This window comes from Leucopleurus acutus, assembly GCF_964270905.1.
Source record: "Leucopleurus acutus genome assembly, chromosome: 3".
Taxonomy (NCBI): Eukaryota; Metazoa; Chordata; class Mammalia; order Artiodactyla; family Delphinidae; genus Leucopleurus; species Leucopleurus acutus.
This window is the reverse complement of record NC_139145.1, coordinates 92,717,943-93,294,658: the sequence shown is the minus strand read 5'-3', so window position 1 is coordinate 93,294,658 and position 576,716 is coordinate 92,717,943. Positions and strand designations below refer to the sequence as shown.

The following is a 576,716-nucleotide window of genomic DNA, read 5'->3' as shown; positions in this document are numbered from 1 at the left end:
CTATGTCATTAGCTATTACTCTAACATAGGTATGGCTCATATGTTTCATGTTTCCTTTTATTTCTGGTCCTGATTATGGCTGCTTAGAGTTTGATACTGAGTTCTAAGTGAGAAAGAAGGCTTTGATCCATTTAGCAATGTCCCCACAAGTCCAGGTTAGGGGATCTGTGCTACAAACACCGTATATTTGCTGGTTCATTTCTTTCTCTCTTTTAATACCACATATTATTCTATCATATAATTGCATATATATTTAAACCAATCCCATGTATTTGGACATTTAGGTTATCTTTGATTTTTCCCTGTTACACATAACACCATGATGCACATCCTTATGCATATATAGTTGCCCATTTGTATAATTATATTCTTAACAAAACTTTCTAGAATTGTTATTGCTGAATCAAAATATATGCAAAATTCCACGGCTCCTAAAAAGCATTGCCAAATTACAGTGCAGAGAGTTTATACCAATTTAAACACCTAGAAACTGTGTATGAATGTACTAAGTTTCTGGTTCCATTCCCTATGCTAGATGTTATGTTTTCTTTTTTAATGTTTTCTCACCAGTTTGAGCTGGTACATGATCAGTTTTATAAATGTTTTAAGCAGCTCATAACTCTAGGGAGTGGAGGGATGTTCCAGGTGCTCCAGGGCCACTCAACAATCACAAGGTGAGAAGGACAATATATTAGCATACTGGTAACTCATGGGGCACACAAAAGTTCTGCTATACACCATTATTAATTTTTTTCTGTGACATCATAAGTTACCCACTTCTAACAGAATATCTTTAAAATCTCATTATGATTGAGGACCTATCCAGTTGTCTTTCTAATTCTGTCAGTTTGGGTTTTATATATCTTTTTTTTTTTTTTTTTTTTTTTTTTGCGGTACGCAGGCCTCTCACTGTTGTGGCCTCTCCCGTTGCGGAGCACAGGCTCCGGACACGCAGGCTCAGCAGCCATGTCTCATGGGCCTAGCCACTCCGCGGCATGTGGGATCTTCCTGGACCGGGGCACGAACCCCCGTCCCCTCGCATCGGCAGGTGGACTCTCAACCACTGTGCCACCAGGGAACCCCGGGTTTTATATATCTTGAGGCTTTGATGTGAATGAAAAAGAGTTATGATTATTATGTCTTCGTGATTGACTGTTCATTGTATTACTATATAGAGCTACTATGTCTATTCACCCTTTCTGCCTTAAATTATATTTTTTGCTACACAGCTTTTGATTTGTAAGCAGCATACAGTTAGATTTTTAAAAATCTAATCTGACCATCTTTCTTTCATAAATGAGTTTAATCTAATTTTACTATTGTGATTTCAGATATATTTGGACTTATTTCTGACATCTTTATTTTTTCTGTTAACTTCCTGTATCTTTTCTTTTTAATTCTTTATCTTTGGTTGATTTGATAAAGTATTCTATATTTTCTGCACAAAACTCTGCTGGTTTTTAATCTTAGATCTTAATCTTAAATTTTAACATATGTAATTAACCATAAATTGTTCTCACAAAGCCTACAGTTATTCCACATTTTGATTCTCCCGACAATGACAAGAACCTTGGCAGTCTTTTACAACACCACCCCCATCTTATTATTTTGTTTAAAATTTTAATATCAACAATTTTCAAAACACAAGAGTACAATTATTTGTTTTAACTGTATATAATTAAATTTACCAACATATATTATCAATTTCTGTGATTTCTATTATTTCTTGTATCCTTTGCTTTCAGTTCATTTTTTGTCTTGCAAAGTTAACTGGAGTCTGGATCATAAATTCTTTAAGGCTAACGATGACTGAAAATGTCTTATATTTGCCAGCATTCTTGATTTATAGTTAATTAGATATAAATTCTAGACTGAAGATTATTCTCTCTCAGTACATTGAATACATTCCATTGCATTCTGGAATGTTAACAGTCTAGGTTTCATTTTTCATTCCATTGTAGAGTAACTCTCCAAGAGCTTTAAATCATTTTTTTTCTCAGACATTTTGCAGTTTGATTATAGTATATCTAGGTATAGATTTATCACCATTTATTTTGCTTGTTATCCAGTTACTTTGACCTTAGGTCTCATTACTTCTTCAGTTTTGGAAAATTTTTAGCAGGTATCTCAACAAATATTGCTTCTTTGTCATTCATTCAACACTATTCTAACCATCAATCTATTCTCTTAACTGCCCTTTCATTTTGTTTATGTCTATTTTTCATGCTGTTTTCTGGGTTAATTCTTCAATACCATCTTCCAATTCACTAATTTTTTTCTCTATGAAGTTTATCCCATCTACTGCTGTGGTTGATTGTGTTTCCAAAGATGATCACACACTACCTCCCATCCCACATTCTTTTTTTTTTTTTAAATAGATCTTTATTGGAGTATAATTGCTTCACAATACTGTGTTAGTTTCTGTTGCACAACAAAGTGAATCAGCCATATGCATGCATATATTCCCTCCCTCTTGAGCCTCCCTCCCACCCTCCCTATCCTACCCCTCTAGGTGGTCACAAAGCATGGAGCTGATCTCTGCGTTATGCTGCTGCTTCCCACTAGCGAACTATTTTACATTTGGTAGTATATATGTATACATGCTTTTTGCTGTGAGACTTTGCTATTCCTGTCGGGAAGAGATTGAGTCTATGTCCCTTCCACACGAATCTGTGTCAGCCCTATGACTTGTTTGACCAGTAGACTGTAGCACAAAAGGCATGTACCAGTTCCAGCCCTTTAAGAGGTCTGGCGCTTCTGCTTTCATACTCTCTCAAGGAAACCAGCCGCCATGCTTTAAAGAAGCATGGACTACACTAATGAATGAAAGGACACAAGGTGGAGAGAAAAAGCCGCATGGTAAAACCCTGAGGCTTGTAAATGAAGGCTCCTGGAACCCTATAGCCCAGCTGACTGCAGCCAACTAAGTCACCCCTGCAAATGCTACTAATTGAGCACTGCCTAAGGTCCAGACCCAAAATGATGGGAAGACTGCTGCTACATTTGGGGATAGTTTTTTACACTATAACAGATAACTGAAGTAATTACTTTTTTATTTCAATGACTGTATTTTTCATTTCTAAGATTTATAATCAATTCTATTTCATATTTACCTATTTTATTTAATTTTTGTCTGGTGTTGATGAATAATCTGTTGTCTTTTAAAAATGGAAACTATGCCTCATTCATCTCTTTGAACATTCTAAGCATGCTTATTTAAAATTTTTATTTTTAATCCGGAGTAAATTTCTGCTTTGACCATTGATTTTGTCATCTATCTGTCCTGGCATTAGATTTCTTCTAGACTACTTGGTGGTGGGGGCGGGGAGTAGGTAAGAGTTGGAGACAAATTACAAATACATTGTGAATAGAGGCTTTTTCTCTTTTCATTTTTCACCCCACCTGCAATATCCCTGGCAGTCTACTGACTTTGCAGTTGCCTCTTGCAGCCCTCCAGAACCACAACCAGGACCTCATCACAGTGATTTGGGGTCCTGTTTATGGAAATATTGTAGATTTTGCCAGTTTGGTCACAGAACAAGGGATAACTTGCCTCATTTATTGGTCCCATGTCTTATGTCTATTTCGTTCTGCCTCCCTAAGCCCACAACTTTCTCAAAGCCTAAAGCAGAGATCAGGTATAGTGTGTTATTTTTAAGGTTCCTTTCATAAGGGAGACAGTCTAACCCCAACATCTGACTTCTGACTTACCTTCCTCCACCCTTTACCCTACAAGATTCCACATCTCAGGCACAAATGACTCAAGAGACCAATAAGCTGGAGATTTAGCCCTGTTCACTGTATTGTGCTTTATTACTTTCTCAGTTCATAGCGATGATTATTTTGTTTTTGAAACTGGATCTTTCTCTTCTTTCTTTTTACGTTCCATTGCTGCTATACATTTGGACCACGGGGAGTGAGTGAACAAATCATGCATTTACTATGCAACCTAGCCTAGAAGTCCCGTATATCATTGATTGAAATGTCTTCATCACACATAAAGATCTTTCATGTTCTTGAGTCTTTGGCAGGCCTTACTGGTCTGTTGACCCCTGCTTTTCAGAGCTCATGTGATTAGATTGGACCCACATGGATAATCCAATATTATCTCCCTATTTTAAGGTCCATAATCTTAATTACATCTGCAAAGTTCCTTCACAGCAGTACCTACATAAGTGTTTGATTGAATAACCAGAGGATGGGAATCTTGAGGGGACATTTTAGGATTCTGCCTACCATAGTAATGGATCACTAAAGCCATGTGCTGCCGGATTAAAAAAAAAAAAAGTTTAAAACCAGAAGTGAATGTAGGAACTTCTGTCTTCTAAGGAAGGTAGGGGTAAGGAAAGAGGCATGAGGAGATGTTATTTATATCAGAGTAAAAGTTAATCTACATACTACCCCATTCCACTTTAAAACAGTAGTAAGAGAAGACTCCTGCTAAGAGGTACCAAAAGGAATGGAAATCTAAATTACTAATTAAATTACTTATCCTCATACTATTATGAGGATAATTAAAGTGTGAGAAGGATTTTGCAGGCAAGGGAAAACTCAGGTATATGGCTGGAGATTGGAGTCTACATAGAAATTGCCCTTGTCTATTTGCTTTAATGTAAAACTGTTACATTGACCCCAAACCCTGATACTGACAAACCTGCAGTAAAGTCTGCCACCATAAAACTGTCTTCAATATATGGTTCATGGAGATGGCAAAGAAAGGAGGCTGAGTTCTACATCATGACTTGTGTAGAGCCAAAGGCAAGAGGACCAGTTGATTTAGAAGGTGAGATGCAAATGATACCAAACGTTCAGGAGGTTAGGAACTTGGAACCAGAAGGGCATGAGAATGTCAGCCCTCAGGATTTACAGTTATCTTAAAGAGGTCCTGAGCCTTCCCATGGGATGAGAGCTTGAGCCAATTTTGTTTGAGCCTCCAAGATAGTTAAGAGGCTCCCCTGAAATCTGAGTTACAGTTTAAAACAGTTCTCAATCCTGGCAGAGTGTTAGAAATGCCTGGGGAACTGTTAATAACAGCCAGTACTTAGGCTATGCCCCAGAACAACTGAATCAGAAACTCTGGGAGGGGGATGCAGGCGTCATTAATGCTTAAAATGTGCAGCCAAGGCTGAGAACCACTGGTTTAAGCTGTGGAAGAATGTTGAAGGATGGGCACTAGAAGAGAAATGAGTAAATCAGATGTTCTAAGAGATGGGAGAAAAACCACTAAATTGAAGCTATGAGAAGATGATTCAATTCTGCAGTAAAATTGAATGAATGAGAACAGAGAGGAGGCTTTCAATTTAACTAACAGGAGGATACTTTTTGCTCTGAGAAGTGCATTAGTAAAATGGTGGGGACAAAATTTGGATTACAAAGATTTGAAAAACAAATGAGGGAGAGGAAGTAGAAGTAAATGTAGGCTAATTTTTCAAGATATTAAAAGGGATGTTAAGGCAAAAGATGAAACCATGACAGGGAAAGAGCATGGAAATAACTTGGAAGTGCAAATGCCAGTAGGGCACCTTCATAAATGAAAATTAAATTTGAAGTGAGAACATTCTGACTATTCCTGACTCCACACATACTTCTTTATAGTCATAAGTGAAAGGACTGAGAACCATGTTTATATGAAAATGAAAAATACTCCTTCACTTTTCTCCATAGGAGAAGGAGGGACAGAGAACAAAAACTAATTACAGCACAAAGTATATTTAGCTGTAACTTAATCAGTTTAACCATTATTTATAGGTGTCAATGGTTCACTCTTCTATTCAAACTATCACACATCTGTGATAGGTTTCATAATGTAGACAACCAGACAGTAGTAACTTAATTGAATTCAAGTAAGTAATTCATGTCAGTGTGTGAATGACTTGAGTTTCTAGACCCCTTTTAAAATATAGAAAGTTTACTAATAAAAATGAAGCTCTATTTGGCAATATGAAGAAGAAATGTGAAGAAGGCCTGCAGCAAAGTCTGCCCTCTGTCTGGACATGAGTCCTTCTTTGAAGTCAACTTCTATAAACCAGCCCTAGCTCTTCTCTGCCTACACTTCTGAACCCCAAGTTATTTAAGAATTCCGTTTCCCTCTTGGTGGGTCCTTGCAGGAGATGATGGAGGAGGGAAGAAATGAGGATAGCTATTCTTATCTATCAGTTAGTGGTACTTACAATTGGATTCAGAATTTTAATCAGGAATTTTATTCCAGGTACGTTGCAGGAAAAAAATATAGATAGAGATCCTTAGAAACCATGTGACATGTTTGTATTTCACTATATTTTTATCTCCAAACAGCCCTTCAGAACTCTCTCAGTCACCCAGGACCACTGGACCTTGCTTGCCTAGAATAGCTTTTCTGTTTTTCTTTTGAATACATACGTGCTTCTAGAGAAGAAAAAAAATATGTCATTGGATTTCCAGTTTCTCACTGTCTCCACTAGAGTCTTATGAAAAGATTGGAAGAGCCCTTGGGGAGAAAAACTATTCCTAACAGACCCTAAAGGAAGGACACTGAAGGTTTCCCAGGGGAGGAAACAGACTTAGTTAGTGAATAAGCAGTTAACTGTAGCCAGCCTTTGCCTAAGGTGAGCAGTGAACAGTTTTCAGGGTAAAGTATGGTAGGTTCCCTTCACACTTAGGGAGAGAGACCCTTCAGTTACATAATTAGTTAGAAAACTTTATTTGAGGATCAATTGTCAAAGGCAAAGTGATTTGAGATTTGATGGGGCGATGCTTGATTAAATAGAATTTCAGAATTGAACTAATGTCCACAATATCAGGGATCATATTTTATAGATAATGACAATGTATAGACTCTAAAGTAGACTCTGTTTCTGAAGTTTACAGTATTTTGCTCTTTTCCTTTGCTTTGTAATAATATTCACCACTAATTAAATACCTTCCATATGCTGAGTACAATATATAATTTACCTTATTTAATCTCCTCACATAACACTATAAGGTAAATATTTACATCCCTGCTTATAGACCAGTAAATTGACCCAGACATGTTGAGTAGTTTACTCAAGGCCATATGGCAAATTAGTAACAGAGCTAACATTTTGATCTCAGATTTATTTGCCTCCAAAGTGTGCCTTCTTTCATTATATACATTATACTAATTTTCTATATGTTTAAAGGAGCTTCATAACTATATAAGAAGGGACATTTTCAATCCTCCATGCCAGCAGAATTTCAACTCAGGGCTACACAAAGCAGTGAGCTTATCAGAATGGATAAAGAAGTTGTGGCACATATATACAATGGAATATTACTCAGCCATAAAAAGGAACGAAACTGAGTTATTCAAAGTGAGGTGGATGGACCTAGAGTCTGTCAAACAGAGTGAAGTAAGTCACAAAGATAAAAACAAATACCGTACGCTAACACATATATATGGAGTCTAAAAAATAAAAATGGTTCTGACAAACCTAGGGGAAGGACAGGAATAAAGACGCAGACGTAGAGAATGGACTTGAGGACACGGGGTGGGGGAAGGGTAAGCTGGGACGAAGTGAGAGAGTAGCACTGACATATATACACTACCAAATGTAAAACAGATAGCTAGTGGGAAGCAGCTGCATAGCACAGGGAGATCAGCTTGGTGCTTTGTGACCACCTAGAGGGGTGGGATAGGGAGGGTGGGAGGGAGACGCAAGAGGGAGGGGATATGGGGATGTATGTATACGTATAGCTGATGCACTTTGTTATACAGCAGAAACTAACACAACATTGTAAAGCAATTATACTCCAATAAAGATGTTTAAAAAAAAAAAGGTTAAAGGAAAGCTGACGGAAGCTGCTGGTAAAAATAAGGCTATATAAAAGGTAAGTAACAGCATATCTTAGTCTTAAAGGTGTATTGAGTCTTAAAGGTGTATCTTAGTCTTAAAGGTGTATTGAGAGAGAGAGAGAGATATGACATTGACATGGAGACTCAAAATAATGAGTCATCTTACTGGATGACAACAGAAATAGGAAAAGAATCCCTGTCTTTTCATCTTGTGATTCTTGGGAGAAAGTGACAGTAGAGATTTAAGATCTTGAAATTGTAATGGAGGGGCTGGGGGATAGGAAATTACAAAAAACTTAGTAAATGGATTTGAGACCAAAATAAATTCAGTTCTTTATTTTTCACAGAGTATTACTGAATTTCATTTATGTTGTCAACACTGTGCCAGGTGCTGTGTAGGTGGACAAGGTAAGTAAGGCATAATACTTCCCCTCCAAGAGCTTATAATCAGGAAGCAAGGCATAAATACAACAATGTATAATTTAGTGCAAAAACAAGAGTACTGATAATAAAAACTATAAAACTCAGAGAAGAAATAAGGAAATGAGGACTAGACTGTGCATTCACTCAACTAATAATTTGTTGAATACCTCCCATGGGTCAAGTAAGATAATTAATGCTATGGCTAACCAGTAGAAAGAAGCTTTCAACAGGTGAGAGCTTTGAGGTGAACATGTAAAGACAGAAAATATTTAGTTAAGTAGATAAAAGGGCAGTGACTTTCTCAAGAAGTAAAGATTTTAAAAGCACTAAATTTATTATAGATTTAAACACTTTATGTATATTAACTCATTTAATTATAAGAACTCAATGAGGTAGGTATCATTAGTGTTCCCATTTTACAGATGAGGAACATAGGCTCAGAAAGGTTAAGCAACTGACTCCCTAAGGTACACAAGAAGAAAGTAGTATAGCCAGATTCAGATGCAGTAAGTAAGATATTTAATTGCTTTGCTATACAGCCTCTCAGGCCACCATGTTAGAGAAGACCTGCTCATGCAAAGAACACAGGATTACCATGCCTTAGCAAGCACATCATCAGAAGTTTGGGTAAAATCTTGTCTTAGATCTTCGTGGTTGTGATTAATCTCTAAGGCAATAGTTCTCAAATTTTATGGTGCATCAGAGCACCTGGAAGGCTTATTAAAACACAGATAGTTGAACCCCATCCACAGTTTTCAATTCAGTGGGTCTGTTGTGGCACCCCAAAATTTGCATTTCCAAACAAGTCCCAAGGTGATGCTGCTGCTGCTGGTCTGAAGACCACACTTTGAGAACCAATGATTAAGAAAACAAGTTCCCTGTCTCCCCCACAAAACTTATATCTGGGGTCTTCCATCAGTGAGCACTGAATCGAACATCTCTATTTCCACATCACAGGAATCGCAAAGTCGACATCTCTAGAGTTGAAATCATCATCTTTTCACTGAATATCTGCTCTTGTGTTTTTGCCATGTTAAGTGATGGCGCAAGTTAACACTTAGTACTTTGGAAGCATCTCTGACTCCCTGACTCTTTCCCCACCTGCCCCCATCCAGTCAAAGCACCATGTTATATTGATTTTCGCTGTTCAATACTTCTTTCAACAGGTATTTATTAAGCACTACTATATGCTAGTCTAGGCTGGATAAGACTAAAGGTGCTGAATACCCCAAAATATCACCACCAGACAATGTGCTTTTCTATAGTAAGAGAGAATATCTCTTTGATAGTCTTAGCAGGGTCACAGAAGAGAAGATATTGATAAGGGGTCAGGGGTCTAGGTTCAGGTGGTTGAAAAATGGTCTTTCAAAGCAGAAAAAAAAAAAGCAGATTGGGATTGATCAGTGGTCATGACATAATAGTTTACAATTGGTCATCATAAACTGCTGTTTGATAAGTGAGCTATTTGTCTAGATGAGCAGACTGTTGTCTCAGATAAATTGATTTGCAGGAATTACCTGACGCAAATAGTGAGACTATTTATTGGTTTACAGTCTTATCTTTTTTGGGCAAATGTTTCCTGGTGCAAAACACTAACTCATATTGACAAAGGTGGTCTCTGTTCTCAGTCCTAATAACTATGTCACGCTGTATAGGTGATCACAGTTCTCAAAGACATTCTGCCCTAGCTTTAAGAAACTTAAATTCTGGTGAGCAGGCAAACAGGGTTTCAACAAAATACCTCCTTGTTAAAATTAAGTTATTTATAGGGTAGAAAGTATACAGAGAAGAAATATCTGAGTATTCTTATGGAAATCTTCACAGTGGAGGTAGCACTGAGTTTGAATGGATGAGGGAGTGAGGGCAATCTACTCCAGGTGAAGTAAAAGGAACATGCAAAGCCCCAGAGATATGAGATATCATGAAGCCATCTCCTTTCTATTCATATACCTAAGGTTAATTCAGGCCCTCCTCTTTCTTTAAACTATTTCAAAAATCTTCTAATTGATAGCCTCTAAACCGCTGTCTCCAATCTTGTACATGCACATACCAAATCACTCAGTACTCTTCAGCCAGCGATTTATCTTATCTGTAACCCAGGCACTTTATCTTCAGCCCACAGCTGGAGAGGTGTGTATTGCTCCTCTGGGGAATGAAGAAGATGGTCAGGGAAGCACTCTGCCTCCTTCTCTGGTTGTGTGAAGTCCACAAGGGGCTCCTCTTGCTGCCCAATCTGTAATAGGAAAGATGATGATGCCTGTCATTCTGGGCTGGAGGGAGAGTATTTTCTCGTCTTTCTGACCAGTTAATCTAAAGAAGATCCAAAGAGCTATTTACCTGAGGTTTCAGAGGATAAAATACAAATTGTACAGCATGGTAGGGTGGGGTCAGGATGGACTTTGGATAGCTTTGCATCCTTATTTTATCTAATCCCCATTCTTGAAGGTCCCTTCCTAGACCTTCAGCATGTGTCCACATGGATGTTCCCTTCAATCGCAGAGTGTCTCCCCACAGACCACTTCCTCTCTCTTCCTCATGTTACCCTCTTCTTGACTCCCCTGTGCCTGGAGTTTTTAACTTCTTCTTCCTCCTCCCTTCATGGATAGTGAACCTTCCCCCAGCAATTATTAGGTTTCTGGCATCTTCTTGGATTTTGGAAATCTTTATGGTCTCCAAGTTGTATGCTGAGGGTTGCTGGTTTTGAGTTGTGAGTCAGCCATAACCATTCATTCTCTATCTACTTCTACTGCTGACTAAGGGGAAGAAGGGGAACTTCCAGTTCTTACAAGAGGTGAGAAAGGACATTAGGAGTGATCACCATTTTGTATTGCAGCTTAATTTTTATTTTTGTTTTTCTTAAGAGGTATCTTCAAAAAAAACAAAAAACAAAAAAAAACAGAGATCTTATCCTGCAAGGATTATTCTCCAGCCAGTAACAGTCAAGGGGGTTTATGTATGACATTCATATCCCCTCTCCTAGAGTAATTTTAACCTTACTTTGTTTTGTTTTGTTTTGTTTTTTTAAAAAGTATGTCTCTCCTTACCAACCTGAATAACATTACAAATCCCTCTTCCATTAACCTGGCCTTGGAAGGTGTTATGTCCAATCACCTCTTCTCGATTCCTGGCCTCCTCTCCCTCAACTGTGGTAGGAAGAGACAAAGACAGCCCTATGACATATCCTGCCATATAACCAACCTACTTAAAACCTCCAAGTTTCCTCATTGCCCATCAATAGCAAGAAAGCACATGCCCCCCTGTGGGGGCAGCCTCTATTTCACCCAGTTGTTGCCATGAGCAAATGCAGATCCGATGTGGCAAATTTCTAAGAGAAGTCAGAAAAAACTTGGGATTTTAAATGAAATATCCCTATTTTTAAACCTTGGGTGATATAAACAAAACTCAAGCAAAACCAAAACAGAAAACTCTTTACAAAAAAACACAGTTTCCATCTCTGATCTAAAGGATCAAGTCCAAACTTATCAGAGCACAGGCTGGGATGAGGAACTAGCCCCTGCCTCCTCTCAAGCCCCATCTCAAATTACTATCCACAAATAAGCAACAGCAATATTAAACTGTTATTATTTTTCAGTTTCCACTTCCTATGCTTTTGAAAGTGTAATTTCCTCTACCTGGAGTCCTTTCACAAATATTGTCTACCTGGAAATTTCCTATTCATGTGTCAAAACACTTTGGAGGTACAACCTCCTCTTTGAAGTCTTCCCTGATCAGTTCACCAAAATCATTTTCTCTACTGTATTACCTTTGTACCTTATACATAGTTTTTATTATTATTATTATTAGCTTCCATTTGTTCCAGAGATGATAAAACAAATAACAAAGGTTACTTTAGAAGAGTAAAGTAGCTTATTCAAAGCCACAAAATTAAAGCAAGACCCAGAATTGTACTCCAGACCTGTCTATCTCCAAAGTCTATACATTGCCCACTACCACATTCTACCTCCTATTTCTGCCTGTATTATTTGTTTATATCAGTTCCCCCTACCCCTTATCTGGGATTAACTGAAAACAGGAACAGTACTTTATTCATCTCTGTCACCAGTACCTGGAATATAATATACACTCAATAAATGTTTGTTGAACTGAGGTGAACTGCGTTTTATATGCAAACCATATCACTTTTATTCAATATTGCTCTATCTTCTTTTCATGATTAATTCTTGGTATTTATCTAAATTTATCTTCATTTTAGAGTGTTAAAAAGAAGTTCAGGGACTTCCCTGGTGATGCAGTGGTTAAGAATCTGCCTGCCAATGCAGGGGACATGGGTTTGAGCCCTGGTCCGGGAAGATCCCACATGCCATGGAGCAACTAAGCCTGTGGGCCACAACTACTGAGCCTGCGCTTGCTCTAGAGCCGCGAGCCACAACTACTGAAGCCTGTGTGCCTAGAGCCTGTGCTCCACGACTAGAGAAGCCACTGCAATGAGAAGCCCACGCACCACAACAAAGAGTAGCCCCCGCTCTCCACAACTAGAGAAAGCCCATGGGCAGCAGTGAAGACCCAACGCAGCCATACATACATACATACATACACACATACATACATACATACATACATAAATTTATTTTTTTAAAAAAAGAAGTTCAATGGGATGTTTTTCAAATTCATTACCTTCCTAAAAGGTAATGAACCAAAAGGCAGGATTGTCATAACTTTAATAGTGATGTACTTGATTCAAGCAATCATTACTTGGGCATGTTTGAGAAGCAGAATATTAGCTCTCCAGTTCCCAAATCCCAAATCTTGACTTAGTAGGAATCAGCCCAAATTTGGGAAAGAATTTTAATCACTGGCTTCAAGCAAACATACATAAGCTGCAATTGTCCTGTCCCCCCTGTATCCTGAAGGATTTTTACAGATGGGGGTCAAATTGTAATTGTGTCTTTCTCTATAAGGTATTGATGAGGATATGTGCATCCTTTGTATACGAGAAGTTAGCCCAACTTACCCACAGTTGATAGGCATATTTCCACTTTGAGTTATTTAGAGCAAGGAGGAATATTTTCTGCTCAACCATTTAGCTATCTCCTCAAGTTTCCCACAAGAGGAAAATACATGGCTTAAAGGAAAGTCAGAGTCTGACTTGATGAAAACTCTCAGTGGATGGAATCTATGAACATAATCTTAATGCACCAGGCTCAAATACAGTATTTAATTACTTTTTCTCTACCTCAACATCCCTAAGGATTCTCACATATTCCTCATCCATAAAGCTGGCTAGAATTCTCAGTGTGGGAGAGAAGAGAGTTGGGGAGGGAGTCTCTCACCTAAGAAGCAACATCAGAACATCAGGAGGATGTGTGGCATTTTCCTACCATGTTATTCTGATCAAGCATCCCCATGATAGGCTGATTCCCAGCCTTCTGTTGAGAATACCCCTGTCACAGAAAGAGGTTTTATTCCAATGGAGCACTGGATATAGGGTTCCCTTAGAGACACTGATTTCTGAGATTGAACAGAAATGCATATGAATAGATTACTATTAAGAGAGTTATTGATACTTTGAAGTATTCTGAGAGAGACTCTCCTGATATGATGAAAACACTTTACCCTTGACACTATGGTGTAAAGAGGTAAGTATTCCACTTCAAAAATAAAGAAAATGGGGTTCTTTGGGGGTGTTTTAAGCATAACTACTCTCATTAAAGTATCACAGCCAAAGCCTTCCTTCTTTTATTTTACTCACATGGCCTAAGTAAGGTAAGTTTGTCCCCCATCCCATCCATTTAGTCACTCATACTGGCAAAGCAAGTGTTTCACTTAGCCTTCTTTCTTCTTATACCTTTTTACGAATCCCCCAAAGGGAGACTATCTTAAGTATAATTAGAGTCATGCCTGGAACACTGCACTTTCTTTGTTCTAAATTTTACGAACCAAGTGTTAGGTGAAGTTATCTTGAGTAAAAAATTAATAAACAGAAACCTCATTTAAACAGAGTTGGGAGACCAGAAGGGGGAGCTCTCACGCTTTGTGAAGATAACAGCCCAACAGGAAGAAGAAAGATTCCTCTTTTCTGACAACAAATCAGCCAATGAAAAGTGGACTCTGTGTTTACTATAGCCCTCTCAACTTCCTTTTTCCTCTCTGTAAAAGAGTTCTTCTCTTACTGTACAGGGGGATTTCTTGTGGCTTACCAATTTGGCAGACACCAAATTGCAATTCTCTGCTAATCCTAAAAAAAAACAACACATTTTTTGACTAGAGAAATAACTGGCAGTCTATTTGTTTTAGGTCAATACTTGTTCTTTGAGATTCAAATAAAATTTGGTTTGAACAAAATGCAACATGTCTCCAAAATGTCTCCAATAATCCTGTGGACTGCTAGAACCTTAATGTCACAGCTGTCACTTAGAGCACCTCAATCTGTCTCCAGATTGGCTCTGTCCCAAAGCTGCTACTAAGACTCCTCAGAACCCCCACACAGTGCTAGTGACTCTTTATTTACCTCCATTCTTTAGAGCAGTGGTTCTCACAGTGTGGTCCCGGGACCAGTGGCATCAACATTACCTGGGAATTTGTTAGAAATGCAAATTCTTGGGCCCTCATTGAGACTTATGAGTCAGAATCCTTGGGGGCAGAGCCCAGCAATCTGTGTTTTAACGAACCTTAATTGATTGTGATGCTCACTAAAATCTGACAGGCTGTGCTTTACAGCAGAACTGCTCAAAATGTGGTCCATATATCTGCAGTATCAGATGAACTGGGGGCTTGTTAAATTTCAAAATCTCTGGCCACACTCTAAATTTACCAAATCAGAATCTCAGAATTCTGGTTTACAAGCTTTCCAGATGATGTTCATGCTTGCTAAAGTTTGAGAAGCACAAATTTAAAGCACTCGTGGGACTCCTCATCTAGTCTCTTTTTAGCACAAGAACAGAGGGGCTGGAGACCTAGTAATACAGTTCTTTTACACTTATCCCCTTTTCTCTCCTTCCAAATGCATACAGGTGCTGCTAAAATTCTTGATGTGATGGTTCAAACACTACTAGGACTTGCTGCTAGCCTAGCCTATCCTGACAGATCATTTCTTCACACAAAGGAATATTTCTCTCAAGAGGCCCATCACATCCCCAAGGATTCTATGGCGGCAAAGGAGGCTTTGCCTGCACAGAGCACAAAGAAAGAGAAAAAAAAAAAAAATAGGCACTAGAGAGACTGAGTTTGTCAAACTGCACACAGTTGCACTGATTAAGTCTCAGCACTGACAACCAGAAATGCCTTGTTACAAATTGAAGGATAGATGAAATATTCAGAAAGGAATTACCATATGTGAATATGCTGGGTTTGGTTTGACTTTGTAAATTGTATTGTATTTTATTTGATAGGATGGCAAATTTTCAACAGAAAGAGAAAATATACAAATGATAAGATGCAAAAAAAGAATACACTTTGTCTCCAATTTTTCTCTCCATAAAGGCACAAAGTGGAAGCAGTGGATTCAAAGTTAACACAGGAGGCCTTGCACACAATGGCAGTACAGAATATTGATTTGCAATGCTGGGAGGGCTGCTGCTAGAGAAGGCATCAGATAACCAATGGAAAAGATGAAGCAAGAAGACAAACCACTCATTAAATAAAAGGCCATTCAAAGATTGGGATTGGGTCAGCATGGAGAATTTCAGTTCTCACACTCAGTTTAATGATAAGGTTATTGCAAGTCATTTCCTAGTACTTAATTTCTGTCACAATAACCTCATAGTCAGCTTCATAGATAGCTAATAGAAATATCCCATCATTTAGCTATTATAAAGGTTCTAAGAGAACTTGGAGAAAATCTGCCAAATCAAACAATATTTTGTATAGCCAATCACCTGGAGAACATGTACATTTGGGCACCGGTTTGACTATTACACTGTAGGTCTTAGTTTTAACTGTTTCTGAGTTCCTCCAGCAGAATTCTGTGCACACATTAGGCGTATAATAAATAACCAAAAAGTAAGCTAGTATTATCTGATGTTTATTCAAGTGTTTAAATATATATATCTATATATTCAATGAAAAGAAGTAGAAGTTTTCTAAATTTACTCCTGTCAGTACTTTATCAAGCTATTTCCTTGATTCCTTGCCCCATTCTTTTCCACATTGCATAATGTTTCTCTAACATTGTTCAGGACCTATTTCTTTATGCATGAAAGAAATTCTTTATTACATTTAATGTGATTTAGGAAAGCAACAGTGTTTCTTGCAGCACATGATAGTAGAGTCTGTGGCCTAAGTATATGCAATCTGTTTTTATTAGCACAGTAATTTGATTATTTGGGGTATAGGAATGACTAAAATTTTCATAATTCAAAGAAATAAGGCAAAGATGGCCAATTAGGATACACAAATTATTTTTCTAGAACTCAAAAGAGACAGGAATTATTAAAAGCAACCATAACAGCGAAATCAACTGCTAATGACCAGATGATGGAATGACAGACCATAAATACGTGCTAGGCATACTACAGCCTACAAAATATGTGCGCTCTCTCTTTTTCTTTCTTTTTGATAGTTTGTACAGGAAGACCTTTACAAACCTTTCTGTTAAAATATACATCATTAATTCAGTTTCCCCTGAACCCCAGATTCAGCTCGTGAGAGCAGCAACTTCTTATGCCATTGACAGAGAACTGAAAAGGAGAACACAGAAAAAGGGGAAAAGTCACAGAAATATCTTACAATTTGTCAAAAAATGATGATGGGTATCCACTTTTTAATCCATCTCCCCTAAAAAATATTGCTTAAGGGCCTAGGATTAACATTCATTATTATACACTGGGCTTTATAACGTAACACTTAGAAAGCTCTTACTTAGAGATAGTGGGACATTTATTGTGACTTGTCAAAGCTCAGAACTCTTCAGGAAATGATTTCCACTTACAGATACATTTCATGTTGAAGAAAAACATCCTCCAAAGAAAGTTTAAAAGAGAACCCAGATGAATATTTTTTTTAGATGGGGCACAAATAAGTTCTGATTTCAACATGTTCCACATCTCCCCAGAGCTAAAAAGCTAAAGACAGTTCTACAATATCATATTTCAAAAACAGTACAGAGCTTAGCTGCTAAAGCAATAAAGCGGTTTTTGTCTCAGAAGCATACAGCATCATGAATAACATTGTCATCCAGAAACAATGACTGGTAGGCACCATTCTGTGTTGTATCTAAGCAGGCCGGCTTGATAGTGAGTTGCGAATGCCATCCTGCCCATTCCACTGAAGCTGATGTTTTGTACAGACTAGTAGAAATGTGCGATATGAGATCAATAAAGAAGTAATTAAAAGTAAAAGACTCTTAACGATTGTAAATGAAGCTGAGAACACAAACTCGGATCTCAGTAACCTGTAGTTATGACTCTAGGGCTGTGGTCTGTTAACATCTGCTTCTTGGGTAGGAATGTTTTTCTTTCAAAATAGCAGTGCTACATGAATCAACAGCTTCTAAAGGAACTATTTCATGCTATACAACCATAGGTCTCAGACTTGAAAAATCTCATTGATCTTTGGTGAAATCTCAGTTATATAAGTAGGAAGTTATTTTTAAAGTCATAGCAGATGCACAGTTCCTCCTCATTGCTCCCACATGGATGTGCACTGTTTATTCAAAATTGAGCCAAAAGCCCTGAAATAATAAAGTTAAGTAAGACTCCCTGAAAAACCTAGACAACAAATCTGTATGCAATGGATCTGTAAATATTCCTTTTAGTTTTATTATTTGGCTGCTGGCTTTTGAGCTGCCCACACTGACACACTCGCGTGCACACACACACACACCCTTCGGAGATTTGCATCAGGAGGAACATGGTTTTCATTCTGAAATTGATGGCAAGATTTTTCTTAATTTACATCATTTTTTTTACAGTCTCCTTGGTCAACCTAAAACATTAACAGATAAACTACAACCTTAACTCATCATTTTTCCATAAGAAATGTGAAGTAGGGCTTCCCTGGTGGTGCAGTGGTTGAGAGTCTGCCTGTCGATGCAGGGGACACGGGTTTGTGCCCCAGTCCAGGAAGATCCCACATGCCGCAGAGCAGCTGGTCCCGTGAGCCATGGCCTCTGAGCCTGCACGTCCGGAGCCTGTGCTCCGCAACGGGAGAGGCCACAACAGTGAGAGGCCCACGTACCACAAAAAAAAAAAAAAAAAAAAAAGTGAAGTAGTCCATGCTGTTAGAAATAATCTTTTGTCCCAAAAAATGGTAATTAATTTAGTCAAATCAGAACTCAAATTAAAAGGAATTTTTATTGCCATACTGTAGCCATGGCCTGAAGCGTTCTTTCCACTATATATATTTTTCTGTAATTTAGGGCTAAAATTTAATCACTAGTGAAAGAAGCTAAAGAAAATTTCAATTATCAGGTCTCATTGAGAAACCAAGTCTCTGACTTTATTTGGGGTATGTCAGAGATGAAACGTCAAAACCACATAGACTTATGTTTCTCCAAAGAATGTATTTATTCACTGTTGTGTCCCTAGTACCTAGAATAGTACCTAGGAAGTGTGAATAAATGAATGAATGAGGTAGTGTATCTCAGTATCAAAAGAATCTCAGTTTTTAAAGCCATAACCATCCCTCTTTTATTTCCTAGGTCAACTAGTGAGCATCCTTGCTTGGTAAGTAAAGTCATCATTATTATTCCCCACTATTAAGTTTTACATTATGTCAACTATTACTGACCTAGACATATATTTTATGATTAATAAACCCTATCCAATATTATTATTTACACCTGTTTCCATGTAGAATTACCAATACTATTATTTACCATATTTTCATGTAGAACTACCACTGTATCTTTAAGTAAGATTGAATAACTCCTTAAAATTCTCTAACACCTATATAATGCTTAGAATAAACTTCAGTCTCCTTGCCAAGGCCTACAAAGCCCTATATGATTAAGTATTTCTTTATATTTCCAACCTTATCTCCTATCGTTCCTCCTTGGCCTCTATACTGCAAATGGCAGTATAAAGGCCAAGTAGCTTGTATCAGACAAGCCAAGTAGCTTGTATCAGACTAGCCCTCCTGCTTGTAACAACTAAAAACCTTGGGGAAAAGAACTACTCTTTGAAGGCATAGAGAAGTGACAAAATCAGCATAAACTAAAGGAGATCCAATCTTTGAAAGAAGGAAACCACATTAGTGGAGACCCACATTTATATGTTTTTCCACTAATGGCACTTCCCAATCTACAACCCAGGGTGAATAGAACTCAAGTAAAACATTATTAGCTTGAGGAGTCAAAGGAGAAAATTGGAGGCGACCTAGAAACTGAGAAGGGGTAATTCTGGGAAGGAAAGAGAAGAGAAAACCCTCAAATCCACAGATAACCCCCACTCAAATCCGTAACTGACTCCTAAACTGCAGATGTGCAGGGTATTGGGGGAAAGCAACAGTTAGGAGAGAATTCAGGGAATGAACACTACAGGGCAGTCATATTTTGGAATTAGAGTTCTGCTGAGTTAGAGTGGCTTAATGAATACATCAAGATTTCCATTAAAGCTCCAGAAGGACCCCGTTTTAGGATTAAAAACTACAAACCAGGACTAAGTGGTCTACCAATAATTTAACTGCCTGATAGAAAAAAAATTACACCCTTCAGAGGAAGATAATTGAATCTAGAATCTCTATAGTGTATCAATACAATATCCAGTATGCAATCAATATGAACAGACATATGAAAATACTTAAAATTATGATCATAGTCAAGAGGAAAAAGAAAATAGTTGCTAGACAAGACAAACCAGATGTTAGAATTGATACACTTAAACTTCAGAATAATAATAATAAATATATTAGAGAATCTATAATGAAAATTGGATACAATGGGTAAAGAGGGAATTTCAGAACAGATGTGGAAACTAAAAAAATAATAAAATTTTGAAATGGGAAAAAACAACAGTGGATGAAATTCATAGTAGATTGGATATAACTGAAGAGAGGATTAGTTAACTTGAAGACAGTCAAAATAAATCATCCAAACTGAAGCATGGAGGGAAGCGTGATTGAAAAAATAATGAACAAAACCTCTGTGAACTTGGGACACATCGTGACTGGAGTCCTACAGAGAGAAATGTGAGGGAAAACAGAGCAACCAAATAGAAAGATAGACAGGTTTCAATCCAGTTTTAAACTCAGTTCAATCTGAAAATCTGGTTTCTATAGGTAGCAGTTCTCAATCTTTCCTGGAAAAAATGCTCCTTTCCACAAACATTCTCCCTTTTCCCAAGGTGATGACTAGTTGTATGCTGGAAGCAATTGGCTGACCTTGTGCAGAGAGGGATCAGGGTCCTTGAGCACACGGTCCTCTGATCTCTGGGATGATGTCCCTGTCCACCTGAATGCAGCTGCCCCTTCTGACACTCACAACTAAAGCTTGTGTTTAGTGGAATTAAGGCCTGCTGTGAGCAGGACAGAGGCTGACTGAGCCTCCCCTAAGCTCCCATTCCTACTATCTCTCAAGTATCTGCCACATTCTTCTTCCAGCCTTTTGGTCCATTGGTTCAACTCTGGCTTCTACTGCTATGATAGACTTGCCGACTCAATTCTGCTTTAATGCCACATTGGAATCCTGAGCTTCACAGCCTCCTTCCTGACCACTGAACAGTCTCACTGATATAGCCTAGCCTCCAAGATGGTACAAGTACAGCCAGAGAGGTGACCACTTTTCAAAGTCCCAAATGGGAAGCAAGATGACACTTTCTCCCTGTCCCCCAACCCTCCCTATCCTCTCCACTCCCAAATCTACTGATACTCTCTGACTTACCTTACACCCTCTGGACTTGGAGAGAGGAAATCCTTCTTGCTTTCTTGGCAACCTCTAACAAAATTCCCAGGCCAGGAAAAGGTATTATTTCTTCCTGTGGTTTATATCCTTCTCTCTGTGTAAGCACCATCTCTATCTTACAGAAGAATGCTATAAGCAGAGTCCTACAACCTTAATACCTGAGCTATTAAGAGCAGGAGGGGATAAAGAAAATTGGGAAATACTGTCTTAAGACAATTGCCTGACTATTGTTGTTTTATAACCTTATCTGTCAAAGCAGAAGGTATTTATTCTCTGTCTTTGCATTCCTTTTCCAGCAAACTCTGATCTTCTCCCTAGACATCTGGACTGCTGAAGCTGAATAGGACAAAGAGAAAGAGAGAGACAGAGACAGAGAGAAACAGAGAGAAGTACAGTGACACTTTTCAAAATATTACTATTACTCCATAACGTATTTTATTTATGACTATGCTATATGGACAGAGCTTTAAGGTAGAAATACATTTCAGGATAAATTTACTAGTCATATGAGTCTTGAGGCCCCTTGCATTTCAGATAGAATTCCTTAGCATGAGATTCTCAGATTAGTGAAGGGTGTAGCTCTGGTCACAAGCCTCACGATAATGCTTTATGGAAGTCAAACTCCTATTTTTCCCAACTCTCTGAGCCTGAGTCACCATATCGAATTTAAGCTTCTCAGGATGAAAGTAAGAATAATTTGGAGAAAATACTATCTAAGCCCAGAAATTTCCTGGTAGATTCTTTTCTCTGTCATTAACTATTGCCTCTTCTGGATCATTATAAACTGCATCAGATTCCATTCATATCAAGCTTTCAATTATGGGTCAAATTATTATGATTGTTTTTAATCCCCAAGTAGGTGCTTATTATTTAAGGAATTCTCACTCTTTTTTTTAATTAATTAATTTTATTTTTGGCTGCATTGGGTCTTCGTTGCTGTGTGCGGGCTCTTCTCTGGTTGCAGCGAGCAGGGGCTACTCTTCGTTGCAGAGCGCGGGCTTCTCATTGCAGTGGCTTCTCTTGTTGCGGAGCACAGGCTCTAGGCGTGAGGGCTTCAATAGTTGTGGCGCATGGGCTAAGCAGTTGTGGTGCACTGGCTTAGTTGCTCCAAGGCATGTGGGATCCTCCCGGACCATGGCTCGAACCCGTGTCCCCTGCATTGGCAGGTGGATTCTTAACCACTGTGCCACCAGGGAAGCCCTCACTCTTCTTTTAAAAACGTGTTCTCAATTGAATCTAGTGATAAATTTCCAAGTTTGTGGTAATTGGCAAAAAAGGTTTAGCATAATGATTGATGGCATACTCATCTAGAGACAGGTGTTCATGGGATTTAATTCAAACAGGAAAGTTTTTAGACTTCCACATTTTGATTATCTCTTTCTCTCACACACACACACACACAAACACACACACACACACACACACAGAGTAAATCCCCTCAGGAGCAGTGAATTTCAGATGTGTTGTCTGCTGGTATATTAATGACACTGGTGGGCATCAATGAGTCACATAAGGGCTGCAACAGATTCCTGTCTTTCCTTAAATGTCTTATTCTAATTTACATCAATATAGCAAGCTAGAAAACAACTCATGCGTATAGACCTTAGTCTGATGTAGCAGCTGAGTTTTATGTATCTAACTAAAGTCCTAAATATTTAATATACAGGGTTCTTTCAAATTTCAGAAGAAATATGAAGGCAGTGCTCCTGAAATTCCACAAGCTAGTCTTTCATTTTAAATCCAAACGTGAAGGGTTATGGTTCAAATGACTTCAAGTTAGCATTAGATGGTTCAGAAGAAATGAAACCATTCCAAAGAAAATCACACTTTTTTCTGGAAAGAGGAGATTTTTAAATGTGTATTTTATTTTCTACACAGTAGCCATAATATTTCCTGTGATCAGAAAAGCATGATATAAAGCTAAATAGCACCATGAAAAACAGTCTTTCCTGAGGTGTAATGTCTTTTACTGGACAAATTAGAAAATATCAGAAATCTTTTTCTATAATAAAAATATGAATACTATATTATTGTGAAAAAACAGCACAGCTAGGGCTTCCCTGGTGGCACAGTGGTTGAGAGTCCGCCTGCCGATGCAGGGGACGCGGGTTCTTGCCCCAGTCCGGGAAGATCCCACATGCCGCGGAGCGGCTGGGCCCGTGAGCCATGGCCGCTGAGCCTGCACGTCCGGAGCCTGCGCTCTGCAACAGGAGAGGCCACAACAGTGAGAGGCCCACGTACTGCAAAAAAAAAAACAAAACAAAACAGCACAGCTTCTCTCTTCCTTAAGCTTTCACATCTATCACAATGTGTAGTCTACCTCCATATGCTTGCTTTTATAATAACAGAGTATAAAAAAATATTCACTGAACAAGTGCAGTAGGTTTAGCTGTAAAAATTGCCTAGGTCAAAAAAAAAAAGAAAGCAGGACAAGTTGCAACCTCACCAAAATACCTATATATATATTACTTCTTTGGTCTCTTAACTCTGTCTACCTAGAAAACCAAATGTCCCAAAGTTTACATGAGAAAAGTATTTTGAAACTGTTTAGAATTATTTAATGAAAAGATTCATGTCTCAAGGTAGCAGGGACTGATTAGGCATAAAAAGTGGCAGAAGATAGCCAGCTTCCTTCTTCTCAGAAGATTATCAGAGTACAGTGCCTGAGGGATCCACTAAAGCATGCAAAAATGAGATTTAGGTAACATCAAGCCTATCTATTCAGCTAATATCAGCGTATTCAGGCAGGAGAAGCAGTAACATTCTACTGTTTAAAAAAAGGAAACACTCTTTACATTATTAGAAGCTCACATCTTACAAACAATACAGGAACTAGTTTTCCAACATTTTTCTTAAATCACACTTAAGGCACTGAATCCTACAAATAAGTCTAATTAGCATAAAAGGAACATATTTTAATGACATTTTTAATATAAAACAGCACTGAAATCTGAGGCCTAGCCAGACATGGACTTAAAATTGACTAAACTGTTTCAAATGCTATGTCTTTAAATTAATTTATGTTGAACACAGTGGGTACCAGAGTCAATTCTGGTTGCTATGGCAACAGACACTGAAAATTTAAAGATGTAGCAGCAGGCCCAATTCCCTGCAAAGAGGGCTATTTTACATTAAAATTACATACCACCACAACAGTTTGGATGAAACATGTTAAACAGATACACATGCAAGCCATCTTTTTTTAAGACAATTTAATTAGTGTATGTGAGATACCATGTTTATCATTTTCACTTATTTCCTCCTAGCTAGATTTAAAGGGTGAATTAGAATCTAAATTTTAGAAAGCAAGCAACTAATTATCAAAATGCCTCACTAGGGAAAGGAAAGATATCTAAACTAACCATGTAATAAAAACACCATAGAGTATCAATCTATAATATTTGCTTTGCAAATGGATATTTGGCTGGTGGGCCATTCTCATACAGTAGAAACTTAAAAAAACAACAAAAGAGGGACATGCATTCACACGAATCACTGAATTTTTTAGCTTGATAAAATGCATTATGTTTTTTCTAAAGAGTCTTTTAATTGGCTGTAAGATTGCTGGATTTGAAAACAATTGTTTTGTGTCATTCCAATACAGTTTTTATGAGGTCAAGGCTCATCAATTGTACCAAACAAACATAATCATGTAGCCCTCAAAACAGTCACCTTGTGTATATAAATCAAATGGAGGGAAACGAGATGTTGAGGGGCCACCAATCAAGGCGTGCCGAAGAGGAGAGAAATGTGGAGGTCTTGGGAAGTGGCAATCCTCCCTGTGTCTCCTTCCATTGGAGCACGAAGGGCAAGGGAAATGATTGCTGCATTATGGTTAAATGCACATCATGATAGCCCAGTTTCCCAATCTGCCTTTAAAAACATTCACATAGACATACTTTTTTTGGATTAGCCGTTTTCTTATTGCTTAGTCTACTAAAGTGTAATTACTAAAGTGTAATACTACTCTTGAGACACTGGTTAAAATTAGTTCCCTTTGGGGTGTCCCTGATGCCAAGAATTAATTTCATTTGAAATACAAAGACTTCCTTTTTGTGTGTTCATTTTATAATTTTAAAATTAGATTATTTAATCAAGTTTCATGTTTTCAAATCTTGTTTGAAGAAGGAAAAGGAGATGAGGAAGATTATAGAAAGGAAAGTATTACTTCTCTCTCCTCAAATAGGTCCCCTATACTAAATATTTTCCTAACTACAAGAAATCTAAGTCTATGAAAGATCTTAAGAGTCTAAGGAATATTTATTCAATTTGTTGGCCCTACTTTTTACAGTTTAGAGGAATGCCTAATAATTTCATTTTATTGGCCATCCAAACTTTCCTCTTGCACAAAGACAAGAATTGAAAAGAAAGAAAACATTATTTGTATCCAAAGTATGCAGTGTCCTTGGAATGTAGACTGTGGAAACAAAAATCAATGAGAATGTCTGCATTTCAAATAAATTTCAAAGAGATGGAAAATCAAACTATTTTAATATGTGAAATCCAATCTTGTTTCACCTGTCAGAAATTATAGGTTATTATGTTTAATACATGTTCATCATCAGAATAAATATTACCTATGATGATTCAAAGGAAGAAATCTTTTCCATTAAAAAAATACATCAGGTTAAAAATATTAACTCATGCATGTTATATAAGTTTTCATTTGTTTCTTTTCAAGTGGTTTGAAAATACAGAATCTGCTAAGATCCAGTGGGTACAGAACTACAAACAAGACTCTAATTATGTATTTAAAACCATGTGTTTATATAATCTACATGGAACAATGTGTGCCATTAAAAGCATCCTTCAGTCTTCAAGAGTTCTCTTTAGGTATTTATAGGCCTTGGCATCCACTCCAACTGTTAGATCCTGCAATGACTTTTCACACATCCCTGTTTAACTTATCGGCAACAACATTTACAGATGTGCTACATGGCATAAGAAATTATTTGTATTTAATTTGTGTTTCTTAAAAATCATTCAGTGTCCAGACTTCCCTGGTGGCGCAGTGGTTAAGAATCTGCCTGCCAATGCAGGGGACACAGGTTCAAGCCCCGGTCCAGGAAGATTCCACATGCCGCGGAGCAACTAAGCCCGTGTGCCACAACTACTGAACCTGTGGTCTAGAGCCCACGAGCCACCACTACTGAGCCCACGTGCCTAGAGCCCGTGCTCTGCAACAAGAGGAGCCACCAGAATACGAAGCCCGCGCACTGCAACAAAGAGTAGCCCCACTCACAGCAACTAGAGAAAGCCCATGCACAACAATGAAGACCCAATGCAGCCAAAAATTAAAAAAAAAAAATCATTCAGTGTCCATGTATAGTAAATAACACAAAGATGTTTAACATTACTAATTAGGTGTTATAGTTGAACAGATATATTGCCTCCCTTTAATCATTCAAAAAAATCAACATATTTTGAACATCTGTCATGAGCAAGTCATTGTAAAAGATACAGTCTAATGGGGGAATAAGACAGATACACTGATATTGACCATGCAAACAATGCTGAGACTAGGTAGTAAAAATAATTTTTGCCTGAACATATCAGGAAAGGCTTTCTGGAAGAGGTGGCATTTGTTCTAAAGATTGAATTTGCAGAGTATAGGGGCCTATACAGATGAAAAGGAAGGACCTTCCAGGAAGTAGAGCCAATACAAAGATGCAATAGGGGGACATATACACTGTTCCAAAGATCCTGGAGGGATCTACTGGTGGACTGAGGCCCTGTCAAAAAAATTTCAAATCCCATTTTGATGTACACAGAATTTGTTCTTTAGGCAAAAAGATTTTGGAGCAGGAAATGGCAAGATATGAGGTGTTCTCAGTAAAATTCACATGGCAGCAAGTCTGTAGATGGACTGGAATGGGAAGACATTAATTGAATATACAAATTAGAAGATTTAGTCCATGTGAGGTTAAAAAAAAAAAGGATCTGGACTATGGTGATAGCAAGGGAGATAGGACAAAAGGCATTTAGAAATATTACAGAGGTAGAATGAAGAGGATTTGGTAAAGGCCAATTTGATGTCCCCATTTGTAAGGGTTAAAAAAGTTGATATTTTAAAGAACATGAATATATACGAGTTGAAAATGTTAAATCACAGTGCATTTTGGAAGTGAAGAGCAAATAATAATGTTTTCATTTTATCTTTAGATGATGTGGTCTTCCTTTTGATTCCCCATCCCCACTCCTCTGCTAAGTAGGAAAAGGGTAAACTATATAGTCAACTGTTTAAAGCTTAAAAAAAACTGATAATTTAATAGTCCCTTTATGTGGTACATAGTCTCCATGGGATTAAAAGAAAATTCTTTCTCTTAGATAATCTCACTTACCCTCTTCTTTCATCCATAAGTGGTGAATGGATATATGAGTGGACAGCATACTTAACCTCTCTGTGCTTCCATTTCCTCTTCTGTAAAATAAAAATAGTAGTACTTGGCCTGATATCACAAGATGGTTGTAAGAATCAAAACTAAAATCAGGTATTGCTTCTAAAAATCTTTTGTAAATGTAAAGTGCTAAAGATGTTGTTGAGCATTATTATTTTTCCCTTCATAGGTATGTAGCTCCATATATTAGCATTCACTTCTGCACACCCAAAGCTGATCACTAAAAACAGCTGTGTCTTTCTGATCATAAGAGAAGCTTGGCCCACTCCAGACAAGCAGGAAGTACCAATTACTTATCTCAGAAGTAGCCATCAATCAACGGTGAAAGAGAGATTGGTGGACAGTACACCTCAGCTTCCTTGCCCCTCGGATGGAATAACTTGAAGTGCACCTTCAACAGGCCTTCCTGTAATTCCTCAGAGGGAACAAGGGCCCGTTTAACCACAGAAGTAACTTGCTTGATACTAAACTGTTGGTTTCCTATCCTTCCCTGTCTAACTTGTCCACTCCCAATGCTGTTTCCTGGAGTGCCTTTGAATAAACCACATGCACACAAATCCTTGTCTCACAGTACGGTTCAGGGCCAGGGGGTGGGGGGAACCAAGCAAAGGCAGTGACTCTTGACCAAGCCTTGCCATCCTTGTGTGCCTGGGAGAAATCTCTGAAGCCTGGAACCCTAAATCACACAGGAATTAAAATATGAAGTATTCTTGTTTCTCCCTTCTAATCCTTCAATTAAAAGCAGAATGACAAATTTCCCATTAATAAAATACAGTGGGTGATTTTTCCCCTTGGATGACTCATCCTGCGGTCTAGCTGGCAGAAAGTGTTCCCAGACCATTTTGAAAAGGTTAGCGAGTTCTGACTCAGCCCATTCTCCTAGGCTCATACTTGGAATCAGCAGGTTCTTCTGCCTAAATCTGTTTTTTTTTAATCATTTTTTAATTGAAGTACAGTTAATTTACAATGTTGTGTTAGTTTCAGGTATGCAGCAAAGTGATTCAGTTATATATACATATATATACTGTTTCAGATTCTTTTCCATTATAGGTTACTACAAGATATTGAATATAGTTCCCTGTGTTACAGAGTAGGTCCTTGTTATCTCCAAACCTGTTTTATATAAAACAACAACTAAGTAACTAAAGATTTTCACTGTATAAGGGCCATAGCATTTTAAAAGTATCAAGTTCCCAAGAGCCATTATATATATAATGTTACCATCGAATTTGCACAAAAAGTAGTATTACCACGTCTTTCTCTCTTGATTAATAAAACACAAACACTTTCTCAAAATATGTTTATTTTAAGTGGAAATCTTACTCTAACTATGAAGTTAAAAGACCTGGGTTCAAATCCTGGTGCAACTCTTACTAGCTATGCCACTAGGCACATTAATTAACCTGCTAGGCCTCTTCTTCTTCCTTCCCTAAATTAGAAAAAATAAAAGTACCCAGATTTTACAGTGGCAATTAGAAACGAGTGAAATGAGAAACTTAGAAAAGAGAACTTAAAAATGAGTGAAATAAGGTTTCCACAGCCTAACACGTAGTATTTTTGTTAGTTTATTTTAAAGGGATCTGGTAATACTTCATTCGCTTATTCAATTAACATTTTTTAGCATGTGTTTATTGCTAGACCCTGTCATGAATAAGGGTTTATTGCTAGACCCTTTCTCCTACCCTCCAGGAGCTTATGGTCTACTGTGGAGACGGATATACTTCTTAAAATGAAAAAATAATAAAACATGTACAATATATTATATTGTATTCAATATACTATTGCATATTAGTATTAAATTGGATGATTATAATGGAAACTATTTTTTTCTTAAATAAAATAACAGTAAAATACTATCCATAATTTCTATGCTTTATAGACCTTAGTAGTATTCAGATACTTGTATCTACTTATCCTGTATTCAGCAGATGAAATTTCTTAACTTTGTAATTCTTAAGAACCATTCTCTTTCCATTACCTGAATGTTAACGTTTGGATGGTTGATACTGAACAAAATGAGAATGACAGTGCTGCAACCCTGGGTCATGGTAAATGTGAAGAGAAAATTATAACCATGTAGGGCTTTGCAGTGGTCCAAGAGAAATGAATTGCTGGTCTGCCTAACTTATCATGCCACTCCACTAAAATTACCATCAGTGTCATAAACTGATATCAATTGGCTAAGTGCACAGGGGTCTGGGAAGCTTAATATTCTCCTGCCAAAAATATCCAGTAATATGTTTTGTTGATCACTGTAGCAGAAGCTCACCCTGCTTCCTGTTCTACATATTCCTAGCATGTTTTGTTCTTGTCTAAGAGAGCATTTGAGTATATATTGCCTGCTCTTGACCCAGCTTACCCCAAAGCTGCTAATTTCCATAGCTGATCCTCACATGCCATTCCTCAAATAGGGAGCACACAGCACACACGCCCTCACAGACATGTCTCACACTTCTTGAGGGTAAGCAGAATTGCCCATTTGCTGGGATTACTCATGAGAGGAAGAGTCTGTTGATGAAGTGGCTCAGATCTGCCAGCAGGTTTAGTGAGGTATTTAATTAAGACAAGAAGAGATGTAGCTGACACTCATAATTCAAACATAATGCATTCATCTTCTAACACCTGGCTCTCAGATCTAATTTTTAAACTGTTTGTGCATAGTGCCCTGTTAGAATATCACCAACTTTCTTAAAAGAATGATAAAGGGATGTCTTTTAGTACTCGGAAGGTCAATAAAACCTTCCTCTTAACCTTGTCTTCTCATCTTTGCAAAAGTGAACATTTTTTAAGAACCATTTGCCTATAAGACATGCATTTTAAATAACTATTTATTTCTACTTTGAGAATAATTGTAGTCTCCTTAATCTTAGTTCTTCAAATCTCAGAGATATCTGTTATAATGACAAACACAACTTTGCCTCTGCTTTTGAATAAGTATTACACTTTCTTTTTATGAAGAAGAAAGGGATCAATTCTCAATTAAACATCAAGCTGACCATCTTATTTTAACTGTAGAAGAAGCTTTTCCTGCATGATTTTAGAATAAAATCCTTATGTTTGCAGAAATCTTAGGAATTAACTTTTCTAGCATAACTGAGCCTTTCACATTATAAATTCAACCAATTAGTTATTGGGGTTGAGGAATACCAAAAGAACAAGGAAGAGGTGATGAGAAGCCAAGGAACCAACACCACTGTTTAAAAAAAAAAACACAAGAAAGTCAAGAAAACAAACAGAACCCTGAGCAACTAAGGGCCAGGAGTTGCCAGTCTGTTGGCATGGTCCTCCAAGTTGTTATCATCTTGGTCTGACATCCCAGGTTGCCCTCCATGGAGTCATCCATGTGGCCTCTTTCAAAGAGTGGTGGAGGAGGTTCAGATACACACTAGCTCACTAGTACAAATGAAGAACATCTAAAAAGTTTAGGCAAGTACAGGAGAGAAACATGATTAACTGAAACAATTCAAGGTTATGACTAGCAACTCAATTAAGACAGATAACCTGTGAGAGGAAGAACTGGAAAGAGATGGCAGATCACACAGACTGAGGAACAGTGACTGTTTACCAATTTCTTTGAAAAGTACGGTTCTTACCTAGGCAACTACTGTGACTTACTTACCTGCACTGCTTACAGTTGAGACCCATATAAGCCATACAAACCCTTCATTTGACAAATTAGAAAACTGAAGCTCAACTTTCCCAAGATAAATCACCATCTAGTTACAGAGCTGGACTAGAATCCAAATTTTCTGCCTCCTCTCTCAGTTCCCTTTTCTCTCCACTTTGGCTTAAGTACATCTAGGGTCTGAATAGTTTATCATAATTAAAAATAACTACCTTTTATTTACTGAGTGCATGCTATGTTTCAGGCATTAAAATAAGAACTTTATCTAGAAGTTCCCACTTAATTTCACAATGACTTAAATAAGATGGACACTTTTTTATATATATTGCATGAATAAAGCAATGTTTAGTGATACTGAACTATGTAGAGCATAAAATTTAAAAACTAGAAACTGAGCAGCTTCCAGGTGTCAGCTCCTCTAGTGAGATGGGGCCAGGAGATGCTCTCCTCAGCTCCTTGCCTGGGTTGGCAAGTCAGGATCTAGGGCTGGCAGAAATCCTTGTTTGAGGGTCCCACCAAGTTCCCCAGTCAGAGTGCTACAGCTGAGTGGAGTGGCTGCTTGGGACTACTGCTCAGGCGCTGCAGAAAGCCTTCTTGGAATCTGACATGTTATCACTTTGGGACCATTGCCTTGGTCACATGAAGGTCAGACTGTCCCAGTCTCTGAACTGAAGAGAACCAACACTATTAGCACATCATGAATGCAAGGTATTTCAATGAAGAGTATCAGGACATCTACAAATCCCAGACTGGCATGTGCAAGTTCTAAGGTATGGTGGAACAACCCAATGTATCTGGGTGACCTTTGGAGACAGATGAGACAGAGCTACAACAGGGCAGTGGTTGACACCCAACTCATAGCCCATCTTCTCCAGCCATGTGGCTGACAGGGTCTTGGTGCTCTGGCCGGGTGTCAGGCCTGAGCCTCTGAGGTGGGAGAGACGAGTTCAGGAATTGGTCCACCAGAGACCTCCCGGCCACATGTAATAAAAATCGGCAAGAGCTCTCCCAGAGATCTCCGTCTCAACGCTAACACCCAGCTCCACTCAATGACCAGCAAGTTCCACTGTGGGACACCAAATGACAAATAACTAGAAGACAAGGATACAACCCCACCCATTAGCAGAGAGGCTGCCTAAAACCATATGAAGTTCACAGACACGCCAAAACATACCATCGGACATAGTCCTGCCCACCAGAAAGACAAGATCCAGCCTCATCCACCAGAACACAGGCACCAGTCCCATCCACCAGGAAGCCTACACAACCCACTGAACCAACATTAGCCACTGGGAGCAGACACCAAAAACAATGGGAACTACAAACCTGCAGCCTGCAAAAATGAGACCCCAAACACAGTAAGTTAAGCAAAATGAGAAGACAGAGAAATACGCAGCAGATGAAGAAACAAGGTAAAAACCCACCAGACAGAACAAATGAAGAGGAAATAGGTAGTCTACCTGAAAAAGAATTCCGAGAAAGGATAGTAAACATGACCCAAAATCTTGGAAATAGAATAGAGAAAATATAAGAAACGTTTAACAAGGACCTAGAACAACTAAAGAGCAAACAAACAATGATGAACAACACAATAAATGAAGTTAAAAATTCTCTAGAAGGGATCAATAGCAGAATAATTGAGGCAGAAGAACAGATAAGTGACCTGGAAGATAAAATAGTGGAGATGACTACTGCAGAGCAGAATAAAGAAAAAAGAATGAAAAGATTGCGGACAGTATCAGAGACCTCTGGGACAATATTAAACACACCAACATTCAAATTATAGGGGTCCCAGAAAAAGAAAAGGACTGAGAAAATATTTGAAGAGATTATAGTTGAAAACTTCTCTAATATGGAAAAGGAAATAGTCAATGAAGTCCAGGAAGCATAGAGCGTCCCACACAGGATAAATCCAAGGAGAAACATGCCAAGACACATATTAATCAAACTATCAAAAGAAAAAATATTGAAAACAGCAAGGGAAAAGCAACAAATAACATACAAGGGACTCCCCATAAGGTTAACAGCTGATCTTTCAGCAGAAACTCTGCAAGCCATAAGGGAGTGGCAAGACATATTTAAAGTGATGAAATGGAAAAACCTACAACCAAGATTACTCTACAAGGGCTTCCCTGGTGGCGCAGTGGTTGAGAGTCCACCTGCCGATGCAGGGGACACGGGTTCATGCCCCAGTCCAGGAGGATCCCACATGCCGTGGAGCAGCTAGACCCATAAGCCATGGCTGCTGAGCCTGCGTGTCCGGAGCCTGTGCTCTGCAGCGGGAGAGGCCACAACAATGACAGGCCCGTGTATCGCAAAAAAAAAAAAAAAAAAAGATTACTCTACACAGCAAGGATCTTATTCAGATTTGACGGAGACATTAAAAGCTTTACAGACAAGCAAAAGCTAAGAGAATTCAGCACCACCAAATCAGCTTTACAACAAATGCTAAAGGAAATTCTGCAGGCAGGAAACACAAGAGAAGGAAAACACCTACAATAACAAAGACAAAACAATTGAGAAAATGGTAGTAGGAACATACATATCGATAATTACCTTAAATGTAAATGGATTAAATGCTCCAGCCAAAAGACATGGACTGGCTGAATGGATACAAAAACAAGACCCGTATATATGCTGTCTACAAGAAACCCACTTCAGACCTAGGGACACATACAGACTGAAAGTGAGGGGATGGAAAAAGATATTCCATGCAAATGGAAATCAAAAGAAAGCTGGAGTCGCAATTCTCATATCAGACAAAATAAACTTTAAAATAAACACTATTACAGGAGACAAAGAAGGACACTAATTACATAATGATCAAGGGATCAATCCAAGAAGAAGATGTATTAGATACCTCAATACATAAGGCAAATGCTAACAGCCAAAAAGGGGAAATCGACAGTAACACAATCATAGTAGGGGACTTTAACTCCCCATTTTCACCAAGGGACAGATCATCCAAAATGAAAATAAATAAGGAAACACAAGTTTTAAACGATACATTAAACAAGATGGACTTAATTGATATTTATAGGACATTCCATCCAAAAACAACAGAAGACACTTTCTTCTCAAGTGCTCAAGGAACATTCTCCAGGAGATATCATATCTTGGTCACAAATCTAGCCTTGGCAAATTTAAGAAAACTGAAATCATATCAAGTACCTTTTCTGACAACAACGCTATAAGACTAGATACCAATTACAGGAAAAAAAAAACTGTAAAAAATACAAATACATGGAGGCTGAACAATACACTCCTAATAACCAAGAGATCACTGAAGAACCCAAAAAGGAAATCAAAAAATACCTAGAAACAAATGATAATGAAAACATGACGGCCCAAAACCTATGGAGTACAGCAAAAGCAGTTCTAAGAGGGAAGTTTATATTAATATTATCCTACCTCAAGAAACAAGAAACATCTCAAATAAACAGCCAAACGTTACACCTAAAGCAAATAGAGAAGAAAGGACAAAAATCCCCAAAGTTAGCAGAAGGAAGAAAAAATAAAGATCAGATCAGAAATAAATGAAAAAAGAAATAAAGGAAACGATAGTAAAGATCATTAAAACTAAAAGCTGGTTCTTTTCTTTTTTTTTTTTTTTTTTTTTTTTTTACAGTATGCGGGCCTCTCACTGTTGTGGCCTCTCCCGTTGCGGAGCACAGGCTCCGGACGCACAGACTCAGCAGCCATGGCTCACAGTCCCAGCCGCTCCGCGGCATGTGGATCTTCCCGGACCGGGGCACAAACCCATGTCCCCCGTATTGGCAGGCGGACTCTCAACTACTGCGCCACCAGGGAAGTCCAAAGCTGGTTCTTTGAGAAGATAAATCTGATAAACCATTAGCCAGACTCATCAAGAAAAAAGGGAGAAGACTAAAATCAACAGAATTAGAAATGAAAATGGAGAAGTAAAAACTGACACTGCAGAAATACAAAGGATCAGGAGAGATTACTACAGCAACTATATGCCAATAAAATGAACAACCTGGAAGAAATGGAAAAATTCTTAGAAAAGCACAAACTTCCGAGGTTGAATCAGGAAGAAATCAAACATATAAACAGACCAATCACAAGCACTGAAACTGAAACTGTGATTAAAAATCTTCCAACAGGGCTTCCCTGGTGGCGCAGTGGTTGTCAGTCCGCCTGCCGATGCAGGGTACACGGGTTCGTACCCCAGTGAGGGAAGATCCCACATGCTGCGGAGTGACTGGGCCCATAAGCCATGACCGCTGAGCCTGCGCATCTGGAGCCTGTGCTCCGCAACGGGAGAGGCCACAACAGCGACAGGCCCGTGTACCGCAAACAAAAAAAATCTTCAAACAAACAAAAGCCCAGGACCAGATGGCTTCACAGGTGAATTTCATCAAACATTTAGAGAAGAGCTAATGCCTATCTTTCTCAAACTCTCCCAAAATAGAGCAGAGGGAGGAACACTCCCAAACTCATTCTAAGAGGACACCATCACTCTGATACCAAAACCAGACAAAGATGTCACAAAAAAAGAAAACTACAGGCCAATATCACTGATGAACATAGATGCAAAAATCCTCAACAGAATACTAGCAAACAGAACCAACAGCACATTAAAAGGATCATACACCATGATCAAGCGGGGTTTATCCCAGGAATGCAAGGATTCTTCAATATATGCAAATCAGTCAATATGATAAACCATATTAACAAACTAAAGGAGAAAAAACATATGATCATCTCAATAGATGCAGAAAAAGCTTTCAATAAAATTCAACACCCATTTATGATATAATCCCTCCAGAGAGTAGGCATAGAGGGAACTTACCTCAACATAATGAAGGTCATATATGACAAACCCACAGCCAATATCGTTCTCAATGGTGAAAAACTGAAACCATTTACACTAAGATCAGGAATAAGACAAGGTTGCCCACTCTCACCACTGTTATTCAACATAGTTTTGGAAATTTTAGCCACAGCAAACAGAGAAGGAAAAGAAATAAAAGGAATACAAATCAGAAAAGAAGAAGTAAAGCTGCCACTGTTTGCAGATGACATGATACTACACATAGAGAATCCTAAAGATGCTACCAGAAAACTACTAGAGCTAATCAATGAATATGGTAAAGTAGCAGGATACAAAATTAATGCACAGAAATCTCTTGCATTCTTATACACTAATGATGAAAAATAAGAAAGAGAAATTATGGAAACACTCCCATTTAACATTGCAACAATAACAAAAAATACCTAAGAATAAACCTTCCGAAGGAGACAAAAGACCTGCATGCAGAAAACTATCAGACACTGATGAAAGAAATTAAAGATGATACAAATAGATGGAGAGATATACCATGCTATTGGGTTGGAAGAATTCACATTGTGAAAATGACTATACTACCAAAGCAATCTACAGATTCAATGCAATCCTTAACAAATTACCAATGGCATTTTTCACAGAACTAGAACAAAAAATTTCACAATTTGTATGGAAACACAGAAGACCCTGAATAGCTAAAGCAATCTTGAGAAAGAAAAACAGAGCTGGAGGAATCAAGCTTCAGACTACACTACAAAACTACAGTAATCAAGACAGTATGGTACTGGCACAAACAGAAAAATAGGTCAATGGAACAGGATAGAAAGCCCAGAGATAAACTCATGCACATATGATCACCTTATCTTTGATAAGGGAGGCAAGAATATACAATGGAGAAAAGACAACCTCTTCAATAAGTGGTGCTGGGAAAACTGGACAGCTACATGTAAAAGTATGAAATTAGAACACTCCCTAACACCATACACAAAAATAAACTCAAAATGGATTAAAGACCTAAATGTAAGGCTAGACACTATAAAACTCTTAGAGGAAAACATAGGCAGAACACTCTATGACATAAATCACAGCAAGATCCTTTTGACCCACCTCCTAGAGAAATGGAAATAAAAACAAAAATAAACAAATGGGACCGAATGAAACTTCAAAGCTTTTGCACAGCAAAGGAAGTCATAAACAAGACGAAAAGACAACCCTCAGAATGGGAGACAATATTTGCAAATGAGGCAACTGACAAACAAGCTCCAAAATTTACAAGCAGCTCATGCAACTCAATATCAAAAAAACAAACAACCCAATCCAAAAATTGGCAGAAGACCTAAATAGACATTCTCCAAAGAAGATATAGAGATCGCCAACAAACACATGAAAGGATGCTCAACATCAGTAATCATTAGAGAAATGCAACTCAAAACTACAATGAGGTATCACCACACACCGGTCAGAATGGCCATCATCAAAAAATCTACAAACAATAAATGCTGGAGAGGGTGTGGAGAAAAGGGAACCCTCTTGCACTGTTGGTGGGAATGTAAATTGATACAGCCACTATGGAGAACATTATGGAGGTCCCTTAATAAACTAAAAATAGAACTACCATACGATCCAGCAATCTCACTACTTGGCATATACCCTGAGAATACCATAATTCAAAAAGAGTCATGTACCACAACATTCATTGCAGCACTATTTACAATAGCCAGGACGTGGAAGCAACCTAAGTGTCCATCAACAGATGAATGGATAAAGAAGATGTGGCACATATATACAATGGAATATTACTCAGCCATAAGAAGAAACGAAACTGAGTTATTTGTAGTGAGGTGGATGGACCTAGGGTCTGTCATACAGAGTGAAGTAAGTCAGAAAAAGAAAAACAAATACCATGTGCTAACACATATATATGGAATCTAAAAAGAAAAAAAAAGTTCTGAAGAACCTAGGGGCAGGACAGGAATAAAGACGCAGATGTGGAGAGTGGACTTGAGGACACGGGGAGGGGGAGGGGTCGGCTGGGACAAGGTGAGAGAGTGGCATGGATATATATACACTACCTAATGTAGACCGGGTGGCTTTTGTGAAGCAGCCACATAGCACAAGGAGATCAGCTCTGTGCTTTGTGACCACCTAGACGGGTGGGATAGGGAGGGTGGGAGGGAGATACAAGAGGAAGAGATATGGGGATATGTGTATACATATGGTTGATTCACTTTGTTATACAGCAGAAGCTAACACACCATTGCAGAGCAATTATACTCCAGTAAAGATGTTGGGGGGAAAAAAAAACTAGTAACTGACAAAACCACCCCTTGGATCTATGTCTAAATTTCAGTAGAAGTAAGGGGAAGATTATGAAGATTCGCTGTGGCCAAAAGATCTACATCTGCACCCTCTCTTCATCTCCATAACTATGGTCTTAGTTTTGAGTCTTATTGCTGCTAAGCCTATTGCAACAGCCTCCTAACCAATCTGTTTTCATCTCTTCCTTGTCAGTCCATCTTTTACACTTAACAACAAAATCAATTTTTAAAATGCGTAACTCAACATAAAATTCTCCTGTTACATTCAAGACCACACAGTTAATAAATGTGTCAGAGTGAGAACCAGAGACCCTGGGTTTTTAAATTTTTAGTTCTTTTAGATTTGGGGGCTCTTTTTATTCTTCCTTTTTTTTTTTTTTTTGCGGTACGTGGGCCTCTCACTGTTGTGGCCTCTCCCGTTGCGGAGCACAGGCTCCGGACGTGCAGGCTCAGCGGCCATGGCTCACGGGCCCAGCCGCTCCATGGCATGTGGGATCTTCCCGGACCGGGGCACGAACCTGTGTCCCCTGCATCGGCAGGCGGACTCTCAACCACTGAGCCACCAGGGAAGCCCTTCCTTATTAATTAATAGCAATATAATCACGAATTGCAATCACCCCTTATAACACTTGGAATTCTAAGTCTATGGACAGTTTCTGAAATGTTATATAGTTAGAAGATAAAGTTGTAGTCCTAGTCTGGCTTTTATGACATTAAGCCATTTCAAATGCCTAGAGAAGAATGAGTGATTAATTTTTTTAAAAACATAAGGACAGGGCTTCCCTGGTGGCGCAGTGGTTGAGAATCTGCCTGCCAATGCAGGGGACATGGGTTCGAGCCCTGGTCCAGGAAGATCCCACATACCGCGGAGCAACTAGGCCCGTGAGCCACAACTACTGAGCTTGCGCATCTGGAGCCCTGTGCTCCGCAACAAGAGAGGCCGTAATAGTGAGAGGCCCGTGCACCGCGATGAAGAGTGGCCCCCACTTGCCACAACTAGAGAAAGCCCTTGCACAGAAACGAAGACCCAACACAGCAAAAATAAATAAATTCATTAATAAACTCCTACCCCCAACATTTAAAAAAACAAAACAAAACAAAACATAAGGACAGTACAAGGAAAAAAAATTATGGGATAATCTCATTTATAAACCTGGATATAGGAATATTAGCAAACTGACTTCAAAAAAATACTTGTGACTAAATTATGTTTCTTTCATGAATGCAAGGTTCGTTGGAATTAGAAAACCTAGTATTGTAACTGAACACATTAACAGATTAAAGAAGAAAAACTACATGGTCATCTCAATAGACAGAGAAAAAATGTTTTCTAGAATTCATTACCTTCTCATCAATCACGTTTTGAGCAAACTTGAAATGGAACAGTTAATGACAGGAGTTTAATCCTAGAAACCTGACTAGGTTAACTAAATCATTTAGTAGAGGTCTGGAAGAAATTATACAGAGTATTTTGGTAATACTGTAAGTTGTCTGTAAAAAGCACTTTTAACTAGGGGTTTTCAGCTTATCCTAGTAACTAGAGATTAAGAAGAAGGTAAAACTTTTTCATATTTTAAAATCATTCTCCACATTAAGCAAATTGTTAAATACTATCATATACTGTATTTTCATCACTGTGTGAGGCTGCAACGTCAGAGAGCTCTACTGCCCATTGTAAGTCAGTTTTTAGTTTGATATGAATAGATGTGAGGCCGAAAAGAAGAGGTTAAGGGGTGAGGACAGCCCTGGCCACACGTATGTATATAAGATCACACTGAATACTCTTAATGGGGAAGAGTCACAAAAACTACTTTTTATCCCTGCCTACTCTTATTTCAATAGCAACAATGAATCATGTAGTTTAATGTTCATTTTTGCCTCCCAAGTAATAAATTCCTACATAAAGACCACATCAAAAATGTCAGAAATGTAATCTTCTATAAGGAGGAAGGAGAAAAAAACCTACCTCTTTACATTTATAGGATCATAAACCTAATTTCTAAGAAAGCTTAGGAAATTATATAATAGAATTGATTTAATATGGGAGATGAAACACTCATTCTAATTTGGTCATTTGAGGGAGTCTTTATGTTGCCATGTTATATGATTATGATGACAAGTAGTAGCAATGTATTATTTCTATAATTGTTATATATATATATATATGTAAGTTTATGATAATACCTTCTCATATGGGAGAGACCAGATGTATACAAGATTAGAGATAGAAATGGCAAGCAATATGTTTGCATAACAATAAATAAAACATTTGACTGGAACAAGGTATTTCTGCACAAAATAATTAAGAAGTGAATAAGGTCAGTGTATAGGCTGAGTGTTTGTGTACCCCCCAAATTTGGTTGAAATTCTAATTTCCAGTGTGATGGAATTAGGAAGATGTGGGTCTTTGGGAGGAGATTAGGTCATGAGGATGGAGCCCTCATGAATGGAATTGGTGCCTTTATTAAAAAGATACACAAGAAATTTTTCTCTCTCTCTTTTCTTCACTGCCATGTAAGAATACAATGAGAACAAGAAGATGGCCATTTGCAAACCAGGAAGACAATCCTCACCAGACCTGGAATTTACCTTGGTCTTGGACTTCCCAGACTCCAGAATTGTAAGAAATAATGCTTATTGTTTAAACCACCCAGTCTGTGGTACTTGTTATAGCAGCTCAAACTGAAGGACAAGTTCAAGAGGACCTCACATATGTGGAGCTAAAACAAAAGACATTGAAAAGCTTACAAAGCAAATTAAAATATTACAATATGTGGATTTTTAGCCAATTTGTTATGCCCCTTTCCAGGAAGGACATTCCCTGTGGTACAGTATTAGGAAGTTCAGCTTCTTCCTCTTCCCACATGGTCCCCTGTTCTGAGGCTCCCTAAACCTAGGCAAAATGAATCTGTCATTCAAACACTGGAAGCTAATGAAAAGGTCTGTAATGGTATGGGTGGGCAGAGCTTGGGGAAATTCCCTGGAACAACTCTACCTGAACAGAGGGAGTCATTTAGGGACCACACAACCAGGTTCATTCCTATTGTCTTAGTTTTTTTATTATTAGCACTTCCTTTCTCTATCAGAAATCTCCCAGTTTGGACAATAAGTTCTAGGGTTGTCCTATTTATTGGCTGCCCACAGAGCACCTATGGCTAAGCCCTTGGGCAAGGAGACAATACTAAAGTCAGCTCAGGCTGAATTGTCTTAAGTAGAATGACATCCAGAGTACCCTCTAAACTGTTTTGTAGATATCTTATAAAAGAACAAATAGATTATATGAAGGCAGGGCAGGAGCAATAGTCTATAAAAGTATTAATTGAGCTTAATGCAGAAATGCAAGAAGAGAGCACTCCAATAAAATATCCTTGGCATGATTTTTAATTTTTTAATTTGTGGCCTCCAAAAATACTATATGGAAAATCTGGGGAGAATGAATTAAATAGAATAATAGCTCACATTACCAGGCATTTTTCATGTGACAGGCACCATGCTAAGCATAACAGCCTTCTATGTAGACCCACTACTTATAGAGGATCAAGCATTCTTCTAAGGAATTTATATGCACCACTTCATTAAATCCTTGTGAAAATCCTGTGAAGTGGTACTATTATTCTGCTCAATTTGCATGTGAGGAAATAGGGGCACAAAGAGGTTGGTTCACCCACGGACTCATACCTGGGAAGTAATAGAGTAAAAACCCAGGCAATTTAAACTCTTAGTCTACTTTTTTAACTACTGTGCTATAATTACTCATAATATGAAACAAAAGCCAAAAATTCTTCCATTTCATGTTCATTAGATGGATAATTTTGTTAGAAACAGTCATTGTTGGTGCCAGATCCAACCTAGTACTTTTTTTTTTTTTTTTTTTTTTTTTTTTTTTGCGGTACGCGGGCCTCTCACTGTTGTGGCCTCTCCCGTTGCGGAGCACAGGCTCCGGACGCGCAGCCTCAGCAGCCATGGCTCACGTGCATAGCCGCTCCGCGGCATGTGGGATCTTCCGGGACCAGGGCTCGAACCCGTGTCCCCTGCATTGGCAGGCAGATTCTTAACCACTGTGCCACAAGGGAAGCCCCAACCTAGTACTTTTTGACTTCAGGGCTGGTGCTATTCTGGTTCCCAATGAAAACACTAGCCCATGCATCTCTGATATGTATTCTTTACATAGCCCTAAAACAATCTGTCTCTGATATGTGCTCCTGAGATAGCAGGATATCCAAGAAAAGAACTGTCTTCACTGCCTAACAGGTCTCTAATCTGGAACTATCGATTTTTTTTGATATGTCTCCTTGGACTACATGAAACTTGATATCAATTCCTAAAGATATTGACATTAGGATTCTATCCACCAGTATTGTCCAGGCAGATAATAGAAATGGTTTTGACATTATATCAGTTAGGGATGCTTTCAGCTACAAGTAACAAATGTCACTACTGACAATGGCTTAGACAAACTGGGGTTATTTCTCCACAAAAAAATCTAGAGTTATGTGGTTGCAGCATTGTTACTGCTGCTCAAAAATGCTGTCAGGGGTTAACTCCCAGAGGAGCTTCAAGATGGTGGAAGAGTAAGATACAGAGATCACCTTTCTCCCCACAAATACATCAGAAATACATCTACATGTGGAACAACTCCTACAGAACACCTACTGAATGCAGGCAGAAGACATCAGACCTCCCAAAAGGCAAGAAACTCCCCACGCACCTGGGTAGGGCAAAAGAAAAAAGAAAAAACAGAGACAAAAGAATAGGGATGGGACCCCCACCAGTGGGAGGAAGCCGTGAAGGAGGAAAGGTTTCCACACACTAGCAAGCCCCTTCGCGGGCGGAGACTGCGGGTGGCGGAAGGGGGAAGCTTCGGATTAACAGAGGAGAGCGCAACAACAGGGGTGCGGAGGGCAAAGTGGAGAGATTCCCGCACAAAGGATCGGTGCCGACCAGCACTCACCAGCCCGAGAGGACTGTCTGCTCACCTGCCGGGACAAGCGGGGCCTGGGAGCTGAGGATCGGGCTTCAGAGGTCAGATCCCAGGGAGAGGACTGGGGTTGGCGGCGTGAACACAGCCTGAAGGGGCTAGTGCTCCACAGCTAGCCGGGAGGGAGTCCGGAAAAAGGTCTGGAGCTGCCGAAGAGACAAGAGACTTTTACTTGCCTCTTTGTTTCCTGGTGCGCATGGAGAGGGGATTAAGAGCGCCACTCAAAGGAGCTCCAGAGACAGGCGCGAGCCACGGGTATCAGCACGGACACCAGAGATGGGCATGGGACGCTAAGGGTGCTGCTGCCACCACCAAGAAGCCTGTGTGTGAGCACAGGTCACTGTCCATGCCTCCCCTCCTGGGAGCCTGTGCAGCCCGCCACTGCCAGGGTCCCGTGATCCAGGGACAACTTCCCCGGGAGAACCCACAGCACGCCTCACGCTGGTGCAATGTAACGCTGGCCTCTGCTGCCGAAGTCTCACCCTGCATCCATACCCCTCCCTTCCCCAGGCCTGAGTGAGCCAGAGCCCCAGAATCAGCTGCCCCTTTAACCCAATCCTGTCTGGGCGGGAACAGACACCCTCAGGCGACCTACACACAGAAGCGGGTCCAAATCCAAAGCTGAAACCCAGGAACTGTGCAAACAAAGAAGAGAAAGGGAAATCTCTCCCAGCAGCCTCAGGAGCGGCGGATTAAATCTCCACAATCAACTTGATGTACCGTGCATCGGTGGAATACCTGAATAGACAACGAATCATCCCAAATTGAGGAGGTGAACTTTGGGAGCAACGATATATATATTTTTTCTCCTTTTTCTCTTTATGTGAGTGTGTATGCGTATGCTTCTGTGTGTGATTTTGTCTGTATAGCTTTGCTTTTACCATTTGTCCTAGAGTTCTGTCTGTCTATTTTTTGGGTTTTTTAAATTACTTTAAAAAATTTGTTAATAAATAATTATTTTTTATTTTAATAACATTATTTTATTTTACTTTATTTTATTTTATTTTATCTTCTTCTTTCTTTCTTTTCTCCCTTTTATTCTGAGCCATGTGGAGGACACACTCTTGGTGCCCCAGCCAGGTGTCAGGGCTGTGCAACAAAAGTGGGAGAGCCAAGTTCAAGACACTGGTCCACAAGAGACCTCCCAGCTCCACGTAATATCAAATGGTAAAAATCTCCCAGAGATCTCCATCTCAATGCCTAGACCCAGCTCCATTCAATGACAAGCAAACTACATTGCTGGACACCCTATGCCAAACACCTAGCAAGAAAGGAAGACAACTCCATCCATTAGCAGACAGGCTGCCTAAAATAATAATAAGGTCACAGACACACCAAAACACACCACCAGACGTGAACCTGCCCACCAAAAAGACAAGATCCAGCCTCATCCACCAGAACACAGGCACTACTCCCCTCCACCAGGAAGTCTGCACAACCCACTGAACCAACCTCAGCCACTGGAGACAGACACCAAAATCAATGGGAACTACGAACCTGCAGCCTGCAAAAATGAGACCCCAAACACAGTAAGTTAAGCAAAATGAGAAGACAGAGAAATACACAGCAGATGAAGGAGCAAGGCAAAAACCCACGAGACCTAACAAATGAAGAAGAAATAGGCAGTCTACCTGAAAAAGAATTCAGAATAATGATAGTAAAGATGATCCAAAATCTTGGAAACAGAATGGAGAAAATACAAGAAACGTTTTACAAGGACCTAGAAGAACTAAAGGGCAAATGAACAATGATGAACGACACAATAAATGAAATTTAAAATTCTCTAGAAGGGATCAAGAGGAGAATAACTGAGGCAGAAGAACGGATAAGTGACCTGGAAGATAAAATAGTGGAAATAACTACTTCAGAGAAGAATAAAGAAAAAAGAATGAAAAGAATTGAGGACAGTCTCAGAGACCTCTGGGACAACATAAAATGTACCAACATTCTAATTATAGGGGTCCCAGAAGAAGAAGAGAAAAAGAAAGGGGATGAGAAAATATTTGAAGAGATTATAGTTGAAAACTTCTCTAATATGGGAAAGGAAATAGTTAATCAAGTCCAGGAAACACAGAGAGTCCCATACAGGATAAATCCAAGGAGAAACATGCCAAGACACAAATTAATCAAACTATCAAAATTAAATACAAAGAACAAATATTAAAGCAGCAAGGGAAAAACAACAAATAACACATAAGAGAATCCCCATAAGGTTAACAGCTGATCTTTCAGCAGAAACTCTGCAAGCCAGAAGGGAGTGGCAGGACATATTTAAAGTGATGGAGGAGAAAAACCTACAACCAAGATTACTCTACTCAGCAAGATTCTCATTCAGATTTAACGGAGAAATTGAAACCTTTACAGACAAGCAAAAGCTAAGAGAATTCAGCACCACCAAATCAACTTTACAATAAATGCTAAAAGAACTTCTCTAGGCAGGAAACACAACAGAAGGAAAAGACCTACAATAATAAACCCAAAACAATTAAGAAAATGGTAATAGGAACATACATATTGATAATTACCTTAAATGTAAATGGATTAAATGCTCGAACCAAAAGACATAAACTGGCTGAATAGATACAAAAACAAGACCCGTGTATATGCTGTCTACAAGAGACCCACTTGAGACCTAGGGACATGTACACCCTGGAAGTGAGGGGATGGAAAAAGATATTCCATGCAAATGGAAATTTAAAAAAAGCTGGAGTAGCAATTCTCATATCAGATAAAATAGGCTTTAAAACAAAGACTATTACAAGAGACAAAGAAGGACACTACATAATGATCAAGGGATCAATCCAAGAAGAAGATATAACAATTGTAAATATTTATGCACCCAACACAGGAGCACCTCAATACATAAGGCAAATACTAACAGCCATAAAAGGGGAGATTGACAGTAACACAATCATAGAAGGGGACTTTAACACCCCACTTTCACTAATGAACAGATCATCCAAAATGAAAATAAATAAGGAAACACAAGCTTTAAATGATACATTAAACAAGATGGACTTAATTGATATTTATAGGACATTTCACTCAAAAACAACACAATACACATTCTTCTCAAGTGCTCATGGAACATTCTCCAGAATAGATCATATCTTGGGTCACAAATGAAGCCTTGGTAAATTTAAGAAAATTGAAATCGTATCAAGTATCTTTTCTGACCACAACACTTTGAGACTAGATATAAATTGCAGGAAAAAATCTAAGAAATACAAACACATGGAGGCTAAACAATACACTACTTATTAGCCAAGAGATCACTGAAGAAATCAAAGAGGAAATCAAAAAATACCTAGACACAAATGACAATGAAAACACGATGACCCTAAACCTATGGGATGCAGCAAAAGCAGTTCTAAGAGGGAAGTTTATAGCAATACAATCCTACCTCAAGAAACAAGAAACATCTCAAATAAACAACCTAACCTTACAACAAAAGCAATTAGAGAAAGAAGAACAAAAAAGCTCCGAAGTTATCAGAAGGAAAGAAATCATAAAGATCAGATCAGAAATAAATGAAAAAGAAATGAAGGAAACGATAGCAAAGATCAACAAAACTAAAAGCTGGTTCTTTGAGAAGATAAACAAAATTGATAAACCATTAACCAGACTTATCAAGAAAAAAAGGGAGAAGACTCAAATCAATAGAATTAAAAACGAAAAAGGAGAGGTAGCAACTGACACTGCAGAAAGACAAAGGATCATGAGAGATTAGTACAAGCAACTATATGCCAATAAAATGGAAGAAACCTGGAAGAAATGGACAAATTCTTAGAAATGCACAAACTTCTGAGACTGAACCAGGAAGAAATAGAAAATATGAACAGACAAATCACAAGCACTGAAATTGAAACAGTGATTAAAATTCTTCCAACAAACAAAAGCCCAGGACCAGATGGCATCACAGGTCAATTTCATTAAACATTTAAAGAAGAGCTAACACCTATCATTCTCTAACTCTTCCAAAATACAGCAGAGGGAGGAACACTGCCAAACTCATTCTAAGAGGACACCATCACTCTGATACCAAAACCAGACAAAGATGTCACAAAGAAAGAAAACTATAGGCCAATATCACTGATGAACATAGATGCAAAAATCCTCAACAAAATACTAGCAAACAGAATCCAACAGCACATTAAAAGGATCATAAACTATGATCAAGCGGGGTTTATCCCAGGAATGCAAGGATTCTTCAGTATATGCAAATGAATCAATGTGATACACCGTATTAACAAATTGAAGGATGAAAACCACATGATCATCTCAATAGATGGAGAGACAGCTTTTGACAAAATTAAACACCCATTTATGATAAAAATAACCTCCAGAAAGTAGGCATAGAGGGAACTTTCCTCAACATAATGAAGGCTATATGTGACAAACCCACAGCCTGCATCATCCTCAATGGTGAAAAACTGAATCCATTTCAACGAAGATCAGGAACAAGACAAGATTGCCCACTCTCGCCACTATTATTCAACATACTTTTGGAAGTTTTAGCCATAGCAATAGAGAAGAAAAAGAAATAAAAGGAATCCAAATCAGAAAAGAAGTAAAGCTGTCGCTGTTTGCAGATGACATGACTATACATAGAGAATCCTAAAGATGCTACCAGAAAACTAAAAGAGCTAATCAATGAATTTGGTAAAATAGCAGGATACAACATTAATGCACATAAATCTCTTGCATTCCTATACACTAATGATAAAAAATCCGAAAGTGAAATTAAGAAAACACTCCCATTTACTATTGAAACTAAAAGAATAAAATATTTAGGAATAAACCTACCTAAGGAGACAAAAGACCTGTATGCAGAAAATTATAAGACACTGATGAAAGAAATTAAATATGATACAAAGAGATGGAGAGATATACTATGATTTTGGATTGGAAGAATCCACATTGTGAAAATGGCTCTACTACCGAAAGCAATCTACAGATTCAATGCAATCCCTATCAAACTACCAATGGCATTTTTCACAGAACTAGAACAAAAATTTCACAATTTGTATGGAAACACAAAAGACCCCAAATAGACAAAGCAATCTTGAGAAAGAAAAACGGAGCTGGCTCCTTGACTTCAGACTATACTACAAACCTACAGTAATCAAGACAGTATGGTACTGGCACAGAAACAGAAATATAGATCAATGGAACAGGACAGAAAGCCCAGAGATAAACCCACGCACATATGGTCACCTTATCTTTGATAAAGGAGGCAACAATATACAGTGGAGAAAAGACAGCCTCTTCAATAAGTGGTGCTGGGAAAACTGGACAGCTACACGTAAAAGAATGTAATTAGAACACTCCCTAACACCATACACAAAAATAAACTCAAAATGGATTAAAGACCTAAATATAAGGCCAGACACCATCAATCTCTTAGAGGGAAACATAGGCAGGACACTCTATGACATAAATCACAGCAAGATCCTTTTTGACCCACCTCCTAGAGAAATGGAAATAAAAACAAAAATAAACAAATGGGACCGAATGAAACTTCAAAGCTTTTGCACAGCAAAGGAAACCATAAACCATAAGACCAAAAGACAACCCTCAGAATGGGAGAAAATATTTGCAAATGAAGCAACTCACAAAGGATTAATCTCCAAAATTTACAAGCAGCTCATGCAGCTCAATATCAAAAAAACTAACAACCCAATCCAAAAATGGGCAGACCTAAATAGACATTTCTCCAAAGAAGACATACAGATTGCCAACAAACACATGAAAGAATGCTCAACATCATTAATCATTAGAGAAATGCAAATCAAAACTACAATGCGATATCGTCTCACACCGGTCAGAATGGCCATCATCAAAAAATCTACAAACAATAAATGCTGGAGAGGGTGTGGAGAAAAGGGAACCCTCTTGCACGGTTGGTGGGAATGTTAATTGATACAGCCACTATGGAGAACAGTATGGAGTTTCCTTAAAAATCTAAAAAGAGAATTACCATATGACCCAGTAATCCCACTACTGGGCATATACCCTGAGAAAACCATAATTCAAAGAGTCATATACCACAATGTTCATTGCAGTTCTATTTACAATAGCCAGGAGATGGAAACAACCTAAGTGTCCATCATCAGATGAATGGATAAAGAAGATGTGGCACATATATACAATGGAATATTAGTCATAAAAAGAAACGAAATTGAGCTATTTGTAATGAGGTGGATAGACGTAGAGTCTGTCATACAGAGTGAAGTAAGTCAGAAAGAGAAAGACAAATACCATATGCTAACACATATATATGGAATTTAAGGGAAAAAATGTCATGAAGAATCTAGGGGTAAGACAGGAATAAAGACACAGACCTACTAGAGAATGGACTTGAGGATATGGGGAGCAAGAAGGGTAAGTTGTGACAAAGCGAGAGAGAGGCATGGACCTATGTATACTACCAAACGTAAGGTAGATAGCTAGTGGGAAGCAGCCACATAGCACAGGGAGATCAGCTCAGTGCTTTGTGACCGCCTGGAGGGGTGGGATAGGGAGGGTGGGAGGGAGGGAGACGCAAGAGGGAAGAGATATGGGAACATAAGTATATGTATAACTGATTCACTTTGTTATGAAGCAGAAACTAACACACCATTGTAAAGCAATTATACTCCAATAAAGATGTAAAAAAAAAGTATTGCTATATTAATAATATATTATTTAAAAAAAGAAAGACACATACACCCCAATGTTCATTGCAGCACTATTTACAATAGCCAGGTCATGGAAGCAACCTAAGTGTCCATCAACAGATGAATGGATAAAGAAGACGTGGTAATATATACAATGGAATATTACTCAGCCACAAAAAGGAACGAAACTGGGTTATTTTTAGTGAGGTGAATGGACCTAGAGACTGTCTTACAGAGTAAGTCAGAAAGAGGAAAACAAATACCGTATGCTAACACATATATATGGAATCTAAAAAAAAAAAAAAAAAAAAGGTCATGAAGAACCTAGGGGCAAGATGGGAATAAAGATGCAGACCTACTAGAGAATGGACTTGAGGATATGGGGAGGGGGAAGGGTAAGCTGGGACAAAGTGAGAGAGTGGCATGGACATATATACACTACCAAATGTAAAATAGATAGCTAGTGGCAAGCAGCCGCATAGCACAGGGAGATCAGCTCGGTGCTTTGTGACCCCCTAAAGGGGTGGGATAGGGAGGGTGGGAGGGAGGGAGACGCAAGAGGGAAGAGATATGGGGACATATGTATATGTATAACTGACTCAATTTGTTATAAAGCAGAAACTAACACACCACTGTAAAGCAATTATACTCCAATAAAGACGTTAAAAAAAAAAAATGCTGTCAGGGTTCCAGGCTCTTCCCATCGTTCGGCCCTCTATCTAGAATGTGTTGGTCTCCATCAAGCTTGTTATCTCATGATATCAAGACGGCTACTGCAGTTTCATCGCATGCTGTGTTCAAGGTACGAAGAAGATGAAAAGTGGTTTGTACAAACAGCATTTAATCTTTCCACCATCTGACTTTAAAAAAATATCTTTTTGGCCACCTCAGCCAAAAGGAGTATGTGTGGGTTTCTGGCCTCTGGGAGGTGACAATAGAGATGGATTCAGGAATGTGTGTGGGTTAGCCAACTATAGGAACCAACATTTAACTTGGGATCTACCCATTGGTGTGAACTCTACCCTTTCTCTCTGCAGTGAAATATGGTAATGCAGAGAATAGAGATGGAATCTGTATTCTCCATATTCTTAAAGACACAACTTTTCTTCCTCACTGAAATCTGGTATGTCTTTGGTCATAGAGAGAAATATTCATCAAATCTTTTAGTTGTCTCCAGCTCAGGAGTGATTGTAACACCTTTATTTTCTCCCTTCTCTTCCTCTCCCACCAATCTGAGAAGCTTTGGACTTGAATATTATTATTAATTAACAGCATTATTAATACATTGATATGAGCATGGGGGAAAGTATGGAAGAATATATATATATATACACACTATTGGTGGTTTTTGCTGGGGGATGACAGGGATCCTTCCCTCTGTGCATATACATTCCTTCATCTCTTGAGTTTTTTAACATAAGCATATATCATTCTTTTAACCTGTAACAGCAACGAAGACAGAAGTAGACAGCTATTAAATTTCTCACTAGCCTTTCATGTTTCCAGCAGAATAACCCTAGTTCAATTAATCTTCCTGAAGCTCTTATTTTCTAACCAACTTTTTGGTTTATCCCTGAATCTTCAACAATTTCTTAAGATATTCTTTAGTTTGAGCAAGATTGTATGACTTAATCCATTCAAGTCAGATTACTAAGGTGCTAAAACATTCATAAGCCTTCCTCCCTCTTGCAAATGAGATTGAATGGCTTGCCCTCTGAGGATGTGCCCAGGTATCCCTAGAACATTCTGACCTTGCATAAATACTGCCTGCCTTCAAACTGCCAGGGTACCGCAGCGGCTGTTTTACGAAAAGTGACTTTATCAGGCTTTAGTACAAAGCTGGTATCTTATAGAGAAACATCCTAAACTCTGTGCATCAAGTTGGATATATTTCTTTTGATTGATAAGCCTAGTAATTTGTCTTGGAGCTTTTCTTTTCAGTGAATTACATAATAGTATGTCCACTAGCCTTTATCTTAATATGACAGAAGAAACTGCAAATTTTGCCTAATATTCTCTTCCTAGAGACACAGTGTGACAGGCTCACAACGTTGCAGACTGCCTAAATGGTGAGGGTAGGGAAGGAAAATGCTGTCAACCACAAAATTGAGTTGTGGCTTATGTGCTCAGCTGTAAATTCACAAGGTCTACTAAGGTCATGACCAAGAACAATGACATGGTTTTGTTCAGAAAGCTGTTCTCAAATTCTTCAGAAGCTTCCTTCTCTTTACTACCCATACCAGGATGACTCTAAGGTTTCTTGCTTGTATGCCTAGGAGAATGATGGATCAATGTTTATTCATTGATATGGTAAATATAGGAGTAAAGAAATATTGGTGGTGAAGGGGGAGCATCTCCCACACTTGCCAAGAAAAAGAAGTTAATTTTCATCTTGTACTTTCTTTTTTATTCTATACAGATATAAGCCTTTCCTGTCTTTGATAGAGAAATTTGTCCTATGACAATCTGTAGTAATTTTTTGTCTTTTTTGCCTAATATTTGATGCTCTATTTTTATGACACCTATTTGAACAATATAGATGAAAGTGTTATAATAATATATTTCCAATAATTTTAGCTATCCTAAAGTAGTTGGAAAATAGTAATTAGCAAAAAAAGTTTTCTGAGTGTCCAAAATGGACACTCCAATGTTGAAACACCAAAACCTATGAGTTTCTTCTGGTCAGCATCTTTATCTTCACTCAGAGGCTATTTGTCTTGTCACCTAGTTCTAACAAATTTGATTAGTAGTGACTATAGTGATGAAGAAGATGCTGATGGTAGCTACATATCCTAGCACTGGCCTAGGAGCATTACATTATTTCTAATTATCCTGATAACCATCTTAACTATCCTAAGGGTAGACACTATTTACCCTCATTTTATAGACGAGAAACCAAAGCTGAGAGGTTAAGTAACTCACCCAAGCTAGTAGGGGGAAAGCTAGGCTCCAACAGAGCTATCTTTACTATCCTACATGGCCTTCCTGAACAGGATTATTGTTTATGTTTCTCTGTGTTGCATGCATTCTTGGCCTTCTGCTTTTCTCATGCAACATTTACTCATAAGTGATCTCATCCAAATTTATGGCTGCAACCAGCACCTAGAAGCTAATGACTACTAGAATTACCTTCCAGTTCAGCTTTTTTTCCTGAGTTCTAGATCTGTGCATCCTACTGCCCCTAGGACATCCTTAATTCAATGTCCAACAGTTACCTCCAGCTCAACATATCCCCAATTAAACTTCATCTTCTGTATCCCCTCCCCATATCTGTTCTTCCTTTTCAAGTCCTTAACTTCCTAATGAGTAATATTATATACCTAGCTGCCCAAGCCAGGAGGTATTCTTTTATTTTAATATTTATTTATTTATTCTCTTTATTTTTTTGGCTGCATCAAGTCTTAGTTGCGGCACGTGGGATCATCCTTGAGGCATGCGGGACCTTTCGTTGCAGTGCGTGGTCTCTTCATTGCAGAGCTCGGGCGTCTCTCTAGTTGTTGCGTGTGGGTTTTCTCTCTCTAGTTGTGGTCCGTGGGCTCCAGGGTGTGTGGGCTCTGTTGCTTGCCGCTCACAGACTCTCTCGTTGAGGTGCGCAAGCTCAATAGTTGTGGCGCGTGGGCTTAGTTGCCCTGTGGCATGTGGGATCTTAGTTCTCTGACCAGGGATCAAACCCGCATCCCCTGCATTGAAAGGCAGATTATTTACTACTGGACCACCAGGGAAGTCCCCAGGAGGTATTCTTGACAGTTCTTTCTCCTTCAATTCTCACATCCAATTGAAAACTGAATCCAATGGATTCTACCTCTTTTATGGTTCTTGAACCCCCAAATCTATTTTCTTCTCTCCACCTTCTCTGCCAGTGCTTTAGTCACCTCTTTATAATATTTTGCCTAGTTTACTGCAACCAAGTCCAAGATTCTAATGCCACTCCAAACCCATCTTGTGCTTTATTTAAAAATTGTTTAACTTTTCATGTAGATGCCTCTATCTCTTAATACTTGAAAGAAGACTGTGACAAGTAAATTAAATTTTCTAACTTGATTTCTTAAGTTGAATATAGTGAACGTAACTGTATTATGCTAAATGGTTTCAGGTTTTTGTAAGTGGAATTTTTCAATTATTTTCTTTTACCTGTTATTCTTGGACCACACACATTGTATACATGTATACATTCTATACTTTGGTCAAACTATCATAATGTTTTATTTTACAATACCTTGTCTCTTATCTCAACCCCTAAAATCTCAAACTCCAAATAAATGGCTGCTATAATGACCTTTTCTAAGATGTAAATCTGATACTCTCATGGTCCTGCTTAAAATCTTCCAATGGCTTTTTACTGCTTCCAAGACAAAAATCCAAAATCATTAGCTGACATAAAAGCAGCAGTCTGAGGCCACTTTCTGGAAAGAAAACTGACAACCAGCCCTACATACCAGCGCCTTAGGACATAACTAGAGTTTGTTCAAAATGGTGACCTAAAATCATAGTAAAGGTACAGTTTTATCTACCATATTAAACTTAAGGAGTTAAGAAGATTCTATCAGAAGAGATTTCCTGGAGAAACTGTTTACATGTGAGTGGCTAAATAAATGCCAATAAGTCAGAAAATTATATCACTGTACTTTTCAGATTTTATAAGATGGGAAAACTTACATGAGAAGTTAAATGAATTATTAAAAAATACAAGATTAGTCTGGAATGGCATAGGATACAGGTCATAAGTGAAATTAAACATTAAGTGACTTAGACCAGGCTCACACAGTGCAGGAAAAACTGACAAACTTGTGGGATATAAGAAATTAAAAATTCCCTAGTCAGTGCCTAAACTAGAGGTCACAACTGAAGGCTGCAGGTCAGATTTTGTCTAAGGGTAGATTTTATCTGGTTTGTACATATGTTTTAAATTTCTGAATTTTAATATCTTTAGCCTGCTCTAAGTTTCATCCACAAACTGGTGTCAGTCCATGAACTGTTAATGGTCTGCAACAAGTTAACTACAGAAACTGAGCCTCAGCTTTAGAAACTTTTATAGCAATTTAGCAAACTGATCATATGTCTGTTGAATCCAAACAGATAATTTGAAATGTACTGCTCTGGTTTACCACAATCTCCACCATCTCCTATTCTTATTTTAGGCCAGTTTCATGCAAATGCCAGACCCCTGACGGCATTTTAGTTTAGGCTTTCTCTTTCATTCAATGAAATTCATTCACACACGAGTCTGGAGACCTACAGCAGTTTGGTAAGTGTCTTGCCAAAATCTCAAAGACCTGCATCTCCACACATTGGATAAACTCAGTAGCATTTGCATGGTGACTTAAAATTTCTAAGTCCCTCAAAAGACCTATAGCAAAGCAAACCTCTAATTGAAAGTTGTTATTAGTTCATCATGCTACAGTTAAATATACATCATGTGCTACCCTATTTCAGGCAGACAGTGAGACCAGATTTCATGAAGAAGCAAGGGGATGTGGAGGGGGTTAGAAGAAAGCTCAAATAGTTGGGGAATGTTTCAGACAGCAAGTATAAGTCCAAAACCATTTTAATTATTCTTTTCTTGATTTATCCATTCTTCAAACCAATGCAATCACCTGACTCCAGTTGCCGAGAGTTTGGTTCCCTATAACAATTTTCTTTACAATTTCAGCTTATTGAAGCATATCATATCTCTAAATGCTTACAGCACACGGAGCAATGCCCTGATCTTCTAGAGCAATTACCTTACCAAGGCACATTCTGTGCTTACCTAGAAATCTGAGGACAGAAACCTTCCCTAATGATTCCCAAGTCTTTTCAACTGTGTTAAATACAAACTTAATCATTTGACTTTTCTCCCTTACCTGCCAACCTCATAATTTTTAAAGACCTCTCCACACACACACTGATTTAAGTATGAGAATGCGGACTTGAGATTCACAACCAACCATATTAGTTGGAAGAAGAAAATCAAGACTAAGAGAGAATGGAAGCATAGCTGGAAGGCTAATTCTTCAAACTTAATTCCAGATTTAAATCAGTAAGTGTTTTGGAGAGGGGTTATAAATTTTAATCTTGGACACAGTTATAGGAAATTTGGGTTCTCAATTCAGAATGAAGCCACAAAAGGGTGAGTGTTCATACATAATACTTGGCAATATGCTAACACATAGGAGACACGTGAGAAATATTCATTTAGTGAATAAATGGATGAATGAGTTAATTAATCAATGAACTTGCTACAAAATTCACTTGAAAGATTCCCCATGAGGTGGCTATTTTCCCAAATCACCCTTCCTCCCTTAAGCCCTGATTCTTATAAGTGCCTATCTCACTTCTCCCATGCCAGACATTTGCTGTCAGTTTTCCATTGGTTACTAAAGTGCCCACAGTGGGGTACCATAGACCTGCTGCATTGAGGGTAAATGGAGCTCTGTTGTGCTTGGCAGGGAGCCCTGCCTGGGAGCTGACAAAGACATGGAATTGATTGACAAGCTTCTGTAAATATAGAGCTAATGAACCAATATCTCCCAACCTTGCCAAGGCAATGAAAAGAAGGGATACAGTCAATTAGAAAACAACAAAAAATAAAGAAATTTTCCATATCTGGGTTCATGTTCTTTATGTTCTTCTCCACACAAAGGTCTGCCTCTAAAAAGCCATTATGTAGGAAAAACTAATTTCATCTTCATGATCAGTGAAACCCATACCTGGAAGTAATTCTAAACTGGGTAAATTTAGGAAGAGTTACCCAAACTAAATTGGTTGAATCAATCCTGGCCATTAAAGGAGTAACAGATGTTATAGCCAGGTTGCCCTCACATTTTGCCAGAAAATCAAGTTATGGATTTAGACAGATTGCAACATGTTATGCAATATTCCAAATGGAGTCATTCTTATCTTAACAACTAATACTGCATAGTTGCTGGGGGGTGGGGGTAGAAAAGAAAAGATTGCTTTAGAGAGAGCAAAAAGTTCCAATACAGGCAAGGTATCCTGAAAGACCAGGAATTTTCTGGTGAACCCAAAGAACAGGACCACAGTATATTCACAGCTACAAGTGATTTCCACGATATGAATACGCCTCTGCAGATTGGTACAAAATAACCATGGGGGGTGGGGGGGGTGGAGTACAGTATTTGTTTCCAGCTTGCTACAAGGTGTTTTTATTACAAGGTCATTGGTAAGTGGTGAGATTTTTACTCAGTAAAATTGTTTACAGCCAGCATGGAATGCCTGATGAAGGTAGGAGTTAGATTCCCCATCATCTTCACACTTCATGCAGCATTTATGAAATTTTCACCTTTATGGATGCTGCCTTGGGCACTGAACAACGAAGTGATTCACATACTCTGGGGCAGCACCAGCCAAGTGCTTCACCCTTCAGCCTTACCCATAATTGAGGAGGCTTCTATAAAGTAAGATGAGGCTTCCAAAGCTCTTCCTACACCATAGTGGCAGATCACAGCCATGATCTATTGCAAAGACCTCTGAACAGAAAATAGATAGTCTTATCAGTTATAACTCATGAGTTTCTAAGTTACCAGATTCTTATCTAAAAGTTGGTCTTTCATGACCTAAGAAGAAGAGACTCTGAGAATATTGGTCACCAACATGGACATCAGCCACAAAAAGAGGAGAAGGGGGAGGCTGGGATGCTAAAGCTAACACAATGTGCCTGCCTTGAATTAGCAGTGTCTCTAATGAAGAGAGACATGTAGCCAGAATCCCCTCTCCCCAAATCCTGCCGTAATGGGTGCCCAAGAAGTCTGTGCACAAAAGATACTTGAGGCAAATGAATTCTTAGTTACCAGCTAAGACTACATCCCCAAACCTCTGAGTTATTTATATCTCCATGAGCCCAGGTGAACTCTGAGACCTCTTTTTGGCCCTCCAGGTACACAGTGCGCTCCAAGTCACCTTTACCCTGGTTCTACCAAGTCTCCCAGTGGGTGATCTCCCAGTGCTGGGGGAAGGAAGATCCCAAGTCAGAGCAGCCCTGCACTATCTGACTGTACCCCATGGGACGAAGAGAGAGAAAAGATCCAAGAGAGATCATTCTAAAGAGATCATTCAAGAGACCTGGATGAAAGGGGAACCTGCAGAAGAGAGAATGGTTAACTTCTTTCCTACTTCTTCTCAGTAAAGAAATGTGCTTGACTCACATCAGAATTCAAACTTTTGGGGGTTGGTGGAGAAAGTGGAGTGGAGGGATTTTGATGGGAGGTAATGAAAGAGGAAAGAATGGTGGCAGGAGCCTAGATTTCCCTCTAAAGATTAGTGTGTATCAAAACACTTTGAATTTTAACTTGTTTATAGACAGATAAGCACATAGGAAACAAGAGACAGAGCACCAGTTTACTCTTCTCTCTGCTTTTCCACTTATACAGACTTGAGAGCAAACATCCAAAACTTGGCTTTGCCACTGAACAGTACTAGTGTATTTTCCTCAGTAATTACAGTGGAGAGAGCAGAACTGGTTTAAAATGGGCTGACCTTAAATTTTGCTGAATTAATCCATTAGGTAATTAATGAAGCAGTGCCCAAATAATTCTTAAGCATGGTTTCTTGATCTGTAAAAACGGGATGAAGTAAGTAAGTTTCTAAAAGCACTTTTTCTTAATTCACAAATCCATAATTTATTTTAATAATTTTAAATTTATATAAATAATTATTTTATATAAAATAATTTTAATAATTTAATTTCATAATTCTTAAATATACAATCATGGAATATCATGCAACTAAACTTCAGTTTTCTATTACTTAATCTGTACATAACTCCTAACAGGTAGTCCTGCTTTACCTACCTCTCAATCATAATTTGATTAATGTCTTTTCTGTGATTGGATGTTATGAGAAAAACACCCTCAATAAGTGCAAGGCTTTTTTTAATTCATGATATATTTACAAAGTTTCCTATGAGTATTTGGATTGTTATATTATGGTTTGAAGTATCAGAGATAGGCACAAGGTCTAAAGAGAAAGACACGGTTTTCCCTTGTCACCTTGCTGATCTCTGAACAGTTGTATGTAAACATATGTAAAGTCTTTCTAAATCTGCCCTTGCTATGTGATACTACTACATAGACAGCTCTTCTGGTAACAGGAAGAACAAGAAATTTTAATTGAATTGTTTCACCACTGTTCTCTGGAAGGCTATTTGAAAGAACTGTAAAGAAAAAGGACCTAGAATTACTACTGTCACATTTTAGGTTTGCTTTCCACAGGAATCGTTAGGCTATAAAGTAAGTAATATGTGGATAGGGATGGAGATGGTAGGGCAAGCAGTAGCTGTGTATGTACTGTGGCATTAGCTGTCACAGGAACACTATAATCATAGAGCAAAGTTACAGATTAACTGTGTAAAAACTCCCAAAGCGTGAGCTTAGCTCAAATACTGTCAATACCAAACACTCTGCAGATTCTAGTGGCATGGTTCCAACCACCTAGATATACTAATAATCTTACTGTGACAAGATCCCATTTGATAGATAGATAGATAACCTCTTTAAAATTGCACCTCAACGTAGTACATGTTCCATGTATTAAAAGAACACTGAGAACGTTTTCTATGTTGTAGAATTTTTTGTTAAATATGGATGATATTAGAGGAGAGGGGCTTTCTCATATATTTTTTGCTCTGCTTCTATATCATCTATAAAATGCTATCAGTTTGGTCAATTATCCTTTTATTTTAAGTTACTTTTCTCTTCTCCAGTCTTTGCTTGAATGCAGTATCTGAGTTGAGAAGCTAAAGACCTCAGAGTACTGCTTCCTACCCACGGGGACCAGTGAGTGTTAAAAGGGAGCCAGGTACAATAATGCAACTGAATGCTATATCCATTTTTGATTCAAACTTGAAACCCAAAGCAGCAAGATTATTTCAATCTTGTCCACAGCTGCAGCAGCATAATTTCATATGAGCACACTCATTCTATCACCACTGACAGCCTCTGATAACAAGGAACAGCTCTACAAATTGTGTAAGATTTGGGCGATAAAATATTATTATTGAGCATAACACAAGCTTTTATCATTATGAACCACAATCATGCTTTAAGGAGTACCTTCATCAAAAGTTGAAAAACGAAGTCACAACATTGGCTGGTAGAAAAAATCCAAAAATGTGGTAATGTGAGCAGGCCTTTGTCCTGGACTCTCTCCTTCTGCTTATATTTCATTAGCACTTATTGAAGGCATAACACCTGCCAAAGACAATGCTAAACACTTAACATGCACTCACAACAACCCTATGAGGTCAGTAGTGTTATCTTACTTTGCAAATGAGGAAACTGAGGCCCAAGGCTATACAACAGTAAAGTAGCGGTGCAGTATTCTACCTCTACCCCCATTCTCTTAATGTCATAATATGCTTCCTAGTATCCCCTATTGTTTCCCAAAGGAGAGCTTTGAGTAGTGTCTGGCAATGAGCTTTGGCTGGGCCCTTTTAACTTGCTTCAGCTCTGAATAGCTGTAGAAGTATTTATTCAACTCTAACTCCACATTTCTCATGACAGGAGAAAACTGGGATGTTCAGATACAAACTGCAAACTTGGACTTCAGACTCCAGCAAAGGCTTATCAGTCTAAGTGAAAGATAGCAGTGAAAGACAAAGATTTTTGTGAAGCTAATGAAGTTTAACCTTCAGAGCCCTTCACTTTTGTGGGCACTTTCCTGGCCCTGAGAGGTTTTAGTGAGGCATTCATATGACTCTTTGCTTTTGAAAATTTGTAAAATAAGTTATTTTAACGGCAACCAATTACCACCGTTGTCCCTTTCCTGTCCAACCTCCTCTCCATAACACTGTCCTATGTGTCTGGTGGCACTGAAGTAGCCAAGAGCTTTTTGAGATTCAGCTAAAGGAAATTTGAGGTGCAAATTCATTTAATACGGGTTTAGTATGGCTCACAGTGACTTCTATATATACATAGCTTTGGGCATTGCATCAGGATATATAGACATCCTGATGCAGGAATGACTCCAAGAATGGCTAAATGATGATTTATCTGCAGGAAGGTACAGGGCCAAAGGTTTTATTGTGATTTAAGTATGTGAGCAGTGGAGAAGTGAGGTTTGAAAATCCAGAGATAGAAGCAGAAAATTCTTCTAATCATCAGACATACAGAATTATAATAATAGGAACCAATTCTCATCAATGACTGATCAAAACTGGTTTTCTCCTGTCAGAACTATAAACAATAATACAGCATATGCAATTAAAAATGCACATTTTTTATGGAATGGTCCAAAAAAGAATTTATCAGAATGTCTGAGTTTGTAGGGCGCAAACCTGAAGTAGTACTACAAAAAAACAAATATAGCATGTAAAGTCACATGTTTTATTAATTTCATTAGATCACATCATAGTATATGAAATACACTGTCCTGTTGAAGACCAGAGGTTCCAGATGAAATGACATACAAAAACGCTACCGGGGCAAGAAAATGTCCTGAGGAAATAAGTATTTCTATGACCAAACACCTTCGTGTAATTATTCAATGTGTATTACATAAGAGTAATTTGATTACACAATTATGTAGCCCATTAAACATAGCAGCAATTCTAGAGTACACTTAACTTGCTCTTGTGTATTCCTTAATTTCAGATTACCTTTACTCTTTTTTCAGAATTCCTGAGCATTCCAAAATTCAGATGTATCAAGAAGAAAGTATCCAAGTAGAAACCAAAATCATAAACCAAAAGGAAATACCTGTGATATTCATTAGCTGTTTTTTACTGTAATTTGTTGTGATTTATCATTCTAAATAAATGTTCATTTTCACACCTAGTTTTCTATTTGTAATTTTATACTCTTTTTCTGGTATGGGGTCCAATCAAATTAAGTTTCAGACTGCACAAAACCTGAATCTGCCACTGAAATGAAACCAACCCCAAAGGCCATGGTTTACCTGGCCTGCTGGGTGGAACATGGCTGACTTTTGGGAAGGCAGGCTCAGGCCATGCTTATTTCAGGGTATAGTTCCACAAGTCCTTATCCCAATGATACAATTCTAAAAGTTCTGAAAACCTAAAGATATGTTTATTATTTGGCATCAAAACTCATTTGTCAACAAAACCTAGCTGGAACTGACATGAGGCTATTTATAATCTTGACTGATCTCACTTACTATGAATATTCATATATTTTGTTGTTGGGAACATTAAAAATTGAATTTCATATGATGCACAATTCCCACTGAGGGTTTTACAGAATTTATTTTAAAACTAAAAAAATTTTTTTTAAATTCTGAAACACATCTGGTCTCAGGGAGTATAATGAGGAATTTGGCATCTGTGCTTACTTTCCACAGTTGCCTCCCATGGGCAGGACCCATGGAGTTAAGCAACCTATGAGGATTATGATAAGTTTTTCAGAATATTTGATAATATCTGACTAGTGTGATCATGGATATACAATCCCTGCCCTGGGTTCCTAAAGATGCTGTTCCCAAAAGAAAACTGATATAATGGGAGACAAAATTTTATCTTATTATTAGGGGTTGCTGAACAACACTAATGCATACCTGGATATAGAGCATGTGACTTGGGCTTGAAGTCTACATTAGATCTACAGCATCTCTAAGCCCAATGTAATGGTTAGCACACTCAAGCACATATTAGCATGTGACCTTGGGTGAAACCCTCCCTGTGAAAAAATAAGATTATCTTATACTACCTACTAGATATGTAACATATATAAATATAAATATATTACCTGCTTTATGGATTTGTTTTGAGCTTTAAATGGCGTAATACAGGTAACATACTTAAAACAGTGTCTTAAACACTTAAAACATATAGTAACCACCTAGTAAAGGTAGCAATTATTGTTTTATTATTGGTGTGGAGAGAAAGGGATGACAAGGTCCCCAGAAGGGCCCACATCCACTTACAAAGGCCACTGCCTCAGAGCTATATTAGTTAAGTTATAAAAATGTAGCCCTGACTCAAACAGGTACTTGTAGATCAATGTTCATAGCAGCATTATTCACAATAGCCAAAAGGTGGAAACAACCCAGGTGTCCATCAATGAATGGATGGATAAACAAAATGTGGTATATACATACAACGAAATTTTATCCAGCCTAAAAAAGGAATGAAATTCTGACACATGCTACAACATGAACAAAACTTGAAGACATACAAAAAGGCAAATATTGCATGATTCCACTTTTATGACGTACCTAGAGTAGTCAAATTCATGGAAATAGAAAGTAGAATGGTGAAGGGCTAAAGGGAAGGGGGGAAAAGGAGTTGTTCTTTAACAGGCACAGAGTTTCAACTTGGGAAAAGAAAAATTTCTTGAGATGGATTGTGGTGATGGCTGCACAACAATGTGAATGTATCTAATGTCACTAAACTGGACACTTAAAAATGATTAAAATGGTAAGTTTTATATTATTTTTTATCACAATTTTTAAAATAAATGTAGCCCTAGCTCCTTCCTTGACCTGCTTGTGAAAGTCATTACTTGTGAAGTTCATTACTCCAAGCTAGTGTTCATTCTGATTGGCCAGTGCTGTGTCTTACTGGCTCTTAAATACTCTGAACTTACCCCTGAATGAGACAGTCCCTTAGGTGGCACCTTGGTCTCTTAGAGATGGCCCTATTAATTCATCAGACATGCTCTACTTCATTAGCCATCAGGGACAAGCAAATCCACAATGAAATACCACTACACATTCTACAGAATGGCTAAAATTAAAAAGACAGAAAGTACCAAGAGTTAACAAGAATATAGAACAACTGTAATCTCATACACAGCTGGGTAATATTTACTAAAGCTGAACATATACACACAGGCTTAGCCCAGGGCCCAGCTATTCTATAGTAAATCTATCTTTCCCCACACTTCTCATCTTTGAACAAAGGGACATTTACTCAGGGTCACTGTCTACCTACAAGGAGACCACAAATACTGATTGCATTCCCTTCTCAGATTTACAGTAGGAGAAGCATTTTGACATGTATACCTTTAGCTCAATACTAGGGCCTCACAGGCATTTCTATAATGCAGCTTTCCTATAACAAAGTGAAATTTTCTACCCCTCCCCTGCCTGGTTTTCTGATTTAATAAAGTTTATAAAACTACCAGCATCCAGCATGGACTGCTGCCAAAGCTGTTCCTTTCTATGCTCCACCTTTTTTTTTTTTTTTAATCAACCAGGTTCCAATGTACACTCTTAGTCCCTTTCTCTATTTCTGAATGAAAAGATGGAAGCAGGGACAAGCATTCAAACCACCTTAAAAAGCAGAATTCACACATTAGAGGAGTACCTGAACAATTTTCTGGTGGGTAGAGGCCAGGATAAGTGTGTAACCTAGCTATTTTTTCTCAATACAGCTCTATCTTCTTCCTATTTGGTAAGAACATGTCTCAAACTTGACATTAAGTTTTCTGATAACCTTAGCTTTCAGCACAAAGTTACAGCTTCTTCTAGTCTCTAATAACATGTAGTGGAAATATGAGGGAAGCTGCATCAAGTACTCCAAGCCAGACACCATTTGAAACCAAACACTTTCCCTTTTTAGATTATCCTGCAAACGATCACAAATTCCTGTCTTGTACATTTATACATTCCCTCTACCCACAACCCTAAACCTTTCTGGTAATGTTTGATACAGATATTTGCTTTATGAAATTTTGTATTTGATGAAAATTCTTATGGACTCTTAGCCTTTTTTAGAATATGACTCATTATATTTCTTCTAGGATAAAACTTGAACTTACTCTATCTGCCTACTTGACAAACATGCATGTATTGTCCTTGTCTTTGCCCTTCACACATTCGTAATAAAGCACTTTCCCATTTGAGACCTAGAGTCCTTCCCTTTCCAACTATCCTGACACATTTGCCAGTTGGCAATCCACCACGATTTAAGCTTCCATTTGCACAGTGTTAGATTATTGCTGGGCAATATTTCCCATTCCTTGATGAGGCTGTGTGGCTACTTCTTGCAAATGGTATATGAACAAAAGTGGTGAGTATGACTTTGGGGCCAAGGAACATAAGAAGTAGGTGCATCTTCTCCATAATCCTTTTTTAAAATCTGCTTTCACTAGCTGAATCAGAAAGCTCTGAGGTCCTTACTGTTGTAGAGATGAGATGGAAAGAGCCTGACTCTCGGAATCATTATGTTGAGGAAAGAATCTTGCCTACTTGAAACATCTGCAGTGGACCATTATGAGAAGGAGAAATAGATTTCCATTGTTAAACACAATTTAGAAATTTATTTGTTATAGCTACTAACTTAAATCTAACTAAATTAGGTACTGAGGCTCATTCTACTCTTCACCTTTTGTTCTAGCCGATATCTAGCATGGTTTCATTAGGGTCCCTGGGTCAAAGATGCCAAACACATCACCTCAACAGACATACATACAGCCCTGGAAATTTTCTATCACTTCTTCCTTTGAAGCTTGTACTGTATTTGACCTTACTTCAAGTTCTATTTCCAATGTGAGATTATGTCAATAGAAAGAACTGGCAATCCAAAGACTACTGGCTGACCAAGTCCTTTCTGTCTTACATTTTCTATCTCACCACTCCTCACTCATTCCTCAGGGGATACCTCCCACCAACCTCCCCATGCCAGGGGGACGATCTTTTACAATATTAAACTACCTTCAAACTGCAGTAGCAACAACAGACTCAATTTCCACTAAGTGTCAAAAACAGTGTCCTCCTTGCCTTTAGTAATCTGAGTATCTGCCAGTAACCCAGCTGTTTAGATATTCAGGACAGCCCTTTTGTCTTCTGATGGTTACAAGAAGCTATAATTAATGCCCCAAAGGTACAAATACCACACACAACCCTTTACACAAACTAGTCAAATCCAGATATATCAGGCAGAAGAAAACTGCCTGGACATGTTAGTCATCACAAAAACTACTTTCACATACATAAGTTAGAGAGCAAGTTGTAATATTGGCTTCAACTTTAAGGCATGGCCATGTTCCAATACCTTACTTTTAGAAATCTGGTCTCACCATTTGAAATCAAAGTTGGTATGCAGGTGGTGCCAATGGAATTTTCCCACCACCCAACTGTGCCTGTAAGGGACATAGGATTCAAATGAAATCTTACAAGCTTTGGTTATCAACCAGGGCTTGTGCCACATAGCTGTCCTTTCCTATTGTTAGCCCTCCAAGAGACACAAAGACTTTCACTAGGCAAAAATAATACCACAACAGTTATTACAGGAAGGAAGAGTCATTCATCATTGGAATATTTTAGCAAATGTATCACAACAGACTGATGGCACAACTCACGTTCTAAGGCCAAGAACAAGAATTACATGTTTATTTTAAGACAGCAGAAGAGATAAAAACAGATTGAAAAACATATGATATCCCCTCCAGCTCAAAGCTCTACAAACAGCTATGGCATTTGCAAAGTTCTGCATGTCTTCTCAAATGTGGTTTCACTTTTAATGTGTGCTGACATCTTTCTCTGTGTGCAGAAATAAACGGAAGAACAACAGTTTGTGCCTTTAATTTTTCTTTTGCTACTGGATGAGAAGAATAGGGAAAGAACCCAGCAATCTTTATTTACACTGAGCTGCCATATATTGTGAATGGACACTAAGATATAGTTTTCCTTCAGTGATTCCAAATTAGTATAATGAAAACATTCATATCCCTTGAGTCACTAAATCAGTATAAAGCAGAAGAGACAAAGTAACCATGGTGACTCCTTATATTCTCCTCTGGAGCAGACATGAATGAAATAAACAAGTGAGACAACTGGGGAGAAATATTCTTTTCCAAAACAAATCAGTGGTAAAGAAACTACTTGAAGGCCAGACTTCACAGAACTACACAGAGAACTGGAGCTTCAAACTGTAATTTTAAAATTAGTGGAAAGGAGAGACCTTCAAGATGGTGGAGGACTAAGACGTGGAGATCACCTTGCTCCCCACAAATGCATCGGAAATACATTTACACGTGGAACAACTACTACAAAACACCTACTGATTGCTGGCAGAAGACCTCAGACTTCCCAAAAGGCAAGAAACTCACCATGAACCTGGCCGCCGAGTGGCTGACAGGGTCTTAGTGCTTGGCCAGGTGTCAGGCCTGAGTCTCTGAGGTGGTAGAGCTGAATTCAGGACATTGGCCCACCAGAGACCTCCCAGCTCCACATAGTATCAAATGGCGAAAGTTCTCCCAGAGATCTCCATCTCAATGCTAAGACCCAGGTCCACTAAACGACCAGCAAGCTACAGTGCTGGACACCCGACGCCAAATACCTAGCAAGAAAGGAACACAACTCCATCCATTAGCAGAGAGGCTGCCTAAAATCATAATAAGGTCACAGACACACCAAAACAAACCACCGGACGTGGTCCTGCCCACCAGAAAGACAAGATCCAGCCTCATCCACCAGAACACAAGCACCAGTAACCTCCACCAGGAAGCCTACACAACCCACTGAACCAAACTTGGCCACTAGGGGCAGACACCAAAAACAATGGGAACTACAAACCGGGAGCCTGTGAAAAGGAGACCCCAAAAACAGTAAGTTAAGCAAAGTGGAAAGAGAGAAATACGCAGCAGATGAAGGAGCAAGGTAAAAACCCATGAGACCAAAAAAATGAAGAAGAAATAGGCAGTCTACCTGTAAAAGAATTCAGAGTAATGGTAGTAAAGATGATGCAAAATCTTGGAAATAGAACGGAGGAAATACAAGAAACGTTTAACAAGGACCTAGAAAAACTAAAAAGCAAACAAACAGTGATGAACGACACAATAAATGAAATTAAAAATTCTCTAGAAGGAATCAATAGCAGAATAACTGGGCAGAAGAACGGATAAGTGACCTGGAAGATAAAATAGTGGAAAAAACTACCATAGAGCAGAATAAAGAAAAAAGAATGAAGAGAATTGAGGCCAGTCTCAGAGACCTCTGAGACAACATTAAACACACCAACATTTGAATTACAGGGGTCCCAGAAGAAGGAGAGAAAAAGAAAGGGACTGTGAAAATATTTGAAGAGATTATAGTTGAAAACTTCCATAATACGAAAAAGGAAACAGTCAATCAACTCCAGAAAGCACAGAGAGTCTCATACAGGAAAAATCCAAGGAGAAACATGCCAAGACACATATTAACCAAACTATCAAAAATTAAATACAAAGAAAAAATATTAAAAACAGCAAGAGAAAAACAACAAATAACATACAAGGGAATCCCCATAAGGTTAGGAGCTAATATATCAGCAGAAACTCTGCAAGCCAGAAGGGAGTGGCAGGACATATTTAAAGGGCTGAAAGGGAAAAAACCTACAACCAAGATGACTATACCCAGCAAGGATCTCATTCAGATTCGACAGAGAAATTAAAACCTTTACAGACAAGCAAAGGAAATTCATCACCACAAAACCAGCTTTACAACAAATGCTAAAGAAAATTCTCTAGGCAGGAAACACAAGAGAAGGAAAAGACCTACAACAACAAACACAAAACAATTAAGAAAATGGTAATAGGAACATACATATCGATACTTACCTTAAATGTAAATGGATTAAATACTCCAACCAAAAGACATAGACTGGCTGAATGGATACAAAAACAGACCTGTATATATGCTGTCTACAAGAGACCCACTTCAAATCTAGGGACACATACAGACTGAAAGTGAGGGGATAGAAAAAGATATTCCATGCAAATGGAAATCAAAAGAAAGATGGAGTAGCAATTCTTATATCAGACCAACTAGACATTAAAATAAAGATATTACAAGAGAAAAAGAAGGGCACTACATAAGGATCAAGGGATCAATCCAAGAAAAAGAAATAACAATTGTAAATATTTATGCACCCAAAACAGGAGCACCTTAATACATAAGACAAACGCTAACAGCCATAAAAGGGGAAATAGTAACACAATCATAATAGGGGATTTTAACACCCCACTTTCACCAATGGACAGATCATCCAAAATGAAAATAAATATGGAAACACAAGCTTTAAATGATACATTAAACAAGATGGCCTTAATTGATATTTATAGGGAATTCCATCCAAAAAACTCAGTATAGACTTTCTTCTCAAGTGCTCATGGAACATTCTCCAGGAGGGATCATATTTTGGGTCACAGATCAAGCCTTGGTAAATTTAATAAAATTGAAATCGTAACAAGTATCTTTCCCGACCACAATGCTATGAGACTAGATATCAATTACAGGTAAAAATCTGTAAAAAATACAAACACATGGAAGCTAAACAATATACTACTTAATAACCAAGAGATCACCGAAGAAATCAAAGAGGAAATCAAAAAATACCTTGAAACAAATGACAATGAAAACACAATAACCCAAAACCTATGGGATGCAGCAAAAGCAGTTTTAAGAGGGAAGTTTATAGCAATACAATCCTACCTCAAGAAACAAGAAACATCTCAAATAAACAACCTAAACTTACACCTAAAGCAATTAGAGAAAGAAGAACAAAAAAACCCCAAAGTTAGCAAAAGGAAAGAAATCATAAAGATCAGACCAGAAATAAATGAAAAAGAAATGAAGGAAACAATAGCAAAGATCAATAAAACTAAAAGCTGCTTCTTTGAGAAGGTAAACAAAATTGATAAACCATTAGCCAGACTCATGAAGAAAAAAAGGGAGAACACTCAAATCAATAGAATTAGAAATGAAACAGGAGAAGTAACAACTGACACTGCAGAAATACAGAGGATCATGAGAGATTACTACAAGCAACTGTATGCCAATAAAATGGAAAACCTGGAAGAAATGGATGAATTCCTAGAAAAGACAACGTTCTGAGACTGAACCAAGAAGAAATAGAAAATATAAACAGACCAATCACAAGCACTGAAATTCAAACTGTGATTAAAAATCTTCCAACAAACAAAAGCCCAGCACCAGATGGCTTCACAGGCAAATTCTAGCAAACATTTAGAGAAGAGCTAACACCTATCCTTCTCAAACTCTTCCAAAACATAGCAGAGGGAGGAACACTCCCAAACTCATTCTACGAGGCCACCATCAGCCTGATACCAAAACCAGACAAAGATGTCACAAAAAAAGAAAACTATAGGCCAATATCACTGATGAACATAGATGCAAAAATCCTCAACAAAACTAATGGCAAACAGAATCCAACAGCACATTCAAAGGATCATACACCACGATCAAGTGGGGTTTATCCCAGGAACGCAAGGATTCTTTAATATATGCAAATCAATCAATGTGATACACCATATTAACAAACTGAAGGATAAAAACCATAAGATCATCTCAATAGATGCAGAAAATGGGTTTGACAAAATTCAACACCGATTTATGATAAAAACCCTCCAGAAAGTAGTCACAAAGGGAACTTACCTCACCATAATAAAGGTCATATATAACAAACCCACAGCCAACATCGTTCTCAGTGGTGAAAAACTGAAACCATTTCCACTAAGATCAGGAACAAGACAAGGTTGCCCACTCTCACCACTATTATTCAACATAGTTTTGGAAGTTTTAGCCACAGCAATCAGAGAAGAAAAAGAAATAAAAGAAATCCAAATCAGAAAAGAAGAAGTAAAACTGCCACTGTTTGCAGATGACATGATATTATGCATAGAGCATCCTAAAGATGCTACCAGAAAACTACTAGAGCTAAACAATGAATATGGTAAAGTAGCAGGATACAAAATTAATGCACAGAAATCTCTTGCATTCTTATACACTAATGATGAAAAATCTGAAAGAGAAATTAAGAAAACACTACCATTTACCACTGCAACAAAAAGAATAAAATACCTAGGAATAAACCTACCTAAGGAGACAAAAGACCTGCATGCAGAAAACTATAAGACAATGATGAAAGAAATTAAAGATGATACAAACAGATGGAGAGATATACCATGTTCTTGGATTAGAAGAATCTACATTGTGAAAATGACTACACTACCCAAAGCAATCTACAGATTCAATGCAATCCCTATCAAACTACCAATGGCATTTTTCACAGAACTAGAACTAAAAATTCACAATTTGTATGGAAACACAAAAGATCCCGAATAGCCAAAGCAATCTTGAGAAAGAAAAACAGAGCTGGAGGCATCAGGCTCGCTGACTTCAGAGTATACTACAAAGCTACAGTAATCAAGACAGTATGGTACTGGCACAAAAAGAGAAATATAGATCAATGGAACAGGATAAGAAGCCCAGAGATAAACCCACGAACATATGGTCACCTTATTTTTGATAAAGGAGGCAAGGATATACCATGGAGAAAAGACAGCCTCTTCAATAAATGGTGCTGGGAAAACTGGACAGCTATATGTAAAAGAATGAAATTAGAACACTCCCTAAACCACACACAAAAATAAACTCAAAATGGATTAAAGACCTAAGTGCAAGGCCAGAAACTATAAAACTCTTAGAGGAAAACATAGGCAGAACACTCTATGACATAAATCACAGCAAGATCCTTTTTAACCCACCTCCTAGAGAAATGGAAATAAAAACAAAAATAAACAAATGGGACCTAATTAAATTTAAAAGCTTTTGCACAGCAAAGGAAACCACGAACAAGACGAAAAGACAACCTCAGAATGGGAGAAAATATTTGCAAACGAAGCAACTGACAAAGGATTAATCTCCAAAATTCACAAGCAGCTCATGCAGCTCAATATCAAAAAACAAACAACCCAATCCAAAAAATGGGCAGACCTAAATAGACATTTCTCCAAAGAAGATACAGATTGCCAACAAACACATGAAAGGATGCTCAACATCACTAATCATTAGAGAAATGCAAATCAAAAGTACAATGAGGTATCACCTCACACCAGTCAGAATGGCCATCATCAAAAAAATCTACAAACAATAAATGCTGGAGAGGGTGTGGAAAAAAGGGAACCCTCTTGCACTATTGGTGGGAAATAAATTGATACAGCCACTATGGAGAACAATATGGAGGTTCCTTAAAAAATGAAAAATAGAACTACCATATGACCCAGCAATCCCACTACTGGGCATATACCCTGAGAAAACCATAATTCAAAAAGAGTCATGTACCACAACGTTCATTGCAGCTCTATTTATAATAGCCAGGACATGGAAGGAACCTAAGTGTCCATCGACAGATGAATGGATAAAGAAGATGTGGAACATATATGCAATGGAATATTACTCGGCCATAAAAAGAAATGAAACTGAGTTATTTGTAGTGAGGTAGATGGACCTAGAGTCTGTCACACAGAGTGAAGTAAGTCAGAAAGAGAAAAACAAATACTTTATGTTTACACATATATATGGAATCTAAAAAAAAAATGGTGCTTAAGAACTTGGGGCAGGACAGGAATAAAGATGCAGTCGTAGAGAATGGACTTGAGGACACGGGAATGGGGAAGGGTAAGCTGGGACGGAGTGAGAGAGTGGCATGGACATATATACACTACCAAATGTAAAATACATAGCTAGTGGGAAGCAGCCACATAGCACAGGGAGATCAGCTCGGTGCTTTGTGACCACCTAGAGGGGTGGGATAGGGAGGGTGGGAGGGAGACGGAAGAGGGAGGAGATATGGGGATATACGTATATGTATAGCTGATTCACTTTGTTAAAAAGCAGAAACTAACACATCATTTTAAAGCAATTATACTCCAATAAAGATGTTAAGAATAAAAGTAAAATGAAAGCCCATAAAAAAAATTTCCATGTATCCATTTAATCACATATCTCCTAGCTCCCAAAAAATAAATAAAGTAAAATATAAATAGTGGAAAGAAATATTAAGGAGCTCTAATGTGAAACAAATATAGGAAGAAAGAGAAAGAAACGGCATGCCAAGAACTGTACTGATTAGGAAGTGGGCAATTTAATTTCTTCTGGAGAGTAAATCTCCAGCATGAATTAATTTGCTTCATGCTGAGTCCTGCTGGTTTTTCTTCTTTCCTCAATCACTGTTTATTTCACAAAATCAGCACTCACCTATCTTCTATGATTATTTCATTTCAGGAGGATTTTCTGACAAAGCAGTTAGCACAGCTAAACTCAGCTCTGCATGTAATGTGTAAACACATTGTAATGGCCTGCCTAGGTGTGGGGATTACTTATTTCATCCTGGAGTCAACACTGTTTTGATGCTCTACTTCCCCTCAAGTGACATCTCTCAGAGATATTCCTGAATCTACTTCCCACAGTGTGCATCTTTCATTGACATTTACCCAATGCATACGTTCTGATACAAAATCAGGAAAGACCTATGTATTCTTCTTTCTAAAGGAGAAGTGGGTCATGGAACATAGGTGATGAAACTAGTAAATAATACACAAAATGTCGTTTAAAGATGAAAACTGGCATTGATTTCTTTGTTACTAACCTCTGTGTGGATGTCTAAACTCTTCTGAGTTCTCATTTTATGCACATGAGTCAGTATAATAGCAAGGTTTATTAGGATTCAATGCTGTGACATTAAAAAAAACAAGGCTGGTATCTCAATGGATTTCTTTTGGCAGAATATTTAAATAAAGATTATTTGAAATATGGTACATTTAGAAATAAACAGCTAAAGATCCTCTTAGTGTCACATAGTTTGTTTTTCACTTTGCCTCAAAGACAAGCATGACGCATAGAGCCTTTTCCTTTTATCTTTATTTCAGCTTCTTTACTGCTTCTGATTAGTGACCTCAATTGAGACTCATTGCTCATTGCAAAGGCTGCTAATGGACTGTTTGAGCCTGAATTTGTCAGGATGGAATATTCCTTCTTCCCAGACTGAAGGCCAGGGTTTTTCCATCCCCAGTCCCTTCTTCCCCAGTCCAGGGTTTTTCCATCCCCAGTCCCTTCCAACCCCAGTCCCAGAGTTCTAGATAATGATTGTCAGGTTATTCAAACTGATAATTGTGTTTTTCCACCTTTTAAAATAAACTTCCCCTTTACCACGTTCTTTGTAATGATATCTGTAGTCTTTATATTCAATAGGAAGCTGTTGGGCTGCCTCAGTTTGAGCCAAGGCATTTTCTTATAGAAACCCATCACCGGAGAGAGGATCATGAAACCACAGATTCATATAGATCTTCACAGTGAACCCTGACCATAAGATAACCTCTCAGATTATTATCCTATTGTGATTACATCTATATTTTTCACTTGCATGCTTTGTCACTTTAGAGACATGAAAATGCTGTTCATTGTTGCTAGGAGATAGGTGACTATGGCAACAGTGTGGGACAGAGCCAGATGGAGTGCCTAATGCATAGTCGTCGGGTTATGCTCTTTTTTGATCTCTAAATGACTCCATGGCAGTCCTGAGCAACAAAGCCCCAAATCACTGCCTCTTCAGCTTGTTTCAAAAGATATGCCACATGGTTTCTCCTCACAGGTTGGCTCTCCCCATTTAACAAGTATCTTTTTTGTGGTTAACTATACACCACAAGGTGGTCTGAAAAAGGAAAAAAGCTGGATAACAAGGGGGATTATCACTACTTAACTGTGTTTTCATACTGTTACTAATTTAGTTCAGATCTAGGGCCATATGCTTCCCCTCATCATTCCACTGAACTCCTAGCGACTTTCGTAGAAGTTCCATGCAAAGAGTGAGGGCAACATATGGCTCTAATAGTGGTTTGTTCATTCCTCAAAGATTTATGGGTGTTTTCAAGTCATTAATCATTATCGTTAAGACACCCTTCAATGTCTTCAGAGAGGAGTACTTTCACTGATCTGAAGGAGACTCACCACACAGCCATATCAAGTATGAAAAATAATGTTTCTTTTTCCTTTAAAAACTTGGAAAGAAGAGAACAATATTGACTTGTTTCTCTTACAATCGAGTGAGAAGGCAACAAATTATAGTTATAAATGGTCATAGTGATATAGCTTTTAGTCTAAAAATAATTTGCTTATTGAACCAGGGAAGTCTTAATCTATTTACTCAACATTTTTCATCATGTCACTCCTCCTCAAAAAACTATGATTCCCTATTACCCACTACATCAAACCCAAATCCTGGTCCTCCTCCATCTGTGCCCCACGAATTCATCTAGCGTAATTTATTCTCCAATATAAATCTTTCCTCTCATCAGATCAGAGGAATTATTTCATTATCTCTCCCCTCCCACTTCCACACTCACTGCTTTTCACACAGATTATCTCTATTTCTATTTCTGTATCTTTGCTGTTGCCACTTCCTAAAATGCCTCCTCCATCTTGAATGCTCATTTTGGTTCAAATATTTATCAGGTACCTACTTTGTGCCTGGCCCCAGGCTAGACGCAAAATGAGAGTTCCACATTAACCAGTGAGGGCAACAGATCCATAAAATTAACAACGGACATCATTTCTGAAGTGTTCACTACACACAGGACTCATTGAGACACTATTCCTTATTTAATGCTCAGAATAATAATGTTGTTATTATCATTTCTAGCTTACAGATGAAAGATTTACTCAACTGGTGAAGGGTAAATGATTTGCCCTAAGTCAGAGAGTCAGTTAGCAGTAAAACTGGGTGTAGATCCCAGGCCTGTCTCATTTTTAAAATGGTATTTATATTACTGTTTTGACACACTGAGATACTTTCAATAATGTAAATGTGTATCTTTTGAGGACAGGAACCACTAGAGGAGAGAATGACCAGCTCCATTTGGGAGGGTCAGAAAAGAATTCCTAGGGTTTAGAAAGGGGTTAATTTGTAAATAAGGAGTTTGACAGTGAACATAGTAGGGAAAGGACATTTTTGGAAAAGGCTGAACTTCGAATTTTAAGTCCTTTTCAGCTTCTTTTAATTTCAGTCCTCTCAGTTCACCCGTTTCCCTGTTCTAAAGTGCAACTCAATGCCTACCTCTTCCATAATGTTGTCTATCTGCACATTAACCCTTGCTCATCTCATTCTTCTCTAAACTCTGATGGCACTTCTTTTCCATCAGTCCTTTTAGGTCTTGATTTAGGTACTGCCTTGTGCTGCTCCTCAGTTAGCTGGACCATATAGATGTTGAGGGCAGGAGCCACACCTTTCATCTATTCAGTATCTTCCAAAAACCTAGAGCTGTGTCAGGAACATCATAGGTGATCTGCACATACCCCTTATTGGCAGTAAGTCTTCACATCTGTATCATGTTTATACTTTGTAAATTCTTTCATTTATGCAGTCTTTTTAGATCCTTATAATACCCAGTGAAGTATGCTGGCTTGCTGCTTACAATCCCCATTTTGCAGAGTAAAGGAAACTACAATTCGGAGTAGTTCATTGCAAAACCCAGAATTACGCTGGTGATAAATAAATGATACATCCAGGAAAAGAATCTAAGTGCTTTCTCCACTATCCAATTTTTAATTCAGAGAATTATTGATAGATGGATCAAGTTCCATGTTTTAGCAGATGTACCGAGTCTCATGTCCACGCTGTCACTACTAAACCTGTCATATAATTTTCTGTCTTCACATAAGTATCCAACCAATCTCAGAGAGACCTGCAAAATATTTCACTTCAACCATTCAACCATTTGAGAGTTGAACCAAGGGCAAAAAAGGGATTTTGAAAATGTGCATAAAGTAGCATGGTGTCTACTCTTGTCCACATCAGATTCCTGAAAGAACGAGCTTAACAAGCCTCAGACTGACTGTAAACAGCTGGTGGATATTTCCCAGCCATCTGCTGACTTCCTTCTCCAGTTGAGAACCATTGAGAAAGTCACTAACATGGTTGTGACTGGGATGAATTGTCCTGCTCATTAATCAAAGACTGCGGAAAAATAACCAAATTTGACTCTCCCTGCTGAAGGCTGAACACATTGTCAACACCCAGAGGCAGGGTACAACATAGGATAAAATGTCTTCCCGGGTTTCCCTGGTGGCGCAGTGGTTGAGAGTCCGCCTGCCAATGCAGGGGACACAGGTTCGTGCCCCGGTCCGGGAAGATCTCACATGCTGCAGAGCGGCTGGGCCCGTGAGCCATGGCCACTTAGCCTGCGCGTCCGGAGCCTGTGCTCCGCAACGGGAGAGGCCACAACAGTGAGAGGCCCACGTACCACCAAAAAAAAAAATGTCTTCTCTACATTTTGCTTTCCCTAAAATGGAAAGACCTTCAGCCAGTGGCCCCAGGAATATACACTTTGAGCACATATCCCAAATGAAGGTAGGAGCCCAAAGTAAGCCCTTTATAGGACCTCTTTGGCAGAACACTGTTTTATCTCACTGGAAGTCAAACCTGACATTTTCTTGCCATTTTCAACTCATGAGCCAGCAAGTAAACATGTCATAAAGCATTCACTGAGTCTCAGAGGGCTTCTTGGATTGTCCCTCTGTCCTGCTCTTCTGCCTCCAGAACCAAAGATATTTCTCCAACATTGACCACTGGAACAGAACTCAAAGGAGGTGTGTGAGTTCCACTCACCAGTGGTTCTGTTTAGAACCTTGAAGCTAGCTGCTCCGAAGTGTGTCTGCATTTAACACTACCCCTCCTTTCCTCATCTCTTTCTCTTTATTAAAATTTTTATTGGAGTATAGTTGATTTACAATGCAATGTTGTGTTAGTTTCTGCTCTACAGCAAGTGAACCAGTTATACATATACATATATCCACTCTTTTTTAGATTCTTTTCCCATATAGGTTGTTACAAAGTATTGAGTAGAGTTCCCTGTGCTGTATGGTAGGTCCTTATTAGTTATCTATTTTATGTATAGTAGTGTGTGTAAGTTCATCCCAAGCTCCTGATTTATCCCTCCCTCCTCCCACCTCCCCGGTAACCATAAATTTGTTTTCTACATCTGTGACTCTATTTCTGTTTTGTAAATAAGTTCATTTGTACTTTTTTTTTAGATTCCACATATAAGTGATAACATACGATATTTGTCTTTGTCTGACTTACTTCACTTAGTATGATAATCTCTAAGTCTATCTGTGTGGCTGCAAATGGCATTATTTCATTCTTTTTTATGGCTGAGTAGTATTCCATTGTATATATGTACCACATCTTCTTTATCCATTCAGCTGTCAATGGACATTTAGGTTGCTTCCATGTCTTGGCTATTGTAAATAGTGTTGCAATGAACACTGGGGCGCAAGTATCCTTTTGCATTACGGTTTTCTCTGGACATATGCCCAGGAAGGGGACTGCTGGGTCATATGGTAGTTCTATTTTTAGTTTTTTAAGGAACCTCTATACTGTTCTCCATAGTAGTTGTACCAATTTACATTCCCACCAACAGTGTAGGAGGATTCCCTTTTCTCCACATCCTCTCTCTATAGCATTTATTGTTTGTAGACTTTTTGATGATGGCCATTCTGACCAGTGTGAGGTGAAACCTCATTGTAGTTTTGATTTGCATTTCTCTGATAATTAGTGATGTTGAGCATCTTTTCATGTGCTTTTTGGCCATCTGTATACCTTCTTTGGAGAAATGTCTATTTAGGTCTTCTGCCCATTTTTTGATTGGATTGTTTGTTTTTTTGACATAGAGTTGCATGAGCTGTTTGTATATTTTGAAGATTAATCCCTTGTTGGTTTCTTTGTTTGCAAATATTTTCTCCAATTCTGTGGGTTGTCTTTTTGTTTTGTTTATGGTTTCCTTTGCTGTGCAGAAGCTTTTGAGTTTAATTAGGTCCCATTTGTTTATTTTTGTTTTTATTTTCATTACTCTAGGAGGTGGATCAAAAGAGATATTGCTACGATTAATGTCAAAGAGTATTCTGCCTATGCTTTCCTCTAAGAGTTTTACAGTATCTGGCCTTACATTAGATCTCTGATCCATTTTGAGTTTATTTTTGTGTATGGTGTTAGTGTTCTAATTTCATTTTTTTACATGTAGCTGTCCTGTTTTCCCAATCCACATTCCTTTCCTTACTTCTGTCACATTATTCTGCACAAGCTGTTCTCCCCAACCCAGTATATGGCTTTAAGAGAAGGGATTTGTCATTTCTTTTATTTCTCCACAGCCCCCTCTCCAAAACATTGGCACCCTGCTTTACATGTAATATATGATCAGTAAATAGGAGGTAAATTATATTTACTAAACTAAGGCACCAAATTCAGTTGACAGGGAAAAAAATAGTAAAAATTTTAAAAGTATGGAAAATAATTCAATTTTACTAGTAAGCCAACAAAAAAGGTATATATTATTTTCACCTATATACTTGGCAAAGATCATTTTAATTTTTTCTTCTTTTTAAAAAAATTTATTTTATATTTTGTAATGATACTTTTCAGTGGTTCATGCAAGAGTACCATGCTCCAGGGCTGCAAGAGTACCATGATCCAGGGCTGCAAGAGTCATTTTGTAAGTAAATCGCCAGAAGTTATTCAATCCTGATCAAATTCTTAATGACATGCTGTTCTCTGCTTCATGATCAGATACCCACCCCAGGGATCTGGCTTCTTATCACTGACTTTGTCACAACAGCTTTCCAAGTTTCCCCTGTTCCTATCTCTGTTGATCCTGGTGATGATTTCTTTCTCTCTCTCTGTTGGATCTCTCAGCCATCCAGTCCACAAAAACTGCACCACAGCAAAAGAGGGTTTAGAGCCGACTTTGTACACAGCCTGCTCCCTCCCCATTTTGACTTATTACCTTCTACTGGCCATTGAGGCCATCGAAGTGCCCTCCACATTTTTAAGGTGACTATATACTGATGAATTAATCTTGATTTTCTTCTACTGTGCTAAGTAAAAAATAACTCACATAAAATATTTTTAATGTTTTTAAAATGCCAGATCCTTGTTTTCTCAGTAAATGTATCCCAGTTCGGGTGTGGAAGGGGCAGATTCAGAGAGGGCTTCAAAATCCTTTTAACCTATCTGTACACACAAGTTATTGGCAAAAAAGCATTAACTTGCCTCATGAGCACGTCAATTAGTTCTCAAGTATGCCTTTCTTATACTGCCTTCTTTACACATTTTTTCCATGAATAATATATTTTCTTCCTTGAAAGGATGTGGCAGTAAGAAATGAGATGAAAGGAGCATACACAGTATGCATCCATGTTACCTTGGAAATTATTGAACATGCTTCTCCCCGAGTTCCCTTTCCTTTGAGTTTCAAGCTGTTATAAACATTACTTTCTATAGGCTAATAAAGATTCTCTTTAAAGTGACCTGGGCACTTCCAAATCAGTCAAAGTCTATTTTTTAAAGATAGCCAGAATGTTTTGTCATTACGTTTTAAAATACATTTTTATGAAACCATCTTTTATAGTACCATGTATCAATTTTATAAATTACATCGTCAGAGCCTCAATTTTTTTATGCCAAATTGGGAATATAAATAGTATATAAATGAGCCCTTAGAAAACCCAAGTACCACATTATGTACCTTTTTCAACTTATTTCCCCACCACCATCATATGCAAGGACAGATTAAGCCCCGAGTAATTCCTATAGTCTTTTATTTTCCTATCCAATCTCTGGTCATGATAATTACAAGCAGAAAGGATTACTCAAGGACAGGTAACCAGAGGGGATCTTTTCTCTTGTCTGCCATCCTATGTGCAGTTGAATTTCCTCCTCACCATGTCTTCTCACAACACTTTCAGGATCAAGTGATTCCTGGCCAAGAAACAAAAGCAAAATCGTCCCATTCCCCCATGGATTCAAATGAAAACTGGTAATACAATCAGGTACAACTCCAAGAGAAGACACTGGAGAAGAACTAAGCTGGGTCTATAAGGAGCCTCACATATGAAGTGGCACACACTTATGCTATTAAGGTCAATTGTGTCTTACCATATCAGAACATCACTACTGTCTGGAACAGCTGCCTGTTTGATGGGAGAAATAGAATGGCTCTCTTCTCTTTTCTTGATCTTTCCTCACCATTGCTCACTGTGTAGCTCAGTAATGAATATGTGAAACCTAAAAAAAAAAAAAAAAAAAAAAAAGTACAGGTAACCAGAGGGAAAATAGTAAAAGCAAAGAGCCTATATTATCTTCATATTAGATAGAATAAGAGTTAAAATAAACTTTTTATTGCTTTTGTAGATTAATATTTCCAATTCAAAAGTTAATTAATAATTCAATCTAAAGCATACACCTAAAAAACCCACATTTTTAAGTTAGCAAGCTTTATTGTTATTATTTACATTGATTTAATGTAACCTTAAAAAGTTTGGAAAAATAATCACACTTAATATTTTAAATTTTTTGGAAAGCAATAAACAAAATGGGCTTCCTTGCACAAAAATGCAGCTTCAAATTGGCCTTGGATCATATACATGACTTTAGTAATAGATTCTGTTTACCACCTAATTTTTTTCTTTATTTCTCAAAAAAATGTAAAAGTGGGTAGATTCATTCAGTAAAGCATTAAAACACATTCTCAAGTGAATCTACAGTTAAATTTAATTGAGAAAAAATACAAAATTAGCCCCCTAACCCGTAATAAGCTAACCATATATTCTAGATATAATGTAATAGTCATAATTTCAAATATTCAGTCTGTTGATGTGTCCCAATTTTTGGTTCAACTTATATGATTATTCCACCCATATGATTGTGTAGGTTGACTTTGGCTAGCTTACTTTCAATTAGTACAGAAATATTCATATCCATAGGTTAGTTGGAGAGCAACATATGCCAACAACATATGAGGCAGGTCTTGGATAACCTTGTAATTTCTGCATTACAGCCGAACCATCCTCTATCATTGACAGTTTCTGATAGAAGAAATAAATTGAAAATTTTTTTGAAGGCAATTCATCTTGGCTCTGCATACTAAAAGCCAGCAAAGTGGTATGGTACAAAGTACATGTTATCATGTGATTAAAGGAGTTTAATTCAAAATGTTCAAAGCAAATTTTTAATAGAGCAAAATAAATCACGTGTTTAAGTGTCACGTATTTTGACAACTTTTCTCTTTCCTATACCAAGATAATGGACTTTGAAGCCAGGGAGACATGGTTCCATTATTTGCTAGCTGCAGGATATCTGTGAAACTTAACCTCCAGAACTTTGTTTCCTTGATGGTAAGATGGGGTGAAGAATTTACAGAAGTGCTTTAAATGAGCTAAAGAAATGTGAGGATGCCTGGCACATTTCCTGGCATATGATACCCAATAAATGCTAGTTTCACTTTCTCATCTCCAAAATACTTAAGTAATATGTCCCTTCATTGTAATTCTGACCTTGCATTTTACATAAATCCCTAACTTTGAGATAATTTTACAATTTAGATACCAATCTTCTCAATAAAGTTGACTGCTAGCTCTTTGTGTGATTTCAACAGTAACAGAAAGTCCCCAACTCCAAAAACACCTCTCTTTACTATGGTCATACATAAAGCTTCTTTTGCAGAAGTCAAAGGCATTTATTCCAGAATTATAGATAAATCCAAAATTATAAATCCCCTGAAGAGAGATAACACCATGACTTAAATTCATACCAGGTTTTACATGACTGTTAGCAGATACTTTGCTTTGATAAATGGAGGAGAGCAGAAGTGAGAGCACAAGGGAAATGCAGTAACCTGGGCTGGGGATAGGCTTCACAGAAGAAGGAAAATGATTTTGAAATTAGAGATAAATTCAGGGACAAATTTCAAACACACGATTCTTCCTTCATACCAGATCCTGCAAAATGAGATGTGATTTACAGCACAACTTTTTTTTTAAACAACCTTTTGCCTGATAGTGGTAGAAAATCCAGCTTATAGATTTATTTTGATCATGGCGATATTTTCTGCTTTTCTGATCAACCCAGGACGTTTACTTGATAAGAAATGGTATAATTAGAAATATGTCACTGTCCACGGTATGACAGGCTCTGCCCATAGGTGTTGCTGGTAGGTGGAGCTGTGCGTGTCTTTAACATTCATAATTTAGTGTTATGAACTGGTGTTTTCAGGCTTGTTTTCCCTATGGTTGGAGGAATAAATAAATGAACTATTGAGTTGAACTTACAGAGAAGCCACAGAAAAAATTAGATATCAAGGTTTTCAAACCAATCAGTGTGTCCAATCTCTTGCCCTCTGGAATGGTTAGGGGCTCCACTGGATGCTCTGAAATTGTTCTGGACTCAACAGGCAGTCAAACAAATAAAGAAACAAAAGAAGGAAGAGTTTTGGGTTTTTTAGCCCAACATCAATGATTCTGTGGCATGTTTCATTCAGCCCAAGACACATAACCCACTGTTTCAGTTAGCAGCAGTAGCCTGGTAAAAATATATCAGGTGATTTAAGAAAATTCTGAAAGCACTAAGCTGTCAGACTTCTCTGGTTATTCCAGACCACAAATACAACTTCTTTTGTAATTAAAGACAGTATGATGATTTAGTACTTTGCACTTTTATCATTTTTCCTTGTTTTAGTCTGATTTTAATTCATTTTCTTAACTGTGTTATCAGTTCACCATGGTGAGGGTAATGCCTTATTATTCTAATACAAATCCCATTCTCATTTACTCTTAGACCATGGTATGTGATTTTAAAAATAATAATAATAATTTGATTGATTAAAAAATAAGTTGGATTATTAAAATTCACATAACAACATTTTGCTGTTTGCGTCCCCCACCTCCAAATTCATATGTTGAAGACCTAACTCCCTATGTAACTGCATTTGGATAAGGGGCCTGTGAGGTGATAGAGGTTAAATGAGGTCGTAGGATGGAGTCCTAACCCAATAGGGCTGGTGACCTTATCAGAAGAGGAAAGTCACTAGCGCTCTCTCCCTCTACCATTTTAAGGATATCAAGCTGGGAAGAGAGTTCGCACCAGAAGCTGACCCTGCCAGACTTTGACCTGGGACTTCCAGCCTCAAGAACTATGAGAATAAATTTCTGTGTTTAAGCCACCGAGTCCATGGCATATTTTGGTGGCAGCCCAAATAGGCTAATACAACATTAAAACAAAACAAAACAAAAAAGAAACCCATTTTGAGGAAGCAATATGCAAATCCAATATGTATGTTTTCAATTTAAAGAACTACATTCAAAACCATAAGAAATCAATTCCTTCGTTTAAATGTACAAAGAAAGAAAATCTTTGTGCAATGATGATAGAAAACTTTGCCTTGCACTTTCAGTTCTGCAGTGCCAATTTTAGAAAAAGATCATGACATGAACTGAAGAAATTCCTTATAAATTTATGAAGAAAACTAAGTCAAAATAAACATTTAAAAAATAGAGCCATTAATTATAAATAAAATCATCACATAATATTTATATAATTTTTTAAAAACTTTATAAAAAGCTTCCATAGGAAGTACCTCTCAAATATAGGCATTAATTTAAAAAATCTAAGATTGTCTTTGCTCACCAATAGGGGGCAGCAAGGCATATGAGATCCCTCACTGTTTGAAACTCAAGGGATGCTTGCCAGGTTAGCTAGGAAGTGCCGAGGGGAGCAAGGTGAGACATAACAGCATGAGATATGCAAAAAAAAAGAAACCGTTATAAGTCAGGGCCAGGCACTAGACGGAGGAGATGGTAGGAACACACAAGTCAAAATTTTATGCACACCAATGGAAAGCTTTGGGTTGGAAATGAGAATGCTTATCCTTCTAGAAATCAGTATATACCAGCAATTCCTTAATTCTTCCACCAAATTCACTAAAATAGTACAGAATGTTGGGATAATCTTGCACTTACTTCTCACAGTTAAATCTGAGTGCTTTATCTTTCTTTCTATTCATTGTCTTTAAACCTTCATGGAAAGTAGTTCCACAACATCTTGAATAGTTTGGTGGTCTACGATGACTGTTGACTATTTTTCTCCCAGGAAAAGAGAAGAGGGACTTTCAGTTGTACATAACTACAGAAAAAAATAGTTTGGTCCAAGAATAGACTAGGTTTTGTGTGTCATAATATGCCCAGAGAGCTAGGCCCTAAAAGAAATTAAGCTAGGTCTAAAAGATATTAGGGCACAGGGCAGACAGCAGAAGCAAGAAGAGCTACAATCCTGCAGCCTGTGGAACAAAAACCACAATTACAGAAAGATAGACAAGATGAGGAGGCAGAGGGCTATGTACCAGATGAAAGAACAAAACAAAACCTCAGAAAAACTAAATGAAGTGGAGATAGGCAACCTTCAAGAAAAAGAATTCAGAATAATGATAGTGAAGATGATCTAAGACCTCGGAAAAAGAATGGAGGCAAAGATTGAGAAGATGCAAGAAATGTTTAACAAAGACCTAGAAGAAGTAAAGAACAAACAAACAGAGATGAACAATACAATAACTGAAATGAAAAATACACTAGAAGGAATCGACAGCAAAATAACTGAGGTAAAAAAAACGGATAAGTGACCTGGAAGACAGAATGGTGGAATTCACTGCTGGGGAACAGAATAAAGAAAAAAGAATGAAAAGAAATGAAGACAGCCTAAGACACTTCTGGGAAAATATTAAATGCAACAACATTCGCATTATAGGAGTCCCAGAAGGAGAAGAGAGAGAGAAAGGACCAGAGAAAATATTTGAAGAGATTATAGTCGAAAACTCCCCTAACATGGGGAAGGAAATAGCCACCCAAGTCCAGGAAGTGCAGCAACTCCCATACAGGATAAACCCAAGGAGAAACACACTGAGACACACAGTAACCAAATTGGCAAAAATTAAAGACAAAGGAAACTTTTTGAAAACAGAAAGGGAAAAACGACAAATAACATACAAGGGAACTCCCGTAAGGTTAACAGCTGATTTCTCAGCAGAAACTCTACAAACCAGAGGGAGTGGCATGATATACTTAAAGCGATGAAAGGGAAGAACCTACAACCAAGATTACTCTACCCGGCAAGGATCTCATTCAGATACGACAGAGAAATCAAAAGCTTTACAGACAAGCAAAAGCTAAGAGTATTCAGCACCACCAAACCAGCTCTACAACAAATGGTAAAGAAACTTCTCTAAGTGGGAAACACAAGAGAAGAAAAGGACCTACAAAAACAAACCCCCAAAAATTAAGAAAATGGTCATAGGAAATACATATAGATAATTACCTTAAATGTGAATGGATTAAATGCTCCAACCAAAAGACACAGGCTTGCTGAATGGATACAAAAACAAGACCCATATATATGCTGTCCACAAGAGACCCACTTCAGACCTAGGGACACATACAGACTGAAAGTGAGGGGATGGAAAAAGATATTCCATGCAAATGGAAATCAAAAGAAAGCTGGAGTAGCAATACCCATATCAAATAAAATACACTTTAAAGTAAAGATTGGGGCTTCCCTGGTGGTGCAGTGGTTGAGAGTCCGCCTGCCGATGCAGGGGACACCGGTTTGTGCCCCGGTCCGGGAAGATCCCACATGCCGCAGAGTGGCTGGGCCCGTGAGCCATGGCCGCTGAGCCTGCGTGTCCGGAGCCTGTGCTCTGCAACAGGAGAGGCCACAACAGTGAGAGGCCCGCATACCACAAAAATAAATAAATAAATAAAATAAAGAATGTTACAAGCACAAGGAATGACACTACATAATGATAAGGGATCAATCCAAGAAGATGATATAACAATTATAAATACATATGCACCCAAAACAGGAGCACCTCAATACATAAGGCAACTGCTAACAGCTATAAAAGAGGAAATAGCCAGTAACACAATAATAGTGGGGGACTTTAACACCTCACTTACACCAATGGACAGATCATCCAAAGTGAAAGTAAATAAGGAAACAGATGACACAATAGACCAGATAGATTTAATTGATATTTAGAGGACATTCCATCCAAAAGCAGCAAATTACACTTTCTTCTCAAGCACACACGGAACATTCTCCAGGATAAATCACATCTTGGGTCACAAATCAAGCCTCAGTAAATTTAAGAAAATTGAAATCATATCAAGCATCTTTTCAGACCACAACGGTATGAGATTAGAAATCAATTACAAGGAAAAAAACATAAAAAAACAAACAAATGGAGGCTAAACACTAGGTTACTAAATAACCAGGAGATCACGGAAGAAATCAAAGAGGAAATCAAAAAATACCTAGACACAAATGACAATGAAAACACGATGATCCAACATCTATGGGATGCAGCAAAAGCAGTTCTAAGAGGGAAGTTTATAGCTATACAAGCCTGCCTCAAGAAACAAGAAAAATCTCAAATAAACAATCTAAACTTACACCTGAAAGAACTGGATAGAGAAGAACAAACAAAACCCAAAGTTAGCAGAAGGAAAGAAATCATAAAGATGAGAGCAGAAATAAATGAAATAGAAACAAAGAAAACAATAGCCAAGATCAATAAACCTAAAAGCTGGTTCTTTGAGAAGATACACAAAACTGATAAACCCTTAGCCAGACTCATCAAGAAAAAGAGGGAGAGGACTCAAATCAATACAATTAGAAATTAAAAGGGAGAAGTTACAACAGACACCGCAGAAATACAAAGCATCCTAAGAGACTACTACAGGCAACTCTATGCCAATAAAATGGACAATCTGGAAGAAATGGACAAATTCTTAGAAAGGTATAACCTTCCAAGACTGAACCAGGAAGAAATTGAAAATGTGAACAGACCCATCACAAGTAATGAAATTGAAACTGTGATTAAAAATCTTCCAACAAACAAAAGTCCAGGACCAGATGGCTTCACAGGTGAATTCTATCAAACATTTAGAGAAGAGCTAACACCTATCCTTCCCAAACTCTTCCAAAAAATTGCAGAGGAAGGAACACTCCCAAGCTCATTCTATGAGGCCACCATCACCCTAATACCAAAACCAGACAAAGATACTACGAAAAAAGAAAATTACAGCCCAATATCACTGATGCATATAGATGCAAAAATCCTCAACAAAATACTAGCAAACAGAATCCAACAACACATTAAAAGGATCATACACTATGATCAAGTGGGATTTATCCGAGGGATGCAAGGATTCTTTAATATACGCAAATCAATGTGATACACCATATTAAAATATTGAAGAATAAAAACCATATGATCATCTCAATAGATGCAGAAAAAGCTTTCAACAAATTCAACACCCATTTATGACAAAAACTCCCCGGAAAGTGGGCATAGAGGGAACCTACCTCAACATAATAAAGGCCATATACGACAAACCCACGGCAAACATCGTTTTCAATGGTGAAAAACTGAAAGCATTTCCTGTAAGATCAGGAACAAGACAAGGATGTCCACTCTCACCACTATTATTAAACATAGTTTTGGAAGTCCTAGCCACAGCAATCAGAGAAGAAAAAGAAATAAAAGGAATATAAATTGGAAAAGAAGAAGTAAAACTGTCACTGTTTGCAGATGACATGATACTATACATAGAGAATCCTAAAGATGCCACCAGAAAACTACTCGAGCTAATCAATGAATTTGTTAATGCACAGAAATCTCTTGCATTCCTATACACTAATGATGAAATATCTGAAAGAGAAATTAAGGAAACACTCCCATTTACCATTGCAACAAAAAGAATAAAACACCTAGGAATAAACCTACCTAAGGAGACAAAAGACCTGTACACAGAAAATTATAAGACACTGATGAAAGAAATTAAAGATGATACCAACAGATGGAGAGATATACCATGTTCTTGGACTGGAAGAATCAATATCGTGAAAATGACTATACTACCCAAAGCAATCTACAGATTCAATGCAATCCCTATCAAAGTGCCAATGGCGCTTTTTACGGAACTAGAACAAAAAATCTTAAAATTTGTATGGAGACACAAAAGACCCCGAATAGCCAAAGCAGTCTTGAGGGAAAAAAACAGAGCTGGAGGAATCAGACTTCCTGACTTCAGACTATACTACAAAGCTACAGTAATGAAGACAATATGGTACTGGCACAAAAACAGAAACACCGATCAATGGAAGAAGATAGAAAGCCCAGAGATAAACCCACATACCTATGGTCAACTAATCTATGACAAGGGAGGCAAGGATATACAATGGAGAAAAGACAGTCTCTTCAATAAGTGGTGCTGGGAAAACTTGACAGCTACATGTAAAAGAATGAAATTGGAACACTCCCTAACACCATACACAAAAATAAACTCAAAATTAATTAGACACCTAAATGTAAGACTGGACACTATAAAACTCTTAGAGGAAAACATAGGAAGAACACTCTTTGACATAAATCACAGCAAGGTATTTTTTGATCCACCTCCTAGAGAAATGGAAATAAAAACAAAAATAAACAAATGGGACCTACTGAAACTTCAAAGTTTTTGCACAGCAAAGGAAACCATAAACAAGACGAAAAGACAACCCTCAGAATGGGAGAAAATATTTGCAAACAAATCAACTGACAAAGGATTAATCTCCAAAATATATAAACAGCTCATGCAGCTCACTATTAAAAAAACAAGCAATGCAATCCAAAAATGGGCAGAAGACCTAAATAGACATTTCTCCAAAGAAGACATACAGATGGCCAAGCAGCACAAGAAAAGCTGCTCAACATCACTAATTATTAGGGAAACGCAAATCAAAACTAACATGAGGTACTACCTCACACTAGTTAGAACGGGCATCAGCAGAAAATCTACAAAGAACAAATGCTGGAGAGGTTGTGGAGAAAAGGGAACCCTCTTGCACTGTCGGTGGGACTGTAAATCGATACAGCCACTATGGAGAACAGTATGGAGGTTCCTTAAAAAACTGAAAATAGAAGTACCATATGAGCCAGCAATCCTACTACTGGGCATCTACCCTGAGAAAACCATAATTCAGAAAGACACATGCACCCCAATGTTCACTGCAGCACTACTGACAATAGCCAGGACATGGAAGCAACCTAAATGCCCATCGACAGATGAATGGATAAAGAAGATGTGGTACATATATACAATGGAATATTACTCAGTCATAAAAAGGAACAAAATTGGGTCATTTGTAGAGACCTGGATGGATCTAGAGACTGTCATACAGAGTGAAGTAAGTCAGAAAGAGAAAAACAAATATCGTATATTAACGCATATATGTGGAACCTAGAAAAATGGTACAGATGAACCAGTTTGCAGCGCAGAAATTGAGACACAGATGTAGAGAACAAATGTATGGACACCAAGTGGGGAAAGCGGCAGGGGGGTGGGGGTGGGGGTGTGATGAATTGGGAAATTGGGATTGATATGTATACACTGATGTGTATAAAACTGTTGAGTAATAAGAACCTGCTGTATTAAAAAATAAAGAAAATAAAATTTTAAACAAATTTTAAATTTAAAAATTAAAAAATAAATTTAAAAAAATATATTAGGCAATGAGAAAATTTTGAATTGTTTAATTCCTTACTAGTTTCACCATATTAATATGGTACCCCTTCATAGTTATTATGCATTTGGTAAATGCAGAGAAAGTGGATAAATATTTTGCTGGATAGTCAAAAAGGTTGTAAGATGGTAGATCAATTTTCTCGCCTAGCCACAAAGTAACAGTTTATAGCTTTCCCTACTTACTGAAGTAACTTTATAATGTTTCCATGCAGAGCATTTCAGTGCTGAAAAGATTATAGGGAACCAGAAGGAAAAGAAGCTCAGAGCTTATTTTCTGATGAATCTATATAAACTCTGACTTTCTTACTCTTTCTCCACTGAGTAAAATGCATATGTTGAACATTTTAGAAGGACCAAACTTCCACTTAGGACCAAGATACAAAAAAGAAAGGGGAGTAGGTTGGGGGGGGGATGGGGAGAGGAGAAGAAGAAAAAGCAAGCCAACAAACAAACAAAATACCAGCACGTATCACCACGTCTGACAGCACCAGGATTGATGCTAAATTTTCAGAAATGAAAGTTTATACATACTCTACCTTTTCTGGTCTCTGACTATCTTAGCATCAGAAACATGAGCAAACTCTTCTGCTGGGATTAAGGAAAGAGATTTTCCTTCAAGACTTGATTTCAGCCTGCAGTAAATTTTTATGACCAAGTTATTAACTCCTGAAAAATGGGATTTATAATGGAAATACTGATAGATTCCTAATGGTAGCTGTGCTGGCAGGCACCTATATATTAGCCTTAATAATGTCAAATTGTGAAACTAAAGTGATTGAAAACCTACTAACTTACACTTAAGGAATCTCTGCTTCAGTAGTTTTTGATATCTCCCTCATTTGAATGATTTTTCAGGCTGTTCTAAAGACTAGTGCCTTGTATTTGTCAGAATGAGAGTTACAATACCGTGGGGTTTTGTGCGCATCATAAACTTAAAACAGCATATTTACTTCTGAATAGTTCAAGACTCTGTGGTCCTTTTCTATTTAGGAAATTTACCTGCATAAAAATCTTGAGTTCTCCAGCTATAAATTCTATAGCCTGAGGCCTTTCTCCTTTTCCTCCCATTTTTTATACATTTTATTCTTCTTTCTAGTGGCTCACTGAACAGCTGAAGGGGATAACAATGTAATTTCATGAACAGTGATCAAAAAGAAAACGAAATATATCCTTGACTTGGGTGGATAAGCAGACTCCCCACACTGTTAGTAGAATTACAGCTGGATGCCAGACTTTGATTGGCTTGATCTCATTACATAACCTATTCCCTGCAACTGTCTTCTGTTATGGCCTGTTTTATGTGACCTGACAGCCCGTATATAGATGTAGCAGTAAATACATGCTGCCACTGCTTAAACAAAAATTTTCCTATCATCACATTTATCAGGATAAATGTATTGCCAGATATATTCTTCTTCCTGAGTTGATATGAGCAGAGCTCGGCAAATGTCATCTCTCCTTCCTCAAGGGGCTCTTCTGAAGCTCTCATTTGGCATTTAAAAACATTGAACATGGTTGAATGGATCCAGATGCATTCTCTAACAGAAGTTATGGAAACATGGACAACAGCTTCATCCTATAAAGTATTATATTATTTCAGGGCTATTCTGACATGGAGTGGGAAATTCAAAATACTTTTGCCCTGAATCAACTGTAGCACACAGAATAAGAAGAAAAATCAAATCAGTCATTAGAGAAAATTCTGAAAACCCATGCTTAAAAGCTTTGGGGATGTGGGAAGCCATTTCTCACAGATTGTGTGTTTTTAAGAATGATTTGAACAAAATCATGTAAACATCATAGATTGAGAAATATAATGCTGGTTCTGATTTCAGAGGTATGTGTTTAAAAATCTAACACAGCACATATAGAAAATAGCAATAATACCCAGGACGCAAGCAGTACATTTACACAGCTCCATTACAAATACTAAACAGATTTCCCTTAGCCTTTACAAGCCACTAGGAACAATGCAAGAATTTCAGGTAACCACCCAACTTTCTATTTCCATCGCTGACATGCTTACCCTTTGCGTGCAGACCTCTAGGTGTGGCTGACAGCTGTAAGCCTGTTATATTTCAGCTGCCATCTGGCAGTAGAGATTCAATCCATTGCTTCAATCACAGTGGCCTGTTTTCTCTAGCTCTGGGAATTGCACTAAAGTGCATGATTTAAATGTCTTCACTGTCAAATTATTGTTGTTTAGTTCATCAAGATAAATTTTAAAAAACCATGGCTGGGAAGTATATGCCCTAAAGAGTATTATTTGTTGCAGGGAAGAAAAGTATTGAAAATCAACAGTTGCTGAGAGGCCTCAAATTAGTTTTATTCATAATGCTAGGTTTTCTAAGTGTCAGGTAACAGAACAATAATTACCAAATAAGCCAAATACTTAACATATAAAAGCCCCAATTCAAACATTTGGGTAGGAAAATGCAGTGTTTTGAAGAATTAGAAGTCTATAAAATCTTTGCCTTTTAGCTCACTACTCTCTCAAGATAATTTTTCATTCATTTTGCAGTTCATTTGTTGGGCGATTGTTCTCTATCAGGCACTGTGCAAGGCAGTGGGAATAGAAAGATAAATAAGACATAGTCCTTGCCTTCTGAATGCTGATAAGAGAACAGCCTTAGATTTATGACCCACTGTAAGTCACTACTTCTTTGTCACAAAAGAAAACACAGCTGACAGTGGGGAACTGGGAAAAACATGGCTGCCAGCTTTGCATAATCATGCCTGGTTTTTGGTAGGTTTCCCTGCACACCACAGCATACACCACCAGAGGATGTCTACAGTTGTTCTCAACTTTTTATTTACCCAGATGCACTTAAGGGATGTGACACATCCATATCAGCAGTTGTATCTCACTTTGTTGGTAACTTTCAATGTGGGGAGTGGGAGTGTGGGAGATGTGGGCAGTGGGAGAGTTTTCACAAAATTCTCTGTTTGAAAAAGACCCAGAGCTGGTTTTGATTGTACCCTTGAAGCATTCGCCTTAAGAATCACTGCTCCACCATGCAGAACTGAATTGTGCAAGGGGGATGAGTTTCCATGTGTGCCCTTGTGTGATTAAGGAAGACAACTGAGAAGACAACTGTGAGCTTTACTAACTATGAGCTTTATGTATAAATTGCCCCACTTCACCTTCTCCACTCTAGGGAACATAGGCTTTCTATTTATGAAGAGCAGATTCTCTCTCTTATCTCCTCACATTACTCTCCTAAGTTCTTTGGCTTCGATATTTTTCTAGGCTTTCCTGCAAACAATACAGACAATTTTCAGATTTGGGATTTGGGGGATTCTTATTCTACTTCTGGGAAAATTCTATCAGAATATCAGGTAAAGCCCAGGACCCTAAGTTTACATAAGCCAGGTCTCCAGGGATAGTCAGAGAATGAGACTCACTCAGACATAACTACCAAATGGAAGTTTGAATAAATCAGATTAAACATACAGAAGGATTGAGAAAAGAATGGAAGAGGCAGAAGCTATCATAAGTTACTGCATTTAGTTGTTAAATTCTGATCTCCCCACTGGATTGTAGAAACAAAAGCCAGGGAGAGAAAAGAAAGGAAAAATATAATAAGAAAATGAAAAGTTTCCACAAGGGATACTGGTTGATAAAAGGGTATCCAAGAAATAAACCCTGTCCCCATCACCTCTCCATTCTCCACAGTGGAGACAGAGGGAGATCTGACCATTTCATTCCTTCTTAATTCTTCTTTAGTTCCCATCTCTACAGAATGACAGCCAACCAACCAGACTATTCAGTGAGGGGGGTATGTGAGTCCATGCCCTGTGTCACACCTTCTTGCTGTGTCCCATGTCCATCCATGTCTGGCAAAGCCCAGTTGCTTGCAGTTCTGCCCTCCACTTCTCTCACCTCCCATGTCCCATGCTGTTTTCTGCCTCCATGATTTTGCCCTTGCTATTCCTTCTGCTAAGTACCGTACCCCCTCTCCACTTTCCCTAGTCTGGCTGGTTCTCACCTACTCATCAACACTTACTATGATCATCTCCTCTAGGAAGCACCCGTTTCCCCAGGTTGGTCAAAGGTCCCCTTCCTTATATTCCCATAGCAACCAAGATACATTTATGTTTTTCCCCTACTAAATGTATATTTAAATGATCTGTTTCTGCATGTGTTTCTTCATCTAGACTGTGAGTTCTATGAGGCAAATGAGCTAAGTACAATGCCTGGACATAACAGACTTCAAATAAGTTGGGTTTTTTGGTTTTTTGTTCACTAAACTGAAAAGCAAGTATTAAGGGGAAAATCCTGTTTTAATATCAGGACAAAACTTATGGGTAAGATAATGTTGAGCATATTAATGGATTTACATTGCTAGCCACCACAAAAATACAAAATCAAATGTCATCAAAGCTAAAAATTCTCAAATGTATACACCTCACACCCATGTCTGTCATCATAATGAGGGTAGATAGTCTGGGCTGGAAGTTAAAGGGTGGGCTCTGGAGACTGCTCACTGATTTCACCTGCTCCACCAACTGTCAGCTGAATAGCTTTTAGCCAGTTGCTGAGCCACTTCTGCCTCAGTTTTTCTTCTGTGAAATGGAAGCAATAATTGTGTTGTTGTGAGACTTAAACAAAACAATATATGTAAAACATTATTAAAGCTTATTACTTTCACTGTTGTAGCCGTTTTTCTTCCTTACCATATTGCTTTCCCAATGCATTTCCATCTGTCGTAGCAACCATCTATTGAGTGGTAAAGCGAACTACATAAATTACTACTAATCCTCACAACCCTGTAATGGAAGTATTGTTAGCTTCCATTTTATAGATGATGACAGTGAAACTCAGATTAAATATATTACCCACAGTCTCACTACTAGTAATTGGTGGATCCAGGAAATAAAGCCAAAATTAGCCAGCTCCAAGCCCAGCACTTTTTCACAAAACCAAGATGCTTTCTCAACATCTTGAAAAATAAAATTGTGTGGGTTTTATAATTCTATAGTCTCCTAGAATGTGGTTGTATGATTTCAACCAATCTAGAAAATTTTCCCACCCAAAGTACCACCTCTCTCACATCCTAAAGCTTGGTAGTCCTTAAAAAGGCAATGACATTTTTAGCTCCACAATCAGAAATGAAACAAAAAAGAGCAACTGTTCCTGAGAGGTAACACTAATAAAGTGTTAATGACAAATATGAAGGCATTTCCTGAAAGCAATCTTAGTAGAAAGTATCAAAAGAAAAAGGGAAGTGTAAAAAGTCACTTAACTGCTGAAGGCAGAAAAAAATGAAAGTCAATTTTTTAGTAGTTATTTTTTTAAGCTCCTTTTTAAAATTATCTCTGATGATTTGCTTAAAGCTATGAAAATCTTTTCATGAATATGCTCAACATTTATTCGAACTTTTGAATGTCTTGTCAAGGGATTCACAACCCATAAAGCCCAAACCTAGATTTTAGCTCAAGGCTCCCTAGCTGGGGGCCAATGAGGCCAACACAAAGACTTTGCATCACAGACCAATATGAGAAAACGAAGGATTAAAAAATCTTAAGGAGGCAAATTCAAGCTGTTTCCATAGCTCACAGACTTACCACCAATGTTATAGACTCTTCTCCACTAACTTTGAAATGCCCCAGACTTTTCCATGTTATCATCAGGTTAAGAACTAATGACCTGAAACATTAAATAGTATGCACCTCCCACAACTCTTAACACTTATTTTATAATGCTCCAAAATGTGGGAAAATTTTTGTTCTAAACGAGGCTTTCTTGACCATATGTAACACATTCTGATGAAGCTAAGAGAATGGAGTATAGCATTGGACTTTGTGGATTATATGAATATGAATTGTCTCAGAAATATGAGAGAAGCAAAATGGTCTCCTCTGTTAGGTGGAGCCCATTTCCTCTCCCCAGTGAGCCCCTTTTCCCTTTTTCTCCCACTCCAGTCTCCCACTCAGCTGGCACCTGCTACAGTACTGTCATCCATGAGGGCCCAATGACTCCTCATTTGCACTTGTCTGTGCACTATAAATTCTGAGAAACATCTCCATCTGTCCATTCATTCCACTGGCCAAACTGAGATCACATGCCATTACAGTTGCTGCTAACTTCTTCCCATATTGTATTGGTCAGAGATGTCAAAACTGAATAGATTGAGAGAGAAGCTATTCAGCCTTTGAAGGTCAGGTCATGGTGCTTGTCTAGGGAGCACCATTGAGAGTTATGGTGAAGCCACTGATTCAAATATAACATATTACTTTTCATATGGCTTTCACACATATCCTTAACCTAGCCACCAAGAACTGTGTCAAATGCTGTCACAACCATGGTAACCAGAGGCCAAGCTGCAGGAAAAAGAATACTCTGGTTGCAGCACAATTTTTGCAATCTTGAAATTATAATAAATAGGGTTGTTCCATTTTTATTAAACATTCATGACTTTGCTCTGAACCAAAAGAGAGCTGCATAGGAATGTAAGAAACAATGTAGCCATTTACTAAGTGAAATGGTATCAAAACATGGGCTAGAATTTTGCTTGTGAAGAACATTTAGATGAAGCACTTACAATGTCACAAAAGTAATCCCCCCAATTAAAAAAAAATCAGTTCAAAAAGCTATAGCAGTCTGTCAATGAAAGAAATATCAAGCAGATGTTTCCCTTATTTCCAAATATATTTAGAATTCTGAGGGAAAACCTCAATGGATGTTTTTATTATGCATCTGTTGTGGTCAACATCCGGCACCAGCTCTCACCAATTCATCATTCCCAACAAACTGTGTCTCCTTTCAGCTTACAGAGAGACTGTAAACAACCCACAGGGTAGAGCATAGATTTTATTTTTTTTCTTCTTTCTCTCTTTCTTTGCTTTCTTCTTGGTTTTCTTTTTTGTCTGTTTTGTTTTTTATAGCAAGATGAAAGCAGCACAGAAAACAGAAAAAGTCTATTTGTACCATTTATAAACTATATGGTAAATGTGCCTCCTAAAGAAGGAATTGCAAATGCAGTTGGAGTAGGATGAGAGAATTTAAATTCTTTTTAAAGAAAATGAGTTGTCTTGCAACTGCCAATCTTCCATTCATTCATTCATTTAACAGGTATTTTTTACTAACTACTAGTACATAGTACATAGAACATAGTACATAGTACAATGCGTTAGGACCTATGGATAGCTACACAAATTAAAAATAGAAAATCCTTGCTCTTTTGCAAGACAGGGCATGTACTAAAAGAGCTATTATAAAAATCTGAAAGTCAGGGGTCAAGACCTGCTGCTGATCTTATTTATGAGACTTTCATTTATATAAACTGAGAGGAACATTTTAAGGCCCCAGCACAGGAAATAAGGGAAAACTTTCTACCAGTTATTCCAACGAAAGAGAGATAGATTAAATTCCATTACAAAGAACATAGTTATCATCCAAATTATTTTGTTTTTTAGACTTTGTATAAGTGGGTCATTGACTAAAGATCAGGATTTTGTTTTTGTAAGAGAAAAAAACACTTTGTTATCACACTTGTTATACTGTATTTCTTTGCACAACAAATTTTTAAAGCCACTTTTTCTCAATTGCCTAAAATCTTACTGAAAATTTTAATAAGTGAACAGACTTGACTTGCATTAATGAATTATACTCCTATTTGTGGGAACTTACTTGTACACACATGTTCATACAATTTCTAGACAGAAGTTCAGGATGTATATTATGGCTCTTGATTTCAAGTGAAGAAACTCGACTTGAACTAACTTGGGCAGAAATAGAGAAATCATTAACTCATGACAAAGGAAACAGCAAGAGCTGCTGGAACAAGGGACTCACACACATCTTCAGGACTCCTTTGCTCTCTGCTTCTTTCTATGTTAGGAACTGCTAATTGCTCCAAAGCAGGCAGGTCTTTCCATGGCTGCAGGAGACTTGAATAGTGGCAGCAAGCTCTGGGTTCAGATCATCCCAGATTCACCATCAAAAAGAATAAATTCTTTTCTACCATTCTTGATTCTCACCCTAACCTTAGTCTGAAACTTCTCCAAAACATACAATTGAAGTATTCACCTCCAACTCATTACTAAAGCCTTTGAGATAGTGTCTGGAAGAAAGGTAGCTCCAATTCAAACCATGTGGCGAGTTGGGATGGGGGATGGGGGGTGGGGTTGGGGGGAAGAAAGAAAGAAATTCTACAAAGGTAGGAAGAACTGGTCCTCCAAAGAGAAGGATGCTAGACAGACAAGTGATTATAATGACCCCAAGTGTGGCTTAGATATCTTAAAACATTTTATGCTATTGTGATTGTTTTTCTCAGAGCTTCATAGTTTCTGTGATGTTCATTTGTTATTGATATACGACTTCTCCTAATTTTCTTTTGTTTTTCTGTTCTAGCACAAAGTACATTACTTGTGACTGGAAATAATGGAATTCTACCCAGGGTTATCATGTGATTCTTTGTATATTATAACATTTTATTTATCATTATTTAACATCAATAACAGTATTAAAATATCTGCTTATAAATGTCAGTAATTAAAAGAAACATATTAGAGATTTGGGCCATTTCTCGTACCGTCTATTTCTTTAAACATTTACACTGAACTTAGATTTTTTTTTAAAAGTGCTACTAATAAGTTCAGACAGACCTATTCTTATAATGCAATTTCTTTCTATATCGTTGCAATCAAAATGTCTTGCTCAAACTGCACTTACTACTATGACTTAAGGGGGAAAATCATAGATAATTTTAGCTTTCTAAATGGCAATTCCTTTTCAAGTTCAAATTGGAATTGATTCAAATGAGTGAAGATTAGTTCCATTATTTTCCCTTTCTACAATGCCCGTCTCCCATTTGTTTAATGCCATGAGCTATTCATTCTCTATTTTCTTCACTTTCATTCCACGTATATTCATATCTATAGCTTCTTATTTCCCAGGTATGCTATTTTTAATTTCATAAAGTCTAGATGAGATTCTTAAATTTGAACCTTGTAGCATAAAAAGGGGTCAGACAGCTGAATGTAATTAAGATTGATTGCCGATTCAACAATAAAAACAAGAAGCCAGATAAGGGGTTTAGTGTCTGTGCCAAGCAAGTAAGAAAGAATCAAATTACCTAGTAGCTGGAATGAAACCCTTGAATTTTGGAAGACTGAAGACTGGTGATATAATAAACTCATAAGTGGGTGTCAACATCTATTAAGATGTACTATATTGTGCTCTCTTTGGGCCCAGTAAGATATAATATACTTGCTGGGAAGATCCAGGGAAATGTGTTCAACTACAAATAATAAACTTATTCCATATTGAGTGGGGACCATAGGACATTTCAGCATAGCCACAGAGCCCCTGGGTCTCAGAATTCCGTGTTGTAGAGTTTTCAGGAAACCTACATGTATTGTTCCATAAAATCCAGTACGCACACTGCTAGTGGTGTGATAATTTTAGGTAGTACCTACCTTTACTCAGCTTTTAATATATTTACTCTAAAATAAACATTAGAATTGTATATTAGAAAAAATATAACATTCACCACACCAATATAATTTGTTAAGACTAAGAGTGAAGAAGATATTTAAGGTAAAAAAGGGATAAATTTAGAGAAAAATATTCAGTATTCAGTTGTTCATTCTACAAGCATTAAGCAGGTGGTCAGAGCTGATCTCCTTGGGAAGGTGAGATTTGAGGAGACTTGGAGAAGCCGAGGGAGTGAGCCGAGTACATATCTGGGAAAGAGTGTTCCATGTAGAGGGAAGAGTTAAAACAGAAGCCCTAAAGTAGGAGTGCCCGGTGTGTGCAAGGAACAATAGGGAGGCCAGTGTGGCTGGAGCAGAGAGAGTAGGCCAAAGAGATTACATGGAGCCAGATCAGGTAGGGCCTTCTAAGTGGTGACCATAATTTAACATACAGTCTGGGACACATTAGAATAAAAGAGGACACATTTATTTAATAATTACACCAAACTGCAAATCAAAACTACAGTGAGGTACCACCTCACACCAGTAAGAATGGCCATCATTAAAAAGTCCACAAGTAACAAATGCTGGAGAGGGTGTGGAGAAAAGGGAACCCTCTTGCACCACTGGTGGGAATGTAAATTGATACAGCCACTATGGAGAACAGTATGGAGGTTCCTTAAAAACTGAAAATAGAGCTACCATATGACCCAGCAATCCCACTCCTGAGCATATACCCAAACAAAACTATAGTTTGAAAAGATACATCCACCCCTATGTTCACAGCAGCACTATTTACAATAGCCAAGACATGGAAGTAACCTAAATGCCATGGAACATTATATATATATGTATGTATGTATATGTATATACATACATATATATATATATATATATAATGGCATATTACTCAGCCATAAAAAAGAATGATATAATGCCATTTGTAGCAACATGGATGGACCTAGAGATTATCATACTAAGTGAAGTAAGTCAGAAAGAGAAATACCATATGATATCACTTAAATATGGAATCTAAAATATGACACAAATGAACTTATCTATAAAACAGAAACTCATAGACATAGAGAACAGATTTGTGGTTGTGGGGCAGGGGGAGGTGGGGGAGGGATGTACTGGGAGTTTGGGATTAGCAAATGCTAATATATATATATTATATATAGAAAGGATAAACAACAGGGTTCTACTGTATAGCACAGGGAAATATATTCAATATCCTGTAATAAACCATAATGGAAAGGAACATGAAAAAGTATATATATTATATATATATATATGAATCACTTTGCTGTACAGAAATTAACACAACATTGTAAATCAACTATACTTCAATTAAGTAAATTAAAAAATAATAATAATTACACCAAACTAACATGCATAAATGGGGTTTATCCCAGTCGACCTAGAACATAGGTTCACTCTACTTATAGGACAATGTAAGGACTTTGGCATTTACTCTGAGTAAAATGGAGAGCCACTGAAGATGTTTTTAAAGGATTATCCTTGCTGCTATGTTGAGAATAAACTCCAGTGGAGCAGGAGTAAAAACAGGCAGTGGGTGATAAGCAAATGACCAAATCTGGGACCACTGTTTCAGCACATGTGGTAATGTTAATTCTCTTGATCCAGGATAATTCTGTTGGGTCTCTAGAATAGGTCATATCAGGATAAGACATCATCCTGAGTTTATTCTACATCCAAGATATCACCACTTACCTTCCATACCACTGGGCTAGGTACTAGAATTATAAAAATTAAAACCATACACCTAAACTCAAGAAATCTGATTGATGAGATAGAACATATATTTAAGTAACACATAATAAACCCTCAAAAAATATGATTTGGGAATACTCACAGCCTGATAGTTATTCTCCTCCTGAAGTTAGAGGAGGAAGGAGAAAAGACATTCTGGGCAGACATTAGCAGGTGAACTGTTTCAAACAACTCATATCTCATTTCCCTTTTGAAGCTTCTGATAAACCCCCAAAACTAGCTTTCTAGTTTTAAAGCTTAAAAAATCTTCCTGGGTGATTCTAATATTAGCCCTTAGTTTGAGAACCACTCACCATACTGATAACATACTGAATTATAGGATATTCTTTGGGGACCTGTGCTCCTTATTTCAGAATTAAAAATCAGTGTATAGTTACACCCCATTGTGAGATGTTAAATATAGAAAAACTGGAAAGAGAAGAAACAAATAAAGTGGGTTGAATAAAGTTCTCAATTGTATAAGAAACTGTAACTAGATAGATAGATAGATTATGGATGGGTAGATAGATGGATAATAGATGATAGATGGATATAGAGAAAGATAGATAGATAGATATAGATGATACAGGTATATAGACAGATAGACAAATAAGCAGATAATTTATATGTATTAGTCAGCTTGGGCTGCTATAACAAGATGCCACAGATTGAGTGGCTTAAACATTTATTTTCTCACAATTCTGGAGGCCAGAAGTCCAAGATCAAGGTGCCTTCAGGGCTGATTTCTGGTGAGAGCTCTCTTCCTTGGCTTGTATACAGCTGCCTTCTCACTGTGTCCTCACATGGCATCTTCTCTGTATGTGTAAGGAGAGAGATATCTCTGGTGTCTCTTCCTTTTCTTTTAAGGACACCAGTCTCTCAGATCAGAGCCCCACCCTATGATCTCACTTAATTTTAATTACCCCACTAAAGTCCCTATCTCCAAACACTGTCACATTGGGGGTTAAAGGTTCAACATATGAACTTTGAGGGGACACAACACAGTCAATAATAATACACATCTCTGAATGTCTATATACCTATCTATATCTATACATCTAAATCTACCTATCTACCTATTGAACTGCTAAATACAGTAATCCAGTAGGGAATAAGTGCTTTGAATTGCTAGGTCCAAGCTAATTGTTGTAGCTCTTCTGATAGGCAGCAAGCCAGTCACTTTGAGAGGGAACTGATTTCACTTTGACTACATTTAATTAACGCAAACCCAAAAGAAATAAACCTTTTGTGTGTGTTTTTCAAGAGCTAATTTTGGGAGAAGAGCTCTGACTCAGAATGTCTGCCAAGTTATATAGCCTGGGTGCACCTTAGGAGGGAGATTCAGGCAAAAATCCTCCTCTGTCTCAGAGCCCTTTCAGTTCTAGACAAGTGTGCTATGCCTAACAAATGCACCAGTAGTATTACTAGGTAAATGTGATAGTAATACTTGGTAAATGTGCCTCTCCTTACCTTCCTGCAGCATAAGATGATAATTTCAGTGACCTCTGTCCTATTCACCAAACCCTTTTCCCAACTGCCATGTAGTGTGATTGTACAGTTCATCGCCTTTTTCCCAATTTGGGTCTTAGCCCTCACTTTAATTAGCTTTTGTTTTACTAGAATGAACTGAACTTGCCACCTTTAAGCTCTCACCTTAAATTGATCTAAACCTTTTGCATTATACATGCTATTCCTCTTTATTTCTTCAAATGAATCTTAGAAACTAAATATTATTTGCATACTTGAAGGAAGAATTTCAGTGCCCCTCTCTGCAGCTCTTCTCTCTTGTGGATAACAGTGATTCTAAATTGTGTTCATGATAAATCTTTCTTTGAAAGGAATTTAGAGAATATTCAAGTTGGAATGCAAATTAAATGTAAAGTATAAACTCTTCATTTTACAGTGGAGGAAACTGTGGTCAATAGAGATTATATGGTCTGCTCAGAATTAGTTAATGTCAGAGCAAAAATTAGAACTCTGGGAACTTAATTCCAAATCAAAACAACATTATACTAAGAAGAGGATCATACTAAAATATTTTAATTTCATGTTTTAAGAGATAATTACTCATTTCCTAGATTAGAAATCTAGAGACCAATGTTCCATAGTCTCCATTAATAGATAAACATTAAGAAGTATGTTTTTTTGTTATCTTTTATCTGCAAAATGAAATAAACAGTCTTTTCAACCACCTTAAAGGGATATAGAAATTTACAGTATAAGTATTATGAACCAATGGCAGCTACAAATAGTATTCTGTGATGTTCTTCGGTATGCATCTCCCAAGCGCAGAGTTGACAGACACAATCTTTACATTGCACTTTTTTAAATGGAATGCACTGCCAAACACATAGAAAGTCATTCATGGAAACAGCGATGTATAACATGCCGAGGGGTGATAACCTGGCCAAATAAAAGTCAATTCACAAATAAATGTTTCTAGAAATTGAAGTTTCAGTGGATTTAAGTCTCCGATTGTATGATCTGATCATTGTAATAAGTAACATGAAAATGATGATGATGGGGCTTCCCTGGTGGCGCAGTGGTTGAGGGTCCGCCTGCCGATTCAGGGGATGCGGGTTCGTGCCCCGGTACGGGAGGGTCCCACGTGCCGTGTAGCGGCTGGGCCCATGAGCCATGGCCGCTGAGCCTGCGCATCCGGAGCCTGTGCTCCGCAACGGGAGAGACCACAGCGGCAAGAGACCCGCGTACAAAAAAAAAAAAAAAAAAAAATGATGATGATGATGATGATGGTGGTGATGACAAAAGTTAACATTAACATGGTACAATATGCCAGGCACCTTTTCAAGCATTTTACATTTATTTGACCCTCAGAAAAGCCAAATAATACAGGTATCATTATTATTCTTTTTTAAAAACTTCTTTCATAAAGGGCTTGTGTGTTGTTGTGTGTGTGAGTGGGGGAGGGGGGATTTTCTAAGATCAATGAAAAAGAGAAAGGCTAAAAGGAGTAGCTTTAGTGAGGAAGCCTATCTCTGGTATGAGGAATAGGGACTCTTGGCTACATGCGAAGAAACTTCAGCTCAAGTTGGCTTAGTTAAAATCGTGTCCTCAGCATTTGGTCTCTATTTTTTGGGTCTGCTTTCCTTTGTGGTGGTTTCATTCAGGTCAGCTCTTGCTGGAGGGCTAGAGAGATTCAGCCACAGCTCCTGGCTTGGATCTTATCACTTTAGCAATCACACCACAAAGAGAATTTTTCATTCCACTCATCAAAGTCATAGTACTATGTTGGAGTTTCATTGAACACATGCCCATCAAATTGGGTGCCTGCCAATCTCTGTGGCATGATTCACCAGACCTATGTTATTCCTAGTGCCAATCACCCTCCAAAGAAAAATCAGTTTATGTCACTAGATGAAAGAAGAATAATACCAGGAAAGCAAATGTCAAAGCTGTCCACCACAGCATAGAAATAGGGGTATAAATAAGCAAAGTGAGATAGAAATCATAAAATACTGGTAAGGGAGCTCAGGTAAGAAAGTCATTTTATGGTGGTGCAGAAAGCATACAGGAGAGAAAAGGAAAAATTAGAGTAGAGGGCTTCCCTGGCGGCGCGGTGGTTGCGAGTCCACCCGACAGTGCAGGACACATGGGTTCGAGCCCTGGTCAGGGAGGATCCCACGTGGTGCGGAGCAGCTAGGCCCGTGCACCACAGCTGCTGAGCCTGCACTCTAGAGCCCATGAGCCACAACGACTGAGGCCTGTGTGCCTGGAGCCCGTGCTCTGCAACAGGAGAGGCCACTTCAGTGAGAAGGCCGCGCACCATGACGAAGAGTAGCCCCCGCTCACCACAAGTAGAGACAGCCAGCGCACAGCGGCAGGGACCCAACGCAACCAAAAAATAAACAAATAAATTAATTAATTAACAACAACAGCTGTCACTTGAAAACCTTCAAAAAAATTAGAGTAGAATATAAAGGATGTTCTTACCATAATGCATATAAAAATCAGTGGGGTTTAAGAGAAATAAACCCTGCGTTGGGGTTTGCCCTCATTCCTGGACTCTAAAGTAAAAGAAAATACTCAATTGGGTTCTGCATTAAATAAGCTAATAGAATGTACCATCAGCTCCCAGATTCAACCCAATGCAACAACCAAACTATTTGTGAAGCACTCTGTTAGACATTAACTGATTGATTAAAAAGACAGACACATAACCAACTATAACTCAGAATAGACAACGATAAGTACTATAACAGAAATGCTGATAAAGTTCCTTAATAGGGGGATGTGGAACCTGAAGAGGTTATTAAAGAGGGAGAGAAAGTCACAAGGGAAGGCATCATGGAAAAAGGCCTTGAAAGATGGAGGCATCCTGACATGAGAGATCATGGGGACAGTGTTAATGGTAAGAGAACAAAGGCAAAGAGGGTAAAAGTAGTGTCTAGTGGCTTGAGAGTAGAACAGTTGAAAGAATTATAAAAGGAGATGAGTTTATAAATGTAGTTGTGAATAGAGTATGGATGTTACACTGGGTGGGGGGGCTAAAATTCTTCAGGCAAAGAGGGCCAATCGCAGAAGATCTTCAAGTATCTGCAGAGTGCCATGAGTTGTGCAGAGTAGCTAGAGCTGTCGTATAGAAAGAATGTTCTGGTAGTAGTGGTGTAAAAGATAGATTGGAGGAAACAAGCCAGAGGCAAGGAATCCCACTGAGAGGTCATGGCCAAATTCTGAGTGCAATCATAGTGGAAAGGAAGGAAGTAATACAGGAAAGAAATTGAAGTAAGAAGTATTGGGAAGTAGAATCAATAGGACTTGTCAATAATTGGTTGTGAGAATTGAAAGAGGAAGAAATAAAAAACATTTTCAAGACTTTAATTTAGGAAAATGGTGACACCATTACCAAAGCTAGATATCACAGAAGGGAAGGAGGTTTGTATATGTGTACCTGTTTTGTGTACGTTAGTGGAGTGGGGTGGGGGCATGGGCAAAGGGTGAAGAATGACCTCATAGCAGAGAGGAAATAAATGATGATGGGAAGTTTAGTGATGCAGTTTAAAAAGACAACCTTCTACAATGTGTGAATGTTAAGATACAATTTATAGTATATTTAGAGTTTTAAAATCTTATTTATGTTTTTCTTGTCACTAACTCTGAATCAGACCTATGTAAAATGAAAGTTTTAAAAATATCAATTAAATTGGCCTTTATTTCCCTGACCATACCTTTTTAATAATCCTGAACCCTTGCCATCTAGACTTGCTGCTTTTTGGCATTAAATAAGTGTAAGCTTTTAAGAACCAATTCTATAACCTGCAGAAAGTTTAGTTCATTTTCTTTCATTTCCAGAAAACAGATTCTTGACTTGTACAGTCTCTACTTTCTTTTCTCTGAAGACACTGGAGAAGTAAATATTTAGAGAATATGCCCTTATCCTCTGACACAGGCTCTCTAATCTGCTTTTAAAACACCATGCAATTTCTTTCATCTTAAAACTAGCCAGGGGGTAGAGGAAGAAGTTGGATGTGATTGCTTGAAATCAAACATTTTTAGAAAAATATTAAGCACTTGTTTTTGAGTGAGATTCTAGCTGGTCAAGGAAGAGAAGCAAACGGCCTGACAACAGCATTCTTAAAGGATGGTTTCAGTGATTACAGTGCCCTAGCAAATCTTTTTCCTCTGGCCTCTATGTTCCCAAATCAGGAATATTCCCTGACAGGTTCATCCCAGATTTAACATGATAAACAGCATGCACCAAGATAAGAAGGCATCAGGGAGCCTGAAATGACTCTAGGCTAACTATCAAAAAAAGAAATGCTCATTAAAGCTGTAACTTCCTTCCCCTAATTCAAGATGTTGGGGTATTAACTGAAGACTCTCAGTGATTGGGAGTAGAGCAGCAAAGACAAATCAACCAAAAAAGGAACAAAGAGAGCTGCGACTAAGGAAGAATATGGGATGAAGGGTCAAATAAAGATGAATGTTGCCCTTAAAGATATTCACACTTAAAAAAAGAAGAAATCATTATTCCACATGCTGCAGATCTTGCCTTCCCAACCACCTCTTCCTTATTCATTATTGTTCATGAAGCTCTAATTTTTTTCCCCACTCCTCAGATGACTTAGTGTTAAGTCCTAATAAAGTTTACCAATATTCAAAAAAATTCAATTTTATTTCCCAATGATTGGCTTCAAAATGAATATGCTATATTATTCTGTCCCATCAGATGAGGGGATATCTACTGAGTGGCTTCTGAGAAGCCACTGAGAAGAGGCTGCTGAGAAGAGGAGCACACAAAGGGATGTCCGTTACCCCTGTCCCCTCTTTCTTTGAGATGGTATCAAGTCTGCATTTGATGACACCTAGAACTCGAGCAGCCATCACCTCACTACCGTTAAGGGTGCTAGTCAAGGACAGAGTCAGACAGCAGGGCGGAAACAAGGGCAGCTTGGATTCTTGAGGATTTCATTTAATTGCTGAATTAACCAATCTGGATGACACTGTTAAAATTACTATACTTTTAAATACTTCAGCATAAACATTGTGATATTATGTGAGTGTAACCCCGGTTGAGCTCTAAGCATTCTAATCAAAGATTCCCTGTCTAGGAGTGGTCAATGAACATGGCAATCAAGAACACAGGAGTGGTTACTGGAACTCTGATCAGGAAGTCTAAACTCCAGAAGGGCTATTATAAGAACTTCTGTTAACTGTACCTTCCTCAGTAACCTACATTTTGCTAATTAACATACTAAATGTCAGAAAAGGGCTTTTAGTGATAAAAATAGCAGCCTGTTGACTAGCATGATGAATGTTAAAATTAAGCTCTCACTGGTGAAATTAAAGGTATTCAAGTTATGTGGATTAGCTAAAATTATTTTATAGATACTTCCTATTCTTTCATGAATAGAGAATAAGAATCTAGTAAGATTAGAAGCTTGTACTCCTTGGGATTTTGCCTCAGGCTAAATTCCTAAACAAGATAGTCTCCAGCCGTGCAATCTAAAATTCAGACTGTATGCAACCAGCTGTAAGGACTGTATGTAGAACCTTATCTCAGGAATCTTAGAGATTGTCTTCCGTGATTCTCTTACACAAGATGGTGTGCTGAGGTGTTAAAGGGTTAGAGAGTTGGGACTTGTTCAAGCCTGGACAATAGATTATGTGAACACCTTTCATTCATTTGCTCACTAATAAATGTTTAGTACTGTACATATCTGTAAGAGTGTCAGTGTACTTAAATTATTTTTCAACACTATCCAACCTTCGGGCTTCTTGTTTTGAGAGGAATACTTTTTATTTATTGTATAAGTCAGCTGATTTATGATTTCCTATTATTTGCTGTTGACAGCATCCTAACTTATGTATTAATTCCATACCAGCACCACCAGTTCTCCAGTTATCTCTGAGATTTAGGTCATAATTTGAAGGGCATGTATTACAGAAAAGGTTTTTTTACTCAAAAAAAATGTGTTGCAGGAGAAAAAGCAATAGGATGAAAATCATGAGATAAAGTTTGAGACCCCATCACATGACAGCCTTGGATATGTCATCCAACCTCTTGGAGGTTGAGCAACAGCCGAAGTAGAAAATGAGAAAGAATGAGTCAGACAGCCTGGGTTTAATCCTGGCTTCATCACTTACTGGCTGTGTGAGCCTTCTATGCCTCAATTTCCTTTTCTATACAATGGGCTAGCACTATTTCTAGAGTTGTTATGAGACTTAAATAAGACATACTCAACGCTTAGCACAATGCCTGGCATGGTAAACACTAAATATCATCATTATAATCTCTAACATAATAGAATCAGTCTGAATGGTCACCTTATTCCTCTTCTTTCTAAAATTTTGCAATTTTACTTTCATTGTTGTATGCTTCAAAGAAAACATTAGTGAAGAAAGATAAAATTCATCTATTCTAAATTCAGTATCAATTGCTTGTGTTAGGCAATGCCATTCACTCCTTTATTTATACAAACATTTATTGAGTGCCTACTGTAAAAAAGGCACTGTGCTAAACACAGCGGATATCTCTGAGTTCTCAGTCCTACAGAAAAACCAGGAATATCTATTTTTTCCCAAAACTGAAATTTCTGCTACCCAGGTATCCTCAACTTTCACAATAGTTCTATCTCAAAACAGGTCTTTAATACAAATTTGTGTTCCAACTTTGGATCCCTCATTCAGCATGGACATTAACATTCAACTCTTTGCCGGTGGTGAAGGAATGATAGCTGTGACTAATGAAAAGCCTGCAGAGAGTTAAGGAACAGGGAACCACTGCAATCACATTTTGGTGCCATTGTCCACAATCACAGTTAACTTGTAATCTGACAAATCCACACTAGTGAGACCTCCTATATTAACAAAGTAAAGTGACAAAAGAGCATCTAGGACAAGCTACTTCTTTAAAACTAGTAACTCTTGCTTCCTCTCTTCTCCATAGGGCTCAGTTTAAATTTGCTCCTTAGCCAAGAAAGGCAATATTTTTCTCTCTAATCATGAAACACTGCTTATAGATTGATCCCCTTTAATCAGATGCATCTACTACGTGTGAGAGCACAGTGAGTTTTGGCAACCTGAATAAAGCCCCCATGTGTTTGGAACCCACTATATTGTACACACTTGAAACACCATCTGTAGGCAGCCTCTTCCTCTCCAACTTGTCAGGATGAGCGGCAGGAGAGATTCATGAACTGAGATGCTTCATTAACTGGCGGTCACACTGCCAGTACAAGTGGAACATCTGTATCAGCCAAACCTGGTGAAAATTCAACAGTTAACTGAGTCTAGACACATACGCAAGTGAGAATCCCAATGTCCTTAAAACAAAACCTGTGCCTCTAAAACCCCTAATTGATGTCTCTATATCTTAGCATTCACTGAAAGCACTGGGGTCACTTGAGTGTGAATCTCAAATCTGTGACTGCATCTTGGAAATGATCCTTAGATCTTTATATTGTTGGTGTCTTAAGGGGAGTGTGGGAGGAAGCTGAGAATCAGTGAGCCTTATTCCAGTCCTGATCTTTCTTCACCCTTCTCCATGGTGAGAAAACAATGAATTATCTCAGCATGGACAGTAGTTAGAAATCTTCCCCTGAAATAATCTCTAAAGAAAAAGAGTTTATGATAGGAGGCTTTGTGACCAAACATTTAAAAATTTTAAACTCAAAACCCTCTACTTCTGCACAAATTGAAACAGGTTGATCTTTTCAGTGTGATTCCTGAGTTTAGGTTTGTTAAGAAAGCTGGCTGAAGACTTCCCAAAAAATGTGTGTGTGTACCTAGGACAAATTGTACAGGTAGAATGGTAGCCAGCCAATGAATCTATGTGGACTTAACCATGAGGCATATTGAGAATTCAGTTAATGATGGTTGATTGGGAAAGGGAGTCACAACGGGCCAGAGTCCATGGCTCAAAGTGTAACCAGTGCTCTAAACCATGGCTGCCAAAGTATCAGAGTGAACTCTGGCTCCAACCAGACCAGAGCTAACACCTAACAGGCTAGTGATATAAGAGACAGAAGTTTCCCAGCTGTGAGTGGCAATTCTGGTTGAGAAAAAGATCTGAACTTGTTACCATAGGCACAGGAAGCAAGGAGCATTAAGAGATAACCAAGACACCCAGTCTCCAAATAAGTGAGCTGGTGTTAGAGCTCTCTTCCAGGTAGGTATTTGTAATGCAGACAGAGCACCTGAGGAGATGAGTGTACCACAGTGCAGATTGAGAAGAAAGCCACAATATGGTGATCAGGTGATTAGGGGCTCATTTCAGGGACCCCCAGCTTATAGATGCAAGATAAATTCCAAACCCCTACTTGTAGGAAGCAAAAGCATCCTATTATATGTATTGGCAGACTTGGCCAGTATTGGCCCAGGGACTAGGTGGTTCGAACCTGCCTACAACCGTCAATGAATGCTGCTGAGCAAGATCTGAAAAGGGAAGGACTGGCATCTGTCAGGACTTTGGTCCTGGACCTGTCCACACCCACAAGCATATTGCCCTTGGCCTAAGTCTTTCTTTATCTCCTCATTCTTGGTACTTGGCCACCACCCTACAAGTTGAAATGCATTACATTTTTCACTGAGAGTCTTGACTGTCTCTATACACACACCTGAGAAGACTGTCCTTAAAAATTTGTCCATCATCCCAATCCCAGCTCTCAGCCTGTAATTAGATTGACTCCACTCTCAGCATGAATATAATTATCCAGTGTAATCAGTGAACTCACATAATTATCAGTAAATAGGAATAGTTAGGGTAGGGCCTTGCTTTAAGATGTCACAAATAACATTTTCTTCTCAAGTAATTAGAGAATAGAAAAATCTGGAGATAAAACAGTGGAATAATATTTCCATGAGTCATTGGCATACGTTTAAAATAACTTGTAATAAGTTTTGAGCTCTATAAATGTTTATCTATTTAGCAAATGCTGGAAAAGACATCAGAAACTTCGAGGATGAGGTCAACTCTCTGTAAGTGTGCCATTTTTGTTCCACGTGTTCTGTTGATGAATCAACATGTTTAACAGGGTGAGTTAGTAAAAAAAATATTGGTTTTAGCTTGTAGTTCATTCACACCCACTCCTAAAAAGGAGAACATGGTGTTGCTAAAAGGAAGAATCTCTCAACATGAGAGATTATATTGATTAACTCATGAGGAAAGGGGGTCAAGAGGAAGCTACAAAGAGAAATGTATGGGAAGGTTTTGGTGGGTTTAGGGGAGTAGCAGACATTGCACTCGGGGTATCTGGCAGGGCCCTGAAGAATTATTTGGTACCCCCCCTTAACCCCCAGAAAAGCTGCAAACCAGACTGAAACTGACAACCTCATCACTGATCACATACGCAAGCAGGGCAGATGAAGAGTCAATGAAGGCTTAGATAGTGGCAGTATACCCAATGTCCAGAAGGGAGCAAAGTTGAGAATACCCTCTCTCCTCTCCTGGACTGCTTCAAACCCTCTCACTTTAGCATAGTCCTGAAGGAAAGGGAGTCACATTAGTGACTGAGACTGAATTTCTGGCCATCCCTGAAGAATCTCGCTTTAAAGACAAATGTAATTTGTTTTAGAAAAATGAAGGATTGTAAAAATTTTTTCATCCAAGTTTAGAGGATGGTAAGATTTATACCCACTGCCCATGTTATAGACTAAAAATATCTTCAAACTTTGTGTTTGTATAAGGACACAAATAAACCATTCTAAAAGGTAGTGGGAAAAGGTTTGGAGAAAAAGAATTAAGAAATGTAGGGGACCTCCCCTCCCAGGAGCCTGTGCAGGCCGCCACTGCCAGGGTCCCATGATCCAGGGATAACTTCCCCGGGAGAACGCACAGCGCGCCTCAGGCTGGTGCAACGTCATGCCGGCCTCTGCTGCCAAAGGCTCACCCCGCATCCATACCCCCCCCCCCCGCCTGAGTGAGCCAGAGCCTCCGAATCAGCTGCTACTATGACCCCGTCCTATCTAAGCAAAGAAAAGATGCCCTCAGGTGACCTACATGCAGAGGCGGGTCCAAATCCAAAGCTGAACCTCAGGAGCAGTGCGAACAAAGAAGAGAAAGGGAAATCTCTCCCAGCAGCCTCAGGAGCAGCGGATTAAATCTTCACAGTCAACTGGATGTACCCTGCATCTGTGGAATATGTGAATAGACAACGAATGATCCCAAATTGAGGAGGTGGACTTTGGGAGCAACGATATATATATTTTTTCCCTTTTTCTCTTTTTGTGAGTGTGTATGTATATGCTTCTGTGTGTGATTTTGTCTCTATAGCTTGGCTTTTACCATTTGTCCTAGAGTACTGTCTCTCCATTTGTTTGTTTGGTATTTTTTTTTTTTTTTTAGTATATTTTGTAGCATTTGTTATCATTGGTGGAATTGTTTAGCAGTTTGGTAGCTCAATTCTTTCTTTCTCTTTTTTTTCCTTTAATTACTTCTTTAAAATTTTTTTTATAATTATTTGTTATTTTTAATAACTTTTATTTTACTTTATTTTATTTTACTTTATTTTATCTTCTTCTTTCTTTTTTTTCTCCCTTTTATACTGAGCCGTGTGGATGACAGGTTCTTGGTGCTCCAGCCAGGTGTCAGGGCTGTGCCACGGAGGTGGGAGAGCCAAGTTCAGGACACTGGTCCACAAGAGACCTCCCAGCTCCACATAATATCAAACAGCAAAAATCTCCCAGAGAGCTCCATCTCAACGCCAAGACCCAGCTCCACTCAATGACCAGCAAGCTACAGTGCTAGACACCCTATGCCAAACAACTAGCAAGACAGGAACACAACCGCATCTATTAGTAGAGAGGCTGCCTAAAATCATAATAAGGCCACAGACACCCCAAAAAACACCACCAGACGTGGACCTGCCCACCAGAAAGACAAGATCCAGCCTCATCCACCAGAATACAGGCACTAGACCCCTCCACCAGGAAGCCTACACAACCCACTGAACCAACCTTAGCCACTGGGGACAGACACCAAAAACAATGGGAACTACAAAACTGCAGAATGAGACCCCAAACACAGTAAGTTAAACAAAACGAGAAGACAGAGAAACACACAGCAGATGAAGGAACAAGGCAAAAACCCACGAGACCTAACAAATGAAGAGGAAATAGGCAGTCTACCTGAAAAAGAATTCTGAATAATGATAGTAAAGATGATCCAAAATCTTGGAAATAGAATGGAGAAAATAGAAGAAACGTTTATCAAGGAACTGGAAGAACTAAAGAGCAAACAAACAGTGATGAACAACACAATAAATGAAATTAAAAATTCTGTAGAAGGAATCAATAGCAGAATAATTGAGGCAGAAGAACAGATAAGTGACCTGGAAGATAAAACAGTGGAAATAACTACTTCAGAGCAGAATAAAGAAAAAAGAATGAAAAGAATTGAGGACAGTCTCAGAGACCTCTGGGACAACATTAAATGCACCAACATTCGAATTATAGGGGTCCCAGAAGAAGAGGAGAAAAAGAAAGGAACTGAAAAAATATTTGAAGAGATTATAGTTGAAAACTTCCCTAATATGGAAAAGGAAATAGTTAATCAAGTCCAGGAAGCACAGAAAGTCCCATACAGGATAAATCCAAGGTGAAACAGGCCAAGACACATATTAATCAAACTACCAAAATTAAATACAAAGAAAAAATATTAAAAGCAGCAAGGGAAAAACAACAAATAACACACAAGGGAATCCCCATAAGTTTAACAGCTGATCTTTCAGCAGAAACTCTGAATGCCAGAAGGGAGTGGCAGGACATATTTAAACAGATGAAGGAGAAAAACCTACAACCAAGGTTACTCTACACAGCAAGGATCTCATTCAGATTTGATGGAGAAATTAAAATCTTTACAGACAAGCAAAAGCTAAGAGAATTCAGCACCACCAAACCAGCTTTAGAACAAGTGCCAAAGGAACTTCTCTAGGCAGGAAACACAAGAGAAGGAAAAGACCTACAATAACAAACCCAAAACAATTAAGAAAAGGGTAATAGGAACATATATATCGATCATTACCTTAAAAGTAAATGGATTAAATGTTCCAACCAAAAGACATAGACTGGCTGAATGGATATAAAAACAAGACCTGTATATATGCTGTCTACAAGAGACTGACCTCAGACCTAGGGACACATACAGACTGAAAGTGAGGGGATGGAAAAAGATATTCCACGCAAATGGAAATCTAAAGAAAGCTGGAGTAGCAATTCTCATATCAGACAAAATAGACTTTAAAACAAAGACTATTACAAGAGACAGAGAAGGACACTACATAATGATCAAGGGATCAATCCTAGAAGAAGATATAACAATTGTATTTATGCACCCAACATAGGAGCACTTCAATACATAAGGCAAATACTAACAGCCATAAAACGGGAAATTGGAGAGGAACCTAGATTGTGAAGTATAAGAATTTGCTCTCACTCCCTCTTGCAAGAACACCGGAATCACGACTAGCTACTGGACAGTCATTGACAGGAGGACACTGGAACTCACCAAAAGGGATACCCCACATCCAAAGACAAAGGAGAAGCCACAATGAGATGGTAGGAGGGGCGCAATCACAGTAAAATCAAATCCCATAACTGGTGGGGGGGTGACTCACAGACTGCAGAACACCTATACCACAGAAGTCCACCCACTGCAGTGAAGGTTCTGAGCCCCACGTCAGGCATCCCAACCTGGGGGTCTGGCAACAGGAGGAGCAATTCCTAGAGAATCAGATTTTGAAGCCTAGTGGAAATTGATTGCAGGACTTCGACAAGACCGGGGGAAACAGAGACTCTACTCTTGGAGGGCACACACAAAGTAATGTGCGCATCGGGACCCAGGGGAAGGAGCAGTGACCCCAGGGGAGACTGAACCAGACCTACCAGCTAGTGTTGGAGGGTCTCCTGCAGAGGCGGGGAATGGCTCTGTTTCACAGTGGGGATAAGGACACTGGCAGCAGAATTTCTGGGAAGTACTCCTTGGCGAGAGTCCTCCCAGAGTCTGTCATTAGCCCCACCAAAGAGCCCCGGTAGGCTCCAGTGTTGGGTTGCCTCAGGCCAAACAACCAACAGGGAGGGAACCCAGCCCCACCCATCAACAGTCAAGTGGATTAGAGTTTTACTGAGCTCTGCCCACCACAGCAACAGTCAGCTCTACCCACCACCAGACCCTCCAATCAAGCCTCTTAGATAGCCTCATCCACCAGAGAGCAGACAGCAGAAGCAAGAACTACAATCCTGCGGCCTGTGGAAAACCTACATTCACAGAAAGAAATATAAAATGAAAAGGCAGAGGGCTATATACCAGATGAAGGAACAAGATAAAACCCCAGAAAAACAACTAAATGAAGTGGAGATAGGCAACTTTCCAGAAAAAGAATTCAGAATAATGATAGTGAAGACGATCCAGGACCTCGGAAAAAGAATGGAGGCAAAGATCGAGAAGATGCAAGAAATGTTTAACAAAGACCTAGAAGAAGTAAAGAACAAACAAACAGAGATGAACAATACAATAACTGAAACGAAAACTACACTATAAGGGCTTCCCTGGTGGCACAGTGGTTGAGAGTCCGCCTGCCGATGCAAGTGACACGGGTTCGGGCCCCGGTCTGGGAAGATCCCACACGCCGCGAAGTGGCTGGGCCCGTGAGCCATGGCCGCTGAGCCTGCGCGTCTGGAGCCTGTGCTCCGCAACGGGAGAGGCCACAACGATGAGAGGCCCGCGTACCGCAAAAAAAAAAAAAGTCGATTCTTTTTCTTTTCTTGTTCCTATATTCCAATTGACATAATGAAGGTTGGGATAATGACAGGAAAAGGCTTTAAGCCAGGGGAGAGTACAAATTTCTAAAACTATGTTTTCTCCTTGCCCATATAAACAGAGTCAAACCTCAAGAAAATGCCTTGGATTTGCTTTTAATATTCTCTCTGCAGAAAACTCTCAACCACGGAGGAGGCATAATCACAGTGAAAGGGCAGCACTGTAATTGACATACTATTAATATTTACTAAACTCATATTATGTGACAGACTTTGTGTTATGTGCTTTACTAAAAAACAAAAGCAATAACAACAACAAAAACACAAGCAAAAATCTTATTTCTTATGATAACTTTTGTGGGATAGTTGTTCGTAGACCCTCTTACCACATTCTTTCACACCTATTTAGTTTGGCTGGTGACAGAGACAAAGAAGAAAACCAGAAATTTAGACAGAGAGAGAAATACCTTAGAATACACACACACACATACACACATACACACTCATATACACAAACATACATAAATTTTGGCATCTGACTTATCTCAAGGGATACGATATAAGTGAGAATGTTCATGTTTTTAAGATAACATCTAGAATAATATTTCAATTAAAGAACACCTTAGGTTGCTTCCATGAAACATGCTTTCCTAAAGGAAACGTAAATGTATTCTTTTCCATATGAGACAGTATTCTTTCTTCTGAAGTATAGTTCCCATATGCTTTTACATATTGACTAAGAGTGAACTTCATTTACACTTTCATTATTCCTTTAGAAAGATTAAGTTGTTGCCACCACTCAGTAAAGGTTTGTAGCAAATCTGCTTTCACCTATACTGAGAAACAAACTAACAATAACTCTTAATCCAGAAGTTACTGTTGCTTCTGTATGTACCACCCCATTCCCCAGCCCACCAGCAACAGTGACTTATGTTATTATGAAGTAAATGAAAGCAAAAAGGAAATGAAGCCAAACCAAGTCCGTGAACATGAATTTTCTCACCCTGCCTTTGGCATCCTAGCCTCAATTAAATGCTCTGACTTGAACTGAATTGAATGATGAAATATTACATGTGCCATTAAGTTGTTACAAAATGTCTTTGGTTTTAAATCAAATGTCTCAGACAGAAAAGCACAGAATATTCAATCATTCATTCACTCACCAGCAAATATTTCTTGAGCCCTTACTATATGCCAGGCTCAGCCAATTAAAAAACAAACAAAAACTAGGAACTGCTGCTGAGTTTGGATTATTGACAACAGCTCTAAGGCCTTCTTAAGTAGCCTAAAGGAAATGTAAATGTATTTCCTAAAGGAAATGAGAAAATATCTCCAGAAAGCTGAACTCTCTACTCTTAACTCCAGTGAATTTATAGAAAAACTACTGTGGCTCTAGAAGAAAAACTCCATGTACTATGTTCTTAGTGGAAATTCCTCCATTTTCTATTTGTCACTAGGTAAAGGAAAGGCAACATAACTTCATTAGTGAGTCAGCTGGTTATAGCACTTAAATATTCTTACGTAGGCCAAAAGACACAGGACAAAGAGCTCACTGCTGTTCCAAATACTTGCCAAGTAGGGTGCTATTCCAGATTTCAGGAGTGAAGAGAATGTACAGTTCTACAATGTATTAATAATAACAGTGCAAAAACAAAAGTAGCTGTTGATTTATTAGTCATTTTTTTAATGTGCAAGTCATTGTGCAGAGAGCTCTGCTTATAATCCTGACTCTTGTGTAAATAAGGAAAGGTATCTTCTGACTCTACACAATAAAGGCACAACACATTTTTCACTAGGAAACTCTATTTCTTTATCTATATCTTTACTGGGATGCTTGGGCAGCCCTGTGAAGATATGTAAGACCAGAACTACCTTACACATATGACTCAAGAAACACAGGCCCATGAAGAGGTCACTTACATATTTGGCAACAGAGACATTCAAAATACAAATTATCATCAAACCAACCAATTAGAGCAATAGTTGTCAACTGAGGGTGATTTGGCTTTCAGGGGACATTTGGCAATATCCGGAGGCATTTCTGCTTATTACAACTGGTATAGTGTTGCTCATCTAGTGGTAAAGGCCAGGGATACTGCTGAACATATTACAAGGCACAGGATATCCCCCATGGCAAAGAATTACATGGCTCCAGATTTCAATAGCTCCAGGATTGAGAAACCCTGAGTTAGACGAATGGCACCATGGGTGTGGTGAACACTGACTCTTCACTGATTGTCAGTCAGGCTGCTATGAGTATAACGAGCATAAGGAAAGTTACACTAAGAACAACTGTTTAATGTTTCTGCTACTGAACATGTAAGGATAGCTTTACTGATTACAAATAGAAAATTTGCAAAAATTCCTGAGATAATGAGCAGGAAAAAAAGGGGGGGAGGTTATAAGGATATCCAATAGTCTCCCATCTTTAGAGTAATAATTGATTGTAGGAAACAGATGCTAGAACTTTTATCTTCTGTGCTCATATCAGCTACATCCAAATTATTTATTGAATGTCCATGATGTACAGAGTCCTAGAGAAATTTAAAAGTATGAAACTTTTTAACTTTCAGAAGAAATGGAAGACATGTTCCAGCCATCAAGGTCATTGACCTCACCTGTGCTATATCACCTTCCCTCCTTTGGTGTACTATTGTGAGAAAAAAGCTAAAATTCTGCCAAATAACTTTCACTTAAACATAGTGCCTAGGCTATCAGTTAATAAGATAATAATTGTTATAACCTTCAAAGCAACATGACTATATTACAAACTTTGAAATTACTAAAGATTTGATTCAAGATTTAACATCTAAATACATCATTTTCTTTGTTTAAAATCTAGGTCCATTTTTTCCCCTTGGGAATATTGAAGAGGGGTGACACATTTTGCATTGGACCTGATGGATTTGAAACCACACACACATTCGTGCACACACACATGAGCCTAGAATTATTGCCATTTTTCAGAATATTGCTTACACCACAAATTACTACTCTCTACTCTGATACCCAATTTTTTAAGTTACATATATTTCTGCTGCCTAACTTCAGCACGTTAGAACTGAGAAGTAATAGGGAGATTTGGTTTCTTTCTCTTTTTTCTTATTTAGAAGTAGAGGAAAAAACATAATTCCATTTTTAATCTTGAATATTCTTTAACAATATTAAAATAATTTGTTAAAGCTGTCTGAAAAACAAATAAGGAGAGCTCTACTTTCCTTGGAATATCAGTGTCCTCGGCTTGGACAGATTATATGATTATATGATTCTTCATGTTAAGCCTCAGAAAGGGATCTACCATTTGAACTTCAAAACAATGGTCTAATTTGTTTCTGAACTGCAGTCCAGCACTAAATATGACACAGTGCCAGGCATCATATTTGATTTTAGTCTGGGTCAATTATTTAATGGAATTTTAGAGATTAAGGAAGATAGGAATCGCTTCATGTATACAGGAAACTAGAGATGTAGTAACTTGTTACAGAAACGTGATTGCTTTAATCTTTCTTTCAAATGCTACTGTACACAAATTGCATACACATTTAACAAATATTTAAACATTTAGCCAACATTAACAAATATTTGCTAAAAGTATTATTATTTCTGCTAAATCTGTTAAACCATCCAGCTAAATGAGTAATTTTTCAGAATATTTATACGTCAACCCTAGTATATAACACCTACAGTACAGTACATTAATTCTCTAAAGTGTCTTCATAGGTCAATGGAATAATAAACCCTAGTCTTTCATTATAAAGATAGAATGCTGATGCAATTTTCTTGTGACTCTAAACCATATGACTTCTACGCTGAAAATATCAAACAATTTATACTTCAAAGATAAATTATCAACACATAGATTATGCTTCCCAGTGTTGGGAAATGTAAAATAACAATGAGGCAGTGGTCAGAAAGCTACATTTCTCTGTTTATATTATGTTTCAGACATGAAAATAAACCTTGGGACTTAAAGAAAAATTCAGATGGTTTCAGAGCATTTATATCTATGCCTCTTTCTTTTGTTCCAGTTTATTTGGTTTTCATAAGATCCTGTTTATGAGAGCCTTTTCTGTAGAGTGCCTTTAGTTTTCTTGATCTATTGACATGAAAACTAGATGAATATAAAGGATATGGTGAGGGGGAGAAGAAATACCATTCATTTGAGACAATGTAAAATTTCTTCCTCTACCAAATTATAGAATTAATGATTTTTGACAATAATTCCAGGACCAAAGAAATTCTTTAAGGGCTAATAGAAAAATATATCTGGTTGTTTAACTTGTCCTCATTTATTATAAACCCAAAGGTTCTAACTACAGTGGACAGAATTTTTTTTATTCTACAGAAAGAGAGAATTAACAGTCTAAATTGCCTCTAATATATCCCCTACAAATACAAATACTAGTATGAAGCAAAATCATAAACCCAATATTAGCACATCTCACTATCATGGAAATTAAATAGATTTATAAACCACTGCATGTAATTTTAAGTATATTCTTTTGACATGTATTGTTATACCAGCTTATAAACACTCCTTCCAAATATTTACTGCACACCTACTATGTACCAGACATACTGGTAGCCTTAGCAATGCATGGCTTACCTCTAACCTAGCACTTTTCACATATTACAAGAATGATTCATTCTCTTATCTGCCTTTTCAAGTAGACTTATGTTTATTAAAAGCAAAATCACTGTCAGCACAGTCCTTGCCAGTAACGACTTCCCAGAGAAGGAAATATTTGAACAAAATTTCAAAACCCCTAATGGTAATTATACTATTAATAATAATTATAATATTAAGAAAGAGGAGGGAAAGGAGAAGGGGAAATCTGAAGGGATTCCTAATTGCCACTGTTTCTTTTCCTGTTTAATCCTTATCATAACTCTATGAGGTAGGTAACATTATAGACCCCATTTTACTTATTAGTAAATCAAGATGCAAAGGCATTAAGTAACTTGATCAAAGTTGTCTGAGAAATAGAAGTGACTGGGTGGAGAGAGGCAGAGGAGGGAGAGATTGGTGTCTATGGCCCACCTGTCAGGGGCATTTGGATATGAATATATGGTCCTTGGAGGCCAGGGTATGGAATGTAGACATAGATTAGGAGTCCTTCACTTACATGTGATAGTCAAATCCTTTAACACGTATAATGAGGACAACAGAGAAGAATAAGATAGGGTGAGTAGAATAGTTAAAGAATACAGAGGGGAGAGTATCATGAAAACAACCAAAGAAGGAAATGATGTCAAAAAAGAGTGACTGAAGTGTCAGATTCTGCAAGAGAGATGAAGTAGGATACGAAGGGAAAGTACACAGTCATTTGAGAACTAGGGGTCAATTTGTAATGTCATAGAATTAACTTTTTAAGCTCAGAGCTGTGGAAAGAGATAATGGAGACATGGAGTGAAAACTCTTCTCTCAAGCAACCTGGATACAAAGGAAAGAATGTAGAAGTAAAGACAATGTAAGATAAAGACATTTTATGCATTTAAGATAGGAGATATGTAAATATGTGTATACAGTGAGGATAATTCAGTAACTTCCAGCAACAAGGGAGAGATATGAGATGGAGAAAGGAGGTAACTAATAAAGGATGTTGGGGATCATGGGGTCCAGAGCAAAAGTGGAGAAATTGGAAAGAGCTGGAGCCCCTGCAAGGGAAAGTCTCTGAAAAAAATGTGGATGAGTTATGCCATAGCTAAGTAATTAAACAAATAAATATACTGGAAAAGAATATACGCCCTTCATATTAGAAACAACTAATCTCCTAATACATACAGGGCTCCTTGAACTCCATAAAAATATCACCAACAGTCAATAAAAACAGACATACTATATGAGCAGACAGTTCACAGGAAAGCAAATACAACTGGCTCTTAAACCAACATATAAAAAAATATGTAACTTCACTCACAACAAGAGAAATGCAAATGAAAAGTATATGGAGGGATATATGTATAGCTAATTCACTCTGTTATAAAGCTGAAACTAACACACCATTGTAAAGCAATTATACTCCAATACAGATGTTAAAAAAAAATCCATGGAGATACTGCTTTTAACCCATAAAATTGGCAAAAATGCAAAAGTTTGACTACTTTGAACTCCTATGGTACTGTTGAAACCTTAAGGAAGGGAATTTTGAAAAATATAAAAACTACAAATTCATTAACCCTTTATCTTCAATCCCACTTCTGGTAGTTTATCCTATACTGAACCAAAAAAGGGCTTGGGCTGCCAGGATTCCTTACATTTTTCAGATTCTGTAACTTCTTGGACCCCAAAACTCACGTCATTTGAAACACTTCCTGTTTTTTAGTAAGAAGATATTTATATCACTCAGGTACAAAATAACATATATACAATGTTATTTGTTGCAACATTGTTTACAATAGTAAAAGATTAGAATTTCTTGTGTCCATCAATACTGAACTGATTAAATAGCTTATGATACAGACTGTGTAGCTGCAAAAAGGAAATTTTATATATATATAATTTATTATATATGTATATTCTGTGTAGTGGTATATTATTGCAGTATATGATATAGGTTAGATCATTAAAAATTCTTTTTAAAGCATTATGCAAAACAATGAATATAGTAGCCTTCATTTGTGAAAGAAAAGGGGAAAAGTAAGTTTATATATTTGTATAAGTTTGTATTTATATGAAGAAACACAGGTAAAACCTAAACAAAGGTTACCAAAATAACAAGAAAGGGAAAAGGGTTAATGAGAACAGATGTGAGAATTAGACTTCTCAGTGTACAGCTTTTTATATCAACCTGATTTTTGAATAATTATGTTAGCTGTTAAAAAAATAAGAGCACTGAAAGAAAAATGAAACAAAATCTATTGTTTGCACTCCTAACCCGTTTCATGATCTAATTAGTGAATGCTGCATAAAAGTTGTTCTCAGTCATAATGCTCCAAAACATTTTGTTTCTATCAGATATGAAGTATTCTGTATGATAAAATATTAAAGCTTAGGAATGATTTTTTAAAAAATAAATTATAGTAGAGTCAATGTTTTCTCCAATACTCTCATGCACTTGATGTCCAATGTGCTTTCTTGACTAGGAGAGAAAGAGGAGGGATTACAACCGCTTGCTGGGAATTTGGAAGTGATGCTCTTTTGGTGTCTAATGGCTACAGGGAAGTCCATAAACTGGAGGTACCTTGGGAATGTGACTCATATGTAAATATTATGGTCACATTGATTGCGGAATGGCAACAAGGTTAGCAAATGCTGCTCGAGTGTACCGAAAAAAACAAAAAAAAGATACTTAATCTACAAACCTCAAATTGTTGGTATCACACTCTTACAACGTGAGACAATTCCTAGCAATTTCTACCATCAAAACAGGAAATACAAGTGCTCACCAACACATTACCCTGAACCCCAGAAGGACATCAACTGTCCAGTTCCCTTTTGTTCACGTTCTGAACTCCTTGGACACAAAGTCCAAGTCTTTGGAAATACATTTTGCTTTTTAGTAAGAAGAAGAATACAGTAGTCCCCTCTTATCTGGGGGGGATACATTCCAAGGTCCCCAGTGGATGCCTGAAACCTTGGATAGTACTAAACCTTATACATACTATGTTTTTTCCTATACACACATACCTATGATAAAGTTTAATTTACAAATTAGGCACAGTAAGAGATTAACAAGAATAACTAATAAAAAAGAACAATTATCACAACATACTGTAATAAAAAAGTTATATGAATGTGGTCTGTCTCTCAAAATATCTTATTGTCCAAATTTAATACCTTTTCCATCTTAACTAAGCACTTATCACGCAACCGTGGCCGTAACGTTTGCAGTCTGAGGTGCGATAGCAAAACTAGCATGAATTTCTTTTTCCTTCTTCACAATTTCATATAAGATTCGTTCTTACCATAGATCTTAGCAACCTCGGCACACGATTTTTTTTTTCCCTCTTCTTATTTAGGCAAGAACTTTCACTTCTCACTTAAAAGAAGCACTTTACGGCTTCTCTTTGTTATATCCGAATTGCCAGCATCGCGACTCTTACACTTTGGGGCCATTTTTAAGTCAAATTAGGGTTACCTGAACACAGCGCTGCCACAGCGAAACCTCTGACAGTAGATCTGGTAAGCAAGATGGCGGCTGAGCGACTAATGGGCGGGCGGGAGCGAGACAGCGCGAGATTTCATCACGCTACTCAGAACAGCAGCGCAATTTAAAACAGAAATGTTTTTCTTCTGGAATTTGCTACTAAATGCTTTCAGTAGAAAGTTGACTGCGGGTAATTGAAACCGCAGAAAGCAAAACCGCGCATCGGAGGGGACTTCTATATTTACTCTTGAAACCATGAAGTTCCATAAGCCAAATAATTTTTTTAGTCTTATATCCAAATAAATTCTGAGGGAGAGAAAAGGAATCACTTTTCATAGAAGTTATTTATATATCAGTCCCAAAGAATAAGTACTTTCAACTCTGCTGCGTAAAGCTCTCAGCTAGTGGAAATTCTGCCCCAGACATTTTCCTCCAGAAAGTGCAAAATAAATGAACAAAACCTGTCTCAGTATGTGTGATGGCTTGAATTCTCAGTAGCAGCCTTAATTTAGAGTTGCAAATTAACTTAGCTCTGTATACCGCAAAACTAAAAGAAACCGAATAGTAAATAAGTGAGAATTTACCTCCCAAATGGAAAAATTGATCTACAGCACCAGGTCTGATATGATTCCTTAATCTGTAAAATTAAGGATTTGGGACTAGAGTAAGTCTACAGTTCTCACTAGTTTAAACATTCTATGATCCTTTTTCCTCTTGGTTGAGCTAGGAAACAAAGCTGCATTTTCAGGTGGTCCTACCTCATGAGACCAACATCTCAAGTCATGCTACTCACTGCAATAGACAAGAAAATATAAGGTTTAAACTTTTATGTCAAGAAGAATTTTCAGAAACATATTCTTGAATGTAGGGGAGCCCTTCACAAAGCAGAACTTTGAGAAATGAAAATCTTCTTTTTGTTCCAAGTTTTTCTGGGCTTCAGAAGCATTATCATTGTTTATAAGGTTTCTTATCACAATCCAAGCTGAGAAATACTATTATGAGGGGAAAATAATCAGAGTAGTCTAGCAGTGTTCCTCTAAGGTGGTCTGCAACTTTTGCCCTTTCTTAATTGAATATTGAAAAATCTGGGAAAAAAAACAGCTGGAAGAAAATAGGTTTTATCTCTTTATTAACTTTAGATGTTTCTCACAGGAAAGAGAAAGAGATTACTGGCAGAAAATAATGAAAACACAAGGGCTGTGCTGTGTACTGGACAAATTGCTCCTGAGACAATAAAGGTGAAATACAGATAAGGAGCATCAAGATGCAGCCTATTTGCTTTTTTATTTAAAGAAAATTATGTTTCCATTCTATTCCTATCCATCCTGGCTATGAAGCAACTGTCAACCCAGAGATCTGGAAGCTCCAATTAAATAATGCAGACTTAATTACTTCAGTGCCCTTTAGGCATCTAGTGCATACTGTAGATGATTGCACTGTTAGTTTATCACTGGGAGGTACGAAATAATAGGTCCATCTTTAAAAGACATGGCCTTAACAGGACTAGTATTTTTAATTTTAGTGTCCAGAGTACTGGAATAAAGGAAATTGCTAAATATAACCTACAGTAGAAATGTGCATACATTTAGTCATTGCAAGCACTAAATCACTTGGGTATTTCTTTCAATGCTGCATGTTAACAGAAGTAGATTTCCTACCTGAAATGTGAACTTTATAATAGTCATACTGTTATTAGAAAAGGAAGGAACTTCTTGGGCCATCTCTGTGCCATGCAGTCCACTGAAACCACAATATCAAACATTTCATCCATTTTAAGATACATTTTATCACATTTTAACATGTATCAAATCAAAATGCATCTTAGGTTAGGGAGTGAATCAGTTTAATTGGCAGTGTTTTCTTTTTTCTTTCAACATAAAATGATAGTACATCTTTTTGATCATGACAAATGGTAGATTATTCATGACTTTGTTGTCTCGTATAGTAAGAACCAGTCATAAGAGAGCATTACTTATTTCATGGAATGGGCCAAACAGATAAAAGAATTAAACGCAGCATATGTGTTTTCCTAGCACTAAAGGATACTAATGACAAAACACAAGGTAGAGGGCTTCCCTGGTGGTGCAGTGGTTGAGAGCCCGCCCGCCGATGCAGGGGATGCGGGTTCGTGCCCCAGTCCGCGAAGATCCCACATGCTGCGGAGCAGCTGGGCCCGTGAGCCATGGCTGCTGAGCCTGTGCGTCCACAGCCTGTGCTCCGCAACGGGAGAGGCCACAGCAGTGAGGGGCCCGCGTACCACACACACACAAAAAAACACAAGGTAGGGATCACAACACAGTATCCTGTTGTAAGCTGAATATTGGCTTCCAATAAGTGTCCACATTCTGACCCCCAGAATCAGTGACTATTTCATTTTACCTGTCAAAAGGAATTTTGCAGGTGTGACTAAATTAAGGGTGTACTATAGGGAGATTATCCTGGATCATCTGGGTGGGTCCAATGTAATCATAAGGGTCCTTATAACAGGGAGGCTGGAGGATGAGAGTTAGACAAGCTTAAAGCATGGAAGAAAAGGTTAGAGGGATGTACCTTGAAGCTGGATAAAGGGCCCATGAGCCAAGGAATGAAGCGATCCTTTAGAGGCTGGAAAAGGCAAGGGAACAGATTTTCCTCTCAAGCTTTCAGAAGAAATGTAGCTCTGCTGAGACTTTGATTACAGCCTGTTAGACCCATTTCAGATCTCTGACCTCCAGAACTGTAAGAGAAATAAATTTGTGTTGCTTTTAGGCCTCTAACTTTGTGTTTGTATAATTTTTTTACAGCAGCAGTAGGAAATTAATACAATCCTCTATAAGAAGTATTCTCTGAAAAATACAAAATATGTTTACAATCCTTCTGGTTAGTCTCAAAATACATGCACATATTAGTAATTTTATTCCTATTTTATAAAAAGATGCAAAGCTCAAAAAAAGATGAAACAACGAATGGATAGAAGGATGAATAGATGAGTAAGTATATAATAAAGCAAAAATAGCAACATGCTAATTGTAGAATCTGGAAAGTAGATATGTGCCTGTTTATTGTACACTTTTTCTTTTAACTTTTCTAAATTTTTAAATACTTTATAATAAGATATTGGAAGGGGGAAATGATGCATATTTGACAACCTTAAAAGAGAGCTGATGTCATTCTGTTAAAAAAAAAATAGCTTTAGCCAAGTGACTGTAAAAGTATAAGCTTCTGCATGGCTAGAACCATGTAATTGGGTTAAATTACAACTCTTGTATTACTGCTAATTTTCAGTTATGCAGTTTTAAATATATAAGTTAGAAAACTTAAATGAAAAACTGTTTTTTCTTCATTAAAAATAATTTTTTTACGAAAAAAGAACTTCAAAGATGGTAAAAGAAATCACATGGAGAATTTAACAATACATACAGAGGGATATGCTTGTTGGCATTCTTATGCTAGCAAAAGAATTCTAAAAGAGCCTTAGTATTTCCCAGTCCTAGGGAAAAATGTGAAGTAGAAATATGCCTTTGAGGGTTTCCCTGGTGGAGCAGTGGTTGAGAGTCCGCCTGCCGATGCAGGGGACACGGGTTCGTGCCCTGGTCCGGGAAGATCCCACATGCCGCGCAGCGGCTGGGCCCGTGAGCCGTGGCCGCTGAGCCTGCGCGTCCGGAGCCTGTGCTCCGCAACGGGAGAGGCCACAACAGTAAGACGCCCGCGTACCGCAAAAAAAAAAAAAAAAGAAAGAAAGAAAGAAATATGCCTTTGATTCTCTTCCAGTCTCTCCACCAGTACCCACTCTCTTGACTTCTCCCTCTTGCTCTCTCTCTACAGAAGTATTTGCTCTGTATCAGGGTTGGAAAATGAACAGTAGTTATTCCTCACACCCAGTTTGTTCTTTACCAAGATGGCTTCCTTTTAACAGGCTTCTCTTAAAATTTTTAGTGCCTTCAGTACCTACATGAATGAGTTCCAGGTCCTACCATGTGCCGTAAGTATCTCTGAATTTCTGAAACAAGAAGCCAGACCTGCTTCCAAAATCAGTTCATGAAGTTAGCAGTGCAGGCTTTACGTGGTCAGTAGCTCCTGCTACCTGGTTAATAAGTGAAATCATGTAGAAACTGTAAAGTAGGCTATTGTTTTTGGATTATTTCCATGTCTTCTTATTCCCACTTACACTTACAGTCCACAGCACTGCTTCTGAAATTTTAGGAAAAGTAAAACACAATTAATAGGAACAATAATGTATAAAACTTTTATCCCACCTTTACATTCAAGGACTGATTTTAATTATCAGACTTATATCTCAATTGGTTAATTGTTTTTAATTTTTTCATATTCCAGCTACTTGTTTCATTCTATCTATTATCGTCTTAAAATTGCCTATAACCTACAGTCTTTTCAGAAATTAGCCCATTAAACAAAGGCACAGACCATTAAGTAACTCAACTGCTTGTTCAATGGACTTTACCAGTTTATTTTAGATTATCTTATTTTAAAAATTCACTTAGATATACAGCCAACATGTAAACTACTCTGCTTGATCTCAACTGGAAACTGTACTCTGTTTTTAAACCTCTTCCACATCATTCTTGATTACCATTGATAACATTTTCCTCCTTATAGGCTTTAAACTGAGCTCCTTCAGAGCAGCCCCTCTTCTATATTCACCTTTTTTTTTGTTTTGTTTTTTTGCAGTACGTGGGCCTCTCACTGTTGTGGCCTCTCCCGTTGCTGAGCACAGGCTCCGGACGCTCAGGCTCAGCGGCCATGGCTCACGGGCCCAGCTGCTCTGCGGCATGCGGGATCTTCCCCGACCAGGACATGAACCCGTGTCCCCTGCATCGGCAGGCGGACTCTCAACCACTGCACCACCAGGGAAGCCCAATATTCACCTTTTTTATAAGTAATGTATAGTGTCTCTCTCTCTTTTTAATTGCATTGCATTAAATACCTCAGCTAGGCCCCAAGCACTATCAGCAATTCTTCTATTTAACTGTAATTGATCCTCTATTGCATTTGCCACAATAACTGTTGGAAAATGCATCTCAAGGCCCCTAACCCACACCTGTTTTCCTTATTCTCAGTAAATAACTTTGCCATTCACCTAAATTACAAGGAAAACCAAAGCCCTCTGAGGCAAATTCCTATTCTGGTATCCACCCATTGTTTCAAATTTTCTTGGGGAAATCTATTCTTTTTAATTACTCTATGAGCTTAAGGCAGGGATGTCATTCCATTCCAAGACTAATCCTTCCACTGCATAGGAAGAAGCACTGTTTCACCCGTATCATTTACCCCGCAAAAACAAATGGATCTCCCCTTTACACCCCATGGCCCACCAGAAACAATGCTGAAATATTTAAACCTGACTTTACCAAAGGATAGGGGATCATAAAAGAAAAAAAAAAATTCCGAAGAGGTATGTGTAATTGGAGGATCTGATTTGCAATACAGTTGACTCATCTTCAGTTTACGGCCCACTACAGAGTTCCCTCTCTTGAGCTTCCTAAACCATCTATACATAAACCAACAGCATTCAGAAGCAATCTGGACAGAAAATGTCAAGACAGGAAGAAGATGGCTTCTTTTATAAGGGCACTAATCTCATTAGTGCCTGCTTGCTCTAATCACCTCCCAAAGGCCCCCACCTCCAAATACCATCACATGGGGGATTAAGCTTCAACATGTGAATTTTGAGAGGACACAAACATCCAGTGTGTGGCATACTGGATACCTATGTACCAGATAGTCTGCTAAGCAATTTAAATGCATTGTCTCATGTCATCTTTACCATAACCTTAAAAAGTAAGCTCTACTTTTAGCTCCATTTTACTAGTGAGAAAATAGAGAAACAGAGAGGTTCAGTAACTTGCCCAAATTCAAACCGGTAGTAAGAATAGAGGCAAGGCTTTATGTGTAAGCATCTACTGGTGTTCTTGCTCTTGTCTCCTTCCCGAGCTCTATAGCAACCCCTTTCATTTATAAGCACTTCATAAACATTGGTCAGCATTAGAATTGAATTAACCCTTCCATTTAAAGCAAGATAAGTTTTATCTCTCAACTATATTTTAAAAGAAAGGAAAGACTGGACTTTAAAAACAAAGTATATCAAAAAGCCCACTGCAAATCCAGGATCTCAATCAATACAATTTACAGGAAAAAGCATGGTTTGGGTTCATTTAGGATATCAGCATAAGGGTTATCGGCTTGTAGTAGTTAAGAAAACTTTTTATGAAATAATAAATTAATAAATAAAACCTTAGAAGTCACTGACATTTTCATTAGACACACACATTCATGAACAACTAAGTTATGTTAACAAGTCTCAGACTGAGCAGAGTATATTACCATGTTGTCATTTTATTTAACCTTATCAATATACAGTAGTGCTCTCCATAGTATTTTACTTTTCAAGCTCTCAAGTTAATTTAGAGCTACGTCTTTGAAAGAGTCATCTCTTGTGTGGCATTCTTGATGAATGCCTCGCAACATTGACAAATAGGAGATAAACTTGAACTTTCTTAATATATATAAAAGATGATCTATATTTTTGATGGACAATATGTGAGAAAAATTGGACCCAGACAGGAACAAGTTGCAGATGAAGCTCTCAGTGATATTTATGTTTAAAGATTCCAGGATCAATAGAACTTTTTGTTTTGGCAAAAGCAATTTTCTTTTCTCAAATAATTAGGAAAGGGTATAATATCAAGACAAGAGCTAGCAAGTCCAACCATTTAAACTGAGCTTATGAGACTGGAATATAGAATGTAGAATATACAATATATAAACAAGAGGCAGAAAGTAAGGCATTTTACTGGATGGGCAATTATAATTCAACATCAAATGTTTTTTAAATATCTCATTTCCCAGATTATTTGCATATAATTGTTTCTGTTTTTCCTTTGAGTGCATTTGAAAGTAAAACTGGAATTGTGAAAACTACCATATTAACTGCTGAACAGAAAAAATTTTGTTTTCCAGTTGTTTATGATAGATATATGAAATGAGGAGTATTTCATCCTCTTCTTTAGCTCATTGCATCACTTCTCCACTTTTTCTGCAGTGTCTTACTTGTGCAGATACCAAAAAATGCATTAGAATATAGAAATCGTAAACACTGTTTTTGAATTCACAAAGTTTGCATTTTAAAATCAATTTGTTCCTCTCTTTAGTATTAGTGGCTCAGCACATCAGTTTAAGAGAACTGTGCCCTGATGGATAGAGAGTTGAATCTCAGCAGGTTCTCTTTCTACTGGAAGCAATAAAATTTAGGGTGAGCTATTAGGATGTGGGGTGGGTTGGTGTAGGATGGAGGACAAAGGTGAGGGCCTGCAGAGAAAATATCATGAAGGATTCTTAAGCCTGCAGGAATTTATGGGATAATTTCCATCCTTAAAAGAGATCTTTGAAGATTCTCATGCTTTCTGTTGCCAGCAGGGTCTTCTGTTAAAATAATTTCTGTTTTTTTGAACCTCAGAAGAGCAATAGGAAAAATAGAGACATTGGCACATTCTTCCTAAGACACCAAACTAAACAGAATGACAGCCTGAGTTAAGGACAGAGAAAAGTGGTAAGCTTTGTACATGCCATGGCCTCAGATATCCTGTCATAAATTCTGCTATGTGGGTGGTATTTATATGCTTAAGAAAAATGTCTGTGTGAGACAATTACATAAAACATGATAAATGTGATCAAAGTTTATTGGTGAAGTACTTAAGGGAGCAGAATTCTTTTTTTAAATGTCTGAGAAGTAATATGTCAGTTACATGAAGAATGGTGCATAGGTCTAAAAATATTCCAAGTCTTAATAAAATGAACAGTGCCCGTTTTTTTCTGAGGAAACGACAAAGCCAAGGGGCCAAAAAGCAGGCATGATGATGTTGCTAAAAGCAGTTCATGATGTTTCATGAAATGAAAACTATATTAAATTTTAAAATATATTTTTTTCACAGGTTTTATTATTGAGCTCTCCACACATGGCACAATTTTGTTTAAAAATCTGTTTCTTGTTGAGTTTATCATTCAGAGTTATATCTCTATGTGATTTAGGCAAAGACTGAGAAACCTTTATTAATGCCTAAAATATGGCTCATCTCACTCCAGTGACATGAATGCCAAAGCAAAAACCAAAAACCTGACATTGCATTTTCTATCAAATAGAAATAGAGATTATCTATAGTAAATGCAGTTTTTTCCAGGAGCTTATGGGAAGGGATTTGTATGTATCTGACAGAGATCTGAGCATCCTTCATTGTGTGTGCGTGTGCGTGTGCGTGTGTGTGTGTATGCTTGAACATATTTGAAACAAAAATGTCATCCTGCTCTCAATGTTCTGGGCCTCCAGGCAAACTGACCAGAGACATTACTCAGCAGGCCATGTCAGGCAATGGAAAGCACAATGAATTGCCAAATGAAGGGCAGACATCCATGACCACAACCTCTTGTTTCCCCCTCCCCTGCTTACTTTGGTGTTCTTTTATGCCATTCACGTGGAAATTCTGATCTTATTCTTCAGAAATTCCTCAGGTTTTAAGTGTCTGTCTATCTAATAGTGCATACCTGCCCACCTGCTTCCTCTCAACCAAGGGTCTGCCTCCTAGTCTTCTCATGAACCTGTGGCCTTTACAGCCTTCTGTGCTTCCCCTGTGTCCTCTGTTATGTATAAATTCCCAGCTGCTCAATATAGTAAGAGACATGACAGTACTTGATGTTTTATGAATTTCAGTGTACTCCTAGTTAGAATATAAAAATAAGAGGAGATAGGTTAAAGCAGCAATTCTCAAAGGTTTTGGTCTCTGTATCTTGTTCATACTCTTACAAATTATTGAGGACCCCAAAGAATTTTTGTTTATATGGACAATATCTATTAATATTTATTGTATTAGCAAGTAAAGCAAAAATTTTTTAAAGTTTATTTACTCATTCATCTCAAAAATAACCATCGTAAACCCATTACATGGTAACACTAATAATGTATTTATGAAAATATACCCTATATTTTCCACAGAGAGAAAAATGTCATTATTTACACTTTGGCAAAACTCTTTAACATCTGATTTAATAGCCAGCATTAAATGTAAATTCTGGTTTCTCTTAATCTACTTCTACAGTTCATCTCTTGTGGTACCACATCTTATAGATTCTGGAAAACTCCACTGTACACTTGTGAGTGAGAGCGAAAAAGACAAATAACCACCTTGTTGTAGTTTAACCTCACAACTGTGGGGTCTTTTATACTTTGTGTGGCATAATCCTGAAAGTGTCTCAGCATCCCTCAGCCATCCCTGGATTTCATTTTGAGAATCTCTGGGATAAGGAACTTGAGAATGAAACCATTGAAAGTACAGTGCTGTGTCTCTTAAAGGTGAATAAAGAATAGAATCCTTTTGAGGTAAAAAATAATTTCACAGACTCTCCGATGATTCCTTAAGTCATCTCCAACATAATATAAACTAAAAACTAGCTGGAAATTCCATTGCATAGCCATTGGACAACTATTAAATTCAAATTTAAAATTATAAAGTAGATATAAACAAAAACCCCCTCAAATTCTTAACATCGACTTGATGTGACAGATGATTTTTGCTGAAACAAAATCGCCCCTTCTAACAAGAATATAATACTGCTCTGGTAGCAAGGTTCATCAGCATGTATGTACTACCCTGTGCCATGTGTAACACATTTCTCTCTCTGTCTTTTTCATTGGAACTCAGATGCACGAAATTAAATAAATTATAATCTTTAGTTAAGGACACATTCTCATCATTGATCTCTTCATGTCCCCCTTTTATTTAGTTATCTAGTTAATTTTTACAGTGTTATAAAAGACAGTAAACGAAGATACTAAAATAAAACTTAAGATCTTGACAATAATTTACTCACAATACAGCCCTCTCATTCTATTCCCTAGGTTCCTCCCACCCATGGCAACCACCCTAAACTCTGTACTTATCATCTTTTTTGCTTTTTGTTTTTTTTTGTTTGTTTGTTTGGGGGTTTTTTTGGTACATGGGCCTCTCACTGTTGTGGCCTCTCCCGTTGCGGAGCACAGGCTCCGGACGCGCTGGCTCAGCGGCCATGGCTCACGGGCCTAGCCGCTCCGCGGCATGTGGGATCTTCCCAGACCAGGGCACGAACCCGTGTCCCCTGCATCGGCAGGCGGACCCTCAACCACTGTGCCACCAGGGAAGACCATCCTTTTTGCTTTTTAAAATATAATTTTATTTCAATACATAGCTTTACATATGCTTTAAAAGGGTTTGTGTATTTCTAAAAAGTACCTTTTCAGGCTCCGGACATGCAGGCTCAGCAGCCATGGCTCACGGGCCCAGCTGCTCTGCGGCATGTGGGATCTTCCCGGACCGGGGCACGAACACATGTCCCCTGCATCAGCAGGCAGACTCTCAACCACTGCGCCACCAGGGAAGCCCAAAAGTACCTATTTTAATTTTATAGTTTATAACTTCATAGAAGGAGAAATGTGATATTATAATATTTGGAGACTTTTTTCCTTTATTATTAAATTGCAATATCTATCCATATGATATTCCTGCATGATGCTTCACTTCATTCATTTTAACTACTGTATAATATTCCACTGAATGAATATGTGTGAAATAAGTCATTTCTTTGACCATTTTTCTCTATTAAAACTGTAGCAAAGCTTATAGCATATCTGATGTTACATGTCCTTCACTTGACTCAAAAACATTATTTATGTAAAAAGAAGAACATTGTTGAGCATTTACTATGTGGCAGACAATATTCTAAGATCACTATACATACCAACTCCTTTAATAGTCACACCAACATTATGAGATTAGTACTATCATTTTCTCTATTTTACAGACAAGGATACTAGCAACCAAAGATTAGAGTAAATTATAAGAGATATTGTCAGGATTCAAACCCAGGCAGTGGAGTTCCAGAGCTTGATGTCTAATTAAACCAACAGTATTTCTTTCCCTTCAGTTTACAAAAATGACTTGTGACAAGCAAAAGCAATGAAATTACATGGCAGTCCTCAATTATTCCAGACTATTTTTACATTAATTATTTTAAGTTAGAATTGAAATACAAATGAACATTTTAAAATTTGTATAGTTTTCTGGACATTCTAAAAATGTGTTTGTAGACACCAGTTTGAGAAATAATGTTATCATGGAATGACTGGTTGAACCTTCACTTCAGTCCAGGACTTAAGTCAAGTTTACTGTAAGTGGTAGAAATGAAACTGGCATAACAATAAGATAATTTGTTGGCTCACAGATTTGGGAAGGATGTAGAGTTGTCGGAAAAAAAGAAAAAAAAAAAGAAATGTTGCAGGAGATATAGACAAAGCCACAAGACAGCTGGAGATTTCAACACACCTCTTTCAACAATTGATAATACATTTAGACAAAAATCAGCAAAAATATAGAAGAATTTAAAGCATAATCAATCACCAGGTCTAAGAGACATTTATAAAACATTCCACACAACAATTCTTTACATTAAAATCAATTAGTCCATCTTGCATTTTCAATGAATCTTTTACCCCAAAATCATTCAGTAACGTCACAGGTGGTCAGTGAACCAATATAACTCAGTGAACCAATATTTGAAAAATATTGGTTCACTGAGTTATGCAAATCTTTCAAATGTTGACATGTTTTGACTTCATGGACCCCCCCTGAAAGGGGTAAGAGAACCCCAGGGTTCTAGGGACTACATTTTTGACAGCCACTGCTCTGTTAGAACAAATCTTTTGCTTCTTTAAAGCAAAAGAAAAGAAATATTTTCTTTGTTCAACTAGAATTTCCCAGCTACTAGAACAGTAACTAGCACACAATAGGTGTTCAACAAATACTTGTTGGATAAAGAATTAATGGATGAATGAATTAGCCCTGCAGACACTTGGTTGGAATTTCTTTACCACTCTATCTTTGAGAACAAAGAGTATTGGCAATTTAAATAATTTCCTATCTCCAAACTGATGAGCTCTGAATCATGCATGTTCTAAGGCTCACAATAAAAAACAGAGGAAAAGAATTTTAAGATTCAAGATATCAGCTGAATAAAGGATTAATTGCAATTTACAAAACACTGAAAAAACACCTATTGAACTAACAACTATCTATGACCACATTAAGGTAATGTATTTTGTCCTCCCTTTAAAATATTTTTTGCAAGTAAAGTATGTCTATCTATCATGCAGTCAATTATCTCCACAGCATGAGACCATTCCCAACATACACACATGAGAGTAATAACGTGGTATATGGTTTGTTTGAAAGTAATAGGTACACTAGAATATTCAATTACCATATTGACATACCTTTAATGTCCCAGTGTTAATGTCTTTAAGACTGTGAACTAACAATAGTGTATGAATGCTCCAGTATATGCTACTGATTCAATTACTTAGAATGTTAAATGCATTTGGAAATCTTTCGTTTTATTTTATTTTCCTCAAAAATGCAGGGGGGGGCGGAAGCTATAGGGATCATTTCTTGTCTTAGTCTGAGCACCCCTGTGGAGAGGATCCAAGCGTGAAGTTTCCTTTGAAGTGAATGGAATCTCCACACTCAGATCAGTTCTGAGAATATATAGAGGAGAACAAGAAACTGGCTGCCTGAAAACAGACATTAGCATTTAAATGAGGCTAAACTTAAAAGAAAATTTATGCGCCAAAAAACACTAGGATTTGAAAACTAAGATACAGGGCTTCCCTGGTGGCGCAGTGGTTAAGAATCCGCCTGCCAATGCAGGGGACACGGGTTAGAGCCCTTGTCCGGGAAGATCCCACATGCTGTGGAGCAACTAATCCCGTGTGCCACAACTACTGAGCCTGCACTCTAGAGTCTGCGAGTCACAACTACTGAAGTCCATGTGCCTAGAGCCCGTGCTCCACAACAAGAGAAGCCACCGCAATGAGAAGCCCGTGCTCTGCGACGAAGAGTAGCCCCCGCTCGCTGCAACTAGAAAAAGCCCGCACACAGCAACCAAGACCCAATGCAGCCAAAAATAAATAAATTTATTAAAAAAAAAAGAAAACTAAGATACAATTTTTCAGCAATCCTAAGTCAAACGATCTTGTATTAGAAGCTGGTCTTTCTTAGGTCTAACACAAAGAAAACAACAGTAGCAAATATTCAAAAAGCTTAAAGATTAGGTTAGAAATAGGGGACTTACATCATATCGAAATAGCACAGATGTCAAGCATTCCAACTTTAGATACAATAGAAGTCTGGCAACGTTCATGGATTGTATATGTCCCATGTACTGATTTTCATTATGTATTTAATATTAGCAGCCTGGTAAAGTAAAAAACAAAACAAAACAAAAATAACCAACACAAAACAATATTCCAGTTAAGAATTCAAGCGTAATTCTTGCTGACATGAGTAAATCCAACATAGGAAATATAATCTTCTTTGAATGTAAAATGTATCTGCCACCTATAAAACCAAAATCACAGTTATTTCAAAAGTATCCATCATCTGTCAATCAAGAGTTAGTCTTTGAACAACACCACTGTTCAAGACCCTGTGTTCAGCTGAGTTGAAGACATGGTTCTTGATTTTGACGTTTATGCATAAAAAGACAGCTAACTATACCAGGCAATATGTGTTGAGCACCAAAAATTCTATGAGAGAAGAGGATCATAGTAAGCTAGGATGGTCTGGAGAGGCTTCCTAGACAGTTCTTGAAGGACAGAGAGCACTTAGCTCAGCAGGGTGGAGTGTTGAGGTCCTCTTTATAGAGGGCGGTGCCCAAGCAGACACTTGGAAACAGGCCAGAAGAATGAGTTTGGAAGATAGGAAGACCAACTGGATTAGAGCACAGGGTCCTGTCAGTGCCTGCTGACAGATGAAGAAGGAAAGGAAGGTTGAGATCAGAATGGAGAGTGCTGCATGCCAGATTTCTCTTGGTAAGTCAAAGATCCCTAGAATCATACAGTGAAGGGGACAGTGGTGATGATCAGGCCCAACTTACCAGGTAACCCTAGATTCCCTCTTTAAGCACCCATGACACATTATCATCTAGCTTCTGCTTGAAGAATGATGCATAATTGATGGGCATATTGTTCTAAAAGCAAGCTCCTTACCCTGGTTTTTCTCTCTGCATACATCATGAATTCATATAATATGAACCCTCAAACTGTGTTTTAATGACTGAATAATCTACCTCAATAATAGCCAGGGAAAATTTCATAGAAAAGCAAGTGTTAGAGAGAAAACCACAGCCGAAAATGGCATCACTTGTGCTAAAGCCCATGATACCAAACCTAGATTTAATACCTGACCTGACTGCAGTTTCAACCTTCCCTGGGAATGTAATCTTAGTCCACCAGTCTAGAATTTTCTGGTTAGCATTAGTGAGATAATCTGTCATGTGGGCCATCTCCTTCCCTGAAAAGTAGAAGAGGTAATCTGCATGACAGATCTTGCTTTTCCCCTAGGAGAACGTGAGCTGGTCTGAAACAATTCTTTCTTTTCTTTTGCTAATAACTTCTTTGCCCCACCCTCCTTCTATAAAAACCTTCCATTTTGTACAGCTCCTCAGAGTGGCTTCCATTTACTGATACTAGATGGGAGGATGCCTGATTCATGAAGCATGAAATAAAGTCATTTGGATCTTCAAATTACATCAATGCGCTTTGAAGAATGGGTAGTACTTAGGAAGCAGAGAAGAAAGAGATGGATTCTGGGCAGGGAGTTTTAGTAGCAAAAGCTCAAAAGCAAAAAAGAACATGCATTACGGGGAAAAAAAACTACAAAGATCAGTAGCACAAAGAATTATCACTGAAAAGTCAAAACAGCCTTGAAAAGATGTCAAGAGTTTGGATTTGTTGATGTAGACATTAAGTTGCTATAGTAAAATCAGCATTTAGGATGTGAGGAAAACATGCTGATAGTAGCATTTTAGGTGGACCAGACTAACAGTAGTAGACAGGATAGACTGATTTAGAGAAGAACTGGAGGCAGAAACACCAGTTAAGAGTCTTAGAAAAGTAATACGGGTGAATTAGTGCAACCACTTTGCAAAACAATTTGGTACTACCTGGTACAGCTGCACAGACACATACTCCATGGCCCAGCAGTTCTGCTCTTTGGTGCAGTCCCTAAAGAAACTCTTCACATATGCATTAGAAAACCTGGATATGAATGTGTGCTGCAGTATTATTTGTATCAGTAAAATCTTGGAAATCTCTCAAATATTCATTAAGAGTAGAATACATTGTAGCATATTCACACAGAGCAATGAAAATGAGTGAACTACAGTTCCATCAACATGTAAGAACCACCCAATCATAATGTTGACTGGAAAAAAGACAATTCACAAGCGAATGTTATATATAATCTTGTTAATTATATAATACACATTTAAATATATTAATATATTTATGTGTATATACATATATAAATTCTCTTGTGAGAATTGTATATACTACTTTGTTAATTATACATACACAGTTAAATATTTATTTATATATTTATGTGTGTATACATACATAAATTCTCTTGTGAATTGTTTTAATCGCATATTTCACTTTTACCAATTTCAAAGACATATAAAACAATTATATTTCCTTTAGGAATACATACAAACGTGGAAAACCTATAAGGAATGGTAATGGAATGACATAAAGTTCAGGGTGTTGTTCACCTCTGGGGAAAAGGGGCGTGTATGACTGAAGAGGAGCCCACAGGACCTTTCTGAGGTTCTGGCGACATCCTACTTCTTAAACTGGGCATGAATAGCGTTAGCCAAAAAATAATGCGGGAGGATGCAAATAAGAAAAGAGTTTATTTGGGGTCTTAAGAATTGCAATTCAGGAGACACAGATTCGGGTAACCCCGAAAGAGTGTTCTGGGGAAGCAAAAGAGTCAGGGGCTTAAAAAGACAAAAAGCCACGAGGTTGTTGCCTGGCAAAAATTGTGATTGACTGTGACTTGAGTCAGAAAATATTTAAAACAACTTAAAAAAACCACAAGTTGTTTCAGGATAGGAGTCTGATAAGTAGATAGACTGTCACCAGTTATTTTAGGGTAACAGTTCAATAAGTATCTTGAATTTCTGGCAGGTGTTCTGATGACTTCATCAGTCAGAAGGTCGGATTCCTTCCAGGCTGAGACATGCATAAGTCACACTTCCTTAATGACCTCCCAGTTCCACTTTACAGGGCTTGTTTAGCTATATTGACTCCATTTTGATTTTCTTTCACAACAGCTGAGTTTATTTTGTTATTATTTAGTGGTATAGGTCCATTTTATATGCACTTTAGTAGTTGCGATACATTTCACAAGTTGAAAAGTTGAAAACAAATAATAAGGACTTGATCAAGGGTGGTCATAGTAGGCATATAAGGAAGTACATGTGTGATGTGTAATTCATGACCCATTTGGGTAAAATTATAACAAGAGTTAATTTTCAACTAGCAATACTGGTGCAGAGGTTCTCCAAACATGAGCTGTGACATATTGACCTTCCATTCCACTCCTTTTCTGTCCCACCATCTCCATACCTGTAGTTGGTTCCCTAGATACAGATTTGCTCTTTTATGTTTCCAAAAATATTTATGGAAATTAAAGACTTATGCTATGTCTCCCAGTGATATTCTGATTTATATTAAGAAATATATATATTTGGTCATTCAGATGACCAAAAAATATTTCTCATATGTATTTGGTCCTTATCCACAGTTCCTGTTGCATAGCTCCCAAGCCCCTTGGAATTTCCTGAGTAATAAGAGCAATGGGAATATCTTTTGTTATAATATTTGGTCTCTTGTCCTCAGTTCCAGAAAATGCTTTCAGAGCCATAAAGTTGAAATGGGTGTCTTGTTGTTCATAACAAGCTCCTTTCTACCACAACTGGTTTTATGTTAATGAGGTGACTTTGGGAAAGTACCTAAGGATGGCAGCTGGTTGCCAGGGGAACCAACTTTCAGTAACACCCCTTGACTTTCAGGGAAGGGAGAGAGGTTAGAGGTTGAATCAATCACCTCATGGCCAATGAATTAATCAATCATGCTTATGTAATGAAGCCTCCGTAAAAACTCCCCAAAAGAGGGGGTTCAGAGAGCTGCCATGTGCCACCATACCGGGTTCTAAGCTCCAGAAGAACAAAAGCTCCTCGATGCATAGGCCTCGCCCTGTGTAACTCTTCATCTGTATCCTTTAATATCCTTTGTAACAAATCAGTCATCTAGAGAGTAAATGGGTTTTCTGAGTTCTGTGAGCCACTCAAGCAAACTAGTAGAACCCAAGGAGAGGGTTGTGGAAACCTCTGACATATAGCCAGTCGGTCAGAAGTACAAGTAACAACCTGGACTTGCCATTGGCATCCTGAGTTGGAGGGGGCCCCGAGAACCTCCATTTGTAGCCAGTCAGTCAGAAGAACAAGTAACAACCTGGATTGTGAAGCCGGCTGTAGTGGAGGGCAGTTTTGTGAGGCTGAGCTCTTTACATGTGGAATCTGACAATATCTCTGGGTCGATAGTGTCAGAATTGCTGGTATCTGAGAAGTGCTTGCTGGTGTGGGGAAGACCACACACACACACACACACACACACACACACATTGAAATTGGGGTCCAGGAACCTAGATTACTCCCTCTCCCTTCCTCCCTTTTTATTTCACTTTCTTCATCTGATATTCACTCTAACTAAATGTCAATCTCATGCAAGGTACCGGGAGTCAAAAGTGAATAGCCATGGGTCTAAGCTTCTTTTCAAAATCTAGTGGGTGCATTGCTTTTCTATTGCTGATGTAACAAATTACCACAAACTCAGCACTTTGGAAAACACAAAATTTTTATCTTACAGTTCTGTAGGTCAGAAGTCCAAAGCAGGTCTCACTAGGCCAAAATGAAGGTGTTGGAGGACTGCGTTCCTTTTCGGAGGCTCTAGGAAAGCATCCATATTCTTGCACATTTAGATTGCCAGCAGACTTCAGTTTCTTGGGGTTGTAGGACTGAGGCCTTGTTTCCTTGCTGGCTGTTGGCCAGGAGTCATTCTCAGCTTCTAGACCCACCTGCATTCCATGGATTCAAAGTCAGAAATGGCAGCTGAGTCATTCTCACGTCTCATCTGTCCTGCCTCTTCTTCCATCATTGAATCTTTCTGACCAACCTTCCTGCCTTCCTCATCCACTTTGAAGGACTCATATGATTAGATTGGGCCTACCCAGATAATCCAGAAAAATCTCCCCGTCTCAAAGTCCTTAACCTTAATCACATCTGCAAAGTCCCTTTTGCCAAATAAAGTAACATATTCACAGGCTCCAGGGATTAGGGTGTAAACATATTTGGAAGCCATTTTTCTGCCTACCACAATGGATTTTTTTTAAATTATAAAATGAAAAACAAAGGCCACATACTTATTAATGTATAGTCATGGACTGGTGATTAATGAAGCAGCCATGGTAAGAAAGGACAAGAACTATCCTTTGAATGATTATATTTTTCTAAAATTTCCCCCCCCCGGGAAGACAGCAAGATGCAGAAAGTGAGGAACATAGCACAGTGCCTGACACATAACAAGCATTCAACAGATAGGCTATCTCTTGTAACCCAAATGTCCTCAATAATCAATTATCCCACCCTCAGATGCCGTCTCTTTAATGCTCAAACAATAATCCAATCCTCCACTTTGCTGGATTGATAGGAAGGACTGCCTTTTGCTATGTTCCCCTTCCCAGGCAATTCAAGGACCACTACATGTTCCACAAATCAGTCCTGGGATTCTTCCTTGCCTCTCCCTCTGCACTGTGACCCAGGGCTGCTCTGCAGGTCACACCACCATAATTTCCCCACTGCTGCAGATCTGTCCCAGCGCTTACCTAAGCATTGACCCACACCTTTCCCTTCATTCTCTAAAACTCAGCAAAGCTAGGACACAGGGATGAGAAAATGGATACAATGCAGACAGGGAAACAAACTTGGATATTTGTTATGACTATTCACAGAGCCTACTTCCTGTACCCCTATACAATGACCCCCCACTGACCATTTCTGTCTGATTGCTCTGCTGCTGGGATCAATGTGGCTGCCACTGACCAGAGTACACTTTGACGGGTTCCTCCATACCTGCTTCAGGTATTCAAGCATTCAGTGTCTCAGGTGTCCTTTCGGGAGATTCAGGCCTTTATCTCAGGAGAGTATAAATGCCCACTGGAGCATCCACCCAGCACAGCACCCTCCTACAAAGGCAACAGCATAGTACCTGGCTTCTCAAGCATCAAGAAAATACTGGCATTTAAAAAGTTATTTGTTGTAGCCATCAATATTTCAGAAACATAGAGGTCTAATCTCAAAGCATCTCCTTGTATTAATTTTTGTATTTTTTTCATAAAATAATCTCATGTTAATTTTGAAAGAAATTTTCAGTCCCCTAGGCCAACCTCTCACTGTGTATTGGAAAAAATGAGACCCAGAGAGGAGAAATGATGTGCATGTCACATAACTCGTTAGCAACAAATGCACAATAATGAGAGTCAGGTATTCTGACTTCCTGTAGGCTACTTTGAAAAGCTTTTTTTTTTTTCCAATACATGTTAAAAACAAAAATTTTCAACACCCTTATGTAGTCTTCTTCTGCTTCTAAATGTGACTGGAAAATCTATGTCATTTTTTTACACATCTAGGGCTTTTTCTTATTGAAACTAAATCTCCAATGCCATCCCACTAAGAACTTAAATAGAGATGCAAATCTACAGCTGCAAAATGAAAATAAAATACAAATATGATGAGAAAGAAAACTGTGTAGCAAATGTACCTCATTTTCAGTTTTCAAGTCACTGAAAAGAAACAGAATGCTATGACAAAGGGTAGAGATTACGCCTTTTAAAAATAACATAACCATTTTTCTAACAATAAGTGTATTACGCACTTATTTTGGAAAGTCCAGAAAAGTATGATAGATTTTTTTCATGTTCAACAAAATTGAGATCATACACTCAAATATCTTTGAAGAGTTTATCAGTCCTTCTAATTTCATCTACCTGTGCTAAAACTAAATATTTTTCACTTGAAAAATATGTGGGATTTCCACTTTTTATCAGAAATTAAATTAGTCCATCTGGCAAGAAATTAATTTCTTTTTTTCTTTTTGGCTTGTGGGATCTTAGTTCCCTGACCAGGGACTGGACCTGGGCTCTCAGCAGTGAGAGTTTGGAGTCCTAAACACTGGACTGCCAGGGAATTCCCTAACTTAATTTCTTATTAAAAAAAAAAAATCAAAGTTTGTGGAGCACTGTTGGAGACAGTGATTTCCAGAAATTTCTAGTGATTCAGTGGCTATTGTAGCCCTTGTTTCTGCCATACCGGCTTCTCACTCTGCTAGTAACCTTTCCAAAAATGGCAGTGGAGAAAAGCAGTATTTACTCAGACTTTACTTGACCTTGTAATCTTTACTTGACCTTGTAATCTCTACTGTCCAGTCAAATACTATTAGCCTCTTCAGCTTCTCCAATAAATCCATTTCCTATTAATTGATTTCCTTCTTATATCTCCCTATTCCACCTCCCCCCTCCTTAATCCCATCATACTAAATTGTATATGGGGAAAGTTTTTATAGCTTACATTATAATATTATATATAAAACCTATCATGTATTCTCTTTGGGGTCAGATTTATTTTCAGTCTACAAGCATATTCAAAGTATTAACTACTTATGTGATACTGCTGGCAGCATTTTAACACTCTTTTCAGAATCAAATATTTGGTTCTTCATTAGTGCTGAATCTACATAAAATTGATGATCCTGGTTGTCTTTGTAGTTATTTTGTTTCTAAACCTTGGACTTTATAGAAATAATTAATTATAACATATGTCTGTTTTTTAACTGCTAAATTGGATAATGGTTTAATAGCTCAAGGGTATTACTTGTGGGAATTTAACACTTATAAGATTCATTTTCCCCAAAGTCTGTTTTTCTGCAGTGATCTATGGCTTTGATTTTAGTAACAAACTCACCAAAATGAGAGTAGGTCATGGACTTTCATTGTGAGTCAGACTTGCTATCTTAGCCAGAAAGCTAGGTAGAGAGAACATCATTTGGTAGGAAAAACTTACCATGCCAAAACAAATTAACAACTTTCTTAATTAAAAAAAGTAAAATACTGCACCTAATAGGTAGATGAGCTCATATTAAATACCATATTAAACAAGTATGGTTTTATTTTTATTTGCAAGGTGTTTATACTCTACCAACTAAGCTATACTCTAGCTTAGTTGCTCCGCAGCATGTGGGATCTTCCCGGGCCAGGGATGGATCAAACCCTTGTCCCCTGTATTGGCAGGCAGATTCTTAACCACTGTGCCACCAGGGAATTCTCTCAAGTCTATTTTAAAGTGTCACAAGATAAAGTAATGTGAGGTATTCAAGAAGGCTCTGCGTACCTAATCTGGCAGAGTTTTCTGCAAAATATTTTGGTATTTTATTTATATGTGCATCACTCAGTGAAAGAAGGGAGAGTGGGAGTTTGCCTGAGAAAAGAGAGAGAAAGTTTTCACACTGGCATTACATCAAGGGAGTTTGAGTTGGTCTAACTATCTCTTATTGCATTTTTCACATCTTGAGGTCTGTTTGATGCATAAATTTCTTAAAAGTCTAGACTCATTTAAATAATCTATGTACTTAGAATGCCATTTCTAGCCTCGTTCTTCTGCACACCCCAGAGCTGATCAGAGTGTGGTGATCCCTTTGTTTTCAAATGAGACTTCATGTTCACGTTCTACAGGGGTTAGTAGAGGAAGACAAGAAAATAGTCCCATAATATTTCTGTCAGTTAATGGGAAAAATGTTTCCTCCTGTATATATCATGATAGGTAATTGAATTAGTACACAAGTAGGAAAGGGTTTGCTATTTCATACTCCTATAGTTTTTTCTTAACACCATGAAATTAAAGACATGCCAGCATGGAGCTGTGTATTCCTGATCACCTTCAAATAAACACTGTAGTATATTATTTCTTTTATGTGCTTTTATAGCACATGCAATGCAAGATAATTGACTCCATGACAGATGTCTATATTTCAGAGGAAAATTTATTTGCGAAAGAAGAAACATATATTACTGATTTAACATGGGGCTATTCATTATGTGTCCCAGAAGGTGCTTATTGACGACTTGTAAATTGAAATTAATATTTTCTCTTGTCGTTCTGAATGTGCATAAGCAAATTTCACTGTTTGATATAACCAATTTGAAGCTTATTCTACTATTTGAATGTAACTTTCTGTTCTCAATAAAAGTTGGGAGCTCTTAGATATTACTTGAAGTGCTGTGTAATGAGGAAGGGTGTACTTTTATTTCTTTTCAGGGAAGTCTACAGGCCAGCACATTCCTCAAGTTGCCCAGGCTAAGTTCTGTCCCCTCGACCCATCTTTACAATGAAATGACTACCAGAAAAGTCTAAAGATAAGGAGTACGAGAAAGAAAGATTCTCCATGGAGCTTCCTTTACTCTGTTACTTGTGCTCAAAATGCTACTCTTTTCCAAGACAAAAACTAGTAGGCAACAGCATCTGAAGACTCTGACACTTTTGTGTGAGGTGGACTGGCTTGGAGAATTGGCAGTGTTAGGTGAACAAGGCTGCTGTGAAGGGAAACTGAGAAAATGGGAGGTTTATGGATGAATGTCCATCTGCACCTACTTTTAACACTGCCTGAGACCAATTCTGCTGCCTATAAATGAACTCTCTCAATTTTTTCTTTTCTTTTTTTTTCGTACCAGAATTTTTCCCAGGGGAAACTGGGCTCTTTATCCCCATCAGCTGACTAGATACTTCTTGCAATAAGATTCTATCATGAATATAAAATTAAAATAACTAATAGATACAGAGGGATTACCATATTCAGAAAGGATGTAAGTTTAATGAGGTTTCATTTCAGAGACGATTTTTCTTCTAGTGAGAAGAGAAAGAGAAACTTTATTCAGGCAGGTCTCTTCTAGCCTCTTGAACTTGCAAGGGCTTAGCCTTTTGTGCACTAGAGGAAATAAGGGAAGGAAAGGAGATTTTGCAATTAAATTGGAAGTAGTCTTTACAAAAGAAAAACTGGGACACTAAGGACTGGTTTTGTAATGACACTTCCAGAGTGCACAGCCAACCTCAGGTGAGGTGGAGCCCTGAGGCCAGGAGAAAGGAGTCTTTTCCTTACCTGTGAATGCAAAATGGTAGGGGTGGCTGGCATCACTAAGTACATGCTAAGCTTGAGCCTTCAGTGGCTGGACTGCTCACAGACTGGTTCTCCCTAAGGCTGTAATGTCTGACATCCAGGCTTGGCGGTGGCTTCCTCAGGCACATTGGCTGTCAGCGCAGCTGAAGCTGTCGCTGTGCCCACCAGGACCTTGAGGGTGTGAGAGAAGGCTGCCATCAGGTAACATTGGATGTGTCATCCCAGCTGTTCTCCTACATTTTAAGGTAAAAATGTGGTCGCCCACTGAACAGGAAAATTATCTTGACATAAAAATGCACAGAATTAATCTTAAAAATAACAACCACCACAACCATAGGACTCCTGTCCGTCCCCATTTCCTTCCCTTCCCACAAGGAGTGACTTCTTATTTAAGGGAGGGTCCCAACTGCTTGCTTTAGTTAATAATGCAGGCCAGGGGAGAGGAATAAGTGTCTTATGGGATGTCTAAACAAAAGAACAGCCCAACGAGCTGTAAACTGACTTAGCTCTGTTTCCTTGCATCTTGTCAGTGCCCATCATTTACAGGATGGATTTCTCATCACTGGCCAAGAGCTTGACGTCATCAGCCTTCTCTGGAATTTGGGAAGTGGGGCAGGTGAAGGCCTGCTCTGAGTCCTGAAGTTTATCCTTGACTCACCACGGCTCGCTGAGAATTCTTTTGGGAGGCGGTCCAGATTTTGCAATCTATCCACTACAGGCATCGGTGTTTTCCCTATAGAGGAATGGATTTTCTTTCCTGGGAGTTCCCCGATGGCTGGAGAGCTTTGCCTCCTTCATGCAGCCTCTCACCCTCTTAGTTGATTCTCACTTTCCTTCCTCGCCTTCCACTGGCTTCTACCTCACCTTCTTCGAGATCCCTCCTCCAGGTCTGGTCTTCCTCCATCCCCCAACCCGAGGGCCCCAGAAGGAGAAAGTGCCTGGAAAGACCAGAGCTCACTGCACTGGGGATCTGTGCCGGGAACCTGGATGGGAGAGGTTTGGGGAAAGGAGGATAGGACTTTGGAAGATGATAAGCGGCTGGTGCTGGGAAGGAAAAGGCACAGTGAACGCACTCTACAGGTTACCTTCGGGGAGGTAAAGGCACTGGCAAACACCTGCCCTTGAATTAAAGGCGTATCAATTTGTGTGAGGTCAGTAATGCACAGCACCAAGCCACTTGGGTAGAAACCCTTCCGACTGGAACATCCCAGATCCCTGGCTTCCAGTTTTGTCCTGCTTCGGGGTGAGGCGGGGAGGGGGTTGATTTCTGGGTTCCCTGCCTGCAGTTTAGGGGAGAAGCGGTCAGAGTGTGCGCGTTGGGCGCACTGCGGGATGAAAAGGGTTTCGAAAAAAGAGATGTGCAGAGGTGGGAAACCAAGCTAGGAAAGGAGGTTCCCCGCGCCAGGCCTCGGGTGCGGGCACGGAAGCACTGCGAAAACCTGAGCGAGGTGGCCTTAATCCAGCGACCGGCAGGCGTGTGCATGTGAAAGAAATTGCACTTTTTCCACAGGTTCAACCCCGGTGCCCCGTCTGCCGGTTCTGCATACTTTCTTTGCCGGAGTCCCTAACCCTGGGCGGGAACAGGAGGGAGGGGTCTTCGATTCTCTCGGGAAAAGTCCTCCCAGCCCCGCGCTGGGCGGAGGGAGAGTCCGACATTTTCCTCGGCCTCTCTCCGGGCAGCCGGCGTGGCCACCTCGCAGGGCTGCTTTTAGGGACTCGGGCGGAGAAAAAGGAGACTTTCAGGCCGGGCCTTGACCCCCTTCCCAGGGCGAGAGTTCCAGCTCTTGGCCACCTCCTGCCCGCTCGTGAGTCCGAACACCCAGGACGGCGATGCCCGCAGGGAACGCCTGGGACGCTGCGCGCGACCTGGAGCTGACTCTGCGGGGACCTCGTTCCCAACCCCCGCGGCCCAGGAGCGCGAGGGGGCAGGGGCGGAGCGGAGGCGTCGAGCACGGGGCGGGCTCGGGGGCGGCCAGGAATCGCGGAGCCGCCCCGGGGGAGGGACTGGGAGCTATCCCCCGGAGCTGAGGGCGAGCGGCGGACACGCTTGGGCCCCGCGTGCGCCAGGAGGGAGCTCCTGCCTCCGTCGCGGCCGCCGCGTGCTCGGCCTGTCCCCGCCCAGGGGGCCGGAGCCTCTCAACTAACTCCGCCCGCCGCGCCCGCCGCTCCGCCGTCCGCAGGCTCCCGCTTCCGTCTCGGACTGTGCTCGCAGCCGCGCAGGTTGGTGCCGCCGCCGCCGCAGCCGTGTCCGCTGCCGGCCGGCGGGCAGGGCAAGGGCTGGGGTGGGAGCGCTGAAGGGGGCTCGGGAAGTTGGGCAGATGCTGGGCGGGGACGGAGATCCTGGTGTCTCAGCTTCCTCCGCTTCCCCGCGCCCGAGGCGGTCGTTGGTTTCCTCCCAGGCTGCTGGGGTCGCGGGGGATCCGGCGGCGCGGCCGGGGAGGATTTCGGGCACTGAGCCTTCCTCGCACTCCCCGAGCCCCTCCCTGACCACCCCTCAGCACCACCACAGCCGAGGCCAGTTGGTAAAGGGGTCACCCTCCCGTCCTCCTCACCTTCGCACTCCTCCTGGCGCCCTCACCCTGTGGGTAAAATTGTTCATTCGGCCTTTCTGCCCCCAACTTGGAGAACTCTCCGTGCCAGTGAGAAAGGCTCCCCGGTTCCCAGACCCGCCCCTGCGACTAGTTTCGGGTCGCAGCGGGGGCCGCCGCGAGGGTAGAGCTGGGCTGGAGCCGAGCAGCGACCCGAGGTGCCTGAGTATCGGCGAGTGCCGGGAAGCGCTGGCAATTCCCTCTCCTCTTCTCTCGAGTCCTGGCCCAGCCCGGCGGTCCTTCCTGCCGTGGAGTATAATACGCTGGGTGATTGCAGAGGCGGGATGGAAAGTAACCACCACTCGGATACTTGGAAAATAGGAATTTAAGCCTGCTCTCAGTCACATTCCTATTTGTGTGGCCTTGGTCGCGACCCTTTGGACACCCTATGTTCTGTTCTGTAAAACGCGGGTCTGCTTTGCCCGCCGCAGAGCGTCGTTGTGACGATCCAGTGGGATCACTTAGGTGTGTTACTTGATTTTGAGCCACTGGTCTCTGGTCTTATGAAGGTGCCTGATGGCACGTCCTGTGTTCGTTCTAATCGTCAGAGTCCAGGTCCTTCAGCTGAGATGTAATTATGTCTCTAGGTGATTTGGCCAATAGCTTTATTAGGGTAAAAACTCGTGTTTCTGGATCTGATAATTAGTGTTCAGAATTGAAATCGTCTCTTCCCCACCCAACCCAATCAATGTACAAAGCTAGGACCTTACATATTTCTGTGGTCATAGGATTTAAAATAGTAGAAGATCGTTATTGGCACAAGTCTTTGGAAATAAGTGTGCTTGCTTCAGATGTTTGCCAATCTTGAAAACCTCTTTTCCATCTTAAGTGCAAATTTAAATTTGCTTTTAATTTAAACAGTTCAGGAAGTAGACTTTTATTTTAGTAAAGTAAGTTCAGATATTTAGCTCAAATTACTTGTGCCCTATCATTTGTAAATTTTCAGTTTAAAATCACAGGCACAAGAAGCATTGTTAGCAGCACTCTTATCACTTTATGAAGAAAACAAGTAAATGGCCTAAGAAAGTCAGCTTTAGACTTGAAGTTAAATAGCTATGGCCTGTCTTTCATGAATTCATGATTTAATAGGCATTTCATGAGTTCCTGTATTGTGCAGTGCATTGTGCTATGTGCTTTTAAAGAGAGATACAGAATATGTTCCTTGCCCTAGAGGGACTTCCAATCTAACTTAGAGACTAATATTTTTATTTCATATTTTTATATAAACATCATGTATTCTAGCAACTACATATGGCAAGTAAAATGATGTCAAGAATACATCAGTGAAGGCCCTTTAAGATCACTGTTTGGTGAATATACTTAATAGATTGGAAAAAAATAAGTTTAGATAAGCCAGTGTTTTCTGAAATAAAACTTCAGGTGCTTCTACATCATCAAATGGGAGGCATACTTGGAAATAAAATGAATTCTGTATTTTTAGAATGAAAGCTCAGAAAAGCATCTATGTATGTATGAAGTAGTAATCAAATGTTAAAAGCTATAGAAATTTCAATTCTAACTTTAGTCAGTAAGTCAATTTATGGTGTCCATATACAATTTTTTCTCAACTCCTTGAGAAAGGAAATTATACCATAATGCCTAGAAAAAATACGGAGATGGAATAAGCTGAAACTTGAACACTTAATGGCCTGGTGGGCCCTGGATTGATTCCGGAAATTTGGCTTAAAAAGTTACAAGATTCTTAGTGAGACTTTTTTTTTAAGAAAACCACTTAAAAAAGTTTGGCTTGGTGCAAAGAATGGGCAGGAATCCCACATGGAAAAGATTGACCAGACTAGGTTGTATTTGGTGTGACTCGGTGACATTTCTGATTCTTTTCCTGCTTCTAGAAAGAATTCATCCATCTGCAGGGTATGTGTAGAATTTCATAGACTTAACATACCACCAGTACTTGGCTTTGAGAGCTTGGATTCAACTCACACAGTGAGGCTAGGCAGGTTTCGGGACAGCCTGAGGGATGTGAAGTTAACTTTACACTTGGCCTTATTGCTCAGTACATTTGTTTTCCTATTTGTGAAATGAGATTAAAGATTGTGTCACTGCTTGGAACTGTGTGGTTTGGTGTAATAGTCATGAATATCGAGCCAGAAAGCTTCTTGTGTGTGTAAGAACTTTCTTTTCCCCTTTAATTCCTTTAGCCAGTAAAAGCTAATTGTGAAAATCACATACAAATAGCTGAAAAGAAGGGCTCTGCATAAAGTTGGTAGTGGTGTCCTGTGCTCTCAAGTCTCGTGAGAGAAGTTTCCATCATTTTATCTCCTACAATTTACTGTACTGATGTAGAGAATAAGACCTTCATCTTATCCAAGGTTGAACAGCTAGTGGCAGGAGTAGAACTATAATTTCAATTGCCTGAAAATAGTTCTCTGGTTTCTCCTTACCCTGTGTGGTCTCTTATCATCCAGGGCACATTAAAAATCTCACATTTATAAATTGTGTATGGTTAAGAATTTTGGCTTTGGGTTCTGATGGGCATGGGTTTGAGTCCTGCCAGGCATTTACCAGTCGTGTAACTCTGGGTAAGTTACTTAACCTCCCGAGTTCTCAGTTTCCTCATCTGCAGAGTGGGAATAAAGGAAGTACTTAGCTCAAAGGACGGTTGTAAGGATTAAATGAACTAATTGATGTGAAGTGCTTAGCACATTGCCTGTTACTTAGTACATACCTGAAACTCAAATAGTTATTTCAGTTTTCTGAGGGGAGGGGGATGACAATGCAAAGGTCCAAAGTTTTACAATAAATAAGTGCATAAAAATATAAATACAGCACCACTCTCAGTATTTTGAATTAGCCATTCCCAATGGCTTTGTTAATTTATTTAACAAGTGTTTATTGAGCTCCTATTATGTTGGGCCTTTTCCTAGGCAGTGGCATACAGTGGGATACAAGACAGTCGTAGTCACTCTCTTATGGTCTAAAAGTCTGGGGAGGGATATAGATTTGTAAACAGAAATTTATAATCTTATGTGATTTGTGTGTGGAGTAATGCAGTGAACCACAGAAGGTAGGATGGGATGGTGCCATACAGCGCGTCACATCCTAACTGGGGTTGGTGGTGGTCAGGGAAGACTTCCCATGAATACACTAAGAATGAGTGATAGTTAGCAACTGAAGAAGTTGGAGGACTGCAGAGTGTTCCAGACCAAGGGGAACAGAGCATGATGTTTAGAATGGAACTCAGGTAGATAATGTAAAAGAATAAATAAGTGAGAGCTGGAGAGAGAGGTGTGGCAACTGGAGAACCCAGGCTTTGTCTAAAGGGAACAGTAGATACTCAGCTCCAGCCAAGCGTTGTCAGGTTGGGATGCAGGCCAAGTGCTGCCAGATGCCCTGATTTTTTTTAAGAGGAGCTTAAAATTGATATTTCATAAATGTGAAATGGCCCAAATGTTTTTAAAACTATTGTGTGGGCCAAAAACCAGATGCATTTTGTAGTTGGTATTCAACCCAGGACCAGTACTTTATGACCTGCATTTTAGGAAATGAAAGAAGTTTAGTGTGGCTATACGAATGCATCTTAGAAGAAGAGGTAAGGGAAGAGCCCACAGGTAGGGGCAGAGCCACATCATTCAGGGCCTTGTGGCACTTGCCAAGGAGGGTTGGCTTGATCCTAAGAGCAACGGATGACATCAAAGACTGAAACAAGAGTGGCATGCTTAGATTTGTGTTTACAGGGTATTGATACATTCTGGCTACTGTATGGAAAATGCCTGGGAAGAGACTATAGTGATAACCATTTAGGAAGCTATTGCAATGGTCCTAGCAAGAAATAAATATGTCTAGAAACAGGGTATTCAGGCAGGTTGGAGAGAGATGGGTAGATTTCAGACATGTGTATGAACTTCCACTGTTGGGAGATAATTCTCCATTAGTCACTCATGTTTCTGCACGTCTTGTGAGCAGAGGTACTGACTGTTTTCATTCCAGACTATCTTTTCAAGGACTTTTATATAGCAGATAGCTATGGAAGATAGAGGTAGCCTTTCTCTATGGAGCAAATGGCAGGTAGGTTTACTGTCAATTGTAAAAGATTTGGTACTCTAAGCTCAGGGGTCCACTTCTCTAATGCAAATCATTTAGTGTGTAGGTATGCTATGCTAATACTTCTGCTACTGCTTTTTCTGTGAGTAATGTAATCCTCTGTCTCTGACCTAGGAATCTCATTCCTTGTGCCAGCATCCATGAGGCTGTGGTGTGCTTATTTGTTAGCACTAGCCACCAGTTTAGCCACTAGCCATATTGTTTAGATTTGTTTCAATTAATTAAGATAAAAAATGTTACTTCCTCAGTCACACTAGCCACATTTCAAATGCTTAATAGCCACATGTGGCAGGTGGCTACTATAGTGGGTAGAGCAGACAAAGAAATTTCCATCATCGCAGAAAGTTCTGTTGGATGTTGTTGGTTTAAAGCTTCAGATTTTTTGTCTTCTTGGATGAGTAGAGGCAGAAGTTGTTGATTATGACAGCATACAAATGATGCTTGTTTTTGTGTTAGGTTCATCGGGGTTTTTTCATACAAAGGAAATATTTCACTTTGAATAGTTAGTACAGTATTTAGTTCACACCTGCTGGGGAAAAAAAAAGTAGAGAATTATCTGCAATGTCAACTTGGAGACTGGAGCCATGTGGCAGTGTAAGTTCTCCAGATATATGGCATTCTTCAAAATCATGTGTGACCGTGAGATAGGGATCTATGCTAAAAGGAGCTTGAACTTCTGAGCACTGTCTTCAGCTTCATCTACTAGCTATGCTTAACACAGAAGGACAAGATAGGCACATTTGCAGCGAGGTTCTGCAACACAGCCAGTCCAAAAGCACCCAGGCAGCACCTGCTGCAACCTAGCTGTGCTGCCTGCACTCACATAAAGGATGGAGGACAGGAACAAGATTTCCACATGGTTCTTGCTCAGGGAGTTTAAGAGGACGGCCTCAAGAAAAGAAGGAACTGGAATCAAAAGAAAAACCAAAAAACAAACTCCAAACCCAGCAAAACACAGTAGTACTGTAAAGCACAACCTGAAGTGGCACAGCAGAGATGGGGGAGCATGCCAAGAAACAATAAAAGCAGTAGATCCCTGCTTCCCTATCCGTTGGGGGAAGCTCATTTTGAGGAGGGCATGGACCACAAGTACTGGAAAGTGAAAGCACAGTGTTCTTTCTGTCATTCTGTATTTCTGTCAGCCCAGCCAACAGCTGCTGCAGCCGCAAAGGACAGTTTTTATACCTGCATTGTGTGTGCAGTTGACTGCTAGTCCTGTCATTACAACATAAGCAAAACAAAGGACAGTGGTAGAAATGTTAAACAATAAACACAGAGGCCCTTATAGAAGAATCATACTACCACCTGCTATTTCCATGGGTAAAAATGCCTTTTCAGAAATTTCAGATATTACAAATTTCATTTACCTGTGCTGGAAGAAATTTGCTTCAAAATAGTACCTATTTGTAGTGTGGTAAAATTTTACTTATATGAAGACTAATTCATATTTTTAAAAATCTAAGTTTTAGAATATTTTAAAGATTGAACTTATTAGTTTTAAGTGCTTACATACATAACCCAGAACCTGCTAAGCCTGTTACCTTGTAGAACTGTTTTGAAGAAAGTTTTTATAAAGAGATATGTTAATTTTGAAGTAGAATGATGATTGTTTGCATGTAACTGGAGGCTTTTATTAGAGTGTTTAAAGAAAACTTATGTGGGTTATACATTTACCTCCTTTTTAAAAAAATTTATTTTATTATTTATCTTTGGTTGCATTGGGTCTTTCTTGCTGTGTGCGGGCTTTCTCTAGTTGCGGCGAGCGGGGCTACTCTTAGTTGCGGTGCGTGGGCTTCTCACTACAGTGGCTTCTCTTGTTGTGGAGCACAGGCTGTAGGCGCGTGGGCTTCAGTAGTTGTGGCACGCAGGCTCAGTAGTTCTGGCTCACGGGTTCTAGAGCACAGGCTCAGTAGTTGTGGTGCACGGGCTTAGTTGCCCCACGGCATGTGGGATCTTCCCAGACCAGGGCTCGAACCTGTGTTCTCTGCATTGGCAGGCGGATTCTTAACCACTGCGCCACCAGGGAAGCCCACGTTTACCTCTTGTTAACGATACTAATTGCATCAACAAACCCTTATTTTCACAGATAATCCTTCTCAAGTTTCAGTAACTTTTGGGAGAGCCAAGGTCAGGTGCTATTAGGGTTTGTACCAATGTAGAGTCCCTTACATAAATGTCTCAGTCAGTGAGGTTTTACTCCATTTAGTGTTTTAATGCTATTATACTTTGCTAAATGTCTTATTTTTTATTTTATTTATTTATTTATTTATTTATTTTGCGGTACGTGGGCCTCTCACTGTTGTGGCCTCTCCCATTGCGGAGCACAGGCTCCGGACGTGCAGGCTCAGCGGCCATGGCTTACGGGCCTAGCCGCTCCGCGGCGTGTGGGATCTTCCCGGACCGGGGCACGAAGCTGTGTCCCCTGCATCGGCAAGCCGACTCTCAACCCTGCGCCACCAGGGAAGCCCTAAATGTCTTATTTTTTAAATTGTGAATTAAAAATATCTTATTTCTGTAGGGATGGAAAAGCTTGGTTGTCCCCCCTACATTCTCCCCTCCTCGTTTTCCTAAATGTGGTAACATCAGTTGTTCACTGTGCTTTCAGTTTTCTCTTTCTGTTTGGTTTGCCACAGTTCCTAACTTGTGCTTCAGGCTTGCATTTCCTGTGCCTCCCTTCTCTTCATGCAGACAGCATGAAATTAGAAATAATCATTGTCAGTTGTATTTCTGAAGATCAGAATTTCACCAGTTTCATGCTGTCCCTTCTCAGACCGGGTGTGGTAAATCATCTTTCGAAAACTGGCTCCAGTAAAACTGGAGTGTGCAGTTGAAACAAACGCAGGAGACTTGCTGTTTATTGCATGAGTCACTTATGGGTTCAAATGAAAGGAAATGACAGATTGCTTTTCATGCGCATCATTATTACATCTTATTTTAAAATAGGCCTGAAATAAGGAAATAAAAATAAACTGATAAGCTCTTTTCCCCAGAGAATTTAGAAGTGTTAGGTGATTAAAACAGTAACACTGAGGGTCACAAATTAGGCCTTGTCCTTTAACCCGTGATTTCCTGTGGTGCTGAGAACTTTTTAGGGTGTACATTTCTCAACTTGCACATGAGTGAGTTTAATCAGGAGCAAAGTAGGTTCTTTCTATTATAAGCCATTTCCTCCATGGCCCTTGCCTCACTTAGCTATTACTGTATGCCTAATCGACCACAGTGAAATGTCTTTAAAACATTTTCTAGGGGACTAAGGACTCTGGGGAAAATTTTTATAAAGGAAAATGCCCAGAAGGAAAGTTTGAATGGTTTCTTTGCATAGTTAAATGTTTCCAGAGAGACTGATGAGTCAAGGAGTTGTTAATAGGATATGTAAATGTAACCTTTCACCTAGTTACTGTCATTACCTAAATCATAACTATGTCGTTTTAGCAAATTGTTTGAACTGGTTCTAGTTCCTTAATGAAACAGATTGTCTTGTTCCTATTCTTTTCCGGTCTACAGTCACTGCCATTTCAAAGTTTGCATTGCCCTAGGCTTTCCCTCTCTCCTGTTTTTAACAGCAGCTTGTCATCCTATTACAGATTTTCACTAATATCTTTGTCTTTGTCTTTACTTCAGTATTTGTGGAACGTTTTTATATCTGTGTATTTGATATTGACTTCTAGCTTTTTGGTTCCTAATAGGGTACCTTCTTTCGCTTATTCAACAAATATTTATTCAGTGCCAAGCCATGTTCTAAGCACTATTCTTGACCCTAGAAATTTGAGAGTGAGCAAAACATTCATGGTCTGTGCTATCATGGAGTGAAGAGTCCAAGATAAAGACAATCAATCAGTTTTTTAAAAAGCACAGCAATTAACAATTACATAGTTACAAACAGAGATAAATGCTCTGAATAGAGCAGTACTTTTGTGGGCTTGTATAACAGCAACCCAGGGAAGTGACACTTGCTTGATAGCAGAAGCATGAGTAGGAGAATGTGAGAGAGGGTGGGAGGAAGGGCGTTCCCCACAGCAGAGGGAAGTTTGTGCAGAGGCCCTGCAACAGAAGGGAGCAGATTGAGATCAAGTAACTGAGGAGAATTCAGGGGAGAATGGAATGAGATGAGGCTGGACACCTTGGCGGGGGCCAGTCAAGAATTTTTTCTTTATCCTAAGGACTGTGTTTTAAGTAGGGGCTGGTGACCCCATGAGATTTGTGTGTAGGTAAGATCATCTGTAGGGGAATGAATTGGAGAGGGGCCCAGGTTGGCAGTGGGGAGATGTTAGGCAGCTTCTGCATTAATCCAAGTAGAATGACAGGATGTACTAAGCCTGTTGTGTATACTGGAAAGTGGCAGTGAAAATAGATTAAAAAGTGTTTTAGGGGATAACATCAATTATACTTGGGAATAAGATGGGATTATTATTATTATTTTTTTTTAGATGGGATTATTTTTTATTCATTCAACAAATATTTAGTGAGTTTTAAACTTTATGCCAAACTCTGTGCCAAGCTCTGGGAATATAGCTATGACCAAGATATACAAGATCCCTGTACCAACAGAGTTTACATATTAATAGGAATGACAGCTAATAGGAAATAAAAAATAAATATAATTTCAGATAATAAGTCCTATAAAGAAAAATGAAGCTGTACAAGGGAATGGAGAATGACAGGAGAGTCCTCATATAGGGTGGTCAAGAAAGACGTTTTTGAAGAGGTGGCATTTCAGCAAAGACCCAAATGAAGTGGGGGAGCTAACCATGCAAAAAATCATCTACCATGCAGAGGGAACAATAAGTACAAGGGCTTGAGGCTGGAAGAGGGACCCCTCACCTTCCAAGAATACCAAGGAGGTCAATATGTATAGAAATATGGGAGGAGGGAAGAAAGACAGATGTCGAGGATGCCTTGCCAATACTTGAAACTTAAAACATCTTAATAGGCTCATTATATTCTCTTCAGTCATAAGCCACACAATCCCAGGTTGCTTGGCCCCTAACCTGTTTTTAACACTGCTATTGGAACAGCTTCCTCTTCACACCTTGCTAAAAACCTGATGGTGATATTTGCATGTCCGTCCTGTCAATGATGACTCTTCAGTCAGCTCAGTGGGAGGGCTCCTCTCCTGCTTTAAGCCCACTTCCCATTACAACCCTCTCTGGACTTCTCAGTTAGGCAGTTGAAGGCCGCGTCCTCCAGTGTTTGTTTAGACCTTCCACATAATTTATTGTTTTTCTCCTTGGTGTTACATTTATTCACCATGATGCCTCTTTCCTTCCTATTAGTCTGTTTCCATCTCTTCCTTCAAGACCAGGTTCACAAGTGAAGTGTTACCTTTTCTACTAGTTTCTTTTGATTTATTCCACCTTACCTGGATCACTGAGCCCCTCAGCCTACTCAGTCTGTGTGATGTCATTTTTTTCTTCCTTCCTTGTGTCACTTGAAAATGCACTGCTTGAAAGTGCCACCATTGTTCCAAATTAAGTTATTTATGATCATATTCTTTCTTCCTAGAAAAAAATTGGCACTACTGCCAGCTCTGCTATGTGTATATGTGACATTGGCCAGAGCATTCACCTGACAGAGGTTCAGTTTCCCTGTCCACTCCCCTGTTTCTTCCCCAGTGTGGTTTTAAGGAGCAAATGAAGTAAAACATGGAAAATGTGTTTTAAATACATGCAAGACATTTTTAAATATTTTTGATGGGCATATTTCATATCCTCATCTAAATTGCAGGTTTTTCACACCAGTTCCCACCAGCGTGGAATTATGTGTGCTGCAGGAGTTCTGTGAGGTGTCTCGAGCTTCCATCCACATTCTGCAAGCTGGGGACAACTCAATCCATGGCATGTGTGTTAGTCTCCTAGGGCTGCTGTAAGAAAATGCCACAAACTAGGTGGCTTAAACAACAGAAGTTTATTGTCTCATAGCTCTGGAGGCTCTGAATCAACATATTGGCAGGGCTGGTTCCTTCTGAGGGCTATGAGGGAGAATCTGTTTTCTTGCTCTCTCTTGGCTTCTGGTAGCTCCAGGCATTCCTTGGCTTGTAAATGGAACTCACCCTGTGTCTTCACATTGCCTTTCTTCTGTGTCACTGTGTCCATGTTTCCTGTTTTGATAAGGGCACAGTCATTGGATTGTAGGCCACCCTTGTGACCTAATCTTAACTTGATCATCTCCATAGACCCTATTTCCAAATAAGGTCACATTCACAAGTACTAGAAATTAAGACTTTAACTAATCTTTTTACAGAACAGAATTCAACCCATATTAACATGGTTCAATATACATACAAGAAAGGGAAGTCACAAACTTGGTGAATTAGCTCTGTATTACTAGAATGACTCACAGAGATGAATTAGCTATGGAAGAGCTACTTTCCTGTATGATGTAGGGCAAAATAAATGAAATACTTGGTAAAAAATATGTGTGAAATCTGAACATTCATAAATACTATTTCAGAGTTCTGCAAGTCCTGTTAATTTCAAATTGGTTTAAATTAGAGCATAGAGGGCCAGCCAAGAGGAAGAACAAAAGAACACAGTAACTTTTCTTCCAAATTGTAATAGTACATTCAGTTCTTGTACTGATATGAATGGAAAAAATATGCAGTGCATGTGCTTATTCATACAATCTTTATGTGAACTTTTTTGTGTGAAAAATTTTATTGCTTCAATTGATTTTTTTTTTTTTGGCCCAGTATGCTTCTCTTTGACTTTCTGGAAGGCCACATGTGGTCCTATGACAAACTGACCCTTCTCTGCTAAATGCCCAGAAAGGTCTGTTGTTCTTCTTCTATCCGGTGCTCCAGCCTTGTTGATAAAACTCATTCCTCTCTTAGACTTAAAAATCTCACTGATGTATTTTTTTCTCATCAGTTTTTTTTTGTTGTTGTTACTGTTGTTTTGTTATTTTTTGATAGTGCAGGGGAGAGTTTGATACATTGTTACCAGTTGATGTTGGCGAATACCTAAGTGTATCCCTAGTAGAGTTTTATCAGATTTGACATTAGGATGTTATATTTTATTTGGTGAACTGTGTTAATCTTCATATGCTCTCTTATTGTCATTTAGGACAGCCTTTGCCTTAGGGACATTGAGGAACGCACCTGAAGCTGGTGTGGTGGTATTTTCCTGTATACCTGGCTGACCAATTTAAAAGTTTAACCATTTTTTGTTTCCTAACAGTCTGGCACATAGATCACATCTGAGAAGCTTATTGTAGGAAGTCATTCAGACTCAGTGAATAGAAACTGAATACTTGACTTTTACCTAAAAAGTGGCTATTTTTTGTCAACCAGAAGAGCCAGCTCCCATATTCCAAAAAACTACATGATAGAGAAGGTTTTTAATTGTTGCACTTCCATTAATTTACTTCATTATTATTGCTGCATTGAGATTTTCACTAAAGGAAAAAACAGCCATAAATTATTTCTGCTTATAATTTTTTTGTGAAAAAAAAATTTAAAGTCAAAGACAATGAATTCCAGGTTTCAGTGTTATTATAGAAATAAATTTCTTCTTGGTGTCTTATCAAGTAGGTATTACCTGGAGAAAAACATATTTTGATCTTACTCTTCCAAATCTAACAGGATACCTTCTTTCTGAAACTATAAAAGAGTGAAAGAGTTACATGAAAAGGATAAAATAATGGACAGGAGATTAAATTTATTGCTATTTAATCATCATCATCTGCAAAGTTTGATTCTTCCTTGTTCTTAAGTAAAGTTTTTTGACAAATATTTTCCCTCCAAAACATAAATACCAGAAGGTCAAAATAGTTACTGAAGTGATAATAACAACCAAGAAATGTGTTGAAGAGAGAGTGTATCAGATAGAAAATTTCGTGGGCTGAAGGGCGAGGCAGTGAGGTGGGGGGACGGTTAGGGCAGGACATTTTAAAAGTGTATTTATTCCTGGAGTCTGGAAAGACCTTGTTTCTGACCATTTTAAATGTTCTTTTTGCTGTTTTTGGTTTTGCAATCTTCCATTGTTGTTCCAAGTTAAAATATTTATATGTATGTTCTTTCTCCCTAAAACATGAACTTCAGACCACACCTGGGACCATCTGGTGTTTTGTGTAATGTCAGCATCTGGTGGAAGTGTTGGACCCTGCAGGTGCTTAGCTACTAGGTTCCAGGACAGTCATAACCTTAGTGATACCATTTACCCTATTTGGTGAATTCCCTACACATCTTCCTGAGATACGAATATAAAAAATATATATATACTTGAAAACTACAGGGACTTTTTTGAAGTGGTTAAGTGTATGGACTTGAGAGTCAGACAGCCTTGGGGTCAAACCCCAGGTCTGACATTTACCAGCTGTGTGACTTTGGAGAAGTGACTTACCCTCTGTATGCCTCAGTTTCTTCATCTCTGAAACCAAATAATAATAATAGTAAACTGGCCCTTATGGTATTTATTATGGGCTAGGCACTGTTCTAAGCGTGTCACATATTTTTAACATATATGATTCTTACAGCATCCCTGTGAGGTAACTTCTGTTATCTCCATTTACAAATAGGGAAAATGAGGTAAAGTAATTTGCCCAAGGTCACATGGGTATTAAGTAGTGGGGCAAGGATTTGAATCCACAGACTCTGCCTTAGGGGTCTGTGTCACCTGGGAATAAATGAGATGATCATTTAATGCACTTAGAATGGAGTCTGGCACATAGCAAGCACTCAGGCTACTGCTTTTCCCCATCCCTATTACTGCTACGACTGCTGTGATGGCAATGACTGCTATTAATTTTTTTTTTATTGAAGTATAGTTGATTTACAGTGTTGTGTTAGTTTCAGGTGTGTAGCAAAGTGTTATATTCTTTTTCAGATTCTTTTCCATTATAGGTTATTACAAGATACTGAGTACAGTTCCCCGTGCTATTCAGTTGGTCCTTGTTGTTTATTTTATATATAGTAGTATGTATCTGTTAATTCCAAACTTCTAATCTGTCCCTCCCCCTGTTTCTGCTTTGGTAACCATAAGTTTGTTTTCTATGTCTCTGAGTCTATTTCTGTTTTATAAATATGTTTATTTGTATCATTTACTGCTATTAATATTATCCACTCTGATTCATACCTAACTACATTTTAATAGTAGTTAATAATTTTCCCAAATGCTCTCTCTGAAAAGTGGCATTAATAGTGTCTCTCTCATGTTTTTTTCCCACCGATGCACTAACACTTGCATTGGTTCTTAAAGGGGTTTCCATTTGTTTTTAAACCTAATATTTTAGCAGGTCCATGTAATAAAGTATTTTGTACAGTGCACCCATTTAAAGGTTGCGGCTATGCAGGTGGAAAAAAAGCTACAGGGCTTTGGTTAAACTTTTCGGGAGTTATAAATTGCTGGTGGCTATTTTAGATTTTCTCCATAAAAGTTAGGCCCTGTAGCAATTTAAAACCTTTATTTTTCAGTACAGTGTATGCTTGATTCCAGGGTGTAAGGTTTGAGGGTGGTTGGGAGCTATATCACCTAATAACTATTTTGCCCATTTCTAAAAATTATCATTCTATTATAATACTCATTTAATAAATCCATTTGCCAGTTGGGAATGAAATTGAAAATCTTTGTCATTTTTGCTCCATTCTAAGCAGGAGAAACATAGAAGTTAAGAAGAAAACAGTTTTATCTTTTAAAGCATAGCCTTTCTGGGGTTTAGTCTCACCACTGTGTAATGTTAACCAAGCAGTTTTTCATCTATACAGCATACTTGCTGGTGATGTTTCTGGCTCCTTCCCACGAGCACTGTGTACTTACGCCTAGTGGCTTAGTCTAGAGTTTTCAACTAAGGAACACAAAGGGAGGAAAGACCGGGGTGGGGGAGGGACCCTTTAGCATCCTGAGAAGAGGAAATTGATGTTTATACTGCTGTCAGCTAGAATTTTGAAGCCTTTCAAAAAGAAAGTTACACTGTATGCCCCAGATTTTATAGAGAGAAGCCTAACACCAATTGGAAAATAACATTCCGGAAAGTTTTATGACCTGGGTGGCTCAGGTACCCCTCAGAGGCTGCAGTGCACTAGAAGGTCTGTGGCTGGGTTTAAAAGAAGAAACGTTGATGTGTTCTCATTCTGAAACTATGGACAGCAATATCATAATAATTGCTTCCATTTATTGAGGTAGTTTTGTATGGAGGAGAAGGAAACCAGCTTCCTAGTGTTAGACATTATGGGCAAGTCTTGGCTCTGCCTCTTACTAGCTATGTGACCTTGGGCAAATGACTGACTGTCTCAGTGCCTTGGCTTTATCTTCTTTAAAACAAGGGATTTTCATGGAGTGTGGTGGTTCTAATTATTCTTTGAGGTGATGTGTATAAAATGTTACATACATAAAAAATGCATACAAAATGCCTGCTACTTGATTAATTGCTCAGTAAATATTAGGTATATTTATTATTATATGTTATGTACTTTACCTAGAGTACCTCTGTTGCTTTCTATAACCCTGCAGTGTAAACCATTATCCCTGTTTTACAGAAGAGAAAACTGAGGCACAGAGGTGAAGCGCTTTGTTTTGAATGTGAAGGCTTGTGAAAATGGTCTTTGTTGCCATCCCCCTCATCCTGATGGTTGTGCTCTGCCGTTGCCCATCAACACCAAGTTTATAAGATAGAGCAGAAACAGATTGATTTATTTTTTCTGAAAATTATGTGCTAGGATGCTTATGAAGTTCACGAGATACACACAGTGTCCTCAAATTTGGAAATATGTAGTTCCTTTTCCAAGGAAAACATCCTCCCTTACTTCCAGTTTGACTTAATTATATTTGTCATAATGTTACATAAATACATTCCAATGCAGAATAAACGTCAGTTTATAGCACTTAAGTCATTATAAAATAATGCAAATTTACAAATTAAATGCCAACAAAACTATACAACCAATACAAATTCAAGTAGTTACATTAATTTATGTGACAGATATGTCGTTTTGCTGAAAGTAACCTCAATTTTGGGCTCATCCATACTCAGGATGGATTTTGTTTAATCTGCATCTGCCTTTTGATTTCATGATATTAATGTATTATAAACCTTTGAATATCTGTAGTTTCATATGGTTCAACCTAAAAAAAAGTCTTGGGCTTCCCTGGTGGTGCAGTGGTTGGGAGTCCGCCTGCCGATGCAGGGGACATGGGTTCGTGCCCCGGTCCGGGAAGAGCCCACATGCCGCGGAGAGCCTGGGCCCGTGAGCCGTGGCTGCTGCGCCTGCGCATCCGGAGCCTGTGCTCCGCAACGGGAGAGGCCACAACAGTGAGACGCCTGCGTACCGCAAAAAACAAACAAAAACCTTAAAAAAAAAAGTCTTTTAAAATAAATATGTTACATAACTTGGTAGTAATCATTTTAAGGTGTAGTTTGATAGTTCAGAGTAATAGAACTTCAGGAATACCAGTTTTAATGGGTGTTAAACTTGATAAAACATGAAAAGCTGTTTTATTCCCTTTGGTGTCAGTGTTTAAGTGTAGACTTCACCCTGGTCTTGGCCCTGAGCTTAGGGTGTAGAATCAGACTTCCTGGGTTCATCTTGCTGCAACAATATGTTTTACATTAAAATTTCTGTGAATTTTACATTTCTTTGTGATAAACTAAAACTGCTGGGTTAACAAGTATGAAGCTATGAAGTTCTTGCTTTGTATTATATTTGATTGCCATTTACAGTCAGCATATAGAAAAGAGCCCAGTTTACCACATCCCACATCAGGAATCAGACAACATTTCCTATAAAGTGCCAGCAGGGTAAATACTTTAGGCTTTGCAGGCCACATACAGTCTCTGTAGCAACTACTTAGCCCTGTTATTACAGCACGGAAGCAGCCATAGACAATACATAAAACTTTATTTATGGACGTTGAAATTTAAACTTCATACAATTTTCATGTGTCACAAAATATTATTCTTCTTTTAATTTTTTCCCAACAATTGAAAAAAGTGAAAACCATTCATTCGTAGCTTGAAGGCTGAATAAAAACAACAGCAGGGCATTTGACTTGAGAACCTTTTATGGAGGCCTGCCCTAGATGCCGTTTGATAGAGTAGAGAGGGGATCTTTTTTTCCCTTTTGTTTATGGAGGCGTTTTGGTGTGGTGATTAACACAGTAACTCTGAAGTGAGACTGGAATGTGACCTATTTTTGACTCAGTTTTCTCAACTGGAAAATAGGGGAAATTTTTTCTTTGTACCTCGAACATTTGCAGGAGATGAAATGAAGGACTGGATGTATAATGTGTAACACAGAGAAGTAGTCTGTAGCTTTTGCTCTTATTATTTCTATAATTACTGTTGAGGTTATAGAGTTTTTCATGGGCTCATTGGCCATTTAAAAAATTTTTATTTGTTCTTTTGTGAATTCTACATTTATATCTATTATTTGTTCTTTATATATTGACACAATATTTGTATATTAAGGTTATCAACCTATTGCCAGATATTTTGCAGATTATTTTTTTTCTGCTTTTTGCCTTCTGGTTTTGTAGTGGTGGGTTTTTTGAGTTTTTTTTTTAAAAAAGATCTTTCATTTTTATGTATTTCAGTTATTGAAGGTAATTATTTCAGTTATTTCAGTTATTGAAGGTAAGTTCAATTCAGTACATTTATTTTCATTTTTATAAAAATATTCTCAATCAAAGGTTAGATATTCTTTACCTATATTTTTAGTCTAGTCATTTTATTTCACATTTTATAATTTCACATCTTTAATTCTGAAATTAAATTTTATGTAAGTTATAAATTTCTAAATGTATATATTTTACATAGATTTTACAAGTCAGTTCAGCATCATTAATTGAATAATTATTTATTCCCTGCTGATTTAAATGCCACTTTTATGAGACTCTAAATAATTTAGTTGAATGGAATTTGGCCTGAAAAAAAAATTTAAAACAAGGCTGTCAATATGACACCATGCTCTGGTCTTTAGTATTGGTAATTTGAAGCATTTTATTTTACTTTAAGAATTTGTATCTACTTTTAGTTGTAGTAAAAAAACACGTCACAAAGCTTACCATCTTAACCTTTTTTAAGTGTATAGTTCAGTAGTGATTATACAACAGATCTCCCAAACTTTTTAATCTTGCGAAACTGAAATTCTTACCCAGTAGACAACAACTTCCCACTTCCTCCTCCCATTGCCCCTGGTAACTACTATTCTACTTTATGTTTGTATGAATTTGACTACTTTAGATACCTCATATAAATGGAATCAGACGGTATTTGTCTTTTGGTAACTGGCTTATTTCACTTAACATAATGTCACTTAGAACTTCTTGCAAACACTTTTTCCTTTTTAAAAATATCTTGCTAATTCTGGGTCAAATAGAAATGTTTTAAATCTAGTCTGTAATCTGATCAGATGGTAAATGTCCTTTCTGTTTTGTAGCTTTGGATTTATCTTAAAGAGCATACATACATTTTGTAGAAAAAAAATGCTGCAAGAATTCTGTTGTTGGACTTTGAGGTTGTTCCTGCTAATCTCTTATGGTAGGACTCTTAAGCTGGTCAACAGTCCTAGTCTGGCTTATTTATTGAACAGCTATTTACCAGGTCCCCTCTGTGTGAAACTCAGTTATCCTCTATTGTAGAAATTTGGTTTGCCCCAATATGTCCTTTTCATTGAATACTCAGTTGTCATAACTTACTGTTGTGGTTGGACATTTAGTTATTCCAGCTTAAAAAAATTATGATCTGTTAGAGCAGGAATTTTCAGCAGGCTGAAAATTAATAAGAAATAGCAAAGCAATAATTAGCAGAAAACACTTTTTAAGATGAACGAAACACTTAAAAACTCGTGAAGAGTTTAAGCTTCCCATATTATATGCCAAAATTGCCATTATATGAAAAAAAAATCAGTGAACAAATTAAATAGCTTTGAAAAAATTACCATTTAAAAAAATTAAAATGTGATACAAATTCATTGCATGACATTAAGAAACTGAACATAAACTAAGAGGGAAAAAAATCAGAGTCAATTACTGTTAACATATGAGTATATATCCTTACAAATCGGTGAGTTGATAATATAAAATAGAATCATACTCTGCTTACTGTTTTGTAATCTCTCATCTGTTTACTCACCATTTGTATTCTAATCTAATTTGTGGGCCCTTGTCTGTTGCCCCTTTTCCTTCCTTTTAAGTGATCTGGTAAAAATGACCTAATCTTCTTATTTTTTTCTTTTTCAGTCATTTCTTTAAGGCCTGTATCTTTGACCCTCCATCCCACTTAGTTTTTCATACACCTGGTTGTGTGAGTCTGTGTGTGTGTGCATAGGTCTTTGTAGTGGGAGGTATAATTGAAGTTTGATCCCCTCCCCACTTTTCTTAAAACAATTTAGACAACATCCTGTTTCTTCCCCATTGGTCTGTGACTTTTATCATATGTGAATATAGAGCCTTCCTGGAAAGTTTATAAGTTTATTCTTCTGCATTGATGTATCTGTCTATTCTTCAACTACTGCATTGATCTTATTTTTGTAGCTTGAACATGGGTTGTAATGACTGGTAAGTTATACTTCCTATCCTTTTTCTTTTAGTTAACTTTCCTTACATTTAGTATTCCTGATCATTTATTCTTAACTAGTGTTGTGTATCAGAATTATCTGGGAAGCTTAGGCAAAATATACGTAATCTTTGCAAATTACAGGTAAGTCTAAGGTGGGACACAGGCATGTGTATTCCGAGAAAACTCCGTGATGGAGTCTTATATGTGTCCATGTTTAAGAACCACAGTTCAGCTACATTTGTATTGTTCTAGTCTACCTTGATTTTTTTTTTTTTTTTTTTTTTTTTTGCGGTACGCAGGCCTCTTGCTGCTGTGGCCTCTCCCGTTGCGGAGCACAGGTTCTGGACGCGCAGGCCCAGCGGCCATGGCTCACGGGCCTAGCCACTCCGCAGCATGTGGGATCTTCCCGGACCGGGGCACGAACCCGTGTCCCCTGCATCGGCAGGCGGACTCCCAACCACTGCGCCACCAGGGAAGCCCCTACCTTGATATTTTTAATGGAGCTGCGTTAAACTTAGCAATAATCTTTGGGAGAAATAACATTTTTACAGTATCTGGTCTTCTCATACTGGGTAACAATATGTATTTCCCCTTGGTGCATAACTGCATTTATAGTTCTCAGCAAAAATTTTGCTGTTTTTCTCTGTATCCCACACATTTCTTATGAGGGTTATATTTGTTCGTTTGCTTTATTTGTTTGTTTATTTATTTAAAAAATTTTGTGTATGGGCACTGTTTCCCTCTTCCTCCCTCATATTTTCTATTTTGTTTTTGTGGGTATGTAGAAAATTTTGTGGGGGGAGCGCGAAGGGTTGCTTATATTGTAAAGTCTTTTTCTTTACGTGGAGCGTCAACCTAATTGAAATGGATCTTTTTCAAAATCGAAATGTAACAATAAAAATAGTAATATGAAAATGGAAAAAATGAAGCAACATGTTAATTGACTTATTAATCTAGAGAGAAAGGGAATTTTGTATAAATTGGAGACTGTTCAAGTTACTTTTTCAGAGACCTACCTTGACTACTCTATTTAAATTAGTAAACCTTCACCTCTAATTCTTGATCCCTTTACCCTGCTCTCATTTTCCCCCCCATAGAACTTGTTATTGTCTAACATATTATATAATTTACTTAAAATTTTTTCCCTTTATTGCTTGTTCCTACTAGAATCGAAACTTCATTGGGCTCGGATTTTTAGAACAGTGCCTGGAACATAGCAAATGTTCTGTAAATTTTAGTTGAATGAATAAAACGTTAGTTGGACAAAAATCAAGTCTTTAAGTGAGGGTTTCTGAAAATACTGACTTAAGTGTGTGAGTAAGGGTGAGAAATTTGATTCTACTAGCGAATTTAAAAATTAGCCCAAATTTGGCTTTTTCTTCCCAGAAGAAATCTGTGGGTAAAATGCACGTTAGGAAGATAGCTTTTCAGCTGAGAGGTAAGAGATTTATATTTGAATATGTGAGGAACAAGGGTGTTGCTGTTCATTCCCAGGGCCCTGTTTACCATGTGGAGGTCTCTAATTTTCTCTGAGAAATGGAGAGGATGTTGGTTTAACCTCTTATTTCCCCTACAAAATAGAGGTCATTGAAGTTATCTTTCTCCATTTTTAGAGATGAAAATAAAAGAGAAGGAGAAAAGCTGTTTTACTAGATTAGAGATTAACATGGGTTGGTTCTGTTTATTTCTTCTGTGGTGCTGTAAATGCAAGGTCATCTGCCAAATTTTTATCTGACCTTGAAAGACCGGCAGTCATTTATTCTGCAGGCAGAACTGTGTTAATTGTGACTTAACATTTGAACGGCATCATGCCATCTTGGGGTAAGCAGACTGGGTATCTGCTTAAATATATATACATATACATAATATTTAATAGAAATATAAATATATTTAAACATATATATATATACCCCACTGTAATATAGAAGGGCAATACAAATCAAGGAGTTTATAACAAAATACTATTTCATTATGTAAATGCTTAGTTACAATTACACAAGAAGATGTGATGAAGTATCCAGGAGTACCTCTTGGACCCCCCACTAGATAGAACAAGTTCAAAGGAGAGAACCTGTATCACAGAAAATTAAAAAGAAGACTTGGGAGGATTGCCTTTCAGCTACTCAGCTTCCCACATGGGTTTTGTTGTTGTTTTTTAAGATTTGATTTGTCTTCCCCTTTAATACTTGCATATTGCTCTTCTGACATCTCCTTGATTTTACCCTCTACTTGTGTTTATATGTTTATATTTGTTGTCTCCTTTTTTAGGTGGTAACGTTGTCAAAGGCAGACAGTTTGTCCTCTACTTTATAATTCCCTAGAGCATTCTGTACAGTGTTTTAAACAAGAAACACTCAATTAATGTTTGCATCACAAGTAAACAAGAGGGAAAATTAAGGTTTCAGGAAGGAGATTGTTATATTACCAAAAATCATATTAAGGAGTCAGAGTAATCAAAACAGGCATTTGGTCTCCCGGGCATTTAGAGTGCAATGAAAACCGGACCCCATATGAATGGATACAGTGAGTTATGGGACTGCTCAAGTAGATTGTTGTTTTTGTTTCCTTCAAAAGCCTGGTCTGTGGCATTTTGTTCCAGAGGAAATTCTAGACCTGTGGTAATTTAATCTTGCCAAATTAGAAACCTCTGAAATGAGTCATTCTCATTTTTCTTCATTTTGTTTTTACATGGAAAATGGCATAGACAAACAACCCAATGGATGAAGCTTAGCTTTCCTGTGGGTTGGCGATGACAATTTCCTCAGTTTGCCCTTGTCATGGTTCCCATGGTAATATTTTATGTATTGATGCTGTACAGGTCAGGTTTGTGTGTTTGGAGGGAATATTTTGTGTGAACTTGAATGGAGCAGTCCCTAGAACTCAGATGTATTGACAGCATGGATCTAAGATCAGGATAGAAGAGAATGACCTGTTGTGGAAACCCCCTGAACCTGCCATCAGAAGACCCTGGGCTCCTCTCTGGGCCTCCAGCTTGACTAACATAAAGTGAAGGAATTGAATGAAGTAATCTGTAAAGCAAAGATTCCCAACTCTGTTGGATCCATTGCCTCTTCTTTATAGCATATGTTTTGTAGTACCCTCTTTACTACCATGAAATGAAATTCATATATAATATAACCTGCCTACATGCATAGTTAAAAAAAAATTATATATAAAATCTCTAACTAACATAAAAGAGCAATACAAATCAAGTGCTTTACAGTAAAATATGTGTTCTAATATGTAAATGTTTAGTTATGATTACATGGGAAGACATAATGAATTATTCAGAAGCTTGTGCCTATACATAGAATAACAGTGTATGTGAAGGCTACGAATGCCGATTGATTTTTGTCGCATTGGCCACTCAAATACTGCGAATGGTGGTGGTGTTGGTTGTTTTTCCAGAATGATGAGCAACTCTTGGAGAAGTTCCAAATCAAACAAAATAACCATCTTCTCTTGATTTACACAATTTCATTTCTAAACATAGAAGTTTTAAAACCGTGCAAAAAATTCTCTGTGTTTGTATGCAAAATGGAATTAGATTCTAGGCTTAGGTAATCATAAACAAGTTTATCATCTGTGTGGCTCATGGGATGTTTGAAAGTTGAGTAGAATGTGGTACAGTGCTTCATTCTCAACATCAGCACTTTAAACATTTTGAATTAGGGAATTCTTTGTTGTGGGGTCTGTCCTTTGCAGTGGAGGATGTTTAGCAGCATCTCTGGCTTCTACTCATTTGGTGCCAGTGCACTCACCTAGTTGTGATAGCCAAAAATGACTTCAGACATTACCACATGTCTCCTGGGGGGTAAACTTGCCCAGATTGAGAAACACCACTCTGAGGTCTTTACCAGCTCCAAAAATGTGAATTTAGGATACTGTAATATTCATTAATATGCATAAAAACATTGCATACCACACTAATAGGTATTATTAATTTTTCTGCCAGGCTCTGCTAGTAATGGACACTTTTGCTAATTCTTCATTCTTGTTTTTCTGGCCGTTTAACATTGGAATTATTTTACTGTCTGGCTTTGGAGGGGTGGGAAGTATGTACAGCATAGGATGGTAAATTTTGTAGTATGAGAGCGTAGGGAATGAAAATTTCAAGAAAAACTGCCCCGGGAAGGCCCTTTTATACTTATAAAGTAGGAGTTCACCAAATTCCTTTTTGACAAGTTTGACATTAATGTTAAAGGTTACAAAATCAGAATTCTAGGTGTGCAAGAAATATTAGAAATTCAATGGGTCCCTTCTCATTTTACAGATGAGAAAAGCAGTAAATGCTAAAGTACAGTCACAGCTTAACTGTGAACCAGGACTTTAATCCATGTCTTGGGCACCCCCCCATACATTACGAAGCCTCTCAACCAGGTATTTGTAAAATAGTTTTAGCTTTCTGCAAGCACCGACTCTTGATAGGAAATAAAAGACAAAATAACGGTTTTCTTTAAAATCTTGGTCTCCATTATGTATGCCAGGAAAAATAAGTGAGATGGGTAGCTATTATATAGTGGGTCTTGCATTCATAGATTGAACCCAGAAATGTTTTTAATACTAATGTAATAACAATACTTTTGTGGTGCTTTGGTGGACTAGGCATTGTTCTACGAACTGTACCTTTTAATGCTTACAACAACTGTATTAAATAGACGCTGTTATTATCATCCACCTTATGTGGGCGAGGTACCAAGAGTCTAAGAAACTTGCTGAAGGTCATAGAGTTCATAAGTGGCTGAGCTGGGCTCTGAAGCCATGCAGTCTGTTGCCCATGTCCATGCTCTTGTCTGCTACCTAGTCTGCTCTAGTATACTTGCTTTAAGCCTTAAGCATTGAACTGATGAAGGACAGATTGCTGTTATAGCTTGCTTGTGAAATTGACATTCTTAAGAGCTAAACATTTGGAGAATTTCAAACCTGAACTCTTTCAGAGCACATTATATTTTCTTCAAAGATTAAATCATTCTTCACTGTTCTCCAACATTTATACCAAAGGTGAACTTGCTCCTTATGGATATAAGAGCTTCTTTCATCTTGTCCATATCTGAAGCACAGTAAAGCAGAACCTCTGGCATGAAGTTCGTAGCAAGGAACCAGGATCTGAAATGAAAGGATATTATATAAAGTCATTTTCCTTGTTTGTTTTACCGTTCTTTATTCCCACTGAGGAAGGAGAGAAGATTTTGAAATCCTTTATTGCACAATGAGTTTGAAGTAGACCCAAATAATATATATGATTGAAAGCTATAAAGAAGAAAGAAAAAAAATCCAGCCCTTATTTTAGCAAGACACTTGAAGGAAAAACATCTATATTTCTTGAGAAGTGGATGCAAACCTTTCACACATAATATTTAAAAATGAAAATAGCATCACAGGGTTTAGAAATATTTCCAAAGTCAATATTAGGTTTTTAAATTTCAGGTAGGAGAAAAGGCAGAATCAATTAAGTTCTGTATTCCCAGCGCTTGCTCTCTGTCTCTAATTTTATATTTTACTGGTGATATTGGCACAGGCAACACATTGGCTTCTTTTTTTCCACTTAACTCTTATTTTTAAGAAATTGTGCTCTTGTGAAAAATGTTTCTTTTTTAAGTTTTCTTTCTTTCTGTTATTCTCATCATATTGTTTGGTTGTATCTGAAACTCTAATGGGTCTCCATTTCCAAGTTTTTATTTCCTAGTTGGCAGTACCATTTTTACACCTCGCAGATGGAGACTTGGCAGGAAAGTTGTACATCAGGGTGTGTTTGTGTGGGGGGTGTGAGGGCAGGGAAGGATGATGCTCAAATAAAAAGCAAGAAAGTTTTTCATTCAGTATAATCTTAGCCGATGACATTTATTACTCAGTTCATCCATTTGCCTTATGAAATGAATATTTAAATCTGTTGTCATGATCAGGATTGGTTACACATTTTGTAGGGCCCAGTTTGAATTGAAAATGTGGGTAGGCCTGCCAGATTTAGAAAATGAAAATAGAAGACACCTGGTTAAATCTGGCTTTATTTCAGCTTTATTGAGGTATAATTGACAAATAAAAATTGTATGTTTAAGGTCTATAACTTGATGTTTTCATGTATGTGTACGTTGTGAAATCATTACCACAGTCAAGTTAATTAGCATATCCGCCACCACATTTGGTTACCATTTTTCATGTGTGGTGAGAACACTTACCTACCCTCTTAGCAAATTTCGAGTATATAATACTGTCTGCAAACCGTAATTACCTGGAGGATTGAAAAGAAAAAACCAAACCTGTGCCTGTATGTATTGATAATTGGTTTGGGGTGTGGCAGGGTATTTTATACAACTTCCCCAAGTAATTTTAATGCACAACATCAGTTGAGAAGCTAAAGTGTGTTCTCTGGCTCAGTAGCATTAGCACCACTTAGGAACTTGTAGGAAATGCCGATTCTTGAGCCCCCTCCCAGTCCTGTTGAATTGGAAAGTTGGAGATATCCCCCTAGCAATCTGTGTTTGTTTTAACAAGCCCTAACGTACTTTAAAGTTTGGAACCTTTGTGATAAACAACTGGAAACTGTTAAAAGCTTCTAAAAAATTGTGTTTTAAAAGATAATTCTGCTAGATATGTGGGGAACTTAAGGAACAAACCAGAGGATAAGGCAACCTGTTAGAAGCTGCTATCGTTATAGGATCGTGGGTGTGGGAAGATGGGGCTAAGAACCAGAGCAGTGAATAGAGGAATGAAGGGAGGTGATAGATGAGGAGATATTTCAGAGACAGAATTGGTGGAATTTTGTGATTGAATGATTGCATTGAGGTTGAAGGACAGAACTTGGTCAAAGAAAGTATACGTTTCTTTCTGAGTGGATTAAGCCATGTTATTAAATAAGGCAGGAATATCTTTAGAAAGTGTAAGCTTGGGGAAGTGATAAAAGTATTGAACATGAGGTGCCCTAAAGCATTCAGGAGATGTCTTGCCTAGTTGAAAATATGGTTCTAGAACTTTGAAAGCAAATGGAGATGGGGGTATGGCATTGGGAATTCTCACTATGGTATTTACATGTTAAAACCATTCATTCTAATGGTTATATATGCACTAAATAATTTATTTTTAAACATGTCCACTTCATTTCAGATTGAGCCAAAGGTGATGAATTTCAAAGTCTATAATCTCTTATATTTGGATCATTTATATGAAGTTATTTGTAGTAATTAATAGAATCTGTAGAATACGTTAGCAAAATTATAATAAAAGAAAAGTTACATTTTATAAACTTACTTTACATTCTTGTGTCAAGTGTACACCAAACATTAATTTTCAGAGAAAGAATTGAAATGGAAAAAACAAGAATAAATCTCTCACTGCAACTGTTAAAGGAGGGAGTTTTTATGTCATGATTAAGCCTGTTGGTTCTGGAGCCAGCTGAGTTCCATTCACTTAGAGGAGGTCTGACTTGGGACACGTTACTTAAACTCCATGTGCTTTGGTTTCCTCATCTACAAAATGGCTAACTTGATATTACCCATGTTACAGGGTTTTTTTGTAAGCATTGAATGAGTAAATACCTGTAAAAGTACTTTGAAAAGTGGTTAGCATTTAGTTAGTAATCTGTAAATGTAAGCTCTTATTAATATTGGAAACAATTTTTCTCAGTCTCTACTTAGTCTTATTTTCTAAATTGTTGCTATTGATAGTTTCTGAGTCTTTCTTATGTTATTTTTGTCAGCTTTATGAACTTCTGAACATTGAAGGGAAAGATTACAAACCAGCAGATTTCTAGGAATTAAATTCTGAATCATTTATGGAGAAAATGTAGATATGTACCAAAAACATATAGAAGTTTCTAAACATATAGAAATTAAAATGTTCGTTTTAATTTAGACACGTTCTGGATTTTTGGCTTAAAGTTGAGGGTTAGGAAGATCTGGGCTCCAAATTCTTTACGATTTTAAATCGTGTTTCATTAATCCTCATTCTGAGCATAGTCAGTAGCAAGTCAATAATTTACCCTGAACAGGAATAAGTAAATTACTACTCTTTTGATGCATAGTGTAAAGGTCAAGAATATATCGTAACAGTTTCTGTGTCAAAAATTATATAAAGGAAAGCTACCAAGCAATGTGTGATTATAATTAGTAATAACAATGGTAATTCCCACAGGATACATTTGACCCTTACAGTACAATGAGAAGAAGGCAGTGCCTCTGGCAGCATCTGAGATTTGTAAATTAAGGCTGTTCCTCACCACTCTTGAATTATAATGATCTGAATTTCATTTAAAATCTTCCCTTAGTTTAGAAATCATTATGCTGGTGTGAAGGCCAAGGAGAAATGCTTCATCTTTAACATTTTTCTTATCCTCCTCAAAGTAGTTGTACAATCCACATTTTTCAACCTATTTCAATAGGGGTTGGGAACTGGCAGCAGAGGGATAGATGTAATTCAGGATACCATGTCTAGGCCCTGTCAGATCCACAGAACTCTTGTAACTTGGGCATATGTCCAGGCAGGTTCTAAATATATCTAACACTCTCCTGTGCTACTTGGAGTTTTTGTGTTCTGGGAATGGTCCACATTTGGGACAAACTTCCTAGGGTCAGAAAAAGATATTGAAAATATGCCACTTTATGGTACAAGTGTCTAACATCAGCTCTGACAAGACCCCAATCAGCTTTTCTCCTGGAAGGAAACTGTTGTGCAACTCTCATCAAGGAAATCCATATTTCATGATATGGATGGGGGCCAGTAGCAATTTTAGAGGTGTGGGTCCCTTAGTGAATGAATGCAAATGTCGGGCTTTACATAGATAAATATTAATATTGGGTATTCTCATAAATACTGGGTATTTCCAGTATCTATTTGTAGCTCCCCATCTAAGAAACTGGGATTCTCTAAGTCATGATTTAGCATGTATAGTAAGTGCATAAATCAGGATTTATTAAATGATACATATATATAGACATTTCAACTATATATAGATATATATATAACTATGTATAGATAGTTGCTACTATCATCATTGGCAGTAGGCAAAATAGATACATTAGCTTTTGGTTTAAGAACTAAAATTATATCACATCTGTGAAAAATCTTTTGCTCTTTCTCACTATAAAAATACTTGAGGGTTTGCTGTGCACCTGAAACTATCACAACATTGTTAATCAGCTATACTCCACTATAAAATAAAAAATTAAAAAAAAATACTTGAGGTAAGTCCTATTTCAGTTAATTTGTACTTCCACAGCTCTGATTGACTTCAAACAAATCACTGGACCCTAGTAACAAAAATCATATGTTTGATGTCTTAGATGAGAAATGAACAGATACGAAGTAATTTTCTTTTATAATTTAATCACATAATTCAGCCTAAATTGTTAACAAAATGTGGAAATTTATGTATTAAAGATAAAAATTTATAATAAGAAACCGCCCACATACTTTACTTAAAGGGTAATTACCCTTCATATACTCCATAACTCACTAGCTTTGATGAAGGTGGCAGTGAGTTATTATGGTCTTTACTTTGTCAGAAAAACTTTAATAACTTCATCATGCCACTGGTGTCATAAAGTTATGGATTGCATGCAAGGCATAATAACTTTTTCTTTTTGATAGGAACTACATTTCTCTTTTCAAGTGGTCAGTAATTCACAGTTAGGGATTCAAAAATGGTGGCTTTGCATCTATAGATGATTTCTCTACTCACAACACCAATGAAATGCCTTATTGATATTTACATACTTTTAAAAAACTACTCATATATTAGTGTGGGTGGAATCCTTCATATGAATTTTAAAAAATAAGGTGGAATTCTTTTGTAACACGACTGAGTAACAGATGATAATATCTGCATTATGGGCTGTGTTACGTCTGGTTTTTATGATGGTATGAAATCAGATATTGTGTTGAGAGAGGCTCATAATTTCATCTGAAACATACAGCTTTGTTTTATTTCATTTGGCTGGAATTCTTCCAATTAAGTAACTTTTAACAGAAAAACTGAGAGCATTGTGGTGGCATTATTAAAACAAGTATGTGTTAATCAGGATGTGTGAGATAAGAATGTGTGAATAGTTGGAGGGGAACATATCAGCTACAAGAACATAATGGTTTGGTGGTTAAGTGCCCTGATGGTTGACACTCAGGGGCAGAGGCTAGAAGGTGTGAGGAAACAGGAAGAATATTTATAGACGACATTACTGAAGGGCGATGCGCTTTGCTAGAGGGAAGTTGGCTAACACTGGAATTATTGGGAGATTCACCTTCAAGTCATACGTATGAAAAGTATTTTTATTTTTAACTTGGGCCTTTGAAGCATACAATGAAAGGAAATAAAATAGCTTTTTTGCTGCTAAAAATTCAGTCTAGAGACTGAATTTGATGATATTGATTTTTAAAAACTCAAGAAACACGTTTATTGAAAGTTGGTACTTTTAAAAGCAAAACTTATCTAGCAGTTCCACTTCTATACTTCTGGGTATATTCTCAAACAATTTGGAAGCAAGTACTTGAATGGGTATTTGTACACCAATTTTCACAGCAGCAATATTCACAAAAGCCAAAAGGTGTAAATAACCCAAATGTCCATCGACGGTTGAATGGATAAACAAAGTGTGGTATATACAGACAGTGAACTATTACTCAGTATTAAGAAGGAATGAAATTCTGACACATGCTACAACATGGATGAACCTTGAAGACATTGTGCTAAGCGAAATAAGCCAGACACAAAAGGACAAATATTGCATGATCCCGCTTACATGAGGTACCTGGAGTGGTCAACTTCATAAAGATAGAAAATAAAATGGTGGTTGCCGAGGGTGGGTGGGTGGGGGTGGAGGATGGGGAAAGTTGTTTAGTGGGTACAGAGTTTTAGTTTTAGAAGATGAAAAAGTTCTGAAGATGGGTGGTGGTGATGGTTGCATGACAGTGTGAATGTATTTAATTCAACTGAACTGTACACCTAAAAATGGTTAAAAAGGTACATTTATGTTATGTATATTTTACTGCACTAAAGAAAACAAAGCTTACTAAAATGGTAATATAAAGTAATAAAATGCTTCCAGTTAGAGAACAAACTAATGAGACAAATATAAGGGTTAGCTAACTACTCATATTCATAAATATTCAGTAGTCATCATTAGACTAAATTTGGGAAAAACACATTTTCCTTATCTTGTATATGATCTGGGGAATGATTTGCCCATATTTAAAAATATTGTCTTTCAGTACTTGACATAACTCTTGGAGCATGGAAGATGCTCAATAAATATTTGTTGATTGATATTTGTTTATTCAGGAAATTATAGTTATAGCATCATGTGCAAAATAATCAGCTTAACTGTAACTCGTTAAGCTTACTTATAAGCTCAGTGAACAGGTAGCAAATATAACCTTTAAAATACAGGCAGGGCTTCCCTGGTGGCGCAGTGGTTGAGAGTCCGCCTACTGATGCAGGGGACACGGGTTCCTGCCCCGGTCCGGGAGGATCCCACATGCCACGGAGCGGCTGGGCCCGTGAGCCATGGCCGCTGAGTCTGCGCATCCGGAGCCTGTGCTCCGCAATGGGAGAGGCCACAACGGTGAGAGGCCCACGTACCACACACACACAAAAAAATACAGGCAATCAAAAATGTAGTATAGATATACTAGATTATGGGAACTAATGTATCTTAGTTATTATAAAATATGCCACGACTTTTTGTTGTTGATATAAAAGCAATATTGATGTGATCTCAAGAAATGAGCAGTTATTTGCCTGAAAGACTGCCTCTAGGATAGCTAGTGCTATTATCCCCGTTTTATAGCTGTACAAAGATCATGGTGGATCTCATGGCCATCTTCATGCTTATTTTACTAAGACAGTAGCTTCTTTTTTTTAATATTTTATTTTTATTTATTTTTTTTTAATCTTTTTGGCTGCACACCCGCGGCATGTGGGATCTTAGTGCCTTGACCAGGGATTGAACACACGCCCCCCTGCGTTGGAAGCATGGAGTCTTAACCACTGGACCGCCAGGGAAGTCCCAGACAGTAGCTTCTTCATCTAACCCTCTGGTTCTTATGAGGATAATTTGACTCTTATCCTGGGATCCAAGTGGTGGGGTGGAAAACCTATCTAAACAGTGTGGTATTAGGTTACCTAACGCTGCTTCAGTTGGCTGCTTTTGCCAGGCGGAGAAGTGATGCCACTCTCTTCATTTCTGTGGACAGAGTCTATTTTAAGCCTCTTATAGGAACATTATTTTCATTATTCTGAAGTGTTATTCTAGTTATCAGAAACTGAGTATCACTTGTAAAAGAGGTTTTACAGTTTTATTTTTGTGAGTAACTATGTTTTCCCCCCATTGTTTCTTGAATTATATTTGTTCATTATGGAATATTGGCTAATGCAAAAAAAAGCTCTGTCGTATTTTAAAAATTACCCATTATTGGGAGTTCCCTGGTGGTCCAGTGGTTAGGATTCTGGGCTTTCGCTGCTGTGGCCCGGGTTCAATCCCTGGTCAGGGAACTGAGGTTCCACAAGCCATGTGGTGCAGCCAAAAAAAAAAAAAATTACCCATTATTTTACCACGCAGAGATAGGCACCGATACCATTTGTTTGTGTGTCAGCAGTTCTACTGTTCTGTCCATGCATATGTGCACACACATTAACAAACAGAGACACAAAACTGGGAGACATAAAATTAGGATTGTAATGATTATTCTATTTTATAACCTGCATATTTTTTCACTGAGCATTAAATAGTAACATTTGCTCATATCCCTAAATATTCTTTCACAGCTGCCTTCTAAGTAGCTGTATTTCCTTTGATTTTATGCCTGCACCAATCCTCTATTACTAGGATTTTAGAATATTCTTCTTTTTTTGCTATTATAAATGACACTATGATGAAAATACTTTTAGATTAATCTTTTCCCTATCTCTATTTATTTTTTAAGAATAAATCTCTAGGATAAAAATTAAGTAAAAAGATATGAACATTTAGATTAATCTTTTCCCTATCTCTTTATTTTTTAAGAATAAATCTCTAGGATAAAAAGTAAAAAGATATGAACATTTTCAAAGGCGTTTGATATATATGTGTCAAGTTGTCCTGCACAGAAAGACTGTGCAGGTTTATACTTTTCTAGTGGTCTGTATCAGAACACCCATTGCCCATCCCAGAATTAGGGCTTTTGTTAACACCAATTTGAGAAGTGGAGAATTGTAATCATTTATTTTAATTTGCATTGGTGGTGAGCATTTGTATATGATTTTTTAGCATATGTATTTCTTCATGTCATGGTTAATCTGATGTGTTCCTTTTTTCTATTTGTGAGATGTATTTATGTGTTAAAGACATTAACCTGGCTGCATGTAGTTTCTTTTGCAACTGCTTTTTCCCCAGTGGATTTTTCTGTTTTCAACATTTTGCCAAGTATTACCAAGGAAAAAAACAAACAAACAAAAAAACCAACAGAAACCTTTGAGATAGATTACTTAACTCTATTTGGGGTTTGTTTCTGAATACAAGATAGATAAGGTAAATTACCTTCCTCCAACCTCAGGTGAGAAAAACTTACCCTGTCAATTAGTTGTAAAGCATTCAGTTTTATGATCCGTAACCAGATAACTTGTCTCTAGGGTTTTATCTAGGATATGCTAGGCGTTTCTCGAAGGAACGTGTAGCTGTAGTGAACATTTCCATTTGGGTGTGCTCCATTAAACCAAGTATTGCTGAAACTCAACAGCAGTTGACATTTTTACTGAGCAATATGCAAACATTGAGAGAAGTTTTCCCCATCCTAATAAGGAAGATAATAAGAAATTGATTATTGAGTATTTCTTACAGCAAAGTATTTGAGCAACTCTCTGGCCCTTTTTTCCATGAATGAAGATTACAACCATTTGCTGTTTTGGAGTTATAATTTATATTTGTACATAGTATTATGGAATTTAGGAAATTCACTTCAGGTATATCAAAGTTAACATTGATGTGTGTATATATGTGGGTTTGTGTTTATGTTAAAACATATGGGAGGTGGCACAAGTAATGCCAAAATCATTGAGAAAAACATTGAAGGTAAATGAAATCTTTATTGTCATAAATTGCTCTCCAATTCAATAGTGATAAAAGGCATGTGAAGAGACTATAAGGTTACTTTCAAGAATTTACCAAGTTCCAGGAAATGAATGTATTTGTATAAAAGACACCTGACAAATGCACAAGCCTTTTTATCTGTTTACCAAACAATTGATTATTAAGATCTCTTGGCTTGCATAAGCTTTCAAAAACAATATGATACATGGTCACCCATTTGCCATTGACTGGCATTATGAAGAGTTGGAAGGGGGCAGTATACTAACATAATTTTATGGCAAATTTAGTAATTTGAAATCTCTTCTAAATACACTCAGGTGCTCCCTATCTAAAGGAGCTCTACAAACCATAATTTTGTCAAGTGAAGAATTTGTAGCACGTAATTACCATTGGTTCATTCTTCGTGCAAATCAGAATACAGGTTCACAGTTTTTGAGGCTTATGGTAATCTCATACTGGCTGATAGTTTGATTGTGAGTAGGAAATGTGCTTTCTTTAGCCATCTTAGATAAAAAAAGGTAACACAGAAGTCTCCAGTAGCAGATAAGAGTTCTGCCAAGTCTAGTTTAGCTTTAATCAAGTAACATGGAGATCATTTTTTTTTTCTCTAAAAAAAAAATCTCCCCTTTGGCATCATGGTCAGTTAGGAGTCTTGGTCCTCATAGGAACAGAATACATACATTTTTTTCTTTCTACACTAAAATAATGTCTTAGACCTATTTTTCCTTTCTTCCTCTTAAAATTATTTAAGATAACTTACCTGAACTTGTGAATTTTTTCTAGAACACCTGCTTCTTTGCTTTTAAAATTCCTAGAAAAAACACATAGATACATATTTAAATATATATGAAGTGTCTAGGTGTTTCTGATTTTGATGCTTAAATCAAAAGCTTTTTGTAAATGGAAATTTAAAAAATTATGAAACTATTGGAAAATCTTTTAAAAAGTTGGTTAGTGCAGTATTTTAAGTATGTTATATACATATATATTAATATACTTCAATATATTAAGTACATAAGTAGTGGTTTTATTTTAAAGCTCATTTTATTTAAGTAATATAGTAATATCCTTCCTCATTTAAAAAACTGAACTAGTAAAAGATTTTAAAAGAATTTTGAAAATATTAGATGAATTAAGTAATTATAGGAACACTTTTATCCTAGATTTATATACAAAATTAATTTATCAATTTTGTAAAGTGATTAGAGTTAGAGCAGATAATTTTTACATTTTGAACTTAAAACTTAAAAATTCAGCAATATGTGAAACATATTGAATGTGTTGTATTATATTTACCTGAGAATTTCTGCCTTAACAACTTAAAGACCCATTTCTTTCTTTTTTAAAATTCATTAAAAATATTCATATACTCACTGATCTCTAGGGGAGCTTTAACTAAAATTCATTACTTATTTAATACTTTTGAATTTTTTTTCCCCATTTTTATTTATTTTTTAATTTAATTTATTTTTTGGTTTCCTTTTTTTTTTAAACATCTTTATTGGAGTATAATTGCTTTACAATGGTGTGTTAGTTTCTGCTTTGTAACAAAGTGAATCAGCTATACATATATATATATATATATATATATATATATCTCCCCATATTTAGAATGTACATGGAGTAGTTTATTTATCCTTGGCCAGTTACCACTTGAGACTCTATTTTGTAAAGCTAATTTAAATGATCATTTAAACATGAATTACTGTTACTGGTTTTCTTCTATTTCTGGTGTATTGAGGGTCATGCAGCCCTATGATGACCGGGTAACATGGAGGTGAGAGGGGGAGGCAAGACATCATCTCAGTGAAGGTCAGGAAGGGTCAGCCTGGAGCGGAGGTGTGATTTGGGCAGGTGGAAATGAATGTTTTCCTGGAATGAATTGGCAGAAGTAGATTCTTATTGATTTAGATACATTTCTGACCAACTGAAGGGAGGAATTATTCAACCCAGGGTTGAATAAAGCATTTCAAGCATTTTGTAAGAAGTGATTAAATCAGGGAAGCTTCCTATTTTAAAATCAGCGAGAAGATATCAATGTAGACTTTTAGGAAAAGTTTAATTTTTGTAGAGAACTGAAGACATTTTGATGAAATACGAAATTTAGTAAAATTTACAATTTCCCCACCAAAAAATTGAGTGTATAATATTTTTTTACTCTTCAACTGTTTATTCCATAATCAGTTACTGTAGGGGATAGAAACCCAATTGTATACAAGTTAAAAGCAAAAAAAAAAAAAATTAAAGATTGTTAGCTTTAAAAATACATATCTATTGATCACGTAAAATGTAAATATAAACATTCTGCCCATAAAAGGAATCCAAATCGGAAAAGAAGAAGTAAAGCTGTCACTGTTTGCAGATGACATGATCCTATACATAGAGAACCCTAAAGATGCTACCAGAAAACTACTAGAGCTAATCAATGAATTTGGTAAAGTGGCAGGATACAAAATTAATGCACAGAAATCTCTGGCATTCCTATATACTAATGATGAAAAATCTGAAAGTGAAATCAAGAAAACACTCCCATTTACCATTGCAACAAAAAGAATAAAATATCTAGGAATAAACCTACCTAAGGAGACAAAAGACCTGTATGCAGAAAATTATAAGACACTGATGAAAGAAATTAAAGATGATACAAATAGATGGAGAGATATACCATGTTCTTGGATTGGAAGAATCAACATTGTGAAAATGACTCTACTACCCAAAGCAATCTATAGATTCAATGCAATCCCTATCAAACTACCACTGGCATTTTTCACAGAACTAGAACAAAAAATTTCACAATTTGTATGGAAACACAAAAGACCCCGAATAGCCAAAGCAATCTTGAGAACGAAAGAAGGAACTGGAGGAATCAGGCTCCCTGACTTCAGACTATACTACAAAGCTACAGTTATCAAGACGGTATGGTACTGGCACAAAAACAGAAAGATAGATCAATGGAACAGGATAGAAAGCCCAGAGATAAACCCATGCACATATGGACACCTTATCTTTGATAAAGGTGGCAGTAATGTACAATGGAGAAAGGACAGCCTCTTCAATAAGTGGTGCTGGGAAAACTGGACAGGTACATGTAAAAGTATGAGATTAGATCACTCCCTAACACCATACACAAAAATAAGCTCAAAATGGATTAAAGACCTAAATGTAAGGCCAGAAACTATCAAACTCTTAGAGGAAAACATAGGCAGAACACTCTATGACATAAATCACAGCAAGATCCTTTCTGACCCACCTCCTAGAGTAATGGAAATAAAAACAAAAATAAACAAATGGGACCTAATGAAACTTCAAAGCTTTTGCACAGCAAAGGAAACCATAAACAGGACCAAAAGACAACCCTCAGAATGGGAGAAAATATTTGCTAATGAAGCAACCGACAAAGGATTAATCTCCAAAATTTACAAGCAGCTCATGCAGCTCAATAACAAGAAAACAAACAACCCAATCCAAAAATGGGCAGAAGACCTAAATAGACATTTCTCCAAAGAAGATATACAGACTGCCAACAAACACATGAAAGAATGCTCAACATCATTAATCATGAGAGAAATGCAAATCAAAACTACAATGAGATATCATCTCACACCAGTCAGAATGGCCATCATCAAAAAATCTAGAAACAATAAATGCTGGAGAGGGTGTGGAGAAAAGGGAACACTCTTGCACTGCTGGTGGGAATGTGAATTGGTACAGCCACTATGGAGAACAGTATGGAGGTTCCTTAAAAAATTACAAATAGAACTACCATATGACCCAGCAATCCCACTACTGGGCATATACCCTGAGAAAACCAAAATTCAAAAAGAGTCATGTACCAAAATGTTCATTGCAGCTCTATTTACAATAGCCCGGAGATGGAAACAACCTAAGTGCCCGTCATCGGATGAATGCATAAAGAAGATGTGGCACATATATACAATGGAATATTACTCAGCCATAAAAAGAAACGAAATTGAGCTATTTGTAATGAGGTGGATAGACCTAGAATCTGTCATACAGAGTGAAGTAAGTCAGAAAGAAAAAGACAAATACCGTATGCTAACACATATATATGGAATTTAAGAAAAAAAATGTCATGAAGAACCTAGGGGTAAAGCAGGAATAAAGACGCAGACCTCCTAGAGAACGGACTTGAGGTTATGGGGAGGGGGAAGGGTGAGCTGTGACAGGGCGAGAGAGAGTCATGGGCATATACACACTAACAAATGTAGTAAGGTAGATAGCTAGTGGGAAGCAGCCACATGGCACAGAGATATTGGCTCGGTGCTTTGTGACAGCCTGGAGGGGTGGGATAGGGAGGGTGGGAGGGAGGGAGACGCAACAGGGAAGACATATGGGAACATATGTTTATGTATGACTGATTCACTTTGTTATAAAGCAGAAACTAACACACCATTGTAAAGCAATTATACCCCAATAAAGATGTTAAAAAAAAAAAAAAAACATTCTGCCCTTATCATTTTGCTTGATAATCATGTGCTTCAAAATCTGGCACCATCCTTCATGGGATTCACAAGTCCTATTTCCATTGTGTTGTTTATTTAGGTTATGTAGCTTTTCTCAAAATTAAACAAGTGTTTAGCTGGTTCCTTCAAACATTGACAAAAGAAGATACAGAAAAGTGGTTGGAGAGGGAGAAGAGTTATCCTGCCCAGATACTTTCCCTGTTTCCTCTTTTCTGCTGCTTTCTTTCTGCTGCTTTCTTTCTCTTCACATACTTCGATAAAACTCAAAACTAATTGAGATTTTTGGGGGAACCAAGTGAGACAAGGGGAAAAGTTTACAACTGCTGTCTGACCCGTAGTACTAGTGACACTCAGTTTTTTGAGTACCACTTGCAGTTTCAGAGTGCTTATCAGAGCCACTCTTGCTGCCTTACTTTGTGTGTACAAATTGCTGTTAGTGTTGCTACTATCTGTTTTGTATCAGGCCTGCTAGCTAATTTCCTTGTTTATTAGCTAAGTAATTTTCTTAATGGCTATCCTTTTGACAAACGAAGAAATCTTAGCTGCTCTGAGAGGGAAAACTGAGTTTGAAAAATCATGGTGAAAGGGATAAGGAACATCTGTATTCATGCTGCCGCTATGTTGTTGATATGGGAGAAAATCTGGTGACTGACCTTGATTCTTGACCGAAGTCCCAAAAATACGCATAATTTGGCCTTTACCCATAAGACAAATAGCAACAGTCTCCAGTTAAAGCAGGGATTCAATTTCCTTTGGGTTGGGTGTGGAAAAGGGAATCTTTTCCAACCTTATTATCAGCGGGATTAGTGAATTTTTTCCAGAAATATTTTAGATACTCCATTTCAACAGAAGCATTTTGTTTGAATTCATATTTTATTAACCAGGAGTTATTTTGTTTAATTTATACTTGGAGATTTAGAGGCCTGCAGTATTGTTTTTAAGGGAGAAATGTCTTTTTATTAAATAATCAAACAAAATCCAAATACCCAATGGTGTCAACAAAAAACTCCTGTGATCTGATGATAGATTTTGGAATAGGGCCCCTGGAAGAGACAGTGGCACTATATTGGGGAGCCAGTTCAAGATTTCTGTAAACAGGTTTAGGTTGGCTGAAGTCCATGAGAGGTGGAACCTCTAGAACTAATCGTCTGTTACCCCACTGACCCTTCAGGAGATCAGTCATCAGGGGTTGCCCTGGATCCATGTTAGGAACCAGGTTTATAGGTGAATAGTCTAGGGCTCTTATAGACCCATCTCTGCCCCTACAGCCTGTGAATATGAATCTGACATGGCACCAAAATGTGTATTTATCCACCAGATGTTATCTCAGAGCTTGGGCAGTGAGATTGGGTGTTTGCAGTTCCACACAGCAGAAATCCATCTTTTAAGTAAGGCAAGAAAATTTGAGCTTCCTAGTTTTTAAGTAGGAGTCACCTTTGCTCTTGAAAACTGGGTTACGATTAAGTTACCTTTTTATTTTTGTTTATTAAGCACCATAGTCAGCCAGCTAAGATTAGAGAAAATAGTGAAAGAGAAAGCATTTCTCCATCCTATCATTGACTCCCCTTGTACTTTTGCCTTTTTCAGTTTCTTTCCCTTGGTTTCCTCATCCTATTTGGGACCTCACATTCTTTAAACTATGTCTCCCTCATTGAAAAGTAGCCACCTGCTATCTGTATAACTATGAGCAAATTACTTAACCTCTTGGTGCCTTGGTTTCCTTACTTGTAAGATGGCAATAGGATATTATCTACATCATAAAGTTGTTATGAGGATTAAATGCATTAAGATGTGTCAAGCACTTAGCTCCGTACCTGGTTGTACAAAGTGCCAAGTGGCCAATTAGCTAATAATTGCTAATAGAATCTATTAGTGGAAAAACCATAGAAAACCATAGACTTCAGTGCCAAGTTTCAGAATGTTAAATAACATAGACTTGTGAATTCTTTTTAATGTCCAGTAGCACAGGGGCTCCTGTTTTGCTTCTTCTGCCCAAATAGATTTGTAGACTGTCTTAAAGATACAAGAGGACTGTTGGGTCAGTCCCCAGAAGACTGTTGAATAGTGAGAATATCCTAAGTGTCCGAGGAATCATATTGAGTCTGTTACTTTTATTGGAAAAGGAGAGTATAATAACCATACAGTGTTGAGGTGGTTGGTTATTTTATGTGTTCATTTCTCTCATAGCAGACACAGTACTTTGTTTATCTAAGGTGAGTGTTCTAAATTATATGACCATTATTAAATCTATGTTCACATTAATTTCTGACATGGTGAGTATATTTCTTTTTGAGGCATCACATTTTTAAACATTTAGAATATAACCTCACCCATTTTACTTTGAGAATACTGTATGTGAAATAATTTTGAAGGACATATTATTTCCTAGTATGAATTTTCAGTAGGTGGCTAATGGCTTTTGACCTGCTGTAGCAGCATACAGAACTGAATGTCAGACAGAGTACTTTTTAAAAGCTGCGTTTTTGTTTTGCATAATGAAGCACAGTAATTCTTTTTGAGATTGCCTTGTATATTTTTCCAAGTAGTTATTGATGGAGACATGTCAGTTTGGTAAGAGAGAGAAGAGAAAATTGTGATGTTCCAGCATTTAGGTTTGAAGACTGTTTAAATATATTCAGATTGGTAAATACAAGTATTTTAATAAATAATATCAGATGTAATATATTTATAAGTTAAAAGCCATACAAAGTACGTGGTGTCAACTTTCCACCTTTCCCATATCTTTGGACCATTGTTATGAAAAATCACACATTTTAATCTACTCACTTTTCTCCTTAGTAATTTCCATTTTCTTTTGAAACTTACACAGTATATTCCATGGCCTATTTTCATACAACCTTTAAGGATTATACATACCGAATAATAATTCTCAAATGTCATGTGAAAGTAGACCATGGCATGCACTATATAAATGACAGATTGGTTAGGGTTCGAAGGTTAGCGATTTTAGGTCATTGTTAAGGTTAGTTTCAAATTAAGTATTGGCACAAGTTTTTGTGCAATCACAGTCTTTGCAGTCATATGCCACATAGTTTATACATTGAGTAATGCTCTGATTTATACTTAGTTGAATTTTTGAGGTGAAGATGTGTATGCAGTTTGGTTAATGCCTAAAGTCCTTGTGGAGTGATGACTGTGAGAAAATGACAATATGAAGAGTTATATTTCCCGTACTGAACATATTAGAGCTGGCATTTTGCCACTGAACCATATGATGAGGGAGGAATATTGTTCGTATGCTTTGCATTTAAGGCTTAATTTCTGAGGCTGAGTTCTAATTTATTTATTCCCTTAGGTAATTACTGGTTTTTCGAGATGCAAAAGAAATATATTATTGGAATTTTTTAAATGGTTAAACTTGTATCATAGATGTCCTTTCTTTAAATTTAGGCACTAAAAATTCTCACACATCAAAGTAGCTTGTGATTCTCATTTGTGGCTAGAGAGTTAACCATCTTTCAATAATGCTTTCAAGTTAGCTTTTCTTCTTTTTTTCTTAACCCAGCATGGGTTCATGAATAAAACTAAACACTGTGATAGATATAGTGTATTATTGCTCTTGCCTATGGCTCTTGCTAATAAAAATTCAAATTCTGGTTAGTTTGCTGGAATCAAATCAAGGTAGTATATGGCATGCTTTTCTCCTGTTACGAGGCCCTCTCGTAGAAAATAGATGGGAGGGAAAGAAAGCATGGGGTGGAGGGAAAGGACAAAGCAATTCAGGGTTAAATATATTTTGGCTTTTCTGCCTATGTCGTGGTAAGTCTGTAAGCTGTACTAGAGTTTTTACTTCTTATTGCCTTGGAATCCTTAAAAATAAAATTCCTATTCCTTAGGACTAACCTCCAAAAAATTCCTATTCTTTAGTCAAAGTATATGAATATGTTGTTGTGTGGGTGAGGTAACAATAACAACAGTGGCACTAACTTAATTTGCTAGTGTAGGTATGTGTTTTTTAATTAATTAATTAATTAATTAATATTATTATTTGGCTGCATTGGGTCTTCATTGCTGCGCGCGGGCTTTCTCTAGTTGTGACGAGCGGGGGCTACTCTTTGTTGTGGTGCGCGGGCTTCTCATTGCGGTGGCTTCTCTTGTTGCAGAGCACAGGCTCTAGGCGTGCAGCCTCCAGTTGTTGCAGCACACGGGCTCAGTAGTTGTGGCTCGTGGGCTCTAGAGAGCAGGCTCAGTAGTTGTGGCGCACGGGCTTAGTTGCTCCACGGCATGTGGGATCTTCCCGGACCAGGGATCAAACCCATGTCCCCTGTATTGGCAGGTGGATTCTTAACCAGTGTGTCACCAGGGAAGTCCCTATGTGTGTGTTTTTAAATACAGCTAGATGAGACGCCTGTCAGCTGAAAAATAGGATAAGTGATGAATAATAGGTAGGTGATTGCTAAAATAATTTGGAATTCTGACATTGCTAAAATTGTCAGCTTGCTTATAAGATGACCGAATCACTAAATCAAATAGGGTTTGGCATTTTAACGAATAAGATGTTTTCCACCAACATCAATACAGGAAAGAATTGTGCCTGGATGCTTTCCTTCCGAATGAGACGTGAGAATTTAGAAACCAAAGAACATGCCAGAGCTAGAGTGATGACAGTACAAGATATTCCATCCTGGAGCCAGGCCCCATTGGGAGGACCCTTAAAGTGCAGTTGGGGGAATGCAAATAAGGAGCGTATTTAGCAAAATTACGCATGTATATGACAGTAGGTAGGAATATGGTCTTAGGAGTTAGAGACACCCAAATTTGGTTCTCAGTTTTAACTATTGGAAGGCTGGTCACTTTGGGCAAATAAGTTATTCTCTCTGAGCCTCAAATTTCTTAACTATAAAATAGGGATAGTGATGGTATCTAATTCACATTATTATTCTGAGAAATAATTACCAAAATTAAAAAATTTTAAAACCTATAGTGAACAAGAACTGCCAATTCCAAAGCCTTGGAAATCTGTTACATTTATATATTTTGCAAGTAATGAGACACATTGTTACACAGGCCATAGCTGGCCTCAGAATCCTGCTCAACTCAGAACAGCAGGAAGCTCCTACTATTTTGTAGAAGTTGGCACTCAACATAAAACGTCTTTGTTTTCCCTGAGTGAATCCAATGCTACCTGTCTTCCTTCTTTTTTTCTATTTTGCTGACAGTCTCCCTAATGCAAATATCAATTTACTTATTTGGAAAAGTGGGAATGGAGAGATTGGTTATCCATAATCATAATGTTCAGGCACTGTGGTGGGTGCTTTACAGAAAATTGTGTTAAGTTACTCCCACATTTATATTTCCAGCTCTGTACCCCAAGCTCCGTTCATGAATTACCTTATTACTTGACTCCAGTTAACTGTCTAATAGGTGTCTACCCTTATTGCTCACTGTTCACTGTCCTTCAGTTACACTGGGCTTCCTCATGTTCCTTGACATCCTGAGCTCATTTCTGTCTTGGGACCTTTGTTCTTGCTGATCGCTGTGCCTGGAAGGCTCTATCCTTTTATTTCGTGCATCTTGCTCCTTCTCCTTGTTCAAATGCCATTTCTACTGAGACTGAGGTTTCTCTCTGACAACTCTGTCTTTCTTCTTCCATCTAGTCAGTTTTTTATCTTGTCATCCTATGATGTGTTTCTTCAGAGCCTTTTCCCATATGTATAAAATTATGTTATTCATTTAATTGTTTATTATTTTATCTCCCAACCCAGAATGCAAGCTCCTTGAGATCAGTGGCCTTGTATGGTTTACTCAACACTGTATTCCTGATACCTGAAACTGTGCCTGGCTCACAGGAGGGCTCTGAACAACCTTCAGAGGTATGATTATTCCTTCCTTAGTTTTATAGTTGAGAAAAGTGATGATCAGGGAGTTTAAGTAGCTTACCCAAGATCACAGGGATTAGAGGTGGCAGAGCTGGGATTTAGACTCAATGCTGTGCTCTAATAACCTATGCCACGATGCCTTCCCTTCCTCAGTTGAAGGTCAGGAACGTCAGTGGGAGGCAGGGGGCTGTGTTGGTTCTTGGAGCTTCCTTTGAGTCCCAGGGCCAGCGGTTAATGTTTCTACAGCATTGTCAGGCAAGAGCTGGTCCTGATCACCTTATACTCTAATATCCTTGGCTTATCTTCTCTTCCCTTTTCCTTTTCGACTCAGTGCCCAAGACACGCATGATTAATATTTTACAAGAATGCATTCAATCCTTTACTGCTTGGGAAAAACAGTGAAACACGAGATTTTAAAGAAGTTCCCGAAGGGCTAGAATCCATGAGTTTGAACCCATGTGGAATCTTCCACCTGGCCAGCGTTCTTCCTTTTTATATACATGCTGTTTTTTTGAGCATTTTTTACTTGGCAGTGGTTGCAGCTATAACTTTCTTTTTGTGAGTTTGTGCTAACAACACAGATAATGCTTTGGTCGTACTTGGCCCCTATTGACTAAAATAGTTCCACCTCTGTGCCTTTCTGCCCCATCACCCAACCCCCTTGCAAGATGCGGTGGTGAAGCTGGGCTATTTATATTGTTTTAACCAGATATACTATAGAATAAAACAGGCAGTTTTCAAATGTATATTAAAATGTATAAATGTGTTTCAGCTTTTTGGGGAAAGAAAAAAAAGAAGATTTATACCAGGACAGCTGATTAAAATGGGATAATCCACTGCATTTAATAAGTCACACCTAGCAGATTATAGAGCGAAGAGTTATTGGTGCTCTTTATTCTAGGACACCTGGTGTGCGTTGCTGCATTTGACCTTTTAGAAGCTGTTGACATCATTTGGGAACTGCCAGTAAACCTGCCTTAATCTGTTAAACAGGAGGAATCTTAGCATTGTGGAACTGACTGGTTGATTAATTTAAATCCAAACACACACAGTCCTGCCTGGATGCCCTTTGTGAGACCCTCACACAAAAGGATTTCATTCAGAGGCATTATAACCCACATCCTGCTGTCAGACCCTTTCAGCTCAGTTGGTCTTCTTAGGCTGCAGGCATCATCTTTAACCCCTCTTATGCTTCCTTTTTTTTCATGAAAACAATATCTGTGTTTGGATTCATACAAATGCTCTACATTTTCAGCAAAGTTCTTAATTTGTATCCCAGGGAAAAGGTATTTTAAAGTTCCACTAATTGAGAGACTAAAATGGGAACTTATCTTAAACTGGCTTCTTTAGAGAAACTACATTAGAACTTAATCCAGTGCTTCCTTTGGGAATTATAATCAAAATTAGAATCATGAAATGTTGAAGTAAATTCTTGGTATTAGAGTAAGCCATCATCTATAATTCCTTTGACTTTTAGATTCAAAACATTGAAGGTTTTATAATCATTGTTTACTTTTGGGAAAACATCAAAGTTAATTGACTCATGGGTGAGTTCAGTGGTAGTATAAAGATCCTGAATGTTTAAATGAAAGCAAAGTTTGAATTCTTTAAGGATAAAACTTTGAATAATTTCAGTCTATTACAGAGACTAAGAAAAGTACCCATACATTGGGCACTCTGATGGGCTTGGTTGCAGAAGAGGGCAGATATTTGTGTGGGAGAAACAAAAGCATTGCCTTAGAATGCTTTCCTAGCACATAGAATGTTAGACTGGAAAAGATCAACACCCTCATTTTGAACAACAAAAAAACTAAGGTCCCCACTTAATTATTCAAGCTCTTACTTGGCCAATTTCTGTTTCCTCATCACCCAATTATAGACTGTACTGGAATACAAATGAAGCCTTTCAAAGAAGGTGGTATAATTTGATTCTCTGTGGTTTTGTTCATTATTATTAATTGTAATAACTTTTTAATTGAGAGCTTTTGATGTGCCAGTACTTTATGCATTATCTTTATCGTCATAACTACAGTATGAGGTAGTACTAGTGTTCTTCTCTTTTTGAAAATGAAGATCTGATGTTTAGAAAAGTTAAGGATTTGCCCAGAATAGCTGAATCATGAGATAAGATACTTTTTTTTTTTTTTTTTCCTTTGAGAAGGTAGACTTGTAGCTAGATATAGGGAGGAGAAATGGGTAGTAAGAAATGTTTCTCCCAAGCCTCAGGAGTTGCCTTGAGAATATTATGGTGATGTGAATGACTCTGCCATGGGTCACTGGTAAGGAAGAAAAATTAAGGCCATTCTGGCCTTAATTCTTCAGAAACAGTGGATTTGTTGTGAGGGGATATGAAAGCACCTCCTTTCTGGCCGTCATCAGAAGCAGTAGATGTCCAGGTGAGGAGCCTGTTGGGGAACCAGAGGACCTAGAAGATATGTGGTTCAAGAGAAATCATTGCATCATTTTGAGACTCTGTTTTTTATTTTCATTTCTAAAGGTGAAATTCCAATTTCTACCTTACCCTACCGCACTAGGTTGTTTCAGAGATTAAGTAAAATAATTTATTCTTTGGAAAATCAAAAAATCACTTTGGAAAATTAGGACACAATACATTTTTTTTGTTTATTTATTCAATAAATATTTATCAAGTGAATGCCAAAGGCAAATCATAGGTGCTATATTGAGAATAGGAGGCAAATATAGACTTTGTCTCTACTTTTCAGAAGATTGAAGGGAGAGGGAAATAAGACGCAAGATAATAACTAGGTAGTAGAATGTTTTAAATGCAGTTAGCCAGGTGGAGAATACTGTGGAATTTCTGGGGTGGAACCAGTCCCTGATGGAGGAGGTAGATCTTGAAGGATGGTAGGATTTGGGCTGCCAGGGAGGAGACACAGGAGGAGTGTATGTGCAGGGTGGAATGAGGAGGTAGGTGTGGGATTCCAGGAAGAAGAGACAGTAAGAGCAAAGGCTTAGAGGAGGGGAGGTATGGGGACATATTAGTGTATCAGATTGTCTAATTGTCTGTAGCTGAAGGTGCCTGGAGGTAAGGTTGGCAAAGATGTGTTCACATGGAATCTGTGAACTCTGCACTTTATTCAGTGGTGCACAGGAGGAGCTTTTTAGGATTTTGAGTTTTGTGGTAATCTGGTCAAGGCCATGATTTATGAAGACTCATTAAGGACAAAGTGATACGAAGAATGATTAAAGAGGTGGGACAATGAAGTCAGGAAAACCATGGACCAGAGCGTTATGAGATGACTGATAGAGAAGATCTAAGCTAGAGGGGCAACTCTGGGGCTGGAGCAAGGAGAAGATACATCTGTGAAATTTGGCCACTGAGTGGGTTTGGCCAGTGATGAAGAGTTAGAACCCTTTTGCCGTTGGAAGTTAGTGTGATACTTTTTCATTAAATCAGTATGAATTTGTTTTATTTAACAAATATAAGCTCATATGCAAATAATAAAATCCCATATACACTGTCATTTTTCAGTCCTTATACCATCTTTAATTGGAATTAGGAAAAGTGTTGTATTAAGACCAGAGGAGCCAAGAATGTTGCTTCTCTGGGCTGAGAGGAAGTTCAGCGTAAATCATGAGGCAAAGCTGGGTTAGAATTGAGGGTGTTTTGAAATCCCCACCCCTTCCTGAAATAGCTGGAATACTTCTCCCACTCAGTAGCTTGTAAAATTACCCACCACTATAAAACCTGACAACACCATATCCTGGTGCCTTTCTCACCTTCTGCGATGGCCCACACTCTGTCTGTGGAGTATGTTTCTCTAAATAAATCCACTTCTTACCTAAAAAAAAAAATAGAACGGAGGGTTTTTTGCCTTATCAGAAAGGTGGTTTCCAGGAGGGGGCACTGTAGCTGACTAGTCAAGGCTTTAGAAATTCTGGCCAAATATCCCCTCAGAAGTGGTGCTTTAACTTACATTTGCTTTTGAATTGGCACTTGCCAACATGAATTTAGTTGAAGAAATAAGTTAAGCTCAGAGTCTCATTGAACCCTAAACTTCAATTTAATGATTAAGGTGGTTTGTAGATGAGATTTATAATACTTTCGACAGTCAAGGGGTGATTTCTTTGCTGTGTCTTTGTTTCCTGTGAAAGAGTATTTTACCTTCTAACTTTCGTTGTCTTTCAGTCTGAGATATTATAATATTGTTTGGATGTCTGTGAAGCCTTAAGATCCATTGGGAAATAAGAAGTGGATTTTCTGACATTTAGGACAGATAAAAGGGGGTATACAGTTATCCAGAAAGAATATGTCAGAGCTTGGTGGAGCTAGTGCTGTTATGCGTTACTTTGTCCCAGCTCCCAGCTCTGTTCTGTGAGTGGCCTAATGTGGGTGTGTGCTTCACGGGCTTCTCTGTGCTATCCTTGGGAATCCAAGTAAAGGAGGTAGTTATCATTTAAGAAAGAGTTTATCATCTTCCCTAAGAAGGTGGGAATGAGAGTGCATTGATCAAGAGATTTAGTGGAGTGGCAAGAGGAAATAGAACACTCATGAGAACGTGACACATTAAGCTGTTTTTGTAGCGTAAGAGGAGAATAAAAACTAAATAAAGCCTGGATTTAGGGAATGAACGTTGGAGATACGAGGCCCCTTTTCCCTAAAGCAAGCGTCTTTTTTTTTTTTTTTTAGGGTAGGAGTTTATTAATTAATTAATTAATTTTTGCTGTGTGCGTCTTCGTTTCTGTGCGAGGGCTTTCTCTAGTTGTGGCAAGCGAGGGCCACTCTTCATCGCGGAAGCAAGCATCTTTAACAGGACACAAAATCTGGCCACCTGGGGCCATTTGTCTCACGGACACTTGATTTCTATTCCTGCTGGTGGTCTTCCATATTCCCTTCAGCCTTCTGTAGTGGGCGGACATCTTTTGGTTTGGTCTTATTTTTGGATAGGCTATTTCTTTAATGATGTAGAGAATATTTAATTAAATTACATATTTATAAGAAGAACCAGTACAATGAAAAGATCATATTGATTAACACAGACAATTTTAAAAAACAATTACAATATTAAGATCAAATTCAAGAACACTCAAAAGTAATTTTCGGTTAGCAGGCAGCCCAGTGGGTGAGTGCTGCAGCGCAGGAGCTGGTGACCTAGGGCATCCTGCTTAGCCTCAGCATTCAGCACGTGAGGGACTTGGAGAGACTCTTTTCTAAACTCAACCTTTTTTTAAAAAAAACCCTAGCAGGGGGCTTCCCTCGTGGTGCAGTGGTTAAGAATCTGCCTGCCAATGCAAGGGACACAGGTTCGAGCCCTGGCCCGGGAAGATCGCACATGCCATGGAGCAACTAAGCCTGTGCGCCACAACTACTGAGCCTGAGCTCTAGAGCCCGCAAGCCACAACTACTGAGCCCATGTGCCACAACTACTGAAGCCTACGCGCCTAGAGCCCGCGCTCTGCAGCAAGAGAAGCCACGACAATGAGAAGCCCGTGCACCGCAACGAAGAGTGGCCCCCACTCACCCCAACTAGAGAAAGCCCGCACACAGCAACAAAGACCCAACGCAGCCAATAAATAAATAAAATTTATTAAAAACAAACAAACAAAAACCCTAGCAAACTAGCTTTACTGTTGTACTCTTACTTTATGACCATCCCATCTCTGGAGTAGTCAATACACCTGTTCCCTTTTGTGTGCGTGCTGTCCAGATAACCTTTATTTACCTTTCCCAACCTAGTTTTGTTTAGACAGGTGGATCATCTCCCAGAAACAACCTTGAAATAGTCTGGCTAGTATGTTAGGATCTAGTCCACTGAAGCTGTCATTGGTCTTCTCTGAGAGCAAGTAAATCAGGATTGCAAGTTCAGAACACATTTAGATGAATTTTCATATTTTGAATTACAGTAGTAATTCATATCTATGGTGTTTAGAAAAACTTTTAAAAGTTTAAAATTATGTAATATAAAAATTGGAGGACTCTCTCAGTCTGTAATTGAAACTGCCAGAAGTAACCACTCTCAGAAATTAGGTGTATATCTTTTGGGCATTTTCAAATAAACAAATGCATTTGTTTTAAAATTTGAATCATATATATAATGTGTATATATATATATATATATATATATGTAGAGGTGTGTGTGAATCTCATATATAGGAGGGTTGGCCAAAAATTTTGCTCAGGTTTTTCCATGTGATCTTACAGAAAAATGTGAACAAACTTTTTGGCCAACCTAATATGTGCATGCGTGCGTGCGTGTGTGTGTGTGTGTGTGTATATATATATATATATATACACATACATATATATATATACACACAAATATACACACATACATCTATATATACACATATATATGTATATACACACTATTTTCATGAATTTCATGGTAAACTTCGCATGTTTTGCTTCTCAGACTCGGTATCTCAGGAAAAACAAGTGAGAGGTTAGGAGTAATTCCATTTTGTTGGAAAGCCTTTTCACTTTACCTAAATTAAGGAAAACTGAAATATTATGTTTTTCATGAGAGCTGACCTTACTATACTATTTTCAGAATTCTCCCCAACCTCTATGGTAGCAAAAAGTCCAACTTGTCAATTAGGTTAAAATTCTCTATGTTTTTCCAGACTGTAAATCGGTGCTGTGGTATTTCATTTTACTATTTTTGTAAGCAGTATTATTGCCATACATTTGTATGGTATTTACTCACAAGGGAAACATTAAAAGGCAGGCTTAGCTTCATCTGAATTGAAATAGAGATAATAATAATTTCTTTGTAGTAGCTTGCAGTATACAGTACAGAATGACAACCTTCATTTTTTATTGTGTTATGAGTATCTTAAAGAGGATCTGCCAAGTTACTTGATTATTCTTGCAATTACAGTATTCTACAGTAGAAAAAATTAGACCATGGTATTGTTTAAAAAAAATGTCAATCCAATATAGAGAAGAAAACAATAGTTTTTATAGTACAGATGATAAATTACATACTTATTAAAACATCGCATCTGATCAAATAAGCATGATATATCATTATAGACTCAGTTTGATGTTGAAACGTTGTTATTTTAAGCAATTACTTTAAACCTGGTATTTTTAAGAGGGGTTGTGTTCTTGTGAATGGGGTGCCAGATGCACGGGAGAACAAATAGTTCAAAGGGAAGATTTAAATTATGTATAGTTTTGGGAGTTGTTAGAAGTAGAAGTAATTTTGCCTGTGATAGAAGACTTAACCAGGAAGACTGTGGAGCAGTAAGATGGTAGATTTCTTCTGATTTTATCTGGGTGTCATAATTGGGCATTTGGCTTGGGGGTGTTTTCTGGATAAGTGATGTATTGGCGGGGATTTATTGGAGCCCGGAGATAAATGGAACGGGCAGATGCCATCTCCTGGAGAAGTAAACGCAGAGCATCAGTTTTCATTGTTATCAGTACTCTGACCTCCGAAGGCACAGATGTGAGCTTTCTTTTCAAAGGGAATCAAGTATTCACCCTCAAGGAAAAGGATGTTTGTAATGTAATAATATTAATGCTTGTTAAGTGAGAAAACCATCTATGAATACTTATACTGTTGCTACCTGGGTGCATTATTTATTGACCTGTGACTTCATCAGAGCTTCAGCTGTGAGAAGAATATTGCTAATGGAATCATGTAATGACAGTTGTCATTAAAAGTCACATTGCGGTGAATAGATTCAGAATTCATTGAGTCCCCTTGCTCTGTGTCACCACACTCGCTGCTTCTGTGACAACCTTCATTTCCTACTTAGTAAATCCAAGCCTGGTCGCTGGAGCCCCAGGAAGTTGTCAAAGCAATTAAAGGCTTCTGTCTCCCAGCACATTGCTTGGTTACCATAGTATCCTTTGCCTCCAAGTCTCTCCTGATGATGTCAGTATGCATACAGGGGTTGTTCAGAGCCTCTACGTGGGGATGATTCACCCCGCAATAAAGCCCCTCACCCGTTGCTTGGTTTCCAGTTCTATTTCAGACATCCCTAGAAATGGAAGGTAAGTGCCTTGTTTTGCATATCGGAGAATTACCAAATGCCTCTATTTTTCTCTTGCAGGTGAATGAATGGTTTCTTGCTTTCTACGGTATACTACTGACTGAAAACATAGTATATGTTTCAGCCAATTACCTAGAACAGACTTTTAGTTTGTACTTAAAGTGCGTGTATGTGTTTGTGTGCGTCTGTATGCGCACATACACGGCGTGGGCTTATATAAATAACTGTGGGTGTACAATGTAATGCTGGCTACTCTCCCTGGTAAGCAGCAATAGCAAACACAGTAGAGCTTTTTATTTCAAATGATTTGAAATATACAAATTCCTTAAAATATTTTGACAGGTGTCACAGCACAAATGCAATTTTCTGAGTGTGAATTATGTATTTTTTTATTGATACTTTGTATATTTTATCCAGTTTTAAACAGTATTAACATTTGAAAGGTCTAAGAGGCTATGGGAAGATATTTTTAGAAAGAAGGGCCAAGTTACATTGAGAATTTGCATGTTAGGGAAATTAAAACTTAAATTGTTAAAACAAAGATTTAGTTACAGGGGGATATATGAAGTTTAAAGTATATTGATAACCATCATTTCATACTAATTTCATACTTTTAATGCTTTTCAAAGATCTCCCAATTTGATAATAAAAATAGTGCTTCTATTATTGTGACAAATGAAATCAGCGCTTCATAAAAGTTCTCCTTTAACACATACTCATGCTCCTTAAGGATAAGCCAGCTGTGTTCAGCTTTATGAAAAGAATATTGTAGACATTTACAACATTCAAATAGAAGAGCCATGAATGAGTATTTCCCTTGAAAAGTTAGTTTTCTGTTTCAAGTTTTCTACCACAATGTGCCCTATCAATAAACACTAAGTGATGAGACACACAGGTTTCTCTCTACTGCCTGTGTCTGACTCTCTCCGTTCCGAGAGGTCTGTCCATATGACAATGTTAGTTGTGCATTTATTTCCTCTTCCTTATTGCCAAGGGACTATTTCAGTATACTCTGTGAAGAATGTAATACTGTGTTTAAATGGATGTGGTAGGTAAAGGCAGTTTCTAAATAATTAATGGATAGCTTTGCAGGAGAATGAAGAAGAGGGGAGTAGGTAGGATGGGGACTCTCCCATTTCTTTATGTAGCGGAACCTTTATTATATGTAGGAGGTAGACAGATGGCTCTTTTGAGAGGTCAGTAAATGGTCTAGACTGTCCATTTCTAGAGAGACTGATTAAAACTGGCATTTTCTTTCTTGTATTTTTGGAGTATTCTGGAATATACTCTGCTCTCTACCTTTGCTTTGTTTTTGTGCAATATTATGTTAGTGGACTGATAATGTTCTTCATTCACCTTTCTTTAAAGAATCAGTGAAAAACATAGTTGTGAGAGAGTGTAAAAAAAGGTTAAAAATTTAGTTTCACATAAAAGATATCTGTCTTATCTTGAATATCATAAATGCTTATTTATGAATGAATTCCTTTCTACCCTAAAATATGCTAAAATGCTTTGACTTTTAATTTCTTTACTGTTTTGAATACTTAATCCTGCTTATGTGTTTGAAAATTTGCTAGTTAATTCAAAAAAGTTCCTGAAAAGTAGAGAGAAATTATGATACCACCTAGTTTAGATTACGGTACGTTAAATGTTAAAGAAATTAAGTCAATATAAACTGTTTCCATACTTTTTAAAACCTTTTTATTGAAACACTTTTCATACGTTTGTATTGGAAAGAAGAGTATATTATATTCTAGGCTATGTTACATCAGGTTTTTGCTCTTTGTTGTATTAATGTTTTGGGTAATATAATGTACTGTATTGAGTAGCTAACTCTTTGTAATAAGAAAAATACTTCTGCAGTTTTGAATCCTTAAGATATCCATGTATATCTCCTCCTGCTGACTTAACCAATACAAGTAGCAGTTTATACAGAGTGTACTGTAAAGATTACAGTTTCCTTCATGCTTCAGGCGGGAAGTGGTTCCAAGCAGTTTTAGGCAGGGTGATTTTAAAAATTGCTTTAGGAGAGTTTTCATTCTATTTTTATGTCCTAATAAGAATGTTTTAAGTTTTATGCATACTTAAACTTGCTCCTGCTGAAATATGGAAATGCCAGGTCTGTAGACTTTACCAGTGTGAGACAATGAAACATGGCAGAAAAAGGATCATTTTGGCTTTTACTAGAAAGACAAATAAAACCGGTATCCAGAAGAGTGAGAGGAAGCTGTAATAGAGAACATGGACCTGGAAATGAACATTTTGTCCAGTGAGAGGAAAGAAGCTCAAGCTGTGAGGGCTTGGTTAAATGCTTAGCCCAGTTGTCTGTGTTCGTTTAATGGCAGAGCCAGGGCTGGGACCTAGATGCCTACAGTAGAACAGGCCGGTTTTCATTTATGTGACCCCACATGCCCCAGTTAGAGTAGAGTACTTTTTCCTAGTCAGCTTTTACTTTCTCCCAAAAAACGAGTGATTAAACAGTATAAAAACTAGGAAGGTATTATTTTTCTTTTGTTGCAGTAACAAATTATTGCAAACTTGGTGAATAAAATTTGTTATCTTAGAGCTCTATTGGTTAGAAGGCTGACACAGGTCTCAATGGACTAGAAAATCAAGGTGTCAGGGCTGTATCCCCTTCTGAAGGCTCTAGGGGAGAATCCATTTGTTTGTCTTTTCCAGCTTCTAGGGGTCACCCGCATTCCTTGGCTCATGGCCACCCTCCTTTACCTTAACAGCTAGCAAGTACAGACCGAATCCTTATGAGGCCATCTCTCTGGTTCTTCAAGGCTGGGAAGCAACCTTCATTTTAAGGCAGTGGTCCCCAACGTTTTTGGTACCAGGGACTGGTTTAGTGGAAGACAATTTTTCCATGACCAGAGAGGGGGGGGATGGTTTCAGGATGATTCAAGCTCATTACATTTATTGTGCACTTTATTTCTATCATTATTACATTGTAATATATAATGAAATAATTATACAACTCACCATAATGCAGAATTGGTGGGAGCCCTGAGCTTGTTTTCACCTGCCACTCACTGATAGGGTTTTGATGTGAGTCTGCAAGCAATTGATTTGTTATGCTCTCTGTGTAGTCAAACCTTTCTGCTAATGATAATCTGTATTTGCAGCCGCTCCCCAGCGCTAGCATCACCTCAGCTCCACCTCAGATCATCAGGCATTAGATTCTCATAAGGAGCGCGCAACCTAGATCCCTCACATGCGCAGTTCACAGTAGGGTTCGCGCTTCTATGAGAATCTAATGCCACCGCTGATCTGACAGGAGGCGGAACTCAGGTGGTAATGCGAGCGATGGGGAACGGCTGTAAATACAGATGAAGCTTTGCTCGCTCACCTGCAGCTCACCTCCTGCTCTGCGGCCTGGGTCCTAACAGGCCATGGACTGGTACTGTTACCGGTACAGGGAGCATGGGGATTTGGGGACCCCTGTTTTAAGGGGCTCATGTGATTAGATGCGGCCCACTGGATAACCTAGGATAATCAGCCCATTTTAGGACAAGATCCTTATCCTTAATCACATCTGCAAAATCCTCTCTGTCATGTAGGGTAACATATTCACAGGGTGGGGGGTTAGGATGTGGACATCTTTGGGGACCATAATTCTGCCCCCCTCAGAGACTGCAAAATATATGGCTGATTCTATCAACATTAAATTCACAAGTCAGATATTTTCACTGATAACTATAACTTAAACTTGTGATTGCCAACAGAGACCACGAAATCTTGACCTAATTCAGTGGATGCAGTCATCCGTAAGGATATTAAAATGCCTCAAGATAATTAATGAGGGAAAATCATATTAGAAAGAAATGTTTCACCAACTCAAATGTTCAGAACTCTGAGGTAAAGATGTGAGTCTTAGAAAGTGACACTATTCTCAGCTTAATATTTTTAGTGAGAGGCTCACATCAGATGAAGTTAATTAAACAAAACTGATTTGGGATTGTGAAAATTCCATTAGCTAATTCCTATGTGGATGAGCCTGGGTTTCTTTAGAAGCCGAAGGGTAATAGCAAGGCCACTAGAGACCAAAATGTGAGATCTGGTAACCCTGAGTTTTGAATAACACTGTCGTTCATTGATCTGGCATTAAGCCATATGAGTCTCAGGACTCAGCAAATGAGCCTGGCAGGTATGCCTTGCAGGGTTTCCTAGGAAAGGCACAATCTATTACCACAATCAATAATGCTAGACTTGAGACCAACAGCTGCAAAAATAGTTTCTCTTATTGTTTACATCCTGTATTTATCTTCAGTTTAAGCCAATTCATAGCACATGTATCCATCTGTACTAAGCATAAGGTAATTTATATCTAGTAGTAGTTTTTAAACCTTGTTTGCTAAACACTAGTGGTAAAAGATGCAGAGGAGAAAGTGCTCAGGCATATTACTTTGGGACAGGAAGCCTAAAATTACATTTTGCTGTGGTTCTCTCAAGGAAAGGAGATGGAAAGAAAACCAACTGTTTTCCTGCAAGTATTCCTTTTTAGTTTTGGAATAATTTTCTGGAGGAAGACTAAACAGTACCTTAAGACCCTTATTTGGAGGAAAAGGGCTTGTGGAACACCATACATTTCTTTGCAAGAGGTAATTATTTTGACATTGATTCTCTTTGGTTGTAGAGAGTAAAACAACCTTAGGATTCTATATAAAAGTGAAATCTGGGCTTCCCTGGTGGTGCAGTGGTTGAGAGTCCGCCTGCCGATGCAGGGGACACGGGTTCGTGTCCCGTCTGGGAAGATCCCACATGCCGCGGAGCGGCTGGGCCCGCGAGCCATGGCCACTGAGCCTGCGCGTCCGGAGCCTGTGCTCCGTACTGGGAGAGGCCGCAACAGTGAGAGGCCCGTGTACCGCAAAAAAAAAAAAAAAAAAAAAAAAAAAGTGAAATCTGAATTTATGCTTTCATGGGATTTATTTGTCAATTAAAATATCATTAAAGGAAAACTTATTTGACAATGAACTTAAAAATTAAAATCAGTGAGTTATACAATTTGATAAATGATATAAATAAATAAAAGGCAAAATATAAATAAAACGCAAACACCTTTAAACATTTTTTTAAATGTATACAAAATATTCAATTTAATACTGAATTTTCCCAGCTATGGTAAATTAGAGAGAATAGAGATGAAATCTCTGTTTTGTTAAAGAAAAAAAAAACAAAAAACCACAGAGCAGCTGCCTTCTCTGTGATAAAAGAGACTGTTTAATCTTTAAATCATTTTGAACTGGCTCAGTTGCTTTACTGATCCTTTAACTTTGTTAAAATTATCTTTAAAGTTTATCTTTGAAACAAATCAGAGATAAAGGAACTAATGGAGATGAGAGTTTTGAGGTTCTGAATTGTATTTGGTCAGTGGGTGGTGGATAAGATGGAAGGAGACTTCAGAATCAGAAACTTGAAAGATTGTCATGATTTCTCATTGCCTGTTTTGAAAACTAGCTCAGGGTTTTATGTCTAGGGGGATTTTCCCAGTAACAGGAGTAAAGGCAATCAGCCTTTACTAGATCCAGTGATGGATCTAGGAAGTTATGCTAAGTCTTTCCTGCTCCAAAGGCTTTGCAGATCACAGTAGCATAAACGCTACTCATTTTTCTCACTGACGTTGCATTCACTTGCTTTTCTTTACTTTTTTTATTGCTTTAGTTTGACTTCCATCTTTGGGTCATACTTGCAAAAAGGAAAGCAATTATTGGAATTATTTACAAAGAAAATTCTGTTATTTTAATTTGTGGAATGCCCCTATTTCTGCCAATTTCTGCTATGGACATGAGGTTCTATAACCGGACCAATGTTTTCATTAACTCCTCTAGGATAGTCAGCTTTGGAGTGAGGATTAATGGAAATAAAGGGTATCGGTTTTGCACATAAAATCTGTGGGCTGGGGCAAGTAGAAAGAAGAAAGTTTGAGCAGCAGTACCTGAAAGGGCACAAAGACAAGGGGACTGATGCTTGCCGTCTTCCTCGTGGTGGTGGAGCGTGGGGGTGGGATATGTTGCTGTGGCCACTGCAGCGTAGGACTAGTCAGGAGGTGGGGAGGTTTAGTAAGAACTGTGCCCCATGCCTGTCTGTCCTAGAGGACTTTGCAAAAGGTAAGCCTGTGTTCGGGGCAGGGGGTTGGTTCCTGGGTTTTAGCCACAGCCATGCTGAGAGATAGATGCCTTTTCTCCATGAAGGGTGCAAAAGAGGGGAGGCAATGGGAGACCGTCAGGCAGCCTTCAGGATTCATAAGTATGAGAATGAACTCACCAGCCCAAAGAATTTTATAAATTCAAACCTTCCAATCACAAATACATATCACTAATTTAGAGGAATATGACTTACCAGTTGGAATATTAGAGTATGACAGGAGGCAGGTGGCATTGTTTTCCTTAAAGGCAAAGGTCAGTCTTGTCCTCTTTGATCAAAATGCAATCTCAGTAATTACTATTGAATGCCCTCACGTGCATGATGGTGCACTAAGCACAATGCAGAATTAATCAAAGGACAACGTGACCTCAAATTTCAAGGAGTTTCAGCTAAAACAGAATAACTTATATATTAAGAATGACTTCCTTATTACTTAATAATTATTATTGTTTTATTTTCATGGTAATTTTTGCCAAGTGGCAAATTCCAGTTTGCCTAGTTGGGATTTGATAAATTCATTTTATTTGCATTTTACTAAAAAGTAAATTTTTTCTAAAATTGTATATGAACTGATATCTTTACTTGATGGCTGTCCTATTGTTATCTTGCTAAGCTTTTTATCCCCCCACCTCTCTTAGTCCCATTTGCCTGACTTTAAAACACATATCTTTTTCTTGTGTTATATCATAGAATGTCTTTTTCTCTTTTTCTTATACACCCACACATGCAGCTCACACACACTCACACACACAGAATTACTTTACAGTGAACGAGTCATGTCCTAGTCCTTCTCTTTACTCTTGTTTCCATATTCCTTTAGCCTGTCTATAAAATTTATTTTAAGCAACCCAAATCCTGATTCTTGAGCCCCTACTGAGTATGAAGGATTGTGCTACACAGTGAGGGCTCTGCCCCTCATTTTCTTCCACTGCAGTCCTTTGTTTGTACAGTTACCAGTATTTCCTTCTGACGGGTAGGAGGTTGGTAAAATTAAAGGATAGAGTGGGCAGAGGGAAGGGACATGGTTGGTTATGGAGAGAAGACACTGAAGTTAGAATCTGTAAGCCAGGAAAAGGAGAGCTGAAGCAGAGCACTGAGATTATGTTGGGAACGTGGAGTCTTGTTAGGTCAATAGGACCAAGTAAAGAAGCAGCATCAACAGAATTATTTTGTGTTTTATCAGACGTTTTATGGTGAGCAAAATAGATTGCCATATATACACATAGAAACTTCTGCACTGAGTTACCAGTCTAACCTTTTCAACTACTTAAAATCTAAGTTTATAAACCTCAGAACTTTACATTTCTTTGACATCACTGCAATTATTTCACTATCCTGCCAATTCTCTGGTCATCATTTCTCAACCTAGGGGACTAAGTTTTTGAAATAAGTCCCTACATTCTATTTAGAAACAACCTGTGCTTTCTAAATAAATCTTAAAGAGGAAGATGTTCTTATGCCAAGAATCAAATATATTGAACTTGATAATTATCTAGAATTACCTTCTAACATGTTAGCTCTGTGATGATTTTTCCAGTTAGGTTGAACTGTTGTTGAAAGACTGATTGTGCAGAAACAATAGTTTGAAGTTTGTCCAGACTTAGTAAAATGTTGAAAATTTGAAGAATAACTGATTTTTCTAGTCAGTGTATTTTTCATTGTAACAACCCCTGTATTGATTTGGTTTTCAATCTATGGTCTTTTGTGTTATATAGATATTTCACTAGTTAGTTATCTGCCTGAAGTTTCAATATTTGGGGTTTTTTGGGTTTTTTTTCATCTTTGCAGTAATGACAAAGAAATGTAGGGTTTAGTGGTTTTTAAACTTGGGATTTGCCAAAAAGAAAAAGATCATTCTTGATGAAAGCTTTCACTGAGTTACAAAGAAATTTATGCTTTGCCTCCCTGGCAGCCAGTAATTATCAGATTGCAGTTACTTTTCAGAGGTGTTTACCCTGAGTTGAAGGTTCCTCCTATTGATGATCTGAATCAGGAATTTCCCTCTCATGGTGATCCAGTAGTTCACCTGTGTAAACTTGCTGTGTTACTGCTGGACACAGAATTTTTTTGCCCCCAAAGTAATATTGGACTCAGAGAATTAAAGCATTCCCTGCCTCCAGGAACTTACATTACAGTCGGAGGGAAGAGAACACAAGGAATATGATGGCAGACTGATACAAATACCCCTATTTTTTGTCCCCCTTACAGCAAAACTGCTCGTGTGAAGTGCATGCATGTTCTCTGCAGTTCATTTCCTCTTAATCTCTCTGAATCCACTCCTTTTAGAACCCAACTCTCCACCAAAACTGCTTCAGTCAGGATCACGAGTGGCTTTCAGGTCAAAACCAGGGTCAGTTCTCAGTCCTCCCTGACTGGGCTTGTAGTTATTATTTGAAGCAGGTGGTCTTTCTCTACTCCTTCAAGCACCGCATCTTCTGGTTTTGCTTCAACTTAGTTTGCTATTCTTCCCAGTCTGCCGGTTCTCCATCATCTTCCTGACTCTAAAAGTTGGCATATTCTAAGATGAAGTCCCTGGTCCTGTTTTCTTCTCTGCTGAAACTCACTCTCTTTGCGAGAGTTTGCAACTCATGCAGTTTCTTTCTTGGTTTTAAGTTCTACAATACACTGACAGTTTCCAAATTTACATTTCTCATCTGAACCTCTCTCTTGGACTCTAGACAACATATTTCCACTTGGGATATCTAATAGGTATCTTAAATATAATGTGTCCCAAACTCCTGATGATTCCCTTGTGTCAAATCTAGTCTTTCCTATATCAGTTATCCCACAGATAATCAATGTTAACATTTTGGGATATGCCTTTCCAGGCTCATGTGGGTATGTATGTTTATTTCTAATTGCCACTCATGAGATAATATTGTGTGCTCTGTTTTCTTTCTCTAAATCTACCTCAACCCCTTTACTATGAACATGTTTTATACACCCTTGTATATTCTTTGGAAACCAAGCTTTTAGTAGCTACTTGGTTGTACCATCATTTACTAACTGACCTTTTTTGTGAACATTGCATTTCCTTCCATGACTTACTATTAAAGTGTAAACTATGACTAGTATCCCCATTTCATTTCGTATCCTTGTTACAAAAAAGAAATAAAAAATCACTTCATGATTCTAGTTCTGCACTATTCCAACATGGTACTTACAAACCACAAGTAGCTGTTGAGCACTTAAACGTGGCCAGTCCAAACTAAGATGGGCCATAAAAAGTAAAATACAGATTTCAAAGACTTAGTTTGAAAAAAAATCTTATTAATAATTTTTTGTATTGATTAGTTGTTGAAATACTTTCTTTTATTGGACTGAATAAGATATATTTAAACAATTGACTTCATCTTTGTCTTTGTACTTTTTTAAATGTGACTATCAGCAACTTAAAAATTATATGTGTGGCTCACATATTTCTATAGGATGATGCTTTTTTTTTAACTTCTTTATTGGACTATAATTGCTTTACAATGGTGCGTTAGTTTCTGCTGTATAACAAACTGAGTCAGCTATACGTGTATATATATCCGCATATCCCCTCCCCCTTGCGTCTCCCTCCCACCCTCCCTATCCCACCCCTCTAGATGGTCACAAAGCATGAAGCTGATCTCCCTGTGCTGTGAGGTTGCTCCCCACTAGCTATCTGTTTTACATTTGGTAGATGTATATATGTTCATGCCAATCTCTCACTTTGTCCCAGCTTACCCTTCCCTCTCCCCGTGTCCTCAAGTCCATTGTCTACGCCTGCATCTTTATTCCTGTCCTGCCCCTAGGTTCTTCAGAACCACTTTTTTTTTTTTTTGATTCCATATATATGTGTTAGCATACAGTATTTGTTTTCTCTTTCTGACTTACTTCACTCTGTATGACAGACTCTAGGTCCATCCACCTCACTACAAATAACTCCATTTCATTTCTTTTTTGGCTGAGTAATAATTCCATTGTATATATGTGCCACATCTTCTTTATCCATTCATCTGTTGATGGACACTTAGGTTGCTTCCATGTCCTGGCTATTGTAAAGAGTGCTGCAATGAACATTGTGGTATATGACTCTTTGAATTATGGTTTTCTCAGGGTATATGCCCAGTAGTGGGATTGCTGGGTCATGTGGTAGTTCTATTTTTAGTTTTTTAAGGAACCTCCATACTATTCTCCATAGTGGCTATATCAATTTACATTCCTACCAGCAGTGCAAGAGGTTCTGTTTTCTCCACGCCCTCTCCAGCACTTATTGTTTGTAGATTTTTTTGATGATGGCCATTTGGACCGGTGTGAGGTGATACCTCATTGTGGTTTTGCTTTGCATTTCTCTAATGATAGTGATGTTAAGCATTCTTTCATGTGTTTGTTGGCAGTCTGTATATATTCTTTGGAGAAATGTCTATTTAGGCCTTCTGCCCATTTTTGGATTGGGTTGTTTGTTTTTTTGATATTGAGCTGCATGAGCTGCTTGTATATTTTGGAGATTAATTCTTTGTCAGTTGCTTCATTTGCAAATATTTTCTCCCATTCTGAGGGTTGTCTTTTCGTCTTGTTTATGGTTTCCTTTGCTGTGCAAAAGCTTTGAAGTTTCATTAGGTCCCATTTGTTTATTTTTGTTTTTATTTCCCATTCTCTAGGAGGTGGATCAAAAAGGATCTTGCTGTGATTTATGTCATACAGTGTTCTGCCTATGTTTTCCTCTAAGAGTTTGATAGTGTCTGGCTTTACATTTAGGTCTTTAATCCATTTAGAGTGTATTTCTGTGTATGGTGTTAGGAAGTGTTCTAATTTCAGTCTTTTATATGTAGCTGTCCAAGTTTCCCAGCACCACTTATTGAAGAGGCTGTCTTTTCTCCATTGTATGTGCTTGCCCCCTTTATCAAAGACAAGTTAACCATATGTGTGTGCATTTATCTCTGGGCTTTCTATCCTGTTCCATTGATCTATATTTCTGTTTCAGTGCCACTACCATACTGTCTTGATTACTGTAGCTTTGTAGTATAGTCTGAAGTCAGGGAGCCTGATTCTTCCAGCTCCGTTTTTCTTTCTCAAGATTGCTTTGGCTATTCGGGTCTTTTGTGTTTCCAAACAAATTGTGAAATTTTTTGTTCTAGTTCTGTGAAAAATGCCATTGGTAGTTTGATAGGGACTGCATTGAACCTGTAGATTGCTTTGGGTAGTATAGTCATTTTCACAATGGGGATTCTTCCAATGCAAGAATATGGTATCGCTCTCCATCTGTTTGTATCATCTTTAATTTCTTTCATCAGTGTCTTATAGTTTTCTGCATACACGTCTTTTGTCTCCTTAGGTAGGTTTATTCCTAGGTATTTTATTCTTTTTGTTGCAGTGGGAAATGAGAGTGTTTCCTTAATTTCTCTTTCAGATTTTTCATTATAAGTGTGTAGGAATGCAAGAGGTTTCTGTGCATTAATTTTGTATCCTGCTACTTTACCAAATTCATTGATTAGCTCTAGTAGTTTTCTGGTGGCATCTTTAGGATTCTGTATGTATCATGTCATCTGCAAACAGTGACAGTTTTACTTCTTCTTTTCTGATTTGGATTCCTTTTATTTCTCTTTCTTCTCTTATTGCTGTGACTAAAACTTCTAAAACTGTGTTGAATAATAGTGGTGAGAGTGGGCAACCTTGTCTTGTTCCTGATCTTAGTGGAAATGGTTTCAGTTTTTCACCATTGAGAATGATGTTGGCTGTGGGTTTGTCATATATGGCCCTTATTATGTTGAGGTAAGTTCCCTCTATGCCTACTTTCTAGAGGGTTTTTATCATAAACGGGTGTTGAATTTTGTCGAAAGCTTTTTCTGCATCTATTGAGACGATCATATGGTTTTCGTTCTTCAGTTTGTTAATATGGTGTATCACGTTGATTGATTTGTGTATATTGAAGAATCCTTCCATTGCTGGGATAAACCCCACTTCATTATAGTGTATGATCCATTTAATGAGCTGTTTGATTCTGTTTGCTAGTATTTTGTTGAGGATTTTTGAATCTATGTTCATCAGTGATATTGGCCTGTAGTTTTCTTTTTTTGTGACATCTTTGTCTGGTTTTGGTATCACAGTGATGGTGGCCTCGTAGAATGAGTTAGGGAGTGTTCGTCTCTCTGCTATATTCTGGAAGAGTTTGAGAAGGATAGGTGTTAGCTCTTCTCTAAATGTTTGAAAGAATTTGTCTGTGAAGCCATCTGGTTCTGGGCCTTTGTTGGAAGATTTTTAATCGCAGTCTCAATTTCAGTGCTTGTGATTGGTCTGTTTATATTTTCTATTTCTTCGTGGTTCAGTCTCAGAAAGTTTTGCTTTTGTAAGAATTTGTCTGTTTCTTCCAGGTTTTCTATTTTATTGGCATACAGTTGCTTGTAGTAATCTCTCATGATCCTTTGTATTTTGATCAGTTGTTATTTCTCCTTTTTCATTTCTAATTCTGTTGATTTGAGTCTTTCCCGTTTTTTCTTGATGAGTCTGGCTAATGGTTTATCAATTTTATCTTCTCACAGAACCAGCTTTTAGTTTTATTGATCTTTGCTATTGTTTCCTTCATTTCTTTTTCAAGTACTTCTGATATTATCTTTATGACTTCTTTCCTTTTGCTAACTTTGGGTTTTTTTAATTCTTCTTTCTCTAAATGTTTTAGGTGTAAGTTTAGGTTGTTTATTTGAGATTTTTCTGGTTTCTTGAGGTAGGATTGTACTGCTATAAACTTCCCTCTTAGAACTGCTTTTGCTGCATCCCATAGGTTTTGTGTTGTCGTGTTTTCATTGTCATTTGTGTCTAGGTATTTTTTTGATTTCCTCTTTGATTTCTTCAGTGATCTCTTGGTTATTTAGTAGTGCATTGTTTAGCCTCCTTGTGTCTGTATTCTTTACAGTTTTTCCCCATAATTGATATCTAGTCTTATAGCATTGTGGTCAGAAAAGATACTTGATACCATTGCAATTTTCTTAAATTTACCGAGGCTTGATTTGTGACCCTAGATATGATCTATCCTGGAGAATGTTCATTGAGCACTTGAGAAGAGAGTGTATTCTGTTGTTTTTGGATAGAATGTCCTATAAATATCAATTAAGTCCATCTTTTTAATGTGTCATTTAAAGCTGTGTTTCCTTATTTATTTTCATTTTTTTTTCCAAAAAACTTTGTTTTTATTATTAAACCTGGTAGTACAAACCACCCTTTCTTCTGACCATGGGATCCCATCACTGTCATCCTGGGGGGAAGTGCGGCGTTTCGCTGTGGAAGGCCGAGGCCAGTCGCATCCTCCTATTTTCATTTTGGATGATCTGTTCATTGGTGAAAGTGGGGTGTTAAAGCCCCCTACTATTTTGTGTTACTGTCGATTTCCCCTTTATGGCTGTTAGCATTTGCTTTATGTATTGAGGTGCTCCTATGTTGGGTACTTAAATATTTACAATTGTTATATCTTCTTCTTGGATTGATCATTATGTAGTGTCCTTCTTTGTCCATTGTAATAGTCTTTCTTTTAAAGTCTATTTTGTCTGATATGAGAATTGCTACTCCAGCTTTCTTTTGATTTCCATTTGCATGGAATATCTTTTTCCATTCCTTCACTTTCAGCCTGTATGTGTCCCTAGGTCTGAAGTGGGTCTTGTTTCTGTATCCTTTCAGCCAGTCTGTGCCTTTTCGTTGGAGCCTTTAATCCATTTACATTTAAGGTAATTATCGATATGTATGTTCCTATTACCATTTTCTTAATTGTTTTGGGTTTATTATTGTAGGTCTTTTTCTTCTCTTGTGTTTCCTACCTAGAGAAGTTCCTTTAGCATTTCTTGTAAAGCTGGTTTGGTGGTGCTGCATTCTCTTAGCTTTTGCTTGTCTGTAAAGGTTTTAATTTCTCCATCAAATCTGAATGAGATCCTTGCTGTGTAGAGTAAACTTGGTTGTAGGTTTTTCCCCTTTCATCACTTTAAATATGTCCTGCCACTCCCTTCTGGCCTACAGAGTTTCTCCTGAAAGATCAGCTGTTAACCTTATGGGGATTCCCTTGTGTGTTTTTTGTTTCTTTTCCCTTGCTGCTTTTAATATTTTTTCTTTGTATTTAATTTTTGATAGTTTGATTAATATGTGTCTTGGCCTGTTTCTCCTTGGATTTATCCTTTATGGGACTCTCTGTGCTTTCTGGACTTGATTAACTATTTCCTTTTCCATATTAGGGGAGTTTTCAACTGTAATCTCTTCAAATATTTTCTCAGTCCCTTTCTTTTTCTCTTCTTCTTCTGGGACACCTATAATTTGAATGTTGGTGCATTTAACGTTGTGCCGGAGGTCTCTGAGACTGTCCTCAATTCTTTTCATTCTTTTTTCTTTATTCTGCTCTGTGGCAGTTATTTACACCATTTTATCTTCCAGGTCACTTATCCATTCTTCTGCCTCAGTTATGCTGCTATTGATCCCTTGTAGAGAATTTTTAATTTCATTTATTGTGTTGTTCATCATTGTTTGTTTGCTCTTTAGTTCTTCTACGTCCTTGTTAAACGTTTCTTGTATTTTCTCTATTGTGTTTGCAAGATTTTGGATCATCTTTACTATCATTATTCTGAATTCTTTTTCAGGTAGACTGCCTATTTCCTCTTCATTTGTTTGTTCTGGTGGGTTTTTACCTTGCTCCTTCATCTGCTTGTATTTCTCTGTCTTCTCATTTTGCTTAACTTGCAGTGTTTGCGGTCTCCTTTTCACAAGCTGCAGGTTTATATTTCCCGTTGGTTTTGGTTTTTGTCCCCAGTGGGTAAGGTTGGTTCAGTGGGTTGTGTAGGCTTCCTGGTGGAAGGGACTGGTGCCTGTTTTCTGGTTGATTATGTTGGATATTGTCTTTCTGGTGGGCAGGGCCGCATCCGATTTGGTGGTTTGTGTGTCTGTGAACTTAGTATGATTTTAGGCAGCCTCTCTCTTAATGAGTGCGGTTGTGTTCCTGTCTTGCTAGTTTTTTGACAGGAGGCATCTAGCACTGGAAGTTGCTGGTCGTTGAGTGGAGTTGGGTCTTAACGTTGAGGTGGAGATATTTCGGAGAGCTCTCGCCAATTGATATTATGAGGGGCTGGAAGGTCTTTGGTTACCAATGTCCTGAACTCGGCTCTCCCACCACAGAGGCTCAAGGTTGACACCTGGCCGGAGCACCAAGACCCAGTCAGCCACATGGCTCAGAAGAAAAGGGAGAAAAGAAAAAAGAAAGAAGGAAAGAGAAAGTATATAAATTAATAAAATTATTAAAATAATAAATTTTTAAAAATTATTTAAGTAAAACAATAAAAAAGTAATTAAAAAGAAAAGAAGAGTGCAACCAAACCAGTAAACAAATCCACCAATGATAACAAGCATGATAACTATACTAAAAAAGAAAACGGACAGACAGAACCATAGGACAAATGGTAAAAGCAAACCTATACAGACAAAATCACACAAAGAAGCATAAACACTCACAAAAAGAGAAAAAGGAAAAGAGAAAAATATATATATATAAAAGGAAGAGAACAACCAAAGCAATAAACAAATCTACCAATGATAATAAACTCTAAATAGTAAACTGAGATAAACATAAAACTAGAAACAAATCAGTTGCAGTCAGCAAACTCAAGTCTACAGTTGCTCCCAAAGTCCACCTCCTCAATTTTGGGATCTTTCAATGTCTGTTCTGGTAATCCACAGATGCAGGGTACATCACGTTGACTGTGGAGATTTAATCCGCTGCTTCTGAGGCTTCACGGAGAAATTTCCCTTTCTCTTCTTTGGTCACACAGCTCCTGAGGTTCAGCTTTGGTCTGGCTCCACCTCTGCATGTAGGTTGCCCCCAGGCATCTGTTCCCCACCCAGACAGGAGTGGGTTAAAGCAGCGGTTGATTAGGCGGCTCTTGCTCACTCATGCCAGTGGGAGGGAGGGGTACGATAGTTGTAGTTGGAATGTGGGGCGAACCTGCAGTGGCAGAGGTCAGCGTGACGTTTCAACAGCCTGAGCCGTGCCGTGCGTTCTCCCGGGGAAGTTGTCCCTGGATCACAGTACCCTTGCAGTGGTGGGCTGCACAGGCTTCCAGGTTGGGGGCATGTGGATAGTGACCTGTGCTTGCACGCAGGGTTCTTGGTGGTGGAAGTAGCAGCATTAGCATTTCATGCCCATCTCTGGGGTCTGAGCTGATAGCCACGGCTCGCACCCATCTCTGGAGCCCATTTAGGTGGTGCTCTGCCTTCTGTGGGCAGACAGGGAAGGAATCCCCTCTCCTCGTGCCCCCCAAAACAGTGGTCTCTTGCCTCTTAGGCAGGTCCAGACTTTTTCCTGTACTCCCTCCCAGCAGCTATGGTGCACTAGGCCCCCTTCAGGCTGTGTTCATGCAGCCAACCCCAGTCCTCTCCCTGCGGTCTGACCTCTGAAGCCCGAGCCTCAGCTCCCAGCCTCGCCCGCCCCGGCAGGTGAGCAGACAAGCCTCTCGGGCTGGTGAGTGCTGGTCGGTACCGATCCTCTGTGCGGGAATCTCTCCGCTTTGCCCTCTGCACCCCTGTCGCTGCGCTCTTCTCCGTGGCTCTGAAGCTCCCCCTCCCGCCCATCCCGTCTCCAGCAGTGAAGGGACTTCCTAGTGTGTGGAAACCTTTCCTCCTTCACAGCTCCCTCCCACTGGTGCAGGTCCCATCCCTATTCTTTTGTCTCTGTTTTTTCTTTTTTCCTTTTGCCCTACCCAGGTACGTGGGGAGTTTCTTGCCTTTTGAGAAGTCTGAGGTCTTCTGCCAGCATTCAGTAGGTGTTCTGTAGGCGTTGTTCCACATATAGATGTATTTTTGATGTATTTGTGGGGAGGAAGGTGATCTCCACGTCTTACTCCTTTGCCATCTTGAAGGTCCTCTCAGACAATGCTGTTTTAATTGCTCAGCTCAAAACCTTGGAGTATTTGCTTGCTTGCTGCTAATTAGGATTGGCATGATTGGAGCGGCCAGTGGGACTCAAACTGAATTATTTCAGTCATGTTTGCAAAGAATGTCAGAGACTACATTATACATTATTTTGGTTTTGATATTTTGTTTTCTGACTTCATATAGTCTTTAAAAACTGAAGTCTGCCCTGTCCTTGCCTGTTCAAAAGCTTTCTATACTGACATCAAGGAGCCTTACATAAAGGTGCTTTGAATATTTGGCCAGTGTTTGTGGGTATCAGGGATAATCTCATCAATTTCTTCTGGTTGTTTAAGGATAGACTCAAATTATTAACATTACCATTGACATTCTCTCTTATTTTTGATTATTAGTGCCAGGTCTTCATTTAAAGTCATGACTATACCTCAGAGGTAGCTTGTTATGGGACTTTTCACCTAAAGCATAAGTTGTAAAGAACACTCATAAAATTTAATCAGGCTAAACTTTTAACCACTGTACAGGAAATAAAGAGATTTATGTATTGTTACCAACTGTCTGCTCCCTGAACTGTCTGATTTGATTCATCCAACAAATATTTATTGTGAAGCAACTGTTTGTCAAGTGCTCTTGTTACGAACAAAAATTCCTGCCTTCATGGAGTTTACATTCTAGTGAAAGAAGACTGAGAATAAACAAATAATTAAAATGTACTGATTGTTACAGGATGGTTAGCCCTAGGTAGAAAAATAATTCGGGAAGGGGTAATGAGGTGTTTGTGGTTGGGTTTGCAGTTTTAGTTTGGGTGGTCAGAGAATGACTCATTGAGAGGGTTATAATTAGACAAAGATCTAAAGGAGGTGATGGATGAAAGAGAAAGCCAAGCAGAGGGCTGCAGGAGGAGCTTTTCAGTCATAAGGAAGAGCAAGGGCACAGGCCTTGGAGCAGGAGAGTGCCAGACGTGAGTAACAGCCAGGAGGTCGCTGTGTCTGGAGTGGGCTGGATGATGATGAGAGTAGCCAGAGATTTGGTCAGATGGGTAACAAGGACCAGATTGTACAAGGCCTGTAGGTCCTGAAGAGGAGAAACCACTGGGAGGTTTGAGCATGGGGGAAACACGGTCTGACTTGCCTTTCACAAGGCTCACCTTGTCTGTTCTTTTGAAACTAGACACTAGGAGCCAAGAATGGAAATGGGGAGATGAGTTGGGAGAAACTGTGATGATCTTGTCAAGAGATGATGGGAACCAGGGTAGCAATGGAAATAAGAGATCAGATTCTGAATATATTTTGAAGGTAGAGTGGAGAGGAATTGCTGAAAGATTGGAGTATGAAAGAAAGAGAGGACTAAGAATGACAGAATTTTTTGGCCTGAACAACTGGCGGGATAGAGTATCTATATAGCAAATCATAAAGCCTTGTGTGAAATTTCCATATTGTTTTCAATGAAATATAAAGTAGTTTACTTGGGTTGATTTTTGGTAGCTTTGAGTCATTTTTTAGTTTCAAAGATTTATGAATGTCAAAGAATTTATTTTCACTTACCTGTCATTTCCCCAAATGCTTCTTTTTACTTTTAATTTAAAATTTTCTCTTTCCCCCTGTGTAAAGAATCTATTATTTTCTGAAAATTTCATCCACTGCTGTAATGGATTATAGTTGCCTCCCCACCATTTTATCTAATTGGAATATTGGCTGCAATTATAGATCTATCATCATATACATTTACTTGTGTGTGGGGAAGAATCTTTAATGTAACAATATAAGAAAGAATATAATGTATTTTCTTCTATTCCATATTTAGTAATTTGGTCTAATAAATAATGTTATATAGAGAACATATTTTATTTAAAAAATAATCATGATTTGTTAGAGCAGGGAAAAGGTATTGGGTAATGTGGCTCCTAGTCTTATAAAAATTTAAGTTTAAAAAAGGGAAAAGAAAATATACCAGTTTTTGAAAAGTTTCACTGTCAATATTAGATTGGTTACCTAATAATCCTTTGCAGGTGGAGAGGTAGCATTTAATTGAGGATCAAGGTTCTGATAATTATAAAATGGTGGTAATTTTAAGGTTATAATGGTGATCTGTGACCTATTTCTAAAGTTTTGTGTATTTCAGAACATTTTGAAAGTGTTTATCTTAATACAGTCAATTCTGAATTATCTATGCTTATGGGAGTCTGATAATGAATTGATATCTGAATTCCATAGTGAATGTGAAAGTTGACTCAAGGCAAGACCAAATCTTTTTACTAATGCTGTGAAAAGATTGGTAACTGTCTTGTCACTACTTATTCTGGGGGTGAGAATTAAAATAATGAGAAGGTGGGTAGCATTAAGTATGGGGGATAATTTGAATAAGAAAAAAAATCAACTGAATTATTTTAGAAAAAGATAAACATTTTCTATATGATTATATAAACTTTTCTGATTATTCAATATAAAAATTATAAAAATAATTGAAACTTCCACACAGTGTCACTGAGTGGCCATTTCTGTCACATGTCAACATGCTCAAATCTTTTTTTTTAATTGAGGTATAATTTACATATAACTTTATATCAGTTTCAGATGTACAGCATAATGATATCAATATTTGTATATATTGCAAAGTGATCACCACAATAAGTCCAGTTAACATCCCTCACCATACATAGTTACAAAAAATTTTTTGTCTTGTGATGAGGACTTTTAAGATCTACTCTCTTAGCAACTTTCAAATATGCAATCCAATATTATTAACTATAGTCATATGTTGTACATTACATCCCATGACTTATTTATTTTGTAACTGGAAGTTTACACCGTTTTTTTGACACACTACACGCATCCTGCCTACCTCCCACTTCATGCCTCTGGCAACCACCAGTCTCTTCTCTGTATCTGTATGAGCTTCAAAATGCTTAAATCTTATCCCACCCTGTCTCCTTTTCAAGATACCCATCTGCCTCCCCTCTCCCTTCTCTCTTCAAGTCCCTCTTCTTGCTCCCCTTCCATCTCTCCCTTCCCTTCCCCCTTCTACTTCCCCCCAACCCTTCTCCTCTCTCCTCTCTTTCCACTGCCAAACTGCTACCTACTTCTTGACTTCTCACTCATTCAAACTGCTGCCCACTTCTTCACTTCTCATTCACTCGTTTCAACCTGTTTCAAACCTAAAACTATTCTATAAAAAGTCACCAATAACTATCAAATGGTTAAACGTAATATGGCCTTTTCAGACCACATCTCTTGGTAGCATTTGACACTGTAGATCACCATTCCCAAGAGATAAGTAGGCATAAAGAAGCATTATGAACTATTAAGCATGCCTGCCTTTCTACATGCTACCTCCTGTCTGGTATGTTCTTCCCCTCTGCCTTATTTGTCCTAGTGAAAGCCCACTAATCCCTTTGAAAGTCTCCCCAAATCCCAACAAGATTAGTTCTTCCCTTGTTTTGGCACCAGTCATGCACCTTGTTCATACATCTTATATGTGTGATCTTGTTTTGTGTTCAGTTACTTAAGGGGATGGCCACCTAGTGAGACTTTGAGATCCTTTAGGGCGGCGACCTCTTTATTCACCTTTGTGGTCCAACTCTCAACATATAATAAGCACATCAAGTGCTTATTGAAAGAATGAATTTATTTATTTATTTATTATTTTTTTTTTTTTTTTGCGGTACATGGGTCTCACACTGCTGTGGCCCCTCCCGTTGCGGAGCACAGCTTCCTGACGTGCAGGCTCAGCGGCCATGGCTCACGGGCCCAGCCGCTCCACGGCATGTGGGATCTTCCCGGACCGGGCAGGAGCCCGTGTCCCCTGCATCGGCAGGCGGACTCTCAACCACTGCACCACCAGGGAAGCCCAGAATGAATTTATTTTGTTACGATGCACATTTAGGGTTTAGAAATCTTTACGTTGTTAATATTTGTGTATGCTCATACCTCTTCTCAAATTTCAAAAGGTAACTGAAACTTTGAGATTGGTATGAATCTCTGAACTTACTTTCTGATCCTAAATGCCAAATATTTGGTGCTGGTGAGAGAGTGGAAAGACAAAGGAGAGCTCTTTCCCTTTAATCCCACCCTCTATTCCTTTCTGCTTGTTTGCACGTCCCAGTTGTAAAGAGCTCCTGAAACCTCCACAATAGAAGTGACAACTTTAAGTTATATTTGTATGCTTACATTTTCCATTTACACAGTGATAAAATAAGGTGAGTCCCAGAATAAATTCATTTATGAGAACAATAGCAAACAGAAAAACAAAATAGAACAACAGTGAAACAACCTGATATCATTTGAGAGAAGATGGAACAGGGTGTCCCTTGCTAGAAAAGTTCTGAAAGTTCTGTACTACTTTTAATAAAATAAATTTTTATAATAATATGAATATAAGAATATATTAACAAACATAATATATACTGTGTGATCATAAAAATATAATGTAAATTTGTATATTTATAAATTTGTAAATTTTCTCACTCTATTAAATTTTAGTGGGATTATTCTTAGATGTCCAAAACATTTGAATAATATTTTAATTTTCAAATCTCACATCTTCACTTTTATGTATATAATTCTTTCATATACTAGAATTGCCTTAGAGAAAGAGTGGAAAACATAGAGCTGCGGTAAAATAATATTTTTGAGAGGATATTCATATTGTCACTAGATTTTATTCTAAATTGACAGTACTCTTGTTTTGTTTTGTTTTTCTGGCCAGTACTGTATATGGCAATTTCTGCTTTCATTTATGAAAGAAAGTACGTGTTATGTCTCTTGTACTCTTATGAAAATGTGCAGCTCTGGCAGTTACACTGGATGGTTTTGCTGTAGTAATTAAAACACAGATGGCACACTTTTCTTTCCCAAGTGTTTGATTGGCAGATACTTTGTGATCAACACTTCTTTCAGCTGAACACATAGGCACCATCTGCCTTCAGTTGACTTAGAGAGAGTGATTGCAGCTGAGTTTCCTGGTCATTTCATGAGCCACTTAAAATAGAGGATATTCCCCTTGCTGAAGCCATCAAATGATTTATGAAAAAGTACATATATATAAGGGTTTTCATGAAGTTGGTTTGCAGCTTAATGAAATATTCATTAATCAATTTTTTTGAAATCCACTATTCCCTTTCTCTGATTAAAATATTTAGAGTATAACATAAAATCACTACATCTTAAAAACTTAAAGTTTCTAAACAAATTTAGCTGATGGGGCATTTTGTTTGTAGTGAGGTTGTTAGAGATTATTTCAAATCAGGATCCTGTGTTTTGAACCTCAGTGCAAGTATTAGTTACAAATAAAAATACTTTATTATGCTGTCTCCTAAACCCAGTACAAATAGTATAGAATATGCTAATTTTAAAGTTTTTATATATTTATAACTGTTAGAAATAGATTATGATAGATGGTACTTTATTTAAATATCAGGGTAAGAATTGGATAGAAATTTAGGTTCACCCAATTTTTTTTTTGTTGTTTGTTTATTTATTTATTTATGACTGAGTTGGGTCTTTGTTGCTGCGCATGGGCTTTCTCTAGTTGGGGCGAGCAGGGGCTAGTCTTCCTCGTGGTGTGCAGACTTCTCATTGCGGTGGCTTCTCTTGTTGCGGAGCATGGGCTCTAGGTGCATGGGCTTCAGTAGTTGTGGTGCACGGGCTTAGTTGCTCTGCGGCATGTGGAATTTTCCCAGACCAGGGCTCGAACCCATGTCCCCTGCCTTGGCAGGTGGATTCTTAACCACTGCGCCACCAGAGAAGCCTGGTTCATCCAATTTTGATGAAGATAAGTGAATGTGGTTGATTATTATGTAAAAAACATAAATGCAAGACATTGGAAGCACAGAAAGAATGGCTTTTGAACAAGAAGTAAAAGATAATTATTTTATTGTCCTAGAAATATATTTTGAAATGTATACTTGTGCAAACATATAGCCTACATTTTTAAAGAATACACATGTATTATGCATAATAACATGAATTCTATATATAATTAAATAATGGAAAACTTTGCTGTCCAAATGAATACATAATTATGATTGCCAAGATGAAAAACATGCTATGTAGTACTTACGGGGAAAATTGAATGAATTAAATGTTAGAACAAAGAATAAAGGAATTAGATTGAAAAACATTCTGAAGAAGCCTGGAATACACTCATTGCTTATGGTTCCTGTGGAAACGCACTTATGGGAAAGGGCAAGAGTGACTTGGGACTTTGGCAAGAATTTTAAGATTAATCTGTAAAGCTTATCACTCCACTTGGAGTGAAAAACAAGATGAGTTTTGGAGGTGAATCAACAGAAAAGAAGGAAAATAATTATGAATATATAGAAATTTATCATCTCCTATTACCAGAAACCTTTAAAGATAAACTTTGAATTAGCTTCTCATTTTGTTTGAATATATAATCACCTCTATTCAGGCTTGGAATTTTTCAAGGTAAAGAGTGGGGTTGGGAAGGAAGAAAAAAGTTTTAATTTTATTTAAAATGCATTTTAGTTTATTTGGTAAACATTTATCCTGAGAAGCCTACATTCTCATGGGGGGAAGGATATGAATAATTTCGATGCAACAGACTAGGATATGTACTAAACGAGGTGCCGCAGAAATTCAGAGACGGGAGTTCCCAGATTAAGAGGAGCCCCCGACCACCTGAACTACATACACTTTCACTTAGGTTCCCCTGCTCTAACTTGCACTGTCTTCTTTCCCAACCTGTTTCTTCTTTCTGTGCCAGTTTTATTGTGTCGACGTTTTCTACATATTTACATTTGTAAACACCCATCTTATTATGGATATATAACATTAATATATAATATGGATCTCCAGAGAACTTTATCCAATGTCATTTGGATGATAACAACAAACATTTATTGAGTACTTACTGTGTGTCTGACACTTTTCAAAGTACTTTCTCATTTCATTCTCACCTTATTCTGCAAATGAGGAAACTACCTAAAATAACCCAGCTAATTCAGTAGAGGGATTGGGATTACTCCAGACAGACTGACTCCAGATGACTGTATTCTAGTGCCATTTAAACCCACCCAGCTCCTAGAACTGCCCTGTGTGTAAAGAGTAAATGTCCTCCCCATCCCCACTCCCTCTGGATTAAACCCAAGGAAGGGGCAGTAGAAGCTGAGAAGACAGCCTCACAGTGAGACATTAAACTAAAAAGAGGGACTGAGAAGGGCAATTAACAGAAGAGGCTGTTTATGCTCAGGCACCCACTCAGCACACAGCTACCTTTGGTGGTACACAGACTCCCTGCTGCCAGGCTTGCCCATCAGTTCTCTCCACCTCATCCCAGTCAATGCTCCTCCACCTATGTCCATTTTAGAGGCTGATGGGCAACTGAGAAAAAAGGTGAGGCAAAGTATTCCTGAGTGGGACAGGAGTTTCACTTCATTAATTTTTTTTCCAATTAAAAAGGATTTCTGGGGGCTTCCCTGGTGGCACAGTGGTTGAGAATCTGCCTGCCAATGCAGGGGACACGGGTTCGAGCCCTGGTCTGGGAAGATCTCACATGCCGCAGAGCAACTAGGCCCATGAGCCACAACTACTGAGCCTGCACATCTAGAGCCTGTGCTCCGCAGCAAGAGAGGCCGCGATAGTGAGAGGCCCGTGCACTGTGATGAAGAGTGGCCCCCGCTCGCCGCAACTAGAGAAAGCCCTCGCACAGAAACGAAGACCCAACACAGCCAAAAATAAAATAAATAAATAAATAAATAAGCTTTCATTAAAAAAAAAAAGGGATTTCTGAACACCTGGACTAGGTATTGAATGGGATGTGCAAAAGTGAATCTCCTACTTCAAATATGATAGAAAGTGCACAGGCCTGAGGGTGCACAGGCCTGAGGGAGTGTTCCCTTGAATCAGTCCCAGTTTTTACAGTAACTTTCTCTGGTTCTTTATTTCCTTGTGGGTAATATGAGGGAGCTGGGTTAAAAGTTCTAGAGTCCCTACCAACTCTGAAAAAATGTTTGTGATAATAAGGAGCTTGTAGTCTATCTGAGCAGACATGAGAAATGTGTGTAAGAAGTTAAATATAGGAAAAAACTTATATATGGTGAAAGAAATAAGAATAGATGTTGCCCATGAGTGTGTGGAGATTGATTGGAGTAGAAGTTGCTTACTGATATGGTGGTTACTCATCAAATTGTACACTTAAGGTGTGCATTTCATCACAAATACAAAGCAAAGCAAAAAGAAACGACAACAAAAAACACCAATATAATGATACATAAGGGCTAAAAATTCTGGAGAGGTGCTGCGTTAGGAAGGTGGCCTAAGATAGCCCAGTAACAGACACTGACTTTGTGTATGTGCAAACTATTATTTAGCTTCCCTTAAGTACTGTTGTTTCATGAAATGTTTTCGAGACTATGTGGTTTTTCTCTTTCCTTGTCTTGCTAAAATTACATCACAACATTTTTTTAATCCTCCCCCCCCCCCGTTTTTTTTAAATTAGCTGCTGCTATTTCTTTAAATGACCCCCCTTAGTTTCTTTCTTTTTTAAATCTGACAGTCACTGTGTGAAGCTTACACATCTAGACGTTCCTGTCACATACTTAACACTTCATGAATATTAGTTACACAGAACTGTTGAGTTTATTTCAGTATTTATTTGTGCTTCAGCATGTTACATGTTTTTCTGTTTAATCAATTAAACATTCACCTACATTTTTATCCTTCTCCTGTAGAGGGATGTGTTAGTATACTTTTGACTGCTCATTAAAACGTTTCCTTTGTTCTTTCTTATTTAAAATTCTTATCTTTGTTTTAAATCTTAAACTATAATTTTACTGCCTCCTTTCACCCTGGTGGTCAACTAACTTATCCATAGGTACAAATAACAAATTAAGAGTGATTTGCTTGAAACTAGTTCTTTTGTTATATCCCATCAAAAAGTAAAAAAAGTGATTGGCAATGCATGATCTGCTGTGTTAGATGACACCAGTATTAGAAAATAATATAATTAAAATGCATTATACTAAAATGTCTTCCATTAAACAAGATGGAAAGATTGAAGGAAAGGGAACAGACCTAAGAAGTTGGAATAATGCTCATCTTAAAAAATGAAGTATTGGGGCAGACAGCAGGAGCAAGAAGAACTACAGTCCTGCAGCCTGTGGAACAAAAACCACATTCACAGAAAGATAGACAAGATGAAAAGGCAGAGGGCTATGTACCAGATGAAGGAACAAGATAAAACCCCGGAAAAACAACTAAATTAAGTGGAGACAGGCAACCTTCCAGAAAAAGAATTCAGAATAATGATAGTGAAGATGATCCAGGACCTCGGAAAAAGAATGGAGGCAAAGATCGAGAGGAAGCAAGAAATGTTTAACAAAGACCTAGAAGAATTAAAGAACAAACACCTAGAAGAATTAAAAAACAAACAAACAGAGCTGAACAATACAATAACTGAGATGAAAACTACACTAGAAGAAATCAATAGCAGAATAACTGAGGCAGAAGAACGGATAATTGACCTGGAAGACAGAATGGTGGAATTCACTGTCGTGTAACAGAATCAAGAAAAAAGCATGAAAAGAAATGAAAACAGCCTAAGAGACCTCTGGGACAACATTAAATGCAACAACATTCACATTATAGGGGTCCCAGAAGGAGGAGAGAGAGAGAAAGGAGCAGAGAAAATATTTGAAGAGATAGTAGTCGAAAACTTCCCTAACATGGGAAAAGAAATAGCCACCCAAGTCCAGGAAGTGCAGAGAGTCCCATACAGGATAAACCAAGGAGAAACATGCCGAGACACATATTAATCAAATTGACAAAAATTAAAGACAAAGAAAAATTATTAAAAGCAACAAGGGAAAAATGACAAATAACATACAAGGGAACTAACTCCCTTAAGGTTAGCAGCTGATTTCTCAGCAGAAACTCTACAAGCCAGAAGGGAGTGGCATGATATATTTAAAGTGATGAAAAGGAAGAACTTACAACCAACATTACTCTACCTGGCAAGGATCTTATTCAGACTCGACAGAGAAATCAAAAGCTTTACAGACAAGCAAAAGCTAAGAGAATTCAGCACCACCAAACCACCTCTATAACAAATGCCAAAGGACCTTCTGTAAGTGGAAAACACAAGAGAAGAAAAGGACCCACAAAACCCATAACAATTAAGAAAATGGTCATAGGAACATACATATCGATAATTACCTTAAACATGAATGGATTAAATGCTCCAACCAAAAGACACAGGCTCACTGAATGGATACAAAAACAAGACCCATCTATATGCTGTCTACAAGAAACGCACTTCAGACCTAGGGAGACATACAGACAAAGTGAGGGGATGGAAAAAGATATCCTATGCAAATGGAAATCAAAAGAAAGCTGGAGTAGCAATACTCATATCAGATAAAATAGACTTTAAAGTAAAGAATGTTACAGGAGACAAGGTGGAACACTACATAATGATCAATGGATCAATTCAAGAAGAAGATATAACAATTATAAATATATGTGCACCCAATATAGGAGCACCTCAATACATAAGGCAACTGCTAACAGCTATAAAAGAGGAAATCCACAGTAAGACAGTAATAGTGGGGGACTTTAACACCTCACTTACACCAATGGACAGATCATCCAAACAGAAAATTAATAAGGAAACACAAGCTTTAAATGACACAATAGACCAGATAGATTTAATTGATATTTATAGGACATTCCATCCAAAAAGAGCATATTACACTTTCTTTTCAAGTGTGCACGGAACATTCTCCAGGATAGATCACGTCTTGGGTCACAAATCAAGCTTCAGTAAATTTAAGAAAATTGAAATCATGTCAGGCATCTTTTCTGACCACACCGCTATGAGATTAGAAATAAATTACAGGGGAAAAAACGTAAAAAACACAAACACATGGAAGCTAAACAATACGTTACTAAATAACAGAGATCCCTGAAGAAATCAAAGAGGAAATCAAAAAATACCTAGAGACAGGGCTTCCCTGGTGGAGCAGTGGTTGAGAGTCTGCCTGCCGATTCAGGGGACACGGGTTCTTGCCCCGGTCCGGGAAGATCCCACATGCCATGGAGCGGCTGGGTCCGTGAGCCATGGCCGCTGAGCCTGCGTGTCCGGAGCCTGTGCTCCGCAATGAGAGAGGCCACAACAGTTGAGAGGCCCGCGTACCGCAAAAGAAAAAAACCTAGAGACAAATTATAACGAAAACATGACGATCCAAAACCTATGGATGCAGAAAATCAGTTCTAAGAGGGAAGTTTATAGCAATACAAGCCTACCTCAATAAACAAGAAACATCTCAAATAATAAACAATCTAACCTTACACCTAAAGGAACTAGAGAAACAAGAAAAAACAAAACCCAAAGTTAGCAGAAGGAAATAAATCATAAAGATCAGATCAGAAATAAATAGAAGCAAAGAAAACAATAGCAAAGATCAATAAAACTAAAAGTTGGTTCTTTGCGAAGCTAAACAAAATTGATAAACCATTAGCCAGACTCATCAAGAAAAAGAAGGAGAGGACTCAAAGCAATAAAATTAGAAATGAAAAAGGAGAAGTTACAACAGACACCGCAGAAATGCAAAGCATCCTAAGAGACTACTACAAGCAACTCTATGCCAACAAAATGGACAACCTGGAAGAAATGGACAAATTCTTAGAAAGGTATAACCTTTCAAGACTGAACCAGGAAAAGGTAGAAAATATGAACAGACCCATCACAAGTAATGAAATTGAAACTGTGATTAAAAATCTTCCAACAAACAAAAGTCCAGGACCAGATGGCTTCACAGGTGAATTCTATCAAACATTTAGAGAAGAGCTAACACCTATCCTTCCCAGACTCTTCCAAAAAAGTGCAGAGGAAGGAATACTCCCAAACTCATTCTATGAGGCCACCATCACCCTGATACCAAAACCAGACAAAGATACTATAAAAAAAGAAAATTACAGACCAATATCAGTGATGAACACAGATGCAAAAATCCTTGACAAAATACTAGCAAACAGAATGCAACAACACATTAAAAGGATCATACACCATGATCAAGTGGTGTTTATCTCAGGGATGCAAGGATTCTTCAATATAAGCAAATCAATCAATGTGCTACACCATATTAAAATATTGAAGAATAAAAACCATATGATCATCTCAGTAGATGCAGAAAAAGCTTTTGACAAAATTCAACACCTGTATATGATAAAAACTCTCCAGAAAGTGGGCATAGAGGGAAGCTACATCAACATAATGAAGGCCATATACAACAAACCCACAGCCAACGTCATTCTCAATGGTGAAAATCTGAAAGCATTTCCTGTAAGATCAAGAACAAGACAAGGATGTCCACTCTGACCACTATTATTCAACATAGTTTTGGAAGTCCTAGCTACAGCAATCACAGAAGAAAAAGAAATAAAAGGAATACAAATTGGAAAAGAAGAAATAAAACTGTCACTGTTTGCAGATGACATTGTGCTATACATAGAGAATCCTAAAGATGCCACCAGAAAACTACTAGAGCTAATCAATGAATTGGGTAAAGTTGCAGGATAAAAAATTAATGCACAGAAATCTCTTGCATTCCTATACACTAATGATGAAAAATCTGAAAGAGAAATTAAGGAAACACTCCCATTTACCACTGGAACAAAATGAATAAAATACCTAGGAATAAACCTACCTAGGGAGACGAAAGACCTGTATGCAGAAAACTATAAGACACTGATGAAAGAAATTAAAGATGATACCAGCTGATGGAGATATATACCATGTTCTTGGATTGGAAGAATCAATATTGTGAAAATGACTATACTACCCAAAGCAATCTACAGATTCAATGCAATCCCTATCAAATTACCAATGGCATTTTTTACAGAACTAGAACAAACAATCTTAAAATTTGTATGGAGACATAAAAGACCCTGAATAGCCAAAACAGTGTTGATGGTAAAAAATGGAGCTGGAGGAATCAGGTTCCCTGACTTCAGACTATACTACAAAGGTACAGTAATGAAGACAGTATGGTACTGGCACAAAAACAGAAATATAGATCAATGGAACAGGATAGAAAGCACAGAGATAAGTTCACGCACCTATGGTCAACTAGTCTATGACAAAGGAGGCAAGGATATACAGTGGAGAGAAGACAGTCTCTTCAATAAATGGTGCTGGGAAACCTGGACAGCTACATGTAGAAGAATGAAATAAGAACACTCCCTAACAGCATACACAAAAATAAACTCTGTCACATTCTAAAGTTTTATCACCAAAGGAGGGAATTTTAAGAGTATCACAGGTTGTTATAGATGAGAATAAAATAACAATGTTTCTTTAGCAACACTTTAGTTGAAATAGAGTCACAAATTGCTGTAAAGTCTTACTAAACTTTAAGGAAAAAAAGTTACAAGATAATTTTTTAAAAAATATTTTTAAAAACAAAGTAGGGATTAGGGATATATTATACCCCACATTAAAAAAAATTAAATCAGAGTTTAAAATATTTTTTATCCTTAATAGGTTTCATTTTAAGTGTCTGACTTTCATGTGTGGGAAATAATTAGACATGAAAGACTGAGCAACTAGATGGTTCAGGCTTTCTTGCATCTGTGACTTGATTCCTGGAAGGAACATTGGAGCAGGTGTCAAACTACGGTCAGGGTGAGCAGTTAAAATCAAGTAATCTTAGGGCATACTTGACTAAGAATTATAGTTTAGATCATTTCTTTCCTGTGGGCATTTTTTCCAAAAATGAGTATGAAGAAAGAAATGGGAAATGACCCGGAATGGAACTCTAAACTCTGGTGGTTCTGAGTTTAAGTTTACTATAAACCCTTACATCCCATGCTTATTAACTTTTAATAGACCTATTCTCATGTATATTTTATAAAGCAGAGTTTGACCTTGTGATAATCCAGCCACAGAAACGGATTAACTGTGTCTCAAATAGACTCTTACCATGAAGAATATATCAGTTCTGCCCCCTTCTCTATTAAGGAGAAATACACTTAAACTTTCATTATTTTACCTTTTTTGTGTGTTTCTAGTTTACTAAGCATTACGTTAATTTTACTTAATACTTTTATTGTGGTGAGGAGCACTGGAAATGGAAACATTTAAAATGACATTTGATTAAAAACCCCACAAAATTAGCAGATGGCTTAGGGAAGCAGCACTGAGGATGCTACTTGATCCTTAATTCAAGACCATACCTGATGCTGTATCTGGAAGAAGAGCTATGCCAGGAACAATGCTGTTGAGTTAAAGACTATGTTATTCATAAATATTTAGGAAAATAAGAAGCAGGTGTTCATGAGCATAGTATATGAAACCAAATAGATATTCCATAGGAGGAGGGTTCTGCACACATCTGTAAATCTGTAGTATTTATTCATGTAACATTTTAATAAACCTATGGAGAATAGAATTTTATAATGAATCCAGTCAAAACTTTATAGCTCTGTTGCCTTATTTTATTCATCCTCTGTACAAATGGATGTTTTTATTTGTAATAGTCACTGAAATAAATAGTCATGTATTTATTTATTTTGCGGTACGCGGGCCTTTCACTGTTGCGGCCTCTCCCGTTGCGGAGCACAGGCTCCGGACGCGCAGGCCCAGCAGCCATGGCTTACGGGCCCAGCCACTCTGCGGCATGTGGGATCTTCCCGGACCGGGGCATGAAACCGCGTCCCCTGCATCGGCAGGCGGACTCTCAACCACTGCGCCACCAGGGAAGCCCAATAGTCATGTATTTAAACTCCCTCACACCAAATATAGAATCCCTAAGTTTTTGTCTTTAAATATTTTCCCAACACTGACAATATTAAAAAGCTTAGTATAATTAATTGGTACCATGTATAACTGTGATAGCTGGCATCTAGTTACTTTTCCTGTTATCCTTTTTATTCTTTTACTATAACAATTCTGTGAAAAGTTTTGTGCTTCCTACTTAATACATGCTATTTTTTTTTTTTTTTCCAGTGAGGGAAAGAATGAGGGTTCAAAGCAATGTTAAATACAGGTGACAGTGTTTCCTAATTAGTTTTATGAGAGCAGAAATAAATCACTTAAAAATTCATGAGCTCTTTTCACCTTTTTTTTTTTTTTACGAAATGTAAACTTTCTGGAATAAGGATTCTCTCTATACAAACATTTTTGTGTTATAACCCATGTAGTTAGCATATTGTTGCTAGATCTAAAAACCCATGTCCAGATGCCTAATTAGACTTCCAGAGACCCTGCAGGATGCTGAATGGTCAGGAAATAGGAAATCATCCACTACTGATATAGGTCCCAATTTGAGGACAGACCTGTGAGGGTATCTTAAGATGCAAGAGACTTGGCAGCTGGAGAGCAAGTGCCTTTTGTACCTGAGCATCGGTGCTCAGTGTCAGCCCTGTAGGCTCCCAGCCTGTAACATGTCAGCCTCTTGTGTAAGTTAACAGAAAGAGAAAGAATCTAATTTAAACCATTTTCAAGTATATGCATTAAATGGCTAATAGTTTTGTTTTCAAAATCAAACATTTCCTTACTGAACTCCTTAGAAGAAATTTTGGGTAGTGGATCTCCCTAGGTACCGTTGGTTTCGGATTCTCTAATAAAGTCATCTTTCCTTCAATATTGCAAGTTTTAGATCTACGCTTTGGGTGGGAAATTAAATATTATCCAAATCAAATATATTATTAATAGTTCAGGAGAACAGACTCAGAAGAGAATCAACAGCAATCTTTATAAGAACCTGACCATTTACTGTTTGCCTGTGTATGAGATCACATGTCGAATACCATATTTTAATGTCAGCATTCTGTGCTGGAAAGACCATTTAATGTTTATTTTTGAGGCACTGGCCTGGAGTTCAAGCTCCAGGAGAACAGGCTGTGTGAACTTGGCCAAGTCATGGAACCTCTTTGAGTCTCAATTTCACCACAGGTAATAAGAGTACATATGAGAATAATACTACTTTCTAGCATTACAGTATTATGAGACATATATGAGATTGTTTATGCAAGTTATTTGTGCATTGTAAAACTGGGTTTGAATGCTGACTCTACCACTTTCTGGCATTGTAGTTTTGGATAAATTACCTAATCCAATAAAGCCTTATTTTCCACAACTTGAAATGAGGATAAGTATACAATGTTTGCAAATTGATTGTTACAGAGTAGGAGCTCAAAAAATGTTAGTTGCTGTTATCACTATTATTTTTACTAAATCTCTGTGAATGTATTTATTATAATCTATATAATGACATAAAATTTTGTTTAAAGTTATTTAAAGTCTATCCCAGTAGGTATGTATTTTTACTTGAAAACTTGGTACTGCACACTTTCCTGTAAATTAGAATAACTTTTAAGCTAAGTTTGTATGTAGAATGAGAAATTTTCTTCCTAAACAAATAATGTCCCTCTATAGGTATTGTTTTAGCTTTCTGATATAAGAGACTAAGAAGGAATGGATGTCCAAGATCCTCTCATTGTTTATAGTTTACCATAATTAATAATTAAATTGTTTTGTTGGTGGATTTGGTATAAAACATGAGGAGCTTATATGATTCTATAAGTTTTTATTATTTTTTTTAATTTTGAGAGGAAAAAAAACCTTTGAGGGCACTATGCCCTCTATGCTATGTGCCCTCTCTAGAGAACATATTTGAGATGCACCAGCGATTGCCTACCACTTACAATCCATTTAAAGAGTCAACCTCAAGCCTTTACCCTGAGGTAATGGGATTAGCATTCTGTTGGGACTGCAATCTTTAAGGATACAAATTTGTTTCTAAATGTTCTAGCTAGTAATCCTATGCTCCTTGACAGGTTTTACACTGGAATGGAAAACACAGACCTCAGACCTCTTTTCCTCTGCTGGATTAGGAAATTCAAGGACTTTAACAGAAAGTATTCTGTCTTGACATACTTAAAATTAGTTTCTCCTCATCTTTTTTCTTTGATGTTGGTATTGAAGGAATGTGATGAGTAACCTGAATTTAAGAAGACAGTGACATATAGATGCTTTTCTAAGCCAGTCATGAAAATTTTTCCTTTTAATGTCCCTAATTTTTACTACTTTTAAAAGAAAAGTATGCTAAGAAATATTTTCAGTTTAAGTATATCACTTGATAATTTAAAATGTTCTGAGGCAGCTTGTTTGGTTGGAATTCATTACAAAAGGAATAAAAGTCAAGAACCATTCTATTCTTCTCTTTTCTATCCTCTTTCAACAAGCCAGCTGTTAATCCCTGGGATGATAATATAAGTATGTGGAGACATTATGATCCTTGGAAAATAAAAGAAGTTAAAATATTAGTAAACTTGTTTTATGACACATTCCTGATCATATTCTATAATTCTTTTTCCCTTTTATTTTAAATTATATCTTAATATGAATAATGAACATTTTAAATAAATATTATTACTTTTAGAAAATGTCTATAAATTTGAAATATCCCAAGTTTGTTTTCATGAAGCATACTTTTCTATAGCTAAGATTCCAATGGAATATAAAATATAAATTACAATATCTTTTGAAGGTCACTATGAATTTAATGTAAAAACCACTCAGACTACACTGAATAATTTAGATTTAAAAAAGAAAGTTTATTGTATAGTAAAACTTTACATCATACTAATTTTAATTTTTTCTTTTGAAACTGTTCTCAATTTTTTTCTAAAATGTTCTATTTATTTCCCTTACTTCTTGGATGTATTTTATTGACTCTACATTTACCTTGTCTTGATGGCGTCTGGTCATGACTTTGAATATCGGTTGTGTCTGTGCTGTAGAAACCACGGAGTACAACCTGGGGAACACTGACTTCAGTATCAGAGCTGTAATTTACTATCTGTTCTCTGACTACCTAGTGTAAATAACTTAGCCTCTCTGAGCTTCGGTTTTCTCATCGTTAAATGGGGCTAGAGATACCTGTCTTAGCGTGGTGGTGAGGGTTACATGAGATTGAATCGTGTCTAACAATGTCTGGCATATGGAAAGTGCTCAGTAAATTTTGTTCCCTAGTTTGTGGTAAATGGAAACGGAAATGCAAATGGTTGGGTTTGGAGCTGAATACATGCTGACTTCAGCTGTGGCCTTGATTGTTGGTCATTTCTTTGTTTGCTTTTTATTTAAAAGAGAAAAAAAAGTGAATGAAGCTATGTAATCTCCAATGTAGATACGGCCCTCAACCTAGGCTTAAAATATAAATATATGACTAAATCAACTGCATTTACAAATGAGGAGTTCATACCTCACAGAGTTATTTTAAAGACTCAATGATATATAACAATTCAAAGACCTTAGCACATGCTAAGCACTCAGTAATGGTAAGTTATTAGTAATGTGAAGATGAGATCCTTGTGATAGAGCTTGGGTACTCCAAATTTAGCTAAGAGTCATACGTACAAAACATTTTCCAGGTACTCCAATTTAGGCTGATGTTTCTGTATTTCATGAAAAAAAACCCCAAAAAACTAATCTTTAAATGGTTATACTTAATATGTAAAGTAGCTAAATTTTGGACATATATTTCAGAATATATTCATATAAACAGCTGCCCCCTTTTGGATCTTTAATATGTAGTCTTTAAATTAAACAGCCCCAAATTAGCAGATAGGAGTTTTTTGTTTTTAGAAAATTGTACTTGTGAGAAATAATTCTGAATATACCTTATCTTTTATTCAAATGTATACAGACTGTTCATATGCATATAACCTTTAGAAATCTCAGAACCTGGAAAGGATTGATTAGTCCCTCTTTCTGGGCTCTGGAATTATACTAGGTCAATATTAAACTAATCTAACAATATACATAAATTTCTTTCAATCTATTAGGTAAATATTTCTATCTGTAACCAGGGCTTAGATCTAGCTGGCATGCACTGGTGTGACTGTCATAGTTGTGTGGCTGGCATTCATTCTTTTTTAAAAAAAAAATTTAATTAATTAATTAATTTTTGGCTGCACTGGGTCTTTGTTGCTGCGTGCGGGCTTTCTCTAGTTGCGGCGAGCGGAGGCTACTCTTCGTTGCGGTGTGCGGACTTCTCATTGCAGTGGCTTGTCTTGTTGTGGAGCACGGGCTCTAGGCGCCCAAGCTTCAGTAGTTGTGGCTAGTGGGCTCAGTAGTTGTGGCTCACGGTCTCTAGAGCACAGGCTCAGTAGTTGTGGCACACAGGCTTAGTTGCTCCGCGGCATGTGGGATCTTCCTGGACCAGGGCTCAAACCCGTGTTCCCTGCATTGGCAGGCAGATTCTTAATCACTGCGCCACCAGGGAAGCCCAGAGTAATATAATCTTATATATTCTTTCTTTGTCTTTTACTACAGGAAGGTTGAAGTCATTAGAGTGAGATAGTTTTTAGCAATTGGCTAGACCTTTCTGTTGAAGAACTGCAGTATCTGCTGGTTTGTGGCTTAATTTGTCACTGTACTGAACCTCAGTACTTTATACAAGGTGTGGTACGTCGGCATCAGCACTGAAATGTGTTCTTGGGCCACCGTTATTATGCTTTATTGACTTTTTCCGGGTATTTTTAGATACAGACTCATAACTACTTGTCTCTTCTTCTCCGTTACTCTCCTATTACCTGAAATTCCTCTGAATTGAAGATACCCTAGAAAGTCCTGATCATTAAGCTTGAGTGGTAGAGGTCTTTACAGGAGATTTGATAATACTAGAAATCAGATTCACATCATAAGGAGCATTTAAATCATCTTAGTCAGTCAACATTCTAACTGGTTATTTGACACCATCAAATACCTAGGTTGCTAAGAATGTAGCCCGTGTCTGTTTCCCCTGTTATGTTGTCTGTATTACTGAATGGTATTCTTCTTCTGTTAATTAAGAATATTACAGTACATGTCAAATTAAGCATTTTTGCTTTGAAAAAGATGTGGGTGTGTGGTTAAAGGAGTCTCACAGATTTAGTAGGAACAGTGCTTTTAACAGATGTTAGATCTCTGACTCTGGCTTTTTGGGTATCTGAGCGTCTTAGGGTTGCACAGTAACTCAGAAGCCAACTCTCTTGATTTATAGTTCAGAATACAAAGTTCACAGCAGTTAACTTACTAGCCCAGGGATGGATAAGTTTCAACTTCCATGTCAGCTCTGGGATTTGGGCTGTTGGAAGACATAGGTTTGATATTCTTCAATTAGATCAAGGTCACATAACTAGTTTGAAGTAGAGTCTGGACTAGAACCCAGTTCTTTTGGCTTCTAATCTTGTTTTCATTTCTGCTAATCATTTTATTATAAACCTCATGAAAACCTTTATTTTGAATACATTTTTATAACCTTGTAATCCATCATGTAGGCATGAAAAATTAAGATTCTGACATTTTTATTATATGCAAAGAAAGTGAAAATTATCTTGTTAAAAATATCATGCTTATTATTCAGTTTCGAAAATGCAGAAATAGGGCTTCCCTGGTGGCGCAGTGGTTGAGAGTCTTCCTGCTGATGCAGGGGACACGGGTTCGTGCCCCAGTCCGGGAAGATCCCACATGCCGTGGAGCGGCTGGGCCCGTGAGCCATGGCCGCTGAGCCTGCGCATCCAGAGCCTATGCTCCGCAACGGGAGAGGCCACAACAGTGAGAGGCCCGCATACCGCAAAAAAATAAAATAAAAAAGGAAATGCAGAAATAATGTGAGAAAGAAAAATGTAGTTTCATATGCACATCTTTTTAAGCATGACTCTTCATTACTAAGCTCTTTTTTACAAAGTGTGCCATCGGCTTTTTAAAGGACACATTTCAACATGGATTAAATCTTTGGGAAATTAGCTTGAATTATTTATAAGTACAGGCATACCTCAAAGATACTGCAGATTCAGTTCCAGACCACCACAGTAAAGTGAATATCGCAATCAATGGAGTCACACCAATTTTTTTGTTTCCTAGTGCATACAAAAGATATGTTTATACTTTACTGCAGTCTGTTAAGTGTGCAATAGCATTATGTCTAAAAAATGTACATAATTTAAAAATACTATATTGCTAAAATATGCTAACCATCATCTGATTCGTCAGTGAGTCGTAATATTTTTGCAATAGTAAGTTAAAGATCACTGATCATAGATCATCATAACAAATATAATAATAATGAAAAAGTTTGAGATGTTGCAAGAATTATGAAATGTGACACAGAGACATGAAGTAAGCAAATGCTGTTGGAAAAATGGTGCTGATAGACTTGCTGGATGCAGGGTTGCCACAGACTTTCAATTTGTAAAAAATTATTCGCTAATCACAGTAAAACAAGGTATGCCTATAGTTACCCAAACATGCACATATATGTGTGTGGAGTAGAAATATATTTATCAACAGCTAAGAGTAATTGTTTGTATTGTGATGTTATGAATAATTCAACTGTATTTCATACCATTTTTAAGCCCTGTGGATGTAGTTTGTGTTATTTCCCTGGATAACATTGTTGGCACACAGTAAATATCTAACAATAATAACTCTTTTCCCATACAGTATTTACTTTAACTAGAAAAAACTGCTGTGCTCATGTTGTACAATTTTTAAAGTTTGTTAAGATGCTAAATGAATTTCTTGGCATTCTGTTATGGTATTATCATTTTTTAATTAGAACTCTCTCTCTCTCTCCCTGTCATACACACTTCACCTTCCTCCAGCCATTTGCCTTTCCTGTGACATGCTCTATGTTTTCATCTTATCACCTTAGTAACCAGAGGTACCAGAGTCCTACATTCCATTGAAACCCAGGCTTTAAAGATGGTCTCAGGCTGTTCCCTCTACTTCTTTTGTGGTTCTTTGTAGCTTGAAAAATTGGGAAATGATCAAATTTAGCCACGATCACAACTTTCCAAACTTTTCTGTGTCCTGGCATTTGAGTTCTACTTTGTGTCTATCGCTGTGTTAATTATTTGGGGGATACACAGTAATTCCTTTCTAACAAGAATACTAAAATATTATTGGAGCTAGCATCCTCTCAATGCAGGCCCAGCACTAACCCATGCTCACACCTAGGATAAGGCCAAGCTAGTCTGGTGTATTTTCAGGGGCTTGCATGTTCTCTTTTTCCCAAATATTATCCCCATTTTCTTTTATTCTTATATACTGCCCTTTATTCTGTAATTAGATACCAGCTTCCTTGCAAGAACTGGTTGCAGCGATAAGTCATGGGAAGCTCATTCACATGAAAGTGTATAAACTGCACAACTGGGCACATAATCAACTCTAGACAAACAGGAGACAGACCAGGTAAGGAACTAGGAACATAGGCTTTGAGTCAGTCCTGAGATTAAGCCTTTTCTCTGAGACATTATGTCACTGAACAAGTTAAAGTTACATAACTTCACTTAGACCACTGGTTCCTCATCTGTAAAATGAAAGTAATACTGTCTCATCAACTGTATTATTAGAAAGATTAAAAGAAAAGTCTATGAAAAAATTGAGCAACTTCATTTTTAGTCAGTACCTGAAAATGTCAATTAGTGTGACAACAAAATAGCAACCAATGCATTGGACTATAGAAGAAGGAGAGAAGGTGAATAAAGGAGAAGCTGAGGACTCTAAAGGCAAATTTTGTAGGGATCATATCTTTTCCGGAAGTCCTATTTACCTGCTATTGGTTGGGGGAATGTAGAGGCCCCACACGTTATATCCTGCCAGTGCCTACAGCTTTGCTTCCCATTATTTATAAACATTTTAGCTTGTTTTTCTTTGATGATATTATAAACAGGGATTCATCCTTGTCAAATTATTTATTAATTGAGGATTTCTACCCTCAAGGAGCTCTTGTGTAGAAATAATATGGACATACAAGAAATAAAGTACAAAAGCTTGTTTTATAAAGATCATCAGTGCTACAGGATATTGGGAGAGGGAATGAACGCATTGTCAGGATCAAACATCGTATGAATGAAAGCTCTACTTTTCTGTTTTGATGTGGCCATTTAAATAAAATGGCATAAAAGTATGTTAGACACCAGGATTCAATAAGCTTAATCCTGAAACAGCTACTGTAAAAATCATAATTTTGCCAGATCTTGTTTGCAAGATTTTGATTTCCTAGAAGAAATAAGTTTTTTGTTTTAAGTATTTGATTCATTTGCCATCAATACTTGAAAGGCATCTAGAGGTTTGGCTTCTTCACATTCTGATGAGTGGAGCTCAGAACTACCAAGGTGGCATCCTACTCCTGTCCCCCAGAGACGCACGTTTTCTGGCAACAGATCCTACATTGAGCTATTTGTGATTGTCCAATAAGCTGTTATAATAGAATGGCCAAAATACAAACTTTGTTTTTATGTGTTTATGTGTTTGTGGGACCAAAACGCAGAGGTATTGGTATCTCCTACTTGTTTTAGTGACAATTCTGATTCCATGTAGAGGAGAATCAAAGGCATATATAATTAATTTAATTATTGAATGTGTTCGACCTTAAATGGTTCCCATTTTCATATTTGAAAATTTTAGTCAAAGATGGACTTGAAATATGTTCTTTCATTTTACATTGAGTATTTGGTTAAATGAAAGATTTTATGAATACGTTGGAACTCTTCTGAGTTTAATCAGTTTATTGATTCACTAGGCATGATTTGGTGTTTTTCCTTTGTGATGATTTTTAAAAAGAGAAAAATCTCATTTTCTTTCTGCATTATTTGTATAATCTTTTCCCCTTCTTTTTGGAACATTTGGCTTGAACCTGAGTTTAATAAAGTTTGCTATAATATTGTAGTAGTTTACAGGTGGCTCACATATATTTATGATGTGAAAGTTGCGTATCTATTAATTTAACAAATATTTACTGATGTCCTGCTATGTCCTGAGCTAGCTATTGGAGGTATAATGGTGAACAAAATATACAAAAATCCCTGCTCGCATAGAGCTTATAGTCAGAGATTAAACACTGTTACTAAAATACTGTAATGAGGCTAAGTATTTTGGAGTAGTAAAGGGAGGTGGGGGAGGCTAGGAGCACAGGGAGGTTGCAATTTAAAATGTGGAGGTCAGTGAAGACCTCACAGAGAAGGTGACAATTGAACAGAGACTGAAGGTGATCAAGAGAGGAAACCACTTGGCTACAAGGAGCGACAATATTCTAGGCAGAGGAAACAGCAAGTACGGAGACCCTGAAGTGGGAACGTGCTGTGTAAAGAACAGCAAGGGGCCAGTGTGGGGTAGGGGACTAAGAGGCTGGTTTTGTAGGGCCTTGCATGCCAGTGAAAGGACTCTTGCTTTTTTTACTCTGACCCAAATGAGAAGCTGCAGGAGGTGTTAGGCAGGGGAGTGACATGGACTACTTTAGCTTCAAAGGCTTGCTATGATTGCTGTGTATTGAGAACAGATTATAAGGTGGCAAGGGCAGAAGCAGGGAGATAAGTTAGGAGGCAATTACAATAACCCAGGCATGAGAAGATGGTATCTATCTACTTCCTGTGCATTTACTGCTGTGTGTATTGTATACAGACACTGGTGCAAGGGACCATTTGGGTTTATTTTTCAGTCTGTTTTTTTTTCCCCTGTGGTTCAAATCTTCCATAGAAGGGAAAGAGAGAAATCAATGACTTCACTTTTTTTTTTAGCCATTACTGGTAGTAATATGAATCTTGCATGTATATGGCATTTTACAGTTTTCAAGCCATTCTTATATGTATTGCCACATCTAGCCCTCACAATGGCCTGTTTAGTGGGTGACAGTTTCCAGGTTTATAAGACATGTCAGGGTCACACAGCTGGCCCCTTCTCTTCGGTGGTGTGCATATTGGCTTCAGTAAAAACATACAAACTAAGCAGTGACCAATAATCATCTCTTCCCGGAGAATGGGACTTGGGTACACTTAAAGAAATTTACTCAGCTGCCAACTCATTAAAGAGTAATGAGCATTGTTGTGGTCTCTGTCTTTGGTGGTCGCTGGGTTGTCAAGCTAAAAAAACTTGATTGTTATTGGAATTGAATCTCTAAATTGTTCAAAGGGGATTCTTTATAAACAAGAGTATTCCTAATTTTTTCCTTTTAATTTCATCTTATCTCTTTATAGGATTCACACATCTAAAGATGGAATAGAAAAAAAGTGTACCAAAACTGGAAGAATCCCCCAAATGTTGAGGGAATTATAATACCAAAAGATATTTAATTTTTGCTGATGAGTAACACTAGGTACAGTGTTTCCTTGTATATGTCAAAATATTTCAGCAAAGATGGTTTTCTTTTATGGAATTTAAATAATGAGGCTCGTGACATTTTACTTTTAACCTGCAAGATACATTGAATACAATTAACATATTCAAGTTAAGTCAAAGAAAGTAGCATAAATAACTTCTGTGTGATTTAATTTAAATTTATAATATATTATAAGTGTTTCAGAGAAGATGAGAGGTGGTAGAAATTCCTGTATATTATAGTAGTTGAGAAAGCAGAGTGTGTATTTTGTATTCAGAAATATATCATGTAACAGCTGTTGCAAAATTTGAATGAAAAAGAAAAACTGAATGGGCAAATATACGTTTGTAGTCAAAAGGAATAATATATATATCACTTGAATTGTGCTCTTGAATTGCCATTTGTCTAAGAGATTGAATTTTTGAATATAGCAGCAGTAAATGCAAAAAAGGCAGATTAATATAGTGATGTTTGTGAAAAAAATTTAAGTGCTCGGGATAGGAATTTGAACTTGTGGTTCACACAATAGTATTCCATTACTTTCTAACAGATATGATTATTGAACAGATTAATAGTTTATGTTGAAAAACCTACTTATTTGAATGAGCTCTCATAATATTCCCCATTAAGGATGTATTTTTTTCACTTTTCAGTTGAAATAGCAATATATGTAAAATGCAATTGATGTTCTGGCTTTCAACCTGACAAGCTTTTGCAATATGTAGAATATGTGGCAGGCCTGGTGGCTTCAAAGTGTTTTTTTTTGAAGTTTTTGGTAGGGAATGTCTTCTGGGGCAGCTGAGGGGATTGGTGCATGGGGAACATTTGAGACAGTGGTTTATTGTAATTATTCTCTTTTCCTGTCCATTTTTTATGTGGACCACTCTTCGTGTCCTCCTGTATCCTTTTCCTTTCTCTTTTCTTGCTGATTTAATTCCTCCAGTTTATTATCAAGTGCCTACTGTATGCCAGGCATTATTCTAGGGGCTAGAAATACACCTCCCTGCTCTCTGGAAACTTACCGTCTTGTGAGGAGGGTGAACAATGAACAACTTAAACAAGGGATAATGTTCACTATGAATAGGCCAAGGCAGGGAGTAGTGACAGAGCAGTGTGATACTGTACTGGGTGGGGAGGGAAGGCCACTCACCCCACAGGGAAGCTGAATCCTGAATGATAAGAAAGAGCAAGCTGTTTTTTCCTTCTTGTGCCCTTGTTGCCTTCACTCTAGCCCACAGACTCATAATAGCCTGGCTGCATTCACAGCTTTCTACGTACCTAGAGTTGAAGCCAATGTCACACCATACCTCTTCTCCCTCTCCAGGGATATGTGGGAGATACAGATGGACTGTCCTTCCTTTATAGGCCTTCACTTTCTTACTCCCTATAAGAATTCACTAATTATTATGTATTTTAGAAGGTTTTCCTCCTCTTCCACCAGCCCCTTGCTTCATCCCCCAGTACCACACAACATGTTGAATTTGCTTCTATAAATATTATAGGCCTTCTCACATTGCCTTGCAATAATTTGTCTTCCATTCCTTTCCAAAATGCCATCCCCATTTGCCCCATTAAAAGCCAGGTAAGCATCATTTCTTTTCTTTCTTTTTTTTTTTTAATATTTCTTTCTTTATTTGGTTGCGCTGGGTCTTAGTTGTGGCAGTGGCCTCCTTAGCTGCGGCTTGAGGGCTCCTTAGTTGTGGCCAAACTCTTAGTTGCAGCATGCATGTGAGATCTAGTTCCCTGACCAGGGATTAAACCTCGGCCCCCTGCATTGGGAGCACGGGTTCTTAACCAATGTGTCACCAGGGAAGTCCCCAGGTAAGCATCATTTCTATTCATCTTTGTTTTTCCAGAGGCTAACACAGTGTCTGAAACAAGTAACTTTCAGAAAGTATTGTATTTTTAAACCAAATTAATAAATTGTTTAATCTTATACTGCTTGCCCTTATGATAACTTCAACACACATATATACTTCTCTCCTTTCTAACATCTAAGTGATTAAATGAAAACATAAAATGTAAGGGGTTAATTTAAGTAACTTAATGTATTCTTGTCAATTAAGTAAAATGTAAACGGTACCTTAATAACTAGTCTACTCTCTTTTGCTATTTATATTTTTCTCAACCGAAGAGAGCAGGATGCTGAACCACATTTAGAGTTTATCAGAAGAAACATTAGAGACACATAGAAAACAGCATAATTATATATGCACTTTTAGACTGCAAAGTGAAATTAGACAAGTCGTTTGAAGGTCTGCGTGATTCATTATAATGCAATCGATTATGTGGCTTACCTTAAATTATAATGTAACGCTGAGAAAAATGCCATGACCTAAAGAAATATTTTATGTGGATGATGTCATCATGCATTTACAGGAATCAGTATAGATATTTATAACTTTTCATGGAAAAATTTTAAAACATTTTAAAGCAACATTTAAAAAGAAAATTACATTTTGAATATTTAGCTGCCTTGTTTGCCCACTTCGAAGATGGAGAGAAATTAATCACAGTGAGTTCATTCTTACAGTTTTAAAACAGTTTGCAGTCTTTTTTCATTAGTTAAAAAAAAGTACATGAGGGCTTCCCTGGTGGCGCAGTGGTTGAGAGTCCGCCTGCCGATTCAGGGGACACAGGTTCGTGCCCCGGTCCGGGAAGATCCCACATGCCGCGGAGCAGCTGGGCCCGTGAGCCACGGCTGCTGAGCCTGCGTGTCCGGAGCCTGTGCTCCGCAACGGGAGAGGCCACAATGGTGAGAGGCCCGTGTACGGCAAAAAAAAAAAAAAAAAAAAAAAAAAGTACATGAGTATGATCAGTTTACAGATTAGCAGTCATTGTCTTTAAACAACATGGCATTTTCCCACTACTTCTGGTAAAGTCTTTTTATGTCTGTATGTGATTTCACTGTTTTTAGTCATACCAGTCTTAAAAGGCTGGCCATTATGTTCTTTGGACATGAATTACTCCCCCAAAGGGGGAAGAATAAACAACACAAATGCTTAAGTTTGTTTTTTGTGAAAATAGCTACATTTAAAGACCATTTTTATATTGTTCTTTCTAAAATGTCAATTACTAGATAGTAAAAAAGTTAAATTCAGCTGAATGTAATAGAGAAAAGAGAAAAATATATGAATATGATTTAATAATTTCCTAACTTCTGTTTTCTTCATATGTGGCAGAGAGACTTACTTAAATTCCTAAGATTTGGGTTGAATAATAATTCTTATTATTTAAAAGAGAAACATAGCATCATTGTAATTGTACTCCCGAGGTAAATGTCTGGTTTTCTTTTGCTTTTATTTTATTGTGACTTCAAAGGGAATGGTTGTTTCATAATGAGTTTCTGTCCATGATCAGTAAATAATAAGAAGAAAATAGTGAGGAGAGGGCAGAATTGCAGCCTCTGCTTCCTATTCTAATCCATTAGTGATAACACATATATCATGAATGTCCTTAATTCTTGATTAAAAATCTTGATTAAGATGGAAGAGTTTCTGGTTTTTCACTGTTAAATATTCTTTAATATGGAAAGTTGACAGTGATGGATTGACTAGCATGTAATAAATACAGAATCAGAGGTCTGGAATAATCCTTGAAATATCACTTTTTATTGTGATATATATCATCCATACAGATGCATAGAGCATACACAGTTTAAAGAATAGCTACAAACTCCTATGGAACCACCACCCAGGTCAAGAAACAGAACATTGCTAGCATCCCCGAAGTCCTCTCCATGTGAAATTTCATTCACTTTCTATCAAAACTAGCTCCAGTTGTTTTTCAGTTTATACTCAAGGATGCCATGTAGAATCATTGTTTTCCCCCCCACACTTTCAGAGATTTATTATTGGAAAGAGTTAAACTCCATAGAAAGCCTGAAGAGGCAAGAGGTATTTCCATTCCTGGTTCTTTTGAAATGCATTTAGTGGCTGAAAGTAAAAGTGGATCAGTTAGATAATTGTGTCAGTTGATGCATTTGGTGGATAAGCTGCAGAGAGCATCCTTCTTTCCATCTTTAAAATGCAGAGGCTTAACATGAAAAGTTAAAGAGGTTTGAGTGGATGGGGTTGAGAAGAGAGTCTTGGATTGAGACCAATTATATCCATCTTTCACGATGATATCACAAATCCAGTAGAACTACAATCAGTAGTTGAAATAGCAGGGTAGAAGGCAGCTACTAGAAGGCAATTTTCAATTAATAAGACATCAGACAAATGATGTAACAGTAATATAATCAGGTTTTTCAGAAGGAAAAAATGTCCACTGCCATTCTTGACTAGATACTAGATTTTTAAATATACAGCTCAGTTGCTCTGCCCATAAAACATGTTGCTTTTCTTCATTTTGACAGATACTACATTGTGTTCAAACTTATTTCTTATTCCACTTTCTTACATTGAGCCATTTGTTTGGTTTTCTTTTACTATATTTTGAATTATTAATCACTGAGCAGATACTTTATTACTGTAAAAGGAATTATAAACATCATCAAAACGGTGCTAGGGATGAAAGAGCAGATGGGTGCTGGGTTTTGCAGTTTGTTTTTTTTTAAATTATTCCCCTGGGAGAGCTGTTGGCAAAGTATACAATTGGTAATTAGATTACGGGAACAGAAAGAAAAAAGGAAGGAGAAAAAGTAAATTAGCCACATGCAAGTCTATATGTATTTTTCTAAAAAGAGAAAAAAAAACATTGCCTTTAAATATATGTATTTATTAAAATTATAGGGTAATAAGTACTTCTCCTGTAAGATTTAATATTATACCTCTTCTACTTCATTCTTTGTTTTCATTCCCCTTGACCTCCTTGTTCACTTCTGTGGCTCTGTTGCAGATCTGTTTAATAATCATTGCTACCAGGATAAAGCTGTCATCAGCCAGAGGTGACAATTCACAAAGAGAGATGTTTTGGCATTCCAAGACACAGAGGACATTAAATATGGTGTAAGACAAAACATGTCTTCTTTATTTTGACCTATAAAACATAGATGCTATTGTGAAAAATATCGCTTCACAAAAATGTCTTCAGCCAGTAACTCTGGATGATATCCATCTTCAAGGTTTGCACTGTATTGTATTACTGTATTTTTTTTTGCCTACTCCTCTTTACATTTTGAAAAGAAAACCAAGTGGATTCACTCTACTATATATCAATTTGAAACAACTTGTCTGGCTTCAGAGGCATCTCTGAGTGGAGTACTCCGTTTTTCTAGTTAGGGTATATTCTTTAACATGTGAAAGGGTCATGGGTTTTGTCATCACTACCTGGGGTGAAGAACAAAAACTAATCAATATTCTTTCCTAGTTCTCTCACTGGATGTCTTACAACCTCATCTGTTTGTTTCTTGTTTCTCCTTTACTTTTCCTGGGTGAGGTCTTCTGTAGTTAAATTCTCTCACATCTCATACACAATCCATTAGGATATCCTGTCTCTACCTTCAAAATATATCCAGGTTTCAACCACTTGTTATCTTGTTATCTCACCCACCCTGATTGTACCACCGGGATTACAGCAGAAAACAACAATATCATATAATTTCCTTGTCTAAGCAGGAAGGGTATAAACCCTTTCCCTTCCCTTCCCCCAGGTCCATTCTCAATAAGGAAGCCAAAGTGATCTTTTTAAAATAGAAACCCAATCACACCATTCTTCCCAGACTCTGCGGTGACTCTCCATTTGACTCAGGGAACAAACCAAAGTCTCTACAGTGAGTGACCTACAAGTATCTACAATCCATTCTCCATTACCTGCCCGATCTGCTCCCCCTTCTTGGTTCAACCGCATTCGCCTCCTTGTAGCTGCTTAGCTCCAGCTCTTTTATCTACCTGGAGACGTCTACAGATACCCACTGTGCCCATTCCCTAACTACCTATGAGTCTTAGTCAAATGTCCCCCTTACAGGCTTGAAACTTACCCCACACCTCACCCAGCTGTCCATCTCTCCATTACTCTTCTTCCCTTTTTCTTTTTTCCATGATGATTATCACCTTTTAACATACTATGTTATTGACTTAGGTATGTTTATTGTCCATTTTCCTGCTGGAATATAAGCTTAATGAGGGCCAGGATCTTTATGTATTTTGCCAATGATATATTTTAAACCCCTATAAATTATTTATTGAACAAATGAATATTTATAAAATAAATGATTGGTGTACTCCCCACTTATTACTTTTCTCCCTTCCAGAGTCTCACAGCCACACTTATCTGTAACTAGACAAATGAATCTACTTTCTTAGATGTAGCATCCTAAACCAAATACTAAACCTGAAACTTAAAAAGGAAGGTGAATCTCGAATATAAGTACCTTTTAACTATTTTAAGTGATCATAACAGCCTCGTTTCTGTCTGTCAGAAACATCCACAAACACTTCATCAACTCTTTTGGCTCCAAAAAGGAATTGCTAAAGGACAAGAGACATTTTTGATCTAGAGTTAATGTCCTTCTTGATTTTTGTGCAACTGTAAGTGTAATTAATACAGATTTCCTTTAATTTATAGATGGGAGTGAGGAATGAGAATCTCCAGAATAAACGCAGAATAGTATAAGAAAATTGATCATAATCCTCTTGTCTTAGTCCAGTTGGGCTGCTGTAACAGAATACCATTGATTGTATGGCTTATAAACAAATATGTGTTTCTCACAGTTCTGGAGGCAAGTGGTCCAAGATCAAGGTTCCAGTGGATTTGGTGAGAACCTACTTGTTGATTCATAGATGGCCATCTTCACATTCATCCTCACATGGAGGAAGGAGTGAGGGAGCTCTCTAGTGCCTCCTTTATTAGAACACTAATCTCATTCATGAGGGCTCTGCTCTCAAGACCTAATTGTCTACCCGAGATCCCACCTCCAAATACCATCACATTGGGGATTAGGATTTAAACATATGAATTTTGGGGGGACATATACTTTCTGTCTATAGTACCTTTCTATTTCATAGATTTGGAAGTCAAACAGCAGGATTAAAGGATGAAAGTTTTTAGGAGAGAGTTTGACATTAAATAATAACCACAAAAATACGGAAAAAATTGGTTTATGGCAGTATTTTTAAGGAAACAACTCTACATATTATGGCATAGTTGAGAAGTGTTATTATTTGGGTCGATATATTAGAAGATTTTATGTGAACTTGCATGATAACATTTGAAGACAGTAAGGATTCTAAATGAAAGAGTAAAGATCTCATAAATTAATGAAAAAATATAGATCAACAGAAAATGTAGTGGACGTATACGTTGGTATCCATGGGGGTCTTGAACCAATCCCCTGTGGATTCTGGGGAATGACTGTATATTCTTTGTTTGTATTCAGAAGTGTTGATATTGATGGATAAATCAAAGTATAGAGAAAATAATTGTCTATTTTGCTGGAAATTTTTGACATAAAATTAAAATGTATTGACTTGGACATAGCGAATCTTTATAACAATGAAAACTTAAAAAGAAATTTCTGTATAAGAGTAGTTTAATACATTGGGTTCCACAGTCTTTGATCTTCCTGGGCAGCAGTAGTGCTATTTAATTTGGTATTGGGTTCAGCGGCATATAACAAAATATGTGAAATATCTTGAATAAGATAGAACTTAATTGCTATCACAAATGAAAGAATTTTGGAGATAAGGTGGTATGGCTTTTCCTTATATTCATCAAGGACCCAGACTCCTTCTGGCTCAGCATCCTTTTATCTTTACAGTATAACCCCTGTCCTTTTGGTCCAGTACAGCTGTTGAGCCTCCAGTCAGCATATGCCCCTTTTAACCAGCAAAAGTGAAGAAGGGGCAGAAATGGGGCACACAACCAAACTTTGCAACATGGCTTTACCCATCTGCAGTTGAGGCTGGGCCATGTTGTCCTTTAATTGAGCAGCATTATGACCAACTAAAAATTAGATTCTTGTGATGAAGGTGGTAGGGGGAAGGGATATTATAAGGCTAGTGGTTTTTTTTACAGGAGCACATTTTCACTTAATAATTAAACTAGTTTAATTGTTGGAAAGTTAGAAGAAACATATTCTTTACTTGATTTTACCTTGTCCCTTTCAGTATAGGAATAGTGTCTGTCATTGAGCTGTTTTTTTTTTTAAGACAATTTTGTCATTGTGAATAGTAAACAAACTAGGATAGAAATAAGAAATAACACACAATAAGCTTCATTAAAATTCAGTTATTTAGAGTGAAATTACCTAATTGTTTCGGGCAACTCATGCTAACGAATTGTACTCAGCATAATTACTGGGTTTATACGATCTCTTTTTCCCAGATTAAATGGTTTCAATTTGCACTTATTATGACAGTTGTCCTCTGCACTTGGAGTAATAACATACTGTTTATTTATATATTCTAGGGCCCAGAAGCAAGGCTTGCCTTTTCTACTCTCTCCACCTGCTCACCCTCAAACTCGTACAAACACACACACACACACACACACACACACACAGTGTTGTTTCTCCACGTTGTAGCATAAGGATCATTATTTCCTCTTTTCTTTTTTTTAATCAGAACTAAGTACTTATCAGAACATGCACAGTCCATGGTTCTTCTGTCCTTTGAAGACTGTCAGTTTTGTTGTGTGTATGTAAAAACTTAAAGCTCTTTAAAGGTTAAAAGAGAATTTTAATGCTTAAAGTAAGTTTAGAGAATGTTCTCAACCATTTCTCTTAATCTGCTTTTCATGACTTTACTAAGGAGTGTAAATGAACAGTTGCAAAAATATAGAGCATGTCCTTTTTAGTATTTATAAATTTGCTCATAATCAGAAACTCATTAGGACTGTTTTTTTGAACTTGAAAATATAGATTTATTAATTTGTCTTGAAAAATAAACAGAAATAATAGTATCTAACAAAATATTGACAAATAAGACAAGGAGAACTTGAACTGTCAGATATCTAAAGTTAAAATCTGACAATAAAAATGATAGTTAAGTCAATGAAAAAGAATAAACATCTGGAAAATATGCTTAAATTTATATAGGTACAATAGCATGTGTCAAGACTGTCTAGATAAGATTTCATTCATTCATACCCCAAATTGGGTAATTATTTGTGAAAAATAAAACTTGACTCCTCTTGCATGCAATACACAAAAATATATTCCTGATGGATTAAAAAATTACTGACAAAAATTAAGTCATGATTCAACTATCCTCAGGGTGGGGGAAGGACTTAAAAATGGGAGAAAAACACAGAGGGTAAAATATTGATCATTTGATTTCACAAAATACAACCTAAATTTATGTATATGTATATTCACATATATGTAAATGCATTGAAAGGGACTAAAGAACACATGTAAATTTTTTAAAAGAAGTTACTTTATTTAAGTAAATGGGATTGATGTGGAGTGTTGTGTGATGTGGTCTGCCACAATTTACTCCAAGTATTGCTATGTTATTTTAAGGCAACAACAACAATGTAATGATTTAGTCATTATTTATTAAATTACAAATGTGAGAAAAAGCAAACAATTAATGCACAGGCTTATTGAATGACTTTTATGAGTCAGACTCTGAGCCAGACATAATTTCTCCATTGGATATGCATAGTGATACTAGGTTTTAGGTGGTTCTAGTTTCTAGAACTGTGGTTTCTTATATTTGATATGTACAATTAGTGTGATGACTTGATTTTTTCTCTTTGCAAAGTTACTGTTAAGTTAGGGTGCATCTCAAAATGAATGGTCCAAGCAAATGGGCATTCAAAAGCAATAAAATAAAAAATAAAAACCTAAACCTCACACCTTATACAAAAATTAACTCAAAATGTATCACAGAGTTAAATGTAAGACATAAAACTCGAAAACTTAGCGAAAAATGAGAAAATCTTCAGAACTAGGCAAAAAGTTCTTAGACTTGACATTAAAATCACAATCCATAAAGGAAAAATTGATAAATTGGACCTCATCAAATCTAAAAACTTTGCTCCACGAAACTCCCTGTGAAGAAGATGTAAAGACATGCTACATACTGGAAGAAAATATCTGCAAACCACATTATCTGACGAGCTCTCAAATTCACAAAAGCTTACAAAATTGTGGTTAAAACAAGCAATCCAACTAGAGAATGGAAAAAAGACATGAATGGACATTTCACTGAAAAGATAGATGGCAGATAAGCACATGAAAAGATGCTCAACATCACTACCCACTTGGGAAATGCAAATTAAAAGCACAATGAGAAAATACTACATACCTATCACACTGGCTAAAATTAAAAATTAGTGATAACGTCAAATATTGGTAGGGATGTGGAGAACTGGATCACTGTTACATTGCTAGTGGGAATGTAAAGTGGTGTAGTCACTTTGGGAAAGAGCAGGACATTTTCACAAAATTATCATGTGACCCTGTTATTACATTCTTGAGCATTTATCCCAGAGAAATAGAAATTTATGTTCACACAAAAACCTGTACATGCTTACTCATAGCAGCATTATTTGTAGAAGCCTAAAACTGGAAACAATGTAAATGTCCTGCGAAAGGTGAATAGTTATACAAACTGTAGTACATCTATACTATGAAATAAGACTCAGCAGTACAAAAGAATGAACTATTGTTACATGAAACACCTTGGATGGATCCCAAGGGCATTATGCTAAGTGAAAAGCCAGTCTAGAAGATTACCCACTATAAGATCCTGCTGTTATAACATGCTTGAAATGACAAACTTATAAGAGAGGGAGAACATATTTCCTTGTTGTACTATTGTATTAGAGTTTTGCATCAGGGGAAACTGGGTGAAAGGTATATAGGAACTCTGTATAAGTGAGTCTACAGTGATCTTAAAAAAAAAAAGGAACAATAGCAAACAAAAACCTAGTGGTTTTTTCTCAACTAAGTGAAAAGGGACAAAAGACTCAACAGTGTGTTTAGGTAACTTGCCCAGAGTCCCACAGCCTATGAGTAGCAGAGCTTAGATTTGAACTCAGGTCTCTCTGACTTTCAGGCTTGTCTGTATTTGCACAGCACTTGCCATCTTCCTGGAAGGTCCCACTCAAGGTAAATGGCAGTAATTTTTACATGCAGGCTTTGGAAGCCACTTCTCCAGACTAGCAAAGAAAATTGAGATCCGATCTTAGGTTCTAGTCAAACTCTTCTCAACTGTGTTTTCCAAAAATATCTGGCAGTGCCTCTCATCATCACAAGACCACCTGGAGATTTTGATAAAATGCAGATTCTAATTCAGTCTTGGATGGGGCCCGAGACTGCCTGTTTCTAATAACCTCCCAGGTGATGCTAAAGCTGTGATCCGTGGACCACTCACTGAGCAGCAAGGATGAAAGGGACTTCTAACATAGCTGTTTGTAACTAAAAGAATGCCTTACAACAAACAGCATTTCAGATGTGGTTAGGATCCTGCACTCCAACAGCAAATGGAATGAGAGAGAAAGGGATCCATTGTTGGAGTGTAGCTTAAGCCTGGCCATCTCATCCATAAGTGAAGACAGTTGACAGGCATTTTGAGTGGAAAGAGAATAACTAGAGTCAAAGTATAAAAAGTTAAAGTGGTGCTTTGCAGTCAGCTGCAATTATAACAGCTGTTTGTCGTGCATGCGATGTCTACTTTCTTCATTCATGTGTAAGAGAAATTACTGATAAGGTAGGAAGTTTATTGTGACCACAGCCTACACTGTCATCAGGCCTGACAGCTCCATTTCCATCCATTTAAGTATTTGGGGATTTGATTTGTCCTGTTATCTAAACTAATTAAGATCAGAACATCCACAGCTTCCATTTATTCAGGGGTATGCAGGTTTCCCTTTTGTATTTCTGAATAGAACAAAAACATTGTGCCAGAGAGGTTTAGATGCCCTTCTTTCAAAGTCATCCTTTAATTATTAATGCTTTTATCAGGCTTTATGAAAGGTGCCATGTTTCCTGAAGTAACTAAAGCTTGATATGGCTTTATATTATGATGGGAAATTAATAAATGAGTATGCGAACTGGGGAAATGAAGTGTGAAATTGTGTGGTATTTCACAATGTGAGCTTCTTTTGTGATCTGTATTTTATCATGTTCTGGGTCACATTTTCTGGTGGGTTTGCTCATGGGTCAACAAGCCCTTAGGCTGTCATTGCTTCTTTAAAACATCAGGCATGAAAAGTGGAATGATGTACAGCTCTGCCATTGGCCAAACTGCAAAGCTCTCATTTCACAGGGTGTTGTGCTGACTTGCTTCTTAGGACCAAGTTGTTGCTGTTTTTGTTTTTTTCTTCCCTTTGAATAGTCTCTGATGGTGGAACTAATGACACACAAATCTCTCCTTGAGAAGCTCGCTTTCTCACTGGCCTCCTGCCTCCAGTCTTGCCCCCAGCCTCCTGCATTCAGCCTCCACATCACAGCCAGAATGATCTCCTACAATACACCTCTGATCCCATCAGCTACGGGATAAAGGCTAAATACCTTGGCATGGATTACAGGTCCTTTGTGCATTGGCTCCTGCCTTTCTCTTCAGCCTCATTCCTGCCCCTCCCCCTTCCAGTGTTCCTGGCTGTACTTGTAGTCCTTAGAACTCAACTTGCTTTCTCCTTCCTCAAGATTGACCTCTAAGCTGTTTCCTCTAGTTGGGATGCTGTCTCTCCATTGGCCACCTGGTGAACACCTGATATTTAGCTCAGATGTCACTTCTTCCATGAAGCTGCCTGTCTTAGTCAAAGCTGTTTGGTTTCAGGGCATAGGAACCCACTCAAATTATCGCAAATAAAAACATTTATATAAACGACAGAGCAGACCACTCCACGGATATTCCCAAATAGGTCAGTAAATATAGCTAGGACTTTGGGGATAGAAGAGGACAGTCAGGAACCAGGGCTGCTCATGTGGTGATGCCTGGTTTCTATCACTTCTCTCTGTGTCTGCTCCATTCTTTTCATTTGAAAAGTGATGTTTTAGCTTCTCTACCCTTTTGTCATTTCAGCTTGTTCCTGGCTTTGCTTGGAGTTACCCTATGTCAGTTTGGCTCTAATTCTATGTGAATTTCAACTCAGCTATCTTCTCATTTTCCCAATTTCAAATTCCCAGGAAGAGAGATTTGGATTGGCACGGTTAAGTCAAGTGGCCAATTAGCTATGGCTGGGGAGTGGGGTCCCACCTTAACATGGGGCACATCTTTCAAGGGTGAAAGGTTGTGTTTGGTTTTGTTGCTCTGATTCCATCACTCAGAGGTAGACGATCCTTTTTCTCCCAAGTCCCACTTTACTGAGCTCCTAAACACAGTTTTACTTAACCTTCACTCAAAGGGTATAAGGTTCTCAGATTTTAGGGCACAGCATCTCACTTCATATTAGGAAACCCTTCTCCAAATTCTAGGGTTGTTTTCCCTCTCAGGGTTTCCTTGCCAAATAAGGAGAGCAAGTTCACTTTTTGGAATGGGCATGCTCTCACTGGGCTTATTATAAAATCTTTTTTTTTTCCTTTTTGGTTGGTGCAAGGTGCTCAATTCTTTGTTTATTTGGGGGAAACTTGCAATAAAATTTAAAAGGAAATTGGATTTTTTACCCCTTGTGCTGTGAAAATTTATCTACTTGAGTGAGCTAAAGATAGTAAAATTACATTTAGGTTAATATCATTCAACTCTCTGAACTACTTCCTAAGACTATTCCAGTGAGAGTGCTTTAGATGATAAGGGGAAAAATTTTTCTAGGAAAACTTACTTAAGTGGAAATCCTAAAGAAACTCAAAGCTGAAATTGGTCAGAGAATTACAGAGTTTTTTTTCTTTAAATACATACCACATCCTATAAATTCTCTCATGATGCCCTATTCTGAGAATTTATCTTAGAGAATACCGGTTCTGTAATAGGGAGAATAAGAATATGGTGAAGATTTTATTGATTATTACCAATGAAAAATACTATTTTTGAGGGACCTATTACAAATAGCCTGTGTGATCCTCCTGACAGACCTCTTGCGTCATGCTGGGATTTGCAGAATATATAGAGTGATTTCCTGCTGGGGGTATCAAAAGAAAGCTATACCCGAAGAGAAGAAGAACTGGGTAAATTTTTTTGAATCATCATCTGTCTTTCTCTCTCCACATAACCTTCTTTTTTCCCCCTCTTTTGTTTCTTTTAGCCAGGAGCCGTAGAACTTGATTTCTCTTTATGTTTCCCATCTATAAGAGGAGGGTACTGAGATCTGTTATGCTTGCTTCTTATGACTATTTTGGGGGGATCGTGTGAATGTACTTTATAAACTGTTGCGTTTTAGAAAGATGAGACACTTTTGGGGCCTCGTATGTACAGTGAAGGGAACAAAGATGCCAAACACATGGGTCCTGCCCTAAAGGGTTAACCCTTAGCTTGGGAGTCAGACAAATCCAGGCTCCTTTCTGGAACATTCTGAGTCAAAAGATTTGGAATAGGGCCTGCTACTATTTTAAGCACCCCCCCCGCCCCAGATTATTATTGGGCAAGTTTGGGAAATACTGACAAAAGATTTTACTCTCATTTTCTTCGTTCATGAAGTGAAATGGGAGATAAAGCAAAATGCCTAGCCAGTAGATCATGACAAGGTATGAATAAGGTACCCACATGGTGCTTGGAACTCGATGGGTAATTAGTAAATGGTAGTTCTCCTTTCTTTCAATAAAATAAAGAAGAAATTGACCAGACCCCTAAGGGAAGTGCAAATAAAGTGTCCTGGTGATTCAGAGCAGTAGGAACAAGAGCTTTCGTTTGGGAAAGGGAGGAGAGGAGTCCCCTCTGCTGGCCTATCACTATGAGAAGTGGTGCATGTGGTGGGTTTAGTGGGCAGACTCTGGCATTTTATAGAACTTGGTCCTATAAAATCTGGTTTCAAATCCTGGCTTTTTCTTTTAATAGCTAAGTAACCTGGGACATGTCAGTTAACCATATATGCATCAGTTTTCTCATTTCGATAATAAGGATAATAATAAAACCTAACTGATAGGATGTTGTCAGGCAATAAAGCAATCATCCATCCACCCATCCATTCATTCAACAAATATTTCTGAGCACCTGCTCTCTGTTTGACATTGTTTTGGATGTTAGGGATATAGCAGTGAAAAAGGAAGAAGCAGAACATCACCACATGGTCCGTGCTCAAGAAATGAGAGCCATTATTATGCTGTAATAAAAAGTCTTCCAGTCCTGTTGTCTGATTTATATGTTATGACCATGGCAGAGATATACATTTCTAGAGCTTTAACTGTTTGCCTGGAGCCACAGAATCAAAATCATGGATCTTAGCTGGAAGGGACCCCAGGGCTCTTAGGAGATATCGTTGATGTTGCCCATTGTATATACATTTGGTAGCTGTTGATGCACAGTGAGTGTGTGCCACTGTTTACTTTTCTAGAAATGGTGATTGATTGATGAGTGTCTGATCCAAGCACATGCTTTTATTAAATCCCTCTTGTAAGCCAGGGCTTATGTTTTGAAGTACTTGGTGGTGGTTAGACTTGTAGTCATGGACCATGGAACATAACAAATTTAACAGGTCCACATTATGTGCATAGATATGTTTTGAAGGCAGGGCATTGATAATGAAGGTGAAGGTGAGGGGAGAAGTAAGGATATACCACCTTCATTATCATCAGGCAGGTAATTGAATTAGTCAGTCGCAGTTGGCCAGCAACCAGTTAATTACTATCAAGACTAACATATAAGTAGATTATTGTACTGACCATTTTGTTCCTAGTCTATAGCTTATTTGTTTTGCCAAGGACCCTTTTTGTACAGATGGCACTGGCAATACGTCAAAGGATTTTGACAAAGTACCAAAAAGCCAGTTACTCTTGTTGAACTGTTGTGATAACAGAAATAGTCAAGAAAACCAGGCCTAGTAATAACTAGCAGCAGGAACCTTAAGATGGTAGGAAGAGAGAGGCCATTATTACGTTTTAGAGGCATTTTTCTTGAGCACAAATGTGTGATGTCTTCACCAACTCCCAAAGCTGAGAATTAACACTGTATACCTTTGTGAAAATTAGTGCTATTTGTGTAGTTCATTGATGGTGTAGATGCTACACTAAAGACATTTAGCACTTTTATGCATAATAATTCTTTTGGGTTCTATTTTCAGTCATTCAGTTTCAGAAAGTTTTCTTCACCTTAAAATAGTTTTGGTTTTGAATAGAAATTTGAACACATTTTTATCAAATGAAAGTCATTAATGAACATATTATTTTCCAGAAAAAAAACTATTGGATTCAGAGTAGACATATGTAAATTGGCTTCTAGTTAACAAGTCCTTTGTCAATTGTCTGCATATTCTGTGTTTATCAGCTATCATAACTTATATTTGGATATACGTTGATTTGTTTTTAACATTTTTAGATGGTTAGGTAATTATCCAGGTTTACCTTATTATCACTCAACTAATAGAAGAGTTTTCTGCCTTCTGGGAATAAACATATTGCATGGAAAATGAGCAAAGTTGTGCAAAACAAATAGTGGGGTTTTTTTGTAATTGTGCAAGGTGGGACACCCCTGACATTTCATGTTCCTTTTAGGCCATATGAAGCTTCTGCTCTTGCCAAGGAGATGGTTGTAGAGGCCGTATGCATCCTTGAACATACTGTGGTCTGGACTAAGGAGGGGTCAGGGAGAACTGAAGTGCACTTACCGTGTGCTCAGGAGGCCTTCTCTTGTCATATTGTTCTGTTTCATTCGCAGCCACTAACATTGAGAGATTTTAGTGTTTCATTGTTGGAAGGGGATGGGGGTGGGGGCAGAGGACTGTGACTGGAACACTATCCGGCTATATCTCGTTTCCCTTATACATCAAAACCCCACCTATGCCCTCATGGTAGCCTCTGAGCCTTTTATTCTCATCCAGATACCACATTTAGAAACAAGATACAGAATCCTAGATGAGTGCAAATGAAATTGTTCTTCAGTACATACACCCTGTGTTGTAGACCGGTGTAGATGTAGTTGGCACAAGAAAATGAAGACCCAGGGAAGGAAGATCAGGGAGGGAGAGGTACCTGGGAATAGTAGTTATACTTTGGTCCCAAATGACCTTGAGGAGATCCTGTTGGTTTGGGGATCTGGTCACTAGAATGGATCATTATGCATCAAATTTAAGATGATGGTCAGACTTCTGCAAAACCCTGGAATGCTCTGCCTGTTGCAGAGTGATCAAAACTCCTAGGCCATCGTTTTTTAAATTGATCTTCACCCAACCTGCAATAGAAAATATATATTCCAGGGCCTTCACCAAAGTTACTGAATTGGAATCTAAATGTGTCCACTAAATGTGGACCCTGGAATCTGCATTTTAAGGTCTGGATGATTCTAGAATTTGAACAACATTGTGTTATGGGGTTGCAGGAATTAAACTCAGATTTCGGAAGACCCAAAGTGACCTAAACCCCGAAGACTTTCTGCTGGAAACAGCTTCCTGATTTTGCCTCTGACCTGACCCATCTAGACCTGAGCAGATAGGCTTCAGTAAGAACAATGACCTGGAGAGCAGAGGTTCTTAACCTGAAGAACTTTAAAATCATACGTTCCTTGTACCGTTCCCATCAGTTTTTGACTGAGTAGGTCTGGACTCAAGCATTGATATAAGATCTATAGTCAGAGGATTCTTGGGCTAAGCAAGCTTTTGATTTTGCTTACCTAGTCTAATTTTGCTTCGAAAACAGCCTCCAAGATATTCCTATCTCCTAGTTTGCTTTTTGACCTTTTAAAAGTGCTGGAGTAGCTCAGCGGGTGGACACAGACCAGATTTTGACACTGCAAGATTGATGCTAGAGTATATTGGTCTTTTTAGAGCAGTTTCTCTCCTTATGATTGATCCTCAAGGGAGTAAGTTTTTAAAAGTAAAATATGCAGAGCTCTTTCATGGTTGTTGTCTTCCTTTGTCCTCCCAGAATCCCTTTGAGGTAAAGAGGACAAGAATAGGTTTTGTTTTTCTCCTTTAAATGCTTGTAATGAGAGTGAGTGGTGGAAAATTCTGTGGCAGAGCAAGCTTGGACATGATACATAGACTTGAATTAGCTTGCTTCAAGAGCAAATTCAAGAATGTTTCTTGACCACTAGTGAATCCACAGTTATAGGATACTCAGGTCTACTGCTATTACTAAATCTAAAGGAATTTGAAAAATCTCTCTCTTTCTTCCTCTCAATTAAATTATAGTTTCATCTGAATACAGTCTAATTGTATTCTACGTAACAGGGGCTACTCTTCATTGCGGTGCATGGGCTTCTCATTGTGGTGGCTTCTCTGGTTGTGGAGCACGGGCTCTAGGCACACGGGCTTCAATAGTTGTGGCGCACGGGCTTAGTTGCTCCAAGGCATGTGGGATCTTCCTGGACTAGGGATCGAACCCATGTCCCCTGCATTGGCAGGTGGATTCTTAACCACTGTGCCACCAGGGAAGTCCCCCCCACTGCAGTTCTGGACAAATGGTTAAAGCACACATATTTAAAATCCTTAAATATTCTTACAATTTCAATGGAACTAGATAAGCAAAAAAGTTGAAAGTGTATGGAAATGTTTTGCCAAAGAGTAAGTGCTTTTTGTTTGTTTATGCCTCATTAATTGAAAGCATTGTTTTATTATGAAAAATCCAGTCACACCTTTATACTTAGGTTGACGAAATTAAGTAGAAACTAGCCCTTTTCCATTGAAGGAGACAGTGTATATGCCAAGGTCAGGGAGCAGTGGAGGTTTAGTGATATTTTAGTTATGAAAACTGCCTTGAAATACCAACAACAAAAATAAGTGATGCTGCATTTTACCACTGTCTTACTATTTAGAGTTAAATGTTTAGTTATTTTCCTAAGAGAGAGAAGTATTGAATACATTATTTTAAACTTTATTGATTGTTAAAAAGTGTTTATCCCTGCTTTCTGCTTTCTTTTGGCATATGACATAGAAAGAAGGAAAAGTGCCAAATTGTGGATGTTTTGGCTGCCTTTCAGTTGAATTTAAAAAATTCTACCTCATCTAGTACTATTTTTGTCCTATAAGTACTGTTTGAGTCCTTAAACACAGTGTCATACCTAGAAATATTGAAGCTGAGTCATAAATTTCAGGTTGAATAGTCTGAAAATGGCTATCAGATAATGTAACTATAATAAAAAATGAAAAACTATCCATTGATTCCACAGTACAAACTTCAGAGAGTAAGAGTCAACATCACCTTATTCACTTGTACAGATGGACAGAGTCCAGAAGAGCAAGCAGTGATTCTGGTGTTTTGCGTATCCTGGGTGCTTGTCAGAACACGGGGTGGGAAAGGGACTCGTTGCAGGAGAGGTTTCTACCTTTCATGAAAACAGCCTTGGTGAAAGTCTGTGAGGCACCAGTCCCTCACTGCTCCCAGTATAGATCCTCTGCCAGCACACTGCCCTTAGTCGCCCCTTACCTGGAGTTCCTGCCGCAAGATCAAATACAAATCTCAGCTGCTTCATGGAGCCTTTAGAAATCATCCTAACCCTCAGGGATCTTCCCTTCTCTCAACGTGTGTTGCTTATTATTTCTGACACACAGCATTCAGTGTATACTTCCCTGGTTATTAGTTTTCCCTTTAAGTATGTGATTCATGGATGGTTCAGTGGTGTATTTCTTGTCTCTCATCCAGAAGGCCAACAAAATGCTTTTCTTAGAAAGACGTCAACGAAAGTCTTAGAAAGACTCCTTAGAAAGGAGTCAACAAAACACTGGACTGATAGGCAGGAGACATGTTACCCCTGGTTCTGCTCTGAATTTGGAGAAGGAACTTTGAGCAGAGCATTTAACCTACCTTTGTTTCTTTCCTCAGCTATTAAGTGAGGAAATTGGACTAGATAATCTGCAGATAATCCACTTTAAAATTGTATTTCTGGGACTTCAGGTTCAATGTGGCAGATTGGGTACATGATTTTGTCTCTTGACCTCCTCTAAAAAGGACGTTAAAAGAATTGTAAAAGTTATAAACTTGCAAATATAAAGGAGAGATTCCACAGCGAGTAAGAGATTAATATATATTCGGAAAGCGGAAAGTAGAGGACTGATAACAGACTTAGTACAGCAGGAGCTGTTTCATATAAGTGCCCTAGAGAGGAAAGACCCATGAGAATCAAGCTGTTCGGCTTCAAAAACCACATGAAAGCTTCAAGCCTTGGTGATACCAGTGCCATGGAAAGTAGGGATGCTGTGTGGCGCTAAAATCGGGGGATAGTGTGGGAGTCTCCTCTGGCCCCCTCTCCCTGCCCTGCTCCCTGAACTTTAGCAGCATACTTCACCCTTTCAGAATATGGGTGACTCTTCTCTAGAGAATTGAAAACCCCCAGGTGGATGGGGGACTTAGGGAAATGTCTAACTTGAAAGACAGAATTTTTAAAAAAAGAAAGAAAAAAAGGAACTCAGCTGGAACAAACAGCGTAGAAAGGAAGAGAAAATAGAAAAGGTTGAAACTAGAAAAAGTTCTTTAAAAAAACCCCAGATTATTGAAGAAAAGAAATTATCAAAGAAATATTTAAGAATATTTATCAACATAGGAGTTCATAAGTCTTTAGATTAAAATGACCTAGCAAGTTGAATGAGCAGTGCCCAGGAGAATGAATGAGAAAAGACTCATATTAGGGAACATCGGTAAAAATTCAGAACAGAAAGCTAAAGAGAAATATTTTAAAGCTTCCAGACTGGGGAGGTATTGAGAGAGATTAGTAATAAAGTCTAAAAAATCAGAATGGTACCTGAATTCTCAACAACAGGATTATAAGAAAGAAGATAGAGGAGTAATACCTTTTAAATTCTTAGAAGTGATTTTCATCTTGTAAATCTATATTCAGCCAAACACAATGAAGGATGATGCTAAAATAAAGATATTCCACACATGGTTCAGGAACCATGCTCTAGTTCCTGAACTCCATAAAAATAAAAAGGTATACAAGAAAGTTAACAATCATAAGACAGTTACTTGGTTCAGTGGAAAACAGTGTTTATATAGCTTTAACAATTTAAATATTGATTTTACTAAAAATTGTGGCGTGTCTTTTGGAAAGCTAGTGGGATTGGAAGGGGGGCTGTAAGAGACTTAGTCCTCATCTTCGAAAGTAGGAAGCCAATAGATAATGAATAGATCTGTGAATTGGTCAATGAGAACATCAACATTTGGAAAAATGAAGGTAAATACCAGAATAGTCTGCTAAAAGAGTGCCAAAGTGTTATATGTGATGAGTAGGACTTGTGGTAGTTGGGCAAAGACTGCTGTTTTCATTGTAGGATCTTAGCACTATTTGACTTTTAACTATGTATACATACTACAGTACTTTGATTTAAAAATTCTTTTTTAAAAGTTTCTTTTTCTAAAACTTTATATATATCCAAATTTGGTATGTATAGTTCTTCTTAAACTTTACTGTGAGACCCTGGAGAACTGTGTGATGTATTTCTTTGCATCCCTTGCTCCCATGCATTTGCTTAATATTTATTGAGTATGTCATGTTGGAACAGGTAGGATGATGCTCCACTCTCACTGGATTTAAAGAAAAAAGAAAAAGGAGCTTTTTTTCCTAAGTGGAGATGAATATGAGGCTTTCACAAACATAATGCCTTGGGTAGGTGTAGGCATGGGAGTGTATATTGAAATACACAACCTTTTTTCTCTGTAACTCGTATAAACTTCATAACCCTCCATCCCGCTGAGTAGCTGGGAAGTAATTAAATTTGCCCATTAGAGTTACCTAGTTCTTCTCCTTTAACATTGTCTTTTCATGTACATCTTTGGACAGTTTCTAAATTCAGGTCCCTGTGAGGGGGACTGTTCCTTCTTTTGCCTTCTGCCTTCCTCAGGGAGTGTTTGGATTCAGGCTGATGGAAGTAGTCTCTCTCTGAACATCACCAGTCACTGAGTAGAAGACACACGGGTAACATAGAAAGAAACAGGAAAACTGAGTGTGGTGAACTAGCAGTGCCTTTTGAAACGTCAGCTTGGATTGACACAATTCACTTTTGTCCCCCTTTCATTGGTTAAAAGAAGTCACATGGCCATTGAGTGCACAGTACTCCTGTGCCACCCAGCTGCGGGCAGCTGAGGTGTGTCTCTGTTACAGCAGATACGGTGCCCTACACAAATCATACGCTTGGGAAATTTTGATAGGAAGAATAGAGAAAAAAGAAATGTACGGGTAGAAAGAAAAGCAGGAGTAACCATTGACTACCATTAAGTCTCAGATTCAAATAAATTAATTTGTGGGGAAAATGTGAGGGGACAGGAAACTCAAAATATCGGGTTTCATTTGGGGGAAAGCAAAAAGCAGAATAATGTACTGATTGGATTGGTGTGGAGCAATAGGAATGAAGGATTGAGAGAAACTGAAACTGTATGTGTGGGGAGAATTCTGCTCAGTAATCAGATGCCCTCTCCAATTAGTTTAGGAAATACTGTTTTATGTGCATAAAAGTGTGATTGCTTCTCCTTAGAATTTTTCTATAATTTTATTAATGTTGACTTTCTCATTAGGAGAAAAATTCAGGTTTCAGAAGTGAGTAAAATGCTTAGGTTGTGTGCATATGTATTTTGATTATGTATTGGAACACATTGCATAATTAAACTAAAATATTTTAATGATATCTCATTTGCTGTATACCTTGGAGGATAATTGTAACTCAATAATGAATTTCCCCTCTAGTGTGTTGTGTTTTTACATAACAAAGGCTGCCTTAATGAACCTTTATCTCATTATAATGTAATACTGATAGTGATTTAAATATCAAAATGAAAGGGAAATTTTATCACAGTTTTATTCTTTTTGGCAAATTAATACTGCTTAATCCATTTATTTTTCTGATTTGAAAATTAGCATTTGGTTAAGATAAAACTTACTGATAAAAGATGTTGACCTCTTTGGTAGCAAGAAAATTTTTGATATTTTATAAAAAGAGAAGGAGATAATTACAAAGTTTCAGGAGCAAGAAATAAAGTAGGCCATCTTAAAATGTTAATTCAGCTAAATCAGAATGAAACGGTTAATAGTATTTTTTTAAATATCTTAAAACAAATCTGTGGCCTACTTAGAACAAAGACAGCATATGTTAGTGCTATATTATTATTTATGGAGGAAGAAGTTTTACCTTATTTCTTTAACCTTAACTTAACTGATCAAATAATTTAAAGTATATTTTTCTATTATGTTTGAATAACTCCACTCATATTTAACAATATCATTCTTTCATCTCTGCCATTCAACTTATCTTTTCTTTAATCATTGATGAAGAAATCATGAAATAGAATACAATTTCCACCATGCCAAAAGAGCAGTAATCAGTACAGTATTTTGCTAGATGTAAGGCAGGGTGACCAATCTAGAAGCTGCCTTCCCAGTTGGTATCCATCCCTGAATCAACGAAGCAGTCATCTGCCGGCCACTATGATAGTGGAAATCACCAGCCGGTCAAGCATGGGCCATTAATTTTGAATGCACTGATAGAGACATAAATTTCCCTGAAAATCATATTGAAAGATAAAATGGCCAGCTTCTTTTAAGGATATTCTGATATAACTCGGGGCTGTTATAGGAACCACTGATTATTTTATAGTTTTATTTTGTTAAAGGAATTTTTAAAGGTTTGATGTTGACCTTGATGTATTTTTAAGTAACAATAAATAATCACTACTAAATCTACACCTTTTGTACTTTTATGAATAGTATATTTAAAGACTTAAGGTCCTATTTTTCTGTTTGGATTCTATTTTTACCAAATCTTTAGGAATATGTCATTTCAAAAGAGGTAACAGTCTTTTGGTGGAATTACTGGACTGAAAGTACATTGTTTGCTTTATCACTAGAATTTTACACATTGCCATGAGTTACTTGTATAATAATCCAGGTTTTGGTATCTGCATGACTTCTTCACTGTTTGAGAGATTTAGTCTTAGGATAATAGAAATTCATCATAATGGGAAGCAACACTTTTAAAAAGTAAAATTAATGCATATATACTGACTTTAAAAATTCCATTTCAAAAACTAAAAAAAATGATTTTCAAAAGAATCATCTTCCAATAAGATAATTCACATAGGGCTTCCCTGGTGGCGCAGTGGTTGAGAGTCCTCCTGCCGATGCAGGGGACGCGGGTTCGTGCCCTGGTCCGGGAAGATCCCACATGCCGCGGAGCGGCTGGGCCCGTGAGCCATGGCCGCTGAGCCTGCGCGTCCGTAGCCTGTGCTCCGCAACGGGAGAGGCCACAACGGTGAGAGGCCCGCGTACCGCAAAAAAAAAAAAAAAAAAAAAAGATAATTCACATAATTCCTCTATTTAGGAATAAATATTAAATTCAGTAGAATCAAGTAAAGAGTAGTAAAACTGATTACTCATTTAACAGTTAGTATTTGTGTAGTACTTAGTAGTCATAGAGCACATTTCATCTTTAAAATGCTTTAGCAACAATAAGGTACATTTCTTGTCAATACTCCTATAAAGAGATAGGCAAGTATTACTAATAAGAATCCGTTTGTCTTATTTAAATCCCAAGCACCTAGTTGGGTCTACCATTTTATATTTGTTTGTTCTAAGAAAATGTCTAACTGCTTTTGGAATATGAATGTGTGTTATTTACCTCCACTGCTAATTTCTTTGGGCTGTTGGTTCTACAAACCTGGTTCTATATAGTTTCCTTAAGTCGTGCAACACAAACTGGAGCCATGACATAAAATACCTGTCAGTGCTGGTACCCAGTAAATATTTCGTAATAATCTTGACGTAACAGTGGTAATTCCCTTGAAACGTAAATTGTTATTCCTGATTAGTGGCACATATTTCAAATGATATAGGTTAAGATTTTAGTTCTATTTTTGCAGAATTACTGTTTTTTTGTTTTTTATTGTATGTTTTTAACATCTTTATTGGAGTGTAATTGCTTTACATTGTTGTGTTAGTTTCTGCTGTATAACAGAGTGAATCAGCTATATATATACACATATATCCCCATATCCCCTCCCTCTTGCATCTCCCTCCCACCGTCCCTATCCCACCCTCTAGGTGGTCATAAAGCACCAAGCTGGTCTCCCTGTGCTATGCAGCTGCTTCCCACTAGCTATCAGTTTTATATTTGGTTTTGTATATATGTCCATGCCACTCTCTCACTTTGTCCCAGCTTACCCTTCCCCCCCACCCCGTGTCCTCAATTCCATTCTTTATGGCTGCGTCTTTATTCCTGTCCTGCCCCTAGGTTCTTCAGAAACATTTTTCTTTTTCTTTTCAGATTCCATATATATGTGTTAGCATACGATATTTGTTTTTCTCTTTCTGACTTACTTCACTCTGTATGACAGACTCTAGGTCCATTCACCTCACTACAATTGACTCAATTTCGTTCCTTTTTATGGTGGAGTAATGTTCCATTGTATATATGTGCCACATCTTCTTTATCCATTCATCTGTCGATGGACACTTAGGTTGTTTCCATGATCTGGCTATTGTAAATAGTGTTGCAATGAACATTGTGGTACATTACTCTTCTTGAATTATGGTTTTCTCAGGGTATATGCCCAATAGTGGGATTGCTGGGTCATGTGGGAGTTCTATTTTTAGCTTTTTAAGGAACCTCCAAACTGTTCTCCATAGTGGCTGCATCAATTTACATTCCCACCAACAGTGCAAGAGGGTTCCCTTTTCTCCACACCCTCTCTAGCATTTATTGTTTGTAGACTTTTTGATGATGGCCATTCTGACCAGTGTGAGGTGATACCTCATTGTAGTTCTGATTTGCATTTCTCTAATGATGAGTGATGTTGAGCATCCTTTCTTGTGTTTGTTGACAATCTGTATATATTCTTTGGAGAAATGTATATTTAGGTCTTCTGCCCATTTTTCGATTGGGTTGTTTTCTTTTTTGATATTGAGATGCATGAGCTGCTTGTATATTTTGGAGATTAATCCTTTGTCAGTTGCTTCATTTGCAAATATTTTCTCCCATTCTGAGGGTTGTCTTTTCATCTTGTTTATAGTTTCCTTTGCTGTGCAAATGCTTTTCAGTTTCATTAGGTCTCATCTGTTTATTTTTGTTTTTATTTCCCTTTCTCTAGGAGGTCGGTCAAAAAGATCTTGCTGCGATTTATGTCATAGAGGGTTCTGCCTATGTTTTCTTATAAGAGTTTGATTGTGTCTGGCCTTACATTTAGGTCTTTAATCCATTTTGAGTTTATTTTTGTGTGTGGTGTTAGGGAGTGTTCTAATTTCATTCTTTTACATGGAGCTGTCCAGTTTTCCCAGCACCACTTATTGAAGAGACTGTTTTTTCTCCATTGTATATCCTTGCCTCCTTTGACATAGATTAGTTGACCATAGGTGGTGAGGGTTTATCTCTGGGCTTTCTGTCCTGTTCCGTTGATCTATATTTCTGTTTTTGTGCCAGTATCATACTGTCTTGATTACTGTAGCTTTGTAGCATAGTCTAAAGTCCGGGAGCCTGATTCCTCCAGCTCCGTTCTGCTTTCTCAAGGTTGCTTTGGTTATTAGGGGTCTTTTGTGTTTCCATACAAATTGTGAAATTTTTTGTTCTAGTTCTGTGAAAAATGCCATTTGGTAGCTTGATAGGGATTGCGTTGAATCTGTAGATTGCTTTGGGTATTATAGTCATTTTCACAATGTGGATTCTTCTAATCCAAGAACATGGTATATCTCTTCATCTGTTGGTATCATCTTTAATTTCTTTCATCAGTGTCTTATAGTTTTCTGAATACAGGTCTTTTGTCTCCTTAGGTAGGTTTGTTCCTAGGTATTTTATTCTTTTTGTTGCAATGGTAAATGGGAGTGTTTCCTTAATTTCTCTTTCAGATTTTTCATCATTAGTGTATAGGAATGCAAGAGATTTCTGTGCATTAATTTTGTGTCCCGCTACTCTACCAACTTCATTGATTATTTCTAGTAGTTTTCTGGTGGCATCTTTAGAATTCTCTACGTATAGTATCATGTCATCTGCAAACAGTGACAGTTTTACTTCTTTTCCGATTTGGATTCCTTTTTTTTTCCTTTTCTTCTTGATTGCTGTGGCTAAAAGTTCCAAAACTATGTTGAATAATAGTGGTGAGAGTGGGCAACCTTGTCTTGTTCCTGATCTTAGTGGAAATGGTTTCAGTTTTTCACCATTGAGAATGATGTTGGCTGTGGGTTTGTCATATATGGTCTTTATTATGTTGAGGTAAGTTCCCTCTATGACTACTTTCTGGAGGAATTTTATAAATGGGTGTTGAATTTTGTCAAAAGCTTTTTCTACATCTATTGAGGTTATCATATGGTTTTAATCCTTCAATTTGTTAATATGGTGTATCACATTGATTGATTTGTGTATATTGAAGAATCCTTGCATTCCTTGGATAAACTCCACTTGATCATGGTGTATGATCCGTTTAATGTGCTGTTGGGTTCTGTTGCTAGTATTCTGTTGAGGATTTTTGAATCTATGTTCATCAGTGATATTGGCCTGTAGTTTTATTTTTCTGTGACGTCTTTGTCTGGTTTTGGTATCAGGGTGATGGTGGCCTCATAGAATGAGTTTGGGAGTGTTCCTCTCTCTGCTATATTTTGAAAGAGTTTGAGAAGGTTGGGTGTTAGCTCTTCTCTAAATGTTGATAGAAGTCGCCTGTGAAGCCATCTAGTCCTGGGATTTTGTTTGTTGGAAGATTTTTAATCACACTTTCAATATCAGTGCTTGTGATTGGTCTGTGTATATTTTCTATTTCTTCCTGGTTCAGTCTTGGAAGGTTGTGCTTTTATAAGAATTTGTCCATTTTTTCCCAGGTTGTCCATTTTGTTGGCATATAGTTGCTTGTAGTAATCTCTCATTATCCTTTGTATCATGTATAGAATTACTATTTTTGCTCTTACTTTTAATGTTAGAAAGAGTGTTTAAGTTTGTGGGTTTCAATGCTTTTTTTTCCCCTAACTCTTCAATGATAATTGTTATTAAAAATTCAACTTTTTTTAATGATAAAACTCAAGGTTAGGTCATATAACTTCAGTAATGGAGATAGAAGCTGAGCAAGATCTACTGGGCATGCTTGGGCCTCACTTCTTGGAGTGATGCAACAGGGACGGCATCCAGTGTGTTCTTTCACACCCAGAGGAGCATGGCCCTCATCTTTTTTTTAGCTCTTATTTCATTTCCATGGTGTAGTGCACATCACTGTGGGAAACCTTGTAAAGAAGATTAAAAACTGGGGAAGGGAAAGCCAGTCTGTAAGCATCTTGTTAAAATAAACCACTTCTTCCTAAGCTCAAGACAGCAAGAAACAGTTTAATAACTATGAAATAAATTCACCACCTGTTTGTGCAGCAGTATCAAAGACTTCTAGCAAACATAAGAATGCTTTGATCCTTTTGAGCCAGAAGAAAATTATGAAGCTCTGAATTGATAGTTCATGGGGAGTTTGGGGACACTGATCAAAGAAAACTCTTATTATTATAGATGAGAAGTTAAAATATTTGAATATAAGCTACTCTGTACATCGTACTTCTTTCAGTGCTGAATTGCATATTTAAAAATTCAAATAGTCTTGTTATGATTAAGCTGTATTTTATTATAGCTTGTATACCCCAAAATAAAAAACATTAAAATGTTTTTAAGCAACTGTGTTTCTTTTGTTAATGGCTTTCAAATTATATAGTTGAGATGGATTGAGGGGGCAGTGTATAGTGTATATTTTATAGAAGCCTTCTAGGTTACTGTAAACTCAGTTGAACAGAATTATATAAATGAGAGAATGTTTTAACATTCTTTCACGATCTTTAGGAAAATTTCCCATAAGTTTTTCAATTATACAATAACATTATATGATTGTAGATTCCACTTTAAGTACTATAATTATACAGCTGAGAGGCTTAAAGACAAGGATACCAAAATTTTATTATAGCAAGGGGTATGTTTATGGGCATTTTACTGTAAGTATTTGAACATTTAAAATGGAAAACATAAGAATCACTTGAAAATTTGATTCTGCTATGGGAGAAAATGCTTCTATGTGAACAACACATGACACAAAAGATAAAGTTCAGTGTAATTTTGGAGTGAAAATGTAGACATTTCCTGTAGATTTTACTTATCAAGGAAGAGGATATTTATTTTGTAACTGCATGTTCTGGATCTGAGCCACGTTCATGTGTAGTTAATAACTCCTGCCTCTGAAGTCATAGGGAGGCATTTAATAAAATATGTCTTGAAATGCTTCGGGAATAACTCTGCCTAAGGATGTGGAAGTATAAACAGGAAAAAAAAATCCCTACAAAAGAGGACATCTCATTAAAAAGTATGTTGATTAGTTGCAAGAAAGACAGAAGGAAAGGCAGATCCCCGCCTTCTGACCACATCCATCCAAGCCCAGTGCCTGGCACTGAATATTTGCTCTTAAATGTGGCACCCTACCATCCTTCATTCAATAACAACTTCCTCTTGAAAATAGCAGAAAATAATAATGCACAGACCCACAAAGGAAGCATTACAAAGGTAATGGAAAGATCTTTCAGTACTTAAATCAGCCAGTGATTCATGCTTTATTAAAAAAACAAACAAACAGACTTTTGAAATTTAGTCAAGTCTTGGATATTAGTTTCAAACCAGTTCCTCAAAAACTTCACTGAAGAGAGTTTATTAATTTTTGAATTGGCATATTATGGAGGTAGCCTATAAGTTCAGGCCCTCATCTCTAACTTACTCCGTAAGTTAGGACAGAAATCCCCACCTTGCTAAATGACTGCAGGACCAGGCTCATGGCCTGCGCCCCCAACTCAACAAGAATATTTAAAGGAGAAGGCAGCTATAGCTGCAGAAGTGTTTTGTGCTCTACTTATGAAACTGAATTCTCTGTCACGTTTATAAATTTAAAAAAAGATACTGGTAGGCAAATGAGTCACATGCAAAGGAGCCATTCTACCTCTCTGACATCATCAGTAACGGTTAATGCTCTCCTGCGCAGTGCACTAGTCTCTTGAGAAGTTCCAGTGCATCCTTAGTACAAAAGGATGTGTGCTGATTGGAACACAGGGATCTGTTTTATCTTACATTAAAGTATGCTAGCACTGAATTTAGATTCATGTGTTATGAAGTAACATTTGAATTAGTCAAAGTTGAGAAACTTAATTAAGAATAATGTCTCTTGTTTTTTCCCCCACAGAAATATTTACAGGACTGAACAATTTGATGACTAATGGACATATTTAAAGGCCATCTGGTACAGATCATGGCAACCAAAAAAATAAATAAGTAAAATTTGTTACCGTTGGCAAGTTCTTATTGCAGTAGAATCATATGCTGAATGGTACCCCTGAGGTTGTTTAACCTTATATATTCTAATAGGTACCTAGCCAATTTTGATTTACAAGGGAAGAATACTTCAGATTGACTACCTGTTAGAAGAGATGAATCCCAAACAAACCCACGTGCAGAAAATGCCATTCAATTTTGTGTGCCTTGCTAAAAGAGAGACTTAAAAAACAAAGAAAGGAAGAAAAGGAAAGAAGAGAAAAGGAAAGAAAAGAAGTAGCAACTTAGTATATCTGGCTGTGGCAAACGCTATGCTATGTGTAGGGTGAAGTTTACCTTCTTACATAAAGAAAGGGTGTACCTCTGGGGTCACAACACAAATGACTTTAGGGTATAGCTAGTAATGTTAATGAGAAAAACTGGCCAGATGTAAAAAACGACAACAAAACAAATGGACAGATAAAACTGCACCTCAGTGTTGAGTGTCAGTTAAAACAAGTACCCTTGGCCTCAGGATCTGGGAATACATAGGGAGCAGAGGGAACTAATTGTTCCCATGTGGAGATATGGGTCCAGTGATGCCAGATTTTTTACAACTCTTCAAGAGACACTTTTTATGTGAAATCTTTTCATTTTGAAATGTTTACTCAGAATTCAAATTCAAGGGAAGAGTTAGGAAAAATTCTTGCAAGCCAAACAAAGTCTACTTTGGGGACTAGATTTAGACCCTTGTCATAGATCTTCAATTTGTTCTTTCTGAGTTAGCTAAATGAGTTATGTTTGTAAGGTTGTAGAGGAAGTGTTAATGCTTCCTAATATATGAATGAAAAAAGAGACTAGGTTACATTTATTGCTGAGCAGGTGAGGGCTTTAACTGTGACATCAGATTGCCTGTGTTTATATTTTGGCTGTGTTCTGTGGGCAAGTTACCAATACTCTGTGTGTCCAGTTTTCACTTCAGTAAAGTGGGATTGATAATGGTACAAATTTCATAGAGTTGCTGTAAGGATTCAGATGAGCTAATCTATATATAGTGCTTATTAGTACAGTGCCTGGCATATAGTAATTGCTCGATAACATTGGCTGTTGTTACTTCACAATAAAATGATATTCAGAGGATTTGCTTTTTGTTGAACTTGAAGAAAACATCCCCTAAGAATGTAGAGTTTGTTTTATGTTGAAGAATATGCGTTGAGAGGATAGATTCTGGAGGCTGCAAGCCAGGATTTAAATCCCTACTCTACTGTTGTGTAACCAGAGCAAGTTAGTTAATTTTCCTAAGCTTTAGATCTGTTATCTATAAAATGGGAATAATAACTGGTACTTAAAAGTCATAAGAATTCAGTGAGATAATAACGCATAAGGTCAACATCTGGCGTATAAGTCGATAAATGTTACTTGCTGTTATGAATATTCTTGTCCCATTCTTTAGAAGTTCCATATTTGCGAGCACTTTTTATTCATTTATTTATTTTTAATGTGGAATCTTTTTTAAATTTTATTTATTTTTTTGGTTGCGTTGGGTCTTTGTTGCTGCGCGTGGGCTTTCTCTAGTTGTGGCGAGCAGGGGCTACTCTTCATTGCAGTGCGTGGGCTTCTCATTGCGGTGGTTTCTCTTGTTGCAGAGCACAGGCTCTAGGTGCGTGGGCTTCAGTAGTTGCGGCACGTGGGATCAGTAGTTGTGGCGAGCAGGCTCTAGAGCGCAGGCTCAGTAGTTGTGGCGCACGGGCTTAGTTGCTCCGTGGCATGTGGGATCTTCCCGGACCAGGGCTTGAACCCGTGTCCCCTGCCTTGGCAGGCGGATTCTCAACCATTGTGCCACCAGGGAAGTCCCTGCAAGCACTTTTAAAAATCAGTCTATAGAGAATTCCCTGGTGGTGCAGCCTGACACTGCAGGGGACACAGGTTCGAGCCCTGGTCTGGGAAGATCCCACGTGCCATGGAGCAGCTAAGCCTGTGCACCACAACTACTGAGCCTGTGCTCTAGAGCCCACAAGCCACAACTACTGAAGCCCTCATGCAGCAACGAAGACCTGACACAGCCAAAAAAATAAATAATATAAATAAATTTATAAAAAAACCAAAAAAATCCATTTATATCTCATTATATGTATTTAAAGGAATTATTATCACCTAAAAAATTGAAGTATAATTGATTTACAATGATTCAGGTGTAATTATATCATTTTATTTAAATTAAGCTTTATCTTAATGAACCATATTACAACAGTGGTTTTCAACAAGGGCGATTTTTGATTTGACCTTCTAGAAGATATTTGGCAATGTCTGGAGACATTTTTGGTTGTCACACTGCAGGGAGTGCAACTGGCATCTAGTGGGTAGAGTCCACAGATGCTGTTAGACATCTTGTAAGGAACAAGACAGTCCTCTGCAACAGAGAATTATTCAGCTCAAAATGTTGCTAGTGCTGAGTTTGAGGAACTCTGCATTACAGCTATAACTACCATAAAATTTAGTTTGTAAAGTTCTTGCCAAGGAAAAGAAGGAGAGTTAGTTATATTTCAAAACACAACCTAAACTCAGAAATTAACACATAAATTGAAATCTGTGGAATCACATTTAGTATTTTAAATATAAATATGTATGTGTATAAATATCCCTGTTTTCTTCTGGCTACAAAAGTAATATAAGCTTGTGAAAGTTAAAAGACTGCAAAAGCATATAAATGGACAGTGAACATCCCCCCCCCCTTTTTTTTTTAACCTATTCCCATTGAAGACCATTGGAAATCTAATTGAGTTATATTACTTCAGAATTTTAAATACATGTGTATACTGTTCTATAATTTGATTTTTTAAAGTTAATGCCTTTCTTTTCTCTTCCTGAAAAATTCAGTCCTAGAGCTGTTATGTGGGGCAGAGCAAGGTAGGCGTTCAGGACGGGTGGCCTGGCATGGGATGTCATGGCCCAAGCAGGGTGAGGAGGGCATCCATGTGTGTAGGCAGCCCAGTGTAAGGTGTCCGCAAAGGCCAAGTGGAATGAAAAACACAAAAAGCAAGGCCTGGTAGAGGGTTTTTAGCCCAGATGAGAGGGGGCACAGAAAGCAAGGAAGTGCTCAAAGGATGATGGGACATGTCAAAAGGACGCAAAAGCTAGCTTAAAGGAGTCACAACTGAGATAATTTGAGCATCAAAGTAAGTGAAGTAAATAAAGTTAGTAACAGATTAAAACCCACTGAATAAAATAAGAAACTTTGCAACCATTATGAAATAATAAATAAATGAATAAAATGAAAGTTTGATGAGAAATGGAATATTTATAAGTCAATAAATAACCTCTCCACCACAAAATATTAATTAAAAAGGGAAAAATGGTAACTTTACTGTGGAAAAGCCTGGAAGATGTCACCTTAATTAAATGATCAAAGTTAACATCATCAGTAGTGGGACAAATCAAAATTGCAAGCCACCTAATAAGATGCTGTGGTAGCCAGCTTCTCATCTCCTAGCATTCATGCTGAGTTTGGCCAACTTGTGTAATGGATAGCATATTATAGAAGTGATGGTATGTGACTTCTGATGCTTAGTCCCAAAAAATATTGCTTACTTTTGGAGAAGCCAGCTGCCATGTTGTAAAGACACTCAAGCAGCCCTAGAGAGAGGGCCACATAGTGAGGAGATGTTGTTTTTGCCAACAGCCAGCACTAACTTGCGAGCCTTGTGAGTGAGCCATCATGCAAGCAAATTCTCCAGCCCCAGTCAAGCCTTCAGATGACTGCAGCTGTGGCCAACATCTTGCTTGAAATCTCATGAGAGAATCACCCAGCTAAGCTACTTCTTTACCCGAGGCACAGAAACTATGCAAGAGAATGTTTATTGTTTTCAACTATTAAGTTTTGGAGTAATTTGATATGCAGCTATGGGCAACTAATATAGATGCAGTGAAAAGAACACAGCATCACTTCTGTGATATTCCTGGCAGAGATGCACAACCTGAATCTAGTCCTAATAAGCAGAAAACAAACACTAATTGAGAGGCATTCTGCAAAATAACTGGCTTGCAATCTTCAATAGAGTCAAGGGCATAAAATTTAAAGACAGAAACTGTCCTTGAGTGAAGGAGACTAAGTAGAGACTTGACAACTTTACATGCAATTGTCCATTCTGAACTTGATTCTTTTGCCATAAGGGATACTATTGGTACAGCTGGCAAAGTTTGGAGACTGAGGATTAGATGATAGTAATGTGTCAATGTGAATATTTTTATTACCCACAGGATTCAGACAAAACTAAAGGCTTTTGTTCTGAAAGCTCACATAGCAAGCCAAAGCGAAAGTTCAAACAAATATCTTGTGGTTATATAGTAGATATACTTTAGGAATTACACACTAAAGAATTCAGGGGTGATGAGACATCAGGTCAGCAATTGGTTACTCTCAAATGGTTAAAGAAAAAAAAGTTTTTTGTACTGTACTTGCAACATTTCTACAAGTTTGAGATTGTTTAAACATTTTTTAAAATTATGTAAAAAGAAAACAATGTGTCATGGAATATGACCTCGCCTATAAAAATAGATCCACCTGTCCTGTCCTTTTTTTTTTTTTTTTTGCGGTACGCGGGCCTCTCTCTGTTGTGGCCTCTCCCGTTGCGGAGCACAGGCTCCGGACGCGCAGGCTCAGCGGCCATGGCTCACGGGCCCAGCCGCTCCGCGGCATGTGGGATCTTCCCGGACCGGGGCACGAACCTGTGTCCCCTGCATCAGCAGGCGGACTCTTCAACCACTGTGCCACCAGGGAAGCCCCACCTGTCCTTTTTTAAGGGATGTATGGTACCACCCCCCAAATTTTACCAGTCTCTTATTGATGGCATTTAAATTGATTCCAGTTCCTTGCTATTATAAACATCCATTTATCTGTTATTATAAACAATGTTAGTGAATATCCTCATAAACATGGTTGTGCCCTTGTTCTATTTTTGCCCAAGAATAAATTCCTAGAGTTGAATTTCTAAGTGAATGGATATGCATCCTTTAATCAGTTTAATCATAAGTCATTGTAGGAAGCCACATAAAATCTCCTTGAAAGAAAATGAAATCAATAATTTGGTCATTATTTTCATTTATTTTTTCCCCCACTAGAAAGTAATCTCTATGAGTGGAAACTTTATCTGTCTTGATTATCACCATTCCCAACATTAAGATAGTCCTAGGCATTCAGTAAATATTTGTTGCAGCAACAGTAATAGCAAACATTTATTATGTGTCTGGTGTTGTTCTAAGGATATGAATTCATTTATTCCTTCTAACAAGCCTATGAGATAGGTGGTAGGATTATTTCCATTTTGCAGATGAGGAAGTTGAGGCAAAGAGACACTAAGTACTTGCCCAGTTTCACAGGGCTAGTCAGCGGTGGAGCCAGGAGTCCAGGAAGTTTTTCTTCAGTTTACAAGCTGTCAGCCTCAATGTTATAATGGTTCTTTCTTGTTGATAAATGAATCAGTAAGTGAATGGCCAATATATTTATTTGATTCTTCGATCAATTACAAATTTAAACTACCTTTTTGGGTTTTTTTCTTTTTTCAAATAAAAATGGAAAAGAATGGACTGCTTACTTTGTAAAAGCCAAATGAGTTTTATGGTCCTCCTTACTAGGCTCCTGGAATTAATATTTGTACAGGTATAAACTATACATCATTCTTACTAAGAATTTATTTATAATGTGTAAACAGAATATTTGCTTTGTATTACAAATAAAATAGTAAATCTGGGTCTGCAGCTTGAGTCTAGGAGGCAGAACCCTTATTACTCGTTTTTCAAACATCCTCTGCTCCCCATTTGGGCTCCTGTGCCCTGCACTTGGAATACACACTCTCCGTCTCTCACAGCGGAAACCCAACCACACTCAGGCTCTTGCTCAGAACCACCTCTTCCAGTGAAGACTGCGTTACCTTTCTCTTTTTTCTTACCCTCCTCTTGAAGATTGAAATGATCTTTCCTTCCTCAAAATTCCCTGAGTCCCTTTTATAGTACTCTCACGGGAATAGTACATTCTAAACTTACCTTATATTACTTGTGAGAAGATGAGGATCTCCCTTAATAGACTACATTCTCTTTTACTTTTATTCATTTTATAAAATTCCAAAATATATTATAATATTTTGTACAAAATATGAAATTAAGTGTGTTTTTTGAATTATCTCAAGGAAATCTATGTTGAATTTTTTTATCCTAAACAAGAATACTAAGATTTGAATATTATATATATATATATACACACACACACATACATACACACACACATATATTCCACAATTATCAGTCATTGTAAAATAACAAATGAAATGATTAGACATGATTTTTTTCATATGATGATTTGTATTTTGTCTTTAGTTTACAAGGCATCAAGAACCAAAAAGCATAATTAGCTTTCATTTCTGTAAGACCTTTTGTTCTGTTCATGGCTGCAAGTAGCAACTTTGCTTTTACCCACAACTTCAGTTCCCTTTTCTTTTAGTGGGCGGTTCAGGGACATCAAAGGTAATAAAATCAATCAGAGGGATAAGTGGAAGTTTTTTCAAAGACTAGTACTTAAGGATGTGTTCCTTTTAGAGAATTTTAATACTAAATTTGTTTTCAAGTGTTTGTGTAATAGCAAATCTCCCTGCCAACTAGAAGAAGGACTGTCCTTGAATCCTGTTCTGCATGAAATAATAAAATATAATCCCTTCTTCATATATATTTAAAGAAAAAGAAGAACTTCAGGGAATGTTAAGCCTTGTCATTTTACAGGATTATATTTTGTTGTAAACAAAAGCAATAGCATAGCCTTCAGACCAGTTGTTTCTCTTCCCCCATAAGTTCTTTCTTTTACCCACAGGATTCAGACAAAACTAAAGGCTTTTGTTCTGAAAGCTCACATAGCAAGCCAAAGGGAAAGTTCAAACAAATATCATCAGTCTTTTGAAAATGTCATTGCTTGTGTAAATTAACTGTGGTTCTTGGTTGCTGGTGAGCCTCAAGCACCCTTGGATAGGTTGGATATTCAATCCTGTTTTATTTATATTTGGTGTAAGGTATGTTTCTTCTAGAAAGCAATGACCATGAACTCCTCTGACTTAAAGTTTAGGTCATGCTTTTTTGTTTGTTTTAGCTTAGTGTTTGTTTGATTTTTTGTTTGTTTTGCTTTGTTTAGATTAGCTTCAGTATCTTGTGATTTCCAGAGGATGATTTAGAGGCTAACTTATTATTGTAGAGCACTTCTAATGATCTTACTGATTTTTGCTTCTAACTGTTATTCATCTAGCCAATGGATTTATTTGTGATTCACCAAATCATGTTTATAATTACTGATTAAAATAGAACTTTAAGACATCTTTTCCTTTGAATGTATTTTTATATTGTGAAGGATACATTTTAAAATAATACCTTGCTAAAATGTACATACTTGATACATAGTCTGAAATATATTCAGAACAAGAGTAAAGTCTAAACACAAATATTTTAAAATTTAGCCTAGTTGAGTCCTCTTGACAAAATGTTGAGATGTTGCATTAGTTCCGTATGGCCTGTCATTTATATTAATGTAAAGGTTTTGATCATATCCTTTGTATATAAAATTCATGTGGGAGCCAGCTGAGATTCTCCTTATTGCTTCTAATTGTATTGCATTGTAAGTCTCCAAACCTTATTCAGGAAAGAATATCTTTTGGGAGGCATGCCTTGTAAGTAAGGAATTATTACTTTGTATATTAAATGCAGGATTTTTTAGTAGGTGCTTACATTTCATATATTGTGTTAGCTATGGATTTTTGATTTGTTTTAAAGCAATTCTGAGAACTTTAGCAATTACTTCTGTGGTGATCATTCTTGGCAGAGGGTATCTTTCTTCTTGGATCTATAGCTCTGTGATGCATATATGTAAACATGCCTTTGTTCTCAAAGTCTTTTTCTTTCTGATTACTGTTGTATCCAAGTGCTTTGTCTGTGCCTTAGTTTCTTTTTTTCCTTTTCTTGTGCCTTAGCCTATCATTTGTGTGAGTATCTTTGTTTACATTCAGCAGAGGTATTAAGTGCATTTTTGATAATAGAAGGGAGTGACATAGGAAGTAAGGAGAAGAAATCCGGAGCCTGGGATGGTTGTGAGGTAAAAGGGGGAAAGAAGTAGAAGAGAAAAGGAGAGAGTGGGTGTGAGGGAGGAGGAAAGAGGAAAAGGCAAAACAGGGGCTATGGGGGTTTTTGAAATCTTGGGGGCTGATCTTGGGGGAGGGAGATCAACAGACCAGCATTTTCACCAGGCTTGGGCTCAAGCTTGTGAAACTACTAATGTATTGAAGAACCTCAGCTGGGATTTGCTGAGCACAAATGCTGTAACGTGTTAGTCATCCATTATCTGCTTCTATTTTTGCAGGTTCTGAATGATGACTGACGCGGGTTTGTGTGATATCCCTCACAGTCCCTGTCATCCCCGAGTGATAAGGAACACTCACGTCTAGCCCCAGCACCAGGGCAGAAAGCAGCTCTGAAGGGAGGAGAGCTTCCGCTTGCGGACCTGACAAAAGTACCGCCTTCCCACGGGGTTCTGCCTGCGGCTCTTGATCCAGACACCTCGCAGCTCTCGCAGGCAGATGGTGTGTGGCTGTCGCCGGACGCCCGCCGCTCCCCGGCCATGAAGTAGCGGCTGCTGGCGGCGCCGCTGCCCGACCGCCGGCCCCAGCCCAGCGCTGCGCTGCCGGGTCCTCCCGGCGGGGCCGGAGCGGCGTGGCCATGGCTGGCTTTCGTAGCCTGCTAGTTCTCCTCCTTGTTTTTCAAAGCAGCTGTTTGGGTTTCAGAAGCCCACTTTCTGTCTTTAAGAGGTGGGTGTTTGTTTCTGTTTTTAAACAGGCGAAATGTTTGGATGGTTTCTGTGCATGCTCCTGAAAAATGTAATCACTTATGAACCGGAGTGTTGGAGAAATATACATGGTTGATTAACTTTGCTGAAATCACTTGGAATTTTAGCACAATAACTTCTTGTAAAAGTCCCCCTTGCAGAAAAAGCCCACTGTTTTGTAGCCAAGCTGCACTGGCTTTCAAAACTCCACTTAGAAGTTGTGATTTCCAATACTAATCACTCCCTCTTGGGGAGATATTTCAGAAACTACAGTATAGTCGTTTAGACTTGAATGCCTTCTTGTTTATAACAGCCCGAAGAATAAAATATAAAGGTAGGTAACTGGTGGGGAGAAGCAGATCATGGACTGTAATAGCTCACGAGAAAACATTGAGCTGTATACACACTCCTCATAATTACTATGTTAAATATTTATGCACCTGTACATTTGTAATTCACATCACAGTCTTCCCCCCACCCCCATAAAACTCCACCTCCTAGCAACATTACTGTTGGTTTTTTGTTGCTGACTAGTAATACTGGACATTCATAAAATAATCACTTACTGGCTTGTAGTTAATATTTCTGCCATTAGAGGATTGACAGGCCTGTGATAATTATAATTTATTTATACTGTACTTTCATTAACTAGAAACAAATGTATATTTGACAAATTTTTATTGAATTAAGTTTTAAATGTAGGCTGCTAGGTTGCTTTGATTATATTTTGCTCTCAAGTTGGGTATATATTGCTCTTGAACTACACAATGCAGTTCTGAGAATATTATAGAATGTTATGTGGTTATTACATCTTTTCATTGGGTCTAAATCAACAATCTTTAAAGTCATAGAATTCCTTTTTTTTTTTTTCCCTTTCTCACGTCCAGATGAGCATAAGATACCATTATGTTCAAGGATATTGAAATTGTCTTCTTTTTTCAGGTTTAAAGAAACTACCAGATCATTTTCTAATGAATGTCTTGGTACCACCAGACCAGTAATTCCTGTTGATTCATCAGATTTTGCATTGGATATTCGCATGCCTGGGGTTACTCCCAAACAGGTGAGAGGAATTCTTATTTCATTATTCACATGTTCTGTATACATTCTATAATTAAAGCAAAGAAACTGCATTTACAGCAGTAGTAACGTGTTTGAAAAGTAGGCATTTGCTTTCAAGACTCCTCAAATAGGGCTAGAATAATTGAATATTATAAAGAGGAGTACATTTTTTAAGGTAAATCTTTCAGTTAAATTTCTTTCTAAAAAGTTTACCCATATTATTTGTGTTTTGAAATGTAACCTTGAAAATTTGTTTTGAAATTCTCAGTGGAGTAATAGCCTTCGAAATGCAGCATGTAAGTGTATATTAAAATATGAAAAATTATTCTAATAAAGGGAAATGATATTGAGCAGCTGCATCTAAGAGATTAGGTTGTTTAAATACCCTTCTATCGCAGCCACAAGTTGAGAAATAAAAGCATGTGTTTACTGCCAAGGATTCGAAAAATAAAACATTCCACACTTTTAAAAGTTTAAAAAAAAACTGTTCATGCAGGTGGTTGATTGTGAGTTTTCTTTAGAGTGATTTGCTTGTCATGAGAGATATATTTTGAAGTAGTAGCAGAATTCATACCACCGTGACTTACACAGCATTTTGAGTAGAACTGGGTTGTTGCTGGGGCTTTCCCTATTTTAGGTATACACGAGAAGCTCAAACCCACCGCTGTCATGTGAGCAAGGTGTTTCATTAAGCATAAAAAGGCCAGAATTAATTATGCTTTTCAGCCAGGCAGTGCAGGGATTTATGTGCGTCATTAAAAGATAGTCTTCCTCTTTTGAAGGACTGCAGAGACAGGGGAAGACCTGGGTGTTGTAGAGCTGCAGTGACTGATGACTCATTGTTGCAGATAACATTCTATTTTTCTTTTCTTTCTTCTATTTTAAAGTACTGAGAAAATAAAGGTATTCTACGTATTGGGGAGAATTCTTTTGAAATTGACATTCGGAAGCTCTAAGAAAATACACGTGGTCTTTTTGAAGGACTAAGGATTGGCATGCATTTATTTGAATACAATACCCGTGTATGGTCTAAGTATCTATAAATAACTACTGTTGTCAAATTGGCCCTCACCTCCTCACCCCTGCCCATCCACAAATGACCAGGCAAATTACTTTTCTGTGTGTTTAGTTATTAGTGTCCTGGCCTTTAATTTTATAAGGTCTTTATTTAGTACTTAGTAAAAAGAGATATAATGAGATTGGGAATAAGAGAGAACAGTGATAGTTGCTCACTTACGAAATGTGATTCTTCTTTCTCTTCTCACTTTTAAAAGTGATTTTTCCTGTATATTTGTTTAAAGTGGCATTATATTACTTTCTAAAAATATTCATGGGACTTCCCTGGTGGTGCAGGGGGCCTGGGTTTGATCCCTGGTCAGGGAACTAGATCCCACATGCATGCACAACTAAGAGTTTGCATGCCACAACTAAGGAGCCCGCCTGTTGCAACTAAGACCCGGCACAACCAAATAAATAAATATTTTTAAAAAAATTCACTAATTAGTCTTTTTTTTTTTATTTTTGGCTGTGTTGGGTCTTCATTTCTGTGAGAGGGCTTTCTCTAGTTGTGGCAAGTGGGAGCCACTCTTCATCGCGGTGCGCGGGCCTCTCACTATCGCGGCCTCTCCCGTTGTGGAGCACAGGCTCCAGACGCTCAGGCTCAGTGGTTGTGGCTCACGGGCCTAGCCGCTCCGCGGCACGTGGGATCTTCCCAGACCAGGGCTCGAACCTGTGTCCCCTGCATTAGCAGGCAGACTCTCAACCACTGCGCCACCAGGGAAGCCCAAACTAATTAGTCTTTAAGCACTCTTCTCCTACAAAAATATCATTATTTTCTCAAATAATCGTTTGTTGTAGTTTGTTATTATTGTGTTTCTTCTTCTCATTATTTTACAGTAAAAACATTTAAATTATTTAATAATAATAATAGGTAACTGTGTTGGGGTGAACATTCTCAGAAAGAGTCCTAAAGGAATTGATTATAAAAGAATAAAAAGGGACTCTATTTTCATAAAGTAAAATGTGTTAACTCATTTTTTTGTAATCTTATAATTAGCAAAATAACTCTGTGGAAAAAAGAACATATATTAACAAGTAAATTACAGCTTGTTATTTTGCACTAGCTGCATTCAGCTTTGCCTCGTGCAGTGGACATTTGCTGGTTGCCTTCCCAGAATACAGTTCCTCGTTGCTGCTTCTCTGGAACCGTGTGGTTCCTGGAGCTGTCTACCCAGGATCCAGAGGTGGAGTACATAGAGTAGGATTAGGAAATCACTGCATTCCACTTCTCCTTCCACAGTGACTGGTTGAGAAGAAGGTGTGTGACCTAGACCAGTCCGATCAGATCTTTTGCTGGGAATGCATGTTTTTGTTGCATGTGAGCAAAGGGCATGTAGTCCTAGGGTCTGCTGAGTTCACGAGAGGAGCCATGTCTAGAACAAAACTAATACCATAGACAGCAATGCAAAGACTGAAAGAACAGAGGTTCTTGCTGACATTGCTACTTAGGCAGTTTTCCTTTATGTTAGCCTTTCTTGTTTCAACCAGACTAAGTTGGGTTTTCTCTGACTTGTAACTGAAGCTGCCTAACTGGGTAAGAGATTCCCTTGTTCTGTCTGGTCAGCTCAGAACTGGTTGTTGAATGTTTCTTCCACTTTCTATTGACCACATGCCACGAGTATTTACTGACTTGATCCGGCTGACATATAGGTCATATACCTAATAAACCTTCATGAGAAGTGGTAATTATACTCCTGTTGAGTGTACCCAGGAAGAGATGGATACAGAAACCCCAGAAACCCTTTCCTCCTAAACTCTGTGTTCTTAGTGAGGAAGATCCAGAACTGTGATAGTGTGAATACTTTTGGTGGAGAAAGTATTCTTTTCTTAAAATGCAGATGAAACTAAGTTTAATACAGATCCTTAAGAGAAAAGGAGCTAAGAAGGCAAGGAAAGAAAGAAAGAACAACTATTAGAGGACAAAAATAAACGATGGAAGGGAATAAGAACAGTTGGCCAAAAAACATGGAGAAACTGATAAAGAACAACAACAAAAAAAAAAAAAAGGAAAAAGAAATCAAGAATAACTATAATATGAAGACCAGAACATTTAAAAAATCATATAAGAAAATATCATATAAGGAAAGCATAGAAATAAGGAAGGGCCTTGAGAAGTTAAAATGTATTTTTTTTGATGGCAGAAGATCAAGAAGAGCAACAAAGGTTAAGGAAAGAAGGAACTGAGGACCCAGAACTTGAGTTGTTAATTGAGGCAGACCAAGTTGGTTAAAGAGATATATTCACTCAACAGATTTTTTTTTCATAAAGTAAATTAAGTTTTGGCAATAACGAATGATGCATCAGTGAATCTGATTTAAGTGTTTTCCTTGGGGAACTTGAGTTTGTTAGGTAGGCTTGGATAGCGAAACAAGCAGATGTAGAGTAGAGGTGGAAAGAACCTTAGCTATAATTCAGATAGTACAACTAACTAATTTTGTTGATGGAATACAGATCTAGATTGGTGTCTTACCAAAGAATATCTAATCATGTCAGACCTCTGAGACGCAGTCCATTTAGCCATACCATAGACTTCAAAGCAGCCTTTTAAAAAATTGCTCCCATTAAACCAGCTTCGGAGAGTCTAGGGAAAGTAGTTTATTATCTATTGCAATGTCAATTTTATATTCAAAGTGAGCTCACTCTTTGTCTTCTGACTTGAAATTTCAAAAAATAATTTCCATCCTCTTTAATAAATTTCTTGTTAATCAGTGTTTTTCAGGTTTTGGGAAGATTAGGGAGAAGAGTAAGCAGCTTTTAAGTAGCCTAGAATAGAGGCAAAGTAAGTAGAATCTGGTGTCTGATGGCACTGGCTTCAAATCCAGAGCCTTGAAGTGGTGATATTTTGAGACTCTTTCTTTTAACACTTTTTCTTCCTCATTTGATTTTCTTTCTAACCAAGGGCCCCTGTGGGTTTTTGCTGTCACCAGCTGTCATCTCAACAAAATAATTTGATAAGCTGCCAGCTCATGGTCATTGTAAGGTGCTATCATCAATTTGATGTGTTAACTATCCCATGGGGGGTTGATTATAAAATAAAATAAATAACACATAATTACAGTGAGTTGACATAAAGTATATTGTCTCAGTATCAGCCAAATCTAGTGGGCTAGAATGTAGGTTTTGGAACCAGGCTGACAGCATTTTTGTCCCAGCTCTTGTAGTGTCAACTCAGGAATTTTCTTAACTAGCTGGTCCTGCTCCTTTATCTGTAGACAGAATAATAATAGTACGTACCGGGCTTCCCTGGTGGCGCAGTGGTTGAGAGTCCGCCTGCCGATGCAGGGGACGCGGGTTCGTGCCCCGGTCCGGGAGGATCCCGCGTGCCGCGGAGCGGCTGGGCCCGTGAGCCACGCCGCTGAGCCTATGCGTCCGGAGCCTGTGCTCCGCAACGGGAGAGGCCACAGCGGTGAGAGGCCCATGTACCACAAAAAATAAAACATAAAAAATAAAAAATAATAGTACGTACCCAGGGTTCTTGTGAGGACTGAGCAAGGTAATACCAGTGGCATTGTTCAGTTGCCCTGTATGGGCTAAGTTCTTACAAAATATGAATTCATTGTTATTTTGTGTGTTGAGGGAAATGTGAAAGAACCTTAAGATGAGAAGGAAACTGCCAGCCCTTTACTTCCAGTAATTACTTCATGGAGAAGGTAAGACATCATAATAAGGAGCGGAAAGGTGGCCAATGAAGAAAAATAGGAAGTATGAACTGGGGTAAAAGAAACCTGGGGAAAGTAAGCAAAGAAGTAAATCTTTCAGTGTGCTTATTCTTAAGTAATTTCCATTAAAAATAGCCCTTATGATGAGAGAATGAACACTTTTATGCCTAGAAAAGAAGTTATCAAAAGGAATTTCATAAGTATGAAACCTTAATTTTTTTCTATATTTATTTGAAATCAGCCTAGATTTCCTCACTTTGCTGAGAACTTTGTACATTGACCTTATTAAAAAATTACTCTTATCTAGTTCAAGCCCTTTCAAATCCTGTGTTTACATAGCATTTTATTTAATTGTTATTTGTGCCACATAGGTCCTCTGCAGTCTTGGTTTAAGGATTCACAAATGTAAACTAATTTGTAAAAAATATAATTTTACAAAAATTAAATATTTTCTCTTGAACCTAATAACTTGAAACCATGTAATAACTGAATTTCTTTCCATTAGGATGTGTTAGGCTGCCATTTTCTTCCCTTATTTTGGGAGTGATTTGAGAACTATGAAGGAATACACTGTTTCCTTTCTGAACCTCTTGCAAATTATGGTCTCATTCTTTATCTTTTGAAGAGTCACAGATCATTCTTTAAAATCAGAAAGTGGTCTTCCTCTGTGTTCCTAAGCACAAATATCTATCACCAGGAATGAAAGAAAATAGAACAATTCTGAGTTTAAAGATCAGACAACCCAGAGCAACAAGTTGAAAAACTTGAAATTAGAGCCTTAAGTTATCACTTATTTTAAAATAATGGTGAAAGAATGTAGTTGTTGAAATAAAACCAGAATGAACAAAATACTCCCTACAAAATTTTCTCAAGATCTTCCCTCGATGTTTCCCTTTGCTTTTTTCTCCCCAATGAAGAACCATTAGAAAATGTTTACTAATATATTTTAACTTTTTCATTTTCTAACACAAGAAGGGAGAAGAAAGTCTGCTTACCTCCACAAGGCATGTACAACCACATAATGAGAACCCAGCTTTCACAGTCTTTTCTTACTGCACTAGTTTAAGAAATCAGTTTTAAAACATCAAGCTATTATCATAGCATCACTTATAAACACCATTTCCTCAGGATATATGCTTATCAAAGAGGTAATACACAAGGTAAATGCAGAATTGTGGTGGTGCTTTCATTTTATGTTCAGAATGCTGATTAAACCTTTTCATGTAAAGTCACTTAGTTATACAGAAGTTTGCCTTATGGCTGATTTGGGGGATATTGTAACATGTTAAATATATATAGATAGATATAGATATATATTTTTTTAAGAATCAATTCTATTTATTTTTGGTTGCGTTGTGTCTTCGTTGCTGCACATGGGCTTTCTGTAGTTGTGGCAAGCGGGGTCTACTCTTTGCTGCGGTGTGTGGGCTTCTCACTGCGGTGGCCTCTTCTGTTGTGGAGCACGGGCTCCAGGCACGCGGGCCTCAGCAGTTGCGGCACGCAGGCTCAGCAGTTGTGGCTCGCGGGCTCTATAGAGCACAAGCTCAGTAGTTGTGGCGCACGGGCTTAGTTGCTCTGCAGCATGTGGGATCTTCCCGGACCAAGGATTGAACCCTTGTCCCCTGCACTGGCAGGCAGACTCCCAACCACTGTGCCACCAGGGAAGTCCCAAATCTATATATTTTTAATTCAATCATTATGGGGAAAAAAAAAAGTGTCCCTAATTAGTGTTTAAAATTCAGGACAAAATTAAAAAGGAGCCCAGAAAAGTGAGGCTTTACTGGAATAATTTTCAGTTCTTCGGGGTTTGCAATTTACTTGTCTCCGCTCTAGTTATTAGTATGTAATAATATTTGCATTTTTAAAAAATAAAAACTCTTTTTTCTTTTGGACACAAAAATTAAAGGGAGACACCCCGCACTTCCATTTCTCCATTTCTCCTCACAGGCCAGCTTGACTTTCCGCTTAAGCCTCATTGCACAAAAGGAGAAAATTAACCTCAGCCTTCTGGGCATCAGCCGTAGGTTATCTGTTATACTCATTGTAGAGAATGGATCCAAGCTCTTCCTAAAGCAGTTGGGTGATTGCTGGGAAATGCCGGGGGCTATCCCCACCTGACTCCAGAGCTTGAACTTGCAACCCCCCATGGATTCCCTGACCACCTCTGTGTGATTAGCAATCAGTTCCTTCTTACCTTCTCTAGTCCTCTAGCCTGTCTGCCCCTACACCTCTTCTGATTCAATCTGTACACTTGAACAAACATGGCTAATGGGATTTGACTGTGAGAAGCTGTCTGGAAAATATTAAGAATTGTGAGGCCAAGAGTGTGAAAGACAGAAGTGGTGGCTCCAGTAGCAAGTCCTGTACCAGTGCGTTTCTGTTGCAGGAAAAAATAGACTATGAGTGAAAACTGGTTCCATTAAGTCGTTGTCTTAAAATGAACATGACTTATGGCTTTTAGTGTTTCTTTTTCCTCTGTTCTTATTTTTTTCTCCCTTTCTGAAAAAATAGAAGGAGGATGGTGATCTTGTTATTGAAGAAGGGAAATCAAGAAATATCCAAATTCTGGACTAGTATTTGCTTTTTATTTAGGAAGACTTAGGCAAAGTGTATAAAATTCCAAGATTTGGAAAAAGAGCAACAAAGGAGATTAAAATGCTATACCCTTTCCCCTCCCCAAACTGAGGACGTAATATTATCTGTTTTACCAATGGAGAAGCTAATAGCAAAGAGAATTTTGTGATTATTAGAAAGGACGGTTACCAGGCCCTTTTTTGTTTACTTAGCTGCGTCACATTAAATTGTTTTTTCCACTTTCTCTTTTGAATGTTCAGGATTGGTATCATTTAGGATGCTACATGTCAAATTCTTAAGTTGTATTTATTTGTATAATTCACCCCTTGTTTTAACAGCAAGGCTCAACTAGACAAATAAATAGAATACAAAAATGTTAAATGGATCTTGTAAATGGCAAATTAAAGTTTCATGTAGCTCATTGCTAATTGTTAAGTTTAAATTATGATGCTTCACCTTTATTTTTACTAAAACCTATTTAATGTCCACTTAGGGAACATATGGTTGAACTATTAACAATGTTTGCCACTGTGAGAATAATCTAAACGTGTCATATATCTGAGTTCAGAGCTGCAAATATACATTGACCATTTTTTCCTTTCTTTATTAAAAATGAGAAATAAAAAGGAGACTTTTATTTTCAATTAATGTTTGATATTTTTGAATTAACATGATACCTAAAGAGGATATTAGAAAAAGTAACTACAGTGTAAGAGACCCCCTTATGATCACCTGTTTTCTCAATAAGATTTAGAGTCCTTTTTGTTTTCTTTTTTTCTGGTAAATTTTTTAAAGGAGAAAACATTTATGCAGTGCTCATTATGTCATGCTACTGTATTAGGCACTTTATAAGCACTGGCTCATTAATTCTCATAAAAACTTTGTGTTCAAGGTACTATCATTCCAATTTTTTTGTATGAGAAATTGAAACTAAGGGAGATTAAATAAGCTATAAATCCATAGCCAAATAGCCAGTAAATTGAAGAACAAGGATTTAAATACAGATTTATTTGAATCTGAGATGCATGCTTATTTCATAATTCTGTGCTGCCAATCTATTAATGGCCTATGTGTTTCCCAGAAAATCTTACTATTATAGACATTTTTTTTTATTACACATATATTGTAAAATAAAAGCTTCCTTTAGTTAAAAAGACAAAATATAAATTACTGGCTCCATCCTAAATTGTTCAATAACTTTTTTTTTTTTTGCGGTACGCTGGCCTCTCACTGTTGTGGCCTCTCCCGTTGTGGAGCACAGGCTCCGGACGCGCAGGCTCAGCGGCCATGGCTCACAGGCCCATTTGCTCTGCGGCATGTGGGATCCTCCCGGACTAGGGCACGAACCCGTGTCCCCTGCATCGGCAGGCGGACTCCCAACCACTGCACCACCAGGGAAGCCCCCAAGAGTTCTCATTTGAAATATTGTATTTCATACTTCTCCATCTCGGTAAATGACAATTCCTGTGTTATAGTTTCTCTGGACCAAATAGACTGGCGTCTTTCTTGGCTCTTCTTTCTCACACCCCATAAACGATATGCCAGAAAATCTTATTGGTTCTACCTTCCAAATATATCCAGAATCCAGCCCTTTGTCACCACACCCATCTTTCCCACTCTGGCCCATGCACCATCATCTTTTCTGGATTATTACAATAGCTCTCCCAACTGATCCGCCTTGCACTCTTATATCCCTAGAGTCTGTGCTCTATACTGCAGCCACAGGGATCCTGTTAAAACAGAAATCAGATCACATCACCCTTCTACGAATACCCTTTAAGAACTTTTCATACCCCTCACGTTTAAAACCAAAGACTTTATAGCGACCTCCAAAGTTCTTCATTTTTCCTGCAATCTTTTTCTACTCCTTTGTCTCTCATCCCTTATTCCTGTTATAAGTCATTATGGGGAAAAGACAAATCAGAACTCTAGTTCTGCAACTTGCTGGCTGCAAGATCTTAGGCAAGATATTTAACCCTTAATGAGCTTCAGTTTCCTCATCTGTAAAATGGGGATAATAATAGTTCTTACCTGATAGGATTGTAGTTAAGGGAGTTAATATGTGTAAAGCCCAATACCACTCAGGAAATAATTAGTTATTATTATTTTTGCCCTAAAGTACATTACAATGGTTGAGTTAAGGCATGTTATCAAGTAACTAATGCAAGGCACCAAGGTATTATAAATACCTTAGAATAGTTGAAATAAAGAATTAGAAAGGATCAGGTTGAGCGTGAAGAGGGTGATTGCAACAATACTTCGGTCAGGACCACAATCATAATTTTCTAAAGCACATTATACAAGCAGATTAGACTCTGCATTTCTCTCTTTCTTCATTAGGAAAATCTTTGTGGAGGCAGTAGGATTTGAAGAATGTAGTTCATGGATAGAGAGAGAGATTTGGAAACGAACATTTCGAATCCCTATAAAGGGGCTTCCCTGGTGGTCCAATGGTTAAGACTTTGCCTTCCAAAGCAGGGGGTGTGGGTTTGATCCGTGGTCGGGAGCTGAGATCCCACATGCCTCGCAGCCAAAAAAACAACATAAAATAGAAGCAATATAGAATCCCTATAAAGGGCACCATTCTAGAAATAGTGCTGTAAACAGATGACATAATCAGAACCTCAACTTTTATCATTTTGTCTTTAAAAGAATCTAGTAGGTACAGTTTACTAAGAGAACAGTTATATACCTTTAGGCACCAAAACCATCACTGTGAAACATGTAAAACAAAAATTTAGGGTGAAGTTGGTTATAATACAATTATAGAGGGATATTTGGTATATCAAATAGACTCCAAAACGGAAATGTGTAAAGAACTTGAATATTTCAGTCAACAGAATAATTTAATATTTTTAACATACAGTAAATGTAATTTAATATATATGTAGACATAAAATTTTACATTTTAGAAAGAGAATATACATTTTTGAATGTATATAAAATATTTTTTAAAAATCACTTAGCTAGACATTAAGAAACTTCAGTTTACTACAATAATTAGAGTTTTATAGCTCTTACCCTCTGATGATAATCCAATAAAACTAGAAATAGACTATTAAGAGATGCCATGGAAAACTTTCTACTTAGAAATTAAGGACCATTCTTCTATACAACCCATGAAACAAGGAGAAAAATAAAAACTGAAATTATAAATTATCTAGAGAGTAACGGCAAGGCAAATACTTTATAACAAAACCCATGAGACCCAGCTAAAGCAGTACTCAGAGAAAAACTGATAGCCTTAAATTCTTGTATAATGAAAAAGTAGAATGAAAGTAAAATTATATAGATAATTCAACTTAAAAATGAGGAAGATAGGGCTTCCCTGGTGGCGCAGCGGTTGAGAGTCTGCCTGCCGATGCAGGGGACACAGGTTCGTGCCCCGGTCCGGGAAGATACCACATGCTGCAGAACGGCTGGGCCCGTGAGCCATGGCCGCTGAGCCTGCGTGTCCGGAGCCTGTGCTCCGCAACGGGAGAGGCCACAACAGTGAGAGGCCCACGTACTGCAAAAAAAAAAAAAATGAGGAAGATAGCAATCAAATCAGTGAAAAGGAAGAATTAATAAAGATAAAAGCTGAAATTTATAAAATCGGTCAAATAATAATATAAACGAAATAAATCATTTCTTTGAATATCCATTAAAATGGATAAGCTCATGGCAAGCCTAACTAAAGATTAAAAAGTGAAAAAATTATCCATTATTATTAGAAAGTGTAAAGAAAACATTTTAGATACTATTATGTGCACCTCTGTTGGTAAATTTTTTTTTAAATAAATTTATTTATTTATTCATTTTTGGCTGCATTGGGTCTTTGTTGCTGTGTGTGGGCTTTCTCTAGTTGCAGTGAGCAGGGGCTACTCTTCATTGCGGGGCATGGGCATCTCATTGCGGTGGTTCTCTTGTTGTGTAGCCCGGGCTCTAGGTGTGCAGGCTTCAGTAGTTGTGGCTCATGGGCTTAGTTGCTATGCGGCATGTGGAATCTTCCCGGACCAGTGATCGAACCTGTGTCCCCTGCATTGGCAGGTGGATTCTTAACCACTGCGCCACCAGGGAAGTCCCATCTGTTGGTAACTTTAATAATCTTGAGGAAATGGTGATTTTCTAGAAAATAATTAGCTATCCAAATTGACCTAAAAAGGTCTTTAAAAAACTGAACAGGCCACTAACTATAGAAGAAACTAGAAAGGTAAAAGGATTACATACACACACACACATACACACACACAAACTTTTAAAGATAAGAGTTGTTTAACTAAGAGTAGACTGAGAATGAGTAAAAAAACATATATGACAGAAAAAAGGCTAATATGCCAAATATAAAAAGAGGTCGCACAGACTACTAAGAAGACAAGCAACCTAAAAGAAAAGCAAATGAAGGGGGCTTCTCTGGTGGCGCAGTGGTTGAGAGTCCGCCTGCCGATGCAGGGGACGCGAGTTTGTGCCCCGGTCCGGGAGGATCCCGCATGCTGCGGAGCGGCTGGGCCCGTGAGCCATGGCTGCTGAGCCTGCGTGTCCGGAGCGTGTGCTCTGTGACGGGAGAGGCCACAGCAGTGAGAGGCCCGCATACCACCAAAAAAAAAAAAAATAAATGCAAATGAAGGATATTAATGTTAAATTAACAGAATGGAAAAATGTTCAACCCTGTTAATAATCATAAAAATTAAAAATAAGGAAAAAAGATATATTTTTTTAGGCCATTAACACGGCAAAAAAAATTAAAAAGAGCTATAATAGAGCTTTTAAGGATGAAAAGACATGGGCAGGCTCATACATTGTTGTTGGAGGCTACATTGCCACAAGCTTTTTAATCAAGTTATCTGGAATTATCTTTTAAAGTAAAAATATTCATTTCTTTAAAATTATGGGAGATCATTCTATAAAATATTATGCAATGAGTGAAAAACTAAGATAGGTCTGTGTACCTTGCCTTAGAAGTATTGTGTATTAAGTGAGAGAAGCAAACTGCAGTCATGTGCAGAGTGTGACCCCATCTTAATAAAAATAAATAATAACAAAATTTCTATATATGTGTGTCTGTTTGGATATACATTTTTGTACAAACATGGAAGAAGTTGGAAAGAGGCACTTTAAGCTGTAAATGCTGGTTCCTTTGGAGAGGCAGCAATGAAGGAGGATGACAACAGACTTTTAGTATATATCCAAGTTGTTTTATCATTAAAAAAAAATTATCTATTATTTTATAATTGTTAAAAATTAACAAAGAAAGAAACAAGATCACTAACAAAAAGAATACCAACAAAAAGGATCTTCTACCTTCCTAATAGAAACCCCTAATGTTCTAGAAATCTCTAGAGGGGTTTTCCACACAATGCCTCTAATTGATAAATTTTTAATTCCTATTCCTCTGCTTTGCAACAGTGCTATTAGGAGAGCCTGGTTAATGAAAGAATTTAGGAAATTTTGTACACATTTAGAAACAAATAAAGCCAGATTTGTAGGGGGGTCATTCGTCTATTATAGTCGGTCTGAAGGTATTTGTGGAAGGCAACCATGCATATCCTTCCACACTGGCAACAAAAGTGATTCTCTTTGCACTTATTAGCCACCAGAAAAATCCTCTTTGTTTCACTTATTTCTGGATTTATGTAGTCTGAATTAATATTTCAATAACCCTATTTAAGAGGAGCATTTGGAGCCACTCCACATGAATGTTGCATTCTTTAAGCAAAAGTGCAGAACACACTCTTTCCAGGCACCGATTGCCTTTCACAGATAATGTAATCTACTCAATCTTGTATAAAGGGACAAATCTGATGTACACACTAAAGGCATGGCTCTGTCTTAGCATGCAGAAGTCACCCCATCCAACAAACCTTAGAGCATTTTTGAAGAGGAAAGTATATAAATATAGGGAGTACATTGCCGCTATACACCGTGTCATCCTCCCACCTCAGCTAATCCAGTATTAAATGAAAACATTTACCATGGCAACATCGATTTATAAAAGGCAAATGATGTTTCTGCGAGATTAGAATATTTCCTTTCATAGATCTCAGAGGTGCACACAGTTAACACTTTAACACCCTTATTTAGTAATTTTATATAAGACTGAAAAAGCTAACGCTTTGTAATAGATTATTTTTAAATGTTTTAATTTGGAAATAGAATCCAAAACAGAACAACAAACTCTTAACAGAAGCGACATCAAATTAAATACAGGCAGAAGATACCACTAAAATATTTCAGTCTTCACTATTTGTGGAAATAAAAAATTTTCATTTTGTGGTAAGCTGTACTGAACTATGGTTAAATCATTTGCTTCCAGCTGAGTGATCATTTTGCTGTGAAGATGCAGATTCTCTATTTACTATTTCTACAATTGATGTTTTTAGTTATAATATTTAGCTTTCCTATTTTGGACATGTTAAAATGTTAACTTCATCTCCTTAATGTATTTTTCATAAACGCTAAGGTAGTAGTCACAGATATTTTACTGTTGTGGTTTCATCTACTTGTATCAGACTTTGTATTTATTTATTTATTTATTTATGGCTGCCTTGGGTCTATGTTGCTGCGTGGGGGGCTTTCTCTAGTTGCGGAGAGCGGGGGCTACTCTTCTTGGCGGTGCACGGGCAGCTCATTGCGGTGGCTTCTCGTTGCAGAGCACAGGCTCTAGGCGCGCGGGCTTCAGTAGTTGTGGCACGTGGCCTCAGTAGTTGTGGCTCATGGGCTCTAGAGCATAGGCTCAGTAGTTGTGGCACACAGGCTTAGTTGCTCCACGGCATGTGGGATATTTCCGGACCGGGGATCGAACCCTTGTCCTCTGCATTGGCAGGTGGATTCTTAACCACTGTGCCACCAGGGAAGACCCTTGCCTCAGACTTTGAAGGTAGACACAGTAGATGTAAGAAAGAAGATAGATTGGTAGTCTGGGTAAATGCAGGTATTAAAGAGGTGACTGTAGTGAGGTCAAACAAGTTTAGAAGTTAACAAATAGTCTCTGTATGGTTTTTCCGCAGTCATAACTGCTCCATAATACAAAATGGAGAAAACTGTGCTCAAGGGTGAGGAAATTAAGTTCCTGCCCTGAATAGCTCAGAGTTGAGAGTAAAAAATTTATCTTGCTCAACGTGAATTCTTTGACTCTGCCAGAGGTATATACTGTTCAATCTTCTGCCTAGAGTTTATTTAATCAGCACAGTAAGCTTGGGTCTAGAAGCCCACAGCTCTTAGGCATAAGGAGACTTTAGTCCTTCAATCAACTGTGGCAGGAGTCAGTTGAAATAAATAAGGTATTTCATACAGTTACTGCCCACAATATTCCCTTTTCACTTTGGTTTGTGATGACCTGAAAACCTTCTACAATAGCCAAAGAGATTTGAAGTGCCACTGAAGCAAATAAAAGCCAAATCTAGCATTCTTTTAATGCTTCCAAGTCTGCTGCTATTGGAAGACTCCAAGTTTATTGTAAGACTGTATGTCATTTATTTCCCCACATTCCTTCTTTCCACAACATGTATTCCCCAAGATAAAAAAATGTCAGTTGTCCAAAAAAAGGCTGACAAATATATGAGTCCAAGATCGTTTCCTTGCATTTTTAAAATAAAACCTCTAAAACCTATTTATGGTGGCTAAGAACTTTATAGAGAATAGAGATTTGCAAACCTGTGAATCACTATGTTATGAAGGAGGACATTAAATTAAGAGTGGTCTTAAAAAAAAAAAGCATGATCTCGAATCTTTATTGTAGTCAGTTCAGGAACTCATTGACTGAGAATGAATTTTTTCTTCTAAGTATATTCAGACCTACTAGTGAAATCCAAAAATATTATTGCATGTATATTAGTACTAGTACAGTTAATTCAGGGACATATAAAAATTTTATAGTAATTTTGCTCAAATATTGAAATATAAACAAGATTGAAATGATTTTTCCAACTCTTCATTTTCTAAATATCTGTCTGCCAGACCATTTTATAAAATGGTTTTAAACATAATAAAATGTTTTATAAAATAATCTTATGTCACCATTGTAACACCAGTGTACACCAGTCACCATAACATACCTAACCTATTGTGTAATGCAGTGAATAAGATAGCCTTGTTAGCCAGCCATCATTTACAGTATTACTTTTGTGGGCCTGGGGTGAAGCCTGAATTCCATCTGAGTATTAATCATTACAGGAACAAATCTCCATTTCATGCCTTTTCATTGAAACATCATCTCCACTTCTGTCATTCTTGAGATATACTGTCAAGTTCCTTAAGAGGAAAGACTGGTCTGTTTTGTTCATTATTCTGTTCCCTGGGCCTAAAAACAGTGCTGTGTCCAATAAAGATTAATTGAATAAATTCTTTTTAGAAGGGACGGGTATTATCTTCATATCAAGAATACTTCTGGGACTTCCCTGGTGGTGCAGTGGTTAAGACCTACTCCTCCCAATGCAGGGAGCCTGGGTTTGATCCCTGGTCAGGGAACTAGATCCCACATGCCTGATGCAACTAAGAGTTTGCATGCCACAACTAAGGAGCCCACTTGCTGCAACTAAGACGCGGAACAACTAAATAAATAAATATTTTTTAAAAAAATGAATGTTTCCTGCCCCTCGTCAATAGTCCCAAGCGTGCGCGTGCCCTCACACACACAATGTACACATATACACCAGTGACTGTAGTATTTTTGTGTCTCCACATTGATCACAACTTAGGAGTCCCCTGCTGCCGTGCTCTTCATACAGAATAAATATTCTGAAGTTCAATGTTTTTATTTTAACTGCTACCTAACTATTTCCTCTTGCATGATATTTTCATTTCTATTGGCATATTTAAGATATAATTTACTTAAAAATTCACGAATTTTTATTATACAATTTGATGAATGCTGGCAAATAATATGCAGTTGTGTAACTGCCACCAAGACATGATAAAGAACATTTCCATCACCCCAAAACGTTCCCTCGTGCCCCTTCATTCTCCCTACTCCCATGCTTTTCCCCGTCCCTTATCCCCTGGCAACTGCTGGTCTTTCCGTCACTAGTTTAGCCTTTTATAGATTTACATATAGATGTAATCACAACAGTGTATAGTCTTTGGTGTCTGGCTTCTTTCACTTAACATGCTGCCTTTGAAATTCATCCATGACATTGTGTTTATCAGTAGTTTGTTCATTTCTATTGCAAGTTTTAGCTGTGGGAGACTCTGGACTCTAACTCAGGCAAGACTGGCTCCAGACCCTGTGCTTTGAAACCGTTATGTGATGCTGTTTTTCATTCCGTATAATTTTCTTAATCATCTCTGATAATGCTGTTCTCCAACTCAGAAATCTACAGCAACTCCTTATTCTGACCAAATACATTTCCTAGTCCATATTCTGGTTTCTAAATTCTCTGCCCTATGGTCCCCATCTATGCCACTTTACTTTTTATTCCCTGCATTGCTTTTTTCTGAATTCCCCATTTTCTACCACACTTAGCCTGTTTATTATTCCTACAGGTAGATACCTTTGAACCCCCTGATGTTATTCTTTCTGCTTATTATTATTTCTTTACCCTGCATCTTCACCTATTGAAATCATACCCCATTAAGTTACAGAATCTGTGTTCCTTTCCCCATGAACCTAACTGATTTCCTCAGAGTGATCTGATCTAGTGCCATAATAATTTACACCACTCTTATAAACCTATTGTATTGTCACTTACAGTGATTCATTCTCATGTTTTAAATCTCTCCCGCTAAAGCGTCTCTGAAACCAGTGACTGCATCTTATTCATCTTTGTGCATATTTTTGTCAGTTTATGCTCACGCTGAGCAAACAAACATCATAATCTGTATTTAAAAGAAGCCAGCTCGTACCTGTCCTTCAGACAAGATATTGTTTTCACAATATTTTATATCATGTCTTGCACATGGAAGGTACCCAGTGAATACTTGTTGATTAATAGATCTTCCTGGAGTCTATGCCTAGCTATTTCTTCTGCTTTTGGGGACATGTGGGAAAGCAAGTTGGGTGATGACCCATATGATATAATAAAGGTTATCTGTCTAGTTAAGGCTATATTCCCAGTTCCTTACCTAATAAATATTTGTTAAGAATTGGTTGTGTTCTTTGGTCAAGGCACAGAGCACACTGGCAAATATGGATTGATTAAATAGCTCATCGCCTTGCTTAAAATGGTTGGAACCGCATTGGATTGTTTTACCTCCCTAATGGTCTGTATTCTAGGTATCTTCTAGGTAAAAATCTAAAAATCTAAAAATTCTTTTTATTTCTTCCTTTGAGATGTCTTCCAGATTTGTGCCTTTTCCGCTCTGTCCCAGTGGCACTGGTTTTCTTCATTCCCTGTGCAGCCTCTTCTTCCTGTCCAGAGTTTTTGCCCTTGCCTGTCCTTGCTGTGCTTGCTCTTCCCTCCCTGTGTGCCCTGGGTAATGCCTTTCCAGCTTTCAAATGTCAACCTAAGCATCATTCTCTCAGAGAACCTATCCCTGACCATCTCACATTCCGCCATCTTTCCTACTCCACTCCCCACTCCCACCTTTCAGAGAGCTGTCATAGCTCTCATAGCACCTCATGCCTCTTTTCCAGAATATCTTTCACAACTGCGATTTTACATTTGCTTATGTCATTACTCCATTCATACCTTTATTTCCTCATCAGACTGTGTGAGAGCAGGAAACACACCTGTCTTTGCTCACCATTGTGTCCTCCCTGTCTAGTCCAGGGTCAGCTAATAGTAGATTCAGTATACATTTGTGGGATAGATAGACTATGGGACATATGGCTGGGTAAATGTGTGGATTTCCACTGCTACTCTCCTGTTATAGACTTAACCCAATTTGATAGCAGCATCTTCTGGTTTGGTTCCACACTCCATTGCCTTCCCCTTCCCATTGTATCCTCATTGCTCATCCTCAGTTCCAGCAAAGTGTTCTTCCTAAAAGACTGCACTCATAGTTTCATGCGCCACATCTCAGTCACTCACAGTGACCAACATCACATATAAACAGATCAAATCTAAATACCCCTCATTACCCAAGCTCTTTTATTATCTGGCTTAATTCAAATTTATCCAACTTCCTTTCTTAGAACTACCTAAAATGTTACCTTTGTGCCTGTTTGTCCATTCACCTCCTTATCTCTCCTTCTACCACACTTACTCCCATTTCTGGGTTTTGTTCAGACTAATTTTTCAGCTCAGGTCTTCTTATTACCTTTGTTTGTCTGAAGTCTTCCCCTTTGTAGAGACTCAGCTTCTCTGTTCAGGGCCTCTCAGATGCTAAGAGAAGCCTCGGTCACTTCCTTTTGTTTTTGAGCTTCCATTTGATCATTTTTTATTAAATATTAAGAAATGCCAAGGCAGGAATATAAAAGCAGGTATGGATACTACATGCTGGCTGTCCTCCGTTGGCCTCTCCTGATGTACTTTCCACTCCAGCCTACTCCAGGCTCCAGGAGACTGACCTTTATGGGTGCCATCAATAGGCTCTCTTGCTCTCTGGCTTCTAGTTGACTTTAGTCAGTGGGAGGAACGGGCAGAAGGCTGGAAAGCAGCAGAATGAGATCAGGTTATTTATTTCCTCGGTTTCTTCTCTGTTGAGCAGCAAGTTGACAGTGATTTGGGTTCTCTCCCTATGTCATAGCTCCTGGCATCTATGGCTGTAAAATTTCTGGGTTTCATAACTCTTTCTCTTCTTGACTCATATCTTTGAGTGGTAACAGCTTGCTACTTTATAAATCCCTAGGGTGTTTCAACATGCCTTACACGCTTCTCTTAACCTAACCAACAGCTATGTCCTTGGTTCTTTGGTTAAATGCTCCTCAATTGCCGCCTTTGTTTGTACCTTCTATTTCCTAAGGGAATCTTGACATATTTTAAATATTAAACCCAGCAAATCAATGCTTACGTTTTAGAAATGATGCAGTGCCATATATATTGTCATTCACAATAAAATTACAGGATTTGTAAAATATTTTAAGTCTGTGCATTACAAGTGGTGAAATCTGGACACAAGTTAAAAGGTGTAAGATGTGTCATCTTTTTTCAGTCCTGTCTGTATTTCTCACTTTCTGCTTAAACTTGTTAGGAGAAAAGACGCTCTGAATATTAGGCCCAGCCAAGTGGCCCTCTTCCCCTGAATCCTGACAGGTCCTATCTGGAACCAGGTCATCCGTTTGGATCTCTCCCTTCTCTGAACTCCTATCACTCTCCCAGCCCTTAACGCAAAGCTTAACTCTTCACTGTTTCCTAGTGGTAGGCTTTGTTTCCGTTATTAGATTCTAAAGTTTCTGAAGGAAGAGGACTTTTCCTATCTAATCTTATGTCCCAGGAGCAAAATATATATAGAATCAATGTATATTTGTTGTTCAGTTTGTTGGCTGTTACATTAATTGGTTGGTAGGTTGGTATCAAAGATTCTTGGGAACAAACTGTATTTTTTTAGTTTTAAACATTTTAATGGAAGACTTCTAATATACATAAAATTGAAGAGCTTGTATAATGAGCCCCCATGTACCCATCAATGATGATCAACATTCATGTTTTATCTATATTCCTCTACTTGATTCCTCCCCAACACACACACACTGAATTATTTTGAGGTGTCTACTAAACATCATTTCATAGTACTTTGTTATATATTTTCAAAAGGTAAGTACTTTATTTTTAAATATACCACAATCACCATTATTACCATTATATCATCAACTATCTAGCAGTGTCAGATTTCTCTGATTGTTATATTTTAAAATATGGTTCATTTGCATCAGGATCCAGATGTAGTCCACATGGTAAATCTTACTGATATGTCTCTTTTAAGAATCTTGATCCCTAACACCATACACAAAAATAAACTCAAAATGGATTAGAGAACTAAATGTAAGACTGGACACTATAAAACTCTTAGAGGAAAACATAGGAAGAACACTCTTTGACATAAATCACAGCAAGATCTTTTTTGATCCACCTCCTAGAGTAATGGAAATAAAGCCAAAAATAAATGAGACCTAATGAAACGTAAAAGCTTTTGCAAGGCAAAGGAAACTACAAACAAGATGAAAAGACAGCCCTCAGAATGGGAGAAAATATTTGCAAATGAATCAATGGACAAAGGATTAATCTCCAAAATATATAAACAGCTCATACAGGTCAATATTAAAGAAACAAACAACCCAGTCCAAAAATGGGCAGAAGACCTAAATAGACATTTCTTCAAAGAAGACATACAGATGGCCAAGAAGCACATGAAAAGCTGCTCAGCATCCCTAATTATTAGAGAAATGCAAATCAAAATTACAATGAGGTATCACCTCATACCAGGTAGAATGGGCATCATCAGAAAATCTACAAACAATAAATGCTGGAGAGGGTGTGGAGAAAAGGGGACCCTCTTGCACTGTTGGTGGGAATGTAAATTGATACAGCCACTATGGAGAACAGTTTGGAGGTTCCTTAAAAAACTAAAAATAGAATTACCATATGACCCAGCAATCCCACTACTGGGCATATACCCAGAGAAAACCATAATTCAAAAAGACACATACACCCCAACGTTCATTGCAACTCTATTTACAATAGCCAGGTCATGGAACAACCTAAATGTCCATCGACAGACGAATGGATAAAGAAGATGTGGTACATATATACAATGGAATATTACTCAGCCATAAAAAGGAATGAAATTGAGTCATTTGTTGAGACATGGATGGATCTAGAGACTGTCATACAGAGTGAAGTAAGTCAGAAAGAGAAAAACAAATATCGTATATTAACGCATAAATGTGGAACTTAGAAAAATGGTACAGATGAACCGGTTTGCAGGGCAGAAATTGAGACACAGATGTAGAGAACAAACATATGGACACCAAGGGGGAAAAGTGACGGGTGGGTGGTGGTGGTGTGATGAATTGGGAGATTAGGATTGACGTATATACACTAATATGTGTAAAATGGCTAACTAATAAGAACCTGCTGTTTAAAAAAATAAGTAAAATTCAAAAATACAAAAAAAAATAATCTTGAGATTCCCTTTGTCTCGTTTTTTTCCTTTGTGATATTTGTCCTAAAGAGTTTTCTGCATTCTAGGATTTGCTGATTGCATCATTAGAATATCATTTAACATGTCCCTCTGACCTTTGTTTGCCTGTAGTGGAACATCTACAGGCTTGATCAGATTAGGTTAGGGTTTTTGGCAAGAATATTTCAAAGGTGATGTTATATAGTACCAACAGGAAACATCTAATGTGTGATTATCTTTCTTTTTATGATGTTAATCTTATTACAATAGGAATTGTGAGATTGATTAATCCATTATAAAGTTTCCTATCAACTTTTCATCTATTGGTGTAGGCAGCCATGGATATTTATCATTGTCTAGTTTCATTAGAAGTTGTATATCATGGGTATTCTCATTCTGTCATTCCTCCTGAATTTGTCAGTGGAAATATTTCTATAAAAAGAAGGATTCCCCCATAAACTATTTGATCACTCTTAAGTTCAGTTTATATTGTTTGTACAGTTTATATTCTATAAACTGCTGGATATAAAAGGTTGAGTTTTCCTTTAACACCAACTAAGGGCCACTGACTCTACAAACCTAATTATATAATGATGATCATTTAGGATTATTTAGTTTTATTGTACTTATCGTGCTGCATGTTTGTGTGTGTGTGTGTGAGTGTGTGTGTGAGTCTGAGAAAATTTAAGAAAATAAAGCTGATTTTAATTGTAAAGCATTGAATTTACTTTTTCATTTAGTGTTAGGAAGTTTCCAAGCTGACTTAAAGAAGGATACACTGAAGTGCTGTGTTTATGTTTATAATGTAAAATAAACTGATGACAAGTAAAAACATATTTGGAAAATGAACATTTGCAGTTTCTACAGCTATTTGGTTCATTATAATAATAGCTCCATTAACTTTATGACAAGTATTCACCCTTGGGAGTTTCGGTACAAAGAGAAGTCAACCTTTGTAGCATCATTCCTTTTCTTGAACTATTAATATTGTCTTTTATTGGAAGCTGGAAAATTACAGTGGGATAAATTTGGTTTGATAGCCTTTCAGAAAAGCATATATAAAATCCTTAAAGGAAAAAATGACTCAATGCTCTGGAGCTATTTTTGTAGGAATAGGTCTTTTATGAAAGGTTCTTAGTCATGTAGCATAACAAAATTCAATGAACTAATTCAACCAACATTCACTGCATACCCAGTGCTAATGCCACCTGGTCTTTGGGAATACAAACAAGAATAAGTCAGGGTTTCAGCCCTTAAAACGTAGTCCAATAGCAGGAGACAGACTAGCGAACAAGGAGCTTTGTTGTAATTGCCTAATGTTGAAACAGAGATGTTTATGAAGTGAAAAGGAAAAGCAAAGAACATTCCAAAGAATATTTTTATATTTGATCTTATAGTTCCTGTTAGAAGTTCAAGTCAAAGGATGCAAATCTGTTGTAATGTTTTCTTTGTGAGTTGGAAGTCTAAGGAAAATGAATAGGTAACGGAATTGCTGTGAGGGAGGTGGACAGAAGCAGAATGACTTCCCCCTTGATCGTTACATTTAAATATATGACTTCATCCTTAAACGTAAGTATCCTAGGTCTGTTATACCTGTTATTTTGAAGAAAAAAGTTTGGGTTTTAGAAGGCACAGTTGCCTTTATTTAATTTAGAATTGAATTGGCTTTCTATGTCTTATTTCCCTCAAGATTGTCAGGCTTGCTGAACTGGGAATTGGCATTTTATCCATTCTTGATCCCTATGTCTAAGTGTATTGTAGCATCTAATTAAGAGATGCAGCAGAAAATGTCTAACTGAAAATATAGAATTGACATAGTTATTTTATTAGAGAGGAAGACAAGGTTCCAAAAATTCTGAACACTGAAGATTAATACATGGAGATGGACCAAGTTGCCCAAAGATTATCGACCTCTGGTTAAATTTAGAATTATGAAGTTTCTATTTTTGCTTTCAAAAATGTGCTTGTCAGGACATATTGTTTGCCTACCCCACATACATCTCCTCCCTTTCTTTCTTGCTAACAGAACCCCACTTTTGATCCAGCATTGGCCTTCCCTTGCCCAGAAAATGTCCCTTGCTAGTGATTGGTTTAGAGATGGGCATGTGACACAGTTCTGGCCATTTATATGTGAAGGGAATTCTGTTGGAGGTGAAGTGCTTCTGGGAAAGTTTTGCTTTTGAAAAGGAACTTAAGGAAGAGACTCTCCCACTGCTGGCCTTTAGGAATTGCTTTGTGAGAATATGATACTGGAAGCTGCTGCAACCATCTTGTGATCATGAAGAAAGAATTCTGCAGGTAAAAGGCAATATATTGAATATGACAAGGCTGGAAGATGGAAAGAACCTAGGTCCTCGATGATGTTGTTGAATTTCTGGATGAAATAACCATTCTTGCATCTGTCCTACTTCTGAACTTCTCATTACGTGAAAGCCTCATCTCTGTTAGCTTAAGCCATTTTGAGTTGGTCTTCTGTAATTTGCAGATTTATTCTTAGTGATGATTAACATTTTCTTAGGCCTCCTGCATATGACTGAGATGGCATATATTTGATTTACTGTGGTCTTTGTGATATGTCCTGATGACTGTATGCTCAATCCACTCTAAGGAAAAAAGGGTTTCCTCCTAACTATGCATTTCCATATTGTTTTCTTAAAAATCTTTGTACCAATTTTAAGTGCCACCAGCAATAAAATAAAAAATTAATCATCTTTCAGATCTAAAATTCTGCTAATAGGTGCCAGGAGTACATAAAAATATTTGAGCTTTACAAGATTATTTGCATATTTTACATCTTTTCTTCTACAGGAAACCTATCAGTCAGTGGTATACTTTGCTAATGCCAGTTATCCATGCATAACAAAAAGTAAAAATACAAGTAATACATTAATTTATAAATTGTTCTTTGCTTACGTATGTAGCAGCGTCACAATTCACACACTATTCTTCAAGTATACAAAGAAAATAGGATTTAAATTTTTAAAACCGATCTAACTTAACCTTCTTAAACCCCTGACCCTCTGGGTAGCAAGGGGAGAAAGCCTTACAAGTATCTATTGAAGGAATCCCACTCTCTTTGGGTTCAAGACAATCAGCTCAGCTTTTGATTAAGCTGTTTCCCCACCTCCTCCCTTTTTTTTTTCATCAGGATAATATCTGGGTGTACACAAAGGGGTGATCTATGAATGGCCTTGGACAGTGGAAGAGATCCCAAACGAATGGGGCCTATGGGCTTTGTTCCCTTTATTGGTGTCAACTCTGGCACCTCATCTGTGACTATGAAATTAATTTCCCCTTGGCCAGAGACTTTCATTAATTTCTACCTCCTTCCTTTAAGGGTATTCCACTGTGTCATGTCTTCTCCCTTTCTTAGCTAGCATTAGCCCTGCCTCCTTTCTTGGGGCCATGATAACAGAATGGCTGTTAGGGAACCAAGTGTGATTTATTTGGAAGAGTAGTGTGAATACAACAGTTTAATATTTTCAAAATATTAGTCTCCTTATAAATATGTAACGCCTGAAAGCCGGAAGCCTTGCCCAGAACTTGTAGCATTTATACAGTTATGCTAAAGTCTGTTGGATTGTTACTAAAAGTTGCTTATTTTAATATTGTAATATTTGCTCTTTTCTAACTCTATGTGAAAAGTATGTACTTTTATAGTACATCACCTCATTAGTTCTTAATACATTGTAAGAAATTAAATCATTTTGTGCTAAAAGGGTACCTCAGGCATTCAGATTCTTGGGTTTGTGTTGACACCACTAGTCTATAGAACACGAGTAGTTTCCTAGATTGGAAATCGGCAGGCCGTAACAGAGATTCACTGCGTGGTGGCAGTATACTCTGTTGGAGCTTATATAATACCAGTATTTCTTCAAATACTTTTTCTTTATATTGTTTTATTTTGAATATTTGGAATTTTTAAAACTGACTTATTGGCCCATCTTTTTTCATCAGCCTTCTAAACCCGTGTTTTTTCTGTTGGTGTTCTTCTTTCCTATTTCCCAAGTCACCCTATGCTCTGTGACCATCACTGAAGGAGCTGGTGGGGGAAGTCTGTGGTGACTCTGCTGTATACTGTTGCTGCAGGCATTCCTTTACTGGGAGGCAGTGTAGAGGTCAGCTCTAGAGGGGCTGTGAGTAACTCGGATAGTGAGTGTGGCTGGAGCTATGAGAAGGCTTGGGTCGTGAGGCCAGAGTCTCCACAGTCACAGTCCTTATAGGAGGAGCGGCAGGGAAGAACTGGGCTCCTTAAATAAATCAGGAATATTAACACACAAGAAAGTCGACGCCCAGATGTTAGTGTTTACAGTGCCATCCCCAGTAGAACACTGTTAACATATGGATTTTGATTAGTGACATTGTCAGCTGCTCCCTCCTTGAAACATTCTCTTCTTTAGGCTTCTATGATGTAACACTTTTGTGGTTTTTTCCTGTAAACTCCCTGGCTGCTCTCTCTTTGGCTGACTACGTCACAACTCTGGCCTTTCTCTTTTCTGTTTTACTCTCTACTCTCACAAAGCAGCCTCTTCCATACCCACTGCCCAACTTTTATGTCACATGAATTTATATCTCTTGGCCAACCTTTCCTTCAAGCTCTGTTGGACCCAGCTGCTCATTTGATATTTACATGTAGGTTTTTCAAAGGCTTCTTAAACTTAATGTGTCCAATGACAAATTCATCATCTTCAAATCTGGTCCTCTTGTGTTTTATGTCTCAATGAATTCTACCACAAATATATTCAGCTATGCAAACCAGAAATCTAGGAATCATCCTCGGCACTGCTGCCTTACTTTCTATTCAAATCCACTCCCAAGTCATGTCTATTTTATCTTTTAAATGTCTCCAGAATCTGTCCTCTTTTCTCCTTCTCTACCACCGTCACTCATTTTCAAGCTACTATCGTCACTTTTCTGAACAACTACGTGACTTTTTATTGGCCTTGTCTAATTAATTCTAGCCTCCATGTCAGTTTCCTACAAAAAGTTTTCATTGGCTTTCTGTTGTTCTCAAGAAAAACAAAATAAAACAACCAAAGTCCTTAACATGGACTATAAATGAAGTCCTCCATTGTGTGCCACATCTACTTTGCCAGTCTAATTTAAAACCTGTTCCCCCTTTCTGTATGTACTGGTCTTTTTCTCAATCACACCTAGCTCTCTCCAATTACAGGGCCTTTGAAAATGCTATTTCCTATGCCTAAAACAATTGCCAACTCCCTTCATGGAAGATCATTTCCTTTGAATTACTAGCTCTTGTGGTAACCTGTATTTCTCCCATGTATCATTTAAAACAGAAAACATTTAATACTTATTTGTGTGATTATTTGTTATGCTAGTAGCCTCTAACTCTGTGAGGACTGAGACCATGTGTACTTCTGCTCACAGTTTTATGAGTTTAGCACAGTGTCTGGTTCCTGGGAGTTGCTTAACATATATGTTTCTTGGATGCATGAGTAGATGGATGGAAGAATGGATTTCTACATAGGCATTAAAAGAGATTTAAAGGTAGGCAAGTATTAATGGGATAACTATGGCAAGGTATATGACAACAGGCCCAGAAAGAATAGAAATTGTGTATACCACTTTGGTATCAGATGGTTCATTTTAAACTTTAAGAGAATAGAATACAACTCAATCAGTAAATGAGCTGACAGACCCATTCAAGTCTAGAGCTTCTCTTCCACTATGCTGTTTTGTCCCCAAATCAAATGTAGCCAGTTAGCAAGAAATATGATGTTTGGAGGTAGTGATTGTGGAGGCTTTTTTGTTCGACAGCATCTCCAGACAGGTTGGATAGAGTCAGTTTCCAATCATCTGTGCTAAAGGAGAGAAACATGGGTGGAGCAGTTAATGTTAGCAAAAGGTTCAGAAAATTGACTGCTTTCATATTAAGGGAAACTTATGAAAAGCATAAAGTACTGGCTTAAGCTTGGGGAAGATGAGTGGTGTAGGTCAACAGCAACCCCTGTTCAGAACGGTAGTTTCCCCTCACGTAACTCCCCCATAACCAGGAAGCCAATGAAGAGCCTGTGATTGTCACCACCTGTTGTGCATAGGCGATTAATTATAGACCATTATTAATATGCTCCTTTTTGTTTCCTCTTAAATGAAAGTGTGTGAGAGCTCAAAGTCAGATATTCCCTCACCACAGTATTTTTTCCTTTATCATTTGCTTGCACAGATTTGTAATTCCCAAAGAAAAGCTCTTGCCAGGAAAGTAGCTTTCATTTGAACTACTTGGCATTGAGAATCTTGTCATTATCAGCCCAGTGTGATTATAGTTTAAAAATGCAAATGGGATTCTGGGATGAATTAACTGAAGGATAAAGTTCATATGAAAAAGTGATGCTGTATAAAACCCTAATTAGGTGGCATCTATAATACAGGTTTCAGTTCAGCCTTTCTTAAACTGTGAGTTTATTGCCAGCAAAAGGGGAAGGTACATGCAAAATTCAACAAATATTTATAGAGCTTTCAGTATGTGCCAGATATTGTTCTAAATGCTTAGGATGCTAGCAGACATTATTACAACAAGATAACTTTGTAGGTTGGGATAAACATCCGAAAAGTTGGTGAGGATGGAGAGTAGTTTAATGGTAAGGAACAGAGTAGAGCATTTTGGAAAACACTCTCTTTTTTAGTCGGTTGGGAATGTTTTAACATAAGACCTAATTATTCTGCCAGAGCCTAATAAATATAAATAGGCAACATATCTTTTACTTATATGGTAAGAGAAAGACAATAGGAGAAGGAAAATTAGAACAGACTACATCCGAAAGTGACAGTTTAAGGAATTTTATCTGTAATTAAGTGTCTTTAAATTCTGGTGTAAGAGAGGTAGTTTTTTTTTTTTTTTTTTTTTTTTTTCCCGGTACGCGGGCCTCTCACTGTTGTGGCCTCTCTCGTTGCGGAGCACAGGCTCCGACGCGCAGGCTCAGCGGCCATGGCTCACGGGCCCAGCCGCTCCGCGGCATGTGGGACCTTCCCGGACCGGAGCACGAACCTGTGTCCCCTGCATCGGCAGGCAGACTCTCAACCACTGCGCCACCAGGGAAGCCCGAGAGGTAGATTTTTTAAACCTGAATTTTTCACTGCAAAAAATCGTGCATGCTTTGGTATAGTTTTCTTTTGCCCTAGCTTCCTTTTATTCTAGGAAAATGTTGAAAGTACAAACACCACTGAATGAGTATAAACTTAGTATGCACGTATTAAAATTACTTTGGGAAACAGCAATTTGATTCTATTAATCTATCTGGATCAGTTAAAAGAAAACTTTGAAAAGTAATTTTCCAAATGCTTCCTTCCTCCAATAACCAAAATTCTTGTCAAAGAGACCTGATCACTTTCTGTACTTTTCTCTTGTTGGTCTAGCAGTACTACTGTCAGTCCCTGAGATTTCCTCTACTTCTTGCAGAATTCAAGTTATTTGAACCCTAAGTGGTACTGTGTGAACATGTAGGGCTTGATGGATCCTTTGTGGTTTGTCTAGATCAGATTTAAACTGCATGGTCTGGGTTACGAGAAAGGTTACTACCTACTTTTTGGGTAACCAAGGCACAAAGTCACTATTGCCACCATGAGATGGTTGCCCTGCTTTGGCTATTTAACAAAGGATGACTGAGAAAAGTTACCAGAGACCTAATACACAGTATAACATTTCTATGGGTTGTGGCTTATTTACAGAGAGCAACCAACTTGCAAATAGCCACAGATATAAGCAAAAGGGCCATATTCAGCTAAAACTGGGTTATGTTGTCTGTTCCTACATCTGTTTGTGTCACCACATTGTATAGTCTCCTTAAGAAAGGTAGTCCAGGGCTTCCCTGGTGGCGCAGTGGTTGAGCGTCCGCCTGCCAATGCAGGAGACACGGGTTCGTGCCCCGGTCCGGGAAGATCCCACATGCCGCGGAGCGGCTGGGCCCGTGAGCCATGGCCGCTGAGCCTGCGCGTCCAGAGCCTGTGCTCCACAACGGGAGAGGCCACGGCAGTGAGAGACCCACGTGCCTCCAAAAAAAAAAAAAAACGAAAGGTGCTCAATACTAGAATCTGAATGGTACCTCTGGTTTCCCAAAACAAAAACTACTGATTTTATTTGAACAGTTTTCATGTTTAATAGTATATAGATGGTTTTGTCTGTCCCATATTAACTTAAATAAGGAGTCAATTTTATTAACTACTTGTTCCACAGAATCCACTGCATCTCTGTCTCACAAATGACTAAGTCAAAATAAAGAACACTTTTTTCTTAAATAATGTAAGCAAAGTATTACTGAACACTATTGTCTACGTGAGAACTCAGTTTAAAATGGGTGATAATAGAATATAATAGGAGTTCTTTAGTAATAAGTGAGGTTTTTTTCATTTTTACCACACTATCTTCTTTTGTCAGGAAAATGTGCTTTTCTTGGATAGTTTCCAGTAAGCAGCAGTAAAGAGGCATCAGCAATATCATATCCCTCTTAATTCAGATTTGGCTGATATGCTGTAAGAGATAGCAAGGAGAGACATGGCTATGTAGATGCACATTATTTCTCCCTTTTTGTACATCTGAGCCTTATGTTAGCAGTTTGAATCTGCAGTATTTTACAGACAGTCGCCTGGCACCAAGCTCAGATACGGTGTTCTTCCCACAGAGAGAAAAAGAAGATTCATGATGATGATATATGGAAAATTGTGAAAGGTTGCACTGGCAGTTTAGGTTGAATTACAGAAGCATCCTTTCTAGGGCAGTGTGTTCAAATGAAGAACCTATTGTAATGGGCAATTAGGTGCTGTATTTGTGTCTTCAGAATGTTAGAGAGTGTTAGAGGGAAATATTGATCTGAATTATGTGTACGTTTTCAAATTGCTTTACCTTGCAGAAACAAAATGATGACCAAATTAAATAGCTGTGGCTCTAGTCTGGTTCACTGCAGTTTGTCAACAATCTGTCATGAAATGTTCTCATGTGCCCTTGAAAATTTAGAGGACTTGGACTAAAACTTCTTGTTAAATTTTATGCCTTTGATTCCTTTATTTATCCCATTAATCAAATAAACAATTAAAATTGTAGCTAAGAACTGACATTTTCTTTTCAAATATTAGATTTGAAAAACAACCTTTTAATAGCTATCTTTCTATAGTGGAAAGAGAACTGCTTTAGTGAACTGGGTTCAAATCCCATTTCATCAGTTTTGAGAATTTTTTTTTTTAATCACAAGTTACTTACCTTCTTGAACTTCAGTTTTTCCATCTTTAAAGTAGTGTCTATAATACCTACCTGGTGATGTTACCCTGATAAATAATTATGATGGGAAGGTTCTAGAGTGACGTTAGAATGCGCCGTAAATGTTCTCCCTTTTACAGGGTATCATATGCTAAGTACTGATCGTATGTTTAAATCAGTTGAATATTTTTGGATTGTTGAATGATAGAGGTTGTGGGATCATATTTACCTAATCAGGATATTGTTAAATAGTGTTCTTGGTGTTCATCCTGAAGAAAAGAAAAACACAGTCGGTTATTTATATCAGTGATGTAATGATTTTATTACTTTGAGAGATGTATTGTTCCAATTTTCTTAATGTTGTTGCCTCACAAGGGTTTGCTTTAAAAAAAAAGTTTCTCATCGAAGAGTTGGTTGTAGTTAACTATGTGATTACATGTTAGTGTAGTCTTAAATTCTTAAACTGACTGCTGCTTACAGTATGGAATTAAAAGTACTGTCCATTCTTGGTGACTTGCTATAGAAATTAACCTTTACTGATAAAACAGTATTTTGTAATCACCTAAATAATCTTTTTTCTCCCCATGCTGTAATGAACTTATAATAGTTTGGCAAAGGCATTGTCTACTCCATTCTTGAACAAATTACATATCTTATAAAAAAAGTTATTCATTTACTTATGAAGAGTCTTAAATTTTATTTAAAGTATAGGACTTAGTCTCATAGTTAAAAAAACAGGGTATGAAGGTTGAAAGACTCGCCAGAATCACGGTTTAACTGGATTAAAACTTAATGGTAAGAAAGTGGCAAGAAAGATATGTAATTATTTCTAATCATCTGGAAGGCATAAACTTGACTTTTTTTTTAACATCTTTATTGGAGTATAATTGCTTTACCAGTTTCTGCTGTACAACAAAGTGAATCAGCTCTATGTATACATATATCCCCTCCCTCTTGAGCTTCCCTCCCACCCTCCCTATCCCACTCCTCTAGTTCGTCACAAAGCATCGAGTTGATCTCCCTGTGCTATGAAGCAGCTTCCCACTAGCTATCTGTTTTACGTTTGGTAGTGTATATGTCAACGCTACTCTCTCACTTCGTCCCAGCTTCCCCTTCCCCCTCTGTGTCCTCAAGTCCGTTCTCTATATCTGCTTAGAGAAGTCTGCGTCTTTATTCCTGCCCAGCCACTAGGTTCATCAGTACTGTTTTTTTTAGATTCCATATATGTGTGTTAGCATACGGTATTTGTTTTTCTCTTTCTGACTTACTTCACTCTGTATGACAGACTCTAGGTACATCCATCTCATTACAGATAGCTCAATTTCGTTTCTCTTTATGGCTGAGTAATATTCCATTGTATATATGTGCCTCGTCTTCTTTATCCACTCATCTGTTGATGGACACATAGGTTGCTTCCATGTCCTGGCTATAGTAAATAGTGCTGCAATGAACATTGTGGTACATGACTCTTTTTGAATTATGGTTTTCTCAGGGTATATGCCCAGTAGTGGGATTGCTGGGTCATATGGTAGTTCTATTTTTAGTTTTTTAAGGAACCTCCATACTGTTCTCCATAGTGGCTGTATCAGTTTACATTCCCACCACAGTGCAAGAGGGTTCCCTTTTCTCTACACCCTCTCCAGCATTTATTGTTTGTAGATGTTTTGATGATGGCCATTCTGACCGGTGTGAGGTGATACCTCATTGTGGATTTGATTTGCATTTCTCTGATGATTAATGATGTTGAGCATCTTTTCATGTGTTTGTTGGCAGTCTGTATATCTTCTTTGGAGAAATGTCCATTTAAGTCTTCTGCCCATTTTTGGATTGGTTGTTTGTTTTCTTGATATTGAGCTGCATGAGCTGCTCGTATATTTTGGGGATTAATCCTTTGTCAGTTGCTTCGTTTGCAAGTATTTTCTCCCATTCTGAGGGTTATCTTTTCATCTTGTTTATGGTTTCCTTTGCTGTGCAAAAGCTTTTCAGTTTCATTAGGTCCCATTTGTTTATTTTTTAAACCTGAAGATCTTTAATCCTAGTTCTGACACTAACTACTTGGCCTTAGGTGGATCAGTAACCTTTCTGTGAAAGTTTGCATTTCTATAAAACAGTTGCAGTGCCTTTTCGACCTACTCACAGCATAATTGTGAGAAGAAAATGAAGTAACACAAAAGTGTGCTTACTTCTACTCAGCCCGCCTAAGGGAGGCAGACCTTGGAGATTTGGCTTTTCCCATCGAACCATGTAAATGACCTTAGGAACATATCTTCTTTCCAAGGAACTTGAGCTTTCAACTTAATTCTAGAAATCAAACTATGGTACCAGAATACTTGAGAACAAAGTCACTGATACCTTTTATATTTGCAGAGAAAGAATAAATTACTTTTTGCTATTCTTTGTTCAATTGCACTGTGGTCTTCAGAGCTTTCAGCTGAAGGCTAATTATTGATCTGATACACACTGCATTTTTTGATGTGCTCATTTTTTAAAAAGAAGAGTTTTATCTTCTTTTTTTCTAACAGAATTATTCTTTATCTTGAAAATGGAGCATAAGTAAAATCCTAAATCAGAGTATGATGGTGCATGGTAGACCACTGATGCAATGTCTAATATAGACTCTCCGAAAAATAATTTTGTAGGATACTCTTTATTCTGTGGAGGATCTATGTCATCTCTTCTCTTTTTTTTTAAACTGGCTTTAACAGAATAGGACAGAAACATTTGAAATCTGAACACATTCTTATCATTAGAGAAGTTATAAGCCAAGAAATATAAATCTATAGAAGAAAGACATTCCCAAGTTGTTCTGCCATTTAAAATTATGCAGCTGATGATAAGAGCAAGAATTATAAAAAAAAAAAGAATTATAACATGGTTCTGATCAATTCTGAGTATAAAAAGTAGTTTTCTTTATTCTGTGTATGTAACCATTATTGTGCTTAGGTTTTTTTTAATCAAAAGAACAAACTTGCTGAATTTGGCATACCTATTTATGCCCATAACTTCTCTATTCCAAAAATAACTTGAGGTGACTTATAATAAAATCAAAGATAAAATGAAACCCCAAAATTATAAGTACAAATTTAAAAGAACTTGTTTGGTTTGCATTTCATTGCAACCTTTGGCTCCTTTGGATCACTTCTTGTTCTAAATATATGCTTAACTACTTTAAATTTTACTTTTGTTTCATATTTGCTTCTAAGTCATTAATTGTTCATATTGCTTTGAGTGAACTGTGATTCATTAGGCAGACTGTCTGTGTTCAGATCCCAGCTCCTACACTTGTTAGTGTAGGTGGTCGCTAGTTAAAGTGGGAAGGACAGAGTTTTTTCAATAAAAACTATTGCAAATAAGGAAGGAGCTCCAGCATGAACTGAATTCAACTTTGCTGGAAAAAAAAGCAGGAGACCTTATTTTAAAGGCTGAGCTATGCTAAGGGAAAGGCACTGAGGGGGATTGGAGGAGTTAGTCCATGTGACTAGGGCATCTGGGTTTGTTGATTGGCACTTATCCAGAGGAAAAACAAACTTCTATCTTTATGACAGGAGGCAGTGATGTAAGTTAGAGCAGGACATCCACTGGCTGAGAACTATCTCCTTGATGTGAGAAGACAGTTCTGGATAGAAGATTTACAACTCAAAGAGTCAGAGAAAAGATTTACAGTTGCCAGCTTTCTAAAGTAACTGCACTAAGATGGGTTCAGAAGCCTATCTGCCTATTACCAGGTTTTGGCCAGAATGAATAGTAAAACTGCTTAATCTTGGTTTGCCTCAGTTTCCTCATCTATAAAATGGGGATACTAATAGTACCTGTGTCATAAGAATGTGTTTTAAGGATTAAAGGAGTTAATACATGTAAAGCACTTAGAACAGTGCTTACACATAGTAAGCTCTCAACAAATGCTAATTTTTACTCTTACTGTCTTTAAAGGAGTTAATAATAGTATCTGTGGATACTGTTGGGTCTTTATTGGATTGTTTTTGTTGTTTATTAAGTGATACAATACATATATAACATTGAGAACCATGGCTGGCTCATAATAAGAATTCAATAACTGTTGGCTAGAAGTAGTATTAGTAGTAGCAGCAGCTATAGTCTGCCACTAAATATCTTTCAGTCCCGAATCACTCATAGCTCAGGATGTTCAACTAGAAGGAAATCTTGAATTTCTTATTTCTATTAGAACAGAGTAGGTCTGTTTTATAACGTTAGTAATTCAGAGGTTGGAAAAATATTCATGAGCAATCTTATACATGATGGTAAGATCTTTAAGTAGTATTTTGCCAATATATTTCCAAACCCAATATATTGGGTTTTGGATACAGAGGTCACATCTCCAGCATTTATGTGGCTTAACCTTCTTGCTGTGCAACCTTCAACATTTCCCAGCCTGTTTCCTCCTTATCAAAATGAGTGAGTCTAAATACTTATAAAACCTTTTAAGAAATGAAACGATTTGTTCCAGTAGAAGAAATGGTATATATAAAAGTAGTAATAAAGACTGAATCATATTTCTTTAATTTTTTAAATTTTAAGATACTTCTTTGATGTGTATTTGAATCTCCTTGCTTCCCAGCCAACACAGAAATGAAAAAAGAAGTACAAATTTCACAATTTTTGGTGCTGACCAGTAGGTTTAGAGAAACCCAGATTATCTCTATCCATGTTTGTGGAGTCTCTTGATTCCACCACTGTGCAGTAATAATCCATGAAGTATGAATTATTAAATGAGTTCAGTCTCTATTTGTATTGGGTATATTATAAATCATAGCACATCTTCATTACATATGGATTTCCATTAAGGAAGTGGAATACATAGATCAACAGATGCCCATTCTCCTTAATTTGCACTTTTTATCACTAAAAATTCTTGATGCTAGTGTATTTGATAGTAGAAAATGGCAATTTAGATAAGAGACTAATAACTGGAAAAGAAAGAATAATGAGTTAATGTTGATTTCTTCAATGCACTACATAAAAATTTTAAAGTAAGGGGAAACAGGGACTTCCCTGGGGGTCCAGTGGTTAAGACTTCGCTTTCCAGTGCAGGGGGTGTGGGTTCGGTCCATGGTCAGGGAGCTAAGTTCCTACATGCCTCAGGGCTCAGGGCCAGAAAACCAAAATATAAAACAGAAGCAATATTGTAACAAATTCAATAAAGACTTAAAAAAAAAAATGGTCCACGTAAAAAAAAATCTTTAAAAAATAATAAAGAGAGAACAACCAAACATAATATATTTCAAAACCAACTTTTATTCATTGTATCTTTTTTTAAATTAATTTATTTTTTTGGCTGCGTTACATCTTCATTGCGCGCGGGCTTTCTCTAGTCGTGGCGAGCGGGGGCTACCCTTCATTGCGGTGCGCTGGCTTCTCATTGCGGTGCCTTATCTTGTTGCGGAGCATGGGCTCTAGGCGCGCGGGCTTCAGTAGTTATGGCACATGGGCTCAGTAGTTGTGGCTCACTGCCTCTAGAGCACAGGGTCAGTAGTTGCGGCACATGGGCTTAGTTGCTCCGTGCCATGTGAGATCTTCCCAGACCAGGGATAGAACCCATGTCCCCTGCATTGGCAGGCAGATTCTTAACGACTGCGCCACCAGGGAAGTCCCCATTGTATCTTTTTTTTTTTTTTTTTGCGGTACGCGGGCCTCTCACTGTCGTGGCCTCTCCCGTTGCGGAGCACAGGCTCCGGATGCGCAGGCTCAGCGGCCATGGCTCACGGGCCCAGCCGCTCCGCGGCATGTGGGATCTTCCTGGACCGGGGCACGAACCCATGTCCCCCGCATCGGCAGGCAGACTCCCAATCACTGCGCCACCAGGGAAGCCCCCCATTGTATCTTTTTAATTAATATTTTGGGAAGTTGTAAAGTGATTCAAGAAATTAAATATTTAATTATGCAAATAGCAAAGATGGTCAAAACTAACTCCTACCATTTTAAAGTCAAATGCATTGAATTGTTTTACTTTATATAGAAGCATTTAAAATGTTGCCTTTTAACTGTGACAGTACTAGAAATATTACTGATGATAATTGGTTTTATAAATAGGATTTGACGTTGTTTAGGAAAGAATCATAGAAAAATGTTTAGGGAACCTAAGTTGTAGGCTTAGCCCTTCCATTAACCTAGCACCCAGCATTTGGCAGACAACTTCACCTCACTGGACCAGTAGTTCTTTTTCAGTCATAGAGCCCATGCTTTTACAAGTTATTTCTTCTTTACTAGCAGCAGTTTAATTCATATTTTGTATCTTTCTTTCTTTAATAGTCTGATACGTACTTCTGCATGTCCGTGCATTTGCCAATGGATGAGGAAGCCTTCGTGAGTAAGTATTAATTGGATGGTGTGGAGGGGTGGGCAGTTGAAGGAAGGGCAGCTATTGGAAATCAGTGAAAGGTTCTCTTTGATGGTTATGAGCATATTAATCTTTTACTGTCAGTTTCTAAAAATGCATTTATAATGCCTAATGCAGAAACAAACCAGTGAGCCACTGAGAGACAAGATTACAAACTGTATCTGGAGAGACTTATGAGTAATAGTAGTTAAGGAGTTGCATGCAGATGTCGATGGCTCCCAATGCCGTGTGGTCCCATTTGTAGAGTATTGGCTTTCTGGCTGTGGCTGGATGCTTAATTCCGCTCCACTCAACAGACTCTTTATATACCTGCTGGTTCATGCTATAAATCGACTGCACTCAGAATCAGCATTGGGGAATGTAAGATTTTACCTGTCAGACAAGTAGATGGATAGGAAGGAATGAAAGTAGGAGTGAATGAGAGAAGGGAAGAAGGGAAAGAGAGAGGGAGGGAGGGAGGACAGAAGGAACCTCAGCGCTGTTGTCTATATTATAGAATAAGAGGGCTCTTAAATGACAGCTCCTTCCCCAGCTGAGCCTTTAAATCAGATAGAAAATGTGACAGAGCACCATCTGTTTTCATCTAGATGGTTTTAATTTAAACATCCCTTATGACAGACATTTAACTGTTTAGGGAAGACATGTGATTGGCAAATTATTCATGGATTTGCCCCCGTCCCTTGTTTTTCTACTTGGAGATGTTGATTTTGGAGAGAAAGTGATGGTAATGAGAGTTGTACTTTGTTCCCTTGAAACTAATCTTCAAGTGGACTGTCTGAAATGGCTATTATATGAATTGTAAAATGTGTACAGTAGCCTTGGGGCCATCTGAGGATGAACTTTCATGAGGTGTTCCCCACAGGAAAATACATTATAGATCTTCAAAGCCAGAACAATGTGCATCTATTTTTTTCACACACTTTGGTGGCAATCACAACAGAAAATACAACCTGTATCAACACTCTAAACAAAATTTGCTCCATAGTTAACTCCTAAAAATAAGTCAGCCTTGGGAATTTGAACATTGCCTGAGTGATGTTCCTTTGTGTAACAATTGAACATTACCAGGAAAAAAGTTAGGAAGTATGGTGCTTCCAGATCCTGAACTTTAACTTTAAAGGGAGAAAAATAATTTAAGTTCCTAATTGTCATGCTTTGAGTAACACCAAAAGTGATTTAGGATATAAATTCATAATTAAAATATTAACAGTAAAGCTTTCCTCAGTTTCATGTCCACATATTCGATAGCTTAGGAGAAAATAATGTTTACTAATAAAAAGGAACTGTACCTGAAGTTTTTCTTTACTAATTTTGTATTTTCTTTGTCCAAGTTTAGGAGTAGACTTTCTTCCTCCTGTTTTTGAAGAGAAGGCCCCTCTACACACCTGTATAAATATGGTAGTCGTGTTTCAGAGCAGTATTACAGGTCTCACATTAATAGGTTACTGGCTTGTTTCTGGAGGTAGTGGTAGTAAATGATTTCAGAGCTGGTGACTCTAAGGCCTATAAATATATATCCTGGAATGTGTTATTGCTCTCCTAATATAAATGTGTTTACTTTCACATAACTTAAAATTGAAAGTACAAGTCAATATATTCAGTCAAGAAAAATATTCACAGGAAACACATAAAGGGCTATATTACAACCAGGTGTTAAACATTTGTCCATTTTTCTTAGGCAGCTCTCATCTAAGATTAAACTGTTTCCAGTTCTAACGTCCTTAAAGGATCTTATAAGAATAATTATAACTATTTTCAGTATTTCTTCTTTACTTTATTGCTGGGAGGATTGCGTGAATACTAAACATTTTGTCACCTGTTCAAAACATGATTATTTCATTTTCAGTGTTAGTCCTTTAATATACTACCCCCAGGAGATTTGTGGTTACCGTTGTTTACATAATTCAGCAACCACAGAAGTTTAGGTGTAGGCAAAATAGAACTGGAAAATTGAAAACCAAAGAGAAGTACCAACAATGATTTATATAAGGGAATAAGTAAGGAAAAATTTGCATGTATAATCTCATTAATTCTTAGGACAGCACTGTAGGTTGTCCTATTTCATATAGAGAAACAGAGACAGGAACATCTGTGTCTGTGATTTAATCAGGTGCTAGGACAATAGTTTGTCCTATTATAGGCATGCTTGTTCCTATAATCAGCCCACCACCAGCCATCGTTTACTGAGGACTTGCCAGACACTAAGATACAGAAAACTAAGTGTATTTAAGCCATTTTAGAGAAAAAGAAACAGAAGGTCAGAGAGGTTAAGAAGCTTTTACTATATATGTGCTCCCTACATGTATGCCATTTAAATCATAACAGATTTAGGTGTGGGGATAGTGATACAGGGGATAAAGGGAAGAAGTTATCAAATGGATAGAAGGAGCTGAAATACAGCAATCGCACATCTCTGTCTTCCTCACATTAAAAACAATTATTCTTTCATTCCCTTACCTTCATTCCCTACTGGGAACACTCTGGTCAGTTCTGCCAAAAAGTAAAATAAACCTCAAACCATCTTATGAAATAAAACCCAATACACATGAAGATTTAAACATTTGCAGAAGGCAGAGGGCTTGGATATACAGGTTATATGTTGGGAGGGTGATTATACATAGCTTATCCCAGTTCCCAAAGTGAACGTTTTAGTTGTGGGGTAACCAAGGCTTTTCCATGAATGAAATTTTGGCTTTTTTGTGTGTTGTCTGAAATTCTGGGTCTCAGGGTGCCTTATCATAAGATTAAATATGGTTAGAAATGAAGACTTGTAAGCACCTATAAAACTTTGTTCATTTTTTTTCTTAAGACACTTATCATTTTGCACCTTCTGTTTTCATTATCTGTGCCCTTAAAATGTTTGAATGCCAGCAGGATATGTGCCACAGGGTATGGTAGGGACTCAGTAATTGCTTGCTTATACATGAGTGGACCCTAAAAAAGTGTTTTGTTTGGCCATTTTATAAGGCAACATATTGAATAGTAGACAATTTACTCTTTTGTCTTAAATTATACTCATTTGAATATAATGGAATAATTGTTTTCTAAGAAAGGCACTTGTTCATAAATTCAGCAAACTTAAAAAAATTTTTTTAATAGATCTTCATTGGAGTATAATTGCTTCACAGTACTGTGTTAGTTTCTGCTGTACAGCAGAGTGAATCAGCCATATGTATACATATATCCCCATATCCCCTCCCTCTTGTGTCTCCCTCCCACCCTCCCTATCCCACCCCTCTAGGTGGTCACAAAGCACCGAGCTGATCTCCCTGTGCTATACAGCTGCTTCCCACTAGCTGTTTCACATTTGGTAGTGTGTATATCTCAATGCTACTCTCACTTCGCCCCAGCTTCCCCCCCGCCACGTGCCCTCAAGTCCATTCTCTACATCTACATCTTTATTCCTGCCCTGCCACTAAGTTCATCAGTACCATTTCTTTTCTTTTCTTTTTCTTAGATTCCATATATATGTGTTAACATACGGTATTTGTTTTTCTCTTTCTGACTTACTTCACTCTGTATGACAGACTCTAGGTCCATCCACCTCACTACAAATAACTCAATTTCGTTTCTTTTTATGGCTGAGTAATATTCCACTGTATATGTGTGCCACATCTTCTTTATCCATTCATCTGTCGATGGACATTTAGGTTGCTTCCATAGCCTGGCTATTGTAAATAGTTTAGCAAACTCCTAAAATTCTGCCGTGTGCCAGTTATTGGGCTAGGCAGTGGAGATGTAGTATGATACAAATTCAAGGAAATCACAGCCTGGCAGAATTCTAGAAGACAAGAATACAAATGTTACAACATATAAAAAGGACTTTCTTCTTTTGCTTTTCAAATTTCTGAAGAAAATTACAAAAGGCAGACTGCTTATTAGGACTAAAACAAACTCTCTTGATGGTGGTAAAAGCCAAAATTGCCTTTGAGTAATTTATAATTTTTACACTTGTGTGACTAATTATGTAACTCATTTAAATAAACATATTTCTTAATTTTGAGAAGATACCATCACAATTATCAAGGAATTTCATGTGCATATGCCTGTAATATATACATATAAGCCTGTCCAACATGTTTGATGTGTTTATATGTTAGCATTGAATTATTAAATATGAATTAAAGTAGGTGTTTGAGAAAATACTATAATGAAGATAAGTATAATTTTCATCTTCTGAACAAGATTATAGCTTTCCCTAGAGCACTGCTTTTGTTTGTTGTTTTAATAAAGAACCACAGAACTGGAATGGGTGAGGGTATGATAAAATCTACATTTGACCACTGAACTGTGTTGCTGTCTGAAAGGTGTTTTATAGACACTCAGAAGAATTGGCTCTGACAGCAGCCCACTCAGCCAAGAAATTTGACTGTCATCTTCATCCACTTGCTTTCCCTGACATGGATGACCAGTAAATAAATGTGTCTTTTCCTTAGTGAATGATGGCAGGTCCCTATCTATCAAATTGCACTATACAAATCAGATAGAAGCATTGAATTTAGAAATAGATGAAAATTAATCTAATGATTCATTGCTTTTCATTTTCTTGGACTTCTCTGTTGAATGTGAAACAATTCCTACTGCAGAATTGTACAGTTAGACTTGAATATTTCCAAATGTGACCTGTCTTAAACAAAGCACATGTTAAGGTGATGTTGGGCTACTTCAGAAACTACAGAAGCAATCTAATTTTGATCATGCTTATGGGTCAGCTACATAGTATGACTGTAAAGACCAAGATCTGGCAGGGTTCAGTGCTCATTTATCCACATTTTATGGCTTTGACAACAGTAAATAGAAGGGGGTGTGTGTGTGAGTCCCCATCCCAATGCAATCATTCTGTCACCTTTCTGCTTCCAATTAATTGACTACATATACTTCTCTTTTCACCTAGGATTTTCTCCAACATGAATAATTTAGTCTCTGACTTCCACGTGACCGTTGGGTACCTCCCAGCAGCCACACTCAGAGGCTATTCTAGTTTTTTAGTGAAAGCTACTTGGAGAGAGCTGAAGTAGCACAAATAAGATACACCGTACTGGAGGTCTCTGATGAGTGGCTAAAACTTCATTTGCTTGGTCATAATCAAGAAGGAGAATCTGTTGCTATACACTCTGTCTCAGCATATTTCTTAAATGTCCTCTATCCTTTGGTCACCCAAATACCCACATTTCCAACATGACAGCCCCCCCAAGCCCCCAGAGTTTTGTCAGGTAATAAAACAGAGAGGAGGGGTAGGAACCATTTCATTATATTTTATGAAGCTGAGACTTAGGAATGTCTTCAATTCAGTGCATCTAGAGGTCACCAAAAAGTAACTGACATGTTGACAAAGCTGTTTTAATGCAGTAATGTCAAAATGCCACTCCTCCCCACTCCCCAGAAAATGGCCAATTCCAAAAGCCCAGGGTTGGATCAGGTTTGATGTGTAAAACATCCTTCAGTGTCTAGGGGTTCTTGGCATTTTGACAGTCATTCTGAAGTATCCATTTCAGCTATTTCAGTGGGGACAATTTCAGTGGCCAACTCTAAAAAGACCAGTGTGAACTGTTTTAGTCAGAGAAAATTTCATGAGAGAGATGGCAGTGTTTGATCTGGGTCTGGGAAGACGGTCTATTTGGATCTGCAGAAGGAGGAGAATATTCCAGCTGCCAACCATATGAGCACAGAAGGAGCGTACTGGGCACACGCGTGAGCCTCGCCACTTGCTGGCTGCATGGCCATGGGCGGTTGTTACTCAGGCTTATCTGTTTGAGGGGGAAGGGACCAGACTCATAGGGTTGTTGTGAGCAGTAAATGAGCCATACACAGGGTAAGCCCTCAGTAAACGTTAGTGGTTATGGTTACTAGGTGAGAAGGGCAGCCAGTGAGAGCACAGAGTGTATGTTGGAGGTTGTCTTGTTGGAAATGTAGCAGGATCGGAGACTGCTGTGATATTCTGGCAAGGCAAGAGGGGAATGTGGATTTGATTCTGTGGGAAATTAATAGGGGGATATTACAGAGATGACATTACAAAAATAGGGCTTAATGAAGCTTATGCTATTTTATCTTGCATAGTCTGGCTGGTAAAGTCTATTTATTGACCGTTTAGTTGGTTCTGACATATACCAGAAAGTTCCTTTTTAAAAGGTATTTCATCTAGAAGTTTAATTCTTTTTGTGCTGAAATTCCTTTATTCAGCGGTAAGGATTATTTCACTTGAAATTTGCGTTCAATTTATAGACTTGCTTGCGTGTCTTATTTCTTGGTTAATTTGGCAACAGCAGCTTAAAGTCCTCATAAACCACGTTAAGGATTCTTTCTGAATTGTATATCATTGTCCACGCTAGCGAGAGCTAACGACAACTTTTCTCTTAAACTTTCTGATTAAAAATGTTCAAGCAGAGGTCTTTATTTTAGTGTAGAATTGCTTTATGGTTTGCAGAAAGCCGGCAGAAGGTAATATAATATGCCATTGCTGTGGGTTTTCAACATGCAGCCAAATGGACTATGCTGCTGTGAGCTTTACATCTGTCTGAACTTTTGTTGCCCAACTGCAAGATTATGAACATTAAGGTTGATCATAGCCTACACTTAAATTGCAATTTAGAGCATTATCTTCAGTTCCTATGAATGGTTTCTGAAGTATAATCTTTATTTTTTGGAAATAAAGAAATGTTTATGGGAGTGATATTAAGATTGGGGAACTGATAATTTTTTTTTAATTATGACAACTCTTTTACATTATTGTTTCTTGAACCTTACATCTCTCTATTTTCTCAATATTGAAAATGGCTTGAAAGCACTAGGATTATTAGAAGACGGACTCTATCACAGACATGAACATACTCACCAGGGGTTCCATTTGTATGCTTGCTTCAGACCTCAGCCCTAAAACGATTTTAGGTGATACAGCTAAAACTGCCTTACGTAATGTAGAGTTCCAATGATCTCTTTTAATAAAACAATTCTAAAGGATCAACTAATTTTTGCCTTCAGAAACATTTATAAATTCGTTTTAAAAGAAACCTTCTCTTTACTGTTTACTCTGTACATTTAAAAGAGCTATACAACCCAAGTTAATTAAGATGAGTAAACTCTGCATATGCTCACGTAATAGAATATATTCAGCCGCTGCCACTGAAAATGTTGACTGTTGTCAGAATCGCCTCTGATTCACCTTTGAAATTTTGCAAAGAGACACTTGCCTGGAACAACTTTCGGAGATTCAAATAAGATATTGATGAGGGAAGGGTTAGGACTGATCTAGGATTGACCCTGAGCACTTGTATTTTTAACAAACTCCATAGGATAATTCTAATGCACAGCACTAGCTGAAAAGTATCATTGACAAAAAATGTTTAATAACATGTAAAAATATCCACAGTATATGAAATAAGCTGTTTACTGTGTGTAACATGATTCCACTAAGAGGAAAAAAGAAAGTTAACAGTTTTCTCTGATGATACATATAGGTAATAATTCAGGAATGCCTAAGTTTTGGAGATTCAAACTTGCATTTGCAAGTCAGTTCTTTTTTATTCGATAGGTTAATTATCCATGGTCTGTAGTATTTCTTTACTGCCTTCCTTTGGCTAAAAAGGGTGTTCCTCCCATTTCCAGTGGTATTTCGGGGTTGGTTATATGTGTACATAGATATCTCCTAAATTGCATATTCCTCCACTTGGCTATGTGAGTTCTTTGAAGTATTTCCACGTCCTAGGTCTGGCAGATACATCAAAATTTGACATGCAGACCTGGATATCCACTTGGAAGGGAAAAATGGAGAGAAAGCCAAGTGCTAAATGAAATTCTCTCTTAGGTCACATTTTTAGAAAATTTTATGGCCCTGATTGTAGTCTGATGTTAGCTAAAAGAGGCCATAAATCCTGAACAAGCTCATGCAGTTAGAACAAATTTTGCTTAGAACTCCAGAAAATAGACCTAGTTATCTCTCTGCTCAATATGTCACCCACACATGTACTTTCAAGTCTTTCATTTCAGATGAAATTATTCTTTGAGAAATCCTCCAACCTATGCACTTGCAGTATTATCACATTTCCTTTAATTAATGTGCTGAGTCTCTACTTCTGGAGTCTTAGTCCTTCAAAAGTATTTGGTTCCCAGGACTCACTCGCACTTAACTTGCCTATAAAATTTCCCCTGGTCTTATCCGTCAGGCCGTCTGAACTGCTAACACCCATTGAGGCTGAAGAACCATTTCCACTTAAGCAACTGTCATCTTATTATTGAGTTAGAGGAGTCAGTGGCACTTTTAATCTTATCGGATATAGTACACGCTTGCATTCTCGCAAGGCAGTGGTCTTTGCCTGTTTGTCACCATCCCAAGGCTGCCTTTGTTTATTCTGCCTGTCAGAATCGCACACTTAAATGCAGTTGTTTTCAGTATTATCCTCTAGCTCCCTTCCCCTTGGATCCTTTATTTCTTTTGGTGTATGATGAGAGAAAAGGAAAGAAGGGGGAATTTAAGATGTGATTTTTAAATATTTTTCCATATTATATTTTGTGTAGTGTTGAAATCTCTAGCATAGCTATCTGTGTATCCTGTGCTCAGTGGACATTATTCTTATTCCCTAGGGGTGGGGTCTTATTTTGCAAAGCCAGGAATAATAAGTAGGAGTGGTACAAACCCAGGAAATGGACCTGTCAGCCTAATCTTTTCCCAGTTGACCTCTGCCCAGTACTGGCAGCAGGCCCTTCAATGAAATTGTCCAAGTCCTGCTTTATCTTTGCGCTATTTTATGGCATCTACTGTTTGGTTTAGATTTTTATTTTGATATGACATTTATTTTGCTGGATGTGTTTTTCATTTCAATTTGCAATGAATTTTACTTCCAGATACAATTATATGAATAGTTTATTATACTCTTTCTTTAGGAGATGAAAAAGATGGTTAGTTGTTTGTTTTCACTCTGTACCAATAATTTACTTGGCATTTAAATTAGATCTTGAGTTTCTGCAGGAATGTACGAGTCAGTGAGAATAAGTTTTTATGAAAGGGAACTTTGAGGGATTTTCTTTTTTTTTTTTTCTTTTTGCGGTACACAGGCCTCTCACCGCTGTGGCCTCTCCCGTTGCGGACCACAGGCTCCGGACGCACAAGCCTAGCGGCCATGGCTCACAGCCCCAGCCGCTCCACGGCATGTGGGATCTTCCCGGACCGGGGCACGAACCTGTGTCCCCTGCATCGGCAGGCGGACTCTCAACCACTGCGCCACCGGGGAAGCCCCTGAGGGATTTTCTTTTACTACCCCTTAAAGATATTGACTTCTTTCTCGCTATAGAAACTAAAATTAAACACATATCTACTAAGAGTTCACTGTGGAACAAATAAGTGCTTCTTAAAGTAGTATGTCAGAAGAAGGGAAAAAAAATCAGAAAATGGCTAGAGAAGTTATACTTTGAATAATGTTTGCCCTGTACAAAGGACAATGAGAAGATCCTCTTGCATAAGCAGGAGCCCAAGCAAAACTTTTGGCTTTGCTTCCTAGTGAAAAGCCACAGAGACTGTATGTTGTTGTCTTCATGATCTATTCTTCTCCCAATAGGTCTCTTCTCTGTCCTTACCTGAATCTTTTGATTAATATTTGACTTTATAAATTTAATGGTAGCCCACTCTTCTTTCAAAAAGGTTTTTGCTTTGTTTCACAACAGTACACACACTGCATTAATATTAAAAAAAAAAAAAACCCAAAACACTGTTAGGGTCTACTACACAGACCCTGACAGCTCAGAGCTGTCCCTAAAACCGTCCTGAGCCTTAGCTATGGTTCCTACTATCACCTTTGGTGCTTTTGTTTACCCTCATGGCTTCAGGGTTCAATTTTTGAGTGATTCCCAAATATGTAATTCTCTGATCTCCTCCTTGAATAATAGTTATGGAATTCCAATCTTCTGCTGGATCATTACACCTGGGTTTTTAGCTGACACCTCGAACTCACATTGTTTTTTCATCCAGCAGTTTAATTCTTGATAAAATGCACGTGGCCATGTTGGTTTATTACCAAAACTCCCAGAACGATCCAATCATGGGAAATCTATTAATATGATCCACCCATAATCAAAGAATCTAAGGGGGATGGGAACCCTATGATCATCTTACATAGGTTCTGAAAAAGCAGAGGAGTCAGCCTCTCATTTGACAGCCCCTCATAGACTGGCTGGCATAGGGATATATATTTAAAAAAAAAAAAAGAGTGGGAGGTAGATTTAATCAGACCAAGAAGTTATAGACATCCATAGAATGATAGAAGCCATTTGATAAAAATGAATATAAGATAGCAAATTGCATCACATACCAAAATAAATGTGAAGTGAGTAAAAGACAAAGGCTAGGTGCTCCCACCTCAGGGCCTTTTTAATTTGCTTCCTTAGAGGAATGATCCCCTGGGAGGATTCTGGAAGGGGGGAAAGAAATCCCGCACTCAACTTGAGAGTGAGCCTATGGAGGTAGAATCCTTCTTCCATTTCTTTTGTAACAAACTTAGGCTTGGTAATGATATGATTTTCTATGATTTGGGAACTATTGTAATTTCTAATTGTTTCTTTCCTTCCAAAGTGTCTTCTTCACTTTCCTAGGCTTACTATATTCTTTGGTAACAGAAAACAAAGCCTCAAGTTATATCAGGTCCATTTTCCAGCTAACCTCTGTTGGTTTTTTAAATAGCAGTATGAAAATCTCAAGATTTGATTTTTAGGCTTTAATTCTTATTTTCAGTGCAGTAAATGAAAGGCTTTTTATTTTCCATGAAAGTTGGGAGTCAAGATGGCTCACAGTAGGCACCTTGTGTTTTCTGATCAACCACACTATGCAAAGTCATGGTGCTATAGTTTGATGTAGAACATCTTTTATTTTATAAATACATATGTCTCAGATAGACATTTCAGCAATAAAAGGTGTTTTATTAATTTTATCAAATAGACAAAAAGAGCTAAAAGGTGCAGTTTTGCACACACCCAAGACTTAAGATCATTTTAGACTATTTAGCATTTTTATGTGTAAAGGTGACTTGAAAACTGCCCAGTAGGGCAGCATTTTGAATGTGGACAAAAGGGGATGAGCCACACCCAAACCAGGAAAGAAAGCTCATGCTCGATATTGATCATACTAAATAATATAACTTATCCCTGGTTTTTCTTTGTTCTACCTCTGAACTGACTTTTGTTTATTTTAATGTCTTTCAACCACTATTATTAGGACAAAAAGAGAAATGACAATGTGTAAGTTTCAGTATCCCTTTAACAAGTGCACAGTACTCATCCAGCACATTTTTCTTCTTGTGTATTTTTGTAAAGATACATTTTCCACTTTTCTTTTCTTTTCTAGTAACTTGTTTCTCCATATCACAATCCAGTGGCTACTGTTATTTTAAGATGATAATAAATTTGTGTTCTGAATCCTTTTGCTTATGTTTTGACCACTCACTGTGGCTTCTGTTTCAGTGCAATGTTGTGCAGTATTGTATGGTGCTCAGAACTCTACCGAATTCTGGAAGGAAATATATTGTGAATACGTAGCCTGGAGCTTTCATTTTATACCCACACAATGCTCTCATCACTTTAAAAGGGGGCTTTCATTAATGTGTGTGTGGGTATATCTGTAGTTTCAGCCTATTATTTTCTCTTTTGTTATATAATAGTTTATTATCCTACTAAATTATCAAATCCTGTTCATCTTAAGGAATAAGATAATTTATACAACCAGAGCATTCTGTCATAAAAGCATCAAAATATCTTTGTTATACAGATACTTGAAATGTTGAATGCTGGGGTCTCTTGTGACACTTGTGCACAAAAGTATAACTTATATTGACGATCATTATCATTTTCTCTTAACAGTTGACTTCAAACCCCATGCCAGCATGGATACTGTCCATCATATGCTACTTTTTGGATGCAATATGCCAGCGTCCACTGAAAATTACTGGTAAGGGATGGGTTCATAGTACATAGATGGGTGAGAAAATGTGTTTTTTATAAGTACAAAGTGCATCTCTGCAGGTATTTTACAACTGATTAGTAAATAGGCAGAACATTTCTTTTTTAGAAAACAATATTGTTCTTTTGCATCACATGGTTGTCGTGGTTTGATTATCACAGTTATTTAGTCTGCTGTGGAACACAGCCATCAGTCTTTGTCACTGTTATAAATATATGTCTGTTGTCATAGATAATGTGTCAAGGTGGAGACAGCTTGTGAAGGAAGATTGAAATTGAGATAATGGATACCCTGATGTTTATTTCTTTAAGTTCATGATTCAACCCAAAGAGCACCATAGATCTGTTCACTGAGTACTCTTTTATCCCAGACATTGTGCTAGGTGATCTGTATACCCCATTTAAAATGAAAATTTAGCCTAACGTCTTTGCAAAGTTGGTATTATCGTCCCCACTTTACAGGCAAGGAGTCTGAAGCTCAAAGATTCAGTGATTTGCTCAAGGTAACATGGCTGGTGGGTGTCACACCAGGATTGAACCCTGGTTTGTTAGATTCCAAATCTAAAGTTATTTCTCTTTTACCACAGTGCCTCCCATTTATTCAAGTAACTGTTGCAGTTTTAGAATTTAATCACTGCGGTGAATCTTAATATCATGTCTTGAACAATCAATAAACATCTGTTAAATGCCTGTTATATGCTAGAACTGCAGCAGGTGCTGTGGGATGTTCTAGGATAAATAATTTTCTACCCCCAGAAGCTTACAGCATAATTATGGCTTGAGATCTTCCCTTTCATTTTATTCTTTGGTAGTTCATGAAGATCAGTGATCTTTGAAAATAGCCGTGTGTTTTAAGCCTCATATTTTGCACCTATAGGCAGAATCACTGTTACATATTTAACAATCCAGAATGACTGGTGTGTCCTGCTTTGCATTGGAAAGGGGTCTGTTCTGTGGTCCTGCCCCTGCATGATCGTGTAGACTGATAGACCTTTCTCTGTGCATCCTAATATTCATCAGGCTGATTCGAGGCATGCAGCGACTGCTTTCTAGTCATTTTTATAATAAACAATTGTAATATGTATTTGGAAGTGTTAAAAGCATGGGGCAATTAGTGGAAATCTCCATGGACCAAGTACCATCAAAGCATTTGTTAATAGGCTTAAGTTATTTGATGAAAGGGGCGTATCACATGGGAACCCAGCTCACATGACTGGGTTTATATAAAAATGGAGTCAACAAATCACAGTTAATACCCGTTGATATCAACATTCCTGTTTTTGCTCTTCAGTAAATTTTTGTAAATAAAATCCTGGCATTAAAAGATTATTCTGTGACAGCCTTTTCTGAATCTTATTCAGCAAATCACACATTTTGGTCTTTATGTTTTAAAAATATGTCTTGTGGAATTAGCAATATTTACCTTTGACCTAGAATTAGTGAAAATGGCTAGAGGGAACCTGCTTTAGCAGATTCTCTTGGTTTAAGAGAATGAATGAAAAAATAAAATATCACTTAAATGTTATTATGGCCCTAATTGTTAAGAAAAATTACGTACAATGAACTAAGTGTAGTTCACCGTTCTCATGTTAAGGGAATATCAGAGCAAACACATTATGTTGCCTCCTTTAAAATATTAATATTCTTAAATATACTATTTTGAAATTAAGCTTGTAAAATATATTTACAAAAGACTTCCAGGTTGGGGAAAGAGAGAATTCAAAGAAAAATGTGAGAGTGAAAACAGCAATTTTGAGTAAAGTAATTGCTGCACGTATTTTTTTTGCTAAAATTATTACTTGAAAGACAGCATTATAGAGTGAACGTGTAGCTAACTTTCTAGATTCCATGAGTAAATTATTTATCCCTTGTGAGCTGGTCTTGATTTTTTCATTTTAGCAAGGGACTAAGACTAGATCATTTAGAGAACTCCTCTGTGCTCTAAAATTCCATAACTATGAATATAAATTGTATACAAATGTTGAGTCAGATTGGAAAGACATCTTTATTAGGAGTTGGAGACATAAGTGAGTTGCATTTGTTAAGTCACCTCAAGCAGACAGGCCACTGTGTTTTGCCATTGAGTTGCATCACTGAATAATTAGAATTCTTAATGACATTATACCCATGTCATTTTATTTATTTTTTTAAATTATTTTCTTTATTTTTTTTCTGGCTGCGTCAGGTCTTAGTTGTGGTGTGTGGGATCTTTGTTGAGGCATGCAGGGTCTTTCGTTGTGGTTCGGGCTCTTCATTGTGGCATGCTGGCTTCTCTCTAGTTGTGGCACGTGGATTTTCTCTCTCTAGTTGTGACGTGTGGGTTCCAGGGTGCGTGGGCTCCGTAGTTTGCAGCACATGGGCTCTCTCGTTGAGGGGTGAGAGCTCAGTAGTTGTGGCGCATGGACTCATTTGCCCTGCGGCATGTGGGATCTTAGTTCCCCGACCAGGGATCAAAACCATGTCCCCTGCATTGGAAGGCGGATTCTCTACCGCTGGACCACCAGGGAAGTCCCTATACCCATGTCATTTTAAATGGATTTTTAAAATCTGCCTTGCAGCATATATTCCCTGTTAATCTATAGAGTAGTTATAATCGACTTTATAACCGTACACCAAGGACAATAATTGATGCTTTTAACCAGCTCAAAGTGTTCATCTAACATTTAAAAGTAGGATCTTTTCACTACATATATAGAATCTGTTCAATATGCAAACTAGTAAATGTACATTACCTAAAACTGTTCTAGTGACCTGGCTTTAACAATCGAGCCTTATTCTCCATTTAAAACTGGGATGGGCTTTTTATCCCCCAATATTTGGCAAAATCCATCCTTCTTTAAAGCATTACAGCTCACAGCATATTTCATGGGCTGAACTTTTCAGTTGCCTCACAGAAACATCCTCTACTCCCTACCCCCGATGCCACTCAGGCTCAGCCCTGGAGACAGTCAGCAGATGTTTTCCGACTGCTTAACCTCTTATCCTCCCATCTGAATTATAACACTAATAACAAAAATCTATCAGTGCCAAAAGCCTTGCATTATTTTTCTACATTGAGTCATGGACTTTATCACACTCATTTTATAGATGCAAATCTATTCTTCAGTTGCTCCATGATATAGACAGTACTTAAATGAACATTCCCAGACTTTCACATATATTTTTGGTTATGATACCAGTAGTGGCTTTTGATGTGTAAGAATATCAAGAACTCATTCACACCCTAAGGAAATCATTTTGAGAATACAAAGCTGTTTTAGTGAAAGAAGATAAAGCAAAGAGGATATTTTAACACCATGATGAGATTAAAAATTCACATTTTAAGGCAAGACAAGAAAAATTTAAACATAAATTTTTTCTCTGCCCTTTGGCCTCCTCCCTCCCCTCTAGTGTGCATTGTGCATCTGCATTATGCATTAATCAGACCTCACCAATGACAGAAATATCTGGTCAATCATAAAGATCAATTTTTCTTCTTCTGGCAACAGCCGTGTACTTCTTTAGAAGATAGCATTCCTTTCTCAATCCTGTCAGGGCTCACGATGACCCACCACTCACCTTGTACATGCAGACATCTTTGGTAAACTTTATGTACAGTGGCAATTATCATTTTCCTTAACGGTAGAGATTGGTGCAGAACTGACTGGTCAAACAATCTGGGAGATGCTGGGCTACACCTAATGTAAGTCCTTAGCTTAAATACTCACCTATGACCTTACTCATGTCACTAGCAGTATCATTTGTATTCTGCCTATTTTACAAGATAATTGTTTCTTACGCTACCAAATATGTGACTGAGCCTCAGATAAAATTAATGATGATTAGGTGACTTGAAACCATTGGCCAAATATATAGTCCTATAAGATCAATGATTGTAATAGTGTAACTCCAGATATGGGAAAAAGCAGCAAGAGGAAACCATATCCTGGACCATAACAGCTTAGTAAGAGAGATGGTCCAGAGGCTTTTGGCTACTGATAACAGGACCCAGTCCAGTAATAGCACATTGAGTGGCCTATCAACAAAATATTTGCCTGGTCTGGGAATGAGCATCCCTAGCAACAAGGGACAAATTGGTCACGAAATGCCTCCCAAACTTTGGTCGAAATTAAGACTGAAAGAGAAGGAATTGTAAGATAGAGAAGGTTGCCCACCATCCAGTTCTACAAGAGTCAAGCCATTAGCCACTGCGGTTGCGGACCTAAAGTACACCCTGAAAGGAGTTCAGGGTGAAGGTCACGATGAAGCACTTTGTGCTCTGGGAAAACTGGCAAAACTGGCCCTCTGGTAGACATTTTCAGGAGAAAATTTTATGAACTAAGTTTCTTGCATCTTCCCATAGTTAGAAAAGCATTAAAACCATGAACTCAGATGTCTGTTCCTTGTGACTAGCAGCAACCTTCTACTGAGATGTGTGCTTCATTGCACATCCTCCCTGCCCCAAAATCACATATATACTGACCTTTTCCAAACAGTTCTCAGAGCTCTCTGAGAGACTGTCTCCCAGCTTATAAACCTCAGTTTGGCTCAAGTAAAATTTTCCATTTCTTTCTTAGTTTCACTATTGATTAATTTATTTTGTTGACAACCAAAGCGTCAAGCTCAGATTTCCTCTCTTTTCTGTTTGTTAGCTAGGATTTCCCCGTTTTCACTTTAGTTTTCTGTTTTCATTGCCAGCAAGTTGGCAAATAGGTGTGTGTCTGTAATAAAGTAAACATTTTTCCCCCTGAAATTATGAAGTTATAATTCATCCCCTGTCTTCAGGCAGCACTTTTAATATGACGGCAAAGAGCTATCCTAATGACGTTTTACTGTTGTGCTGCCCTCCTTTGCTCTTTGTAATTGCCTCTTTCTACTGTTCATTAAAATATATTTACAGTTACATTAAGTTCACATGAAAATAGTAGACACAGCATGAAGCAGTTTTCATTATTCAGTCATTTTAATTTTAAAGTTGTTTTTTCTCCACATATTCCATCCAGTCTTTTGTGTCTCGTTCCAAATTAGCAGCTCACACTGGTAATGTGTCTAGTTAATTATATGCATGTGCATTTAAATTGCATACATTGATGTGAACCTTTTAATATACTGTGGGGTGGTCCCTTTCTAGTTAGAGTGGGCCTGGTGCTCAATTCTAAATTAACAGACCTCTCAAGGATGCAAATAAGGACCAGCTGATGGAAAAGCAGCAGCTCTGCTGGCCCATGTCAGGAAGGCAGCAGTACCTGTCAGATTAAGTCTCATCCCTTCTTTCCCAGACTTTTAAAGGAGGAGACAATTACTGCATCCAGGCACCAAGGGAAAGTAATAGCATCAGGATTGGAGCAAGCATAGCAATAGCACGATTTGTTGGACTCCATTTGTGCTTGCAGACTTAAGTCAAGGTGTAGCAGTTCTAAGTTCCCCAGATTTGTTGGCTGAATGTGAGCCATAACTGAGCAGATGCTCTTTGTGGCTTTTTGGAGTCAGTAGGGAAATGAGGTGCTGAAAACTAGGTAATTTAGATATTAAAAATTTATTCCTGCTCTCCATGAAAATATGGTAAATTTTAGGAGACCTTGGAAATTGAAATATCCATTTATCTATTCAATGAATACCTTTCTTTATTCTTACTGTAACAATCATTTTTTAAAAATAATGAGTGGTTAGCTATTCAGAGTTTCAAGCTTTGAAAATCATAGTTTTGTTTATACACATTGTTTTGGCATTTGGAGTAATTCTGGAGCACTTTCTCTTTGTGATGTGAGGTTGTATAGTCTTAAGCACTTTCTGTTCTGCTGAGCACAGGACTTAGGGCTTAAGGCAACTTATGACTGCAAGCCCCAAGATTGTGTGTTCACAATACTGGGTGATTAAAGTGAATGGGCTTCTTCTGTATTACGTCTTGTACTTTGACAAAATCTATGCAGAGCTAAAATTATTGTTTTCAGTCTTATTAATATTTGATTTGGAAACTATTTCTAATGATGCTTATGACCAGCTACTGTTTACAAATCTAAGGGGGCTTCTATAGGTTGTTGAATCTTTTTTGAAAAGAAGAATCCAGGCTGGTTAGATGAGGCTGTTTCCAGCTGTTCTAACTTGGAATCATTCTCAAGCTAAAGCAGTAGTGCTTTACCATCCTATGAAGCTTTAGCTAAGATCCCTTTCAACTGCTTCTAGTTATTAACCACCTGCTGTGTCTTTTTAAATGCCACTGTCTTCACAGGGTTACAGATGCTGATGAGGGGAAAGAGAAAAGTAGCTAAAACATATAAATATGTATAAATATAAATATATAAATTATATATATATATATATATATATATATATATGTATAAAGAGAGAGAGAGAGAGAGAGTCCTGTATGTGAGACGCCCTGCTTGGTTGCTCATTTAAATGACCTTTTTTTTTTAGGGTGATATCACTTTCCAGAAAAGTCTACAGCTTTGTTGCCTCCCTTATGATGATAATGATTCTTTGGTTGAGAATGGTATTTGCATACACTGCCTTTATGCACCCTCTCCACATCCTAGCTACCTGTCATCCATACACTATACAGCAAAGTTCACAGCATGTCTTCTGCAATCCCCTCTGTTTCTTCTGCCATGATGAAACTTCTAAAGTTTAACATACATAAATTCCTTGTCAGTATAAATAAAAATAACACAGTCTCCAAAATCTGTGCTACCCCTTGTTCTAAGCACTATAAAATGTGTCTTTGAGTGTAGCAGCAAAGTTTAGACATTAATTACTGCTAGGCTAAAATTAATTGCATCCTTTTCCTTTTTCTCCTTTAATATTGTAATAGATTCATATTATTATACTGCATATCTGAATGGTATAAAGAATCTTCATTAAAATGGAGTTGGCATCTTGCTCTAACTTCTGGTCACCAATGATCATATTCCTCGTCTAAGTTTTAGGTGCCTGTAATAGAGGTGTTGATAGGAGTTCCTTAGCAACTGACCAATTCTTAGTGGACTAGTGTCAACTTTAATAAAATAGAATGGCATGGTTGTAACCGTTTTGAGAGTTTAAACAGAAACCAGCATCACATAATTTTGAACATTATTATTTTCTCACAAGATGAGTATTTATGTTAAATAGGCTGGCAGTGTTATAGCACAGTGCTATAACATTTAATATAGAGCCAGAACTTTGAAATCAGAGCATCTTGGGATCAAATCTCAGTTCTACTACTTGATAGTTGTAATAAACATTGGTCAAATTATTTAATCTTTATTGGTCTGTTTCCTCATCTATAAAATGGGGCTACTAATCCCGCCTGATTGGACCATCACAAAGAGTAAGTGAAGGGATGTCAGTAATACGGTTGGTGCAGTGCCTGGCACATGGAAGTACTTAATAAATGGTAACTATTCTCTTAATTCATTTATTAATAAGATATATATTAACCATCCACTACGTACCAAGGGCATTCTTAGGCACTGAGAATTTGGTGTGAACAAAACAGATATACCTTCTGCTCTTGTGGACTTTAGAGCCTCTCTGATCTGTTGGTGGAGAGGGGTAGGGTGGGGAGTGAGGATGATGCCTAGATATTGTGGTGCTATTTTTTCAGGCTGGTGCCTTTTAATCACCTCTCCTATTTAGTTTTCCCATTAAGTATCCTTCTAATTACTATGTTAATGCATACACATTGCATTGAAATTCACATAGGATTTATCTGAATTGGGAAATGTGTTCTGTGGGTTTATAGAGCAGTTAATGAAATTTGAATACCTGACTCACGCTGGATGTAATTTTGAAAAGTAAGGACATTCCACATATGCCATTGATTTTTATGTGTGTTTCTTAAAGAAACTTTCTGACTTTGGATTAATTTTCCTGTGATTCTGTTAGATGCTTAATGCATTAAAATTGTAATTGAAGACTGTACAGACTTAACTTTAGGGCATGACAATTTTATTAAAACAAGTGTTTTCAGACCAAAGAAGAAATGACTTATCAGTTCTGATTTTCTCTGAGTAACCTTGGGTTTTAACTAACCTTTCACAGATAGAACCAGAGGAGTACTTTAACAGTCAATTATGCTCTATTTGGATAATTCAAAATGACAGGCTAGCACTTTTCAGAGCTTGGCATAGTCTGGAAATATTCATGCCATCTGAATGGTTTCCCCATAGATTAGAGGTGAAAAGGTTTTATAGCAAAGGTCCAAGAATCCAGAGTAGTTTTATTTTCAAATGTTAATTCTCATCATTTTTGCTATGAATACTAAGAAACCACTAGGGAGCTATGTGAATCTTTTCACAATTAATTGGCTTAATCTAGACAAGCCTTTAGGAGTAGCTGTTAGAATTATAAGAATAAGAAACCTGGGCGATGAGGCCTGAAATTACAAGAGCCGTTGATCAAGGGTTGCTTTGCTTCCTAGCCTTAATACTCTTCTTCTCAGTAAGAATAATAAAAATTCTCACTATTTTTACAAGACACTGTTTGGAAAGCCAACATATGCAATACTGCCTTTATTCTGTTGGTCATTTTATGTGGAGAAAATGTGACACTGTTTCCATTTAAAATGGGAAATGGAAATTTGAAAATGAAAAGATGTGGCGAGTTTATCCAAATGTTCTTTGCCACTCCTTTATGTTATCCATTGTAGGACTCATTTCTCTTGACCTCTTGTTTTTCCTCTTCACTTAGTCCTGTCACTCATTAAGTTTTAGAATGAGTTTCAGTATCCCAGGGCCCTCCAGTGAGTCATCGTTTACTCAGCCTTGAGTTTTATACAATTTTTCTAAATTATATAACAGGATTTTAAAATCAAATCAAAGTTTGCTTTTGGAGCTCTTCTTTTACCAGACCTGTTGAGAGCATGAAACATTGTCTCTTCGCAAATAAGAACTTATTTTATCTAAAATTTGATTTTAGAATTGCATACTCGAATTGCAGCTTAGTTCAGGTATGAGAGTAATCATCAAAGCTGATCTTCATATAATACCATGAAGTCTCTGCCTGTAAGTCAGTCTCATGAATAGAGATATAAGGGAGTGTGACAGCCAGAGCTTTGAATCATGGCTTGGCTGTGTGACCTTTTGAAAGTTACTTAAAGTCTCTGAGCTTATTCAGCTGTAAAGTATAACCTACTTGCAATGACTTGTGAGAGTGAGTATGAGCCAATTTGTACAGAATTCCAGGCAAATGATAATTCAAATTTATTGTCATTTAATATTTTTTTAAATGTTATACTTGGCAGTACAATAAAACTTAGGCCAATTCAATTATTTAAGTGTTTGTATATAAAAAGTTAAAAATGTATTTAGAAGTTAACTTCCCCAAACATTTCTTGAATATTTACTAAATGCCAGGCAGGGCTGCAGGTGCTGGGAGTACAGGGTGAAAGAGATGACCCAAACCTCAAAGTCTACACAGTCTGGTTGGAGAGGAGATAAGCAAGATGATACTTAGGATGCGTGCTATGGTTAAAGAATGCAAGTTGGGTGGGACGGGCATCAGAGAAAGCTTCCCTGAGGAGGAAGACTTGAAGTGAATCTTGAATGAAAAGGTGAGAACAAGGTTGTCAGGCAGAGAGTTGGAGAAGGGGTTTTCCAGAAAAGGACAGTGGAGAAGAGAGAAGTTAGAAATTGGCAGCAACTTGGCATGACTGAAAAGGGTTTTTTTTTTTCTGGGGATATAACAGGGGCCCAGATCATAAAACCTCATGTGTTATACTACAATGTTTAGATTTTATTTTGGTGTTATTTTTGGGAAACATTTGAAAGAATTTGTGCCAGCAAATGACATAGTCAAATATGTAGCTTAGAAAATTTTACTAAACCAGTTTTCTCTGTTATATTTCATTCTGGTTCTTTCTAGTCATACACTGAATTGACTTCCATATCAGAGGAAGCAATTATCTTGTTTAACCTAAGACTGTCATCACATTGCTGTTAAGCACTTGTATATTTATGATCTTTGTTGAAAGCTATGAAAATTGCCATTAAGATCTTTAAATTTTAGTAGCTCACAGCAGTGAGATACCAAGTTCATCGCATCTGGCAATCTCGTTTCTTAAACTATTATAGCATGAGGCCAGGGAGGGAAATTCCGCTTTTGTGTACTGTCCAATACCCCAAGCTTTTTAGCACACTTGGCACAAGGATGTCACAGACATTTGTTCCAATGCACGTGTCTCACATGCTAATGATCCTGCATCATAAGTATATCGTTTTTGACAGTGAACAGTAAGAAACCACTGGGTGATGTGCTTTACATTGCACATTACCCAATTTCTTTCTACAGCCCGATTTAGAGAAGCTAGAGCATTTGCTAAATATAACCTTATAGGGACCTCCTGGTTCTTGGCCCTTTATTCAGATGAATAACTGTTGTCTGCACTTATTGCCTATCCTTTCCCACCATTTCTGGCTGTAACCAGGAAGCATGTTAGGAGTCCCTGCCTCTGACATGGCCTGGGTATTCTCCAGGTTTCTAGGCTCAGTTTCTCCAGGTTTCTAGGCTTAGTTTCTAACCTGTTTAGGAAGCTGCCACGGTCTGCCTTCACTTCCCTTCCAGGCCATGGGCAATGCACTTTTTCTCCTGTGTGAGCCAACCTCCCGGCCAAGAAGCTGTTTTTGTCCTTGTCCTTGACGGTCCTCAGACCTTTCAGATCTGCCTAAACTCCTGACTCTGACCTTGCTTGGTGCCAGTTTCTCAAAACACAAATATATAAAAGCGACATGAAAATGTCACCCAACAGTGTTTTGAACAAGTCAAATTATATAACACAACCAAGAGATGTAGTGTAATGGGGAAAAAATGTGTGGTTTGGAGTCAGACAGCTTACCATTTGTGAAATTGGATCTACCATATAGATACCAACGTGCTAGTTACTGTGCTGGGTGCCTTACACGTATTACTCTCCCCATCAGAGAGGTTTGCACACAGAAATTGGGCCTTTGAGGGCTGATGTACATGTCCAAGATACACAGCTATTAAGGGGAGGTTGTGGGATTCAACTCCAGATATGTCTTTCTGCCTGTGCTCCTTTGAGCGTATAACACTGCCTCTCAACAGTGAGTCTTTAGATAAAGTGAATGTTTTGTTAAATAATGCAGAACCCTGGTATAGTGCTTTGAGGTTTATGAAGTGCTTTCATTTCTATATCATCTACTTTATAGAACAACTCTTTGAAGTAAGTTTGACTATCCCTGTTTTACAAGAGAGAAAACTGAGGCTCTGTAAGATTAAGTGACTTGAAACAATTTATAAATGGCATAACCCGTATTCATAAACTTTAAGAAAGCCACGAGAACCCTGTGAGTGGGATATACTTGTATTGTTCACCCTACTAAGGGTAGGCACTATAAATGCCACCGATCCCCAAATGGGAAGTAAGTATGATGTTTCTTTTAATCCACTTCCAAATTTCCACTGCATTGGCTTTGGTTTACACACCCTTTGTGTAATGCTTACTTTTCTACCTGATTACATAGAGTACATTCCAAGGATGGTGAATTAAACTGTATATCTACCTCACAGGATTGTTTCACATCAGGCAACTAACAAACAAATCTCCCTTTATAGGTGCTTTTTCACATATAAAATTGTTCTTCGCTCCAGTGTCCCTTACAGTCTTAAAGTTGATATGACTATAATGATGGTATATTGATGTACTTTTCTTTACCTTGTTTTCAAAAACCTCTCCCTCCCCACTCCTCCCATGGGAAGAGATTTATGCACTTTACTAATTGAATCTTCACTTATAGCTACTTTTTTTTCTTCAGGTTTTGTGATGAAGGAACCTGTACAGATAAAGCCAATATTCTATATGCCTGGGCAAGAAATGCTCCCCCAACCAGACTCCCCAAAGGTATACCTGAGGCCTCTTGGATAGCCTTATATTAAACTGCTCAGTTTTTGATTCCAGCGTACTTTTTATTATATGTTCTTTCCAACAGCTCTTGACCATGTTCTATGTTGCAATTTCACGCTAAAAAGTACCCTTATTGCCTGCTTTATATTGAAAAGGTTTCATTGAGGTTGTTCTTCTTTCTCTGCCTCTCTTTGATAAGTAATTGGCTCACACAACAGTTTAGATAGAATTAGAAAATAACGAGTATACCTCAAGCCACCTTTGGCCTGAGACACATTGGTTCTTGACAGCAGGAGCATTTCACGAGCCAAGAGAGCTAGGAATTAAATAAATTGCCATTTCAGCAGACAGATTTTTAATAGTCCTGGAACCTGGGTATTTAATGTGATGCCAGACCTCAGCTGGCTTTCTGAATTCACATCTAAACCGTTCATAGCTTCCAACGTGTGAGTGAATTAACGGACTCTCCTTTATTACCTGGATCTTTCTTAGTATCAAAGTGAACGTATAGTTCTGAAACAGAGTAAGACTGCCGTGGTTTAGGGATGGAGGGATGGCATCTTGTGATGCCTCCCTAACTCATGCCTGCACTAATTTTTAAATTTTTTTAATATTTTTAACCTTTTTATACAGTTTTAAAGGTTGCTTTCTCTTTATAGTTATTACACAATATTGACTATATTCCATGCATTGTGCAATACATCCTTGAGCCTCTCTTTCACCCAATAGTTTGATTTCTGTTTTGCTTTACTTCAAATGAGTGTCAGAATCCTCTCTAGAGTTTACCAGGCAGCCACTATCAAACAAGTTTGGAGACTAATAGGAAGGTTTGTCATAGATTTGTTGATGTTTTTAAGATCCATTGGTAGAGAAGATTAAAAAAATTTTTTTTCTCTGTCTATAAATATTTTCTCTGTAGATTTTTTTTTTAGCTTACTAGCAAACTCTACTAACAGTAAGACTCTTAGGCACCCTTCAGATTCCAAAACTTTATTGACATTGTAATCTAGTAGGTAATTGGTTTCTTCAATGATATTTTTGCAGATAACCTGATTTTGTTTGGGAAGAAAAACAATTTCCTGAGATGGTCCTAAGAAGTCTGTTTCCTATATTCAATCAGAAAATAAAAATGAATATGAGTATATACAAAACAAAATGAAAGAATGGGTTTATGTATGTCTGTTTTGTAATCAACAGGGACAAAATTTTGTTTTGTTTTGTTTTGTTCTGTTTCTTGAAAAATGAATGAATTGTCCTCTTAAAGTGTAAGTGATCACTCTGGTTCTGAAGTGGAGACTACGAATATAATTCTATCAGAGCTTAGAGAAGGAATGATAGGTTATATCAGAGATTTTCATTGAATGCCTAGTTTATTTGCATTTTCATATAACATAATTTCATATATTATGTGCTATTTTCTTTCCCTTTGGATTTCATAGATCAGCAACCTTTGATTAGCTCTATTTAACTTCCATTTCTAAAATATTAATTTATCTTCTTTTGAATATCTTCAGGTGTTGGATTCAGAGTTGGAGGAGAGACTGGAAGCAAATACTTTGTACTACAAGTACACTATGGGGATATTAGTGCTTTTAGAGGTAAGTTTTGAAATGTTGGAACTAAGCTGAACTTCAATACTATATTGTTTAAAATATATATACTGTTTTCTATATAATAAAATGAAGACTTGACTACACCCTCTGCCCACTAGTAAACAGCTGCTTTTGTCTCTTGGAATTTGAGACTATTGAAGAAATGACTTTTATTTTGAAAGTTATAATCTCTTATGCACATATTCTCTTATGCATCCTACTGTGCTTTCTCTTATGCTGACTTCAGGGTTCTCTTCCTTTCCAATGTATCATCTTATCCACCGTCTCCTATTAGATTCCTTCTTAGCAACATTGTCAGAAAGACTAGGGACTAGTAATTTATTTATATTACTAGAAGCAAGCCACTGGAGAGTCAGCATGTTTTGTAACACAAAACATGTTTAATCAATAATATATCTGGGGGCTTCCCTGGTGGCGCAGTGGTTGAGAATCCGCCTGCTGATGCAGGGGACACGGGTTCGTGCCCTGGACCAGGAAGATCCCACGTGCCGCGGAGCAGCTGGGCCCGTGAGCCATGCCCGCTGGGCCTGAGCGTCCGGAGCCTGTGCTCCTTAACGGAAGAGGCCACAGCAGTGAGAGGCCCGTGTACCACAAAAAAAAAAAAATAATAATATATCTGATTGTAGTACTAATTATAAGTTTTCATTATATGAATTTATTCTTTTTTTAAAAATTTTTAAAAGTTCTCAAATGCTCAGGTTCATGTCAGTGGTTTATCTGTAATCCACACTTGCCACTTCATCTGTTGCCCACTGCACCGATGCACGGACCCCACCCACTCCATAGAGGCTGCTGAACACTGCCCTAGACACTTGCTGGTCTACCCATATTACCATGCACTTTGTTTAAGTGCTCCTTTTCTTATCATAGAATCATTAACATGAGGAAGGGGCCCTGTTCCCAAGGCAACCAAGACTGGGCTTATTATTCCTTCTGCTGCATTTAGTCAAACTCCAGCTGCATTCCAGGTTCACACTTTGGTGTTCACAGGAGTGTAAACGTTAAGCAGTCTTCTTCTTGGCTTGTCAGCCTTTCTACTTTGTCTTGCTGACCTCTACTTCTTGAGTTCTCTAACACTATTTTTCTACAAACTAACCTAATACATTTTGCTCTCTAGATGCATTAGCTTTCTATCCAGCAACTAAGTTTAGAAGTACACATCCATCTCTGCCTATGAAATATCCTCTGGGGCCTTTGCTGAAAGCACCCCATGCTGAAAGTTTCCATAGGTTCTCAGCATTCAGGACTGGGACAATAAATGCAGTCTTCCTCTGGAAAAGGATGTTAGAAAGAATAAATTTATGTCAACTATACTCCAATAAAATTTTTTAAAAGAATAAATTTATATAATGAAAAATTATAATTAGTACTACAATCAGATATATTATCGATTAAACAAGCTCCTGTGGACCAGCTCATGAACCTAACTTCCAAGTAAAACCTGTTTTTTATAAAAAATATGCTTTGAGTTATGTATAAACAGCTTTCCATTTTTGGAACAGGACCTAAAATCTTAAGTTGTTAATTGTAGTGCTGAGCCAAGGTTTTGTTGAAAACAGAGGAATAACTAAAGTTCATGTTTGAGAAACAAAGACACAAATTATCTGCTATCAGGGGAACAGGCAGATTCTAAGACTGCTGACTTCCAAAGCATTGACAAGACTATTATTTTTCCAAAGAAGTGAGGAAGGCTTTCCCCAATTACCACAACTAAAGTAGCTGGTAGTGTCCACACATACAGGACCCCACCCCTACTCTCCATCCTTCTATAGAACCCTAGACTTGACTTTTTAGCCTAATTCCTCTGAGCTTTGTAGTACCTCCTAACAGATACCATACTGATACCCCAGGGGAAATGGATGATACATATAATATGCTAGTTTTTAAAACATATTACTGTAATAATTTAATTTAAATTAACTTCTTACCGATGAGGAATTAATTTTATTTTATAATTTATGTCTAATATGGGGTAATTAAAAAGTATTGATATTTAATATATAAATATATAGTTATTTACTATAAGAGACTGATTAGAAACTTTCATACTAGTTTTTCATTTTTCACTTTTTTGAGAACCATTTTTCTAAAAGAAGGTGCATATGAGGTAGGACCTATAGTTCATAGATCTTATGATAATGTAATAAAAATGTAAACAAAAAAATTTCACCCGTATAATTCTTTCAGTAGCATTAGATACTATCTTGTGCCTTAAACTATACATGGCTTAGAATAGTAAGTAAACACGCGGGAAAATATCAGATCTCACTAAAACAACGAGAGAGCATTTTGCGTTTACTTAATTGGGTGTGAGTGGAGATTGAATTATAAAACCCAGGACTGCCAGGGCTTAGATGAATATGCTACAGTTTGGGGAGCTTTGTGAATTAGTGCAGTGTTTTAGAAAGCAACTTTATCATATTATATACATTTTATATAAAACATTAAAATCTTGCTCTAGGCTTTCATCCTAAACTAAAGGAAGGGTTTTGTTGGATTTTTTGGTTTGTTTTCTAATGAGCTACCTACCCACAGTTATTTATATACCATTAACTAGTAATATGAAAACCTGGAAAGTTAACAAACGTCCCTTAGTAGGGGACTAATTAAATAAATGGTATAACAACAAAAATAGCAAATCATAAAATTTTATACAGACTACATAAAACCATATGTATGCTTGTATGTTTCCAAGGATTATAAGGAACAAGGAATAAAAGGAAACAGTCAATAAGCATGAGAGACAGGATCATGTGATTTTTTTTTTCCTTTACAATGTTATAACATTCTCTTCATGTTTTTAAATTCCACAAATATAAGCACTATGTTAGATACCTGCCAGTACCTGCCAGTTTGTGTGCTGCATTCCCACTCATACCCTCCTGACAAAAAAGAGTTAAAGTAAATCTTTATGTGCCTGATTAACTATAAGAAGTGACTTACACTTTAAAAAGGTTCTATACTGTGATCACACACTTATCTCCAGATGAACCTAGGAGTGGAATTATAGCATATCTTTTAATGATTAAAAATGCATTATAGATATGTTATATATGTATTATATATATATATATACATAATCATCTTAGTGTCAGTGAAGATTTGAACTTCACGGTATTAGAACTAATGATGATATTTTTAAGAATATAAATTATAAATCAGAAGCAGATTAACACTCTGAGGAAATCACTGCACTCTATTGAAAAGTGGGAAAATGTTTGGCTTAAGGGTATGAGCATTTTTCCACATAGGGAAGGTTTTAGAGAGTTGAGAAGCCTAGGACTTCTCTTTAATAAAGCATCAACAGTGAAGTTAAAATATCTTCTCAAATTTGTTGGCATGTGATAAAGTATCAGAGAGAACATAACCTGAAGCCAGCTGGTTATATCTTGGACTGGGAGGCCTAGTAGTAGGAAAAGATAGGTCTGTGGGATACCCAAAATATTTGTTTTGTTTTGGTTGTTGTTTGTTTTGGAAATTGAGCAGAATGTGAAACTGTAAATTGTCATTTAAAAGGAGCCAACTTTATTAAATGCCATGTCAGTCATAATGTCAGACCTGGGTTAGTGCTGGGTATACTGATCTTCTTGCCCAGAGGAGTATAGTACATTCTAGCAGGAGAGACAAGCACAGGAACAGTGCGTCTATAGGCAGTAATAGAAACACATCCCAGATATGGAGGCCGTGGAGAGGTGGAGCAGAACAGGTCTGCCTGGAAGGGCAGTGGGACGTTGTCTGGGAAAGGCTTCTTAGAAGATGGAACCATTGCAAAGATTTGAATGGTGATCAGGAGACTGCAGCTAAGTGGGAGCAGGGGTAAGACGTGTTCCCGATGAAGTAGAAGTATGTGCATGGCCATGGGGGAGTGAAAAGCCTCATGTCCGCAAGGAATTCTTGGTGATTTGGCCTTACTGGAGGGTGAAATGCAAAGGGGTAAGTGGCAAGAAAGGAGAAGAGAGCTGGCACCCAGAGTGCTTATCAGCAGTAACCTGATCAGATTTTCACTTCAGTCCTAGGCTTGAGTGCATGGGAAAGCTACCAGCCTTATGAAGAAAGATTGGGGTGTTAGGAGGCCAGGGCGAGCCTGGAAGGCCCTCTGGAAGGCCAGAATGAGTCCTTTTTTCTTTTTTTCTTTTTTTGTGGTATGCGGACCTCTCACTGTTGTGGCCTCTCCCGTTGCGGAGCACAGGCTCTGGACGCGCAGGCTCAGCGGCCATGGCTCACGGGCCCAGTCGCTCTGCAGCATGTGGGAACTTCCCGGACCGGGGCACGAACCCGTGTCCCCTGCATCGGCAGGTGGACTCTCAACCACTGTGCCACCAGGGAAGCCCTGAGTTCTTTTTTAAATGTAAGCTTTATAACATTTTATAAGTTAATATTCTGTGGAAAACAGAATATAACCCAATTAGAAATGTGTGTCCAGTATAAGCATAGTATTTGGTTACATGATTAAACTCTAAGACCAGATGGCCTGACAATGGCACTTGCTAATTTTGTTATCCTCACCAAGTTTCTAAACTTCTCTGACCTCCTCATCTATAAAATGGTATCATAATGGTTCCTATAAAGTTATCTGGTAAGCACTCAATGTTAGCTACTATCGTTATAGTTCCCATAAAAGGCTTTAAAGTGATATAAATTCCCCTAAATGCAACCTTTTGCCATAGTTGCCCATAATATAAAGAATATGTTGGTTACTATTCAAGGGTGTCAAAATTTCTTGTTATGTTTAGACACAGAACTGTATTTATGTCTGTCACGTTGCCAGTGGACTTTTCCTAGTTATGCTCTGTTTCCTGTTCTCCACAGACTTTTTCATTATTCATAGTTCAGTTATACAGAGATAAACTGTAAGACCAAGTTCCTGCCCTTAAGGAAATTAGAATAGCAGCAACTAGAGATTTAGAGATTCCTCCTGGTCCTTTTTCTTTCTTTCTTTCATTACCAAATTTTTTCTATAGAGTTTTATTCCATAGAGAAAATTCTGCTGAGATTGTTGCAGAAATTTGCCACTTTTCTTCTAGATGTTTTGGCCCAGGGGAATCAAGAAAAGTGGCCTCTTCTTTACAGAGTTTCCGGCATTAGCTTACTAGTCTCCAACAATAACTCATTTCTCAAATTAGAAAACTCTTGCACTCACCAACTGAAGTTTGGAGCTGATATCTTAAAAAGGAGGCAAGAATTTCTTCCCAAGTGCATAATCTCTGTCTTTGAGTTGGCAAAATTTCCATGCTATAAACTATTTACTGTCCTTAAGCTCTTGGTGCATATAAGAAAACTAACAGGTATTATCAAGGATACAGATCACACACACATGCATGCACACACACACACACACACACACACACACACACACACTCACACACACATCCAGAGCTTGCTTCTACTCCTTCATCACAGCCCTCAAAGTACACCTACAGTTTAGCATGTTCCTGGGAGTACAGCTAAAACAATTCATTTTCCTTAGAGTGAATGTTTAATACTTATATTCTAAATGAGATGAATGAAACCGAGGGATCCTGTTTTTGACTCTCCATTATGTAAGGGTGAGCTCTAAGAAGTTTCTTCTCCAAATTTCTGGGGTTATATTAGTAAAATCAGATCACAAAATTCTAGTTAGAACCCTTAAAGAACAAATCATTTTCAGTAGCCAAGTTTTCCAGAAAGCTAAGGTTTTAACGCTCTAAGTACTATAGCCTTAAAACATTTTGGACAGAAATCTTTCCCAAATATATAATGCGTCTCATGAAATTAAAATAGGTGCAGATGTTAAATACCTAATGCTGTGCCCAACACAGAGCAGACTGGCAATAAGTTAGTTGTCTTCCTTATCCCTTTCTCCCTTTCCTTCATAATTTTGGGATATCATTCTGGATATCAGCTACTGCACAATTATTTCCCTCCAAATTTTAGGAGTAGATAGAGTTTTTTCATCTTACTGGGCTTGTTGCCTTCTTCTATCTGCTTCTCTCTATTTTATGTAACTTCTTCTGTTGTCAAGCTACCACTTCAACTCATTTTAATTCAAACAGAGCAGCACATGGAGGCAAAGATGAGTAAGAACAAAAGTTTGCCTGCATCCTATGGGGGCAATTGAAAATAAAACAGTAACTGTAATTACATGAGCCAGTACAGTCTGTGCAATAAGAGAGGGGGTTGAGAAGCAAACAAGACCACACCTAGTTTAGAAAAAGGTTTCATGTTGCCAGATTGATTTCCTACAGGCCTCCTTCTGCCTTGTACTACATTGATGATATGGAATCTAGGCAGCTAAATTTCATATAATTGTTTATAAATTTAGGGTAAACAGACTCTGAACTGAAACCCTTAGAGGGAATTTTTTGAATAAAATCATGGGAACACAAGTGCCTGGACTTGGTAACCTTCAGATTTGATTTCTTCTTGCCCTCCTGTGTTGTTCCACCCTGGCTATGATCCGTTTTGGTGTGGCTTCTGAATAGCTTAGTTCCAGACAGGTGGGTGTTACTAGACATAGGTCATGCATTCGTGAAATGCGCGCTCCACACTTGTACACGTACACACACAAGGGGCTCCTTCCTCGCCACCACTGAAGGAGTAGTAGGGTGAGCATGAGGGGAGGGGAGACAGTGGCAGGCAGAAGGGAAAACAGAGGACTCTGGAGGAATTCTAATCCCACTATGACTCCTGCTGCATGTCTGCCTCTTACAAGACTCTGCCGGGAAGCTATGGAAAAAGCTTTGAAATTGTGGGCCGGGGAAGAATCCCTTGCTAATGCATTTTTGAACAAGGTGGAGCATAGATCAGTGGCAGGGCAGCTGCACTTCAAATTATTTCATTCCAGTATAAAGCAGAGTACTCTGACTTCAGTGTAATCATTAGAGGTGCTCTTGACTCCCTGATACCTGATTGCAGAGAGTGGGAAACTGGTAGAATGTTGCTCCCCGTTGCTGCCTGTGTTGTCTTGTCTAAATCTGTTGAAGTAGCTTCCTCCTGCGTGCTTTCCAGGGAGATATATACCAAGCCTGCTTTTACTCTCTCCTCTGCAAAGTGAGGGATGCTGTGGGTCGGGGTATTTAAACCCAGGTATTTTCAGATGTTCTGGATTACTTTCCACGTTTAAGAAGCTCCTTTGAAATTTCAAATGTGGAGGGTGTTATTAATGATTCCCCTCCCCCGGGGAGATGCCTGAAAGCCATTGAGTCGCTACACTAAAGGAGACAGAGATGGCACCTTTCTAGCATTCAGCCTGGCCTTCTCTGAATAAGACCCTGACATGCACACATTCCAGCAAGCCTAATCCCTTCCGGCACATAGAAGGTGAGTTCTCAACATGATATTTTGTTCCAGGGAACACATGATGTTCCCAAGTTCAACTCCAGGGACAGCAGCCCTGTGGTTCCAGGAAGGGTGCACTTGACCTCAGTTTCCCTTTTCTCTCCCAAGGCTGGGATACCTGTGCCATGCAGCAAGTCTCCTTTCTTCCTTCCCCACCTCCCACTTTCTATTTGTCTAATATTCCTTGATGTGGGGGCACAGACTTTTATTCACGTGCTTTGGGACAGATGCAATTTGGAGTTATGAACTTGAAACCTTTTTGAAAGGTTTTCAAGTACATAAATCATATATTACATTATATCACCTCTGGGCATCTGAGACACTATCCGTAATCAAATATGCTAATATTCCTTTAGCAAAACGTTCAAATGGTCACACTACAAGGGATAAAGACAGACGTAAGTAGCATCACATCATTCAGATCGGATTTTGCTGCCAAACGCTATGAAAAAAAACTTTAGGCTTCCAAAGCTTTTCAGGTTTCAGAATTGCAAATAGTTCTAGTATGGGAACAAAGAAACCTGTTCCTTAATACTTGAGTTAAGTGGTTAAAATACTAACAAGGATTGGAGGACTCTGGATATATCTGAATATTTTCCCATTAAAATAATCTATCCCAAACTTTATTTTTCATTTTTTGGAAAATACAAAAAGCCATTAAAAAGAAAAGTACAAAAGTTACTCACAATACCTAACTATTTAAAAATCTATAATATGAGGTGACAGTTACATATGATCTGTGAATATACTAAAAAACCATTGAATTGTACACTTTAAAGGGGTGAATTGTAACATATGTAAATTATATCTCAGTAAAGCTATTGAAGAAAAGGTATATGGATTCAAAAGAAAAAAAATCTATAATATACCTTCTTCAATCCCATCTTCCTTCTACCCCAACTCCAACCCCCAGGTAACTGAATTTATATCTGCCAGGTTTTCATATGCTTATCCCAGCATTTCTATATTATACTCACAGAAAGCACAGATATGTATGTATATCTGCACTTCTTTTCTTTTTTGGACAAAATTCAGATCACACTCTCCACAGATCTGCATCTGCTGTTGTTTTTAATTTAACAACGTACTCTGGGATTTCTAAGGCAGCACATGGAAAGCTCTTTCATTATTTATAATGACTGCCTAGTATTCTGTTGTGTGGATATATTATAATTTATATATCCTGTTCCCCATTAAAGACGTTTAAGTTCTGAGTTTTTTGCTATTACAAGCAATACTGCAGTGAACTTCAACGTTAGAAATGTTTTAGGTAACCATGTATTGCTACTGCAGGGTAGATTTTTAGAAATGGGATTTGGGGGTTATGGAGTGTTGAAACCTTAACGGATTCCACCAAATTACCTGATGCAACAGTTTTTCCAATTTACAATCCATAGTGAATGAGCAAACCTCATATCCTTACCTGCACTAGATGTTTTCACAGTTAAAACATTTTGCCCAGTGTTTACTTAAAGCAAGGAACTCCTCTTACTGTTTCATTAAAAGGATTAGAATTAGCTGGAAGTTCTTAATAGAATTACCTCTATAGTACATAGTCCATGTACAGTCAAAATCTGATCTGTGGACTACTTGTGCCAGAATCTTCTTGGAGGGCTTTTTAAAATGAAAATTCCTGGTTCCAACCAGACCTACTGAATCAAATGCACAAAAAGTAGAGGTTAGGCAGTGGTGTACTAGAGCTGATTCGTATTGCCCCGTAAGAGCCAATTGCTAATTTTCAGATAGTTAGTGAGCTGATTGTTAAGTATAGCCCTGCTTAAAAATAAAGGCAATAAATACTCAAAGGTCATCCTTCCCTAACTATTTTACTACACTTTACTACTGTCTTTGCTCTGGAGGATATTTATGTCTATTGTATCTGTATCGTGGAAATACTATAAAATAGTGTGTCTTTCCAACCCAGTGTTCAGTAATGTCACATTGGTAGCTTGAAATGAACTGTAGTGGGAAAATTTACACCATCGAAATTGAAAAATGCTACAAATCAGTGCTTCATAAATTATTTTGTTGGTTGTTTAGATTTAAGAAAACGATGAAAAAAATATTAGTAATGCTGATTACTGTGAATAGCCAAAAATTTTGAAGAAATTTTTTTTTCAGTATTCAAAAGCTACTATCCAGTACTGCAAAGATTTTGCTCACTTTGTTGACGAGCAAGTACAGTTCCAACATATATCTTTGTTTTTCAATAAACAAGGATATCAACAAACATTCTTGTGCAAACGACTCACTCGTCAGTTATAACCATAGATTGGCTAGAGAAAAATTAAGGAAAAATTAAGGACATAGCTCTTTCCACTTCTAAGGGGCATTCATTTAGACATGGTGGTGGTGAGCCAACTTTGGCTTTGCAGAAGAGGGCAATATCCTAGGGGAGAAAGCAAAAATACAGACAGATCCCTAGAAGATCAAGCCCCACCTCACTGGACTCCTATAAGATTGGACTTTAATGTGAATCAGAAGTAAACTTTCTATCTGGTTTTAAAAAAATCAAAAAATGAAAACAAAATTAAGGAAATAATTCTGTGAAATTCAACTGGTTATATGGAATTTATGATAAAGAATATTATTTATTTTATTATTGTTTGTAAATTGTGTCCTACACATATTTTATATTAGTAAAACTATAATAAATGTATATTTACACACGCATGCATTTTTTTTTGGAGAGCTTGTGTGTTACCAGCACATCACTGAGCCCAGCATTCTGAAATTTTAACAAGCTCCCCAGTTGATTTTTATGCAAACTGAAGTTTGACAACTGAGGAGCAAAGTTTCCTAGAGGATTGAAGTTACTTCTACATTTTTTTTTTTCCTGTACTACAGGTGTATCAGGGAAATCTCCTGGGGCTTGGGACATGAGCAGAATAATTTGCATTTATCAAAATAAGTATAATTAAATCCCAATCCTCCTAAGAAAAGGGGTGCTTTGAAAGAAGAAAATGCCTTTACTGTCTGGTTATTCTAGCACTTTTTTATTTCACTTAGAAATTTGTAGGAGAGTTTATATTTATTCTTAAGTTTTTCACAAAATTTGGTGTTTGGATTTAAAATGCTATTTTACTATTATGGTAGATGACACAACGCATATATGACTTTCTTGGACACACTCCTCTTCATGTATAGGGGTGCAAATCTTCCTTCTTGACACTTAATCTAGATAAACCTTTTTGAACAGTGAACAAAAATAAGTTATATCCTTCCATTTTTTTACATTTTTGATTTTTAAGTGGAATATATGGAGTGACAGGGACTAGAAAATGAAAGGCAGAGACCATGAGACCAACTCGGAGAGAGATATGATTGGCAAGAAGGTAACATTCAACCTGCATGAAATTCCACAGCCTCTTAGGCCTTTTCAGATAAAGGGAAGAGATTGCAACATGGCTGAAAAGGCATTATTGAAAACAAAACCATGACTTTGATTTCCTTTTCTTCTGAAAATAGTAAAAACCGTACATCTTATGTGTTATGTACTAATTCATTTTTACAGCACTTGTTTTTAACACAGAGACTGAGTCTTTGGAGTGATAGAAGGAGAGCAGTGTGACTGGAAGGGACCATCTAGCCCTGCCCCTCTATTTTACAGAAATGGAAATCGATACTCAGAAAGGTTAAGTGACTTGCCAGAGGTGGTATAGCTACAAGTCCAATGGTATTAAAAGCTAAAAGAATTTAATTTGTGTTGAATTTCTAATGTGTAGTTTATCAAAGTTCATGTCCTAACTATATAAAACAAATAATGGAGTCAGTCCTTCTAAAAATCCTTTGAACCACTAGGAAGGAAGAGGAATGAAATTATCCTTGCACAATAGAATAAATATGAATAAAGATTGGAGTTGCTTACCTCATCTCATTTATGCCTTTTCATTCTGATGTATGAAGGAATCCACTTCCCTTATGTAGGGATATTTCTACACCAGGTTACTTGATAATCCCACTGATTTCAGAAGAATTATAATAGGATGTTCTTCATGTTCTTCTCTAACCTTAATTATACACAAGCAGCTTGTTGTGAGTCATGGGAATGATTTTAGGACTATTCAGTGCCTCTCAAATGATCCAAAAGAAGGCTATTATCCTGAAATATTTTTTGGCTTTTGCCAGTGTAAGCTCCCTGATTCTCTAGCTTCCTGCATTTCAGTTTTGTTAATCATCTTCAGTTTGGAAGACTAATGGTCCTTATTCATCTCATTCATTCCATGGGACACCTGTTTATTTTAATACCTAAATATGGTCATTAAGTATCAGGAATTGCATTTTCATTCATTTGGTTATGAAAAGATATGTAAAGCACTGCAGTATTATTGCTTTTTAAAGAATATATTCAGAATGTTCTTTTTTCCTTAAAATGTATTTTTTAGAGCAATGTAACATTGACAATATAATGTTTAGCTTAAGTGATGTCTTTTAGGGAAAAAAAGTTTCCCTAATACTATTTAGTTTCTCACATTTCACTTTTATTTTCTAGTTGTTTTTGAGACAACCTTATACTTTACCTTCATTTACCCCTTTGCAGCTCATGATTTTTTAATCACCCTTAATTATTAACTCTTTTTTTTAAACTGGTCAGGGTACATAATCATTAACTAATTACTTTCATTTAAATTAATAGCGGATAATATTTTATTTTTTAACCAAAAGAAATTAAGAGGAAAAATAAAGTTACTTGCTCATGGGTTCACATCAAAATTAGGAGATCCAAGGCATTTTTTCACACACTCCACAAATACTCAGGCTGGTTTCCACACCCTGTCCCTCACTAATCCCCTCATTGCTTTGGCATGTTTACGTTTGTTTACTGTGTTCTAGGAAGTACGGTAAAAGACGGAAGTCATTAGAGAGGCTAGGATTTGTACATTCTATTTCCTATTTTCTATTAATTCCTTTTTTATGTTAGTTGACTGTCTTACGTGTAAAATGAGAGAGATACCCTAACTAAATATGTGACCAAAAAGACATTTGATGAAAACCATTCAAATATGACATCTCATGACATTTATAAAATAACTGTTAGAAAAATAAAATCCAACCTTCCTTAGGCCTGGAAGAGACCCTTCTAACCTCCCTCTTTCTGCCAACGAAACATTGCTCTCCTCTTCATCCCATTTGGAAACCCTTTGTCCTGCTCCCCGTTTCTTCTCATTCTATATTAATTCTTCTTTTCTCCATCTTTGAAAATTTTCCAGAGGCTGTCTTCTTGTACGGATATCTCCCCTACCCAACACTTTTCTAGCTCCATTTCTTTGCAAGTATTCCTTACCCTTGTTTCCCCAACTTAAGTGTAATGTATCTATCACCTATAATAACAGAAAGGAGAATAAAATCTGAGCAGTAACTGCAAACCCTTCTAAACAAACCCTTTATGTTACATTATGAAGATTTGCTTAAGGTCTCAGGGAATTTTGAGAGATAATTTGGGTCACTGAGCAGTTTCAGTGTTTTCCGTACTACTTCTCAACTCACAAGTGCTTTATGAAGATTAACTTTATTAATCCTCATACCAATTACAACGTAAACGTATTGAATGACTGAAAATTAATGCCAAGTCAAATATATGAGCTATAATATTCAAAGTATATTTCCTAATTAATACTGAGGATGATATGCATGCATAATTATATGTAAATTAGCTACTTCGAATTTATTTTTTCATTGAAGAACCAAAATCAGTACACGATATAGTATTTTAAGCTGATGAAGATAATTGGGTTGAAAATACAGCCACTGATTTTAGGTTGAGCTTCAAAAAGCATATATTCCAATTAAATTACCGCTTTTGCAGACTATAAACTTCCTGTTTGCAAAACAAAACAGGATGTTATTGCCACTAGGTTACCCTCTCTTTGCTTATCATTCATGAGCACTTAGTGGTTTAAGTTAAATAAAAGATGGAGAATATACTGTTGCACAAAGTAGTTGAGAATTCCAAAGGGGGTGAAAGGTAAACCTTTTATGTATATAAAAAATATCCTCCAGACAATTCAAAAATTCATAATAGAGCATTTTATATGAGAAATATGATTTTTAGCTTTATATTTCAAATTGAATTTAAAAGTTTCTTTGATTAAAACTCTTAAAGTTCCTTTTCATTCCATTACTTACTCTTCTGGTACCTTTACTGTGGTTCCTAGACTTTTGCAGTTACATTCTGCCCTCAGTAGGGAGAACAGACAATAATTGGGAGAATGCAAAAGAAAGTTTAGACTTTCAATTAAAAAATGAATATATATTAAAAACTGAGATGCAGAAGTAAAAAGTGGTTGATAGGACTTTTCACTGAGAGAAAGGGGAAATAATAAAATAACTCTTAGTAGTCAGATATAATATTTTAAAAACTGCCGACCAAAGCCCATGAAGCTAGTGGACAGGCTAGTCAAAGGTGCCAGAAGACAGCACCTTCGGAAAGGCAAATAAATGTTTAAATATGCTGTGTACACAAAATAAAGATTTAAAACTTAATGCCTCAGGAAGGGGCCACAAGTGGAGGGTTTTTGCTTCTTGATTTGGGTGCTGGTTACAGGAGTGTGTTAGTTTTTTAAAATTCCTGAAGCTGTAACTTCTGATTTGTGCAATTTTCTGTATATTATATAGTTCAACGAAAAGTTCAAAAAACAATCATTAATTTAAAAACTCTATTAACGCATATATGTGGAACCTAGAAAAATGGTACAGATGAACCGGTTTGCAGGGCAGAAATTGAGACACAGATGTAGAGAACAAATGTATGGACACCAAGAGGGGAAAGCGGCAGGTGGGTGGTGGTGGTGGTGTGATGAATTGGGAGATTGGGATTGACATGTATACGCCGATGTGTATAAAATTGATGACTAATAAGAACCTGCTGTATAAAAAAATAAATTAAATTGAAAAATTTTTTTAAAAAAGAAGTAATCACCATGTCAAGTGTTTAATACCTTTCACTTCCACCTTGAAAAGCATGGATATTAAAGTGCTAATATAATTTTTAAAAAAAAACTGCCACGTTTTTAAAAATTCTGTATTTACCTAGGATTCGTGGGTTTTTTTCTTTTAATTTTACTTTCTTGGAAGTATGATTCTGGAGCAGGCTCATAATTCTGAGAGAAGAAATAGTATAAATCATAAGCTTCACTATGGATTCTTTTCTTTGCATTCATAAAAGATGGAAAGAGGAAAGTGCTCTGACATTAGTCTCGCCGCAACATTCTCCACACACGGAGCGATTATAAAAGCTCGTTGGTGAGCCTGCCTGCGTGCCTTCCATTTGATCTCTTTTGGGAACAGCACAGGCCATCATTTGTGAAAGTCGTCTTCTTGCAGGATGGATAAAATGCATTTTCTCTTCCTTGCCACAGGACAAATGGAAGCTAGTAATTTCTAGTCCCACAGCAGTGAGTACAAAATCAAAAGAGGCTAACTCACTGCAGTGACAGCTTCAAAAGGAATTCTTTTTTGAAGTTTTTTTTTTTTGGTAGTGCTGGTTTATTTAGCACCAAGGCTTGTCTGCTAAGCCAGCTTTCAGCAGCCCCCAGGAAAACCTCTGTGCAGTTTGTGTCATGTATTAACAGTGCACCTATGTCAGTTATATTTGCTAAGCAGATGCACGTTTGCCATGACAACTTAAGGTGTTAGTGCTTTTTGAGTGGAGACTATTTTATATCAATGTATCTGTAACTGGAGAGTCCTGATACGAAAATATGTTTTCAGTGATTTCTCTAGGAGAAATTTGGTGACTGAGAATTTGTTTTGAGGAAACTCTAAAAAAACACCTTAATATATCCATTTTCTGGTTAATTTGGAGAATCATCTTTTTACTGAGTACTGTTAAGTGACTCTAGGACCTGCATTTATAATCCAGTGGTACCAAAAAGCAATAAAGGAGCTGTGTCTTAACCTTCATTAAAACCAGGGTTTCATTCAGTGTGCCTGTACCCAGAATGAACGCGAGACCCTTATCTGCTATTCCCTCTGCGGTTTCCTATTTGCCTCTTGTGCTGTGTCCGTCTCTCTGCTGCTGCAGGGTTTCAAATGTACAGAAATAACCTTTCTTATATAACAACACAGTCCAACTATATAGAAATAACATTTTTTAAAAACAACATGGCCCAACGGACAAAACTGACAGCCATCTGCTCCAGTGCCAAGAAAACTGGCTGTGTTCGATCTATTAAGAGACCTCACTCTCCACTCTCCTGTGGGATTTTCCAAGTAATTTTGACTGTATGAAATTTTTCCTGACAATAGAAATGAATCCCCAAGTAATCTATTCTTCGTCACCTTGGGAGCCATGATTTAATCTCAGCAAAGTGCCATCAATTGATCTGTCCCATCAATTTAATGTTGTTAATTCAGAACAAAGAACCATAAGGTAAAGATCAAACCAGCTTAACAGTCAAATAGTTATTACAAAATCTGTGTACATATATTATTGAAAAAATATTGGTGTGTATTATATCCTTGATTCATTCTTGTCTGTTAATTCAAGATAGGCAGAAAGTCAAGAAGATGGTCTTTAAATTATGTCAGAACACTCTGAGAGGGTGGAAAGGTATGATACAGTTTATTGTTTGCTCACAAATTTCCTAAAATACATTTTTATTATTAAAGATGTTACTTCTTTGTTTTTCATAAGACTTGGCAATGGTTCCAGGCATGCTTTTTCAGTACTTCCATAAGGAAAAGGTCCATCATCTAAAACTGTGGGTGGGATAGTAGATAATGGGTGTGCTTTATCCTTTATCTTTATCTTCTGAGGAGAGTGCAGTGAATTAAAATCCACTCTAGAACTGTCTTTCTGAAGGACTTTTCCAGTTAGTGGGATGTAGTGTATAACAACACATTGGTTCCCTCAGGATTGATGATTAACCTGTTTTTTTTAATTGAAGCAGGAAACAACCAGGACAAGATGAGCTCATGAAGTGTATCTCTTGAGGGAAAGATTAGGAGAGATCAACAGACTTCTAAGGACCTAAGATGTAATAGGTTATTATCATGTATTATTCTACATACTTACTTTACTACTTAGCTATGAATCCAGGCAGGAACTAAAAGCTATTATTAGAAAAGCAAGCTAAATAGTATGGAATGGATAACCTCATATCCCATGCATTCACCTCACATTAAGAGAAATGTACTTCCTACTTAAGTGGATATCCTTAAGTACCACTGGTTACTTATCAATTCTTGCTTAATTCCTTTATTTTAACTTCAGGACTTCATAGATAAAATGCTTTGGAAGTCTCTAAGAAATAGAACTCTTTTTTTATGTAAATAATGTTTACTAAATACTAACATTCGAGAATTAGTTTTGATACCCAGGTGTGTCACCAGTGAGCTGAATTGCTTTGGCCAACACCCAGTCTCGGTAGCCTCTTTTCCCCTGTCTATAAAGTGCAAGATTTGAACTCCTTCATCTCCAGGGTCCCTTCCAGTTCTGAAATTCTATGAGTCTATATATTTGATAAAATACCTTGCTGTGGTTATACATCTCTGCCTAAGCAGAGGAGAGCAATTTCTCAAAAAAGAGAAACTGAGACCCTTGTGGAGCGAGTGGTTATCCAGTTTTCATCTTACTCAAGATTAGATTTGGGTTGAGTGCTATTTTCAAGTTTCATCCAGTGTCTGTAAATACTTGTTTCTTTCATCATCAGACTACTCTTCAGAAGTCTTACCACTCAACCTACAGTACTGCAGTACCCTCCTATGCCATGATACGCTTCTAAGGCATTATTAGACTTGATTTTACATTTCTTTTTAAAAATGACTCTCTTAATGTTTTCACTGTTAATATCTTTACCATTATAAAAACTTCTAGTACATACATATGACATTATACTGGACGGTAATGACATAAAATGAAATATACCTCCCAGTGTCATCTGATACCTATCTGGTGAATGAAGTTTCATCATCATATCTTGAAATCAATCAGGCTAAAAGTATTTCTCACTGAAAGAGAAGAGCAATCATGAAAGATCCCTTTAACAGTGATATCTTGGGTTCAATCCTCTGTAAACACAGAACATTAATAGCTAAAAGTCAAGTATTCACCAGTATACCTTGGAGAGAGTGTGCACCTATAGCCCAGTACAGTGAAAGAACAATCTGTTTTTGAAGCAGAAGACTAAAATAAAATAAAGATACCTGGAAAGAAGAGTTGTCAGAATTTCTGCATAATGATAACTGTACAGGATAAATGAATAAACATAGATTAAAAAAACAATTGCAGTATCAATATAAAAATTGCCTCACTCTTTTTTCTACAAACACAGAATCCTGTTGAACTAACTTCTTCTGGCCCAGAACTCAGAAAGAAGCAGGTTGTCTTGAGTCTGGTCAAAGGGAGGTTTATTGCTAAAAGTCATGGAAGGCCTTTGAAACAATGTATTATCAACTTCTTTGAGATCCTACTGTCCCTAATCCAAGAATTTCATTTTAGCCAGACCGTGATGTTTATGTCTTACTACAATTTCACTATATCACTGATGACTCTCTTCTGTATCTCCCTAGGTCATACCTTTCTGAATCAGCATTTCTAGTTACATTTTGAAAATATCTATTTTGTGCAATATCTTTAACATACCATTTCAATTCTAATTCCTTTTTTAACTGTCTCCTTACTCATTTAGTATTCCCATGTTTTCCCCCTTTTTTCTATTCCTGTTATTAAGTTGGAAAAATTTGATGTGCTTTAGTTTCTTCAGTTAAAGAAATTCCTGACCTATAACTATGAAAATATATTTCTTAAAAGTAAAATATTCATGTGCTGAAATTTTTTGGAATCTACCAATAAGAAGAAGAAGAACTAATATTTATTGGATTTTTTCTATGCTCCAAATAGAGTGCTACATTCTTTACATATTATAGATTGTCTCATTTATAGACTGGAGTTTCTTAGTGGTATCAATATTGATCACGAGTACTAATCTACCAAGTATTAAATAGATAACTTTCTAGATCCTGCTCGTTTTAAACAAAGGAACTCATTGAGCACCTAGTTGAAACTGGTCATGATCTTGTAAAGCACAATGGTCAAATAACTGTGTGTGATGAAAATGTAAAAATTCCAAACTTTCCAGCCAACAAATCTTACATATTGTATGTTGTAAATGTACAATATTTATGCTGAAATATAAATCAGGGAATAGTCCTCATTTCCTGTTCTACCTTTCATTAGGACAAATTCAATCCTGTGATTTCAGGCCATTTTAGTTATTTCACTCACTCCTGTCCGATCTTTATTTAAGCTGTGGGATTCCATTTCTCTGGTTCTTCGGCTCTGCATTAATTTTCCCATCTATTTCCTCTCCTCTCTTTTGTTTACTTTTATTCTAGTCACAGAATTAGTCTTTTTGACTAGCTTTTTCAGCCAGCATATGATTTTGATACTCTGAGTTCATTTTCTCTCTGTTTCTTAACTATCTCAGTTCTGATTTTGTTTTTCATCTTATGTGGTAAAATACTAGCAGAAGCACTGATGTGTTTCTTTATGGTGGTAAACCTTTAAAGTCTCATCCATTTTAAGAGACAGATTTCATTTATAGCCTAGTGAATTGAAATGAATTAATTCTTATGAGGCTTCATATCTTGTGGCTGAAGCACTGTGTTACAATAGAAGGGCAAGCAAGTCAGAGCACGCTGGGAAATCATCAGTAAAATATGCAAAACTAGCTGAAGTTTCTGAGTTCACCAGAAGGAAGATCAGTGTGGAGGTTATGGAAATAATAATGCATCACTGTGGTAAAGATCATGTTGGAGTTAAAAGGTCATAATCTTCACACCAAACACTCGGCTGAAATATGCTTCTCTCCAAAGCTGCCACTTGCTATAGGAATAGCTGTGGTCCGAGAGCCCTCCAGACTTCGAGACAGCCTTGTTTGAGGGAGTTCAAGTTGCTCCTGCTGGGACTTCTCACTGTGTATATATACAAACACATGGGCTCTTTAGGTCAAACTGTAGAACGTCGAACTAGAAGAAATCACAATGATTTACAATAATAAAATTTGATTTTGAAATAATGACTCTATGAAATAGCAATTGACTGAAATGATGTCTAAAATGTATATGAATATGCTTTATAAGTATTTTCTTTACTTTGTGATAACTCCTAGAATTTTGCTCTACTAAAGTATCATCGTTAAAATGTTTATCCATGGCCTTCCCTGGTGGCGCAGTGGTTGAGAGTCTGCCTGCCGATGCAGGGGACATGGGTTCGCGCCCCGGTCCAGGAAGATCCCACATGCCGCGGAGCGGCTGGGCCCATGAGCCATGGCCGCTGAGCCTGTGCGTCCAGAGCCCGTGCTCCGCAATGGGAGAGGCCACAACAGTGAGAGGCCTGCGTACAGCAAAAAAAAAAAAAAATGTTTATCCATTACTAAGTAACAGAATTTCCTCAGGTCACACAGTTAGTAGTGTAATTCTATTACCCCATGGATAAATAATGATGACTATCTAAAGTGTAAAGCATAGTATCTACACACTCATACACACAGGCACACATACAGCAGTTTTTAGAATGCCTCATTTTTTGCTGACTCAGTGGATCAGATTGACAAGATAAATTTGATGTAAACAACTCTATTTAGGGTGGCTCTTAAGTGTATTTCTTCACTAATTTTCCTTCTGTATATTTTGAGTTCTGGAGTTTTTTGTAAAACAGGTATGATTTTCACTTTGGATCTGTGTATATTCACCAGCCCTCTACCCATATAAGATTTACATTCTCTAAGACAAAACTTAGAGTCTCTAAAATTCAGTTTTCCCCAAAGTCATTATGTTATAATACATTAAGTCAGAAGTTCAGTATATTTTTCTCCAGAATGTGTTGAACATCTCATATTACTACTTGAGTTTTTAGCTGATTTGTTATTATTGTGTGATATCCTTGACTTTCTTACAGAATATGGCATGTAGTTGATAAACATGTGGGATCAAAAGAAAACCTGGTACTTTGTCTTTGCACTGGAGTGGTGAGACTGTGGCTCACTTTTTAATCTCTACAGGGAAGCAAACAGACAACAATTATATAGAAATTATTTAATTGGCTATTTGCTATTATTTAATTTAGAGAAAACTTTGATGTGTGCTTAGAAAATGTCTTCAAATTAAAATTTGTTTTTGACTTATTTTCATGCTTTTCTTTGACTAAAAATCTACTCAATTTAGACAGTTCTAATGAAGAACATTAACAGGAAGATGCCTTGTTACTGGCAATAGCTGGCATGTTACTATTAGTAACACTCCTGCTACTCTTAATTTGGTGACACATTTCAGCTTTAATAATAAATTTATTTAATAGTTCCTGAAATGTGTTAACTTATTTATTTTTCCCATTTACTTTTTTTTTTAAGTCATGGTAAAGAAAATCAGCCAAGTTGGATATCAAAATGTGATTAACTTGATTCTTTCAACACAAGGATATAATGTAAAACCAAGAGACAGTTCTCATTGTACATAGAACTTTTTGCTTGGATGGACATGGTAGGGAGAAAACAAGCTCTCACTTGATATTGTTAATTAAAATAAAAAATTACAAAATCCGACATTAAGTAATTAGTGAGTAATCTGTAAGTGCTAGGTAATGTGCTAGGTGGACACCTTATATGATCCTGTCCTGCATTGCTTAAAATCTTCCAGTGGCTTCTTTGCAGACAGAAAATAAAACCCAGGCTCTTAACACACTCTGCATGGCCCGGACAGTCTCCAGCCTCTTGGCCACCATATCCTTCCTGGGCCACAGTAGATAAAAAAGCTACCCAGTGTCATATTATCCTGTTGAGTTCACTGTGTGACATTATCATGTTTATGTATTTGGTGTTTTGTTTTTCCCTGTCCCACCTACCCCATTTCCCTATCTCCTCCACTTCCATTAGAGCAGGAATTTTGAACATACTGTTTTTCACTGAATCCCCATTATGTAGAACAGCACCTGAGTATAGCAATTGCTCAGTGAATATTAACTGAATGAATGGATGAGTACCATTTCTCAAAATAGCCTTAGAAGATAGATATGACATTGTTTATATACAGGAGAAATGTTTTCTGAAAACAACCAAGCTAATTAGGTGAGTCTCTGGAGTTTAGAATTCGTTTGGTATGAATTAATGGTATACTTTCCACTATTCTCATTTTATTTTATTTTATTTTATTTATGTTTGGCTGCATTGGGTCTTCGTTGCTGCGCACGGGCTTTCTCTAGTTGTGGCAAGTGGGGGCTGCTCTTCGTTGTGGTGCGCGGGCTTCTCCTTGGCGGTGGCTTCTCGTTGCAGAGCACGGGCTCTATGCGTGCAGGCTTCAATAGTTGTGGCGCACGGGCTTCAGCAGTTGTGGCTTGAGGGCTCTAAAGTGCAGGCTCAGTAGTTGTGGCACACAGGCTTAGTTGCTCCGCGGCATGTGGGATCTTCCCGGACCAGGGCTCGAACCCTAGTCCCCTGTATTGACAGGCGGATTCTTATCCACGGCGCCACCAGGGAAGTCCTATCCACTATTCTCTTTTGATCAGTGGAGATATTTAGGTAATTCTGGGTAAATTCTATGGCTAATCATTTTGCAAGTAGTACAGACTAGGCATATTTACTAAATCTCAATCAGTACATTTAGGAAAACTTGTTCTCAAAAATAAAAAAATTTTTAATAAATTTAAAAAATACTCAGTTATCCTTTCTATATTTAAAAGCATAGGCAAAAATTAAGATAAACCTGTAATTTATTCTTTTTGCTATTATTTTCTCCATCTATTTAAAACTCAATTGAAATTTTAAAAAAAGAACAGTGAAATTATTATGAAAATAAAATCTCACTGAAATTGATTTAGGAGATTGGATAAAGTCCCTTTGTAAAATGACAAAAATAAATCCAACTGATTAAATATAAAATATTTATCATTGAATTTATTTCTGTGTTGTTTTTAAGATCAAGCTTAATACTATACAGAGACATTTCCTTTGTGTTTTATTACCAAAATATTAAACATGATTTGTTATATTTTCTTTCTAAACTTTATCTATGGTAAATAAAAATGCATATCTTGTTAGTTACCTGTTATGTATTTTTATGTGAAGCTACGTTTGCTTTTCTCATGAGAATTACAGATGAAAGGAAAAAATTTTCTTGAATTATTGCATGTGCTGTTATTTATTAGTATACTTCACTTTTTAAATAATTAATTCATTTATTTATTTATTTTTGGCTGTGTTGGGTCTTCGTTGCTGCATGCAGGCTTTCTCTAGTCGTGGCGAGCAGGGCTACTCTTCGTTGCAGTGCGTGGGCTTCTCATTGCAGTGGCTTCTCTTGTTGCGGAGCATGGGCTCTAGGCAAGCAAGCTTCAGTAGTTGTGGCTCATGGGCTCTAGAGCGCAGGCTCAGTAGTTGTGGCACACCAGCTTAGTTGCTCCGTGGCATGTGGGATCTTCCTGGACCAGGGCTCGAACCCGTGTCCTCTGCGTTGGCAGGCAGATTCTTAACCACTGCGCCACCAAGGAAGTCCAGTATACTTCACTTCTTAATTTCTCATATAAATCTATCAATCTTGCACACACATACACAATAGTTACATTAAAATCAACTCTTAAAGTTGAGATATATAGAGTTTTATAATTACTAGAATTAAATGTGAAATAGAAAGGATTTAACATATACAGAAATGGAAGGAATGAGTAAGTCTGAGTTACTCTTCATGGTCTCTGTGGTTAGAGATCAGCAACTTCAAAAGAGATCAGAATTTGGATGAGTAATTTAAATTTTTACCTTCTTTCTATTTGGAGAAGACGAAGAAAGAAGAGAGAAGATTTGTAAGAGGTCTCTGAAGTGTCCTTGGCAAAGATGCAGATACTTAGCAGCTGTCAACTGAAGTTAGGGTGTAAAAAGAATGAACATCAGGTTCCTGTTTAGAAGGTGGGAATGAACGAGGCGTAGAAACCAAATAAGGTGATCCCTATACATAAATTTGAGACATTACAGACTCTAAAAAATGGTTATATCTTGAAAGCCCAAATTATGGACTACTTCAGTTTTTGAAAAGTAGAAAAGCTAGTTGTTTGGAGCCCCATGGAACAAACCGTTCAGTTCACAAACTTTTCTGGATGTTTCAACAATACAAGTAATGCATAGAGAGAAGCCACAGCTTTCTTCTGTGAGCTTATGACTAGTACTTAGTGTATCTGCAGGAAAGCAGATAACTAGTCAGTTTGATGAGTCAAGAAAAAAAGCTACAGACTGCTTGAAATGATAGTTTTGTTGTTGCTCTGGGATACATTGGAAATAAATGGATTTCATGAATATGAGAGTATTCTGTAAACTATAAAACACCATACAAATGAAGTATGTAGGGTTTTTTATGTAGTATTGGGTTGTGATTAGTTAACATTTTTAGTTTGAAATCCATTTTTCACATTTTTATATTTAAGATGTGTATTTTGTGTGTGTGTTTTCAGATAATCACAAAGACTGCTCTGGTGTTTCCTTACACCTTACACGCCTGCCGTAAGTACTACTGTTATCCTGGCTGAGTGACAACTTTAAGATCTTCAAGAGCTTAAAAGTGGGAAATCCACTGTGCTAGTTACCTGTTGCTGTATAACAAATTATTCTAAACGTAGTGGCTTAAAACAATGAATATTTATTGTCTCATTTTCCTGTGGCTCAGGAATTTGGGCACAGCTTAGCTAGGTGCTAGGGCTGGCAGTCTTGCACAAAGGCTGCAGTCAAAGTCTCGGCCAGGGTTTCAGCCATCTGGAGACTTGACCGAGGAGGATTCGCTTCCAAGATCTCTCGTGTGGCTATTGACGGGATTCAATTCCTTGCTGGCTGTGGGCTGGAGGACTCCCTCCTTTCCTCCCCGTGTGGGCTCTAAACAGGGCAGCTCACAGCATGGCAGCTGGTGTCCATCACAGCTAGCAAGGGAGAAAGCAAGAGGGTGAGCAGGATGGAAGCCAGAGAGTCATTTTGTATCCTCATTTCAGAAGTTACTGAATATAGTATATAAGCCTGATAGGTGAAGAAAATAGTTAACAACAAATCTTCATACTCTGAACCCAGCGGAGAAAAAAAAGAAGTCATTTTTGCTATATTCTGTTTGTTAGAAATAACAAAGTACTGGGTCTGGTTACTAGGTCCAGCCCACATCAAGGGCAGAAGATTGGACAAGGGCACGAATGTCAGAGCTGTGGGTCTTTGGGAGCTGTATAGATCAGGGTTCTCCAGAGAAACTGAACTAACAGAATGTATGAGAGAGAGAGAATGAAAGAGAAAGAGAAATTGAGATTTACTTTAAGGAATAGACCCACACAATTGTCTGATCTGGCAAGTCTGAAATATTCAAGGCAGGCTGGCAGGTGGGAAATCCTGGCAGGAATCAATATTGCAATCTTGGGTCCAAAGACAGTCTGGAGGCAGAATTCCTTCCTCTTCCCAGGACCTCAGTCTTTTCCCTTAAGAGACCCACCCACGTTGTGGACCATAATCTGCTTTACCCAAAGTCAGTGTTTTAAATATCAACTACTTCTTAAAAAATACCTTCACAGCAACATCTGAATTAGTGCTTGACCAAACAACTGGGCACTGCAGCCTAGCCAACTTGACATATACAATTAACCATCACAGGAGCCACTAAGAGACTGCCTTCCACATTTACTGTGCCACAAAAATGTGTATTATTTGCCCAAGAAAGTAAAGTTTTCTCCAGAAAAAAATATATATTCTACCTCTTTTACCATATTATTTTAATTTCCCATGAATCATATTTTACAGACCAATGTATTGAAGTATACCTTATTTTTCCAAGGCAATAGTGTTGACTTTGCAAATAGTTGAGATAAATATTACTGTTTTCTGCAGACAGCCTTTAATTGCTGGCATGTACCTTATGATGTCTGTTGACACTGTTATACCAGCAGGAGAGAAAGGTGAGTAATGATCTTTCAGAATTACCGTTACCTCATTACCTAATCTTTAAGAATGGATTTACAGTATATTTTTCAAAACACTTGAAATGACCAATATTTTTGAGTCCCTGAAAAATACACCAGTTCTTTATTATCCTTGGAGTTAAAATAGGTTTTTGTATTATTCCAAGCCAGTAGTTTATTATTTTCCAGTTTTTATGCTAAGAATTGAGGCCCATGGGTAAGTAGAGGGTTATACAAATTAAAGAATAATTCTTGAGTATTTTACAAATCAATCATCCATTCTTCTGATGCCAGAAACAAATTTCATGTCATACTGTGACATAAACTACTGCAGAGAATATCAGATTCAGAATCAAAAGCCAGCAAATCCAGGTGCAACTCAAGTCTTTGAACACAGATTTACTGGGCTTATTTCTCCATTTGTAAAATGGGGATAATAATAGCTGATTTCTCCTAAACTTACAAAAAGCTATTGGAATAAATATAATATTATTCATCAGTGTATCTTATCCTTTGGTGAAAGTGTCATATTAAATATTGTTTGTTTGTTCTTACTGGGAATCTTTTAAAGTTAATGACAAGTATGATCTCATTACTTTTCATTGGCTTATTTTAAAAGACGTTTATTGAATAGCTACTATGTGTTAGTCTGCAAGGAAGGAAAAGTACATGAAATGTTTCCTTCTCAACAGGAACTGTCAATCTTGTCATCTTAGGTATCTGTAATCAATTTTTCAAAAATCCTTCTGTTCTAAAAATAAAAACAAATGTTTAAGCTTTTTCAACTGTGTAAATTTCGTGATAAAGATATCAAATTAAGCCTGTGTTTTCACTGTTGATTTGGCCTAGTCATTTTGTTTATGAGTGAAATAAAATATGAGGGTAAGGGGTTCTTAACTCATCTTAGTAAAGTAGCTGGCACATAATAAGTGCTTAATATCTGCTGAGTATATGTTTACTCAAAACCCCCATGCTTAGCTACTTGTGAATACTCTATACATACTTTTAGTCAAGAATAATGTTATTTTCCAGTTGAATAGTGACTTTTTTCTGTGTTTCCATTTCTAACAGTGGTGAATTCTGATATTTCATGCCATTATAAAAAGTATCCAATGCATGTCTTTGCCTACAGAGTTCACACTCACCATTTAGGTAAGAACTTTAAACTACATATTAGATGATATACCACTGTCCTTGCTAATGCTATAAATGTAAAATGTAAATTATATTTGACCTTAAATCTGTTTCAATGAAAGAGATTTTGTGCAATACCTTGAAATTCTGCATGTTTTTTGATCATATTGTTTTCATGAAAATGCCTAGCATTTGGAGTTCTGAAAATATTCATATTTTATTTTGAAATAAGAAAAATAATGCCTTTTACTTTTCTAATACCTTATATAATTATAATTTGTGTTCATTGCAGGTAAGGTAGTAAGTGGTTACAGAGTAAGAAATGGACAGTGGACACTGATTGGACACCAAAGCCCCCAGCTGCCACAGGTGTGTAGAATCTAGTACAATTTTGAGAGAAAAAAATATTAATCAGATAGTAATTTAAAAAACCTCATAGAGCCCTTGTGAGTTTCTCTAGGATCTAAACATCTCTAAATCTACCTTTACTGTATATCTAAGTTGTGTATAACCTCTTTTCCAACTTGATGGTTTCCTTATCAGTTCTCTTAATATTTCTAAGCAGCGTGGTGAAGTGTGTGTTCATCCTCTCTACCCAGGGTGCCCCAAGCCTCACGTTATTAAGGCATGTGCTTCTGGGTTTTAAATGAATCATTGTATTTGTCTTCTTTGCAGGCTTTCTACCCTGTAGAACACCCAGTAGATGTTAGTTTCGGTGACATACTGGCTGCAAGATGTGTATTCACTGGTGAAGGAAGGACAGAAGCCACACACATTGGGTATGATTTCACAAATTCCACTATTTAAAATGATTTTCATTAGGACAAGGCATGAGTATAGGTGACAGTTGTCTTTGTGAATGAATGGCAGGCACATTTTTCTCTATTATGAACAATTACAACAAACTTTAGCATTTTATGATTTTAGAACTGATTGATTTAGATAAACTCCAGAACATGTGCTTACTTTTTCATGCTTCCTTTCTTCCTGCTTATTCAAGACCTTCAGGATCACACCTCTACATATTATAGTTGCCACAAGAGTGTGTATTACTTCCTGTACATCTTAATAAAGAAAAATGTAATGATTATAATTTTTTTTTCTCAAGTGTCCTTTTGCCCTGTGTTCAACTTTAGGTGATTATATAGGTTTTGCATGTAGTGGTGGCCCTTAATTACTCAGAACCATTGATTTTTTTCTACCTGTTAAAACTTTTATGTATTCATTGTTTTCCAGATAAGAAACCAAATGAGAATAATACTATGCAGTACCTTTTCCATAAGAGAATGTTGAATTTTTAAATAATTTTCAAAATACTGAGCTGCTTTGAAATAAGTATACTTTATAACACCAAGTAAATTTTTCAAAACACTATGAATTGTTTCAAAAAAGGTTTGCCTAAATTAAAAATGAAAGATAAAGTCTCTTATCATTTCTTTCTGTTAGAAAAGAACCAAGGAGCCTCCTTTCCATATTAAACTAGGTTATAAAATATTTATGATGCCACCTAGAAGATGGAGCTTTAAACCACTTATCTTTTGATCAAAGAGAAGTTACAGAGAATAGGCGTCTGAAAATATGCATTAGATGCACAGAAGATGATTCTTATGATGACAACACTAGCTGTTGGTTGTCAGGGGAAACAGAAAAGGTACTGATGCAGGTAAAAGAAAAAAAAGCATTCGAGATGGTGGAATAGGACTTTTTAATGTCAGTCTAAAAGGGTTTTGTATTAATAAGCATCAATTTTAAGGCTAAAGATAAAACAAATAGAAAAAAGTCATCAAGTTATATTAAATAAGAAGTTTTTAACAGCTTTGCTTTTGGATGACTCTGATAAATTTGGGAAGGAGACTTGAGTAAAGCAATAAAATTACTGAGTTACATAAAATGGTAACAAAAGGACTGACGAAGTAGACATAATTAGATTTGAAAAGTCTAATAATTCACTTATTAACAATCTTTAAATACATGAAGTGTAGAGCCTCTGGAACTTAACTTAAACGCCATTGGTTATTTTATTAACCTTTGAAATAGGCAAACAAAGGAGTAAAAAAACCCCTTTCAACACATTCTTTGTACTAGCTTACAAGTTTAAGTGTGGAATAAGTAGAATATTTTTGCTTAGAGGTTCCTGTACAGTTTTGGAGGGCTTGTAACTTTGGCCAGATTCTATCCTTTGAGTATCCTCTGTGAGGCAATTATCAGCCATAGAAATTAATGACTTGTTATAGTACCAGGATGAGAGGCCAAAGTGATCTCTAGGGGCCTCTTTCAGTTTCATGAGTCCAGAATAATTCTAGTCTTTTTTAAAATGTGCATTTTGCTTTAAAATAATACCCTAAAATGACTATACCAAACTATCTTTTTGTAACTCTCATGTGGACTAAAGAAAATGCCACTTTGTAAATGAAATAGAAAGAAATTACAGGAAATTAACTTATTGGGTGAATCCATATTCTGAATATTTAATTTAAACTAAGGAAGCAGAAAATTTTGAATAAACTTAAATATGAATTAAATCCTCATAATAATGTAAAGCATTCTTATAGCACTTAATATACTTTTTAGTAATAACAATAATGCATCTGTTTTGTAAAGTAAAAAGTACCACCTCCATAGGGTACTATAGAATCACAATTGAGAATGTAACCAGTATAAAGAGAAAACTAGTATTTTTATGATGTCTTTTAAATTAAATGATACTCTGTAAATCTCCTCTCTCTCTTCTCTGTTCCCATCTAACCCCCAACCCACATACACAAACATGTACTCCCACTGGCACAGGTTTGAGCCCTGAGCATGAAGCTGACTTAAATACAAGTCCCACTTACCCAAAGGTCATATGGGACCAGCAGATGCCCCCTTCAAGCACTGGAAGAAAAATGGGCTTCAAGTTTTTTACCTTCTTGTTCTGCAGCCACCTGGAAACTAGGTTTTACTGGAAAATTGTACCATCAGTGGCCTACTAGGAAGATTTTCACTTGAGTGATTCTTCTACCCAATCCTAGCTTAACTCTATTAAGCTAGAAATTTTAGGACTGGAGAAAACTTAGCTTAAGTAGAGCAATCATAGTTAACTAATAAAAAGCCCTTAAAAAACTAGGGACAGATTTTTCCATACCAGGGATTCATCTCAAAATATAACCATTAAAAAACAGGTGAATTTAAGACAAATTATGTTAATAAATTTACTTAATGGTAACATTTTAAATCCAGATATATTATGTTTCTTTTTAAATTGTAAATATGAGTAATATATCTTAGGCAAAGTTGTGCTAATGTATATATTGACAATATAGTACTAATTAACCTACCAAGAAGCAATATTTTCTACCTGACTGCATTACATATTTTATATTAAACATGATGCTTCTCTAAATTCATTTCAGATGTTTAGTCAAGTTTAAACAACAAACAAACAAAGAATTTAATTGAGTCAGCCAAGTAAGCTAATTAAGTCAGCTAATTTGCCTAAAAGTGTATATGCTAAAATTTTAAATTAATTCTTGAGAATTGGTAGGTAATATTTACCAGTTTGGTCAGTTTGTTGGTGATATTTTTCATTTGGGACCAGTTATTTCGTATACATATGAGCAGGTCTAATAAATACTTGTAGTTACCAAGGACAACAGTTTAATCAGCATTTAAAGTGTATTATATGCAAATAAAGTTATATGATCAATAGCCTCTTAATGTACAAGTTTTAAAGTACCATGAAACCTCTTAAGAAACAATTCAAAGCTTTGTAAAATAACTTCTTTAAAGTTTTCATATTTCTTTCCAAAATTAGTCTTTCACTGTCATTGGTTATTTTCAAGTCTAGCACCTGTTCATATTTCTTTCCAAAATTAGTCTTTTATTGTCATTGGTTATTTTCAAGTGTAGCATCTGTTGAGTGTAAGGGGCAGGGGCTAGGGATGAGGGAATCACCAGAGTGGAGTATCACTGTCTGAAACATAGTCATGGTGTTCCGTAATATTTGGGTTTTTATAAATGATACATTTCACAATATTTGATACTTTCTTAAATGTCAATTACATATCTTTATAATATGAAATGATATATTTTTATAAAAACCCTGATAGATAGATAGATAAAAGAAAGATAGATAAACAGATAGACCTCAATGTTTTTCAGAAATGCTGTAAATTGAGTTTGTAATATTGACCTGACTCAGCAGTATGATGTATTAGGGGTAACAGGTTATGCTGTAATACATTATAAACATCTGTTAAGATAGATTGTTCCTTCTTCCTCATTCAACATATATTTATTGAGCATGTACTATTTTCAGGCTCACCAGACTTTGTCAGATTTAAAGCTAGCCTATATAAAAGAAGTAGTTCTCACGTAAGCACCTTATTATGCATGAAGAGGAAAGAAATGCACCACTGTAATTTGGGGATATAGGTGATGCCAGCCATCATCATTTAGGGAATCACATTGGCATTAGGGAGTGTTGAAAGGACCATTCAGCAGAGCCAGCGCAGAAGTCTGAACACAGTGTCCCTCCATACTTTCTCATGTTAACAAGCATTAGATTGACAGAGTTGCATTGCATATGTTGTTCTCTATGGAGAAGAAGGGTAGATGTATCACAGTTCTCCCTTAGGAACATAGAAAGCAGTTTGGTTTAAAGTCAGATATTTTTTGGGTGAAAGAAAGATGAATGTGGAATAAAACAGGCACACCATGTTGCTGATACTAACAATGATTTGAATCCACCATGTTTAGGATATGATAGTTTCTGTGTCAGATAGGAACTCAGAGTTACTTTGACTACAAGTTCAATTATAGATGGAAAGGAATAAAGTATGACTCTTTTCTTTTTCTTCAGCTGTTTAATGAAATTTTCTTTGTGATTGCGAAGATTCTTAAATTGTTTAATCAGCTCAATATTGTATCATAGAGTCAATACCTTAAATGAGCTATATTAGTGAGCTGATTAGGCTGTTTCACAAAATCACATGTGTTTAGAGATGAACATGGGCATGACATTCCCAAACAAAAAATATAGAAGGATCTATCCATTGGTTAATTGCAAGTTTCATTTATTACCATACAAATTTATTCAGTTTTTTTCCTTTCATTAATTTGGGAAGGTTTCATTTTGCTTTCCCTCTCTGCACAATGATTCAAGGTTTTCTAAGCCAGGGCCACATCTTAAATTACTTTTCCCTCATTTCACTCTCTTGATCTATACCTTTTTCCTCATTTTGAATGAGGGGAGAGTGGATAATATGGTGGGAGCTCTGGCTTATTACTTTGGCACCAGCCATTCCTTTTATAGCACATAATTTTCTGACCAATTCCAAAGCTGCTAAAATGTAATTCTTAGCAATGGCATTTTGACACATGAAGATGTGTGTAGTGAACAGGTGTTTGCTTGGGTTTGCACTTCACTCTTTGCTTTTATTTTATGGGAAAGGTAATTACACTGGCAGGTATCAGATTCAGAGAGTGAGAAGACAAATTATTTTCAAAAGCACAAACGGAGCTTCCCATAACAGGGGCTCATTCCTGTGGTCTCTCGGGCTCTACATTTTCACAGCTTAGAGGAACCACATCCCTGTTTGGAAAAGATTTTTCTTTTTTTTCCTTCCCTTGCTGATGTCATTACTGTTGCTATGGAGAGGAAATAAGTGCCGCATGACATTGCTGGAAAAATCAACACTGATGTATTTCTGTATGGCAAATAATCCATTTCAGAGCTTGTTTTTTTATTAGTAGAGGCTTGCTAAAAATTGTCAGAACTAACACCAAAAAGGAAATGTTGCTTTGCCCAAACCACGCTGGTATATAAAAGGTGGTTTATGTGAAGGTGTACCTAGTAACCCATGTGAATTGAGGAAGAAGAAAACATATTCTATAAACTATTAGGCATGATTTATATTATTCGGAACTTTTTCTTGGAAATGACCACCCCACTGATTTAAAATCTATCTTTAACATTGAGTTATTCAGTTGTACGGCACTACCCCATTCAGGTCTGAGCCCTTAGAAGACATTAGGCCTGGTTTCATTTTGTATCATTCCTCAGGCATTCTTTTCTTCCCTGCTATAGAAGTCAAGGTGCCAAGTCAGATAACAGAGATAACGTTTATGATGTCTTAGTATCAACACATGAGTCTTGATTCATCTCACCCTGAGGAATAGGCAGTTAACCAAAACCAAGATCCCTGACTCTAAGGGTTAAATGGAAAAAGCCACTTTTATATAAACTTGTAATTAATATATGGTGTTTCTGTTGAACTGTTCTGAATTTTATTGTTATTAAGTAAATAATTAAGATTTTCCATGAGAAAAATACTTACTCAATCTATGAGTTTTAACAAATAGAAGAAGGACTAAAGAATAAAAGGATTTAGAAGAGGAAAGAAAGCATCTCATTGCAACTGAAATGCCATTACCGTCAGTAGTATTTGGTGATATCCATGGAGTGACTGCAAAAGAATACTCCATTATTAAGTGGAAATATGCCTTTGACAGTGTGCTTTTGATGTTGAAAACTGTGATGGGTTTTAATGAAAGCTATAAAATAAATGTACAATATTTCCATCTTTGAATCCATTGTTGGAAGATTTACCGGTTGCATTTTTCTTGCATTAAGAATGTGTTTTATGTGAATGACTGATTTGTCATGTCTGTGGGTTTTTTTGTTTGTTTGGTTGGGGTTTTTTTGGGTTTTTTTTTTTTTTATTTTTTTGTTTTGCCTGCAGTGGCACATCTAGTGATGAAATGTGCAACTTATACATTATGTATTACATGGAAGCCAAGCATGCAGTTTCTTTCATGACCTGTACACAGAATATCGCTCCGGATTTGTTCAGAACCATACCACCAGAGGCCAACATTCCAATTCCTGTGAAGTCTGATATGGTTATGATGCATGGACATCACAAAGGTAAAATTGGTGTTTAATTTAAATCAACGTATGATTTTGTATTTTATATTTTCTTATGTGTCTCACTTGACTATATGATTAATGTTTAAAATCATCCTCCTTCTGTCAAACAGTCGCATATGTACACATAATCTGATTCCCTCTTTTCCCTCTTTATCCTCTATCTCCCCTCCTGACATTCCCCCATCAAAACAGTTAAAGTGAAAACTCTCAACTAGTGATGAAACAGATTCATGTGAGACCATAAATGTAGATCTTTCATTTAATTTGTGTTTCTAGTTTCCTCGTTTCATTCTTCCCATAACCAGTAATGAATGATTCAGTTTATGAATTTATACACCATGTTCTAAAGAGTGCTACAGTTTGCCAATGAAAATGGTTATCATCTCCGACCATACCCTAAATTATCTGTTGAATGAGTCTTCAAGCAAAGAACAGTTCTTGATTTACGAGGCATTACTAGCCTTAGTCTTTTTGGTCTCATTCTCTAAATTGTTCTTTAATTTACTGTTCATCTGCAAAATGGTCATATTGATTGTCACTTCTTTAGTTTAAAATTGCAAAACCCACATACTGTTTTATTGGAGGAAGTATGCTGAGACTTTACTGAGTATTACAAGTTCAGTCTTAATGCCAGAACTTCTTATTTCTTTCTATAGGAAATTTTATAAAAGAAATTAACATAGCAATCAGGTCATTTATAAAAGTCATAATATATTTATAAAATGTACCTTAAAATGTTCTGAAAATATCCTAAAAATATTACTAGATTCAACTTTTAAAAATACAAGCAGTTTTATTAATGCATCTTTAAAATTCTGCATCATTTATATATTACTGAAAGGGTAGTTGATCCAGTTATTAAGTCAGAGTCTGGTACTTTGTAGTTATGCTAGAGTTTTTTGTGAATTAGAGCATTTCTACCATATCAATTCATAATACTACTGTTTTTATGAAATACAAGACCCTGAAAATATTTTTATGTTGATAGCATATTTCCAATAAACTATTTAAAGTATGTAATATATACTGCAAATTTATGCTCAGGTCTTTTGATCCTTTACAGAAACAGTGAATAAAGATAAGACTTCTATACTACAGCAGCCGAAACGAGAAGAAGTATTAGAACAGGGTATGTATGCTTACTTCTGTAACTAGGTCTATAAAAGTATTCCTTATCCAAATAGGCAACCAAATTTTAAAGTTATTGAGGTATTTTAGGTCTTTCTTTATCAGCCTAATACCCTACATATTGCTGATTTTATATAATACATAATTCATGAGAAAATGGTCAAATGTTGCACTTTGGCTTTGAAAATAAAAGTATTAATGTAATTTAGTCCCACTAGATTTTTCTGTCTTTGTTTTACCTTATTTAATGTTGTAACTTTTATATATAGTGCAAGTAAGTGCAGATATAATCATTAGAAACAATCAGTGGGCTGCTTTTGAAACCTTATGACCTTTAACATTTAAATTCTCGTATGTTTTGTATGGTGTGTTCATAACTATATTTGAGGTTCAAGAAAAAAAGAAATTAAGAATTAAACATATCTTGCCTCTCTTTTAAGTCATTCTTCTCTGCCTTCAGTTAAGGTAGGCGGGATTATCATCTTATGCATTTGTAGTTTTGTGTTAAGTTGCCATCTGATGAGTTAGGAAAGCTTCATTCTTCCTCTGTTCTGTTTATTTAAAGTGGTAATATTTGATGTTGTAGGTCATATACTGTATGTGCTGGCACTGAAAATTTATTCTCCTGAATCTTGCTTTCTTGCCAGTTACATTGGAACATAGTACTTTGTGTTAGGTGTTGAAGTATGTTATCAAGTCGTTTTTGGCCTAGATGTAATATATTTAAAAGCATTAGTTTAATGTTAATGCAAACATGCTTCTATTAACAACATAAAGTGTATAGGAAATAGATAGGATTTTTCTATTAGCAACTTATAGAAATTTGTGACTCTTTGGGTATTGTAAACCACTATAGGAATTATTCAAAATGTGTTCTGTTAAGTCTATGTCAAAGATAGTACTCTTGCACTAATAGTATTTGCAAAATTAAAAACTCAGACTTTTTAAAGGAAAAAAATGCATTCTGAAAGGAGAATAGGGTAAACTATAATATAAAAGTTTTGAAATTATATAGAGTATGTTCCATAACATCTCATTCTAACAAAATGGCTTAAAAATAAACTTAGCTCGAAGTTGTTTCTATTTTTGTATTAAGTCAAAAAAAGGGAGATGATTTTATAGTGAATAATTTATGCTAAGTGGTTCCTACTGAACTATTGAGTATGACTTAAAATAGCTAAATTTGTCAATCCTGTGTATATAATTTGTAAGGAAGTCAATAATTGTAGCCTAAATATAGTAGTTTTAAGTGTTTACTATAACTGTCCAGAAATTTAATCAGACTTAAAGTGAATTATTTTGACATTGCACACACTGTTTGAACTGTATGTCTTTGGAATAATTGGAGTCATCTTAGAACACATTTCCAAATACCAACATATGTGGTACAGTGTGGAATGAGATCACCATTTAGTAGGTGCGGCTTGTAAAATTTTTCTATGGAAACTGAGGCTGGACTTTTTTCCTTTTGAAGTTACATGAGTTGATCAAGAAAGACATTGAAACCCCTGAAAGATTAGAAACACGGAGGTTTTATTAGCAGAGGAACCTTAAATATTAGATTTAATCTGTTCTTTTCAAACCATAGGATTTTAGATGGTGTCATGTATGCCTAAAAACCAAATCCTTTAATACACTTTCATATACTGCCATTCATTTACCCTTTTATGTTTGATAGCATATACATATAGTATTAAGAAGCTTAAATATACCCTTATATGTTTATTGATATATTGGGCTATATACCCAGTATAGTCTTAATGGTTTCAGAGAAGAATTCTGTGGATACATAAATTATTTTCCTGTAGTTACCATTTTATTCTACTTATGAATAAAAATGCTATAAAGTGATTTAACTTGGGAAGAAAAAACCAGTAGTCTGACTCAATTTTCATACTGCAGAAAATAGGCTGTGGCATTCATATGTTGAAATTAGTAGGTCCATCAGAATGTCACCTCCTAGATTATGTGAAGACAAATACCTCACCAAAAGCTATTTCAAAGACCATTGTAGCCTCTCTATTATTCCATTAGTCCTGGAATTTAAAGAGAAATATAGAAATATTCCAAATGCATATTTGTACACATAGTTTATTTGACTTGCTAGTTAGATCAATCTATCTCCTTGCAATACACAGGGCAAATCTACTCATTACTGAGAGAGTATCCCATTCTTCTCAGAGATGTTTGTTTGCACAAAATGTCTATTTGTATTCATTCCCTGGGATGTTAAATTGACCAAGTAGATGATAGGAGGGCTCTAATTATTCAAATAAATTACACGATGTAGGCTGATTTTTAAAGAAATCCCTCAGACTTAACCCTTTGCCTTATTTTGGTATTCTGGCAAAAACAAGTTATGTTCAAGTACTCCTCCTGGTTGTATTGACTCTTTCAATATTTTAAATATCCGATACATAAAAGCCCTGAATTATTTCAGTTGTGCTAGCCATAAACTAACAGACAACATCTATGTTGGTCACACAGGATATAAAACTCCCATTGGAAATAGAACAGTTGAGGGGCAGGGAAGAAAAGACCCAAAACATAAGAGGACATGTAACCAAAGGCAAGCTCTGTACCCATCAGTGACTAAATAATAGAGAAAGTTCTACCTGGATAATACAAACAATATTTTTTTTTTGCTTCCTGTCTTAATACATTGGCAAAGCAGGCAGGAAGATAAAGGTCATGATATGTCATAAATGCTGTGTTGGAAAGAAGGGATGACCTTTACTGAGGTAGTAAAGAAAAAAAGAGAGAGAGAGAAAGACTTATAGGCCATAGGCTGAAAAAAAGAAATGTAGCAGTGCCACAAATGGACGGGAAGTAGTAGGTACCTCCAACATGGAGAGAAAAAAAAAAACCAAAGCAAACTAATAATCTATTTAACACAGGTTTATCTAATACTCTATTTCCGCAGGAGAAATGTGTGTTTTATTTCCTTTGAAATTCTTACCACTAAAATTGCTAGCTATTAATTTTCACCAGAATATTAACCTTGACCAGAAGTTAACTAGTTTGAAAGAGCCATCTGAGTTTTGTGTGAATCCATGTAGAATTGCCCACCCTGTGCTTACTCACAAGCACACTAACCTGCTGCAGCATCCTTGTCTGCCTTTGCTGCCTCTTGAACAAAATTTGGCCGAAGGCAAATGTATCTCAGACTCTATCTCAAAAAGTATAATTATGGAGACACCAGAGGAACCTCATTATATGGACATCTTTACCTATCAGGTTGTCCTGGATCATGCAACAGTGGAAAACATTTTTTTTAATAAATTTATTTATTTTATTTATTTATTTTTGGCTGCATTGGGTCTTTGTTGCTGCGTGCAGGCTTTCTCTAGTTGTGGCGAAGGGGGGCTACTCTTCGTTGCGGTGCGCGGGCTTCTCATTGCAGTGGCTTCTCTTGTTGCAGAGCATGGACTCTAGGTGCATGGGCTTCAGTAGTTGTGGCTCGCGGGCTCAGTAGTTGTGGCTGTGGGTTCTAGAGCGCAGGCTCTGTAGTTGTGGCTTGCAGGCTCAGTAGTTGTGGTGCACGGGCTTAGTTGCTCCATGACGTGTGGGATCTTCCCGGACCAGGGCTCGAACCCATGTCCCCTGCATTGGCAGGCGGATTCTTAACCACTGTGCAACCAGGGAAGCCCAACAGTGGAAAACATTTTAATGAGGCTTTAATTAAATCTGCAGAGATTTTTTTTAAATAATGCTTATTAGAATTTTTTAATCATATTCATTATAGAATATATGGAAGTTATAGAAAAGTATTAAGAAATAAACAAAAATCATCCATAATCCCCAGAAATATGGGTGTATATGTACACCCTGTGTGAAATATATATTTTACATATATATGTATATTATTTTTAAAATATTTAGATCATAATATATACACATTTTTGTATCTTCTTTTTAAAATACCGTATCTTGAATATTTCCTCCAGCTATAAAAATTATTGGCATGCAGGATTTTTAATGACTGCATAATATGTGTATATTCCTGCCCATAGTGCTTTGAAAATAGCCTATTTGTCTACAGGTGAGCTTAGGTGAATGAGTTGATTATGCCTGCTTCTATGCAGAAAAACACTAATGGCTATTCAAAACAAATGGAAATGTCACCAAGCTTTGAAAACGTTGTAAGTAAAGAACTCCCTGTGTATGTAATAAGTACAATAAGCTAAACAATAAAACCCAACTAGACAGTGATTCTGGGTGGAGGAAATGAATCCTAGGAGACTATACAGAATGAGAAAGATGTGGAGATTTTTCACACGCAAATGTATCCTTTACTTATATGTTCTGGTTGGCACTTTTAGGAAACTAAGGCATGTTTTTTTTCTCTTTATTTCTTATGCATTATGATTTTTTATGTATGTTCACTATACTAAAGGTACAACTTGAACGTTCTATCAACATTGTTTAGGCAAGGAATGTGGGCTGAAACTAAAAGGCATGCCAGCTTCAAGCACGAATCTATACAACTACATTTAGGAGTTCTGAATTTGGGTGTTTCTCTCCTTTAAAATTCAGAGTATAGATCTACTGTTGAAACTTACGTCAGTTGTATTGGGAAGATTTTATGTCTTAAAAAAACTCAAGGGGCTTCCCTGGTGGCGCAGTGGTTGAGAGTCCGCCTGCCGATGCAGGGGATGCGGGTTCGTGCCCCGGTCCGGGAGGATCCCACATGCCGCGGAGCTGCTGGGCCCGTGAGCCATGGACGCCGAGCCTGCGCGTCCGGAGCCTGTGCTCCGCAACGGGAGAGGCCACAACGGTGAGAGGCCCGCGTACCGCAAAAAAAAAAAAAAAAAAACTTAAGGCAGGGACTTCCCTGGCGGCCAGTGGTTGGGAATCTGCCTGCCAGAGCAGGGGACATGGGTTTGAGCCCTGGTCCTGGAGGATCCCACATGCCGCGGAGCAGCTAAGCCCGTGCGCCACAACTACTGAGCCTGCGCTCTAGAGCCTGCAAGCCGCAACTGCTGAAGCCCACGCGCCTGGATCCGGTGCTCCACAACGGGAGAGGCCACCGCAGTGAGAGGCCCGCGCACCACGGCGAACGGTAGCCCCCGCTTGCCGCAGCTGGAAAGGGCCCGCGCGCAGCAACGAGGACCCAACGCAGCCAAAAATAAATTAATTAATTGATTAATTTTTTAAAAAAAAAACAAAAAAAACCTCAAGGCAGAATTGAAAGTCAAATCTGCAATACCAGTATGTCCTTGGTATTGTACATTATTCTCTGGACAGCATTTCTTTTGCTGCAGTTAGGACCTTTAGCATGTTTTATTCAGTTTGCTCCAAACTCTTCTCACTGTAGTCTTCATGCCCTCATATAATCAATCTTTATACTCAAAGGTCAGCATGAGCTACTATATTCCCAAAGCAGGAGGAATATGACAAAAATACAATTTGTAGAGGGAAAACACTCCATGGCCCCAGATAGTTAAAGGTCTTCAGACACCTTCTGTGAAACAGAATAATTTCACAATGGTTTTATGCTAACAAAAATGAATTACCATTGGCATGTTTTATCAAGTAAGCAGAATCAAGGGAACAAGGTTGCAACTTAACACAACAGTAGTCTACTGTAAAAGCTTATTAAAGTAACAGTTGATAAACCATTTATGAGAAGAGCGAAACACAGGCTGGGCTTAGTAGTTAAAATTTATATTCCTTTCTTGTTCAAAATAGGACACTCCCTTCATCCCCTAATAAATTCCAAATGATTTTAGTAGCATCTTCTTAGCTTATTCCAAGCATTCTCAATACCACTTTGCTGTTTTAAAGAAGATACAAGTCTTGTTTGTATTTCCGTTCAGTTATGATTTATGAGCAGCTCACAAGTCTTTATTTATTGAACTCATCTATCAAACACAACTCTAAATATCCCCCAAGGCTCTGGGAAGCTGAGGGGATGCTCTTCTGAATTGGTTTCCTAATAACAGAATAGGCAGATATGAATGATCATTTATCGCATGGTTGGCCTTTCTGATATAGATCAGTATGTATGGCAGTTGCAAAAGTCATCATCTCCTAACTTCTCCTTTTTCACATTTGTCTCATTTTCTTAAAAAAAGAAAAGAGTTAAAAGGCCCATTTCTGATTGTTTCACAATCAGATGAGTCCTATAGGAGGAAAAAGTAATAAAGTATGATCCTTAAGCCGGTCATCATGATCATGTGTTTTATTTCCCTAAGGCTAGTAGGATAAATGTTGTGGGTTGGTAATAAGTAAACAGTCAGTAAGCCAAATCACCTTTACCCAGAAGGCAAAGTGTCAGCTATGACTGACTCATAAACTAAAATACGAAAATCTAAAAAGAAATGCTTGTATCTTTTCATTCGTCGTATCCCCCTTATTAATCAGTTGTTGTTGCATGATTGTGATCTCATTAGCTTGGTTACTTGGCGTATTTTGTCAGTGGTTAAACTGCCAATGAATATCCTATTTACTCTCCATGTACCATAGAAATCACAGAGCAATAAGCAGTAACAAAAGCTGTTTGTTTTAGGTAATGAAGTACTAGTGATTTGTGTGGGAAATGGCGGTTTATATTCTGAAAGATTACCAAGAGGCTCTTGATCACTTTAAAAATAAAAATGCCTGCCACAATTAAGATTTTATGCTGTCTAAAAGTAGGGGTACTTATTTTTTAATCCAATAATCTTAAAGCATTTTATTCAAAGAAAAAAGCGTGGGGCACTTTTTCAAGGTATGTTTCCATCTTGTTTAGTTTGATCTTACCATATTCCTGAAAGTAAACCAGAGAAACTTCCATGTTGGTGGGAGGGAATACTGAGTGATCCCAACTAAATAGAAAAATGTACATTGAGCCATGAAATAGCTAACAAGCACACAGCTAACAAACTTGGAGTTTAGTTGGTAGTGTTCTAGACTCTCTTGTGTTATGCTGTGTTCCTTTTCCTGACACATTAGCTGCTACTTCACTAGTGTTTCCCAAATACCAAACCCACTCGGCCAAATAACTTAAAGACCTAGAGCGTTTCTGCATTTCTTAAGATAAGAATCAAAGTTTGAAGTGAGGAAAAGAAAGAAATGGAACTCACTGCAGCCTAAAATCATCAAGGAAAAATTTTTATCTTTACTAATGCAGAAGCCATTTATAACACAGTATTCATTCCAGAATTATTTATTGAGTATCTGCTATAATAGGAACAGTACTAATCACTGGAAATATGACAATATATAAGAAATGAGAGGGGGTTATTTTTATGTAAAATCACATTTATACCTTGCCATTTGTGCCTTCTCAGATAATTTTAATGTACGAAAAAAGTTTTTTTAGATCATCTTAGAGAATTTTATCATACATGTAAGGCATATTGCCAGTGGTAAGTGAAAACTATTAAAGAGAATAGAAAATAGAAAACTTTTCTACTTTTTCAAGCCAAAAGTCATTATTCTTTAGGCCAGTTTTTTATTCTTTAGGCCAGTTTTTTGCATATACATTGTATATGTATGTATTGACTAATTTATTAGAGTCTTATAATAAAAAGAAGACAATTCAGGATAGGACAAAAAAAAAGAAACTTGTTCAGTTAAATCATAAACCTGGCACCTGAGCTCAGTAGACTGTTACTTTAAAAAGAAAAAAAAAATTAATATACTAAGATTGACAGGTCTGAGGTGAATTCACAGGAAAGAGATACAGCCAGTACAGAGAAGATAAGGGAACCTGGATCCAGTATAGTGGTACTTAGAAGGTGGATCCCTCTGTCAGGCTGTCTCCTTCAAATCCAAGTGCAACATGCTACCAGCTGTGCACCTTAGTACTGTGCCATTAGATTCCTCATCTAAAATGAGAACAGTAAGTATTCCACGGAAGTTAAATGTGTTCTGTCGTATAAAGCACTCAGTAAAGTGACTTGGTCATGCTGAGCTCTCAAAAAGTACTAGCTGCTATTACTATTATTGTCATTTGTAGTTTATAAAGTACTTCTTTATATGTTATCTCTGTCGAGAATAAGCAGGGTAATTATACCTCCCAGTTTTTCCAGGATTGTACCAGTTTATGCCTAGTATAAATATTAACAACACCCCTTTCCTTTCTCAAATGTGTCCCAGTTTGGTAATTAAATTATATGGTCTGCTTAGCAGCAGGACCCAGAATAGAATTAGAGAATACTACCCCTAAACACATAGGTTAACTGAGCTGAGGAAAAGGGGTCATAACTGGGAAGTATCTAGGGGACGCAGGTTACCCTCAATCACAAGTCAGTTGCACAAAGGTCGAGCAGCTTTAATACCGTTCCAGACAGACTTTTCCATCAAAGGCAGGGGTGAGGGTCTGTTCTGAAGATGAAGGGGTAGTCCTCCAGCACGACAATTATGGGGTGATAAGAATCTCAGGTGAGTACTGGTGGGAGGGAGGGAAAAGGTGATGTTGACAAATCGGCATCTATGAATCAAATGACTTTGTGATTCACTGGTGAGAGAAAAATGAATCTAGTTTTCTGGATTGATGGTCCCAAAACATGGTTTCGTCACTAAGAGAGATACTATTAAAAAAATAATAAAGTATGGGGAGAAGATTAAGCGCCCAGGTTTAGACATGTTGAGTTCAAAATCCCATTGAAATAGACATTCAGTCCAAGTGGAAATTTCCAGATGACAGTTTTATGTTCCACTAGGTTCTAGGAAATCTCCAGATTTTGGAGTCACTTGTCTGAATGTAGCAGCTTAAGTTTTGTGAGTGGCTGAGATCACTTAGTAGGAAGAAGCCTTAGCCAGGGACAATAAAAGTATGCCAGGGATAGACCTCAGAAAACAGGAACATTCCATATGTTGGGCAGAATAAGAGGAAGCCAAGATGACAGGTGAAGATCTGGAAAGAACAATATTGTAAGGAGAGAGGTTCTGAAGGAACTATAAAAGTGCTACATGCCACCAGTAGGTCAGGATGAAGAGTCTATTGGCTTTGGCAACTACGAGCTCTTGAGCAACTCATGCAGAAGCCATACAGGAGTGAAGTAGGGAGTGGAAGCAAATGCCTTCGATTTAGGAAGAAAGAGGATATGAGGAAGGATGAAGCAGCACATAACCCCGCACTGTCCAGTATGGTAGATACTAACCGCATGTGGCTATTTAACTTTGAATATAAATGAATTAAAAGTAAGTAAACTTAAAAGTTAAGTTTCTCAGTCTTACTGGCCACATTACAAATACTCAATAGTCCCATGTGTCTAGGAGCTATCATATTGGCAGCACAGGTATAGACTATTTCCATTATCATAGAAAGCTCTTGTAGATGGTGCTGGAACTTGTTAAAGAAAGAGGGAAAATGAAAAAGCTTGAAAGACGTACTGTGTCAGAGGAGGGTCTCTTCTCACCTCCATGACCACTCAAGATAAGCCCAAAGTGAGTGTGTTTATAGCCTGAGTCAAATCTTTGGCAGAGTAATTGTATTAGAAAAGGAAAGAAAAAGGAGATGGGAAAGGCTTTAGAAGGCTCAGGGAGGGCTGGCATCCAGAACACTGGGGTAGGGATAGTTCTTTCTCCAAAAATAGACTGATAAAAAAAAAAGAGAGAGAGAGAAAGTGCAGAAGTGCAGGTACAACCTTCTTTGGCAAAATCAGGAAGCAAATCACAAAGGCAGCCGTAATGACTTGTTGAGAAAATAGAGGGCTGTAAACTTAAAGGTGGCTTTTTTCCATTATGAAAATACCAATACGAAACAGAAACTGATTTTTAAAAATTTTAGGTAAACAATAGATTGAATCAGATGCATGTTGCAACTAGAGTTTATATCTTTGTCATTAGTAATTATAATAGCTATAATTTAGTGATATCTACTTTATGAAATACACTGGAGTGGGCATTTTACATTAACTATCTTCTTTAAATCCACAAAACAATTTTTAAGGGTAGTTGTCATTATCTATTTTAAAACGCTAAGTAACTTGCTTAAAGGCACAGAAAATAGCTATTAAGTGTCTGGGGTTGGATCTGAACACTAGTGTGAAATGCAGACCAGACATCGGGTAATAACAATACAAGGAAAGAGCAGAGTGCTGTAGGTGCACATAGCAGCAATTGTCAAGGCAGGCTTCTTGGATGTAAGTGACGCCTAAGTAGCATCTGAAGGTTGAGGAACTAGTTGATTACTAGGGAAAGAATGTCCCAGGAAGAAGAAACAACATCTGCTTAGAGTTGACATTCAAGGAAGTAAAAGTCCAATATGGCTATAATATAAACTGAAAAGAAAAAGAGAATATTGAGAAATGAAACTGGGGTAGAGACCACCCAACTTCCTCTGTTTATATTCTATTCCATCCATTGTACTCAAGGTTAGGTAGATTTCCTCAATCACGATCTTAATATGACTAAGAAAGACGGTTAACGTTTTGGGATTTCATATATTCCATACACCAGAAGAGAAAAGAAAAGAAACCTTTCTGGTTTGTGTATAAGAATGTAAGAGATAGCCATCTAGTGGGCTCCTGCATGTAACCTCTAGAAGTGAGATGCTGCTCTGAAGCTGTGTTCTCACAAGGCCAGTGCATTTGTGTGAAGCCAAGCCTCTTACGTTGCTAAATTTTTGTTTTCCTAACCCAGTGATCACTGTAAATGATCATTTCAAAGGAACCGAGTACTCTGTATTTGGTATTTTATCACAGCTTTTAGATTTTTACTGACAAACCTCAATAACTATGCATAGTTCTAAGCCTGTGTTCCTCCATCAACATTAGCCTAATGTCATGGATTCAAGTTTTAAAATTGTGTTCTTTTTCTGTTCCTGAAGTCATCTTGTTTTCATCTTCTATATAAAATGTTTCATTGCACAACAGCATATTAAGCTATTTATATTTAGTGTGTGGGCCAGGACAATTACACAGTAATGGGTTAATTTCTCTTCTGTAAGGCAGAATGCCACTGTGGCCTACCAGAATTGGTTGCATTGTAATTTGCTTTGTTCATTTTACTGATATTGGCCCTAATACTTGGTAATTATTTTCTGATTGAAGATCTCACCTAGGATAAGCTGCTTTCATGGGCAAGAATTGAAAACCTACTTTGAATCATTAAACCAAGATTATTTATAAACATGACAGGATCTCAGCATCATTTTGGAAAGACTTCATATCCCCTTGCACCAATATTTTAATAACATATTCTTTAGTGGAATGTATCCTGGCTAAACCAGTTATTATTTTTATTTCCTAATGGTCATAAAAAAGATTTTATAAATGTTTTCTGATCATGCTATAAATGTAATTAAAACTTAAGCAAAAGGACTCCACAATCATAAGTTTCATTAGCAGCACTTAGTATAGAGTGAGAAAAGGAAGAACTGTGGGTTTCCTTTGGGTTTGGGTTAGAATAGCAGATTTATGATTCCATAGAGAATATACATGTTTCCCATTCACACAGTTGATGTGAATGGATTTGAAGCCATAGATGTAACTGATGAGGATTAAAATGCTTCATGAGCCTTCCATGGTCATATTTTGTATCTGTTGTAATATTTTATAAATAGTTTGTTTTCATGGAATTATATTATCATATCCAAGTTTACTTCTTAGTACAGGAAGACATGAAATACATTTCAGTGATGTATCATTCCAATGATACTAGTTTGTTAAAATCTCTTTTGCTTGAAACTGTTTTAAAAATATTCTTTTCTCACAAAATTATTTTTCTGAAATTTATTCGTTTCTTATTTAAAATAAACAACTGGAGCTACTTACATTAACACAGTTAACAAAATAATAAAACTGGTTTTCCAGTTGCCAAGTGGATGTTAGATTTTTTTGTGTTTTATAGCACCTGCTCAAAAATATACATTTAATTTTTTTTTTTTTTTTTTCTGTACGCGGGCCTCTCACCGTTGTGGCCTCTCCCGTTGCGGAGAGCAGGCTCCGGATGCGCAAGCTCAGCGGCCACGGCTCCCGGGCCCAGCCGCTCCGCAGCAGTGGGATCTTCCCGGACCGGGGCACAAGCCCGCATCCCCTGCCTCGGCAGGCGGACTCTCAACCACTGCGCCACCAGGGAAGCCCTACATTTAATTTTTTGTGGATTACACTTTAATAGGCTTTTAGAAGACAACTTCAAAGGGTTTGCCTGTGAAGATAGCTGTTTTCTGTTGTGTTGATAATATTTTAGAAAGCTGATGAACTCTGACTTCCAAATCAATCCAAACTAACCTTGTGAAAACCATTTATTAAAACATGCCCTGCAGTCACATACACATTATTTTGTTTCTACTATTATGCTAATAGAGGTTATTTAGTGTCGTTGGCTCCTGAGATAACAGAAGGAAATGGGTGGTTTGTAAGATGAAATGTGAAGCATATTATTTTCTCATTGTTCTGGAAAATCATCTTTTTCTCCCAATGCTTGAACATCTGAGAGCAACCTTCCCTCTCACTTATTATGAGGAATTGGATGATATTATTTAAGGCACAAAATTCTGTAAATTTTGCAATCTTATCAACTCTCCACCCCTTATCTCTTCTCTTTTTTTCACAGGTGATTTCTATTCACTACTTTCCAAGCTGCTAGGAGAAAGGGAAGATGTTGTTCATGTGCATAAATATAATCCTACAGAAAAGGCAGAATCAGAGTCAGACCTGGTAGCTGAGATTGCAAACGTAGTCCAAAAGAAGGATCTTGGTCAGTCTGATGCCAGAGAGAGTGCAGAACATGAGAGGGACAATGCTCTTCTTGTCAGAGACAGAATTCACAAATTCCACAGACTAGCATCTACTTTGAGGCCAGCAGAGAGCAGAGTTTTGTCATTACAGCAGCCGCTACCCGGTGAAGGCACCTGGGAACCAGAACACACAGGAGGTGCGTTTAGGGCTTCTTTTAAAGAATAAAATGTGAAACGTTACAATCCACATAAGCAAAATCTGAAGGGAATAAAAATTAATGGATGAGAAAGCTCATCAATGAAAAGGATTTATCATTAGAAAAAACATGACTCAGATTTGGGTTGTCAGATATCACCTTTGTTTGAGAAGTTTTTCTTTTGGTCCAGTACTATCAATACGTAAATTCAATCTCTGTTCAGTTGATGAGCCAGAATTACTAAGACCCAAAATCTTTGGATCATATTGGGGAGGGTGGCATATGAATTTCAGGGTAACAGATTCTTACAAAATCAACATTCTCCATTTAGTTCAATGGGAATAAACTGAAAATTCAAACCTGATATGTAAAGTCCTGGTGTATGAAATGGTTATACACTACCTTCCTTTAAGGTAATTAAATTCCTCTCAGAGGAATCTTACACTTCCAACGTTCTCATCCAATTGACTTGTAAAATGTAACCATTTTTATGACTTTGACTTCTTGAGTTCCATTATCAATTACTATCTTCATTGGAAAGTTGACTAGTTATATCTGAAGGGACCTCCAGCAAGTCAGTAACTATCAGATTTATCTTTACTTCTAACCAGGATTGGCTTCTGTAATTAGAGGACAATACCTTATTCCCTTCAGGTTTCTGTACCAGCAAGCTATGGATGCCTCATCTTTGTCTTTAATTGTGTTGTGGCTTCTGTGATATTGATTGTGTTTCATGTTACTTGCTAATGTGGAAAGCCAGATAATACAGCATGTGGAGATAATCCCCAAAAAAGTAACGGATATGCATGCATGGCAGCTGTCCATGCGTGGGCTGGAATGGCACAGGCTGCCAGCTTGATGTTTTCAAATACAGCTTTGCAGGAAGCCATAAATTATTCAACACCCAACTGATTTTTATTTATAATTGAAAAAAATTAGGATGCAGTGCCTTTTGCTAACACAGGAGTTTTAATCATTGACCATTAGGACTGGCCTAATAGTCTCTATGAGATGTTAAATGGAGCCCAGATTTTTACCTCTTCATATTTAAACAGTGTCAGCCCTGCTCTAACTCCTTCTAAATTTACCTAATAAAACTGTGTTTCTCAAGAGGTGGTCCCTGGACCCTCTTGCATCGGAATCACCTAGGGTGATTATGAAAAATCTAGACTCCTGAATCCTACTGAAGACCAACTGAATTGACATCTCTGAGTATGATGTCTAGAAATCTGCAGTTTATCATGCCCCTATCCGTTTCATAGAAAGACTGGAGTGTCTGTCTGAACGTCTGTATTAAGGACAGTAAATTGTAACCCGAACAGCATATAAATATAAAAGGGAAAGGGGCCTCTTTGGTGAGAATACAATTCTATTCAAGCATGAAGTGTTAGAGTTGCATCCTGCTTTATTCCATGACTTGTCTTTTTTTTATTGAAGTATTTATTTTTTATTGAAGTAACATTGGTTTATAACATTATATGTGTTTCATGTGTACAACAGTATATTTTTATTTCTGTATACCCTACAGTGTGCTCACCACCAAAAATTTAGTTTCTAGTTATCTATGACTTGCCTTTATTACTCTTTGATGTGAAATAATACCATGGTCATTTATAGGCATCATAAATGTCAATGTAAAAATCACAGTTTGACTTAAGGAATTGTATTCCTAAAACCTACTTAGTTTTTCTAAGAAAGAAATGCTTAAAATACTCAAAATACACTTACTGGCCAAATCTCCTTATACCTTCCAAGGTAGTCAGAATGGCAGTGACCAGGAAAAAAATGTTTCTCCAGGATCTGGTTCAGAAAGTTTCCTTTCATTTTAAGTATGTGGGTGAATGTCACTGAAATAAATAAAGCAATGAGTTACAGAAACAGAGCACAAATTCTAGTTACAGGAAGAAGATGTGCATGTATTTCCTTTCTGAAATGACTTATTTTAGTGTTACTTCACTGCTCTGATTCAAAATTTTTTAAAAATTAAATGCAAAATAACAAAACTCATATTTAGGTAAGCTATTTCTAAAAGTCTTTTCAATTTTCTTTCACTGTTTACCATAACACTATCTAATATCTAACTTTAATTAAAGAAAAGCACTTAATAAGTGCTATATGTTAACAATAATTATGATTATAATTGCTACCATTAATGTCAAGTTGGACTAAGATTTCAAAAATTTAAACACCAAAGTAGTTGGTGTTTTATTATTTATTATTTTAATTACTTATTAAATATTAATTATTTTAGCTTAAGTAGCATCCATGAGAGAATTTTCTTGCAATGTGTAGGAAAGCTGCAAAAATTGGCACTCTGAGTTGATAAATTGAGAAAATGACTTGGCAGTGTTCTACCATAATGGGAGTTTGTGGCTCTTCAAATCGCTGATCACTTACATTGATCTGCCTTGATGTTTTCCTGTAATATATGACGTACAGTGTGAAAATATGCAACCTGGTAAATTGAGAGGCAAATGCACTCCTTTTTACACTTAACAGTTTGGTTTCTACCGTTAGTTTGACATCTATATTGAGACAGCATTAATAGAGTAGAAAGGAAATCATAGTCTTTATTCTAGTTGCCTTCTGGAAACTAGATTCATTGAAAAATAAATTTAAAACTGCAGACAGCTATTCTCTTGCTGTCAGATCTGATTGGACTGCTATTTGCTAGCGTATGGAAGCCTGATTCAACATTTGTTATACACCCTTGGACATCAGAAAATACATCTGCATTTGTGTGATGCTTCCCATCAGATAAGAGAATGCACAGAATCTTTAAATATTGTTATGATACATTTACATTTTACTTAATTTCTATGGACAACTTTTTCTTGACTCAGAGTCCATTACTTTTAACATATTTCAGTCATATGCTGACCCCTAGGTTCAAGTCTTATAGAATTCCCAGGGTAAAATAAAGCATTCAGTAGACTGAATTTTCATCTCTGGAGGAGAGGAGAATCGTGAAAACAAACCCACACATAGCCCTTACTATGAGCCAGGCTAAGTGTTTTAGATGCATTAACTCATTTAATTCTCATAACAACCCTATTTATAAACCCATTTATAGAGGAAGAAACTGAAGCATAGAAAGGTCATGCCATGGATCCAAAGTGCCACAGCTCAATAAACCAACATTCAAAGCCAGGCAGGTTTGCTCCAAGTCTTGGTTTTTAATCACTTTATTACTCTGCCTCTCACAATAAAATAAAATAATAGATAGATAGATAAGATAGATATGCTGGTTTTTTCCAATCATCCCATCATCTTATCTGCAACTGTAATAACTCTAGGTGTAGATTGCCTTTGGTCATGCTTTCTCAATCAATATCCAAACAATTTGACTAAGGTGAGGATTCGTTTGCAGTTAAATTTTTAAAAGAAAACGAACTCTGCTAATAATTCTGAGCCCCTAGTTATGTCTTAATTCTCTTCCTCACTTCACTCCCACTAAATAAGACCTTATAACTATTCCTGTTTTCTTTCTCACTTGAGTATAAATATTTCTCCTATAGTTTCAGTTAATTATAGTTATTGTTGGCACTTCTGATGAATAACAATCCCTGACCAAAATAAGGCATCTTTTCCTCACTAAATGAGAATTTGCAAGTATAGAAAGAGCAACCACTTTATTTTGTTCTTGTTGTTGAAATCTTCTACTGATTTCACTAGGGTCTTTTCCTTTAGATTAAATATGAAGAGCCTTGTTATGGTGAAGTTAAGTCATAGTCCTAGGTTTGAAATTATGTTTTTTCTCAACTTTGTCTGTTAGTCCTTATGTACACAGATAAATGAAAATGCCCTTTTAAATGCTTATTAATAATTTCATATGAAAGCAGCATTGATTACTAACATTAATCTTTTCTGGAAAGGTGTAACTCATTAATCCTCCTAGTGATTTATTGATACAATTTTAATAGTAATGTTTAATTTTTTTTTGAAAGTAGTAACTTTGTTTCTAAATATATGGTGGAATATGCACAATTACCTTTATTTATAATGAATACAAAGATTCTTCTGAAATAATCCTATCGTTTGACATGTGAATTTAGAGCAGCTGACACTTGGAGTTGGCTTGCCCAAGGTCACATGTAAGAAATTTGTATTTAATTTTCAAATTAAAACTGTAAGTCTACAACATTAGTCATACACTGAATTACTTCTTAGATAAAAACTACGAGGAATCTGAACTCAAATTTTTAACTTTTCCATGATTGAAAATGTTAAGTTTAAGTTAGAACCCAAATATATTTTGTCATACAATTTTTAATAAGGATTTGAAATATTTGTAATTGAGGATTAGGAAATAATCACCTTTGCTATTGATGACTGAAGTCTTGCCCAAGCCTGTATTTCCTTTTTTATGAATAGAGAAAATGACCTGGGATGAGCCAGTCCTGTTCTAGCATTCTGTGATTCTCTTATAAAGTTGGGCAGGGATTGGGAAAACATCAGTATTTATTCCATATCCATACAGCACTTGTCCTCAATGACTGCTTTGTTCTTGATCATTTAATCTTAAAGAGAACAGCCTTTAACTGCCTAATAATGAAAAAGATGACACTGGAAGCAAAAACATCAATTAACTGAGGTAGTGTTCACAGAAGAGGACGTGAACTCAGTTTTCCTTTAACTATTTTAGAATTTGTAATTAACACAGAGACCTAGGTTTTGAGGTCCTGAAAGGTTTGAGGTCTTGGCTGGGTAATCTTAATAAATGTACAATGATATTTTTAAATGAAATTCAAAATAATTTAATATAATTTCTCTGAATGTTCTTGCTGTGCACAAAATAGTTCTTTGCATTGACAAAAAGAGCAAAGTTTCTTACAGTGTTAACCCTCTTATATATTTCCTCACATATCACCTTTGCTGTTTTGAAAATTTACCAAAAGTATATAAATATGTTCTAGATATTTACACTGCTTTTTCTTCTTGAAAATTCCCAACCAAAAGGGATTCTTATAAGTGACAAAATAGGTAAACAACCCATTAGGCAGTGCTTTTTGAGTGCTTACCAATCTAAGATCAATGATAATTAGGGTTATTCACAGCCAGATTAAGGTTCTTTATACAGTATTTCCAATATTTTATGAAATCCCCATTTGAAGCCAGAATAGTGTATTTACTGATATTTGGGACATTGCATATTTCTATCAGAATTAATATCTCTGCATTGCATATTTCTATCAGAATTAATATCTCTGAATCTTCATGAGCACCTCGCTTCCAGTACCTGTTGGTGGACCACTGAATAGAAAAGTTCCAGGAAACCTGACATTTGTTTATTGTCTTTAATGAAAATAATTAGCCAATTAGCTTTTTTTTTAGTCTCTTCACGGTAGCTTCAGCACAATACTAGGGGTAAAAAGAGGTAGTACAAGTGAACTAAAAGATTAAGGGTGTTTAAATGCTAGTTGACAACATAAGCAAGTAGAGACTGGAGCATAGAGTTCAATTTAGTGCATTTTTTTGGCCATTACAATGGGCCAGGCCCTGTGCAAGACTTAGTGACAAAACAGTGAATAAGACATGATCCTTGCCCTCACAAAATTCCATCTAGTTGTAGTGGTGCTGGGCTCTGAGAAGCTGATGAAAGCGACTAAATATCTGTGTTGTTATGAGGTTCAAGTCTCCCTTGGAGCCCATCCAGAATCTTCAGGAGCTGCTGAATGAGTACAGAATGACCACCGAAAAGACAAGCTGTAACTGAGATGAGAATGAATGAAGTACAACCTGAGATTCAAGCAACTTAAAAATAATTTGAAACATTTTCTTTGGGGAATCCATCCATACGTCTCTAATTATAATACTTATACCCTGCTTCCTGAGTTCACTTTCAGAAACACAGTTTTTTTCAGGTCACCCCATGATTGAAAACCTTCAGTGGTTCCCAGTCGCCTATAGTCACAATTTGCATCCTTTTCTCCTATTATGATAGATAATAAGCATGATAGATGATGAATGCTATTCATCCTAGCAGCCCCATTTACATCCACTGCTGTGCAAATTTAGGCACGCCAGTTATTACTCTGCCCCCCTTCTCCCCAACTCAGGAAGACATAGCAAAACGCACATGAGTGAGAATGACATTCTTGCGTGCTCTAATATATTTCAGAAGTAAATTATTCCCAAGCTTTGTGCTTTACTGCTATTAATAAAGTACTTGCAGCATACCTCAAAATTAATCACAGTATAGATCAAGACACCACAGCTCAAAACTACATTCATTAATTCATTGTTAAATTTTTACCTTCATGTGCTCTACAAATGTATATTTTCCAGTCTAAACTAGATCTTGGGGTCTGTTAATCCTGCCTGTCACTCTCATACCCGCTCCTGACATACACAGATATCCTTAAAGACATACAAATTACATAAAGATCTTGAAACACATTCTGCAATTATAATCATCCTCACTTTCCATCTTTCTGACTGAAATATTCTCTGCCTACTTCTATATTCAATAAACTTTAAGTGAGAACACCTACCCTCTCCCAGCCAAGCCTCAGGAAGGATTATGGGCCTTTTCCTGTGTTCCTGCACTGCACTGTGTCATAAATATTTGCTTTCTGTTTTTTGTTTGTTTTTTGGTTATTTTGTGGGGTTTTTTTTTTCATTTTATCCTTTGAGTCCCTCTAGAACCAAAACCATGCTTTATTTCTTTGTGTCCCCAGAATCTAACACCTTACATAGACAATACACTTAGGGAATATTTGTTGAATATGCTTCAGCAAAGGTTGTAGACACAACTGTTCCAGGCATCCTATTGATTGTGCTGTGTTATTAATTTTTGTTTTAAAAAATTAAATGAGCAAAGGTAAGAATATTTTGAGTGAAAAGTTACTGTTTCCTGTTGTATAGTTGAGAGAATTATCTTAAAGTGTTTACTCTCACACCAGCATCCTCTCAGGCTTTCAGAAGCTGACTGTACAAGCCCTGTGTTTCCCTTTCTTCCTCCAGTCTTTAATGTTTATCTTTGAGGATTTCACTGCATGTTGCCACATCCTCCAGAGTATGGGAAGGAGAAAGGAGACTCAAACTGCTGCTTTTTTACTTCTCAGCATCTCTGTTGAAGCGTTTCAGAGGGAAAGAAATATTGACACTGATACAAAGGATTTCACAGCATCTTCATAACTTTATATCCTCAGTTAATATAGCTACTCTGTACATGGTACCTCTTTATTCATGAGCATTTTTATAAAAGGGGTTAACAATTGAACCTAGGTATTCTCTAAGTATAAGTGTATTCTGATCAGAAGTGAGAGTGATTGTAAATCACTCAGTCATAGAGTTCCTGTTATGTTTTCCTTTCTTGTGTTAGGGAACAGTGAAATATAAGCAGTGAAAGAATCTCTCTCCATTCCCATTGTTATAGGAACACTAAAGTTAGGTGAAATGAGATTGGTATTTTACATAGTTCCTTGTACAAGGTATTATCAATGATGGTTTATTATAAGGTCTAATGTATTCTGAACATCCACAATTTACACAGAAGTTAGATGAGAAAGACAGACAAACACACAGAAACAGGCTTATTGCCTAAGAATACTATTTATTTACAACATTTAAAAGCTTTGTATTAAAATGATGCCATCCATGTTGCCATATTTTTCAAAAATACTAATTTAAAGTAAGAATCTTGTTAAGAAGACTGTCTCAAATTTGCCCCTTAATGGCTTAAGGATAAACTGGTTTTACGAGGCATCTTATCAACAGGAAAAGAGCATATCCCCAAACAAGTTCACAGTCACTTACTTTATTCATAGCTCAGGAGGCTCCTTGGCATGTGCATGTGGTATATTTTATGTAGAGCATGGCTTGATTTTTTTTCTTTGCATCTAGTGACATTACTGCATGAACTTCTTATAATCATTGTGAATCTTCATGAGGTTATACTAGCTTTCTTTTTTACACTAAATGTATGGATTTATCTTTTAGATTTCCATGTAGAAGAGGCACTGGATTGGCCTGGAGTATATTTGTTACCAGGCCAGGTTTCTGGGATGGCTCTGGACCCTACGAATAATCTGGTGATTTTCCACAGAGGTAACCATGTCTGGGATGGAAAGTAAGTAATAATTTTTCCTTGAAGGAGTAAATGAAGATAAAAATAGCATGCATTGCTTTTCATTAAACTGAGAATAATGGTGAGGGAACTATCAAGGTTTTCTTTGAACTTGATTTTTGTGAGCAAAACATATTTGTTCTTTTAGTATATGACTGTGACACATAGAAAAGAGAACATCTTGTGCATTTGAAAACAATTAAGGTAGTTTCACAAACTAGTTTATGGAAAGAAGGCGATAACAGTCTGTGATTCTGCCTACTTAGCATTTTGCTCTCTCCCCCTTGAAGCTACCTTCACGTTCCTAAGGAAAGTAACATTAAAGGCAGTTAAGACAGTACATGGCTGAGGCATTTCAAGACTTCAGAAAAAGTGCATCATGATCAATGATCAACGAAGGAAGTTACTAGTTGACTACAATAAAGCACTTCATTATTTTCATGTACTGGGTACAGAACCATAGTAAGGCCATTGGACTCTCCCTTTCCATCAGACTGCTCCCTGGCATGATAACAGTGCCTTCTGGAGACTGTAGTTAGAGCAGCTTGGCCACCATATTATAGAAATAGTCAGTACTTTGGCCTTCACATTTCCATACAGATTAATTTTATTACTCAAATTTGCATTTTTCATGAGCACCGAAAACTTAAAGAGTAACAAGACTTAAGAATAACACTAAAACTAATATCCCGCTTTTCCCTCTGGGTTTCTCTTTCCAACCTTTTATTCTATCTTCCACTATCATCTTATAGGGAGTTTTGGTAAAAAAGCCTAACATTCATTGAGTGTTTACTGTGCTCCTGTGACTGTTCTGTTTACATAAATTACCTCACAACATTTAGGCACTGTTATTATCATCATCATTCACGTTTTACAGGTGAAGAAACCAAGAGGAAGTAAGTGTTCTGCCCCAGACCTCACAGTTAGCCTGGCAGAGTCAGGCTTCAGTTCCTTTCCATCTGACTCCAGAGTTGGCCTACTTACCCAGTTTGTTAAACTTACTGCCTTTTAGAGGATTACGAGCACATTTACATGATTGTATTTTTAAAAGCTTATTCCAAAATTTAGCAGGTTATCTTAATTCTCCTGAGTAATGAGTATCCATTTATTCATGTGTTTTATCACAAATCTACATATGAAGGTAAATTTTGTTAATATGAATTAAGTGTAATGAATCTCTCCTTTCAAGTGTACAACTGTAGGGTTTCATTTGGAAAATTGAGGATCCACATACACAGTTCAATTGTTTTCTTCCTCCATTTTCAGAGATACTGATTAAACTTAGGCTAAGCCTGCTCTGTCACATACGCATGTATGTAGTTTTCTTTGTGTAGCTGAAGATGGAATTCAATTAGCATTTCAAAATAGATTGATAGCTTTGTTACTGTTTAATTGTCCTTTCCAGTTGTCACACTCAAAAATGGAATCTGAGGAAGAGATCAATTCAGAGTTCAAAGCCATCGAACTCAGCATCCCTATTTATACATCTCTGTTACATCATCTTAGTCATTATTGAACATCTAATGATATTTTCACAAGTGCTTTCAAAAGCAAACTATTACTATTCGTTGTAGCATATTCTTCATTTTAATGAATATTGCTACATTTTCCGCATGGATTTCTAGCCACATTTTACCAGACGAGAAAATTACAGCATCATTTTCTCCCATTGATACTGTTTCAGCTGGCTAAAGCTAAATCGGACAAAGTCCAATTTTCCATTTTAATGTGATATTCCTTCCAAGTAAACAGCAGAGGCTGGAATAGTTTAATAGAAAAAAATAAAAAGGGATCTGTAAAGGCCAGCTTGGGGTAGATGACACAAGACTGTGAAACAAGAGCCACATAAGAACATTTTCTGGGACATATATGGCCGTCCTAGCTGAAGACCTGCTTTTTCCTGGCCTCTTGCTTTCATCTAGATAACCAGTATCATGTGTAAATAGATTCCAGTTCCATTACCAAAGCCCCAGTGTGTTTACCCTGATAAATGGCACTGACAAAGGGCCAAAAATGCAAGACTTTTTCAGGGCAGTCATGCTGATTTAACTCATTAAATCTGTTTCTTCTTTCTTCTTCTTCTTTTTTATCTTTCAGGTGTAAGAATATTTGTTATCTCTCTTTCCTTCTGCCTCTCTTGTATTTCCTGTTGGCCTCTAGCAGCCTTTGCAATCCATGGTTGTGAGGAAGTTCTCTTCTGGCACTCAGATCTCTGCTTTTAACACTGTCTGCTTTAATATTCATAAAGGGAATAAGAAGTGGATTACTCTGTTAGTTATTTTGTAGGAAAATAGATTCGGATGTGTGGGCCCTGCTCGTTGAATGGTCATACATGACCATCCTTCCTACATGTATAAGTTGCATTATATAGAATAGACAACGTACATAATTTTTCTTTTTCCTCATTGACTATCCAAGGATTATACAAAGAAAAAGACAGCACTTTCCAGAAAAATTTATTATGTGCTAGTGAGAGACAATGGAAATTAAAAATGGGGTGGAAATTGCATTCTTGTTGCTACCACTGTTTGGATAGAAAGATGAGAAATCCTGTATTAATTTTCCTCAGAATCTTTCCCATCCTGATACTTCTCATGTTCACAAAATTATAAGTTCCATAAGGCTAGAGCTTGTTCTAAATCAAATCTTAGTAGTCTGTATCCCCTAATTTTTTGTAGTTGATCATTCTTTAAGTATCAGACAGTACTTGGAGTTAATAATAATCCCTAATTAATACTCAGTACTCAAAGCTCTTTTGATATCATCACAAAAACTGTCTTTATAAGTAGTATTACTCTTCATTTCTACCTGATAGCCTTGATCAACTCTTATTTTTCTACTTAATCATGCTAAATAAGCATAGCAACAAAATAATAATAATAATAGTAGTAATAATAATAATTATGATGATAAAACACTTACCCTCCTGAAAGATGACTGTCAACTCCCTTTCTCAATTTGATTTCCATTTTCTTCCCTGTCAGTATGGCTTCTTCTAGTTAAAATAGGAAATGCCTATTACCAGCAGGGTGTAACGAAACTTTAAAGAGCCTCTTGTCTGTCCTGGTGCTCGGGCAGCATGGCAGCTAGAGCTCTTTAAATGCCTCCCAGCAGGAGCTGGGTAGCTCCTGCCTCAGTAACAGCTGTTCCTCGGTCTCTGTCAAAATCACCACCATTGTCAGAGGCTTGCTTCTTGGCCTTTCTTTTATTTATCTCAGCTATGGCTGAGGTTCTACTGTGCCGGCCTCACATCACATACGCTCTTAAGTAAATCATGGGTTTTATCCCTAATTTTTAGGTGCTAAAAGGTGTTTCCATTATACCACTTGTCATTTCTTCACATGCAGTCGGAAGGGATTTTGGAAGTTTTATCACTTGGAATTCTTTCCGTAACCAATAAGGGAGAAAACCCAACACAAACTAGCTTAGGAAAAGAAATTTATTAGTTTGTATAAGTAAAAACTTTAAGGGTATGGTAGCTCAAACGACACCACCAGCACCTATTTAACACAATTTTCTCCGGGTTGGCTCCATTCTTAGACCCTGATTGATCTTTCTGCCCACTTGCAGCTTCAGAATTATAGAAGAGGTAGTCTATTTCCCTGATGTAGGTCAACAGGAGATCCTTAAATGGAGACTTTCAGTGTTCTAAAACACTGTCAGTGTTCTACCTGACTTTAGGTCATATTTCTTGCATCCTAAACCAGTCACTGTGGGCAGAGGAATGAAATCCACTCTTTTTTTTTTTGCGGTACGCGGGCCTCTCACTGTTATGGCCTCTCCCGCTGCGGAGCACAGGCTCTGGACGCGCAGGCTCAGAGGCCATGGCTCACGGGCCCAGCCATTCCGCGGCATGTGGGATCTTCCCGGACCAGGGCACGAACCCGTGTCCCCTGCATCGTCAGGTGGACTCTCAACCACTGTGCCACCAGGGAAGCCCTGAAATCTACTGTTTGGCTTAGCCTAACTTTTTGTTCTATCCTTGGAATGTGAGAGTAGAGTTGACCTTATCAAAAGCAAGTGGACTGAGAGTGAGGCTCAGAATGTTGGGTCAACTAAAGAAAAACTGAGGTTTCATTAGCACAAAATGGGGCAGTAGACCCTGGGCACCCAGAATAGCAAATGTCCACCAGAGAGCTCATCTCCAGCTTCCTGCTGGGACATCTGTAAACAAAATCTTCCATAGTCATCTGGAGCTTGAACTCTCAGTGCCAACAAATGCCCTAGATATGAGACATACTTTCCAGTTATGGGACTCATCTAGATGTCATAAAGTTCTTCATTATGTTAAACTCACATCTGTGTCCTGTAACTTCACCTTCATGACAGCCAAATGCAAAGTGAATTTACTCCCATTTATTCATGTCAATTATTTGCATATTTAAAGAAAGTCTTATCTTCTCCAGACTAAATATCCCCCAGGCCCTCAGCCAGTCTTCATACTGACATGATACTTTCATCTGAAGGTGCTCTGGTTTCTCAGTCCTTTAAAGTGTTTGGTTGAGAAGTGGCCACAATACCTCATGTGTTAGCTGATCAGCAATGCAGTTACTTTCCTTGATGTGTATTCTAGATATCTATTAGTGTAAAACGGTTCTGTTCACTTTTCTTCAGCAGTCATATCTTGTGTTGCCTTGTTACTCTGTGTTGAATTTGTAATCTACTAGAATCTCCAAATGTATTTCATGAAATTGTGCTGAAGTTTTTACTGGAAATTTATACTTATGCAGTGCTTTAAAAACACTGAATTCAGGATTTTATTCCAATTACATTTCACTCATTAGGTTTAGCATTGCTTCAATTTACAGATATTATTTTATTCTTAATTAACTAGAGAATGAGCTGTCCCTTCCAGCCTGGTATTAGGTCTGTTTGATGAGCTTGCCTTTCACATCTTTATACATGTTGTTTATAAAATTGAATAGTTGAATGATTGGTTTAGCAAGTTTTGTCCTTAGAGGTGTGGTCTTCTGGGAATCTTCTCCCATTTGCCCTCCAAAAATTTGTTCACAGACCACCTCTTCATCAATGTTTTATGGACCCTTGTGAGGTTCTATTGTTTCAGAAATCTATCTGCTTTCTAACTTTCATAAAAATCAGTTCAAGATTTGCCTCCCTAGTTTTCTGGAGTCTCTGTTAAGATATATCTGCTTGAGGTCCTGCTTCTGTATCTGCAAATTCTTTCATATCTTAAGATTAATTGGGCCTGGAAAATTGAACTCAAATGACTGAGTGGTACCTTAGTATCTTCACATCTGAGAGAAAATTGTAAGGAGTTCTACAAAAAGAATGTTTCCATAGTCTACCCTTTTCTCTCATATTGCCATTTCCAGTTTTACTCAAGCCATTTTCTTCCAGTTTTATGCCACTTTCTCTGATTCTTCTTGGCTATGTGACTATTCTTCCTATCTCTTCTACATCTACAAATTAAATTTGATAACTGGAGGGGAGATTCTCCAGTCCAGTGAGGTCAATCCTAGTAAGAGAAAACCACATGTTTTTGAAGACAGGAGACCTGGGTTTGAATCTTGGTTACCATCTCCTACCTTTGAGACCTGTATCAAGACATGTGAACTCCCTGACTCTGTTCCCTAGTCCAAAAAAATGAAGACTTTAAAAAGTGCCTCACTCTGTTGAGTAACAAAAAGCACTTTGTTAAGTGACTCATTACCAGTGACCTTATTGATGGAACAGAGCCCAGTGCTGTGATACCTAGTTCTTTGTTCTTTTCATCCCTATTTGAGATGTCTCTAGTGGTAGGTCCATCAGGACACTAAATAGTCACACTGGTTTCTTTTCCTACCTTTTTTCTTCCTCATAGGAATTTTTCAATGTGTATATATTCAGAAGTAAGTGTTTTTAACATAGTATTAAATTATATTCCATTTAAAGTCTTTGGTCTTATTATGGTATGTCTTTGCTTTCCTAATGTTGAGGGTACATTTCCACTTATTTTCTCACTTGACAACCTATGGTCCTTTCTCCAGCCTCTTAATTTATATAATTACAACATTACATTTTACTTCTCTCTTCAGTTGCTATTATTTATTTTGCATTTCCTTAATTTTGATTGGTGGCACAGAAGTTTATTTTCTCCCTATTCTAGTTCCTTTGTGTGAGAATATTGCAAAGCATTTCTTTTCATCCTTATCTAAACTGTTTGATTAGCTGCTAATGTGCAAAATCATTAATGGGGGATTCAAATTGCTAAAATAAAGAACTGATGAATTCCAGCCCACAGCCCGCAGTTCAGTCTTTTCAGCTGAGTGCTTTTTCAGAGAAGCAAACAGAAATCAGCAGTGCTCCAGGCACTATGTGAAATGTGCAGGGTATTATTATATCCTGTAAAAAGTTAAATGTGGTTGAAATAAAGACCTCTCTGCAGCATATAATGCAGGGTAGCTGCTTTAGAACACTAAATAAGCAGTTTGCTATAGCAACAGTGTATCCAGCTCTATAATCTGACATCTGTTTGTGAACTATTAGAGCGTTACTTTTCTTTGAATTAGAAAAGAGTTTATAAATTACTTTATTTGGCAGATTTAATGTGAGTGTGTGTGTGTGTGTGTGTGTGTGTGATTTTCCCATTTCAGAAAAACATCAATTCCTTTTATTACTTGCCCTGTGTAACTGCCAGGGGCCAGCTGTTAGTTGCATGAGGCTCCAGTGATCCCAAGTGAAAGGATTAGGGCTCATCAACCAATCCACTGAGGGACTGAATGTCCCTTGATGCTGCCAGTTTAAACATATAGACATCTGGTAAATGGTATCACAAAAGATTTTCAGTGAAACGGTTGGGCCTATTGTGGTTAATTCCTTAAAGCTATGATCTTTCTAAGAATTCTAGAATGTTATTATTTGTTATTTATGTTACTGAAGTAAATTAGTATATTCAAATGATGCTAATATCAGTAAATTCAAGAACTTGCCTAATCACTGAGATCCTTAATGGATACGGGGAAGTGTAGTAATACTATGACTAATAATCATAGAGCCAAATACCATAGGAAAAGTGGTTAGTCTAAAGCATCACATAAAATGCCCTCTGTACAGGCTAATGACATGGGAGTAATTTGTGATAATTAAAAAAAACACTAAAAAACAAACCATATTATTAGCTGTTACATTGTAATGAGATACTAAGAAAAAAATCTTGATAAGTTGAGAGATCTGATATTTTCTGTGTATCCAAATGTTTATTATCAAAATCTGATTTATTTACTCTGTAGCTTATTTACTTTGTTACTTATTTTTCTTTTGGCTTTTCATTTGCTATTTCACAATTTATTATAACATCACCAAAAAATGGTTAATAAAATAAAAGAGTATGATCCTCAAATTAGTTAATTTTGCTATTTTTCCCACCATTAGAAATCTGACATTTCTAGATTGTGAGTATAGATGCCCACACACAATTTAGGTTTGTGAAAATATCAACTACTTGATACATTTTTTTCTGTATTCATGAGCAATGCAGAACAGTACCATTGATAAAGGATGTTTTCACTTACCTACGCATCAGCTACAACATTTCATTCGATCTGACTAGCATTGGGACTGTGAGTCGGGGTTTATTTATGTTTCTTCCTTGACATAGCTTGTTTTCTTGGAAGCCAAGCTCAATATCGCAGGTTCTTGACTTTGAGCTTACATGGCTGCCAGAGAGTAATTTAAACTAGAGTTTGCATTTTTAAATATTTAAGTGTCTGGAGAAATAAGCTGAAGCTATAAAAGACATGATTTAAATTAGAGGAGGTCAACATATGCTCTTGAACGTGGGGGTGGGGAGATGTACTTTCTCTCCATCATAAGTTGTAGGAATGTTATTTCCTAAAATAGTAGGACCAGAGATTTAAGATTGATGGTGAATATTTAAGTGAATGACAAGACAGACCAAAGAATTGCTGTTGCTGCAACCTATTGCTTGGGGAAATCATGAACAAGTAAATATGTCAGGCTTCCTCTATGGTTTGTCATTTTGCAGATAAGAGATATGGAATTAGGTATGCTGAGGTCTGATAGGCTCCAGTTTTATCAAGATATGCAATAGGCAATTGGACTGCCACTGTTATTAGCTGTCAATAGTGGGTCAGAACACTGTCTGCATGTCAAGTGGATAGCACTTAGTAAGAATTATGAGGACTCGGTAACTTTCCATATTACTAACTCCTAGGTGGGGGTGGGGTGGAGAAGTAATGTACTAGTATATTCCATGCCCAAGTAAATAAACTGCAAGAATAAATGAAAATTTTAGGAAATAAAAAATGGAAAGGGAAATCTAAGTATAATCAGTGGATTTTATCAATATCAATATCCTGGTTATGATATTGTACTGTAGTTGTGCAAAATGCTACCATGGAGGAAACTAGGTAAAGTGTACACAGAATCTCTCTGTATTATTTTTTCTTGCAACTGCATGTAAATCTACAGTTATCTCAAATTTTCTTTAAAAAAAAAAGGGAAAACAAATTTTAACTCCTTAAAGTCAGAGAAAACATAATTTTCACATTATTTAAATTACCATTATGCCACTACAAATCATGAAATGTTTCTGAATAATGAGAAATATGACTTAGGCCTTAAAAGAAATGATAAATGAAGAGACTTTATCCTATTACATATGAATATAAAACTGTCGCATACTATGAGTCTTAGACATGCTGAACTTAAGTTATCCAGTATCATAGACAAGTTGTTAAAAATATAGATCATTGATGGTTGAATCCAGTACCTTTGTTTTCTAGGGGAATTGGTATGATGTTTTTAGTACAGAAAGTCACATTGAAAATACAGTTTCAGATATAGGATAAACTCTGGTGTTTCATAGTACTGAGAAAGAGTTACTTCACGTTTGCTCTTTACCAGTGTCTCCTGATTTAATAATACCTTGTATATTCTTACATTGGTTCGAACTAATAAAATTTTATATTTCAATTTAATAGTGATCTCATGACTGTCTTATAAAATCTGCTCTGTTAGTGATGTTACTTCCATTTTGTTAACTTAGGTATATTTTTCTAGGTACTGGTGTGTGGTTTTAACTACACGTAATAGCGTATGTAAGCAATATTACTTAAGTTTTAGGTCGAGAAAGCTGAATCAGTGTTTTTTATTCAGTTGAATGCATCATTAATAAGAACTGCTTCAGGGACTTATTAGTATCTTTCAGGAAAAAAATACCCAAAAGACTATGACAGTCAAGAAGCTCAAATAATTGTGATGTATATTTTTAATGGCAAGAGAATGTAATTTTGAAATGTTTGTTCTCCTACTGGGACTTTGCATAAGTAATACTAACCAACTAATCAATAGAGGTATGACAGATTTGAGCAGTCTGTCGCCTTCCAAATTTGCAAATGTCTCTCCATAAATATTTAATATTATTCAGATTCTTTTGCTTATACGGTTGAACTACAAAATATTAATAGTTTTTTTCACAGACTTGTCTGATTCTATAAGGGAAATTCTATTTTACAGAAATATTCATCTGGCAAAATATATATATTATATATTTTTATGCCCCCCAACACCCACACACATATGGCTTAACTATGTGCTGATCAATTCCTTGCTTTTGAAAATATAAGTTAGTCTCTTGGCGCTTTGTATATTTTCCTCTTTCACATAAGCTTACATTAGAAGAGCTTATCTTTGTTATTTATCCCAAATAATTTCCAAAACAGGTATTTAAATAAGTACAATGTCTGTGATAACTGTCAACTTAAAGAAAGATACTACTAACAATTCAGATAGAAATATAAATGAAAAATATATATAAACATGCATGTTCATAATATTTTATAATAACCTGGAAGGTACAGAGTTAAAAAAGCAGAAATTTTCATATTCATTTTAGTGTTTACATTAATTATTATATAGATGTCCATTTTGTACTTACAGAAAAATTGTTATATGGAAAAAGTTTTATGTCTCTAAACACATTTTTGTTTCAAGAATCAATTATGGTTTATATTTTTGAAATATTTTGAACATTCCGTTCTACATCCTAATAATATGTATTTGCATGTTGTACCTACAGCAAGTAAAATAGCAAACATAGTTTTGATCACTATCCTTCCTGCTATCATTTACACTTTCCTTATCATTGCACAAAAAGTTGTTATGCCTTCTTTTGTAGTTTGAAAGAAAATAACTATTGAATTAAAACATTTTGAAGAGCCTTTGAAAAAAATTAGTTACTTTAAGAGTTCTAGGTAGTGTTTCTCAGAGTCTCATGTGAATATGACTCACCTGGGGATCTTGTGAAAGTGCTGATTCATATTTGGTACGTCTGAAACCTTGCATCTCCAGGCACTGCCCATGCTGCTGCTCCACTGACCATTCACTAGTTCTTCAGGCTAATGGTATATCTGAAGTGTGAAGGGCAAAGAGTGAAGTCAGGCGCATCTGAGCCCTTCTCTTGATTCTCTATTTAAAATCTCAAGTGAATGGTCTGCATTTCTCAAGTTCACTGATGTTTCTGATTGGTTTATTTTCCATTCTAATGCTTTTTTTTTTTTTTTTTTTTAGCTCTTTTGACAGTAAGTTTATTTACCAGCAAAGAGGTCTCGGGCCAATTGAAGAAGACACTATTCTTGTCATAGATCCAAATAATGCTGCAGTACTCCAGTCCAGTGGAAAAAATCTGTGAGTTAAATTACTTGACTATCTTTCATTTTCTAAAGAGGTGGTTCTAAACCCTGACTGAATATTAGAATCACCTGGGACGCTTCCAAAAATTAGATTGAGATTTAGTCTGGGAGTGGGCCCAGGTATCAAAATAGTAGTTTGAAAGCGCCCCAGGTGATTCTAGTAGGTAGTCAAGCTTCAGAGAGAATTGATACACATGCTAATGAAGTGACTTGCTACTCAGCTAGATCTGAAGGATAAAAAAAAAAAATTCTTGAGCAGAAAAGTTACATAACCAAATTCACCAACCAATCACCATTAAGAAAAAAGCCTTCTCTCTTCCCATCTCAAAGTGAAGACTAAACAAATGTCACTTTCAGCTTTCCATAGCATGCATAGGTAATTTGACTTTGAAAGCTGCTCATTATTTGGTCTTAATCCTAGATGGCATTTGGCAGCCAAAAAAAGTTGGCTGATATTCATGGTCATTGAAAGAAAGGGACACCTGCTTACAGAGTGTCCACAACAGCTATAACCTGGCAGCGTTAGGAGCTATACCCTACTCCATCTGCTTAGGCACAGGGAAAGCCAGCTTCTTTGAAAGGCGGGGAGCCATCCACTTTGAATGCAGCTGCTTATGGAGATGGTAATAATTAGCTTTTTATAGGATTCTAAGATGGTGAGTCAGGGGCCAACTTCTAATATGCCAGCCCCACCACTCATTGTGTCTGAACCTGTCTCTTCAGTGCTCTACCCATTAATCAGAAGCATCTCATTCCAGAAAGGAATTAAAGAGGAAGGCAGAGCAACTGCTGCTAAATCAGCTTGGCCAACAGTGGGGTTTCTATGTTGAAAGCAAATCATAACTCTCACATTCAGTCACCAAAAGAGAGATCTAGTTCAGTTTATTAGTCAAGATCAGGGTGTTACATTCTTGGCTCATGAAAAAAAAAATCTATGATTACAACACCTTGCAAAGGCTAGAAGCTGACAAACGTAGCTTGTGGATTGTCAGGTTTGACCACAATCACATTAAGACATTGTCCATGTGTTTTTAACTCTGTCCAAGTTCCTTAAGCCTGTGAGTCTCTGTCCACGTTACAGTTCTCTTATCCAGGTCGTTCCAATTGATTTGTTAAACAGATTAACCTTCTCTAATGATTATCCAGCACACCACTTCTCTTTGTTCAGATGATCACAGCCCATGTCTGCTGGAAGTTTTCTTTGGGTTTTACTGTCTTTAGTAGGTACTTTAAAAGCTTTTCAGTCATATATTTAATATTTTATATAGTATAGCATTATATTACCTTGCAGCATATTTAAGCAGCATATTCAAACCATATAAATCCATTTATAATTCTCTAGACAATTTGTTTTATACACATTTCTTTATGATCTTAGAACTTGTTTTCAAATTGATGTTATTTGTGTTATTTAATATACCATACTTTATAATATTTGTAATTGATACGTAGGCTTCGTGTATAGATTTTTAGATGGTTAAATACCGCTTAAGATTTTTCACAAGGAGGTCTCTCCTTGTGGATATTTTCATTTAACAATTCATTTTGGTCTTTTCTTTAGTAATACAGGTATACATTTATCAGTTTTTAAATTTATATTGCCTTTACAAATTAATTAGCAAAAAAGTGTCCTCTCATGTATGCTTTGGGAGTAATTATATAATTAAGACAATTATCTTTATTTTGCAGGTTTTACTTGCCACATGGCCTAAGTATAGATAAAGATGGAAATTATTGGGTCACAGATGTGGCTCTTCATCAGGTAATCTTCCATTTGGCAGTTATTCAAATAGAAGTTAATGAAGTTATGCTTTCAAAATACTCTGAAGTTGTCTGGGTCTTTTTTAATTTCATTTTATTTATTTTTTTACACAGCAGGTTCTTATTAGTTATCTGTTTTATACATATTAGTGTATATATGTCAATCCCAATCTCCCAGTTCATTCGACCACCACCACCCCCTGGGTCTTTCTTTGTGACCCAGAAAGTTTATAGCAAAAGAATGGAACAGCCACGTCTGAAATGGTGCTTTTAGAACTCAATGCTAGGAAAAACTTACATGTAAATGATCAAGTCACCCTTCTCTGTGTGGCTGGCAGGAATCTTAGGGCCAGATGTGAAGCTTCACTCTACCAACTGTTTGGGCTCTCCCAACCTCCTTAGGTTCCATATCTGCTTTTCTTTCCTCTGTCCCCAGGTCTTAGTTCTTTTTTTTTAATCATTTTATGTGTTTTATGTATTTTTCTTAAGCTACCTTAATCTTCTATAAATTGAGCCAAAGTCTCTATTATATACGTTTATATGTAAAACAGCAAATCTTTGTTCTTTTTAAAGGAAGTTATATTTCCATTAGGGTATATATCATAATGTCTTTCCCTTAAAAGATAAGCTCATGTTTAATACCTGTTTAATGAGTAGATGGGAAAGAAGTAGGAAAAGAAACTAGAGCTCAGAAGGCATAGCTAGTCTTCAAACATCATCTCAGTAAACATTTATTGCACTTGTATTGTCTGGAGAGCGTTCTACGATTAGCTAAGGAAAGACAAAAAGGAAGTGTGGGGATGGGTGGAACAGGACATCCATACTAGTCTCCATTCACCACTAATGACCTGGATGACCTTGGGCAGGTCACTTAATCTCTATAAGCCTCATTTTTCATATGAAGGAATCAGACCAGATGATTTCTAGAGTCCCATCCAGTTCTGAAAAGTACCTGCTTTTAAATAAGTCTCTGAAAGCTTACACTCTGATTGCCTTAGTCAGGTGGGTGTGTGTCAATTATAACCATGCAAAGTGGGTAAGGCTTTTGTTCTTTTTTTAAAAGGTGTTCAAACTGAATGCAAACAATGAAGAAGCCCCTCTGTTAATCCTGGGAAAGAGCATGCAACCAGGCAGTGACCAGAATCACTTCTGTCAACCTACTGATGTGGCTGTGGATCCAGACACAGGAACCATCTATGTATCAGATGGTTACTGCAACAGTCGGATCGTGCAGTTTTCACCAAGTGGAAAGTTCATCACACAGTGGGGAGAAGGTACTCAGTAAGACTCTTGATCTCTCATAATTATTGGCCAACATCATTAGGAACAAGAGATTGGCCACCCCTCACATTCTTTAGGATGTAATTGTCCCCTGGAGTGAGGAAAACAGGGCCTCCTTATGCATCCAGTTGGCTGTTCACACACACACACACACACACACACACACACACACACACACACACACGAGTCTTATAAGAGGAAAAAGAACACACACACACACACACACACACACACACACACACACACACGAGTCTTATAAGAGGAAAAAGAATGCTTCTACCCAAAAACTTTAAAGTTGTCCAAATAGGGAGAAAATCTGTAATGTGTTTGTGGGTAAGAGATATTAAGTGCTTTAACTTCTTTTTCCCCTGGTTCCAGATACTTAGTGGTTTACTATCATGAATTTTGAAAATTATAAAACTTTAGAGTCAGACTTTGGGTGATTTTACAAATTGTAAATCTGAGGTTTTTCTTTGTTCTGTAGAGTCTACTGAGAGCAATCCTAAACCAGGCCAGTTCAGTGTTCCTCACAGCTTGGCCCTAGTGCCTCATCTGGGCCAATTATGTGTGGCAGACAGGGAAAACGGTCGGATCCAGTGTTTTAAAACTGACACCAAAGAATTTGTGCGAGAGATTAAGCATGCGTCATTTGGAAGAAATGTATTTGCAATTTCATATATACCAGGTATTTCATCTTTATTTTTTGTGTTTTTTCATACTACACTGTATTCTTAAAAAGTGTTTGTCTTATCTTAATACGCTCTTATTGTAATTTTTTTATTAAGGGATTGAAGATGACTTATATATCAGATCTTAAAATTTTTAAAACTGTTAGTGCATTGTACATCATTTTCAACTCAAGTGCCACTGTTCTTTATCTGGAAATAATGAAGAACTCAAAAGATTTAGCAACTGTTTGTGATAGATTAAAAAATGGTTCCCAAACGTTGATTTTTATTTTTCCTTAATTATGGTCATTTGCTTTAGTTATTAGATGATTAATATTATGTCTTCACACATCATCAACAGATGGTATATGTTGATAAAACCAGTATTCAAAATACTTCTGCTTCACATTTTTTTAAAGAGTGTCAGCCAATTTTTTTAAGATAATAGGTGATGTAAGTGAGGCTTATGTGTAAATGTCAGGAGAAATGATCAATGAAATCTGGAATTTTTTTCTCATTTTCAAAATAGATTTCTTGACTTAAAGAAACTCAGAAAAATAATCCAAACTTACAAAGTAAAGTTCATTTAATTCATATTAAAAAATAAGTTAGCATAAGATTTCTTTATATCATGAATACTGAACAACTGAAAATATATTTCTAGAATTTATATACAATTTTTGCAATTACTTAGTAAATATATCTATACCTATATTAAAGTTGCATTAACTACATGGTTATCACTATAATATTTATATTTCTTATGCTATTAAAGTTGTATATGGCTACTATCTTCTGAGGCAGCCCCCAATTTATTTAGGACATGGAATAAAGGGACTCAAGTGACTGAAATAGGAACAAGTTTGGCTTCACTAAGGAATAAGTAATAAAAGAAAGTAATAAAGGACTCATTAATGTCAATGAAAGATAAATTCTCGTGTTCATTTTTACCTCATATTTAAAGAATAAATTTGGCAAGACCATTTACTTAACAAAGAGGGTGATCCAGTTCATAATGAAAAAAAATAAATCAAATATGAGGAGAAAAACAATCAGGAGAAAAGATGAGAGGAAATCTGGTTAAAAAGAGAATCTCAGCAAAAGACAAAGTGTATTATAATTGGAATCCTCTCTACAACGTTACACAATAGTAATTGATGTTGATAGTGTTGATTTTTTTCTTAATATGATGTGCTAAAGACCCCTATCCTGAAATCCTTAGAGAAAGATGAAAAACTCTTCAACACTGGTTTAGTATTGTGTATATTTTAGTGTTTTAATTCTTTAAAACATAATATTCAATCATCTGAAGTATTTATTTAACCAAAACATCACAGTTTCCATTATTTTGGATAAACACTACTATACTAAGCAATATAATTTTACTTCAAAGAGTATTCATGGAATTAATATAAAAAGATGGTCTAATTTTTTTAATTAGGAAAAAATGTCATTGATAATCTGAAATATGCATCTCACATTTTCAAGTGTTAGTTGTTTAAAATCGGACCATTCTTCTGTCTACAGTGTAACTTCACTTTCTTTGCATATTTTTCTCTGATTCTACTTGTAGCTATAGTAGATATTACATATTTTTTAAAAGATCTGGTACCCCAGAATGATTGCCTTAAATAACCTGACTCTTCCCATCCCTATTTAGAATACCTGTGATGTCTATATATCTATTCCTCTACCTATGTCATCTCCTCCATATCTATGTATTCCTGATTTCTACTGGCTTCCTAAGTGGAACAAGCTTTGCAGTTCCTGGTTTTTCTATTACAAGGAAGTTAGTCTCCTAACCTGTTTGCCCCTTATCTTATTACTCAGAAAGAGACATCTGCTAAGTATTTTGTTTTCTACTTTTGTTGCCAATTGGAGGAACCAGGTGGACCCCACATTTCTTGTTTGTGTGATGTACACACATGTATTGAAAAGCCCGTCTTATCCATATTTTAAAGGAAGGTTGACTGGATATGTTTTCACAGGTTTGCTCTTTGCGGTGAATGGGAAGCCTTACTTTGAGGATCAAGAACCTGTACAAGGATTTGTGATGAACTTTTCCAATGGGGAAATTATAGACGTCTTCAAGCCAGTGCGCAAGGTATTCACATACATTAACTACGTATCAGTTTTCATGAGAATAAAACTAAAATATGAATCTTGGAATTCGATTTATACTTGAATAAGTTTTTAAAAACTTAAAGGACATGTGATTACTTTCTTAGCGAGGTTGATGGGAGTGCTGTATACTATGTTTTATTTAGAATAAATGTCCTTATCTATTCCTCAGTGAATTTCTTCAGATGCAAATTAACACTGTACGCAATTCGAAGGTTCTTAGTTGATTTGCACACAAGAGCAGGTTTAAATTCACTGTAGTTAGATTATCTAAAATGTAAGTCTTTTCCTGGTTTCATCCAAGTAAAGAAGATACCACAATATGTTAAACTATAATTTTATAGTTCTCTTAGATTCAACAGAAATCGTGTTTGCTTTTTTTTATGCTATGACTACACTGAGCAACAAGACTTGAAAATAGCACTTCTTAGAATGTATTCAAGTTCTAGAGATTTGGTTTAGGTAAAAGACTAAAGTCTAGTTTTGACCTCACAATGGTATACCACTGTTTATTCTAACAGTGCTTTTTACAAACACAGTGACTGTGGTGCAGTGTGCCCATAGCCCTCTGTCTCCTCAGTTTGCTTTCTTTGCAAAATGATTGCCAAAATGATCAGAATGCTCATATACACTGCCTGAATGTGCTTGTGGTACATAGATTTTACCTAAAATGCTGCAAATAAGAGTTATTTTTCAAAATTTGTAAAGATTTATCAGCTTTGATGGATCAAAATGCAGCTGTCGTAAGCCACTGGATAAACCATATTTCCATACTCAAATTCCTATAGTATTCTCTAAGACACCAAATTTGCTAGCTTAAAAAAAAAAACACTTTACAATGCCAATGTTAGAACACTGACAGCCAGTCTGGGATTTATTAAAATTCATTCTAGAGCTATTAATTAAGTACCTACTCTGTATCAGGCATTATGCTAGATACTAAGGATACGATGGTGAACAGAACAGGACACAGCCTTTCCCTCAGTTGAAGTTTAACAAAACTTACAGGATCCAAGTTGAACCAAACTGAATCTGAAGTAAATATTCCTGTACAAATTTCTTTTTTTTTTTTTTTTTGGAGTTTCTATTGATACATAACAAACAGGACTTTTCGTAGAAGTATTTCACCTGAAAAGCAATAAGCAATCAAATATCCAATCATAATAGCCCTTCAGAAAGAAATTCACTACATCGATGATAGGTATTTTACCTCAGTACTGTTTCAGATCCTGACTGATTATCTGATCTTCATTGTTTCGCTGCTTTGAGCTTCTTCATATCTATTGATAAAGAAAGTGAGATACTTCACTTCCTTTCAGGTCTTCACTTTGCATTAACAGTGTTTGCTTGATTGTTCTTTTAATAATAATGAACTATGTCAATCAGGATATTAACTTTTAATTCAAATATGCATCTAGAAATCAACACTAAGTGCTAAGCTAGAGGCTAGATTCTAAATGAGCCGTACTCTCATAAAAATGAGAGCAGCCCTGAATGAAATTTTCAGACAGCCTTGTGCCTAAACATCAGTATTCATCAGACATTCAGCAATGAATAAGTCACAATATATGGGTCAATACAGCAAACTTGAAAAGAGAGTCTAGCTCCAAGATGAAATTTGCTTTTCCTTTCAATAAACAAGACTTGATATTACACCAAAACATAGAAATGTGTTCTGTGTTGACTCAGTAAACTGAAACCGGTTTATGAATCTCTCAGAATTTTCACTTAATTAGATTATCATCACAAAGATTAAGTTTGGGTGAAGGGAATAATGTGGTGTATTGACTCCTATGTAAGAAGTGATTTTTCCTGCAAGTCAAAAGTCAAGTTTTACATAATGTGTCTATCCCGCTGTTTGTGCCTGTCCACTACTTATCTCCTCATATACTTCAGTTCTCCCTCTTCTATTACATTCTTTAGGAATGTTTATGTCTGAATGTGTGATCTCCATCTTTACCTCTATGCAGGGAAGCTGAGACAGTAGGACAATAAAGAAGATGATTCTATCAAATGGTGTCAAAAAGTTCTGAGGGCAAAAGATACATAGTTGCCCCCCCACATTCTTGCTCCCATAATCATAGCAAAGACTATGGTCCCTGTCATCGGTTTTCATACACCCTTCAGGCAGGCGTTTTTTTGTCTTCTTTCTTCTGCACGGATGCTCATGTGGAAAAGGAAAGGAATATCCCCACTGCTCCATACCAAAAAATAAAATAAAATAAAATAAATCAGAAAGATAGAAAGAAGGGAATAGTAACCCCAGATTCGTGTTATTTCTCCAACCTTAACAATGGAGATTAAAATCACAGTATTTGACAGTGTTTGAGCCTAAGTTTCACACAAGTGAAATTACATAGCCAAAGCTACACAGTAAGTAGCACACCTGGATCTTAAACTCAGGTCTTTTTGACTTGAAAATGTGTTTAATACTGAGGCCACGGAATATATTAAACCATAACATAACTTGGTACAACTTCTTAGAAAATGATTTTGCTTAATATGAAGTAAGTTTAAACATTATTTTGTGTTAATGCAAACATAGGATATGGAGAACACAAATTCCTTATGAATTTTTAAGACAGAATATAAGATTTTGAGGGCAGATTGCCCTGGGCTATGTCACCGGATGCCCAGGAAGTTGCTATCATTCTTTTCTCTGATCACTTTTATTTTGTTAGGGAGAAGTACCTCAAGAGAAGATTTCAAAGCCTAGAGTAGATCTTTAAATCTGTCCAACTCTGAAGTCTTAAAACCTAACACTAAATCTTACAGCATAATTTTGTTTCAGATGACACAGAGCAGTAGAATAATTCATTTAAAAGATTATAGTTGAGTGCCTGTGATTGCAGTAGGAATAGAGGTCCCAAAGTCCCATCACTAAGCTTCCCCCTGAACCGTTCCTGTGGCCCCAGAATATTTCCAGCTGAACCCCTGTCTCCCTGGATCAGTTTGAGAACCACAGATAGAGGTTGATTGTTATTCTAGCCTTGAACTGATGACATATTGTGATTAATTTAAAGCAAAGTCCTTACCAATGAATAGTTCAAACATTACCCCCTCACCTCTGTTTCTCCACCTATTATAATATTTTTCCCATCAGAAAATATGAAGTACTTTACAACCACATCTTTTGCAAAGCAGTTTCTTAAAACATATTTTGGCATAGAGGAAGAGCTCCCTGTGATATGCAATTCTGTTGCCACCTATTAGCTGAACCCAAAATAAAGATGAACATTTAATGACTGGTTTGGGGGATTTCAGCAAGGCAGTGTTTTGATTTCTGGCTCTCTGTCCTTCTCCTGCACATTTGTCAAGCTCATTTGATAGTTTGAAGGAATGAGCCTCCTCAGCATGGCTGTCTCATTTTTCTTTTCAATGTGACAAATTGTTGCTGATTTTCAAAGCACAGTCGTTTCTCCAGAGCATGTATTCTGCCCCTCCTACAGCGGGCTAAGAAGAGCAGTTTGCCTCATTAGCACCCTTTGTACTCAGCAAACCAAAGTGGACAGATGCTATCTGGTAAGCCCATAAGTCAGGATAATGTTCCTATTCATACTCACTGATCATATTTTTGATAATGGTACACTCAAGCAGGCCTCCTGGCCTCAAAGATGAAAAAAATCATCCACATCCTGCCAACTAGCCAAGACGTGGCACCCTTGAAACCTTCAGTAGACAGATGGAAATGGAAGCAGCACATTTTAAGGCTGCTCTTCAAGAAACCAACTCGGTGACCCCGATAAAGTCACATAAAGGGCTCCCCTGTCTCCTGTGTCCTCATGATTGAGATGGCATGATTTGATATGGAAATATGTCATGAAGAAAGACATATTAAAACACCAGTGTATCTGAAGTAAGTACAAAAACCAGGAAATACTGAAGGGCACACTCAGTTTGTTTCCTTTGCTGACCAAAAATATTGTCAACACTGGGCTTCAGAGTAGAAAACCCGACCTTACTGCTTATCGCCTAGTATTCATTTCAGAAATAATCTGAATGTCCTGGATCTTTGAAATGATGCCTCTTATCAGTAATATAAAAGTACTTTTTAAGGAAGCTTATGATAGCTTGATGAGAATAATAACAAGAATTAAGACCTGGTCCTTTTTAGTTGTACAAATTAAAACAGGCCAATTTGACAATGACTAAAGGTAGAAGAAATATGAAGGCAAAAAATATTATTATTAATTATAAATATAAATAATTAGGTAAATAATGAACACCAACTAATCAAGAGTGTAAAAAAATAATCTGCTTGTAAATGTTCACTTCATTTTTTTTTTTTTTTTTTTTTGCGGTACGCGGGCCTCTCACTGCTGTGGCCTCTCCCGTTGCGGAGCACAGGCTTCGGACGTGCAGGCTCAGCAGCCATGGCTCACAGGCCCAGCCGCTCTGCGGCATGTGGGATCTTCCCGGACCGGGACACGAACCCGTGTCCCCTGCATCGGCAGGCGGACTCTCAAACACTGCACCACCAGGAAAGCCCTGTTCACTTCTTAAAAGACTTGAAAGTCAGTGATGAGGCTGCCTCAGCGTTTCCCAGCACACAGAATTATGTCTGGCAGAGGCAGTGCCCAGTGCGTGAAGGGATGACTCTTTCTGGCCTAGAGTTGCTTTGATGGGAATCATTGTTTCTCTGGTCTGAGTAACATGCTTATGGTCTTCTTGGGTGCTGTACTGTGTTTGTCTGCCTTTTCATGAAGACCTCAAGTACAGGCTCACCACCACACCATGTGCTTCTTGTTTTGGCAGCACTTTGACATGCCTCATGACATCACTGCGTCTGAAGACGGCACCGTGTATGTTGGAGATGCTCACACCAATACCGTGTGGAAGTTCACCTCAACTGAAAGTATGACTTTTACAGCATTATTGTCCACATTTTCCCTCAGTTTTATTGCTTAAAAACATGTCAAAAAATTTGCATGTCCGTCTCTTTTTATTGCTAGGAGTAGAGTAGGGAATCAAGGTATGACTGGCAGTTGTTAAAAGACCTGTTGGTAGTCATTTCAGGGATTAACTTTTTTAAAAACGGAAAGAAACTTTTTTTTTTTTCTGCTGGCAGTTATCCCCTTATTTCCACAGATATTCCACAGGAAATTCTTGATGCCTGAAGTAATGTCTGTTACATTGAAAGCCAATGTTAATTCCAACTTAGTTCCAGAAGGAGGAGATGACTCTGGCAAAGCAGAGGGCCTGACTTGAGGCATCCCTTCCCACGTGGCTCTTCAGCTCTCAGTAGCTGCTGAGCATCTTGGAAGACCAGCATCTGAGTCAGACACATATCATCCCAAACAGGAAGCCCTCTGCATTTTCCCTTTAGACTTCAGCTTGTTCAAAATACTGAACTATGTTTTCATGTAACTCCAAAAGTGTGTCTGGGGACAGAAGAGTTTCTCTATCAGGATCAGGCCAGATCGTTTGGAGACTTCTAATTGCAATTTGAGCACTATTTCTAATTCTTAAAAAGTATACTAACATAGCCACCGGTACCGTACTAAAAACTTAAGTTTTCTAAATTGAACAGTACCAGATGCTTAGTAAACCACAAACCCCAATGTCCAGAGACGCTTTTAAAATATGGCAGGGTCCAAACAGTAGGAGAAGATGAGGTTAAGGAAAAGAATTGCGGATAATAAATTTGAGGTATCAGGACCTACAACAGCAGTTTTAAATAGAGAAATAATAAAGACTTGTGGACTTGATGAAGATAAGAAATACTACTTATAATAAGGAAAAATGCAAATTACAACAAGGAAAAAATACAAGGTATAACAAAAGTAAAATCATGAGTCCAAAAACTTTAATCATATACTGTACAGGTCTTGGAGCCCAAGTTAATTTGGTAACTGTTGTCTTCAGAATTGTCCTTTGAGTAATTTTTGCTGTTTTGTAATAAGGACCCAGTTAGGGCTGAGTGTCCAGAGGTGCCCATGGACTATTCCCCTCCAGCAGTAGCTGCACATTCCCCTGCAAGTGTGCCTCTCCTACCACCTGCCTCCTCAAAGAAGAACCAGAAGGTGTAGGCAGACAGGAAAGCAAAGAGAGATGGAGAATTCCAAATTGCATGACTGAACCCAGGCTTTTCAGAATAAAAGATGGATAAATACCTTTCAAGATGGAAAAAACTTCAGAAATCTAACTAGTATCTTCATTTTACAGATAGGAATATGATACTTGAACTCATTAAGATTCCCATCTAAGGCTCATTATTCCACCCTAGCTGTTGGTACTAAACAGAGATGCATATCCAAGTCACCTGGAGAAGGTTTTCAAAGCACACATGGCCAGACCCCATTCAAGATCTATAGAAAGAAGAAGAGTTATAATATGGGTATTTTGGAAAGACTTCCCAAGTTGTTTTGAAATATCCCCTGATTGAGAAGCACTACAATATAGCATTCAGCTATGAAAGAGAAAAAGCCTTCTGCGCAGTCCAGAATGCAACCAAATAATAAATCTGGGAAAAACAGTACCTTGGGAACAATAGGACTGCCGTAGAAGACTAAACAAGTGTCTTGTGTATTTATGTTGTACTATTTAACTAGTCAAATCAATCTGTCAACTAGAAGACTGATAAACATGGCAGAACTAGTAGTCAGTCTAAGATGTCCACATGAAAACAGAACTACTTGATATTTCAGAAATAATACAGAATTGTAAACTCCACATGGAAAATCTCATTTTAGATACGAAGACCTTGGAAATATTATTTCAGCTTTCCCTAGGAGGATTTTATCTAGGATTCATGGACCTGGCACCTCATTAGTGACTTGTATCAAAGTCTTTTCTAATATACTAATGTATTTGATGAATTAAAGAAATATTTTCTACTGAGAACAATTAATATCAAAATTAAGTTTTCAAACATTCTTTTTGGGGATTCTGATTTTCTCTCTCCTTGCTGTACTGTATTACAGAAATGGAACATCGATCAGTTAAAAAGGCTGGCATTGAGGTCCAGGAGATCAAAGGTTGGTCAGATTCCTTGTGTGACTTTGAAACCCAAGGCTATGTGTGTTGAATTCTTTTATGGCTCTTGATTGCATTTAAATATTATCAGGCTAAAAATATAATATAATCTGGTAAATTATCGATAACTTCTACTGTGTACTTGAGGCTTTAAACCTACATGCTGCCACTGCTTTTTCTGATAAAATGGAATAGTAATAATGAGCTCAAACTCACTGATTTCAAGTGATGAAAAGTGATTGGGGATGTAAGAAATCTACAACAAGTGGGTCAGAGGCATTCAGAGAGGAAAAAAAGTCAGTCAGTCACTTTTGGAAGTTTTAACCTCAGGCAAGTAGAAAAATAACATCCAGCATGCTGGGAAAGGCCTTCTTTAATGGGCTCTAATCTTTAGAGCGAAAAATATCTTTGGAGAGTTAATAATATAGGGGCCTGAAAAGATTAGCTGCTCCCTAAGCTCCAATCTTAGTACCATTCAGCCCCCAGCATTTACTGAGGGCCATCTATATGTAAGGCACTATAGCGATGGAACTGCCTGACTTCAAGAGACTTATAGCCTGTAAGGACTCTGTGTGTGTGTGTACATACATACATGCATATTCATATATAGAAATAAGTACTATATCATTGGTATGTATTGTAAGACATGGGGGGATGGAATTTAGCTACTGGCAAAACTACTGGGTTCATTTGGAATCCCAGTCAAATTATTTTCTCCCTTTCTTAGGATCAGTTTATATTGATATATTTTCTACTATTTTCAGGGATTTGACATTGTCGTGCAGTTAAGAACTCACTAGAGGTGTTCCTAATGTTTAAGTAGCAAAGTGATTCAATTCTTAGTTGCTTTACAAATGATTCTCCCAGATATTAAGACTTAAGCCTAGGCTTACTTGTTTTCCTTTTTCATGAAAGCAGGTGGAAAAGAGAGGAAGAGAAGCCAGAACCAAGAGGCAATTTAGGGCTTTTATATAGGCAGATAAGAAAATATAGCCGGCTCCAGGTTGAAAGGGGTAAGATAATATTATAAAATAAATAAATAGCAACTGTTTGGCATTTGTAGAGATTCTACCCAGGTGACACTACTGAGTGGCATTCCTACTACACATATTGAAGAAGTTCCTGATCTGCTATTTTTCTGTTATTGTTATGTAAAGAGTTATCAATAAGTTCTATTCGCCCTGGAATAAAGACGTTGGAAAAGATACCGTTATTAATAAGAGCTGTCATTTATGGAGCACAAAAAATGGACTATACAGAGAATTAAGTTTAATCCTTACACCAGCCATATGTTAATTGCTATTATCCCCATTTTACATATGTGAGAAAATTGAGGGTCAGAATTACTACTAAGATATTAAATGGCAGAGCCAGAATTTAAACCAGTCTGGCACCAAAGCTATGCTCTTAACCACTATTACCGTACTGCTGAGGAGAGATCAATACCACCAATTCATTCACCATAAATTCTTCCAGGAACTACGGGTTGCGGATGGTTGCAGTTTACTCTGAAATCTCTGGGATTTCGAAGTGGCCTCAGACCGTTTCTATTTAAATAGATCCCACCAAAACTCTGAGACTATACTGGTTGACCTGCTGTGAACAGCCCAGCCACACTGATCTCACCCACTGGCCACATCCTCTCTCCTGCACACCACTGAGTCTGTTTGGTGGAGAAACCTCTCAGCAGCTCAAATAGTCAATTTAATTGAAATGCCTTGTCATGACAGTTCCATTTTAATAGTTAGGAATACCCAAACCCAAATGAACTTGTTCTAGTCCTCTTTGAATCCGTATGACTCTCATTAAACTTTTTTATAAAAGATTATTTTCTTATTACAAAAAGGAATATAAATCATTCTGGATCTCCAAGAGTTTGTCTTTTATCAAAATCTGGAAGCTTAATTTAAACCACCTCTTACAAAGAGAGGGAGAAACACCATCCCAGATTTAACAGCCCTGTAGATACATGGTAATTGTAAATTTTGCAATTCGAGTAACCTTTGATGACACTCATCCCCACTGTGAAAGTTTACACAACCGATCAGTAATAGAGTTTCAGAACCAGTGTTGTGTTCTCAGGGAGTTTCAGGGATAAGAGAATTTGTGATGATAGAAACTTAGGAAAGGGATTGAAACTTTCGAATAAAGTTACTAGGGATAAAATAGATATGCCAATATCCCACCAAAAGCATAGCCCTTCACCCCTTCCCCACCCCTACCGTACAAGATGATGATGGCAAATCAGACTTAAGAAAATAAAAATAAATTCTCTGTTTTTAGCAGTTAGCATCTTAGACCTTATGGAGAGCAACACATTGTAGGGGAAGCACATTGCATTTAACACACAAACCAAAAAATGAGTACGGGAATACTCGTTTTATTGCAGTTTGTAGATACGCACTTCGTGTGTTTTACAAATGGAAGGTTTATGGCAGCCCTGCATTGAGCAAGTCTGTCGGCGCCGTTTTCCAGCAGCATTTGCTCACTTCATGTCTCTGTGTCACATTTTGGAAATTCCTGAAATATTTCAAACTTTTTCAATATTATTTGTTATGGTGATCTGTGATCACCATCTTTGATGTTACTACTATGAACTCGCTGAAGGCTCAGATAATGGTTAGCATTTTTAGCAAGAAACTATTTTTTAATTAAAGTATATACATTGTGTTTTTAAGACAATGCTGTTGCACCCTTAATAGACTACAGTATAGTGTAAAGATAACTTTTATATGCAGTGGCGAACAAAAACATTTATGTGACTCGCTTAATTGCAATATTTGCTTTATTGAGTTGGTCCAGAACTGAACCCGCAATAGCTCCAAAGTATGCCTGTAATCTCATTGGTGCTATATGTACTTTTCAGGTCTTCTAACATGCTACTTGCCAGTATGCCGTCTACAACCTTCAGCCTTCAGTTCCATCTGTGATGGACTGGGTCATAATTGCTATGTTGCTGTATTAAGAATGTCTGTCCTTTCCTGTCCCGGTTACTCCAGGTGGTCTCTGGGCTTCTCTCCTTCTGTCAAGGGGGGAGAGACATGCACGTTCTTGTGTGTGTGAGCTCACACAGGAGTGCACCTAGCCTCCCTTTCTAAATGCATTGCTTTAAAGAAGAAGGAAAAAACTTCCTATACATCAGCTTTCAAAATTCTTTTTATTTCCAAGTATCTCTAGAGATTCCAAGAAAGCTTGTTTGAAGACATATTTTGTTGCAGATTGAATACATCTGGCCTCTTATATAGGAGAATGTCACAATGTCACATGGGGTACCCCCACCTTCCAGAAGCCCCAGGTCCTGGCTAATCTTAGAGCTTCTCCATTCCATCTTCATCAGGGATGCTCTAAATTACTGGGGGTTTTAAATAAAGAATTTAGGATAAAGAGTAAAAGTGACAGAATTTAGATTGTTCTTTACGCTTTGAATGGAATTCTTAGTCTCTTAAGTGATAATGATTTTTTAGGCTTTTTACTCCACTTATAACGGCTTCTAAGAAGAGCAGCAATTTTTTCTTTTATATTGGGAAATTAAAATTTTTTATCCTCTTTCTTTAAAACGTAGAGCATCTTTTAAAATCTAAACATACTTCAGCTGGTTCCAAAAGTTAGAAAGTTCAACTATTTTTAGTAGATGGCACTCAGCGTGCAGAAGGGATGTGGAAATCAAGAATTTCTAAAGTGCAGTGCAGTGTGCGTATCTTAGCAAGTTCATTACCTCATTCTCAGCACACTTACTGTGAATGGTAAAATGATTCTGTTAGTCTGTCACCTACTTCATAGTTCTTCTTTCCTTTTATTGGAGCCCGATCCTAGCTCTGCCTTATCGATGAAACTAGATATGAACTGGTACAGCCAATGTCTTAGGTGTAGGTAAACCACTGAATGACAGGTAGGAAGTGCTATGTAATTACTCTGATTATAGTCACTTTCAAGTAGAAATAAACCCTTCTTCCAAGGCAACAAGTTCTTGACTACCAATCTATATCTTTGGCCTATATTTTTTAATCCTATCATCTCTTTATTGTTATTTTTTGCTTAAATATAGAACAGGCTTAAATATAGAACAATTTGTATACCTTTTCTACAACAGTGAAGAAAAAGACAAAACAGCTAGTGGTCAGGAAGAGTAAGAATCACATTCGTATTCCTCTTGGAAACTGAGACTTAAAAGATTAAATTTGAACCATTTAGATCTATGAACCAATCCCCTTCCTTCTTTCCCACTGAAGTTTCAAGACCCACTTCAGTGGATAAAGGAAGGGAAATAATGGTCTCCCCTTAATCACAGTACAGGGAAGGAAATGAAGACTGTGAGGCCATCTGTAAAATGGTGGTAATAATAGTGCCCACTCATAGGCTTGGTGTGATGATTAAATGAGAACAATGCCTGAAACAGAGTACGTGCTTGATAGATTTAACTGAGACTGGGAAGGAGGCTGGCTCAGAACATTGAGGCAAAAACCTGGGACCTCCCAATTGTGTGTATCATAAATTGTGTTTACAATGCCTTAAGCAATTTAAGAAATGCTTCCTTGGAGAAGTGTCCAGCAAGATACTAAGCTGTGTCCATACGTATTAAATATTAACCAAAGATTTTCCTGATCATGTTAAACCACTTATCCCTGCCATTTTGTCAAAATTTCCACGAGGCCATATGATGCACTCTGTATCATAGGGCAGAGGGCACACCAAGAAGTTGAAGTTCAGAAACCTTGTGAGCCTTTTGGCAAACATGGTTGTGACTTCCAGCCTTCACACACAGTGTTCTTGTACAAACACATATATGTGCTTCTTGGGGGCAAGAATGCCTCAAGGTTCAACCTCATTTTCAAGTCAGTAGTTATTAAGATTCCTGCAGTTTTATTGTATCAATTTCCCAAGCAGTACTTTAGGCCTGATATCTACCCAGTATCTGCCAGTATCACAGAATAGTTGTGTAAGTTATTTTCATCAACAACAAATGGACATACAGTGCATCTGTGTGCACTTACAACTTGCTGGGAATGGTAGAAAAGAACCTGGAAAGGACACAGTTCCTTTTTCCATTTCTTAATTCTAGAATTAATATGTGCAACTATGCATGTGAGGTACTAATAATTCATTGAACATGAAAGAGGTTCATAAACTGAAGACACAAGGAAACAAATACTAAGCACCTTTTTTATGAGAAACATTTATCCTCAATAATTTCATGAAGGAGGTTGTTATCATCATTACAGTTATACAGAGGAGGTTTCCAAGGCCCAGATCACTTAAGTAACTTGCCCAAAGTTACACACGCTGACTATGTAAGAGAACTGGGATTTGAGCCCAGATTCATCTGACTCCACCGTGCATGCCAGTTCTGTCCCCTACACCATGCTGCCTGTCCATTTTAACTTTGAAAAAATGCAAAAGTAGGATATATCTTTTGTGGAATTATAGTTAAAGAGGGAACAAAGAGCAGAACCAAAGAAACCCAATTTAAAGGTGAAAAATCATTCACTGGGAATTTGCTAGTCACAATTGCCAGCTCGGTAGATGCAGATATTGAAATATGAACCCCACATGCATTGAGCTCAACAGGTTCTTCATGAGCAGCTGTTAATTTGCCTGGGTAGGGGCGGGTGGGAGGGTTTTGGAGTCTTTGAGTTAGTTGAATATTGTAAACTCTTCTTTCCCTGAAGAATCCGAGGCAGTTGTTGAAACCAAAATGGAGAACAAACCCGCCTCCTCAGAATTGCAGAAGATGCAGGAGAAACAGAAACTGATCAAAGAGCCAGGCTCGGGAGTGCCCGTGATTCTCATTACAACCCTTCTGGTTATTCCGGTGGTTGTCCTGCTGGCCATTGCCTTATTTATTCGGTGGAAAAAATCAAGGGCCTTTGGAGGCAAGTAAAATGGGCCCCTTGAACTTGGAACCTGACCTTTGAAAGAATGTTTGGCCTGATTATCCTCAAAGTTTGGTTGTGATGTTTTTCAGTGTTGTTGTTTTTCTCTTGTGTTCTCTACCTTTTTCAACATTGTCTATGTTCCAAATATTGTCTATAGTTAGTATCACAGTGGAAAATATATCTGGAGCTTCAAAATTTGGATAGTTAGATTAAAATATAACCTTTATTATTGCCTTTTAGCGTTGGCTTAAACCCATTTAATGTCTCCATATGAAACTGCGTAGATAAGTAGAGTCAGTATAAATTAGCTGAAGGGTCAGGAAGGAGGAGATCCCTTCTGTTAGAAACAGGCCCAGTCGTCAAAATGCCTGGGTCAGTTTTTTAGAAGTAGTATTTTTCCCTAGTCCTGGCTCTAGCTCCTAGCTACATGACCTTGGGCAAGTTACTTAATCTCTCTAAGCCACTTCATCTATAAAGTGGGGATAAAATACTCACAAGGTTGTGTAACGATTAAATGAAATAATGTACATAAAGCATTTATCACAGTACCCGGCACTTAGTAAGTGCTCAATTAATACCACCAATAATTATTAGGAATAATCATTGGTAATAAAGTAATAAATGTCATAAGAAGTCATAAAAGATACTTGTCTTAAACCTCAGCTCTCTCAGGAAACCAACTATTTCTATAAGAAACCATTTGATAGTTTTTAAATAGTCATAATTTAGGCCATCAGCCTTCCCTAACCGAACAGGGAGGGTCCAATACTGGTGTCAGTATTTTATCAAATCATTATCATATTATAGGACCCTTTCAAGGTATCCACATAAATAAACAAATAATCCAACTTGTGATCCTCACCTGTCAGGAACAGTCCCTTAGCTGGGTCCCCAGGTCCTAAGGCAGGAGGTTACAGCTATGCTTGGGAAGGCGTCCATGGACCAGGGTGGAAGGAAGCATTTGATCAAGAAACAGCACATCTGATCGTATTTCAGGCCAAGGCAACCATGGCAGGGATTCAGTGCCCATGGCAAAGCCCTGACACAGAAACAAAACCAGAGGATTTAATTTAATAATTTGTGAAAGGGAATTTTTCTAGGACTTTCTTTTGCTTTTCATCTGCAATCAGTAAAGCTCTGCAAAAATACAGCTAACTCTTCCCAAAAGGGTCTGCTATGGAGCGCTAGTTACGGGTATGGAACTGTGTTAAGCAGAGGCAAAGATAAGTAAATGTAGTCATTATCTTCATGGAGTTAGATGGAAACTTCAAAAGAGCAAGCATCTTGTATGTTTACTTGTTTACTGATATATCCTCAGCACAAATAACAGTTCCTGGCACTAGGGGTTTGATAATTAGTCATTGGGGAAATGACTGAATAAATAAATGGAGCTCAGGGAATAGATGACACATAAAAAAGAACTGACACATAAAGGTATTAAGAGAGGGTGGTAAGTGCAGTGATAAATACACAGAGTATCAGGAACACATGGGGCCTGGGGGCAGGTAGCAGGAATGTTGGTAATGAACCCACACTGGAGGTGGAGTGGCTGGGGAGTCGAGAAGGTTTGGTGTCTCCTGTTTGCTGTGAGCACGCGTGGGTGGCACTGTTACCGGGATACTGAGTTTACAGACGTGTGTTGGGAAGACAGGGACCCAGGTTGAACCATATGAAACTGCCATTGTTCAATCATGTTTTATTTAGAAAACTACAGTTTTATACGGTTCAGTCTAATACATTTAATTCTAAAAGTAGATCAGCCTCTCACCTTTTTTCAACATTTGTTCCTGATAGATCTTATCCAGTCTCTGAGGGTTTTTAATAACCCTCATGAAAGGCCTTCCACTTATTCAGCACACCCTTACAGCATGTCAGCTCCACATCAGACACTGTCCTAGGCACAGGGGATGCAAAACTGACTAGGGACTGTCCCTCATCCTTATGGAAATTACAGTCTAATTTGTTGGCTTTCTAACGGTCTCATCAGATTTTTCTTGCCTATTTCTCTCCCCACCAACTCCTGCCTTTGCTCTGTCCTCGCCTGTGAGCTTTCTCCACGATGCTGCCGCCTCTCCTGGTTACAGACTTTGAGCCTTCTTTCCCTGACCATAGCCCTTAAGGGAGTGTTGGAAGCAGGGCAATGAGTGCAGGGTGGTACGCAGCACACAGAGAAATAAGTCCATAAGGAGTTCTGCCTCCAACTAAGGAAAGAAAGTCAATTCTTCATGGAGATGGGCTGGAATTTGGGGAGCCCAAATTTTGGAATTGGGGTCACCTTGTATGGCTGAAAGTACTCAGGGTTTCAGGTTTTTTGCCTTCCATCTTACATAAAAAGGTAATGGTGTACATGGATCCAAAGCTTTCTCAAGCAGGACATGTACTGTTCTTAATAGAAAGACAAAAACCTAAGACCAATATTCCTAAAACTGTAATAAGCTTCCAAATTTTTACACATTACTGGTAACTGAATTTTGTCCTAATAAAGGTAACTAATATTTACTGAGCATTTACTGTGTGTGTACCAGGCACTGTTCTAAGCATGTCATATGCAGTATCCCATCTAAACCTTACAGAAAGGTAGAGATTGTCATTGATCTCTCTTTTCTCAGAAGAGAAAACTGAGGCTCAGAGAAGTAATTTATTGAGATTGCACAGCCTGTAAGAGACACAGGCAGGAGTCAAACCCAGCTCTGGCCTTTGTATACATCACAATAATATATTGCCTTTATTTTCCCTTAGAATTCTAAGAATACATACAGACAAGAGCCAGGCCTTGTTATTAATCATTCATGAATTAATTCCTTGTTTTGTGTTGAAAGTTGAGCCCATGGATTGAGGAAGGTGTCTGGGACTCATTTTGAAATATGCCATCTTTTTCTAGCAGATTCTGAACATAAACTTGAGGGAAGTTCGGGAAGAATTCTGGGAAGACTTAGAGGTATGCCTGTGACCTTTTAGAATCCTTCACGTGTGATTCAAAGTCAACAAGTGCGTGTCTTGTAAAAAGCAGGGAGATATTTTTTATTTTCTCTCTGGAAATTAAACTCCTTGTGTGCAGCACAGCATCCCCAGAATGCAAACCATGAACCGACCGAAGTGTGTGGCTCTGGTGCAGGTTCTCCAGCTTCATTTTCCCAGCTTGCTCTTCTGTATTATCGAATTCTCTTCCCCTGCCTTTGTATCTGGCTTCATCTATCTTCGCTATATTTTCTATCACTTCTGTCAGCATGTCAGTGCATGTCTTGGTGAAGATGACCTTTTCGTAAAGTCATTGAAATGAAGAGCTGCTCAAGGGGATGCCCATTCCAGAGAGCCTGGAACAGGCAGGAGGTGAAAACTGAATCTGAAATAATCCTGCAGAAACACATAATCCTGGGGAGCTTTGGGTTTTTTCCTTATTTATTTTAATGAATCTGTGGAATCGTATCTTTCTGACTCTGTAGGATAAGTATCTCTCTATGTCACTCCCCCCCCCCCCCGCTAATATCTACCCTTTCCCATCCCCATAAGAATTTACAAGGAAACTGAGAATCATTTGTGCAAATGTTACCTCAATCCTCTGTCATTGTTCGATTTCTGCAGGAAAGGGAAGTGGAGGCTTAAACCTCGGAAACTTCTTCGCAAGCCGGAAAGGCTATAGCCGAAAAGGCTTTGACCGCCTTAGCACGGAGGGAAGTGACCAGGAGAAAGATGATGACGGAAGTGAGTCAGAAGAGGAGTATTCAGCACCTCTGCCTGTACCCGCACCTTCCTCCTGAAAACGGGGCTTTGATTTAGGTTGATGAAATTTGCCAAGAATGCCAGATTCCTTTCCCTTTAGCACGTTTAGCGTTTTGTGTATTTAATTGTAAACTGTACTAGTCTGTGTGGGACTGTACACATTTTATTTACTTCGTTTTGATTTAGTTGGCTTTGGGTTCTAGTTGAGGAGTTTCCTAAAAGTTCATAACAGTGCCATTGTCTTTATATGAACGTAGAATAAACAGTTCTCTTCTTCCATCACACTAGTAATTTAATGATGGAAGGTTTGCTCATCTGCATTTTTGAGACTTTTCTGTAGTTTGTAAATAACCCCATTCTCTGCTTGAACACAGTATTTTCCCAATAGCACCTCCATTGCCAGTGTCTTTCTTTGGTGCCTTTCCTGTTCAGCATTCTCAGCCTGTGGCAGTAAAGAGAAACTTTGTGCTACATGACAACAAAGCTGCTAAATCTCCTTCTATTTTTTTAAAATCACTAACATTATATTGCAATGAGGGAAAGAAAAGAAGTCTCTATTTAAATTCTTTTTTTAAATTTTCTTCCTCAGTTGGTGTGTTTCGGGGATGTCTTATTTTTAGATGGTTACACTGTTAGATCACTATTTTCAGAATCTGAATGTAACTTGTGTAATAAAGTGTTTTCAGAGCATTAGCTGTCACAGTGTATTTTGCAATTTTTGCATATTTGCAGGGTTTGTATACAACTTTTGTAATAATTACACAAACCACAGATATAGTGAAACCTATTCAATGTCTTCAACCAAAAGAAATGTATTAAAATTAAGATGGTATTTTATTATGTAGCTGATATAAATTAAAAACCAGCCTAAGAGTTTACATACATGTGTAAAACCAGGCTTTCTTTTAAAATTCAAAGAGGTTTTTTGCCTGTATATCAATCAGAAGGTAAATACTTTAATAAAAGGTGATCATAGCTAAGAGGAAACCTGTGTCTCAAATTACATACGCAAATTAATCCATCAGTGTAGGTTACTACTAATGGTTTTCTTTTTAAAGAATAATTTTACTCCAAATACCCATGTATTCGTAGGAATACTCATCTCTTAAGTGACTACAAATTACTTTTAAAACACCTTTTTCATAATCAATGCAATTTAGTAAGAACCTGGTAACTTTTCTTTTTATAATAATCAGACTCTAGAACCCTTTCTTCAAAATGCCTACTTGCAATTCAGGTATCTTAGTAGTGGCATGTTATAGATTTAACTGACTAATCACGAAAGCAATATAGAGTACTTTGCAAAAAAATTAAATTGTCTTCCAGCTAAGTTATTTAAAATATCTAACTTAACCTAGATGTTTTTCCCTCATAATTTACACCAAATTGAGCTAATTGAAAGTTTTTTTTTTCCTTCTCAAATGAAGAACACACTTTTCCTCCCTCTGACCACTCCTTTATGCCCCTTTCACCACGTTAGTGGTAAACATGTAAATGTAGAATCGCAACAACACTATTCTGGTGTATGTGTGCCTGTTCACTATATCTTACATGTTTGTATTTCAGCATCAGAATGTGTTATGTTGTAGGCTGACTTTGATGTTCAACTTTTCTTACGTTGAGGAAATTAGTTGACTTACACTAAAGTACCATCTTTTGTGGTACTGTATTAGATCATCAGCTCTATTAGTTACATATCTTTAAAGTTATGTATGCCTAATTTTGTTCCTAAACAGTTTTACAGTGGCTCATGGATGCAAAAAAAAAAAAAAAACTAGATCAAAATGATAAGTTATAAGGAGGTGGTAAAGAAAAAGGGAAAACAAAGATAATTATTCTTGTATAAATTTTCACATTTTTATCTTTGTTGTTCATGGGGAGAATTTGGCTCTAAACTTTCGAGCAGCTCATTAAGTAAAACTTGACTAGTTACATGATTCATGAGCCAGTTAAACATTTAGAATTCCTACTAATAAGATCAGAAAAATTTGCTCCCAAGTATCTTCTGAAAGATAGCACCATGTTGTGTTAATTAAAATCTTCAACAATATCCATAGAATAGACAAATACATTTGCAGGTCTGTTCTTACATATGTCCCTTAATATAGCACATGGCATTATATGCCTAATATAAGCAAATGGCCTTATAAAAAAGAAAATTCAGAAAAAGAAAGTCTGCATTACCATCCTGTCCTAGAACACCACCCTTATTCTACTAACCTGGCTTAAATAAAGATGGCAGACTGGAAATGAATGAACTGCACTGACTTCAGGCAATCTCTTCACTGATTTTTGTTCTTAGCTGAACTTCATTTATTGAGTTAGATATTGCACTGCCTGGGAAGTACCTAAAGGAATGGATCCCTTCGCAGTAGAATCACTGGGGAATTTAAGAAAAAAATGATTGGACACTACCTCCAGAAATTCTGATTTGATTGGCTTACCATAGGATATTGCTATAGGTCATATTTTTTAATTTCTCCAGGTAATTCTAATGTGCAGCCAGAGTTGAAAACCACTTTCTTTGAGAATGGCTGTTTTACTTTGCCAGTTTCTACAAGTGGATAGCTATATTTTCACATAAATTATAGTTTATAGATGTTTGGAGAGAGAAGATGGGGTCTGAGGTGTTTTGATATGACCGTTAGTACCAAGATCTGAATGCCTTAATTGTTAAATGCTTTAAATTGGATAATTAAAATAGGCATAATTGACTTATTAATAAGGCAAAGGGAAACAGCTGTGCTTGATTTTTTTTTTTTACAATAAATTATCCAGAGAATATTATTTGGGGGAGTTAAAAAAATAGCTTTGTCATTCACTGAGTTGACCCTGAATTATCATATGTATAAAATCTTTTGTTCTAAGCTTTCTTCTTAGTTTATTAAATCAGCATATTCTTTTTCAAAGTTCCCATGCATCTTTAAAGTCTCACTCAGATGTTATATAAATTAAATATTTAAGTAGCTGAAAGACAAGAGAAGCCACAGACGTGGTATTTGAGCTTATTCCCGTGACTGTCATCACCTAGTAGCTCAAAGTTGATGTAAGTCAAAGTTGATGTAGCCTATAGCAGTACTTCTCAGACTTCAATGAATGTAAGAACCAACTGGGGTACTTATTTGAAGAGGACTGACTCTTGGTCCCATTCCCAGAGTATCTGATTCACTACATTGGATGGGGCCTAGAGAGCTGCATTTTTTTGTTTGTTTTGTTTTTGTTTTGCGGTACGCGGGCCTCTCACTGTTGTGGCCTCTCCCATTGCGGAGCGCAGGCTCCGGACGCGCAGGCTCAGCGGCCATGGCTTACAGGCCTAGCCGCTCCGCGGCATGTGGGATCTTCCCGGACCGGGACACGAACGTGTGTCCCCTGCATCAGCAGGCGGACTCTCAACCACTGCGCCACCAGGGAAGCCCGAGAGCTGCATTTTTTAAAAACATCCCTGGTGATTTGGATCCAGGTGTTCCATGGACTGTCTCCAAGAAATACAGTTCTCCAGAGAGTAGCTGAGCCTTAAAACAAATTATTAGGTACACAAAAACATTTTCTCAAATATGTGGTCTCTGTAGAGTGATGGTTTGGCCCAGAAGTGATCCACCCCAGTTCCTCAAACCTAGATCACAGAAAACGTAGATGCAAATTACCTGCAGGGCCAGAACTTACCTACCAGCAGCTTCTTTCTATAGTTCCCTAACACCGATTATCCCACCATGGGAAGTAACTTAGATGCATACACAGAAAGGCTACTAGGGGCCTCCCTATAACCTCCTTTAAAAAAAGCATCAGAGACAAAAGATAAAATACAAGTGATATGTTCATGTCTTCAGCAGGTCACCATGCTAGACTGTGTTTTTGTTTTTTTGTGGGTTTTTTTGTTGTTTCTTTTTGTGGCAGTGAAAGTGTTGGGGGCGGGTTGGATCACATCTAAAGGAGGCAAGAATCAACCAAACCCATTTGGTGTGTTTTTCCAGCATCATGATTTAATTAAGGGAGCATATTCATTGCAGAGAATATATTGATGATTGTAAATGTGACTCCTCATTACGGCCTTAAAATTTTTGAAGTACCAAAGCTCAAAGATGTCAGTTATATATCCAAACTACAGGTACAAAACAAGTACATGTATTTTCCATGCTCCAAAATTGAGTACACACTGTACTGTCATAGGGAAGGGGTTTACCAATGAAGACCTGACAATAAAGTACTCAAGATTGATATACCAAAGTAAAATATAAAATAGGAGTTTATAAAAACAAGTTTGACAATAGCAGATAGTACCCTTTTAATTTCTGAGCAAAAATGCATTTCGTTATACATACTCTCTCCTAAAATAAATAAACTGGTCCATTGAGAATGCTCTGTTTTGTCCTCTATTATACTACAACATTCTCCACGTCTTTTGAAAAAAAGATATTGTGCGGGAACTGTGGGACAAGCATGCATGTGGAAGGAACAGCAAAATTGCACTTGTTCTTACAGCTCACTTCTAGATAAGGAGAAAATGTTATTCATTAGCATGGCCCAGTCTTAGCCAATGTTCAGTTTGGAAAGACACTGGGTTAAGAGCAGAATGATCTGAAATTCCAAGTTCTAGAATTGATGATTTTATATGCCATTGTATCAGGCTTCTTTTCTTTTTTTAAATTTTTATTGTAGTATCGTTCATTTACAATGTTGTGTTAGTTTCTACTGCACAGCAAGGTGAATTGGCCACACATACACATGTACACTCTTTACATTCCCCTCCCATACAGGTCATTCTAGAGTGTTGAGAAGAGCTCCCCGAGCTACACAGCAGGTCCCTATTAGTTATCTACCCTTACATATAGTAGTATGTATATATGTCAATCCCAATCTCCCAACGCATCGTCCCCCCTGTGCTCCCCACCCAACCTCCGGCAACCACAAGTTTACCCTCCACATCTGTGACCCTACCTCTGCTCTGCAAACAAGTTCTAGTCAGACTTCTTCAGTCATTAATTACAGCTCAATTCAAATAGGCTGGAACATATACACACCACTATACATAAAATAGACAACTAACAAGGACCTACACTGAACTAGAATCAATATTTTATAGTAACCTATATATATATATATATATATATCACTTTGCTGTACACCTGAAACTAACACAACATTGTAAATCAACTATACTTCAATTAAAAAAAAACTAAAAACATAGGCTAAGAACAACTTTTATTTGTTAAGAATTAATGATATAATATATAATAATGAAAATAATAATCAGGAACTAATAATGTATCAAGAAAAAGGATTATTACTGACTGAGACACATAACTGAAAAGCCCAAGCATGGCTAGATTCCAAGACTCAGATGATGCTATCAGGATTCTGCCTCCTTCCATCCCTCAGTTTGGCTCCCCTCCCTCTAGGATTCACTTTCATGCAGACTCTCCACATGTGGTAATAAAAGTGGCATTCAGCAGCTCTAAGTTTAAATCCTACCAGCAGTAACTCTGAGACAAAAAGCTTCTCTTTCTAAAGGGTTCCGATACGTTGACTAATTGGCCTGATCCGGTTCATGCACCAACCTCAGAACCAGTCTCTCTGGGCAGGGAAAGTGTGATGCATCGAACCTGGGCAGGGTCACGTCCCACAGTAACCACACTGCCGATTTATAAAGGATTCACTTCCCCCAAGAAAATTTCAGATACTGTTGCCAGTTGAATAGGGTAGATTCTGGGAAGAAAAAAATAGCAGATATTCACTACTATTACCATAAACCATAACCACTTAACCATATTTTCAGATAAAGGGGTTTACTGAAATAGCTATGTGTGTGATGGTTAAACTATAACATTAAAAAGGGACATTGAGTGATTGAGTCTACACCAATGTATTCGTGAAGGTAGTCTCAAATGTCCACAGACAATACTGAACATAAGAACAAATGCTCAAGACTTCCGGGAAGATGGAGGAAGAGTAAGACGCGGAGGTCACCTTCCTCCCAACAGATACACCAGAAATACATCTACCCGTGGAACAACTGCTACAGAACACCTACTGAACGCTGGCAAAAGACCTCAGACCTCCCAAAAGGCAAGAAACCCCCCACGTACCTGGGTAGGGAAAAAGAAAAAACAGAGACAAAAGAATAGGGATGGGATCTGCACCAGTGGGAGGGAGCTGTGAAGAAGGAAAGGTTTTCACACACTAGAAGCCCCTTCGCGGGCGGAGACTGCGGGTGGCGGAGGTGGGGGAAGCTTCGGAGCCACGGAGGAGTGCACAGCAACAGGGGTGCGGAGGGCAAAGCGGAGAGATTCCCGCACAGAGAATCAGGGCCGACCGGCACTCACCAGCCCAGGAGGCTTGTCGGCTTCCCCGCCGGGGCGGGCGGGGCTGGGAGCTGAGACTCGGGCTTCAGTCGGAGCGCAGGGAGAGGACTGGGGTTGGCAGCGTGAACACAGCCTGCAGGGGGTTAATGCGCCACGGCTAGCCGGGAGGGAGTCCGGGGAAAAGTCTGGACCTGCCGAAGAGGCAAGAGACTTTTTCTTCCCTCTTTGTTTCCTGGTGCGCGAGGAGAGGGGATTAAGAGCGCTGCTTAGAGGAGCTCCAGAGACGGGCACGAGCCGCGGCTAAAAGCGCGGACCCCAGAGACAGGCATGAGACGCTAAGACTGCTGCTGCTGCCACCAAGAAGCCTGTGTGCGAGCACAGGTCACTATCCACACCCCGCTTCCCGGGAACCTGTGCAGCCCGCCACTGCCATGGCCCCGGGATCCAGGGACAGCTCCCCCGGGAGAACGCACGGCGCGCCTCAGGCTGGTGCAACGTCACACCAGCCTTTGCCGCTGCAGGCCCGCCCCGCACTCCGTGCCCCTCCCTCCCCCCGGCCTGAGTGAGCCAGAGCCCCCAAATCAGCGGCTCCTTTAACCCCGTCCTGAGCGAAGAACAGACGCCCTCCTGCGACCTACACACAGAGGCGGGGCCAAATCCAAAGCTGAGCCCCTGGGAGCTGTGAGAACAAAGAAGAGAAAGGGAAATTTCTCCGAGCAGCCTCAGAAGCAGCGGATTAAAGGACCACAATCAACTTGATGTACCCTGCATCTGTGGAATACATGAATAGACAACGAATCATCCCAAATTAAGGAGCTGTGTGGCTGAAAGGCTCTTGGTGCTGCAGCCAGGAGTTAGTGCTGTGCCTCTGAGGTGGGAGAGCCAACTTCAGGACACTGGTCCACAAGAGACCTCCCAGCTCCACATAATATCAAACAGCGAAAATCTCCCAGAGATCTCCATCTCAACACCAGCAACCAGCTTCACTCAACGACCAGAAAACTACAGTGCTGGACATCCTATGCCAAACAACTAGCAAGACAGGAACACAACCCCACCCATTAGCAGAGAGGCTTCCTAAAATCATAATAAGGCCACAGACACCCCAAAACACACCACCAGACGTGGACCTGCCCACCAGAAAGACAAGATCCAGCCTCATCCACCAGAACACAGGCACTAGTCCCCTCCACCAGGAAGCCTACACAACCCACTGAACCAACCTCAGCCACTGGGGACAGACACCAAAAACAACGGGAACTACGAACCTGCAGCCTGCAAAAAGGAGACCCCAAACACAGTAAGATAAGCAAAATGAGAAGACAGAAAAACACACAGCAGATGAAAGAGCAAGATAAAAACCCACCAGACCTAACAAATGAAGAGGAAATAGGCAGTTTACCTGAAAAAGAATTCAGAATAATGATAGTAAAGATGATCCAAAATCTTGGAAATAGAATAGACAAAATGCAAGAAACATTTAACAAGGACCTAGAAGAACTAAAGATGAAACAAGCAACGATGAACAACACAATAAATGAAATGAAAAATACTCTAGATGGGATCAATAGCAGAATAACTGAGGCAGAAGAAGGGATAAGTGACCTGGAAGATAAAATAGTGGAAATAACTACTTCAGAGCAGAATAAAGAAAAAAGAATGAAAAGAACTGAGGACAGTCTCAGAGACCTCTGGGACAACATTAAACACACCAACATTCGAATTATAGGGGTTGCAAAAGAAGAGAAAAAGAAAGGGACTGAGAAAATATTTGAAGAGATTATAGTTGAAAACTTCCCTAATATGGGAAAGGAAATAGTTAATCAAGTCCAAGAAGCACAGAGAGTCCCATACAGGATAAATCCAAGGAGAAATATGCCAAGACACATATTAATCAAACTGTCAAAAATTAAATACAAAGAAAACTTATTAAAAGCAGCAAGGGAAAAACAACGAGTAACACACAAGGGAATCCACATGAGGTTAACAGCTGATCTTTCAGCAGAAACTCTGCAAGCCAGAAGGGACTGGCAGGACATATTTAAAGTGATGAAGGAGAAAAATCTGCAACCAAGATAACTCTACCCAGCAAGGATCTCATTCAGATTTGATGAAGAAATTAAAACCTTTACAGACAAGCAAAAGCTGAGAGAGTTCAGCACCACCAAAGCAGCTCTACAACAACTGCTAAAGGAACTTCTCTAGGCAAGAAACACAAGAGAAGGAAAAGACCTACAATAACGAACCCAAAACAATTAAGAAAATGGGAATAGGAACATACATATCGATAATTACCTTAAGTGTAAATGGACTAAATGCTCCCACCAAAAGACACAGATTGGCTGAATGGATACAAAAACAAGACTCATATATTTGCTGTCTACAAGAGACCCACTTCAGACCTAGAGACACATACAGACTGAAAGGGGATGGAAAAAGATATTTCATGCAAATGGAAACCAAAAGAAAGCTGGAGTAGCAATTCTCATATCAGACAAAATAGACTTTAAAATAAAGATTATTAGAAGAGACAAGGAAGGACACTACATAATGATCAAGGGATTGATCCAAGAAGAAGATATAACAATTGTAAATATTTATGCAACCAACATAGGAGCACCTCAATACATAAGGCAAATACTAAAAGCCATAAAAGGGGAAATCGACAGTAACACATTCATAGTAGGGGACTTTAACACTTCACTTTCACCAATGGACAGATCATCCAAAATGAAAATAAATAAGGAAACACAAGCTTTAAATGATACATTAAACAAGATGGACTTAATTGATATTTATAGGACATTCCATCCAAAAACAATACACATTTTTCTTTAGTGCTCATGGAAACAAATGGTACATGACTCTTTTTGAATTATGGTTTTCTCAGGGTATATGCCCAGTAGTGACATTGCTGGGACGTATGGTAGTTCTATTTGTAGTTTTTTAAGGAACCTCCATACTGTTCTCCATAGTGGCTGTATCAATTTACATTCCCACCAACAGGGCAAGAGGGTTCCCTTTTCTCCACACCCTCTCCAGCATTTGTTGTTTGTAGATTTTCTGATGATGCCCATTCTAACTGGTCTGAGGTGATACCTCATTGTAGTTTTGATTTCCATTTTTCTAATAATTAGTGATGTTGAGCAAATTTTCATGTGCTTCTTGGCCATCTGTATGTCTTCTTTAGAAAGATGTCTAGGTCTTCTGACCATTTTTGGATTGGGTTGCTTGTTTTTTAATATTGAGCTGCATGAGCTGCTTATAAATTTTGGAGATTAATCCTTTGTCTGTTGATTCCTTTGCAAATATTTTCTCCCATTCTGAGGGATGTCTTTTCGTCTGCTTTATAGTTTCCTTGGCTGTGCAAAAGCTTTTAAGTTTCATTTGGTCCCATTTGTTTATTTTTGTTTTTATTTCCATTACTCTAGGAGGTGGATCAAAAAAGATCTTGCTGTGATTTTTGTCAGAGTGTTCTTCCTATGTTTTCCTCTGAGATTTATAGTGTCTGGTCTCACATTTAGGTTTTTAATCCATTTTGAGTTTATTTTTGTGTATGGTGTTAGGGAGTGTTCTAATTTCTTTCTTTTACATGTAGCTGTCCAGTTTTCCCAGCATCACTTATTGAAGAGACTGTCTTTCCTCCATTGTATATCCATGCCACCGTTATCATAGATTAGTTGACCATAGGTGCATGGGTTTATCTCTGGGCTTTCTATCCTGTTCCATTGACCTATATTTCTGTTTTTGTGCCAGTACCATATTGTCTTGATTACTGTAGCTTTGTAGTATAGTCTGAAGTCAGGGAGTCTGATTCCTCCACCTCCGTATTTTTCCCTCAAGATTGCTTTGGCTATTGGGGGTCTTTTTTGTCTCCATACAGATTTTAAGATTTTTTGTTCTAGTTTTGTAAAATATGCCATTGGTAATTTGATAGGGATTGCATTGAATCTGTAGATTTCTTTGGGTAGTATAGTCATTTTCACAGTATTGATTCTTCCATTCCAAGAACATGGTATATCTCTCCATTTATTTGTATCATCTTTAATTTCTTTCAACAGTGTCTTATAATTTTCTTCATACAGGTCTTTTGTCTCCTTAGGTAGCTTTATTCCTAGATATTTTATTCTTTTTGTTGCAATGGTGAATGGGAGTGTTTCCTTAATTTCCCTTTCTGATATTTCATTGCTAGCATGTAGGAATGCAAGAGATTTCTGTGCATTAATTTTGTGTCCTGAAACTTTACCAGATTCACTGATTAGCTCTAGTAGTTTTCTGATGGCATCTTTAGGATTCTCTATGCATAGTATCATGTCATCTGCAAACAGTGACAGCTTTACTTCTTCTTTTCCGATTTGGATTCCTTTTATTTGTTTTTCTTCTCTTATTGCTGTGGCTAAAACTTCCAAAACTATGTTGAATAAGAGTGGTGAGAGTGGGCAACCTTGTCTTGTTCCTGATCTTAGTGGAAATGCTTTCAGTTTTCACCATTGAGGACGATGTTGGCTGTGGGTTTGTCATATATGGCCTTTCTTATGTTGAGGAAAGTTCCCTCCATGCCTACTTTCTGCAGGGTTTTTATCATAAATGGGTGTTGAATTTTGTCAAAGGTTTTTCTGCATCTATTAAGATTATCGTGTGGTTTTTCTTCTTCAATTTGTTAATGTGGTATATCACATTGATTGATTTGCATATATTGAAGAATACTTGTATCCCTGGGATAAATCCCACTTTATCATGGTGTATGATCCTTTTAATGTGTTGTGGGATTCTGTTTGCTAGTAGTGTGTTGAGGATTTTTGCATCTCTATTCTTCAGAGATATTCATCTGTAATTTTTTTTTTGTAGCAATCTCTGTCTGGTTTGGTATCAAGGTGATGGTGGCCTCATAGAATGAGATTGGGAGTGCTCCTTCCTCTGCAATTTTTTGGAAGAGTTTGAGAAGGATGGATGTTAGCTCTTCTCTAAATATTTGCTAGAATTCACCTGTGAAGTCATCTGGTCCTGGACTTTTGTTTGTTGGAAGATTTTTAATCACAGTGTCAATTTCAGTACTTGTGATTGGTCTGTTCATATTTTCTGTTTCTTCCCGGTTCAGTCTTGGAAGGTTGTACCTTTCTAAGAATTTGTCCTTTCTTCCAGGTTGTCCATTTTATTGGCATAGAGTTGCTTGTAGTAGTCTCTTAGTATGCTTTGCATTTCTGTGGTGTCTGTGGTAACTTCTCCTTTTTCATTTCCAATTTTATTGATTTGAGTCCTCTCCCTCTTTTTCTTGATGAGTCTGGCTAAAGGTTTATCAATTTTTTTTATCTTCTCAAAGAAGCAGCTTTTAGTTTTATTAATCTTTGCTATTTTTTCTTTGTTTCTATTTCATTTATTTCTACTCTGATCTTTATGAGTTCTTTCTTTCTAGTAACCTTGGGTTTTGTTTGTTGTCCTCTTTCTAATTCCTTTAGGTGTAAGGGTAGATTGGTTATTTGAGATTTTTCTTATTTCTTGAGGTAGGATTGTATTGCTATAAGCTTCCTTCTTAGAACTGCTTTTACTGCATCCCATAGGTTTTGGATCGTGTTTTCATTGTCATTTTTCTCTCCGTATTTTTTTGAAACCTTCTTTGATTTCTTTAGTCATCTCTTGGTTATTTAGTAACGTACTGTTTAACCTCCATGTGTTTGTGTTTTTTACGTTTTTTTCCCTGTAACTGATTTCTAATCTTATAGCTTTGTGGTCGGAAAAGATGCTTGATATGATATTAATTTTCTTAAATTTGCGAAGGCTCGATTTGTAACCCAAGGTGTGATCTATCCTGGAGAATGTTCCATGTGCACTTGAGAAGAAAGTGTAATCTGCTGGTTTTGGATGGAATGTCCTACAAATATCAGTTAAATCTATCTGGTCTATTGTGCCATTTAAAGCTTGTGTTTCCTTATTAATTTTCTGTCTGGATGGTCTGTCCATTGGTGTAATTGAAGTGTTAAAGTCCCCCAGTATTATTGTGTTACTGTCAATTTCCTCTATTATAACTGTTAGCATTTGCCTTATGTATTGAGGTGCTCCTATGTTGGGTGCATATATATTTATAATTGTTATATCTTCTTCTTGGACTGATCCCTTGATCATAATGTAGTGTCCCCCCTTGTCTCTTGTAACATTCTTTATTTTAAAGTCTATTTTATCTGATATGAGTATTGCTATTCCACTTTCTTTTGATTTCCATTTGCATGACATGTCTTTTTCCATCCCCTCACTTTCAGTCTGTATGTGTCCCTAGGTCTGAAGTGGGTCTCTTGTAGACAGCATATAGATGGGTCTTGTTTCTGTATCCATTCAGCAAGCTTGTGTTTTTTGGTTGGAGCATTTAATCCATTCACATTTTTTTTTTCTTTTTTGTGGTACGCGGGCCTCTCACCACTGTGGCCTCTCCCGTTGTGTAGCACAGGCTCCGGACACGCAGGCCCAGCGACCATGGCCCTCGGGCCCAGCTGCTCTGTGGCACGTGGGACCCTCCCAGACCGGGGCACAAACCCACGTCCCCCGCATCGGCAGGGGGACCCCCAACCACTGCGCCACCAGGGAAGCCCTAATCCATTCACATTTAAGGTAATTATCAATATGTATGTTCCTATGACCATTTTCTTAATTGTTTTGAGTTTCTTTTTGGGGTTTTTTGGTTTGTTTTTTTGCGGTATGCGGGCCTCTCACCGTTGTGGCCTCTCCCGTTGCAGAGCACAGACTCCAGACGCGCAGGCCCAGTGGCCACGGCTCACGGGCCCAGCAGCTCCGCAGCACGTGGGACCCTCCTGGACCGGGGCACGAACCCGCGTCCCCTGCATCAGCAGGCGGACTCCCAACCACTGCGCACCAGGGAAGCCCTCCAATAGCTTTTTAATCAAACACCTAGAGCCTTTCTAAAAATCAAGTATTGTATGGTTTTCTCAATATATTGTTGATACTCTTTCAATAAGAATATAATTCCAGAGTAACAACAAGAATCTAAAAAAAGTTCCAAAAAACAAAACTTCCAGGTGACAGCTGAAAGTATGTTCTGAAAACAAAGGCTGCAAAACATTGCATTGGTCCCACAGTTCCTGGGCTGAAAAGAGTCTGAATTACAGACCAAAGTTTAGAAAATGTTTTTAGTGAAGTTTTCACATTTGTATATGTAAATAGTTAAACTGTTTGTCATGTTACTTTTCTTAAAATACCTAGTATATCCCTTTTATTATTTAGATAGATAAAAATAAATATGTGCATTACAAGTAAATAAATTGATGCTAGATCAATAGATGATTGATTGATAGACTGACAGTCATTAGCAGGAAGGGGTGAAAGAGAGACAGAGGGAAAGAGCAATGAAAGAGGCATCCACATTTATAGATTTCTCCTCAAGATTGCTTCAGGGTAGTTGTTACCAGTGCAGTGAATGGCTGACATCTGGTGGTAAAACTTAGTAAAAATTTTGCATGGATTTTTGCACTCATGAAAGAGGTGCTATTCAGTGAATGACGGCTCTGTCTTCAAGAAGAATAATTTAAAATGCTGCTAGTCATCTAGTTTTTATGGCTACATCATGCTGTACAATCAGGCCACTCAAGATGGCTGTTCTCTTGCTCTTTGTACATCCCCTGCTCCACCAGTGCCTACTTCACTTACACGTCCCCACCTGCTAGTTTATTAAAGGGAAACATCTGCCCTGGTGATGGACATTAACCTGAGGGGCTGTGAGGGTCATGCCCCTCTGCCAGTTTCCCTGGTAACTGATGAGCCAACGTGACATCAATTCCCCTATAATTGGTAACCTCCTTCTTCCCCAGTAGCATAGATTGCTGCCATATGCTGCTTGCCCCCAGCCGTCCACAGTAGGCGTGTTGCTGCAGAACCTTTGGTTTCAGACAAGTAAGAGTCCCCTGTCCAATAATCACTGATGTTTCTGTCGCTGGCTCTGGGCTCTTACTTTGGTCTTGTGGCTGGGCAACTACAAAGGCTTGCAGGCCTGCAGGGTGCAGCCCAACAGCTAATGAGCCAGCCAGGAGGCCGGGGAAACTCCCGTGAGCGCCAAGCTGTCGGGAAATAAGGACGGAGAATGGAAGGTTGCAGGGGTAATTCAGAGGTGGCCGTCCACTAGCATATGGGGCCCTGTGACAGCTGTCTACCATGAGAGATGTCTTTCTCTTCCATTATATTGGTGACATCCTGTTAACCTCGGAGCCTTGCACTCATCTGACTGCAGCGGGATAGCTGGTGAGTACAGACAAAATGCAAGAACCTGGATACCCCCAGCCCATTACCCTTAAACAATTACAGACACAGGCTTTAGCGATATTAACTCAGGTACAGGCTTGTGTATTTGACGTGACCAGTTTTCCCGAAAGGTTTGGTTGGGGCCTGTTCTGAGAGCAAAATAATAAAAAGAGTACTCTTGGGTTTCTGATCCCAGCTATGGAAGGGGACAGAGCAACCATATAGTGTGATGGAACAACAGCTATATGCAGTCTACAGTGCATCATAAACAGGTGGAAGACATTACAAAACGCTTACCCGAGTCCTGGAGCAAGGCAAAACAACACTGTTCCGGGTCTAGAACAGGTATGTGTGAAATAGGGGACCCCAATGGACATCAGTAGTGACCAAAGAGCCCATTTCACAGGCCATGAAGTTCAGGAATGAGCTGATAAAAAAGCCATACACTGGTATTTCCACCTGCCTTAGAACCCCACTGCTGCTAGATAATCAAAAGGATGAATGGACTTAAATTAAGAGTGAGCCAGAAATCTGATCTCTCAACATGTGGACCAGGAGGCTAACTCAAGCCGTATGAACTATAACTGAACATCCAGGAGCAATCATCCCAGTGCCTAGGCCGTGTTAACCCAGAGGCAACTAGTCAACACCAGCCAAGTTCAGCTGTTGACCACCAGACCGTTGCCAACTATCAGTCGGGACAATAGCTCACTTCTGCCCTTGCCACGGGAGCTACCCGCAGGGGAACACATTATAAAATGGCTCTGGGGACTTCCCTGGTGGCGCAGTGGTTGAGAGTCCGCCTGCCGATGCAGGGGACACGGGTTCGTGCCCCAGTCCGGGAGGATCCCACGTGCCGCGGAGCGGCTGGGTCCGTGAGCCATGGCCGCTGAGCCTGCGCGTCTGGAGCCTGTGCTCCGCAACGGGAGAGGCCACAACAGTGAGAGGCCCGCGTACCGCAAAAAAAAAAAAAAAAAAAAAAAAAAAAAAAAAATGGCTCTGGGACCGGCAGGTGAGTCCCCGGTGGTTTGGATTTGCTGCCCTGTGGGGAAGAGGATTAGAAAGAGATTTACCGATTTCACCGGTGTTCTACCAGCCTCGCCTAAGACTGCTAAAGTAATTAATCCAGGCCCTCTACTGGAGAAAGGCACCATTATATTACACTGCCTGTCCAGGATTCAGCTTGGGCTCTGGGCTCCGAGGGTGAACAGGCGGGACGGTTCTGCAGGTCAGGACAAAAACGACACACGAGGTGGTATTATCTCAGAATGTGGGCACCGCTATTTTTTTTACTTAATGGTCATGATCTTCCCTGCATTGTGCCTGTTAAACATCTCCCATTTCATCCCTAGTCTGAGTGGAGGGAATTTCTTCTGACTGGGTGACAACAGTGGCCTCACTGTGAAATGAATCTGATTGTGGAGTCTACAGTGAGATGTTGGTGTCGTCCTCTGAACTTCTGTGAAAAACTGACTCAGTAAGCACCTGGCTCTTGAACTCTTGATACTCTTTAGCTGCTATTACCTGTATTGCATTTGTGGTATTAGGTTGCAGTGCACCTCTACATAACTGACTCCAGGGGTAGCGAGGAAGAGGGTTGGACCAAGATTGTAAGGGTCATGCAGGGTCTGTATGGGTGGAGTATACAGTCAGGTCATTCAAGACAGCTGTGCCCTTGCTCTTTGTACATCCCTTGCTCCACCAGTCCCTACGCACTTGAACGTGCTTGTCCCCTGCCCAAGCTGGTGATTGTTCTAATCCTTAGGCCAGGTGGCTCCACCTGCTAGTTTATTAAAGAGAAACATCTGCCCTTGTGATACTTGTTAACCTGAGGGGTCTGTGAGGACATGCCCCTAGCTGCCGGTTTCTCTGGTAACTGATGAGCCGAACTGGCATCAATTCCCTCTATAAATGGTAGCCTCTTTCTCCCAGAAGCAGTCTGCAGTGTTCTGCCTGCTGTATACCGTGGGGAGGTCACTCCAGGACTTTTTTGCTTCAGACAAGTAAGATCTCCCATCCAATAAACCATTGATGTTGCTGTCACTGTCGCTGTCTCTGAGCTCTTACTTCAGTCTCGAGGCTGTGCAACTACAAGGCTTGCAAGCCTGCAGGGTGCAGTTTTTTTTTTTTTTTTTTTGCTGTACGCGGACCTCTCACTGTTGTGGCTTCTCCCGTTGTGGAGCACAGGCTCCGGACGCGCAGGCTCAGCGGCCGTGGCTCACGGGCCCAGCCGCTCCGCAGCATGTGGGATTCTCCTGGACCGGGGCACGAACCTGTGTCCCCTGCATCGGCAGACAGACTCTCAACCCCTGCGCCACCAGGGAAGCCCCAGGGTGCAGTTTAATACGTGCCAAGCAGGTATCTGAAACGTCAGGTGTCACATAGATACTGACAGTATCCATGCCTGCTCTTCTCTAACTGCTGTTTTCTAACCAGAAAACAGAAAATTGTGAAATTGCTTAGCTATTTGTTACATGAACACTTAAGGAGGCAAAAATAAACATACATACATAATGCCATTCAAAAGTCACTGAATGCTTATCTATTGCCATTTTAAAAAATAAAAGTGACACCACTGCCCTCGCCGAGGCCTGGACCCACCCGGACCATAAGTTTGATCTTAGACACACAGAGCAAACCTTTGTGCACTGCTAAGATGCGGGAGGCTTGGAGCAAGGAAAGCTCTCTGAGGCCCAAGAGGGCCTTGCAGCTCTAGAGAAAGATTACAAAGAGATGGGCATGGATTCCGGGGAAGCAGAAGAGGAAAAAGAGGAGGAATAATAAACAGGGGAGTGCAGCTAGCAGGCGTCCCTCTCTCCTGCTCTTTACTGCCACCCCTCAGACAGCTGGTTTCAAGTTGTTTACAGTTAGAGTTTCTGTATTATATGACTAAAATCACAGCTCTGAATGCTAAAAGCCTTTGAATTTTCACCTTAAATGAGTGGATTGTATGGTATGTAAACTATCTCAACAAAGCTCTTAAAAAAGAAAAAAAAACTGTCCAATAACCTTCAAGCCAGATAAATCCCTGTCCACCTCCAAGGCCTGAAAACTCCCAGTCACAGCTGGGCCACGTGGAAATGCATTCTTGGCTTCCACAAACTATGTCATGGCTCCTTTGAATACTGAATTATTCCAACTCTTTCCAGGGGCCTAGTTAAGTAATTACCTAACCTACACTGGTGAAAACATCTGTGGATGGTCTGCTTTTCTATACCTTTCCCCAAGGTGTCCTGCAACATTGCCTTCCTTGCTTAGGAAGAGGCTCACAGATATGGGGTGATTTTTGCTTGGAAGTCTGTGTCGTCCCACAGCAGAATCCCCCTGCCAGGTGGTGTCCTTTTGCCATGGATTAAACCGTGCCCCCAGCCCCTGCATCCCACCATCAGGCAGATCTACTCCCTACTTCAGCTTTCTCAGCTCAGGGAGACTCAGTCTGTGAGATTGGAAACCTAAAGCCCAAGAGGCCTCTTAGTGGGGAGAGATGTGAAGCTAACTATGGAAAGAGCTAACGAGGTGTGTGGGGAGAACAGAAAATATTCTTCTTTCTGCTGCTGTGCTGCCTTCACTGCCCACTCTGTCTTCCCTAGTGGTACATGACCTTCCAGTCATTGATCACAATTCGAATGAAACCCTTTTACCACTGGAGCCAAACACACTGTCTTCCTCTGAGTGAACAGAAATGTCTTATTGCTTCAGCAAAGCCCTGTATCCCAGTGACCTTGATAATTTAGGTATCTTAGTAAAATTATGTACAATGCTAAGATTTTTAGAATCTATAATTCACTGACAGGAATTACAAGGAAGATTAGAATTAAGGGTGAATAACTTCAAGTTTGAGAAGATATTCCAAAAAATCTGATCTTTATTCTGGGGAAAAAATTTCTCTCTCCAGTTTTCAAATGCAAATTGAGTTGGAAATAGGAAAATGATATAAGAACAACTTCAGAAATTCTATGTAAATTACATTGGATTGCAAATTCTTTAGGAAAGACAAAGTACTATGTGATGGCAAAATAATAAGTTGCTGCAGAGGCTAATGTTCTGCCTCATTCAGTTTCCACTGGCGGATGAGAATGAGATTCTTGAGAACTTACCTGCTTTATTTGTAGTCCCTTAAATGTGATGTTAGCATCAGCTATATCCATCAAAAGGGGGAAGGGAGTTGAATGCTCTGCTGCCGTCATTCATAAAGCTAGGAACCTTGCTTAAGCATCTGTTTGCTCTGCCAGGTAGTATAAATAATGCCATCAAGTATGTGTAATCAATCACCAGGTGCTTTGGATTGCTGCCTCAGCAATAATTTAACGAGAAGTGTGGTGGCTCGACAGCAAGTGCGGTTCTCTGCAGCAAAGAGAATGTCTTGGTCTCCCCAAAGGACGCATATTAAAGTTTTATTTTGGAGAGTTCTGAAATGTGCATAAACGAATGCTGAATGCCTATCTCTTGAACTTCAGCTCTTATATCCAAATGTCTACCAACATATCCATCTGCATGTTTATCTCAAATGCAACATGTTCAAAACTGAAGTTCTTTCTTCTTTCCCAAACCCACCTCTTCAAACTCTTCCTCATCTCATTTAGTGGCAACTCCATCCTTCTGGTTATGCAAACCTAAAAAGTTTAGAGTCATCACAGACTCCTGTCTTCCTCTAGATACCTACATTCAATATAAGCAAATTCCATGTAAACTAGCTTTAAAATATAACAGATACTAAGCATTTCTCGCCACACCCCATTGCTACCAGTGCCATGTCATCTCTCACCTGAATTATTGGAACATCCTCCTAACCCTTCTCAGTCCTCCATCGCCCTTTCTCAGTCCATTTTCATTCCAGCTTCCAAAGCGATTATCTAAAAACACGTCAGATCGTGTCACTTTTCTCAAATACTTTCAGTGAGTTACCATATTACTCACACTAAAAACAGATTCCATACAATGGCCTACAAGGCCTGAAACAACTTATTCTACCCCTTTGCCTCTCTGATCTTTTGTTATACAGTATTCCCTCTTACTCTAAGTCTCCTGGGCCCCTTGCTGTTCCTCAAAACACCAAACACAAACACCTCAGCACCTTTGCACTTGCTGTTTCTTCTCCTCTGGAATGCTCTCCCCCCAGATATGCACATGCCTCCTTTTCTCACTTTCTTCAAATCTTTGCCCATGTCTCACCTTCTTTAAGCTGATTTTTCTGCTCCCTTTTGTGTTCTTGACTTCCTCCATGCTTTTTTATGTACCTGTAATTTATTCATTTTCATTGCTATTAAGTATTCCATTGTATGAATAAGCCACAATCCACTTATCCATTCTGTTGATAGATATCTATGTTGTTTCCAATGTTTTGCTATTACAAAAATTCCTCCTTGAACATGGCTCCTGGTGCAAAATTGCTGGATTATAGGCTTGTGAATCTTCAACTTTGCTATATAATACTAAATTGTTTTGTCAAAAATGGTTGTATCAATTTATACACTCACCAATAATGTATAATTGTATTGTCTGTTCTCATCCTTGTTAATATTTTAAATTATCCCCAATCTGGTAGGTTTTAAATCATCTTTAATTTGCATTTTTTTCTGGCTATTAATGAGATTGAACATCTTATAATGTGTTTATTGGTTGTATCTGGATTTCAACAGTGAACAAATGACAAGTTAGCATAATCAAAGGGACTAAGTACAAAGATGTGCATGGGATGTAGGCAAAACCCAGACTGTTACCAATAGACCTAACTCCACACCTAGATCCAAAAGGACCAGAGGAAGAAGAGGTTACTGGAAACCCAGAAGAGTAGAGTACTGTAAAGCAGGGGCCTTTTCTTGAAAGTAATAGCCAGAATGAGGACGCGGGCAAGAAGAACAAATATCTCAACCTCATTTTCCTCCTTCCTTCTGATCTTTTGCCAGGAATCCCCATTGGCCAAATCCACCTGGAACTCTGCTGAGGCCAGGATCTGGGCGGAGCACAAGGTGAAGAACAGTGGGAAGTTGGTATATAGGGGCAAACAAAAGATACTTGTAGGAGCCGTTCTCTTTCTCTTCTATGAAGTACCAATTCAAGACTATTGCCCATTTTTATATTAGGGTATCTTTTTCATATTTACTTATATTAGTTCTTTAGATGGATAATTATTTCTATTGCAAACAAGATTAGTTTTCTTTCTAATTCTTATAACTTTTCCTTTTCTTGCCTTAATATGCTGGCTATAGCCTCCAATACAATAGTAGTAATCTTGTCTTGTTCATGATCTTAAAGAGAATCCTTTTAATATATGCTTCATTCAGTATAAATGCTTACTATAGTTGTTTTCTTAATAAAATACACTTTATCAGGATAAGGAAATGCCCTTCTGAGTTTGCCAAGAATTTTTTTAATTTCACATGGATGTTAACATTCAGCAAATACTTTTTCTGCATCTACTAGATCAAGCGTCTACAAACGCCTACCCCACAGGCCAAATCCAGTCCACAATATTTTGGGGGGAAATAAAATTTTACTGGAAAACAGACACACCCATTTGTTTAGTGTGTATATACGGCTGCTTACACTACAATGGCAGAATTGTGTAGTTCCAACAGAATGTTTGGTTTGCAAAGCTGAAAAATATTTACTATCTAGCTAAGCTCTTTACAGAAAGTGTTTGCCACCTAACTAGATGATTATGTGACTTTTCTTTTTTACATCTGATCATGTGGTTTTGCCTGTTCTTCTCAAATCACATGCCAACATCCATTCTCTGCCCTTTTCTGCTCTGTTCCCTAGGAGGCTGATCTTAACTGCTTGCATCCCCAAGCTCCCTGACACTGACTTCCTATGGGGGCTAACAAATGAGAGGCTCTAGCAGGAGATGGGAGGGTTGTACCCACAGTTTTAACAATGACTGTTACTGTTCTAACTTGTATTGTTCTGGCAGAGGTTGCTTTCCTCTATGACTACCACCACTGATGGTTAAACTCTTTTCCATGAATTCGTCTCTCAGTGGACATTTTCTCTCTTTGCCCCTTCAAGCCTAGAGGTTTCTGGCTATTGCTAGTTACTAAATGTCCCACCATCCCTTGTGGGTTCCATTAATCTTTAAATAGTTCCTTAAATTCTCCTCAGTTAAAATGTTTTGTGTGTTTCATCTCTTTTTTGCCAGATCTCTTAGAAATGCAGTCTTTAATTAAACCAAACTTGCATTTTGGGGATCCACTCAATTTGGTCATAATGCATATTTTTATAGGTCACTGGATTTGGTTTGCTAATTTATTTTTAGGTCTTTGTGTTCATGGGAGAATGACCTGTTATTTTCCTTTCTCATTCTGTCCTTTGCAGATTTTGGTATCAAGATTATGCTACCCTCATGCCAAAGATTTAAGGAGCAGTCCTTCTGCTTCTGCACCATGAATAATTGGTGTAAGATTAAAATTACGTACTCCTTAAATTTTGTTATAAATGTTTGGTAAAATCATATGGCTTATTATTTCTTCTTGAACCACTTTTGCAGGTTAAATTTTTCTATAATTTATCAGTTTTATTAAGGTTTCAAAATTATTAGAATAAAGTTATAATATCATTTATCTTTTAAATATCTGCATTATATGTGGTTCTGACCCTTTTTATATCACAATATTGTTTATAAATTCTCTAAGATTTTCTTAATTAGAACTTGCTAGATTTGTCTCAATTTATTAGTGTTTTCAGAAAAGCAATTTTGGCTCAGTTCATCCTGTCATAGGCTTATTTTCTATTCCATTAATTTCTATTATGTTCATGATTTCAAACCTATTTTCTTTAGGCTGATTCACTTGTTCTTTTTATTCCACATTAAGTTGATGCTTAGCTCATTACTTTATAGCCTTTATTTTTTTCCAGTATAATCATGTAGGTCATAAATTTTCATCTAAGCACAATTTGAGCTACATCCCACAAACTTTTAAAAACAGCTTTATTAAGATATAATTCACATACCATACAATTCACCAGTTTAAAGTGAATAACTCAGTAGTTTTTGGTATATTACATTATTAATTTTGCTAAATTGTGGTAAAGTATATATAACATAAATGTTGCCATTGTAACCATTTTAAGTGTACAGTTCAGTGACATTAATTACATTCACAATGTTTTGCAACCATTACTACAATTCCCGAAACGTCTTCATTACTTCAAACAGAAACCTTGTAGCCATTAATCATCAACTCCCCATTTCCCCTCCCCTATTCCCTGGTAAACACTAATCTATTTTCTATCTCTATGAATTTGCCTATTCTAGATATTTCATGTAGGTGGAATCATACAATATTTTTCATTTTTTGTCTGACATATTTCACTTAGCATAATGTCTTCAAGGGTCAATCATGTAGCATTATTCAGAAATTCATTCCTTTTGATGGCCGAATAATATTCCACTGCATGTATATACCACATTTTATTTATTCATTCATCTGTTGATAGACACTTAGGCTGTTTCTACCTTTTGGCTATTGAATAATGCTACAATAAACATTGGCATACACTTATCTGTTCCAGTCCCTGTTTTCAATTCCTTTGGGTATATACCTACAAGTGGAATTGCTGGGTCATATGGTAATACTATGTTTAGCTTTTTGAGGAACAAACAGTTTCCCATAGTGGCTGAACCATTTTACATTCCTATCAGCAATATACAAGGTTTCCAGTTTCTCCACATTCTCATCAACACTTCTTATTTTCCTTTTTTTTCCCCCCAACTATCACAGCCATTCTAGTAAGTGTGAAGTGGTATCTCATTTGTATATCTTCTTTAGAGAAATGTATAATCAAGTCTTTTGCCCATTTTTAAATTGGGTTCTTGTCTTTTTGTGTGTTGAGTTACAAGAGTTTTTATATATTCTTGATTTTATGACTTTTCACATTACATAAAAAGAAATCATTACCCTTTTAACTGATAACATATTAGCTACCTCAGGTAGAATTAGTGATTATTAAACATAGTTTGTGATCAGTGTGGCTTAACAGGGGATTGACTGTAAGTCCTATTCTCAAAGTCTAGGCAGATTTGCCACTGACTTGTTTCTAGCTATGACCAAGTAATATAAACCACCACTATGATTATTTTATCACTGTTTATTTACCACATAAAATTGTTAACTGAATAATATATGCATCTGTTTGTAAGGATGAAATTCTAAATGGAAAGAACAAAAACCCAGAATAAAACACTCTCTAGAAATCCAGAGACTGTAGATTATATATTACAATGCAGTAGGAAAATATATTGGAGGAAGAGAACCATTCCATTTAGTATTTTTTTCTTCACCTCTATTTCAAAATAATACACAGGAAGGAAGGAAGTCAGATTCCCTTTCCTTTCATTTCTCTTCTGTTCGTCACTTCATTTCCTGGGACCTCTTCTCAGAACTAACAGAGGCTTCATTGGGATGTGGGGAGAGAGGAGGGAGTGAAGTGGTCATTGGCTATCTGGTCTCCTCCAGCTACCCACCAGGCCAAGGAAATGGCTTTCCCCACTATGAGTTCTTCACAAGGAACTTCAACGTGTGGACAGTGAGGCGGTCAGATAAGGGAAGTCCCCTGGACCCAATGCTCCTTAACTTCTAAACAAGTTTTGGGTGAGTACACAAAGGAAGTAGTTTTTTTTTTTTTTGGTTTTTTTTTTTGTGGTACACGGGCCTTTCACTGTTGTGGCCTCTCCCATTGCAGAGCACAGGCTCCGGACGCGCAGGCTCAGCAGCCATGGCTCACAGGCCCAGCTGCTCTGCAGCATGTGGGATCTTCCCGGACCAGGGCACGAACCCATGTCCCCTGCATCGGCAGGCGGGCTCTCAACCACTGCGCCACCAGGGAAGCCCAGGAGCTAGTATTAATGGGGGGTGAGGAAGTAAGAAAGGGGAGAGAGGAGGAAATTGAGGGATTCGAGGAAGCAGGAGAACCATTTGATCTGGTCCTCATGTTCAGGGCAATCTACCAATTTAGATACTTTCTAATTTGATGACATTGAATTGATCCTTGCCTGTTTAATATCAATTGTAACATTGCACAAAGCTGGCATTTCCCACTCAATAACAGATGCATTTGTGGAAAACAAAAGTTTGGAAAAAATTTGCTTTTTAAATGTTTATTTTGTTTTTAATTACTAATCATAATGGTTAGAAACTCCAGCTGGAAGTGGCCCAGTCCTTTTTAGACCTCTGAACAAAAACAGTTAGAACTTTCTACACAGTCAAAAAATAAGTGGAAGAGGCTTAAGGTCGGGATCCCACAAGATGTCTGTGCAAAAGGCTATCAATGAGATTTTAAGATTGGATGTAAGTAATGTATTCGTTAAGAACTACTGGTCACTATTCTATTGGAATGCAAGCTCTAGGAGGGCAGAGATATTTGTTTCTCATTGATATATCCTCAGTGCCAAAACAGTACATGGACATCGTAGACATTTAATACATACCTTTTTTGAGTGTGTGAATGAATCCCATAACTAAATATCTAGTAAGTTTTATTTTGTAAATCTTAGTGAGTTACTTCTTTTTTAAAGATGGTGATATAAGAAAAAAATTTACACTTGGAATGTTAATTATGATATTTAAAAATAACTTTTCAAATGAGGAAATTATTCAAAATTTTTTTTCCTTTATTATAGCTTGGCATTTCCATTTCTTTCTATATCATGGTTTGGAGTGTTCATAAAAATACCAGAAGGTGGCATATAAAACCTCATAAAGACACTGGAATTGTTTTGGTCAAAATTTTACTATATACTTATAGAAAACCTCGCTTAAATCCAGGCAAGAGGGACCTCACTCTCGACCCTTTGCTTGAGGGCTAGGCTCTGTCCCCCTTGAGCATATGTTCCTCCCTGTAGGGTGAAAAGATCACAGGGCTCAGGGATGTGCCCCTCCCCTCCTGGAGAACCTCTTCAAAGGCCTCCCTACTAAGGGGGTGGACAGAGAGGTGGAGAGCACATCCCAAAGGCTTGGGCTGGTCAAAGGGTGCATCTGCAGGAACTTGAATGGGGGAGAGGGGCAGCAATGGAGGGGGGAGAGTTGTTCTTGGGAGAGGATGGAGTTGAGACAAAGAACTCTCTATGACCAGCTCTCCCTGCTTTGCCACTCATTAGTGTGAAGCTTGAAGAGTCCAAGAATTCTAGGAACCTTAAGGCATATTTGCCAAGGTAGGAATAGTTTATTAGCTCAATTTATAACTTCTAAATATTTAGGTATATGGTATATTGAAATCCATTTTCACTCTTGACAGGGCCCTGCAAACATTAAAGACAAGACTATGTATATGTATATAACTTGTTATTTGTTTACATAACATCTGTATTTGGAATCTCTACGTTAGAATCCTGAGATTTCAGTAATAAAATCAGCATTTTATTTGAATAGCTTATATTCCCTATCAGGAAATAAAAATAACTTTCATCATAGGTGGCCTTTAATAGAATTTGCAAACAAAGACGAGTATGGCAGTTACTGCAGTTATATTCTAGTTTTCTTCCTTCAAGGAATATAGTAGGACTATATTAGGTGTGGCTATGTGGCTAGTTCTTTTTTTAAAACTTTGGTTTAGACTCTTTTTATAATAATTTTATTGAGATATAATTCTCATAAAATTCACCCTTTTAAAGAATACAATTCAGTGGATCTTAGTAGTTTTTCAGTTATGCATCCAGCACCATTAACTTTGGAACATTGTTTTCACTACAAAAAGAAACCTGTACCCATTAGCAGTGTGTGACTAGGTTTTACCCTTGTTATGTGAGTAGGGAGGATGTGCATAATTACACACCAAGTCTTTTCACAGCTAGTGCTCAGTTCACCGTATTCTCCCCTTGCCATGGTCACTGGTGTATTCCAGTACTCAGGTTCCTTCAGCCTGCATCTTGGAGTGAGGATGAAAATGGATGCTTAATGAACCAAGAGGGTGGCTAAGAAATAACACTCTATTGTTTTAAGCCACTAAGATTTTGGGGTGGTTTGTAGACACAACATGGTGTAACCCAACATGACCAGTGCACACAGGATAAAGGTCTGTTTGATGAGAAAGTATTTAGAGGAGATAGAATTCTAAAAAAAAAAAAAAAAATGCTTAGGAATTGTAATTCTAAAATGATTCATTACTAATTACCCTGTTACTATGGAAAAAGACTTTGAGTCAGATGATCACTGGAGAAAAGTCACTTTATTTGAGCCAAGAAAAGGGCACTTGACCACTTATATTTACCAGAGAGAGTTCAGTATGACTCCATCATGAACTTTGTTCTGCTAATAGGAGCAGGATAGGTATCACTGTTTGAGACAACTATGTTTTCTTAAGGTGTTTGGTTTTTTTTATACAGCAGGTTCTTATTAGTGTTCTATTTTATACACGTCAGTGTATACATGTCAATCCCAATCACCCAATTCAGCATACCACCAAACCCAACCCCTATGGCTTCCCCCCTTGGTGTCCATACGTTTGTTCTCTCTATCTGTGTCGCAATTTCTGCCCTGAAAAACGGTTCATCTGTACCATTTTTCTAGGTTCCAAATACATGCGTTAATATACGATATTTGTTTTGCTCTTTCTGACTTACTTCACTCTGTATGACAGTCTCTAGATCCATCCACGTCTCAACAAATGACCCAATTTCGTTCCTTTTTATGGCTGAGTAATATTCCATTGTATATACATACCACAACTTATTTATCCATTCGTCTGTCGATGGGCATTTAGGTTGCTTCCATGACCTGGTTATTGTAAATAGTGTTGCAATGAACATTGGGGTGCATGTGTCTTTTTGAATTGTGGTTTTCTCTGGGTATATGCCCAGTAGTGAGATTGCTGGATCATACGGTAATACTATTTTCAGTTTTTTAAGGAACCTCCATACTGTTCTCCATAGTGGCTGTATCAATTTACATTCCCACCAACAGTGCAAGAGGGTTCCCTTTTCTCCACACCCTCTCCAGCATTTGTTGTTTGTAGATTTTCTGATGATGCCCATTCTAACTGGTGTGAGGTGATACCTCATTGTAATTTTGATTTGCATTTCTCTAATAATTAGTGATGTTGAGCAGCTTTTCATGTGCCACTTGGCCATCTGTATGTCTTCTTCTTTACAAAGATGTCTATTTAGGTCTTCTGACCATTTTTGGATTGGGTTGTTTGTTTTTTTAATATTGAGCTACATGAGCTGTTTATATATTTTGGAGATTAATCCTTTGTCTGTTGATTCCTTTGCAAATATTTTCTCCCATTCTGAAGGTTGTCTTTTCATCTTGTTTATGGTTTCCTTGCTGTGGAAAAACTTTTAAGTTTCATTAGGTTCCATTTGGTTTTTTTTGTTTTTTTTTCCATTACTCTAGGAGGTGGATCAAAAAAGATCTTGCTGTGATTTATGTCAAAGAGTGTTCTTCCTATGTTTTCCTCTAAGAGTTTTATAGTGTCCGGTCTTACATTTAGGTCTTGAATCCATTTTGAGTTTATTTTTGTGTATGGTGTTAGGGAGTGTTCTAATTTCTTTCTTTTATATGGAGCTGTCCAGTTTTCCCAGCACCACTTATTGAAGAGACTGTCTTTTCTCCATTGTATATCCTTGCCTCCTTTGTCATAGATTAGTTGACCATAGGTGCATGGGTTTACCTCTGGGCTTTCTATCTTGTTCCATTGATCTATGTTTCTGTTTTTGTGCCAGTACCATATTGTCTTGATTACTGTAGCTTTGTAGTATAGTCTGAAGTCAGGGGGTCTGATTCCTCCACCTCCGTATTTTTCCCTCAAGATTGCTTTGGCTACTGGGGGTCTTTTTTGTCTCCATACAAATTTTAAGATTTTTTGTTCTAGTTCTGTAAAAAATGCCATTGGTAATTTGATAGGGATTGCATTGAATCTGTAGATTGCTTTGGGTAGTATAGTCATTTTCACAATATTGATACTTCCAATCCAAGAACATGGTATATCTCTCCAACTGTTTGTATCATCTTTAATTTCTTTCATCAGTGTCTTATAGTTTTCTGCATACAAGTCTTTTGTCTCCCTAGGTAGGTTTATTCCTAGGTATTTTATTCTTTTTGTTGCAATGGTAAATGGGAGTGTTTCCTTAATTTCTCTTTCAGATATTTCATCATTAGTGTATAGGAATGCAAGAGATTTCTGTGCATTAATTTTCTATCCTGCAACTTTACCCAATTCATTGATTAGCTCTGGTTTTCTGGTTTTCTGATTAGCTCTGGTTTTCTGGTGGCATCTTTAGGATGTATAGTATCATGTCATCTGCAAACAGTGACAGTTTTACTTCTTCTTTTCCAATTTGTATTCCTTTTATTTCTTTTTCTTCTCTGATTGCCGAGGCTAGGACTTCCAAAACTATGTTGAATAATAGCAGTAAGAGTGGACATCGCTGTCTTGTTCCTGATCTTAGAGGAAATGCTTTTAGATTTTCACCATTGAGAATGATGTTTGCTGTGGGTTTGTTGTATATGGACTTTATTATGTTGAGGTAGGTTCCCTCTATGCCCACTTTCTGGAGAGTTTTTATCATAGATGGGTGTTGAATTTTGTCAAAAGCTTTTTCTGCATCTATTGAGATGATCATATGGTTTTTATTCTTCAATTTGTTAATATGGTGTATCACATTGATTGATTTGCATATATTGAAGAATACTTGCATCCCTGGGATAAATCCCACTTGATCATGGTGTATGATCCTTTTAATGTGTTGTTGGATTCTGTTTGCTAGTAGTTTGTTGAGGATTTTTGCATCTATATTCATCAGTGATAATGATCTGTAATTTTCTTGTTTTGTAGTATCTTTGTCTGGTTTTGGTATTAGGGTGATGGTAGCCTCATAGAATGAGTTTGGGAGTGCTCCTTCCTCTGCAATTTTTTGGAAGAGTTTGAGAAGGATGGGTATTAGCTCTTGTCTAAATGCTTGATAGAATTCACCTGTGAAGCCACCTGGTCCTGGACTTTTGTTTGTTGGAAGATTTTTAATCACAGTGTCAATTTCAGTACTTGTGATTGGTCTGTTCATATTTTCTATTTCTTCCTGGTTCAGTCTTGGAAGGTTATACCTTTCTAAGAATTTGTCCATTTCTTCCAGGTTGTCCATTTTATTGGCATAGAGTTGCTTGTAGTAGTCTCTTATGATGCTTTGTATTTCTGCGGTTTCTGTTGTAACTTCTCCTTTTTTATTTCTAATTTTATTGATTTGAGTCCTCTCCTTCTTTTTATTGAGGAGTCTGGCTAATGGTTTATCAATTTTGTTTATCTTCTCAAAGAACCAGCTTTTAGTTTTATTGATATTTGCTATTGTTTTCTTTGTTTCTATTTCATTTATTTCTGCTCTGATCTTTATGATTTCTTTCCTTCTGCTAACTTTGGGTTTTGTTTGTTCTTCTTTCTCTAGTTCCTTAGGTGTAAGGTTAGATTGTTTACTTGAGATTTTTCTTGTTTCTTGAGGTAGGCTTGTATAGCTATAAACTTCTCTCTTAGAACTGCTTTTGCTGCATCCCATACGTTTTGGATTGTCGTGTTTTCATTGTCATTTGTCTCTAGGTATTTTCTGATTTCCTCTTTGATTTCTTCAGTGATCTCTTGGTTATTTAGTAACGTAGTGTTTAGCCTCCATGTGTTTGTGTTTTTTACGGTTTTTCCCCTGTAATTCATTTCTAATCTTATAGCGTTGCGGTCAGAAAAAATGCTTGGTATGATTTCAGTTTTCTTAAGTTTACTGAGGCTTGATTTGTGACCCAAGAAGTGATCTATCCTGGAGAATGTTCTGTGTGCACTTGAGAAGAAAGTGTAGTCTGCTGTTTTTGGATGGAATGTCCTATAAGTATCAATTAAATCTATCTGGTCTATTGTGTCATTTAAAGCTTCTGTTTCCTTATTATTTTCATTTTGGATGATCCGTCCATTGGTGTAAGTGAGGTGTTTAAGTCCCCCACTGTTATTGTGTTACTGTTCATTTCCTCTTTTACAGCTGTTTGCAGTTGCCTTATGTATTGAGGTGCTCCTATGTTAGGTGCATATATATTTATAATTGTTATATTCTTCTTGGATTGATCCCTTGATCATTATGTGGTGTCCTTCCTTGTCTCTTGTAACATTCTTTATTTTAAAGTCTATTTTATCTGATATGAGTATTGCTACTCCAGCTTTCTTTTGATTTCCATTTGCATGGAATACCTTTTTCCATCCCCTCACTTTTTAGTCTGTATGTGTCCCTAGGTCTGAAGTGGGTCTCTTGTAGACAGCATATAGATGGGTCTTGTTTTTGTATGCATTTAGGCAGCCTGTGTCTTTTGGTTGGGGCATTTAATCCATTCACGTTTAAGGTAATTATCGATATGTATGTTCCTATGACCATTTTCTTAATTGTTTTGGGTTTGTTTTTGTAGGTCCTTTTCTTCTCTTGTGTTTCCCACTTAGAGAAGTTCCTTTAGCATTTGTTGTAAAGCTGGTTTGGTGGTGCTGAATTCTCTTAGCTTTTGCTTGTCTGTAAAGCTTTTGATTTCTCCATCGAATCTGAATGAGATCCTTGCTGGGTAGAGTAATCTTGGTTGTAGGTTCTTCCCTTTCATCACTTTAAGTATATCATGCCACTCCCTTCTGGCTTGTAGAGTTTCTGCTGAGAAATCAGCTGTTAACCTTATGGGAGTTGCCTTGTATGTTATTTGTTGCTTTTGCATTGCTGCTTTCAATAATTTTTCTGTCTTTAATTTTTGCCAATTTGATTACTATGTGTCTTGGTGTGTTTCTTCTTGGATTTATCCTGTATGGGTCTCACTGTGCTTCCTGGACTTGGGTGGCTGTTTCCTTTGCCGTGTTAGGGAAGTGTTTGACTATAGTCTCTTCAAATATTTTCTCGAGTCCTTTCTCTCTCTCTTCTCCTTCTGGGACCCCTATAATGTGAATGTTCTTGCATTTAATGTTGTCCCAGAGGTCTCTTAAGCTGTCTTCATTTCTTTTCATTCTTTTTTCTTTATTCTGTTCCGCAGCAGTGAATTCCACCATTCTGTCTTCCAGGTCACTATCCGTTCTTCTGCCTCAGTTATTCTGCTATTGATTTTTTCTAGTGTAGTTTTCATTTCAGTTATTGTATTGTTCATCTCTGTTTGTTTGTTCTTTACTTCTTTGTTAAACATTTCTTGCATCTTCTCTGTCTTTGCCTCCATTCTTTTTCTGAGGTCCTGGATCCACTTCACTATCATTATTCTGAGTTCTTTTTCTGAAAGGTTGCCTATCTCCACTTCATTTAGTTGTTTTTCTGGGGTTTTATCTTGTTCCTTCATCTGGTACATAACCCTCTGCCTTTTCATCTTGTCTGTCTGTGAATGTGGTTTTTGTTCCAGAGGCTTCAGGATTGTAGTTCTTGTTGCTTCTGCTGTCTGTCATCTGGTGGATGAGGCTGTCTAAGAGGCTTGTGCAGGTTTCCTGATTGGAGGGACTGGTGGTGGGTAGAGCTGGCTGTTGCTCTGGTGGGCAGAGCTCAGTAAAACTTTAATCCACTTGACTGCTGATAGGTGGGGCTGGGTTCCCTCCCTGTTGGTTGTTTGGCCTGATGCAACCCAACACTGGAGCCTACCTGGGCTCTTTGGTGGGGCTAATGGCAGACTCTGGGAGGGCTCACGCCAAGGAGTACTTCCCAGAACTTCTGCTGCCAGTGTCCTTGTCCCCACGGTGAGCCACAGCCACCGCCTGCCTCTGCAGGAGACCCTCTAACAGTAGCAGGTAGTTCTGGTTCAGTCTCCCCTGGGGTCACTGCTCCTTCTCCTGGGTCCCGATGCGCACACTACTTTGTGTGTGCCCTCTAAGGTGGAGTCTCTGTTTCCCCCTGTCCTGTCAAAGTTCTGCAATCAAATCCCACTAGCCTTCAAAGTCCGATTTTCTAGGAATTCTTCCTCCCATTGCTGGACCCCCAGGTTGGGAAGCCTGATGTAGGGCTCAGAGCCTTCACTCTAGTGGGTGGACTTCTGTGGTAGAAGTGTTCTCCAGTCTGTGAGTCACCCACCCAGCAGTTATGGGATTTGATTTTGCTGTGATTGTGCCCCTCCTACTGTCTCACTATGGCTTCTCCTTTGTCCCTGGATATGGGGTATCTTTTTGGTGAGTTCCAGTTTCTTCCTGTCGATGACTGTCCAGCAGCTAGCTGTGATTCTGGTGTTCTCACAAGAGGGAGTGAAAGCACGTTCTTCTACTCCGCCATCTTGGTTCAGCTTGTTTTCTAAAGGTTTGTTTCTGGAATTCTACTTGGAATTCATTTGTCTGTGGTATAAGATGGAGTCCTTGATTTCTTTCCTCCAATCACTTTTACTTTAGCCTATATTAAAACATAATTTAACCTTTTTCAAATGAGTAACTGTAATACCTCACCTCAGGTTTCTATTTTCAATATCACTGTTCAGTATGGTTGATGCAAAAAATATGAGATATTCTGTAGATCTTGAGATATGCTCCATTTATTACTAATGCTACTAGAATAGTTCAGGTTCCTATTATTCATCATCACTTCAAAGTCATAACAACTAATCCTCCATGCTTTGCTTCTCTCCTCCTCTAATCAGTTCTTTACTAGTTGCCAGATTAAGCTTCCTAAATCATAGTCCTGATGACCCTTCCCTATACAAAGACCTTCAATGGGTCTCAGAAAATAAAAAATAATTTAACTAGGTATTTATATTACTTTGCTAGGGCTGCTGTAACAAAGTGCCACAAACCTGGTGACTTAAAGAAAAGATACTGTCTCACAGTTCTGGAGGCTACAAAGCTGAAATGAAGGTGTTGACAGGGCTGCTTCCTTCTCTGGGCTCTGAGGAAGAGTCTATTCCATGCCTCTCCTTTAGTTTCTGGTGGTTTTCTGGTAACCTCTGGCATTCCTTGGCTTGTGGATGAATCACCCTGATCTCTGCCTTCATCTTCACATGGCATTCTCCCTGACTCTATGACCAAATTTCCCCCTCTTGTAAGGATATCAGTCATACCGGATTAGGCCCCACTCTGCTTCAACATGACCTCATCTTAACTAATCAATATCTGCAATAACCTTTTTTCCAAATAAGGTCACATTCTAAGGTACTAGCGTTTACAACTTCAACATGTGAATTTGGAGGGAGGGGGACACAATTCAACCCCTAACAGTATTCAAAGCCCTCCACAAGGTTTCCTACTTCCCCTTCAGCTTTATCTCCCCATACCTTACCATTTCACCTTACACTGGAGGCAATGTAGACAACAAAAAGCCCTGCCTTTCTGTAAATCATTACAATACTTTCTGTCTCTGTGCATTTGTTTTCCTCTAATTTTTTGGACCCTCTCACCAAATCCTATTCATTCTTCAGGGTCAAGCTCAAAAGATCCTTCTTCCATTAATGGCCTAAGTTTCCTATCCAGAAATAAACTCTTTCTTTTCTTCCTCCCTAAATATATTATTTGCACTTTTCTTATGGAACTTAGCACATAACAACTTGTAACTACTGTTGTACATGGCTTATATGATCTATATTCCCTACTGGACTGTATGTCTCTCTTGGGGACAAGGCACACACAGCATTTATTTTTCCCACAGTATTCTTCAAAGTGCTTTATAACAAATATTTGTTGAGCAAAGTTATAACTATCATAGAAATTATAGTTTAAAATCTTTGATATCAGTTATTTTATAATTATTTACTTCTTTAAGGCTGAAGAAAAAATCTTATTAATGGATGCTTCTGACTTTAATATATACTATGGAAATGCTCAAATGTTTTCATACCAATATATAGTTTCAGATCCTAATCCTGAGCCTGTCTAACAAGGTGAACTTACCAATACACTGTAGGAGCCCATTAAACAATTCTAAATTTTTTCCTACAATATTGTTTTTAGAAGTTCCAATGACACAGAAAGAGGTTTCATTTATCACATTTAATAAATATTTATTAATGCAATTCTAGGTAGTTCAAACATTTTTTAAAAGGGGGGAATATTAAAAAAAAAATTAAAACTGAAAACATGGTACCAATATCAAACAAAGTTTTGAGATAGAATTTAGTTTACTTCCTAAGAAGCAAGCATGCTTTGCCTGTTCTCTTTTTAGAAGAAAAAAAGACATCTATGTAATATACTTCCTTTGCATATATATATATATGCACTGACATTCAAATGAGGCACAACTTTAGATAAATAAATAGTTATAAAATAAATCTTCAGGATTTAGTCATTAAGAGTTTGTCAAGATACTTTTTCTAAACCTTTTTGAATGGAAAAGATAACAAGATTCAAGGAGATATACTTTCTAAACAAGCACTTTAAATGAATTTTGGTGTTCACTAACTTAAGTACTCAAGGACTTGGTTTGAAGAGTCCAAGAGACTAAAAGTCTGCTTTTCAAGAGTACTATGATCTTCTATCAAGGGAGAGATTTTGGCATTTCTATATTCTAACAGTTCACGATCCTTGCTTGATGTCAGTAATTCATTGTCGACTACTCCAATAGTTGCATCTTCTACCAGAATATTTGCTTGGTATGCTCCAACTGAAATTTCAGGCATTCCAATGTAGTCATGATCTGCCACTACTGAACCTTGTAAGAGATAAAGACTGTCTGAAAGAAGAAACATAAGTTTGCCTTTTAGAATTATAATTAAACCACTTTAAAATTAAATAATGTTAAATGAGGAACAAAATTCCAAGTAATACAAATTAACTATCAAGATTAATTTCTGGTGGGTTCTCGTATCTCCTAAATAAATATGTCAAAGAATGAATAAAATGACATATGAATTTGACAGTGCATACATACAGAATTCAGGAAAGATCAAGGATTTTAAAAGAGCCAAACTTTTTTTTCCAATTAAAAAAAAAGGAATAATATAAAGGGATTTTTTTTTTACAGGATTTAAAAAAAAATTTTATTGGGGTATAGTTGATTTACAATGTTGTGTTAGTTTCAGGTATACAGCAAAGTGAATCTGTTATACATACACATATATCCACTCTTTTTTGGATTCTTTTCCCATTTGGCCGTTACAGAGTATTCTCTTGACCTGTGTTTGGTAGGTGTGGGTGGAGGGGGTGGTAGGTGTGGGTGAGGGGCTGAGAATCACAGTATAGATTAAAAACGAAAGTTATAAAACTATATTTTTGATATTGATGATATTCTTAATATACTTCTGCAAAGCATTTCTGGGTGAATTAACATCTCGAAAGATGTTTTAACAAATGGAATTGTTAAATACTTACATTTACAACTTTAGATAATTCTCTGGTCTTTATAGAATCCATATCAGGGCAATAATATTAAATTGTCACAATATGAAATGATAAACTAAAATGAAGATTAAGTTCCTAGAATCAGGCTTATATAATAGGAATGTGAAAGTAGGCAGGCTACAACGAATTAGATTAAAAAGCTTAGCTTACTTAAGTCTAATTTAATATTAAAATGCTCATGACCTCTTAAGGTGTAGCTAAATCCATACTAAAATGTGACGAGGAATCTTCCCTGTCAGCATTTCATTCTATTTTGAGCAAGTTTATCATCACTATCAGGAAAAAAATGCTTAATATGAAAAACACATGGCAAAGTAGCATCATCTTTATAAATAAAGGTTAATTATATAAAAGAATTTTTTCCTACATAATATTTTAATTCATTACAACAAAGAACTATTCCACCGCCGCTGATTAACTTCCTGGACCCCTGCCTTCTCTTTCTGGATTATCTCCCAAAACATTAACAGATTCTCTTAAAGATTTTAATATCTTAAAGAATCCTCAAATTTTAAGTCCAATAAACAGCAAAAGGAACATTAATTATCCATTTAGATTAGAGATCAATGAAAGTTTCTCAGAGCAGATAAATTTGGTAATATATCCCAGAACATGATTCCACCCTACCCATCCTCATACTAATATGTGAAAAGCTAACTGAATCTATTCCAACCCTATAAGTTACACATTTATGAACTTTAAATTTACAAACATCAAAAGATCAAACAGGACTTCCCTGGTGGCGCAGTGGTTAAGAATCCGCCTGTCAATGCAGGGGACATGGGTTCGAGCCCTGGTCCGGGAATATCCCACATGCCGCAGAGCAACTAAGCCCGTGTGCCATAACTACTGAGTCTGCACTCTAGAGCCTGTGAGCCACAACTACGCGTGCCTAGAGCCCATGCTCCACAACAAGAGAAGCCATCACAATGAGAAGCCCGCGCACTGCAACAGAGTAGGCCCCGCTCGCCGCAACTAAAAGAAAGCCCTCACACAGCAACGAAGACCCAACGCAGCCAAAATAAATAAACAAATAAATAAACTTAAAAAAAAGAATATTAAAAAAAAAGATCAAATAAAGCTATGCTCTCTCCCAACAATGGCATAAGTAGACTTGGGCTTGTATGGACATTTAGTTTTGCCCATTTACTTCTTCATTAGGCAAAGTGTAGTTGGTATTTTAGTTTTGAGAGGCTTTCTAAGTTTAACCCCACCAATTCTTATTAATGCAAAAGTAGTAATTAGATTGAAAATGCTGTTAAGAAGATATACATACTTATGATGGAAATAAAAGTATGGGTAATTGAAGGTGATAAGAAAATGATTTTTGTATGTTAGTAGGGGATGTATTGCTGAACAAGAGAACAAGTCTGAAAGATACAAAAATCATGCAACCCATGAGAAGTGCTTTGCCCAAGAGTAGCAGGAAAGAAGAAAAAATGATCAGTGAAATTGAAACACTTTTAGAATGTGTTGCTAGAGCTTCAACATCAAAGTCTGCTATTAGCTTGTTAATACTAGGGAAAGATAGGTTGTAATTTAAAAGAGAACTTAAAAAGGTTAGATATGGTAAAAATGTTGCTGATGAAATTTTTCTAATAAGCCATGAAGAATTTCATAAGTTCAGGGTACACTGCTGCAATGTATTAGTGACAGCAGCTACAATATAGCATTTAAAGTATTTCCAAATTGGATCTTTGCAGAGATCTTTGATGAAGGAAGTTTTCTGTCTCAAAAATTTTTTTGCATACAGAAAGCGGGTCTATTGTAGTAAAATATGTCCAGTAAACATGTATCAACAGGGAAACTATGGATAGATGTAAAGCTCTTAGAAGTTATCACTTTGATTTCCTGCAAATGCATTCAAAGACCTTGAGCGTAAGCACCTCCTAATTACAGTAGACTTAGAAACAAATGGACTTTACCAACCTCACCTGTTTGTAAGAGGACAGCTTCTATATGAAAGTAACCAATATATATCTGAATATACATACACACACACACACACACACTTTCTTTTAAATAAACTTTAAAGTAACTTAGTGTGATAAAACTGTAGAGAATAAAGATTATACTCAGCAAATTCTACACAAATCACTCTATATGCAATTGAAAACTACTCTGGAGATTTCAAGCCTTCTTTGTGTAGGAAAAAACAAAATTCTCATTCATTCATAAAGGTCAAATATGTTTCAATTCCTACTATGTTCTAAATCTAGTGGACCCAAGAGAAATGCTCTTTAACTTTGAAAAAGATTACCAAAGACTTACCAGAAAGAGATTTTTGAGGCCTTACATACATGTTGAAATAATCTATCTTAGATAGATAATAAATAATGCTATCTTAGATATACTGGGTAACTATAAAATATATTATTAAAAATTTTTTCACCTACTTTTTAAACATGGCTACTAGAAAATTTTAAATTTTATATTACATAGTTTTTGCATTACATATCCATTGGACAGTACTGATCTAGAACAGTCCTGAGTTAGGGATATAGAAAAGAACAAGATAAGTTTTTGCACCCAAGATAAAAAGACAGAGAAATAAACAAACAAAACCGTATTAAAGGACTTTTCTACTCAGTCACATTACACGATAGAATTTAATTATTTTAATTTTCTCATTCTATTTATTTAGTTACTATTATGACATGTTTGATGAAAGCATTATTTCGGTTTTGACTGGACTGAATACTTAAGTCTTTAGTTTCTTAGAAGCAGAGGTATTTTCAAGACATTTCAGGAAGGTGTTATCAGCAGTTTTGACACACTTTTTCTTATTTAGTTTTAAGGAGAAAAAAAATGAGATTAAGAGTATTAAAATTTCCCTAGGGAGAAAAATAAGTTAAAACCAAAGCCTCAGAAAAGTCTGAGTGATTGGATTAATTTATTTTTTCAAATAGAAAGAAAAGTACAAGGTTTCAGAATAATTAATTTTCTTATTGTGAAGTGAGGTGTCTTGACTAATCCTATACATGGCCTCATATCCTAAAACTATTACAAATGTATTGCCATACTAGTACATCTTTTCTTATGATAAAATAACAAATAACTACAATTTGATACATAACACATAATTGTCATAATAGATAACCAATACTAACACAGAGAACTGAATGACTTTTAATTTTGAGATTACATAATTAGAGGCCAAAGGGAGGTGCTTTGCTAAAACTACAGTTGGCTCTCCATATCCCAGGGTTCGTATCCATGGATGTGCGGGTGGGGTAGGGGATAAAGGTTGGGGGTACTGTACTATGCCATTTTATGTAAGGGACCTGAGCATGAGCGGATTTTGGTATCCACAGGGCTCCTGGAACTGATCCCCTGTGGATACCAACTGATGACTGTGTATTAATAATAAAGTCAAGCTCATGGGCTTGATACTAATATAGGGACTAAGCTTTATTTTGTTTTGCGAATGTAGACCATAATTGTGGTAGGCAGAATAATGGACCCCTAAAGATAGCCATGTACTAATTCATGAAACTTGTGATTACGTTACCTTACATGGCAAAGGAGACTTAGGGTAGTGATAGAATTATGGTTGCTAACCAACCAACAGGGAGAAACAGGGAGATTATCCTGGATTATCAGGATGGGCCCAAGGATAAGAGTCCTTAAATGTGGAAGGGGAAGGAAGAATAGGAGGATGGAGAGATGTAATAAATGTGAGAAGAACTCTACCCCCACTGCTGGCTTTTAAGATAGAGGAAGAGGACCACAGCCAAGCAATGGGAACAGCCTCTAGAAGGTGGAAAATGCACAGAAACACCATCTTCTTGAGCCTCCAGAAAGGAACACAGCCCTGCCAATGCCTCAATTTTAGCCCAACGAGACCTACATTGGATTTCTAAGTATAGAACTGTAAGATAATAAACTTGTGTTGTTCTAAGCCACTAAATTTGTGGTAAATTGTTACGGTAGCAATAGGAAACTTATAAAAGAATAAAAACCATTTCACAAATTGTGAAGGGCAATCATACCAAAGCCTTTAGGGGAGGCAGACACAAACTGATCACAATAATTCCCACTCAGAACAAAACTACTCAAAATCTATGTCAGATAGAATAATGGGTCAATAACATTTTTCCTTTCAAAGGGAAACATTACGATTATGAAGAAACACTATGGTATGTCAAAAAATTTCTTGTTAAAATACTTAGTCTTGAAAAGGTGCCTGGCACTTAACTAGACAAAAAGGCAAATAGGCCTACTTAAAATAGCAATGTCAACCTAGTACTGAATGTGCTCCCTCAACATTATGTTCTAGATAAGAATGGATAAGTTCACAATGGAAGCATATCTGCTTTGTACAGTGAACTTTAATACAGCTATGAAATCTCAATGCTGGTAAGAGAAACAATGCAGACAAATTCATAGTTCTTTTGGCTATACCTTATTCAAATTTATGTCAAAAGAATGGGATGACTATTCAAAGACATTTTGTTTGGTTTAAATTCAGTTCAAAGACTCTTTAAAATCAGCTTTTGAGGTGAAGATTTTCAGGAAAATATGTGATAGAAATCACATTTATTTTGAATTTTCTACAAATAAGAAAAACAGACAAAAACGGACCAAAGAGTAAACAAGAACCAGACTCTAGGATAGCTAGATTAGTACTTCCTTTGATTAATAAGAAAAAACAACTTTACCCATTAATCTCAGGTTCCTTATATGTATACACTAGTACTAATACTGCAATTTCCTTTGTATTACTGGAAGAATAATCTGCAGAGAATTCAAGCATGAGGCAATAATTGTACTGCCTCTGTTTAGAAATTGTTCTATTCAATTGGATTCTGAAATATTCAGCAGTAGCAAAATGTTAGGTCTCCTTAAGAAATTCTCCAGGAAGAGCAAATTGCAAAATGTTGAAACAGATCCTGACACAGCAACATTTTAAGCAGAAATTTTGTATTAATTAAGGAAGGTTAACACATTAGAAGGGAGGAAGTCCTGAACACCAAAGATTAAGGGGAAAATCAAAAGAAGAAGAAAGGACAACATGCACCTGTATAATCTTTTGTCCCTACTTAACTTGCAGAAAGGAGAAATCATAAAGGGCAGCTTAGAACTAAGAGGAGGCACAAGGAATAAAAGTGCTTATCTTCTAACAACGAGAATGAAGGTACTGTGAGCTTTCTGAATTGGAACAGTCCAAGCTAAGTTTACTACTAGAGCAACTGGTTCTGCCATAAGCAGAAAGGAATGTACTCAGAGCTTTTAACATGAGAGTTGTGACCCAGATCAGAAACAGAGTTGAGCTATTACAAAGCAGCCCCAAGGGCTTCATATCCTAAGAAAGAGGGTTATCTATTATCATCATTTTTGTAATTATTATTTACTTAAGCCTGTTAAATACCTCAGTTGTTTATATTGTTTAAAATTGTACTAAATTGTATCTTCCTTAACTGCTACTCAGATTCAAATAATACTGATGCTTTATCTTTCTTTATAGAATAAACAAAATTAACTAGCTAAGGTACCAATTCACTCCCTCTAAGTTATCCACTCCAAAGAAACTCTAAGGAGCACATAAAATAGGACATAAAGTGGGACTTAATCTGAAAGCCATGTCATTTAGCTCCAGTCTATGAAAGAAAGGGTTAGAGAAGATCAGGATATCTTGACTATTCGTAATCACATTTTGAGGCAAGTATTACCTTGTCCATGTGCTATTTACCTCTTCTTATAATGGCACTTTATAGCATTCTGAGTATCTCCCACTCTCACCCTCCCCTGCATCCACCATGACTGTGACTAAGATGCAACATTAAAAATTAATCACATTTTAAAATGTCCCCTAATATATTTATCTCACAACAGAATTCTAGAGATTATGTTTGTTTTTGGCATTATTTATCTTAGTTACTATCATTTCATGCTAAAAGTGACAAAATATTCTGAAAGTGAAAATAATGAAGATATAATTCTTCCTTCTGTGAAACACGTTCAGTGTCTCCCACATGAACTGTGGGAAAGTGTGTGAAAAGTACACTAGAAATCAAGATAAAATCTCTTACAAACCTGACAGTTCCAGAAGACACATGCTTATAAAAAAGACTACCTGGGCTCCAATACTGTACAAAATTTTATAAAAATGAGAAGGGAAAAGAAAAACTAACCAAAGTAGGGGTGTGGGGCGGGGGAGATTTCTTATATTTTTAACTTCTCTCTTCATTCAAAGAAAGTAAAAATGTAGAGAAGTGACAGATATTTACCTTGTTCACTGGATTCTCTTACATAGGGCTTGAGGTGGGACATTTTGATGGGTCTTTTAAGTCTTGTCCCAGTGTTGTCTCTCAGAACAGCACATCCATTTTCTGTAATATAGTCTATGACACAAGGACCAACCCATTCAGATTGGAAACGACCATCCTTCCACCAGTTTTTCCTTTGTCTTAAAACTTCATGACCCACTTTTAGTTGAAATGGATTTAATTGCTTTGGTTTCTTTTTAACAATGATTTTGCTTTTATTTAGTTCATCAAAACTGTTGTTCTCCATCTGCAAGTGTAAAAACAAAAAAAAAGAACAAAGGGATGAAAGAGCTAGAGTTTCTTGAAGGTATATACAGATAATATTATAATAAAAAGATTATTTATTGAGATGCTACTGAAAGCTAGGCAAGAATCCCACTTAATTTTTTAAAACAATATTTCAAAGTCAGTATTATTACCTCAACTTTATAAAGAAAATAAAGTAATATGAGATAAAGTAACATGCCCAAGTTAAACAACTAGAAAGCAAAACCAGGGATTTGAATTCAGCTCTACCTTGATTCCAAAACACATAGTTTTCCTAGTAATGTCTCTCAGAATTTCATAGCTAATAAACATACTGTTTAATCAAAACATGCAGAATTCAATGGAAAAAAATTGGTTTTAGGGTATATCATAGGTATGTGAGTGTATGCTGAAATTTAAAAAAAAAATCACTTTATAGATTTTTAGATTATAGAGTTTTTTTCTATTAGATAGAATCACCTGGCCCGCTGAAGTTGTCTTATTCTCCATTACTTTATCAGCTTCTTTAATTGCACCTAGAATTCTGGCAAACATACTTGTATTATTACCATCCACTTCACGAAGAATATCTGAAGTCTCAGGCATGTAAAGATTTCTATTAAACATTTGAAAATACGGTGTATTTTTTGTAGGTTCCTATTAAGAAAAATAAACAACAATTTGTAATAAAACATTTATGTAGCCAAGAAATAGTCATAATTCACAAGTACAGATTATAAAAAGGTACATACCGAGTGAGTAACATTGAAGGCAAACGAAACAGCTGCTAGGTGATCATCCCAGTTGTTTGGGTAGTCAGCACAGTGTTTGGAAAGAAATGTTTTGATTGTGCTAGGTGTACTTACAGTTGGATTAATAGTTTGGGAGGCATGAGAAATTACAATTTGCTTTGTACCAAACAATTCACACAGTTCTACATTGATCTGAAAAACATATAAAAAACAAAGCTGATTTTAAAATCTGTATTTTATTTTTCCCTGGATTGAAAGGTTGCAAAAGAATTTGAATCTTGCCTTTTCCTTGACCATAGCCAGTCTTTATGAAAACATACATATTTTGTTTAAAAGAGTAACTACCATTTATTGAGTCCTTACTATGTGCTGATGCTCTACATTACAGTCATTATAAATGACAAAAATCTTATGAGATATTAACCCCATTTTAAAGATAAGCAGCTGAAGCTCTGGGAGGTTAAGTGCCTTGCCAGACACACACATACAGCAAGGAAATGGAAGAACAGAATTTAACACTAACTCTGAGTTCAGATAACATTTTAATTCAGTAGACAGTTTCTCAAACACAGTTAACATAAGCCACTTGACAGCTACATGACCTTGGCCAAATCACCAAACCTCTGTGTACTCAGTTTCTTCATCTGTAAAATGAGGAAAATCCTACCCACGACTCTCTTGAGGATTAAATGAATAAATGTTTATAAGGCACTTAAAACAGTGCTTGGCAAGTAGTAAGCACTTTATAACTCTTAATGTTACTATTATTTTTGTTGTTATATTTATTATGGGCAGGGCCTAATAAGTCAAAATGAGTTTAGAAAACTTCTAAGAATAAGCCTGTTAACTTATTTTTCCTACCTTATTTACACCTCAAACTATTTTTTCTTATTATTTTTAGTTGGGGTAGTCAGATAGTAGTGATATAGTAGTGGGGTAGTGATATAGTTCTGGCCAAAAAGATTTAAGTGAAAGTTGTTGGGCAGACTCAGCTAGTTCTAGCTTTTTTTGCCCATTAACCTCCCCCTTCTTTCTGCCAGAAATGTAGAATTTGTGGCATGCCATATTGTAAGCATAAGATTGAGAGTCACATCTCAAAGATGGTGGAACAGAATGCTAGAAGCATGGGTTCCCAATGACATTCAGAGTTACCCTTCCAACCCTGGAGCACCTGGCTTTCTTTTCCCTAAGTATAAAATAAACTCCTATTGGAGTTTATATATTGGAGGGAAGAGAAGGGTTCTCTGTTACTCGCAGTGGAATACAATTCCTACCTAATATATGTACTAACGAAGGCCACCTTTTTTTTTTTTTAACATCTTTATTGGAGTATAACTGCTTTACAATGGTGTGTTAGTTTCTGCTTTATAACAAAGTGAATCAGCTATACATATACATATATCCCGTATCTCCTCCCTCTTGCGTCTCCCTCTCACCCTCCCTATCCCACCCCTCTAGGTGGTCACAAAGCCCCGAGCTGTTCTCCCTGTGCTTTGTGGCTGCTTCCCACTAGCTATCTATTTCACATTTGGTAGTATATATTAGTCTGTGCCACTCTCTCACTTCGTCCAAGCTTACCCTTCCCCCTCCCCATGACCTCAAGTCCATTCTCTACATCAGTGTCATTATTCCTGTCCTTTCCCTAGGTTCTTCATAACCATTTTTTTTTTAGATTCCATATATATGTGTTAGCATACGGTATGTTTTTCTTTCTGACTTCACTCTGTATGAGAGACTCTAGGTCCATCCACCTTACTACAAATAACTCAATTTTGTTTCTTTTTATGGCTGAGTAATATTCCATTGTATATATGTTAGGCCACCTCCTTTTAAGTCAAAAGTAATCTAAAAGAAATCCCAGAAAATAGGTATTATTTGGGTCAGCCTCAATCTGAGGTCATAATTAATGGTTTTAAAAATGACTGACTTTTGGAAAAGGCTTCAACTTGAAGAGGTTGCCTAGAACTGATCCAGTGAATCCATTTGTGAGATGCTACCTAGATATCCTTACCCCAAGAGCCTTTTTTTCTCCCCATCAAACCAGACATTCCATTAGTGGTCACAATTTTAGTTTTCCATAAGACACATTTTTAAAATTAAAGAAATAATTTTTCCTTTACAAATGTTAATTCTCTTTTCTTCACAGGTTTATAAAAAGGTCTTTGTGTATTTTATTGAAACAATTTAGCAAATACTCAAATGCTCTAAGCTGAGATATGTTAGAAACATCTGTACTTTCATCAACTTTATAATAAACCTCCCACATTGTGTATAATGTTCTAAATCTTATTTCAATACTTTAGCAGTGTTTCCTATGTCAGTATATGCTGACAAAAAAAACCATTTTATTTTGTCACGATTATGCCTGCTGTATAATATTTAAGCCATATAAATCACAGCAAAAAGAACAAATTTTCTTAATCACATGTGATTTTTAGTTTTTTTGTTAAACCTCATAAAAGAGGCTTATAAACATTTATTGTTACTTTTGGTAAAATTTTCAAAGTCTTGGATTATCATACGACTATTTTTTTATTTTTAAAATTAATTTTTATTGGAGTATGGTTGCTTTACAATGTTGTGTTAGCCTCCACTGCACAACAAAATGAATCAGCCATACACATACAGATATCCCCTCTCTATTGGACTTCCCTCCCATATAGGTTATCACAGTGCATTAGGTAGAGTTCCCTGTGCTACACAGTATGTTCCCATCAGCTGTCTATTTTATACATAGTACCAACAATGTATACATCATATGACTTTAAACATGACTGGAAAGACTGCTGGTGATTCATAATGGTTTCATATTGTCATTACCTAGTATCTTGAAGTACTGTATGCATTTAGGATGAGGCTTTTCATTAATAAAGGGGAAAGTAAGACAATATTTCAAATAGATTTCTTGATAATTTTGAGTTTTGGTGGCCAATTTCCTATCAGATCTGATTAGTCCACATTTATTTTTATATCGTTAATGTATCTGTGAAAGAGCTAGTACTAGAAGTTACTTGTGTCAGCTCTATCATTTTCCTGTGGTTGAAAGGTGATTGCATTATTATTCGTATGATCTTGTTTCACTGCAAGAAAATTAAGCCACCTAGTTATTCTATGAAGGGTAGTTTGGCAAAAACTGGACAATATCCATAAATTTAATTACTGCTGCTAAAGCAAAAGAATGAGTGAGGGAACCACTATGGACTCCCACATGTTGCAGATTCTCACTTTTTTCCCAAGATACCTTCCCGTACTATGTGCGACACATAATCATCTGCTTTGTTGATTCAGGATGCTATTATGAATCTCTATATATTATTAGTAAAAGCTTCATTTCTTTCTTATTTATTAGATAAAAATTATAAACAAAAGTTCTAATATTGTCATCCTACAAACTAGATTGTCTTGCACACCTCATTTTGCAGACCACTGCTATGTCAGTCAAGGTAGGCAATATTATACTGCAGTTACAAAACACATTCAAGGCTCAGTGGTTTAACTCAAAAATTTTACTACTTGCTCAGACAAGGTCAGCTGCAGGTCAGGGTGTCTCTCCAAAGCACCTAGGTGCCTCAGAAATCCTGGATGAGAGAAAATCCACTACCCTTTAGGGTAATATCTGAAATATGCAGTTAATTCTCCAGAGACAGAATAAGACTGGGAGAAGGAAGAATTGAGGATGAAGTTTTCAATACCTCAGGCTGAAAGGGGCACACATTCATCCATTCAACTTCTTTGCCCAGATGTGTTACTTGGGCTTGCCCACCTGAAAGAGGCTAGGACAGTCGTCTATGTTTGGAAGGCTACGAGAACTAGTTATTGCTAAGCACTAGTAATTTATATCACAAAACAACAGATGATTATGTATATTTTAATCACTAATAGTTATAAAAACAACATAATGATAACATATAAACTGAAAAGTTAAGGGAAAAAACCTATAATCTCATTACTCTTAAAAACTCCATGGTTAACCATATAAATTTTTATTTTAGTTTCTTTACATCTATTTTTTACATAGCTATCTGTGTAAAATATGTATACATAATGTATGTAATAAAATCTTTTACCCAGAGTTTTAACTGAACATGTTTTAATCAGTGTCCATGTTATTTCCTTTTCTTGTAAACATTTTTAATGACTACAAAATATTTCATCATGTGGCTTGATGTTTTTCTGAAACACTTTATTTGGATATTTAGGTCATTTCCTGTTTCTCGTTAATATACATAGCATTGTGGTAAATAATATCGTAAAAGAGCTATTTTTCTATACTTTGGATAATCGCCTTAGAATTCTTAGAAATAGGATCGTTCACCAAGATATATATATATATATATATATATATATATATATGGCTCTTACTGGACCTTTGGCAGACTGCTTTACAAGAGTTAGTTTCAAGTTGCTATACTACCTGTAATGTAAGGCTATATTATTTTATCTGTAGTCTATTTGGTATTTTTGGTATTACTACTATTTTTCTTGATTTAGATAAACAAAAAATGGTCTTAACTTACATTACTCATTACTATTGGGTTTGAACATTTTTCCATATTTATTATTTTTATTCCCTCTTGTGAATTACGTTTCTGCCATTGACTAAATTTTTTAATTTGTTTGAATCTTTTATAATAAAGGCATTAGCCCTTTCCTGCATGAATGTGCTTTATTTTTTTGGCCTATTTCTTGGCCTGTACGTTTTGGTGATTTTACCACATATAAATTTCTAATTTTTAAACAGCCAAAGTTGGTGATTTTTCCATTTAAATTTATGCCACTATTCCCTAAGCTTGGAAAGTTAACTCAGTCTCTAGAGATTGAAAAAAAAAAAAAAGTCAATTGTATTTTTTTGTTTCAATTAAAAAAAACAAAATTTTTAATTTACCTGAAAACAATTTTGGTGTGCAGTAATTCTAAAATCATATTATAGAAATAACTAGAAAAGAAAATTGTTATCTATGCTGTTAATTAAATTAAATTTATTAAATAATCCTTCCCTAACTCCACTCATTTATGATACCAGCTCTATCATTTTAAACATGGTTACTAAACTCTGTGCCAAAGGGCCTCCTTAACATCTGTTGGACACCTTGAAAACTACTAGCTTAAGGTAGTTTATGGTTTCAACATTAGATCAGACTACATTCCTTTTGATGATGTTGTATCTTTACAGAACTGTTTTTTGACAGGTGCTATGATAAAAAGCAATGACTGTATAAAAATCAATGCAAAACAGGAAATGAGGATGGCAGTGTCCAAACTGATTCCAAAGTTTGAAAAGCTTAGCAGTGGTAAACAGGTATACACATCCCATTAGTAACTAACTGTGGTTATTTAAGAATGAAATGAAAATGAAATGAAATGAAAAGAATGAAATGAAAACATTACTTCTTTCAATTTATGACTACTATTTTTTTAAATGGCTAAGTGGTTAGGATATGAATACTAAGTTGTTTGGACCTGTGCAGAAAAAGAGTTAACATAGCAGAACTAAGGCTGCTATCCTGTGAAAGTCCTGCTTACAAAGTTGGCCCTTGGCTGGTGTCTAGGACCTTGGATTTCGTGCGGGTTTCCACCATTCCCTAACTGATTATGCTGTTATGCTGAACACCTTCTTTCTTTTGAGAATCTAGAATCTAGAATTTTTGGTGCTTATGTGATCAGCTCCCAGTAAAAATCCTAGGCACTGAGTCTCTAGTGAGCCTCCCTGGTAGACGACAATTTACATGGGTTGCTATAACTCTGCTGGGAGAACTGAGCATGTCCTGTGTGATTACACTGGGAGAGGATGTCTTAGAAGCTTGTTCCTAGTTTCCCCTGGACTTATCTCCATGAGCCTTTTGTCTGCTGATTTTGCTTTGTATCCTTTAGTTATAATAAACTTTAGCCATAGTATGACCATCTGCTGAGTCCTCCTAGTGAATTATAAAACCTGGAGATAACCTTAGGGACCCCATGGCACAAGCCCTAACTATTTGGTAAGTATCATTTTAGGTATTTCTTTTGGACTGAGATATCAAAGGTGCCGTGAACCTAGACAGTCTGGTTATTTTCTTACACCAGTACCCTGTCAATTATAAAAATTTAATAATATGCCTTAAGTATAGTAGTTATATTCCTTTTTTAGAATTTTTGTATGTATTCCTGTCCACTTATTCTTTTAGGTTAACTTTAATGCGGATAAAGGCCAGGGCAAGGGAAAATGCTCCTCCTTTTTAATGCTGATTAGAAATACATTAACATATAAATTAATTTTGATTCGGGAAAAATTGGTATCTTTCAATATTGAATATTCTCATTCACAAGCATGACTGTATTTCTCCATTTAGTCAATTCTCCCTCTACATATCAATCACAGAATTTTTAAGCTAGAAGCAAAAAAAGACTCTTTGGTCCAACCTCCTCATTTTACTTTCAAGAAAACTAAAGACAGGTTTACAATTAGTTAGTGGCATAGTAACTATTAAAATCCTTAATTTCCAGTCCAACTACCTTTGTACTATACAGTATTAAACCTCTATATCTGTAGGAATTTTCTAAACTTATTAAGTACCATATAAGTTGTGCTGCTCACTGAAAGGTGAGTAAAATATGCTCCTAGATCTAACTAGTTTGTCTTACCTGATGAATGAACTCATCTCTTTGGTCCATTATTATTTTCTGAGGAGGTCCATATAAGAAAAATATATTGATAATAGCTTTAGAAATTTCTGATGCTGAAACATCACAAAGAGGCAAAATCACAACCCATTTTGTGAACAAATCTGTCATGATTATAGCATATACATGACTTCTGCTGCTTGTATGAAAAGGGCCCATCAGATCAACAGTAACTATACTCCATGGATTCTCCACTTTGAGAAGGTGCTGTTTAGGTGCTAGAATAACCGTATTTTTTGCCACTTGGCAATGCTGACAAGCATATACCTATAAAACAGGCATACAATAAAGAAAAGGTATACAAATGTTAATATAGTCAATATAATAAAAGCAGTCTTATAAATCTGAACTTTGAAATGGTTGATAGGTACTTTGTGTTTTGAAGGAGAAACTTTTGGACTATTCTCATAATAAAATAAAACCTATTCAGAATATAAGCAAATATTACTTGCTACTACTATTCAATGACTGCCTTAAGGGTTTTTATTCACATGGAACATAATTCTGGTTTACAATCAATAAATATTTATTAAATGAATAGATCTTAAAACATGTTTGCTATAATTTTAAATCAGTATGTGAGTATATAATTTCTATAAGCAAAAAAATTTTTTCTTTTAAAGTTATCACTCTACTGAGTTCATTCATTCGTGTATGCAATAATATTCATTAAAATATAACTTTATTCAAACAATATTTATAGATGCCAGAAATTCCACTAGGTCCTGGAAAAAGAGAATGAACAAAAACAAAGCCCATGCTGTCATGCAGCTTTCATTTGTGTGAGATGAGATCAATTGATCAACATATGGATGGTGCCATTGTTCAACATATTTCTGGAATTACACTTTGGAAACTACTTTCAAACCAAGTCCTGAACAAAATTTTTAAACCAGTCTTTTTGCATTATAGTTACTTTTGATCAAAATTTTTATTTTCTAGCTTTTCTAACTTAAACTAATTCTCATCACAAATAACCTTATTTCCCAAAATCATTTTTCAAATGATAAAGATGTGACAAAGATTTCATTGAATGTAAAGGAATGTGTGGCAGGTTCTAAAGGCAAATACAAAAACTGAGGTCTTTGGAATACCTGCACAGACTCACAAATGATACTTAGTTAAATTAAATGTTGGTTAATTCTTTATGCCTGAAATGACAGTCTTTTTAATGCACTATTACGATTATTAACGGGTTCTCACATACATACTAAGGAATTTCTATCATTTGCTATATGGAGCACACTAGAAAGAGTAGGGATCAACTGACCTAGCAGCAAGAATCCCAGAACTCCTAGGTGAATTTTCTATTAGAAGAAGTTGAGGTCCTAATGGGTTATAAAGTTACAAAACTCAGACTAATTTCATTATCTTCACAACTTGATTTTGCAATTAGTTGGTTTGGTGTTTCTGCCATATTTGACATTTTCTATGTCAAGACAATATAGGGACAAAAGAGGAGACACACATGGGGCCTGACTTATAATGAACATATTCTCCTCTCAAGAAAAGATTGTATGACTGCCATCAAAGAGGTAATGATTAATTTTTGGTCAAAGAAATTTCAGCCTCATTTAAATTCTGCCTACACAAGATAGTTCAATGATGAAAATCTGGTTCTAGATAATCTATCTAAACAGAGTATTTTCAAATATTTAATGCTTTGTTCTAGTTCAAATTATATTTCAGTGATTTTAAAGAAGATTTTTGAAGGGAAATAAAACTCCCTTTAAATGTTTTGCAGAAAAACTACCCAGACAAAAAGTACCTAATGAGAAGTGATATCTAGAGTTAATCTGGAGCAAACATGAATTTTGGATATATACTACAAAGACATTATTCAAAATATTCTAAATACATAAGCCATACCCACTGTTTGACATCATTGGTCACAGAAGTCCAATAGTAGCTGGATTCCACTAGAGTAAGAGTTCTGGATATGCCATGATGGGCTCCAGTGTCATTTTCATGGCATTCTCTTAGGACTTTCTTTTTTTCTTCTTCTGAAACAATTACCAAACGATTTTGTTTTCTGTCTTTTCCGACATAAAACAGCTTTTTTTCTGAAATAAAAAAATACCAAAAAGATATAATTGAAATTTTTAGATATCTATATAGTTTTAAGATAATCATAGCCTTATCTTCAAACCATGAGGTTTTTTTTGTTAAATCCTTTTCCCTCTAATATAGAATATTTGTGTATAGAATATTTGTGATGATGCTACCATACAATCTGAAAGGTCCTCAGCTGTTACACTTACTAATAGATATGTAGAACTAGCTGCTATAGTTTTGTAGCTATCAACACAAGTAGGGCTAGCTTGTTCACCAAAGCACATGATAAATATGGGAGTATAAAATTATCTTTCTATGGGAGTAATCAAACTAGAAAAATACTTGCAGCAGGCACCTCCTAAAAAAGGCAGGAATTAGCAAATAAATTATGTACAGATAAGCAACTTCTGGAATAGAATTTTCCAAAATAGCATTTCATCATAGCTGTATTTTTGTAAGCAACCACCTCTCTTAAGTTTTTCAGGATTTGGGTAGGAGGAAATAGGGTTCATAAAGCCAAGAAAGTGGGCAAACCTTAATCCTCAGGGCAGTTGTTTTCCTTTGGAGACACCTGGAAAGAGCCTACGGCTGGGAAGTAATCAGGGCAGGAAGAGAATAGCTAATTCTCCAGTGTGGATGAGTAGCTATTCAAACTCCAAAATACACCAGTAAGCTATTAGTGTGCTTAATTAAGCACATGCTGAGTAGAACATTCCTTACTTGAATAAGAAAGTAAGCAACTTAAGGGCAGGAGTTATCTATCTTATTCATCAACATGTTCCCAAGGCCTAAAATGTGACTGGCACACAGTAGGAACTCAGTAAACATTTGTTGCATAAATGATTAAATAAATGAATGAATGAATCCTCTTTAGTCTAAGATGTAATAGGTATGCCTGTTCTTAAGCTTAAGGGAGTTACTGGAAGGGGTGTACACAGGGAAAAATAAGCAGGTATTTATTTATTATCTTAGAATTTTCTTGACCTGCTTTGAGAAAAGCCTGATTCTGTACCTACAGGCAAAATTCCCATTAATAGTACCAACATTCATTTAGTCATCTGGTGATTGTACGTCTTTGCTTATCTCATCCCAAACTTCTCTTCCCCTTTGGAGGAGGAGGAGAAAGAGGGGAAAATTATCATAATCTTTCAAGATAAATATTCTGCTGTCTTTCAAATATTTAATTCATTCAGGGGGATTAGGAGTTCAAAAATAAATATGATCCTGAGACTATTTAATGGCACTGAGAGGGAGGAACCACAGAAATAAGTAGAGTAAATAAGTTAACTTTGTCAACATTTTCATATTAGGCATCAAATAAGTTCTTCACTGAGAGTGACACGAATGCTTACAAGTGTACCACTAGAGTAGGAATCACCTGAGGACAAAAGCAGGTGACATTAATTTAGGTAAGTGTTTTGTTTTGTTCATGGTATCATTTTCTGTCTATGATTTAAAATGCCCTTTTCACGCTTACTGGCCTTCAGTTAGCTTCAATGTGAGTTTTATTTTGCTTTTGACTGAATGGCATTATCAATTTAAGTGGTAATTGTTAAGAAACGACCAATTACTACAGAAATTCTCAGGATTCCACAAGGAATTATATATGGAGAAACATCTATATAAACTCTATACTAAAAATTGGGGGCATTAATTTTACCTTTGAAGGCAAATTTTTTTGCTGCTCTTCTTATGCCACTTCTCTCACTAGGCAGTGTAGTTGGATGATATTCACCAATTCGTTTATAATATGCAATCTGTTTAAGATGAAGGTCACCATTTTTTCCACTACGAACCATCATGAACCTAGGTAAAAGGTATTTAAAGATATAATTTAAATGATAAACTAATTCAGTTGCTATTTCAGTTTAGCCTTCTGTCATATTTCTGCTTACATGTGAACTGAACATTCCCGGAATATTATCTGTGTCAGAGATAATTGTAGTACAGAAAAGTGTGTGATGTAGATGAACTAAAATATTCAAATGCTATTTTTGAGACACAACATGACACATTATCTCGTCTCTTTCCCTGTGAAAAGAAATACTGAAAAATTTCCACATACTGGGAAAAAAGGAAATGACAAGCACACTTCAAAAAGTTTTGCTTAAAGTCTCTATTACCATCAACTGAAATGTTGCTTACATAGGATAGTTCTGTTATGTGACATTTGAACAAATGACAGCTTATAAGAGGGAAAATGTAATTTTATATTACTTATAAATATATTCATGGTCATTGCAAAATGCAAAAAATTCTCAAATCATTTATGAGAAAGATACATTTTAGAAATGTTCAAATGATAAATGGCAATGAAGATATTTAGCTATGCTAGATCTCATACACTCTTCTGAACTACATGTAAGCTAATTTTTCTTGAACAGAAATGACTTTTGTTCTGTGTGTACTTTCCCTATGTTATAAAGAAAAATCTGGCCAAAACAAAACTTCTCTATTATAGACCTAAGCCATATGGAAAACCATTACTACATTCAAAAAAAAAAAAACCTTTCCCTCATATTTTCAGTCAAAACGAACTATTCTGCGCTGGTTATTCTGTTTTCCACCATCCCCGCTGATCCAGATACATGTTTGGCCTTTCTCTCCCTGCTGCTGTACCCTGAAAGACTGACCCTTGCAGACTGCATTTATAGTTTTCTGGTTGGACTTGTCCAATGGGAGATACGAGCAGGCAAATCAGATGGCAGAAGAAAGAGGTCAGGATATTTATTTCCCGGCTCCTTCCTTGGTTTAAGCTGCAACCCTCTACAATCATAGCTCCTGTCAGGAAGCCCATCTTCTGTGTCTCTAGTTCTCACTGGAAGTCTGTAACAAAATTTCTTCTTGCTGCTTCAGCCCTAGAGGTGGTTGCTATTTTCTGCTGTTGCTAGTCTCCAGGTGCCATCGTGGTTTCTTTGACCCTTTCCATCATATGTTTATAAACAGGGACTTCATTAAATTTTCTTTAAAATCCTAGCAGAGTATATCTTCTGTTTCCTGCTAGAACTATAATTGATACAAATGCTTAAAATTCTTAATTTCCAAAAACAATATAGATGTTTACTGACCACTAGAAGATGCAGGGATAAGGCTACAAGAAAATATTACTGCAGAGAGAGTGTTAGAACAAAGCAGAATAGACCATGCTTATAAACTATGGCTTAAAAAGCTTATTAAGTCTCTTTCCCAATGATACAGCACTTTGCACATTTAATAACCATCTTTCCGATCTTTTCATAACTTTGGGATATCAGTACATTTCTAACATCCCTTAACCTTAGGTTAACATTAAGTGTAAGCCATTTTAAAAGCAAAGGTTCTGCAAAGCTAATTCTCTCCTATCATAACCTAAAAAACAGGTCAATTTTCTCTATAAAACAATTAGCTTATTCTAAGTTTAATTCACTTTCCATTAAATAAACTTTTTTTCATTTTATAATAAATGGTTGTACCCCTAAATCAAACAAATGTACCTTATCACAGTTTCTAAAACATCTCAAAAATGAATGGATCAGATTTTAAGACCATCTATGAAACTACAGTAAATCAGACAGTGAAGTACTGGCATAAGCCAATACTTATGGATAGACAAACAGGTCACTGAAATAGAATAGGGAGTCCAGAATTAAATCCACATGTATGCAGTCAATTAACTTACAACAAAGGCATCAATACGATGTGGGAAGAGATGGTCTTTTCGATAAATGATGCTGAAGCAATTGGATATCTGTATCAGAAAAAAAAATTAATATTGACCACCTACCTACATCATGAACAAAAGTAATTCCAGACAAATCATAAACCTAAAAGTGAAAAGTAAACTATAAAACTTCTGGAAGGAAACACAGAAGAAGATCTTCAAAACCTTGGGATAAGCAAAGATTTCTTAAACAGGACACAAAAGCACTATTCATAAAAGAAAAAAATTATAACACATTGGATTTCATTAAAATCAAAACTTGTTCATCAAAAGACCATTAAGAAGGGAAAGGGTAATCCACAGATTGGGAGAAGATATCTTTAATGTATATATATCTCACGAAAGACTCATACCCAGCATATATAATTAACTACTACAAAATCAAGAAGAAAAGGATAAAACTCAATACAAAAAAATGGGGAGGGGCTTCCCTGGTGGCGCAGTGGTTGAGAGTCCGCCTGCCGATGCAGGGGACACGGTTTCGTGTCCCATCTGGGAAGATCCCACGTGCCATGGGCTAGGCCCGTGAGCCATGGCCGCTGAGCCTGCGCGTCTGGAGCCTGTGCTCCGCAAGGGAGAGGCCGCAACAGTGAGAGGCCCGCGTACCGCAAAAAAAAAAAAAAAAAGGGGGGGGGAATCTTACATTTCAAAGAAGTGAATATCCAAATGGTTAATAAGCAAGTGAAAATGTGCTCAACATCATTACCCCTAGGGCAATGCAAATTAAAGCCAAAATGATTTACAACTACACACTATTAAAAAGGCTAAATTTAAAAACAGAGACAACACCAGGGGTTGTGAGGACAGGTAACCGAAACTCTCATACACTGTTTGTGGAAGTGTAAAATGGTACAGCCACCTTGGAAAACGGACAGTTTCTTCTAAAGCTAAACATGTTTACCCTAAGGACTTGGCAATTCTATTTTTAAGTTTATATCCTAGTGAAATGAGTATATGAGTATCAGAAGACATGTATAAAAATTTTCATAGATGTTTTATAGTCATAATACCCCTAACCGGAAACAGTAAAGGCATCAAGAGGTTTTACCCTGTGTATACTCAGTCCTTGCCCTATAGACACTTCTGTTGTTTTCCAGTTCCGTGTTGCTCTAAATCTCAGTGCTTTTCAAACTAACTGTGAAATCTGTGACAACAGACCCCTTGATGCCTTTATTTTCATGTCATCCTATCTACAGCCTTTCCTCTGCCAAAAGATTCTGTGGCAAACTTACACCCTTCATCAATTTTCAATTTAGGAAGACTTGTGTGGTTTTAAGTATGGAATATAGACTGTCAGTCTACCTATCCATTTGCCGGCCTGTCATTCTAGCTCTGTATTATTAATAATTCTCCTTAACTCTTAAAAAATCAACCAAAAAACAGGCAAAAATCATTTTTCTCTGTCTTATTTTCATCTCTAGGATAGACTGACGCAAGCTCTTCCAAGTCCAAGAGATAGAAGGACCCGTCCTTTCTTAGTTTACGTTAAATCATTATGGTCTATATTCTGTAAAATTTATAATATATTATAAATGACCCCAAATTCTTGTTTTCCCTTAATGGCTTTTGGGACCACCAATGTTCTAAATCACCTAAAAGAAAACGTTAAAACATCCCAGCCTAGCCACTGGGAGCATGGTACCTGTAGGAGGATGAAATTTATTTTAAAAAGGTAAAATCCTTTGTTACCTCCATTTCAGAGACCAGTAAAGGTTGCAAAATTTCCTGAAGGACATTAAAAAGAAAAGGGGAGAAGCCTTTTCAGGCCTCTAAAAAGCCCGCAGGAGCAAAAGACCAAACTCTCACACCTCAAAGGAAGTACAGGTCCTAAAACACAGAGGTTTATCCCAGGGGATACAAGGATTCTTCAATGTACGCAAATCAATCGATGTGATACACCATACTAAAACACAGAGGGATGTGGGTAATTGCAACTGGTAGAAAAAAATTGGCCATTGGAAAACATGAACGTCTGCATAAAGCACAGTGATGTCTATATCTTGCCCTTATACTTAAAAACCTCTCTCTTCTAAGTTCCCACCATACCCCTCCCATTTCCCTTCTCCTGGGTATCTTAGTCCATATGGGCTGCTATGGTAATTTATTATAGACTAGGTGGCTTAATAATAACAAACATTTGTTTCTGATAATTCTAGAGGCTGGGAAGTTCAAGAACAATCTGGTGGATTCGGTGTCTGGTAACAGCTTGCTTCCTGGTTCATAAATGGCATCTTTCCTATGTCCTCACATGGTAGAAGGGGTTCAGGAGCTCTCTGAGCTCTCTCTTATAAAGACACTTAACCCATTCTTGAGAGTTCTACCCTCAGGATCTAATCATCTACCAAAGATGCCACCTACTAATACCATCACATTAGGGGTTAGAATTTCAACACATGAATTTTGGGGGGACACAAACATTGTCTATAGCATTGAGGTAACTACAGTTACTTACTAATGGCATGCCTGCACCTCTGGTCAGTGTACAATTTCTCAAACCTTGGAATTAGATTAGACACTGCCACCCTCATTTCTTCTTCCGTAATGATTTTCGTACAGTATCTGCATTATTACCACAACAAACATCCAAAATCCAGTCTTGCAAAGATATAAAAAAAAGGAATGTAGTGTGACCTAATGTTGAAACTGTGAACTAGTGGTCCACAAGGGATATGATAGATGTTGAATACACCTGTGTTTCCTTTGAAAGTTTACAGTGTTTCATGGCACCCTGTGAATTCACTATGATGCGCTAGGAAGCCTTGGCACACAGCTTGACAATTCAGAGTTAAGGCATTTAACAAGTGAATACAAATTGGATTTATTAAGTTAAATTTTTGGATGTTAAAAGGTTGTAGACTGATAACACTGATATTTATAAATTATAGGTCGCTCAGAGGTACAAACTAAAAGTTTTCGACATTCTTTTAACTGGAATCAAAAAAACCTGGCAGATGACAATGCTAATACTAAGTTCTCTAAGTGTATAACAAAAAGCACCTATCAGGTCAATTCCATATATCTCTTTTCTAAGCACTTCCTAAATAAAGAAAAAAGGCAAGAGGTAATTTCACAGAAGAAAAAGGTTTCTTATTTCATTTTCTCTTTGTAAAATTAATTTTTACACTTCTTAAAACATACACATCATTCTTGATGATGTGTACTTCTAACTTCCAAAAAGTTCAGGAAATAAGGCTTTCTAATTTGAAAGACCAATCATTATTAACAGGAGAGTTAGTTTATTTCATTATTTCTATTCTTTTGCATCTTTCACACAATTATAATATAGCAAAGGATATTAAAATACATTTAATCTTCAAGAAGTAGGGAAAGATGAACAGATTTTTGAAAACTTAAATATACCACATCACACACTGAAAAATTAGATCTTGACTAAAGAACACATTAATATAGCACCAAAAGGAAGCCCAGTGAGTGTGATTCAATATCCCATTTTCCAGATAAGAAAAAAGACTTCAAGTGGTTAATTCAGATTGAAATTGACTGGTAAATTATAATACTCAACAATGGAAGTAAATTATTCCTTTCTGAAACAGCATTTAAAAATTCCCATATAGACTTCTGCCTAGAATGCAGAAAGCTGGAAAAAAAAGTCACTCCTACCCTAACAATGAGAAAAGAACTGGGTAAGTTCACTAAGATGTCAGTTCTCCACAAACTGACCTATAGAATCAATGCAATGCAATCAGAAACCCAACAAGCTCTTTTGTAGGAACTGACAAGCTGATTCTAAAATTGATATGGAAAACCAAAGGACTCAGAATAGCTAAAACAAGTTTGAAAAACAAGAATATAGTTGAAAAATTTTACATTACCTGGTTTCAAGACTTACTTTAATGTTATAGTAATCAAAACTGTGTGGTACTGGCAAAATGACAGCCATCGATCTACAGAACAGAATAGAGTGTCCAGAAATATAGCCACACAGAAATGGTGTTTACTGATTTTTGACATAGGTGCCAAGGTAATTCAATGGAGAAAGAATAATATTTACAACAAATGATGCTGGAGCAACTAACTAAACATCCATATGAAAAAACATGAATCTCAACTCATACCTTGCACCGTATGAAGAAATTAAAATTATTCACGATGGTCACAGACATAAATGTAACACCTAAAGTTATAGAACTTCTAGAAGACAACAAAAAAGAAAATTTTTGTGAGCTTAGGTTAGGCAATGACTCTCAGATAACAAACAGAAAGAACCCCATAAAAGAAAAAATTAAAACTTCTGTTTTAATTTAAGAAAATAGAGAAATCACAGCCCGGAGAAAGTATTTGCAGTACACGTATATAATGAAAAACCTGGGTCCAGAATTTATAAAGAATTCTCAAAGCTCAATAATAAGAAAACAAACAATCCAGTTTTTAAAATGGGCAAAAGGTGTGAACAGACACTTCATCAAAGAAGATATGGTTAGCAAATAAAAACATGGAAAGATGTTCAACACCATTAGACAACAAAAACGCAAATTAAAACCACAATGAGATACCACTACAAATCCACCAAAATGGCAAAAAAACAACAAAAACAAACAAAACCTGGCAATACTAAGTACTACCAAGCATGAAAAGCATTGCTGGTAAGAATAAAAAATGGTGTAAACATGTTGGAAAACAGTTTTAACCCAAGAGAAATGAAAGTATATGTTCACACAAAAATGTGTATGTGAATGTTTCTAGAAGCTTTATTCATAACAGCCAAAACCTGAATACAATCCAGAAGTTCATCAACAGGTGAATGGATAAACAAACTGTGGTAGATCCACACAGTGGAATACCACTCAGCAAAAAGGAACTACAAATACATTTAACAATAGAGAGGAATCTCAAAATCATTGTTAAGTGAAAGCAGACACAAAAGGCTACATACATACTATACGCCAATCTTTTTATGACATCTGGAAAAGCCAAAACTATAAAGAGAGGAAACAATTTTTTGAACTGATTTTTGAAAAATAACTACAAAAGCAGATTTTAAAAATAATAGCAAACATTTATACAGCACTTTACTGTGATGATCCTCACAACATGCTATGGAGCAGGTACTAGTTTTACATCTGTTTTAGAGATAAGAAAATGGAGGTTCAGAGAGATCATCCACTTTACTCAAGGCAACACAGTTAGTGAATGCATCCATTGACTTAAATTTAAACCTTGGTCTCTGTTGCTTCAAATTTCATGGTCCGTCCCCTGACACACACTAATTTAATTATTTGTCATCCTCAGCTTTCATAATACTTGGTTCAGGCCTCTGCTAGAAGAGTTATAAAGTGATTTTTGTAATAAATAATTTAGGTTATAAATGAGGAATGAGAAGGTCTTGTTAGTTTTTAATGTTTCACATAGTATTCAGGACACAGTGGACATTCAACTATTTGTAAATGAGTAAGAATTACTTGCATTTCCTGACAGGAGAGGTAGCATTGAATTTAAAAAGAGCACATGTTCCAAAGGTGACTATTATTTCACTTCAGAAAACATTACTTCACTTGCATGTATTGATATATGGTACTACAAGTAGGGCCTGTCTAAGAAGGTACGGCTTTTAGGAGGCAGAATTTCTAGCATGTGACAGTTACCTGTCTCAGTATCCATGTTTGACAAAAAGGAAATAATACTTACCTTTCCTTTTTCACAATTATGAAGATCAATGAGATAATTATGAATTTGAAAAGTCCTTTGCAAATGGTAAAGCAATATATAATTACTGTTAAAATGTTTTAAGTATTATTATCATCCATATAAAACTGTTCAAAGTAGCAGAGAACTTTCTTGTCTCAAAACCTTTATCTTCAAGGAAAAAAAGATTTTAAAATCTCGTTCCTTTCATTAATGGAACGAGATTAATGTTACATAGCAATGTTTATTTATGTTTTACTGCTAAACACGAAACCCAGAAGAATCAAGAGTTGTATACTTTATAATGAGTTTATAGTCTAATTGGGTTCACAAGTTTGTGGTTCTGGCACTAAAGACAGATGACAAGGAGAAATAGAAAACGAATAACAAAGAAAAATCAGTTCACAAAAAGTATAGTCCTCTAAGTGGAAGGTTAAAAGTTTCCTGCTAATGTTTGCTATTTATATATAGGTATAACTTAAAGAACTAATAGTTTTTTCCTTTTCAAAAGAACTATTTGGTCCCTAGAAACCATCCAATGGAATAGTTAATATGAGCAAATGGCTTTAGGCTATAATACTCAGAACAAAGATAAATATCTTCCTATTCCCAAATATTATTAAACAAAGGTATCATTTACAAGGGAGAATTAAGTGGTTTGAGTTATAAACACGAAGATTACATTACACCTTTTTTGGATATGCTCATATTTTCAAGAATTCTTAAAAAAAATAATTACTCATGTATTAAAATATGTAGGGATGAGAAAAGGCAGTACAGGTGTCTTATTACAAATCCTAATTGAACTGTCAGGATCAAATTTGGTTGAGCTTTTTACACTATGTCCCTGGTACAACATTATATGAAATCAATGAATACTTATTGTAGGTGTAAATACTTATTACTTGATTCCTTTAATAATATTATCTTGTGTGTGCAATAAAGGCAGTTAGGTACCACTTTAAATAAAATTAGGATTTAACTGTGTTTCACCAAGGGCAAAACCCAATTTAAGCTTCTAAAGGTTATAATACGCATATGTCCCAACTTTAAAACTTAAAATCTGTAATATTTCGATAAACATATTTACTTGGGATCATTAATTTTACTTCTGAATTATTCTATTATAATCTCTGAAAAATTGGAAGTGCACAATTTTATGTAACGAAAACGACTGGGAAGTCTAATTACACAATACACTTCCCTATAATCTGCCTCACTTCAACGTGCAAATTCATTTAACAAAAACGCCTTCATCTCCATATGCATAAACATGAAGCCACATGTGATAAATGAATTTAAATTTTAAAAATTATTTCTCTACTTTGGTTCAGAAACGCTCATTTAAAGAACATCCACAGAGATAGTAATTTTCCTTTAAAACAACAGGGCAAGATTCTCCCTTAAACTCGCATTTCTCCCCGCCACAGGAGATTTTAATCTGGGGCAAAAGATGAAATGACAACTATGATAAAGTAAGGAGGAGAATTCTTTACTGTCAGCCAAAGGCAGCACTCAACTTCTGAATTTGCTACTCTGAGGGAGCATTTCCAGAGTCTGGGTTACTCGTTAACTAATTCTTAAGGGCAAGGTCCAGCTAAATTTAGCATAGGCAAGAAAACGACCAATAAGTAAAAGTCGGTCACACGCAGAAGGCACCTCCCTAGGCCCGACAACGGAACACGTCCCTTTCCTGCTCAGCTGTCGCGGGCATCGCAACGCCCAAGCAAGGCCCTCCCGCTCCAAGGGCGCCTGCGCAATCTGCACAAAGTCAATTAAACCCTTCTTTAAACTAGTTGACGCGAATGGTTTTGAAATTACTGTCAGCTCACGCCTCATTTTAAAAAAATCATCAAGTGTGAACACACCAAAACGACCACTCACCGAAGTGGTCCTAAACGCAAGCGTCAAGACTTAAGCGTCCTCTCGCGATTTATGTGGTGCTGCCGGAAGCGGAACTACCCGTGTGGTTAAGAGAGGAGTGTTTACGGGGGCCTCGGAGCTTCGGTCACAAAAGGTTAGGGCGGATCGTTTGGTTCTTGCCGGAAATCGTTCCGCCCGGTGAGGTTTCAGTGTGAGACCCGAGGCGGGAGGGGAAGAGGCGTGACCAGGGTTCGGCGAGGTGTAGTGTTGCCTACAGTATCTCTCTGTGGCCTTCCAGCTGCTATTGAAGAGAGAAGACCCAGGTTCAAGCTAACAGCTGGAGTCTCTTTGATGAACACCTCAGTTCTGTCCCGGGGATTAAAGGGGAAACCGAGGCCTGAATGGGCGTGGTCATTTCCTGCAGTTCGCGTGACGACCGCAGCCGTGGCAGGTGCGGGCCCAGTGACCGAAGGAATCAAGATGCGGAACCTGGTCCCCCGAGGTTTGCTGCTGGGCAGTTGTTTTGTCTCCTGCTGCGCTCTGGGGGAGCCTAGACACGCGCTCCTCCTAGGGGCATGTGCCAGAGAGGCAGCGTGGGTGTGGAGGAGTGACAGTACAGCCTTGAGGGTCTTTCCGTGTCTTATTTTCTCTTTCTCCTCCATTACTTCCCTTTTCCATTTCTTGGGTTTGAGATACCGGAGGTTTCATCTTAGCTCGAAGGGAACTGCCGAGGTTCTGGCTGGTACGCCAGGCTGCGGTCTCGTTCCACCGAAGTAGGCAGTCTCGAGTTTGGGGACTGCTGTGCGTAGAGATGGCTATTTTCATTTTCATTCCTCAGTCTTTGTCCTTCTGCTCCTCGGCTTCTCCACTCCACTACAAGAGACCAAAAGCCCCTTCCGTTGCAGCTTTCCAGAGTAGGGAAGGAGGCTGCAGGTCACTGCCGCCCCTAATCGGTTGGAGTGTTGCATCCTCGCGCGCTTCGAGGGGGAAGGGGCGAGGGTGGTGACCACTGGATCTCATCTACTAGGACTTCCTGGGAGTTTGCGACCTTTGGAGTCCCGTGGATGATACTTACCTTGGCTTTAGCGTATTGAAAAGCTTAGTTGTGGAAGTAGGAAGCCTCCTTGCTGACTTAGGCACCTAGCATCCTTGTTCTGCAGTGGGATAGGGTTTTGCTTTGCTACTGAAAATTCTTCATGAAAAATAAAGGTTTTGTTTTCAAGCAAATAAAAAAAATAATGATAGCTGCCATTCACTGAGTTCTTATGTGTGCCAAGTGCTTTACATAGTTTCTCATATACTTCTCTCAACAATTCCATGAGGTGTATTGTATTAGATTATTATTCTCATTTTACAGAGGTAGGAACTGAGCCTTATCTCTAAGCCTCACTGAACTTGCTCTAGTAAATTTTTTCTACTGGTAAACGTTTGAACAAACCTGTACTAGAAAGCAGGTTTTTCATACTTCAAAATCTGTATACTTAACTATTACATTACCATTGTCCTACCGTTGTGCTTCATTGCTTCCAACTTCTTCACTAACATTTTCAGTAGCTGGAAGTATTCATTAGAAAAATATTTGGTATGCCTATTTAGGTGTCTGAAGGCAGACAGATGTGACGTCTGTCTTCATGGAGCTTCAGTATTGATGCAGAATTACATAGTTCAGAAACCAAAATACTTAAACTTGAATGGGTTTGTTTAAAGCAGGTGATTAAACTGGTGGGCAGAAGGTGCAGGTTGTGCAATCAAAGCTTGCTGTTTAAGTTTTAAACTCACGACTTGCAGGGTAGTTGTGAGGGTATTAAACTTAACAATTGGTGGAACACTTATTCATCACCCAAATAAGTGCTATGCACCAATTAAGTACTGGGAATATATAGATGACATCCTCGTTCTCTAAAAGCTCCCATGCAACTACATATGAATAGTATTGTGGAACTATTAATGTTCTTATGTGGAAATGATACTGTGGTTTTGTAAGAGCATGTCCTTATTTTTAGGAGATGGATAGTAAAGTATTTAGAGATGACACATATTGATGTCTACAACTTACTTACAAATGGTAGAGCAATTGTTGAGTCCAGTGGTGGGTATATGGGTGTTTACAGTGAACTGTTCTTTCAATTTCTGTGAATATTTGAAATTTTTCACAATAAAAAGTTGGGGAGGAAAACCGTAACTGTAGTGGAAACATATTTGTAAAGATAGATCCAAAATGCTGTGGAACGTAGAGGATGGAAGAGGGTGCTGATGTGTATTTGGGGGTTAGCAAAGGTGTGACTTCCAGACTTTTTAGTTTAGTAGTTTAACAAGCCCTCCAGGTGATTTGAGTGCATTCTAGAGTTTGAGAACCAGTGCTTTGAGTGTGGGTACTTTAGTAGCATGATACTAATTTCAAATTTAGAAATCAGCCTTAATAGGTATTTGTCTTTTGCACAAATTTAAACAGATTACCAAACCTGGCTACACTTTGATTTGTTAAAATATAGATTATCTGGTTAAGAAATGCTGCTGTAGAAAATTTGTGGGAGGTCTATTAACTTGAGTTTTTACAGATGTCCCAGATAATTCTGCTGTAGCCAGTTTATTATGGGACTACTGCTATACAAAGAATCTTAAAAATAAGAAAGGCTCAACTTTGATACTTGAATAATGTAATATCTTTAAGGCCAGTTATATGTTTTGGAATTCATGATGGAGGATGTAGTTTGGTCGAAATGCTAAATAATGTGGAAATGCATAAGGTATATTTGGTTTGTCAGGGGTTCAGGTGAAATAGCAATTCATTAGAATATCCTGGATTTCCTATCATGCCCATAAAATTTCATCTTGTACTACAGTATACATATCACTTGGGTAGGGGAAACAAAAAATACATTTATGTCATACTTTTAGTTTTATAAGTATTTATTTAATATGTGTAATACAGTGGTAAGGACTGTGGAGTCCTGATTTTGCCCTTAAGTGATCATGATGGCCTTTGGTTTAAACAGACTTGGATTTGATTTCTTTTTACAGGTCTTATTGGGTGTGTGGTTACAGTCAAATTTCTTGAACTTTCTGAGCTTCAAGTTCTCATTTATAATCAAATGATGGACATTTATCTATGTACTGGAAGCATTTGTAAAACGAGGAAAATATCTCTAATCCCAGGATTGCTAAGAATAATTGTTAAATCACAAAGTCATAACTGCTTCCCAACTTTTTTCATATTAGAGTATTCATAGAAAGTGATAGTATTTGTACGATGTTTCCAGGAGAAACTGAAGAGAGTGGTGTTGGAGGCAACTGGCCAGGGGGTTCCAGCTGCCACACTTGGCATACTTAAAGTATTCATTCATGGTGAGGCAATGTGTTGGGAGGCTCTGGGTTAACAAATTAAGTACATACCAGGTAGCAATGGTGAATAAATGTTCGTTCTCTTGAAGCTTATCGTGTTTTAAAGGGATGGTCACAACCAAAACAGCTAAATAATGCCAAGGTTAGAGGTGACCAAAGGGCAAAATGAATGATTCAGAGAAGAAATCTTGGAAATTGTTAAGGAAAGGTTTGTGAGGGAATATTTTTTGGGTACTTGAGATGTGCCAAGCTTCAAGAAGACAAAGACTCTGCTTCATCAGCTTTGTCTCCTTTTTTATCAGATCATCAGATCTCCTGTAATAATAGCATGCTCCCCTAACAATGGCAAACACAGGTTTTGCTTGCCATGTACTTCCATTGTTCTACACTCCCCCTCCTTTTTTTGAGTTGTACAGGGGTTCTCAAACTTGGGTGCACATTAGAATCTGAGAAGCCTTAAAAATACCTGGGCCTTTCTCCCAAATATTTTGATAAAATTGGTATGGAGTATTACCTGAGCGGTGGGATATAAGAACTTTCTAAATATAATTTAATCTGTAAAACAACTTGAAAGATAGGTACAATTTACTGAGGCTCTTAGAGGTTAATTAACTTGCTCAATGTCACACAGCTACTGGAGTTAAGATTTAACACCAAGTGTTTTTGGCTCCAGAATCCATACTATTAACCACTAGCCTGTTCTGTCTATTTCTGGTATTTGTAAGTATCATTCATATATCAGAAGAGAAAACAAAAAATAAAACCTTTGCCTACCCTTATAAGAAAGCCCTTCAAAAGAATTGTCAATATAGCTTGTCTCTACTTCTTCTTCTCCCGTTCTCTTAAAAGCAATCCAATCACATTTAATAAAATTGAAAATTCTTACTGTGGCTTCTCAGTCCTCTGTATGTATATTAGCTACTTCTCCGACTTTATTTTCTACCATTTTTCCTTTACTTGCTTGCTCTGCTCCAGCTGCAATGTTCTCCTTACTTTTCCTTGATCATGTGAAATCTGCCAAATATTTATGTTTTAGGGCCTTTAGAGTTTGTTTCTTGTCTGGAATGCTCTTGTCATATAACCCCATGGCTGGTTTCCTCATTAATTCAGATTTCTACTCAAATGTCACCATATTAGGGAGGTCTTCCTATCATATATTTATTTGTTGATTTGTCTATCGTCTCTCTCCAAATGAGTGAATGAGACATGGTTTCAGACCTAAACCCATAATCAGATGGGGGACATACATATATGTATTTGAAGACATATATGTATTTGAAGCAGCATTGAAGACTGAAACAGAATTTGACTAAGTGAAGAGAAGGGGACAGATCAGTCATTCATTTATACTCTTGGAAAAAAATGTGCAGGATACACATTTTTTTCCAAAAGCTGATTTCTACTCACACATAATACACATATAAAGTAGCTCAAAAATTTGGGAAAATATAGAGTAAAGGGACTAGTAGGAAATACAACCCAATAATTCCACAACTAAGAACTACAACCAGTAGTTCTGCCACTGGGTCATGGTATTATTAACTGACTTATAAATTTTCATTTTTATGCATTCTAGACTTTTCACGATGAACACTCTAAAATTACAGTTTTTGAAAATTAATTTTCAACTCTGTAGAACAGGATTATTATCACTCATTAAAGCACCTAAATTAGAAGAAAGTACAATTTTAAAATCATGCCATAAAGTGTACACATCCACATACTTACATGCATATATATATATATATATGTAAACATATATCTTTATATGCACTGAAATACATCTCCCACTGTTGCCGTTCTGAAAAGTGAGACATTATTGCATATTTCTATTGTAGTTTTGTTGGTGTGCTTATCACACTAAAACAGAAAATGTTAATTTACTTGGCTGTCTTCTTTCTAGACCTTAAGCTGCTTAAGAAAAAGGTTCATGTTTACTTTGACTTTATATTGCTAGCACCTAATACTGTGCCTTCTGTAATAGGTTAAAAGTTATTTGTGATTTAGGTCAACAAATAATGAGCAATATTCATTTTGTTAGATTTTATGTTATGTTAGTAGGGAGCTTGGTTTATAGAGTGCCTATAGAAACTAAGGTTTATTGAGTGTTTAGTATATGCCAAACATTTACTTACTCTTCACAGAGTTACAGGGTACTATGATACCCCTTTTTTTATAGATGAAGAAATTTAGAGAAACTAGCATAAGTTGCTTGTTATGTAATGACAGATTTAAATAGGTATATCTGACTCTAAAACACATGCCCTTTCTGGTACTAAATATTCAATATTAGGGCTGGTTTTAGGTGGATGGGAGGGGTTAAAAACTAAAAAGAAACCAAAGAAGTTTGCCTTTTGATACAAAACAGAAGAACTGAGATCAGCTTATTCACTACCATCAAGTTTTACAACAATTGGAAACTTTCTTTTTTTTTTTTTTCAGCAAACATCTTTTATGTATGAAACAGTGCAAGGGAAATAGGAATAAAAAGCACTGATACATAAAATGAATTATTTCTGCTTTTATTCTTTAATGACAAAGTTTTAAATTTCATAAAAATGTAGTTGCCTGGCTAGGTAAACTAGTTTAATATAAATTTATTTATTTATTTACTTTTGGCTGTGTTGGGGCTTCGTTGCTGTGTATAAGCTTTGTTTAGTTGTGGTGAGTGGGGGCTACTCTTCGTTGTGGTGCGCGGGCTTCTCATTGTCGTGGCTTCTTGTTGTGGAGCACGGGCTCTAGGCGCGCAGGCTTCAGTAGTTGTGGCACGTGGACTCAGTAGCTGTGGCTTGCGGGCTCTAGATCTCAGGCTCAGTAGTTGTAGCGCACGGGCTTAGTTGCTCCGCGGCATATGGGATCTTCCCAGGCCAGGGCTCGAACCCATGTCCCTTGCATTGGCAGGCAGATTCTTAACCACTGCACCACCAGGGAAGCCCAAGGTAAACTAGTTTTAATGTTTCATAGGGAGCCACCAATTAAACTGGAATTAGATCTTTAGGGATAGGACTTTTGGCATTATGCTTTGCAGTTCTAGCTAGCTTATCATTCAGCTCCTAAGAATATTTAATCAAGTAATTTCTTGTATTACCAGTAATCTAATAAAGTATTTGATATGTAGTTTCATCTTGGTAGGTGATTAGTTTTAATATGACCAAGGAACCAAGTACATGTAAACAGCTTTGCTAAGGAATATTCTGAGGTTATATCACTGTTGTATGATAGTTCTTAAACTGATGTTCATGGGCATCTGTTTTTGTGGAAAAGTTTGGATGTCTGTCAATCACATAAAATTGCTTGCAGAATTTAGTGTACATGTGTATTTTTTCTGAGAAGATCCATAGATTTTAGTAGATTTGCCACAGGTTTTTTTTTTTTAGGCTTTATTTTTTATTTTTTTAAATTGAGGTATACTTGACACATAATATGTAAGTTACAGGTGTACAATACAGTGATTCACAATTTTTAAAGGTTATACTCCATTTATGGTTATTATAAAATATTGCAAAAGTGTTTGTGACTCTAAAACTTTGAGCTGCTGTTATAATGAAATCCTGTTTTCATTCTAATCTTGTTCTGTTGATTTATATGTGAGACCAAAATGAAGAATGGTTATGTACCCCAAAAAACCTGTTTGCAAATTGAACTTTTACAAATTGAAGCCTTTTTAAAAATTGATTTAATGTAATTTCAGATTGGTGTATAGTTGTTAATTATTTTTAAATCCACATTATATTTTATCCTTTTCCATTCTATTCAGATATTACTGAGCTATGTGCAGAGGGATTTAGCTTTTTTTTTTTTTTTTTTTTTCTTGTGGTACGCGGGCCTCTCACTGATGTGGCCTCTCCCGTTGTGGAGCACAGGCTCCGGATGCGCAGGCTCAGCGGCCATGGCTCACGAGCCCAGCCGCTCCGCGGCATGTGGGATCTTCCCGGACCGGGGCACGAACCCGTGTCCCCTGCATCGGCAGGCGGACTCTCAACCACTGCGCCACCAGGGAAGCCCGAGGGATTTAGCTTTTAGTGTAATTTTGTTATAATTTGTATAATTTTCTCCTAATTCCTTAGATATTTTTAGACTTGAATTTAGTGTACTCTTTTTTGTTATTTTGTATCAGTTTGTCAAATTGCCAAGATATATATTATTGAAGATGAGAGTCTAAATTTCTTAAGTTTATGGAAAAATGTCTTTTCATTTGAAGGTATACATCAAGTTATTGATAATGATTTTACAAGTGTCATTTAAAGTTATTTTTACATGAGTGATTTTGAAGTACAGTCTCCAAAATTAATTTTTTAATTGCATTTTAGGTAAAAAGATTGCCATATCAACTCACTGAAGCAATAGGTCACTGTCTTGTCTTTTAAACTGCATCAACAATGAAGCAATAATATCTGAGAACAAATGAACATTTGCCAACTAACTGTCATCACAATTTCAAGTGATTGTATAAGCAGAAACAAGCTGCAACAGACCCATGTGTCAACTCTTACAGAGAGAATGCTTTTTTCAGATGCTGTTTATTTAGAAACAGTTTTAGTACATCACATTTAGGTTATATTTATATCAAATGAAATAAAAATGAGTGAAGGCCCCAGATTCTTTGTTGGACCTGAGGATACAGAAATAAATCCTGGAAATTATCGACACTTCTTCCACCATGCAGATGAAGATGAGGAGGAGGAGGATGAATCTGTAAGTTGTTTGTTTAGTGAAGACCAATACAGTCTGGACTTTTTACTGATCACTGTGAAGGGGAATTGATACCAGTCTTAAATTATTAAGACATTTTTTTTCATATAGAAATTTGTTGGAAAGTTTTAAACTGAAAAAGCATACTGTGTTTCATTAGTAACATTACTGAATCTATAGTGCTTCAAGAAAGACAATTAGAGGTCAGATTTCTAAGTTGTTTAATAATGACTAATTTAGTGTCTTTCATTGCTATGTCTAATATAACACAGGGTTAGGTAGAAAAAGTGATAAGGAGAAAGAGTAATCAGGGCCATAAATCAAAAGGGTTCCTTGTATGTAGAAGTGCTACAGCAAATACATCAAGATAAAGAATTTTAAAGGTATTAAAGAAGAACTGCTTAACCAGCTTCATTAAGTTTGTCATGTTGTCAACACAAGTAGTGGCTGACCTGAAGATACCCCTTTTATTAACTATTCAGAAGTCTAAACTGTGTGACTAGGAGAAACTACCTCAAGTATCTACGGATGTGTGTGTGTATGTGTGTAAACCATACTGGATCTTTAGGAGTAACACATTTATTATGTTTATTTTGCTATGGTTATGTTAGCTCAGCATTTTTATTACTCATCATTTTTGTCCCTTTACAATTAGAGATTGCTTTACTTTGAGAACCTATTTAAAAAACAAACTTAAAATATGTGTTTCTTATATTTCCAATTGAAAAAAGAATTTTGTTTTAAAACAAAAACCTGTTATACTTGATGTAAGTAGTAAAAACGAACCAAAAATAGCTATTAGATGACTCTTCAAATTCTTTTTCACTGTTATTTAACAACACCTTTCACAGTGCAGTTATACATCTGAAATGCAAAATCAGACTGTCACCCATTTAAAATCTATCCCACCCCCCCACCTCACCCCTAGAAAAAAATGATGGTTTTCAAACTTCTCATACCAGCCAAAACTTTTCTTCATCTAAAGTCTTATGTAGAAGTCCAGTAACTAAAACATAAAAGCAGAGCTTCTCTAACTGACTTAGACTAGAAAGTACTTTTGATTCTGCCTCTGCTACACTTACCCCTTTTCTTTAGAGTTCTTCTGAGCACATGAGAACACCGCTGATAAATCAAGTCCAGTCTTCTTCCATATCAGGATTTTTATCTCTCTCCTATGTCTACAACTGTACTTGTCTCTCTTCTCTTTTACCTTTTATGTTTTAGCAATATCAGATTTTTATTTCCCACATATTCCATCTTGTACCATGCCTCTTTGCTGTTGTATGTACTTCTTTATCTCTGTGAAATACCCCTCCTTTTTGGATAATTTGTGAATCAGTTTTCGTTCTTCAAAGCCTCAGATTTCATGTTGTTCAGTCTTCCCCCTCTCCTTACTCTTTTCCCCATGAGAAACTTGAACAGTTTTTCCTCAATACCATTTCTATACCTTGACTATATACTTCTATTCTGTGTATCACTATGTACTGTATGATTACTGTGTTTCCTGTTAGATTCAAAGTGCTTGATGACGGGTAGTTTCTGTATATGTAACTCTTCAGTGCTTAGCATAATTCTTGGAATATTGGTACTAATTAAATTGAGTTCACATTTTGAGGAGCTTGATTTGGTTCATTTGACCTGTAGATTGATAAAATGATTTGTTCCAGATTGTTCTGTTAAGGTATCAAAGACGTTAGGTTGAGTACTCTTGTTGTCTAGGGAAATCTACTTAAGGAACATCATAATGAGCTATGCCGAGGCTTTTGATCAGGAAAGAATTGAATAAGGGAACATAAAAGTAGATGATCAGAGGGTGAAAGACAGCAGATCCCAGGGAGGTTAGAATTTACAATCTTTGATGGTAACATCAAATCCAATACCAATTTGAACTCTAAATTTCATATGAGTGAGAGGAATAATGCTAAGCATAAAGAAGAATTATTCAGATGTTGCCCTGTTTTATTTTTAGATTTATAATAAGAGAAGGTCTAGTAAAACACTTTTGGGCCCAGATTATAATGTCATATGAAATAAATAAATATAGAAGAGAGAAGAACTGAAATGGAAAACTGGACACAGCTTTATATTTGATAAAACTCTCGAAGTACCTGAAAGCAAAGACCTCAGAATGAATCTTGAGTAATTTTATAAACCCATGAGCTACTCATAAGTTTTCTATATTCTGCGTTTTAAATTTCAGGCTGAATCATGGCCTTTGAGCTGTAGCAAGGGTGCCAGAGATGAGCAACACTATAAACTAGGAATGTTGAGTACGAAGATTGGGGTGTCAAAGAGCATAGACACCTCTGTTTAGCAGTGTGGCTTTCTCCAAAATTTCCTTCTAAGTTGTCATTGGTGACCAACTCATATTTAAGCTCAATCTACAAAAATATTTTAACACTGCATAGCTTTGTAGTGAAAATATCTTATTTTAGGCAAGAGAATTCTTTATCTCACTCCTATTGGCCCTTTAGGCCTTATTTGCTCCTTTAGCAATTTAACAATGTGCTAAATTGTTATTTAGCAAATAAACACTAGAGACAGTTAAGGAAGTATTTAAGTTTGAAATCTGAATGAAAATAGTAACAGTGTTCTGAAACTTTAAAAAAAATTTTCCAGACCTTTGTAGAAAACTATTATTATTAAGTATTTATTATAAGAATATAATCTTGAAAAATGCCTGTTCGGGTAATGTGTCACTTTTATTGATTCATCACATACTTTATGTACTTCTGACAGAGATTTAAGATAGCTGTACTTTGGAGTTGTTATCGAGTCAACCTGATTTTTTGTTTTCTTTCTGTTTTAGCCACCAGAAAGGCAGATTGTGGTTGGAATATGTTCCATGGCAAAGAAATCCAAATCCAAACCAATGAAGGAAATTCTTGAACGGATCTCCTTATTTAAATATATCACAGTAGTAGTATTTGAAGAAGATGTTATTTTGAATGAACCGGTGGAAAACTGGCCTTTGTGTGATTGTCTTATTTCTTTTCATTCTAAAGGTAGTAAAACAGGGAGGGAAACCTCTTTATCCTTTCTAACTATAAAACTAATAGATAAAATAGAAAAATAAAATTAAACTCACCTAGTCTCACAGATAACTGATATTAACATTTTGATATATTTCTTTCCAATCTTTTTTTCTGTGTGTATTTTTTAAAAACACATTTAGTGTTATAGTGTATATGTAATTTTATATTTAATTTTTAACCTAATTACATCAAGAGGTTTTCCCCTTCTATATCATTTGTCAAAAACCTGATTTTTAATGGTGTCACAGTATATCATCCTGTGAATGTACTATATCATACTTAACCAATATCCTAAAAGTGAGATGGTTTCCAATTTTTACTATTAAAAATAAGGTTGTGATGAACTTTTTGAATGTATGTCTTTGTTTACAACTGTAAGTTTCTTAGGACAGATTCTTGATTTTTTAAATATTATAAGCCCATATGTTTTGCCATATAGAAGATGATCTATCATTCCTCAATACATATTCATGCTTTATTTCTTAAGAACTTAATATTTGAATTTTATATTTTCCTTGCTGTCTTTTATAAATCAAACTGAAATATCAATTAAGCTTAAGTATTTCTTCAAAGTAAAGTCCACTAATCAAAAGTTATTAAGTGTATGTCTGAAAATTTATAACCTAAGAATCTGTGAATTAAGTGAGTTTTCATTAAGAGCTCTAATTTAAAAGATATGCACTCAGTTATAAATGTATTCATATTAAATCGTTTTTGTTACCAAACTAATGTAGCCTCCAGGTGTGTTAAAGTCTCACTTTAGTTAGGTGTTTAAATAGCATCCCCTTCAGCAAGAAGGGGATGGAGCAGGTTAAGATTTTTTGTGCTCCCATACACTATATTGATTTTCATTATTTCATAGAGAAGTCAAGTCCCTGGTCTTCTTTACAGACTGAAGTCATTCATTTTAGAGGATCTTAAAACTTGCTTATCCTTGATGGTAAGGTGTTCTTCCCTTACTATCACGTGGTTCTTCCTATTTATTAAGTTAAAGCTAGTTATTTGCTTGTAAAAACTAGATACTACCTAAGGTCATGTCCCACATGCTGCCTCTTTAACAGCAACAAAAGCAGGGTAATGACTGTATAGGCGTTTCTTATATCCTGAATTCTGTTACAAGGCTTCAAACCATAGACATTGAGACATCTTTACAGTAAGTGATGAATTCTTAAGAGTCTATAACACTAGATGGGTTTGTGATTTGTGGCCCATTGATTCTTGGTATAGAGTACTTCTAATTAAATGTTAAAAGCTAAGAGGAATTTAGGATTAAATCTTTTTTTTAACTGACCATAGCTCTTTGTTTTTTGTTTTTTTAACTTCAGTGGGCTTTAACACTTCCTTCCTCTACTAACTATTCTGATAATGCTACAAAATACAGTGTCTTCACAGATACACTGTAGCATACTATAGTTAAATGCTAAAGCTATGTATGCCTGATGATTGTTACCCTTTTGCTTATTTATTAAAATATTGTTGTTTAGGGAATAATAATAGTTAACATTTATTGAGCACTTACTATGCCAGGTATTGTAATGTGTTTTATATACAGTATTATATTTAATTTCCCCAAAACCCTTTTAGTTAAAATACCCCTTTACAGCTGGGAATCAGAGACTTGGATATATTAAATAAATTTGCCCACGGTCACATAGCTAGTGAAAGGTGGAGTTAGGGTTTGAACCTTGGTTTATGCTCTTAACATCTATGGTATACTGCCATTCTTAATCATAAACTATACGTTGATGGATAAAATTGGAGTCTTTTAGTGTTAATCCAGAGAGTGAAGTATAATCATTAAAATTATTTAGACTTTTTTTTTAGATCTCTTACTATATCTGCCATTTGATTTGTTTTCATTGTAATTAGTAATTTTACCGAAGTCTAGAAATGGTAAGGACTTAATTTCTGCTGTGTTATTGACCTAGTTAACAGCAAGTATGATTCTGCTCATATATTTTATATTTTGAGCATATCTGTTGAATGTAAATTAATTTTTCTTTTGCTGTTTTTGAAGATGCTTAAGTTCTTTGAATTATCAGCTAATTTATATGTATATGCATCAAAATATCGTTAGAAGAGGAGTTATATAAATTTTTTAAAACTCACCAGGTTATTGTGATACACTTATTTATATATAGATTTCTATTTGTGTATGAGGTAGTCTTACCTTCTGTCAGGTGACTTTGAATAATCAGGCATCAACTAACATGTCAGTGCTCTAAATTGGGTTATGTAACCACTGGCTTGCTGTGCCTTATCTATCAAATTCACTAATAAAAAATAAGATTTATTTACTAGTACAAGATAAATCAAGTTTTGTGTATTTATTATTCTGTCTTCTAAAGAAAGCAGTTACATGCATAATGAAATTAGTCTTTTATAGGAAATGGCATAAATTCAAGTTGATTAAGTTATAGATGTCAACTTATCTTGAGATTCTACAGAATATGTTAATAATATGTGTTCTTAGGATTTCCACTGGACAAGGCAGTTGCCTATGCAAAACTCAGGAATCCATTTGTAATCAATGACTTGAATATGCAGTATCTCATACAAGATAGGTGAGTGGTTAAGTTGGCTAAATTAAGGAAGGAAAATTAACATTTATTTAGTATCTACTTAAGCTGACATGGTATCAGGTGTTTTTATACATATATAAATTTGTGATATCCTTGAAATAGTACTTAGAAATAGGTATTTATACCCAGTTTTACAGATGACAAAACTTGAGAATCAGGCAGATCATTTAGTTTGCCAAAAGTCACAAGTAGTTTCTCAGGTAGTGGGACAAGGACTTAAACCAGGTCTGTTTAATTTCCAGACCCTACTAAACCATTGAAAATTATGAACAGTTTTTCTATCATGTGACTGATGATGAAGCTACGGCTTTACCCATTATAACTAGGTTTTTAATGGTAAAGTGGAACCATTTTGAGAAATATTTTACTGTATATCTTAGCAATTCATTTAACAGGTCAAAAGCATAGATATTTAAAAGAAATTGTAAAATACAAATGCATTTATATATTTCATTTAATTGGTGTTTCACTCTACTGGCTACCCTTATAATTTCACCGGTATTCTATTTTATTCTGTCTTAGCATTACAGTATGAGGTTATACATATGAAAATGCTATATGAAGTGTAAGGCCCTATAGTTTTTGTTTTTCTATTTTTGTTTTTCCTTTTCCAGATAGTAATGTTATTAATATCTCAATTTTTATAACATTTTCCCTAGGTTTACATGTTTATATAGTATAAATATATATGTATATATATAAATGCATATTCATTTTAAGAAATTTAAAAAATAAAATTATGAAGAAAGGCATTTAACCCTGCCACTACATTTACCATATTTTTTTAATATAGAAAGCAATACATATATGCACTTATATTTTACAAAATTAGCATCACATTTCTATTAAAAGACTATAAACATTTTCCCACATTGTTAAATATTCTTTGAGTACTGTATAAGGTTTTTAATACTTAGGTAATACTCTGTCATTGTGATATAGTAACTTTAACCATTTCTTTTTATACACTTACATTCCCAATTTTAAAAATTAGTATTTTAATATGCCATAAAAAGTATTGTACATACACTTTTGTTCTAATATTGCTGAATATTTACTGAGAATACAGCTTTTCAATGTTTTAAATGACATATTTGTTTACTTAAAAAAAGACTTTATATGCATGACTTTTTTAATGATAGAACAGTAATAATGTACTTTATGAACAGTACAGTAATATACTCATTGTGAAACAGAACAATAAAACAATAAGGATATTTTCTTTTTTCTTCAGGAGAGAAGTATATAGTATTCTTCAAGCTGAAGGTATTTTACTTCCTCGTTATGCAATTTTGAATCGTGACCCAAATAATCCCAAAGGTAAGAGTAAGAGATTTTAAACAAGCTATCTTTTGTCACTTAACATACTTTTGAGCCACTGTCTTCTATAATTAAATGGAAAGAATTTAAATTATGGTATTCTATTCAATTTTTAAAAAATGATCCAAATAGGCAATTAAATTTCAATTAAAATGTGACACTATGAACTACAAGGCTAACTAATAATCAGGAGTTGTATGTCCTACATTTCTTTGGTCTACATTTGACATATCAGAATCATAAAGAAGAATTTTTAAATTACATGCTTAATAAATTTGTATTGATTGGGGTAAATGAGTGATTCATCTATGACTATTGATTTAAGTATTAGAAACTTCATGTTAGTATGCCACAACTAAACTTCTGATGAGTAGGAATTTTGAAATACTACTATTTATTAATATTTTAAAGTACCCTTTGCTTCATTTTCCTGGTTATCTAAAACATAGCATGTAAGTTACACTTAGTCTAAAAAGGCAAGATAAATGTTTATATGTTTTAATATTTAATATTCTGATAACTATTTGGGGGAATTTTGATGACTTTATTGTACATTAGAGGAATTTTTATTAAAAACCAGATATAGTACCATCTGTAACAGGGAACTTTTCTCATTTGTCTAGAGGTACAACTTGCTGATTGGATTGCTTGGTTACTCTGTATATTGGCTAATTTTCTAACTTAAATAATTTCATGTTTTATGGTATCTGTGGTATAATGATTCCATACATTTTTCAGAAGATGATAGCATTATGGAGTTATTTCTCAATCTTTCTTGTGTATCATTTCATATCTAACTTTGAATTCTATGGGGTGGCAGGGTAAAATGGCCGGTCCATTAGATTTTTGAAGAATATAGTTCCTAATGTCACAGATCATATGTTTGCATAAATATTTTTAATTAAAATCAAATCAGTACATTATCCAAGGTTACTTTTCTTTGTAATCTCTATTATAGTAAAAACAAAAAAAGTCCTCAATAATATATCTAGGTAATATACAATATATAATTTTTCTTGCTATTGTGTTTGATTTATAGAATGTAATCTGATTGAAGGGGAAGATCATGTAGAAGTAAATGGGGAAGTTTTCCAAAAGCCATTTGTAGAAAAGCCAGTCAGTGCAGAAGACCACAATGTTTACATTTATTATCCAACATCTGCTGGTGGTGGAAGTCAAAGACTTTTTCGAAAGGTAAACCTTTGTTACCCTAGTGAATACTATTCTAAATACATTGTTGTATAAATTTTACTAAAAGTAATGAAGTATTTAGTAAAACTAAGATTAACAATGTATCATTTAGAGATAAATTAATAAAACTGATATCATATCAATACTTTGTTAGAAAAGCAAAGCTTACCTACAGAATACCAAGAAAGTTATTTTATCTTCTTTCTACCTTCCATTTATGTATCTGTCATGTGAGAAATTCGGTAAAGATCAGCATTTTTTTTAAGAAAAATGGCCTTCCAAATGGATAGTTCATAGAAAAAGTAATGCCAATGAACTCTTAAATACATGAAAGTATGCTCAAAATTTTACACCCATAATAAAATAAATGTGAAGTCTAAAAGATAATGACATTGAATTACTTTTTGAATTAGCATGATCAAAAAGATTGAGGTAGTTGGAAAACAAGTACAAGTCCAAACGTTGTTAGCAACATTTCTACTTAGCAATATAACTTAGCAATATATCAGGATTAAAAGTGCACGTTCAGGGCTTCCCTGGTGGGGCAGTGGTTGAGAGTCCGCCTGCCGATGCAGGGGACATAGGTTCATGCCCCGGTCCCGGAAGATCCCACATGCCGCGGAGCGGCTAGGCCCGTGAGCCATGGCCGCTGAGCCTGCGCGTCCGGAGCCTGTGCTCCGCAACGGCAGAGGCCACAGCAGTGAGAGGCCCGCGTACCAAAAAAAAAAAAAATGTGCACGTTCACTCATAAACAGTCATGGAAATGCAAAGTAAGAACACAATGAGGTACTTGTTTTATATTCATTAGAGTGGCAAATATTAGGAAGTCTGACAATACCAAATATAGATAATTGTAGATCAGTAGAAACCCTTATACATTGCTGGAGAGACTGGAAATTATTAAAACAGTTTTTAAAAGATTTTGGCATTATTTTGTAAGTTGAATGTGAGCATATTCTATCACCTAGCGATTCCACTTCTAGTATATGCCTTAGAAACACTCCTTCCTGCACACGTGTGCCGTGGGGATATTTAAAAGAAAGTTCGAAGCAAGATTGCTCTACTAGCTAAAGCTTAGAAAACAACCTAAATATATATTGATAGGCAAATGAATGAATTATGGGCTATTTATACAGAGGAAAATTCTATAGTATTAAGAAAGTAGTTACATGCAGCAATATGGTTGAATCTTAGAAACACTGTTCTTAGTGTTCATTGTATTTTTACGCTATTCAAGTTACCATTAGAGCAAAAAATAATATAGTGTCAACTATGTAATGTGTTGTTAAATATTTGTAGATTAAAAAAATTTTTGGAAATATCAGTGATGGAAATAGATGGTAAAAAGGGTTATTTTATAAAAATGAGGAGAATAATTTAGTTTTTACATTGATAGACTTCTTTTATTTTCAGATTGGCAGTAGAAGTAGTGTTTATTCCCCAGAAAGCAATGTACGAAAAACAGGCTCATATATATATGAAGAGTTTATGCCCACAGATGGTACTGATGTTAAGGTAGGATTGATTAAAGTATATTTTTATTTTGTATTTTGAGTTTACCAGTGATCTCAGAAAAAGAGATTACCTTTTAGTTAACTATATCTAACCTCTATTCTGAATCTCTTTCTTTTTAACTAGGGATTCTTAATCTGTTTTGTATTATGAATGCCATTGGCAGTCTGAAGCCTATGGACCCTTTATACAGGATAATATTCTTAAATGCTTAAAATAAACCACACAGGATTACCAAGGAGACAGATTTTATTGAATATTTAAAAACCAACCCAAAATATAGTGGGTAAGGGTCTAATAGCCACCACGATGTTTCCAGGCATTGATCAGTGTAAATGATATTTTGAGAACTTTGACAACTATAATATGATTTAAAAAAAAATAGGTGTGATTTCTGTTGATGACAAATAAGGTCTTAACTGCTTTACCTTCAGCCAGTCTGTGTCTAGAGAGTTCTTTCTTATGTGTAAACCTGATCATGAACTTCTTTTTAAAAATTCTCTTGTGGATCCTCATTGACCACAGGGTAATAATCAGATTTATAAGGCTGGCATAGATACTTCACAGTCTGCCCTCTGTCCTACAAACCTTATTTCTTACATTATAAACCATATCAAATACGTACTGTTACCTGAATACCTCATGCTGTTTTGTTTCTCTGCCCTTTGTCTGTGTTTATTACCTTTGCTTAGAGTGCGTTTCCGTCTCTTGTCTGCTTTTGAATTCATGCTGTCCCTCATCCTCCACCCCCTTTTAAATCTTTATTTTGGCAGTTACTTCCTTCTGTAATTTTTAAATTTATTTGTACCTCTACTTTGTTAAACTAAAACAATTTGAGAAGGGTCACATCATATGCATTCTAGTATTCCCTCATAATGTTCAGTATAATTATTTTTTATAGAGAACAGGACCTCACTTTACCAATTTTTGCTGTATAATTAATTATTTATAACCTCTTCCAGTGTATTGAAAATTTTCACATGTAAAATAGAAAGATGTGTGAAAAAATAGTCTGGACACTGAGGTATTTTTTATTTATTATTTTTATTTGAATTTGTTGTCTATATATATATATTTAAGTAAAATATGTATTTTAATATTTCTGAAAGGTTTATACAGTAGGTCCAGACTATGCCCATGCTGAAGCTCGAAAATCTCCTGCACTTGATGGCAAGGTGGAACGAGATAGTGAAGGAAAAGAAGTAAGATACCCTGTTATTCTCAATGCACGAGAGAAATTAATTGCTTGGAGAGTTTGCCTTGCATTTAAGGTAAGATGTTATGCAGGCCATATAGACACTTGTAAAAATTCTAATTTTTTTTTTTTTGAGTAAATGAGATGTTATTTGGGCTTATAACAGGAGAGATAAGCAGAGAAAATAAAGTGGTATATCTGAATGGTTTATGTACTTTTCAAGGGATTCTTGTTGTGCCATTAATATTAAAAATATATAATAAATGAAGACCTTTGTTCTCTTTATTCTTTCTGTATTATATAGAAGGAAACCATGTCAATTTATTCAGAAACTACAATTACAGAGGAAAACTTAACTGAAACAGTAGATTTACAGGAGTATTATTTAACATACCCCTATAACCAAAACTGATTACAAGTATCTATTCAGAGTTGATAAATGATTTTTTTAAATAAAAAAAGTCATCAGTCTTCTAGCCTTTGCAGTTGATCCTTTAGCCTATTATGTATAGTAAAATATGTTCATGAAAGCTATACTAATACACTTCCTAAAGAAAACTTTTTACTTATGACATTTGACTAGTTCTCTCAATCTGTATTATTAGGCTTTGCCTGTACTGTACAGTAAAGATTTAAATAGAGTAGTTCAACTTGAATCTAATAAAGGATAAACTTTACCTTGTTGAAGCCTTGCCTTGGATATGTAACTTAAAGACTAGTGTATATTACTGGTTATTAAATAATAAATAAGTTCTTTGTGTTTTAATAATTTGAAGTCTCTCATGGAAGGAATCTTAGCCTGAAATATGTTTTAATAGCTTTATGTGAATTGTTTTAATTTTGTAATACCAGGATTCCAAAAGCCTTGACTTAAAATAACATTATACTAATATGTGATATGTGAATATAAAATGTAGAAGATCAGAAAATTCCTGGAGCCCGAGCAGGAAATTCATACCCTTCAACTGTTTTCTCCCAAATAAAGTAAATTTATTTCAGGTGCTCACAAGTATGTGGTTATCAGCGTTTAAAAGATTCATAGGGATAATGGGACATTTCCTCTGGGATATGTCTTCAAAACTTTCTCCTGTTTAGCTTTTCGTGGGTTTTTTTGGATTAAAATGATATAATTTCTACTAGCACAGAATTTATTGAAGCCTTTAAAAATTTTTACTTTCGTTTTTTAATAAAATGTTAATTGAAGAATTTCTTGGCCTCTCTAGTCCCGTAAGCATTATTGTTCTACATCTACTTCATAGGAAGAACTTAAATAATCATATGACATGCATATTTCAGAGTATTCAAGTTACAGATATGTAGTTTCTTTGTTTTTACTTGCTATGAAGTAAACTGATAAGCAGTAATATACTTTTAGGCAGTTATAAAATTTGATGTTTTCTAATAAGACTGGAAAACTGTAAGTCATAATTCAAATGGAACTTTAAAGTTTATACTTTATTTTAAATAGCAAACAGTTTGTGGCTTTGATTTGTTACGGGCCAATGGACAGTCCTATGTCTGTGATGTCAATGGCTTCAGTTTTGTGAAAAATTCCATGAAGTATTATGATGATTGTGCAAAAATACTTGGGTAAGATTTTCTTCTTTATACTTCTTCCTCTTTACTTTTGTTACAGCTAATGCATACTGGTTATTCAGAAACCAAATAATGGTAAACATCAAGTGATCAGGGTTTTGTAAACACTGCAGAGTAAAAATCAATGTTCATAAAATGACATGCCCAAAGACCATGCCAAATCCTTAATTACACTTTGGGTTATGAAAGACAAATCAATATATGACCAGTATAGATAAAGGCCTAAAGGTATTTAACTTCATAGATTTAGAAATGCTGTAACAGTGATTTTTAGTGATTATTACAGTGGTTATTCATCAAAATGGCTAATTTATTTGATTATTTTGTTTCTCAAGTTTTTGATATATAATTATAGTACTTAATGGTTCAAAATTAACCAGAATAAGTAACCAGAATAAAATAGAAATATCTGGAATTTAGAATTCTTTTGAATGATTCTGCTTTCTACACGCGTATGTTACTTTAAAATAATCTCATGAGATTATGAAGTGAATATAAAAGAAATTATTGCATATAGAAATGCCATTTTTATATTCTTTGACTTATTTTCTTATATCCTGATTTAGACGACTTGAAAGACAAGAACTATTTTTAAACCATTTCAAAGTATATTTGACAAAGCCGTAAAAAACTTACACTTTAAAATGTATTTTAATAATTGGGGTCAGCTGTTATAGTATATTTCAAAGGTTTGTGAACTTACCCTTAAAGTGAAATTTGGGGGAGCTTACTAAATTTAAGCATGAATAAATGCTAAATTTAAACAAAACAAAAAATGTCTTATAATTACTTAAACATGTTTTCATTATTAACCTTATTAGCAAAGAGTAATAAGAAATTTGTTAAACATGAGCAATAGTTTAAAATAGCTTTGCAGGTGATAAATAAAAACTGAAAGAAATGATCAATGGCCACACAGAAGAGATAATCTTGGATTTCAGAATCTTTGTAAGTAGATACGCAGTTACAGTGATTTACTTGAATCCTGTGTAATTTATATTTTTAAAATGAGAGTAAATAAGTAAAGCCAAATTCACGACATCCTGTTAGTGTGTGCTATACAACAGTTTAGCACTGCTGATCTAATTTTTCTTGACCAGGATTGATTTTTTAGGTTACTTTTTATGTGCTGTATTCACATAATCACTAGATAGTTTGACTTTACCTCCTATAATACTCAGTTATTTGTCATTAAATACCCAGGTTTGTCTTGAAATGAACTAGTTTAATTTTTCTTTTCTTTTTGTCTTGAAGGAATATTGTAATGCGAGAGCTTGCTCCACAGTTTCATATCCCCTGGTCCATACCCTTAGAAGCTGAAGATATCCCGATTGTACCAACTACATCTGGAACTATGTAAGTTTAAATGTTTTCATTTAGAAACTCCTTGGGTTTTCCCCATTGGTTAGTGCTATTACAGTGAAGATTATATTTCTGAATAATTATTAGACACTCTACTGTGTATGTTTTCATATGATTGACTTTGCAGATGGAGAAATAGATTATATGCTTTACATGGGGCTATTTAGACTAAAGATCTTTTCTGTTGTTCCAAATAAAATCCTGAAAAATGCTTATATAGTTATAGAACTATTGAATTAAGCCATAAGAATAAAGGAGGTGCCAACAGATGTGTTCCCTAAAGGTTCGTGGTCAGTGGTCATACAACTTTAGTGCTCTCATCATGTAAAGGAAAAATACACAGTTATATCTTGAAGTAAATTAATTAGACCAACATTGCCAAAGTGTTTCATAAATTCTAGTGAAAGTTACTGCTTGAAATTCACCTGTCACTCAGGTGAGTTGACCAAATGCTTCATATTCACAGCTTAGAGCTTTATCTTAGTGTATTAAATATTCTTAGGAGTCCTGATTGGGGCGGAGAGGAGGGCAAAAATACTTAATTTTGTTTTTAAACCAATATTTCCAAACTTATTTAGCACAAAACATATTTTTGGGTAACTTATTCTATAGAGTTATGTTCTATGTCTCACAGTCTGGCAAGTGTTAAATTGTACCCTACCATTCCTGCTAAGACAGTTTTATCTTCCAGTAACTTGGGTTTGAAATATTTTTCTTCTTACGTGGGCAAAATAAATATAGCAGCTTTATTTTATTTGATTTAATGAAATCTCAGTCTATAGTGATCTGTGCTACAAGGCAGATAATTAAAGAAGTTAGGGGATTACAGTCCATTTACTTTATTTTTTTAATATTTATTTTATTTATTTATTTTAACATCTTTATTGGAGTATAATTGCTTTATAATGGTTTGTCAGTTTCTGCTTTATAACAAAGTGAATCAGCTATACATATACATATATCCCCCTATCTCTTCCCTCTTGCGTCTCCCTCCCTATCCACCCCTCTAGGTGGCCACAAAGCACTGAGCTGATCTCCCTGTGCTATGCGGCTGCTTCCCACTAGCTATCGATTTTACATTTGGTAGTGTATATATGTCAATGCCACTCTCTCACTTTGTCCCAGCTTACCCTTCCCCCTCCCCGTGTCCTCAAGTCCGTGCTCTAGTAGGTCTGCGTTTTTATTCCCATCCTGCCCCTAGGTTCTTCATAACCATTTTTTTTCTTAGATTCCATGTATATGTGTTAGCATATGGTATTTGTTTTCCTGTGTCTGACTTACTTCACTCTGTATGACAGACTGTAGGTCCATCCACCTCACTACAAATAACTCAGTTTCGTTTCCTTTTATGCCTGAGTAATATTCCATTGTACATATGTGCCACATCTTCTATATCCATGCATCTGTCCATGGACACATAAGTTGTTTCCATGTCCTGGCTATTGTAAATAGAGCTGCAATGAACATTGTGGTACATGACCCTTTTTGAATTATGGTTTTCTCAGGGTATATGCATAGTAGTGGGATTCCTGGGTTCTATGGTAGTTCTATTTTTTATTTTTTAAGGAACGTCCATACTGTTCTCTTATAGTGGGTGTATCAATTTACATTCCAACCAACAGTGAAGAGAGTTCCCTTTTCTCCACACCGTCTGCAGCATTTATTGTTTGTAGACTTTTTGATGATGGCCATTCTGACCTGTGTGAGGTGATACCTCATTGTAGGTGTTTTTTTTTTTTTTTTTTTTGCGGTACACAGGCCTCTCACTGTTGTAGCCTCTCCCGTTGTGGAGCACAGGCTCCGGACGTGCAGGCTCAGCAGCCGTGGCTCACGGGCCTAGCTGCTCCGCGGCATGTGGTATCTTCCCGGACTGGGGCACGAACCTGTGTCCCCTGCATTGGCAGGCTGACTCTCAACCACTGCACCACCAGGGAAGCCCTCTCATTGTAGTTTTGATTTGCATTTCTCTAATGATTACTGATGTTGAGTATCCATTCATATGTTTGTTGGCAATCTGTAAATCTTCTTTGGAGAAATGTCTGTTTAGGTCTTCTGCCCATTTTTGGATTAGGTTGTTTGTTTTTGAGATTGAACTGCATGAGCTGCTTATAAATTTTGGAGATTAATCCTTTGTCAGTCGCTCCCTTTGCAAATATTTCTCCCATTCTGAAGGTTGTCTTTTCATTTTGTTTATGGTTTCTTTTGCTGTGCAAAAGCTTTTCAGTTTCATTAGGTCCCATTTGTTTATTTTTGCTTTTATTTCCATTTCTAGGAGGTGGGTCAAAAAGGATCTTGCTGTGATTTATGTCATAGAGTGTCCTGCCTATGTTTTCCTCTAAGAGTTTTATAGTGTCTGGCCTTACATTTAGGTCGTTAATCCATTTTGAGTTTATTTTTGTGTGTGGTGTTAGGGAGTGTTCTAATTTCATTCTTTTACATGTAGCTGTCCACTTTTCCCATCACCACTTATTGAAGAGGTTCTCTTTTCTCCGTTGTATATTCTTGCCTCCTTTATCAAAAATAAGGTGACCATATGTGCATGGGTTTATCTCTGGGCTTTCTGTCCTGTTCCATTGAGCTATATTTCTGTTTTTGTGCAAGTACCATACTGTGTTGATTACTGTAGCTTTGTAGTATAGTCTGAAGTCAGGGAGCCTGATTCCGCCAGCTCCGTTTTTCTTTCTCAAGGTTGCTTTGGCTATTTGGGGTCTTTTGCGTTTCCATACAAATTGTGAAATTTTTTGTTCTAGTTCTGTGAAAAATGCCACTGGTGATTTGATAGGGATTGCATTGAATCTGTAGCTTGCTTTGGGTAGTATAGTCATTTTCACAATATTGATTCTTCCAATCCAGGAACATGGTATATCTCTCTGTCTGTTTGTATCATCTTTAATTTCTTTCATCAGTGTCTTATAATTTTCTGCATACAGGTCATTTGTCTCCTTAGGTAGGTTTATTTCTAGGTATTTTATTCTTTTTGTTACAGTGGTAAATGGGAGCGTTTCCTTAATTTCTCTTTCAGATTTTTCATCATTAGTGTATAGGAATGCAAGAGATTTCTGTGCATTAATTTTGTGTCCTCCTACTCTACCAAATTCATTGTTTAGCTCTAGTGGTTTTCTGGTAGCATCTTTAGGATTCTCTATGTATAGTATGTCATCTGCAAACAGTAACAGCTTTACTTCTTCTTTTCCGATTTGGATTCCTTTCACTTCTTTTTCTTCTCTGGTTGCTGTGGCTAAAACTTCCAGAACAATATTGAATAATAGTGGTGAGAGTGGGCGACCTTGGGTTGTTCCTGGGCTTAGTGGAAATGGTTTCAGTTTTTCACCATTGAGGATGATGTTTGCTGCGGGTTTGTCGAATATGGCCTTTATTATGTTGAAGTAAGTTCCCTCCATGCCTACTTTTTGGAGGTTTTTTATCATAAATGGGTGTTGAATTTTGTCAAAAGCTTTTTCTGCATCTATTGAGATGATCATTTGGTTTTTATTCCTCTTTTTGTTAATATGGTGTATCACATTGATTGATTTGCATATATTGAAGATTCCTTGCATTCCTGGGATAAACCCCACTTGGTCATAGTGTACAATACTTTTAATGCACTGTTGGATTCTGTTTGCTAGTATTTTGTTGAGGATTTCTGCGTGTGTATTCATCAGTGATATTGGCCTGTAGTTTTCTTTCTTTGTGACATCTTTGGTTTTGGCATCAGGGTGATGGTGGCCTCGTAGAATGAGTTTGGGAGTGTACCTCCCTCTGCTATGTTTTGCAAGAGTTTGAGAAGGATAGGTGTTAGCTCTCCTGTAAATGTTTGATAAAATTCGCCTGTGAAGCCATCTGGTCCTGGGCTTTTGTTTTTTGGAAGAGTTTTAATCACAGTCTCAATTTCAGTGCTTGTGATTGGTTTGTTTATATATTCTGTTTCTTTCTGGTTCAGTCTCAGAAGGCTGTGCTTTTCTAAGAATTTATCTGTTTCTTTGTGGTTGTCCATTTTATTGGCATAGAGTTGCTTGTAGTAATCTCTCATGATCCTTTGTATTTCTGCAGTGTCAGTTGTTACTTCTCCTTTTTCGTTTCTAATTCTGTTGATTTGAGTCTTCTCCCTTTTTTCTTGCTGAGTCTGGCTAATGGTTTATCAATTTTGTTTATCTTCTCAAAGAACGAGCTTTTAGTTTTTTTTTTTTTTTTGCGGTATGCGGGCTTCTCACTGTTGTGGCCTCTCCCGTTGCGGCGCACAGGCTCCGGACGCGCAGGCTCAGCGGCCATGGCTCACGGGCCCAGCCGCTCCACGGCATGTGGGATCTTCCCGGACCGGGGCACGAACCCGTGTCCCCTGCATTGGCAGGCGGACTCTCAACCACTGCGCCACCAGGGAAGCCCGAGCTTTTAGTTTTATTGATCTTCGCTATCGTTTCCTTCATTTCTTTTTCATTTATTTCTGATCTGAGCTTTATGATTTCTTTCCTTCTGCTAACTTTGGGGATTTTTGTCCTTCCTTCTCTAATTGCTTTAGGTGTAACGTTTGGTTGTTTTTTTGAGATGTTTCTTGTTTCTTGAGGTAGGATTGTATTGCTATTAACTTCCCTCTTAGAACTGATTTTGCTGCATTCCGTAGGTTTTGGGTTTTCTTGTTTTCATTGTCATTTGTTTCTAGGTATTTTTTGATTTCCTCTTTGATTTCTTCAGTGATCTCTTGGTTATTAAGTAGTGTATTGTTTAGCCTCCATGTGTATGTATTTTTATAGATTTTTTTTCCTGTAATTGATATCTAGTCTCATAGTGTTGTGGTTGGAAAAGATACTTGATACAATTTCAATATTCTTAAATTTACCAAGGCTTGATTTGTGACCCAAGATATGATCTATCCTGGAGAATGTTCCGTGACCCCTTGAGAAGAAAGTTATTCTGTTGTTTTTGGATGGAATGTCCTATAAATATCAATTAAGTCCATCTTGTTTAATGTATCATTTCAAGCTTGTGTTTCCTTATTTATTTTCATTTTGGATGATCTGTCCATTGGTGAAAGTGGGGTGTTAAAGTCCCCTGTTACGATTGTGTTACTGGCGATTTCCCCTTTTATGGCTGTTATCATTTGCCTGATGTATTGTGGTGCTCCTATGTTGGGTGCATAAATGTTTACAATTGTTATATCTTCTTTTTGGATTGATCCCTTGATCATTATTTGTGTCCTTCTTTGTATCTTGTAATAGTCTTTATTTTAAAGTCTATTTTGTCTGATATGAGCATTGGTACTCCAGCTTTCTTTTGATTTCCATTTTCATGTAATACCTTTTTCCATCCCCTCACTTTCAGTCTCTATGTGTCCCTAGGTCTGAAGTGGGTCTCTTGTAGACAGCATATGTACGGGTCTTATTTTTGTATCCATTCGTCCAGTCTGTGTCTTTTGGTTGGAGCATTTAATCCATTTACATTTAAGGTAATTATCGATATGCATGTTCCTATTACCATTTTCTTAATTGTTTTGGGTGTGTTTTTGTAGGTCTTTTCCTTCTCTTGTGTTTCCTGCATAAAGACGTTCCTTTAGCATTTGTTGTAGAGCTGGTTTCATGGTGCTGAATTCTCTTAGCTTTTGCTTGTCTGTAAAGGTTTTAATTTCTCCATCAAATCTGAATGAGATCCTTGCTGGGTAGAGTAATCTTGGTTGTAGGATTTCTCCTTTCACCACTTTAAATATGTCCTGCCACCTCCTTCTGGCTTGCAAGGTTTCTGCTGAAAGATCAGCTGTTAACCTTATGGGGATTCCCTTTTATGTTATTTGTTGTTTTTCCCTTGCTGCTTTTAATATTATTTCTTTGTATTTAATTTTTGATAGTGTGATTAATGTGTGTCTTGGCATGGATTTATCCTGTATGGGACTCTCTGTGCTTCCTGGACTTGATTAACTATTTCCTTTCCCATATTGGGGAAGTTTTCAACTATTATCTCTTCACATATTTTCTCAGTCCCTTTCTTTTTCTCTTCTTCTTCTGGGACCCCTATAATTCGAATGTTGGTGCTTTTAATGTTGTCCCAGAGGTCTCTGAGACTCTCCTCAATTCTTTTCATTTTTTTTTCTTTATTCTGCTCTGCCTTAGTTATTTCCACTATTTTATCTTCCAGGTCACTTATCCGTTCTTCTGCCACAGTTATTCTGCTATTGATTCCTTCTAGAGACTTTTTTATTTCATTTATTGTGTTTTTCATCATTGTTTGTTTGATTTTTAGGTCTCCTAGGTCCTTGTTAAACATTTCTTGTATTTTCTCCATTCAGTATCCAAGATTTTGGACCATCTTTACTATGCTTACTCTGAATTCTTTTTCAGGTAGACTGCCTATTTACTCTTCATTTGTTTGTTCTGGTGGGTTTTTACCTTGCTCCTTCATCTGCTGTGTGTTTCTCTGTTTTCTCATTTTGCTTCATTTACTGTGTTTGGGGTCTCCTTTTTGCAGGCTGCAGGTTCGTAGTTCCTGTTTTTTTTGGTATCTACCCCCAGTGGCTAAGGTTTGTTCAGTGGGTTGTGTAGGCTTCCTGGTGGAGGGGACTAGTGCCTGTGTTCTGGTGGATGAGGCTGGATCTTGTCTTTCTGGTTGGTGGGTCCACGTCCAGTGGTGTGTTTTTGTGTGTCTATGACCTATTATGAGTTTAGGCAGCCTTTCTGCTAGTGGGTGGGGTTGTGTTCCTGTTTTGCTAGTTGTTTGGCATAGGGTGTCCAGCACTGTAGTTTGCTGGTCATTGAGTGGAACTGGGTCTTGGTGTTGAGATGGAGATCTCTGGGAGATTTTTGCCATTTGACATTACGTGGAGCTGGGAGGTTTCTGGTGGACCAACGTCCTGAACTCCGCTCTCCCACCTCAGAGGCACAGGCCTGACACGCAGCTGGAGTACCAAGATTCTGTCATCCACACAGCTCAGAATAAAAGGGAGAAAAATAAATAAATAAAATAAAATAAAGTTGTTAAAGTAAAAAATAATTATTAAAAATAAAAAAATTTTTAAGTAATAAAAAAAAGAAAGAAAGAAGAGAGCAAGGAAACCAAAAAACAGATCCACCAATGATAAGAAGTGCTAAAAACTATACTAAAAAAAAATGGGCAGACAGAATCCTAGGTCAAATGATAAAAACAAAGGTATACAGACAGAATTACACACAGAAGCATACACATACACACTCACAAAAGAGAAAAAAGAAGTGTATATATATATATATCATTGCTCCCAAAGTCCACTGCCTCAATTTGGGATGATTTGTTGTCTGTTCAGGTATTAAGAGATGCAGCGTACATCAAGTTGATTGTGGAGATTTAATCCGCTGCTCCTGAGGCTGCTGGGAGAGATTTCCCTTTCTCTTCTTTGTTCGCTCAGCTCCTGGGGTTCAGCTTTGCATTTGGCCCCTCCTCTGCATCACCTGAGGGCGTCTGTTCTTCGCTCAGACAGGACGGGGTTAAAGGAGCAGCTGATTAGGGGGCTCTGGCTCACTCAGGCTGTGGGGAGTGAAGCGTATGGAATGCGGGGTGAGCCTGCGGCAGCAGAGGCCAGCGTGATGTTGCAGCGGCCTGAGAAATGCCTTGTGTTCTCCCGGGGAAGTTGTCCCTGGATCACGGGGCCCTGGCAGTGGCGGGCTGCACAGGCTCCAGGAGGGGAGGTGTGGATAGTGACCTGTGCTTGCACACAGACTTTTTGGTGGCTTCAGCAGCAGCCTTAGCATTTCATGCCCATCTCTCGTGTCTGCGCTGATAGCTGTGGCTCGCGCTCATCTCTAGAGCTCGTTTAGGCGGTGCTCTGAATCCCCTCCTCACACACCGTGAAACAAAGAGGCAAGAAAAAGTTTGTCTCTTAGGGAGGTCCAGACTTTTTCCCTGACTCCCTCCCAGCTAGCTGTGACACACTAGCCCCCTTCAGGCTGTGTTCATGCAGCCAGCCCCAGTCCTCTCCCTGGGATCTGACCTTCCGAAGCCCCCGAGCCTCAGCTTCCAGCCCCTCCCGCCCCGGCGGGTGAGCACACAAGCCTCTCAGGCTGGTGAGTGCAGGTCAGCCCCGATCCTCTGTGCAGGAATCTCTCTGCTTTGCCCTGTGCACCCCTGTTGCTGCACTCTCCTCCGTGACTCCAAAGCTTCACCCCTCCGCCACCCGCAGTCTCCACCTGCAATGGGGCTTCCTAGTGTGTGGAAACCTTTTCTCCTTCACAGCTCCCTCCTACTGGTGCAGATCCCATCCCTATTCTTTTGTCTCTGTTTTTTCTTTTGCCCTACCCAGGTACGTGGGGAGTTTCTTGCCTTTTGGGAGGTCTGAGGTCTTCTGCCAGCGTTCAGTAGGTGTTCTGTAGGAGTTGTTCCACATGTAGGTGTATTTCTGATGTATTTGTAGGGAGGAAGGTGATCTCCACGTCTTACTCTTTCACCATCTTTAAGGTCTCCCCTCCATTTACTTTTATCCTAGAGTTAGCATAGTCATCTCAAGAGAAGAAGCAGGTATTGTGTAGCTTAATATTACTCCCCCTCCAGCCTCTTAAATTCTTTTTAGGATTTGATTTGATAAAATTAAGACTATTTGTTATAAGCACTATGCTTCATGGAGAATATCTTAGAGTGGTAAAAGATGGTTCTATAATATAATTAGATATATTAATCTGAATTATATAACACAAATCTTTGTCAGAAAATTGAACGTTATTTTTTAAATTTTAGGATGGAACTTAGATGTGTCATAGCTGTCATACGTCATGGGGACCGAACACCAAAACAAAAAATGAAAATGGAAGTGAGGCATCAAAAGTATGTTTAAAGGGGAATAATTTAACTCCTAGGAGATAATTTAAGATTTCTGATAGGTGCTTAGTTATTTTGATTAATACTTCATATAGAAAAACTGTTTACCACTACTTCTTGGCCATTAATATTTAAACCACTGGAAAGAATAAAATCCAACAAAATCCATTTTAAATTGTATATTTTAGCATCTGAAAATTACTGTAGCAATATCCATATATGGTCATCATCCTGACCTAGCTTTTATTTATTGTTGTAAATATTCAGTCTTCTGTTATTATTCTCTTACATTGCTTTCTGAGAATCATTAACTTCTCAACCTTCTAGATGAAAATTAGTAGAATGAAAGTTTGTTGCTTCTATTCAGTGAATCTAGTGATTATTAGTTTGATATGATTTAAGAAAATACTAAGTTTTATCAATCAAAGTAGAGGAGCGACATCGTATAGTGAAAGAGGGCACACAGTGTTTGAAGTCCATAGACCCCAAGTCCCATATCTATTATTAATTATTGTTTTAGTCCCATATCTATCATTTATTGTAATTATTTGTGTTAGTTTATAGAGGTAATATTGTTGCAAATGCCTAACAGTGCTCTGTCTTTCTTATAAGATTCTTTGATCTTTTTGAAAAGTGTGATGGATATAAATCTGGGAAATTAAAGCTCAAAAAACCAAAACAATTACAGGTAAGTGCATCTGATTTCTTGTTGGGTTTTAAATTGCTAATCGCAAAGTTACATAAAAATTCAATTCTTTATTTATTTTACAGGAAGTGCTGGATATTGCACGACAACTTCTTATAGAGTTGGGACAAAATAATGATTCTGAAATTGAAGAAAACAAGTCAAAACTTGAACAACTTAAGACCGTGTTAGAGATGTAAGTATCTTTTTTGAAACCCATAATTTTGGTAACTACTTATAGTGCTTTTTTTTTTTAATATGTGTGGCTTTTCATGTTAATTTCCTTCACAGTTTTATCTTCTTTCTCTTTATCACTGTAGCTGAGGAGAAATTAGTGGAAATCTAACAAGAACTTTATTTTCACCAGTGAGAAAAGAGATTGTTGTATTGAAGGTTCTATTTTAGTTTTAATTTTGATGAGAAGATCAAAAGAGGGCATCACATTTAGATCTTGTATGAAGTACTACTTAGGATGAAGGCCACATTGCTAAGTTAACCACAGATTCAGTGCTGTTTAAGTGAAAAATAATTTTGAACTATGTTTTAATCAAGTGAAATTGGTACCACCAATATTCCTCTTATAAACTTTATTTCTTTGACCACTTAAAATCGTTTTTTCTTTTATTTTTTTAAAGACACATACATTTATGTTTTTGTATGTTTATATACTTTGGCATCTATTCAAAATTCTCCAGCTTTTATAGAGAAACTTTATTGTATTTTTATTTTTAATGTGGTTAGAATAATTACCTAGGATACAGATTTTGCGCTAGGATATTTTGAAGAATTCAGCAAGGTAATTACAAATAGGAAGCATTAATATGTAAGATTTAGTTTTTGTCCAGGTGGATTTTAGTTTTTCTTTAGGAGGTTGCATCGCATGCTTATTGAATATTGTCTGTTCTGTTTGCCATTTTATTTTTCAGGTATGGCCATTTTTCTGGAATAAATCGTAAGGTCCAATTAACCTATCTCCCTCATGGTTGTCCTAAGACATCTAGTGAAGAAGAAGGTATGTCACTATTAATGCCCATTGTGTTTTATTTATATGTAGGGACTTACTACTCGTTGTTGATTACCTTTGTAATCTTCTGTCTAATAGTTTAGGGGTTAGCATGCTGAATAGAGGAAAAATAACATGGAGTTGTGTTAACTATGCCTTCTATCCTTTAAATAAAAGATGTTTTACGTTTTATCCTTTAGGTAAAGGATACCTTTTATTATTTTGAAAACTGTCTAGGACTTCTCTCTTACTCTTCTGAAAGCTTATTTATTTATAACTAAATGTTACTTAATGGGTCCCTATCCCATACAGGGTATACAGGAAGAAAACTTAAGAAATATGAAAAGACTGTTTAAAAAAATACGTAATCACCATGTTTCTAAAATAGATATTTTTCTCTGCCAATAAATCAGAATAAGCATTTAAAATTAGTCTCCTAAGAGCAGTGAGCACAAAAGTTCATTTACTTTTCAAAAGAAAAATGGGCAGGGATTGGGAAGCCATTTTACGGAGAAGTGGAGATGCCCAATACAATAATGATAATAGTAATAATCAGTCTTGCCTATCACACTGGCAAAGTGTTTTCTTATTTTCTTCTTTTTCAAATGATAATAAAGAATGCTGATGAGAGTACAATGTGACGAGATTTCAGTTTACTGGTAGGATTGTAAATTGACATAACTCTTTTTTTTTTTTTTACTTTGTTTTATTTATTTTACTTTTGGCTGCATTGGGTCTTTGTTGCTGTACGTGGGCTTTCTCTAAATGTAGCAAGTGCGGGCTACTTTTCGTTGTTGTGCGCCGGCTTCTTATTGCAGTGGCTTCTTTTGTTGTGGAGCACGGGCTCTAGGTGTGCGGGCTTCAGTAATTGTGGCTCGTGGGCTCAGTAGTTGTGGCTCGTGGGCTCTAGAGCTCAGGCTCTGTAGTTGTGGCGCACGGGCTTGGTTGCCCTGTGGCATGTGGGATCTTCCCAGACCAGGACTCCAACCCGTGTCCTCTGCATTGGCAGGCAGATTCTTAACCACTGTGCCACCAGGGAAGCTTTGACATAATTTTTTGAAAAGTAATTTGGCAATATATATCAACATTTCAGGGGACTTCCCTGGCAGTCCAGTGGTTAAGCCTCCACTCTTCCACTGCAGGGGATACGGTTTCGAGCCCTGGTCGGGGAACTAAGATCCAGCATGTTACACAGTGCAGCTGGGGGGGAAAAAAAAACACTTCAGAAATTTTTCATATGCTTTGACCTTAATTCTACTTATAAGAATCTATCTCAAGGGGGTAATCAGATATTGAGGGAAAGATTGTTCTATAGGGATATTCACAGTGGCATTATTTATAGTAGCAAAAATTGAAGTAATGATTATTTTAAATGCAAACAAATTTGATTATGTTGATCTTTATATATTCTAAAATTTGATATATTGCTCTTGTCACACCTTGTGATTAATAGCAACACAGATTAATTTTCTATATTTTGATGTTTATATCAAAAAAAATCCATAAACAACTATAATTAACAAGTCAATTAATTACCTTTCTATAAATGTTGGCTTGCATGATAAAGCACATACAGCTACTAACTAGCCCCAGGGGAAAGGGTGATTTTCTATCACTTTTAATGAATCATCAAATTCTTTAGTGCTTATAGTGCTAACTTTTAAATGACCTTTGTTTCTGTAATCCAGCACAGATCTTAGGACGTGATAAAGAGCAAGTCAAAATTAAATATAGAAACTCAGACCTCCCCTATATCTGAGAATATACTTTGGTCTGGAACACACAGATTCTACAACTCCAAATTTAAAAAGCTGTTCTTGGCTATATTTTATTGTATATCTCACCCATAAGTTTAAATTATAATAAATATTAAGCTCTGTCATCTCACATCTTGCAAGTTATGCAAATCACTGATTACTAATCATAAAAATGTGTATATCTTCTTCACTTCAGATAACATTAACTTGTATGTGACAGCACTGCAGGAGGCTCTTAATATAAAGCCAAGATCTGAATCCTGTCATCAAGGAGCTCTTAATCTAGTATATGTAGTACAACTAAATACATTGGGCAAATACCATTGCTCTCATACCACTGAGAGCAGGGAAGGGAGAAATTTCCTTTTAGAGAATTGGGAAAGAGCCTTCTTTCTAGAGTGTGGGAGAGATTTTGAAATTTTAGTAAGATTTTAACAGGTGGAGCAAGGGGTATTCCTAGCAGAAGCAACAGCCTACAAGAAAGGTATATTTAGGGAACAAAATAATTTACATAAGGGCCATATTCCACTGCAGAAGAGACACAAAGAAAAAATTAATCTTGAAATATGTCTGTTTAGAAGAAAAAACCTTGACATTTGCTTTATTCATTCACATGTATCTTAGACAGCCGAAGAGAAGAGCCATCCTTACTTCTGGTTCTAAAATGGGGAGGAGAACTAACCCCTGCAGGCAGGGTCCAGGCTGAAGAACTTGGAAGAGCTTTCAGGTGTATGTACCCTGGAGGTCAAGGTAAATCTTAGAGTTTCTTTAATTCAGTTAAATTCATACAGGCTGGGTCCAGGCTGAAGAACTTGGAAGAGCTTTGAGGTATATGTATCCTGGAGGTCAAGGTAAATATTGGAGTTTCTTTAATTCAGTTAAATTCATACATCGTATTTTCAAATCCTAATTTTGATATGTTATTAAATATTTATAGAAATACAGTGAGGTAAAAATATAGCTTAAGTGATTTGAGGATTTATTTTCAGGAGATTATGCAGGATTTCCTGGTTGTGGTTTACTTAGATTACATAGTACCTACCGACATGACCTTAAAATATACGCCTCTGATGAAGGACGAGTCCAGATGACTGCAGCTGCTTTTGCAAAGGTATAAATAAATGTTTTTTAGAATTATTAGAATTTTCATCTAATATAGCATTTTAAAAGATTTTTACTAAGGTATTTTAATATTCTAAATTTGAAACTTCTAACTAAAGCCCTGAAATGGCAATGACAAGTTGCATTATTAATAAAGTTTATTGTAAATAGTAAGCTTATACCTTGTGAAATTCAGCATGTAACAAGATAATTATTAAGATACCTTCTATTTTGCATACTAATTCTTAATCTGTTTTGGCTTTATTTTATGTATTTAGGGGCTATTAGCTCTAGAAGGAGAACTTACACCCATTCTTGTTCAGATGGTGAAAAGTGCAAACATGAATGGCCTTTTGGATAGTGATAGTGACTCTTTGAGCAGTTGTCAGCAACGTGTGAAAGCAAGACTTCATGAAATACTTCAGAAAGACAGAGATTTTACTGCTGAAGATTATGAAAAGGTGGGTCTTACCAAACTCTTGCATTGTCAAATATTACATGCACATACACATAGAAAAGTGCATAAAATGTAAACTTAGAGCTTATCATATTATAAAGCAAAGAGTTATATAATCAGTACAGAGATACAGAACGTTGGAACAACTCTAGCCTCTTTGTGTCCCTTCCCAGTTGCAGCCCCTTCCCTATCTGCTAGAAATAATCACTATCCTAACTTTTTATAGTCTTATACCCAGAGTGCTTATTTGGCTAAGTATGTATCTGTAGCTACCATAGTCTCAGTTTGGGGTATTTTTTAAGCTTCATGTAATAGAATGTTTTCTTTTATGTCTGGCTTCTTTTTCTCAGTATTATGTTTGTGAAATTCATCCATGGTTTTGAGAATTTTCAGAATTTTCATTTCTATGTAGTATTGTTTTCAGAGGTTGGCAAACTTTTTCTGTAAAAGACCAGATAGTAAACATTTCAGGCTTTGTAGATCACATATAGTTCCTTGTTGCATATGCTTTTCTTTTTTAAACCACCTTTTAAAAATGTAAAAACCATTTATTAGCTCACAGGCTATCACAGGTCATGTTTGGCCTAGTTTGTTGATCCATATTCTATTTTATGAGTATATGCCAATTTATATATGCTTTCTAATATTGTTATAGTTTGGGGCTGTTATGCTAATACTGCCGTGAATATCCATATATGCCTCCTAGTGCATATGAGCATATGTTTCTCTTTGGTGTATTCTAGGAGTGGAAGTGTTGTGCCCCACAGTGTGCTAATATTTCAATATTAGTAGATGTCAAACTGTTTTCCAAAGTCATTGAAGCAATTTATACTCCCACCAGAAGTCCATGGAAATTGTTATTGCTCTACATAGTCTCTATTCTTGGTATTTTCAGACCATTCAATTTTGCCTATTCTGAAGGTGGATGTATAGTAGTACCTCACTGTGGTTTTAATATTTGTTGACCATTTAGGTATCTTCTTTCATAAGGCCTGCTCTTCAAGTCTTGTCCTTTTTTTCTACTAGTTGCCTGTGTTTTTCTTATTGAATAGTAGAATTTCTTTGTATATTTTGGATATGAGCTCTTTGTTATGTGTTCTAAATACTGCCATCTACTCTGAGCCTTAATGATTTCCTTTGATAAGCAGAAATTCTTATTTTCCATGAATTTCTTTTTTTTTTCCCATGTATTTCAAGGTCAATTTTTTCCTTTACGTTCAGTGCATTTTAATGCATTCTTTATAATACCTTTTTCTTTTTTTTAATTTATCATAGGTTCAACAATTAAACCTATATTTTATTCTTATATATATATATTTTTTTACATCTTTATTGGAGTATAATTGCTTTACAATGGTGTGTTAGTTTCTGCTTTATAACAAAGTGAATCAGTTATACATATACATATGTTCCCATATCTCTTCCCTCTTGCATCTCCCTCCCTCCCACCCTCCCTATCCCACCCCTCCAGGCGGTCACAAAGCACCGAGCTGATCTCCCTGTGCTATGCGGCTGCTTCCCACTAGCTATCTACCTTATGTTTGGTAGTGTATATATGTCCATGCCTCTCTCTCGCTTTGTCACAGCTTACCCTTCCCCCTCCCCATATCTTCAAGTCCATTCTCTAGTAGGTCTGTGTCTTTATTCCTGTCTTACCCCTAGGTTCTTCATGACATTTTTATTTTTCTTAAATTCCATATATGTGTGTTAGCATACGGTATAATACCTTTTTCTAATGTGGGGTCATAAGGTATTCCCATATACGATCTTCTATATACTTTACTGTTTTTCCCTGCACATTTATCTACAATCTAGCTAAAATTGACTTTTGTGTGTGCTATTAGATAAGGATGTCAAAATTGATGTTTTCCCCCCAACCATATGTACATCCAGGTGTCTCAACACCACATACTGAAAAGACCATCCTTTCCCCACTACTCTGTAGTGCCAGCTTTATCATATGTGTGTTCTCTGTTTCTAGAACGTATTCTTTTGTTGACTCTTGGGCCATTGAATAAGATCTCCCAAATCCTACATGGGTCCTTCTTCAAGTTCTTCTTGGCTTTTCTTGTATTTCCATATAAATTTTAAAATAACCTGGCCTAAAATCCTGTTGGAATATTGATTTAGATTGCATTAGATCTATAGTTTGTGAAAACTTACATCTTTAAAAAAAAATTTTGTGTACTTGTAAACGCTCCCTCTAAAAAGGTTACTATCTGTTGCTGCTATGTACAAATAGTTTTTTTAATATTGACTTTATATGTGTCAACTTTATTGAACTTATTTATTAACTTAGTAATTTATCTGTAGATTAAAAAAAATCTTTTCAAAGCATATCCCCAGGGTTTTGTCTTCCTTTCCAGTTTTTATGTTTTTAATTCTTTTTATTGCTTTACTTTAATAGGTAGTACCATCAAAGTGATAGTAAATAGAAGTGGCTTTTCTGTTTTTGTTTATATTCTCAAAGCGAAATCTTTTTAACACTGTCCATTAAGTATGGCCTCTGTAGATTTTTTTAAAGCTACTCTTTTTCAAAATAAGGAAAATCCATTCTACTCCTGTTTTCTTAAGAGGTTTTATCATGACAAGTTTTTAAATTTTATATTTTCTTGTCTGTTAAACATCATATGATTTGGGGGAGAGGCTACCGTGGTTCCTAGAATAAGCTCATTTAAAAAAAATATATATCACTGGTTTGGGTTTACTAATATTTTTGGTTAGGAGTTTTACATCTGTGTTCATGAGTCATACTGACCTTTACTTTTTTATTCTTGTTGTCTTTGTCTGCTTTCAATATCAAGATTATGCTGTTCTCATAAAATTAATTAGAGAGTCCTGTTTGGGGGGAATAATTCATGTATATATGTTTCAGTAAATGTTTGGTAAAATTTACTGGTAAATCCCATGGGCATTTTCTTTATGGGAAAGCTTGTAATTGTGGTTTCCAGAGTAATTTAGTAGTTTGCATTTATTATGTCTTGTGTCTGTATTAAGTTACATTCTTCTAGAAATTTGTGTATACACTCCTCTTAAGTTGTTTATAATGTCTGCAAGATCAGTAGAGATATTCCTTTTTGTTTCGTAACATTGTACAGTCTTCCCCCCTTTTTTTCCTTGATCAGTTTTGCCATAGTTGATCAGCTTTATTAGTCCTTTAAAAGAACTGTCTTTCAGATTTGTTGGTTCACTAAATTATGCACTTGTTTTCTATTTTATTAATTTTTATTGTTTAATATTTTATTCCTTCTACTTCTGTAGTTTTATTTTGCTCTTTTTCTAATTGTTAAAAACTGATGTCACTAGATGGATGCTTATTAACTCATGAATGTTCAATCTTTTGTAAAATACACACTCTAGGCCATAAATTTCCCTTTATGCACTGTTTTGACTGTATTCATAAATTGAGGTTTATGCCATCTGGGACATTTTCTAATTTCCTTAGTGATTTCTTTGATCATATGTTATTTAGAAGTGTACTTTTAAAATTTTCAAACCTATGCATTTTTAAGTTATATTTTTGTTATTTCTAACTTTATATCATTTTGGTAAAAACAAAAATTCTTGCTGATTTTTTTTTGGTCTGTTTTTTCTTTCTTTACTGTTGTGTGTTAAAATTTCCCACTATAATTGTGGATTTTTCTTGTCTTTGTAATCTCTTAAGCCTTGCTTTACATGTTTTGATGTTATGCTATTAAATGCATACAAATTAAGAATTGGTATATTTCAATCAGTATTTTTGCCTCAAAATTTACTTTGAGATTAATATAGCTAAAACAGTTGTTTTTTCTTTTACTTGGTGTTTGTACAGTATCTTTTTTATCTTTTAACTTTCAGTCTTTCTGAAACTATACTTTTAGATGTATCTCTTAAAATCTGCATATAGATTTTTAAAAAATTTGTCATGAAAATCTTTGTTTAGGACAATTATTTCATTTATATTATAATATTATCGTATTATTGTATATGAATCTATTATCCTTTTAAGTGCTTTATATTTATACTGCCTATTTTTATTTTTCTCTCCTTTCTTGCTTCATTGGAATTGGTACTTTTTATTTATTTATTTCCCTGGTAGTTTGAAAATTATATTTGATTTTACTATTTGTTTTGTCACTACCCAAGAGATAACAATAGGCTTCTATGACATCTGCAAATTGAATGTTTACATCATGCTTTTATCCTCTTCCTGGACAAAGCAAGGACTCTAGAACTAAAGTGTTTTTCAAACTTACTTGACTAAGAATCATCTGGGGTCTTGTTAAAAATGCAGACTCCAGTTTATCCCTTTTTTGAACCCTAAATGTAGAGTTTACCAGAGTTTCACCTTTGAAAATCCTGGACTTCACTTTTTTTGTTCTGTTAACATAAAATGATATTAAAGCTCTATTCTTCTTCTCTGCTGTCTATTCAGAATCAACAGATGTCTCCAATGCAAAAACAGCCTTAAAAGCCAGTATCACTCTCTGGATCTCTGACCAGAGAGTTTGGTTTCCATAATTCTTAATAATTCTTAATATCTTATCTCTCAGATACCTTAAAGCAGAAGTATAGAAGTTCTTTGCCCAGGATTTTTACTAATCTTCAGTGGTTAGATTGGCCTAAACTACCTAGTTCACCATAACAAGAAGTGGAATTCCACTTTACATTTTTTATATTTATACAAACTTATTTGATGGGTTTAAATTACTTGCCAAGCAAAGTTTCAACAGTGAAAATTGAAACTATTTGTCATTAATGCCTTTTGTTGACTTGCAAAAAATCTCATCACAAAGGCATTTACATGGTGGTTAAGAGCACAGCTCTTTAGCCAGATTACCTGCTTTTTTAATCTCACTCTTTGCATACTAGTGGTTTGATCTTAGGGAAGGTGCTTTAACCTCTGTTAAGTACCTCATCTGGAAAAAGTGATGAAAATAATAGTCTCGAGGTTATTCCATGTCAATATATGTCAAATGGTTAAACCATATTTGCAAATACCAAGTGAATCAGCAAAATGTCTGCAAAATATTAGAATAAAATCTCCTTGTAAATTAGAGTACTTCTATTAGATTTTCCCTGTGGATAATCTAATGTTAGCTAAGATTTAGGATTTTTTTAACATGAAATTTTGAGGTTTTTATTTCCTCCTTGATCTTATTTCTGTATTTTGGGGGTATCTTCATTTGTAGTTTGAGTTATTCTGCAGCTACTGGAAAATTTTGTATATTGTTCTCTTGGCCAATTGAAGCATAACCAGATGTAAAAATATATACTCTATTCATTTGTAGCTTACTCCATCTGGAAGCATTTCTCTTATCAAATCAATGCATTTAATTAAAAATCCTGTGAAGACCTGTGACAAAGTGTATTTCTTGATACAAAGTTTGACTTCTCAAATCAGACATCGAATGGAAGATCCCAAATCATCAGGTAAATATTTTGTTTTCCTTAGATTAGAAAACAAATAAAAGGCACTATCCAGTTGCTATAAACATTTTTAAATAAGATGTGCCAATCATAAAAAATTCAAGCCTTTAATGCTATATTTAGCATTAGATAGGTATGTCTAGGTGTAATCTGAGTTAGTATATATCCAGCAAAAGAATAATAGCGAAGTTATAATTGCTTTTATCTGTGGTAGCATGAAAGGGATAATAAAACATTTTTATTTGGTTAATTATGTAGCATTACTGTACAGTTCAGCAGCAAATAGGCAGCATAATAAGAAGGAGCAAGCAACAGGAAGGTGATCAGTGCTCTGGCTCTGAGACTAGCTTAGTTAATAACTTGGGCAACTAACGTATGTAACATATGGAAGGTCTTCTATAAAACCCGTTCCTAACCCATGTATTTATACCTTTATTCAAGTCTACAAAATATATGGTTGCTAATAGTATATGCCTATGATAACATTTCCTATCTTGTTAACAATTTTACCTTTGATATTTAAGAAGTTTCTAACTACCAATTTTTAATATATATTCTTTATCTGATTTTGAAGTTTAATATACTAAAACTGTTATGTTGTTTTAGATATTCAGCTTTATCATAGTGAAACCTTAGAGCTCATGCTACGTAGATGGTCCAAGTTGGAGAAAGACTTTAAAACAAAGAATGGAAGATATGATATTAGTAAAATCCCTGACATATATGACTGTATAAAATATGATGTCCAGCATAATGGTTCCTTGAAATTAGAAAACACAATGGAATTATATAGGCTTTCAAAGGCATTAGCAGATATTGTTATCCCTCAGGTAAGTAATTCCTACATATCAATTTTCTTGTACTGTTATATAGATACTTTTAAAATGTCTATCAGTGGATAAAAGATAGTTGGTTTTTGTGTCCCAGTAAGCCTATAATTTTAAAAAGGAAAGTAACTAATTATGAATTTATATTTTAAACTTTTTGTTATATTAAATCATTGTTTGATTTTTTAATAGTTTATAGTGACTCTTTAAAATTTAAGAATTGATACTCTTAATAATAATATGCTAACAACAAACAAGACAACTGAAAATAGGATGGGATAAATCACTTAAGTATTTATTGGGCATTTATTGTGCACCTACCAGCTCTGTGCTATGGGAATGTGTGCAAAGTGGGAGAAAAGGGTAGTTGTGTCCCTATATAAATTTTGGAAGTTTTTTTACTTTATGTGGAAGTATTTTGAAAATAATATTTAGAGGCCAGGATGTAAGTAGTTATTTGTGGGGTGTGGTAGAGGTGGAACGGGGGGCCTTATCATTATAGGAGAGTAAAAATAGAGGTGTAACCAAAATTCAGTTAACTGAAATGTAATTAAACAGAGAATCAGATGATAATAAAGAGACAGGTGACAAGACAAGTTGAGATAAGAAATGTGTTAGAAGAAAACAGTTGCAGATGCCCTTTGGAGAACTTTTTTCAACTCAATTACTAAAAGATCATTTGGACATTGTAAAAGGGAGATTGGAGTAAATCACACATTCCAACTGTGAACCAAAGTTAAAAAGCAGGAAAAATGAAATACAGTTGATTTTTGACCAATGTGGGTTTGAACTGTAGTGGGTCCACTTATACGCAGACTTTTTACAATAGTAAATACTACAGTACTGCATGATCCACATATCCACAGTTGAATCTGCCAGGGATGCAGAACCACAAATAAGTTATTCTCGAATTTTCAGTGGTGTGCAGGGTTGGTGCTCCTAACCTCCACGTTTTTCAAGGGTCACTGTACATGAAAAGTGTAAAGATTGTAAATAAAAGTAGCCTCACTTAAAGATACTCATATATAGAAAACAGTGGGGAGGTTCCTTAATAACTAAAAATAGAACTATTTTATGATCCGGCAATCCCACTCCCATATATCCAGAAAAGATAAAAACTCTTAATTCAGAAAGATACATGCATCCTGGTGTTCATAGCAACACCGTTTACAATAGCCAAGACATGGAAACAACTGAAGTGCCCATCAGTGGATGATTGGTTTAAGAAGATGTGGTGTGTGTATGTATATATACATATATATATCTCTCTACACACATATACGTATATATACATACACACACCACATATACATACACACACACCATGGAATATTACTCAGCCATAAAAACAAAATATTGCCATTTGCAGCAACATGGATGGACCTAGAGAGCACCATACTAAGTGAATTAAGTCAGAGGAAGACAAATATTATATGATATCACTTGTATGTGGAATCTAAAAAATAATACAAATGAATCTATATTAAAAAGTGGAAACAGACTCATAGACATAGAAAACAAACTTACGGTAAGGGAGAGGGGGAATGATAAAGAGTATGGGATACACACCGCTATACATAAAATAGATAAGCAACAAGGATTTACTATATTCTCTCAAGGATTTACTATATACTAGTTCTCAAGGAGAACTATATTCAATATCTTGTAATAACCTATAATGGAAAATTATCTGAAAAAATATTGGATTGGCCAAAAAGTTCGTTTGGGTTTTTATGTTATAGAAAAACCTGAACGAACCTTTTGGCCAACCCAATATATAACTGAATCACTTTACTGTACAATTGAAACCAACACAATACTATAAATCTACTACAATTAAAACTATACTTCAGGACTTCCCTGGTGGCACAGTGGTTAAGAATCCACCTGCCAATGCAGGGGACATGAGTTTGATCCCTGGTCCGGGAAGATCGTACATGCTGAGGAGCAACTAAGCTCATGTGCCACAACTACTGAGCCTGTGCTCTAGAGCCCGCGAGCTGCAACTAGTGAGCCTGTGCACTACAACTACTGAAGCCCACGTGCTCTGGGGCCCACAAGCCACAACTACTGAGCCTGCGTTCTGAAACTACTGAAGCCTGCATGCCTAGAGCCCGTGCTCTGCAACAAGGGAAGCCACCATAATGAGAAATGCATGCACTGCAATGAAGACCCAGCGCAGCAAAAAAAAAAAAAAAAAACCCTCCAATGTCCTTTTCCTAATATTCACAGAATATCCAGGAAAAACTAGAGACTTTTAAAAACTGGGAATTCAGGCTGCACAACTTACCTATAAGTATTTGTGTACATGTTAAAGTTTAGCTTATTCTTTCAGCATGAAAGAACAACTATTTATTTGTTTGGTCAGTGTATATGATGTAGACAGGTTTAAGTGTATTGTATAAATCAGTGATTTGCAAATAAATTCTCTTTAAAAGAGGATAAAAATATCTCATACTGCAAGAATATGTCTTTGGGCCTCACTATAAGAAACATAGACTTAGAAAACAAGGACTTAGTCTCTGACAACATCTTTCATTTGCTAAATAGAAGTTTTATTCTGCAAAAGAGGTTTTATTTTACACAATAAAAAGTTGTATTTTTATAACAGATAAGAAAAGCAGACATGTAGATGAATGGAACAGAATTGAGAGCCCAGAAACAAACCCGCACATATATGGACAATTAGTTTATGATAAAGGAGCCAAGAACATACAATGGAAAAAGCATAGTCCCTTCAATATAGTATTGGGAAAACTGGACAGCCACATGCCAAAGAATGAAACTAGACCACTATATCACACCATACACAAAACTCAAAATGGATTAAAGACTAGAATGTAAGACCTGAAACCATAAAACTAAAAGTAAACATAGTATGCTCCTTGAAGTTGGTCTTAGCAATATCTTTTTGGGTATGTTTCCTTGGGCAGGGAAACAGAAGCAAAAATAAACAAACAGGACTACATCAAACTAAAAAGCTCTGTACAGTAAAGTAAATCATCAACTAAACGAAGAGACAACCTACGGAATGGGAGAAGATATTTACAAATCATATATTCAATTTGGGGGTAATATCCAAAATATATGAAGAACTCATACAACTCAACAACAACAAAAAAACAGCCTGATTAAACAATGGGTAGAGGAGCTAAATATTTTTCCAGAGAAGACATACAGGTTGCCAGGAGGCTCATGAAAAGATATTCAACATCACTAATTATTGGAGAAATGCAAATCGAAACCACAGTGAGAGATCACCTCAGGCCTGTTAGAATGGCTGTTATCAAAAAGGCAAGAAATAACTAGTACTGGAGAGGATGTGGAAAAAAGTGTGGTACACTGTTGGTGGGAATGTAAATTGGTGCAGCCACTATGGAAAACAGTATGGAGATTCTTCAAAAAATTAAGACTAGAACTACCCTATGATCCAGGTATTCCACTTCTGGGTATTTATCTGAAGAATATGAAGACTCTAATTCGAATAGATACATGCACCCTGTGTTCATTGTGGCATTATTTACAATAGTCAAGATATGGAAAGTGCCCATTGATGAATGAATGGATGAAGTAGTATATATAATACAGTGGAATACATAAAAAAGATACAGTCTTGCCATTTGTGGCAACATGGATGTACCTTGAGGGTGTTATGATAAATAAGTCATTCAAATAAAAACATACTATATGATTTCACTCAAATGTGAATATTAAAATTTCTTTTAAATAAATGAACAAACCAAGCAAAATAAACATGTATTTATAGAGAAAATAGTAATAATTACCAGAAGGGAAAGGGGGTGAATTGAGTAAAGGAGGGAAACTGTATGGTGATGAGTAGAAACAACTTCTGGTGTTGAGCATACTGTAGTTTATACAGAAGTCAAAATATAATGTTCACATGAGACATGTTATAAACCAATGTTACCTCAGTAAATTAAGTAAATAGTAGAAGAGCCTCGATGGTATGATGGAAGATAAGAACATCTAAAGATTATATTTGTTATTAAGAGTCTTAATTGAGATGGCACACATTTATTGAAGTTTGAAGATCATTTCTTTGGTGATTGTATTATGAAATGCAGAGGATTCTTTATAATGGCATTTGCAATATAAAGTCCAATGATACTCTCATTAAATATCACCATATAATAAGCTTTCAAATATCTTCATCTGTTATTTTAATCAGTTCTTTTTGTGGAAGAAATAAGAGAACTTGGGTATCCAACAATTAATTATTTGGTCCTAGTTGGTTATGGCAGCTTTCTTTTTCAGCTGTACAAAATATGTCACTGTTTTGAAGGGAAAGGTTTTTTTGTTATGAAAGTAATATATCTTTGTTATAAAATATAGATATAGCCAAAAAAAAAAAAATCAGTATGCCATTACCAACTAAAGAAAAACATTTCACTGTTTTGGAAAATTCTAAAAGGCCTTTTCCCTTAAATTCATGGATAAAATTTTTTTCATAAATTCGTATATATGACAAATGTATTCTTTGCAAAAATGGAACCAGGAAATGCATACTATTTTATAACCTGATTTTTTTTTCTTGGCATCAAGAAATTTTTTCCAAATCAGTAAAGCTAAATATACTTCATTTTTCCTAATGGCTGAATGATGTGATGTATTAATAATAGCTATTTAACCAATTTCTCACATTTGGAAATGTGGATTCTTTTACTTTCTTTCACTCTCCTTATACATATGTCTTCTACATACAATCAAGAAGATTTCCAGAACTCTTTTACCAGTTTTGTTACAGACCAGCAGTGTATGAGAGTGCCTGTTTCATTACACCTTGCTAATAACAACAGAAAAATTTCCTTTGATGATGTTAATTTCAACATTTTCCTTTTGTTTACACATACATACACAATTGCATACATATTTCTTTTTTTCATACCAATTTCACAGTCATCTATGTTGGTGAGATAATTAACCGACCAAGCTTTTGTGTTTAAGGTAAATGACCCAAGAGGTTCCATTTTCATACGTCTTCCATCTAATCAATCAGCCTTTTCTTTATTAGGCAGTTTTGAGATTTATTATCCATACTAAAGTTTTGCCATCTGGGAAGTACCTGATAACAGCAAGTAGCCTTTAAATACAGGTATCCCAGAAGGAACTGGGAGAGAAAGAGTGTGCTTATTTCTTCCCTCTTCTCTACTCTTCCTTCTTTCTCTCTCTGTCCCTGCCTTCCTCCACCTCCACCCCACTTTCTGCCCTCTTCCTCTTATACCCTCTCTTCCCATCTATACACACAAAACAGATTTTTTTCTTATATCAGGTCATTTTCTCATCTACCTCTTTGAACTGTAATTTTATTATAATTCTTACAATTACTATGTTTTCTTAACACTTTGGATTGTAATTCCTCATTTAATTAACTTATAATGGTTATAGAGCTCATTAAGTTTGATAATTTCACGGCATTTTTGGCTAACCACTAGTTAAAACCTTTACAGTATTGGCCAAAGGCTTTTAAATAATTTGTTAACCTTTTTAATCTTTGACATTCAAATAGACAAAAATTTCATGGTTTCAATTTATATTTCTTTCTGTATGTTTATTGACTATTTGTTCTGTGCTTTAGTGTTTGTGCCCTTAATCCATCTTTCTTTTAGGGTTGTTTCTACATTTAAAACCTGGTTGAGTTGAATACTGTTCATAAAGATTACATTCATCCATTCATCCTATCCTCTTTAGAAATTACTTTCTTTTTCATTTACACCAAAATAAAATTCTTCTAATTACACTCAATACTTTGGGGAATAGTGTACTTGAAGTTGCAGAAATGTAAACTAGGAGCATTGTATAATGTTCAAAAGAGGCTGAATAAAAATACTTGTCGCTCACTAAAATTCTTAAATTTAGTAGTACCTTTATTGGAGTTCTTTATTATTATACCCTTTTTCTAATGTTGTGTATGTTCTGCTCAGGAATATGGTATAACTAAAGCTGAAAAACTGGAGATTGCCAAAGGCTACTGTACTCCTCTAGTTAGAAAAATTCGCTCAGATCTTCAAAGGACACAAGATGATGACACTGTAAATAAACTCCATCCTGTGTAAGAGACTGTACTGGTATTTAAGTCTATAGACATCTGTTTTTGCATTCTTCAAATCTAATTACTTTTTAATGTTCCTATGGCTAAATCAGGAGTGTATCACTTGGCACACTGTGGAAATAAATATTACCTAGGTATTTCTAATAGTTAACTTCCAACCTAGGTTCTTTTTGGCTCCAAATTGGAGAAAAAACTGAGGCAAACAGGGAAAGAGGATGTGTGTTATCATTCACATGTGATCATCAGTGATCATCCTCATTCAGCAGCATTAACATCTGTGAGCTTCTTTAGTGCTATGACCTCTTTCGTTGTTAATAAAGGTGCTTAAATAACCTATTTACAGTGAACTTGACTAATATTAATGCTTCTTTGACTAATCTCAGTGGTCCCAGTTAGTTCCAGTTATCTTCATGTTAGAGGAATACCTGCTAAGATAACACCTCAATTGTTATTGGAAGAGTGATAGATTTGCTTACTATGTTCTTTTACTTCTAGTAAGATTAAATTCCATTTTACAAAATAATTTCATTAAGTTTTAACTGCATGGTTACGTTTTAACAGTGTCTGCTCCTTACTCTAGGTATTCCAGGGGTGTTCTGTCACCTGAACGTCATGTCCGTACCAGATTATATTTCACCAGTGAAAGTCATGTACATTCTTTACTGTCTATTCTTCGCTATGGTGCCTTATGTGATGTAAGTAGGATAAGTTATATAAATCTATTTAACAAATATGTGTTATTGAATTTATAATCGAATCACTAACACCATTTTTTTACTGTGCAGTTTTTAATAATTCATTATTTACCATCATTTGTCATGGGTCTACTTTATACCAAGCACTCTGCTAGATGTTGGAGATAATGACATGTTCTCTTCCCTTTGGAGAAGATCCATTTAAGCAAACAATAATACAAAATATTTTAGGTAATGTTACAGGCCAGTGGCAGTGAGATAAAGAGAAACTGATGAATTTGCATTATTTAGAGGTTAGAATCAATAGGACTTGGTGTTTGGTTGGACATTGTGACTCTTATTTACTGTTATGTAATGAATCATACCAAAGGTTACTGCCTTAAAACAACCACAGTCATTTTATTTTTCTCTCTCATGGTTTAAAGGCTGACTGTGATCAGGCAGTTTTGCATTGGGCCTCTCGTGATGTTGCAGTCAGACAGTGGCTCGGGCTCAAGTCATCTCACAACTTTCTTCTCATGTCTGGTGCTTGATGCACAGAACATAGCAGCTGAGTTCCAAAAGTGAACTTCCTAAAAGAGCAAGGGGCAAGCACAAAGCATTTTTATGACCTAACTTATGAAGTTACGTAGTATCACTTCTGCTGAGCATTTTTGGAGGCAGTCACAGCGGCCCATCCAGGTTCAAGGGGTGGGGAATAGACCCATATTACTAGATGAGTGGAGTATCACTGTCACTTACTTATTGTAAGATGAATACTTGGGATTGGATGTATTTTGGTGGCCATATTTGGAAAACAGAGTCTATCACAGTATGTCCATTACCCACACAATCCATATTTCTCCCTCATGCAAAATTCATGTAATCTCTCCTCCAGTATTCCCTCAGGCTTATCTATTATAGCCTAAACTTGACATCCAGGATCTCATTATCTAAATCAGGTCCAGGTGTGGATGGGACTCCTTGGGCAGAGCTCCTTGAGTGCTCAGGAGAACTCAGTCTCATTTCAAAGACCTATGAACTGAAGATACCAATTGTCTGTCCTTCATACATTTGACATACAGTGGTGGGATAAGCATAGAATAACTGCTGTAGATAACCTTTTCAAAAGAGGGGAAAACAGAAGGTACACCATGGTCACTGGTCCATAGCAAGTTTGAAATCTGCCTAGGTACTTACTGCCCATTCCTTAATTAGGGCTCTGTCATACTGCCAGGGAGTTGTTTATAATGGTTCATGGCTTCATACTTTGGGTTCTTAATTGCTTCATCTAGGTCATCCTTCCTTTTCTATAAAAAGTAGTTCACATTTGCAGCTAAGTAGTTTTCTTTAACCTGCTTCCTGTCCAAGGAAGTTTGGGGATCCAAAGGTCTGTTTATTTTTAGTTCAAGATGGTATAATTTAAAAAACAAAACAAAAAGGAGTAATTTATAATCTACTTTATTAAACAGTTCACACCCACAAATCTTAAGAATAAGCCCATTTTTACATTGGGCTCCCTCTGTGTCTACTGAGGGATAGTACTCAGCAGTCCTTATTGCTTAATAGTGAGTATCTGAGAGACATGCTAGTATAATCCTGAGAAAGTCTTTGCGTCTTTGAAAGGTCTGTGAGCCTTAAATCTTTCTGAAGTCTTAGCAAGTGTTTTTACAATCACACCCATGTTTTCATGACAGATTCCTGTGTTTCTGTTCTTCCTGGAAGCCACTTTTTAACTGTAGCATTTTTTGCTCTCTGGAGAGGCTAGGAATGAGAAACAGTTTTATTTCTGAACTCTGCAAGTCTTGGCTCCTTTAATTAACCATTTTCCTGTAGTTTATCTCCCTCCTCTCATAGTTCATCACAGGTAGTGAGAAGAATCTTGGTGGCCTTTTGAGAATTTTTCCTGGAATTTTTGGTAGCTAGCTCATTGAGTTCCACTGTCTGCAGGCTACAGTGTTTCTACACTTTATGCCACTACTAACAAGGGTTCTTTTTTCCTATAGTTTCCAGTAAGATTTTTTTTTAACCTTCCTATAGTCCCTCACCAACAACCTCCTCAGTGCCCTTTCAGGCTTTCACTAACACTCTCTTTTTGAGGCATTTTAACTTTCACCAACACTCTCCTTGAGGCCCTTTCTTTGCTTACAGGTGTGGAAGGTAAGAAAGAAAAGAGAGTCAAGAAAGGTTCCCATATTTCTAACAGGATCATCTACAGAATTACTCATCATTCACTGATAAGTAACACTTGGGGGAGTATCAGGCATTAGAAGGAAAGTAATGAGATTAGATAGCTTGAATTTGAGGCACTAGTAGGCTAGCCAAGTGAAGATGACCAGTAGTATGTTTATATGTAAGGCTAGAGGTTTGGGTTAAAGGTACAGAGTTGGTAAGCCAACATATTAATGATGGCTGAAGCAGTGGCTATTAATAAGATTCCCAGGAAGTTTGTATGTGAAAAAATAAAGAAAATGATGTTTTAGAGATTGGCAGTGGAAGTGATAACCACACAGACTTAGAAATTTTAATATCCCCTTTCTTTCTCAGTACACTCAAACCACAAATTATCTAGAATACAATGTCACTTCTATTATATATCAAAAATATCTTTTCAGCCATCTCCAAACTAGCAAAAAATAAGAATTAAAAAACTTTTTATGTGTATATATATATATTAGCATATACATTTATGCACATCTATAAAAAAATAATCTTTAAAAGAAAATGAATTCAACTTTGTTTTCTTTTGTACTTTTTAAAATAAAGGGCAGTCAGTGAAATGTATGAAGATTTGGTATATGTCTCCTGATTCTTAATTTCTCTTATCATTGGGCCTTGATGAATAGTTATTATCAGAGTTACCCTAAGACTATGTAAGTGTTCTTTTCCCATCAAATTTTCCAATTCATATGTTCTTTTCTCTTGTTTTTTATTTCTTTTTTATTCCTAAATAGGATAGCAAAGTGGCATCCCTTGCATACCTATGAGGATTAGTGGAGCTTTAATAAAAGAAATAGAGAAAAAAATGACCCTTAATTAGCAAGGCAAGAGCTTATATATCCATTAGTAATGATGGAATTGTTTTAGGGGAGGAGAGATACATCTCTTATGTGGTCACCTTTTAACTTTCTTGCTCTTATTTATAAGGTAGAAAGAACATAGAAGATGTAAGAATGGAGAGAAAGCCTATAATTGGAGCATAATAGTGAGTGATGCATAAAATTGTAACAGATAAGTTTGGAGAGCCATGCCTTGAGGATTCTAAGAAGATTGGGAAGCCATTAAAAGGTTTTAAGCAGGGAAGTGAATGGCTTTGGTTTCTGTGCAGACAATAGATAAGTAGAAGTAGATATGAGGAAACCATTTAGGGAGCTATCACAGTGATCTAAAGAAAGATGATGTAGTTTACACTTAGGGTGGTGGCAGTAGAAGAAAGCTTGTTGAGTATATATAAGCTTGTTGAGTATTAAGTATTCACCTCATTTGTGTGGTATCAATCAGGATTAAACAAATTACCATAATGAAAATAAAGTGGTTTTAAAGTAACATAATATGAGAAAATGCTTACCATTTGTTCAGGAATCAAAGGATGAACAGTGGAAACGAGCTATGGATTATTTAAATGTTGTCAGTGAACTCAACTACATGACTCAGATTGTTATCATGCTTTACGAGGATCCTAACAAGGTAACAGAGTCTTGATTTGTGTGTTACCAGAGGTAAATAAATAACTTGAAGTTTCTCATTTTAAAAGTGTTCTGTAATATTTTTTAGGATCTTTCCTCTGAGGAACGCTTTCATGTTGAATTACATTTTAGTCCAGGAGCCAAAGGATGTGAAGAAGACAAAAATTTACCATCTGGCTATGGATATAGACCAGCTTCAAGGGAGGTAATGAAGATGAAATTTTCATTGCTTAGTTACTACAGTTCTAAATATAAATGAGGTTTCTTTAAGAATTTTCTATTATGTACTATAATTCTTATCTCAACTAAGTAGCAAGATGGTTTAAATTTCTTGAAGTATGATTTGGGTAGACAACATTTTTATGAATATTAGAATTTTTATCTTTTCTCTAGATTTTTTGGATTTTTAAGATCAGTAGTTAGCATGGATAACTATAATTTTTGTTTTTGTCCTCAAGTCCTACTTGAGGACTAGTCCATTCTTTTCTATGCTAAGCACTTGTTACGAATTACTGCAGTTTAATTCTTAACCTTACAAAAGTTAAATATGTACTCAGCTTTAAACCTTTTTACTAAACTATAATACATATTCGTAAACATACCTAAATCGTAAGTGTGTAGTTTAATGATATATCACAAAATGAACACAATTGTAAAACACCTAGCCAGGTTATAGATAGAAGATCATTCTAGAAGAACCAGTTGTGCCCCCTCTTTCTCACAACCTCCCTGCCTTCTCCCCAAAGTTACCTACTATCATGACTTAGATTAATTTTGTCTATTTTTGGACTTTATGATCACAAATGAAATCACAAAATATGTGCTTTTTGGGGGTGGAGAGTGGGTTTGGTTTCTTTCATTATGTGTTTGAGATTCATTGGTTCTTCATTTTTGTTGCCATGTAGGATTACATTAAATAAATATGGTGCGGTTTATTAATCCATTTCACTATGATGATCATTTGATTTGTTTCCAGTTCAAGGTTTGAAGATGGATGCTTTTATGAAGATTCTTGTTCAGGTCTTTTTCTGAACATATGTGCACATTTCTTTTGGATATATATGTAGGCGTAAAATTGCTGGGTTATAGGGTATGCATATGTTCAACTTTTTAAAATACAGTCAAATAACTTTCCAAAGATACTACCATATCTTTATCAGCACTTGGTATGATTAGTGTTTTTAATATAGCTATTTTGGGGACTATGTAGTGATATCTTGTTGTGGCTTAAATTTACATTACCCTCATGACCAATAAGGATTAGTACCTTTTCTTATATTCATTGGTTATTTGAATATGCTTTTTGTGAAGTGCTACTGGCTAGGACTAGTATGGTGTTGAGTAGAAGTGTTGATACTAAGCATCCTTAGTATCATCCTTGTTCATTCCCAAACTAAAGCAAAAGATCATGTTTCAAAGTGAACTTTTTGGAATTTTGATTGAAATTACATAAACTCTGCAGATCAGTGTTGAGAGAAATAACACTTTTACAGAATTGAATCTTCTAGTCCAAGGACTTGATATACAGCTCTGAATTTAGTGAGCTATTCTTTATATGTTCTTGATAAAATTAAGACTTTTTAATGTCTTGTATTTTCTTTGTCAGAGTAATTCCTAAATTCTTTATGTTATCATAAATGGCTTATTTAAATTTCATTTTCTATTTGCTATTTTCATATTGAATTTTAACTCATTTTTATAGAGAGATTTTATAACTAACAACCTTACTGCATGCTGTTTATTCATTCTAATAATTTATACATAGAGTCATTTGAATTTTCTATGTATATGATCATATCTGTGAATGATGACAAATGTCCAGCAAAATGTTGAATAGATTTAGTGATGATGGGCACTCTTGTCTTCCAGTGATTTATTAATTGTGATGATTGTTTCAAGTTTTTAGATATCCCTTACCTGGTTGAAGAAGTTTATCTTTATTTTCTATACCCCTTAGTTTGATGAAGGTTTTTATGTACTTCTGCTTGGCTTCTTTTAACTAACGTACGTTCATAAGATTCATTGATGTAATTAGTTTTAGTTTGCCCATTCTTAGTGCTTTAAAATATGTGTTTTAGTGTAATTTACCCAATTTATCCGTCCTGTTTATTTTTAAATTTATTTATTTTTTTATTTTTGGCTGCATTGGGTCTTCATTGCTGTGCGTGGGCTTTCCCTAGTTGTGGCGAGCGGGGGTGACTCTTCGTTGCGGTGTGTGGGCTTCTCATTGCGGTGGCTTCTCTTGTTGTGGAGCACGGGCTCTAGACGTGTGGGCTTCAGTAGTTGTGGCACACGGGCTTAGTTGCTCTGCGGCATGTGGTATCTTCCCAGACCAGGGCTCGAACCCGTGTCCCCTGCATTGGCAGGCAGATTCTTTTTTTTTTTTTTGCGGTACGCGGGCCTCTCACTGTTGTGGCCTCTCCCGTTGCGGAGCACAGGCTCCAGACGCGTAGGCTCAGCGGCCATGGCTTACGGGCCTAGCTGCTCTGCGGCATGTGAGAATCTTCCCGGACCGGGGCACAAACCCGTGTCCCCTGCATCGGCAGGCGGACTCTCAACCACAGCGCCACCAGGGAAGCCCGGCAGGCAGATTCTTAACCACTGCGCCACCAGGGAAGCCCTACCCATTCTATTTAGATGGATATTTAGTGTAACTTTTTTAAACGTATCTGTTTTCTGTACTATACTGTGAGATTCTTATAATTTGGGACAGTATCTTATTCATCTGTGTCTTGGCACATGGTACATACTCACTAAATATTCAGTGAGTCATCAAATGGTTGTTATTTAAGTATGCAGTCATTACATTTGTTGGAAATATTTGGCATAGAGTTTGAATTTTCTAAAATTTATAACTTCAGATACTGTTTCAGTTTGTGATTGAGTTGATGGCATTACTGGTAACAAAACTGATCTCTTTTTTCTTACTGTCATTTATTATTATTGCTTATTTATTTGGGCATTGGATGAAATTTAATTAAGTACTTTGTTTTATATGGCTCTTTATTGTCGTTTTATGGTTTAATGTATCCAAAGAGTATGTATTTCTTGAAGTCAGGAACTCTGTCATCTGTCTTACAATATCCAGAATAATACTAGGCTTTCATAAGAATTCAATTATTAATTTACTTGAATAAACAAACTTGTATATGTACTGCAAGTGACTACACCAGTTGGTGGTTGAGTTTGTTCATCTGAAGAGATTGATTTGTTTTATCTGAATTTTATTATGTTATGTTCTTTCTGCACAGAGTGAAGGCAGGAGATCTTTTAAAATTGATAGTGATGATGAGCCACATACTTCTAAAAAAGATGAGGTTGATCGAGCTGTAATATTGTTTAAACCTATGGTATCAGAGCCAATTCATATACACAGGAAGTCTCCACTTCCAAGATCTAGGAAGATGGCTGCAAATGAAGTAAGTATATATCAGAGCATGTTTTTTATGAAGTAAACTAACTATATTTTAATAAAACAGAAAAGAAAATACAGCTTTAATTATCAAGCTTGGGAACCTAACAGATTTTTAATTGTCAACTTTATTTTTCAAATAAATTTTTTAAAATATAGAGGCAGTTAGAAAATGCAAAGATTAATTTTAGAATTTGGAGCTTTATAGTTTTCATAGCAAAGTTGAATAGAAGTAGTAAAATAAGGCCTTTTGAAGACTTGATCCATTATTTTCTTGTCACTTTAGGTTATTCTAATAAAGAACTTTTTTCAAAGTCTGATATAATGGATCAGGAATAATTTTTGGTTAAAAGTAGTGAGGAATTGCCAGAGATGCTTCAGCAACAACTGATTCCAATGACACTGTATATTAAGATGTGAGATTCTGAATTGTTAACCTGATTGCAAAAGTCAGTATAGGAATTTGAAATTTTGATGCTATGGTTGAAAAATTTACCTTTATATTATATTAAGGTCTATAATTAAATAACTTAGGCTAATTCTTATGCTCACTAACAAAATAACATTTAAATAACTACTAAAATAACATTTAAAAGGAAAGTTGAAAAAAAGAAAGTTGGAGTAAAGTTTAAGTAAATCTTTAACATCTGTATACATTTTTATACTCTGAATACCTTCTTTTTGGGTTATTTATATTCTCTATAGGATGATTCCCCCAGCACTGATTTGAGATCAGTGCTTAAAAATGTTCTCTAAATGCTCAAGTAAAAGTATAAGATAGGAAGAACCATCAACTTTTAAGTTAGAAAAATATTTTTTGTTGATGATTAAATATGCCAAATCTTAAGAGTTAGGTATAATATCTAGCAGTTGGTGAATAGGAACGTAAACACCAACAAATGAGAATTATGCTCATTTCTATAGCCCCAAATTATACAAACATATGTGCTTTTGATTCTCAAATTTCCAATGTATGTGTCCCAATTTGACAATGATGTATAGGAAAAACATCTTGATAAAATAGGTTGTTGTAATTTTACAGTTGAAAATGTATACTAGTTAGGATTCCCGTGAATGGGATATTTTAAGTTAATTATGGGCTGGCCAAAAAGTTCGTTCGGGTTTTTCCTGCACTCTTTTGGCCAACCCAATAAAAAGAGGATGATTAAAAATTGTAGAATTTGGGATTATTCTATTATAGCTTAATTTAAGAATGAGAAACCTGGGGTTATGTTCAGTTATCTTTAATTTCAGAAAATTGGGAAATGACATTTATTAATGTAACCTAAAATACCATTTGTGTGAGGGCAGTGATTTTGGTGTTGTTGAACAAAGCAATCTGCAATTCATCAGACTGTTCAGAATTTCACCATTAAACCTTTTTTCTGAACTCCAGAAGAAGTCTGTAACACTGATACAGTCAAATGTATTCTGAGTCTCATCTGTATTTGTGAAATCTTCAACAAAATCACTGCCCTTTGTTAACTCTTAAAACGCAGAACACATTTATAAACCTTTTTCTCGTAAATACTTAAATAGTTGCTTTCAAGAGATTATTTCTATGCCATGCTAAACTTTTACTTCCATAAGGTAAATTATTCAAGTAAAACCTTGAAGACTTTTTCCAGCGTCCATCATCTCCATGGATATCAGAAGTTTGTACTTCCAAAAGACATACAGAGAAAAAGACTATTCTCTTCATTTTGTGCAAGTAGATTTTACTCTGTCCTCACTGTCTGAAACCTGAACATGCAAACATGTAAAATGAGAATGTTTGCTGCATGTTTTGCCTACTGAACTCTATAAATAATCTTTGGAGGGGGTAAATAAATAGATAGCTTGGAAGTGTAAACAAGTGCAATTTGAATCCTCCATCTTACGATCTCTAATTTTTTTTGTCTGGCAGACAGATTTCCTTTCATACATATATACAATGAAGTCTCTTTAACCCTTTGCAGGATTCTTTAGTGCTTTGGGTTGAAAAGTTTGCCCAGTATAGCATAAAACCTCCTGAATATCATATTTTTAACATTGCTAAGATAAAAAATTGTTAAAATCTTTCAAGTTCTAAGAGGGAAGTGACAACTATTAAGCAGTATAAATATTTTGTATATTTAAGATAGTAATGTAATTCTCATAATCTATTACTTACAATTAGATTTATAACTCATTCCGATCAATTTCTCAAATATTAAAATATTTGGCTCCCAAATTACTGTTTAATAGTTTTTTAAAAATTGATAAACAAATGCAAACAAACTGTATTTTTTTTTCTTTCTGATCATTTGGCTCTGTTGTATCTAACTTTGCATGCTCTGCTTTTTTTTTTTTTTTTTTTTTGCCCCTTTCTCACTTCCAGGAAGAGAGCCCCCTGAGTGTGTCTAGCCCAGAGGGTACTGGTACCTGGCTGCATTACACCAGTGGTGTGGGTACTGGGCGTCGAAGACGCAGATCAGGGGAACAAATCACTTCTTCCCCTGTCTCCCCCAAATCATTGGCTTTCACATCCAGTATTTTTGGCTCATGGCAACAGGTTTTTAAACTTTACTTCATTAAACATTTTTCCTCCCCGCATTCAGAGCAACAAACAGCTGTCTTTGAGGACATCTAATCCCTTATATTTTACATCAGAGTAAATACTTCTGTTTTTAAATTTTGAATTCACTTAAAAATGCTTGTAATGTCTCACAATATTTGAGGGAAAGAAACCACTTACATTGCATGTGTTTAGCATTTTTACTGGGGGGGGGGTTTAAATATCCAGGATTTTAAAATTAGTCAATAAATTTTATACTCCTGGAACTTTAGCTTGTTAATTAAAATTTTTTAAATGTAAAGAAATCATTTTTTTGACTTATTCTTTAAAACATTCAGAAATGAAATTACATAATTTGATGATAAGAAAATTTAATAACCTTTTCCCCCATAATTGAAAAATAGATTCCATTTGGAATTTGCTGAGAATGTGAACATTTTTTTAAATATCAAAATTTATGTGGCCCTATGTTAATTAGCAGGATACATCTAATACTGATGGTTCTCTCCCTCGCTTTCTATTATCTGGAAGTATCTAATAATTACATACAGTATGGGTTTTTTTAGTTGTATAATATCTTAATGCTCTCTTTAAGATAAAAGGGGACAATGTATATGTGCCCATCAATAATATGCCCCAACAAAAGGGGTCAAAATAAAATTACTTCAGAAGGACTTTTTGTGATGACATTTGGAAACTTAAAATACTGTGGGTTTTTTTAGTTTTTTGTTTTTTCACAATGGAAGGTCTGCTCATACACATGACTTTTCCGAGAATTTCCTTTTGGAAATATAATGCATTGATTATAGGAAAAGGGATTATGGTATCCATTAAGGCTGTGAATATTTAAAGGTTACTCTGATAAAGCCTGTGCATGGATCAGTAATTGTATGGTGATCTCAACAGTCTGTCTGTCCTTTCTTTTGTTTGTGATTGTTTTTTCCCCCTTCAAATACAGGAGCCGTTTAAGAGTGGGCATTTGGCTTCTTTTAAGAGAGAGTGAAATTATTAATTGTCTATTAATTGTTTCTTTTCATCTGTCTTGTTTCATACATGATATTTAATTCTGAATGCCTGCTTCGCACCACTTCATTGCAAGGACCTCATATGAAATGGACTCCCTTCAGAAGGGGATCTTGCATGATCTTTCATAATTTGTGTATTTCTACTAATATTTATCATACAGCTTATTAACCTTTGTCTGTCTGGAACAGGCTGCAAATGAAGTATGGACTTTTTAATTTATTTTACTGTTTTAGTTCATTTATTTTGCTTTCCTTGTGCAGGTTGTATCTGAAAATGCTAATTACTTGCGAACACCACGAACTCTTGTAGAACAGAAGCAGAACCCTACTGTAGGTATGTGGTCTAAAGGAAGTTGTATTCCAAATCTTAAACTCACTATTTTTCACACATGTAAAACTCTTCAGAGGTGAAAGCATGACCAAATGCTATGCTTTAGTTTTTATTTAACATACACTAATTCAGAAATGTTGAGTCATAAAGCTCAAAATACAAAGTTTTGATGAAATAAATACGAAATAGCATTAATTTTGTTTCATAACCCTTTTGAATGCCCATAATGTAAACTACTTAGTCTAATTGCCAGTGCTCATTTTTAATCTTGTATTCTATAAGTTAAAATCCCAACATGTTTTAATTTAGGAAGGAAACTTCATTTTTCCCAGCTGATAAAGATGAAAATATGCTATCACATACAAAAAGAATCTACTATTCTGATTAAAAAAATTTTTAAGTGGGGAGGGTTTCAAACCCTGTCTGGGTATATTAATTATCCTTTTGGTTTTGGTCATCTCTTAAGGAAAGCCAAAGCAAAACTAATGTACAGTGACAATGTTAATTCTTCATTGACCTACAGAACACAATTGTTTCTTTGCTAACACTCAAGCAAAGCAACATTGAAAAAGACCTTTCTAAACTTATTTTAGTTTTAAGGTCATGATAGATAAACTACATGAGATAATGACATATTATTTTCTGTAAATAGTTGTCTAAATCAGTTTAATAACAGCATAAATAAATTTCATTATGTTTCGACTATGTATGTACTATGATCTCTATACTAAGTTTATGAACTGTCCATTGATGCCTACATACTTGAAAAATCTCTCTTTAATTACATATTTGTTAATTGATACCTTTTGATATTCCCACAGTGTCTTGCCAGATACACATACACACACACGTGTGTGTGTATATATATATGTGTGTGTGTGTATATATATATATACATACATATTTTATATATATATATATATATAAAAAACTCCTTTCTTTATATATCATAATGCATCTGATAAAAATTTACTTAATCCTTACCCAGTGGTAAAAGTTTTACTTGGGTATAAAGACTTTTACTGCAAGTTAAGCATTAGATTGGGGTCTTATTAATTAAGATCTTAAATCATTTAAGTATTAGGAATTTAGAGTGATTTAGGCCTGAATGACCACTTAAAAGGAATTGTTTCACCTGGTCTTCTCACAAATTTCATAATAGATATTGATAACTCAAATTCAAGGGCATCAGGAAAGCTTCTTCATTTACAGATATACATTCAAAAATATTGATTTAGTATGATTTAATTTATGCTAAGAGAAGTTTTTTTATATGGCCTGCTCACGCAAATTGATTGACAGAATTCCTTATCATCCTAAATTAATTTTTATGATAGTGTTTTTTTAAATATGTATATGTCTAATTATTGTGTGGGCATATTATTTTCCTCAAAGAACATTTTCTCCAGTGTAAAATGCCTCCATTTGTACATATGATAAATGGTGGTGGTGATTGTATTAAGTTGACATTAAAAGTGAATTGTGAGCCTGTTCAGGGCACTGCCAAGTATGTGTGGTAAGAGCCATGTTATTGCATGCTGCATGAATTCCCAATGTGAATAGAAGAACACCCGTTGTTGTATGTATTTTCTCTAACTCCCATCAGGGTCTCACTGTGCGGGCCTGTTTAGCACCTCGGTGCTCGGGGGTTCTTCAAGCGCACCTAACCTACAGGATTATGCTCGTACTCATCGTAAAAAGCTGACCTCTTCTGGCTGCATAGATGGTATGTGCACACATGCACACACAGATTCATACCTACACCCATGCACACACCCATGAGCATACGATATTTCTCAAAGGCAAGCCTAAGGCCACTAACTGATGCAAGTGGAATCCTAGCACCCTTTGCCTAAGTGACTATCAGTGCTCTGTTATTCACTACTTGGGTCCATGTTTCATCAAATAGTTAATTGTAGTTAGACTTACAGTACTTGTTCAGTGAGTATTTCACTGAACTATGAAATTTAGAACTACATCATATGTATTCTTCTTTTAAATAGTTGATAAGCCATATTATAAAGGGTAAATCTTTCTTTGATCTTTTAAACGTTTGTTCATTATTAAACCTTATTTTATTTACTAGTATTGATCTAAATAAATAAAGTGAATGGAATGTTTATAAGTAGAAGAAAATACCATATTGGCAATATTTTTATAAGAATAAACATAAGATGAGAATATTTTAGGACGCCTAGTAGAAGGAAATCCTCTCATTACTGTTAATACACCTTAAATTATAGTATTCAGAACATCTCTTGAGGCTCACAGAAGCTTGCCCCTTTTGTTAATAGGAGTGTTTATTAGCCCTTTCTGAATTAGCTTTATTTGAAACTTTTTCTCATGTATCCACAAATTTATTTTGCTCAGTAAAACATGGCTTTCCCAGAATTGCCAGCTCATCCTGCTTTTCTTTCTTTTGTATATTTCGTTAAACACTTTGCCTCTATCATCAAGCCATTTACTTCTTTTAACCAGTTTTTGGCTTCTCTCTCTCACCATCCCTTCTGCATGTCACCTAATTCTAACCTCCTTATATATTTGTTTTTCCTCCTCTTTTTTTAAGTGTCCTTCTTTTGGTAGCTGTTATGAATTTCAGGTACCTGTTTTTCTCTTTCTCAGACGCCACACGCGGTTCTGCTGTTAAAAGGTTTTCTATCTCATTTGCTCGACACCCAACCAATGGTACGTTTTGCTTTTATTTTAAAAGATAATCCCCTGCTTCATCCTTTTTTATTTTTCTTCTGTTTCAAAATATATGGGGTATACAGTATCATTCATTTCTCAGTCCTTAATTTCAATTGGCATACAATTCTAACTTATTATTCACCCAAAATATTGATACTGTCTAGCTCCCTGTTTCATCTGTAATTTAGACAATAATTTAGCACTACTCATCAAACTTTTAAATGACCACAATGATGATGAGTTTTAATACTTAATTAGCACCTAAAAATTCCTTTTGATTTCTCAAGTGATCAATCTATGTAATTTAAAAAATACAGTTAGTATTATTTATTTTCTTTTTATTTCTTAATAATTTTAATGTGTTTTTCTTTCTAATTTATTTTCTATTTTTATGAATTTTTGAATTTTATTTTTTTATACAGCAGGTTCTTATTAGTTATCTATTTCATACATATTAGTATATATAGGTCAATCCCAATCTTCCAATTCTCCCAACCATGATCACATGGTTGTTTCATTGAGCTATTTAACAAAAATACAGAACCACACTTGTCAAATAGCCAAATGAGATGTGTCTTTGAAAACTTCTTGGGAACCAGGGGATGCAGGTTTCACTGTGTAACATTATTTATCCCTGACTGTCTAAAGCAAAACCCAACTTGGTCTGGAGCGCTCTGAAAACTTCATTCAGCGTTCACTTTGTCCTCATGTGGCAATATGGTTTGCTGCTGTCGAGCAACCAATTTTTGGGGGGGTATCATTGCTTTTTGTTAGGATTTGGAGGGCTCCTGATAGGAAGAAGACTAGGCTAAAAATCTAGACAACCAGTTCAATTAAATTCAGTTTTTGAGGCTGAACAGGAAGGTTTTGTGGCCATTATTTATAAGCTGAGTTTTGCACTATTACAGCTTTCTCACATAGAGCTTTTTCATGTGGGACAAGAGGGAATATTTACTAATCATTTTTAAATAACTCAGAATCAAAGAATTTAAAAGAAAACATACATGTTTTTGCTTTTATTTGGAATGAAGTTGTTTTTATCCATGCAATTTTTTTTCTTTTTCTTTTTAATTGTAAGTAAGTCTTTCAAAAACTCAGGTCAGTTCTTTCAGAAACTATTATGAAGCTCAGGAATTGAACACAAGTTTATAGTCATTCTTCTCCTTCTGGATCCTTTAACAGCACACCTAAGTTAACAGTGCACTAATACTTCTTGAAGGTGGAGTAAGAAGATCTAATCCTCAACAAGTGAAAATTTAGCCTTAAAGCTAAATGTGCTTTCCCTCCATTGTAGCTGTTTAAATGCTACTTTTTGAAGAAAAAGATCCTTATTTGATACAGCTGCAGCTTCTAAAGAACCCACATGCATAAGAACTTCTTAGAAGAAAAACCAAAGTCACAAGAAAAACCGAAGTCACAAGGAAAACCGAAGTCACAAAATTCTAAAGAAGAGACATTGAAGATTTAAGACTGACTATAGTTTTTATACAAAATGCTTATGTGTTTATAGCCAGTATTGCAAGTTTTATATAGGAGAAATCTTTGTTTACTGAAGCTTAAAAATAAAAAAGCTTTTGTTAAGTTTAACAGAAAATAGAGTAATTTTATATTCTTTTGGTTTAGACTTTTTTAAAACTGGATTTTCCACACATTGTGTGACTTGATGCATATAAAATGCATCCCTTTCAATTCTATAAATATTTCTTTTGGGTTTCAAATTTTCTTTTTTATGCTGTGTTGTCTTATCTGTCCTATGAGTTGTCATTTGACTCTTTCTTTTCCTTAACTTTCATGTTTTTTCCATCTTAACACATATTATGGACTTACCCCTCCCCTTCATCTTTAGTTCAAAGAACATGGTGAAACAAGTATCTTCTGACAGTGCTTTACCTTATTTTCTGGGCCTCTGTGCAGAACACCTACACCTCTATAGGTGCTGGTCCGTTTCCTCTGTGGAATTTCTAGGCTCCAGTGGTATGTTTTTATAGCTTCTAAACATGACAGCAGGGTGGCTTTTTAAACTGCTGCGCTAACCCTTTCACTGTGCATTAAAGAAAAAGTTTACTAAGGATAGATGGAAAAAGATGTAGTCCAAAGGGGCTTGATTATATTGTCATTTGCCTGTTATAAAATCTAACAGGCAAGTGCAAGAAAATAGTTGTTACAAAAGACTTATAAACATTCTGAGGAAAGGATAAAAAAAGCCACAGTATTAAGTTTAGCATAATGCAAGGAAAGGGTTTGCGCTTATTTGCATGAATCTTGTACTTTTAAAGAAATGTAGTACTTGTGGAAGCCTAATTTCTTTAGTGCTTAACTTAGGTGCTTTAGCTGCTGCTATGGTATTATAGTTTTGTTTTGTTTTAAGTATATGTAATGTTCTGTCATGCTTTGGTTTGCACCTGAAAATCAAACATACCAGTTTTGTTAATCAAAGGATTTGTTGTTTTCATTGAAAGATAGATTCGCTTTTAACCAGAGTTTCCCTATTGCAACTAAGAATTAGACAGTTCTTAGGTCAGTATTTTCTCCCAAAATTAAATAAGTATCAGTCAGTGTTAAAATGAGCACATGCCTATTGAAGCAGAGAGTTTTCCAGTCTATTTGAGTTTAATTAATTTTTACTTTTAAGTTAAGAATATTAGACTTTATGTAGAAACTAAACATTAAAAGTATTTCTTTTGGAGGAAAACTAGTTTAAATTTTTGAAAATGTACATGCAGAAAGACTTGTTATTTTAGTTGTATATAAAAGCAATTTTAAAAGCCATTCAGTTGAATAAAGTAGGCAATATTTATAAAAAGTGAATAACCTATGTCCTATTTGTTTAAAAAAACTGTATATTTAAGTGCTTTTGTTTCACTGATGGTATTAATACATATCTGCATGGTTTGTTTCATGAAATTTTTGTATTCCTGTGCCGTTGTTGAATGCAAACATATATGTATTTTGTATTGCTTTTTACTTGGCCTGACTTCACTCAGCTAGCAATTTCCAAAAATAGAATTATTGTGTTAATTCAATAAAGGTAGGTGAAATATGTTTTGGAATTTTAATTTCAGCGTAAATGAATGGATGTTATTTTGGGGTCACACTAGAGAGTATTATTGGCCTTGTTATGACCAGAAAAGTATTTAAAATCACTCTTCACAAGTAATCGCTTAATTGTTTTTCAACAAGAAATTACCTTTAGCATTCTGGCATCAGGGACACATTATGGCATCAGCTTATTCACCTATCAAATAGAGCTGATTCTAAAAAGTAAAAACTAAAAAACCTGTATTTTTCTCTGTTTATTATTCCCCCAGGTTTTTTTCTTTAAGTATTATTCTTAGATTTTACCAAAATAGAGAAAGAAATTGTGTGCATGCTGTACTATGTGGTTACATTTAAAATGAAATCTTTGTCACATCCTGATCCAACCCCATACTGCATAGCATCTGGTGTCATGACTTCAGAGATCTCGTGTGTTTGCATGTGATAGATTGAAAAGATCTAAACTGTCTGGTTCTAAGCAATGGTCTTCTTCCTTTTTAATTAATGATTTTTAAGATATCCAACTCTTGTTTTTGTTTTTTTCCCCTCAGGCTTTGAATTGTATTCGATGGTGCCATCTATTTGTCCTCTAGAAACGCTTCACAATGCCCTGTCTTTAAAGCAGGTGGATGAATTTCTTGCTTCCATTGCTTCTCCATCAAGTGAAGTTCCACAGAAGACCCCTGAAATTTGTAGGAAAATTATTATTATTATTTGATTTTTAGGCAATAGAGATTATCTGAATATAAAAATAATTATAAAAACATAAATTCAATAGTGATAGTAAATAGAATTTTAGGAGAGAAAGAGAAGAACATTATTTAGAATTCTTTGGTGTAATATGCAATGTACCAGGCTGTTGTCTTGACTCTTCCGCAAAGACTTTTTTTTTTTTTACAGAAAGGGGGGAAAAATCTAAGACCCAGCAATAAAATCAGCAACATGTAATATAGAGTCATGGTCTTATTTTCACATTCCTATTGTATGTCATTTTATAATAAGCTTTTTAAAAATGACAAAACATCAGTCTATATTAGCCTACACATGCCACATGCCCATCCCTTCACCACTTTTGATAAGCAGTCATATAGACTCAGAAAGAGCCCTTGACTAAAGAGAGCAAATTAGGACAACAGTTTTTTAAATTGTGTTCTGCAGAAAATATTCTGAAGAGGTTAATTCCTCTGTGTAAAAAAAAAAGGGGGGGGTTTGTGGCTAAGTAAGTTTTGGAAACTTTATTATATCCCACCTCCCTTTCAAGAGGTGTAGTTTCATCAGCATATAAACAGCTAGGTTCTTCTTTCTATAAAGAAAACTATACACCCACATTTTCCAGAACTTACTTGCTGAGAAAACACTTTTTTTGGTAATGCATTTAAACATCATGTAGAACTATTCTGAGGGACTTCACTTTGGGAAATGTTCAGGGCTACCTTTTTAGATGTGAGTAGTCAGCTGGCTGTTGTCATTTTCAGCTCTGTAGGATTCTTTGACACATTGGAATTTCCAGTTTAGGAAGCATTCATTCTGAAAGAGAATGCTCTGCTTAGAGTTAAAAGTCTTGCTAGTCCTAGTCATATCTTAGGAAAGGTACAAACTTTCTATGTATACCAACTCCTTTTTGTAAGGAGAATGTTGTTAATATGTTTTTCCCAAGAATGAAATTGGAGGTCTTGGGATGAAAGCCACTTTTGTGTGTTGCTGTTACTCTCCTCCCTTTCCTGGGGAACCACAATGTATTATTCTGCAGAGTTCTATTCAGTGTATTCTGTCCAAACAGTGCCCCCTGCATTTTTGCCTTTCTCTTTCACATCTGGTGGCAGAGGTCAGCTTTTAACCATTAAGGGTAATGGAGAGGTATCTTGGTGTGAATGTTCTAAAATATTTCACTTTAGGAATGGTTTGGGGAAGTAGTTTTCAGTTTTAAATGTACATATGAATGTGTCTGATTCTGAAAATTGATAATACTCCAAATGAAATAACCTGCAAGCTATAAAGTCAAAGTCAGGAAACTGAAGGATGTTCTTCCTTTTATATTCTCTGTTAGCTGATAGAATGGACAATGCTACTCCTCAGAACGCAGTAGAGAACCTGAATAAATAAATTCTCATTTTCTCTTTTACCTTTCTTTATACTTGGCATTTCAGTGCTTCCCTGGGTCAGGGATTTATAATCTTAAAATAGAGATTAAAGAAAGACTGTAATTAGTAAATAAGAATTTAGGGTAGGCATTAATGCTGCTTTGAGTTTAGAAGATCTTCAGTAAATGACTTAAAGGTAAAGTAGCAGTAATGACATCTGTTTTGGAAAGAGAATTTTGGTGGAATATTTACAAAAAGATAATCTTTGAATGTTTATGCTGTGGCATTGCTACCTTATGATGGCTTCATTTCTGTGGTTAGTGAATTCAGTTCCTCAGAGTGTATTATTGAGGTATATTAATGAAATGAAATATTAAATTCCTTTTCTAGTTCTCATTAACTCTTTTCTATATTATGGACACAAGTTGTACCCCAACCCTTCTAGTTCTCTTAAAATTTCATTCCATTACTTACTAAGGGAACTAGATGAGAAAGTAAGTATAGTTAATGCAGTTCATAGAGTTGGATAAACCTTAGAGTTAATCTAATTCATTGGTCTTCAAAGTATATTCCCAAGAGCTTTAGGAAGTTCCATGAGGAAGAGAAGGATGCTGAGTGATTAGGCCTGTGTCTTCTGTGGTTGCTTCAATCAGAGTCTCTGCTTTGATTTGTTTTATTTAAGATTTCATTTGAGAAAAGCTTACTGTTTTAAGAGAAAAACTTAGAGACACCATTGAGGAAATTAACCAGTTAGTGCTCAAAAAAGACTAAAACCCAGGTCTCCTAAAGTGTATGGTTTTTCCATTGTCTTTGATTAAAGAAAATAGGGTTCCAATTATGATGGAAGTATCTGAATCCTGTATTGTATAGTGTAACTGCAGAATAAATATTTAGTAGTCACAATATATTTATGTAATTTATACTTAATTCCCTGGATTGTCAAGGAAGTAACATCATAATATAGAACTATACTGAATTTGTGGCATTCATAACAAGGGAGAAGACATTGTTAATATCTGTCATTCACAGATTTTTTTCTCACCTAGGACAAAATTAATTTTGTGGTAACTAGTAGATAGCTTACAATGAGACACTGACAATATCAGGTTGGTGGAAAAGGTGTGAGAATACTAATTGGATAAGTTAGAGGTGGAAGTTATAATAGGATAAAAAATGCAAGCAGAAAAGAGCTAAGTAATGATGTGGTGCTTTATAGGATGTTTTAGGCACTTTTTAATCATTTGTGTATTATTTTATTAATGGCTACTTTGATCTTCTGCCAGTGAAATTTGTATTCATTCAGTGTAGGTATCAACCACCAAAGGCACATTTGCCATAATTGGCCCACATATTGATTTTTCAGAGACACAGTGTTTATTGCTATCAGGTCCTCTTCCAAAATTGCAGTAATAGGCAAATTGGTCTTTTGTTACCTCCTTAACTCCCTTTGTTTAGGAACCCAAAAGGTCATGCCAATAGCTCCCCCACTCCAGCCTATCCTTTCCCAGAGGACTTCATACTTAAGAATTGTACCTACTTGTCCTTTTCACACCTCTCAATCTCCCCACCTTAATTAGAAAGAAAAAAAAATATTTAAATTTCTTTTGCTTGAAGATAAATCTCATCTGGGTGATATAGGAAGACAATCTGATTTAATTATTTGTAATCTAGTTAGTTTAGATTTGATAGAATTGTCAGAAAATTATTGAATTACCATGTTGGGTTTGTTTGTTTGTTTTTTCCAGCCTCTTCAGCTTCACGTTCCAGTCCAATAATAAGAAGAAAAGTATCTTTAAATACATATACACCTGCAAAGATCCTCCCAATGCCAGAAGCTACCATAAAGAGTACTAAAGCAAGCAGCAAACCAGGTTAGGAGTGTGTGTGAATTTGTGGATTCAATATAGCAATTAAAAAATATATATATATATAGCAACTAGAGGGGCTTCCCTGGTGGCGCAGTGGTTGAGAGTCCGCCTGCCGATGCAGGGGACACGGGTTCGTGCCCGGGTCCGGGAAGATCCCACATGCCGCGGAGCGGCTGGGCCTGTGAGCAGTTGCCGCTGAGCCTGTGCGTCTGGAGCTTGTGCTCTGCAACACGAGAGGCCACAGCAGTGCGAGGCCCGCGTACCACAAAAAAAATATATATATATATATATATAGCAATTAGAGGAGTAATAATAGCTTGCTTTGTAGATGTAAAGATCTGTTTTTAAGTAGGATCATTAGACTCTAGGAACTCTGTTATTGTAGCCTATTTACATATTTGGGGTTTTTTTCCTCCATTAATTATCCCCCCTTTCCCTCACATATGTTAATAAAATATACTTCATACTCATACTTTTCCAAACTGATTTATGGACTGTCTTGTCTTCTTTTGCTTTTCTCTTGAGCCAAGACATCACTTTAGTCATTTTGTTTGAAAGATTTTTTTTTTCTCTTTCCCTAGAGTATTTTAATCTCTCCATTCTCAGTCTGGTGCTGTAACTACCAAATTCAACTATGTTTTATCAGCTTTTTTCTGTTTTTACTCGGCTTATTTGATTGTGTTGTTGCCCATTACAGATGAAGAAAGTTGCAGAGAGGTTATGACTTGTCCCTGTTCATGTAGCTAGTAGTCAGTAGACCTAAGACCTGAATACTCTTTGAATCATGGTGCATTGTTCTCTATGTTTTAGATGCATAATAAATGTACCAAGTGCACTAAAAAAGAATTATTCCATAGTTTATTGATGTAGCGTTCTGTAAGTATCCATTAGGTCAAGATTGTTGATAATGTTATTCAGATCTTCTGCATATTTACCATTTTGGGGGATGGCAACACGTACAAGGGAGAGGAGGTTCTGATTGTTCTAGCAGTTGCTTAGAGAGCAGTTTCTACTCACAATTATGGAATTGTCTGCTTCCCTCTTTAATTTGGTCAGTTTTTACTTTGTGAATTTTGAAACCCTGTTATTAGGTGCATACACATTTGATTGTTATGACTTCCTAATGTATTGCCCCAATATCATCATGAAATTTCCCTCTTTGATTTCTAGTAATGCTTTGTCTTAAAGTTTATTTTATCTATTGTGAACTTAGCTACTTCAGCTTTCTTATGACTACTGTATGCATGGTGTATATATATATATATATATATATATATTTAATTTATTTTATTGAAGTATAGTTGATTTACAATGTTGTGTTAATATCTGATGTACAGCAAAGTGTTTCAGTTTTATATATATATATACTTTTTCATATTCTTTTCCATTCTGGTTTATTACAGGATATTGTATACTTCCCTGTGCTTTAATTTAAAGTAGGACCTTGTTGTTTATCCATTCTATATATAATAGTTTACATCTGCTAATCCCAAACCCCCAATCCATCCCTCCCCCACCCACCCTCCCCCTTGGCAATCACAGGTCTGTTCTCTATATCTGTGAGTCTGTTTCTGTTTCGTAGATAAGTTCATTTATGTCATATTTTAGATTCCACATATAAGTGATATTATATGGTATTTGTCTTTCTGACTTACTTCACTTAGTGTGATAAGTGAAGTCCATCTAGGTCCATGAAGTTCATCTAGGTCCATCCATGTTGCTGCAAATGGCATTATTTCATTCTTTTTGTGGCTGAGTAGTATTCCATTGTATATATATATACCATATCTTCTTTATCCATTCATCTGTCGATGGACATTTAGGTTGTTTCCATGTCTTGGCTGTTGTAAATAGTGCTGCTGTGAACATAGGGGTGCATGTATCTTTTTGAATTATAGTTTTTTCTGGATATATGCCCAGGAACGGGATTGCTGGATCATATGATAACTCTATTTTTAGTTTTTTGAGGAACCTCCATAGTGGCTGCGCCAGTTTACATTCCCACCATCAGTGTAGGAGGGTTCCCTTTTCTCCACACCCTCGCTAGCACTTGTAATTTGTAGACTTTTTAATGATGGCCATTCTGACCAGTGTGAGGTGGTACTTCATTGTAGTTTTGATTTGCATTTCTCTAATAATGAGCAATGATGAGCATCTTTTCATTTGCCTATTGATCATCTGTATGTCTTCTTTGAAGAAATGACTATTTAGGTCTTCATGCACGTGTATATTTTTTTTAACCAAACTATCTTCATATTTAAGGGGATCTTTTTTAGACAGCATATATTTGGCTTTTTTAAAAGGCCATTCTAACAGTATGTGCCTTACAGTTAGTGTTTATAGTCCATTAACATTTAATGTAATTATTGATATGGTTGAGTTAGGTCTACTCTTTTATTATATTTTCTGATTCCTTCTGATTATTATTCCTTTATTCTTTCCTTCTTTTTTTTTATTAATTCAGTATTTTTTAGAATTTCATTTTAACTTATCTATTGGCTTTTTAGCTGTACCTTTTTGCATTATTCTTTTATTGGTAGCAGTAAATACATATTTCTGGCTTTTCATGGTCTACTTCGAGTCAATTTTGTGCCACTTAACGTAAAATGTAGAAACCTTCCAACTGTATAGGTGTGTTTACCTTCCCTTCTTTCCATCTTTTACACATAGTGTCCCATATGTGTTACTTCCACATGTATTATAAAGGCTACAGTACAATGTTATGATATTTGCTTTAAAGAGTCATATGTATTTTAAAGAAATTAAAAAGAGAAAGAAGTCTTTAATTATCCACATATTTGCTATTTTTAATGTTCTTTATTTCTTCTTTTAAGTGTTTGTTTCCATCTGGTTTCATTTCCCTTCAACTTGAATCTATTTACCATTTCTTATACTTCAGATCTGTTACTATATCTGAAAAAAAAATCTTTATTTTGGGCTTCCCTGGTGGCGCAGTGGTTGAGAGTCCACCTGCCGATGCATGGGACACAGGTTCGTGCCCTGGTCCAGGAAGATCCCACATGCCGCGGAGTGGCTGGGCCCGTGAGCCATGGCCACTGAGCCTGCACGTCTGGAGCTTGTGCTCCGCTATGGGAGAGGCCACAACAGTGAGAGACCCGTGTACCGCAAAAAAAAAAAAAAAATCTTTATTTTACCTTCATTCTTGAAAGGTAGTTTTGCTGGACAGAGAATTTGGGAAGAAAGTTTTTTCTTTCGGCATTTTAAGGATGTTGTTCCACTATCTTGTTGAATTGGTTGTTCCTATGTATGCAATGGGTTAATGGATTATTTTTCTCTGCCTGCTATCAGTGTTTTCCCTTTATCTTTGGTTCTGAGAAGTCTGACTGCGGCATGCTTAGGACTTTTTTTTTTTGGTAATAAAATCCTGGTTGATAGTCACTTTTACCTGTCATCTCTATTCTGCTGTTAAACCCATCCAGTGAAATTTTATTTCATATATTTATTCTTTAGTTTTAGACATTTGTTTTGATTCTTCTTTGTAGTTTTTTTCCTTCAGAGATTTCCTATATGTTTATTCATTATAAGCATATTTTCCTTTGTTCTTGAGCATAGTTAAAATAGTTGCTTTAAAATTCTTGTCTATTAATCTGGCTGATCTCAAGATTGGTCTCATAAATTTTCTCATTCCCAAGAAGGAAGGTTTATTTCCTGTTTTTCATATACTAAGTAATTTTGGATTGTATCCTAGACAAACACTGGACTCTGTTGTTTCTCTTATGTTCCTCCAAAGAGTATTGGATTGTTTTTAAAGCAAAGAGTTAACCTTGGCTGAACTCAGATTGAAAACCTATGTCTTCTGAAGTGACTGACAGCTCAAATTTCACTTCACTTCTTTTAGCCTGAGCCGGACTTCTTAGGAGCTTACTCTGCTCAAGTCACACACTTGATCAGGGTTTACACAAAGATTTGGGATTCCCCACTGGACTTCCAAGCAGCTATTTTTGCCCCAATACTTTTCTTCTGGTTCTTCATGCTAGTAGGACTGAGTTTTATGTTGTAGTTTTAGCCATTCCACATGGGGCAGACTGGATCCTGTCCTTAAGCCTAAAGCTTTTTTAAAAAGGGCATGGGGGACTAACTCCATGTTGTTCCCTTCTTCCAAATATTGATTCTTTTCTAGTATATGCCTGCTTTTGTTCATTCTTCAGTGTCTTCAGGTAGTTGTTTTTTTCATATTTTATCCTGCACTTATACTTGTTACCTGCAGGAGGAGGATTGGTCTGGCAGGAACTTGCCCATCCATACAAAAGTGTAACCTGGCTTAGAATAACTTTTTGATAACTCATTGGGGCTTGATGTTGGTTTGGATATAAAAGGATGATTCCCAAGTCAAGAATGTTTCTAGTTCTTTAATCTTTCAGCTTTTTAGATAGTGGTAAGATAGGAGATACTGAAGAAAATAGATGTTTATAGGGAAAATGATGAGTTCCGTTTTAAACATGGTAAGTTTATATTTCCTGTCAAATATCTATATAGAGGTTTGTAGTAGGATGTACAGCATATACAGATCTTGAGGTAAGGGAAAAAGGTCTGGACCAGAAGTATAAATTTGAAGGTCGTTAGGACATTAGATGTTAATTAAAAATGATGGAATAAATGAGTTTCCCAGGAAGAATGCAGGGAAAAGAGAAGTTTGTTTTATGTTATTTGAACTTCTGTTGATTATTTTGTATTATCTGAACTTGGATTGCTTGTGAAAATCTAAACAGTAGTTTTTCTTTTTATGTATAGCTCCCAGCGGACCTTCTAGTATGGTTGTTCCCAATACCTCATCTCGGAAAAAGGGTGTGAGTAGCAAAACAGAAATGCATGAACACAAAAAAAACACTGCGAAAAAAAAATGAAATCTTCTTAGCAGAAGCTGGAACTCATTATACTTATAAAAAATCACGTGTTCAGTAGAAAGAGACACGTAATAAACCTTGACTGAAAAGTATCAAAGCAAGTAATTTGTGTCTCCTTATACATCTCTGTATTAATTTAAAGATATATGACATCTAGAGATTTCTTTGTATATATTCAGTTAAGGCCTTTGTCATGATATGGAAATGTTTAAAACAATGTTTATTAGCATTTTATGAGTAGCAAAATTTATGGTGATAAAGATCTGTTGTTCTGAATGTGATGTTTACTGTGTGCCTATGGTAAAGAAGAGGAATGGGAAAACCCAGACAGCCTGTGCCAATGTCACACAGTAATGCTGTTTGCTGAAGAACCTGTGAGGTGGCCTCTGTACACATTTTCACTTTCAGAGGATCACATCTGGGCTGCAAAAACCTATAGCTTGAAATTTGATGACCATACTGGGGACTTTTAAAAAGCATATTTCCAAAGAGATTTCATTGACCATATAGATTAGAAACCTTTTTTTCCCCAATTGTTATGATTACATATATGCTGCAATATTTAATAACTGGAGTATTGGCATATGGGTTATTTTTTCAATCTATGCTTTGAATTTTTATTGTGTATTATTTAAAATACTACATATGCAGCTGGGATAACTATACCTTTATGCACATACATTTGTAGAAAATATTTTCTTTATATATTTCCTTACCATAAGGTGCTTTTGTTCGTCAGGACAATTTTTCTTTGTATATTGGCAAGAAAGACATCTTTAGAGTTTCTCTTTAAGATATAGTTGACAAGTTTATAAATGTTAGTTATTTTCAGAGTTCTTTTTAGATCTAAAAAACTGAGTTCAAGAATGGAGGTAATCAATGTAAGAAGAGTATCTGAATTCCATTGTTAGTAGATACTATGTATAGCACCTATTTTTACCATTTCCATTCTTATCTCTAGAATATCAGTTGATCTCACTAAGATAACTTAAAGATTGAGCATTTGAAATACATTCTCATTTCAAATGGTTAGATTTTGAAGGGAAATTGAGATTATTGCATTGTGATTTCATCTATAATGTGAAAAAATATTTATTATCCTTGGTGCTTACTTTCCCCTGATGCACAAATAATTATTGTATAAACCACTTGAAATGACTTAAACTGTAAACCAAACAGTACATCCTGATAAGAATTGCATCCATTGCCAGTTAGGTAACTTAAATTGCTAAAGCTTTAGTTTGAGGCTTATGTTTAGAAAAATTATTGAATTCTCGTATGAATGCAGCTATTAAAATTCTTCAGTAGAGACTCTCCTAACCTTAAATCATCATATATGCATTGACTTTAGAAAATAAGCATAATACGTGTTCATTTTAAAAGGTACCAGATGCAAAAGTCACAAATATATACAATTCTATAAGTTCATATATTTCACATGAATGTAAATGTATTACATGGAGACATGTCTTGTAAACAGTTGAATGTACCTAAGCTTTCTGTATGTGAAAATGTGGTTAATGTGCTCATTGTCAGATTAAAGAAACTACTTTTATTTTTTAAATGGAACTGAATTAAAATATTTTATTTCTAGAATCAGAGGATGGCTTAAATGGCAAGTTATTTTTTATTCTTTTCTTTGACCGTTTACTTTTAACTTTCAAAGTAGAATGAGGAAAAGTATTTTAATATTAAACAATGCTCATCTTAGATATTAGATAAAATTTCTTAGTATTGGCCATAGCTATCACAATAGAAACTAACTAGAAAGTTCAGTGCAAGTCACATTTTTCCATTGATATACAAGAACTGTGATTTCACTGTAGTCGCCAAACTTGGTAATAACTGCTGTGTAGACAGGACAGTTTTATTTGCAAGAACCTTAGATTCATTTTCCAAAACAAACAAAAAGAAATTATAGTTATCACCATTCAATGGAAGTTTGACTGAAGCATCTGTTTCTCACTTGATTCTATCCCTGTAAAGTGTGTTTTTTGTTTGTTTTAAATACTAGAAGATATTTCTTCTCATAGCTAATCCTCCATCCAGCAAAGAGATGAGAAAGCCCAGCTTGAGGTACTGTTCAGTTATCCTGGCCTGTTAGTCTTCATAGTGCATTATTCAATCTTTTCCCCTTAAAAACCCTGCATATGAACTCAAACCTATTTTTTGCCCTTGAAGTCCAGTGCCAGCAGGTTCTGCTGCTCTGGTTCTAATGAGTTCTTGTAGTCCATTCTTAACTATTAGAAAATGTTTTGGGGGTGTTGTACAGTCTTGGGTTATGGAGAAAAGTATGCTGAACACTTTATATCATGTTTCCTTTGAGTAGGAAATGGAGGCAGAAGGTAGACAGTAAATGAACAGAGAACATGTGGCAGTATGCTTAATATATACATACCTAGAGCAAGAGGGTGATAGATGACAATTGTGAGAGAAAAGTTAAATGATAGTTCTTCTTCAAGAACTCTCTTGTTAAAACTCTTTAGACAAAGGAAGAGTTTTTTGATCAAGGTCACCTAGATTTTTCTCCAGGTTCTGCTAACTCTGATCTACCCTGCACGTCCACTATTATTTATTTCCATGCCAGTTTGAACTAAGATTTTACTTTTTTGTTTTGTGTTCATACTTTGGTAAAAAATTCTCAATCTTTACTTGTGTGCTTATCAAAGTTTGCCTTACATAAAGCATTCATTAGTTTTCTGTCAGTTTACCCTTGCCTTATTTTCTGGACAGTATAGGCAACCATACTATTCTTGGTCAGGTTGGGATCACTTCTGTGATGGCCCAGCAGTTCCCTCTCTAGCCTCTCTCTAATTCTCTTTCTCTGTACCTGGTGCTACCACAAATAGCAGCATTCTTGCCCATGGGAACAATTTTTACACTCCTTCTGAAGGAGTCCCTTGTGATAAGGAGTCCAAGTAGAAACAGTTGTCCCTTTGTATGGAATCCTGGGTACCAAACTATTGGCATGTAAAGTTTTCTTTACATGGGTCAATTTTTGTAGAAGATCTAGTCTCTATTTTCAGAGAATGGAGTACTATACAAAATCTCTTTATTGTTTTATACTTTATATATATTATATCCTGATTAAAGATATTATTTAGATTTTCTATAGACTTTTCCTTTGATCCACATGCTTAGTCATGACTTGAGAGAGAGGTAAGTTAAACTCTCCACTTACAGATTACTGTTAAGTTCTCCTCCTATTATCTGTGGTTTTTACTTTACTTTTTTCTGTACAGTACGTGGCTGTTTTCTGTTGCAAATGAATTCACAACTGTTAAATTTCCATTGTGGGTTTTACCTTTGCCATTATAACAATATTTTTTTTCCTCATTGGATGCTTTTGAAATGTCAGATATTAAGATTATGACCTGTTTTATTTTGGCTTGCATTTGCCTGATATACCCTTATTCATCCTTTTATTTTTTTATAGTGTCAATTTATTTAGGTATTTTATTTTAACTTACTATATAGTGGGTTTTGCTTTGTGATTCTATTTTAGTATCTTATTTCATTTATTAGTATAGTCTAATTGTATTTATTTATATGTAATATATCTTTGCTTTTAGTTATGTTTTGTTTTTATTGCTTATTTAGTTTATCTTTTTGTAAAAGAATACTTTTCATTGCAAGTAGGAAAAACTCCAATTGAAATTAACTTAAAATCATAAGGAAATTCACTGTTAAACATTTCTGAAGGTCCAAAGATGGTGAGCTTCAGCCACAGTTCTATCAGTCATGTCATCAAGGGCCTAGGTTCTCTCCCTGTTTCCTCTAGCATAGAATAAACTTTTTCCCAAAGTTGTTTTCCGTCATGTTCACAAGATGGTTACCAGTGGCTTCATGTTGCCTTGTTCATGTCCAGCACAACAGAAATTGAGGAAAATTCTCCTTCAACCATGGAATAGTAAGTCATCTTCTTCAGTGTGATTGGGCTAACTTATTTGGTTATTTGTCCACTTTCTGGATGAATAACATTCACCAGGAGAATCCTATGAACTTATTGGCCCTAGAGCTGGTGATGGGGTCAGATTTCCCCAAAAGCCTCAGCAGTGTTGGTATTTTGGACCAGTTAATTCATTGTGGGAGGCTGTTAGGTGCGTTGTAAGATGTTTAGCAGTATCCCTGCACCAAGCTGGAAGGGTTTTAAGACAGTGAGCCAAAATGAAAGTAACAATCAAGTCTTTATTTACTTACTGTGATAAGCGAGAGGCCAAAAAGGAAAGTAGGAAAACAGTGTCCACTCCTCACTGTTCCAAACCCCCACTCCCCGTGGAATGGCACTGAGCAAGGATCAATCAAATGACAGGTAGTACAGGTGGAGGAAATTGTCTTACTGCTGAGGAGCCTGGAATAAAAGGTTCCTGCCATTTTATGAACCAAGGGGACTAGAGGAAAGGCTATGAGTGAAAAAACTGAGTCATAGTGGAGAAAAGTGTCTTGGTCAAGGCCCGCCCCATAAGGAGGTCTCAGTGGAGAGATCTAAAGTGTGTCTCAGCCAAGGTCTCCTGATAAGCCTGGGCTAGGAATGCAGATATGCATATGAGCATGCAGGCCCAGAGGTTATTGATTATAACTCTCTTGGAAGACTATATGTGGGAAGGGCAGCTTTTCCCCATGAATCCTGTCAGGCAAAGCCTTTGTAATTGCCTGTGATAAGGTCTGAAAGATCACATACAGGATTTTGGCCTGGAGCCAGTCACGTCATCCTGGCCTCTACCCTAAATGCCAGTAGCATCCTCCCAGAGATTGTGAGAGTCAACATCTCCAGACAGGATCAGATGTCCCCTGGAGGGGCAGAATCACCTTCAGTTAAGAAACAGTGCCCTAGAGCCCATGACAGTATGAAGAAGGGATGGATATATGACACAAATTAGGGTTCTGATAGGAGGGAGAGGTAGGGAGATGGATGATGAATAAGTAATCAATATAAACTGTACACTATCAATTATATTATCCATGTTTGCTATAGTTTCTTTGGTTCCACTAATAGTTTTCTTTTTAACTATAATTTTGTATTATACAGTTAATTTTTTAGGTGCTACTGACTCCCTGCTATGAGCAATGTCCAATTAGTACACTTCCTTCTACCTTTTCTCTACTTCACAGTTTTGGTTGATTTCCTTGGTTCTTCCTGTGTTTAACTTTTATAAATATTTTTATGCCTTATTACATGCTTATCAATTTAAATGTTATATTTTGAACCCCTGGTTAATCAAGATGAAGAAATCATTTCACCTTATCTCTTCTTTGCCTTCTCTTAGTTTCGCTTATTTCCACTGTATTCTTTCTGGTGTGACCTTATTTCTGGGATGTCTTTATTTTTTCTCTTTCTTTCCTGAACTCTGTTAGCTCATATTGCATTGCCTTTGGTTGTTTTGCCAGGTGGTTTCTGATCACTGTATATCTGGATGAACTTTTCACTTCCTTAAATTTTTTGAATTTTGATGGTATGTTTGGTCACATATTTTGTATGCTCAGCAAATTCATTTTCTCTGTTGAATGGTTTTATCTGCTGTTGTTTCTTCTGTTCCTTTCCTCCTTTTCTTGGAGCCTGTTTATGTTAGCACTGTGTGAGGTCATTCTCATTTATTACTCTTCTTTAGATGAGGTAAGTTTCTTTCTGGCTCACCTATTTGGTATAAATTCATATGGTGGATAGGGCAGCATTTTGTTTTATTTATTTATGTATTTGGCTGTGTTGGGTCTTTGTTGCTGCACGCGGGCTTTCTCTAGTTGTGGTGAGCGGGGGCTACTCTTCGTTGTGGTGCACGGGCCTCTTATTGCGGTGGCCTCTCCTGCTGTGGAGCACGGGCTCTAGGCGTGCGAGCTTCAGTAGTTGTGGTATGTGGGCTCAGTAGTTGTGGCTCACAGGCTCTAGAGCGCAGGCTCAGTAGCTGTGGCACACGGGCTTTGTTGCTCCGCGGCATGTGGGATCT

General features: G+C 37.0%; 3 protein-coding genes and 1 pseudogene across 22 annotated transcripts; 3 read left to right on the top strand and 1 right to left on the bottom strand.

Annotated features, from left to right (window-relative positions):
* The first annotated feature begins 80,247 nt into the window (after nucleotides 1–80,247).
* Nucleotides 80,248–80,581, top strand: LOC309960150 (large ribosomal subunit protein eL39-like; annotated as a pseudogene). The gene has a single exon. The product of its transcript is annotated as a large ribosomal subunit protein eL39-like (transcript).
* A 69,152-nt stretch (nucleotides 80,582–149,733) lies between these two features.
* On the top strand, nucleotides 149,734–434,413 carry PAM (peptidylglycine alpha-amidating monooxygenase). 4 transcript variants are annotated; one of them, XM_082836777.1, is made up of 29 exons: nucleotides 149,734–149,777; nucleotides 192,959–193,066; nucleotides 247,983–248,092; nucleotides 273,214–273,270; nucleotides 281,668–282,112; nucleotides 283,072–283,192; nucleotides 319,936–319,993; nucleotides 331,862–331,949; nucleotides 343,693–343,778; nucleotides 345,296–345,379; nucleotides 369,144–369,192; nucleotides 370,546–370,613; nucleotides 371,688–371,768; nucleotides 372,043–372,119; nucleotides 372,426–372,529; nucleotides 378,473–378,657; nucleotides 379,724–379,789; nucleotides 392,278–392,598; nucleotides 400,543–400,672; nucleotides 411,200–411,316; nucleotides 413,011–413,083; nucleotides 414,146–414,356; nucleotides 414,848–415,048; nucleotides 417,020–417,135; nucleotides 421,908–422,007; nucleotides 424,076–424,129; nucleotides 429,794–429,997; nucleotides 432,885–432,938; nucleotides 433,583–434,413. In XM_082836777.1, the coding sequence occupies exons 5-29, from the start codon at nucleotides 282,024–282,026 to the stop codon at nucleotides 433,756–433,758; spliced, it is 2,913 nt and encodes a 970-aa protein (XP_082692903.1). In that variant the 5' UTR covers nucleotides 149,734–149,777; nucleotides 192,959–193,066; nucleotides 247,983–248,092; nucleotides 273,214–273,270; nucleotides 281,668–282,023; the 3' UTR covers nucleotides 433,759–434,413. The 4 variants fall into 4 exon arrangements, with proteins under 4 accessions (XP_082692903.1, XP_082692904.1, XP_082692906.1 ...); XM_082836778.1 differs by lacking the exons at nucleotides 247,983–248,092; nucleotides 273,214–273,270; nucleotides 432,885–432,938; XM_082836780.1 differs by lacking the exons at nucleotides 247,983–248,092; nucleotides 273,214–273,270; nucleotides 392,278–392,598; nucleotides 432,885–432,938.
* A 33,757-nt stretch (nucleotides 434,414–468,170) lies between these two features.
* On the bottom strand, nucleotides 468,171–496,742 carry GIN1 (gypsy retrotransposon integrase 1). Its single transcript, XM_082836223.1, has 9 exons — nucleotides 496,689–496,742; nucleotides 489,120–489,188; nucleotides 487,122–487,267; nucleotides 485,276–485,469; nucleotides 483,368–483,673; nucleotides 476,747–476,938; nucleotides 476,475–476,651; nucleotides 475,710–475,995; nucleotides 468,171–468,811 (listed from the first exon to the last, which is right to left on the bottom strand). Exons 2-9 carry the CDS (start codon nucleotides 489,128–489,130, stop codon nucleotides 468,537–468,539), a joined length of 1,587 nt encoding a protein of 528 aa, XP_082692349.1. The 5' UTR covers nucleotides 489,131–489,188; nucleotides 496,689–496,742; the 3' UTR covers nucleotides 468,171–468,536.
* Nucleotides 496,743–496,782: 40 nt separating this feature from the next.
* On the top strand, nucleotides 496,783–572,370 carry PPIP5K2 (diphosphoinositol pentakisphosphate kinase 2). 16 transcript variants are annotated; one of them, XM_082836214.1, is made up of 31 exons: nucleotides 496,783–496,821; nucleotides 504,320–504,704; nucleotides 507,511–507,706; nucleotides 510,210–510,300; nucleotides 511,553–511,638; nucleotides 512,678–512,832; nucleotides 514,243–514,344; nucleotides 515,451–515,612; nucleotides 517,005–517,126; nucleotides 518,387–518,488; nucleotides 527,183–527,269; nucleotides 527,876–527,951; nucleotides 528,035–528,144; nucleotides 528,875–528,960; nucleotides 531,333–531,458; nucleotides 531,698–531,819; nucleotides 532,088–532,270; nucleotides 537,537–537,678; nucleotides 538,282–538,505; nucleotides 544,445–544,572; nucleotides 545,153–545,267; nucleotides 548,826–548,933; nucleotides 549,021–549,137; nucleotides 552,184–552,351; nucleotides 554,704–554,877; nucleotides 556,167–556,239; nucleotides 557,843–557,962; nucleotides 558,859–558,921; nucleotides 562,512–562,652; nucleotides 565,787–565,912; nucleotides 570,662–572,369. In XM_082836214.1, exons 2-31 carry the CDS (start codon nucleotides 504,591–504,593, stop codon nucleotides 570,772–570,774), a joined length of 3,732 nt encoding a protein of 1,243 aa, XP_082692340.1. In that variant the 5' UTR covers nucleotides 496,783–496,821; nucleotides 504,320–504,590; the 3' UTR covers nucleotides 570,775–572,369. The 16 variants fall into 16 exon arrangements, with proteins under 16 accessions (XP_082692340.1, XP_082692341.1, XP_082692331.1 ...); XM_082836215.1 differs by lacking the exon at nucleotides 496,783–496,821 and adding an exon at nucleotides 496,903–497,118 and having other exon boundaries at nucleotides 531,701–531,819; XM_082836205.1 differs by lacking the exon at nucleotides 496,783–496,821 and adding an exon at nucleotides 496,903–497,118.
* The last annotated feature ends 4,346 nt before the right edge of the window (nucleotides 572,371–576,716 follow it).

Coding starts and splice junctions, on each gene's coding strand:
- PAM (XM_082836777.1), top strand. CDS start 282,024: ATGGCTGGCTTTCGTAGCCTGCTAGTTCTCCTCCTTGTTTTTCAAAGC. Junction 319,994..331,861: donor GGATGAGGAAGCCTTCGTGA/GTAAGTATTAAT, acceptor TTCTCTTAACAG/TTGACTTCAAACCCCATGCC. Junction 414,357..414,847: donor CATCACACAGTGGGGAGAAG/GTACTCAGTAAG, acceptor TTTGTTCTGTAG/AGTCTACTGAGAGCAATCCT.
- GIN1 (XM_082836223.1), bottom strand. Junction 483,674..485,275: donor CCAATGATGTCAAACAGTGG/GTATGGCTTATG, acceptor CCTGTTTTATAG/GTATATGCTTGTCAGCATTG. Junction 475,996..476,474: donor AGACAACTTCAGCGGGCCAG/GTGATTCTATCT, acceptor TTACACTTGCAG/ATGGAGAACAACAGTTTTGA.
- PPIP5K2 (XM_082836212.1), top strand. CDS start 504,591: ATGAGTGAAGGCCCCAGATTCTTTGTTGGACCTGAGGATACAGAAATA. Junction 510,301..511,552: donor CAGTATCTCATACAAGATAG/GTGAGTGGTTAA, acceptor TTTTTTCTTCAG/GAGAGAAGTATATAGTATTC. Junction 544,573..545,152: donor GTAAATAAACTCCATCCTGT/GTAAGAGACTGT, acceptor TCCTTACTCTAG/GTATTCCAGGGGTGTTCTGT.